The sequence below is a fragment of the Labeo rohita genome, chromosome 1 (assembly GCF_022985175.1).
Source record: "Labeo rohita strain BAU-BD-2019 chromosome 1, IGBB_LRoh.1.0, whole genome shotgun sequence".
NCBI classification, from domain to species: Eukaryota; Metazoa; Chordata; class Actinopteri; order Cypriniformes; family Cyprinidae; genus Labeo; species Labeo rohita.
Genome location: NC_066869.1, coordinates 31,870,395 through 32,299,283, shown reverse-complemented (window position 1 = coordinate 32,299,283; position 428,889 = coordinate 31,870,395). Strand labels below are relative to the sequence as shown.

Here is a 428,889-nt window from a genome sequence, read left to right as displayed (position 1 = left end):
CACTACTTTGGTTTAGGGACTTTTAGTTCAGAGGTCGGGTGAAAAGGTGAGTTATTGTCCTGGAGAGACAGACTCACCCTGGATAGGGAAGCACTTTGACAATCAGACTAATCTCTATCAATAAACAACTCCCATCGCCTTGGGTTACACTACAGCAGGTGCATTCTGGGTTTAGACTTGTATGCATGATCTGTCTATGGGACTTTCTTGGAAGACAGTCTTATATTACAAACACCTCACGTAGGTGTTATTTGCCACTTTTCAAGAGCTTTGTCAGAGGAAGGCTACTCTTATACTCTATTCCCTTTGAAAAATTGCTGTTTTCAGTAATTTTGGCTTAAAATCAGCACATAAAGGCAAGTATCCATTATCATTCCCAAACCATTTCATTCCTATTCCTAAACGCATGTAACTAAACACATATTACTTTGTGGTGTAATCAAAACACGTTGTTATGGTTGACTGTGAAAAAAATAAAACAAAACCCAAGATCATGTTTTTTTTTTAACCTGTAAACACATCAGTGAATCGTCAATCAGTTTTTTTTATTATTTGTTTTTGTCATGCTTATTTGTGGCTTCCCCATGCCATGTCAAAGTATATGTGTATGTGTGTGTGGCTTTATTTGCATATACTAGTATATTTGCACAACAAATGGTGCCCTCACTGAGCTGTTTTGCATGGTGTGTGCCTGCTGCTTTAGCTGACACTGAGGGTGAACGGCTGCTTTGTTTTTTCTGAAGCTGCACCCAAATATGTGTCCACCTGTCACTCATCCACACTGCATTTCTGTCAATCATATTCTGTGTTATTATGCTGCTTACGTATTAAATGTCAAATCAAGTTAAAGTAGTTTAGCACCCAGTGCCTGGAGATTTTTAATTTGAAGCAATAAAGTTGTATACTAGGGAGGATATATTTTCTTTAGTATATATATAGGCTATATTTCCAAAAGTATTGGGACACCCTCTTCTAATGAACAGGTTTGACTACTTTAGTCATTTCCATGAATACAAATCTTAATGATTAAGCATATAATGATATTCTAGGCAATTGTGTACTTCTAATTTTATAGCAACAGTTTGGACAGGATCCTTTTATATTCTAACATGACAATGCATCTGTATTTAAAGGATCAAAAAGAACTTGACTGGTCTGCCGAAAGCAAAGTCCCAATCCCAGCTGAATACCTCTGGTGTGACTTTAAATTCAGACCTTGATCCAAAAACTCATCACCGAGCACCAATGACTTGTACATACACTATATGGACAAATGTATTAGGACACTCCTATCTTTAGGCACTTCCAAAACTGTGGCAACAAAGTGTCCCCTTGGAATTATAATGTTCTGACATTTTTGTCAAAGTTGAGTTATTCACATATTCTTATTCTGTAAACAACTTATTTACATTATGTGATAGTTTTTTTTTAATGCTGTGTACCTTTTGGGACTTTCTATTTAAAAAACAAAAAGGTTCTATCTACACATTCGAATGTAATGCAAGAAGTTTGAAGCTCAATATCTCAAAACTACTCAGAACTAATTAATAGTGGGAATTGTTCCCTATACCAAGTGTTACTTGAGCTCCAATTAGTATATTAGAATGATTTCTGAAGGATCATGTGACACTGAAGACTGGAGTAATGGCTGCTAAAACTTTAGCTTTGCCATAACATTTCAATTTGATACAAATGAAAAACCAGTTCTTTTAAATTTCAATATTTCACAATAGTACTCTTTCACTATTTTTTTTAACATTTATTTTATTAAATAAATGCAGTGAGCATAACAGACTTCTTTAAACATATGTTAGTACATAGTACATGCATGTACACATACACATACCGCTGACCTAATAGTTCAAATGGTTATTAATAATAATTTGTGGCATCACATTTTACAGCATGTTCAGAAAATGTATATTATATAATTTTATAATACATATTAAAATGTTTTTATATATTTGTTAATTTATATATCCAGAAAATGTACACAATTATATTTAATAAAATTATATTACGTTATTGTGTGTGGAATGTTGGGGGAAAATTCTCTTTTTAACTTTTTGCTATCTGGACCCTTATCTAAATTCCTACTCAAATCCTGATTGACTGGAGACATGACACAGATTTCGATGTTAGGTCATAAAATAGGCTCCAGGCCCACTATGAGAGCACTGGTGCAGGCAGGAGCACTTTACCAGACACAGTATTCAGAGAAGTTTCTTCGTCTTACACCCACACACATTCCTACTGCCACTTCTGGCCTTCACCCTTATCATTATTTATTTTTATTTTTTATTTTTTCCAATGTAACTCTTGCCTGACACTACTTGTGATTTACAGCTAAACAACTTTAGATTACTGATGCTATAAGTAATTAGAATACTTATCCTTTCTGTATTTTTTTCCTGTAATGAATAGTTTTACTACAACAGAAATATAGCTTTAATTATCATATCTCCTACATTAATGTTTCAAATATTAGGCAGGTTAAAATAATATCTGGCAAAAAACAGAAATTTAGTAAATAAAAACTTGATCAAATCATAATTTTTAAAAGTTTTATTTAGGAAGATGCAGGTTTCCAACAAACTGTAGTCTAAACGATTGTTGGATTTGTGTGCTGACACTCTAACAGTCATGTTAGCACACCTGAGCTTGTTGCAGTCTGACCTGTCTTACCGCCTCATTTGTCATCTCCAATCACAAGCTCTTTTGAGGAGAGCTGAAAGACAAGGAATTATCAGCCCTTGCTTGGTGATGAGAGCTCAGGCTGCTGCTCAAAAGAGAAAGTATGTGAGAACACCAGCAAGTTAAACATGTAAGAACACAGGCAAACACACTCTTCTCTGCCAGTCCTCTGTTACGTCCAAAGAGTGACTCATGCTGTTTGCATAAAATATTTCTGACATTTAGGCAATGATTATGATTAGCAATGCAATCTGATGACCTATTTTATTGATGTATGTATGTCACACAACTGATTTGATGTCTTTGACTGTGTCTAGGAGAGATTTAAGATCATGCAGAATTCTTATTACCAGAATCAGACAATATATATTTTCTATTTTGTCAGTAACCAGGGGGAGAGGTCAGGGGAGAGGTCAGGGGAGAGGTCAGGGGTGGGGGTGGGAGGGGGGGTTATCTGAGGTGTAAAAATATTGGTAGCACTTGAGGTTCCATTTGTGAACATAAGTTAACTACATTACTAACAATGAAAAATACAGTATATACATTTTATACTTTCATTACGAACAATTAGCTATTAGTTAATTTCAACAGTATTATAATGGTTAGTATTATGTAATGGACCTGAGCATGAACTTTATGATGTTACTAACATAAACATTAATTTAGTCTGTAACAAATGAATTGCTCATTGTTTATTAACATTACTGCATTAACTATTGTGAAGTGTCACCAAAATATTCTTGGTTCATTATGAAACTTCGACGGGACAGATTAGACTGCCACAGGCTAGGTAGTTAATGACCGATTCTGTCATATTTACATGTCGGGATAACAAAGTATTATATAATTATATATTAATAACAAATAGGCATATACATTCCACATTTATGCATTTAGCATTCAGACGTAGTAATAATGACAGTCGTCCTAGGCAACTTCATGTTGAGTTCCTGATCATCCTGTCAGGGTTTGTTGCGTGATAATGATTGATTGTACATTATCTTTTATACACATGTCCATGAAAGACCATGGATTTCTGACATGAAATAAAGGTCGATTTACAAATATGTACTTTCAGTCACAGTATCTGCAACACACACTGTTAGTCTTTGGTGTGTTTGCTGACACGCAGTGAGTCTGGGAACAGGGTAAATGTTTACATTGTGGCCGTGTAAGAGTGAAGCTTGCTGGTTGGCTTGTGTTCATGAAGGGGTGGGGTAGAGCATAGGGTGGATATGATATGCCTCACTGACTGTAAGTACAGTTGTAGGATGAAGTGACACATCCCTGGCGTGCCAGTGTCTGGGCGGGCCATGTTGGGGTGGAGGTAAAAGTGGAGAGTATCGGTGGCTGAGAGGCAGTTGAAAGCTTTTGGTCAATGCTAATAATATCCTAAAATCCCAGTGAATGGGGGCATAAAATGGAGACACACCAAAGATAACATGGAAACCCACCAGTTTGTTATTTATATTCTTTTAATCTAGCATCATTATTTGTATTATTGTAATTGAAAAAGAATAACATTTTCAAAACAATTTACTGTAATGTTGTAGTAAAGTAAAGTAGTAGAAATGGACCAAGTGTTCCTTTTGTAAAGAATAACTAGAAATAACTAGTTTGATAATACCAGCTGTTCCAGCATGTTCCACTTTCCATGTGGTACTTTATCAAAACCAGACATATCTTAAACTTAAATATAAATATAGAATATATTATATATATAATATATATAATTATACATATATAAATTCTAAATCTCAAAAATATTTGAGAATGTTTAAAGCTCCCATTAGTAATTAGACATTAATGAAATTTGATTTCGCTAATTTAGATTTTTTACAAATTCTGAGGTAAACAAGGAAAAATAGTCTGTGTTGTGGCAGCATCACCTACTGGTTGTCAAACAAAACACACACACACACTCCACAATCCACCATTAAACTGTTGTTTTTATTGTAGTTGCACTATTTTTTCGTTCTCATTACAAGCCTATTAATTCAGATGAGTCACTGAAAATTCATGCTGGAGTTGATATGTAGTGCTTTGCGACTAAACACTCCCCCAGCACTTTAATAAATATTCAGTGTCCATTTTATATCTAGTGGTAAATGCTGTAACACTGATCCAAAAATAACACATGGTACTATAGTTACATGACTATACACAAATAGGAAATAAAACACAAAAATGACTGTACAGACCTCACTGAGGATAAACAACAATTGAAAAATATTGGAATGTCCTGCCAATACAATATATGCTCATTTCATTTTTTTTTTTTTAATATAAAGGGGATCTTAGATTTGACAATAATAAACAATACATTAACTAAACACACATAATCTTTTAAGAACACATAATCTTATTCTGTCTGTGGAAATTTTAGACCAAATTATACATTTACAGTCAGAAATTCATTCTTGCCTTAAATCAGACATCAGGTGATGCGCGTAATTTTTGTGATGTTAAAATACTTTCTCTTACTCCAGTTTAGCATGATGAAGTGCAAAAACAATGTGATCATATCCTCAAAGAGTTATAACACTCTTGCTCTGTGGCACTTTCAAATTCAGACCGGAACTGTCTTTTTTTTTTTTTTTTTTTTTTTTTTGGAATGGCGAAATGTTTGAATAACCTGTTTATGAAGTAATTTCTTTACAATTCTGTTTGTTGCGATTACTAGCGTAACAATTACACACTTCACCATTACAAAATGAAAAGAAAAATATATGAAACATTTTTGATATGCACAGTTTCATGGGTTCAGATAACACACTCACGCATATTTATAGAAACACACACGCACACACACTACTTTATGAGAATCCCAAAAGAATTTTGGGTTGCCTTTTAGTGATCAGTTTACCATCTATGAAATGTGATATGGAAGCTTGAAAATGCCCCCAGGATTCATGGACCATATATAATGTTAGAATGTTACCGTATAGAATGACACACTGTAACAACAAATAAATGATTCACTTAACTTTCCTCGTCTCATTTTTTTCTTTGCTGCTAAATATTAATCTATTTAAATAGTCAAATCTAACACCACTTAAAGGCTATTTTTTTAGGACATTAAACATTGGGATATTTCACACTATGAACAGGAAAGATGTGAAAGCATATTTGTTTTGCAATTATTGCATTTTCAAAGAAATAAAACCCTCAAATGTTTAATACTTCACATCACCTTGATGACCATTATCCTTCAAATAATTTTTCATAAATACATTCTGCTAAGAACTTAATACCAGAATAAGTTATCTTACTTTATTGCAGTTTTTTTTTTAAAGAGTTTGGATAAAGAGACCAATTCATGGCTTGTTGTTGGAAATGGAAACAGGCAAAAATGAAAAACATACAGTAGGAATAGCAGCAGGCAATGCAGAGGTCAGATCAACCTCAAGAAAATAAATAAAATAAATTAATACAACAAAGTGGTGGCATTCCAAGTCAGGAATAATATTTACGAAAGGGCACTCAAATGTTTTCATTGCTTGTTTCCTATGCGCAAATACCACAGAGCTGTTTGTGCTGTTTGTTTTGGTTATTTTCTCTTCTTGCAGAAGAAGTCGTTTGACTGGTCAGGTCATGATTAGGGTACATGCATAAGACTTAGTGGGGTAAAGCTACCAGAATATCTACATAGTTGACAGGGAAGAAACCAGATTGCCCATTGATCATTCCTTCATACCAGTTGTCGTCAATCTTGCTGGTTAAGGTGATGATGTCCCCTTCCTTGAAGCCTAGCTCACCCTCATTTTCAGGGTCGAAATCATAAAGTGCCCGACAGCAAGGCTGGTCCATTGGAGCTGAAACAGGACAAAAAGGGATTCTTTAAAAGACAGAAAATGAAATCCTCCATTTTATAGCATTAATTATATTTATTGCCTTACCTGGTGACCTGGAAGGGCCACTGTGCCCAATATTCCCATTGTGGTTCTCGCTGAAATCCATGGAAGTGCGAGGTTTGGGGACATACTCTCTTCTTGGCTTATTAGAAGCCTCTCTTATTCTGTCAGAAAAAAAGAAAAAGGAAACATTACAAAAACAAGGTCTGATATTTTTTTTTATAATCAAAAATATGATCAAATAAATGTTACATTTTGAGATTCATTTTATCACAAAATAACATTTAAAAATTAATCATTCATTCCATCAAAACACATTAAAAAATAAGTCATTTTTACTTGAGAAATGTTCCACCTTCTAAGCAAGCCTAAATGCAAAGCATGTTTTTGCATATTTTTGTAGTCAGACCATCATCACTTGCCACGACAGGCAACTAACGTGTTTTACCAAACCACACTTATTAAGAACAGTTGGGGTCATTCACGCAGGATGTTTTCGTGTTCAAATACAGATGGAGTGCAACAGAATGGAACTGAATGGGGTCTCTAGATGTGCTGAACTATTTTCAACTTCACAGAGTGTCTGAAAATGTGACATTCTTGATGTGAGATGTGATGCAATACAGCGAGATGCACCGCAACACCCAAGTGCAGGTGGGATACAAAAATGCTTCCTGTGTAAAGGCCCCCCAGGCTACCTCAGGCAGACTGACAAACTCCAAATTGGACTGCTATGAAATAATGCTCTTCACTTACAAAGCCACTTTTTTTTTCTAATGACCACATCCAGTACTTTTGTCTGCCATAAAAATGTGACCTTTTTAAATTATCTTCATTTGCAGGCTTTTCTCACCAAAGTGATTGGCCTGTGTGTGCTTAATTACAAATATTTTATCAAATATGTGACCCTGAACCACAAAACCAGTAATAAGGGTCAATTTTTTGAAACTGAGATTTATACATCATCTGAAAGCTGAATAAATAAGCGCTTTGATGTATGGTTTGTTAAGATAGAACAATATATGGCCGAGATACAGCTATTTGAAAATCTGGAATCTGAGAGTGCAAAACAAACAAACACAGAAATCTAAATACTGAGAAAATTGCCTTTAAAGTTTTCCAAATTAAGTTGTCACCAATGCATATTACTAATCAAAAATTACGTTTTGATATATTTACGGTAGGAAATTTACAAAATATCTTAATAGAACATGATTTTAACTAATATCCTAATGATTTCTGGCATATTGATAAAAAAAAAAATTTACCTGTCATACTTATGACCGGTTTTATGGTCCAGGGTCACATATCGTAATTCATTTGATTAAATTTTTCTAATTGATTGCAAAATCCAATGAAACACTTTAAAGTACGGTCAACCAGTCATCATAAGAAAACAGAATTTAACATTATTACTAGAGTGGTGTCTTTTCATCATTTGCACTTTAGTGTGATATGGGACTTAACTGTACCACTGAGTGTGCCACTGTATATAATCATCAGACAAAGTCTGAGAAACACATTAACTGCTTTAGTTAACTGTAAAACAAGCCTTTTGCAAAAACTTTTTTTTGCAAAAAGTTCTCTACATTACACACATTATTGTGCTCTTGTGTTTTGTTTGGAAAACACTGCCATTTAATTTGGCACACCAACTTACCAATTACAACTACTGCTCGTAAGTGCAAACATTTACAGCTAATTTGTGCACTTAGAAATAATTTATTTTCACAGCGTACACATATAATGAATGAGCACACATAATATACAGTATATACTAAACAGAATTTGTACACATACACTACCAGTCAAAATTTTTTTTTTTATGTTTTTTTCTGCTCACCAAGCCTGCATTTATTTAATCCGAAGTACAGCAAAAACAGTAACATTTTGAATAGGGCTATCAAACGATTAATTGCATACAAAATAAAACTCTGAGTTTGCCTAATAAATATGTGTGTATTGTGTGTTATTATTCCGTATATATAAATGCACACAAATTAATGTATATGACTAAGAGAAATATGTTATATACAAAAAAACTTGCTAAATACTAAAAGCCATCTCGGTCAAAAATGAGATAATGATACTAAATGAATGCTCTTGACAAATATTATACGTCCATCAAATACTTTTACTTCAAACTCGCTAAAATACCAGCCTCAGCCCAATCAGAAGTACTGGTACTTAGATAGAAACCTATACATCTGAGCCTGATAAAAATGCATTTTTTAAAGAAAGACGTCAGATGGATTTAGCTGGTTTTGCATCTGAACTCTTCATACACACACACACACACACACACACACACACACACACATATATATATATATATATATATATATATATATATATATATAAATATAAATATAAATTGTATAAAAATGATAAGAAATACATATACTTGTTTATATTTCTTAAATATATACATGAATGGCTGTAATAATTACACACAGTACACACACATATATTAGGCAAACTTTTATTATGTGATTAATCGTGATTAATTATTTGACGACCCTAATTTTGAAATATTTTTACTATAAAAAATAACTGTTTTCTATTTTAATACATTTTAAAATGTAATTTATTTCTGTGCTTTCAAAGCTGAATTTTAACGTTTACTCCAGTCACATGATCCTTCAGAAGTCATTCTATTATTCTGATTTGCTGCTCAAAAAAATTTATTATTCTGTGTAATTTATTTTCAGGTTTCTTCGATGAATAGAAAGTTCCGAAGAAGAGTTTATCTGAAATATGAATCTTTTGTACCATTATAAATGTCTTTATCATCACTTTTGATCTATTTAAAGCATCCTTGCTAAAAACAAACAAACATAAAAAAAAAAATACTCCAAGCTTTTGAATGGTATAGTGTATAATGTTACAAAAGCTTTTTATTTCAGATAAATGCTGATCTTGGATCTATTCATCAAAAAATCCTGAAAAAAAAAAAAAAAAAAAAAAAAAAAGTACTCAACAGTTTTAAATATTGATAATAATCTTAAAAATCTGAATATTAGAATGATTTCGGAAGGATTATGTGACACTAAAGATTGGAGTAATAATGCTGAAAATGTAGCTTTGATCACAGGAATAAATTACATTTTAAAATATATTCAAATAGAAAACAATTAAAATAGTAAAAATGTTTCAATAGTTTTTTGCTGTACTTTGGATCAAAAAAATGCAGGCATGGTGAGCAGAAGTGACTTCTTTAAAAAACATGAATCTTACTGTTCAAAAACTTTTGACTAGTGTGCATGTATATGTGAATGCTTTGTGTGAATGCTTTGACAAAAAGCATCGTGCTGTGCAGTACACTGCATTTTGAACAAGCAAAAGACAAAATTGTAGTGTTTTACATTTGTCACATCCGTGTGTAGTTGGTATACTTTATAACCTTTTAAGATGCCTGTAATTACATAGCTTTTTGTGAGAAGGGAGAAAACATTTATGACTGTTGATTTGTTTGAGAATACAGACCTGTCCTCTAACTTGCTGGACAGCTGCTGAAGGATCTCTGAGGACTGTCTGTGGTAGTTCACCTGAGCTTGGACCAGAGCAGAAAGCTGACTCACTTGTTCAATCTGCAGAAACACAGTTAGAACATCAACTACTACACATGAAAACAAATAATGCCTCGGTGATTGCATATGAAGGTCAAGACTAACAAACAATGGCTACATTTACATGCACCCTTATTAAGCAATAAAGGCAGTACTGTGAAGCACTGCAAGCTCGTGTAAACACTGTGATTATGATTACGATCATATTTAGAGTAATCATGAATCACAGTAAATGTGTTAATATGTTGAGTACTGCAGTTTTAATCTGACTATACGCTCATGCATGGCTTCGAAAACATGCTGGAACAGAAGAAGCCACACTTCTTGGCATCATGCACATCAATGTCCAGAAATGTGCCTGAAGTGTGTCCATTCCGATGTTTCCGACCATCAATAAAACACATGATGTCGATGTTGTGTAAAGCTATAAGCATAAACTCCTGAGCTCCCCAGAAGTGTGGCATCTACAAAATGAGGGAGACTGTGTACCCTAGAACTGGCGAACAGGTCCGTGTACGCAGGAAGGGCTTGAAGGCTGCCTATTTTAAAGCAAAAACATCACACCTCTTAGCAAATAATCTAAATAATGGCAAGCATCATGTAAACGGGACTAAAAATGTTTGCCCATGTCATATAAACATCTTAATTCTTACTTTGATTACTGGCAGTAATCAGACTATTAACCATGTAGACATAGCCATTGTATAAGATAAAATGATCAATAAAAACAAGAGAATCCCGTGACTTATTGTGGGTTAGTGCTTTAGAATAAAAGGAAAGGTGTAGTGGGAAAGACTCATTGGAACTTGGGAGAGATAAAAGTAAACAAACTCTACAGAGGCATGAAATGGACTGTGAACTAGGGCAAGCAAAGGGCAGGTCACAGATCTTACATCACTCTCCAGAAGGTTAAACATGCTTTGTTCGGCAATGTCCTTTGAGTCATCAAACTTCTCCAAGGCCTGTTTGATCTCATCTTCCGTGACTTTTCCTTGCCTTTTCTTCTTATAGTCAAAGTCCAATCGTCGCCCTTCCAACTTCTTCAAGTGATGCTGTCATAATAGAAAAAGATGCAATGTTCAGTTACTGACCTCTAGTGACACATTCAGTTATACTGTCTGCATCTGACAACTATACTGTCTGACAACTGTCACAATAAAGTATGATCAAGTACCCTAAAGCCATGTCAAATATTGCTTAATATTCTCACGATAATGTAATAATCACAAGCATATTTAAATCTCACAAGCTTTCTGAAATCTGTAGCCTCAACTTGAAGTTTAACCAAAATCATTAGCTAAATATCAGTGACTGACATGAGTGAATCATTGGCATTTAAAAGGTCATACATTTATATTCACTTAAAATACAGTTAATATAGTTAATAAAATCCAAACACAGTTATGATTCAATTTTTATGACCAGTTCTGTCTCCTTTCTCTGACCTTAGAATTAAATGAGCCATTTTTGCTGATGTGTGTGAAATGAGATTTAGCACTTTTACTCTTGAGCTGCTTCCAGTATATATTTTTTTAACAGCACCATCCGTCATCCAACAGCCTCTTTGTGTCAAGTTCATGAAACAATCCATACTTAAATGTGCCACTGAAACTGTTGAGGTTAAAGTGAAATGATCAGTGACACTGTAACTGCCTTCCAGGAGTGGTAATTGCGGCGTCTTGACTAAACTGCCACAATTAATGATATGCTATGAGAATGACTTAATTTGAATGCGGTTCAGTGCTACTTCAGAGCTTTTAAGTGTCAGGTTAGACTTGTTTGTGGGAGGTAAGTGAATAAGGGAGATTTTTTTTTTTACACCGAAATACCACATGCACATAACTGTGAATTTTTCATTAAGAGGTCATAAGACAAAAGGGTAAACATTTTGTCTTACAGGATGACTGGTCTTAAGTACACTGGATTTTGTGGGGGGAGATGCAATAATTTCAATGCAATAATTTCTTATATCTCACCTGGATTTCTTTTAAGTCTTTATCATGCATATTCTGCAAGGGATCAATAAAGTTTTGCTTGACCTCCATGTCTAAAGCATCTTTAACTTCACCTAGCTCTCGCATGGCTTCTCCAACATCGATCAGAGCCAAACCTGTAAAACAAAAGAGTACAATATATCTCTCTGTATTATAGCTGTATCATTTAAAGGAGAAGTTTACTTCCAGAATAAAAATGTACAGATAATTTACTCACCCCCTTGTCATCAAAGATGTTCATTTCTTTCTTTCATCAGTCATGAAGAAAGTATGTTTTTTGTGGAAAACATTTCAGGATTTCACTCCATATAGTGGACTTCTAAGGTGCTCGTGAGTTTGAACTGCCGAAATGCAGTTTCAAAGGACTCTAAACGATCCCAGCCGAGGGAAGAAGGGTCTTATCTAGTGAAACGATCAGTCATTTTCTAAAAAAATAATACAATTTATATACTTTTTAACCTCAAATCCCTGTCTTGCCTAGCTCTGTGATGTGCATGCATACTCTGCGTAATCTGGGTCAATACAGATCTCATTTTCTCTTCCAACATCACCGTTTTACCTTTTTTTGTAAAGGGTGTTTGATCTTTGAACGTTCACTTTGTAAGCACTGGGTCGGTACTTCTGCAGTGATGTAGGATGATTTTGAAATTGGAGGAGAAAATGAGATGGCAGTTTTTCGACCTACCCTAACTGTCTTGAACTGGAATACACAGAGTTCATGCAGAGCTAGACAAAACAATCATTTGAGGTTACAAAAGTATTAAAACTGTCAATTTGTTTAGAAAATGACAGATCATTTCGCTAGATAAGACACTTCTTTCTCGGCTGGGATCATTTAGAGCCCTTCGAAGGTGCATTTAAACTGCATTTTCAAAGTTCAAACTTGAGGGCACCATTGAAGTCTACTATATGGAGTGAAATCTGAAATGTTTTCTTCAGAAAACAATGTCTTATCAGCTGAAGAAAGAAAGACATGAACATCTTGGATGACAAGGGAGTGAGTAAATTATCTGTAAATGTTTGTTCTTGATGTGAACTTCTCCTTTAAGGGCAAATCAGTGAAAATTCAGTGTTCTGAATGAAGTAGTTTTTAGTTTATTCATATACTAACACAAAACTAATTAAATAAAAATGATCTGGTTACGATAATGATAGATTACTTGATTTTAAATTTTTCAGCAACCAATAGTCACAGCTATTTTTTAAACTAGCCTCATATTTTTATTCATCTCTTTTTTCAAAACACTTCCTGAACATACAATCAAATGGTATTTAAACGACAAATTTATTTTTATACAACTTACAGTATAAATGCTTACAGTATGTTAATATTTGACTGCTATTATCATAATTCTTTTCTGCTAATTGCCACACCATTTGCCAACAATTTGTCACTATGCATCAATCAGTGATTACATCATTTGCGTATCCTAAAGCTTTGCGTGATGATTATTAAAAAACTCAATATGAGTTTATGAATTGCAAAACCGTTTGTAATTTAATCTGATCACTCTACCAATTAAATGTAATTTAATTGCATGCAAGCAAGCAACATGCACAAAGACTAAACTGCTAGCATAAGTGCTTGGAATGTAGGCAGATTACTTTATTATAATAGGAGATTGGGAGCATGAATCTAGTTTTGTTGCTTTGTTTAAGCTGCTCTCTCCATTCATGCTATAACTGATGCCGTCTTTCTTGCATCATAGACAGCTTCATTTATTATAAATGAGAGCATTCGGATTCATCGTGCTGCATTGTCCATGTGGTGCAGCCACAAAAACAGCAACTACATTGTCAAAACAGTCTGGATTGTGGTTGCGGGTCTTTGATAACCTTGTCATGGGCCAGATTTTTGCCTGCTGGCAGGATGTTAAGCATCCCTGCCATACAGTACAGTCATTTTAGACAACCACATTAAATGCCTTAAAGGGTGCACTTGCAAAATAAAAATGTTTGTGCTGATGCTAGTGAATCTCATCAGATTTTGTGGGCTGCATTTAAACAACATGAACTTGGAATAGCATACGCGTGACAACTACTTCTACCATGTGATTAGGGGCATACTTCAGGGCAAAAAAAGCAGTAACTGCACTAAGACCTGCATCAAAATAATCTGTTGGTCTGACTGAAAACAAAATATGGAGTGGTTTGGCTCTAGTGAGACAGCAATTTGACCAACTTGTGAAGCTCTATCATAATTTATAATAGGAAACGTGTTATGTAAAAAGCAGCAGTGTACGATTCTGTGGGTGAGTGAGCACATTAATTATCACAGTTGAAACCTAAGAGCGCCTCTTTATCTTAATGTTGCCTAATTGCTCTACTTCCCTTGATTCCCACTCTAACTAATCAATTACAGCGGGAATGACAGCTACATTTATAAAAGTGTATGTGTAACGACAGCTACAGAAAAAGCCACAAAAAGTCCACAGAGATAACTTGCCAATCCATCTTGATGGATGATAACAGACCAATTAGAGGTTTTACTCACATGTGACTTGTATAAACGCTTTTTTTTTTTTACACTTTTGGAAATGTTGTGTGAAAACAAACTGAACCAAGAAGAATACTTTTAATAATTTAATATGTTTCAGAACAAAGCAAACAATCTGCAGGTCTGAAAACAGCCTTATTGAATGACCTGGTTGTGGATTTTGTTGAACTGTGTTGGGATTGCTTAAAGGGGTCATGAACTGTCTTTGTTTTTAATGTTATCAAGATTTTTTACATCGGAAAACATCCTAATTTAGAAGTAATAGGCTATTTTCTGTCCTGTTTTGACCCCTCATCGAAACACTCTGTTTGAATAGGCACGGCAGCTTGTAGACTTGAATATGATTGGCTAACAATAATGTTTGACAGCCTACATCCTTCCCAGATGGACACTGCTGTGATTTAGGTTAAAAATGCATAAACAGTCAGTACACATCAAATGATCGGTAGTAACAGATAGCAATAGTGACCATGTAATAAACACAGCTACTCACACTCCAATCCAATATAGTCAGCACAGCATTGTCTTTTAGTTTCAGTCTTTCTAAACATCCTGCGTCGAACTGTGCCTTGTTTGTAAACAAATCCACAGTAAAATTAAGTGAACAAAGGACCAAGTTCTTGTTGACGCGGTCTGGAACTTCACTGAAAATAAAGTTCATCCACTCTTTTCTAATGTTGCGATCAGAAGGAACGCAATGCAAAGACTGTGTTCCACAACTTGCCACCGTACAGGGTCTTCTTGTCTTCTGAGCCGTCTTTATCATTTGGTTTCTGCTTAGACCATCGTACAATGACCTCTAATATGTCAAAAGATCAAGGGAATTTTGATTTCTCAGTTCATGGCCCCTTTTAACATTTAAATATTAACACAATATTTTCCTGATGATCAATGAATTCAGGTAGTTGATGGATTTTTGCATGCCAACATAAAGATGAGGCATAGTTTATCGTTTAATCAAGTATTCAAACTATTATGTCAAAAGAGCTTGTTGATAACTTGCAGATAAAACTCATTCTTTTGGAATAAGCCAGTGTACATGTGTGTATGTTTATACTGCGCTATGTGTGGGAGAGCTGCCCACAAGGCTAACAGCTCTCACATTGTGTATGTTTATAACAAAGCAAGCATTACCAAAGCAGGATTCCTCCCCGAGTTCCCTGCCAAACTTTTGCATGGACTCTCCCAGGATGACTTCAGTCTGTGTGTAGCCAGGACCTTTATCTCCACCACGAATTTTAGACATGGAGCTCATCATACTCATTTTGGCACGAGTTGCTATAAAAACAAAACAAAACCAAGATGTACATTAATGAGATTTTCATTTTTTAAACTAGAGATATACTATTAAAAACTAAACTATTCTTCACATTTACCTGGATTGGGCTGCAGGTATTCCGTTGTCTTGGTCATAATGTCCAACACCGCCCTTGTGGTGACATCAACTTTCTATGTTATAGTAAAGATGAGAAGGTACAAGAATAACAAAGAATGAATGTATTTGATGACATCATGTCAGGAGCAAAGCTATCTTCATGACAAAAACAGAATAAATAAAAGTCATACAATTAACAAGAAGCTATTCAAATATTTAAGATTAATACTAGACAAATTTAACACATTCAGATAATAAGAATGAATTTTAAGAAAGAATTAAACACATACACATCTGGCAAAACCAGTGTCTGACATTACACATCCAACTTCACGAAAGGGGCCTATGTCAAGTTATTTTTCCTCCAATCTCCATACCTTCTAATCATAATTATATGCTCTAGAAAGGAAAATACACAACTGCACTAACTATATTTATATATATCTTTATGCATCTTTTCATGCCTACAGACCCCAGTAGTTGATCAGTCCTCCATTTTGTCATTCATCTATCCATCCTGCTGTTTTAACTATCTTCATAAGAGACACTCTAACATACACACTCATAATCACACTCAATTTATTCTCACTTAATTAGGTTGCGCTAAAGTAGAATTTTATGTCTACAGATGACCTAATTAAACCTTCCAAAATTAGAAACTTCTAATAAACAACCAAATGCTCATTGCTATGCTTCCTGAATGAGAATCACATCTCTCTTGCTGCAGGAAACTTACCTTTTCCATTTCCATGAAGTCTTCATCTAGTTTGGTTCCCTCTGCCCCTCCGACCTTCTCACTAACTTTCTGCAAAATAAGACAAGATAGTTTTAGGTTTTTTAATTAATTCTGAATTTTTTGTCCTGAATATTTTGCCCAATAGATTTTGCCCAAACACATCTTAAACTTGTACACTGATGCAATACAGTGCATTAAAAGGAATAAAAAAAAATAAAAAATAATAAATCTGAAACGGAGTCCTGAAGTCTTTCAGTCATAAAGAATATATTATTATTGTGGATTCAGTAGAACTTAGAAGAAACAGCTTTCATTATTTGGAATCTGGTGTCATATGTCAGTTGTCTAACTAGTAGGGAAACCCTGGCATAAACACACCACAATTCAGACACCTTGGCACACAAATCACAATTCCAAAACATTGTAATTGCTTAACATGTAAGTAAACACACAGTTGAAACCATTAGTTTGGAGTGACTGAATGCTCACTAAACTAAACTAAACTAAACTAAACTAAACTAAACTAAACTAAACTAAACTAAACTAAAGTAAACTAAAGTAAACTAAAGTGTAGCATTCTTGCTCAAACAAAAGAGAATACTAGCAACATCTATGTCATGGGTTCCCCTGGAATTCATAAAAATAATAAAATACCTTGAGTGCAATGCACGTGACTTGGTAATATGTTTTGTAACAAGACTTGGTTAACCAAATAGTAACTGAATTTGAAACTCAAACATTTCAAAAGACAGACATGAGCCAGAGTCTAAGTCTCAAATCCTTTTTGGTAATAGGACAATTCATTTTATGTGTATACATATGCAATCATTTTAAGTAATGCTGAAAACAAGCATATGAAGATTTAATAAAAACAACTGATTCTTTTTTATATTTAATACATGCCTATTTTTCTAAACTTGCAATAAAGGGACTGATCTTTATATTTAAGTTTTTAATTTCTGGGGCACAGGACAACATTTCTACTTGTGAACTAGTCTCTAATTTGGAGTCAGTAGTCAATATTCAAGTCAAGTGGTCAAATCCAAAGTTAAAAAACATTAGACTAAAAAGTTAGTCTCAGATTCTAGTCTTCATCACTGCAAAAAACATTATATTGTAAGGTAAATTGAGTTCCAACGGCACAAAATAATACTTAGAAGGCATGTAGGCCTACTGGTTCTCAGCAATATGACCTACCATAAATACAGTGTGAAACAATATTACATGCATGGGACACTACATGTGATTAACAGAGTAACATACTAAAAACAGCACCTCAGCAGAAAGCTAATTCTACATATTAGTAATCCAATAATCCAATTTAATGCTAAAAATAAACAATATTTAATTATATCGGTATCATTTAATTAGATAAATTATTTATTAGCTCTGACAAGCTCTGCTGTATTTTGCTATTGGAAAGGAAACCAGTATCAATGCAGTACTTTAGTCCAAAGCATTACACATTCAAGCATTTTCTTGTAGCGAAGTCTTGTACTTCTATAAATACGCCAAGTTAAATGAAAGACTTGGCGTGTCTGCCAAAGGTTTGTCTGTGACAGAGACTTTACTTAAAGTTACAAACTTAATCAGAACACCTTGCTCAACATCGAGCTGTCACGAAAAGTGAATGTGAATGTTAAGAAAATTTGAGAGCAAATATACCAATACAACCCATGGAACTGGAAGAACATGGCTGCCATAGATTATAGTAAGAATAACTCAAAAGTAGCCAATTTAATACAGAGGTTACAATAAGGAATATCTTCAATACCAGCGAGATACTTTATGTCTTATTGAAATAAAAATACTTAAATGTATAGTATTTCAAAGAATCATGGGAATGAGAGGATTCGGATCATGTAAACTCTATATAATGAGAGAAATGAGAGTGAAAAAAAATGCTTAAAAAGGAATTAACAGTTACATTAACTGACCTACAGTGGTATGTATAGTAATAGCTGACAAACTTAATTACAAGTGAAATACATTAAATCTTTCCAATTATTGTACTATTAAAAAAAACAAACAAACAAAAAAAAAAACCTTGAAGGCAATTTCCTACAATTCAAAGAAATTAATAGTTTAACTACATTCAGTTAACAGATTATGAATTACAAACAAATTAAATCAGATTGATTCAGCAATGAACTTCACTATAATATGAAAGATGATCTTTCGTTTGGGTGGACTTGTCAATGGATTTCCTGTTGAGATCTGGCAGTTGATAAATGAATGAACGAATACATTTTCAATGGAAAGCATAGCGAGGGTGTTTAATCTCTGTTGACCCAAGGCATTTCATTAAAAAGAAAACAACATAAATCAAGATACAAATGGATGACAGCACCATACCAGTCTCATATTTAAAACGATTAGTGGCCTACATTTCCTAATTCATCATTAATCCCAGTCTGGTACTGTTAAGGGAATGAAAATGAAAACTGATAAAAGGTACTAAAACACAGCCTCTGTTTTTATTCAAATGTTTATTTGATAAAAGCTGATTATAAATAAAAACTGATTATAGATTAAGTGTTTTCTTATTTGTTTTGTTAATCTTCATTTTTGAATGGCCTTCTCTTCCTTTGGGTTCTATGAACCAAATTTTGCTCAGAGAGTAATTAGATTCATGCCACAAAACTGTATCCTACACTAGCATAATGTAAGATTTAAATCATACAAGGACCATAGAGGACTAATCATACAATATATTATCTGATTCAAACTAAAAAAAAAAAAAAAAAAAAAAAAAAAACTTTTTTCTAGAAAGTTCTAAAGTGTGGCCATTATAAAATGTGTAAAGTAGTATATACTTTACTACTTAGAGTGAGGGTATTACATTGTGAAAACATGAATTATGATGTTTAGATCTGTAAAAAGTGACAGGGAAGTGATTTAGAGTCAAAGGCTCAAGGGAAAGAGCAAAAACAAGGCAATAACAAGCACTCCATCTAGCATCAAGCTATCATATGATTAAACAATAAAAGCCTTACAGAAGTAATGCCTAAACGACATTACAGAAGTAGTGGAGTTAGCACATCAATGTTGGGACCTCATTGATAAAGCCCATATAAATGCCCATATGTTTAAATGCCGAAGTCTTGTGCTTCACAATGCCTTTAATGGCCTCATTTTTCTTCTGTCTCAGAGATAGCACTTTTGTGGATTATTTCCCATCAAAATAGCATTTTTTAATACAATAAATGAGAGACGAAGTGACAGTGAGAAAGATAAAACAAACAAACAAAAAAGTCTGCACGTTTTTTGTGGAGTATTATATTTAATGCATCAGGCTTTTAACAAGGTTATAGTATAATATAAGAGAACACAGAGGACATATACACATATACATTGAGCAATAATATGCAATTTAGTGCAGCTGCTGAAGTTTATATGGCCATAAGTCAGATGAAATTCTGACAGCTTGTAATGTAAATCAATTAGATTGTTACAATATTATCACAGAATACTTACAAAAAAAAAAATATATAAATATCAGTTGTCACTCTATATCTCCCTATAATAAATCCCTTATAAGATATGTGCAGTAGGGTATCATCTCTCAACTTTTTTTCACAGAGGAATGTAGATCAGTTTGCAGTGGATCTTCTAGTCAAGAGCCAGAGGGACTGTGCAGCTCTGGCCAATCATTATAGAAGGCAGAAACACCAAAAAGAAGACATACGATCATAAACCCTTGAGATACACTGACAGTCACTTAAATTCATTTCAAAGAAAGAAAGGCTTTTACTCCACGTATTATTTTTATTTTATTTTATTTTTATTTTATTTCTTCCACGTATAACTTTAACAAAGCTGTGGGTAATATTAGCTGAATAGGAAAGAGTGACCTACCAGACTATCAAATGTGTATGGTCATAACTGTCTCAAAATACAATCTTAAAATAATACATTTTGATGGTAGAGCTATGCTACTAATTATCTTAAAGGGTTAGTTCACCCAAAAATGAATATTCTGTCATCAATTACTCACCCTCATGTTGTTCCAAACCTGTAAGACCTTTGTTCGTCTTTGGAACACAAATTATATTTATATTATATTAAATTATAGATATTTTTGATTAAATCCAAGAGCTCTCTGACCCTCCATAGACAGCAAGGGTACTACCATGTTCAAGGCCCAGAAAGGTATTAAGAACATCGACAAAATGCATTCACATGCTTTCCTTGCATGTAAACAACGCATGCTGCTGACGTAGAATATGTGTGCGGCGTGCTTTGTTTACATGCGAGGAAAACATGCGCATGCATGTTACCATGCATAATACTTTCCAAAATGGCACTAGGCTGACGCAGAGGAGAAGAATTGTTCAATAAAGTCGTTATTTTTGTTTTCTTTGCACACAAAAAGTATTCTCGTAGCTTCATAAATTACCATTGAATCACTGATGTCACATGGGCAATTTTAACAATGTCCCTACTACCTTTCAGGGGCCTTAAACATGGTTGCTGTCTATGCGTTGCTGTATATGGAGCGTCAGAGAGCTCTTGGATTTCAAAGATACCTTAATTCGTGTTCCGAAGATGAACAAAGGTCTTACGGGTTTGGAACAACATGAGGGTGAGTAATTAAAGACATCATTTTCATTTTTGGGTGTACTAACCCTTTATAGTGGTGCTTTAACATTGTAGGGGAAGATGGGGGAAGATGCCCCTCTTAAAAACAATGTGCATTTACTTTTAAATTGTAACAAATATATTTCAGCATGTGCACGATGATGTCAATGTGTTATTCCAGGAAATAATAAGAAACATTTGCTAGTTTGGTAAGACTCCCAATGTATTTTTTTTTAAATGCCATGGATGTAAAAAAACTAAATCAACTATGCTATGTTTTAAAAATATAGATGAATAATTTAATAACTGCTGACAGATAAAAAATATTGTTTACATATCTTTAAAATATGGCAAATATATGTCAAATAAGCTTTAGATAGGCTTTAATGAAAAGTGAAGATGTCAGAAATGTGTATGTAATTCATGGAATTATTTGATAATAACCCTATGAATTATACGTAAAAAAAAAAAAAATAATAATAAACAAATAAATAAAACTACTATTTAAATGGAATGCAAGTAAAAATGTACTGGATGTTAGCTTGCTTACTGTGGCTGAAGGCATTACCTATGCAAGTCCACGTCATTCCAACAAGCCACTATGCTTCTTATCATAGGTCAAGAGCCGATTGCAAATACTTATTGGAACTATGGTTCTAGGAAACAGCAAATCGTTGAACTACATTAGTAACTACGGACCCTTTTGTGATTCGTTAGGAAAATTCTTGGAAATGTGGTCCCTTATTATTTAAAATATAGATTTCATAATGATCAAGTTATCAGTGGTACACTCCCAATAACCATTTTATAACCTATTATAATAGAATGGCTTCAATCCAATCATGCAGTAAAGACAGCCTGGAAGGAAGTGACACTGAACAGAGAGAAAGAGAGAGATGTACATATACATGTACACACTCAAAGGATTAAATTAGAACTTGCCAAAGGTATCAGATCAACCTTGTTACCTGAAAGGAAGTGTTGTGCTACTGACTAGGTGGATGACAGTCACATGAAACCCAATGTGACAGCAGCACATGGAAAAGAGAAATCTCCACCCCCACCCTCCAGTCAGGTGGTCTTAAAATATTCCCTCGAGTCCATGCCTCCTGGATTACAACCACCAAAGATTAACAATTTATAAATAGAACAGATAGATGGACAAATGAAGGAGGTTATGGGAGGATGCCCTCCCTTGATTTGTGATTGTCTGCATGGCAGAGAGGGATGCACAACCCTTGGGCTGGACAGACAGTTCCAGGAACCCTGCATCTCTCTCCTATTATTATGTGTGTGTGTAATTAAGGGCAGCTGAGAAAGCTCATGCATAAAGATGGCTAGAGGAGACATGTGACATGAGAACTGAGGGGGAATGGATTTTATATGCTCTAAATGTTCAATAATAATAATAATAATAATAATAATAATAATTTAATTAATACATTTTTTGTATCTCAAAAGAGACAACATAAAAAGAAAAGGAAGACTTTAAAAACTGTGTAACGTCAAATGTCAAATACTTTAGAAAAAATAACAGTACAATGATGTTAAATAGCTGGAGAAAGAAAAAAAAAAAAACACTGCTTGTCTTTAAGAAAACATGGGTTTTAAATGGGAATTTAAATGTACATATGAAGGAAAATTTCAGAACATTGTACTCAAAAGGGCTAATAGCAGTGGACAGCCTGTAAACAAGTGTCTGAATATATGACTGAATGCTGAGGGAGACAGAGCAGCACTGAATCCAGTATGACACAGCAGTGATGCAGCTCATTTCTGATGTGCATCATATTGTGAGATTCATATACATTCTAGGAGTAGCAAGAAAAGCACAGTATGGCATCAACTCTAATAATCGTAGAATACCAAGGACACGTGCCCGTGTCATTCCAGTGTCATTTTGATGCTGTGGGAAACGTTACTGTGATGGTGATGTAATTTTTAAGCCTCACACAGCTCTTATGTAACAGCAGGATGAGCCCCTGCCCTGGCATGCAGTATCATCAGACTACAACTAAGTCAAGATTGGTAGAATAGAATAGGATAGCATAGAGACACATGATAGGGAAAATTCAAGCAAGGTTAGTAGAAAGTCATAGTTATAACTTTGTATAGCATATTCTATATGTCTAGGAGATTATTTACATGTAATCAGTCAAAATTCTCACCAAACTTTGCATGTACAAGATGTACAGGGATTAAATCTGAGCAAAGCAATTCTACTATCTCTAATGCCTTTAAAACATGCATTTCAGTTTTTTAATCTTACATAGGATATGTGTTTGTTTTTTGCACACATAAAGAACATGATTAAATGCTCTTTAATGGCTGTTGATTTATTTAAAGTATTGACCTGTCTGAGTAAATGCTATCTCTGATGATGAGATTCTGCATGTTTAGGAATAAATAGTATGGGTTATTCCTAAAATTAGTCAGTATTTTGCTTGTCATCGATAGAAAAGGGGAGTTTAAATGAAAAGTCTGTCATCATTTACTCACCATTTACTCAGTCAATGTCTTCTATAATATATATATATTTTTTCACATACTATGGAAGTCAGTGGCGACTGGCAACTGTTTGGTTACCAATATTCTTCCAAATATCTTATTTTGTGTTTACGGTAGAGGGTGAGTAAATGATAAAGATTTTAATTTTTGGGTGAGATATCGTGCCTGAAATCTACACATACCTGAAAGAGAAAACCAGAGGCATAAAAGATTAGTGATGTTTTCATTTGGAAAACTAATGTGTATTTCTTATGTTCTAACTGTTTACTGCATTAGCCCACAAGGCCTTAAACAATCTTTTCCCACAAGACAAAAAAAAAAAAAAAAAAAAAAGATTGTGTGTGTGTGATATATATATATATATAGATAGATAGATAGATAGATAGATAGATATTTGCCACACAGATCAGTTATTGCTAAAAACATACTGCAAGTATATTAGGGTGCTTGAAGTGACATGGCTTTAATGTATCCAGAGTGTTACATATAAATAGAAAATGGTCTAAATATGTACACATAGTGCTATTAAAATGCATTAGCACTGACGGTTCACAAACATCTACTAATTCTAAGCTATTGTCTGGACTCTCTGGAACACATTTTTCTCTCTTTACTCAAAAAAAAAAAAGAAGTAATGATTCAGTTTAAAAAAGAAGTTCTTTTGCTTTAGATTTTGCATTGGACATCAACAGCAATGCAACAGTTCTAAATTTTTGATCATACAAAAATAAACATATTTAAACCTATCTAAATGTTTTGTTATGGTTTTGAATTTTGATGGTTCAATGCACTTGCCTGTCAAAAATACACTACATAAAGCACATGGTGGTCAGCACAAACTAGTTTTTGTTTGTCCTCATTTCAATTTAATCAAATGTGGTTTTCATATTTTATCTTCTTTTAGCTTGTGGTTTTGTTCGTGGTTTTTGTGCATGAGGGTATGGCACACAACCTGTGACCCTATTAGAAATGAAAACCTATGAAGAGCCACAAATTATGGCTGCATCTAGCCCAATGTAATATAAGGATAAATTGGTGATGTTTCCAAGCATTCCAAGTCACAGAGATTAGCAGTTGCGCCTGCAGCAGTGATCTTGATTGACCCAAGAAACATTTTTTTTATTACACAGTTATTAAATATGCTTTTCATTGACTGTAACAGTGATGCTAATCTTTTATGAATTAATGTCTGTATTGATTGACATTCATTCGGAACCCTCTCTCGCTGAATCATCTTAAACGCTTTCTCAGTCAGTACAACAAATAGTATCAATACACAGAACAAACAGTGCGGAATAAAGTGGATATTAACCTACAAACAACTGAAACAAAAGGCTACTTTTTCAGTGGCAACTTCAGCCACTGCTGCATCATCTAAATAAGCAGCCATTCACATGGAAAGTGTTTTTTCTTTCTTTCTTTCTTTTTTTTAAAACCAGTCTGTGTTTTTCAGTTTTTCCCTATGTGAACATGCACTAGATAGGTGTCTTTGATCTTTTCATTGATTTTTGTTTTCATGTTTTAAAATGTTTAAAATGTGTCTAGAGACACCTTTGCTCTGCTTCATGGCTCTCGCTGACTGTTTGGTCCGAAAAGTCTTAAATGGTCTCAAACAGAAGTGTGAAACAGTTACATGAATGCTAGACATACTCAAGAAAACTACAATTACTCTCAGTTGGCTTTTAACACGAACATGTATTTAATTTCTATATTTATTTTTTAGTAAAAAACTTTTTATGATAATATAAAATTACCACATAATAAATCCAATGTAGGCTTTTTTAAAAAATTGACTATTTTTGGTGGTGCAGTAAACTTTTTTCGCATAAATAAAATCTGTCTGGATAAAATCCCAAAAAGTGGACTTACACCATTAGAAAACAAGCAATGGGACTGCCACTATAATATTAGTAGTCTAAAAGACTGGATAAGTGTCAAACTAGCAAATGACCAATTCTCTATAAAATCTTTACCAAGAAAGAAAAAAAAAAAAAAAAAAAAAAAAAAAAAAAAAAAAAAAAAAAGAAAACCACATTTTTTACCCACCCACTTTCACCAACTCTCTGCACTAGACAAGTTTTTTTCCAGTGACCACTAATTTAGTCCTAACTACAAGACCTGTTTAACACCAGAAAGACATTCTATCTGAAAGTACTATTTCAGGAGGTTGTATAATCTGCTTCCTACAATTTCAGACAGCCTTTGTGTCAGGAGCTGCCCAGGGATGCCTAGAAATCCTGTGTAGATAGACACAAGACAGATCAGTTGTTTTAAAAATAGTTTTGAAATCAGGGAAACTGGTAAATGTATTTTGTATCCTTGTCTAAAGACAGGATATACAGTAATCCACAACAATACAATACATCAAAAGAATAAACCATATTTAATACTCATAAGACAGAGAAAAAAAGAGAGAACATATTTCTCAACCTTTGGGTTTTAAATGATCCCAGTTTGCACTCTTTAATAAAGATAAAGTCAACACAAAGACATTGTCAAAGATCATTTTAAAACCACCGACTTGCCAAGTATGCAGTATCACTGACAAAAACTTAAATGGGAAAGTGCACTGCAGTAAGCAATGTCTAGAATTTGTAATAGAGAAAGCAGAATCATCAGCCATCTTTCGGACAGACACTGTGGTGCATAAGCAGTGCCTAACATCAAAGATATCAAGGAAGAGAAAAGCTAAAGAAAAGGGTTACACTTCTAAATACAGTATTGTATATGACTAAAATAACACAAAGAATAACGACTTCATGACAATGTCATCTCACAGATTCCATTTTTAATATATCCCAAAAAAAATGGGAGGAAGATAATCTCTAATCTTTTGCTTCACATCCTTTACACTACATGTGACAAAATGAAAAACATAGAAGACAAATAGCAACTGAACTTTATTTGCAGGTTCATAATGACCCTCAGTTTTTCAGGAGAAATTGATGTGCAACATATTTGCAAAACAGTGCATCTGTATACATGGCCATGAGAAGACAGTTTCCATGAAATCTCACTTCTCTTTTATGTAACAACCACCCGTGACAAGAAAAGGGCAGAAGAGATGTGCTGAAACAAGTGTTAAAAAGCTTGAGCAGTTATGAATCACTGTTTTTGTGTGATTTTGAGATTAGTTTTTTACTAATGAAATATACGAGTAGTATATTACATGAACTGCTTATTGTATCTAAAGGCCCATCTAAGCAGCGTACTGATATTTTGAATATAGTTTTGAATATAGCGTACTGATATTTTGAATGTTTTTTTTTTTTCCCCCACATACAGTACTTGTGGAACAAACATAGGCAAATATTTACTATACAATCAAATTTCCAAATAATGCAGGTAAAACAAGATAAACCTGCCTCTACATTACTGAAAGAAGGTAAATAAGGGTGAAAAATATCACAGAGCAGGCACTATATTTTGTCACGACTGCAAGACTGCAGGATGGTTGTGTATAAAGCACACAGCAAGCTGTGAGATGAAGCAGTGCGTTTGAGGAACCATCTGTTCTACAGAACAGCTCTGAGTCATGCCACCCTCTCCACTGCGCAGCGTGCACTGATGATGTCAGAGCCTGACGATTGGTCAGAATGAGACAGATTATGTTGTCTAATGTCAGGCAGTGAGATGCAAGCCCAGCTCCACAACTCACAGAATTTCATGTTCCCTTCAAAACAGATAATTAAGGCAATGGTTTTCAACCACTTTTTAGTTTCAACCTTGTTCCTGGATTCTTTTTTTTTTTTTTTTTAAATCAAACGCAAATGACTTGGTTGTCAGGAACAGGTTTGAGTTAAGGGATGCTGGGGTCATGCCTTTAGCACGTGAGAGCAGTGGTGCCAACAGATGCTGCCGTTTCAAAACTATCCTTAGAATGACTAAATGTTCCTCCAAAATCTTTTCTGTACAAACCATCAGCATTCAATTTTCATTCCTGCATTAATGCAAGGTGAAGCTTCAGGCAAGGACACTAAGATGGACATAACAGATCTGGGAGTGAGGCTAGTCTTACGGCACCGGAAGATATTTAACCAGCTATTAAATCTGATTTTATGCTGTCATGTCTTAAAAAATAAATTAGTATAATTATAATCATTTATATAACATACAATTATTCACAAAACAAATATTTCTTTAAGACGGGATATATATGATTGGAGGCCCAACAGGCAATGCACTGACTTGAAAAAAATATTTAAAAAAAATATTAAAAGCATATGGTACTATAATATGTAAAAAATAAATAATAAAAATAAATCAAATAGAAATAGAAATGAAAATGCACTACAGCACTGGACCCTAAAGTCTATATGCTTAGATGCTTAGAGCATCACGGATTTGAGCATCACGACTGCTTTAGAGGGCATCGAGGTCAATTTAAGGGTATGAGCTATTATGTAACAACTTTCATCAACGCATCTTAAATATCCATGTTCACGCGTTGTAATTCCATCGCTGCTAATAACATTTAATGAAAACCTCACGAGAAAAAAACAGAGCATACATTCATTCTAACATCTGAATGAAATGATTGTGGATGGCATGAAGAGATGACAGTGACTAGCCTGTTGGTAACAACGCTAGTGCATGTATGTTTATACTCCTATTACGTTGCGTTCAGAACAGCACACGCTGTTCAGCGTGAAGATCCGCATTACGATTCAGGACACAAGCTGCTCGGTCTGCTGTAGCACTGCAGCAAACCCGTTTTCACGGATGTAATGGTCAACAGAACGCTGAAATTCAATGCCATTGCACCTTACCTGAGTGGCTTTGTGGAATTGCTTCTTCAGTCCCGCTACAGACATGATTCCGACTGGACTAGCGCTGTTTCTGTCCTAACGCCTGAATTGATATGCTAAGAGGTAAATATGCTCAGATGTACAGTGGATGTGAGACGTCTAGAGATAAACCCGTGTACGCTGGGAATCACCACACGCGTAGGCTGATTATAGCAGCTGATGATGACGCGTCAGTGACATCATGCGTCAGGTACCGCCTCTCCTCAGATTACATCAAAACCCCTCCTTCAGGGGAATCTTCAAGGTTAGTTCAAACCACCGACAGGTAGAAATTAGAGGCAGTTCTGTTTGAATGGAGGTTAGAGAAGGAGATGCTTTCGTAAACTGAATAAACGCTGCGAATAATCTTCAACATTACATCAACACATCTATTTATGTAGTACATGTTATCTATTACATGGCATCTATTTGGTAAACAGAAGGTAGCATAATTCGACAGTGGAGTTTCAAGCATTTACCTTTAAATGAAAATGAGCTGCTACTGGCACCAGTAATATACAATAAATAAATAAATTAACTGCTCTCCTGTCTCCTCTGAGGCCACCTCTCAGCCAATGACAGAACAGTTAGCATGCTTTTCTTGAACTTTTGCCATGGCATTAGAACTTGTATACCGTTGTCACTTGGGAAAACAAAATGACTGTGCCGTGGATGGAAATGTGTAGATTAAGGGGTGGTAATATTATAATAAGATTCCATTACCATGTCCATTACCATGTCCACATGAAGCCAATCCACAGATGCTCGACTGGATTGAGATCTGGGGAATTTGGAGGTGAAGTCAACATCTCAAACTCGTTGTGTTCCTCAAACCATTTCTGAACCATTTTTGCTTTGTGGCAGGGCTCATTATCCTTCTAAAAGAGGCCACAGTCACCAGAGAATACAGTTTCCATGAAAGGGTGTACATGGTCTGTAAAAATGCTTAATTGGTAGTACGTGGCAAAGTAACATTCACATAGATGGCAAGACCCAAGGTTTTCCAGCAGAATATTGCCCAAAGCATCACACTGCCTCCGCCAGCTTGCCTCCTTCCCATAGTGCATCCTGGTGCCATGTGTTCCCCAGGTAAGCAACATAAGAAACATAGAAAATGTGATTCATCAGACCAGGCCACCTTCTTTCATTGCTCTGTGGTCCAGCTCTGATGCTCACTTGCCCACTGTTGGTGCTTTCGGCAATGGACACTGATCAGCATGGGCACCCTGACTGGTCTGTGGCTATGCAGCCTCATACGCAACAAACTGTAATGTACTGTGTATTCTGACACCTTTCCATCAGAACCAGCATTAACTTCTTGAGCAATTTGAGCTACAGTAACTCGTCTGTTGGATTGGGCCACATGGGCTAGCATTTACTCCCCACGTGCATCAGTGAGCCTTGGCCACCCATGACCGTGTCTGCAGTGCCAATGGAACGAATTTTAGTGAGCGACATCTGTGCCACAGACTGGCCTCGAGTCACTCACTGTTTTGCAGCATGTATGCCTCATTTGTCTTCTTAGGAGCATGAAAAACAAAACTGTTTTTAAAATTCTGAATGGACTATACATATCCAAGAAAGTGCAGAAAGAGTAGTCCCTTAATCACTGAAAAGCTATCACTCAGATGTCCTCATTTCAATTTATCATAATCTCATATGAACTTATGTTTTAAACTAATTAATGAATCTCTTTACACAGCACAATTAATCTCTTGTTTACATCGTGTCTACACTTTGTTTGTTATAATGAGAGGGTTTGTGAGATTCCAGGATGTCCAGAACAAAAACTCCGGCATATGGATTCTGACCAACTGAAACACCTCTGATTGGCCATTGCATTGTAGAAATCAACAGATAAATCTGTGATGGGCTGCAATGTTCAACACTGATGTTTTCCTGATGGGCAGGCCTTTCTCAGAAGGGAAGTTAGGGCCGTGCAGTGTAGTTGCACATGCCCAGAAAACTTTGCAGCTCTGAGACATTGGTGGGTGCTTTAATGGTATGTCCTTGATATGGCTCGATTGGGGCTTGGATGCCATGTGGCCCTATAGGTAGGCCCACAAAACCAAATTGGTTTTGCACCATTGTTCTTTGTGAAGGGCAATTTTGGAACATGCTATATGGTTAATTGGTGCAGGACGTGGTCTTTCTTTTTCAGTTGATCAATCACAGTTGTGCTCTTCATAAGGACGTTGTATACACATAGTATTGTGGTTGCCTTTTACTTTGGCGTCCGGGCACATTTTGTTCAAGATGATGTTCAATTCAGCTGTCTCAAAGGTTCAGTTGCCAGTAATCTATTGTTGGTTACCACTTGCCAGTTGGTTTTAGAACAGACCAGATGGGGGCAGAGTAGGTGCTGTTGCAGGGACAGATGGCATCTTTTTGGCAAATTTGTATTTCTTGATGAAAGTGGGAAGAGCACTTGGGTGCAAAGGTTGGTTAGGCTGGAGTCTAGATAGCTTTTTTTAAATGATGCTTTGTATTTGTACAAGACTTGCCAGAGTTTCTGATAGTCAGCATCTGCATCTTTCAGGTATTTTTGGACTTGTGTTTTAAATCCTGGGTATGGCTACTCTATTGCTATGTTGTCTTTCAGGTTCAGTACTATTGTCAGTTTAAAAGGTCGGTTAGTTAGAGACTGTGTACACTGCAAAGTCTAGGTTCTCATCAGTTCTGTTCTGCACGTATGTTCCCTGGCCTTCATGTAAATGTAAAACAGGAATTAAACTTAGTCTTAAACTGGGCACACACTGTGCAATTTCAGTAATGTTTTTGCTAAATACCAACTTTCACTGTATGAGTACAGTACATGGGATGTAAAGCTCACACTATACATGTAAAATTAACACGTGAGACCCCCAAACCCCAAAAAACTTTCACTTCATGCACTCATTCATGCACTCCTGGAGTTCTGACTGTGTGTTGGTCAGCCCAAACGTCATATAGTGCCATAGGATTCACAAAACCGGTCATTCATTTGTCACCTTTTGAATTCAAATGAGCATTGTATGCACTTCAGAGTGCATACCTGGCAAAGATGGTATCCTCTCAGTGTCTTAAAAGCTACAGGTACTTAAGGAAGACAATAACAATACTTGACAGGCATGTTGTTGATGGCATGATAATCAATACACTGTCACAAGCCTCCATTCTTTTTTGCAATAAAGAAGAAACAAGATACTGGGGTGAAGTTGAGGGTCCCTGAAGATGTGTCCCTGCGTGAGAACGTCATCAATGTAATCCTCCATAGCCTCCATAGTAAAAATGTCTAAGTGTAAACAGATGTTTGAATAAAAATATGGCATAGTATTTTGTTTAATTTGATAAACACCATAGTGAATTAAAAAAATCTGAATTGCTGTTTGAAAACATGTAAATATTGTTTGAATTAAGCAGGTGTCAGAAACAGAAAGTTGTGCTTTCGCAGTGCTACTCTGTGTACAGGGACAACCATGGGAAGTATTTCTGCATTTGTTATATGTATCTGTATATGGCTGTATGTCTGCTGTTCCTAAAGTGCCACCTTCTGTCAGAGAGTGAACTTGCATTTTTATTTAGCCTGTCTGCTGACTTTATTCAGATCAATGAGAAAATCTGACTGAACTTTTTTGGAGCAAATGCGCAGTTTTGAAAAACTTAACTGGTTGATGGAAAATAAGCTAACATGTGTTCTAAAAATCTAAACCATTTGGATAATACGATATCAAGAATTATTCATGTATTTTGAAGTAACCACAGTAATATTACCATTCATATATATTACTGTTGTTACAATGGCACAGCACATCTTAAAAAGCCACGAGCAACCAGACAAGAGCAACCACCATTTCAACAATATATTTTCAAAATCCATCACTTACCCTTATCTTACTCGCTTTCTTTTCTCTTTTTCAGCTTCTCTGCACCAAGTCAGGTCAAGTCTAGTCACCTTTATTTATACCGCTTTTAACAATACAGAATTGTGACAAAGCGGCTGTACAGTATTAAATAGGAAATAGTGCATCAATAATGCAAAAGGGCAACAGTAAACAGTCAATTTTCAGTTAAAGGCAGTTCATCACTGAATTCAGTGATGTCATCATTCAGCTCAGTTCAGTTCAAATAGTGTATGATATCATTTGAAAATGTGATACCGTACCAGTTTGATAGTGGCGTCTCTTAAAGGAGAAGTCCACTTCCAAAACAAAGATTCACATATAATGTACTCACCCCCTTGTCATCCAAGATGTTCATGTCTTTCTTTCTTAAGTCGTAAAGAAATTATGTTTTTTGAGGAAAACATTTCAGCAGTTTTCTCCATATAATGGACTGATATGGTGCCCAGATTTTAAACTTCCAGAAGGCAGTTTAAATGCGGCTTCAGACAATACCAAATGCGGTTGTAAATGATCCCAGCCAAAAAACAATGGTCTTATCTAGCGTAACAATCGGTTATTTTAATAAAAATAATACAATTTACGTCAAACGCTCGTCTTGTCTTACTCTGCCTGGACTGTTTTTGTTCCGGTTCATGACAGTTAGGGCATGTTGAAAAACTCCGATCTCCTGTTCTCTATATCACTGTTCTACCTTTTTTGTTAAGGGTGTTTGATCATCTTTGCATGTTCACTTTGCAAAGACTGGCTCGGTACTTCTGCAGCGATGTAGGATGATTTTTAAATGATTTTTAAGTTGAGGGAGAAAATACGATTGGATTTTTTCGACATACCCTAACTGTCTTGAGTCAGAATACACAGAGTTCAGGGAGAGAAAGACAAGACGAGCGTTTGAGATTAAAAAAAAATTTTAATTGTATTTTTAAAATAAAAATAATCGATTGTTTTGCTGGGTTCGTTTACAACCGCATTTGGGATCGATGGATGCCGTATTTAAACTGCCTTTTGGAAGTTCAAAATCGGGGCACCATAGCAAGTGCCATATATCATTGTAAACAGGAGAACTTGAAGTTTCAGTCTATGTCACAATTTTTCTTTTGTCTTTTCTAAGAATGAATGAATTTCCAAAATTTTAAGAAAATCACAAGCAACAATTAGAGTTTTTTTTAAACAGAAACTCACGAAGTTTGGATTTTTTTCTTTAGAAAGTTGTATTTGGGTGTTTTACACTCCCAAATACAATTTTATTTATTTATATTCATATAACATTCCCCAAGCAAGTTATAGCCATTTATTACAATATTGTTATAGGCACTTTTCAGTAAAAAAACAGGTCTATTCAGTTTATTGACAATATAGATGTGTTCAAAAAAAATAAAAGGTGAGTTTTTTTTCAGAGAAATATAATTTTCAATCAGAGTATGAACAACAAACGCAAACAGTGCAGCAAGCAGTGAAAACAACTGCACAAATGGTCTTGTGCAACAAATATATAAACCGTGCAAATGATTCACAAACTACACACAAAATGAGAGAAAAATATACAGAGTGCAGCAGAAAAAAATAGTGCAAATGATTTTTATAAACTATATAGGAAGAATTACCATAATATAACAGCCAAATGAATCAATCCACTGGCTGTATAAACATAAATTCCAGTGTGTTATCCGATATGTACTGCTGTTTCATCCTTGTTTTTGGTTTGTTTTATGTCAAAGTGCTCTGTCATGTGTTTTTCTATGCTTTTTCAGAGAGTGCTGTCATGCAAATGTGTTATTTTGTGTTTTTTCATGCAAGCACGACGCACCTTACTTTCACTTTGAGTTTGTTCAAATTTCCAAAGAAACATGCTAATTGGTGGTTCAAAAGTCCAAAAACTATGTTTTTGGTTGAATAGATGACAGTTTGAACCAATCGGGGAACGGGGGTGGGAATAAGCATCAACAATCGTTCCTGCTTGGCTGAGAGGAACGAAATGCATTGGTTTTCTCTGACAAATCAATGCGATCGATATGTGATGACGTAATCACGTTCACTACGGAGCCCCTGAATATCCAAATAAGACAAACGCATTCAGATTGGACGAGTAGTTCAAAAGTTATTAAATATTTAAGAACTATAGTTATTTTTAGCTGTGGGCGGCTGTCTCAGTCTTTGAGGGTTAACCTACGTGACTAAGACACAGAAACTTTATGAGGTTGAAATAGCTTAAAAACATTACTGTTTCAGGACACAGATCTGGGGAAGAGTTCAGAAAATTCTGCTGTATTGACGGCTTACAGAAGCATGTATCCCCTTATCCATAATGGACAAAGTTTGAAACAACCAGGACTCTCCCTAAGAGCTGGCCTCCTGGCCAAACTGAGCAATCAATAAAGAAGGGCCTTGGCTGGAGTGGTGACCAAGAAGCTGATAGTCACTCTATTTGAGCTCCATGATCATATATGGAGATGGGAGAAACTTACAGATGGATAAACATCACTGTAACATTACACCAATTTGGGCTTTATGGAAACGTGGCCATACTCGGTTCTTTCGTCAGTGAATACACATGGAAACCCACTTGGAATATGCAAAAGCAAACAAACAAACAAACAAACATACATATAAACAAACAACATATAAAGGACTTTCAGGCTATGGCCCCTTTTTTAGTAACATAAACCGGGTGTTAGTTCAAAGCCAGCGCTATTGAGGTTTGGGTTTGGTTCGACTGGCGAGCCTTCTAAGATACAGTTTGCTTTTCCACAATTCAACATGTTCATGCGCCTCACCATAATTTGTATAGACGGAGACGTTGGGTTGACGAAGCGAGGCGAGGCGGGGTCCGGACCCGGGAGATTGGAGGCGGAGACTGGGGACAGTGGAGCGGAGACTGACAGACCTGAAGTGAAACTGCTCCACAGATATAAAGCTGATGATAAGCTGAGGGACTGTCAGGATGCAGCGACAGAAGGACAGAGGACGGCAGAAGGCTCAGGAGAAGAGGTGGGAGAGGGAGGCTGGGTGGGAGTTCACGACAGTTTGGGTTTCAGGATGGTGTCCACACACACCAAATAGCGACTCCCAGCACCGGGAGCGCAGCAGACAGGGGTGCGACCTCCATGGTCGTGACAGGTGTGATAGATAGTTCAGGGCATGCAAACAGTTCAAAACAGACCTCCATGGTCATGACGGGATAGACGGAGTTCATAAACGGCCTCCTTGGCCGTAACAGGACAGGCAGAGAGTTCAGATGATAACGGAACATGGGGTATGTCTATTAAGTCTCCCGAGTCCTGCTTCAGCTCACTGTCAGTGGTGGTACAGTGGATGGAGCTTTCCTCCATGCCCTTGCTCTCCACTGTGTCATCCACCACTGCATGCATTGTTTCCTGGTCAGATGTCAAATAAGGCTTTGGCTCCGGGGCGATCCTCAGATCTGTCGCTTGTTTTGGTAATGGCTCATCATCTACGGTGGCCTCTGGCTGTAGCTCCACACAGCAGGGTGGTGTTTGGCTGGGCTCTGGGTTGGGAGTGGGGCTGGTGTCGACGTCTGGCTGGTCCAACGGTCATGGACGATTCGCATGAAACCAGCACTCACTCCACGTAATCCGCAAAGCTTCCTCGAGGACCCTACCCGGACAACTGTGCATGCATGCTTGTGGTGTTGAGGCTGGACGTCCTCCGGAAAGGTGACCTGATGTTCCAAATGTCCCTCAAGGGAGTGGTTCACCTGCTCCAGGCAGAGCAGCTGCATAGCGGCGAAGTAGTCAGTTAAACCGAAAACAAAAAACTGACAGAATCTAGAAAAATAAATGGGGGGCAAATTCACATTGTACTTGTGTTGGTTGGGTCTTCTGTCACAGACTGTGTCGATTAACATGAAAAATGAGGGTTAACAGTCTCTGATAAATCCACACAGAGGGTAATACAAAGGATAGTGACACTAATACACATGGACGTATAAGACCCAACAAACTCAAACTGAACAGTTGGGAACTTAAATACACAGACCAGACTAGAATAATTAACGAGACACACCAAAACATGATGATATTAAATTAATAACCATGACAACGAACAAAATTTTAAACAGCTATACACCGTTATCAGCATATGAAGTAGATTTGTCTCTTGTTGTCTCTGAGAGAATATTTGCTGTTAATGCAGCATTACAAAACATTTTGTGGTGCTGCATTTTTTTCAGTTTTTTTTTTTTTTTTACTTTCACTTTCTGTACATGTTATTACGCATAACTATTGCACAAAGTTTGCATGTTGTTTGTGTGATATCCATTGGCTCGCCTTCGTGCTTTAAAACAGAAATATTTCCAATATTGCGACGTATCCGCAAACCCCCATGCATATTTATCTTTACCTTCTTTATCTTTGAGAAAAGGGAAAGGAATTAACAAGGTGTGTGTAAGAACAGTGTGTAAATAACGAATTGAATTCTGTTTCGTTTCTTCTTCTACTGGTTTTAAATAGCTTGAATGTGTAAACTGGCAAATTAATCTGCGAATCACATGCTGAACGGTGGGGTCTGGACCTGGGCTGTGTTTCCAAAAAGCATTGTAAGCTTAAGTACATCGTAGACCCATTAAAAACCAATGGAGCCACGATCAGTTTAAGCTGACGATGCCTTTGGGAAACGCAGCCCTGGTCCATATGTATCACGGATTAACTGCAATCCGTTTAAGCTCTTTATAGGCTATATGACAGATCAGAGCAATTTTTTATTTACTAATTTAACTAGAAATCGTCAAATTGCTACTCCATATCAATCGCATACAACGAAAGTACAAAATAATTAGCACAATCATTTACACACAATAAATAACAGAGCATCATATCTATAATAAATTTTCCCCAAAACCTTCTCGGTAGAAATTCTTCCACGGCCCAGCAAGTCTTACCCTGTTTGTCCTGTTCTGAAAATGCAGGACGTGTATCTCCAGATCTGCTACACAATGGTGCGGGAGAGCTGCAGCGCAGCAGTGGCGGTAGATCAATGCTGTCATCACCGTCTTTGATAGCAGACAATTCTATAAACAAAAACAAGATAACAGTACTTCAAGATGACAGATTCTTGTCCACTACACTTATACAATTAAATCACAGATACTTTAATTCTAGCTAGGCTAGCTATCAATCAGCAAAGCCTGATGTGTAAAATTAGTATCTCGCTAAAGAGCTAAGAAATACATAGCTGGCTGGGAACAACCCATAAAATTTAAAAATAGAACTTACCAGGATCAGTGCAACTTTGCTGCAGTTAATCATCCACCACTGACTCACTGTTGCTGAGTTCAGTGCCCCAGTCACCTGTCGAGAATGTCAAAATGTGGATTACGATGTGGCTGGCCATTGCTGCTTTGACCGAGGTCCTTTTTTTGGTCCCTGTACTCTTTCTTCAGTTTTTTGTTGCTTATCTGCTTGACGTTCCTGTAATACCCTGATCCAGCCATCTCGTGCTGAATTTGCTGCAACACCGGTTTTATCCATGAAGCGCCCTCTAATTTACTCTGGAGGGGACTAGAGTGCAAGAAAGCAGCTTGTTTCCTCCTCGGACCACTGTTGTTTTTGCTTAATCGCATCAATCGTGTTTAGCTGCAATTTCAAAAATAGCGGTCAAAGGTTTCTGCCTCTTGTTGGTCACGGTAACCCTGCCCTCAGCCCTTGCCTGACACAACCAGTTCTTAGTTCTAGACCAGCAATATTTTGGTGCTACTTACGAACCACTGTTTCTGGTTCTGAGCTTTAGGTGTCGAAAGCCAATGAACCAATTTGAAACTAGGCTCTGGCTCTGAACCAGCACTCGAACTGCCTTGGTGGAAAAGGGGCACATGAGAAACAAGATTCTCTCTTCTGATGAACCTCAGTTTCAAGCATTATGTATGGAGTAAACCTGCCACTGCTTATCACCTGCATTGTACAACCTCCACAGTAAAGTGTGGTGCAGTGAAATAGCCTTACAAGGGAATCCTGGGTGTTAAGACTTGTACGGCTTAATATAGAGTAAATGATGTCTCTTACTGAAATGTGTAGTAGAAAACCCATTAAAGACTTACGTTATTTAAAATATCCACATTGTTATACATATTTTGTAATGTGGAGATCGCCATTATTTGGATTACGTAGAACTAGGAAAATAAAATACTGATATAATGACCACAGCTACTGAAAGAGCTTACAGGTGACGATGGATGTAAGTGTAGGCTTAAACCTAATGCTGTACCAAAGCATTCAGAACCTCTGACTGGGCAGAAGATTCACATTCCAAGAGCACAATGACCCTAAAAACACAGCCAAGACAGAGTGGCTTACAGACAACTCTGTGAATGTCCTTGAATGACCCAGACAAAGCATGAGCTTAAACCCAATCAAACCTTTCTAGAGAAACCTGAAAATATCTGTTGGCCCCCATCCAAACTGACAGAGATTGAGCGGTGAAGAGGCAAGGGGAAGAATGGCAGATAACTGTCAAACGCAGATGTGTAAAGCTTTTTCATACAACTGGTCTATATAATGACTGGATTGCTCATTGCGTTACAAACTGTCATTAGGCAGTGAAGTCACCGGAAGTGTTTTAGCAGCCATTTTACTATTCCTCACTGCAAAGGGTATCATTGACTGACAGCCAACACCTTGGCCTAAAATCACCTGATCACCCACGTATCGGTCACAAAGCATTAGTTTTTAGGCCATGTGTACATAAATTAATTGTTACTTCTGACGTTATCTGTGATGTTAATGGTCTTTTTGGGCAGGATAAGCGATATATTAAAATCGTTAAGGTGGGTATGTCAGCTGCACACTTGCAACACACTGATATAACACAAAATATATTTTTTTATGTATGTAATATTAAACATGAACATATATCTGGTATTAATATTAGAAACTGATTTGAATATACAGTAGATATTACAGTACAATCTGTAGTATATTGCTCTATATTGTATTACAATTCAAAGCTTACCATGCATCATTTTGGAAATAAATGTCTAAGTCCATAGCGTAAGTAGTCAGTGTTATTTCTCTGAATAAGTTATGATTTGTGTATTTAATTTCCTCATTGAGTAACATCTCGGTTACATTATGTAACCCTAGTTCCCTCAAGAAGGGAACGGAGACTTTGTGTTAACAATGAGATAGGGGTCTCATTTGGGAGCCCCAATCACCACTCGCCAATCAATTCCAATTGGCGAGTGGAATTTGCATGGCAAGCCACTCCTTGTACATACGGGTATATAACATGGAGGCATGCATCCACTCATCCAGGTTTGTGCTGAGGAGCAGAGAAAGCATCCCGGCATTCAGCGCAGTTCAGGGTTGTGGCAAGTGGGATGTAACGTCTCCATATCCCTCTTTCAGGGAACGAGATTACATAACAGAACCTAGACATTCCCTTTCAGTCAGTCATATTCAACGTCTACACTGACATTTAGGGGCCCTATTGAAAGCGCCACAAACAGAACTGTGTTACGAGAATTGCTGGCAAGCAAGCGTGCCAGGACAGATCTGTAACCTGCCAATCTATAAAGGCACCCCCGTAAGCCAGCTAATCAATCAACTATAAAGGGCTTACTAAGGAAACCTGAAAAAAGGTGTTCCAACATTCTTACAATATTTGCTTCAGCAATCATTAAGGTGCAGAGAAACATTCTTGCAGGAGAGACAGCGGAGCTGTCCAGGCCAAAGGGTTTACCAAGGGAAACCGTACCATGGATAGAAAATACAGGATTACCTAAGGAGGAATCTCATGTATGGACACCTAGTCCAGTCCAAGGGGTGACTGATGCATACAACACGAGTACTGGACCCTGTAACAGATTTTTGCTGAGTTTAAATGCCACTTGGTGTTGGGGAAACTCGACCAGGGCTCAGGAGACGTGGAACTTTCTGGAAGAAGGTAAGGAAGATAAGGAATGTCGCTGCAAGCAAAACACCGAATCAGCCTTCCCGCAAATAACTATACCCAACACAAGGGAGGAAACTGGCTCCACCTGGATATTATAGAATCTTGTGAACGTATTAGGTGTTCCCCAGCCCGCAGCTGTGCAGATGTCTGTTAAAGTGCCCAGAAGGTGGCAACACTCCAAGTGGTCTGGTACACCAGGGTGATGGCCTCCACTAGCCAGTGGGCCAACCTCTGTTTGGAGACAGCCTTTCCCTTCTGCTGACCTCCAAAGCAGACAAAGATCTGGTCATAGTGTAAAGCTAAGGGTCTGTTCCACGTACTGTAAATGTGCAAAGCGTGAACAGGACACAGCAACACAAGAGCTGGATTTGCCTCCTCCAGGGCAGCGCTTGGAGGTACACTACCTGCAGGAACTTCAAGTGGTTCAAAACAGACTTTCCGACCAGGCATCTTTTGAGGTCTTCTCGACCAGAGTGTGTGAGCGGAGCGCGGAGTGGAGCGGTGTGATTTTTAATGGAGTGAGGAGCGGAAATTTTAAAAGTCGGAGCGTTGTGGTTTTTACTCGCTCCAAGAACGCTCCACTACCACTCCATCACGAGTACAATTCATGACAATGACCCATAATATAACTGCATATATAGCAAGAATTCACGTGTTAAACATAGCCTGTTTAGCTTGATAGAGATGGATCACTTAAATTCAGAAAGAATGTGAAAACTAGGATGACGGCAATGGACGTGAGCAGAAAGTTATAGTTTTCAATGAATTAGTTTGTTCTTTCAAGATACTGAATATTTTCAAGTGAAAGTGTGATTTAAACAAGTACAACACCTATTCACACGCAATCGCTCTCTCAATAATGCATTCAAACAAATGTAAACTTACTGTGGTACTTCATCTGTATATCCGATTTCAAATGAAAAGAAATCTATAAGAAGTGCAGTGATCTGTACGTAATATAACTGACGAAATGTATTGTTATTATTATTATTATTATTTTTTTTATCACAAACATTTGCACTGCAAAAAGCAGCAATTATACCTTTTAATGCTGACTGGCAACCATGTTAGCTTGGCATGAGGAAAAAAGTTTGCGCACTAGTGTTCCACTTTAAAACTTTCGTTTTATTTCTGTTATTTTCTTCTTTTAATATACGTTATGAACAGAACTGTGGTATTTCAAATACTGATATAGTTTAGACGCGGAGCGAAGGCGGAGTGGTGTTTCTGGTATCAGTGAGCGAGGAGTGGAGCGGGAGCGGGAAACGGTGAACCCGGAGTGGAGCTGGAGCAGAGCGGTTGTAAAATGCATGGAGCGCGGAGGGGAAATTGTTGTCGCTCCACTCCGCTCACATACTCTGTTCTCGACGAGCGGAACACCAGTCAAAGAACAGACTCCACTTAAGAGCATAGGCTTGCCTAGTAGAGAGGGCTCTAGCCTTAGTGATAGTGTCTGTCACAGCCTGGGAAAGGCCAGTGAGGTCTGCCACGTCCCGTCCAGAAGACATGCAAGTTCCACAGATTGGGATGTGGATGCCAGGGAGTTCTCCAGGGATGGGCTGTCGCAAGGAGATTGGTAAACCAGGTCCGAGTGGGCCAGTAAGTTACAACCAGCAGGACCTGCTCCTCGTCCTCCCTGATCTTAAACAAAGTCTGTGCAAGGAGACTCAGTCCACTGGGAGTGGGAGGATTCCTGGGAAGCAAGCAGGTCCACTTGGGCATCCCTGAATTAACTCTAAATCAGCTGAACTGCCTGGAAATGGAGTAAGGAGTCGTGTGAACATAGACATCTTATTCTTCTCAGGAGCCCTGAATGAGACACTGTGTCCGCTGCAGGACGGACCGGCACCTCCGGGTGACACTGGCATGCAAGGCTCAAGCATGCAAGGCGTACCGTAAATTGCTTTTTTAGGCTGGAGCGCCCAGGGGTAGAACACAGCACTTATCTGTGCTATCACAGGGGCAAACACACCTGTAGTGAATTTTGCTTTCGCCAACCTAGGGAGGCGAAATAGTGTAATCATGTCACAGATGACGTTATGATTCTTGGATCACGTGTCAATTAATGTGTGGTTATGAGTACATCACATAGGAAAGATTGGTGGGATTTATTTGCATAGTCCAAACACAAAGTTAGAAAAGTGTCACTAAAGTTTTACTGGAGCATTTCTCACTTTCCAAACCTTAACCAGAATGCATTTGGCAATGTTACGATCACATTAAGCCCAAACATGATGGGAAAAGATTAAGCTGTCATGCATGCATTAACTTGTCCATTAACAGCTGAGTTTGTGTAAGATGTTGCACTACACACTGCTGTCACTAGGATTACTTATTTCTCTGAATAAGTATAAGATGTGTGTGTTGTAGTGTGCATCAATTTTGAAAACATAGTTATGAATGGATTTGGATGGATCTTTGTGATCTCTCTGCTGCTGCATCTATAGATCCTAAGGAATTTTTATGCTGGGTCACTGCATTTTGACCAACAGGAAGTTCTGTCCTTCCCGAGGAGAGAGGAGCCCAAGCCATAAACCGAGCCCTGGAATGTACCGTCCACTACACACCGCTGAATATGCCTTCTGGAATACAGCCGTCTTTGTAGTTTTCTTGTCGATCTTTTCTTCTTTTTAGCAGAAAAGGCGTCCATGAAGCGTTTGGCTTTGAAGCAAAAATCTGAATGAGTGGATGCAGTAGCCCCTTCTTCTTAAATTTTGAATAGGGTTCTTTTCAAAATCCAGTCCCTTGTAAGTAGTCATATCTATTTTAAAACAACAACAACAACAAAAATCGATCCCCTTTCCTCTTAGCTCTGCTTGACTGTAATAGAGAGGTGATGCTGACCCATCCCCAAATATCATCCAGATATCTCCAGACATCTGAACTGTTAGTCTGTTGCACTTCAGAGAATCTGTTTCTTTCCACTTCACAATATATCGTTTATATATTTGCACATGCTGGTGCGAATTTCTTACCCATGGCAGTACCCTTAATTTGTAGATGGTATTGTCCATTGAACTCAAAGTCATTTTTTGTGTGCCTCAGTTCTAATAGTCATCCAAAACATTTCTTTACCACCACCAAGCCTATCTCAGTTTTTATATTACCTTCTGTAAAAAGTGGTATGTTTCTTTTAAATATCTCTTATGTTTTATGGAAAGCAGGTTCAAATAAAATTCAGTCCTTCAAGCCACTCCATAACTCTCACTTCCACAGTCCGAGACAATGGACCTAACTGGGGGAGTATCTGGGAAAGACCATGATGCCTTGTTTTTATGTATTTTTAGTATGTAAAAATCTTTAGCTCTTAGCTCTCTGGCTTGCGGTGTATCCCACTCTCTTATATTCTGTGCTTGCTTCTCAGTTAAAAAGTACTTCTCTAATAATTTCTATAGAGTCTGCGAATATTGGTATATCCAGCAGTCTACAGAATTTCTCATCCTGTAAGTGTTGATCAACTGCTCCCTGTCCATTACTACCACTGCACTCCCTTTATATGCTGGTTTAATCACAATGGTATTATCCTTCCCCAGTCTTATTCTCTTTTTGATAAACTCCACCCCTCTTCCATCTCTACTATCCCTCTAACCAACATTTAATCTTCCTTAATTATATTCCACACCAGCTCTGAACCTTGGCTACTCTTGGGCTCCCAATTTCTTGTAAAAAGTGTTCTCTCACTCTGGTCTATCCTATTTTCTTCTTTCTCAAAAAATGAAACCAATTTAAGCCTTATATGCAGGGCTTGAGATTAACACCCACCAACCTGCCAAAATGCAGACTAGCCACTTGGTAGGTTTAATTTTACATACAGCAACAGAGCTCGATATTAATGCTTGTCCGGGACAATGGGACAAGTGAAAGAGAATTTTATTTGCACCTGCATTTCAGTGAGAATGATTCTGATTTTATTACATTTGGTATAAACAGCAATTAATAATGGAAAATGTATTGATAGTCACGCAGGTTGAGGCTCACACAGCCTGTCTGTGTGTGAGAGAATCTGGTCTAAAAATCAAAACAAATGAACATTACTGCACACAGAACTGCGGTAAAAATGTAGTTTTTATATTTATAACATATTATATAGCCTTTTTAAGCAACATGACATAACCAAGAGAGTGCTGTTTTCGCTGAAAACCAGTCTGATTGCAAATTTGACACTGATTTTACACAAGAGTTTAAACAAGTAAATAATATTAATTGACTGTTTATACCTGGCCATTTCATTTGTTTTCTCTGATCAGATAGTTGATTATGAAAAGACCAGGTGTAAATGCCCTCCGAAGCGCTTTCGAGACGGATTTAAATCCAATCGCTCAGAGCACTTCAGGAGATGGTCTGGGACACATTCATCTTCATTAGAAGTAGTGAGACTAAATTATCTTACGAGTACTGATGCCGCGCTCTCTCCTATTGTGGCCTTTGATCTTGAAATTAGCTGATGATGAGTAAAATGCAGTGCATATCTGATGCTTTCGTTGACGTAAACTGTTAAATTGTATAAAGCGTGGGAATTGAATTATCGGATTTATAACCATTTTAAGAAGACACATATATGTGGCCAAGTATAAATAGAATGGTTTAAACAAATCAGATCACTATCCAATTTGAGAAAACACATGAAGTGACCAGGTGTAAACAGGCCCTTAGACTCAACATTGTCATTGTTGACTGTTTTTGGTTGATTTGAAAATAATGAAAATCATTCCAAGCAAAGATCACAGCAGTCACTCTTCTCTGAGCAAGCAGTGTTTTGTTATGGAATGATTCAGTGTTTTGAATGACTTGGATGAGTCAATGATTCAGTAACTCATAACGTCTCGGGTTATGCATGTAAACATTGTTCCCCTAGAGGGAATGAGACACTGCATCCTCTAGTGGAATGTATAGGGAATGCCATCAGCATGACCAGTGTCTGAAGCATGTGTGAAGACACATAATCAACTTCTGTTTTTGAAAGAGATGTAAAACAGGCAGATGCAATGCATTGCAAGGGGACACAGTGTCTTGTTCCCTCTGGGGGGCCTATGGTTACATGCATAACCAGAGACGTTCCCATTTCAAGGGGACTCTCACTGCGTCCTCTAGTGGACACTATGGGGAATGAAATACCCACTATGCCATGCCCCATCAGGGACTTCCCATTCAGCCAAGTTGGGAACACAACTGTCCTCAAACAGCTATGTTCCTAAAGACAATAGGCAAATTTACTTGAAACCAGGAGACAACCCAAAGCATGTGGGTTTTAGGGGGACTGCCTGCTTGAAAATACCCTGAAATCAGCGGAGGCAGCCTAACGTATCAAAAAGGAACCTTAGGAAGACTGCCTACTTGGAAAGCAGGGAGGCAGCCCTACCCTGCTACCAGAAATATTTGGTAGGGAAAGCTCACAACTCAGGTGAACATCTTGTTTAATCCTCTGAAAGAGACAAGATCTTATTAAACAAAACCAGCCTCAACCTGCGTATGTTTGACAAAATAAATAAATAAAAAACTGATTAAAAAAAGGCTTGACCTATAACCATCGGTGGATCACCTACTTAAAAACCTCAAATTACTAGGGAAACAGCCCAAGCCAAAGAGCAGCTTGTCAAAGGGAAACTATTCTCAGACAGCTACCATCTCTGAAGAGGACGCTATAGGTGGATAGCCTAACTTACTTCCCCCCCAATACAGGGGAGGCAGCCCGACCTAGATCATATTATGACAAGGGAGCAAGGAACCCTACTTAGATACCCGAAGCCATTGGGCAGGGTCATCTCCATTCCAAACAGGTACATCTTTAGGAGCTCAACATAAGGTACCAAAAAGGGGGACCACCTACTTAAAGCTCCTAGTAAGGGGCTGGGGCAGCCCAACCCATACATGCAGACCGAACAGAGGGAGACCTGCACACAGGGGGAGACACGCAGACCGAATACTTCACTATCCACATACATTGATGAGGGACATCTCGCTTCACCAGAAGCAAAGTGCTGAGTTCTGGCACCAGATACTGGTTTGACTCAGTCTTACAAATCCTTCCTAAATTAATTTTGTTAGGGAACTTAGTGAGTCAGCTTCTGAATTAATAAGTTTTCTAACAAAATTAATTTAGGAAGGATATGTAAGAATGAGTCAAACCAACATCTTGAAAGATTTGTTCACAATGGGGTTTGATTTTGTTCAAATGCCAGGGCCAGAGCCAAAATGCCAGGGAAAAGCATTCACAGCAGTCTGGTAAACAGTAGGGCTGTAACGATAATCGCACAATGTCGTGAGGCGCGTTTAGTCAATGAAGCCGGTACTTTGATTAGTAGTAAAGCTCCATCACGTGCGTTCAGCTGGAGCGGCAAGTAATACACAGAGCCGTACATCACTGACAAGCTACGCCAAAATCGCGCGCAAAATCGAATCGCGATTTTGGCGTACCTTGTCAGTGCTTTACGGCTGTGTATTACTTGCCGCTCCAGCTGAACGCACGTGATGGAGCTTTACTACTAATCAAAGTACCGGCTTCATTGACTAAACGCGCCTCACGACATCGTGCGATTATCGTTACAGCCCTAGTAAACAGGAAGGGAAACAATATGTTGGGTGGGAGTATATGAGAAACAGGTGTAAACAATGAACAAAAGGAGGACTAGACAAGGGCTGATTGGATAGGTTGGATAGGTTGGATAGGGAGCGCACATGGCAGACATACTGTAAACAAAGCCATGCTCTCAGATAGGATAACATGGTAGCACTTGTCAATTTCATACATTAGACTCAATATATTAAATTACTGTTTATTAAATTCTTAGATTCCTTTTTCCAGTAAATACATTATGTCTGTTGTTCACAAAAGCAATGGCTTTCTGTTTTTTTTTTTTTTTTTACTGTTAGAGACCATTTACACATCAGCATTCTCTATACTGGTAAACTCTCTGATGTCAGTCATCAGAAATGACCTTTAAATGTTACGCTGTTTTCTTCATCCACCTGGATGAGGAGAAGCAGTTCAGTTTCAATTTCTGTTTAATTTGACAACATTTTTTTGACTTCTGAGTGACGGACGTAAGGGGTCGTTTACACAGAACGTGTCTTTGCTGTTAAAAAATGTGAGATGCCACAGAATATTATCCAATTGTAGAGCTGCAGTGCTGATGAATTTAAAAGAATATATGCATTTAGATTTTGACCTTTAAGGTAAAGTTTGTAAGATTTTTTTCTAATGTCAAAATACATTATCTTAAGCCAATTTATTGTTCATTGACTAGCATTCATGGGTTTATCTCCCACAAAATTGTAAACATTATGCCTCCCAGGCACTATCAAAAAATTCTGGATCCAGATCACTTTCCAGCTCAACATACAGGGAGAGTTTGGGGTGTGGCCATTGTAGCAGGCTGAGCCAGATGGCGTTGTGGCACCATGGCTAAGGCATTACATGAGAGAAAGAGAGAGAGAGAGAGAGAGAGAGAGAGAGAGAGAGAGAAAAAGATTTGGTCTCAGAAGTACAAGCCAAAATTTGAAAACTACCAACTACAGAGTTTCAATCGAGCTGCCAAACTTGCAGTTGCTTCTTGACAGGTAAGCTAAACACAAGTTTTTGCCACATGTTAGATGTCAAGCTCTAGATAAAATAGTAAGAATTTGTAAGGATAGAAATGATAGGACTTGATGCCTGTCTCGCATGTTAACATAAAAACAAAACAAAACAGAACAGAACAATTAAAAGCAGCACAGTGGAACACAGAAACATGCTCTGTCTGAACCTATTGTAAACCACTTATAGTAATTAAATACAAATTTTTAGGTGTGTTCCATTCAGCTATAGGAGCCTGCAAAGTGGACTTCATAGGGTACAATGCCATCTTAAGTGAGATTCCAGCTGATGTTCCGGTTAAAAGGCAGTGTGAACATCATAGGGAATATCACTGATATGTCACAACACAGAAAGTGGACAGGGACATTTACCCACCAGTCATTGTGCATCACCACAGTCCTGCAAGAAATTTAATTAAAATAAACAGTGAAAATGAGTCTCAGGATTGGTTTGTACATGGTTGTTTGGGTACAAAGTATGTGAAATACAACAGTTACAAGGAAAATCATAATTATTGGGTAGATAAGATTTTTTTTTTTTTAAGTCATATCTAATAGAACCAAATTACTTTTAGTTTCATATTAACCAACACAACATACATGTATCATTCAGTTTTGTGTTTTTGAATATATGACATAATTAAAATGTATAATAAATTAAATTTATATACTCTATATACAGCTTGCAGAACCTGCAAAATGTTAATTATTTTACCAAAATAATAGGGATCATACGAAATGCATATTATTTTTAATGTAGTACTGACCTGAGAAATATATTTTACATAAAAGACGTTTATATATAGTCCAAAAGACAAAAAATAATAGTAATAGTTGAATTTATAAAAATCACCCTGTTCAAAAGTTTACGTACGCTTGATGCTTAATGATGTGATGTAACCTGAATAGTTTTGTTTAGTGATAGTTGTGAATGATTCCATTGTTTGTCCTGCACAGTTAAACTGCCCACTGCTCTTCAGAAAAAATCCTTCAGGTCACATAAATTCTTTAGTTTTTCAGCATTTTTTTTTTTTTTTTTTTAATTTTATTTGTATTTGAACCCTTTGCAACAATGACTATATGATATTGAGATCCATATTTTCACACGGAAGACAACTGAGGGACTCATTTGCAACTATTACAGAAGGTTCAAACATTCACTGATGCTCCAGAAGGAAAAACAATGCATTAAGAGCCAGGGGTGTAATCTTTTGAACAGAATGAAGATGTGTACATTTTTGAGCGTTTGAACCTTCTGTAATAGTTGCATATGATTTAAATACTCATGTACATGGAAATATGGTAATTTATATTTATTTACAGAAGTAGATATCATTATACCTCAAACTTCTTCAATATGCACAACTCAAGTTTTGTCTGTTAATTAACTTTAACTAATACACCATACTTAATGAATATGAAGCCGTAAACACGGTGAGACCGAGTCAATCAGAACACAGCTTTTAATTTGCCCAAAGCAGACTGCTTACATCTTGACCTCATTCAGTACACGCATGATATTATAACAATTGTGTGAACACCTTAAAGTTCTGCTAAATGCTGCCTAATATCACAAACTTGAAGATGAGTTTGTTTTAAAAACGGCTTCCCCAGAAAACAAGCGTTGCCTCTTAAGTATTTTTCTTATTTTCTTTTTTCTAGAATTTTCTTTTCTTTTCTTTTTTTCTGTATCTATGAAAAATAAATGTTAATACCAGAAAATGTTTAATGGAGGTTATATCTGGTAATAAGGAGGTCATGACAAGTGTTTGACTTTCTGGTATTCATAAACCACTTTTGCATTTCTTTGTTACAAGTTGTCTTTAATCTTTTATTTTATAATGAATATAATGTATAATGCTTCTGAACATCCATTTATGAGGTTATGTAAGAAAATTATGTGAGGTTATGTGAGACAGGAGGAAAGTCCAGGCTTTGATAAGAGCCCCCTCTTGTGTATAGATAATGTAAGTGCATTTCCAGACTAACATTTGAAAGAAGTATGGATGCCACTTAATAGTCAGATCCAGGACTATGATTTTAGATTACATTTGTGAAGGGGGAAAAAAAACAAAAAAAAACACACACACACACACACACAAAAGGAACAAAACAACAAAAATAAATCCATAGACTGGGGTTTTAACTAGAAGTTATAAAGACACCCCATGAATAGACCAATTTTACATTATTTTGGTTGGGTAGAATTTATCATACAAAATGTCTTAGGTACATCAACAGATTTGATTAAGACCACTCACCGATTTAAAGTAAATAAATAAATTTCATTGATAGTGCAAGATTACTTACAAATTGTTGTCCCTCTGATTGCAAATTACATGTCAAAAATTGTAGTTAGTCACGTAATCCATTACATTACAAATTTTAGGTAATATAATTCGATTACTTTTTAATTACTTTAGACAAATACTTTAGATACTTAGATAATTACTTTTAAATACAAAGATAAAGAAAATATACACCATTCATTGTTATTACCAAGATAAAGTTACATTAAACATTACATCACATCAAGGTTTCCCAAACTGGACTTCATGAGTTTAATGAAAAGCTAATTTTTTAATTAATTAAATCATAAAAATGTAAAATTAAATAAATCATTTAAAAATAACAAATCAAAAGAAAACCTTTACTAAACAAAATGAAATATTTTGTTTACCTGCATGTCATGTATAATTAACCAGCGTCAGAGTGAACGTGTTACTTAATTATTAACTTATTACCTTAAAATCTCAGGGGGTGCTTGAAGTAAATGTATAAAATGAAAGAGACTTGGCTGAGGATGGATGGATGAATAAATAAATAAATAGGGAATCCTTGCATTACATGTAAATAAGAAATAACGTGCATTTGTGCATTTTAATGTGTTTGAAAGACAAAAGTAGTTTAGTAGTGCATCAACAGTAGTTGATGCAGTGTTGAAATGAGAAAACAATAATCTGAATATTGACTGGTCTTTGTGTGACTATCTACAAAACTGGATGGCTTTCTGAACATATTTAGGTTGTAGACTATTTAAAAAGTAACATTTAAAAGATAATTAGGGAGACTCAATTAATTACGGATAATTTATTGCTATTGTGTGAATAAAATGTAATCTAATCTGATCAATAAAGAAGTAACTGTAGTCTGATTATGTGTATTTTAAAATGTAATATAATCTAACTGGTTAAGAAATTATTTAATTATTTTCTTAATTTTTTTGGAATCTGATTACATAATCCAGATTACATGTAATTAGTTACTACTCAACATTGTTAACTGTGCACAAATGAAAATGTAGATTAATAAAATGATAGACTTACAATCTGCTCATTGGGTTATACTTTTGTGAACCTTGGTACTGATCCTGCAGCCAAAGAAACATTTAAATATAAGTAAATAAATAAATAAATACTAGACATGAAAACTGGATGTGAAAAAAATGGTTGTGATAATTACATACAATTAGACTCAACTCTACATGCCATATTGATCAGACTGTCTAATCTGTGGGATATTGTTGAACAGTAGCCCACAGTTAATGAACAACATATAATTCATTGTTTTCAATGTGACAGTGTGCCAGGATGATTGCGAATGCAATGGTCAAATGTGATTCAGTCTTATGTGTCATAACCAGTCTCTCTACTATTAAAATTTCCTAATCACTGAAGTGGGAGGAGAGTAGTTGTTGAGACACGACACAGGAGAATAACTAGGAAAATAAAAACAAGCTCTATACAATTAATTGCACACATAAATCAAAGCAAGACAGGAATTTGAGAAGCAGCAATGATGTGCCATTTCAAGCGACTTCCATATCTGGCATGAGTAGAAAGACATTATTGATCTAGGTTGAGCTGCACCTCCTATTTTGTTCACGAAGCTTACCAAGATGTGTTGTCTTACATATTAATTGATGGAATAAATATATTCCTGTCACCCAGATGCACTTCAAACAGACGAATGTGAACATGTTTAGCCTCAGTTGTCAAATTTGACCTCTCAGTCATTTCATCTGAGCACTGATTCGGGTATGACCTGTGATGGACCTGTTCCAGTAATGCTGCAGGAGACCTCAGTAGTCTCCGTTATTGATTTTGGAAAAGGGGAGGGGGAGGTTCATGGGTTGAGGCTCCAGCAGCCCCTCATCATCACTCCCAACAGCCCCTGTGGCACCCAGCTACCCACAGCGGGAGGTGAACCCCCGCTCTCAGAGGAGCCTGCCAAGACTATCAAAAAGAAGAAAAGGAGAGATTAAGGGTGAAAGGAAAAAAAACAAAAAAAAAAAAAACACTGAGCGAATGAATGTGTAAGAGAGAGATAAAATGATAAGAGGAACAAAGGGATGGAGGAAAGGGAAAATCCTAGCATTTAGAAGTCCTGATCAGTCGGTCCCCTAAGGTGCATTTCTTAATGAAACGTTCACAAGAAGACACAGCAATGAGACAGAGAGGGAAAGCTTTCATTCTCTCTTTTAAAGCATGAAATATTACATGACACAAAAGTTTGGATTCCAGACGTGGGGTTGAATGTTTCTTTATGTTTTCATTTTCAGTGGGTGGCTGAGGAAGGCCATGTTAATTAAACCTCAGGGAGCTCTGTGCATTTGAATGTCACAGAAATAGAGGCTGCGGCAGGCGGATGGAGCGGGTACGCAAACATGTTGACTATGCAGTATGCATTAAGGCAAGAGACATCAAGTTCGTGCTAATTTGCGTGCAGCTATTCCTGCGCACGCCAGTCCTCTCTGTAGTTTTCCCAGCTGCAAGTTATTAATGTTTGTCATTAGACACATTATGCTTGAGGACAGTGACTAGAAACCAGCACATTTATATGGGACAAATATTTACAATAGCATGCTCTCGAGTATTCAAAGAAGAAAGGATCCAAACTACATTAACGAATGGTAATTAACCACAAGGGCCCCCTGATCCAGGGTGGCAGATAAATTGGTCCCTGAGATGCTTAGGACAGTCTTGAGCTAATCCTTCATTACAAAAAGATAAATGCAAACGACATCATTAGCATAAAACTGATTAGATAAAAAGTAGAATTCTTATGGTTCATTTTTGAACGGATGACTTTACAAGGTTTCTAATTGTATGCAAAGGGGAAAAGAGTGAATAACAATGGAGAAAGTCAAATTATATATAATTTAAAATATAAGGATGGTTTCTTACTACACAAATTCTGCCAGATTTTTTTGCCTACAAGTCAACCAGATTTTTAGAAGGAATGTGTTTTAAGATTTAAGATATATATAGGCCATTCCAACAAATGGGTACCATTTCTGTTCCTGGACATTATATGTACAAATATGCATAAAAAATAACTATAAAATACATTTTGACAAGTGTCCTGTACAATAATCTAAATGCATTTGTACATGTCCCCAGTGTCTAACGCTACACTTTAACATGAAATATAATGTTTAAAATCCTTCAGAAATCATTTTGCATTTTTTTGTACCTCCATATCCCTTCTGTGCTTTAAATATATTTACGTCAAAATAAATCTATAATATTCTAGATAAAATACACATTTTAGTCATGTCCCCAGGTACCTTCCTGCATTGTTGTTTTATATTACATTCCTGCAAGTATGACAGAAAATGTACTTGCAATTTCTGTCCTGTGGCAATTATGTATTAGACCCATACATTGAATGGTGTTTGAGTGTGACCTGCACTCTAAGAAAACAATATCCACAGAAAAACAAATAATGCCTTTTCAGTTAAGTTTATTATTGTTAATATCAATTTTAATTTAATATTTATTATTTTTCAGTATTTACACTTCATCTCACAACCCTTCCTCTACCTCAAAACATAACCCTAACAAAAACCTCCGCAGACTACTAGATTTAAAAAGAAACATGATTTGGCATTTTTAGGCAGCGTTCAACACTCTTCACTATATCAGCATTAACATCTCACGTGTGTAGTCAAACCTATACACGAATATAATGGATACTCTTTCTTGTTACCCAGTTTCATTCCTGTTACTAAATAGTTTTTCCTTAAAAACAAATGTAAACCACTATTTTTTTAATTAAGTTTGGTCCATCATTTATACCATTGTTTAATAAATTGTATCACAGAAAATTGATAAGCTTGAGGTTTGAGTCACCTTGTGTGATTTGTGTGATTTTTATGACAAACTGTTATTTTTATATGATAAATATTATTTTTTTGACCATGAAACCAACCATTTAAAATAAACACCTGCCTGAGGGAAAAATGAAGAAATTTGTTGACATATTTTTATACATGCTTTTCAAAAGCTATAAGAGTTTTGGTAACAGGACAGAGAAAAACACACCCATCTTCCACTTTAAAATTGTGTAAAAAATTAAATAAAATTACCTCAGATGGACCAATACAGAATTTGAATAGTTAAATATGTGTATTACTAGATTCAGTCTTAAAAAAAAGACTGAAATATATATATATATATATATTCAATTTAATAAAACATGGATTGCACATCATCTCTGCTACTGAAATGTATGTATAAGTGTATTGGCACTACCACTAAGCCACCATGTACACCACTTGTATATACAGTGTATATATTTTACACCTTATCTGCATCGACTTATATGGAACCAGACAATGCAGAAATGTGAACTGGATAATAATTATTAAAATATAGAAGCATAGTCTGGTCTCAACCATGGTGATGAACATATTTGCATACAAGCAAATGGATGCAACCATTCACAATTTTAGTTAATTTAGTTTATAGAAAGCTCTTCATTAAGTGCATTCTCATAAAATGTCCTTAGTTACTACTGAGAAATTAAAATAGTTCAGTCACAAGACACACCTTGCATATATTATACACTATCTACATCGAGTTTATATTATTAAAATTGTGCAAGATTATTCATAATTGAAGACAATGGTGCATACAAAAACAAATGAGCTAAAAACAAATAATACTACCATAAAATATCCAACTGAGCAATCATTATGCAACTTCAGCCTTGATTTTAACTGAAGTTTGCTGTGGCCACATATACATAGTGGTGTGAATTTACACAGACATGTTAATGTGTCTAAAATATTCTTAATATCAGGTCAAAAAAATCGATTTCACAGTAATTTACATTCAAGTAAAACACTAGGTGAAATAAAGAAATAGTAATCTCTCAGTTACAGAAAAGTGGTTTCTACGATCTATAAAATTCAACAAACCAAAATATGGTGCTTTTCAAGTACTGTATCTTTTTATCTCCCAACAAATCAATGTTTGTTTTAAAAGGCATATCATAAAAAGCACTTTACGTTGCATCATTTATCCAAGAGTTTGTTGTGTGAGGCACAGGGCTACAAGAGGGTAAGAGCAGAAAACGGGTGGAGTACCGTGTAGACAAGGGGCCTCCACTGCCATGCAGGACACACTCCATCTTACAGAAGTATTACAGTCTCTTGCTCCCTTTCTGTCTTTTTTTTTTTCCTCCGGTCAGGCGTTTTTGCTGACTGCAGCTGTAAGTGCAGCCAGTTCCTCTGTCAGCACTTTGCCCTCCTTCATCTTCACCAGCATGGCGTCCATCAGCAGGCCTGCAGAGGGGATCTAGGGAGAGAGAGAGAGGGGGAAAGAAAAGAAAACCTGTCAAAAAGAAGAGAGCGGCTTTTTTCCTTTGCCTTTTTTGACACCAGACAGCTTCTCCGGGGTGTCTTTGGCTTTGATAACGACTCTAACCTGTGATGAAACTCAAGACTTCACTCTGATTAATTATGACAAGGAACAAATTCAAGGAACAGGTCACGAAGGCTTTTCTTCAATCTCCAGAAGAGGTTATTTTGTGAGAAACCAGCCGAACACAACAGTAAATGGGATTGTTTTGAGGTTTGATTTGCTGCCACGCCACTCACGGCCTGCCACCGCTCCTAGCAATGCAAGGAACGAGGAAGGGATGCTAAACTCGCAGCGCGCGTGTCTGCTCTGCGCTAAAGCCGAGCGCGGAGGCTGCAGTAACCTATACTCTGACTTCGCTTTCTTCTTCCCCCCCAAAACCTTCTCAAGGACTCTGCGGTAATTAGCATTGGGGATCAAAGGCCTGCATCATCCATAAATATTGAATTAAACTTTTCTAAAAGACACACAGTAACATGCATTTTTTATATTCTTCATTGAGCGACTTCGCACAGAAAAATAAATGGTCTTAACCCCAGCCGAATCCAGCAGAAGCCTGTGTGTCAGGCTGAAAAGAGAGACGTGTAAACGCAAGAGCAAGAGAGATGCATCGCAAATGAAGAGGAAAGAAAGTCGGAGGGAGAGAAGTGTGCGTCTCATTAGGGAGAGAGGGAGCAGTGTTTTCCCCTGGGGCAGGTAGACTGGAGTAGAAGCCGGTCTCCGTGCTGACTTCATCAAAAGCCCGCTTGAGCGGTGCTAAACTTCAACTACAGAAGAAATGGCTGCAGGGGTTATGGCAAAGGAATGTAATATTATTTAATTACTCTTAAAAATCTGCCATTTTATTGCACAACACAGAAATGCTACGGCATCTGATGCCACGCTAGCCTGGGAGGCCTAAGTCACATCTTGGCTGTGCTCGCTCAAACAGGCCCACGGGGACGGCAGACTCCGTCATTATCATGTAACAGCTGCTTTAGCAGGTAATCTCCTCCCTTTGGACAGCCCCGGTGAGCTGTTCACTATTCAGCAAAGCTCTCTTTTGGGCTGCGTTTTCATTAACACGCCCAGGAGTTGATTCGGAATCGACTGGCCTGGCCTGAGGAGAAGTGGGGGCAAGAAAAAAAAAAACCCTGCAACAATATGAAGGTGTTTTATAGTCCAATTAAGTGACGCTGGCTTCATAGAGTGTGAAGGCGCCTGGGGCGAAGCTACAGGCCCAGTCACAATACACTCTGAGCTTCATCCCACTAAGACACACACCCACGGATACTCTCTCTAAATGGATTGATCAGGCTCCCTTTTGTTATCGGCCTTAAGAGTAGCTTTTGTGAGGCCGGTTTATGCGGAAACCAGGAGTAGATTTGCGTAAAATCAGCTAGATGTTTTGGGAGATCTACGCAAAGCGGCGTTGCGGTTTGAGTCGAATATCTATAAAGCGCCATTGCTTCCCGTGTTTCCCTCTCAGGTGCCAAAGAAATACTAAAATCTGTCAGCACACAGCTCTTCGGATGCCACTTCCGCACACCTTGACGAATTCACCCACATCTAGGCCACCGTGAAGTGTGGCTGATTAAGAAAAACTAAACAAAACATGGCGTTCTATGATCACAGAAGAATATAAAGCTTTCTGATCTTTGATCTTCACAAAATTAATTTGAAATCAAAATTATTGAACGTGGGAATAACAAAAAAATAAAAACAACAACCAAAACACCCAAGACCTACTAAAGTCTGCATTTGATTAGAAGATAATGAATGTGTCACATGTGGGAAAACAAGAGATCAGGTAAGAAAATCAAGCGTAGCACCAATCTATTCTTCTGTGCCAGTAATTACCCACCCTGCAATGCCTCTCTTCCCATTCTCCCTTTCAAACCACTGGAGACCAATATGAAAGGGAATTGGACACTTGGGGCTACAGATACTTGTAATTAAAACTCCTTTTTTAAATGTTGTTTCTTACATCGGCAGGTCTATACAACCTGAGCCGGTAGATCTGACCTAAATACACTGTAGAATAAATATGGAGCACTCCCCAAGTCTTTGTTCCCTTTCTCTCTCATTAGGAACTGATGGAGGGGAGGGAGCAGAATGAGGATCAAACAATAGCATCACGCTCAGAGCAGAGTGGTCTGTTGACGATGCTGTCATGTTAGGTTCACTGGTGCTTGACATCGCTAGTGCTGATGAATGCATATGGAGTGACGGTCATTACATGGAAGGAGAATGATGCCGTAGCGGTCAATGATGAACAAGAGGTTCCACAATCTCCAGTTTAAAAGCTATTAGACATGTACTCTTTGTATTCATGTTGGTTTCAGATAGGTTTAAAAATTCCATTTTAAAGAAAATGAATGAAAAAGTAACAGCATTTTCAGATATCAATGTATACATCTAAACAGTATTTTTCTTGATTTATTTATTTACAAATATCATGAATTATTAATTTATGCATATCAGTTTTTTGGGAAACTGACCCACAATATTTTGCAACCTGTTTTCTCTTTTCTACTCAGTAAGGTAGTTTGTAATATTGTAACATTTCATTCTGTCAATTAGGCTTTTTACTTCATTATGATATAAGGACAGCTGAATCACCCCAGCATATATAAAAAACGTATGGCCCTTTGTGTTATAATTGTTTATTAATTCTAGCAAACTATTAAAATCATTTTCAGTAATTGCCGAAAGAAAGGACGAAAGAAAAAAAAATAGATGAAAAACTTATGAAAATAAATTTAAAGCTATACAGAAATATAGAATAAACCTAATACATTCACACAAATCACTTGACAAAATTAATTAAAAAAAACACTAATGTTTAAAACTAAGGTGTAGTCAAGTCATCACATGTTTCTTGTGTTTTCTAAATTATACTGCTGAAAAAATTTAAGGATTAGGTTTCAATGATGGGGGCTTACAGATCTATGTAGGGGAAATAAGCTGTTGAGTTAAGTATTGGCTCCAATATTAAAAGAAAAAAAAGGAAGCTGACACATTGATTACTGTGGGCTGCAGCTCTGCCAATTGCAGTCACTGCTTTAATTGCTGCAGCAATTAAATTAAGTTTACATAGTGCCACTTTCCTTTAGCGTGTAGGTGGTTTATATTTTGCTCTCTAAAAACAAATCACCACATATACATATATATGTCCAAAAATGTGGAAATGCTCTCCTCAGCTTAAGCCTAACAGAACAGAAAAATTACAGCTAAAATTAAAGCATTACAATCCATATTCTGCTGGTCATGAAATAATATGAGGATGGAGGGGGGGCACGACTTCTGAAATGACTCTGTGCTGTCAGGTCGAGATGAATGTGGTTGATAAATGACTAGAGGCAGGGTGGCTCAGTTCATTAGCTCTAACAGTCATTTCCATCTCTTCATAAAGGCCGTGGTGTTATAATTTACCTCTAGTCAATAATTAGGAATCCACAAATAAACGCAAGCAATTAAATGTCTACTGCTACTGGGCGAAAGGGGGTCCCTGGGCTAGATGAGGGTTTGCGGGTGGACACTCAGCATAGGATGGGTTATTCACGGCCTGACACGTTAAGCCGCAGGGAGCACTGTGGACTAAATGCTTATAGGTTGGTGATGTTATTCCCAGGTTGTGACCCTCAAGTGAGGAAGTGTTGTTGTCTCATTAAGAGAGAAGGGAATGAGTTTAGAGGTGCTTGGAGCACGTCGTGGCAAGAAAAGGGGAAATAAAAAGCGAGATATCCAAAGAGAGAGAGAGAGAAATATGTTCATTAATGTTATCTGAGGCTAGCAAAGCGGAAACGCGCTGTGGCAAAGGCAACAGATCAGAAGCAACAGCCCGTAAGCTTTTGTGTGATTTCCTTTCCTGCACGACTCAGACAGGCAGATAAAATGACATGAGAGTGAAAGGCACCTCTTCAAAACGCACTCACCGAGTCCCAACATTATTCTGACATGCATGAGCTTGTTACGTTGACATGTGGCACTGGAGTGATGGCTGCGGTATTGACAGGGCCACAGCAGTAATAGGAAGTCGTCACAGTAGTTCCGCCATTAGTGGCTGACAGTGACAGCTCACGCTATACACAGAGACTGACAGGCGAGAGAAAAGACCTCGCTTAGGTAGCACACACACATATTACCAATCCTGATTTTCCACAAAAAGACCGTAGTACTGACATGTAATGGCCATGGAACTTCGCATACACCAGTGGCTTTGGAGAATCGTATGAAGATCAAACAACCCAAGCTCATTGGAAAAACATGCCTCTACCTACATTTTTACTCCAATTTACCAAAATTTACCTATACACTACAAAACGAACACTAGAGGGCATTAAAAGATCAGCAATTTTTATTCCTTTTCGCACAAGTTATGATAACGGGGTTTAGATGATCGATTAATAAAGACCCCACCCCCCATGTATTGAGCCAATTTTTCCACCAGTGCACAAATTAAATAGCCAAAATGTGCTTTTTGCAGTTTTGTCTTTCCAAAGGAAAAAAATCAACTACAAAACAATTTATTTACTTAACACTGAAGAATTTTTAAACATTCTAGTAGACATTACATCCTACCAACAAAGCACAATTTAACTTAAAATTACTAAGTTAGTAAAATAATATTCTTTGGTTATTTTTAAGACCCCCTTCTTGAATCAGGCATGTGTTTTAATGTACAAATAATTAAGCTTTGCTGAGCAGAAGACTTCTTTTTAAAACATTAGAAAATATTACAGATCCCAATTTGAACAAATTGTGTGAATGTTATAATAAATGTTTCAATAGAGCTGTTGTAATTATTGTTATCATTATTTTGTCTTGGTGCGTGTATTAGAAAACATAACGTCTGTTGTTTATTTACTAATAGATTAAGGCCATTTTGTGATTTCAGTCATCATACAGTAACCAGCAACAACCACCTCTTCTTCTTATCGAAGACATGCAATGCAGTACAAAACAGTCTCTCGCTGTCGGAGCTTGTAATGATTTTCTTTCTCGGACAGTTTTAAATGCTTCCACATTGCCGACATGTTTGCTGCGTAAGTGCGTGCCTTTATTTTAATTGTGTCACGTCATTGTTCGATATAATTTCTTCGGTCTTTTCGCTTAAGAGTTTTTTTTTTTGGGGGGGTTATTTTAGGCCGAATAATTTCGGTTGCTGAACATTTGGTGCATTCCTACAATAAATAAACAAAAAAATTGACATTCGCATCACACAGCCAACTCCATATATATAGCTCTTCTGACTACGTAAACTTGCTCGATAGCTCACCTGGTACAGTATTACACTTGCGATGTGGAGCGCTCGGGTAGGAGTATGAAACGTGTCCAAATAAAATGGCTCAAAGACCTGTAGAAGCAAGCTAAAATGGTTGTTTCAGCAAATGTGTTAACATTGTCGGTTGGGTTTAGAACAGGGGTATTGTATGTTATTTTCAAACGTGATAAAGACAATTCATAAAGAAACATTTTATTTCTGAATTGATGCGTACAAGAATCAACGTAACAAAATGCTGCCAGATTTATACTGTTCTTTAAAAAAAAAAAAAAAACTGAGAATTTTAGCGCCCCTTACTACACATTTCACTTTGAAAGTGTCGCAAAATGTGCAACACACAACGTAATATCAATTTGCAGCCATGTCGCCAGAGGCGTGTTTTTCCAATGAGCCTGGGTTGAGATCAAAACATGCAAGTACAACATAAACAAATCGCAACATTGACCTAGTGGTCTGTTTCTTCCTTCCCCCCAAAAAAGAGAACATAAAAAAGCTCACCTGCCAATAAACTCGCTTGATCACTAGTCAGAGGAAGAGCCACCCTCCCTGTGGAGCGCGTTAGGAGACGGAGGGTGGAAAAAAACAGGATGAGCGTGTTGAAAGAAAAGAAACTAACGCGCAGGTCACCGTGTCGGTGTCAGCGCACCTCTCTGGGGACTCAGGCTGGTCTCAGCCTTGTCATACAGCGAGCAGTTGTGTCGGCCGAGTCGAGAAAACGTCGATAGCAACTTGCCTGTGAAGAGTCTCCTGCGGGCCGCTGCTCTGTTTGTGTGTATGTGTATGTATGCGAGTGTGTCAATAGCAGCCTGCTGGTGGAGAGTCTCTAGTGGAGCTTGGCTCAATCTCCCTGCATCGACAGACCTGCCAGATCAATACTTGGCCCACCACTAACAAGCTGCTTCGGGGTCTCACAGCCCAGCAGAGGAAGCAGGAGAAAGAGAGAGAGAAAAAGGAGGAGAGAGAGACTGAGCTGCCTGATGGCAGTCTTCAGAGTCCTCTAAAGTGTCCAGCGGCGAGAGGCAGAGATGTGCAGACCGGGTATAGACAGGTCACAGAGGTCAAAGGTCAAAGCCACTAGCGATGTAGTGACACGTCAGAGCCTGTGAATCATACTAGATGCACGTTTCAGGCTGACAGCCAAGCATACACACACACACACACGGAGGAGAAATCATAAATACTTTAATGATCTTCTAGATATTATTGCAAAGAGATTTAATTTTATTCATAACAAATAAACACTGCATGTAAAAATAGGCTAAAGTTTGGAATTTGGAGTAACTTGTGAGCTAATTCAGTCAATCTTAATATGAATAACATGAATATTCGGCGTGAACAAGATTTTCAATTTTGAAACAATGGTTTCTTACTGAGCCTTTCACACCGGGAGCTAAGTTTTTTTTTCTCTTTGTAGAGTGTGTTGATTTTTTCCCTTTTTTTTCCACTAGCGATGAAGCATACCGACCAGATTTGAGCTCTGGGTCATGTCTTTGGAGTTGCTGCAGATACACATATCAGAACATTTGGTGGTGCTCATGCACTAAAAACTGGACAATGGAGCAGCAGCCTTCACACTCCACACATGTTGAGCCTAAGCCTGAAAATTATTCTAAATTAAATGTTTACAGTTCGCTTTACACTACACGCATAACCTACAATTAGCCAATGGTTTGAATAAAATATCACTCAAACGTTCAGACTCCCCATCAGTATTCTTTTGTCTGTATTCTGCACATATTTACACTTACCCACAATAAGTTACTCCAACATTCTTTCACCACAATTTTATATGTGCATTTTGTTCACTTTGCATCAATGACCTTTTCAATAATTAAAAACTAAGACTGTCAAAAGATTAAAATAATTTTAAATGATTAATGATTTGTATTGCATGCACTTCCTTTATAAGAAAACAAATGTGTGAACTGGGTTTAACAATTTATTTGCTCTATACATTCTTGTATATTACAACATATATACAACATTTTTTTCACTCACCAATTGGTTTTTAGAATTGAATATTCTATATTTTGAGGATTTATAAAAATATGACAAATTATGCAAATCTTTAATAATTATATGATACCTTTAATAATACAAATTTAGACATCATTTTTGGACCAGTGTTTTTGCTGCTGACCTTTCATGATTAAATTCCACATGAGAAATGACTTTACTTGCTATCTGTTACGTTTGTTTTTGAATTATTGTTGAAATTATAGTCCTGAGCTTCTCATGCTTCTGTTCTTCTGATAGTCAAATGGCAGAGCAGTTGAAAGATGCATACACATCGCACCGTCTATTGTACCGTGATTTTGCTTTCTGTTCAGCCTGACAAAAAGAGACCAGTGAATAGACCATTCATCTCCGATTTGTTTCGCTTTTTCACGGTGTGAAAGGGCCTTAAAAGATTAATATGTTCATTTTAAAATCTGCAGGATATATTTAAAAAAAAAAGGTAAATTGCACTAAAAGCACCACATTAACAAAATTATGAATACTGAAAAAAATGTGATTACGGAATAAAAAAAAATAAAAAAAAGTATGAATTGCTGATTAAATCAAACCTGCTGCTGAAGGATGTGTTGTACATGTTCAGCCCAATCTGTGTCTGGCCCACGACCCAAAAACGCCTCCTCACACTGCAAATCACAAAACATGGCCGGAAATGCCGTTAAAAGCCACAAAGAAAATACTTAAACTTCTTTTGTGTGGGTGTGTAAGAGTGCCATGGTGTCACTGGATGACCCTAAAAGCGGTTCAGCTTAAACATGCGGAAATTACATAAAAAAATAAAATAAAAATAAAGTACCCACCCATGTGTACAATTTTGGCAGGTCTAATCAGAATATTCACATGTACAAATTATGCCAAACAAATGCTTGAGTCTTATTTATTTTTCCATTTCTAATTCCCATGTTATTCTGAAACTATTCCTAGTTTTGTTTCCCACAATACTGACCTCATCTGTGTCCAGCATGTCCACCAGGTCTGTTTCTGTCATATTGAGGATAGACGCTGCTTTTACTAGTGAGCATTTAGACATTCTGTTTCCTTCTTTTTCACTTTTTTTCTTCCTCCTCAAACGGGCTTTAGCGTCCTGCACATCCTGTGCCAAGTGATTAGCCAGTGCCTTATTAATAAATAGAAGAAAAAAAAAAAGCATAAACACATTTTCTGCTATAGTACAATCTCGAACGTGGAATAATCAAGAGCTCAATGTTAGGAATGATTTCATAGAATCATGCCAGAATGAGGAGCTGAATGCTCCTTGACTTTTGATGCAAGATGCGCTAAAATTTCGAAGGCTCTCGTGTTGATTTGGAGAGGAATTTCACAGACATGCCAAGCTGTTAAAAAACACACACGCTTTGATTTATTTGATTTTTGTATGCCACATATTATATGAGACACTCTCAGAAGAGTGTATATAACGGGGAGACGAGAGGCTCTTAAAATGGCGGTGGGGAACGCTGGATCTTATTCTTTGTTGCGCCCGTTGAGGGGCGAGCTAAATGGGAGTTGTTGCTAAATACTGAGAGACAATTAAATGTTAAAGCTGCCACTGTACATGAGAAAGTCAATAAAGTGAGCTCCCCTTTGTTTCATTTTCAGCTTATTGATCGTAGCAATAATCTCTTGTATCATTCCCCATAAGCCTTGTGAAAACCTGACCTTGGAATGGACAGTCTGCGTGTGTGTGATTCCTGCATGGTCCCGGTTAACCCACAGAAGTATAAGTGCGAGCAATCACACGCGGTTGATCAGAGCGCAGTTCTTTGGGGCATGCTCCATTTCCCACATCTCCCCATCACCGTTATTTGTTTCATAAAGCCTTCATCATAAATACTTCAAATGGATCTTCATTATATTTCAGGGGATGCTGCTGGATTACATAAAGGCTAGTCTTGCGTCCTCATATTCACACACTGCAAATATGCAGCAATGCTATTAAAAACTAAAGCAATTTAACTAGCAAATGTCTGGTGTGAACTCCAAAAACAATCATTTATGTTCATTCGGGTTGGGGGGATTAGGTGTACTTCAAAGCAGAGGTGACTTAAACTGCAATGGAGCGTAAATATGCAGTTTGCTGCCAAGAAAAAAAAAAAAGAGATATTTTAGGAGATTCAATGACCTTATACAGTCAGAGCATGAGAGTGTTCATTTTCATTCTTTACCCAGATATTTTAAGAAAGCTTCTTCACAGCATATTTTTTTTTTTAGAAAAAAATTGTTAAAATATATACATTTTTTATTCAATATCTTTTATTGCAACTAAAAATGTACAATGCACAAAATGTGTAATACAAAAGAAAAATAAGATCTTTTTTTATAATAATAATAATAATAATAATAATAATAATAATAATAATAAAATCTACAAAAAAAAAAAAATCTGAAAAATGACAATAGTATAGACAACAGAAACATGGGAACATATACATGGGTCTTCTTTTCCACTTACAATTTTAGTTTGGGGAGGGGAGTGAGATGTGCCCTTTTTTAAACAGAAATTCACTGTGTTCGATACTAACGTATGTTTTTAGGTAATATGTTATTTTCTCAAAATTCTAAAACAGCATTACATGCCACAGGGGAACTGGTGGGGGTTTGCTTAATTTCCAGTCAAGCAGTATTCTTCTCTGCTAAAATAAGAGTCCTGACATTTTTTGGACATGACAACACCTTCTTCCGGCATTCCAAAAGCAGGTAGGAATTTCCTACTATATGACTTAAAACTATTAAAAATAGCTGTCCGTAAATCAGATAGTCTGGTAAAATATGTTTTTTTTTTCTATATTCCCTTACAAGAATTTCATCTTTTTTTTTGGCTTTTTTTAATGCTTTCAGGATATTAAAATATTAAATATTAAAATGAATTTTAATTCAGAAATTTTTGTTTATTGTGGAAAAGGTCTATTCAACAGATTAGGAAAAAAAGAACATCATGTCATTAAGTTATACAGTTAATAATTAAATATAAATTGTGTATAACTAGTTTTTTCCTGAAATCCTGTGAGCGGGGGTAAACACAAAATACGGTCGGTCTGAAAACTGTTATACAAATGCCATGTCAATGCATCCTATGTAGCAATAAGTGCGAATGAAAATTGAAAGTGTTATGCAAATAATCGTTGTTAGAGGTCCACAACGTGAGAAAATTCCTGTGAAATTTAGATAAATTGGTCAATGTGAACTTTCCCTTTTGCTTTACATTTACATACACTACATAAACATTATTAAACCTGCAACATTCAAAATTCTCCAGAGGGATGCCCAGCTCATCAACAAACTGTCAAAAGAGCCTATGACTTTATTTAAAGCTTAATAGATATTCACTGTCACTAGTCAAAGGGTAGATTCAATTGACCTAAGCCCAGCGCACAGAAAAATCCGGAAAGAGATTAAGTGAATTTATCACATACTCTGCACAGCTCCCCTGGCTGCTTCTCGAGAGCCAGCCGAGCTGCAGGATAGTGTGATGGGGGCCAAGAGGAGAAGGGCTCTTACCCACAATCACCCTAGCCACAGGGCCAATTTACCACTTCTCTTGCAGAGGAGAAGGATTAGAGGAGCGGAGGAGAAAAATTCCTCTTTAAATGACTTACCTGCATTAAACCACGCTGGATTGTATTAGAAGATAAACTACTGAGGAAATTACTGAGAAAATAAATTAGACTTTATCTTAAATCTTTTGTGACATTTGGCATTTTTCACCCTCAACACTACTTGAACGGGGAAGTAAATGTTTATCAGCAACACAAGTAGACGCTGGATATGGCTGTGTTAATGAGGTGTCTTAATGACTGCATGTTATACTAATCTAGCACGCTGTCTTAAAGATGTCTTTATTATTGCAACAAGCATTTAATGCAATTTGAACTATTCCTCGAGTTTAAATGCATCAAAACCTTCCTGTTGCACCTGCGCTATAACACACTACATGTTATCAATTACTCATGGCCACATACATTTGCATAATTCAAACAAAGCTCTTCGGTGGATCCCCAAATGGCATTATAATCATCCCAAAAGATCCCTCTTGAAGCTTCCTGACAGGATGGCATGTTCAAAGCTCATCAATCCATGACAGGGGGATGTAGGCCAGAGAGCTGGGCCGTCTACTGGGACCATCATTAACACACTAGCAGGAATCAGCTACAGGTTAACTATGTTGACTATACAAAACCACAGGCTACAAAAACACGCTGACTTTTGACGACAGATTTTTGCAATGGAATTTTTGAATCAAATCCATATTTTTTTTTTCTCTAGGGTCCACGTATTGATCATGCCTCGTATCTTAACACCCCGTTTACACATTCTGTTTCAGGTGATCTGATCACAAGCGGAGAGTGGTAAATAAAGGTGCAAAATTTGCTGTGATCTGATCGCTTGAAATCACATTCAGAAGATTAAAAAAAAATGCAAATAACCTTGTTGCATTTGTAATGTAAAGGCTATTCTGTCCTGATATTCATTAGCACAACAACGGCCACCTACTCACCTGTCAATCAACCATCATTTTAAAACAATTTTACTGCTTACACGCAACTGTTATTGTAAAAAATACGGAAAGTATGTAATTCTTCAAAATGCAGTAATGTGAAAAATCACACCTTTTTTGCTTCAATTCATTTTCTTTACTTCTCTTTTTTCCCCCTCTAACCTATGTGATTGATTTTGCCGATTTTGATCGAACCTTCGAAATCCAATCACAAGTGATCACAGGTGACACATCTGAGAAGCATGTTACTGCCAGGTGTAAACAGTAATATGTATTGGTTGATTGGATTAATCAAGACCAAAATTAACACCAAGTGTAAATGGTGTAAAACTAAAATAATGAAAAACTGAATGTTTGACAGTTCAGATACCTCAGTGAATGTGTGGAACTGGTGCAGCTGGGACTCAACGAGGGCGAGTTTTCTCTGCAGTGTTTCCAAAGCCTGAGAGCTCTGCTCGGCCAAACCATGCATCTGTTTAGACGCAGTCTGCTCTAGCTCAGCCATGGCCTGATCGTGCTCGCTTATGCGCGCCTGGAGGATGGCCACTCTCTGCTCCTGGGGACACGCAAGCAGAAATACCACCAAAATAAACACACTTAAAATAACTTCCAACAATTATTTAATAAATTAGGACATTACACTACAGATACATAACAGATGTCTAAAATAGATATCTAATATAATAACAGAATCAACCCACAGATCAATAGCAGAAGATGAAATAGGGGCAAAATATGGCATTGGGGCTAAACATCAAACGAGACCGATGGTAATTGGGTGAATAATGAAAAAAGAAAGAAAGAAAGAAAAAAAAAAAAAAAACTAAAATACAATGCAGGATAAGTACCAGAAAAAATGATTGAAGTAACATTAAAATTACTGAGTGATGTATAGATGCTCTTGAACCTTTTTCTGAAGCTCCTCTTTGAGTTTTTGGTTGGTTGTCTCGTGCTGTTTTTTTCTGCAGTGGCAACTGTCAATCTTCTCTTTAGAGAGTCGACCAGGGCTTTCCGGTTAGTTGACTCATCAGTGAGAGATTTTATCTAAAAAAGAAAAGCAATTGTTATTAAATAAGGCTGGGGTCGCTGAGACCGAAAATTCAATTACTTCAATATTTTTAAACAGACAGTGAAATGTGGAAGCCTAGGAAGTTCAGACTCTGGATGAGTGACACAATCAATAACGGCAGAGAGAATAATTAATTCCAGGTTGCTCCAAGGCTGTTGCCATGGCTAGTACAGTATCTGTTGTTCGAGCAGGACCTACTTTCTTCTCCAAGTCTTCAGTCACTGCTCTAAGGCTCTTCTCAGACTCTTGGCAAATCTTTAGTCTGCACCTGAGATCCTCCACCAGCTGCCTTTTCATCGTCACATCCCTTTCTAAAACCCCAACCCTGTACACAAACATATGCACACAAACATCAGTCGTTTTTTTTTTTTTTTTCTCTCTCCAAGAACAGACCATTTTTTTGTGGACTCGCTCACTTTAAAAATTAACAAATGGAAATGAATAATTAAACAGAGAGAAAACAAATAAAATGCCAGCAGTATTGTAACCAGATTCCTTCTAAATAGTTTAAACATCTACACATCTCTGACATATAAAAGTGTTGGAATATGTTAACATTTGAGGGCTGCTTTATGGACTGCCTCCTTGACCAGAGCTGCTGTAATGATGAGTAAAGGTCCTTTTTAAATAAATATCCTCAAATTCCAGAGAGAGAGTGCCTGAAGCAAATGCACTGAATAAATGTGAGAGCTTCTTATTGGAGTGACATTAAATTAAATAAGACCGGGTGGCCTGGGGAAATGGAGTCGGGTTACCCAACAGCCATTAATGAGAAAACCCATATTGACCCCGCTGTAGAGTGGACGAAGCGTTTCTCCTGTTGACTTACAGCCACGCTTCACTCATCCTCCCCCACTTCACTCCATCTTTCCCAAAGCTCAAGAGAGCAAATGGCAATTAGATCTATAACATTTATTTTAGGGGTAAGCTCGCCCAAAAAGAATAGCGGGATGGTGATACTGATGACTGGCGTGAGCCTCAAAACAGCTCCTCTACAGGATGCCTGGCTCGCTAAATCGTTTGAACGCTTTCCTTCGCGCTCTCCGCTTTGTCTCTTTGGTGTTGAGGTGCTAGATTGCTAATTCAGAATGCATTTTGGATGCTAATACAGTTGTAAGTGCTTTCATAGATCATGGATGCACAGTTTGCAGTAGAAAACAAAGGAGATGAATACATTTATGATATGGAAAGACAACAGGCGGCACATGAAAGGCAGGCCTTTATGAATAAGGCAGAGACCTCTGCGCCGGATATTGACTCAGGACATGGCAGCATGCTTTGAAATTCACTTTTTTTGAAGGCAGTGCAGCAGATGTATTTTTTACAGCGTCTAGACATGTATTTCATTTAAACAAGCTGCGTGGCGTAAGGCGGCTTCTGCTCACAGGGACTCCTCATCTGTGATTTCACATGTTGTCACAGACTGGCGTGAAACCCCTGAGTTTTACGTGTCTGCGGACACACGCTGCGACTTTCACACACTTCTAAGCATCAACATCTTGGAAAAAAGCTATTCTCAATCCATACCTTTGTTTTCCAGTAGAGATGTGAACATACTTCAAACAAGATCAATTTTTCTTGAGAGGAAAAATTGCGAAAAACACAGTATTGTCCTTAACTGCAGAGATTTCTGCACTTGTTTCAAGCAAAACCTCACTAAATGTTTTATTTATTGTAACAGCCATTTTTCTCCCGCTACTGAGATGGCTCGAAATGAGTGACGCCGAAAGAAAGAAAGGAAGGAAGTCAAGAGGACAGGGAGAAGGCAACCAGTTAACACAACAGACTGTCAGACTCGGTGCCCAGGGCAAGACATCTTACGACAATAGTGCATAACTACATGGGAAGGAAATTACACCTCCTCTCACTGTCTCTTTCTGTCTGCTAGTATGTATCTCTATACACAGCCAGCTTTGTGGTTTTGAAAATCTACGAATGGTGTTGAAGTCTGCCACATGGTGGAATCAGACACTGCAAATGTGACCCAGAGCATGAGAAAGAGAAAGAGAGGGTGAAGAAGTAAGTATACCTCAAGACCAAGAAGGAAAGAGAGGCAGTCAAGAGAGGGGATAGAGAGCATTTACCTCTCGTGCAGTTCCTTCAGTGTCTGATCTCTTTCATCTAACTGAGCCCTCAGGCTCTTGTTAGCAGCAGTGTGTTTGCTCATCTCACTGCTGGCATTCTGTGGAGAGAAAGAGTCGCACATTTATCCTATCATCTGATATCCCATCGTGCAAGACTCATTTATGAATATTGAGCCATCGGGATGCTTAATGAGGATGCTGTTTCACATCTGTTTCACAGAAATATACACATCTACATATGTCCTGTGTATGGGCATATGGTTGATCATGTGACATTAATTTTTTATTCAGATCTATGAAGTAATTAAAATAGAATGCACATTTATATGTATATTTTTGTGACACTTTAAAGCAAATGTTTAGGTGGTGTAACGTTCAGGGAATAGTAATAAAGAAGAATGTTTCATTAAAATAATAATTAAAAAATAGTTAAACTATGTACAATGGTGCAGTATTTTATTTTTATTTCTTAAAAAAGAATAATAATAATAATAATTTAATTACATGGAAATCTTTAAAGAAAAAAAGTTAGCCAAATCAAAGTCAGCAAAATACAGGAAACCTGTTTGTTATCATGACAAGAGAACCATAAAGGAAATAATAAACAGGAAATAATAATTTCTGTTTCAATAATAAATCACAGAGAGGACCCCTGTAGAACCACATGACTGAAAACCACGTCAGTATTTTTTATTTGATATTAAATTATATTAGATATGCTGACCTTTTTATGAAAAGGCAGAGTTAAGTAACATGAAAATTCATAATTAGCAAACAAACACACACACACAAAAAAACTAAATAAACAAACAAAAAAAAAATCTAAAATTTTTGTCGTATATCAAAGCAAAAATAACATTAATTTACTTCATGGTTATACGCTGTGTCATTTGTTTAGAGCCATTAATCCAAATTTTGTAGAAAATGGTGTAAACGTTTTTCAAAAATAGAAAAGAACAGAAAAAACGATGTCTGCATTTTTACGAAAATGCAGAATTTGTCAAATGGAGTAACATTAAAATTCCAAACAAACACACCATACAAACACACGCACAAACACACACAAAAAACAAAACAAAATAAGCTAAAAAAATTTTTCATTAAATGATTATGGCGTGCACACAGTAATTTATCAAAGCATGAATGAAATGAATTTACTTAATGGTTATATGCTGTGTCATTTGTTTAGAGCCAAAATTTGTAGAAAATGTTTTGTAAAAATAGAAAATAACAGAAATACAATGTCTGCATTTTTAAGAAAATGCTGATTTTTTTTTTTTTCCATTTCTCCTTTTCATCATCTCATAAGACATCCTTATTTGTCACTAAATCTTATATTATGTATTGTAGCACTGTATATTTATATATTTATCATTTATAGCATTACTTATTATGCTGGGTTTTGATCTATTTAGTGGCACATTTGTTCAACCTCTGTGAATGTGTGTCAAGGTAAGAGGCACACGCAACTCTGAAAACTCTGACGACAGGTTGAGTTGGTGGGATGCCTGTGATCATGTGAATGATGGATATTTGTATGTGCACCTTGTCTTTAGTTGAAAGGAATAGAGGACTCGTTTATGTAGCACACATCCTGACTGCATATAACACACACCCACACACACTCTCCTGTCTCTTGAACATGACACTACCATTGAGACCAACACAGAAATATAAAGAGCAGTGCCAGACCCCATATTTCAATTTGCTGATATTACAGACCAAAAACTTGTTTATAGGGAAAAAAAGAAAAGAAAAAATAAGAAAAAAACAGTGAAAACATACTTCAAATGGAAAAACTCAAACTTTATATTTCAATGCATGTTTGAACTCTTGTTTCAAGTTTCAGCCTTTTTGTTTGTTAGTTCTGGCCAACAAATCCATAGCAAATCACGCGTGTCTTAATTTAGCAATACACAGACTGTATGATTAATGTAAACTATTATGTTATAATAATATAATAATACGTTTAATTAATAATATTTGTATTTTTTATGTAAAATATCAACAGTGAGTTCATTTTCTCATCTTACTAGTCTAAAAATGGTTGAGAAACTACTGCACAGGAAACATAAACAAATAATAAAATTATTTAACATTCTTAAATATTTTAAGATGGCTGAATAATTGAAAAATAATACCCACCTGAGGTGTAAGAGCCACTCTGCTGAATGTCGTGGCCGCATTATTACCTCAGGTGTGCATTATTTGTCAATAATTCAACGGCCTATCGTTAGTTATTCCTTATTTATATTATATTGTATTCTATTATTTTATATTATATTGTAAATACCTTGTTTCCTAATTTTGCTTTCTAACAAACCTGACATTGTGTGTAAATATTATTGGCCTGTGAATAATTGCTTGTTATGCTCCTCAGAAATCGCTTTGGATAAAAGTGACTGCTAAATAAATAAATAAATGTAAACGTAAATAACAAATACAAAAAGATCCATTTTGTTTAGGCCTTTATAAAGAAAATACTTCCAAAAAAGTGATTTCACAATTCACTGTCATGAACAATGTCTATGTATGTTATGTACTGATGCTAGTCATCCCACACAAGTTACTGTTTTAATCTATCAATCAAATGTATAAGCTGAACCTATTGAAATGAAAATAATTGTAAGAGACCTTCAGTCGGTGAGTGAGCTGTTTAACTTGGGCCTGCAGGCACTCGGTGTCTATAGCAGGGGGGTTCATTGACGTTTGCTGCCGTATACGTCTCCACTGCTCTAACTCCATCTGCAGAGACGTCTTCTGCTGCTCCAGACCAGCCAGCTCACACGCCTGCTTCTGCTCACCAACACACAAACAACGAATAAACAAATCCACATGTAGGAGCTCTTACAACAGCTGCGTAACAAAGGAGCAGATAAATATCAATTAAGTGAGCAGTATGACAAAAAGGCAAAAGTCTGATTAAACATTTTCTGCTAAATTTTATGATTAAGGAGCATTTTTTAGGCTCAGGACTACATAGCAATTTGTGATTAAAGCCCTAAATCCGATTAAAGCTGTATGCTAATAAGGAGGCAGATCATTCCTCAGTTTTTCTGTTGATTGTCAGCCTTAATAGAGCCATTGTCGGCGCATCCCAGTGCACTCTGGGAGTTTATCAGCACTGCGTAGAGCTGAAAGCTGAGCACTAGGGCTAATTGCTCTCTCACTCACTAACATACACAGTTACTGCATAGAACTAAGTGAATAACACAAAGCCCTGTTTGGGGAATAAAACCACAGAGTTTATAACAACACTCAGTTGTGATACTTCACCCTCTGTCCAAACATAATGATTTCTTACTGCACCCAGCATACAATATGGGGCAAATCGGAGGAAAACTTCAACACACAAACATACGCACACAGTTTCTTGTGGAACATCTCAAACACAATTCATACAACTGCTGATATCTGGTTTCTGACCTTTTAATAGAACATTTTCTCTCTCTGTCTTTTTTAGGTTTGTGCTAATGAAAGACATGCCGGCAACACACTGAGAGGCACTGATGGTGTTTCCAGTAAACTGAGGGCTTATAAATGACCCTGCACTGGAGGATCATGTGGCGTTCTGTCTACATAGAGACACATCCTTTGGTCTCCTATAAGCTGTCCTATTAAGCACAGGTTTTCAAATTTTTATATGCCAAGGACCCCAAGATATGATGATACCCCTGCGAGGGACTCACTTCCAAAAATATAAAGTTATTAAGGCTGTCAAACGATTAATCGCATACAAAAAAAAAAAAAAAAAAAAAAAAAAATTGAGTTTGCCTAATTTGTGTGTGTGTGCTTTGTGTAATTATTATGTATATATAAATACACACAAATGAATGTATATATTTAAGAGAAATATGTTATGTACAAAATATTTGTATTTATATATAATATAAATTATATAAAAATGATAATAAATACATAAACTTGTAAAAAATTCTTAAATATATACATAAATGTGTTTGCATTTATATAATTACACACAGTACACACAAATATATTAGGCAAACTCAAACTTGTATTTTGTATGCGATTAATCGCGATTAATCGTTTGACAGCCCTGAAAGAACATTTTTAAGAGGTGTAAACATAAAAATATACCTTTTTATGTAAACTGTGGAAAAAAAGAGAAAAGATTGAGTGTGACATTATAGAGACAAAAATATTTTCATCTTACAAGATTAAATCTTCATAAACTATTATAAATTTATGAATTCATTTTAAATTCATTGCCATTGTACTGAAGTCAAAAGAAATTCTAAAAATATTAACTCAAAATTATTAAGTAAGCTGTATAAACATTTGGGATAAATACAAATTACGAAATAAGAATACAAAATAAGTATTATTCTGTATAATTTGTATAGTATAAACATAATTGTTACACATAATTAACATAATATCTATAACAGTAATATAACATTTGCTAAAATGCTAAAAATAATTGTGCTACACATATTTAATTAACATCTATAATAATTTAACAGTCTTAAAAAATGCATTTAGTCTCTTTCTCTCAAATTGCACGTGGACCCCAAGAACCCTTTGTTAGAATTTTTTGTGTGAGAATGCTTGAGCAGACGGCTTCTACAGATCAGTGATTTACGAACTGCCATGACCAGTCAGTCACCTGGAGCAGTAAATTAAACTGTCAAGCTTGTTAGAATCCAGTCACACTCGTCTCTCTCACCGAACTCGGACGAGATGTGGGGAGGTTAGTTTGGCTTAGCGCTAACAGCCTCTGAAAGCCTCGCTGTCAGAAGAGAAGTCTAATCCTGAGGTAATCCCGACCCTTCCTAAAAGAGGAACATGGACTACACCTGCAAATTACGCATATTACAGGCCCGGCCTGTCAAACAGGCTGTCAAGTCCCTCCGCCGTGGTGATAGGAGAGGTTCTGCCACACTATGATTAATCCCACCGCCATGATTAATCTGAACGGCTCAAAGGTGTGACAGCAGTCTTCACGCGAAAGCTGACCTGAGTGGGGGTAGATAGGTGAATGTGTCTAACCTGTCAAAGTACATCAAGTGTACTTCCTCTGTCAAGCGTCACAACATGAGCTCAGATTCACAACACATTCAGCACTTTTGTCACCTGCATTTATTGTGTCACAGCACCAGCTTGTGGTTGGAGCACTTACTAAAATAAAAAATGTTAATTCTTTATTTTTTAAGAAAGGAAGGAGTGAGAGAGGAAAAAAAGGAGAGACATTGGCTGTAAGCTCCTCAGGGATATGCACTGTGATTGACTGATGAAAGTGTCACTTCACTGTTGAGCATGTGTTCCACTTAGAGAGAACAAGAAACACACACACACGCTACAGCAGATGCATTATATCAGGCGCTGCTAAAACAACCATCAACCGCTAACACATGTAGGGAAGCGAGAAGCCATTCAACTCATCTAATATACATCACAGAGTCTGTAATAAGAGATCCATTCTCTGCTAATACTGCATATGACATCCGTGTGATCACTGCAGGAGCTCTGTGACACTTCAACTCTGGTACAGCAGGACTACTCTGCTTGTAGGTTTAATTGAACTTGCCCATTTATCACAGGAGCTTTGTCTTTTCTGCCTAGACAATATAATGAGAGAGAGAGAGAGAGAGACATTAAAATGAGCAAAATAAAGGATCGATACCAGACCACAAAGGGCACAGGGATCAATGTGAGCTGAGAGTAGTGACACCCGACACGAACACTAATACAGAAGAAACACAGACTCTCACTCACACAGGGGAGGAAAAAAAAAAAAAAAAAAAAAAAAAAAAAAAAAAAAAACACGACCCAGAATTTGCAAATGAATAAAAGCAATGTGCAACTTCGCTGTTCAACACAATTACAGATACAATAATACAACAGAAAAAAGGCTAAATTTAGTCAGAAATGTTATATAAACAGTTATATAAAATAAATATCATACCTGAAATCACAAGAAATGCACAATTGTGTGTGATTTTTATGCAACAGCTTAATTAACAAGAAATTTAAATTGAATTTAAATTAAATTAAAATTTTCCTGATAATAATGTACAGTAAAATTTGTTCCAAGAAGAAGAATCAACTTTTGCATAAAACTGACTTCGAATTTAGGAGCAGTTTACTATGCTGTGGGATCAGACACCATTCTAGGTGAACTCATGAATATACACAAGTATATTTGCATTCAAAGATGCAGAGCTGGATTTGACACCCAAGCGTTAAAATCCACACTATTCTAGCTGATGGCGTGATGGTGGGCTGCTGTCTTTTACCCTGGCTGCCATACTTAGCACTGGTGGAGCCTTATATCAACTCACATCATATCAATATTTGCCTCACTGCCTAATACGTATTAATGTGTTTCCCTCTCCATTTGTCTGCATTACTTTATCGGCACTTACAGCCGGATTCACCAAACCACTGGGCACCCCATCGGCCCATTACCAAAGAGACTACCCAAAATATTATGGATCAACTACACAACTAATCTTTCTGTCAGTAATATGTTTGGGAAAAATAACATGTTAATTTTGGTGATATTTCTTGTTTAATTAGATTTTTAAAAATAATGAAATTAACATATATAAATATATTTTTCTTTTAATCTGGATGTAACTATTCTAATGTTCCCCATATCCTTTAGCTGATGTTATAGGGTCAGTTTTACTAACAGCAAACTATCTTTTGGTGTTAAAACTGTACTGTCAGATTTTACTAAAGACGCAGTGAAGAATTAGCGCCGAATAGGCTTGGACACCGTTATTTTTGCACCTAACCATATTGAATATGCATTTTTAGAAGTTTCCTTTTCAGACACCAAATTTATGGGAGGAGAGTTTTCAAATTAATCACGCAAGGCATTTTAATGGTTGCGCTCGTCAAATTACTCGCATTTGCGCCATTATTTAACGCCCAAAAAATCCATGTCTTAAACTATTTTGCACTTGAAATGGCTGCCATTATTGAGGCACCACAGAGAACAGAGAGCCTGTGTTAGAAGGGAGAGGATTTTTTTTCACATGTATTAATTTATTTGCAATGCCAGAACACATTATTCAATCCTATCGTTTGCCAAGCTATGTTATATTTAGTTTGCTTCAGGAAATAAAAGACGGAAACCTTCTACTAGGAGTCATGCAATACCAGGTCTATCAAAACTTCTAGCAAACCTTCATTTTTTGGCCTTCGGTTCTTTTCAGTGTACTGTGGCCTTTTTATGTCTTTATTTCCAACTACGCTAATTTGCGCTGGGCTTGCTATAGTGTGTTGCATCGATATGTAAATGAGATGTTGCGTTTGTGTTCTTTAAATTGCGCATTGTTAGTAAATTGCAGAAATTTCCCCTTCCATCAGCGCTGTTTTGGAACTAATTTGCCCGGTTGAGTAAAACTGGCCCATAGTATCTTAAAATATTTAAATCAAGTCACTCAAAGCTGTTAAAATATTTTCAACGTTCTGTAGTTGTTAATAAATTCTAAACAAAGACAATCTGACCATTTGCAATTTAGGCCTGGGTTTCAGTTCTGCTTTGCTTATTTAATGGTTTATAATTATCCCCAGAAATTAAAATATCAATAATAATAATTTTGGGTAATGCTTTAGATTAGGGAGCACTTTTTATTTATTTATTTATTGGACTTTATTGAAAGAAAAATCTTAGTTAATAGTAAAAATTTATGTGATAGTGGCTTTCATCCACTTAGCACTTAGTAAAAAGCAGTCAATAAATAAATATGTAAAATATTATATATGTAAAATATTTGCTGTTGTTTTTGTTCATGTCTTTGTTGGTGTTGTTTCCACATCAGTTTGGAGAATGTGAAAACATATGAATTATTACAAATTATATGTTACAAATAATGTTGCAATTAATTATGTTTAGTTAAAGAAAATTGTGTGATTAATTATTTTTAAATCAATCTACAGCAGTCAATACTGAAATAAATTCTGGTTAAATTAAAATAACAGACTGTTTAATGACTGTTTTGACCAATTAAGGTGAGCTGAGTAGGATGTGTCTGGTTCCTCCCAAGGTGTTTTCTTCACTCTACAGAATTCTGTCTGTCCGTTGATTCACAAGCCAATAAGAGAAAAAAGCAACAAAACTCTCAAATGAACACAAACTACACACGCAGTCATGTTCCACACACTACTGTGATTTTCATCACCTAATCAGACAAGAGGATCAAATCTGGACACTCCACCTTCAGCCAATTAAAGAGGGTGATCACACTACAGGGCAGCAGGGGGCAGCGTGCGGGGGCACTCAACCTGCTGGCCTTTCACCACTCCATTAATAATGCAAACTTTTGAGTCAAACAAACAAACAGTCATATATGCGCATGTGCAAACACACACACACACACACACACACACACTCACACTCACACTCAAAGTGTCATTGCAGCAGGGTGTGTTTTGGAAAGAGAGATGGAATGGACACTAGGGCGTTCATCTTGACCTTCTGTTCCATTCAAGAGTCTTAATCAAATCTCAGATGGGCTTGGCATTTCCAACTGCACAGTCTAACTGGAGCCAACACATGACACTGTGCATGTACATGTGAAAACAAACAGACATAGATATGAGCATTATAAAGTCTGTCTCCACACATCACTAAACCAATATGTCCAGACAATTTTTAAGGGACCAAACATAAATATTCGACAAAAATATTTTTATGAGAAACTAAAGAAAATTGTAGAAAATTAAATAAATAGTTAAAAAAATGAATATTATTTAAATAAATAGTTTTTAAAAATGCAAATATTATAATATATAAACTATGTCCCTAAGTACAATTCAAATATTGTACTTTGTTTAATGCAACAAATTCAACACTGTTAAATATTAACGATAAATGTTTTCATTTATTAACCCTTTTCCTTCTTTTCTAAGAGGCCCTTTTGGCTGTCTTTCCTACAGTCCATAGTATTTCCATCTTGACCCCAAACATCCAATAATCCTACAAGTATGCTAGATTGTGTGTATTATATGTATATAGTATGATAAAGCTGTAATGGCTAAAATTTGAAATAAACCATTACATTAATATATCATTACTGTGTACCTTAAAGCAACTTTTTTTTTCTCTCCAAAAAAATTAATTCCCATTTTTTTTAGATCAATGTTGATAAAAAGTTTCTTAATATAAATAAATAAATAAATAAATAAATAAACAAACAATCAATCAATCCCGTATTTCCTTAAATAGCCCCGGGAGTGAATAAAGTGTTAGTGGAGTGGCTCTGGTCCCACAGTACCTTTGAAAGCTGCTTGCTGGCGTTGAGTTGCTGGAGAAGGGAGTCTAACTGCACTTGAGTTTGCACATGTTTGTGGTTCTGCTCTGCTGCAAGCTGCTGTGCCGCTTGTTTGCCTGCCTGTAGAGCTGTGACTTGCTGCTGGAGGGACAGAAGACGCTGTTGCAAAACAGCATGGGACTTTGAAATTCTTTTCTTCCTGATCTTCTGCAGAGAGGCACCTGAGGGTGGCGAAGAGGACACAATGCTACCGTCAGTCTCTTCCAATCTGACAGTTGATACTTGGGTTGTAACGACACTTTAATTCTGCCTTACAGTACAAAATCAACAGAACAACGTCATATCCACAATATCTACAACCACTGCTTTATTTTGAAAACAAACAAACAAACAAAAAACTGTTATTGTGACTGTTGTGGCTTTAATATTTATTTAATTTTAATATGTTATTACACAAAATAACATATTTATGTCTATAATTTATTAAAGGCTACTTTAATATCTTAAATTCTTTTCATGCAGAATTGTGTTTTGGTTAAACCCTTGAGTCTTCATTTTCACAAAACAACTGAAGGAAGATTTTGCTTCAGCAAAACGTTAATCTGAAGTTATGTCTTCAATAACAAAATAAACAATACAATATAGAGGACTATGCATTTTGTAATTGTGTGGTTTTCCCATGCCCAACATACTACAAAACGGACATCATGGCATGCTAATGTGCTCTTGTTCCTTAAAAAAATCTTTTGAATTAAATTTTCCTTGCTTTCAGTTAGTTTTATTCTACCATTCAAATGTTTAAATTGTCTCTTTCAATGCTCACCAAGGCTGCATTTTTTTTAATCAAAAAACTAAAACAGTAATTTGTATTATAACAAATTTTTGTTTTCTTTTAAATATATGTACATATTTATATCTATCTATAGTAAGTGTAAAAGTCTTCACGGTCACTTATAATCAATTTAATGCATCCTTGCTGAATAAACATATTATAAAAAATATTATTAATAATAGGCATTCAAGAAGAGGATTAGGATTTTGATTTTAAAACTAAAATGTCCCACCAAAGTGACTGACCCTCTTATTCAGTATGTAAGTAACTGTCTGTAATTTTTTGACAATAACATTTTCTTTTCTACTTTCTTATAGATAACTATAAACAATGTGATGTTTTCATTTGTTTCAACCATCCAGTGTCAATTTCTAACACAAATGCAGTAGGGAAGAAGAAATAGCAGGAATATTTGGGCAACTTTTTTTTTTGTAAACAATGATTATCTTAACAACTACAAATAGCATATTTTGCTTGAAGAATGAAACTAAAGAGAAACTGTTTCTAGATTTATATTATGTTCAGTTTTCTATTCTGCTTTTTAAGAATTTATGGGATAAGGCTTGTACAAGCAATCAAGAGCGAACAATCGCTCATTATGTAAGCGCTTGAGCACAGTTGCGTCAACCAGGTTACCTTGGAATTGGATGTTTCGGGTTTGAGATTCCTCGCCAGGCCTGTCTGTAGGGCAGATCAGCATGTACCTGCAGCCCTGCAAGCACGGAAGAGGTGGAAACACAACACATGACACAAAAAGCTGGGGCAACAGTTTAACATAACGTAACATGGCGGCTCACGGCAGAGTGACACAGAGGAAGCGTTTGTAGTCACATCAAAGAGGCTTTGGCTTTTCCCCTCGTTTGTATCGAACACTATTTAAAAAGGTTTTGATCAGTCTCTCTCTCCCTCTCTGTGGGTTTGATCACGGATTTATTCAGAAGCTCTTTAGTGTGACACGGGCGGCGCAGTGCTCTGCTCCACTGTCACGCCGATGTGAGCCAGCACGGTTGACGAGTACACAGAGGCATTCAGGCAGGATCTAAGAGAGGGCTGACAGCTGTAGAGCTGAGAGGAAGCGAAAAGAGGAGAAGATATGGAGCTTCCATGTTCCCTGAGGGGATGGGGGAGAGCCAGTGGAGCCCTGAGAGTCTGTCGAGAAGAGATCGCACTTTACAGGAACAGACACCTCTGATACGCATCTCCCAATCGACACAGCTGCTTAAAGTCAAGAGGAAAATGTGTTTTTTGAACTCTTCACTTCGTAAATGAAAAGAGGCAATTTCAAGGTGAAGAGCATAATTTTTTTAACTATAAATAAGCTATTTGTAGATTGATTCTGTTCAAAAGTTTTAAAACGTAGGCACTGAGGATACAGCAACATTGCCTCAACCAATTACATGAGCTTAGGCCCGATCTTTGAGTAGACATCATACCAAAGCTTTCTGCCTTGAATCACTTAGAGAATTATTCTTTCCAGCAGAAGAACAATAAAAACATTGACCAAAATTCATCCTGACTTTAAAAAGCTTGAGCATTTAAAGCAGTTGACACATTGACCACAGTTTATATTGTTCGTCCTTACTGGTTAAGGGTGGGGTGATTTCATTACACCACATTTAATATGGCATCTACTACCTACCGAAAAAAAATTAATTAATTAATTAATTAAAAAAAAAAAAAAAAAAAAAAAATCACAAATATTGTTATGCCTAAGTGAATGACATATGCTCAAAATAATATACATACATGTCTATATGTGCATTTGCTTAAATAGGTGGCAGTCTAAGGTCTTTTTGGCATAGTTTTAGAAATTAAGTAACTGTTATTCTGTAGTAACTGTATGCTCATTTGTAAAATAATTCTTTCCACCTGTAAAATAATTATTACCATTTCTTTTCCTTGTATCTCTTTACAGTCACTGTATTAACACAGTAACTTGAAAATATGACTTTGTTTCTAGATGGAATGACCAAATAAATAAATAAATTAAACTTCAAGAAACTGTGTAAAGGAAGCCAATCTGAAACTGAAACTGACTAGACTGAAATTTGGGCTATATCTAAAATCTGAGTAGATTTTTTAAAGTAATAACTTAGCCACTTTTAAAAAAAATGGTTAGATATGCTTAGGAAATGTGTTTTATGAATGTAATCCAGACGTACTACATTAGGCATGTTGTCATTGTCATGTAGCTTACCAGCGTCAGCTGCATCGATTTACTGCCATTTACAAATCTTCTCCCATAGCCTCATGGGATAGTAAAGTGTCCACGGAATGCACACTTAAGAATCTTGCCGGAAACACTAGGTCATCCCGTGAATACTGTTTATTGCCTACAATATAGTAGGGAAGCATGCAATTTCAGATACAGCCTAGTTTGCAGGATGCAGTCTGTTTGGACGACCAATGGCAGACGGAGGAAAATTTCAGTAAATTTCCGTACTTTATTTCAAGCTGTCCTTGTTATAGTGTAATTACACAAACATAAACCGAGTAATATTAATTAACAACACATGCCTACTCTAGCATTAGGGTTGGAGTTTGGTTTAAGGTGAGTTGCTTATAATTATGCATTTCTTACTGTTATTACTATTGTAGGTACATGTAACATATAGCAAGGACCATAAAATAAAGAACCTTTAGCCATTATTCTCGCAGTTGTTTCATGGAATTACATAATGTACTTCACCTTTAAAACATCGGTAACACTTTAGTATAGGGAACAGTTCTCACTATTAATTTGTTGCATATTAGCATACCTATTATTAACATATTGGCTGTTTATTAGTGCTTATAAGGCACATATTCTGCATGGCCATATTCTACATCCCTAATCCTGCCCAATACATAAACTTAACAACTACCTTACTATAAATAAGCATCAAATTAGGAGTTTATTGAGGCAGAAGCCGTAATTAATGGCTTGTTAATAACGAGAACTGGAGCTTAAAATAAACGTCTTTAGTTATTGTTAGGTCTTTGTTATGAATCTTATTGAAAACAAACATACTGATTTGTAGGCAAATGACACAGTCATTTAATCTGAACACATAATATAAAACAGAAAAGAAGAGAATACAGCAAGTCATAAAAATAATTGAAACATTTTGTGTAACAAACCTTAGTTTTCCTAGAAGCTCGACGAGTCTGAGCAGAATATCGACTTTCCAGGCTGTCAGAGAACTCTTCACTGTCACTGCGGAGATAAAGTTGACTTATTTACCAAGATAACGAGATATTTGGGACTACTATGAGACATACCATATGAGAGTGGTTAATTAGCAGAAAAGCAGACAACCCAGAAACTTAAACACCCATGTGTGGTGTGTAGCTCAAACTGCTGAAGCCCAGTTGGGACACTCTAAATGCTGCGGCATCTCATACAAGAGCCTCTTGGAGACAGATTTGGAAAGCTTCCAGCATGCTGTTCTGTTAGTAGTGGTGCATTTGGGTGAAATAAATCTGAACTGGTATCATTGGAAATCATCATACCATCCATCATGCCATAAACTCTGATGCAGGAGATGACATAAAACTTTCATGAAATAATTATGGAAGATTTTGGAGGATGTTAAACAGCTTGTAGACATCTGGTAGAAAGCCGAAAAGAGTCATTCAAAATTTATCCTGTTAAATTAGAGAAAATATAGAAAGAGGAGGAGAGAAGGGAGATGCTGGGACCATAGCTGAATAAGAGTGTCATAGGAAAACTCAATTGATTGGCCAGAATTTGCCTGGGACTCCTCCTCTGTCAGGGATGAATATGCAAAGGAATCACAAATTAAATTAACCTGCCAAACTGTCAATTTCGGGGCTCATGACGTCGGGAAAATGGCATTGGGCAGAAAGTGAGGTGCTGCAGGCGGGTTCAGGTGCTTCCTGGCGCCGGTTCAACTCGGCTGCTCAGAGGTGGCTAATTCTACATGCAAATTTCAGTCAATAAGCTCCTAGCAAGACATCCCAGGATAATTCAAAGGATCTGATTTTTTTTTCCCTCTTTCTGCCCCCCTCTTGCTCTTTTTTTCTCTTTTGAATACCAACTAGACAGAAGCTGGGATTCAATCACCCGTTTGCTTGTGTTTTTGCATATGCGTGCTGTCCCTACAGTCAGAAAAATAATGAGAGTGTGAGAGATGGAAAGCGAGAAAGAGACAGGGATGGTGAAAGGTGGGGGAAGTACCTGTCTGCGCTCATGTCCTCCCAGTCGTCCTTGGCGGGACTGTCCATCCTGTTCAGTGTCGAGCGCATGCGCGTTCTGCTGGAGGCGTCGACCCAGGGTGTTTTGGACCTGCTCTTGTTGTTTGCCAGTGTGGCGGCTTTTGACCTGCGTTTAGCTGCGGACCGATGAAAATCTCTCTCTGCTCGAAGGACTCCCAGTTCCTGGCGGAGCTTAAGCAGTCTGTGTCTGGCCTGAGCAGCCGCTCTCATTGCCTCCTTTGCCTGTCTCTCAAAGCTCTGCATCTGGGCAAGCAGTCGGTCCCGTTCTTCTCCGGCCTGGGCCTCTGCCGCCTCCTTACGTTCCTGCAGAAGCTGAACTCTGGCCTGCAGATCACCCCGCACTCCAGCCAACACTCCGTTCGCTTGCTGTAGCGCCCGGTTGTCTTCTCGCAACCGCATGATCTCGCTCTCCAGAGAGACCATTTGACTTTGTAACTGCTCTATCTGTGGAAGTACGCAGAGGCACATGCACAGCAAATTATCACCTCATCTTTTTGAGACGTTTGTGCTTTAAACTCTCATTTGGCCTTTATGGAGAGGGTCCGTTCTGGGGCAGGCGAGCAGGCACTCTGTGATTCCCCCCAAATTTGTTACTCATGGCTAAACATAAAAGAGGGCCATTTAGGCAGCTTGTCAAATCCTGGTGGAGGGTGTGAAAGAGAGGAGGGGATGCCTGCTGGGTGTATACCCCCAGGCAAATCGCTGCCTTTTATTTAGCACTCTCGCAGCCGTACTGCCGCAGCACACCACCTTTCAAACAACATTAGGCCCCTTTACGGCTGGCTGACAACGACTCGCCCCCCTCCCACAACTCCATCAAAAATTATTTCATTTATAATGCGTTTGCAGGAGCACATAAACAGCAGTCTGCCCCTGTGGGTTATTAAGTTTAACATGGTGCTTGTCATTCGGTAATAAAGGCGATGACAGCCCCCATTACACGACCATATGGCAGCTGCTGGCACCGCTCACAATGCCATCATCTGCTCCGAATTATTCCACAAACCATTTCATTCCTCTGCTCAGAATGTTCCCCAAGTCCTCACCAGCCCCTCCAGCAAGAACCAAGCTAAATGTTGCTTTAGGGGAAGTCAAGTGCTTTTGAATAGAGTGTGAGCTTGATTTGCTCAGGCTAAATACTAATGACAAATGATTTGCCTGTGTTAAATGAGTGAAGGGCCTGCTGTCAAACACCAGCAGAGTCAGCGAATACAAACGGAGTAGTGTAGTTTCATTCATATGAGTCTTAAGGGTGTTTGCTGTGCTGTTGAGGGCCTAAACGAGCGATCCGTACTACAGGAAGACAGGTGGCTTTTACCGCTGCTTTACTTTAGTACATTAGTGTTTTTTTTTTTGTTTTTGTTTTTTTCCTCTGAGCACACCCATTGTTATAAACTGTTATTTTGCATGACCTCCATCCAGTTTTAGATCACTGGGCAGAGTGAGCTCTGCATGTGGCCTACTTGCATTAATTCAAAATAGTTACGTACTGAAATAATTCTTTAATAATATAATTCTTGCCTAAAATCAAAACCAATAATACAGGATACACTGAAAAACAATATTTTAAAGTTAGACTTTAAAGTCTCTAAACAATTCTAAAGATTACTTTTTTTGTTGTTCCTACTTCAGGTGGCATTACTACCAACAACATTCAATTACATTTAAAAAAAATTAAACTCTGTATAGTTACACACACAATTTTACAGATGTATAAATTAACTTTTTATTATATAGTTTGATTTGTCGTGATGTAAGAAACACCATTTCTGATTCCAAGCTTCTAGTTTTTTCAGTGAATACTATCTATACTTAACTATTACAATGTTATACTACAGCAGTTTCTGAGCACAGTTATTTATATCACACATTTAAAGGGTTAATTCACCAAAAAATTAAAATTAGCCCATGATTTACTCACCCTAAAAGCATCCTAGGCGTATATGACTTTCCTCTTTCTAACTGTCATGTGCGCAAGCTGATCCAGACGGATGATGTAGGACATATGTGAAGCGCATCGGCTGGTGAGAAGTGCCGAACGTGGAAGCGCAGAGGACAAAGCAAAACAAAACACTGGCCATGAATTAGAAGTACAAAACAAGGATTTGTAAAGATGTCGGAGGATTTCGGCATTAGCCAAGAGGAGATTTTGCTTCCTCTGCTCCTGTAAACAAACTTTGGTTCTTGCAAGACTAGCATATTCTCTGCGCATACGTCCTGTGTCATCCACCCAGAACAGCTTGCATGCACGACAGCGTAAGTTAGGAAAAAGTGTTTATAACATTTTAATATAGTTATTTTTCTTACAAAGATGCATCAGTTCACTGCAGGAGGCCTTTATTCACCCCCCGGAGCCATGTGAGGCACTTTTTAATATGGATGGATGAGCTTTATTGGACTTCTTTTGGACTGTTGAACAAAAACACCCACCCATTGCCATTATAAGGCCTGGAAGAGCTAGGACATTTTTTAATACAACTCCAGTTGTATTCGTCTGAAAGAAGAAAGTCATATACACCTATGATGTCTTGAGGGTGAGTAAATCATGGGCTAATTTTAATTTTTGTGTGAACTAACCACAAAAAAAACACAGTGTACACTTCTACTCTCCAGGCTCACGGCATCCCGACACCAATATTGTAACGATTCATAAAAGATGCATCACTTTCTAGCAATCTGAGATTTCGGCATAGAGACAAAGGTCAAAATTTTTTGGTAGCATTGCAGCGCACATTGTGGATATATTAGCAATGTCAGACTGAACAGTTCACCAAAAAAATAACAATTCTGATATAATTTACTTACCCTCAACTTGTTGCAAGTGAGTTTTTGAAACAAAAAAAATATATACTATGGAAGTCAACTGTTACAACTGTCAACTGTTTGGTTACCGACATTTTTCAAAATATCTTCTATTGTGTTCAACTGCTGAAAGAAATGTATACAGGCTTGGAACAACTTAAGAATGAGTAAATGATGACAGAATTTTCATTTTTAGGTGAACAACTCTTTAACAAGCAGATTGTTTATGACGTAATCCCTATGAACTAACAATATGTTTAAAGCATTTATTTATGTATGGTAATTTATACATATGCTAATTGATTTTTAGCATTTTAAATTGTATACATTTATATTAGTTAATGTATTATAAACAAACATGAATTAACAATGAACACAGATAACCTAGATTAAAGGCATAGTTCAACCAGAAATGAAAATTCTGTCATTAACTACTCACCCTCAGGTCGTTCCAAAACCCGTAAGACCTGTAAGACCTGTAAGACCCAGAAGTTCATCTTCAGAACTCCATAGACAGCAAGGATCTTACCATGGTCAAGGCACAGAAACGTGGTAAGGACATTGTCAATATGGTCCAGAAGAGTTGAACTGTTGAATAAAGTAGTTTTTTTTGTTTTCTTTGCATACAAAAAGTATTCTTGTAGCTTCAAAAAATAAAGGTTCAACCACTTACACAAGGGCAATTTTAAAGATGTCCTTACTATGTTTCTGTGCCTTGACCGTGCTAGGACCCTTGCTGTCTATGGGTGGGTCAGAGAGCTCTTGGATTTCATCAAAAATATCTTAATTTGTGTTCTGAAGACGAACAAAGGTCTTACGGGTTTGGAACAACATGAGGGTGAATAATTAATGACAGAATTTTCATTTGTGGATAAACTACCTCTTTAATAAAGGTTAAAAAATTGTTACTTGAGTTGCTTATGCACAGCTATAATCGAGTGGGGTTTTACAGTTGAGGTCAAAAGTTTACATACACCTTGCAAAAATCTGCAAATGTTAATTATTTTACCAAAATAAGAGGGACCATACAAAATGCATGTTATTTTTTATTTAGTATTGACTTGAATAAGATATTTCATATAAAATATTTTTACATATAATCCACTAGAGAAAATAATAGCTGAATTTATAAAAATGACCCTATTCAAAAGTTAACTTATGATTGATTCTTAATTCACAGCTGAGTGTTTTTTAGTGATAGTTGTTCATGAGTCCCTTGTTTGTCCTGAACAGTAAAACTGCCTGCTGTTCTTCAGAAAAATCCTTCAGGACCCACAAATTCTTTGTTTTTTGTTTTTTTTAGCATTTTTTGTGTATTTGAACCCTTTCCAAAAAAATGACTATGATTTTGAGATCCATCTTTTCACACTGTGGACAACTGAGGGACTCATATGCAACTAAACTATTAGAGCCAGGGGTATACATTTTGAACAGAACTTCTCTTTCATTTGGATAACTTATTTATCTTATTTTCAAATGATGGCAAATGATACCAAACGCGCCCCATGTCTCTTTGCTACAGTAACAAACAAAACTTTCAAGTGTCTGATTTACAGATAAAACTTGTGCTCTTATTTCAAGGTTGATGTTAATGCTGTGGTTATTGTAACAGCCTCTTCGTACATTTCGTTTACATTATTTTTGCTCCGTCCATGCAATGAATGCGCAGCCTTCAACAGCTCAGGTAATGTTGACGATGTGAGCCATTGAAAAACTACAAAAAAGAAAAACTACTTTACTACTTTACTCTACTTTTTATTATTGGCCACGAGTACTAAGGAGAGATCACATTGGCTGTTCAATAATATGTGAGAGCTATACAGCGCACAAGCACAATCCCATGACAGGTGGTAAATAGTGGAGCCCGTGAAGGACAGAAGTGAGAACACGAAAAACGCTATTCAAGGTCTCTATTAATTCATGCCCTTTAATGTCTATATATTTTGAAAGCACTGAATCGCTATAGAAATCACAATTCATTTGATTATTAGTGTTTTAAATCGATTACTGTTGATGATTCACAATTCAAAAATCCATGTTTTAACATTGATGCATATGCATCCTCAGGGTTTATAATCGATGCATTGAGATAACAGGTGAATCGTTACACCCCTACTCACCACGTCATTCGAAGTATTCATGTCTTTCTTTCTTTGCAGCTTCAAAGAGTTCTAAACAATCCCAGGCGAGGAATAAGGGTTTTATCTAGTGAAATGATGTGTCATTTTCTTAAAAAAAAAAAAAAAAAAAAAAAAAAATATATATATATATATATATACACACACACACACACACACACACACACACACACACACACACATATATATATATATATATATATATATACTCTGTACACTCCGGTTCAAGACAGTTAGGCTATGTTGAAAAGCTCCCATATCATTTTCTCATCCAACTTCAAAATCATTCTACATCGCTGTTTTACATTTTTTTTTGTAAAGGGTGTTTTTACACGTTCACTTTGTAAACACTGGGTCGGTACTTCTGCATGACTGCATGACACACTGCATGAAAGGTAATTTTCAAAAATCCATAATAGGAACACTTTAAATTTACCCTGATCTTCAAATTCAACTCTTAATGCACTGGGTTTCCTTCTGGAGCATGAGCGTTTGAACAAAAATCAAAAAAAGAAAAAGAAAACACAGCTGTGGATAATTCAGGTAACAAAACAGTATTAGGCATCATATGTAAACTTTTCAACAGGGTAATTTTTTTAATTCAAATATTATTTTCTCTTGTGGACTATATGTAAATGTCTTTTATGTAAAATATATCATTCAGGTCAGTTCTAAATAAAAAATAACATGCATTTTTCTATGATCCCTCTTATTTTGGTAAAACAATTAACATTTTGCAGATTCTGCAAGGTGTATGTAAACTTTTGACCACAACTGTATGTTGTCGAGCTACTGTACTGTCCAAGTATATGAAAGAACGTATTTTGAATACACAATTTTGAACATTTGAAAGATAAATTAGACATCACACATCACATCTGCATTTTGGAGAACGAATGATTACTTTAGAGTTGATTAAAGCAGTTGATTAAACTACTTGTGTTTAAAAAATAACTGTCAATTAGTGTTAATGATACTTATGTATTAACCAGTTTTAGCAAACAGATTTTTTGTAATCTTTTTATACATTTTATGTCTGGCAATAGTCTGTGGCTCTGCACATGATGCAAGAAACTGTGACCTTAGATCATTATTCTTCACAAAATTGGCTTAACAGCCAATGACTGGTACCTTCTTAAAAGTCTGTTCCACTCTTCTGGCAGTTGTCTTGATGGGGGTGCTGCTCCTTCTGACCTCGTCCTCCCGCACTTCTCGAAACAGTAGCTCTGCTGAAGGAATAAAAACCCATACTGTCACCTGACAGCCACTTTCCCTATTCAAATCAATTATCATTAATGACACATAATTTCTTGTCTTTTCAAAGGTCTATTCAACTGATTGAGCTCATAAAGAGGCCTTTAATGGACAGACTTAGAAAAGGGACTCGTAACCACAAATCAAAACCTTCTGACCTGAAGCAATCATGCAGGTTATTGTAGAGAAATACAAATTAATTTTAAGGGTAATTGTCAATGTATGATGGAGTTTGTGTTTTTGACTTCATGGCAGGAACTTTGTTGCTATGCTTGTTTAAAGAGGAGAAAATAAACACATTTGGAGAGCAGAACTTTCTCCCGCCTCGGGTTAATAAAAGTTTCATGGTGAATGTGGATGCTCATTTGTCGAATGAAAATGTTGTGAAATATTTACAGTCAGTTTTTTTTTTTTTTTCCTGAGCTGACCTTTGGACAGAAGCAAGGCTGAAATTCTAGTGAGTCGCAGACCTGTCTTTCTCTGTAGCCTCATGCACACACTTGCAAAAAAACAGAAAACAAACGAAAAAAAAACAAAAAAAAAAAACAACTGCTATTCACCTATTCACATGTGCATGCATGCACACACACACAGACACACAGACACACACACACACACACGAAGATGCTCTTATTTGACATGGCTAAAAAAGTTAAGCCCTGAATGTTCTCTTTTCAGATTTAGAAATGACACTTTCAAAATAAAGGCCCCGATATACTTCAAGCAAAATAGAAAAACAAACTGGTGTGTTGTTATTTTGAACAAAATCAGGCCAAAACAAAGTTTGGAGTTTGTTCTAGGAGTTCAAAATAGCTTCTTTGAAAAGTTTACTTTGGTTGGTAAGCGTCTTTGAACTACCATAGGTATGTGGTGATTATATAATAGGTATCTGTGCTCTGTGGCTCCACCTTCTCTTATGTGGAAATCTTTTCCAGTTCATTTCTTCTCTTCAGTCTGTCAAGTCAGATATTTTTTCGCGTTTATTACTGCAAAGCCACTTGTTTTAAAGCAATCTGTTCTATAAAGGACCGTATAAATAAATGTGATGCGACTTGACTAGAGTGCTAAACTGCAGATCTGGTTTAAACATCCACATCTTTCCGACTAGATGCTTTCTTAACTGCTGTTTTCTCACCGCTGTGATCTTTGTTGTGCATTTATTTTGTTACTAAGATGAAAGCATGCAGCACATATTACATATTCACCCAATCAGCTTTCTCAGCAGCGTGGGCGGTGTCGGGATGTTTGCAAACAGTATACCACTGCAAAGACTTCCAACTTCTTTTACCCCTAAATGCAGATTGAACAAAGAATTTTGAGTATATCGGACAGGCCTTTAGGCTACCTCATATATCCAGGCTTGTCAAGAAAAAAGGGGTTGTAACGCCTGGACAAAAATGACACAAAATTATAATCCCTAACACCTCACACCTAACCAACAAGCCAACCATGAGAGTCTATAGACCCTTCCCCCGAAATGCAAGTAACACCAAAAGGATAGAACAGACATCTGGTTATCACAACAACCAGATAAACTTTACGACTTGTAGACAGAGTCTTCCTCTTACATAATTCTCTCTGAAACAGACTCATACTGCCTATAGAAAAGGACTCCCTTCATGAATTCATAGGCAAACCTTTCTATGAATGAACTACAGATGTCACAATTCTCAATATAATATTGAAACATTCGGTACAACATCCACGGTTCAATACGTGCTTGTGAACTGCGGTTTTTCGGTTTTGCATTTAAATAACTTCCTTGTTTTATTTCTCTCGGAATTTGCTGTATGTGTGCCTGCGACTTCACGTGCTGAAATAAGGATTCGCTTTCCCGCTTATATTTGAAAAACAACACACGCAGAGCATCTTCCATTCTAATGACATGCAATGATAAGCCTTTCTAAACCTGTTGTCCAACAAAAGAGTTTATGTGGATATATGTGGATTTTCTGCATGAGGGCGCCCTCTGGCATCCAGTATGAATGAACCCCATTTTATTTTGCGTAGAAATCGAAAAGTAATACCTCTCTCAAAAGAATAATTAAGCAGACATATACTAAACCACGCTTTTTCCGGTGTACAGAGGTTTACATGAGTATTTTGTTAAATTGTTGCCAAAAAAAAACAACAAAAAAAAAACACACACACTGAAGTGGCAAGATAGCAGAATTGAACCGAACCGAAAGCCGTGGTTAAAAACCGAGGTACGTATTGAACCATGGACTAACTGATTAACTTATTGTTCTAAGAATATTAACGTAAGAATAATAGTATTAGTATAATAGAATAATGGTTTTTGCACCCTACTGATTTCATGACGAAAATGTACCTGTGGGAACTTTTTCGCAAGATGTGAAATATGTACCAAAAAATACATATCACTGCAGTTTTACTTTCAAATTAGCAGCAATTCAGCGTCAGCTGTTGTTTGTATTTGAGTTTGAGTTTTCCCTCATTACTTCACTTTCCTTCAGTTTTAAGTAGCTTGTAAAAGCGTTGTGTGCATTTTACTTCCGCTTTTAAATTAGCGGCAGTAACGTAACAAACTTTTATTAACAAAACAAATAATAATACACCATGTTATATTCCTAATACAAAATAATTTAACTTACACAAAGTTTAACAATGTTTATTAGCCCAATGAATAAGAAAGCTTGGAAGCATGGCATACACCTTGATATAATATAAAATAATAAAAAAAAAAATGTACACAGTTTAAAGAAATAAAAATCAGCAAACACTGTGGAACCAAATAAATATAAAACTTCCACTATCACCTTAGATTAACGGCAGAAGTCAGCAGGCTTTTCAAAATCCAAAATACTTTTAAAACAGGTGCTTCTGCATTTAGTTTTGAAACACTTCTGCCATAGTCTTGTCTTTCTCACCTCTCTCTTCTTGTCAGTCAGCTTGACTCACTCTATTCACATGATAAATGCAATCTGATCTGTGATGCGACTGTCGTTTGGCACACTGAATTGAGCAGTTCAGTTTTATTTGTATTGTCTGTCCTCTAATTTAACTAAATGATTTTTATTACTATAAAAAAATTAAAACGACAAGTTCCTCTTTGGGTGACTGACAGATGAAACAGCATATACTGCCATCTACTGCGTATTGTTCAATGAATATTGAGTGACCCAAGCCATGTAGCACAAAAATTACGCTTCCGCTTCACTTTAAAATGAAACACATGAGGGAAACAGAAGAACTTGAAGTTTCAGTCTAGCTAATTTAAAGGCACAATTTTCCTATTGTCTTCTCTAAGAATGACTGAATTTCCAAAATTTTAAGAAAATTGCAAGCAACAGTTGGAGGTTTTTTACTGTGCACTCAAAAAGAAACTCATGAAGTTTGGATTTTTTTCTTTAGAAAGTTGTATTTGGGTGTTTTACACTAAAATTTCAAATAAAATTTCATCTACATATAACATTCCCCAAGCAAGTTATAGCCATTTATTACAATATTGGTATAGGCGCTTTTCAGTGAAAAGGTGGTCTATTTAGTTTATTGACAATATAGATGTGTTCAAAAATGTTTAGGAAGTAAAGTAATTGGAAACAGTATTATGTAATAAGAAAACAGAGTAAAAATAAATAAATATGAGTTTTTTTTTCTTCATCAGAGAAATATATTTTCAGAGTATGAACAACAAATGCAAACAGTGCAGCAAGTAGTGAAAACAACTGCCGGTCTTGTGCAACAAATATACAAAAAGTGCAAATGATTCACAAACTACACACAAAATGAGAGAAAATATACAGAGTGCAACAGAAAAAAAAATTATGCAAATGATAAACTATATGAGAAGAATTACCATAATATAACAGTCAAATGGATCGATCCACTGGCTGTATTTGCATTTTACTGGGACAACACATAGCGGCATGAAAACAAATTCCAGCGCATTATCGGATATGTACTGCTGTTTCATCCTTGCTTTTGTTTTGTTATGTGTCAAAGTGCTCTGTCGTGTGTTTTTCTATGCTTTTTCAGAGAGTGCTGTCATGCAAATGTGCTATTTTGTGTTTGTTTTCATGCACGCACGACGTACTTTACATTCACTTTGAGTTTGTTCAAATTTCCAAAGAAACATGCTAATTGGTGGTTCAAAAGTCCAAAAACTATGTTTATTGGTTGAATAGATGACAGTTTGAACCAATCTGGGCACGGGGGGTGGGACTAAGCATCAACAATCGTTCCTGCTTGGCTGAGAGGAACGAAAATGCATTGGTTTCCTCTGACGAATCAATGCGATCAAAATGTGATGACGTAATCACGTTTACTACAGAGCCTCTGAATATCCAAATGAGACAAACGTGATACAGGAAAAAAGAATCTCAAATTTGCAGTACTTTTTAAATCATTCAGATTGGACAAGCAGTTATTAGTTATTAGTATTAAAAGTTATTAGATATTTAATAACAATAGTTATTTTTTTGTCGCAGGCAGCTGTCTCAGTCTTTGAGGGTTAATGCCATGATTATATGAATTTACTTAATTTACAGAAAATTGATTTAAGACTTTTTAAGACTTTAAGACCTGCGGAAACCCTGGTTTCCAACAGAAATTAACACTAGAGCCGGTAAAACAGCAAGCACTTGTAATTATTTTTATACACAGTTATGATTACGGCTCCATATGTTTTTCGCTTTGCAGACATAACAACCTAGCTCAGTAGGCACGGATTTGGAATTAGGATGCGGAATCCTTGGGTACGAATCCTGTGAAAAACATGACTCACAAAGAAACGGCTGAGAGATGAGTGATCGAAAAACTAGCAAAAACATGCACTGTTAAAAATAAAGGTGCTTCACGATGCCATAGAAGACCCTTTTTTGTTTAAATGGTTCCATAAAGAAATTTTAAGATCTGAAGAAGCTTTCTGTTTCACAAAAGGTTCTTTCTGGCGAAAGAAGGTTCTTCAATTATAAAAAGGTAAGAAAGAGACAGTTCTTTGAAGAGCCTTTGACTGGATGGTTCTTTGTGGAAATAAAAATGGTTCCTCTATGGCATCACTTGAAGAACCTTTTGAAGCACCTTTATTTTTAAGAGATTGCGTTTTTACATCACATTCGCTTTTGTTCATCCTATGGGGTAGGTTTAGGTTTAGTGCAGGTGGTACGTTATTTTAAAACATCATGAAGCATTAGAGTTACAGCGCCACTCAACTGATATTTCAAGTCAGAACTGCGGTGAAATGTACAAAACCAGCGTCACATAAAAAGTATCATATGTACATTCATCTGTTCCGGGGGAAAAAAAGTAGTCCTTGTAGGCCTCGACTACAGCATTGTCTTCACTTTCCACCTAAGAGAAAACGTTCCTGACTGCCACTGAGTCAGAATAATATCTTTGAAGTTTGTCACTCTTCAGCCTGGAAGAATTGGTAACACTTTAGTATAGGGAACAATTCTCACTATTAACAAGTTACTTATTAGCATGCCTATTATTAACATATTGGCTGTTTATTAGGAATTACAAAGCATCGATTCTGCATGACCATATTCTACATCTCTAATCCTACCAAATACCTGAACTTAACTACCTCAGAAACTATTAATAAGCAGCAAATTAGGAGTTTATTGAGGCAAAAGCCATAGTTAATGGTTTGTTAATAGCGAGAACTGGACCTTAAAATAAAGTGTGACTGAAGAACTCGATCGCAACTTTAATACCATCAAGACTTTTGCTCACTCAACGGCCAAGGCAATGCAAGTATTGTACATTTTACTACACAAAACAGGTTTAGTATAAGCAGCTGTCACTGCTCGCAGATCAATGTCACTTACACGACTCCTGACTTGTTACATGCTCTAATGTATGAGTACCGTAAGAAAGTTATTTTCTGTTGCCACGAAAAATAACATTTCTTAGAGCTGAAATAAAATTACACTGGATTCCTCGCTGGACGAACAGAATAGTTGATTGTAACAATATTGCTATAGTTACTTCTGGCAGCTGATATAAATAATTGCAATTAATTATAATTACATTTTATTATACATTTCCCTTTTGAGCTAATTTTCTACAGGGGTGAATTAAAATGATAAAGATCTTGATTTGAAAATAATAACAACAACAGACTACAAGGCAGTTGTCTACATGTGTATAAAATTGACTGTACTTGACCATCATTAGGACATGGAGTCCACACTTGCAGATTTTGATGCATTGTTCACAAAGTTGCACATCCCCTACCCCTTGAATGTTCATTTATTAAATATTTTGGCTAATCTGACAATGCATTTAGCATCCGACAGGAGTGTCATACTCTCAGTTCTCCAGGCTGAAAAAATTGGCTTATAAAAAGAAACATTTAATATTCAAATTACTTATTATAAATTACACTTGTCATATTACGGAACTGTATGATATAGTCATCCATGATCACATTCTATTCCAATCTAATGTATGAAGACCCAAAGGGAGATGCATTGAACATTACATTTTTGCCTCGTCATTGCTAGAAGATGTGAAAATTTGTGAAAGATGTGGAAGTGTTGCAGAAAGGCTGTGTGGTACATAGAGTCGTACTAGTCCATATATAGGAATGTGTGCTTCAGTTCATAAAATCACTTCAAAGCATTCCTATATTTTAGCTAAAGTTGTACACACACATACACACATACACACACATATATATACATATACATATATATATATATACAAGAAAGAAAGTCATACAAGCTGAGTAAATAATGACAGAATTTTCATTTTTGAGTGAACTATCCCTTTAAACTTATTTTAAGTTTAAAGGGATAGTTCACTCAAAAATGAAAATTCTGTCATTATTTACTCAGCTTGTATGACTTTTTCTCTTGTATATATATGTATATATACAAAGTCATACAAGCTGAGTAAATTTTATATATATATATATATATATAAAAATGAAAATTCTGTCATTATTTACTCAGCTTGTATGACTTTCTTTCTTCTGCTGAAAACAAAGCAATCTATTTTGTAGAATGGTGCTAACCAAGCCGTTTTATTTACCATTGACTTTCTTAAACATTTCTCAAAATGTTCCACAGAATAAATAAAGTCACAGAGGTTTGGAACAAAATGAGGGTAAGTAAATGATGACAGAATTTTCATTCCAAATTGAAGTACTATTGAAGTTGAAGTACTAAAATTATTAAAACTAAACCTGACATAAAAAACTAAATGAAGATATAAAGAAATATGTGCTGTGTTCATGGTTGTATCTAGCAGACACAATGCAAAATAAAAATACAGAATAGCCATGTTAGAAAACACTGTTGTGGTAATAAAATTGGTCATTAAAATAACTAACACTTCCTCACAACATTGATTTAGGTAGGAATGCCAACTTTCTGCCAACTTTTAGAAATGTCCCTACCAAGATTTGGCCAATTTTCCCCAAAGAAGGGTGTCTATACACTAGAGATCGCTCTGATGGAGCGTTTGACGGATAGGAATGTACAAGCTCCTTTCTGAGGGCGTGCAAAGAGCCATGTGAGTTTGAAATCAATTGGGAATACAGCAAATTGGATTTCCGAAAGCACATCTGGACCCACCTCTCTCAAATTCTCAAGGGTTAATGGTCATGTCATAATTTTATTTCGTGATTTCACTGGAATAGAAAGCGGATGAAAGATGAAAGTGTCTGTCTGTGGCAGCTGCGTGTGGGGAAGCGCTGCATACCGAATACCGCTGCCCTGTGTCACCTATGACCCGATTTTGCCACTGACCAGAGGGAAGGATAATACTTAATGTAACAAATCTTAACGTTTTTAAATGGTAAAAGGTGGATTAAGAGTGAAATAATCTGCAGTGTAGTCAAAAGTGTTGTTACTGTTGTTAATGAAAAACAAACTCCTAAATCAAAATATTTTAAATGAAAATTAAAAATGGTATATTAAAAACTTACTTAAAAAAAAAAAAAAAAAAAGCTTTCCATTGATGTATGGTTTGTTATGATAGGATAAGATTTGGCCGAGATACAACTATTTGAAAATCTGGAATCTGAGGGTAAGAAATCGTCTTTAAAGGTGTTCAAATAAAGTTCTTAGCAATGCATATTACTAATCAAAAATGAACTTTTGATATATTTACGGTAGGAAATTTACAAAATATCTTCATGGAACATGATCTTTACTTATCCTAATGATTTTTGGCATAAAAAGAGAGAGAGGGGAAAAAAAAAAAAATCAATAATCTTGACCCATACAATGTATTTTTGACTATTGCTCAAATATACCCATGCTACTTAACAGTGGTTTTGTGGTCCAGGGTCACAAATAAGTTTGAAGGGACAGTTTACCCAAATATGAAAATTGAGTAATTTTTCATCTTCATGTTGTTCCAAACCTGTAAGACTTTTATTTCTCCTGCAAAACAGAAAATTAACTATTTTATAAAATGTTGGTAACCAACATTTGGTTAAAAGAGTTGTAATAACATGAGGGTGAGAAAATGATGAGAGAATTTTAATTTTTTGGGTGAACTATGTATTTAAGTTTAAGTACTAAAATTACTAAACTACTAAACTATTATTAAACCTGAAAAAAACAAAAAGTCTAAATCCAAAAATAATAAAAATGACAAAGGCATAAAGTAAAGGCTAATAAAGGCTAATTCAATATATTAATAAATACTATAATACTAAAAATATAACAGTGGTCAACAGTCATATTTAATATGATGGGTCAGAAAAAGCTGCATACAGGAAATAAGACTTGTAATATTAAGGAATAATGCTATTTTACCTATATCATCAGACTTTTTTTTTTTTTTTTTTTACACAGTAGCACTTTCTTTAAAAAAAAAAAAAAAAAAATCATGTAATTATTGCTTTAATCACAGGCTGGATTTTAAAAATTATTATTTTAAAACTGTCTCTTGACCAAAGATGCCACCAGAACACACAGGTGTTATTGGTTCGCTACTATTTTAGTCCCAAAGTGGAGACTGGAGTCCCTTATTGAAATTCATTCCATTCCATTTGTGCAGAATGTGGGCGTAGGACTTAGTAATAATAAACCAATTCATTTACTTGGTATTGGTATTAGATGAGCTGGAAAGGATCAGTTGTACTCTCCCAAAGGAAAAGATTTAGTATGTTTGTAACAGTTTACACAATGAAACAGCTTAACACTCATCAGTTACAGTACAGTACATTAAGTAGTGTAAGTGATGCCTTTTATATATGTGATGGATAGGACAGTGTGTGATACCTTGCGTTTCCTCCTGCCGACGCTCTTGTAGGTGCTGCGCTGCAACTCTGTCGAGGGCTGCATTTAGTTCCTCTTCCAGACTGGCTCTAAACATATCCAACAGCATCCAAATTAGACGGCAGAATTACCACAGTGCCAAGTAATGCTATTTAAATGGATTATGTTATCAATACAACAAGAAAAATGCTTATTTCAATATCAATACCACTTCTGAAATCTACATAATATTAAATTAAATTCATAACAGTACATGCATGTATTGATTTAAAGAATAAGCCGTTGAAGTATACAGTCTATTTACTGACCACAAACTAAAGCATAAAGGAGGTCAGTCAGAAAAATCACTAGCCTCCTTACAACTGGAATAAACATGCATGATCGGACCACGATTGGATTGCTCTTGATCAAAAGACAAATTGTGATCAGATGACTGAAACTATTTTAAAAGGTGATCTGGAGTGAACTTAGACTACATTTAAAGGAGAGGCCCACTTCCAGAACGAAAATTTACACATAATGTACTCACCCTCTTGTCATCCAAGATGTTTATATCTTCATGTCTCCATATAGTGGACTTCTATGGTGCCCTGAGTTTGAACTAGCAAAATGCAGTTTAAATGCAGCTTCAAACGATCCTAAATGCGGTTGTAAACGATCCCAGCCGAGGAAGATGGGTCTTATCTAGCGAAACGACATACCCTAACTCTCTTGAACCAGAATACACAGAGTTCAGGCAGAGCAAGAAATGAAATGAAAATAACCGATCGTTTCGCTAGATAAGACCATTCCTCCTCAGCTGGGATCACTTACAACCACATTTTGGGTTGTTTGAAGCCACATTTAAACTGCATTTTGGAAGTTCAAACTCAGGGCACCATAGCAGTCCACTATATGGAGAAAAATTCTGAAATGTTTTCCTCAAAAAACATAACTTATTTACAACTGAAGAAAGAAAGACATGAACATCTTGTATGACAAGGGGGTGAGTACAGTATCTGTAAATTTTTGTTCTGGAAGTGGACTTCTCCTTTAATAAAGATGTAAATGCAAACGCATTTTCGTTATACACATTTAGGTGTCAACATAATGTGAAGAAGTAACACTGCAAATCGTGTTTCACTTTGATGGCCTAAGTTTCAAAAGCTAGGTTGGGAGTTTTCATCCAATTGTATTAACAACAATTATATATTTATTCAATTATTTAACTGGATTACACTTGGAAATCTATTTTTCCCCATTTCTCTTCCCATAGAGAGTGCTATAAAAACTTTTTGTGAACTTTACTACTGATCCCTACCAACAGGGTTAAGACAGAAAACAAAAGAAGAGACAAAAACATTTTACAAGAATCCATAAATGTTTTTAAAATTTGGAAAACAGCAGCAATGTTTTAGTTAATGCAAACTCATGTAATATAAGCAGCAATTTGCTTGGGCTCTGTCTGATCATGCATGGAGGTGTAAATGCAATCGTCCCGAAAAAATTCCTGATATTAACCAAATACAAAACCAGTGTGTATGCCAGGTGTAAAGGAGACCATAATGTCACTGTCACTTGACAACTTTTTGCTGCGTTGCGTTGCTTTGTGTTGTTTCTGTGCACAAATGTACTCCTTCTAATAATTTTTATTCTAGGCTGAGAATGCAATAAGTTTGTCAAAGTGTGTTAAGATACTGCTTTTGAAACTTCCTCTTTTACCTTTAAACCGCTTCAACTCTGACACCATCCAAATCTCTCCCCTACTGAGATGGAGATATAAAAAGAAACCCTGCTAATTAAATAGCTCTTAATTCGCCAAGAAATCAAAGTGCTAAGTGACAAGAAACATAAAACCCCTGGCTGGGGTGTGAGGATTTCTTTTCACCTAGACTGGGAAGGGATTGGGGTGGGGTGCAGGGGGATCTGAACAGACAAGTAGCGAATCTAAACCCAATTAAGAACCACCAATTAGCTGTATGCGTTCTGGAGACTAATTAAAAGGGGCAAAAAGAGGCACTTTCAAGTTATTATTAGGACCCAAAAGAAGCCTGCTGAGGATTGGGGTAGGCCCCAGTGAGACATCTGCACCTGAAACACACACCTAGTTCCCCTCCCATTTGTTCTAGAGCAGCGGTAGAAGAACCTCTGCTGAATTGCAGTGGCTTAGCTCATCATAGTGTAACTACTAGCAAAGAACTAGGGGTAATACTCCAGTTGTAGTGAACAACAAGGGACCTAGTTTTCTTTCCCCCCCAAAGAAATGATCCACTAACAAACTGAGACAGAAACAAACACCAACTCCCTTTTCTAATCACCACGTTTCACCTATTTTTGACATATAACCTGTGCTTCTAAAATCAACTCCTTGTCGTATTGTTGTGCTAGAGTGCAGCATATATAAGCAGCAGTGCAAGGTGGTTTATTAGCATTCCAGCTGTGGAGATCAGCTGTGGGTCTCTCATGACCCCACCAGTCACTCTATCAAAACACAGCTACTACAGATTTTCTGTTCATGTCAACAGCATAGATTTGTTTTTAGTGTTTTTTGTGAGATGGTGTGAACCTCTGCTCCATCAATCCCCTCTGCTTTTCAGTCCCAGTGTGTCTTTGAGCGAGTACATCATTTGAATAACAGATGTTTATTAGTATAGGACGGTTAGCAGGCCCCTCTCTAGAGCTTCCATGCTTGTTAGATACATTTTGGTATAAATAAAAAACCAAAAGTTGAGACGGAAGAATAAGTAAAAAAAAACACTGTGATTGAATGTTCTCTGAATAGAGTCCAAGGAAGTGATGATGATACATGGTGAAGGTTCATTGATTTTTTTTATAATATAGTCACAGGCCTCTGAGCTATAACTATTTGCACACAATCACTTTACAACTATGACAAATATATATCCAATATTCCTGCAAAATTCAAACAAGGTTTAGAGAGCCCTCATATTCCATGCAACTGAATAGCTAGCATTACATGTAGTGACTGGTTGGTAGCCATTATTTGCACTACAGAAAGTACATCATGGTACTTTTTGACCAATCAGTGTCAAGGATCTGAAACATATTTTAATTTTAGAAGTTTGAAGCACAATAAAGAATATTGCACCACTATTTAAAGTTGGCAGGAGACGAAAATTGTGAAGGATTTTTTAGCCTCTTTTAAAACAAAGATTAATTCAAGAAATAAACTAATGATCAAAGTTTGGTAGTTACTGATTACATGTAATCTGGATTACGTAATCAGATTCCAAAAAATAAGTACTTGTAATTAGATTAAACTACATTTTAAAATACTCGTAATCAGACTACAGTTAATTTATGGATTACATGATTATATAATGTTCACACAAATGGTCTAAAAATAGCCTACTGCTTATATACAGAAATTTCAGTTTTGTGGACATTCACACAAATACCAGTCATTTGTCAGGTTTTACACTGGATTTACAAAAATCATTTCAGGTTTATGAAGTGTTTCAACACTGCATCAACTACTGATGAACACATTAATTTTAATTTTAATTATTCTTTCAGTGGGTTATTTAACCATGCATTACTATGTATGAAAGCCTGGTAACACTTTAGCATAGGGACCAATTCTTTTTACTAGATGCTTATTAGCATGCCTATTAATAACATATCACTGTTTATTAGTACTTTTAAAGCATTTATTCTACATGACAATATTCTACATCCCTAATTCTACCCAATACCTAAACTTAAAGACCTTACTAACTATTAATAAGCAGCAAATTAGGAGTTTATTGAGGCAAAAGTCATAGTTAGCGAGAATTGAACCTTAAAATAAAGTGTGACCGAAAGCCTTTTGTCTTTCAAACACATTAAAATGCACAAATTCACATTATTTCTTATTTACAGTAATGCAGGGATTCACAAACTTTTTTGTCATCTGAACCTCTTTCATCTAATATATTTAGTTGAAGTATCCCTAAGATTTAAAAATAAATATTTTATTAATTATTACATTTGCATGTTCAAGATTCACACATGATATGCAGGTAAACACATAATATGTCATTTTTTAGCAAGTGTTTCATTTATTTATTTATTGAATTTTACATAATTTATTTTAATTTTACATTTTTATGCTTTAAGTAATTGTTAGCTTTTCATTACAATCCCTCTGTAGTTCCTTTACAAACCCCAGTTTGAGAAACCTTGATATAATATAATGTTTAATGCATTTCATGTTAATAATTGCAACAAATGGAATATATTTTGTACTATTTTTATATCAATATACAGTAGTAGAAGATTATCCTACTCAAAAGAATGTGATAAACGAATTAGGTCAAAATAATCTAAAAGTAATCCAAAAGTAGTCTTGATAACTGATTATATTACAAAAATGTTTAATGTAATGGATTACATGACTAACTACAATTTTTGTCATGTAATGTGGAATCAGTAACAGGTTACAGTTTGTAAGTAATTCATGTAAAGTTTGTGTAAGTAATTCATTCAATCATTCACTCAGTTGATTGATTTGATAAATCAGGAACTAAATAAGTGATTTGTGCTGTGTTCAAATTTTTCTATTTACAATACAGTCTAAAAGTATTTTGCATTCTGAATGCATGGATCTCTTTGTTGTATAGAAGCATACATCTTGTCACAGTAAACCTACCTGGCAAACATAATGTCCCCGCACTTAATAGTTTATGGCCAAATGTATCGGTTTTGCCATTGTGCTATTCACAATGACTGCGTTTTAAGGAATACTTACAATTTTACATACACATTTTCCAAAAATGAAAATTTGCTGCAAAACTTACACACCCTCAGCCATCCAAGATTTAGATGAGATTTTGAGAAATTTAGCATTACACCACTTGCTCAACAATGGATCATCTAAAGTTAATGGGTGCAGTCAGAATAAAAGTACAACAGCTTATAAAAGCACAATAATCCACAAGATATCCACATAAGTTCAGTCAATCATTTAATGTCTTGTATGCTGTGTTTATCAGAAACAATTTCATGAAGGTATGTTACTTTTAAACTGTCGCTTCTGGGTCCATAACCCATAATAATGCAACCTCTAGTGAAAATGTCCATCCCCTGTTGTTCTCTCACATCAAAATCCACAAACATATTTCTTTAGAACTGTTTACGCTTATAAACCGTGCTTGATTTGTGCATATTTATTTCCTTCATGATTCAGATGAGATGACTTTTACTCTAAAGAAAGCAATATCATGGATTTGCATATGCAAATACCTGTTTAAAAAATACTGTTGATTTGCTCAATTTTTCAGTTTTTCTAGTTTTCAAGTTTCTATTATAAACCATTCAATTTACAGTGCGAAACATGCAACAACTGTTATGTTAAAGAATTACAAATAATGTTCTGTGAAAAATTTTACTAAATTTTACTAAAAATCATTTGTATGCAAAACAGATATCAGAGCCCAATTTATTTTTATTTTTTAATCAAAACCATCATATTCACAGTCTGAAGTCCTGTTTATATTGATATAAGGAGGAAAAAACAATATGTGACTGACTCTGGACCACAAAACCAGTCGTAAGGGTCAATTTATTTTAATGAAAGCTTTATTTTAAATAAGCTTTCCATGTATGGTTTGTTAGGATATGACAATATTTGGCCGAGATGCAACTATCTGAAAATCTGGAATCTGTGGGTGCAAAAAAAAAAAAATAAACATCTAAATACTGAGAAAATACCCTTTAAATGTGTCCAAATGAAGTTCTTAGCAATGCATATTACTAATCAAAAAATAAGTTTTGATATATTTACATTAGGAAATTTACAAAATATCTTCATGGAGCATGATCTTTACTTAAAATCCTAATGATTTTTTGACCCATACAATGTATTTTGGCTATTGCTACAAATATACCCGTGCTACTTGAGACCGGTTTTGTGGTCCAGGGTCACACATGTTGTTAACATAATACAAATCAATATATTAATATTATATTGTAATATTTGCTTTGGTTTCAGTACAGTGACAATACATAAGCCAATCATTTTGTTTCAGAAGCAGGATATTATATCACAGTTTTTGTATTCAAAAATATTTCATAATATTTCATAATGTATATAGTTTTTTAATATAATATCTCTTTTTTCCTTACACAGTATAAATAGGTTTTTATTCATGAATATGCAGTAGCTTTTATATTTTAGGAAAGGGGTCCCTGACAAGGGTGGTTTCCCCCACAATCATGCTGCATAGGTGAAACGGAGACCATAAATTGCCCGTAGGTGTGAGAGAGTGTGTCAATGTGTGAGTGTGTGTGTGTTAACCTTGCAATGGACTGGCCATCCATCCCAGGTGTTACCAAGAAGCTGGGATAGGCTCCAGCATCCCCACGACCCTACATAGGACAAGCGGTTCGGAAAATAGATGGATGGATGGTCCCTCGCAAGGAGATCATTAAATTTGGGGGCCCTTAGCATGAAAAAGTTTGAAAAGCACTGTACTAGAGGTCATTGACATCACCTGCATTACTGTATATATATATAAAGGATTTTTATTATAAAAAAACACTGCTGCAAACAATTTGCACCCTATGTGGATAGCCTCACATCCACAGTAAAGACCCATTTATACCTAAATTATAAATGATAATTATAAAGATAACTATAATGATAATTATATTAGTGTTCACATCGACGCATGACAACGCATGTCAGTTTATTCTAAGCATAAATTAAAGTTTTGTCATCTGCCACTTTAAATGCTTAAAATCTTTAAAGAACAATTGATTTTAATTGACTGAATGTTCAACATTGTTCAGTCAATGTTCAGTTTTCAGCTGAAAAGGAAAAAAAAAAATACTTTCATCACACTGAAAGTAATTCTAATTATATTGTTCCTCAGTGTTGTTATTGTTATATTTGTGGTGTGGACTTAATTATTCTAATATTTATTATTATTAACAATTATCAAAATGATATAGTTATCACTGTCACTCTCATTGTGAATGGGACAAACATAAGCATGCATACAGCATAATCTAGGGAACTGGAAAGCTTGTTGCCATCAAGGATTAATATCTTAAAATTTGCACTCATAAAACTGTAACACACTCCCATTTGAATTCAAATCCAGAATAATTGAGCTACGATGTAAGAAAAAAGATATTTCAATAAAATCTATTGCTTTTAAGTTCCCTTTCCTAAGAGTGAGCTAAAAGAAACAGCAAAACATTCAATCATTGAAGAGTGAGCTGCATATTTAAGGGCATCATTAATCAAACAAATAATTAATGGAGGGGGCAAAAGTTGTGCTAGTCTTCAAAACAGACATCAAGCATTCTGACTTTATATGTTCTTCCATTTCTGTCTCTCTGTCTGGGACCCAGGGCAAAAAGACACTCATTACTCCTAATACCTTATAGCAATCAAGATGAAAAGCAAAAAACAGCGGCACAAGAAGGGTAAACTTTATTAAACTTCATTAAAGTCAAAGTCGGGGATCATGTCTGTAATGGTCACACTCAGTGGAGGGCGAGCAGCGTAAATCATCTCAAAGGCTTTTTTCCAGCTTAATGGCTGGGTAATTTATACTTTGATGTCGTTTGAGTGTAGCTATCACTGTCTAAGGGCTGTTTATTCTGTTTATGAGGCCTAAATAATTCCTGGCTCTTTTTACCCATAAACCCTAAGCAACAATTAACAACTGCGGACATCCCGAGCAGAGGCAGATGCATAATGAGGAAGAAAGAGCAGATGAAAAAAACCTCTACGAGCGGGGGGAGAGATTACAAATGGGCACTGTGCAAATGATACCAAAGCAAATCCAGTCTCGTCTTGCTACAAAACAAGATATTTTAATCTCAAAGCATCCAACACGCTGCTTTAGTTGCCTGAGCAATTGACTGAATTGCTCAATTGAAATTGAATGTTCTCTCCAGAGAGCTATCCAGACCTGTTCCTGACAATGGGTGTGGGTCGTCTATGCAGGCGTTCCTCCGTTATTAAACACAGCCGTTCATTGGTCATTCCGTTTCCCTGCTGATTTTAATTTGCTATTAGCTGTCGGCACATACGTCCCAGAGGCAAAAATTCTAAATGATTCCCTACAGTAAATGCACGCTAAAATATACAGATGTATAGAGGTAGACTTGAACAAATACAGGTCTCAATGTAATGCTTTTTAAAAAAAAAAATTATGAGTAATTAATTTCCAAAATATGCTAAAATGCAATTAACATATACACTGACTTTTTTTTTTTGAAATTTCTCAATTAAGTTTATTTGTCAAAAAAGAATAAAAAAGAACTAAAGGAAACTTCAAAATTATATTTGTAGATTTTGCTCCTCAAAATGTTGGCAAGTGCATTATACAAGTGTATATACACACAGTCACAGTGAATTTAGCAAAAATTTAAAAACAAAAAACCACAAAGAACATTATTATACAGTCACTCAGGTTGGAATTTAGATGAACAAACGGAAACGGTTTGCTAGCGGGTTAATAAACTCTCCCAAACACATCCTATACATATGTGATTAATCAGATATATACACAACATAAATGCAATATTACAAGTTGTTTATACATATATCTGTAGCAGTTCACTGAGACAAGTATAAAGCAACGCACAATGAATAACTTAATGTTCCACTTTTTCATAATTTCCATTATTTTCGAAGACTAAAATTAAATGCCATTTTAGGCTAAAGTTTACTAAAAATAACGAATACTGTTTATTATTATTTAATGGATATTAACATTAATTGATTTAATTTATAATTAACTGATACAGAATAATAATTAGGATCTGTACACACGTGTATTCAATGGGTAAAAAAAAAAAAATGTAGTCATTTTTACTTGGTTGCGCATCGACATTTTAAGTCTAAATAATATGTAACTAATTTTTCAAAAAAGAACTCGCTATGTGTTTTAAACCACATTTTTCAAAGATTTGTCCTTTTCTTTATCATGTCACTGACCCATTTAACAGAGAGGCCTAAAAAAAGACATCTCCATTCGGACTCTGTATCTGCTAGAAAGGCTGCAGAATAGGAGACCTTCAGACTGTGAAAAGCACTTGAAGGAAACGAGTGCAGCGAGATAAGGCTGAGGCAGCCCACCGCTGCTCTGTAAGTATCCAGCAGCCGTCTCCACCGGCAATTAAGACAGCCTAAAACTACAGGCCGCAATAAGGTAATTAACCATTAGCAGATCATCGCGACGCTTATGAGCGCAACCTTCACAAGCACAATCATCCTAATACGGTCAGTAAAACGGCAACCTGCCATCTTCTGCCAGCGCAGACCCGTTGCCACGGCCCATCCTTAATTGTGGGCCATCAACAGTAATTTAGCTCGCTGTCCCACATAACAGCTTGATAAACAAGACCAGCCTAATTACACCTTGCACGTTTCGACCCATTCCTCTCAGCGCAAACAATAAATAAAGCAAGGTTAAGTGCAAACGAATAGAAGTCAGGAAGAGGAAGAAACCGAGAGCGTGCAGGGGACCTGCGCTTCCACAATCACATAGTCGGTAATGTTCGTCTCGGGCAAGTGGAGATCAAAGACAGTGCTCCCCTTCCACCTCAACATTGTAGGGTTTTTTTTTTCCCTTCCCGCTCCTGAAAGCACGGGTTAGGCCGGCCTAAGTTTACTCAGTGCTCGCTGGAACGGGCATGACAGGGATCACGGCTAACCCCGAAGGACAGGTGCTGCGTGGCTGGAAAGAGAGCAGCTCCCTCGTGCTCCTCGCAGGTCACTTCCAAGCAGCACGTTAGTGCGAGCGCGGCGGCAGAAGGCCCTTAACGGGGAGTGTTGGCTGCTAGCCTGTAATTAGCTTGGACAGCTCAGGCTCAAAGAGAGAGAGGGAGGCAGCCAGGCTACATCATAATGAGCTCAGCTGGGATTAGGAGGACAGGCAGCAGGCAAGGTGGGGGCGTGAAAAGAGTGAGCCCTCCTGTACGAGCGAGCCGGGGGTAGAGATCAAGCAGGGGAGGGCCAGGCCGCACTGGCTGGCAGGGTTAGACCCCTCAGCAAAGGATGGGCCAAATGAGGCCTGGCAAGGAAAGGGCCAAGGCGGCCTAATGAAGCGCGACACCTCCAGCAGACGAGATCAGCAGTAATTAACACACGCGCGCACACGGACTGTCACTGAATGTACCCCTGAAAAATCTCGAGGGAGCGAACCTCAAGACAGGAATGTCAGTGTGTTTAGCTGCTATAAATGTCTGGAGTTGCAGCGAGCATCTGTATTCGGTGTTGTTTTCAGGAAGTTGTTCAACAAAAAAACCTGAAATCATTTTGTTTGCATTTGATTTTTTTTTTTAGTCAGCGCAGTATAGTGTGACATGCAGGAAAGACTTAATTTCCTGGACAATGGATCACAAGATTTAACATACTAGCTTTCGAAGTACTTACAGTGAGCCAGAATTTCAGTCCTAGAGGCAATCACTGTAACTTTGGGTTGTGAATGTGCTAAAAAGGCTTGAAATGGACAGCCCCCCCCTTCAAGTTATGTCTGAAATTATAGTATTTTTTTTTTTTTTTTTTAAAGTCTTGTGTCTGCAGTCATCTATGTGAATTGCAGTAGAATCCTGCTGGGTGCTAATAATGACTGTGATGGCTCTACATGACCTGACAAAATGACAGACACTTACTTGTCAGAGAGTAGCTTCTTATTCTCCTCCTTATAAAACACCAATTCGTTCCATAAATCCTCGCTGTCCTGCTGCACTTGCGTTTTGCATTTTAATCTGAAACATTGGAGAGACAAAAACAGTTATACAAATAGCAGCATCTTTCTGAGTAGACACATATGAAAACTTTAGGCTTGTCACTCTCTCACTTTCTTGCTTCTTCAGAGCCTCTAATACAAAAAAGCAATTATCCCTGAAACCCAAAATATCACACACATTAATAAGATCTTATCCAAAAATACTTGGTAAAATAAATGTAAGATTATGTCCATAAAAATGTTACTATATGAACACGCACATATATTACCAAAAACATATACTGATTGCCCACAGAATTCTGACCTCCCAAAAAAGACCCAGTGTGAAGTCCATCAATGGAACAGGATTATTATTGTTTATTAATTTTATTTTATTTTATTTTTATGCTATATGCCTTAAATTGTTACTGCAGATGTTAACTGTAATGTCTTTAGTCTGTTTGCACAGGAACCGTAGGTCTGTCTACTGCACTATTCCTGAACTGTAATTTACCCAACACAAAATGTATGTAATTATGCAGGAAATATTAAGTATGAACATATATAGAATAAAATGTACAACAAATATTACCATACAAAGCTCTAATACTCAACTACATTAAGATTCACAGTAGTATATCATGCATCATCTTGAATGTTTGTAAATTATGCATTATGTCTTCAGGTCTTTTCACAACAGTACAGTTTATGGCATGTGTGTGTGTATTTTTTTATGTCTTTTCACTGACCAACATACACTACAGAAAATGTAAAGACAATTTGACAATTCAACATTTCAAGGACTAGGTTGGGTAGTGCAAATTCTCTTTACTAAAATGCCGGTTTGCATAGTTTTACTTGTATATACTGTTGACTCAAACATAAATTTAACTAATTTAAATAACCTTAAGCCTTAAAACGCTGTTGACTCATTTGCATTCAGTTACTTTAATAACAAAAACTAACGTAACACAACTTAATTACATAACACACAGCAGAAAATTAGCTACCCGAAGGTGTGGACAGTCATCTGTGGCAATGTGGCTGACCATACTGCATATGCATTTCTAGGAGTTTCACTTTCAGCCACAAAATTTATTAGAAGAGTATTTAAATGAATCATGCAAAGTGATTTCCTAAGGTTTGTGGTAGTCAATTTACTGGTATTTGCGACATTATTTAATGCCCCCCCAAAAAACATGTCTTAACTTATTTTGTGCCTGTGTTAGTAGATTACATGCACCTGATTATAATCAGCTCTGTTTTTTTTTTTTGTGACCCTATGTTAATTTGCACTGCTCTTGGTAGATTGTGTTGGTCATTATGAAAATGACCTGGCTGCGTCTGTGTTCTTTAATTTGTGCATTGTCAGTAGATCACCCACAGAACTTTCCACTCCCATTTGCACTTTTATTGGACTCAGTGTTGGGTAAGTTACGCTAAAAAAGTAATTAATTACCAGTTACTAATTACATCTTCAACAGTGTAATTAGATTACTGTCCAAATTACTCTCTCCAAATTACTCTCTCCAAAAAGTACTTCATTACTTATTACTAATTGCTTTCTAAATTTTATATCAACCTTGACAAGTTAAAAACATATAGGATACACATGAAACGGTTCTTTTAATTCTTTCAAATAAATAATAGATAACTACATAAATTATTCTGGTCACACTTTAGATTAGGGTCCAATATTCACTATTTACCAGCTATTAACTATGACCTTTGCCTCAATATACTCTGAATTACTGCTTATTAATACTTAGTCAAGTAGTTGTTAAATTTAGGAATTGGGTAGGATTAAGGATTTAGAATAAGATCTTAGAGTAAGACATTAAAGGAAAAGTCCACTTCCAGAACAACAATTTACAGATGATGTACTCACCCCCTTGTCATCCAAGATGTTCATGTCGTAAAATAAATTATGTTTTTTTGAGGAAAACATTTCAGGATTTTTCTCCATATAATGTACTGATATATTCCCCTGAGTTTGAACTTTCAAAATGCAGTTTAAAGGCGGCTTCAAACAATCCCAAATGCGGATGTAAACGATTTTGTCCCTCAACTTCAAAAATCATTTCAAAATTATCCTACATCGTTGCAGAAGTTCCGACAAAGTGAACATGCAAAGAAGATCAAACACCCTTAACAAAAAATGTAAAACAGCGATATAGGAAGATTCTGAAGTTGAAGGCGATAATAGTTTTTCAACATACCCTAACTGTCTTGAGACAGAATACACAGAATTCAGGGAGAGCGAGACAAGACGAGCGTTTGACATTAAAAAAATATATAAATTGTATTATTTTTATGAAAATAACAGATCGTTTTGCTAGATAAGACCCTTCTTCCTCGGCTGGGATTGTTTAGAACTGCACTTGGCATCGTTTGAAGCCGCATTTAAACTGCATTTTGGAAGTTCAAACTCTGGGCACCATATCAGTCCATTATATGGAGAAAAAGCCTGAAATGTTTTCCTCAAAAAACATACTTTCTTTACGACTAAAGAAGGAAAGATATAAACATCTTGGATGACAAGGGGGTGAGTACATTATCTGTAAATTGTTGTTCTGGAAGTGGACTTCTCCTTTAATATGTGATTTTTAAGTAATAATAAACAGCAAATATCCGAGTAATATTCATGCTAATAACCAACTAGCTAATAGTAAGAATTAGACACTGAAGTGTTACCAATATTCTTATTAACTCTTACTAACTATTAGACTTTAAATTTTGATTTTAAATCCACTATATAAATGTTCTACAGCCCTGTACACAGTATTATGTTCAATTACATAAGAAGTAACTGTAATTAAATTACAGAAAAATTAAGAGTAACCCCTTACTTTACTTTTTCAAGGGAAAAGTAATTCAATTACACTTACTAACTAATTACTTAGTAACTAATTACACCAAACACTGATTGGACTATATGCTTAGAAGGTTTGCATTGAATGAATGTAATGGATTTTAGATATAAAAACAACAACACAAAAACTACCAAATGAAATCAGATGATCAAATAGAATGTGTCAGAAATCCAACATCCATTCTTCCAGAGCAGAACTGAAAATTTGAAATGATTTTTGCTGTTCACATGGTAAATAAATAAATAAATAAATAACTTGTATAAAGAGGAGAAAACGATTTAATCAGATTTTCGCTACATTCAGCTGTGGTTTGAATGTAACTGTGTCCAGACTGTGTCAGAATTAAAACTATGAAATTCTTTCAGACTGACACTGTAATAAAAAAAGGGAACAACAAAAGGTCTCTCTCAGTTTGCACACCACTTTTAAGTCAATATTACACAAGCAGAACAGCTCCGCAACACAAATACTATTTAAACCCTATTCCACAGATACTTTCCTCTCATAACGTCCTTGAACCTACTGTATGGCAGAGTGCCTTTGGGTTCTGTGGGAGCAGCCCTACATCATGTGAAAACATTCACCCTGAGAAGCCACTCCTCAGCTAACAGCTTAACAAGCAGCAGCCCGGAGATCTTCCGTCTTAATCCATTGTGAAATTCAGTATTAAAGCTATGAATGGCCTCCTGAAGGACGTACTCATGAAACAGACCTTAGAGAAAGACATCTCCATTCCCCTCAAGCCTCCTTCACCTCCATCTCACTTCATTATACAGTGAGCTAGTAAACTGCGAGAACTTTTCTGAAAAGGCAGCGGCTAATTTCTTTGATTCAGCGAATCTGTTTATGAGCGCAACTTTGATCAGTGTGTGGATGTTTTAATAAGTTTTAATTTTATTTACGCATCCCAACGCACCCAGTCTGATTTACAAACTTGAAAATCCCTTCTGGAGAAAGAGAGGGTATGTTTTTATGTTTTGCTAATAGTGGTAGCGCTAATCGTGAGTGACGTCGTGGGTTACACAGGGCTGCAGCATTCTAATGAGATGTTAGTCTACAGCCGAGCTCCGAGACTCCTGCTGGGGCCCGCTCTCGCTTGTGCTAATACATGTGTAATAACACTAACTCCTCTAATACATCCAGAGTGATGCATGCCTGACCATCAGAAATGGTTCTTTGGCCAGAAGATGTGGCTTAGGCTAGCAGCTCGCTAACCGATTTTCCACTGGATTTGCATAACTGTTCAAAACGAGTTTGTTCAGCAGGTAAACGTAACAGCCCTGCTAACTCGACTCCCTGAGGAGTTATTGACACTACTAGCTCTGTATGGAATATGAACGTTCCTGTAACGAGACTGGAAAGCTTAATAAAACAAGAGCCCTATGGAAAAGTAAGTGTTTTTTTTCCCTTATCAAAACTAAGAGGAAGGAGATTATCAGAGACTTTCTCTTTTGTGCCTCTGTTACAATCTAACATACACACAGAGTAGAGGTGGGTAAATTCACACTCCTTTCACACGGGATCACGTTGCACTGCTGTTTTCTTTAATTAACCCAAAGAGAGCACAGCTGACAAGGTCAACACTTGCATCCCATGTGGATACTCAACATACGCTTCCATTATATACGTTTAACAGGCTTGTGAAAAAGAAAGGGGAAAATGTTAAGGGGGTTGGGGAAATTGTCATGACATTTTGCTGCTTCTAGGGGTTTAGGTTAAAACCAAAGACTCAAAGGAGGGAATCAAAACCTTTTCTTTCAATCTTTCCCGCCTACTTTTTTTCTTTCTCTCTATTCTGCCGATGTAAACAGTCACCTTGGCCTTTTCAGGATGAAGTACTTCTGCACCCCTCTTCCTAAGAGCCAAAGCTGTGCTGCATTTCACAGAGATTAGAGCAAGAGTAGGGAACAATCTTAAAAGTCTGTTAAAACAAGTACCTTCTTTTATATGTGTGTGCAAACTGAGTGGTCCAAAGCTTAGAGTCGCTATCCTCCTATTCTATTCTTTTTTTCACAGTTACTAGGATACATTTCTCAATATTTAAGTCACCTTTTCAAAAAACTTTACACATTTCTTCTTACCAACATTCAGATTGGCATAGCGGTAAATCTCACATCCAAAATACTGTAGTACTAAAACTACAGTACCAAAACACTTCATAAACGTTTTTAAATCAAGTCATTATTTCATAATGCTAATAAAGGCCGTCACCCAACATACTTTGTCACTCATAAAACAATGACTTAAAAACACTAACAAAAGGTAACATTATAGAATGTTTTCATTTGTAAAATTACTTTACAAAACAAGAAAGACCTGCAGTATATCATAAACGGTCATTGTTTACATTATGGTGCGAAATTATTAAATGAAATGAAAATGAATACCTGTGTAGGTGTTCGGCTAATTTTTCTTACTAATTCTAATGCTTTTTTTAAGATTTGGAATATATTTCAACGATATTATCAATATCATGATATCGCAATAGCAAAACTGTCTCGATATTATGGTCACATGATGTTTTAAAACGATAGGTCTTCCAGGCAAATATATTTATAAAATAAGAAAATATATTTAAACTTCTTATTTTAACATAAAAGGTCTTTAGAGTTGTTTATGCCATTATGCTTTGACATTGTATCTGTCAAACAAACTAAAACCGAAAGCACAATATGGCTTAATCCCTTAATCAAGTCTGTTTTAGTTCTGCATTTCAAAGCGAAGTGCGTACTTCGTTCAGGCAATCAGCTCGTGATCCAGTGTTTTCTGCACCTTAGAACATTTCCGTTCACAGTGAATGAATGCAGTGAACTCATTTATTGCATGTACTGTGATTTTAGCATGCGTTGGGGAAGGCACGGCCACCTGTTATGCTTTATTTTCATGGCAGATGATTGCAGCATTTCACTAGATTTGTAGTAAGACTCGTTTTTGTAAGACTATTTTCTCTAAAGCTGGAATCTTCCTTCAAAATAAAAACTCCACTGCCTTTTCTGGTAAAATAAAAGCTTAAAGTGCAGTATGAATTGCTAACAGCTAGTAGTTAAAATGGGTGACGTTACTGCAGTCCAAATTCAAAATATCTCTTTCAAGAGTAGAAATTAGGAAAGTAGTACTGTAATTACCCTACTGTAGTGTAAAGCAATAACAATATATCTATGAAATATTCATTTTCATTTATTTTGCAGTGCAATTGTTTCACAATATATGGCTATTAATATCACTGTTATTATTATTATTATTATTATTATTATTATTATATTCAAATTTGTTTGGCTTCCTAAAACACCAGTGTAAATGTAATTTAGACTGTAATTCTAAATGTAATTTAGACTGTAATTTAAGCAGTATATCACATATAAAAAGAGGGTTAAGTCCCCTTTAAAGTTCAGGTATAAGCCAATTTACTGACTTTTTCTGTTCACTTCCAGAACAAAATTTTACAGATAATTTACTTACCCCCTTGTCATTCAAGATGTTCATGCCTTTCTTTCTTCAGAAAAAAAAAAAAAAAAAAAAAAAAAAAAAAGTTTTTTGAGGAAAACATTTCAGGAATGTTCTCCATATAATGGACTTCTATGGTGCCTGCGAGTTTGAACTTCCAAAATGCAGCTTCAAAGGGCTCTAAACGATCCCAGCCGAGGAAGAAGGGTCTTATCAAGTGAAATGATCGGTTATTTTCTAAGAAAAGAATTACAGTTTATATACTTTTTAACCTTAAATGCTCATCTTGTCTAGCTCTGTGTGTACTCTTTGCATTCTGGTTCAAGACAGTTAGGGTAGGTCGAAAAACTCCCATCTCATTTTCTCTTCCAAACACAAAATCGTCCAACATCGCTGTTTTACCTTTTTTTTGTAAAGTGTGTTTGACCTTCTTTGCACGTTCACTTTGTAAACACTGGGTCGGTACCTCTGCAGTGATGTTGAGCGATTTTGTGGAATCTAGAGGAGAAAATGGGAGTTTTTCAACCTACCCTAACTGTCTTGAACCCGGAATACACAGAGTACACGCAGAGCTAGACAAGACTAGCATTTGAAGTTAAAAAGTATATAAACTGTATATACTTTTTTTTTTTCGCAGATCTTCTTCGGCTGTGATCGTTTAGAGCCCTTTGAAGCTGCATTTAAACTGCATTTTAGAAGCTCAAACTCACGGGCACCATAGAGGTCCACTATTTGAAGAACATTCCTGAAAAGTTTTCCTAAAAAAAACAACTTCTTTATGACTGAAGAAAGAAAGACATGAACATGACGACAAGGGGGTAAATAAACTATCTGTAAATTTTTTTGTTCTGAAAGTGAACTTCTCCTTTAAGTTTTATTAGTTAAAAACATGGGTTGGAGCTCTTAATTTTGAACTCTCAAAGTGAATTAGAATAATTTAACTTTAAATTAAAGTTTAAAAATTTTCATTTTTTGCAATAAATATTGCGATATTATCGTATTGTGAGATTTTGATATTGTTACATCCCTAGTAGGAATGTAGAAAACTGCTGTCTTATTCAGTCAAACAGTTTTGAAACAAATTAGTCTGTAGGTACATAAAATTTTGGTGGAGGTTGTAGGGATGTTCATTTTGGTCATTTTCCCTAACTAGGGTTGGGTATCATTAAAATTTTATCGATTCCGATTCCGATTCCGATTCCTCTTATCGATTCAGATTCTTTTCGATTCCCAGTTTCGATTCCAAAGTGAATAAAAGATGATATCAAGCATATTTATTCTGTTTCTTTTTTTACTAAACATTTAGCTGCAGCTGAATACCATGAACAAAAATCAACAGGCTACGTAAAAACAAGATTAACTTAAGAGCTGTTTGCAAAATAGAGCATGATTCTGGATAAATTGGGTTGCTGTTGTTGTTTTTTTAAATGGAAGTTGTGGTTCTCTCACGATTCTGAAATAAAAAAACAGACAACTAAACAAAATCACATGTAAGCCTAATTTATAGGTAAATGATTCAGTGATTCACTCAAGATTTACTTGGTTCATTACTGGATGAATCAAGTGTTTTTGAATGAATGATCAAAGACAAATACATTATTAACAGCCCACTTTCGCCACCTATTGGCATAAGGAATCGATAAATCTTTAACATTATTTGGAATGCCAAATTAACTTTTAAAAGGATGATTTACTCTATTTTGATCTCTATCGTACATATCAGAGTTTATATCCAGACTATGAACTTTTATTCTTTTTATACTTTTATACTTCTGTGATTATTTAAAAGTTTGTAACACAGAAATAATGAACTGTGTGGCTGAAAAGACTGTGAAACTGTTTAATTCATATACATGACAGTGGCTCTCTTTAGACAGGTGGCAGCACGAACGCAGATTTGAATGTTCAAATCACACTAGTATGACGGAAGGTTGAGGAATCAAACAGATGAATCATTGTAATTTAGGAATAGAATCACCTTGGTATTTGAATCGTGTTGTGATCTTTAACGATCTGTTAAATTAAAATGCTTTGTCATATTGGTGGTGACACCTCTATTGCAACATGTTTAGCTTATCACAAAGAATATACATTGCTTTTTTGACCTGGCAGATCGCTAGGTCGGGTCCACACAGATGGAGAAAAAAAAAAAAAAAAAAAAAAAAAAAAAAAAAGACCCGCACATAGGAATCGATAGGCGGAACTGAAATTTGAATTTCACAAGAAGTATCCGATTCTTGACCTTAAGTATCTGATTCTGGAATCGGAATCAATAAGTGTCTGTGACCCGTTAAAAATACCTAAATTAATTTTACATGCGCAAAAAGCAGCAAAAAACAGAACATGAGGATTCACATGGTCACATCATGCACCTACAGCGCTTCTGAAAGCGGAGAAAATATTATATATATATATATATATATATATAGTATAGGCCTAATCATTCTTATATATATATATATATATATATATATAATGTTTTCTCCACTGTAGGTGAATAGGCCTATACAATAAATATTTTTGTACAATAAAACTGCAACAAGTAAATAATATACAGTTTGGTTAATTTTTGTGTTGTGCAAAAGGAAACCAAGACAGCTAAAAGCGGCATCCTATTTTTCTTGATTTTACAAAAGCACAAAGATTTGTTTTTATTGTAAATGTACATGAATGAAAATCTGTATGACTAGAAGAGTAGTTGTTTCCACTGTTAGAAAAAAAAAAAAAAAAATCAGATGATTGTGCCGACGCCACACGCGCGCACACATTTCATTAGCATAAAGTCATTAGCATTAGTCAGCTAAAAACACACTGCTCATTTTAAATAATCTGTGTTGTTAATCGTTATCACCATACTGCCGTGATGTTATGCCAAACAATTTGATTTATCTGGATATTGGAATGCGAGTGAAGTACAAAAGTACACTGTATGAATCAGTCAAAATTCTTACTGTCGGTTAACAGTTAACCAGTTAAAATTAGCATCCCTAGGTGGTTGTGTTGGAGTGAGCAAAGAACTCATGTAATTAGAAGGATGTAATCTTTAATGTATTTAATGTGTTGGGAAATGGGTCCTAGGATTGGTACAAAACTGTAATAAGCAAGTGGATGACAGCTACATTTATATTATTACGTACAAATATCAAGTTTTAAATAGTAAGTGCTTACAAGTCATGGGCGTCTTCAGCTTCCTTCAGCCGCTCTGTCACTGTTCTGTAGTTGGTCTGAATGATGCGTAAACGGTTATGATGTTTGGCATGGGCTCTTCGCAGATCCTCATTCTCCTTAGTCTGTAGTTTAGAGATAAACAGACATACACACAAAAACAATTAAAATCTCTATTGAATGGATTAGATGAATTCAAAAGCTCAAACGTGTACGCAATAAGCAAAAAAAAAAAAAAAAATCACAGAGTTTAAAAATCATGGTAACACTTTAGTTTAGTGACTAATTTTCACTATTAACTAGTTGCTTATTAGCATGCATATTACTAGCATATTGGTTGTTTATTAGTACTTATAAAGTAATATTAATGCCACACTACAAAACATAAAGTACAAAATACAGCAGTTCTGTATTGGTTTTAGTGCAGTGTTGCCAAGTCCGCAGTTTTCCCACAGAATTGGGCTACTTTAACATTGTTGCTTACTTATACTTGTTGTTTTTGATGACCCCAATAACGTCAAATTTAGCCCCTAAAACGCGAATTTACCAGAGAAACCCCGACAATGTATTTTACATGTATTTTATCCCCCAGAATGCAATTTTTAACGGGGGACCCCCCTTCAAAACACGATTGGGCTAGTTTTGAGTAGCAATTGGCTGGGTTTTGTTGTGAAAACCTGACAACCCTGTTTTAGTGCCACTAATGCAGTGGATTGTGTAAAAGTAACCTCTCACTGGCCCCACCAAATCTCACTAGTGGGTCAGTTTTCTTTACAGTCCAAGGAGAAAAAAAAAAAATCTGACTGCTCACTCTTACAGAAAAAAAAAAAAAAAATCTGGACTGTTGCCATGTGAATGTTCATACCTGATGCCCCATGTGAATTTTTCTATTTTTAAATGTCCTTGCCCTGAAAATTTGCATTTTGGGTGAACAGACCTTACCTGGCCCAGTGGCTTAAACAAAGGCCACTGTAAAAAAAAAAAAATCTTTTTCTAATGTAAAATGTAGATAAAACTGTAGCACAACCTCTACAAGTTCATTCAGATAATAATGTATGCTTACTGACTGCTGCTTGTCTCACAACAATTCACAGAAGATTCCCCTATCAAAATATACACAAATGCTTGGGTGACCATTCAACCATCATCTCTTGTTTGTTATAGACTGTTTTGAATGTGTTTTGGAAAGAAAACATAGGTAAAAGGCACTGTTCTATGGATGTACTTTGGACTATGCAAATAAGTTCCATATGGAGGGAAAAAAAAAAAAAAAGTAAGTAAGTCATCCCAGTGTGACCCTTTCTGATGTCAACAGCCAATCACAACAGTGGAATGGAAAAGTGCCATATTACAATCTCTTCCACATCAGAAAGGGTATGCTTTTAATAAAAGTATGCTCTCAACAGACACACCTTGTTCTGAGTCTCCAGCTTGTGTGGTAAAAACAATAACAGACAAAACCATATTTCCGCTTTCAACCTCACAACGAGGTCACGCTCCCGACAGCAAACTCAAGGAACATTCCTCACCAGTGGAAGATGTAGCCACCGGAGCAATCATCCAAACACGTGGAACATAAACAGCAATAACAAAATCGCTTTCCAGAGACCTAGGCATTAGCATATACTGTCAGTATATGATTATCTAATGTGCAATACCTAATGATATTGCATAACTAAAGTCAATTTGATTACAAAGTAAACCTAAGCACACATACCACATAAGTGTAGTGTTTGTTTAGATATTTTTAAATATAAAAATGACCAAAAGCATGATTTTTGTTTTTCAAATATGTTTATTACTGTCATGTGAAGCCAAATGAATAATTAGTTCTTAAATTATTATTTGGGATAAAGCATTGCCACTGCCTGGCAGTCACTGTAGAATTCAAAACTTTTGGAATTGAAATAAAAACAGTTTGAGAAGTTTTTTTTCCCCTCCTAGAAACAGATGATTAAAAAAAAGCCTTACACTATTTATTTTCTTGCCATTTAAAAACTATGAAAACAATATTACGGATTTAAAAAGAGAGACTGCATGAACATCTATAGCAAATGCGTATATATGCACACACACGCACATTTTTTTGTGAATTGTGGGGACTTTCCATAGACTTCTATAGTTTTATAGTTTTTACACTGACCAAACAATATTGCCTATCCCCTCACCCAACCCTAACCCTTACAGAAAACCTGTTTGCATTGTTACATTTTCAGATGAACATCATTTACTATTTTTAATCTTTTTTTACATTGTGGGGAACATTTGGTTACATTTACATTTGGTTTTGTGCTTAAACAGCACATAGTGTGACCCATTAAATATAACTATAAAAAAATTAATAATATTAATAGTATTATTGCACTTTACACATTTTTATAAAATAATAAACAAAATAACCAATAAAGCTTGATAATACCATTAAATAAAAAAATGAGCATAAATAATTATAGTATGTGTTCAGTTCAAATGGAAATCTTATACAGTATTACAGTTCTAAAATGGTGATTGTGCATTAACATGCTGGTATGTAAATAAGCAGTCTGAACTTGTTTACCCAAGTGCATTTTTATTTTGGTTTATTATGTGCACCCCTGAATATAAGGATCTTAAATGACTATGGGGTCTAAAGAGCCTAAAATTAAGAATTACACAATCCACAATCTACTACTATCAGACAGAATGCAGACTTGAGGTTAAGCCATAAGAATAGGTCAAAGGCACTATGGCAAGAGTAAAGCAACATCCATATTAAAAAAAAAAAAAGTTTTAGATTAACCAGTTATGTTTGGGTATGGTTAATTTATTTATTTATTTTTTCCAAGTTTCAAATTTATTTCAGGAATATATGGCCTCTCGGCCCAAAGTTCCACAAAATCATCATGACATGGCAGATAGTCTTTTGTTCATTCCATGTTATATATACACACAATGCCAATCTCCATGCATACCCTGAATCACAAACACTTGACACATCACTACAAACATCACCAACAAGAACCAGATCAGCTAAATATTTCTTACGCAGATACACATACAAAGAGCAATCAAAAAAAAAAAATGCTTCTCATCTTCTATCACAGAATATTTGATGTCAACTTACAATAACTACAGATTCTCTCTGCCACTGGTGTATTACTCCATCTGCCTGTTTCTATAGGCAGATGATGACTTGAGCATCTAAAAAGGAACAATGATCATACCAGTTACATGTTATACACAGATGCAATGTAGCTCTCTTGTACTAACAAAGATTTGCAATGTGAGTATATATGTAACTTCTTATTTTCCAAAACTGATGCGTACCATGCCTCATGTGCTTTTTCTTTTAATCGTTGGTTAAGAATGTTAATGTTCTTATCTCACCACTTTGAGCCTCGCAAATACTAGAAAAAACATAAAAATACAGCAAAACTCTAATACAAGTAACCCATGTTTTTTCTACCTACTTCATAATTGAAAAAGCATATTCTAACATTTTCTTGGATAACGATGGTTAGACATAGACACTAATTTTATCCAACACATGATATATCTTTTCATATAAGTAGACAATACAAATCTACCCAAATCACCCAAGACAGCTACACTGCTCACACTTGTTTTTTTTGTTTTTTTTTACATGAAGATACCTGAACATTTTTGATACATTCCACTGGCTTAAAACCCCATATCTCAGATCCATAATACAATATAGGACCATCCATACGATCAAACAAATGCAAAGACTGATTGCAGCTAATTTTATGTTTACAAAGATTAGTAAAAAAAAAAAAGCACTGCTTTCTTGCCTTGGCTTGCTAAAGTTGTCAGGTTTTCCACCATGACAATTTTGGTGTAAACCACATACCCAGATATTTGTAACCGTTAACCACTTCAATCTGTTCACCAGCAAAATACCATTTTTCTTCCCTCGTCTAAAAACCATAATTTTCGTTTTATTCAAATTTACTCTCATACCATAAAGATTACAGAATTTTTCCAGCTGTTCAATCTGTTTCTGTAATCCTCCAATTGTATATGCTATATTAGCCATATCATCAGCATATAGAAGAGTAAAATACAAAAGATAATGCTGGACACTGTCAAAGGCTTTAAAATACATCCTTCCTTTTCTCTTTGTAATATATTTTTGAACCACTGACTGTAAAATAAAAATATGATCTATTGTAGAATAACCTGACCTACACCCTGCTTGTTCTTCATAAAACATATTTACTTCTACATAAGATACTAATCTCCTATTCAAGATATTTGTAAAAAATTTTACCAAGCACATTAAGAGCATTATAGGACATAACATATGCACATAACAACACATAACAAGAGCATTATAGGACATAACATATGCTTTCAGCATCTCAGTAATAATGCCATCTGGTCCAGGGGCCTTTCCATTACTCATTGACAAAATAGTTTTAAAAATCTTATATTATAAGCAATACTACTATCTAAAATTTCACCTTCTTTAGAAATGCAGCTTGATGATTATTCACATAGTCAGTGACAAAGTTTTCAAAATCAGCATCTATATTCAATTTTGATTCAGAAAAAAAAAGGTTTAGATTAACCAGTTATGTTTGGTTATCGTCAAATTCATTGCATGAAACAACAAAAAAAAATCTATTTTCTAAATGCATGTTAGTAATATTATTGTAAATCATTAATACGCATGTTTTTTTTTTTCCTTTTTTTGGAATTTTTAATCAAAATGCCATTATTTGATCTTCTAGTAAGTTGACTTCTCTCTGCTGACTGGACCTCTCTAATCATGTCCACTTTAACCTCATCCCTGCAAGCCAACATTTGTTTTTTCAAACTTTTTAGAGCCAGGGCCCCCTTACAGGGGAAAAGATTTTCCAAGGACCCCTCATAATTTTAACAGTGTTTAAGTAATGAACATAATACAATTGTTTTATTGGTACAAATGGCCCCTGTTGTATACGTACTTTTTAATACTTAAGCATAATATAATTAATTTTACAATTTTTTCCGGAAGGTTGCACCAGGTCAGGAAAAAAACAACAACAAAAAAAAAAAACACAAATAAAGTTGCATCAGTGTATAAGTCGCATTTTACTATTACTTTTAGAAATAATGTAAATACTGACAGGCCTAAATAAAACAAACGTTAAGATTCTTAACAAACATTATAACCACTATAAACATATTTTACTTCCCCTCACTACAGATCGTTAAATTTAGTGGCATTCAGAACAAATAAAACAAAATAAAAATAAATTACTCACGTACCTCTTATTCTGCATGAATCATTCCATGAGTGAATCAAAATCGTTAGATGCAGTGTCACAATTGGTTGTTAAACTATTATTTATTGCGTAAATAGGCTTTGTACTTCTCTCGTACCAAATACCTTTTGTATGTTAAGTCTCATAGTTTGATGATGAAGAGGCTGCAATAAAGTTTGCAGTGCTCAAACTGATATGTGTGTGCAGGAGGCACTGGTGTGAACACATGGATTCCTTATATCAGCAGAAAGATCTGATATCCATAAAACACCATTCAAAACAGTCTTTTTTATTTGTGTAACTTTAAAATAACTGTGAAATAACGTAGTTTTGTAAAATAAAGAAAACAAACAAAATGCGCTTGTCGTCTCAGTTTCTGTGAACATCTTCCTGAATTGAAGAAAAATTCAGCGTTACTGCCTAGTTCACACAGATATGAGAAATATATTTATAGAAACCTCGCTAGTGGCTGCTTTTAAGTGTTTACATTTTGCTTATTACAGGCATTATATAAGTCACTTTGGAATATAAATCATAGCATGATTTAAAAAAAAAAAAAAAAAATGCGGCTTGTAGTCCGGAAAATAAGGTATAGCAAATTATTTTGCGGACCCCCTGGCTTTGGGTAATGGACCCCCAAGGGTCCGCGAACCCTGCTCTAGATATGTGTCAAAATATGGAAGAAAGATCTGTCGCTAATACAGTTTCATGGTGATTTCAAATTTAAAATAGTAATTTTTGGTAAAACAGTAACAGTTTAACTTATTGTAAGATCAGGGTTTCTACAGACATGAACAAGTGAAATTTAAGAATTTTTAAGACCTTTTTAATACCACCTTCTATGAAATTTAAGACCTAAACCTGTAATGGAAATTAGAGGTGCTCCGATCAGGATTTTTGAGGCCGATCACTGATCGCCCATCACAGGAAGCAGTATCTGCTGATACGATCACCGATACCAATCTTTTTAAAGCCTCTTATTAATCATGTAGAATTATTTATAGAGATACTCCAATCAGGATTTTTAGACACTTATTCAGGGCCTGATATTTGTTTTAGTTTTTTTGAGAGAGGGGAGTTTTTTTATTTGAGGGGTGGAGGGCAGCATTTTTAAGACTTTTTTTAAAATATATATATATATATATATATATATATATTTATTTATCTTTGATCATGCAGTGCATTTTTGTTTTTAGAATTGTGCAATTATTCCACAATAGCTTACACACAGCACAAGTCTGATTTCCACAAACCCATTTATCCATCATTTTGATTTTGAATCCAAACATCGTTATTGGAAATACTTTTTCAGTATATTTACCGCAAACAATGCGGTAATTCTGTGCGTGTAGCACAGACTCCATGCAGACGCACCGCTCCTGGAACGCACTACTAGACCGGAACCGTGTGCAGCTTGAAAGCTTTAATCTGTTAGCATGAGCATGGAAAAAATACGCACTGCAAACGAAGGTGTGTGAACGTGGCGTTATGTGTTTACGCTTCGAGTGTGCATGAGTGCCCAGTCTCCAGGAGAGTGCGCGAGCGCTGAATGGTTAAACACTGCAAAGAATTAAAAAGAAATGTAGTTTACAAAGCGACGATGCCACACTGATTCTATTGTGCAAGTAACAATTCCTGTGTCAACTATGCAGCTCGCTTATAGTCAGACGCGATGTGGTGGTGATTGGAAACCATTTGCGCACTTTTGAGAGAGAGAGAGAGCGCACGGTCACTCACTCGTGCTGTTTGTGAAATTACGTATACAATAAATTATGTTATGAGATGAATATGAATATATGAATATACAAATAAGAAATGTTGGGGGGAAAATGCATACTTTTAAACATACTAAACTACCAGTAGGTGGCGGTAAGTCATTACTGAGCGAGTCAATGAGTTATTTCAAATGATTCGTTCAAAACACTGAATCATTTAGTATCAAAACATAGCTTGGAATGTGCTATACTTCTGCTGTGATCCTTGTTTGGAACTATTTTCATTGGTGAAATAAAACAAAACAGTAAATATTGTGTCTAAAATGTAAATAACTTAATTACTTGTTTATTAAACTAAAATCAATGTAACATTTGCAATCATGACAATATTCAGCAAAATAGCTCCCTTGGTATGTTACTGAACTAGCTAGATCTATATTATAATTATTATTGTAAACATTATATACAGAAAAAAGGTAGTTAGACCTGTATTCTGCTACTGCGATTCTGTCTGATGCCGCAGTAACTACCGTGGAAGAAAATAAATCTTTGGTCTGTCCAATGATTGTAAACAGTTACTAGGTCTGTCAGACTAAAGATATTTTAGCGATAATGTGACCAAAAATATTTAAGACCCACTGAATCGGGGTCTATTAGGAAAACGCTATTTAAGACATTAAAGGGGTCATCGGATTCTTAATGAAAAGTCTATAATAAACTATAATATAACTCTATAAATTCTCAATGGTAGTGTAAAACAACACCCTTTTTACCTTGCCAAAATCAGCTCTGCAAAAATCATCCCATTCTGGTCGAGGCTGCGTTAAATGCAAATAAGCTCTGCTCGCCCCGCCCCTCTCTTCTCTCCGTGGAGTGATGAGCCTGTTTACGTCAGCTGTATTTAGCTGCGTTTAGCTGCTAAACTTGCTAACTAGCACACTATTAGGAAAGGTGATCGCAAAGATTCATTAAAAAAAAACCTTATACTCACTTCTGCTGTAAGTGAAGCTGGATCACGAATGATTCGTGCGAACATAGACGGATATATGTCTATCGGGAGGCGCATTCCCTTCACAAACAAACGTAATCCACTGAATCTTCAGCGGCTCAGATGTTGGGAGTAAATGACGACCACTATGTTCATTATTACATCCAGCAACACAACACCTCAATCGCTCAATTCTTGTCTAACTTACATTCCTGCTCCGGCATCAAAACATGGAGGTTGGACTGTTACAACTGATCGGAGGTAAGACGCTCATGTCAATCAACTATCGTGGGAGCGGCCTCTGTCGGTGTGACGCCACAATGAGAGGCATCTGAGAATGGCTCAATTTAAATTGAGATTAATTAAAAATCACTGCATGGATTTTTATCATTATAGGGTAAATTTGTACATACACTGCCAAGACACATTAATGTTCAAACAGCATGTAAAAGTGAACTTAGCATCCGATGACCCCTTTAAGACTTTTTAAGGAGCCGTGGATACCCTAAAGATAAACGATTATACAACACTCAACCACTTGCATTTATCGATTTATTTGTAATATTTTCTAGTTTAGTTTAGTTAATTACTCATGTCTTTGTTAAAAAGATGAATTTCATTACATGTGAATAATACATTATGAACTTATGCAGACCTTCACAAAAATTCACATTTGTAACGTATTACACAACCATCTTTGTTAATTTTCATACCATTAAGGTGAAATGTCTTTGCTAGTGACAGTCATGAGCACTTTCAGTCAAATAACCAAAGTCACTACATCATTGGTACTTTGTGTGAAGATCACTAGCAAAGTTTTATCAAAGAGACTGTTTTTCCTTTCGGGATATGTTCTTTCAGTGCTTCTGTGGGAACAAGGCACTGATAAGCGTTTCCACGCCAACCTGGCACCTGTAGCATTATTGTGGCCTGACATTTCGCCTGTCAGCCAATAGGAAAAGGCTGACTTCTCCCACCACTTAAACCCCGCAGCAGGAGGAACGCCTCAGTGAGCCGGGTCGCTCCCCAAATGCCCGTAAATATTGGTCTTTGCTTCACAGCTATTTGAAGAAAAAAAAAAAAAAGGGGGGGGATCTCCGCCAAAGATTACATGGGACTTTTCAGGGGTGAACATATAGATTTTCCTGACAAGAAGGCCCTCTATTATTCTGACCTTAGCCAAGGCGAACTCTGGCAGAGACAGCAAGCGCACCTTTCAGCTTGAGTGGCCAGGGCCAGGAGACTTGTCGAAAGGCTTTCTGAAAGGGAGGAAAGCTTGTTTACCGCTGCTATGACACGGCAGCCCTGCTGGGCGGGAAATGCAGGGCCCTGAACCCTGTTATTATTAACAAGGACAAAGAGAACAAGCCAGCCCCAGACCGGTTGCCAATGTGACAAGTATGGATTTACTGCTCAGAAATTCACAAGAGGACACTCAGCCTTCAAACCAGAAAGACAGAGAATATGAGACAGAGAAGTGAAACAAAGCAGAGCGCTAATGAAGGCCTGCTCAGATTGAGTGACCAATGTTTCGTGTCTGAGTGACATCACAGCATAAGGGGGGCGTTTAAAGTACCCGGCACGCATCCACCTGGGCATCAAAATCAATACCAACTGGAGGATGAGTACTCCGCACCGCTGGAACCGTTGACTGTCACTGAGCCTTACAAACTGAAGTATCTGACAGACAAAAACACCGACTAGATTAGTTTCCTCCAGATTTAAAAGGAAGGAAACGCAGGAATGACGAAGAGGGGAGCGGAGAAGAGAGCAGGGTAAGAGAGAGAGAGGCACGAAAAGTCAGAAGAGAGACATGGATGATTGGTTTAGTGAAGAGCGTGAGTTCTTCAGCAGTCTTCTCTCCCGCTGCCTCATTGCCTCTGCAGACAGTCAATGTGTGTGTGCGTGTGGATGATGAAGGATGGAGGTCAGTTAGAGGGCAGCGGTCAGAGGACAACATCTGACTCTACCTGCTATGAGCTCCTTCATGCTGAAACTTTACCAGTCAGACACACGCATATGCAAATACACACGCTATTATTCGCTCATAAGCCAGGGGGCAGCCAGTGTATCAGACTACTGTAGTTTTAAACTTAGAGTTCATTTTTTAAAATTCTATTTCATATTTAATTCATTTGTTTTAATTAGCATAACTGGCATAATAAACTTTTCACGGCATTACGTTTCTCACAACAGTCTGGCATTTTATATTTTAATTCCAAATATCATTAAGCAAAACCAAAACTATATGTGTGGTCATTTTAATGTTTTTGGTCACACTTTAGTTTGGGGACCAATTGTCACTATTAATTGGCTATTAACTATGATTTTTGCCTCAATAAACTAATTTGCTGCTTAATTTACCAGTAGGATTAAAGGGATAGTTCAGCCAAAAATGAAAATACTGTCATTAATTACTTACTCTCATGTCGTTCCAAACCCGTAAAACCTTTGTTCATCTTCGGAACACAAATTAAGATATTTTTGATGAAATCCGAGAGCTTTCTGACCCTGCATAGAGGCCAAGGCCAAGAAAGGTATTAAGGACATCATTAAAATAGTCCATGTGACATCAGTGGTTCAACCTTTATTTTATGCAGCTACAAGAATACTTTTTTGCGCAAAGAAAACAAAACTAACGAATTTATTCAACAATTTCTTCTCTTCCGTGTCAGTCTTTGACACGCATTCACAACAGCACCACAATGCATTTATGCGTGGTCAGACAGCTTTCAGATTTTAGATTTAATTACAGGTTTGGAATGACATGAGGGCGAGTAATTTAAAGACAGCATTTTCATTTTTGGGTGAACTATCCCTTTACAGTATCAAAAATATGGTCATGCAAAATAAGACATTAATACAGTATGTGCTTTATAAGAACTAAATAACAGCCAATGCGCTAGTAATATGCATGCTAATAAGCAACTTGTTAATTGAGAATTGGTCCCTAAACTTTACTCACCCCCTTGTCATCCAAGATGTTCATGTCTTTCTTTCTTCAGTCGATAAGAAATTATGTTTCCTGAGGAAAACATTTCAGGAATGTTCTCCATATAGTGGACTTCAATGGTGCCCTCAAGTTTGAACTTCCTAAATGCAGTTTAAATCCAGCTTCAAATGGCTCTAAACGATCCCAGCCAAGGAAGAAGGGTCTTATATAGCGAAACGATCTGTCATTTTCGAAACAAATTGGCAATTTCTATACTTTTTAACCTCAAATGCTCATCTTGTCATGCCTCTGCGATGCGCATGCGTAGTCTGTGTAATCTGGGTCAGTACAGTTAGGGTATGTCAAAAAAACTCCCATCTCGTTTTCTTCTTCAACGTCAAAATGACACTACATCGTTGTTTTACCTCTTTTGTAAACGTCAAAATCACACTACATCGCTGTTTTACCTTTTTTGTAAACGTCAAAATCACACTACATCGCTGTTTTACCTTTTTTTTGTAAAGGGGTTTGATCTTCTTTGTATGTTCACTTTGTGAACACTGGGTCGGTACTTCTGCAGCGATATAGGACGATTCTGAAGTTGGGGAAAAAAATGAGATGGGAGTTTTTCGACATGCCCTAACTGTTTTGACCATATTGAACCAGAAAAAAAAAAACAGAGTTCACACAGACTTAGACAAGACAAGCATTTGAGGTTAAGAAGTATATAAATTGTCAATTTGTTTAAAAAATGACCAATCTTTTTGCTACATAAGACCCTTCTTCCTTGGCTGGGATAGTTTAGAGCCATTTGAAGCTGCATTTAAACTGCATTTTGGAAGTTCAAACTTGGGGGCATCATTGAAGTCCTGTTTTTTTTTTTTTTTCCCTCAAGAAGTATAATTTCTTATCGACTGAAGAAACAAAGACACAAACATCTTGGATGACAAGGAAGTGAGTAAATTATCTGTACATTTTTGTTCTGGAAGTGAACTTTTTTTTGGAGTCATGAAATTTGAATATATTTTTTCCCAGTTACATACGTTTTTATTTCAGTGCCAAAGGAGTTTTTTTTTTTTTGAATACAAAACTTTTTAAATATTTTGAACGTCAATTCAATTTTATTTATCTTTTAAATATAACTTTTCACATTTTTGTTAACGACTGTTCAATTTTATTGTATGACACACTGCACACCTTCTGTGTTCTGTTTCTTAGGAGGCAGGAGAATGTCGCCCAAATGTTCAAATAAGGACATAAATCTCCTAAGAGGTCTCCAACAAGAAGATAAGAGAATCACAGTGACAGAATAAGGCAGGTATTTAGTGTTCACCTTAAGTGCTAGTAATTCCTGCAGCTGCTGAATCCTTTGCTCCTGACTGTCGGCCCCATCACTGCTGCCGCCACCTGGAGACACAGACCCAGAGCCCTGACGAAGACAAAAAGAAATCGATAAAACAATAGAAAAGCCCTTTTCATCAACACAATAGGCAAGTTGTTAATTATGAAAAGCCAAAGATGAGCAATAGCCCTTCACGTACGAACACACAAACATCAACCCGCACACTCTCCGAAATCTAACAAGGGACACGGGCTGAATCACGAGGAGGAGCGCGCACGGCATGCTGCTGAAGGGTTCTCTGTGCAGGGACCTAATGAGCATGTTCATTTCCATTTACATTGTTTCTTTGACAATAATGATGTCCCATTAGGGGAGACTAAAGGGTTATAGAGTGAGAAACGCGCCAGGCCTCATTACCAAAGGTGGGGAGGGAGGCGCCTTTAATTGCTCTATCAGGGCCCAGAGTTACACTTGATAGGACAACAGAAGCAGACTTTGGGGAGAAAGAAAAAAGAGAGAATGAAAGAGAGAGGAAGAGAGAGAGAGAGAGAGAGAGAGAGAGAGAGAGAGAGAGAGAGAGAGAGAGAGAGAGAGAAGAGGGCTCTCTCTGAAGTACCTAAAACCAGTGGAGAGCGGTGCAACTGGAATGGGAAATCTGGTCAGGGCAGTGAAGGAAGGCCAGATGGCAGATCAACTGTGAAAGAGTGAAACTACAAAATGGCAGACGCACCACTACAGTTTCGAGAGAAGGAGATCTTCAGGGACCAGATCAAAAACTCTTAATCTAGGAAAAAAACACTAATACTTCAGAGAACTGAAGAGATCCTTTAAAAGCTGATTAGCTCTTGACTAGGCTGCCGCTGAGTACAACTAACTAGAGTCACTTGCTTGGAGCTCTTAGTCCAAAAGGATCTACCTATTGATGTCTTGAAGTCAAGTCATTAACAGCATAGCTGAACTTTCCTCTGACACATGTCCCAAAACCAGATTTAACATTCTCAGCATACACAGGAACAGTGGTGTCCTCATCATCAAAGATCTCAACTCTGCAAGGATTAGCAAAAGAGCGAAATTAAAGCTTACAAAGGAGAAGCAATCAATACTTGAATATAAAGAACAAAGAAACGGTTCCAGCAGTCGTGAAACTTGTGGCGAAGAAAGCCTTACCCTTCTTGTACTGCACAGACTCATGCGCATATGAAGGGATGCAAACTCATCAGAGGAGAAAAAGCTGACAAAGACGTGGCCACAGGAAGAACATTTTTAAAATATCAGCTTTAAAATGTGGATTTAAGTTGACTTTAGCATGAGGTTGTAGGTGAAAATGATCACATTTGACACACTTTTTTTTCTTATTTTCTCCCACTCACCACTGTAGTTATCTCAGACCACATTCACATAGTTTTTTATTATTGATGTTATGATTTAATAAATTGAAAAAATAAATGATAGTACTACTGTAGAAATACTGTTGTACTGTAAACAGGGTTCCCACACCTTGGTTAACTTCAAATTCAAGGACTTTCCAGGCCCACTGGCCTAAAATTTAAGGACTTAATGTGGGGACACATTTCAAGTGAAAGTAAGGTTACGTCATGTTACCCTGTAAGATACATTGTCAGAGTTTTTATGTGTCAAAAATAACTATGCAAAAAAAAAATATTTTTGGCCAGTCAAATGTAATTTATGCAATATTTCAAACATTTAACCCACGGTAGAAAAATCAACCCTTCTCAACAGTTTAAAATCAGCCCAATTCCATGCAAAAAATGCAGATTTGGCAACCCTGCATCCAACACAAGCTGCAGGGATCAGTTTTAACTGATCATGGGTCAAGACAAGAGTAAAGAGAGATGTCTGACAAATCATGCTGAAGGATTTGCTGCTCAGCAGAAAATGTGCTCATATCTGACCTTTGTACAGAGTGCGTATGATCCTGGAATTGAAAGTGAAAGTGAACAGCCGCTCATTAAAAAGAGATCTAAATACTTTGAATACGATAGCGGCTCCCTGATGCGCAAAAATTCTATTCAATATTAGAATGATTGCGTGAGCAGGCGGTAATGGCCCGAAATTTAGCGGGAACGGCATCAATAAAACAGTTCCGCATAGAGCTTTAATACAAAAATGCAAATTGAATGGCGACTGTAGAAAGCATAAGCCAAATCCCTGGCATTTTGGGCGATTTAGAAATCCCGGCCAGACGCATTTTTTTTTAGGTCCAAAAAGAGGACATGTCTGGGGAAAAAAGGACGTATGGTTACCCTAACTAACTTAAATCAAGCAAGCTAGTATGCATAGGGCACGTTAGTATGCATAGGGCACATTAGTGAACCGGAGAGAATATGGAATTTTTCCAGAAAACTTTTTGCACAGAATAAATTCAAGTACTTTCAAAGACCTGTATCTATGTATTCATTTTCAAAAACTTTCCAGGGCCTTGAAAAAAATGTTCAGATTCACAAACTTTTAAGGATTTCAAGGACCCGTGGGAACCCTGTGTAAAATTTAAAAAAAAGGTTATCCAATATTTTATTTTATCCACCTTATTCTTCAATGCAGAAGTAAGTTATAGTTATAGGGAAATAACGAGAAGAATAACAACATGCAGTAAAAAAAAAATTGTGTGCACTACAAACCAGTGTGTTTATAATTAAGATAATACATTAAAATAATATGGCAAGACACACCAATCTGCAATATCAAGCAGCAAAACAAACTGTTTTGTACAGCTAAAAATAGCTGTACGTGGATAAGACCGGAAGCCAGACCCATAAAATTTATAAATAGCCACGCCAGCTTTTATGACAAAAATAAGGTGGATATAGAACATCAGTAAAACCTTTACGCTTCTCTTTCATTGACAGCAGATGTATAAACTATTCTCATTACAAAATTCAAGTCATGTTGGGTTTTCATATGTATGTTAGAAGCGACATTTAATTAGAACATAGCTGCTCTGAAACACTCAAAACCCCTCTTCCAAATTCAAAAAAATCAGATCTACATTAATCACACAAATGACCTATTCTGGATCTGAAACGGAGATTTCACCAAAAGATGATGGGTTGATGCATACGGACGATACCGTTAAACACACATCATCATCATCATTTACTCAAAATTGTGTCGTTCCAAACAGTGCTACTTTTTTTTCTGTGAAAAAAAAAAAAACGAGATGTTTTTGAAGAATGTACTGATCGCTCTTTTCCATTGCATTACAGCGAATCAGGACTGGAGCTTTCACGCTTCATAGAAGACGCAAAGGTTTGGTTATTTTGAGTAAAGTATTTCTTCAAGCACTTTCCAAAGGACATGCCCTGACATAATCATGTTAAATGGAGAGTAAAAAAATCTATCAGCATTATTATGATGATAAGTATGAGGATAGGATAAGTATGAGGATAAGTATTTCAGTGTTAACTGTACAAAGCGAAAGACTTTCTGTTGTTAGTGGCAGCTGCACAACAAAACTCATTTCATAAAAATATCTGCCTCTAGCAAAAATATGTCTGTACACGTACGCTTGTGTTTGTGTCCTCATAACCAATGCATGGTGCTACTTTATCTTCCAAAAAATATTCAGTGTAATGATATAACTTATTATGCTCACATTGATAAGAATTTCTGTGTGTCTAGGTTCCTGTCATGCATGAATCCTCGGGATGGAGACACACACTATCACATGATAAACGCTACTTAAAAAAAAAAAAAAAAAGAGCTGTCTGGAAGGCCGTGTTCAGTACACTTACACTTTCATTAAGATGGCAAGAAGCCTGGAAAATACTGTTAAGGGGTGAAAGATGATTACAGGGTCAGCTTTTTAATATAAAACTATATCACTATATAGCACACTGTAAAATAAGTTTTAGCACAAACTGTCTACCTAGTAGCATTTTTAGGTGTTACAGGCGCACCCCAGGACACAAACACTACTTCAAATGCTCTTTTTTTCTAATTGTATTGAATAAAAATGGCGAAGGTTGCGCTTTAAATAAATAATACTGTCCTGTGTCTTTCAGAGTTAAGCACAGCACTGTGTACTTTTGCAAATGAACAGCTCATGATCCGGGTCTTCGGTGTCTTGGAGCCATAAATTCTGCTCCACACGAATCAATCTCTGCATCTGCTTTGAGTTTCGGATACTTTTAATGTTAATTTAGGAACGCAGTATGCGCTAACCATCTTCACAAATTTGTAATGAGAAACTGCCTGTTGTCAACAAAACAACAAAAGCTTTGGTTTTCCACCAAAATAAAAGCTTGATAGCTTAACATTTATTTTGTACAGTAATAAATTACGTGATTACATTTTTCTTAAATACTTTTTTATTTTACAGTAGTAAATATTTATTTAAAAATAGCATTTCTTATTTTGTGTAATATTTTTACTTGTTAATAATAATAATAAAAATAATAAACAACAACAACTATTATTATTAGGGGCCAAGCACTGAAGGTGCGATGGTACCTACTGTATCCATTAGTGTTCTTTTTCTTCTTATTCTGCTCTGGAAATCTATGGTAGCCCAAAGAACCACTTGTGAACCACAGCAAATTTGGAGTCTCTAACTAAAACTCTCTAGCGCCACCACTTGTCCAAAGTCACTTATGTCACTCATGTTTATGCCAATTACTTTTGAACCATAAGGCGAAAATCTCACGCCGAATCGAATGAACACCAAAATCGAATGAACACTCAATAATTTCGCCAAAAATCACAAAACTGGTCTCTTTAGATTCGGTGCATCATGCCAAGTCGAACCAAACCCAATTTTCCCATGTCAGCCATTTTAGGCGTAGGCCATTTTTAATGCTATATTTTACGAACGCCACCTTGTGGTCAGTGGAAAGTTATAATGAAATTTAGAAAAATGCTAAGAACTTGTTTAAATTAGCCTACTCTAATAAAACTGGTCTTGATATTTTCCTTGGATCATGCCGAGAACATCGATACCAATTATGCAATAATTGGATGAACTTCCGGTCTGCCATTTTGATTTATGATAAAGACCTACTTTTTCTAACTCCTCCTAAACCATCACTCCGATTTTTACCAAATTTGACTCGGATTATCTTCAGATCATACTGAAAAAAAGTTATGGATTTTGTGTCGATATACAGTAGGAAATGGTTTTCATTTAGCGCATCACCGAATTTGCTGGAAAGATGCCAAACTGCATCTGAGGCTGTATCCCTGCAAAGCTTTGCCATGTTGATGCCAAATTGTGATTTTATGTACCATTGCCACCTCTCACTGACCACGCCACATCAATTTGGTAACAGCGCCACCTATTGGTCAAGAGTACTAAACCATTCATTAACCATTAATTATGAAATTTCAAAAAATGCTAATCACTTTTGATTGCATTAGCCTATTGTAATGAAACTGGTCAAAATATTGCTTACTGACAACAAAAGCCGATTTTCCACTATCCGGCCGAACCATTCTCTTTGCTTAACCGTTCCATTCCGTGCCTATCCGGGCCAGTCAGCACGGATATGGTTTCATTTTCCACTGTGGTTCTGATAAAATGGAACTCTTTGGAATGTAATGTAAACACAAATGCGTCAGTCGTTGCCTTGGTAACACAATTGTAATATAAACAGCGATATGGACGATGATCAGATATTTCTGTTTTTGGGACTACTTCGTTAAATAACGGAAAAAAAGGACACAACTCTTGGCGCAAAAAAATAAAATAAAATAAACAGAAGACGACGACAGGTATAACGTTACCAACAAATGCTGAGGGGATATGCATGCCAACGGAGACGCACACAGAAGGTAAAACCTTTCTAAAAAATACCACATTTATTGACACTATTAATGTATGAGCTATGAACGCAGCGCAACAGCTGTTTAATCAAATAGTGCGTTTTCGCTTAGCACACACATTCTATCAGCACAGTTTGGCATGGTTGTCTAACTGTGCCGAGAATTCCGGGCCGAGAACGGTTTGTAATCGTGCCGTGCCGTGCCGTACCAGGCTCAGGTGGATTTTTGTTGAAAACCTACTTTTTCAAACTCCTCCTCAACTGTTGGTCCAATTTTCACCAAAAACGAATCGGATCATCTTCAGACTGTGCTGACAAAATGTTATAGACTTCATGTCTATAGACATTACCATTTTTGTATAGTGATGCAAGAAATTTGAGGCATGATGCCAAAATGACTCCGAGGCTGTATCTCTGCAAAGCTTTGACATACTGACACCAAACTTTGTATAAGCAATTGTCCCCTTACCACATTGATTTGATAACAGCGCAACCTATTTGTCAAAAGGGACACAGCACCACCTGTTGGTCAAAAGGGATAACCCTTTAAATCATATTACTAGTGTTTGTTTTTATGATTTTTCACCAATTTTGACTAAAATCATTCTAAAATGGCTTTAATTCCTCAATGTTTCAGTTGGTCTGTCACTCCATGCCATGCTTAGCTCCTCATTTTGCCTCTGTAGTGCTTGGCCTCCGTAACTGCTGCTTGCAGCTATTATTATTATTATTATTATTATTATTATTATTATTATTATTATTGTTGTTGTTGTTATTATTATTATTGCTACTACTACTAATACTACTACTACTACTTAGGGATGGCTCGATACCATAATTTTGGCTTTGGTATGATACCAGAATTTAATACCTCGGTATTGATACTAAAATGATACCATGGTGACAGCCTGAAAAGATAAGTGAATTGAAAACAACTTTATAAAAAAAAAAAATTAAATAAATAAAAAAATAAAGTGATTTATAGCAATGCTTGCAGACAGGTGCAATAAGGTCATTAGTTCACCTTTATCATCTGTTTTGTATGCAAATTAATGGCATATTTCATTCACTTCTACTGTTCTCTTTATTTATTAATTTCGGGCACATTGTTACAGTTTCATCTATTTGATCCATCGCATTCTGTTGTCACATTTACCGGTTGCGCAGCAATTTGGGAAGCACTACAGGTGCACTTCGCAACAGCAGCGTATGAAATACCGAATTGAGCAAAATTATATTGTACCGTCTGAAATATAATATATACCGGTATTTTTCCAGTACCGGTATACAGTGCATCCCTACTACTACTACTAATTCTTAATACAATTATTCTTATTCTTATATAACCACAACATTTTTGGCCAAATTGTGCAGTCCTATTTTGACTACTTATGTCTGGCCAAGAGGAGCAGGAATTGGACTCATAAGATTACTGTATTGAACAATATGTTCAGCAGAACACAGGGAATCAGGGTGGTGGCAGCATTCTACTTTGGGTATGCTTTACTGTGGCAAGGACTGCAAACAAAAAAAAAAAAAAAATAGACAGCACTAACTACAGAAAAACTCAGGCGTTAATTAAGCTGCAATCAGCAAGAGCACTGGGACAATTAATCTTCCATCAAGGCAAAGACCCAAAACACACTGCAAAGGCAAAACTAGAGTGGCATATACCAAAAGGTAAACGTCCTAAATTGCCATGTAGAGTACAAACCAATATATAAAGTACAAATAGACTCTACATAATGGAGTCAAGAGACTGAGTAAAACTCTCAAAAGAGCTGATAAACTCACCCAAACTGCTGCCTAAATGGTCTCAATAGTTATGCAGTGTATATATGTACACACACACACACACACACACACACACACACACACACAGGTTTGTTTTTGTGAATTGTGGGGATATTCCATAGGCCAAACCATATTTTCACCCTATACCAACTCTACACCTAAACCTAGCCCTCACAAGAAACTGTGCACATTTTTAATTTCTCAAAACTCATTCTTTATGATGTATGAGCCTTTTGAAAAATATTATACCCATGTCATTATACAAATTTGTGTCCTGATCTGTAACAAACATACACACACACACACACACACACACACACGGGCCGATCTACAGAATTGGTCCAAAGTCAAAGTTGGAAACGTCTTTTTCCAAAAAATTTGTTTGTATGCAATTTGTATAATATCCAAGGCACACTTTTTTTTGTAATTGTGCAGTTAATTCTCATATTGTATTTTTAGAAAGTTCTGGAATATTTGTCACTACCGAAACACAGTAATAACAATTTAATTTGAAGCTTTAGAATTAGAATTTTGCTATTTTATTAAATCCATAACAATTAAATTTTAAACAATATTTCAAGTGTAATTTATGAGATTTGTTGTATTTTGAATCCAATTTTTCTTTGTAAAAAGCAAAAAAGTTGATCACACTGATTTCAAAGTTAAGGATTCATTAGTTTGAATATACATTGAACCAAAAACTATCATAACATTTTAGTTGATAATTCAGTATACTTTATTTTTATCAAAACATCCCATGTTTCGGTAGTGACAGTACATTTTCGGTAGTGACAGTAATGCTTTGGTAGCAACCACATCACATTACAGAATTTTAACTCGCATACTAAAACACTACTAAAACATACTAAAATACAAAAAAATGTGCATAACTGTGCTAAAATTTTGTTAATTTCCCCCAAATATGAGGATTACATGTTCCCTTTTATCACTACTGAAACAATGATGACATGTTTCAGGAGTGACTGTTTCGGTAGTGACAATTCTATGTGATAACACCCAAAAAACAAAGATGTCACTACCGAAACACCACCAAATGTTTCGGTAGTGACAATTTCAGATAGTTTTGAACATAGCTCAAAGATGCTAACTAGCACAGCTCTGAACAGTGGTATACATATAAAAACTAAATATTATGGAATACCTCCCAAAAAAGTGTGCTTAATTGCAGAAAAAAAAGGTGTTCAGTGGCGACATTACTTAAAGTTACAGACAGATTTTTTCAGACTTTTGAACACATTTACCTCAAAATGATGAGACCTATCTACTCACACCTTGCAGCTATGAGAGAGGGGGACAGAGGAATAATTCCTGATCATAAATTTATGGGTTTAGCTCAAAATCAGTCTAGGCCAATACACTAAAACATACACCGTTTCTGGCAGTAAAAAAAAATGCGGGGCATATATATATATTTTTTATTACATAAAGTTTCACAATTTACAAAGAAAACATAATATATATATATATATATATATATATATATATACATATTTTTTTTTTTTTTCTTAACTTCACTTTTTAAAGGAATCAAAAAGAAACTTTAAAACGACAAAAAAATTATGATGATAAAATGATGATTTTATATATATTAAGCTTCCTAATATTTTAAATATTATTGTGGGTTTCAATAGATCTTAATGACTCTAAGATTTGAATACTTAAATACTTTTTAAATGTGTATATATATGAAAATGCACACACACACACACACAAACACACACACAAAAAGAATATTAAGCAGTACAATTGTTCTAAACATCGACAATAATAACATGTTTCTTGACCACCAAATAAGCATATTGGAATGATTTCTGAATGATCTTGAGACACTGAAAAAGCTGAAAACATATTTCACTTTTTTTTTTTTTTTTTTAAATCTTACCAATCCCAAAAGTTTGATTGGTGGTGTACCTGTCAAAGCACCTGACAGGGCAAGCTGCATTAAAGAGAATGCCTTTTCATTGTTTTAAACTGAATGATATAAAGCATTTCAAAGTATAGGGGAGCGAGGATCATGCACCTTTCCCACAGCAGCTCACTCAATCAGCCTCCTCTCTCAAAATGACAACATATCAGCATAAAGACATATCAGTCATTACGCTTTTTATTTATCAAGCATTTTAATGACAGAACTTAAGAAATTAGAACTTAAATGTGGCAGCCATGTACAAAGTAAAATCTATGAATGCATATTTGTTATATTAAACAGAATCTGTAGGCTGTTCAATTCAATATTTGTGTAAAAAAATAATAATAATACTAACAAAATAATACTAACTCTACTAATAACATAAAACCCACTAAATTCTGACAGACTTTGAAGCTTATGAATATATAAGTCAGATTGCTTGCGTGCACTCAAACACATTTGCTGAAAAGGTGGACGGTGAAAGGTGCACACTAGTGAAAGGGACTGGTGCTTGCACATTACTGCTGATAAAATTAAGAATAATTCCAAATGAATTCCGTCATTTGGACAGGAATAACAAGAACGTAAGGCTCATCATGTGCATGTGAGAGTAACAAACAGAGCGCTCATAGTTAAGTGACCATGAGTAAAGGCGTCTACACTCTAGAGCTTACAGTGCATCAGGAAACGCTGTGAATTCATGGATATCATTTTAAACAATGTGCTGTTAAACAATCACGCTCTCAAAAAGCAGTCAAACTTTCAACTAAGATTTTTTTTTTTTCTCTGAAAGAGTTGTTGGAGCTTGATGGTGGTGACATTTAAGTCATGCAAACATTATGTAGTTTGTTTATAACATACATTTAGTTTTTCACTTCTTATTGTATTTACGCTTCAAAATTCATAAAACTTGTGCTCTTTTGTGAAGATTATCACAATGAACCAAACATGTAAGAATCATAAACTTATTTTCTGCAATAATCCAAAAGTCAATGGAAAAATCCTATTGAGTTTCTGTCGAGGGAAATACAGTTATGCTTACTTCAGGGCTGGCCTACAAAATATGTTATCACTGCAGCACTCCATGAGCTTACACATTCTTTTCTGTTTCCTGTATTCTAGAATCTAGTGTGTATGCAAACTGAAGTGATCACATAACACAACATGCAGTTAAAATGTATGAGTTCTAAACTTATTCCTAGCCCCTAACCTAATCACTGCTGGGTCAAATCTAAATTTATTAGCCAGTCGTTAACAGACATTATTCAGTCGCCTACCACAAAAGTGATTGAATGGCAATGTAGAGGGTTGTTACTCGATTGATGGCCGCAGTTCATGTGCTGCACTGCCTGCACACTGGTAGATTTGTTTCACAGCCGTGAAAGAGACATTACAAGATTATCAATTCAACTCCTGGCAAAATAATATGACAAGTGAAAGTGAGTCTATTGCAAGCCTGTATCCAGTAAGTGCAAGACCCAAAGCTTTCTTTTTGGACCGGATGAAAACAGATGTTACATAATCTTTCCTTTTCTTCGCAGAGAGACAACTCTAAGAAAGTGTGTAAAGTTCAGCTGTGTTTCTGACATGTTTGCAGCACCAAGTTTGAAGGCTGTGATGACTGGTAATTACCGCCAGCAGACAAGTAGGCCTTGGCACCTGTGTTTTCTCTGAGAGCAAGATAATGAAAAAACAACAGCGCTGTCATCACCTTCGGGTTCCTGATTGCATTATCAAAACTACAGCCGGGCTTGGCATCTGGGCGTGACCTTGTTAACTGCCAGGGTAATTAAGTTTAACCAATTGGGAGAGGGGATGATAAATTATTAGCAGGTAGATTTTGTTCACATTTTATTAAATTGGCCTGCCAAAAGGGTCGGCCAAATTATCTGGGGCCTCATTTGTTGGAGGCCGGCCACATTGGCGCATCTGTTACAATTATTTATAATTTCAAGCAGTCGAAAACCAACAGAGTTCGGCATCAGCCGCGTAAAGCAATTTACAAATGATCTGATGAGGGAGTGTTTGAGTCTTTTCCCCTCATTTCTAGCCAGCAGGGAAGATGAGGGGTGAAGAAGGAGAATAAAAGGGTGAGAAAAAGAGAGAGTGTGAAAGAGTGTGAGAGTGTGTGTGAGAGAAAGAGAGAGAGAGAGAGAGAGAGAGAGAGAGAGAGAGAGAGAGAGGAGAAAAAAACAGCGTGCTGTAATTACAGAACACGATTAGGTTGTTCTGGGAGTTTTGCTGGCACTGGTGGTCTCAGTGTAGAAGCAGAGGGAACATATGGAGGGGCTCGTGATTGCTCTCCCCGAGGCCCGTGACCCGTCTGCTGGCAAAGCTGCGAGCTGCATCTGAATTAGACTGTTCTACACATGTACCATTTCTGCCACAAAACAAATCTGATCACTGTTAATTACGAAACAGCTATAATCAGGCCCCTGACTGTATGAAGCCAGTAGACGAGGGCTTCGCTCTGGGCTGCTGGAATGTGTGTGTGTGTGTGTACGATAGCGAAGTGTTCCCTACACTAGCATGGAGGTGTAAACACAGAGGCATCTCTGCGTGGCTGCGTGTTTGTATGAACACAGACGCGAGTGGCTCTCGGGTCAGGGTCGTATGCGAGCAGGCCTGTGTTTTTAACTGCTGATCAGAGCCCCTGCAGATGGACGGGGACTGTATGTGAGCGAATAAGTGACCGGTTGGGCCTTTAACACATGGCTGGGGTTTATTAATGAGTCTCAGTACACACGCTGCTCATCTGATGAAAGCACTTGAGCACAAGAGGTCATATCATTACAGTAGAAAACATTCAAAACAAACCAGCATCCAACAAAATGTTTCAGGACAGCCAGTGGCTGGATTCATTTGATGGCGTTCTTGCTAATACAGCTGTTTTAAATACATTTTAACACAATACAAGGATTTTATAATGCTTTGAATAAATTATAATACACACATATATATATATATATATATATATATATATATATATATATATATATATATATATATAACTGTGATTTTGTATCTTGCAATCGCAGCTGTCGCAGTGTCACTAGCTGTGTTTCCATTACCCTTCAAATTGTGCAAATTGAAACTGCGGATTAAAAATAAGCCTAATGGAAATGCACCAGTTTCGCAAAAACTCCCATATTGCATATAATAATAATAATAATAATAATAATAATAATAATAATAATAATAATAAACAATTTAGATAGAACAGCTATTGATACAAAGTAAACACAAAATGTTTAGTGCAAATTTAAGCAGTCCAAAAAAAAAAAAAAAAAAAAAAAAAATTATTTTTATTAACTGAACACATGTATACATAACTGAAGTAGTGCAAAACAAGTACAGAAAGTGCATTGTGTCAACTTTTTTTTTAATGCATGCAATTCACAATTTACACTGTGAATTCACAACTGGGGGAAATAATTACACTGGGATAAGTTTTTAGCTAAGAACACAAGTCTGTCAACTGTCTCTGGTTTAAGAGAAGCTCTGTGGCATGAAACTATGTTCATACTGGCACTAAAAACCCTCTCAGATGGGGAGCTAGTTGCTGGAACACATAGGTATTTCTTCATTAATTTTGCAAATTTGGGGAAATGCGCCTCATGGATGCTCCACCACCATGAGCACAAATCAATAGAATGTGGACTCAAACATGGTTTATTTTACCTCATCTAGTCTCTGTGATCTTGTCTCATCTGATACCAAAGATTTATGCACTCTCTCTGTTTATATTATGAAAACTGGTAAAACAAATGAAAAATATTATAACAGTGAAATTCCTAATAGTAATTCCAGATTGCAATAGCCTATGTTTCTCTATTCAAACAACAGCAGTTGAGTAACGTTAGTCTAAGTGCATTTATTCAGCAAACAATACTGTCGAGATCTGATGACAGAACACAGACTGGTTGAGGGACATTTAATTTTGATCACTAAACTCCAGCTTAATTGTTTGTCTGTGTTTTCATATCATTGTCGGCACTTCCGCAATGAACAGCGAGCTTGTGAGCGTGGTTGCCAGATTCCCTAAAATAAGTGAAACACTGGGCAGAAAATGTATCCTTGTAACAGCGAAGCTCTGACTCAGGGATTTTAACTCTTGATATCTGGCAACCGCACTCATGAAAGCTCGCATAGTAGAGGCATGTAAAGCACCCCACCTCACATCTCTAGCACGGTAATACATAAGGGGATGTAATATTGGACGTTGGGTGTGTTGTTTGGGGAAATTATGCTTGAATTTAAAATATTCGATATTCAATGATATTTTCAAATTTTACATCGTCATCAAAATTATCACTAATATTAGATATATCGCCTGGCCCAGCCCTAATGGATTTTTTTCTTTTGCATTTACAGGTCACATGGCTTATGTTATATAATCATTCTTCAATAATTATAACCTCCAAGAAACGCTTTATACCTGGCAACTCTCAAATATAAGGGGCTTTCCCTGCCATTAATGCTTAGACTATTTACACTGCACACATTTGCGGCACATTACGGCTCCATGCTGCTTCTGTAAAGATACACGCATACACCTTTTTCGATTAAATATAGGCCAAACCGGTCAAAATCCCACCAAAATCTGTTGCCATGACTTATCGCAAGAGGAAAAAATTATGTTATTAAGTTGCATAACATCGGTTAATGGAAACGCCATCATTTTGCAATACTTTTACTGCAAATCTGTAATGTAAATGCATCCACTTTACATTTCGCAGAGTTTTTTTTAAACTTTATCTTGCTTGATCTTATATATATATTATATATATATACACACACACACACACACAACACACACACACACATAACAATGCATCCTAAACCGTCACACTGTGATAAGATTTTCATATTCAGTGACACAGTCTTTGTCATGGAATATACTTTGTCATGGAGTTCACAGTTATTTTCAAGTTCTGAGGTAAATTATCCACTGTTAAAAAAAGACACATCTGCCGATTTTTTAATTGCTTTGTATTGTTTCAATGACTGTAGAATAACTGTATGTAAATGAACTATGTGTTTCAGTTATTCCTACACGGCTCTAAAGTGTGACCATTCCAGTCGCATTTGTGACTGAAAACTAGTTCATGCGACTATGAAAAAATATTTAGGAGCACCATGTGCGACTGACCCGATCAGCATATTTGTGTTTGCGCTGAGGGGATATTCAAAGGTTTCTACATGTTTTTGTAAGGTTGAGAAAAGTAGCACAGACATATCGCACAAATTCTTTCATAAAGAAAGTGCAGAGAGAGTGCAATTAAGAGATTCATTGTGCAGTGTAGAGAGCTTCGTTGGTCATAATGGAACTTCGTGAGATCGCAATGAACTAAGATAAGTGACAGCTTTTAATGATTTTTAAGGGAGTTTGTAAATGAGATATTGATTTAATACAATGGTTAAATAAACAAGAAGTTAATATTAAGTGACTTACATTGTCTAACTATAATACTATTGCCTGATTTTGCTCTATTTTGTCACCAAAAATAGTCTGAAACAACTCACAACTGAGCCGCTGCGCATCCATTCAAACACAGTGTTGTTCAGTTTATGAATGAACGCGCGTTTTTTAATCTAATTAGTCAATGATTCAATTTCCCATTTATAAAGACAGTCACTTACTTTATTCCTGAATGAATCAGCCCTTCGAACAATTAAAATGAATGATATAATTCATTAATTAAATCAGTGGCTTGCCGCCACCTACTGGCAGATTTAGTTTCATTTTTAAAGTATCGTTTCAGTTATTTAAATCATTTAATATTTCTGTATTAAAAATTCTATATTTAAAACATTAATCTCAACATGAATTTATGAATTGATGAACATACACCTACAAGGCACTTTTGTGTTCTTCCGTGCCATCTTTGTAGTACAAATTAATTTCGTTAATACTGATTTCATTTGATTGGTAACTTATTCTTATCCTACTTGTTCTTATTCTGTTGTTTTTTAGTTTTTTTTTAATCAAATATCACCTCGCAATTGGAAGGCTAATTTTTGATTAAATGATTAGATTTTTTGATTTTTTGATTATTGATTAGAAGGTGCTCATGACATTTTGATTGTGCTCTTAATTTTTTTTAATTTAGGAGCACAAGTGTTTTTAAACAGAAAAGTAAGTGTAGAACCCTCTGTTCACAGATCTTCCAGTTTATTTGTCAGCAAAAGTCACATCATATGAGTGACTTTTGATATCACTAGACTTTTATTAAAACTACAGATTATAGTTCCAAGATCTGTTTTTGTATCCCCGCCCAGACATTTAGCAATAAGCCTAGTTCATTATGGTTGTTAAAGTTTCCCTACCCTTTTAGAAAAAGGGAACACCACAGCCCTTTTACTTTTCAAATTAAACCATTGTGATATCATGCAAAACACAATTAGTACCTTAGCTTTTGACTGGTCAGCTGCCAGCTGGTCACGACAAAGAGTCTGATTAACGCGGAAAAAAAAACAAAAAAACATTTATCACATCACAGAGTCACGTCACTTAGGTTAGGACACGGTAAAAGATGGAAAGGGGCTCCACATACAATAGCCTCCCTTACTCACAAAAACAGATCATTTTTTAAGATGACTTCAAAGTAATACAGTATATTACTTTTGATTCTGTTCAAAAGCAGGCTCAGTCTTTAAAATAAGCACCACTAACAACTGTTTATGATGCAAATCAAATGCAAATATGGTATAAAAAGTGAACAATTTGTGATTTGCTAACAGCCAGCGTCAGGTGGAGGTGCTGAACAATTGCTAAAGACACAAAGGGTGGCCTCCGAAAAGTTTAGGAAGCACTTGCTGTGAAAGTACAATAGGCCTGATGAGACATCATCGGGCTAATGTTATCTAAACAAGTTGAGTGAAACAAACTGGTGAGGCAGCCCACAGTGATGGAGGCACTGCCTCCTAAAGATTTAAAGCCAAACACATCGGCAGCCTCTCAGTATGCTAGAAGCTCAGGGTTTGAGCGTCAGATAGTGATCAAAAGAAACACATCTACTCATCTAAACATGACCCCACATAACAAGCCGTGTGTGCAGGGAGCGGACACTTCAATTATACATCTGACAGCTCGGCTTTCACTAACACTAATAACACGCAGAGGCAGATGTTGAGAGGATCGTCTGGGCTCTGGAATAGGGAGAAATGGGGAGAAAGACATTGAAATTTCATCACTTGGGAGGTTTCTTGCAATCTCAAAGTTTAATTAAATTCATAACATTCCACCTATTAAATAAATACTTCTATAGGTGATAAAGCTGATTAAGTGGCCCCTAAATGTCTTTGGCTGTCTATAAAAATCTGGCTAAACACAGCAAAAAAAATAGCAGCATTAATTAATTCTGGGATTAATCAATAAATTCACTTGAAACAGGTTAATAAAAATCTGCATGTCCAATCAATCCTCACCACAAAATCAATTTGCCAGATGTAGATCCTAGAGGAGCAACAAACACTCACCCTGAGATGTGAGCAGCAACGGGTTCTAACAGATCTTTGACAGTGTTCATAATAAAACTTTGTCACTCAGTATAATAGCTAAAGTGCATAGACAATTGAACAAAAGCTGCAATAAACCTTCTCGCTGCCACCGATCTGCCACATAGAGTGTTAAATGCGCTGCTAATAGACTGCAAGATGCAACACTTCCTGCGTAATCCTCGGGAGGCCAATTCTAGATTTGGTTTTCAATGGCTTTTGACTAGAAAAGAGGAACCTACAAGGCTTAAGGCTTGATTTAGATCAGAGAACGACACAGACAGCATAGTGACAACTTGGGTCACGTCACCGCACAGCCAGACAGCCGGAAGAACGGAAAGATAAAAGGAAATATAGATGTAGCAAAGCAAAGAAAAATCCTGAGGGAAAAAGTGCAATCGGTAAGATCACTGGGATTTATTTCCAAAGAACAATGACTTGAAATATACAGAAAAGCCACACAGTGGCCCAGTCAAAGCTCAGATCAAAAACCAATAGATCATAAAATGAGAAGTTTAAATAAGGCTCTTGTTCTATCTAGTTTTTTTAAACAATTTTCTTACCAGTTGTGTACATTAGGGTTGGAAGTTACATATAATGTTGTTTGTGTGAATGGAACTGTGCACCTTCTATATATGCTAGTATTTAAAAGCTGCTGTGATGAGCTTTGGTTCATCGTGACTTTCTCATCACCACCTACTTTTTAATTACAAGGTACAAAACAGATTTCAGTACTCTAATTGTTTGGCATACTAACATTACAACAATTAATGGAATTACCCTTTTTAATTGTAACTTTAATTTAAATTTGTAAAACGTAAAATGCTGCAACCACACACACACACACACACACACACACACACACACACACATATACATGTATGTATTTTTATATTTTATGGTAAAATTATGGAAACCACAGCTGCCAGATTTTTACCTTAAATTATACAGATATTTTTTTTTTTACAGTGTACTTTTCTACTTACTGAAAACTTGAATATGTTTGGTTCGTTGCATCATTCTGGTCATATATTTTTGTGCTAAAATTGTAATGGACTGTTGTCCCTGTAAAATTTCCTACATATGTCTGCTAGTTTCATGTCTCTTAGTTTCTTTCTATGCTTTCATTTTCCCTTAATTCCTATAAATGTAATGAGAGTTAGTTAACATATACTTGCAAAATTACCTGTAGTTCATAGAATGTGTGGACTATCAAAAATAAAGTGTAACCAAAATATTTCTTAATTAAGAACTAAGAACACGTATTATTTTATATTATATTATATTATATTATATTGCAAAAAAACTGTTACTAGAAAGAGAGCTGTGGACTGTCTTTGAAATAAATGAATTTATTTTGCTAAATCCCACTGAAGCAAAATTTTGATTATTTATATGGGACAGGCCACATCCATCTTTCTAACCACAGAAGAACATGATTCCAGCTTGCACTGGCCTTTGTGCTCTTCTTTAGACCCAACTAGCCACACAATGGGCTTCTTTTTTGTTCCTCTTGGACTTTCCTTGCTCCATCACTCCTCCCTTATTCAAATGAGAGTCTGGTCTCGCTCAGCTCCCTCTGCTGATCAGCACTTTGATCATTCCTAACATTTAAAATTAAAATAAAGCTCTAACAACCAGTGCATTAGAATTTAACAGGTGTTCAGGAAGAAGCTGATACAGAATTTCAGATTACACTAGAATACACATCCCAGTCAGTGCAATTATAGCGGGGAACAGAAAGCCCTCTTGACTGTGTTACACCTTGGGATAACTGATCAGATCACTTTGATGTCTGTAGGTAAAACTGTTAAGAAACAAAACAGCAAGGCAGCCGCTACATGTGCTCGGTAAACACAATTTCATATTCAAAGCATGGATTATTGTGCATACCCAAACTCATGTGATGTGCCACCTTACTGTGATGCACATGCGTACAAACACACACACACACACACACACACATATCTGGCTACACATACAACACCACAGACCTGCCTACTGTGGAAATCCTGCATAGTTATACATACTAACTGAACTATTTGCTACTCCTCAAGCAAAATTTTCAGCAACGATCTACATGACTGCTACTAAACTACATAATTTCATCTACATTAAGCCATTTTCCACTAAGAAGTTAAAGTGTGGATTAGGGCTGACGGTATATATGGTTACCACAGAATAAAGTGTCATTAGAGAATTTGCTATGTCGTGTATTCTGCGATATGCAAATATATCTGCGTAACATAGTGTTATTTAAAAGTTATATAAACCTTTGAGGGATAAGGAAACATGCATGAATGAGAAAATACAGAGTGGGATGCACATTCATAATAAAAGACAGCAGCAGGTAAATTAGATTGCTGTCCCTTTAGGACCAACTGCACGGATACTGATACACATCCGACTTTCACCCAACTGTTTGTTTTTTAAAATATAAACAACTGTGTTTACATGAATACTTCACATGATGGGTATTTGGACATAATTGTGTGCGTATTTGACCATTCAAGCACAATAAAACATGGAAGAGATTCAAGATCACATGCTGTCTGAGAGAGGGCCTTTCAGGGCTGTATCAGTCAGAGTGAGCAGCGGACTGAATTCTTTTTCACTGCTTATTGTGCTTAATAACTTTATTAAACATCATGCATGTCCAAAAATTACGATCACATGCTGTCTGACGCCGGGTTTCACAGTGGATGCGCAAGCAGAGCAGAGGCAGCGTCGAAGCTATGCGTATGCAGAGCGGCGCTAAAAAAAAAAAAAGTGTGAAACTGGCATGGGAAAGGAACTTTCTGAGTGTGTGCTTCGTGTGTGTCAGTCAGCGTTAGCACCGCATTGAGTTTTTACTTAATTAACTTAATTATTTTAAACCAAACTGGGAATCATCAAGACGACCTATGTCTGAAAATGTATTCTACAATTTAGAGTTTCTGATTTTCTACTTAAATTTACAACAAAAAAAAATTACATATATATACAAGTTTGCAGAGAATCAACTACATGAAAACACATCACTGCCAGGAGTTAACTTAATAGGCCTGTTTACATTATTAAAGCTAGAGGCATTTATTAACTTTAAGAATATTTTTTTTTCTTGTAATCTACACATGTACAGCATATGTACGTGTGAGGGACAGAGGGGAACACTGCCACATTACAACATGTTGCCTATATCATAAATCAAAGCACATGACGATACTCATCTGTATTTGCAATACACAAGCCGTGGATCAGCTGCGTGCAACAAATGCTGCCAGTGTGAAAGCACAATGGGTGCGTGCTGCTCCCGCTCTGCATACGCACAGCTTCTGTGCTGCCTCTGCTCTGCTTGAGCATCCAGTGTAAAACCAGCATCAGACAGCATGTGATCGGAATTTTTGGACATGCCACTCACACTGACTGTCTCTCAGACAGCATGTGATAGCAAATCTCTTCCGTGTTTTATTGTGCTTGAATGGTCAAACAATTATATCCAAATACTCATCGTGTGGAGTATTCATGTAAACACAGTTGTTTATACGTTAAAAAACAAACAGATGGGTGAAAACCGGATGTGTATCAGTATCCGTCTTAAAGGGACTAATTTACCTGCTGCTGTCTTTCATTATGGATGTTAACCACTGAACTTGGCTGAATCACTTTTGGATCTTTAGTAGGAATTAGTTCATGTTAGATTGATTCAGTGAAGACTACAGTTTTATATACACTTTATTCAATTTCTGTAATACTTCTTACTACATGTTTAATAAACTTAGCCTACTGTAGCTGAACAAATTAAAAGTTTATTTCATATATTTTTGTTCTATTGTGTTTGTAATTTGCTTCGTTTTTTATTTTCAACTTCAATAAACAGATCTGTGGGAGTCATTCAATCAGATGTTTATGAATCTCTAAGGGTTGCTTTGTGGCAAAATAAGAGGTAAAGTATTGAAAGTCCACAAGTACGAAAGAAGTACAAAACCTGGAGCTGAATCTTAAATTGAGCAAAGGGGACAGTAAAGTGATTTATAATGTTACAAGATCTCTATTTCAAATAAACACTGTTCTTTTGACCTTTACATTTAATAAAGAATCCTGAAAAATGTTTGTTTTTTCACAAAAATACTAAGCACCATGACTATTTTCAAAACTGATAATAATAAAAAATGTTTCTTGTGCACTAAATCTGAAAGATCACTGAAGAGTGAGAGTACAGTAATGAATGCTAAAAATGTAGTTTTACCATGGCAGGAATAAATTACATTTAGAAGAAAACATTTATTTCAAACTATGGAAAAAAAAAAAAAAAAAAAAAAAAAAAATCACATTATTACTTCTTTTCTTAAATGCAGCAATTAATGCAGCCTTGGTAACATAAGAGATTTCTTTTTAAAAACCTACAAAAATCTCACCCACGCCATATATACATGTGCATTAACTAATTACATCCCTATTAGATCTGCTGAGAGGAGCTCTGGCAATGTTCGGGCAGGGTTAATGCCAAATGCTTTGGAGTTGTCAGACAGCATAAAGTCTTGCAAAAATGAACAAAAACTCCTGGTCATCTCTTCCCATTCATCTCTTACTGAAAGGCATTTCATTTATTATGGATGCGGTTATACTAAGAGGAGAAAAAGGAAATGAACGGTGTGTGGTTTTGCTGAAGTGCTCGTTCAGCTTGCTTTGCATACAAAGGGCATTGAGCATGATGTAAATCTGTCATGGTGCTCCCCACACGGACTCACCTCACAGTGCCCCGCGGCTGCTGTGAAACTCTGCAGCTGTGCCTGGAGTTCTTGGATCTGCTGATCTCTCTGGCTGAGCTGCATGCTGAGGGCTGCTTCCCGCTGGCGGAGCTGTTCCTGGCTGTGCCAGAGGGCTTGGTATGACACGCTCAGCTCGCTGTGGAGCTGTCACAGCAGAAACAGACAGTGAAGGACAAGCTCGGTTAATGCAGTTAAGTCCTTGCTAGAACACAAGTTCACCCCCCCAGGGGCGCCGTGTTCACTTGTGAGGACAGGCGCTAAGTTCACACAACAGATGCGCTCCTGTACCTTCTGGTAGGAGACGGTGTCTGCCGTGTGGGCCTCCTCTTGGCTGCGCAGGACTCTTTGCGTGTCCAGGTTAAGCCCCTCCAGCTGCTGAATGAGTTGGGCCTGTTCTCCTGCATGTTCCACACTCTGTTTGTACAGACACTGCAAGTCCTGGAGCTCGTGTCTGGACACCAACACGTACACACATCACGGTCAACTCATATGGTCAGGGTTAATCAAACCTCACCCAGATCTGTGTAACTGCTACTTACTTGATTTGACAGAGCTGTTGTTCTTTGTCAGCTCCTTCCCGTTCTACAGTGGAAAGCTGAAGGGACAAAGCAGTTGAGCGACTCTGAGCCTCTAGCACGTCCTGTCTGCTTCTGAATAGTTCCTCTTCCAAATTCTGTAAGAGTAATAGAAAAGTAAAAATGCAATTCACACACACACTGTACAAGGAAGTCCTGTATCTCCTCTGTGATAAACATGTTTTTAATTTCTAAAATAAAATAAATTTTAAAGAATAACATTCATGAGAAGAAAATATTAAGCTGCTTGACACAATCTTTCATTATGTCTTAATAAAAAAAATCAAAGCTTACTCACTGCTTATTCCAAAGACTTTTGTCCACATAATCATGTGGTGTGACCGACATGTGTTTTTAGAAATATGTAGGAAATATGCAGGAATTATGGGTGTGTAAAATGTATTGCCTATGATAATACAGTAAAAAGCAAACAAACAACAGTTACAAAAAGCTAATGTTGTGGGTTACATCTTAGACAGAGTATTGTCAATATTGTCTGTTTCTACTCTTATTTCGGGCAAAGAAAATAGTTCCAAACAAAGTCACAATGGAACTATTGTGCATCTCTGATCAACATATAATGCTGTTTCACTCCTGAATGAATAAGAATTTTTTAACAAACCTATGATTCCATGATCCATTCATAAAAACAGTCACTTGCTTCATTTCCTGAATTAATCAACCATTGGAACAAATCTGTTGAATAAATGACTCAAACATTAAAGGGATAGTTTACCCAAAAAAGAAAATTCTGATTAAGATATTTTTGATAAAATCTGAGAGCTTTCTGACCCTGCATAGACAGCAATACAACTGACAGGTTCAAGGCCCAGAAAGGTAGTAAGGTCATTATTAAAATAGTCTGTGACATCAGTGGTTCAACCAGAGAGAAAAAAAAAAAAAAAGATTTTATTCAACATTTTCTTCTCGCAGGAGCTGGCGTTCTGATGTAGAACATCTATCTCTCTTAGTTCATCATCTGTACATTTTGGTCAAATAAGCAAGGCTGGACAAAAGTTTGCAACTCATCCTCTCTGTCAAAATCTTCAGACATGTTTATAAAGTCTGTTTTATTTACAGCGTGCATCTTCTTCTGCTTGCAAACAAGGCGCATCGGCAGCACCACATGCATGCGTCATTGTACTCTCTTGAACGTGTGGCCAAAACTGACACAGAAGAAAAGAAATTGTTGAATAAAGTTTTGTTTTCCTTGGCGCACAAAAATTCTCGTAACATCATAACATTACGGTTGAATTACTAATGTTACATGGACTATTTTAATGATGTCCTTACTACCTTTCCTGGCCTTGAACGTGTCAGTTGTGTTCCTATCGATAGAGAGTCGGGAAAGCTCTTGGATTTCATAAAAAATATCTTACTTTGTGTTCTGAAGATCAACTAAGGTCTAATGGGTTTGGAACGGCATGAGGGTGACTAAGTAATGACAGAATTTTCATTTTTGTGTGAACTCTCTTTTCAATATTTTTTTTCAATAGTTTTAAAATAATATATGTCAATACTCAAAATATTATTTTTAAAATATTAATCTCATAGCTTTATTTACGCAATTGTAAATGCAGCATAAATACATTGAAATGTTGCCTTAGATCCAGCCTCTGTGCCACTTCTACATTGCAAAAATTGATTTTGTTGATACTGATTTAATTTGATTGGTAACACCCTATAGTGTCTTATTATTCTAATTGCTTTTATTGATTAAATGTAAGAATTCGACAATGATGGAGCATACATCTAATAAGGTTTGAAATTGCTATTATATAGGTAAAATGCCCCTGGAAATCAATTTAAGGAGTAAATACTGCCTCATAATGAAAGAGTTCATGTCTGTCACAGCTGACAGCTATCCACCACACAAAATAACTATGATATTTATCTATTTATTTATTTATTTGTTAAACCTCTCTAGCAAGAATGAAAATAAATATTTAAAAAATTATGTGTGTGTGTATATTATGTATGTATATATATTATGTGTGTGTATATATATATATATATATGTATATATATTAGCGTTGTCAGTCAAATAAAATATTGTATCTAATTAATTACATGATATGTTAATTAATTAATATAATTAATTGCAAAAAAAAAAAAAACAACAACAACAAAAAAAAAACAAAACCAAAAGTATCAAGCAGACCAGGGGTACCCAACCCTGTTTCCTGGAGAACTACCTTCCTGCTAGTGTTGTCAAAAGACCCGGTACTTCGGTACCAAGTCGGTACTAAAAAAAAATAAATGTTACGGTACCAGGTTTTCTTAAGTACCGGTGGTACCGAGCACCCGGTCAACCCGGTTCTTGCTGCGCTATGCGAAAAGTGCGCAGTTGCGTCTTCTTCATAAAAGCACAAAGACACGGCGACCGGTGGTGCTGCTGATGCGGCTGCTCTGAATCCGCTTGTTGAAAAGAAAGGAGAAAGGAGCCACGTGTGGAAATATTTTGTATTTGCGACTGATGACAAGGGCAACATCATAGATCATCAGAAACCCACTTGCAAACGGTGTCATCGAAGTTCTCTCTCAAAAGGAGGAAATACATCGACTTAATAAAACACCTCAAAGACCCAGATTTAATGAAAGTTCAAGCAGGTAAGTTTTAATTAAATTTTATATTTAGAGCTTCTGTTATAAAAATTATACGTTAAATAAACATCGCCATTTGCTTAGTTAATCGTTAGCATAAGCGCGGCTAATGCTAACGCGAGAATTAGAATAAACTTATTTATTAAGTGTTTAATGCTCCTATAGCGTTTATTAAAAAAAAAACAGGACATGATAGTGTACTATTTTTACACACCTGAGGCTTTTAAATGACCCGTGTAGCTAAAATATGTGTGTTAGAGAACAAATGTACAAATGTATGGTTAATGCCTTAAAATCGGTCCATCAGAAAAGCAGTTCTAGGCTATGAAATATAGTTTGCGCAGTTTGATTAAATAAAAGTACAGTCAAATACAGTCCTGTATAGTTTGGTAAAAGATACTATTCATTAACATGACTTAATATATTATCTAACATAAATTTACAGTGAGTGAACATTAATTAATGTGTGTGAATGTTGTTTTATACAAACATTTGATCGTTCATGTTTGTTCATTGTGCGTGAAATAATGTCAACAGATACAACTTTTAATTTAAAATAAATTATGAATACATTTTGAAATTAAGAAGAATAAATGCTATGTAACACTTGTTTATTAAGTCATGTTAAATGTTATCTTTTTGTAAAGTGTTTTCAGTACTACAGTTTCCGTCTCTGTAACATTGATATCTTACACTCAGTATAAGTAATCTTATCTAACTTTGTTATAAAAAGCTGAGGTTTGTTATTTACTGAAAAGTTATATATAAAGTTCTGTTTAGCTGGTGTCAATCTAATATTGCATTTAGTCAGACTCAGCCCGTTGTTTTACTGAAGTATATTATATTTTCCTTTTACAGCTGCAGGCTGAAGAAGACCACGAATCAAACTCCTAAGCAGACAATGGTTCCAGATGCTTTTGAGCAGCAGAAGTACGACAAAAAGGCAAGAAAACTGAACCGAGCTGTTGCTGAATTCACATGTATGGATTAAGTGCCAGTTTATACAGTGAAAAATGGGGATTCCAGCAAATGCTTCATCACCTCAGCTCAAAATACCAGCTTCCAAGTCAAAACTTTGTTTTATTTTTGTTTGTTATAAATAAAAATAGTGTGTTGTTCAATTCATGTTTTTGTGTTTTGATTTGGTACCGAAATTGGTACCGAGAACCGTGGATTTTCACTGGTATTGGTACCGAATACTGAAATTTTGGTACCGTGACAACACTACTTCCTGCAGAGTTTAGTTCCAACCCTAATCAAACACACCTGTCTGTTATTATCAAGTGCTCCTTCAGATCCTAATTAGTTGGTTCAGGTGTGTTTGATCAGGGTTGGAGCTGAATTCTGCAGAAAGGTAGATCTCCAGGTACAGGGCTGAGCACCCCTGAAGCAGACATTACAAACTTTAACTTTAAAAATATATATTTTATTTGATTTAACATAAAATTTATTATACATAAATATTCAGGCTACAACAGCCTAAAGTATGGAACATAAAAGAAGATAATTTGAGAAACATCGGAGTATTGCTTGTTCATACAATTAATCACTGGTAATCAAAACTTTTCAAAGAAATTTTTTTTTTTATGAAATTATACTCTAAATAATAAACTAAATCTGCCAGCAGATGGTGGTAAATCTCATGAATTCATTCGATTCGTTGAGTGATTCAGGAATTAAGTAAACGGCTCTTTTTATGAATGGGCTTTTGAATCACTAGTTCACACGATTCGTTCAAAACGTGGATTCATTCAGAAACTAAACACCACTGTGTTGCTCAGAGATGCACAACAATTCTGCTATGGCTTTAAAGATAATATGTTCTCTGCAAAATTGAGCAAAAACACATAATATTGTGTTTAAAATATAACACAATATTAACTTCTTACTTACTGAACTGTTGTATGAAATCACATGTAATCTTGTGGGTTTGTGAACTATTCGGGACAAAATCAGCTTTCGTGTAATACCAGAGATTGTCTTAGGCCTACTGTAGTGGCTTTGGTAATAATGCTCTCCCTGCTCATGTGATATCGCTTATCTTATAATATAAATATGAGACAAAAACTCAAAGGGCATTTTTTGCACCAATATTTTGAATTTTAGGGCATAACTGCATTAATGGAGTTGTTGCCCTGCATCATATTTGTCAACAGTCAACTACATACAAGTCTGGGGTCGGGGCCAGTGCATTAAGGTTGCGTGTCCACCAAAGTGTTTTTCCCTGCGGCTAGCATATTTTTCAATTGTTCTCAACAATTGAAACCACGTTTTTTAAAACGCCAGAAGCGTGCTGTGCGTTAAGTGCGTTTTTTTAGTGTTTTGGACTACTTTTATAATGTACCATGGCCACCCAAAGTGTATCTATACACAAATTAAAATGAACATAGATCCTTTTTCTAATGTGTATTATACTTGGAATACCTGGCATCTAAAGAACGAAGAGGCAGATGTCATTTCACAAACTATTACGTGAATTTCAGCCACAGCATACACGTTAAGGCTTTTACACACCAGAAATTAACACGACAACAGCCAAAGCATGTCGGATATAAGTCTGCATGTTCTGCGTGCCTGTGTTTAAATAGCATAGTTTTGTCGACTACACAAACTCAAACACGTAAAGTTCACAGTGATTTCTACGTTAATCCCATGAACTGTGTGATATAGTAAAATGTATACTATTATTTGTATGGAATATCATTCAGTGTGTGTGTGTGTGTGTGTGTGTGTGTGTGTACATGTATTCTCAAAGCATTTTCTTTCATATTAATGGTAAATGAATAATAATTATTTCTGGACAGATCACCTAGTCATAATTTAAAATTTTATTATGAATAAGTGCTGAAAAAAAATGTATTATGAAAAGTGCTGAAAATTAAAGAGATAAAAGAAAACTTAAATAAATAAATTAAATAAACATAGAATAAATAAACATAGAACAAACACAGAATAAATAAAATCAAAATGTTTATTTTAAAGAGCATTCATGAAATAAAGCTGCTGTCAGCTGTGATTGGACAGGACAAAAATTGGGCTAGTTTTCATTCCTTTTGGGCAGGTTTTGAGTAAGCTTTGAATTGAACTGTTGACTACTATAATATTGTTATGAAAAATAATTCTTGGAGAAACATTTCATTCGCAATGTGTCTGCCATATACTTCAGCGGATTCTGTATCATAGCAACCACAGCGTCTCAACGAAAAAACAAAAAAAAAACAAAACGCTGCGCTCACAGCTGAGCGTTTTCAGCAGAGCGCCTAGCATTTTCAGCTGATAAAAAAAGTCTTTGGTGGACACGCAGCCTAACTGCGTTAAAATATTTGAATCCTGTTATTTTTTCATAACTAAACGATTAAGTTAACGCAAATCACATGATGTTTCGATTAATCTAATTCATCGCAAAATAAATTTGACTGAAAATACCCACAAAAGATTATTTAAAGCTATTTCTGTGTTAAATGCCAAAGTATCAAGTAGAAATTGTAGCTTTAGAAAGAAATATTTTATTTGATTCAACATAGAATTTATTAAACATTAAGACTGCAACGGAAACTATGGAACATAAAAGAAGAAAACTTGAGCAACATCTCAGTGTTTTTTGTTTATACAGTGAAAGTCATTGGTAACCAAAACAGTTTTGTTACCAAGTCTTCATAATACCTACTTCATGTATATATGTAATATACTTCATGTTCCACAAAAGAAAGGTTTGAAACAACATGAGGGTGAGTAAATGATGACAGAACTTTTTTTTTTTATTTAATGAAATGATACTCTAAATAAGAAACTAAAGCTGTGGTGGCGTTAAATGTCTTTATGAGTCAATCATTTATTCATTCGATTTGTTCAAATGGCTGACTCATTCAGGAATGAAGTAAATGGCTCTCTTTATGAATGGGCTTCTGAATCATTGGTTTAGGTGATTCAGGCCACATACAAGGGCATTTATTGCACCAATATCTTGAATTTTAGGGCATAACTGCTTTTGTGGAGTTGTTGCCCTGCATCATATTTGTTAACAGTCATGTGTATGAAATATAAGATGAAGATAAATCCAACATAAATACAAGGAGCTAATTTCTATAAAAAAAAAAACAAAAAAAACAACAACATACAAACAAACATGTTTTCAACTACGTTTTTTAAATATTTGTTCTTTTCTTTATCATGGACACTCTTGTCTGCCATCAAACCACCTCACAGAGAACTTGACCACAGTAAAAAGGAACAAAGAAAGACAACAGAAGGAAAGTCAAACATGAGCAACTAAAGCGGGAAGCCTATCAGCAGCATATCACAAGAGCTGATGGAGATAATGAGAAGCAAACAGATGCCGAGCATCAAACGCTCAGGCCAGGGAGAGCACGGGCCAGCCCTCATTAAAAACTAGCCAGTGCTGACAGGGGCACTGAGAGAGACAGAGAACGCAGGAGGAAAGGGGACACAGTCCGAGCACCACTACAGTCTAATTTAATTGGACTAGTTAGAGTTTAAGGTCCACACAGACCTGCCTCTGCCCTTCCCCATGGAGAGTAATGAACACAAATCTGTATGTAAAGCAGGTAATCACACAGGTGCTTGAGTGACACTCAGCCCAAGAGGACGCAAGCCCTATTAAACATACACAAATGCTGAATGAGGCCCTATGGAACATGCTAACAACAGCTCCTGCTCTGTCTGTAGTAGGTCATTATAGCCCAAGTCGCTAAGCACCGCGACAGCAGGCAGGACTGATTCGGGGCCACATGTAAAACAGCTCTGGTCACGTTGCACGGGGTACACTCCCGCTGTTGAGCGGGGAAAAGAAAAATTGGGCCCACCATGTTAACCCACCAAGTCATTATTTCGCCCCCCCCTGAACATATCTATCAATATTTAACATTTGCGCATTGTGAGACAAGTTCATTTACATGAACCCGCTTAGAAAGCGGCAGAAAAGAAGAGAAAAAAAAAAGAGAACAGGGTGCGAAGCGGGGGACCTTACCTTGACTCTGGAACTGCTGACGGCCTCTTGGTCCCGCAATCTCTCCAGCTCTGCCTGAGAGGCTGAGTGCTGAGCATCTAATTGTTGCCTGGCTTCCTGTAGGGCACGCCTGCCCTCCTCCTCACACTCCTGCGCCTGCCTCCTCGCTTCCTGCCGGGGAAAAGAGAGCAAGAGATGGTCGCAGCATTGGGATGAAAGGCCAGCAGAGCGGGCAGGGCCGGAGAGAGAAGTTTGGAGCTTACCTGCGTTGGCAGGGCAAGCTGAAGCCCACGCAGGTAGCCTGGCGCAGGGGCCATCTTTAGCTCTAATGACAGCTCTAATGAGAATAGCTCCACTACAGGCCCATTAGTTCTGCCAGCCTGCCTTTGATGCTGATCTCTCGCTCCTTTCTTTTTTTTGCCCACACTATCCTTCCCTCCCTTTGCTAAGAGAGACCCTGCAAAGACACATCCTCCCCAGATCTTCACTTTATCAATTAATCATGCCAGTCCCATCAGAAGGTAATTAAGGAGAAGCCACATCACATACACACTCTTTCCTCTGCTCGGCCATCATTAAGTATTTATCGAGAAAGTTAGCTGCTTTTCCGAGCTACGCTGTCGCTACCACCCCCTGCCCCCGACCCGGGATTTTGAGGCCTTAGGCGATTGCCTCCAGGGGCTTGTCAGTTTTTTTCTCCTCCCTCTCTTCCTGGTGTCACAGGCACAGAGGCAGCACTTTAAAAGTGGTGCCAGTGGAAATTTGTCCAAACCTTAAGTTGTCGACTCTTATTCCCCAGTCTGTGCTGCAGAGCTGCCAGTTCTTTCTTCATTAGACCGCACTCCTCCTCACTGCCACGCAACTGCTGGACTCGGTTGTTTATCTCCTGCTCTTGTGCCGTCACTTTCTGTTTAAAGAGCCACACGAGTGATCGTGAGAGACAGCCGTTAGTCACAAGCAATCTGGGTATGAGTGTTTACAGGAATGAGAGTTAGGTTTTATTAATAGTTTCTGTAATGGGGTCAGCTGTTGCATGATATGGAGATGGGAAAGCATGTCACAGGCATTTCATCCTGTATTGCTAAATGTCTGCACATGGGACATGGGAATTAGCGGTACTGTACTATGACGTTTCAATAGGACAAGAAAAAGATAAAAGAACGATTCAGTTGTTTGCCTACCATTACGTGTCACGTACAGTGTGTGTAAACTGTCATTGACAAAGTACGAGTGGATTGTTTAGGCATAAATTCTGATAAACGGTTTTGTCACTGCCGTGTAATTAGTGCTTTTCCAGTGAGAAGTGTCTCCAGTGTCTATTCCGTATGAGTGCGTTGTGTGATAACGTGTAACTGTGGATAAGCTTCTACAGGTAAACATGTCAGTAGTGGGGATGCAATTCACTTGTCCAATGATTTACTTTACAAATCTGATGAAATGGGGCCTGTTGCGTTCTCAGATGAACGCTATAATAAACCTAAACTCACAGCAATATGTAGAGATGGTAGGGACGGGACGATAAATCTTTGCAATGCGAATCGAGAAATGATTCAGCATTGATTCGAGATTTTCCAAACACATCGCGATTCTTTCTCAAATCGATTCTGAGCTTAAAGGGGTCATCGGATGCCCATTTTCCACAAGTTGATATGATTCTTTAGGGTCTTAATGAAAAGTCTATAATATACTTTTTGTTAAAAATTCTCAATGGTAGTGTACAAAAACACCTTTTTTACCTTGCCAAAATCAGCTCTGCTAAAATCATCCTGTTCTGGTTGAGGTTGCTGTAAATGTTAATGAGCTCTGCTCGCCCCGCCCCTCTACTCTCTCTGTGGAGTGATGAGCCTTTTTACTTTAGCCGCTAAACTTGCTAACTAGCACTTTATTAGGAAAGGCGATCGCAAAGATTCATAAAAAAACCCTTATAATCACTTCTGCTGTAAGTGAAGCTGGATCACGAATGACTTGCGCAAACATAGACAGATATATGTAGATCGGGAGGTGCTATTCCTTCACAAACAACGTAATCCACTGCATCTTCAGCGGCTCAGATGTCGGGAGTAAATGACAACCACTATGTTCATTATTACATCCAACAACACCTCAATCGCTCAATCAGAGATATTCTTTTCTAACTTACATCCCTGCTCCAGCATCAAAGCAATGGCGGTCGGACTGTTACAGCTGATTTAAGGCAGGTCTGAGGTAAGACGCTCATGTCAACTATTATGGGAGCGGCCTCTGTCGGTGTGACACCACATAAAATAATCATTTATACAATTTGAAGAGGTTGAAGCGAATTACAAGGGTGTTCACAGTGGGCTGTATTTACAATAATCTTGCATCATAAAAGCATTCTGAGCCAAGGTGAAATTACATGACGCACAAGTTCTCTTCAGCACTCTTCTTCATAAGCATTTGAGTGTTGCGATAAAAACTAGATTAGAGCGGCATCTGCTGTTAAAATCTAAGCTCAGAATCGATTCCAAAGACAGTGGCGATGCATTCGGAAGATCTCAGAATTGATCCACGAATTGATGTATTGTCCCATCCTTAAGAGATGGAGTTTGAAAACGCTCCACACATGTATATGATAACAGTTTGTGTGGAGCAGCATTTACGGTGAACGGCACGTACAAGCACGTGACAAGCACGTACGTAACCTACAGGCATGTAAATAATTAAAACGCATATATTAAACCTGCAACGCATATATATTTATTTAAATTAAATCGTGGTTTGTGAATTCACAATAGCATTATGCTTAATGATGATTGTTAAATGGATTTAATATATCATGCAGCCTTGGAAAAAAATCTAAAAATTGTTTCATGGATTCTCGTCCATGGAATGCGCCACTTCCAGTATTTTTTGTCATTTTAAACCCTTAAAGCCTACATTTATCTTTGAAACACAAAGAAAGATATTTTGAGAGATTTTTGATTGAAATTGCATTACATGAAAATTTTGAAGTTTCAAAAAGTTCATAAAGAGATTGCAAATTGCATGTCAACCAAGAATGGTTGAGCTTCCCTTTGCCATATTAGATGAGCTCTACGTATGTGCACTGACCAATGTTTATATCTAAATAAAAGTCTAAATTAAATCTGTTCATCATATGAAGTGAATGTGTCTCTTCAAAAGACTTAACATTTAACTGCTTGATTCATACGGAGTAGGTTTACAATGTCTTTCTTTGCAATTAACTTATCAAAGCATCAATGTTTTGTTAGAATGACTTTCGATGGAGGGACAGAAATGTTTTAGGTTTCATTAAAACCATCGTTTCTGTTCTGAAGATGAACAAAAAATTAATGGGATGACAGAATTTTCATTTTTGGGTGAGCTATCCTTTTAAGAAATGTTCCGTGTTCAGTGCAAATATTCAATATCATTCAGTTATCCCACAACCATCACTGATATTCTGATAATGCGATCCTATTGCTAACACGCACTTTAACCGTTTGTGTCAACTCGACACTGATATCTCAAAAAATAACACTGAGCTGTGGGAGTCAATTAATTGCCATGTTGGGGGAAATCACTTGAATCTTTCCAGATAGCGAACTTATGTTCAGTCTCTGCACCATGCAAATGCAGGTTTTAATAGAGATTTATAGCACAAGTGAAGCTCAATTCAAAATGTTGATAATGAGGTAGGCAAGCACTGTTTTAACCCCAGTACTTCTCAATTGGTAGGAAAAGAGGTTTAAAGAAGTTAAGAGGTCTAGGACAGAGAGATTAGCATTAGAAATCCCCAGTGCAGTTCAAAAATGAAAGCTAATTATGTTACAAAAATGGAAGAAGAGGGGTAATGGAAGGGGGTGGGGTGAGAGGAAAGCTGGTCAAAGTTAGTGTGGAAATGCAGAGATGAGATGAGGATTCAGTAGACCATCACACGGCCAAGGAAGGAAAAAGCAATTAATCACATTTGGGTTCGTTTGGCGCAAAATTTGGATGAGACGAATGCCAGTGGTTTTGAGTGGTACCCAGAATTCTGACTATTAATGAGTTTCTCAAACAGGGCACAATGGCCATATTCCACTAACAGGCTAGTGAAACTTAAACCTGACAGAAAAGACGACTCATTCATAACTACAACTTAATTTTTAATCTCTTAAAAATATTACTCACTTAAATATTAACTACAAAATGTGCACAGTTGGCTCTGAATCTGAAACAAAGGCCATTTGTGTGTAAAAATCATTTGCTCACCAGAGATATCAATACACAGGATCTGAATTTGATTGCTCTGGATGTCAACAGATCTGCCATCTTGGAACAGTCAACATCTCATATTTATGGCTTATTTAATGCTAATATACTACAAGTCATTTAACCCAGTGTAAATACAATCTATGACCTAGATCTATCATAAACAGTACATTATATTTTTATACACATATATTATATATATTATACACATAAATACTATCAGTGTACTGTATGCATAGTGCATCAATCAGTATGTGCCCGACCAAGAATGCTATGGTCCTGTTTCACATCCTTAACATGATTACATGTGAATAACAGTTCTGCGTAATTTTATTGGTGGTGTGCCATATTTAGTGCTTTAGCGCATATGTAGAGTACAACAGCACTGGAATGGTTCAATGTTTGCGTCACTCTGCTTATATTTTTTGTAGCATTTCTGACTGTGAGCAGCATAAGTAAAGTTATTTTTAAACGCTGTATTAACTTTAGCTCACGTTTTTTTCTTTTCTTTTTTTTTCTCAGGCTTGTGAAGTCACAGTGTCAGTGTTTTCTAATGCTTTAGGATAAATCAGATTGGGGTTACTCTCCCAAGTGAGTGGAGAGCAGGAATTTTCTTTGTTACTCAAGTCCACTCACATACTCTGTTCCAGTCTGTTTGTTGCTTGGCAACATTTAAAGATTGATGCTATGGCAGAAACATAAGATAATATTAACATTTTTTATAGACGTTTGTATAAAAGCAACATCACACTTGCAATTTAGCTGCTGTAGTAAACCATGCTGATCAATACTCTTGCTATTATACTGCCATAAGTAGTTTATGGTTTTGAGAGTAAATCACTGTTATCTAAGATTTGTCATGTTACAATCACATTTTTTCAAGGAACATGTTACCTAAATTTGTGCAGCTAGGCCGAAATAAACATATTTTTTACATTTCTCATAATCAAATTAAAGGTTGTGTTTTGTGACATTATTATTATTTTCAAAGTGCTTGGATTACAAAATACTGTGGTAAACAATGATGTTTACGTACATTTTCTATATAAAATATATTACATTGAATTGTTTTTCAGTTGCTAGGTTCATTTATGGTTTACAAATTTATTTCATTAATAGGTTCAAGCAATCAGACTGTTGTTCCAGACCACTGATGAAGAACACTTTACCAATACCATTTCATTTTCAATGTAACATCGTCAACAATATGCAGAACCATCTGACATTTATGACAAACCAAATCCTGGGAAAAATCGGTTAGAAGGGACTGTTACAGCCTGTTGCAAAGCACACCTGTCATCTGTCTGACATTCAGTTCCTTGCAATTACAAGCAGATCTTGACCTTTCCAATATGGCAGTCATGCAGACGTATCACTGTAATTAGCAATAGTTGCTATGTGCCATCTAGGTACTCATATCTGTGGTGCTGACACAAAACATAATTCCTGCTATGAAAATAAACACACTGGCCTTGCATTAATAATGCTGTCATGACGTCGGAGCCATGATGGCGTGGTGTTTAGCAAGTTCCAGTTTGGTCCGCTATGGGTTATCAAGCCATGGCTAATCTTATTTACACAAATGAAGAGTATGCGTGATGCGTGGACATGTTTGACGGGCTCGCTGCTGGTGAAGAGACAGAGTTCCTAATGAAGCCGACTGACAGATGTTTCATTAAGGGGCATGATTAAAGGTGAATTAACAACACGGCTTCATCATTAGCTGTCATCCAAGCAGATCTATCAAGCAGTCAGAGATGCTCATTAAAAAAAGGAGAGACGAAGGTTTTTCAGACCACATGCATGTCTGCACACCTGTGGCTGGGGTGTAGTTTAAGTTGCGTAAAGCTCTCACAGTACCTGCTCCAGCTCTTGGATTCTGTAGTCTTTTGCTTGAAGGATCTCCAGAACTTTCCTGTCCTTGTTCTCAGCTTTCTGCTTTTCTCTAGTACAGCACAGATTGAACAAAAGAGCAAAATTAAAGGTGCAGGCTGTCACAGTAACAGAATACAGAAGAGGGCTGAAGCCATTCGCATTTGAAAATCTATTTGGGATGATGCAACGGTGATGCTCGGTTAGGAGATAAAACACTGCAGGATAGACTGGATGCTGTGGGAGAAGAAACAGGCAAAATTGCCTTTCAACCACTCAGCGCGTTCTCTAAGCTTATACCGCAGAGGGTCAACAGGGAATGATGGGATATAACTCCAGTCTCCAGGTATCAGTAATTATCAGGATATCAAAACAGGAACACTACTCACTGGGGAACACAAACACTCCTTTCCTTTCAGCATCTAACCCTCTTTAGTGGGTGTTTGGGGGGAAAAGCAAAAGAATCACAATTGGGGCAAGTTTGTTTGAACAGCCGCCACTCACCTGGGATCCTCCTTTCCCTGGTTCACTTTTTCAATCTCTTCCACCCTTCCTTATTCCATCTCTCCCTGAGGACATCTGACATGATACGGCTCTCCTCCGAGAACACCACTGCCTTGAAGCTTGGTGATGTTAACCATATCCCAAGCCAAGCATTTGCTCGCTACCAGACCAGCCAGAATTCCCATAAGCCTGTGTGCTTCACAGAGCCAGCACAATTATCATGTCAATCTCCCGTGTGGCGCAATGCTGATATATGCACACGCCCTCAGGTGCATGTTGCCAGTTCTTTGAGGAGTAGCTCGGTTTGTTGGCTCTGCCTGAGGAAGAAGCTATAGAAGGATATGGGAAGAGCATAGCCTGGCTGGTGCTCTTTTATTTATCATCGCTGGAGTCGAGGAACACATTTGCTTAAGCTCAAGCTTTTGTCACAAAAAAAAAAAAACCTCTATATCTCGGACCTTTCATCAGGTGGTGGGGAGAATTATTTAATATTCACCCAAATAAACACACAGCTGTTGCCAAGCCATGCCAGGGGCCTCAACTTCCTCCCTATTGCAAAATATTGCTTTATCTGCACCTCTTATCATCTTCATAATAACTTTTAAAAGGCATGACAATGGCAATCGTTCAGCATTGTGAATTTGATCTCTTTTTTTCCCCACAACACATTCCCATGCCACTTTTGTAGCTCCCCACACCCTCTTTGAGGGTCATAAGTCATGTTAAATCTAGTATATATCCCTCAAAGAAGAGTTTTTTCAGTGTTTAGATGGGAAGAGAGGGAGGGAGTCTGTGCAGAGGATAAGAGGGTTTAGATCATCATCTGCTCTCGGGTTCTCTCATAACTGCGCTCAACAGCACAGCCACCCAACACACACCCCTGCAGAACTGCTGTGATGCGTACTCGCAAATCAGGGATTTCATGTGGCAGAAACAGCATTTATTTAAGTCTGAGACGTAAAAGCATAACGGTTCAATAGAAGAAAGGGACTGAGCAAATAGGTGCAGAGGATTTGCTGTCGTAAAAAATAAATAAAATAAAAAAATAACACACACACATAGGTGACTTTACAATGTGACTCACCTTTCCACTACAAGACTCACTGCCTGGGTAAGGTCTGGACTGGCCACTTGAAGTCGCTTCCAAAGTGACCACACAAACTCCTTGTCTGCCTGTTGGAAGCAAATACAACATCAACAAAATTATTTTGTCGGTGATGCTAACAATTTTAAAAAGTATCTTACAAATGAGCAGTTTCTAGCCAACTGTTTATATGAGCAGCACATATGGGTCAATTCAAATTCAAATTTATTTGTATAGCGCTTTTCATGATACATATCGTTGCAAAGCAACTTTACAGCAAATTAAAGTTTTTACAATATATTTAGTAGTAGCTTACTAATGGTGACTATGTCAAGTTGATGTACATATCAGTGACATGTTTTTTTTTTTTTAATATCAAAATTAATTTTTATACTTTTTAGATAGATAGATAGATAGATAGATAGATGCCAAAAATGTGGTCTAATTAACAAAAACAGTTAATGATATCACAGGGTGGACTGAAACTGAAGATCAATTGAATGCATGAATCATTACTGTTATAACAAATGAAAAAAAGGAAATTAAATCAGAGTATTTCTATTCATAGAGGAAGGATTGAAGAGTCGCACAGAAACAGAGGAAAGCAAAGAAACAAGAGAGTAAATCTGAACTCACTAGCTGCCTAAAGAAGAAAGTGGCGTCAGAGAGCCATGCAAGACACACTTACAATTCAAAGTGTCTTCGGGAAAAAAAATGGCTTTCAAAGATTTTTAAGCTACATTACATTTAATGAGAGACATCTAAAAACTACATTTTCTAACATTAATAAAAAAAAAACAGAATTATACCAGATCAACTTAATATAAAATTATCTGTTAAATTATGTCCACATCATTATAAGATTAAAGTCATAAATCCCTGCAGAATCTGCTGGTGTCCAATTAGTACATGAATTTTAAACCCTATTCAAAAGTGTCTAATTAATTATTTACTAAATGGTGCAGGCAGACCTTGATAGACCATAGGCTAAACATACAAAGTAGCGTGTGTGAGAGAGAGACTGTGCAAATGAATAGAAATAGAGATCTCACAATTCCTAGCCTTCATTGTGTTTAATGACAAATTAAGAAAAGTCCTCCATCAAATAGGTGGTCTCTTCACAAGTGCTCAAGCTCACTACATCAGAAGATTGAGCAACTCCTGCAAATTATAGGGATTTTCTCATGGAATGGAAGGTGTTTGATATGTTGAAAGGCAGTCGTATTGATGAATTATTTATCTTATACAGCAGACCATGAATGCCCACTGGATGAGTGCGCTCATTGAATGTTGCTATTTATACAAATATTAATAAAGTAAAACTGCCTCCCTGATAATTCTCAGGTCCACTAGAAACATTTTGCTGTTAATGGCAGTCGATGGACGGGCACCGCGCCTTTTACATAAATGATATGTGATTCTTTATACATACATTCTTGTCATTAGAAGTGAAATGGAGAAAAATCAATTGTGAACCGCAGGCAAGTGAAAAAAAAAAAAAGCTAACAGAGTCAGTCGACATCCAGTGATGATGTAGTCCTATTGTAGGTCAGACTAAGCCTTTTATTGTTGTATAGTAAGTAAAAGCTAACCACTGAGTAATTGATGGTTCTTCTCAATTAGTAGTAACCAAGATCAGTGTTAAGGACATCTGTAAATAAACCATATGCTCAAAAATGATAATATATTAGTAAATTCTGTCAATCTATTTATAATAATTACAAGTTTGAGACACTTTTGACAACGCAGGTATTTGTTTTTAGGCACCACCTGGTGGGGCTTTAACAACATGCAGGATGCTTAAGTCACATAGGTTTAGGGTTCAGTACAGTGAGAACATATAAATTGCAAGTTGGATTGTCTTAGCATCGCACATAAACAATAATAATAATAATAATAATAATAATAATAATAATAAAGTAATAATAATTGCAAGGAAGACATTAACATTGGCTTCTGATACGACCTAGAATATGACCACGAATATATTGCTGTGTTAGTAGAAAAACATAGTTTAAAACCATTGTCAGTATAGCCTGAGACAGAAAAAGGATTAGACAAAAGGAAGATTACTTTGTCCAAAAAGAAAAAGGCTTAATATACCTGGCACTGAGCGAGTTCCTCAGACAAACTCCTCACCTCTTCCTCAAGGAGTAAAACACGTTCATTGTCTTTCGAGTCCATTGAGATTCTAACAGAAAATATTTTACTTATATCATTGTCTTGTCCAAAATCAATTAGACGAACAGACAATCAGTCAGACAGTCAGACAGTCAGACAGACAGACAGACAGACAACACGATGAACAAGTAGAGTTGAATCAGATTAAGTGAATCTGAGCCTGTGAACTAATCAAACACTCTCTATCGATACTGTATTAAACCTAAATAAACACTCTTAACAACACATTACAAACATATGACATATGACAACTGCAACAATAAAGCATTAATAGGTGTCTAATAAGATAATAACAAAACAGCTCACTGATTAAAGTGTTTAATAAACTGTAAACAGCTGCTAGTTTTAGTAAAGTGTGCTGTGTGACTGTGTCTGACCTGCAGCGCGTCCTTGGATACCGCTGAACTTACAGTTTATGCAAAGTAAAGATCTGCAATAATATTAAAACACCATTCTGATCGCACCTGGCAGCATATTTTCATCAGAGGGTTAAAACAGGAAAAAAGAAAACAGAGCTCATTAAAGTGAAAATACAAACAAACGCCTGGACTGTTTCAAATGATCGCGCCAGTTCCGTGTTTTGACACAGAGCCGTTTACCACACTTCACGACAGCCAGAAACACTTTACGGCTCGCTGGTCTCTGTGGGCATTCTTCATATGAATAATACAATATTAATATTTTCCATGCTATCAGCATAATGCATTGAACAAATGACTTAACATTAACAAATTATTTTACCCTTGTATGATTTGAAGCTGTTCAAATTCACAGACAAGACTAATAAATAGGCTATTTTAATTAAATACGATTTACAAAATGTAGCAAAGCCTAAAACCTTCCTTAAAAAGTACAAATACCTTAGAAAATAGTTACCATGGTAACTACCTACAACTATCTGCAATGGTTATCACAGCACTTTCTTTCTTTTTTTCTTTTCTTATAGGCTATTTATATAAGAATAAATATAATACCACATTATTTTGCAAAACCTGACTGATAATTAGTATTGTCTTTATTTGAGGCAAGACCTAATTGATAATTAATATTGTCACTTTCTTGAGGCAAGAGACCCCAGGTGAATAGGAAGGTCTAAGCAAATAGCACCATAGTTAATTGATAATACTAATAATTTCAATCATTTTTTGTATTAAAAGTTTTCTGTATTGTTTAAATATGCAAATAGAGCATTTTCTAAGTAAATATACTACTCTGCATACCCATTCAGAACAGAATTCTCTACATTGGATAAATCCAGGTTCAAAATTTTGGTTTAATTTGTTTACATGTTAGGGTCACATTTTGGATACATCTTTTTATCACGCCACGCTCCATAAATCAAATAAAGCCAGATTTTCAGATTTCCATTTTCATCATGTTTTTAGAAATAATATTTTGTATATGTAATATGCATAGCATCAGGCAAATGATAAATGAACAAAACTCTGTAAAAACCTTCAGAATATAGATAGGGATAATACTGGAAAGTTTGGCATATGTCATTGCTACTGAAAATGTGTTGTAATTTACCTCTGCAGATACAGATAGATGAACTGCAATAAAATAAAAACTTAAAAAAATATTTCTGAAACAACAAACAATGTTACGAAAAGCCAAAAAGGCTTACATTTCAAAATTTGACAGTGCATGTCTTAAGGGTAACATTAATGAATCCACACAAATGTTAAACAAAGTTTTTATTTATGTATGTATTTATTTATTTATTTTTTAATTCTTCAACCTAACTTATACTTCTTCTGGATATTACCATATCACTCATAGTACTCAGTTACTCCTGGTGTGCAGCGCTTTTAGTTCTTGCTTTCAACTCAAATGATTATTCCTAATGTACCTATTTAAATAAAGAGTCTACAGGGTTGTTCATCTTGTATATGATCATCTTAAATGATCATATAGACTGTATTCTTATATCTTTCCGATTTCATTAAGGCATATTGCATTTTTTTTCTCATTGGATAATGATTGTATAATGGAGTATAAACAACTGTGCCTGTCCTTGTTGGCTAGAGTCATATCTTAGTCAAAAGGCTAGATGATTAAAACCACAGAAACAAGATTAGACAGATATAAAGGAGGTTGCAGGAGTGCAACAGACAGCAGGTCATCTGCTTTGGAGCTTGCATGCTCTCTTGCTCCAGCAGAAGTCAATTGACTTAGCGTGATTAGGCTTTTCTTTGACCCGCAAACAGTGCCTCTCATTAGGATGCTCATTTGAGCTGCGATTTCAGAGGCAGTAGACTGGCTGGTAATTTGCAACATCTGCCCCTTTTAGGAGCGCAGACACATGGCACTTTTGAATCAACTTTTTCTTTCTTGCTCAACAAAGCCCTTTGTTTACTCATGATAGTTACCAGTCATCCATTCCGAATGTGATTTTACATGCACTCTCTGGCACTAATATCAGTTTCCGTTCAACAGCCTCCAACAGCGGCCAAACGTCACAAATGTAACACGCTCCATTTACAACCCCCAAGGCCTGTAAAAAGTTCAGATCAACAGACAACCACGCAAATGTTGCTCATGTGGGAAATAAGAGTAGTATTTTTTCCAGTTATCTATTTCATTTAAATCTGGACTAAAAGCAGCAGGGAAAATAGAGCATAAAAATAATAATTACAAATTATAAAAATGGAATATCCTTGAGTGATGCTAATTTAGACTGTACAACACATTTAAATAATTTTGTATCTTAAAGTAATCAACTTTGTCAGACAACTTGCATATGCTCAGCAATTTTTGACCTTTATTTAGGACAGTCTAATTTTCACGACTCTACTACAGCATTTTGTTAGCTGTGGTGACAAGATTTAAAACCCTGTTAAATCTTGTTAATACAATTAATTGTTTTTATTTATTTATTTATTTATTTTATTGCTTATCATCACATGAATTCAAGATAACTGGGACATTTTTTTTTTCCAGTCATCGCTGTAGCAAAAGGTGTCCCTGTCCCTATATGATTTGTGTATTTAGGTTTCAAACCTTTTTTCTTCTGTTGTTCACTGGTTTTTCATCAGTAAAGGAAAGTCAGAAGATTTATTAGATTGTGAAATCTCTGGGTTTTTTTTGGGGTTTTTTTTGTACTTGCTTTATTGTTATGCTTTAATAGCGGAAATTTTATTGCATGCTAGAACATTATTTCATAGTATGACAAATACTGATACTGTCTATTGTCTTTGCTGTTGCCCCAGTATTTTTGATGTGATGTAAAATAAAATGATTCCATTTAACTCATCTGTTCCTCCTTCTCCATGTCACTGAGAAACAGAGACGTATTCACACCAAATCACCATGCAGCCCGTAAAATCAGGAAGCATCGACAATCCCTTGGTGGGCTGAGTAGGCAGAGCACGGGAAGTATCTCACCACAGAGGATTGGGAAAGCCCCGGTTCTCCGCCTGCAATCCGAGGTAGGAGGACTGTCATCTGCTGAGCGTTTACCTTTGATAGAGAGGGGAAGAAAAAGGCGACGCGTTTTATAATGTTCTAAAAACGTACAAGATGCTCGCTTTGTAGACATGCCGGCTGCAAATCTGGCAGTGTCACTTTGGAATGGAAATGAGAGACATTTTAAAGAGCAGCACAACACATCATTTCCCAGTGGATGAACATGTGGGTGTGCAAATCCAGTTGAGATAATGTAGATGCTTTAAACTTGATTCTGACAGTTTATGTGCCCCAGGATATTGGTTTTAAAAAGGGAAACAGAATTTTATCCTATCCTCCTTCCCACGTCCATTGTTTTATCCTGAAATGTAACCAAGTTACAGTATGTATCTATGTTCTTTAAAAGTTTGGAGTAATTAAATACAAAAATAATGTGGATGTGCATAAACCAAGTGTTTGCAGCAAAATAGGCAGTTTATGCTATGAACAAAACAATTCATTGTTAGGCACAATGTACTTATTGTACTCATGTTAAATTGCAAAACAATTGCATGTAGGAGGGATGCAGTTAAGGTTAGGGACAAGTTTTGTAGTATGGTTAAATTTAGGGGTGAGTGGTAGGGTCGAAAATGCAATTATAGATATACATATGAAAATTAATTAAAAGCGGTAACCTGCAATTGTTACCTTAAAGAGCCATTTCTATCTGATTTAATCTAGAACAATTAGTTTTGTTGGTATAAATTAATGTATATAGATTGATTCAGTGATGTTAAAGGATTTAGGGTTCATCCAAAAATTAAAATTCTGTAACTAATTACTCACCCTCATTCATTCTAAACCATCTCCTCCGTCAGCAGCACCACATGCATGCGTTGCAGTAACTGCGAATGTGCGTCGAAGACCGACAAGGAAGAGAAGAAATTGTTGACGAAAGTCGTTATTTTTGTTTTCTTGGCACACAAAAATATTCTCGTAGTTTCATAAAATTACGGTTGAACCACTGATGCCACATGGCATATTTTAATGTCCTTACTACCTTTCTGGGCCTTGAACATGGTAGTTGCGTTTCTGTCTATGCAGGATGAATGGAGGTCTTACGGGTTTGGAACGGCATGAGGGTGAGTAATTTATGACAGATTTTTCATTTTTGGTTTAACTATCCTTTTAAATAATATTTTTGACTTGAATAACACCATTTCATTTAGATGTCACCATTTTCAGTTTCCCATCTTTTTCAGTGTAATTACATGCAGGTATTTCTTAAATATGAGTACATTGTAAAAACATATATATAAACTATTTCCTACCTGATTTAACATATATTTGTATAATATAAAGTGAGTCCTAAACTCATTATAAATAAAATTCTCTGCAAGGCACAATCCAGCTCCTTCATAGCAGTGACAGTCAGTCATTTATTCTGTGCAATGGCTCGCAACCTACAAAGCTGCATCTCTCCATTTGCCCATTGGCAAACCTGTCATCACGCGCCCATCCGTTTGCGTGCAACACACCCGGAGCTCCCACAGAATGCTCCACATCCCAGGACAAGCTCCACTGTTGAGCACTTGTCCCCCGTGCATGAGTCTCTGGCTCCATCTGATGACCTTCTAACTGTCTTCAGCAGGCAGTGGGTTTGGATAATGAGGGGATTGATAAGAGGGCTCTCTTCCTGTGGGCGATGGGGGGAGAAAGGGGAGCCAGCGGGGTGGAGGGAGCAGTGCTTGCCCCATGTGTCTCTGTTGAATTGTGGGAAAAAGGAGTGAAGGAGGCTGTATCAGATTTCCCCTGAGAGGATCATGCTGCTCAAATAATGTAAGCCCCTGGCAAACACAGAGAACCTTTTCACTCCTTTGTTTTTGTTTATGCTTATGAATGTGTGCAAAGAGGTGTCCATGGCCATTATCATCTGAAAGTATGGCATCAAGCGTTTAGCCAACAAAAATACGTACTTTGTTTCCTTCCACTGTGAATCGATGTTCCTGCTAGGGTGTGGAAAGTTTACACAAGAGAGGAGGTCAATGGTAAAAAATGACTTCCATATTGAGGGTGGATGGTAAAGGTAGAGCAAAACACGTGTGGCCTCCTCCCCTAAGTCAAGTGACACCATTAGCTTGACATTTTCCTCAGTGCCCACAAACAGGAAATATGTGGCATTTATTGAACAGACACACAGTCTATGACAGCTGATGGCCATCCCAAAGGGCCAAAACTGGTAGAAGGTTCAATAGCTCATCATCAACTGCCCTTTGAGTAATTAGACAACTGGAAGGGGTCTGACATAAACCAATACTTATACTCGGGTCCCACAGGTGGCTTTTTGCAGCTGATTTCAGAAAGGAAGCTGCTTTAATGTCATGTTTTTCTTGAGCAAATAAAAGCGTCAAGCTGCTAAGTTCATAAATCTTGGACACCACTTGTTCATTGAACTTAGAGGATAGCTTGGCACTTATTTCATACAGTGTAATTAAAAGATTTTTTTTTTTAATTCTATGCAAGAAAATCGATTTCAAAACAAATTTAATACTACATCTACAAGCTAGAAGTGGCATCACACATCAAACGCTGAATTACTCATTTGTAGGAAACTGAACCCACGTGAACATGCTAATGTATCCATTACTCATAATTCTTTAAAGGTCTATTTTCTCTGCTCTGTTGTTTAATATCAGGGAGCAATGTACAGTAATATCTCATTTAATTAGGGATTTAAGCTCTCTAACTACCGGGCATATGGTATTTACTCTGCCATGGCCTTGCACATCAGATGAATATGCATATCCTGGGAGTGTGTAGCTTGTTACCCTAGAACGAATTCTACACAAGTTTAATCCCTGATCTATTATTTACCTCTTGACCAAACATGTGAGTGGGGCTTGTAGGCACTCAGCTTGATCAAAATGACTGCCTTGGGATTTAGGGGCTTCTATTGGTCCAAAGGAGAAGTCTGTCATTTGACTTTCCTCAGCCTTCACTCTTGAGAATCAAGCTCTGTGCGCACTGTAAGGAAAAAAGAAACAAGTCCATAATTAAACATTTATAAGCGCTCTGTTCAGACAGTCCGGGGACACAAGTTTGGGAGATATATAGGAAATCAGTGTCCTCAAACATTGTGTATTGTGTGATGTGTATGTGGGTGTGGGTGTGTGTGCGTATGTTTTTTTATGGGGACTCTCCGTTAAATGAACTCTGATGAACAAGAAAATATTAAAAACAAGGACAAAAATCTAATACATTCAAAATCATTGATTCACACAACATTAAAAATAATAGCTCTATCGTAAAATAGTAGTAAGAACATTGAACAAGCAAGTTTAAGACTTAAGATAAAGATGTTGGTTCACCTTTAAAATTAAATTAAATTTAAACTATGTATGTATATATGTATGTATGTATGTAAGCATATCATTATTATTAATAGTATTATTATTATTATTATTATCATCTAGTTTTTAGTAAATCATTTTATAGTTTTTCTTTAAAATTTCAGACTCTGTGTATAAATGAAAAAAAGATAGAAAGAAAACATTCATTGAAATGTTTTGTGTCTGCAGGACTTTTAAAGGTTTGTTAACACATAATTCTTATCATAACATATATAACTATTAAAGCTACAGTCTCTCAGAGTTTACACCAACAATACTAAAAAATAACCCCTCTAAAACAAACAAACAAACTCCATACTTACGTACTATAGCCTACTAGCAACTATATTAGCATAGAATACTCTACTCTTAAAGATATATCACTGAACATACTAGAAGATAATAAACTACCAAATATTCTAGAAGCTAATTATCCAAAATTACAAGATGATAATATACTATCAACTATACTAGAAGATAATGCACTACCAACTACACTAGACTAAAATATATTACCATGTTCCTTTGGATGTAATGCAGCAGTCAGAGAGAGCTGACTATGCAGAAGAAATAGCCGGGAGTGAGTAAGACAGTCAGTTTTCTCTTCCCGGACAGCCAGAGATTTACCCCGCTGCTTCAAACTACCCACCCACTTTAGTCCCGCTTCTGTCCCGCTTCAGTCCCGGTGGAGTGTCTCATACGAGCGGATCTGGAACAGCGGAACCAGCGCTGGGCTTCTGGATCCACCGAAACAGCTTATATTTCAGCCAACGGGCTTCTTTCGCTTTACAGAGACCCGGTACATGCGAATGACGAGAGCGTAGAACTGAGTCCTTTTTTTTTTAGTCAGTGTTGTTTCTTTCCTTAACGATAAAGGACTGTTGTTGATGTTCCTCCTAATATTATTATCGGTTTAAAACTGAGGGGACAAACATAAAGTTTTGAGTGAGTTTAGAGTGATTTGCGTAAAGAAGAGGAGAGGGAAGAGGAGAGCGTCCCCCCCACATGAGGGCGAGATCTGACTGAACTTCATTCTGCCATTCACACAATATGAAGAAATGGTGAGTATGACCGATCAACACATGAACACTTTACAATAACCTTCATTAATGACATTAACAAACATTACTGTAGTGTGTAGCGCTCATTACAATCTGTACGCCACGTACACTTAAACAGTCATAAATGTCATGAAACGTGTAAATGAACAATAGATGAACTTAAATCTGTTAAGCGGTGTACTATGTCTTAATGACTTAGTTTACTGAAGTTTGTCGAAAGTGTTAGTCAGGTATTTTAATTAGAAAATCTAGCGCCTTGAGCATGTTTACAAAATAAAGTTTAAGATAAACTGCTTTACCTGGGGATTGCTTTCATCTCACTCTTTCTTCTACTCTTAAATAAACACACTACATGAGTGCACAAGTCACTTTTGTGTAAAAGCAAATAAAAACATAAATATAAAAATAAATCAAAACGTTATTGGGTCATGTCAAAATTGTTAACACTGTACACAAGGTTAAAATTCATCCATATGATCTATACACAACTGTAATAGACACTTATACAATATATAATATTGCAAAAATACAATTTATAAACATTCCTAATGTAATATAGAATTATATGTTAAAGTAATTTCCTAAATATCATTTAAGAAATATATGGTAAAAACAAAATATGTAATACGTTATCCGTGAAAAAATCAAATAACTTCACCCAAATGTTTATGAATGTTTACAAGACAAATTATTAAGCTGTCAGTTAAAAAAATATATACTTTTAATGATTTGTAAACAATCTGGTTTTAAATGGCAGCAATTTTCATGGTTTATTTTGAATGTCTTTTTGTACATTAATCAGCTTAGCAGAACAATAAATGCAACCAAATAAATTCATTTAAAAATATAATTTTCAGATTCTTGTGCAGCCTGTTGGTGACAATTGCAATATTTTCTATCATGCTCCTTTTTTGTCTTGATGTTTATTGCTTTCGTTTTGCTGAAAAGAGAGAAAGTGATTTACAAGGGCAGGTGAACACTGAGGCATTTCATTCTCAGAGAACGCAGAGACAAGGAGGAGATATCGCTGAATATATACAATTGGAAAAAAAAAATCTCCCTGTTCCTCTACTTAAGGTTTTATGAGTTTGGCGCTTTAAATCATTTTTTTTTTTTGTCCTAATCTCAGCGGCTGTCTGTGATGGGGCACAGTTGTTCAAGTGCTGCAGTCAAGAATGCCAATTTGCATTCCAAGAGTGTCATTTGATGACTTTTATCTGCACGGCTCCCCTGACTTGTCTGGACACTTAACATTTCATCTGCTCCATGTCAAGAGTCAAACGCAGTTATGTCCCCTTTCTCTATCTCTATCCTCCCCTCTCTCTCTTTCTCTTTGTCTTTCTCAGTCTCATCACCTCTTTAAAAAATAAAAAAAAATAATAAAAATAAAAAAGGCATAGATTAAGGACAGGAGTATAGGAGAAATGAGAGGGTGTGCGAGAGAGTAGGAAGGAGGAGGTAAAATGAAGAGCTGCTTTCATGTTGCAGGCGCAGTCTAAGGCTGAACTTGTCAGCTGTGCTGGTGTGATTCTCTAGGGGCCCTGGCAGAGTAAGAGGGTAGATGATGGTTAGACGGTTCAATAAGCGCACGGACAGGTAGCCCTAGTGACGTCCCCCGGAGACATTGTCTTAATGAAGAGCAGGTCCACTTAGCCCTGTGTTCTCTGACCCTCTGCCTACTCACCACACACACATACACACACTGCTCATTTGATCTTACAGCTCTCTTGAACCTCTCAGTGAGTTGTGTTGGTGACGCATGTAAAATTGTCAGTTTCTAAGGAGAAATCTAGGGCTTAATAATAATAATAATAATAATAATTACTATTGTCTGAAGTTATAAAGAAAAACACATTTGCAAAACGTTTAAATATGATAACAATATAGAGGAGGGTTTTACTCTGCTGAAACTCATACTTGTCCACACTGATAGACAAACAGCTTTGTTATAGGTGGTTGGGTGGGTAGATACAACAGGTGGGTCATAACACCTGCAAAACAGTGAGAGTACCCAGCACAGAACGGTATTTTTTAGTCTGTGGAGAAACAGTTAAAATTGCTTGTGATGTTTGGTACATTTGTACTGTTAGAAAAGGACAGATATTGAGGCATTTTCTTTTCCTTTGTCCAGCTGTGGATTCTTATAATGGATACTGTACCCTGCAAAAAGTGTTAATCTGCAACTGTTACTATAAAGAGCTACCTGATTAAACTCATTAGATTTGCTGGTATAAAATGATATATACAGGTTGATTTGGTGATGTTAAATGATAATTCTGACTTAATTGAAACCAGTTCATTTGGATGTCACCATTTTTTTTTTTTTTTACTTTTTTCCCCCGGCAAAACGTGTATTTGTGAATGAATGAACTGAAAAAAAAAAAATTATGAAAATCAACTAAAACACAGGCAATTATTATTGAGATTTCAGAAAGGTAATTAAAGCCTTATGCATTTCACACATTTGGTAGAAAAACTATGAAAAAACAACTATAATTACACATGCAGATGCAGAGATCATTTTAAAGTTGCTTTATATGGCATTTTAGTAATGAAAACATGTTACATAATTAGGCTTTATGGTTTATTTTTATTGTACTCTATATTTTCTAATGCAACGTCACAATACAGTCATCAAGAACATCATCCTTTTTAAATAAGAAACAAACAGACATAAATTTAAATGTAACAAAATATTGTTTTGAAATTATCGAGAACCAGAGAAATCAGAGAAATTATGTTATCTTTGTTGTTGCAATTATTTTTTAGGTTTTGTGGTTTTGTGCTGGAATGCACACAGTAAGCATACCAGCATCGGTAAAGTGTCCAACATACACACTTTTTAAATTAAAATAGCATATTTGAATTTTTCCACAACAAGAGCACACGCTCTTTGTCGTATTGCTGTGATTCATTGCCAAGGGTATTTTGTTGCGGAATAGCTGTAAATGTTGAGGTAAAACAGAAATGCTCAAGTGTGTCAGCTGCTAGAACTGGATTGATGACCTGAGGAAATGATAGTTTAAGGGTAACCTCTGCTCTCTTAAAGAACTAAGACAATAATTCACTTCTATTCGTGGAGGGAACCGAGCTGGGCTGGGGATGTTGTGGATCTACAAGCTAGCACAAAACAGAAGCCTTGCAGTAACTAAAGTACTCAGTGGGGAGGTGTATGATTATTGTGGGTGATTTATTTTTTATATGGAGGTACTACAGAATAAGATGTTTCACATTGTGTCGTACAGAATGTGCTGGAAAAAGAGGAAACAATGGGATTTCCAGAAGTGCATTTGTCTCTTAATAAAAAAGAACAGGGATAAACCTGTTTAGCGACCCCTTGAGATCCGAAGGAAAGGTTTGATTAAAAAGTGTCACTTCTGACTGAGCTTGGACTAGAGAGCGCTGAAAGAAATAAGATATGACAAGATAAGTGGTAGGTCTTAAATAAATCCCCCAGAACTGCAAAGCACATGGGCAAGTGAATGTATATAGCTGAGCTACTGTATACAGTAAATGTTAAAAATGCAGTTTTTCAGACTGGATATGGAACTTCTCTTTAACTAAGCTAAATTAACAATAATTATATTCTTATATATTTATTCAATTTTTTTCTTCATTTTGTGTTTGTTTTTTAACCTCACTGAGTTAGTAATGTTAAAGTTCCTTGAATATTATTTTTATAAATTCAGGTTTTAGAAATTATTAATCTGGATGCATGCTGCGTTCCTGACCTAGTCACTTTTATTTTGATTAGTTTTGCTGCCTAGATTATTTGGAAGATTATTTAGGAAACATTTATTATTTGTTACAAACTTCATAGTCTAAAAGTGCGGTAATTTTCTATGGTTTAAGTTCACATATACGTTTAAGGTGTGTTGATAAATAATGGTATTCAGGTATGCGTGTATGTGTCTTTAGGTGTGTTTATCTGCATGTGTGTGCAGAGAGGGGGACAGTGCAGCTTTTGAGCAGACAGAAATGCCGTGTCTCTGAGAGCTCTTTCATGTGACTGTAGCATTCCACTAATGCAGTCACAGCAGCGATGCACAAGACGAGACATGCGTCCCGTTCTCCCTCTGCCGTGAGTCTCATCAGTCGCTCTCTGTCTCTCTCGTTTTCTTTCTGTGACCTTAACATTTATCGGAGAACCCTGTGCAAAATTCCTCTCAGCATCTGTGGAATAGGGGGAGCCAAGCATGTTCACACACACACACACACACACACACACACACACAGCCATGAACTTTAAATAATAAAGCACGCTGAGTCTCACATCAAGTCCCTTATCACATATTATGTGTGTATTTCTTGAATAAGTAGTTGTTTTGTAAACTGAATGCAATCGATATTATTATATTATAATGTTTTTGTTCCATGGTGTTTCTTCTTTCCTCCGTCAGTTTCATTAATGTCCGTGTAGCCTCTCTGTCTGAGATTGAGGGAACAATAACAAAACAGCCCCACTGTCACCGTTATTAGATTCCAGCTTCTTTACCAGGCAACCTCATATTAAAAGAGAGAGAGGGTGAGGTGAGGGAAATGAGCCATGGATAGAGTTTGCTGAGTGTGTCAAGGACATGTGACACATGTTGATAGCACTGAGGACCAGGGGTGAGGACGACACAGGGAGGGAGAAGAGGGGTCTGGCTAGACGACAACTCTGCTGGAGAAGTTTACTGCTAACACAAACAGTTAGTGCTGGAATTCCGTTTTTAATAGGTGTCTAGATGAAAGGGTGATACTTGCTCTCACAGGAGGCAGAAGGGACAAGTACACACGTGTTTTTTTCTTTTTCTGTATGAAATAAAAAAAGCAACAAATTGCAATGTACCTTGCCATGGCCAAAGGGTTACAGTTGACTAATACTGGCTTAATATCACTGAAATCTGTGCTCACTGACTAATTGGGACACTTATTAGTCTTCTCGCCTTAAAGCTTTAATAAGACTGCATTTTTATTGCAAATAGTTCAGACTTTTGTCTCTGAGCTTTTTAGAGACTTCTCATTTCGTGTTTCTCACTAGCAAAAGGGCTTTGGTGGCATTCTTTATTGTGGCCTGTTCTCATCGATAGCTGTTTTATACCCTTAAAACTTCAGAATTAAATAACCCTCATCAGATCATTACAGCAACTTTCTTTTTGAGGCAGTATATGGAGAACTGATTATTTTCAACAGGACAGTGTAGGTTATGGTTCCTACTACAGAGGAAACTATAGAGTCAATACAAATTTGTTTGTTTGTTTATTTATTTATTTGGCAAACAGCGTTATGCCGCAAATGATTTGGGCTGAGCTTCATTTGCATTGGAATATTCCTTGAACAAAGTGAAATAAAAATCAAACTTTTAACATGAGATTATTCTGGGCCAATATAAAGTTCGTAAATCGGTCAGTCAGTCAACCAGTGTGAGGTTGTCTTTGGCGTTAATTTTAAAAGACTACTGAAGCTACTCGAATAGAATAATATGCTTTTCCTTAGCATAAGAGACCCTTGTTACAGATGTTTTGAAGTATGATCAGTGTTCATGAACAATGATTCTGAGCTCTCCCATGTGATTGCTATAATTTCTCTGAGCTGTTTTAGAGGATGTGCAGTTTTATAACAACGGTGGCATAACTTATAACTTATGCTGCTAATACAAGCTTGAGCGTGCTATGTTCATCCAATAATAAAAAAACAAACAAACATGTATATCCATAAAAGTGAATGTTTTGTTAAGCAGTCTTTTTTCCAAATAATTTCTTGCATTTCCAAACTACAGTAAAGATTAATATTTTACCTGGAAAGCCTTGGGGATAAATGCAATAAAGCCATTTTTCTTTATTAGGTCTTTTCTCCTGGCCCTTTCTTTCTTTCTCCTTTGCTACATGCCAGTAACCCAACACCACCAGAAACAAACGAACAGCTCTGGCACTAGTGAAGATCCTCAAAATGTTTCTCGCTATGAGACACTTTTTTAATTTCTTTATAGATATATAACTGTGTGCTATAGTGAAGCGAAGGCTGCTAATCGATATTCTCTTATTGGGTTTGTGGTTTTGGTCAAATATCTCTCTTGGTTGTGCCTCAGGTGAGGGGCAGCAGACTAATAAAGCATGTTGTGTCTCAGGGGCAGAAGCAGGGATGAGTATGGATTAGTCAGTGTACCCTTCCTGTGAACATACAGTACAGCTCAAATCTGGAGCTCTCTCTCTGTCTCTGTATGGAAGGCTTTATTCATGTCCTAATGGAGCAGAGAGTCAGCACATGTCAAATAGAGATGAAGGAGGTCTGCAGAAATGCTCTCCTGCCTGTATGTTTGTCCTTGGTTAAGTCGGATTGCCTGTGGCCGATCCTGTGTGGCTGATGTCTGAGGAAAGTTATGAAAGGAGCCATTCTATTTAGTAGTTCTTAGCTTAGAGATTAGGACGCTGAACTATGCTTTAGTAACATTTATGGGGTATTTAAAGACCGCTTATTGTAAAGGGCTTACTGATGTGTGTTATTAAACGTTTATGTACTAAAACACCAAAATGATCTAAAGGGTGTTGGAAGATTTTTACAATAATAATAATAATATATATATAGATTTGGACTGTAATACCTGGATTTTCCTGTTATCTTTTGAACGGATAGATATACTCAAATACACTTCAATAACAGCTCAGAGAGACAAAGAAAGAAGGGGAAGTGAGACGTAAAGAGCCACTCGCAAGCCAAGCTGTTATTACAGACTAGAGCACCCTGTCATAAATACTCATAATTAGATGCTTACAGAGACCTAATAATTTTACCATGTAACACAAAGTATCTTGAGTGGCAGAGTCACTTTCCTCTCTCCTCAGGTTTATTTACTGCTGAAGTGAGCCTGTAGTCTCCGTTTCTGCTTATAACTTGCTAATGGAAGGGTTGGTTAGTACAGTAGCTTGGCTGGTGACACCCTGTATGATTTCCCCTTTCAGTGGTGTCGTCTGAGCAAGTCCTGTGTTCATGTTTTCACATGTAAACGCCACTCTGTTCCACTCCAGCGCTTCAGGCCTCTTTTATGAGCCCATGAAAATTTCAGCTGCTTTTTCGACATGAAGAAAAACAAGCACTGCAAGAACTCTTTTTTTTTTTTTTTTAGTCCAAAGGACCTTCATCAAATATCATTTAACCTAAAATTTGCTCTTTCACACACAGTTTATACCTATTTGCAAGATGTAAGTTTATTTCTCAGATCTTACTGGGCAGGAAGACTACATTAAATGTTAAAGAGCATGTTGGTATGTTAGCATAGTGCCTTTGTACCTTTCATCCAGCATGTCTTTGTGAAGCTTTAGCTGAAGCAGTCCAGGAGTTCCCCTGTTTCCCACATCAAAGCTTCTCGCATCTTCTGTCCAGCCACAGTCCAGCTTGCCTATAATGCCAGTTTTAGAGTGCAGGTTTCAGTGGCTCTTCCTAGCTCTGAGTAAATGGAGCATGTTTAGAGTGCTACCCAATAGTGCTAGCAGTTGGTGCATATCATGCTTTTGTGAGATCAAGCACTGTATTGTCTACTATGGCAGAGAGCATTAAGCCATGGCTGTGGCTTAAGGTATTTTGAGCCAAAAGTATGTTTCATTTGATAGCTTGCTGCAGCATCTTAAGCATAGTATATGTGATGTAAATGTTGTCATCTGCAAAATCCACTGTGTAGGTCCAGCCCAGATTTTATAGCCTCTTGTGCATTTGTGTGTTTAAACTTGACGTATACACATGCACCTGGAACTGTGTCCACTAATTGGTGGGTCTAATAGGTGACAATGTTCACAGTTGGGCCATTGCTTTTAAGACTTTTTTTTTTACTACACAAAAACATGCATAATTCCAATAAAAACAACAGAAGATGAAGGCGAAAAAATGTCAGGTCAGAACTTTGTACACATGTTTGTACAACTAAAGTCTGAGTATAAAGATATGGGTACGACCCAAATTTTCTAGCCTTGCGTATTTGTGCGCCTGAGCTAAACATTTACATATGCACATGTGCCAGGAATTTATCCACTAATTGGTGAGTCCACTGGATGTCAATACTTAGAGCTGGGCCTTTGCTTTTAAGGTTTTTTTTTTTTTACTAAACAAAGAAGATACAAAATGCAAATAAAACAACAGAAGGTGAAGGTGGGAAACAACTGAAATTGATAAATGAATTCAGAAGTTTAAGTTTAAGTCTGAGTATACTCTGAGCAGTGCTTAACACATTGCAGGACACAACGATAGGAGAAAAACAAAGTATACTCCCGGAGTTTAGACAGCAAGCACAGTATGAAGAGGTAGTTTCCTTTGTCACAGAATATCTAAATTCATATGTTATAGTTTAGCCTTTGAGTTGTTTGTCCATTTCTATCCTCCTGTGGTAACTTGGCTATGCCAGAGTTCTTCAAAAGGCAAAAAAAAACTTTCCATGTCCTTTTTTTTATATCATTGTGGATGCAACACTGTAGCTCAAAGGCCATCAGGCTTGGAGACAACATTGAAACAGGGCTGGTCATCTTGCTCTTCAGCATGCAGGTCTTTGTGGCCTCAAGCAAGGATGCAACTGAAACTACAAAAATACAAATTCTACAGTGCACATAATGGGATGCTACAAATAAACATCACTTGATCTCTACCTGAAGCCTCGGAAACTGAAATGGCACGATAATCCAGTATTCACTGAGGCACAGAACCTTCATAGCAGGCAGGGTCATTTCGGTACAAGTTGTTTTCTGACATTGCATATCCATTCATTTATTCACACTGCCAGAGCATTCTTGTATTCTGTGTTTTTATTCCATACATTCTGGACAGTCCCTTAATCATGATGTGACATACTCTTTCATTTTTGCATTACTCTGGTTTCTTCGGCAAATACTTTTTTATCTGGTGTTTGCTTATATTGCTTTAATTAACAATTTTGATTAGGATTAGGGTAGATTTTAATCTAGGTGGTACTGTATGTTATTTTATAACAAAATAAAGCATTAACCTTTTAAAAGGGTCCTATTAGGGGTCCTGTTTATCTTTTATAAAGTCTTGATTTTGTTTTGGGGGTGTATAACATGCTGTCATGCTTGGTGGTTCGAAAAACACATTATTTTTCACATAATTTACATTATTACAATACCTTTCTCCCCAGCCTTGCACAAATGACTCAATTAGTTCCGGGTCTGATAAAGGCCAGGCTTGCAAAAAAACGAAATGTGTTGTGATTGGTGAACCGCTTAGACGTTTTTTTTGTACTGCCACGCCCCTTGCCAAAGCAGCAAGTTCCGTCTGCTCTATTATAGTTAAGGATATATTAAAGGAGAAGTCCACTTCCATAACAAAGATTCACATATAATGTACTTACCCCCTTGTCATGCAAGATGTTTATGTCTTTCTTTCTTCAGTCGTAAAGAAATTATGTTTTTTGGGGAAACCATATGAGCATTTTTCTCCATATAATGGACTGCTATGGTGCCCCGATTTTGAACTTTCAAAATGCAGTTTAAATGCGGCTTCAAATGATCCCAAATGCGATTGTAAACGATCCCAGTCGAGGGAGAAGGGTCTTATCTAGTGAAACGATTGGTTAATTTCATTAAAAAAAATACAATTTAAATACTCTCCCTGAAATCTGTGTATTCTGCCTCAATACACTGTCTATTCTGACAGTTAGGGTATGTCGAAAAACTCCAATCATTTTTTCTCCCTCAACTTCAAGAATCATTTCATAAACATCCTACATCGCTGCAGAAGTACCAACAAAGTGAACATGCAAAGAAGATGAAACACCCTTAACAAAAAAGGTAAAACAGCTATATAAGATGATTTTGAAATTGAGGGAGAACAGTCATGAGCCGAAAAAAAAAAAAAAAAACTGTCCAGGCAGAGCAAGACAAGATGAGTGGTTGACATTAAAAAGTATATAAATTGTATTATTTTTATGAAAATAACTGATGGTTATGCTAGATAAGACCCTTCTTTCTCTGCTGGGATCGTTTACAACCGCATTTGGGATCGTTTGAAGCCGCATTTAAATAGCATTTTGGAAGTTTACATGTTACAAATTAAGCCATATTAAGTTTAATATGGCTTAATTTGTATTTAACATGACAACAATTGAATAAAAACATTGTAAGTTACTAATTATAATGCTTACATTTCCTTAGTTATTCAAAAAGCAGCTACAGAAAACGAGCAAAGAGCATTAACATTATCAAAGAACATCATCACTGATTAGCCTAGCCTAGTCTAGTGCGAGTTTGTGCATTTTAAAAAGACACTAGCGTTATAAGTGAAGCTATCTACACTGTATGATGAATAAATCTCATACCACACTGCACACGTCTGTGGCGTGTTACGGCTCTGACTGAAGCAGTTTGTGGCCACTCTGATCAATACTTGCGTTTATACCAGCCGCGCCTCGGCACGTGTTTTGACCGCGTTATGGCTCCAACACAGCCATCGGAGCACTCTGACCACTCTAGTAGTCAATGGTTGTGTTTATATCAGCCGCGCCTCAACATGTGTTTTGACCCCCTATACTGCACACATCTGTGGCACATTACGGCTCCGACACGGCCACCGGAGGAGATCACGACCACTCTAGTCAATGCTTGACTATCGTCAATACATGATACTATCATCTATCGGCACAACCCTACACTACCAAGCATTCTAATCCCCCGCCTCATCCCTCCCTACCCCCCAACCATTCGAATTTCTGTAGGTGGGATTTATTTGATTGATATTCTAATTGGCTTTGTGACATCACAAAACCCGGAAAACAACGCTGTAGTCCAAACAAGCTGTTTGTTGTAGTTCTTGTAAAGGGATTTAAAAAAAAAAATGAAATAGCTCCCTTTGGAGTGGATTTTTAGATTTTTAACTTTGTAAATCTTTTTTTATGCCCAAACATACACTGACTAATATTCAAAAAGTGCAAAAGCATAATAGGACCCCTTTAATGCTAATCACCATACATTTCATTTCTCAAATGCTGCGATACTTAAAACAACCAACATAATAAAACACTGCCAGATTCACTTTCATCTGTTTTGTATAAAATGGAATGTGCTTTTAACAATTCGTACTGGACATTTCACTTTGCGAAACATGTGAAAAGCAATGATTAAATTTTCCGACATTCCAACTCCAGCTTGCGCTCACACTGCAAACTCACCGGCAATTTGACGACAAATTACATGGATGTAGTTCACTGTATGCAAAGGGCAGAAGTCTTGTTTGCAATTATTTAACAACATTTTATTATCTGGAACACCACATTAGAAAATGTTTGTGGAACATTGGAAAAGCTTATTGATACATTGAACAACATTTGGCTACTTCCATAGAAGGTTGACTGGATTCACTCTTTATGTGGAAAACAGAAGACAGCATTCAACAACAATTCAGATTCAGTGGTCCACAGAATTCAAGCCAGCATTTGTCTCTGTGTCCCAGCTAATGATCTCCTTTGTGAATTCATACATGACAAGAAGAGTGCAGGCCCAACCAATAAAACATGATACAGTACACAAACAACTTCCTTACAGTCCAGAGGGATGTGATTGCAAACGAAGTGGACATCTGAGAGAAGACATTTCATTGGAAACATGCAGTTAATGGTTCAGAAATGTTCAGGTTTAAATTAGTGCTATTTAGCTGTACAAAGAGTGCAATGCAAATGTGTTTACGATTCCCTGTGGTAGTGCAGACTCTGCATCTGTCAATAGGTTGCATAGGATGAGTCTATTTAATCTTCCCGTCACCTACAGGTTTCCTTTCCAGCCTCTGGCAGCTTTACAGTCATGTGACTTAATGTGGACTCTGTCTCATGGGTAGGCCAGGGAATTGTACAGTTATGATTTCTGAACACACTCACATTATAATCAGTGTAAGGCTTACTTTAGCCCCTAATCCTTAAGTGGATAAGCTAAGCTTTAATTAGGCTAATCAGCAGTATAATTAGCTCCAATTACATTTTATTGGCCCGATAACAACATATCTTTAAGTGGGCTTAAACAGCATTGCAAAAAAGTGTGTTACATGAGAATGCGGTGGCATCTTCACAATCTTTTCACAACCTCTCTCTCTATATATGCGCTAAGTGCATTTTTTGTTGTTTAAAAGCTATGCCTTTTTTGTCAGTTTACTGTGATGCTGTCAAGCTTGTGGACCAGGTTTGTGCTTGAGTTTACTGTGGATCACCTTGACAATCAGGAGGTTCACTCATGTGCCATGGCTTGACAGCGTGTCAGCAGTTTGGTCACTTAGTTCATTAAACCTAGCGAGATGTGCATTGGTGCATTGAGGGTGAACCCAATCCTGGCCTGACAGCAAGATGGTAGCCCTCCAACTTCTAAGTGTTTCTAGAGGATTCCGGAGACACAAACTGCTTTTGCCTTTGTTGCTTGCACATTGTGACTTTTGGGAATTATAGCATCTCTGTCTCAAAACCCACTGAATGAATTTGTGTTCAACCTTTCGGGGCTTACTGTAGCAAGTATGCGTCTATGCACAGCTTCATTTAAAAAAAAATAACTAAATTCATTAAACACAGACTATTCTGTCTCCGCTTTTGGTGAAAAAAAACATCATATATATAAAAAATAGTGTTTGCAGTATTTGTCCTTGTAGAAAAAATTGGATGAGCAGCAGGCCAGGATCTTTTCAGTTTTTTATTGGTCACTGCCAAGACAATGAGAGCTGACACCACTGACTTCCTCTGATAATTTCAAACATGTCGTAAGTTGACTTTGGGTCAATAGAGCCATTAACTCAGCAAGGAGTTGAGTCACTGCGGGTGCTAACACCCACCTGCTGAAAGACTTGGGCTCCGCTCCAATTAAATTTTTTATGCCCTTCCCCGGCTAACTTTCCTCCATCTTGCGGACTCAGATGAATGCAATCGCTTTACTTTGCTTAAGTGCTCACTATTGACAGAATACTTACAATGGGTTCCTATCAAAAGCTACACTCGATGCTGCGTTTCAATATTGCAGCTTCTCGTTCCCGCTTTTTTAGGGAATAGGGTAACAGTCAAATAACCAGAGACATTTCAGTGGAATGCCCCAAGGCCTTGATCACTTGGAATATATTTTGGAGCAGGTTTATTATTTTCATTTTTGTTGTCTTTATAATTTTGTTTTATGGCCTACTGTATATGCATGATTGGACTGTTGAAAATGAAAATGATAACAATTAACTTTGACCTTGTGAAAAACAGTCAGCTTAAAGTACCTACAAGTAATATATTTAGTAGTGCACATAAGTTTTTCGCCTGGTTCTCATAAGAGCACCTGGAGATTTGGTTTGATCCTAACACTGCACAAGGTGTGACCCATTAAATACAACTATAAAAAAATACATTAATAATAGTGATTAATAATATAGTAATTCATTTTTTAAATAAATAAACAAACAAAATAATAAAGTGTAATAATACTATTATATTTTCTAATAAAAAGGGAGTATTAAATAAAAAATACAATTATTTTATAGTAAACGTAATAAAATGCTAATATTTACTTGTTTTGGCGGGTTGCTGGCAGGTAAGTATATGTGCTGCCAATTAAATAGCATTATTGAATGAAATATCACAGTTTTGCATTGTACTTTGAAAATGGCAGCAGATTTATGATTTCAGTTCCAATAGAAATCTTATACAGTATTACAGTTTGTCAGTCTAAAATGATAATGTGGATTAACAGCTGTCAACCACGTCAGAATGCAAATGAACTTATCTACACAACGCATTTAATTGAATAGAATTTTGGTTGCGCACCTGTGTACCCTTGATTATATTATATTATATTACATAGCAATATATGGTATTTGCACTGTGTAAATAGCAATTAGATGCTATTTACACCAAGATGCTACCATCAGCGATAGACTCTATTCACACTATGTAAAAATAGCAGTATTTTCTTTGCAATAATAGTAGTTACATGGTGTTTATACTACTCATTGCAAATAGTGGTAGATATCTGGACCTCAGTACTGTAGTACATTACACAAACAGTATGCAGTAATAACATATTGAGTGTTGAAGGAGAAGTCCACTTCCAGAACAACAATTCACAAATAATTTACTCACCCCCTTGTCATCCAAGATGTCCATGTCTTTCTGTCTTCAGTCGTGAAGAAATTATGGTTTTTGAGGAAAGCATTTCAGGATTTTTCTCCATATAATGGACTTCATTGGTGCCTCGATTTTGAGCGTCCAAAATGTAGTTTAAATGCAGCTTCAAAGGGCTCTAAACGATCCCAGCCAAGGAAGAAGGGTCTTATCTAGATAGATAGAAAATAATTTTTAGAAAATAATTTTTTTTATACTTTTTAAGCACAAAAGCTCATGTAGCACAGGCTCTGGGATGCATGTTCACGAAGCTACATACTATGGAATCCCTGTACTATTGAAAGTCGAAAGGTCATGTGGAACGTAGGCGGAACTACAGAACCAGTGTTTACAAAGTGAATGCGCAAAGACTTTGAGTCTTGTTCAGCAAAATTAACAAATCTTTTTTCGAGTCATTCCGTTTATTTTAGCAAAATATAATTAAAATGTCATGTGTTACTTAACTAACACATCTACTGCTTACACAAACGTTGATCACACTACAAACAAGACAAAACTATAATGCTATAAGAAACAGAAAAGATTAATTCATTCTTTGCCTGGGTCTTTAGTCTATGATTAGCTCACCTCACCTCTTATCTGACAAGTTTTCGGGTCGAAAACTCGAAAAACCCGAAGACTCGAAACAGGTGAACTAATTCCAGTACAGGACATAATAGGATGTTGTGCATGCGCGACTAAATGAATCACTCCCTGAGATGACTCGTTCTTCCCGAGTCACATTAAAGATTGGTTCAAAATGAAAGAATCGTTCAAGAATGACCCATTACTAATTTGTAGCATTGTGGACATGCATCCCAGAGCCTGTGCTACACAAGCTTTTGTGCTTAAAAAGTATACAAATTTTTATTAAAAAAAAAAAAAGACCAATCGTTTCGCTAGATAAGACCCTTCTTCCTCGGCTGGGATCATTTAGAGCCCTTTGAAGCTTTGAAGCACCAGTGATGTCCATTATATGGAGAAAAATCCTGAAATGCTTTCCTCAAAAACCATAATATTTTTACGACTGAAGAGAAAGACATGAACATCTTGCATTACAAGGGGGTGAGTAAATTATTTGTAAATTGTTGTTCTGGAAGTGGAGTTCTCCTTTAATTATAACTAATGCAATTAATGCACTGTTCGTACATACAAACATACAAATTTTTTTATATTTAAATAAGTCCCTGTTGGTACAGTCTGGAGAAACTGATAAGGTTTTCCAGAACGTTTGTATGACCAAGAAAAGTTTGTTTTTGTTTATTTATTTATTTATTTATTTATTTTCATGTATTTATTTATTTTTTCATTGTTTTAAATTTTCACAGAACATTTAGAAATAACATTTTCATTAATGTTTACATTTTCATAATGTTTCATAGGTGTTCTTAGAACATGAGTCTTAGCTGGGATGCTGGAAGAAATTTGTCTTCACAGTGCATTGTGGATTGCTTTATCCCCAAAGGATACATGCAATATTGCCTGAAATTTTGCACAATTCTCTGACTTTAAGGGCCAAAAAGAGGTAGTTTACTTAGGTTTCGAAACATTCCACTGTTTAGCCGGTCATTTGTGTCTTTGTTAGTCCACAGAGAAGATCACCTTGATTAGTTTCATGCCATTATCAGGGCTTTCCATTCCAGGTTTGCTTCATTCAAAGAGCATTATTGTTGGATAGATGCATCTAGAATGTGTTGTCAAACTTAAACAACCAGTTTGGCGTCTCAGGGTATAACAGTAACATCTGGAATCTCGTCCTTTTCACCAGGGGCACAACAACCCGATTTACAGGGGGTGTGCAGCACAAAATTTGTAAAACCAGCCATATAAATCTGTATTTACATACTGGACAGGGATTAGGCAGTTCACATTTTAAGTAGCTGTCGTATGCTTTAACATAAGGCAGATCTACCGCAGTGCCTGAACTGAAGTAGTCTGCTTGAGTTTAAAGCTCCCCTCCCTTAATCTGTGTGTGTGGTTCTGTTTGGAACAACTTCAGCATGCTCCAACACTGGTTATAATAACGTTACAAGGAAGTATCACATAGCAAGTAGCACGGACCAATCATTTGCCCTAGGCTTTAGCAGAAGTTCCAACACTGCTGCCACTAAACCAACAGACAAGGAGTTAGAACTCATCCCCAGGAGCCCCAGTTGTTTAAAGGTTGAGCAGATTACCGCTAGTGTGTATGAAGTGTACAAAAATGTGCTATTTCTACTTGGCTGATGCTTTTTTCCTTTCAGTGTGCACACTTTAAATCCGTGTTCACTATTAGTTGCCACCACCATCTGGACGCCCCCGAACACATCCCAGACCCCTCTTTTCTCTCTTTCCCTCATCCTGCCTTCCTGCAGTTCATATTTCAGTTTGCTCCCAGGAGCTCGCAGGTCTGTGCCAGACGGAAATTCGCTGAGGCTGCAGGAGCCCCTCGGAGGCCACACAGAGGAGGGACAGGCCGGGAACAATCAAGCCCAGTGCTCCTGCCTCTCCGGCAGCCTGTAAGGCTGCTCGGGTCCTCAGGGTGCCTGGTGCCTTTCTCTCACCCTCGCTCCCCTCATGCCCCATCTGACTCCCTCTCTTCCTTTTTCATGCTCACACTGTTTCTCCACCATAACGGCCCTCCTCTGTCTACTCCCCAGGGTGGACAGAGAGGCCATCCAGTCATTCGTTGTCCATCAGATGTGTTTACGCTTTCCGTGACAGCCAACACATCTGGAGCGCATATTCAGGTTATTCCAGTGCCACTAGACACATTCCATGAGATCATTTCAGAGGTTGTTATGGCGATCTTCACCCCCAAGTTGTATGACAGAAATTGTTGGAAGAGGGTAGGGAGGTGAGGGTACGGGGTACAAATGTGAACACTGGAGCTACTATTGGTGGGGGGTTGGGGTAAGTAATTATAGATCCTGTCGCCCTCCCAGAACACCAGCCTTGAGCTGTAGCGAAGTGCTGCGGTGACATTCTTCCTCCTTCCTTCAGTCTCTCTTTATCTCTTTTCTCCTTTTCTCTTTCTGTCTTTTTTTCTTATCCATCGGCACATTTCAGGTCCTGGCCTCTCCCCCCTGAACATTCCTGTGCCTGTGTGTGACTGTGACGGCTGTCATCAGGCAGGAATGTCCAGCTCTCCCACCTCGTCCACCATGCTCTTGGGTGAAGCCCCCCTCCCGACCCTCCTCCTTCGAAACGCTCGCCTTCAGAAAATGTGTTCCTGCAGATGTTGTCCATTCAGTGCATACCTTTGATTGGCTGGCTTCCACAACAAGCAGAGTAATTTGCAGATATTCAGTGGCTTGTTTTTGAGCTTGAGAGTGTGCGAGCTATTTTATCTTCTATTGCTTTTACCAGTAAAAGGGAACATTTACTTTGCCATTTGTTGGACACATAACTCCACACAAATGTGTTGACGAAAATGTTTTCTTCTGTTGTTCAGAGAAGAAAAAGACCTTTTTGTCAAAAAATATCCTGCCCATTAATAACATATTTGTTCTGCCCTGATAAAAATGGTATGTGCACAATATAAAGTCTTAATATACTCATTAGTCTAAGGACAAAATATGATTTTTTCAAGTGAGTCACGACATCTGCAACTTCTAATGGCCTTAATTACCATTGCCCAATCAAACCATGTTTGTCCAACATGAAATGGCCCATGTTTTTTTTTTTTTTTTTTTTGACTACATTCTACCGACTTACTGGATTTTATGTGTTCATATTTTGCAAACATCAGGGGTACCTATGCAATTTAACTACTCTTTAACTATTTAACTACACTTTTTCTAACGCTTTCTGAGTCAGGTCTCTCCCAGGTCTCCTCTAAGTCTTGTTTGGTACCACTGTCCCATGGTACTCTTCTGCATAGCTGAGCTGCAAGCTACACAAAGCCTGTGACCCCCCCCACCTCCGCACTTTTCCAACAATCCATCACTCCCCCTGTTTTCCTTCTGTACCAGTACAGTTTTCGTGGTTGGGGAGAGCTGTGTGTGATATATTCAGGGCAATGGTGTTCATTTCAACAACACCCATAAAGCCAAGACATAATATTGTACATGGCTTTGTTCCCCAGTCTCTCTTTTTGACCTTAATAAATTATGTAGATTAGAAAAGTAGAAACACATTGTGCTGATAAGAGGTCTGATGCATCTGGATGGGGGGAGTGGTGGTAGTGAGAGCCTGGTTGGGGGGGGGGGTCAAAGAGAGACATGAGCCTGTTTAGTCACACTTTTTCTTTAGTCCTGGCCCCATATGTTAAGAAGTGAGGAATAACAGTGGTGTCCCAGTTGGAAGAGACTTTGTAGGCCACTGCCAAAAGAAAGATGATTGTCTGTGGTGGGAGAGTAAAACAGGGGCCTCAAATGGTTAGGAAAAAGCCAAAAAATGTTACGCTGTGGACCGTTAGTGCGGGTGTGCTAAACTATTAGGGGGCGGAAAGCCTTTGTCTGCAGAAGCTGTTGTGTTGCAACACATATGAGAGTCTGTAGCGGAATGTGTGTGTTGGAGCATGTGTGATATACAGTGTGTGATATTTATTTAAGAGGGACTCTTGGAGTTTCAAATGCTGGACACAAGATACTGTTCCCTCTTGCCGCGAGCACTCTTTTTTTCTTTGGAAGCGTTTCAAGACCACCTGAATCACAAATATACACACAAAGGGCCCAACCACTGATACCATTATGTTCTTTTCTCATAACAAATGACATCGAAAACCCTCAGCTGTCTTTTGGGGAATTTTCATTTCTGCATTGTCAGTGCTGACTGTGAGAGCGCTCTTTAAACTGACACTCATAGTGAGAGAAAAAACACAGGGCTCTTACGATCAGGGTGTGACAAGGTTTAACTCAGAGTCTCACATGTGTTGTTCTCTCTCCTGACCTCCTCTGAGACACCACTCGGCAGGACGACGGGATAGTTTTCTGTCTTAAGAGAATTTCAAAGGCCAATAGTGAGAGATGATGAGAGGGAAACATTTAGAAGAAAAGAGAAAGCACTTTTCTTTCTCAAGTAGGATCTTGTGTGATCAAAGGCAGGTCCCCATGAAATCTGTGAACCCCCTGCAGTAAAACTCAACATACTGTCAATTAAAAGACGCTAATGGTACAGTACTATTCCCAGCAGTTCCGGCACTGAGAGCTCTTTGGCTCCTCTTGGGAATTAGTTAGGTGACAGAACGGCAACATGTTTACCAATCAGCAGCAGTGCTCAAGGTTCCTAATGAGAGAGAGAGAGAATGAAAAAAAGGGAAGAGAAAGAGAACAAGTCACTGTGAGTCATCTTATTCGTGCATCATCTCATCCACATGTGTGTGGGGGCGACATACCTGTCTACACAGATGGATATCTCTGACTCGCTATGGAGGCGCGACTTTGGAAACTCTTGGCAGGTCTAGCAGGGGAAGTCCCCTGGGACGACGGATGAGGCAGCGTCTTTGGGTCCTTTTCAAAGGCCGGAGTTTAGAAAGGGAGAGGACATGATGAAGAGATCAGGAAATGCTCCATTTGCATTCCTTAGAACTCTGATGTGATTTCTCATGTGGAAGTTTAACAAATTAACAGAGAGAATGAGAGATAGGCCTACTATGGGAGATTTATATTTTTTCTTAAAAACTGGTGTTCGTAGGCAATTTTTATAGTGCTGGAAAAAAAAATTCTGATGCCCAGAGCCAAGGTGATAATGTGCTTGAGCCAAAACTCAGAGAATTTCCCTGCACAGCAAACAGTATTCTTTGGAGCTGATATGTGCCAAAGACAAAAGATGGAGGAGTATTTTTGGGATTGTGTAGTGTTCCCTCAGTTGAAGGGCTCTCTGTGTGAGGTTTGTTTTGGTTAGTGTCCTCACTGCCCTTCCACATACCAGCTGCTGCGATACACCTCTGAGCCCGGTGCAGGGAACACAGAGGGCTCCTACCACGGGTCACTTTATTAATGTGCTCTCTCTCTTGTCTGACATTATTAACCACATCTTGTCTGTACAGGAGACATTCCTGAGAAAAGCCCCCTAACCTGACATTGTCACCATTTGAATTATTGCCTCATCTCCCCAATCTGATGTCTTGAGCAAGAATGCGTAGTGGGGGGGTTGGGGGTTAGTATGCCAGCCAAGCAGTCCACTTTTGTCCGTCTTCTTCTCTCTCTCTCTCTCTCTCTCTCTCTCTTTTTTACTTTACAGACAAGACTTATAGTTTTTTTGTTTTTCATAAAATGATTACTAATCTACAACACTGGGTGTTCTTGTACTTTAAATCAAAGTGTTTATTTAATTTCTTATTTATACAAATTATGTTTTAATGGTAAAAATAATTCCAATAAAAAGCACAACGGAAATCGTCCAAAGTAATACACTTGGGGATAGACAATAGAACTTAAAATTGAATAAATCATAATCAATGATCTTTCAATGGTTTGTTTCTAAAAAAAAACAACTGAACTGAACTTCACACTGATGTCATTTGGAACAGCTAACTGGGCACTTATTACCATTCCTATAAAAATTCCTGTTTCTGGAATAGAAAAAGAAACACAGTTTATATATGTGTTATTTTTTGCGTAAACGCAGTTATATCACGTTAAGTACATACAAATAAATATAATAATAAACGTCTCCATCTCATGCAAAAATACAAAAATGAAAAGTTATTTTTAAAAATTAATTAAAAAATTAATGAGAAGTGCAACAACACTTTAGTGCTTCATCCATACACTAACATTAATATTTTTTTAATTTACTGTAAAACTATGTTAAACAAATGTTTGTCAGTTATAAACATCTAAATAATGCAATAACTCAGATAAAATAATTAAACACTAGACCAGTCAAGGCCAGCAAACCAACTTAGGTGTTTTTTTCCAGTAGGAAAGAGTGCTGCATAGTCTGGGTAACAGGACAGATTAAACTCTTACAACTCTCAGAGTCTTCATGGATTGAGAAGGAGGGGGCATTTAGAGGAAGCAGGGGCTGGTTTACATGTATCACTAGTTTGTAGGCAGTGAGAAATCTATTCCACAGGGCTGTGCTGCTCAGAGACACACAGCTGCAGGGGATTAGTGACCCTGAGCGAGTCCAGAAACCAGGAATGCACCAGCCCCCTCTTAAAGACACCACCGGAGAAGGAGGTTTGCACTCATTCTAGACACTGAACACTCATTCTCAAAGACACACACACTTATACTGCACACCCAAATACCATCTCTGTCACTTTATTTGTTTTGCAATTCTTCAGAATTACCCAACAGCCTGGGAGGAATATCCATCCATTGTTCAGCAGTTGTAGAATTATTGATCCTTTCTGGGTTACAACAACGTAATTTTACTCGCCTCAGCTTATTTTTAAATATATACTACATTTAAGCTCGTAAACTACATATGGGTCAAAGGCATGACATTCATTTTTTTAGCATTGATTTTTAAAAAAAAATAATGATTAAGATGAATAACTGATTAAAATTAGTACTATTCTTAGTACTATGTTTTATCTTTCTTTATTTTTTATATATCAATATTTATTTGTAAATGTACTGCTTGGAAATCTAATTTTCTGATATAACAAATTCTTGAAAATGCTAATTAGTTTGTCATTATCCTTTATTACTATATCATAGACATAGGAAAATGTCCCCCTTAAGAACTGTGTAAGTTTTTAAAAGTTAAATATGTTCACAAAAGTTATCATAGTTTTAGAGACAATGACATAAATTCTAAACAAAGTATAAAAGCTATTTGCTTTAAACATTTACAGCAAAATCAGAAATTAAAAATAATATATCATCATATATAATAAATATAATGAATCAACAATTATGAATTACACAATTCTAATAGCCTATTTGAAACATTTTGTTAGCTGATGCAAACTGGCTAGCTAACTAGCTACCTGATGCTAACATGAGATAATTTTAAAATATAAAATCCAAGTATTTTTATTCAACCAACTTGTTAGAATTCATTTGATGGAAAAACGAAAGATTTGATGTTCGGAACAGAGTAACTACAGTAATTGCCCATTCCCACCTGGCTGGGGGTGTTTTACCCCACTGACTATGTTTGAGAAATAAAATAATGTAATTCTGAAAATATAATTATACTTTTATTAAATAACACATACTCCATAACTACGCCCTACTGTTGTCATATCATATATAACTGTGATTTTCTACAAAACAACAAGCTTTAAAACACTTTTTTTCTTACTGCTGAAAATGAGATAATTTACTGTGAAATCTGTTTTCTCTCTGGTACATCACCAGTGTAAGCTTCATGGTTACGTAGTCCATAGTTACAATAAAAATATTTCTTGATTTCATTTTGTGGAAAAACAGTAGGGGGGCGTTTTCCCCCACTCTACCCTATACAGTAGTCAACATTTGAAGTGGATAAAAAAAGTTCATCAAAGTTGTCCTAAAACAAGAATGGGTATTGTTTTGGTTGTTTTGGACTTTGATGAAAGGTTTCGATCCACTTCAAATGTTGACTACTATATATATATATATATTAAAGAAAGTTTAAAAAAGTGTATATTTTTATTAAAATAATGATTATTGCTGTTTTAAATTATGGTTTTTCCATTTACTTGATAGTTACACCATAATCATTTAATTAATAATAGTCATTTTGTGAAAATTAGGTAAATAGTGTTTGTAGTGTCTGCTTTTCAAAACCACATGAAGCCAACAAAGAACACCTTTTTAAGTTTTAAATGTTCATTTAAATTGTTTTTAATTAGTTTTTTTTTTCATTGCGTCACTGACTTACATTTTTTTGTAAATGTGTAGCTTGAAAATCATCTAGGCGCTATCTTTGATAGCTTTAAATAGGTGGTCACCAGTAGCATCTCAGCTGTGTGTTGTGGGGAGCACTGTTTATCTGAAAAAAAAAGAAGCAAAAGTTGTGTCTCTTGGGTCAGATTCAAGCTGACTTATTCATACCAGTTTGTCAAAACATTGTTTGTTTCTCAGACACAATGCATTTTGGCTTAAATGTCTAGAACCAGAGCTAGGAACTATCTATCTATCTCCCTGTATCTGCTGTATCTGTCCATCTTCTCATGCGTCAAGTGCCCTGATTGCTTGAAGTACAGAGCGTTCTATACTGAAGGTGACATGAGTGTCACAAATCGGCCCTTATCCATATCTTTTTCCAATCGTGTCTTCTACAACGTCCTCTTGTGTTGTCCCGGCCCTGCTGAGTTGACAGATGTGAGAAGAGAGGCACTCATTTCCTCCTAACGTGTTCAGTGGGGCCTTATTGATGCTCTGAAAGGCCAGAGTTTGGCGTCGCTGTAGCGTTAGCATGGCACTACCTGTCACTCAAATGCGTATGTCAGGATTACAACTCAATTACCTTTACACTCCTGCTCCTGCTCTTAACTCACTTCCACCCACTTGAGTCGCAATGCGCTAAAAGGATGCGTTAACCATGCAAGCCCGTCATTAGAGCCTCATATGCCCACAGCCCAGAGAGAGAGAGCTGGTTACCCTCACTACTTCCACCGGACAGCTCTGATGCCCATCATCTGGAAGCATTGAATGTCAGAGTAAAATATGCATAATTTGCAGACATTTTTCCGCATGCCATTTTGCTCACTTTCCATACTTTCGAGAAACACCTCCTTGTCTCTCTGTGCTCTTTTGATGCTGTTTGCTGGGTAGGACATGATGTCTTTGATTGGTTCATCCTGCACTCAACAGAGCCACGACTGCGGAGTGACTCACCGTCCTCAGTTCCCTCCTAACTTTAGTCACACCACCTTACAAGCTCAGACACCTTGTGAAGGAGGATATAGAGAGGGTGGAGGCTAGGACAGGGGAATGTTTCAAAAGTTGCAGGTTTTGACATACACGTCTCATAATCTGTCTTTTATGTCTCCCCTTGTCCTCCGTTCTGGGCCCCTCGTCCCTCCCAGATACCTCTTGTCATATCTTCCAGCACAGGTGATATCAAAGGCTCGTTTGGCATGGAGCTGATTGGCTGTCTCTGCAGATTTTATGAAAAGAGCTTTAATTGCAGACAGACATCTGCTTTTATTCAATCAGCTTTATTGGCTTGAGTCACATTTAGTCCACTGCCAGCACTTTGTTGCTCATTAAAAAAGCGAAATAAAACAAGCGCTCGAACGAGCCATACACATGTAAATAAATATGAGGGCTGTAACCGTGCATTCATGCGCACTTACACAATAAGATAATTCAAAAGTCCTGAACAATGAATAATGCAGACGATAACAAGAGCCATAAAAGTGTGCGCAGTGATATTTATAGTGGTAATAACAATGGAGAAATGTAATTTGAGGGTCAGTGGGGGCTCCATTTGACTGTGGACAGGGTCTTCTCGGCCTCCTCTGCAGGGGCACACCATGAGCATATTGTTCCAGTCGAACATCTGCATTGTTTAATTCAGTGTTTGAGCTCCAAATGATTTGGTGCGAAACCGGGGGAGATGCGGACGCAAGCACACCTCTAAAGGTAGTTTTACAGGAGATTAAATGTTGCAAATCATTTTTTGAAACTGTAATTGAAGTGCTAGTTCTAACAATGGTGAGTTCACAGAGCGCTCCTGACCAGACACACTTCATTATCTCACAGTGTGGCTTCATAATAGAGTCAATGTCCCATCGTCCTCTAGCAAGGCACATTGAGTATTGAATAAATGTTTATGTGACAAAGATCATTCCAATCTAAATGTCCATTCTAAAACAACTGGAGGGATAGATGCAGTGGTCAGTGAAGTGTTCGTGCTGTCTGGCTAGTATAGGCTGTAGTTGGCAGTAGGCATCGCTCACTAACACCGCTGAGGTGGGAGTTTGGATATGAAGCTGAAATCAGAGATAGTAAAGGATCTAGTGAACCTCGGGATAGGTGTCCTAAGAAAGAAACAGGGAAAACAAATGTGATAGAGATATTTATTTTTATTATTCAGAAATAAAAAAAATCCTCAGAGCTGGTTGTGATTCTAACAGTTTAAAGGATTAGTTCACACAAAAGTGCATCATTTATTCACCCTCATGTTTTCTCAAGCCCATTAGACTTTCATTAATCTTCGGAACACAAATGAATTTTTAATGTTCTCTCATTCTTTTTGGCCATACATTGAAAGGCCACACCAAAACAAGAACAAAAAGACATTGTAAAAATCCATATAAATTAGGCAATATAACCCAGGTCTTATTAGGAGACACGATTGCTTTGATGATATGATGAACATGTTTGATTTAGGCTTTTATTCATATATAAACATTGATCAACACACATAGAGCTCATAAAATGTAGTAAACAAGGAAGCTCAACCATTTTTGCTTGATGTACCAGAACAAACCTTATTGGTTCTTGCTCAACACGTAAGCAGAGTTCAGCATCCGTTTATCATATTTGATGCGCTCTGTCTGCTGTATGTATGTTCATAAATGTGCAAAAAGTATAAAAGCCTAAATTAAACCTGTTCATCCCGCTTGGATGAAGCAGCTTGAATCATTGTGTTTACGATCAACATTTTGGGCTTTCAATGGAAGGACAGAGATTTCTCAGGTTTCATTAAAAATATCTCAATTTATGTTTTGAAGAAGAACAAAAGTCTTATGGGATGAGTAATTGATGACAGGATTTTCATATTTGGGTGAACTAACCCTTTACGAGAAAAGAGAAAAGGTGAGAGTTAAGTGGTATGTCTAACCAGGGGTGTGACTGGACTCTAAGATCAGGAGTTACGCCCACGGTCCAAATCATATACACAAGATGAGTGAACACAGATTGTTCTAGTATTTTCGGTAGTCGTTTTTTATTTTTATTTTTATTTTTTAATTATTTTGGAATTTACAAGGACCAATGCACGGGTTCTTGATAAGTGGTTTAATAACTGCAAGTTTAAAAGATTTATAATTTTTTAAAGGTACATTTTGAAAATGAATTTTAAACTACAGAAAGCACCCATTTTAATGGCGTATAATGTGTAACATTAATCCTCAACAGTTGAGCTATGACCCAAAATTGTATACACATGCCTTCACAAAGGTCAGGGTGTCACTATGAGCCAGCTAAGTGTAGAAATACAGAATATGGAATACAGGTGTAATGACAACAATAATTAAAATATTAGATAGGAAAAAGAAAGAATTAAGGAAATTAAAGAAACACCTTAAGTGACAAAAGAGAGAAGGTTTTTGAGAAAGTGGAAAAGGTAAAAAGACAAACTGGAAAAAAAAAAAAAAAAAAATATATATATATATATATATATATATATATAATAAATATGAAGAAGGTGTATAGAGAGAATAAGAGAAAAAGAGAGATGTTAATGGTTTGGGCGGCACCCCTGGCGTGCACAGTACTGGTGTTTCTGCCCAACACCTCCACACGTCTGATCGGTGCATTCCATCCTCCCAGCACTCAGCAGCACAGCCACTCCTGCAAACCACGGGAAATCTGCTGGAGAAAGAGAAATCTGGGAGGAGTAACTGTGAATGTGTGTGTGCTTTTGTGAGTTTAAGGGCATGTTTACTTGCCTCTCCCAGACAACTTGGGGCAAGAAGGAGGGGAGGACAAAAGGGGCAAAACTTGGCCTTTCTTTCTCTCTCTCTATGTCTCTCTCCCTCTCTCTCTCCTTTACCGATTGTCACCAGGAGTACAGAAAACATTCTCAGGGATTTCCTGCCATTCAAAACAAAAAGCAGGACCCCCCCTTTCCCCTATCACTCCCCCCATTGGCATGTTAAGGTCGGAACAGTGCAGCAGCTGAGTGCGAGTGCTGATGTGCACTTTCCAGGTCAGGGGCGGAAAAAGGCTCCTGAACCCTCCTGATTGCTTGTGCTGCTGTGTGTTGTTCCATAGCATGCCGCTTACTCACCTCCAGTTGCACACAGAGAAAGAGAAATGAATAACAAAACACCCTGAGAATAACCTGTGTGAGGCTTTAAAGGGTCACACTTCCCTTTGTGCTCAGTGACAAGTCCTGTATCTTCAGTAATTCAACTGCCTAGATCAGTATATGTTAACAGCTTTTAGAACGTGTACAGAAATGCAAAGACATTCTGTGCAATTGACTGTGCGAGTGCATGCCTTAACTCATTATACTGTATAGAGTGTGCCAGTACTAATTTGACACATGCCTCTACAACACGAGCGAAGTACACTTACACTATTGGTAGATCATTTAATTAAATGCTGAAAGCTTGCTAGAGTTTGGTTTTACATTTTGGTCAATGACGTGACACTCTTTGTTTGTGCTATTACTAGGAAAAAAAGTGTTTAAAAAGTGTTTTGGTGTTTAAAAAAGCATATATACATTGAATTGAATTGAATTGAATACATCTCTTAGGGGACCAAAAAAAAAGTTAGAGTGACAAATGTTTTCATACCATAATGGAGAGGAAAAAAAAAGTCCTTTAACCTAATGTTTTATTATTATTATAAACTTATTAATGTATATAAAAAATAAACAAATAAATAAAAAGCAGAAAAAAAAATTTTTTAGATATCAGATCATTTGACCTTTTATGGTAAGGCAAGGTTAGTTCCTTAAATTTAAGTTTTTTAAAAGCATATGAAACCAACATGAATACACTGTGTGGATTTCTAAGAACTTGGCACGTTTTTTCTTTTGTTTAGAGTGGAAACTATTAAACTATCATTAACCAGTTTGTCAAATCATTACCAGTTAGATGTTGTAGCAGTTGTTATTGTAAGTAAGCAATACAATAATAATATAATAAAGGCTAAAGGTTTTTTTTTTTTTTGCCCAGGAGATGCCCAGTTTTTTACGATACCAGGTGGCATTGTGAGAGGTCCAGTCGGGCCTGGTCTTATGACAGCAAACATAGATTGTGTAGCTGAACGGTAACTTCAAGTGAAGGCCAGCCCAATTATCCCCAATCAGACTCTTAACTGCTGCGGTCTGGGGGTGGGGTGCAAAGCTCCCTGAAGGGCTTAGCCTTCATTACAGGGCAGCACATCCTGCACATTAACTTTCTATTCCCCTCCTTCTGCTCACTCTCCTCTGTTTCTACGCTCAAGCCCCCTTGGCTTCCTTGCGTGGTGTGCAATGATACAGCGAACAATCAGACAGACAAACCTAAAGCACATGGCAAAGGCCACTGAGCTAGGCAAATTCGAGTCGTTCTAATAACGCGAAGAAAACCTGGCGGAATTCTTAACTGCAGAATGATGTCACATGGGCCAGAGGTAGGAGGACAAGAAGCGTGTGCGCCTACGCTTACAGATGATGGGATGTGTCCCTCTACCTCCCCTCTCAAGAGACAGGAGAGACAGATTGGAGCAGAAATCAGCTCAGGTAATTTTCCAGTAGAGAGACAGTGATTACTGCGTGCCTCTCTTGCGGCCCACAGGAAGTTTCCTCTTCACTGGCTTAATGTGTTTGTGTGTGTGTGTATGTTTAGAGGAGGGCATCAAATGCTTGCCGCTGTCTTCAGTCACCAGCTGATTGGTTGTGGGCCTCTGTGGGCTAGTAGCAGATCTGAGCAGAAACATTCCTTGCACACAATGCACAAAACGCACTTATCAGCAGTGGCATGGCGAGAACAGAGAGAATTTCAGTATGACTAAGGCTAGATTAGAAGAGTTCAGTGTGTCTCTGGAGTGGGGGATGATGGGAAGGTGTGGTGCCTGTAGGTGTGCTTGTGCTTGTGCTTGTTCTTGTCAGGACAGGAGCGGCATCAGGGGGCCGTGCGGTGGCAAAGAACTCAGTGTCAGTGCTGTGACAGGTTGCGCCTAATCTGCCCTGAGAACATTCTGTCAGAAAGGGAGTACGGGCAACAGGGGTGTTTCATTTTTTACGCCACGTTCCAGACTGCATATACAATTTTTATTATATCAGCAACAATTGTAAGCCAGTTTTTGGGATTGTTTTTTTCAAGTAGAACATTTAATGCATTTAAAACCAGAGAAAGCCTGTGAATGTTTAAAGGAACATTTTTGAAAAACTCCCTGTCCTGCATTCGTCCCAATTATGAAGGTCTATAAAAGGGATTTATGGTATAAGTTGAATATCAGCAGACTTTAATGTTGAAAGGCTCATCTTGACTGAAGCGCACCGCTGATCTTCCCTCTACTCAACTCACTGCCGAAGGCACCAAAATGTCTCCACACGTTGGAAACTGAGTCAAACCACATCAATCAGGACACTCATTCCTGCTCCACCTCTTTTTCTTACACCTTGTCTGCTCTTTTTTGTGTGTGCAGTTTTTTTCTTCATCTTAGTCGTCTTTTTTCTTTTTGTCACACTAGGAAAGAACTCCTGTAGATGGCAAAGGCAACAAATCCACAACTGATTTATACGTTATATATATTTTTTTGGACAAAGGTGCTTATTTGAGACACACTTAAATGGTTCAAAAGGTGGTCTTGTAGCACGAAACATGTCTTAGTGTCTCGTCTCTTTCATTAGCTACAAACCTTGCCTTCAATCTCAGGTGCTTATCAGTCATATATAGATCACAGAAGACCACACCGACACACACACACACGCCATCCTATCGTAATGCATTATTATTATTATCTGCTGAGTCTCGGCTCTGTAAAATGAGTTTTCCTGAACTCCATTAAAAGCAGCGCTTGTCGTTCCCCTGGGTCAGATTTGCATGCGCCGCTGCAATGCACCTCAAATGGAAGATGTCCTTCCTCTACTCTCCTCCCCCAGCCTCATCTGGGACAATAAGTGGACATATGACATTTTACAGAGACCCTCGTCTTCTCTGCTCCACTGCTGTCCCACCTCCCTCCTGTTCCTCCTCCCCAGCCACTCCTGGCCCAGTCATCAGAGAAGGGGAAGAATATTGCGAATGACACCACCAAATCAGTAGTAAATAGCACGTAATTTGATTGACATCTGGAAGGCTGTCACGGGCCCGAGTGGACTGGCAAGCAGTTAGTTGAGTACAGAAAAAGGTGGCTTTCCAAGTAAATCACTTTTGGTCCAGTGGGGCCTGTAGCAGATTATAATTGCTTGTCCTTCCCATCAGTACAATTTCTCCATTACTGTGTGCAGCGGTGTCTTATTGAAAACTAGGTTGTCCCTTAAAAATTCACATGCTGTCACAGGTCAGATGAAAAATGGCTAAACATGAGACACATTTCAGAATTCATTATACCGTATGAGCTGTTTTCTATTAATGTCCTTTCAAAATTTTAAATGAAAAGAAAAAGGTTAAAGAGTAAATCCTCTGATTAAATACTGAGTGGAGAAGGATTTGAACTGTTGACCGTGAGAACTGTAGAGACACTCATAGACAGTTTTGCCTATTAACAAAAAAGGGGGAAGAAGCATGCACTTACTGCACATTTTTTCACTTGGCATTTTCTCAAATAATGTTTAACACTTTGCTAAAATTTTAAGGTGTTAATATTATGTCAAGGATCATACAAGGACCATGCAACACTTTTGCCAAGAAGACACCATGACATTAATGTTGTACAAACAAAGTTATCATAAATGAGAATTCAGATCCTTTAAAGAACACATGGTGTTCTTCAGGGTGGATTCAGAAAAGACGTGTTTAAACGTGTCATTTTTGGCTTAAAGTGGAAGTGTAATTTTTTTCTGTTAAAATACTTTCTCCTGTCCAAGTTTAATGTCCAGAGTTAATTTCCTTGCAAAGTGTAAACACTCTGGCTCTTCCTCTTTCAAAACACTGGACTGTTTGTTTAAGCATCATGACCAGAGACCTGTACTACAGAGTTTAGTTAGACAGGATTTTACAAGAGTATCGCCAGTGTAACTAACATTGAATGGCTAATATCCTCTCAGGCAGGTTATGTTCTCAATGGATCAATTAGCACAGTGACATATCTCTGGTGCAATAAAACTATAGTAAAGCTCACATCATAGGAAAAGAATTTAGTGCCTTGAAAAAAAAACAGTTATATGTTTGTGTTTATTATTTGCATTATTTTGCAATTAATACAATCCAATCTAATATAAATCTATAAAATGCTAGTAAGATTAGGTAATACAATTATATTAATAAATACAAATACGAAAATATTACATGCTTAATTAGTCCACACTATACCTTAGCTACTGTCAAAAAGGGGTGAGTGAATGCCATCAGAATACCAAAGGCCCCTCCATCCCCCTCCTTTCATCGACAGTCCAGCTGGCGGAACTGGCAGAGATATCAACAACATAAAGCATTTCGCTTTCAATAAAAGGAATTCTTGAGGTTATTGCAAATATTGACCATTCTAAATGACATTGTTATACATCCTTATCAGCTGCCATTTAATGACATATAATAATAATATGTCTCAGTCTAGAAACTGTTTATAGTAATTTGTTATTTATACATTTTAGAAAATGTAAAAATATACATTTTTAGCTATTTTCCTCCAGTGGTCCTCTCAAGCTTTCACAACATCAGTGGCAATTTTCATGCTATATGAATGTGATTTACTTCACATTTTTGATCATTCATTTTAATATCGATCTTCTGATCTTTGACAGATCCTAGAGGCCTAGAAATTGCACACAGCTTATATTAATATATATATATATATATCTATATATATATGCCATGTATTGGTATGTGTGTGTTTTATTACTTTAATGGAAAATCGCACACCTATACACTGTATGTTCCTGCATGGCTCTAAAATAATGCAAATATAATTTTTCTAATATTTACATATTCATTCACCTGTGGTGTGTATCAAACATCCCTCTTGTAGCACAATTCATGTGAAAGTCACAGAGAGCTTTTAGTGTTTAATATTCACTGTTGTTTCTTTTCTTTTCTCCTGCCATGTGCTCCTGATCCCCTGCTCTTCCCTGGGCTGTCACACTCTTTAAGGTAAGTGTCTATTCTTTCTCCCTACAGGCAGGTAAGTGACAGAGTCTTACAGAGCAGGTTAACACAGAAGTGTTCAGGAAGTGTTCAGTCTTCACTTGTGTGATGTGGGATTGTGCCAGCAGCAGTGCCCTAGGCGAGCAGGTGCAACACTCTGGGCAATTAAACGCTTGTGTAACATAAGTCAATTCAGCTGCACATGCGAGTGTCAAACCTAAGCAGTGTATGTGCTGTGTGTGACTGTGGAAGAAAGAAACTGTATGAGCATGACGGTGTGTGCTTGTGTGTGAAGGAATATGATCGTTGTTTATTGTAATTGACAGTAACTGAGCTGAGTGGCTGAGTTTAATAAGGGTCAAGTGTGAAGGGCCCTCTAGTTATGTAATGTTTAAATGAGTCCCAGAGGAGAAGTGTGCACTTTTGTCTCCCTTTTCCTGCCTTGTCTCACTTGCAGCTTCATTGAAACTTTTGGAATGACAAATAAAGGCTAGATTTATGTTATCATTAAATGCTGACCTTAAAAACCTGTTAAGACACACAGAAAAAAGTAAATTAAAGTGAACACATTGTACATGCACAACATTTTGCAAAAAAGGCCAACATTCTAGTTAATCCTTTATTCTAATGACATTCTACGTATAATGCATATAACATTCTCCAAGTAATCAGCATATTCCAAATATCAAAGACATGTACTTTTCCCTAATATTTTCTTCCGGAAATATTGGAGTAGTCAACTTGCAACTTGGATTGGCATGTGATTTATCATGCTGCGTTTTAGTAATTTTGGACAGTAACTTAATCTGCTTATTAATTCCCATTCAGATCCTTAACAATAGCTAAGAAAAGAGCAATGATTTAAATCAAATTGCATTCTGTCAGGAAATGCCGCCCTGTTTTGATTGGCTGTGTTTTGAGATAATATTGCATATGACAGAAGTTCACTTCCAGAACAAAAATTTACAGATAATTTACTCACCCCTTTGTCATCCAAAATGTTAATGTCTTTTTTATTTTTTTTTTCAGTCATAAAGAAATTATGTTTCTTGAGGAAACATTTTAGGAATGATCTCCATGTAGTGGACTTCAGTGGTGCCCCCAAGTTTGAACTTCCAAAATGCAGTTTAAATGGAGCTTGAAATGGCTCTAAACAATCCTGGAAGGGTCTTAGCAGGGTCTTATCTAGCGAAACAATCAGTTATTTTCAAAACAAATCGACAATTTATATACTTTTTAACCTCAAATGCTCATCTTCTCTATTCTCTGCTAAGCACATGCGTAGTTTGTGTGATCCGGGTCGATACATAGGGTATGTCGAAAAACTCCCATCTCGTTTTCTTCTCCAACTTCAGAATCGTCCTATATCACTATTTTATTAAAAATTATTATTTTATTAAATTAGTACAAATTTCAATTGAATACTAATAATTAGCATTTTTATTTTATTAATTTATTTATTTATTTATTTTGTGGGATGTGCATGTTCTTGTGATTTGGATCATTTTGGGATTGTTGCAATTCATATTTAGCCAACAGCTTTAATTTCTTTGATTGGAAACTTCCATTATGCAGTGAACTACTGCATGCATACTGTTCATTCACAGATCATCTCTATGAGGTCCAAACACTGTGTACATAGTGATAGTGTGAAGTGTTCAAGTGATAAAGTTACGCACTGTAGTCGGTGACATAAATGTCAGCCACTGTTTTATTCTCTGATATAGTATACAATGACTATTACTTTAATATAATTTATTAAATGTCGTTTTGGATAAATTGTGAAAGCAAAGGGGAAGTATCAGTTTAAGCTGTGCTTAATGAATTTACAAGCGTTTTTGCATGCTGCTTAGATAAGGTTGCTAATGGCTTTTGTTCTGCTTGAGGAAACCGATCTTTTGTCTTATATTTGTTTTACTCCTTTATATTAGCTTGTATTTTATTCAGTCATGTTTTCTGTGGATTTTTTCTGGCACGCGACATTGGCATATGACAGTGCAGTGATGGCCTGTCTTTGAAGGATTTTAGTTTGTGGTTTCTTCTTGTCCTGAACATGAGTATATATGTCTTCCGTTATTTACATGTGGCATTCTTCCTTATCCCTGGAAGGTTGTAAGTCTGCACAACCTGAACGCAGAACATGCATTTCTGTCACCATAAATAACGACAGAAGGTACAGACATACGACATCTGTAAACACTGAGGTGAGAAGAGAAGGAAATAAGACAAAGTTCTGAGGACAGCAGATTGAAGAATGAGAGGAGACCAGAAAGGAAAAAGAAAAGAGAAGGGCAGCTATAGACAATGGTCATTTACCGCTGACTGACCCCCCTCACACATACAACTAATGAGGGGAAGGACTATTATTCATGTAGTCCAGCTAATCGTCCAGCACTGTGATTTTGTCAACAACTCTGAAAGGCTAGACAGAGCTACACATCCGTACACACACACACACATACCCCAGGGACTGAGTGGGAAAGCATGAGACGGCACAGCAGTGGCTGCTCTTGTTAGTCCATTAGTTAGCTATGGCAGCACAGCCAGCTAAAGAAGTGGCCCTAATGGCTCCTCAGCAATAATTACTATCTTTTTGTCCTCATTCGATTCAGAGGGAACATATATTTGCACTCCAACAACCTATAAACATCAGACATCCTTGGTTGGTCTGAGTTCACACACAGCTAGATGCTGGTCTGTTTGTTGTACTTTTTTCAACTTCTTTTTCTGACCGTCTGTTTCTCTTATTCTGTTTTTCTTTCAATCTCTTGCTCTTCTTCCATTTACTCTGATCCATCTACCTTGGGATAAAGACTGAAATTAAAGGTTACACATTTGTGGCTCTGGCCCATTCGCCCTATAATGAGAGTTGTACAGGAGTACATGTTTGTGTGTCGTCTATGTATTAGTGGCCTCCATCAGGGCCATTGAAGCAGCAGGAAACGGCAAACATGATTGTGTTTAGGTGTACTTACAGAGCTCCTAGTGTGTATTGTGTGTGTGTGTGTGTCTGTGTGTATTCTGATATAGATAAATACATAGACAGACAGCTAGAGATACAGACAAACAAACAGCTTTGTACAGTATGTGAAAATAATTTAAAAAAAGAAAATTATGGAATGGATGAGTGAATTAATAACTGGAATGAATGAATGAACAACTAGGAAACACAAAAAAAGCAAAAATAAATAAATGTAGGCCTTCTTTTTTGCGCCGAAATATACACACACACAAAATCTTCCCTGGCTATGGGTCTGTGACACCCCTCTTGCTCCCCTCACAGGGACAGTAACGTCTCCAGGCGGCTCTGTGAGTGCTCTGCTCAGGTAATTGTTTTAGTGGAGCTGTCAGCCTAATTCAGCAGTATTATAGAGCACAAAGGGTCATTTCGGAAGCATGAATCATTAGAGCTAGTCTGGCTCCATCTTTTACCAGTGCTATTACATCTGCTTCTTGGAAGACTGGCTTAAAAAAGTCAGATAAATTGCCTCTGTACAGGAGCTCTAGTGGTTAACTACAACGACAGCTTTTCTAATGGGGGTTTCCAACATCAAACATTTATACAACATAGCTCAGGTTCAGTGCAATGCTTTGTTACAGATGCTTGCACTAAAAAGGGTGTCTTAGTGTTTTTAGTTGTTTTCTTTGTAATATTGTGCTTAGGCGCAAACACTCACATACTTTCACTAAGATAAACCAAGATTAGCACACTAGTATGCAATAAGATGAACATTCAGTCATGAAAACTGCTTGGGTTAATTATGTTGGATTCAAAAATGGAAATATTTATTTTCTGTTTCGGGCCCATCATCTTCTTGTGCCGTTATGAAAGGAGGCTGAGCCACTGTTAAGTAATGGGTTGATGATATGATGCTATTTTTTTGTCCTATTATTTTTAAGATATGCATACAGTTTACACATAAAATGATTTGAATACACCATTCTATATCTTATGTCTTAAAATATCAGATAATTTGAGGTATGATAAAGCAAAGTACAGTTGTAAAGCGGATGTGCAGAAAATGGATGTTTCTACATTACTGTTAATATCGATTGGTTATATAATGTGGCTGTGTCAAAGTAATGTCTGTATGGCACGTATTCAGCACCTTGAATGGTGTAAATGTATTTTCATGATAACACATGCAAAGTGACAATAAAACTATATAATAATAATATTATATAATAACTTTTTATCTTGAAAATATCTATAAAAATTCTTTTTTTTTTGTAATAGTAAAAATGTGTACACTTACATGTATTCAAGGTGTAAGAGAAATGCTATTACTTTTTTGGTTTAGTTTTTTTTATTTTTTATTTTTTAACTATATACGAAATTAGTACATTTCTTGCTAGTTTTAACCTATGAAACTTTATTTTTAAATCTTTTTTTTTCATGATTACTTTAAATGTCATGGAGTATATTTGCAAGAATTCATTTTGAAGCGTTACAGAGTATGACATTAGTATTTACACTAGGCTTCCTGAGAGGAATCTCCCGTGCTGCGTGTGATTATGTTTACTTGTATGTGTGCATGCGAAAGTGTGTGTGTGTCTCTGTTTATATATGTGCATTGTAGACTCCCTCACACTTTCACACAAGCCAGAGAGAGACCCCTGGAAATCTGAAACTCCCATCTCTCCAAACCGCAGTTTGTTTGGTTTAGTCATCTCCTCTTTCTTTCTGTCTCGCTCCTTTTCTGTGATTGGTTTATACACACAGTCTTCTCCTTCATTTGATCACAGTATGGCAGTTCAGCTGAAGACCTTTCCCTTGCCTTTGTTTACTACAGCACATTGAGTGGTGTATATGTATTTTCACGAAAACACAGGCAGAGTGAAAATAAGTATCATGAATAGAAAGTCAGCTGTAATGGCTTTCTCATGTCTTAAAAGTTTTATCTCTTTCCATTCTCCCTTTCCCCGTATCCACAGTCAAAGCACTGCACTATGAAATAAACTTTTAATAACTAGATCCTGTGTGAGATTTTAACACTTTAAAATGCTGTTAGAAGTGTGACTTTGTCTAAGGCCCTCAGTCAAACTGAATAATTAGTGGGATTCCCCTCTGATTTCAGCATTTGATGAAGAACATATTTTTAAGGATTAAACCAGGAAGTATGGTTTGACAGTATAAGACATACTTAATTACTGGCTTTGATTTCTGGTTAGGAAAACATATGAAGTATCACAAATGGCCCACACCAAACTGGAGCGGTGGTAGCCAGTGGCTCATGCAGATGTGAGAGTCACTGAAAGAATCCTATAACTATATTGCCCTTGATCAAGACCCAAGCTCTCAGTAGGGAGACTGCATTTAGTGGACTGTCAGTCGCTTTGGGTGAATTAAATGCACTGGAACTCATTTACCTTTTCCGTGTCTGCCAAATAAAATAGTATAAAAAGGCAAAAGCCAAATCTTTTTTAAACACATCAAAGGAAAGCTATTGTTCATAAAATCTGTGTGGTCTTGATGTTTCATCACAGTCGGGGGTTTCACCAGCTTGTTCTCTTCCATTATTAAAGAAATAACAGCACAATGGTCAGAAGCAGGGAGACTCAATGCCCTCTTTAGTGGCCAGAGATGAAGCTCATTATACTACTGGACACAACTGTTTACTGTTGATTATACAATCCTTTTGACAATTTTAGGAGTAAAATATAAAAAAATGTTTTTGGGCAGATTGTCATTTTGCCAACATAATCTCATGGCAATCTGCAAGTATTTTACGTTTTGATGTATCGGTTGCTAATTTATATGAGCTCATTTGTGCATTTTCGTACAATCAGTTTGTCCCCCTTAGGGTTGGACCTTCATGCAGACTTTTTTTTTTCCTAAAAAATTTACATTTCTGTTCAAAATACATTGTACAAATTCACCACCTCAGAACAGTTACATTTGCTCAGGAGGTTGAGTTGTTTTTGCTATCAAATTACTAATCCGATATTTTTTATTCTCTCCTTTAATCAGAGTAAACAGTCTGTCTGAGTCAGGTTACTGAGAAAAATTTGATATAAGAACACAGGGTCGTGATTTTGTGATTTAGAAGGGCATTTTTTTAACCTTTGTAATGCCATTTCTTTACTAAAAGTATGTCATCTTTTATGTCAAATTTAAAAAATGTATATGTATAAGCTTTTTTTTTTTCATTTCTAATTCAGTTAGATAACAAGAAGTAGAATTAGAAGTTACCAATCAAAAGAAATCAATATTAAAAAAAAATCATCTGCACTACCGAGGTGGTACAGAAAACATCTCAGGTTACGTATGTAACCCCGGTTCCCCGAGGGAACGAGACGCCGCGTCGAAGCGCTATAGGAACGCCTTCAGCGTGACCGCGCTCTGAATCACGTGTGTAATCAGACCAATGGAAGAGCGAGACGTCATAGGCGGGTGACGTCACTGACCAGGAAGCATAAAAGCACGTGCGCCAGAACGAGCGTCAGCTTCCAGGAGAGAAGCAGTGCTCGCAGGGACGCAGGAGGATGGCCACGAGACGCGCCGTCTTGTTCCCTCGGGGAACCGGGGTTACATACGTAACCTGAGACGTTCCCCTTCAGGAACTCGAGCCGCGTCGAAACGCTATGGGAACGAGATGCCCACGCCGCCAGACCCCAGTCCCTGCCTAGAATGTGCTAGGGCGAAGGACAGAGGAACCAGGCGAGACTCGCATGTCGAGGTCATAAAACCTTACAAAAGTAAGGGGCATGGACCACCCCGCAGCATTACAAATATCTTGCATGGGGACTCCAGCAAGAAGAGCTTTTGAGGCAGCCATGCTCCGGGTAGAATGAGCTTTGACCCCAAAAGGAGGAGGGAGGTCAGAGAACTCATAGGAAGAACAAACAGCGTCCACTTTCCAGCGGCTTAAGGTCTGCTTGGAAGCAGGAAGGCCTTTCTTAGGAGGACCATAGCAGACAAAAAGTTGATCTGACTTTCTCCACCTGGCAGCTCTGTGGACGTATGTGTCCAGTGCTCGCACCGGACACATACGGTTAAGCTTCTGCTGGTCAGGATCCCGAAAGGGAGGAGGACAGAAGGCCTGCAGTACGACAGGCCGTGGTGTTGAGTGGTGTCCAGAACGAGGGTACAGGAAGGCTTTAGATAGGCCTGGAGCAAATTCCAGAAAAGAAGGGGCCACAGAGAGGGCCTGTAGGTCCCCAACTCTCTTAAGGGAGGAAAGGGCAAGGAGAAGGACGGTTTTTAAAGTAAGAAATCTGTATGAAATTTCCTCAATAGGCTCGAAAGGAGGCCTAGAGAGAGCCTCTAACACCACAGACAGGTCCCAAGTAGGGATACGAGGTCGTACCGGAGGCCTCAGCGTCAATGCACCGCAGAGGAAACGTGTAACCAGTGGGTTCTTACCCATGGAAAGACCACCAAGAGGGGCGTGGTAGGCCGCAATGGCCGCCACGTAAACCTTCAAGGTGGAGTGGGTTAACCCTGCGGGTAGCCGGTCCTGCAGGAACTCCAGCACTGAGCCAACTGGGCAGTTAACTGGGTCTTGCTGGTGGCGTCTGCACCAAGAAGTGAAAAGCTTCCACTTTAAGGCGTACAGTTTCCTCGTAGAGGGAGCTCTAGATTGGAGGATGGTCTCAACAACCTTGGTTGAGAGACCGGAAGCTAAGAGGTGCGCCCCCTCAGAGGCCACACCCAAAGCTTCCACAGCTCCGGCCGGGGGTGAAGAATGGAGCCCCCTGCCTGTGAGAGGAGATCTCTCCTGACGGGAATCTCCCAGGGAGAGCCGTCGAGGAAAGAAATCAGGTCCGAGAACCATACTCGGCCCGGCCAGAACGGGGCTACTAGAAGGAGGGACACCCCGTCCTGGTGCACTCTCTCTAGAACTCGGCCACGTCTGTACCATAGCATCCAGCCCCAGAGGAGCTGGATGAACTAGAGAGTACCAGAGGGGACATTGCGTGTTCTCCCTCGTGGCAAAGAGATCCACTTGGGCTGGACCAAACACTCTCCATATCTGCTTCACCACCTCGGGGTGAAGCATCCATTCCCCGGGCCTCGGCCCCTGCCTCGACAGGATGTCTGCTCCCAAGTTGAGATGCCCAGGTACATAAACTGCTCTCAGCGAGAGGAGTTTGTCCTGGGACCACACAAGGATCTGGTGCGCCAGCTTGTACAAGGGGCGCGAACGCAGACCTCCCTGGTGGTTGATGTAAGAGACTACCGCTGTGTTGTCGGTGCGGACCAACACATGGCGGTCTCTCAGGTCTGGGAGGAAGTGTTTCAGAGCTAGAAACACGGCCAGCATCTCCAGGCAATTTATGTGCCACGTGAGTTGGTGAGGGATGCGTCTGTCGCTAGCGTTACGCTGCGACAAGGAGCTCCCAGCACCGGGCCCTGAGACAAGAACCAGGGTTTCCTCCACATGTCTAAGGCACGTAGGCATCACAGCGTCACCTTGATCGTGCGGAGTGGGTTTCCCCTCAGGGAGAACCCCCTGGTCTTGAGCCACCACTGTAGGGGTCTCATGTACAGCAGGCCAAAAGGTATCACGTTGGACGCAGCTGCCATGAGACCCAGCAGTCGTTGAAACTGCTTGACAGTGAGTGACCGGCCCTCTTTCACTCTCGTGACTGCAGTGAGGATCGACTCGATCCGAGCAGGAGACAAACATGCCTGCATCGTGGTCGAATCCCACACCACGCCTAGATAAGTGGTCCTCTGTAATGGAGAAAGCACACTTTTCTTGGCGTTCAGTCTCAACCCCAGCTCTTTCATGTGATCGAGCACAACATCTCGATGCTGAGTCGCCACTTGCTCTGACTGGGCCAGGATCAGCCAGTCGTCGATGTAATTGAGTATGCGGATGCCCTGGAGTCGCAAAGGAGCCAGAGCTGCATCCACACACTTCGTGAAAGTGTGGGGGGAGAGTGCTAGGCCGAACGGAAGAACACGATATTGGTAAGCTTCGCCCCTGAAAGCAAACCTCAGGAACTTCCTGTGTTGGGGAAGGATGGAGACGTGAAAGTATGCGTCTTTTAGATCTATCGTGACAAACCAGTCCTCGGACCTGATCTGAGACACGACCTGATTGATGTTGAGCATCTTGAACTTCAGTCGCATGACTGAGCGGTTCAGAAGACGCAGATCTAAAATAGGAAGCAGGCCCCCATCCTTCTTTGGAACAATGAAGTACCGGCTGTAGAACCCGGACTCTCTGTCATGAGGAGGGACCACCTCGATGGCCTCCTTCCTCCCCACCAGCGTGGGAGAGACCCCGTTGAACGGCGGAGGCGGAGCGCCGAACTGAATGCGATAGCCTCGCTCTACAGTGTGCAGGACCCAAGCAGACACATTGGGCAGTACTTTCCACGTTGCCAAATGATCTACTAAGGGAACCAGTCTCTCGAGACTGGCCTCTGGTGTTGTGTGGGCCGCTTGAACGGTGTCCTGTAACGGTTCCCCGGCAGGAAGCACCTGAACTAGCGGCCCCAGAGACCCCCGCAGGGGTGGCGAGCTCCCCAGCTCCGCTACGTCGCCGGGCGGAAAAGACTGGGGTGTATGCTCGCTGGAGACCGCTGCACCCTGAAGCACCGGCAGGGTTGGCAGAACGGTCTCCTGAGGGCACAGGGAAGAGACGGACACCGAATAATGCGGTGCGCCCCGCCTCTCCCCGGATGGGGCTGCCCTCGGCTTCTCCGGACTTCTTCGACTGAAGCACGACCCTCAGGTCGGGCTTAGCCTGGGAAGCCCTTGACCTAGAGCGTTTGACCACTCGCTCTCGTTGGGGAGGAGTGCGAGTGGCCACGCTCTGTTTTTGTGTTTCCCTGTGAGAGGAGCTGGTAGACGGCCAGGGCTGCTCCCGCCCAGCAGCCCCGTGAGCTGGAAGGCGGCGAGGGAGGAACCGCTGGAACTTAGGAGCCTCCTGGTATCTGTCGACGACGTCCAGCTCTTTTAGCAGGTCAGCCTGGTACGCCTGTAACACCGACATGGTGTGCAGACATGCACCAGCCTGACCACAAGGGCTGCCAGCCGCCCGATAGCACCCTCCTTAGTGGCATGGAATGCTGAGGTGACTCCTGAGCTCAGCGATATCGCTATCCTGGATCTCTTCGCAAGACCAGCTCTTTTAGCAGGTCAGCCTGGTATGATGCCGACATGGGTGCAGACAGACCAGCCTGACCCGCAGCCTCTGTTCCACCCGGGCCCACCAATGCTGAGGTGACCCACGCTCATCCAGCCCCGCCACGTAACTGTAGTTATAAGAGGCGGGGATGAACAAGCGAGATGAGAAGGGTGAATTCCACGATCTCGACACCTCGATGTGGAGATCGGGAAAAAAGGGAAGGCTCCGGTGTGCTGGAGGTGCTGGAGGTGGCAGAGAAGAAATCTCTCGTCCAACTTGCTTTTCTGTGGTTCAACCTGTGGCTCGGCAGGCCAATCGATGTTAAGCTTGGCCACCGCATGAGTCACCACCTCCAACAGCTCCTCATACTGGGGAAACTGAGGTGCTAACACCTCGTCGACGCTCACAACATCAACCTCCTCGGAGGAAGATATGTGAAGCGTCAAGCCCGTCCCCCGGGGGGAAGAAACCGCAGAGCGGGCTACCGATCCCAGCGAACGGGCAGCGGATCTGGTGGGTGAGGCAGGAGATAGGGGGTCACCCGTCTCCATACCCTCCACCAGATCCAGTTGCGAACCCCACGAGTGCAGTCGCCGCTCCGCCTCGGCGGAAGCGGGACCAGACCCGCGAGGAACGCTGGTGAAGGCTCCCTCCTCAAAGAGAGCCTTCCGGGAGTGGAGCGTACGCAGAGGGAGATGCTCGCAATGCGGGCAGTCGGCCCCCTCGAGAGCCGACGCTGCGTGCTTCGCTCCCAAGCAAGCCACGCATAGAGCGTGTGTCCCCGCTCGTGATGTAACGAGAGCAAGGAGGAACACACACTCTAAAACCTGGCTTGCTTGAATGTTTGGTTTTCTCTTTCGCTTTGCCACTCTTATCAGACATTGTGCTCAAAATAAAAGTGGTGCAAACTAGCAACCAAAAAGGAGCACAACAAGACAAACACACAGAGCGCTGCTGAAAGACAGAAGCTGATGCTCATTCTGGCGCACGTGCTTTTATGCTTCCTGGTCAGTGACGTCACCCGCCTATGACGTCTCGCTCTTCCATTGGTCTGATTACACACGTGATTCAGAGCACGGTCACGCTGAAGGTGTTCCCATAGCGTTTCGACGCGGCTCGAGTTCCTGAAGGGGAAACACAAATTCACAACAATTCATAACAATGTGAATGCAACAACATTTTGAAAAACAGAAATATTGACTGGTGGATTGAAATGATTTAAATAGCTAACTGAAATGATACTTTAAAAATGAAACTAAAAAACTAAAACTGCCAGTAGGTGGCGGCAAGTCAGTGAAGTGAAGTTTTTCACTGAATCATTCATTCAATTGATTCGTTTGAATGGCTGATTCATTCAGGAACTAAGTAAGTGACTGTCTTTATGAATGGGTAAGTGAATCATTGACTAGTTTGTTTAAAACTAAAATTTCGTTTAAAATTTGTTTAAAAGCGCACATTCATTTATAAACAAAACTGTGTTTACTTGCAGATGCGCAGCGGCTCAGCTTGGGACTTTGAGACTATTTTCGCTGGCAAAATCAGACAATATCGTTATAGTCAATATCGATATAGACAATGTAAGTCACTTAATATTAACTTCTTGTTTATTGAACTGTTGTATTAAATCAATATCACATTTGCAGACTTTCTTAAAATCTTTCACTCAACTTTCATCGTGATCTCACAAGGTTCCATTATTATCAACAAAGCTCTCTACACTGCACAATTAATCTCTTATTTACATCGTGTTTTTGTCATAATGAGGGGATTCATGAATTTTAGTAAGTGGATTCTGATTAATATTGCATTCAAAAAAATTAATAGATATGTCTGTGATACATTACTCAACGCTGCAAAAACATGGTGTAGAAATCTTTGAAGCTCTCTTGAGCGCAAACACAATTATGATGATTGGGTCAGTCGCACTGGTTCTCCTAAATATGTGTTCATATTTGCACGTAGAGTTAAAATATAATACATTAAAATAATATAGTAAGACACCAGTTTGCAATATCAAGCAGCAAAATTATCTGTTTTGTACAGCTAAAAATAGCTGGAAACGAATAACACCGGAAGCTAGACCCATTAAATTTAAAAATAAGGTGGATAAAAAAGAACAAAGGTGCAAATAACAAGCAGTCCGATAAATAAAATTGTAACATTTTTCTCTTTTTATTTTGTTGTTTGATTGACATTTATAACTTAGGCAGCACAAGGTATATTAGGCTTAAGACCTAATGCACAGCTCTAATATTTTGACATGTCTGTTAACGTGTCTGTTTCTGTTAAATTAATGGTTAATATTCTCTTGAGGAAGAGTCGTCCATGTTTATCTGAATATGGGCATTTTCACATCATTTTGTGTGTATTTGACTTTTGAGGCAGTTTTCTGTCAGTCGGACTGTAAGTGATTTTTGCATTGAGTTATTGAAGCATCACTCGTGCTTTTCTCATTTATGCATGTTTCTTTATCACTCTAATGTATCAAAATGCGGCTATATTTACATATAGCGAAATATAGATACTTTATATCATTGCCACAATATATTGTCATACCGCCCAATCCTAGACATCATGTTTAAACACATAAAATGAGTCATCTTAATGTTAATGATATATTTTTTAAATCAAATAATAACAATTAAATACATAAAATAAATGAAAAGACTTTTGATTTGTGACAAGAGTAGTTTCTCTGAGTGTAACATAGACAGTTGAGTGGAACTGATGAATGGTTTTTGAAAACCTTTTGCACCTGTTCAGCTCACTCTGTTTGTCCTGCTGGTGGACAGAGTTGCATTATTAAACAGGTAGCCAGCCCAAGTGTGCGTTATAAAAACAGACATGCCTAAGCCTGCTGGCAATATGAATGCCGTTGGTTGTACTGCGTATTCTGAACATTTATACATGCACGATGTTTTGAGCATCACAGTAAAAATGATTTATATATACAGTATTTGTTGCCCTTGTTACAGTGTCATTTCACAAGTATGAATTTTCACAAGTAAAATAATTAACAACATGCTTATATTTATGCATAATTAAGTCATTACTACAGTAAATACATGCAACAATGACACACGAAAATAAAGCTTTACCAAACAAAGTTCTTCAATTTGACTTAAGCTGTAAAGTACTCTTCCGAAGATAATAGTATCATTATTCAATTTTCATTTCAGTTCATTAACTGTCAATGTCGCAAATTCCATCAATTATCAAACAAATTCAATTAAGCTATAAACAGCTCTACAGAAGGCGATAGTGTCGTTATTCTGCTCAAGTCAGTTCAATTAAGTTCAATAACTGTTAAAAGCTGCAAAGTTAGTGTCATTATGTAGCTCAATCCAGATCAAATTCGGTTATCATATTACCGAACATTAATTTCCTTCTAAACCTGTAGTAGAGAAATAATGCAAGCCAGACTCAAACTTGCATCTTTCAAAAGAGAAGTAGAACTTCATGTCTCAAGCACATGAGCCTAACCACCAGCCACAGTTCTAGTGTGCTTCACCATGTTAATCTGTTATAAAAGGTGTGATGATAGCTCTCTTTTTCAAATCATTTTTGCCCTCCTGTCACTGTCCCAGAGACTCACAGCAGTGGTGTTGAAGAGGAGGGGTGCATTCACTGAGTGCTGTTGACAGCGTGTGATGAGGCGCACATGAAGCTAATAGCACCTTGTCACCTCACAATAAAAGTAGCAGCATGCCTGTCTTCTAAACAGAGACCGATGTGCAAGGTGTCCTCAAACGGTCACAGACTGCCTGGCTCCACACCTCCAACCCCTCTACATGACCTGACCCATGCATACCCCATCAGGAGGAGGTCATTGGTGTTTCACATTCTCCCTAGGATATTTTAATCCCCTTTTGAATTCAATAAAAGCCTGTTTGAAGCATCACCACTGATCCACGGTATACAAAGGTCTCTATATTTACGCCATTATTAAGCAGCTGAAATCAGTGTTGTGCAATATTTTAGTTATTGAATATATATGACATATCTCAAGAGAAATTAATTTGCATTTAGATTCAGTTGGTAATGCTTTACTATAGGGTTTCATATGTTAACATTAGTTAACAACAAACTGCTTTTAAAGCATTTATTAATTGAGGTTAATGTTAATTTCTACATATATAAATATATTTTTTAAACATTTGATATATGTATAAATGACATTAATGTGTTGTGAAAGAACATGGTAAAAATTAACAATATGAATATTTATTAATTGACAATAACCTGTTTATAATAAATACTGTTAAAGTTGTTGTCATTATGAGTTTATGGAACTTAATGCATTAACTACTGTTAATGAACCTTATTGTAGTGTTATCAACCAATAACATTAGGGCTGTCACTAACGATTATTTTGGTAAACGAGTAATCTTTTATTTATTGAACAAAACATTTAATACATTTGTACTATAAACAATAGAGCTAAAGTACATTACGTATTATAACAGATGCCTGCAGAGGGCGCCAACAATGGCCTGACGATTGCTTTTACACTTTACTGTGCGATCTAATCCATGTTTAATATTGACTCCAGTGGTAAAGCTACATGGGCAATGGCCCACCCATATTCAGCTGTGGCTCACACAATGACAATGTGGTAATTTTCCAAATGAATGCTATTTATTAAATGATAATAATGATAAACGTATAGTTTCACAATAACTTTATATATTTATTTTAAAATATATTTAATGTGAGTTATAATATAAGTCATAAATTTTCCTCTTGCTATAGGTGCATATTATGCACTTGTCAAAATAATTATTCATCAGTTTCAGTTAGTCTCACCCACATTTATGTCATAATAGTAAAATGCATGCATTTGAAAATAGTTTCGAATTTGAGAGTTGATTTTGAAAATAGTGAAACAAGCCTCAATCATTGGATATACCAAATTAACCTTAAGTCTTGCCACCGAATCCGGAGCGCTTACAAATGAAACCAGACAACCGAGTGATGGATTTATAGATTGGAAACTTCTGAGTGTGATAAAACTTCTGAGCAAATAAAATAGACCTTTTATAGATTTGATTGATGCATTGCTCTTATCTGTACGATCAAAAATGAGTAACTGAAGTTCCTTTAGGAGTTATCAGAAAAACTGCCACAAACCGCGCCGGCGTGCTTGTCCAAAGCATCATATTAGCAAAGGATCCGCTAAACAGATGCGTCCTTTGTGGAAAGCAATACATAAACATTGTATTAGATACTGTTCTCCACAAAACTGCATTTGCAGCTGCGCACATTTCATTTTAGGTCTTCGTTTACTCTTGTTTGAGAAATACATGTTACAGTAATAATTAATGTTTGTTAATGTTAGTTAATAAAATACAACTTTTTGTTAGCTCAGGTACAAATGCGCTACACCTTGCCATCTGGTTTTATGTAGGCCCACCTACTTAAACATTTCTGGCCTTGCCCCTGATTGACATTCAATTCAAATGTAAACTCAATGTTTAATATTTGCCGATTTCTTTATGATATTATGACATTATGATATATGAAAAAAAAAAAAAAAAAAAAAAAAATATATATATATATATATATATATATATATAATTTATTTATTTATTTTAAATATGTGGACATCAAAACCTGAAAACTCAGAGTGAGGGTTTGAACTTTTATTTTGAAATTGTGATGAACAGTTAGCATATTGAGAACAATATTGGCGTATTCTCCTGTGTTTGCGTAGGTTTATAATTATTTGCCTTACAAATGAACAATTAAATTAAACTCACAACAATATGCAAGAGACGGAGTTTGAGAAGCTCCACACATGTAAATGATAATAGTTTGTATAGCAGCATTTACTGTGAACGAAGTACTTAACCTACACGCATGTAAATAAAGCGCATATATTAAACCTGCATCGCATATATTTATTTAATTTAATTGTAGCGTTTGTGAATTCTTAATAACATTATGGTTTTTAAATGGGTTTAATATGTGGAATGGACCACTTCTGGTATTTTGCCAATTACTCGACATGGCCAAAATGCATTCGAGGATTTTTAAAAATCGAATACTTGAATAGAATTAAGGAGTCATTGCAGCCCTAAATAACATTTTCATTTAAACTGTTTATATTGCAATTAAGTTGTTTTCACAGTGTATTATTTGGGGCAGGACTATCTATTTGACAATGGAGGTTTGGACAATGTTTGGAAAAACGCTCATTTGATTATAGATTTAAAGTGAAAGGTCAAGTGAGTGGTGCTAAGAGCATGTTTGGATTTTCCCGAAACAGATGAACATGAAATTGGCAACGTTTTATTATGTTTGTTGTTGTCCATATCGCAGCAGCTTGAAAATAAAATGACCAGTGAGTGCCACTAAAAAGTTATGTTATCGCATTTACATAATAACGTACAGTACCACTTACACTAAACAAAACTGTTAGTGTTAACATAAAAACGCAACTGCTCGTGCAACTGTGCCATTTTAGCTTGCTTCTACAAGTCTTTGAACTATTTTATAATGACACATGATTCATGAGACTGCTTTCCTGTAGCTCTAACAGTAAAGCATGGCGCTAGCAATGCCAAGATCATGGGTTTGACTCCCAGGGAAAGTGAGAACTGATAAAATATAAATGTTTATCTTAAATGCAATGTAAGCTGGTTTAGATAAAAGCGTCTGCCGAATGCATGAATTTAAATGTGATGGGACTCATACCAAAGCGCTCTGCATCAAAGGTGTATTGAGGTACCAGGTGAGCTACTGTAACAAACAGGTTTACTATGCCAAAAATCCATACCTTTGGAGGTAGTTATGTAATGCAAATGTAAAAAAAAATATACAAATTTACAAATGCAATATGGTAAATGTGTTTTGAGGTCATAAAATACAGAAGTATTGTGCAATATAAATCTTTTTTAATTCATAATCTTTGACTGTTGTCATAATTTGTGTGATAAAGAGTAAAAGCTATTGGTGTTTTACTGTTCCACTGGAAACTGCAGTGAATTGTGTGTGTAGGTACATTTTTGGAGATTTGTAAAAATGCAGGTACAGGCATTGGAGTCTTGGTTATATTGCAATTCCACATTGACATATAAAGCCCATTTCTGAAAACACACATAAACACCGGCCTCCTGTTTTTGTCCTGTGATCAGTGCTGACTCACAGTGTCTTCACTAAAGGGACTGCGTGCTGTCCTGGCATCTGCTGTTCCCATTCAGACTGAGGGAGAACTGTTATAATACTAGCAGTCAATGGTAGAGTGTCCTTTGTACTTGCTCTCTCTCTTTCCTGTAATCATTTCTTGTCTGCATAGCATCCCCCCATTGTTCTAGCTCTGGCAGACCACACCTCTGCCACAAACACACGCAGACAAACACCAGTGTGTCTCTTTATTTCAACTGACTGTGTGCGTAGTTCATTGCATGTGTGCTTGTGGTTTGTTATGACATGCCACCTATGTCAATCAGTTAGCGCTGTGAGAAAGCATGCCAAAGCGCTGCAATAGTTCGCATGAAGTTTCTCAAAGATTCATATTCTTACATCAGCACCACTGAGCGGTGGTGATTTAACACACTTTACAAGAGCTGTTTTACTACAACCGAGGCTCATAAAAAGGCATATTGTAAACATCATTTTAATAAAAACTGTCTTTGAGGTAGCAGTTAGCTCTGACATTATAGCCCCAGACCACCATCCAATCGGCGGTCGTTTCAGCTGCACATTCTCACAGCTCTGGGCTTTGTGTTTTGCAATATGTCAGATCGAGAAGAACTTCCTGCTTATATGACTTCAGGGCATGTTGAATAGTGTCTAGTGTCTTGCGGAGAGTGGCGATTGGGAAGCTTGTGCTGGAAGGATCAAAAGGGGTGTAAGTGTAGTGAAATTGAGTCAGAGAGCTGTAGTGGAAGGTGGAGTAGTGCTGTGTGTGTGCGTGTGTGTATTGGTGGGAGTCTGAGTAGGGATGTGATGAAAGCATCCCACGTGTTGGAGCACAGGGTAGGGCCACAGCGCACAGCTCTCTCCGGAGGTATGGAAGCAATTACTGGCACTGAGGGCCCACAGACACCCACTGAGAGAAGTGGTCCCAGAAAAGAATGCACACAGTTCTCTGGAAGGCTAAATTACTTTCGTATGAGGACTAAGAGGGTAAGGTTAGTGTTTCTGTTCCTCGGTGTGTTTTTTCTTTTTTTCTTTTTTATTAGGAACAAATACTGAGGCATATTTAATTCAGATCACACATTTCAAATTTAAGAAAACAAGCCACAAAAATACCACTGCTAATTAGACTAATGCTACTCCCCGTGTGCGTGCTGAGGAGGCCGGGGAGAGAGCGATGGCCAGCCACCCTCCAGGCAAAGCAGACTCCGAACTCTTCTCGCATGAGAAGCAAGGCAATTAAAATACTGATGCCTCGATCCCAAACCCCACACCGCTGGGCGAAAGTGTGTAAGCGTGAGAGAAGCCCTAAACCCCCTTGGATCAACGGTGCACACTGACGCACGTGAACGCTGCTTTGATTATTAAACAGAAAACAGCAATGGTACGACCAACTTGGAAATCATTCGCTGCTTAGCATTTCTGCTTTACACAACAAAGCCTCTACCACCACAGCTAATTTAGGCATCAATATATGCTCGCAACTTAAAATTGAATTTCAACCTAGAATTATTGAACAAATGCGTAAAAAACAGAGGCTGAAAAACTGACGTGTGAAAAAAATAGTCTGTTTTTCTTTTTTTCTGTTCAGTACAATAAAATGGGAAAAGTAGTGTTATAACCATCCCTATTAAAAAAAATTAGGTAAATGTATGTAGATTAAATGAAAAAAATGGAAATACAGGTTATCAGCCTAATTGGCTAGCTCATCTCATCTCTAAGTGGTTTGCCTATATCTCCTCTCTGATTTTTTTTTTTAATTGTATTATTTTTTTTTATGTTTAGTTATTAGTAGTATTTTTTTTTTTTTGTAATGAAGACAAAAATTAAAAATAAAATGAAAAATGAAAAATAACCATTACAAGATTATTGTCAGGTGTAGACATCTGTCTGATAGAGCCAAGATCATTTAAACAGCTTTGAAACTGTTAACAGCATTAGTCTGTTTATGTTTCTCATTTATGTTTAAATTCACATGTAGAGAAAATGGGGCAGAAATATGTGAGCAGAATTGGCTTGAATTCTCTTGAGAAGAAATAAAATGCAAAATGGCAATTTCATTCGTTTCATATCTGAATCTCAGTTTAGCAGGTTGTTTTGTTCTCCCACCATTCACGGCTAGCGTAATTTGTTATGCTACACAGAAATGCTTTTCTTTTTCTGGAGAAAAGTTGAATATTTAAGTATAGCAACAACAAGCTGACTAAGTACCTTGTTCAAGGAAGCAGCTCCACCGCAGTGGATTTAGAGGAATACGAGCTGAAATCATTTATGCATCTTTAATGGAGTCTTTTTAAGTCATTGTAGTAGAAAAGGGTCAGTCAGTAAAATATTTGTAATACATTTGTAATAACAGCCTCTTCTATCTCGTATGGGTACCCACATTTACTGTACATTTGAACCAAAGTAATTATAATTATATTTAAAACCATTATGCACGTAATACATTATTATATACTGCTGAAAATATTTTCTGATTCATTAAGACAGGTGACGCTGTTGATCATACCTAGCTGGAGTGGAATGTGAACAAATCTAAGGCAGCTGTAGACTTTTACAGCAAGGCTCATAGTGACGCAGCAAGCTTCAGGGTGAAACACGTCTAGACAAGAATGGAGTAAAACACATCCTATAGGCTGTGTGCATGTATATGAGCTGTCTATGTCTACAGTGTGACTTTAGGTCACAGTGTCTGTATGTTGCATGCTGCATGACTCCAATAATAATTATCTGCCCTTAGTCTGAAAAACTGTGATGACTCCATACTAATATAAATTTCATTAAGCAACAGTCATTAAGTCTAGAGTTAGAATTTTTCCAACCTGCAGCCTGTTAATATTCTGTGTTACAGGTTGTGTTCATGAATATTTCATTTAATTTATATTTGAATATGTAAAAGGACTATACCATCTGATTGCTTCTTTGAGATACAACAATTCAGCCTGCTTTTTCTATGTCTACTTCACATAGAAGAACTCAGAAGTGCTTGTTTTGCACATTTTGCCTTATTCTCATTTTTGTAGAACCTTTGGTATAATCCTGTAACTGACATATTCCAATGTTTCAAAGCAGTGAGGTTCAAATATAATAATTGATTTATTGATTGATTTTAATAAATGAATTAGTTTATTTTATTTAAGCTTTTGAATTTAATCCAAAGCCTTGATTGTAATAAGCTGCATTTAGTTTTATGCATTTAAATCGATAGCTTTTTGACAAGATTTGTATTTTAAGGTTGTGGAACAAGAAGAACTTTTGTTAATTCTGCAAGAAAATTACTTTAGTGTGAGGCTCGACTCGAGGGCTGAACGAATATAGAGCAGATTGAGGGAAATTGTCACACTATGCAGATCTCTTCTATTCCAAATTAGCTAGAGTGATGATAACACTAACTCACATATAAATTCTCTCTACCTGACAAAACAGTACCTATTATCATTTCAATTAAAATTTACAGTGAATAACCGTAAATTGACATTCCCAGAATTATGTTTCTTCTTAATTCTGTTTCCTCTTAGTTTTTTTTCTTATCAGTTTTGTACAATAGGGTTGTATGTTACTAATGTTGTTAAATTAATGTTTATCACATTATTTCAGTTTCAGTGTGTTACCATGATGGTGTTTAGTGTTTGTGTGAATGACACTGTGCACCTTCTATATATGGTAATATTTAAAAGCTGCTTGTGATGGGCTTTGGTTCATCATATGATTTTCTCATCATCACCTGCTTTTGGTGGTTATGAGTGTATTACAAGGCTACAAAACTGATTTCAGTACTTATATCAACACGTTCTTACTCCCAACTCGTCACATCTTGATGCTTGGTCAGGACCCTTTGGCGTCGCTTTTTGACGCTCAAGGTACCCCTTTAGCGTCACTTTTGGACGTACAAGGAACCTCCATTGCGAGTACTGCTCACTGCAGAGCCGAATGGCCTTAAGCTCCCCCTCTCTGGATGTCCAGCTCCACCTCTGTGTGAACTAATCGGTGGAGTTATGTTTAGGAAAGGGTAAGGGGTAGGGTTAGGGTGTGGTTAGGTGTCTATCTCCACCCATTACCTCCAGCAAGGGGGAGCTAGAGCTCCAGTACAGTCACAGGTATTTATTGAAGAAACTGACCATAAACAAGCAGTATAGAAACATTACAAACAAAGTCGTGTTGCATTCAGAGTCTTCGAAAGGCATATAATATCTTTATGCGAAGAAGAAATTAAAACATAAGGTTTTAATCGCTGAATATGATCCTGCTTCGTTAACGCGCTCACATCTCATTCAGAAAGATACTCCCGAACATTAGCATGAGGCAATCAGTCACAAGACACACAAGAGCCAATGGCATTTGACAACCAAGGCTGATGTAACGCTTCCACTCGTGGGCGGCCTTTTTTGAATTTATTTACGCACAAACAGACTGAGCTTTACGGCGGAGACGGATCGCGTCTATTCCTCTGACAAATCAATTGTTTTGCCTCGGAAGACTTGGAATATTAATACGTTTTGAATAAATTATGACTGTAGCTGTATCTGCCGGTTATATCTTGTATTTTATTGACAAATGGTAAGTTTAGGGGCAGGGGTTGGGTTACGTGCTCGTAAATGTGCAAATAATGAAATGTAAATAAAACTTGTGACTGTTTACATTGAAAAATCACACCCCAACGTATATGCAATAATGGCAATATTATTACCCAATGTATAATTCAATCATGACGATAAAATTCCCAGTGCCTTTTGCGTCAGCATTATGATGCCAAGGGTTTCTTATTTATAGCAATGAAGGACCCTACATGTCGAATAATGACGGTGGGGTAATGTCGAAGGGGTAGGCTGTGCGTCACAAAATGACGCTGAAGGGTCCTGACCAAATGTCAATATGAGAACGTGTTGCTTAAATAGGTTTGTACATTAACATTATATCAGGTAATGAAACTACGGTATTTAAATGTAAATTTAAATGTAAATGTAAAAGCTACTGTATTTTTACAGTGAAATTCTGGTAACCACAGCTGCCGTTTATTTATTTTTTTACCATAAATTTTACAGAATTTTTTTTTATTACAGTGCATGCATTCTTCTGTTGAAGAAGGAATACCATACTGAAAAAAAATTTAATAGTTTCCTGCAATACTTTTTCAATGGTACTGCATTAAAACTACAGGGCAAAAACAGACAGCATGACCTGTAGACTGATTTTACTGTAGAATGAATACTGATGGTTCTTTTTAGGAAATCAATTTTGTTTATGGCTTGTGTAGATGCTTTTAATCAAAGTGACAAACAACACATTTGAAGATACTTTTTTTTTTTATCATCATCATCATCATAATAATAATTATTATTATTGTCTTGCATTCGAACCCATAACCTTGTCATTGTAAGTACCGTCAAACACATTACTGACACATTAAAAGTCTGCACATTTTTGCAAGAATTGTTGTTCACGTCATTTATCACTTAAATTTCATTGTTTTTTTGTTTTTTTTTAGTTAGTAATCATTAATGGAATGAAATACAGTAAATAATTGAATACTGAATACTAGTAAGGATGTAAAGTAGAGTAAAGGCCATTTATTTGACCTCATAATTGCAGTTGGGTTCTACAAACATGCTCCTCCCAAAACGTTATAGATTCCATGAGTTCACAGACCTAGACTAAGGATACAGATGTATGAAAGGTGGCATATTTTGAGAAGATTCTCAGTAGAGATTTGTTTGCTCATAGACCTGCAGGCATTCTTCCTTACCATCTGAAATGATTTAATGCGGTGCGCCCATCTCCACTATCTTTAGTAGAATGCTGTAGCGTGAGGAGTCTCTCTGCTCCCACTACTCTGACTTTAGGTGCACATCACTCAGCTGCCAGCAGATAAGACAGCCATCCGCTCCTGGAGCCTCCTACTGGAGCTGCCTCATTTCCACAGCAACCCACTCCAATGTGCTGCTCGCTCATCTAAAGATTTCTCTGCCTCCTTCTTTCTTCTGTGTACTCGACTCTTTTCTTCCCTTCATTCCCGTCTCTTTTACCATGCTGTCCAGACACAATGCTGCACATTTCCTTTGGAGTGTTTGACAGTGCAGTCTGGAGGCAAAAAGGCTTTGGCTGCGTAGCCACACATTCTGGTAGGCAGAAAATGTGTTGGCTGAAGCACAAATAACAGCACTTGGGGTTAATGATGACTTGTGCAGTCTTCCTGTCCGAATGAGGTGGAAACCTGCAGAGAGAGAAGTTAATAGCTGGAAGAAGGCACTGTCCTCTTTCCTCCTCTTTTACATGTCCAAACTGAGAGACAGAGAGACAGGAAACAAATATATGAGTAAGAGAGGGAAAGCATGTGAAAAGGGCTTTTGAAACTTCTGAAAAATATATCTTGATACTATCCTCAAAGTTAATGGCGGCCTGGACTAAAAACAGTGGTGGCAACATTTTGGCTCTGGCAACGCACAACAGTAATTATTCATAGTGAGAGTGATGGCTTCCAGGGGTTGAAGATTGATTATGTTTGATATGCTATTTTGTGTAATCTGTCTCTGGCTGGGACCCATCCAAATTGGCCAGAACTGGAAAAAGGAGAAGTGTCTTCCCAAAGGAGAAAGAGAGAGAGAGAGAGAGAGAGAGAGAAAGAGGAAAAAGAAGAAGAGAGCGGAAATGTAACTGGTACTTTTTTGCATTAGGCCTATCTTTAATCAGTTGCAGTCAATGAGTTTTAGCCCACAAAGAATGGATGACCTTAGACACAATCATTACATTTAAATTTAATTTTGCAGCAAAGATATGAATAAGACGTCTTAGATTGAGACAAATAGACATTTACAATCACACATGTAGTCAAGTGGGGAAGAAGCCCTGAACTAGGTAATATGTGGTGATGTCAAAGTATACCATTGTAATACCACAGGTTTATGATACCTTGCCTGGGGATCTGAGGTGAAGGCAGTTCAAGAAGAAACTTTCAAATTTAAATTTGGAAAGTAGTAGGAATTTGTAAAAAAAAAAAAAAAAAAAAAAAAAAATCAATTGATATAAATGTCATTTTAAACGAAGACTGTCAAGATTTTGAATGTTGTTTTTATATGTGCTTCAATAAATGTTTCTTATATAATATTTTATAACAGTTTCTTATGTAATATTTTCCTTGACTTAAAAGTATTTAGTTCCTCTAGACAAGCAGATATGTATACTAGTGGTCATCTGCACATGCATACCTTTTTTCAACATTTTTCAAAGTGGTAGCATATCTGTTGGAAACAGTAGTTACCCTAAGACAGAACCTTGATGGACACCATGAAGTCTAAAATATATAATAATAATAATTTGTAACAAGAAAAAAACAACATAGTTTGTCAAGATGAATGTTGACTTAACAACCTTGTTTTGAGTTAAGTAAATAAATAAATACATCGAAAAAGCCTTCAAATGTGAAGGTTTATAGGACTTACAAACAGAAAGAACAACAAATATACCTATTACGGAAGCTGGTGTTATGTTAAATCAGTTTCATCATATTTTAATATAGCAAGAACACAGCCAAAAGCTTGTAACGGGTACATCCATGACATTCTTACAATAGCTGCTTGCTTTTATGCTAGTGTAAATCGCATGCTCTACACTTCACCACAACGGACCCTAAAAACAGTTGGATTACCTTGTATTACCTAATTTGCTAAGAACAGTTTTACTAAGAATATGTTCTTAGGTTGGTTCTTTAAAGAACCATCTCTTTCTTACCTTTTTATAATCTGAAGAACCTTCTTTCACTACAAAGAACCTTTTGTGAAACAGAAAGGTTTCTCAGATGTTAAAGTTCTTTATGGAACTATTTAGACAAAAAAAGGTTCTTCTATGGCATTGTAAAGCACCTTTATTTTTAAGAGTGTATTAATTAAAAGGGACTAAAAGGGATTAATTAATTAAAAGGGAACCAATTCAATTCTGAGTTTTGCTCAATGCACAAGGTTACAAATAAAAGATTCTCACAAATTTCACTCAAATTTCTAGTATATTTAGTAAATGTAAAAGAAATATGATCTCGATCTGTGGAGGAAAAACAGAAAACAAGAAAATAAAGAGCAAGAGTGCACAAGGTTTTCTCAAGAGGCAGAAACACTGGCAGAAAGTGGTGGTAAAATAGCTCATCACCCTTTCAGGGGCGCCCTCTGAATTAACACCAAAAAGCCGTGGTGTGACCAGCCCTGGACTGAGCCTAATCAAAATCTAGAGGTTCTGTAAGTGAGAGGGAGTCTGGTCACGGCACGCCTGAGAAAGAGAGCGAGAAAGAGAGGAGTGAAAGACATGGAGTGGACAGTACCCTAGAGATACACTTCTCTCTCGTCTTGTCATGATGCAGCATGGTGGCTCTCTCTCAGTTGTCAGCTCTGTGGCCAGCCCTATTTACACATTTATACACACCTGCTTATTTATTTATTTACTGCCATGACAGAGAGCCACTCAACCGGCTACTCTACACACATACACACTCATCACAGCGTTTTAAAAGGCCAGAGCAAAGCGAGAAGGTCTTACGGCACTGCGGGATGAAAAAACAGGGTGGCGGGTGCATTCAAGAGGCTAACAGTTTTAATGGGTGGCAGGCAGGAGAAGAGTAAAGAGTGGCTGAATTATTCAGTCATATCTCTGGGTGAAAGGGACTGTGGTCTCTGCTGCAGCTCTACAGTCCTGTCTCTAGAATAAGAGGGAATAAGGACACAAAGGGAGAGAAGGTACAAATGGGCCAAAAGTGTGTGTGTGTGTGTGTGTGTGTGAGAGAGAGAGAGAGAGAGAGAGAGAGATTTTATGGAGGGAAAAAAACATTTGAAACAATGTATTACAAGGTAGTAAACTACAAATGTTAAGACATAAAGACATAAAGAGTTACTTTGACACATCAGTTATTTTGTATTTTAACGATTAAAGTTATTGTCATTCAACACTTATACGGCCACACAAGACAGCAAAATCTAGTTTTACAAAAGGGGGGAAATTATGTAGTATTATGGAAATATAGAATAATCAAATGTCTCACTTCTTTCTTTCTTTCTTTCTTTCTTTCTTTCTTTCTTTCTTTCTTTTTTTTTTTGTCAGGAAAACATAGCACCTCTGCCTCATTTTCAGATGTGATTCATTACAGACTTATGCTCATCAGTACTGTACTGCATGCAGGCCCTTGTTTCCTGATTGTTAACATTCATGTTCTACGACAGCTTGCGCCATCAATAAATGTCCCCTGGCTAATAGGACACACATGTTTTTGCTTCCTCTCGAGCTCGGGCAGTGGAATCAGATGGCAGACAGCTTTCTGGATCTTCCCTCATGAGGTCATTACATTGCAACATTATCAAAAGCATGTAGGGAGAATGATGCTGGATGTGCTATAGACAGTATAGCATGATAGTCACAGCATGTCATTTAATTTAAGTTGGTTTTCGATTCCCCCCCCAGCCCAACCGTTTCCATTTGTCTGTGAGGGCTACACCATTCTCAGTGTGGGAAACCCCCTGTGTGCACCGTGAAGTGGACTGGTCCATGTGTCAAAGAGGAGTAATTGATGACAGGCGTGTGAGTGAGTAAACCTAATCAGGAGCTCCAGGGACATGCACCAGTGATTCTTATATGCAGAATAGGAAAGCTTCACAATTTGTGTCACTATCTCTCTCTGTCTCTGGTTGCTTCCTTTTCAAAGTTTTCAACACTGTACTGTGAATTTACAGGTAATGAATGGAAATTCTGGACTGTTTGTGAGTCAGTGTGGACGTTTATTTACCAAAGTATATTAATTAAATAACCATAGTAAAAATCTAAAAAAAAAAAAAATCATTCCTCAACAAATTTAACACAAATCATTTATCCATACAGGTAGACATAGAATAAGAATGCAGACCCATTATGACACATAAATTCAAACTTGGCAATTCTGTTCATTCCAGCTTTTCAGGAAGGTAGGATTGTGAGTGTGTGGCCCACTGGGGTATGTTTCTCAAGAGGAAAGAAGGAGAAGTCATAAGGGAGAACAATTAGCAGTTAATAAAAAGGCAAAATAGATAATGGGTAATAAGTGATCCAGTAGTGCAAGAGTAAAGGTTCCTAGCTTGTTAAGGTATTTTAAGCAAGAAAGAAAAAAAAAGTATGTATAATGTATATATATGTATGTAAAGGCCTGACCAATTCAAATTCATGTCATTTAAGCACTCTTTCATACACATGGTGTTCTGCACATGAATTTGTGTATAATGCTGTGTTTAAGTTTTTTCATGCACCTGTCAAGTTTGAGATTTTGGACTTTTAGGTTTTTCAGACTAGTGGAAACAAAACATCCAAAAGTCACTGTAAAGTGTTTCTTTTATAGCACTTTATCTGTTTTGGTCAATAGATTTCAATTACAATATATATTTTTAAGGGCCGTTTTGTCAAAATGAGTTTTTTCTCCTACACTGAGCCATACTGTAAATCTCCACTTCAGTAGCACTTACACACACCAAACTTTACATATTTATTCCTGTCTATATCCTTACAGAGTGATTTGTTTATAATTAGCTTGTTTTTATACAACATTTTATTGCCCTCAAAATTGGAAAAAATATATTGTTTTCTGTAAGTATTTTCTGAATTATGGAGTGGCAAAAATGAGATACTCAAACTTCCCTCTGTAAAAACATTTGACTCTAATATGTCAAAACAATAAACAAGAATTTTGAAACTGACTTCATCCAGTGTTTAGATTTTTGTACTACACTTTTAAAAATAAAGGTGTTTCATGATGCCATAGAAGAACCTTTTTTTTGTCTGAATGGTTCCATAAAGAACCTTTAACATTTGAAGAACCTTTCTGTTTGACAAAAGGTTCTTTGTGACGAAAGAAGGTTCTTCAGATTATAAAAAGGTAAGAAAGAGATGTTTTTTTTAAAGAACCTTTGACTGAATGTTTCTTTGTGGAACCAGAAATGCATTTCTATTGCATCGCTGTGAAGAACCTTTTAAAGCACTTTTTTTTAAGAGTGTAGAAATTTATGCAAATTAGTGCATATTTCATTAAATAATATCCCATTTGCATATTTAAACCTAACATGTTAGAAAACTTGAAATACAATTTTTTTTACCCTATTCACATACAGTGTCTCGTCTTAATGCTTTGCTCAGATTTTTCGATTTTACACATATCAGAGCTTTGAAATTAAAGTAAAAGATCTCACCTCGAGCCACTAGTTCCCCTATACTAAAATATTTTACCCACAAATTGTTTTGTAGCCTTTTTTTTGTTTGTTTTAAAATTTGTGTTTATTTATATTTATTTTTTTATTTTTCTTGAAGTTTTTTTTGTGTGTTTAATCAAAGGTGTTTTTTGTTTTTGAGAATCGATTACATTTGTCTTTGTATGGAACAAATTGTGTACAGCACAAGTACTTCTGCAGTGCCAAGCAAATCCTGTGCCAAATTATTCTGTGCCTCTACAGTGGCAATTTAGATGTTTTACAACATATTTATCTATTAAAGATAAATAAAAGTTTGGTCAAATTCTGGTGCTGGTAAAAAAAAAAAGTTTGGTAAAATTCTGGTGCTGCACAGGATACTTATGATAAGTGTACTTGAACCAAAGAATGCCCTGATGTGTAGATGGGCAGATTTGACCTCTGATGTTTAAATTGAATACCTGTAGATTTGAGTGTTATCTCTTTTCTATTAGTGTCAAGGACATTCATAAATTTCTCAACATCATAGACAAGTGCAACAAAAGAAACCAATAAGATATACGCTCAAAATAGGATACAGTTAATACATTTTATGTCATATGTTTATATGACAAAAATAGTAAAAATAAATAAGCTAGTGTACTATTTCCATATTCAACCTATGTTTTATTTAAAAAACAAAAAAACAAAAGTTGGATCACCCAGTTACCCAATAATGAGATATTTGAATTAAGAAGCTGCAATTTACTGGCAGTGCAATGAACTAAATAGTTAGTTGATGCAGTTTATCAATGCAATTAGCTATTTTAGAGCATGTGTGAATGTCAAGAAGACACATGTGTTATGAGGATAAGTTATGTGGTGGGTTATTAGAATTACCAACAGAGAAATGTAAAAGTCACACACCTCCTTGTTTTGCAATTCATTGAAAAATGAGGAAAATATATTATAAATTACAATATGCTTTTTAGTCTCTTTATACATACAAAATCCAAAGGAATAATAAATTAGATACAACTAAACATGCTACATTAAATTACCAACAGAATGAAACTCAAAAGGCCTTTTGAGAATTAAGGCAATCCTTTTTTTAAGGTTGGCATTTTGCATAAAAACAATTTTATTCTGAATACTAGTCTAAGCTCAGTTCTCTAAGCTGTGACATTGGGGATCAGCAGTCATTTCTTGAACATATTCATAAATTCTGTTATGTAGAAAGCTATAGACAGGTTTACAAACTGGATGATGGTCTGCAAGTTGTTGAGCCTGGAGAGGCTGTGCCGTGAGGAGGTCACGGGGCAAGAAAGAGAAAAAAAAGTGACAGAGAGAGTGGACACACACACACACATACACACAAATCCTACCTTTTCAGCAGTGATGGAGTTCAAGTGTTGCTTTTCACCTCAGTCCCAGAGGTGATGTGAGACAAAGAGGGCAACATTAATTCTGCTAATTGTGTGATGGGACTGAATAGGTAACACTTACTGGAACACTGACACTCTCAATTGGCAGTCCCCTGAACAACGAGTAGAAGTGAGGCGGGTTGAAGGATTTTTTATTGCTTTTTATCCGTTTATAAATGTTACATCCACATGCCCTCTGAGTGAACCAAGAAAAGTTGTAGTGCTAAATCTCGCTTTTAAGTAGGCCAACATGAAAATCTCTTTGTTTTCATTCTTTTTTAATCCTTGCTCTGGCTGGTCACAATGGTATACTGAAAGATTGCACTATCAGTGGCATTTAGATCATGTGTGGCTCTTGAGTTCAGGGGACCTTCACTTTCTCTCTCGTTCTCTAGACAAGTGAAAGGTTGTTTATGCATGGTGTCATATGATGTCTTGTGGCCCTTTGCATCTTCCAGCAAAACAGAACAGTGACAGTTCTATCTGGCTGCCATCTGATCGACACGCTGTCTTCAAGTCACATGAAGAGCACACTAACATCCCACTCGTTCATTCACTTGTGTGTACAGTATGTCTTTTCTCTATAAAAGACAACAGGTTTACCACACCTTCTTAAATGAGTTGTGAGTTTTCTACTGTGGATGAAAAATTAGAAAAATGGCATTATAACAATTGTTTAAAAAAAAAAAAAACTAGTTTTAACAGGGGCTCAGAGATGCAAGGATTGTTCAAAGCATGGTGAAAACCTTATCTCAGCGTTAAGTGAGCATCATTGTGTTTTTTATTCTTATAAACCATATAAACCATATAAATTTGAATGAAATTATATATATATATATATATATATATATATATATATATATATTTATTGACATTGCACAACCAAAAAAAAAACAAACAAACTGAATTTTAGAAAGAAAAAACTGCATCTATTTAATTAAAATTAAATCTTACATCTTCAATAATAATAATAAAAAAAACTGTAAATAAAATATAGTACAGTAAAAATCATTACATTTACATTTATGCATTTGACAATACTTTTTTTCTACAGTGACTTGCATTCCCAGGGTAGCAAACCCATGACCTTGATGTTACTAGTACCATCCTCTACAGGAACAAAAATCATCATGTCACCTCATGAATAATTAATTAGGATTCACTTTGCCATTCACTTGTCAGATAACGATTTTTCCCCCTCTCTGGGTTGTTTACCAGCTTTCGCTCAGCGCAGGCAAAGTTTATTATCAATGTCAAGTCATTTGCAAACAGACATTACATCTACTTTCCAGCAGTTCTTAGTTTTTTAAAAACCGTACAGAGGTAACTTGAGAAAGCAGAAGAAGAAGAAGAAAAAGACAGCTTTTAAGACATCTGCAAAAATGTCACAGACCCCAACACTAAAACAGACATGGGTCACTAAGAAAAAGTCAATGCCCTCTGTGCTGCCGCAGTGCCACAGCCCCAGGACTCCCAGCATGCTCTCTTCTCTTTTACTCTAATGAGTTGCAACACAGATAATGTGGCTGATGATCTTTCATTGATTTGGCTATCACTTGCTTGTCTGGTAATTGATCCGTAGCTGAGCCTCTAGTTAATTATATCAGCTTCGACATGGCCCTAGTCTGGGGGGAATTTGAAGTCTTGCAGAATAATAGTTTTAATAAAGGAGTCCATTACTGTGGCTCTCTGCTTTCCTTTGCTGCTGCTGGTGCTGCTGCTGCTGCTGCCTCTGCCACTGACAGGATCTGAGCTCACCTCACCCCCAAGAGAGAGAATGAGGACTGGACGAACTGAAAGAATAGGATGGAGATGGCAAGTAAAAATGGAAAGGGATAGTGGCAGAGTCCTCTCAAACCTCTCACAAATAACAACTATTAATGGGGAGGTCAGAAGCTGAGCTGCCAGCTTGACTTGAAACACTCGGTAGCACTTGAAAAATCAAGAGACCAGCACGCTTGAGAGAGAGAGAGAACATAAGTGGGGGAGAGAAATTGAGATGAGAGATGTGACCGTACAGACTAAATAAAGAAACAATTTCATTGGAATGAAGAGTTATTAATGATTTAACTGGTAAAATCTACAATATATTTTTTTAAATGTTATTTTTTAAAGCCACGGTTACTACACATTATTGTGTGTGTTGTTTCCAGAAACAACAATTCTTGGCAATTTAAAACTGAACAAGAAATAGTCTGTCCACAGATGAAATGGACGGGACAAATGTGTGACAATGGGCTCTAAGCATCTCTCTCATTAGTGTCCATTTGCTTGTAAAGACGTGCGGTCTTCACGTCTTTGGTTACCGTGGAGGGCACTTTACACTTGAAAGAGAGAGAGAGAAAGAGAGAGAGAAAGGAGGTGAGGAAAAGAAACAAAACGGCATATTAAGTTCTCATTGCGGCTGCCACCATTTCTTGTGCCTTTTTTCATTCAATCTAAAAAAAAGAAGATGAAGAAGAAGAAGAAGAAGAAGACACTAGATTTGATCAGACAAAATGCTGTGCAGATTACTTAGGTAAAGGTTAGCCAGAGCTGTCATTAGTGCTGTACAGAGGCTTTTAACAGACAGTAACAGCTGTCTCCTTCAAATTGCCACAAAATTTCAAGTGGCTTTCTACATACGAGAAGCCATTTAATGTAGCGAAAGGGAGAAAAGTTAATTCCCTTTCTTTCTGTCTCATAGAAGGGAGATCACGGTGACATCTTCCTCAGACACACTCGCATTGTCAAAGACTATAATTTTAACAGCTGACGTGAGGGGAAGTGCTGGAGGAAAAAAATATGAGAGGAAAAACACGCAATAATAACAAAAAAATAGCTTCATTACACAACACATTTCTCATGTAAAATGTTTTGGCATGTACAATGAGGGAGAGATGCTGCCACTTATTGTAAGTGCATATGTTAGGGCTTTCTTTCTCTTCCCCACCTTTGTGAGACTGTCTGCTGCGGGGACCAATTTGGCAAAAATGGAGCCTCTTCCTCATTTTTTTCTTAATTAAAATCTGAAAGCATCCACTCGAGGTTTCCCTGTGTGTGTGTGTTTGTGAGTGGGAGAGAGTATGTATGATTATGTGCTCTGCCGCACTACTCCACAAGACGGTGTGTGTGTGTGCGCATTCGCAGGGGGAGTTGGAGGGGGGGCGTGGACTGATTACATAGAACCATTAGCTAGAGCTGTTTAATACAGCGGGAGAAAAAAAAAACAGACAAAGGAATCAGAGTTTGTAATAAAATCAAATGGTTGTGTGTCCACCTTAAAATACCTGCCTTAATGACACATTTATCTTTAATTCCAGATGGTGTAAAAGTTGAGATGAAGATAATTGCGTAAGCAATGAAATATATATATATTTCTTTCATTATTTTTTATTTAACAATTGACTTTTTAGCGGGGAATTTTTAAACGCTGTTTGTGTGTTCACTGCCTGTCAAAAGTAAAAACGAAATAAAGAAAAATATAACAGTGCAATTGGAATGCTCAGAAACATCTTTTCGTTTAGCATTGAGGTTATTATAGAAGTTGGAGCTTGTCCAATTGTATTGACAAATGCATTATTTGCTTGGAATAGTTGTGTGGATGGGCCAGTTCAGTGTGTGTGTGTGAGTGCATGTATTAGAGAGTGGCTCAATCCCACTGAGGTCTGGAGTGGAGAAGCATCAGGCATAGAGAGCTGGTAATAAGACAGGGACAACCCTTTCCCCTCCTGCTCTCTCTCTCCCTCTCTCTCCCTCTCAGTGGGAAAGCAGATCAGTGGAGGAGAGAGAGAGCCGTGTCATTGAGTGCCAGCAAGAAGAGAGGAGCAGTTAACTCAGACGCGCTGCGGCCCGACACACACATGCTCTACCTCACAACAACACACATGTACTCACGGCTGCACGCACATGCACACTGACACAGCGCTAGCTGGAGTTAGTCTGAAGACAGAGGACAGGCATCTCTGAGGGTGAGAAGGGGCCCGAAGAAAGAAAGCAATACTGAGAAAGAGAGGGAAAGAGAAAGAGAAAGAGAGAGAGAGAGAGAGGAGGGGCTGCTTTGGAACTGACACACTCCAACACCTGATCTCCACACAGCTGGGAGGAAAACCACGCTGGACACACTGGTGAGAGAGGGCACCTTTTGGGGAGAAGGGAGGGACGATTGTCTTCTGCTTTTAGAAAAATTGTTTACAAGTAATTTTGGTAGTTTTCGCTTTTTAATTAAACTTTTTAAAGAACTGTTACAATGATAGGATAGTTGGTTTTGATTAGAAGATATGTAGCGTAGTCATGCGAGGAGCAAAAGTGTATTTTACGTGCAAAATATTAAGTGTTTTTTTTTTTTTTTTTTGCATGTCGAGGTGTGCAAAGGGTTCAAAGGGCAGGTTGTGGGTGACTGAGTTTGTCTGACGATTGATTTCTGTTTGGAATGTATGTTTGTGTATATGTCCGTGTATGTTTGGAGGACAGCCCATACACTGCCTGACTGACATTTGGGAAAAAAGTGTGTGTGTGTTTGGGGGTGGGGGGTGTGCGGACAAAAAAAGCTACTCCTCTCCTTCACCATCTCCTCCTCCATTTTCTGCCATCCCCCTTTTTTCTCTCCCTCTTTCACTTCAATTCACACCCCCATCCCTCTCTTCCTCCTTCCTTACCTCCGACACTTCGCTCATCCTGCCCTCTACCACCACATGCCCCAGAGGAAATATGCATTGTGCAGTCCTGCTCCTGAATTAACTCAACACACTCCTCCTGCTACTGGCAGGCAAGACCCTCCACTTTCCCCCCTCTCTCAAGAGAAGATAGCAAAGAGAGAGAGAGAGAGAGAGAGAGAGAGAGAAAACGAAAAGAAAGAAATAAAGAAAAAAGAGAGCAAGAATAGGACAGAAAAGAAAAAAGAACAGAGCAGTCACCCTTTGCCTCTTTGAACCTCCACCTTCACGTACTTTTCTCTCCGGCTCCCCCGTCCACCCCCCTTCCCCCTCTTCTCTGCCGGCAGTCTGAGGAGACAGAGTTGGATGTGAGAGGCGGTGTGGTGCGGAGAGAACGAGATCGAGAGAGGGCACGCGAGTCCACGGCCAGAGCCAGCAGCAGGAGCAGCAGCAGCGGTGCAGGGGGAGGAGGAGGAGAAGGAGAAAGCTCCATGCAGTTCAGCACCAGACCGGCCAGCGCCGAGCCGGGCTTCATGGGGACATGGACACAGCAGAGCACTGACAGCAACCTCCTCTTCAGAATGTCCCAGCAGGTCAGTGGGATGCTGTCCCTTTCACTCACTGTGTGTGTGTCTCTGTGTAGCTGTTATTGGTGTGTTAGAAAAGTGTATGATGTTTGTGCGTAAGCATGGTTTTCATATATATATATATATATATATATATATATATTTGTATATTTTGGCATATGTGTGAATGTGTGAAAAAAAAAAAACTGTTTGTTGTAACATTTGCTACTCTGTGTAAGCTATGTTTTGCTTCACTTCTTTGAGTCGTTGATGCCCGTTGTGACAAATTTCAGCCTTCTTTGTAAAGTTTCTGAGTGTTGAAGAAAAATTTGCTTTTATAAATTGCATTAGTGAATATGCACCGGGTCAGTGTGGGAGGATTTCATTTTGTTTTAGTGACCCTTGGTAGATCAGGCTGTGGCACACTTCTAATTGACTTCATCTGCTTGTTGCTGGAGTCCTCAACATCATCAACTTCTAAAAGCACAACACATTCCGTAGCGGTGTTAAAAATACAGCTCTACAACATTGTGTAGTTATTGTAAAGTTCCTGTGCTGAATGCTTTTTTTCAGGACAGAATGTTTATGGGAGGGGGATCAGGGTCTGTGGAGGGAGAGATGGTGAGCAGAACATTAATCATCAGGGCTGGTTTCTCTGTGCCATGCACACACTGATACGAGCGCAGGCCCCTGGACTCCCTTTGGCCAACAATGGGGGTCCATCCACATATCTTTCCAGATTCCTCTCGAACTTTTTTTGTTTTTTTTTCACTCGATCAGCTCTCTTTATTTGCAGCACCAATATGCGTATCGATTAAACTAAATACTTATGAAGCCGATTTGAATACCGATATGAATAAGCATTTAGCATTTATTTGACATAAAAACTTTTTTTCTTAATAACAAAACTTTTTTTCGTTAAGTTTTTATTTCACTAAATAACTATGTGTTATTTATTATTGACAAGTTTTACTCTGCGCGGCCCTAGTTGACTTAGAAATGCAGAATCTGAGTGAGATTAAAGATTTGAATGGTACTAATCAGCCGCGCGCTGCGCTTTACGGCGCATCGGAGCTCCGGCGCAGGTGGATGCAGTCCTGCGCTTCAATCCTTCACGAAAATACTTTGAGCTTTAAAGGGTTCTTACACATATGACAAGTTAATGGACATTCTGTATAGACCCTACGCGTTTAGTAACCAAGTAAAATTCTCTAAATAATTTCTTGTGCTTTCTTGTATTATGAAGAGGCTTTGAACATTTGTTAAAAACGGGTGATTAAGTGTTTATACCGTTTATCCTTGACATAAAATAGTAGTGTCAAAAGTGAAAAGCAGTTTATTTGAAATCGACTGTAAATCACTCATCAATTATTGGATATAATAATTTTATTAAGAGAGTCTCGTATGTATTTAACACTGATGACAGTGTAATCTGGCTGCTATCAATTATTTTTGTCAGGACAACATTGTCTCAGCTGTTCAGTTGCAGTCGTGCTGCTTAAATGTAAATGATGTGCGTGCAAACCTTTTTGCTATGTATATTAAAGAAGATTTACAGAGAAATGTCAAAAATAATACTTTTGTTCATAATCAATAAAAATATGATGCGACTTACACAGATAGCGAGAAAATGGTTAGCCACTAATTACTGCTTTGATTTTTTAATGTTCCTTCCTTCTTTTAGAATGCAGTGCAGCGCTTGCAGTTGTTTCCCCTAAATATGTTTTTGCAAATGTGTATTTTAATGTATTTTAAAAAAAGTGCGGCTGCAATGCTTTTTGAGTGTGTAATTTAACCTAAATGTATGCGTCTTAGGTAAATTTAAGCTTTATCTGTGGGCTACTGTTATCAGGAAGATCAAGACACCTTCATCATCTATTAATTTCCGATTCCGATTTTTTTTTTCTTTTTTTTTCTTTCTTTCTTTTCTTTTCTTTTTTTTTTTTTTTTTTAATTAAAAGTACCTGCGCATTTCCACAAATGATACTGACACTACTGACCACGTGCAATGGTCGATATTAATATCAAAACCACATGAGCAAATATTCTGAATGCCTGTGCTGGGGTTTATTTTATGCAGTAGCCTAGTTTTGTTAATGTGGGTTTGGTTATTAATGGGTTCTAATTGCTCAATCTCGACTAATCGTCTTCAGTATGAACAAGCACTTAAAGGTTCTTCATTTGATGTGATTCATTTGACACGCGGTGCTGAAACAAGGCTGTGATCAGTTCACATTGTAAACGCTTTTCTGGTGCTGAATCTGATCAGATCTCCCGTGAAACCTCTGAGATGCTGGTGCAGTCGCACACCACCACTCTTTCTAAGATTCTCTCAGCATCCTTTTATGTTTGCACAACTTGTTATTTTCCCCTGTTGCCCATTCCTTTAATGCCAATTATTAATAAATATGAATATAACATTTTATTGTAGATGTGTAGATTTTGCAAGAACTTTCGATAAATTTTCGATAAAAGAATGTATAGCCTAATACAACGGCAACTGCAAATACATTGTTATTATTAATGTTCTATTATTTATAATATTATTATTATTAATAATAATAATAATGAAACGAATGAACCTGAAAATGAAATATTTTCTGCAAAACAATTAGCTGAAAACGCCAGTCTTATTTGGGAGCGAATTCATTTAATCGCCACATCAAAACGTAAAATACTGTAATTGTATCATTTCTTTCCTTTTACATTATGAATTTTGAAATTTTAATATCTTGACTGATAAAATGAAAGACGCAAAAAATAAAAATCTTCCGGTTGCGGGTTCGACATGGGTGATAGACAGAGACTTATAGTGAAAATAATTGTTGGCATAAAAGGAAAAACAGCCATAAAAGACCTGCCCGATTGTGTTCGATTTGTCCGATTATACAGCTGCTTTAATTTAATTTATTAGCTATTTTATTTGTTAAAGAACGCACACACACAAATATATATATATAGACTATATATGTTCTCATGTTTTTTGAGATCTGACAACTGAACAGAGTTAGGAAAAAATTACATCTGCAATCATCAGTTATACGCGGTTTATGGGTGCTGCTATTTTTAAAATATCTTCCCTAATACAACAAATATATAAAGTAATAAGGTCCTTTTCAGATTTTGGCAAAGGAACGCATTTATTACATTTCTCTACTTTCTTCTTCTTTTTAAAGACTTTTTTTAGACTTCAGTTCTGCGGTCTTCTGTACTGATCATATGCGTTTGTGGCGTGTATGTGTGTGCATATATTTTTATTTTATTTCTTCTTCTTCTTCTTCTTCTTCTTCTTCTTCTTCCTCTCTCTCTCTCCTCCTTTTTTTGTTGATCAGGTGTATGTTTGAGTATGTGTACAAGAGTGTGTGTACATGTGATTATAGTGAAGTGTGTTTTTCTTTCCCCCTCTGTGTGCTGCATGTGTGTGTGGGTGCGAGATGAAACGACTCTTGGCTGGCCTTGGTTGAGAGAAAGAGAAGGGTGGAGTGGAGGAGAGGAGAGGAGAGTGAAAGAGGATATGTGGTTAGGGAGACACCCACCACCTTTTCTCGGCAGATAGAGCAGAGCCCAGGGCAGTGCCAACACCGCTGGTGCAGCTAGTGCTGACTAAGATGGAGCAGCCACAGGAAGCATGACTGTTTCAACCTTTGGTGACAGGAAGGTGCCTGTCGCAGGGACATTGTCAAAACTCAGGCAAATTGAATATGCAGCTAAAACCTGTTTAGTCACTTGTTTGAGAATGTGTTGGAAAATAAATCAGTGCAGTGTTTTATTGTGTAAAACAGCAACTAAAGGGGAAGTTAAATTTCAGTTTTCATTTGTGGAGTCAGCTCTCCACTGTACAGAAGAGAGGCTGCTGGTTCAGGGGTCTTTGTGCTGAACGGATCTGGCTCCTGCCGTTAACTACTGACCCTGTTAAGTAATGGACTCAGTTGAGGGGAGTAATCTCACCTGGCTCAGGGATGCTTTCTTTCCTAATTCCTCTCGCTTTCCCCGACAGACAGCCTCTTAATGTTTTCAAGGAGAAACTGGAATGTGGAGGAAGCAGAGAGGGCGGGGAGAGGATCAGAGAGAGTGGTAAACTTTTTTCACTGTTTTTGTTGTAAAGCGAGAGTGCTTGCTGGCGTGTTTTATTGTGGAAGTCAAGAGTTACAAAAAGGTGCATGTAGAGGTGATGAGAAGATGAGAGAGAAAAGGGCGAGAGATGTTTGGCGACTGGATACGAGAGTTCTGTACTTTTTGAGTGTGTGAGAACGTGTGTTTGTTATGCCCGTACATAAGCGATACATGCCAGCTATTGTGCTGCCTACACCTCTGCCTACATTTCTACTGTCGAGGCGATTTGTTGAAGCTATTATTGTTTCTGCCTTAACCAAAAAAAGAAGAAGAAGGAAAAAAACTATTCAGTATTCCTCATTTCATTTAAGTGATTACATAATTAGTGTATTAATCAATATGCTACAGTTATGGCTTTTAATAAACATGTTGTTTATAGCGGTTTCTGTGTTAAATTAGTTTTAATATTCATGATTTAATTCCCTCAATTTCACTGTTTACAAAGCAATGTTAGAATATTAAGCTAAAATGCTCTTGAGAAATATCACTACACTCTGTTATTGTGTTTTGAACATTCTTCACAAAAAAGATTTTTTTCTTTTTTTTAAATTAGATGTCTGATATTTTATAATCTTAAACACCAATTTTTAGTGCTTATTTAATTTGTCCTCACGTTGCTTTTTCTTTTCGTTTCTTTTCTTTTTCTTTTCTTTTCTTTTCTTTTCTTTTCTTTCTTTTTTTACATTTTGTTAATCTTAAATATTTCAAAACAAAGAGAGGGAGTGAGTGAAAGTGTGGGACATAAGCGGGTTGTTTTTTGGGAAGGGGAAGTGGTCCCTGGTGGGTAGAGAAATTCACTCTTCTGTGATACTGGCTTGCAGCCAGTTTGGAGGCAGATTCATCAGCACTTCACAACGGGGACAACCTCCCCCTCCCTCAACCCCCCAGTCCCACACTGAAAAGCACACAAATCGATCCAGTTAAGATTTTCATTCAGCTTCACTAAAGATTCGGTTGCTATCTTTCCTTTATTCTCTGGAGCGGTGAGTGGATATGAGTAGGTGTTTGAGATCTGTGTGTTCCTTGGGCTATGATCAATAGCTGACACTGGGCACATCACTCACATGCTCGTGCAGTGCCTCTTCTCTGCTCTCTGTCTGTCCTCAGGGGCGACACGGCCACTCACATGTTCGTTCTGGAATATATTTCTGAAGTGTCAGGAAACGGAGCAATACTGTCTCCAGCATTACATAGAGGAGAAGAGGTGATGTTGCGCTTTCCGTGGCGACACACAGATGGGGTTAATGCCATGGACATAGATATGCTAAAAATGTGAGACCATCTGTTCTGCTCTTATCAGGACGATGAGTGTTGAAAAGTAGCCGTGTTTTCCCATGAGTAAATGCAGATTACATTGTTAAACACTTGACACAAATAGAAGCCAATTGAAACTACTGAATAATTATTTTAAATAGTGACAACATTTTGCACCGATTTTCTCCTTTAAAGCCAAAATCACATTTGTGAAGTAATGGATGTAAAACAATTCTTTAACTGCTCAAATGAGGGATTACAATGAAACAGATGTCTGTACTTGATTAATTTATAAAGAATTAGTTTCATCTGGTTTTTGATGCACTAGTACAATGTGTTAACCTGCAATTGTTATCTTAAAGAGCTGTTACTAGCTAGCTGATTAAAACATTAGAACTTGTTTTGTTGGCATACATTAATGTAGGTAGATTCAGTGATATTAAACTATATTTTTGACTTTAATAAAACCAGTTAATTTAGGTGTTACTGTTTAAAGTTACCATTTATTTATTTATTTATTTTCACAGTGCATTTTTGGTCCTTGTCAAGCTGGTTAAAGCTTTGAAAAGTATTAATTTTTTTGTAAGACCTGGAATTCTTTCCCCTATGTTTTTTTTTTTTTTAACAGAAGGGAAGTCCTGGTTAAAAGGGAAACTGCTGTTTCAATAGTCTTAGAGTCAGGATGTCACCACCCCCGGCGTGGCGGTAATGAGGGGACATTACCATCATTCTGCGTCTTGTTAGTTCCCCGAGCGCCTGACACAATCAGAATGCAGCAGCTGCCCTTCAGACCTCAGAGATCTGAGAGAGAGAGAGAGAGAGAAAGATAGAGAGAGAGAGGGGCCTCTTAGATCTAAGCTAGAGACAGTGAGATCTGATAGGCGAGACCTGAGGGACCGTGTTCCCGCAGATGAGACACCTTGTGTACTACCTCCATGTAAATATAAACTGAGCCACACAAAAATTTGCATAAACATTTTACTTATTCATGTTTTTAAACACTCTACAAAAAAGGAAAAAAAATTGCATATCTTACATATTACTTGCAGTTATGTGAATATATTTAAATGTATTTTACATTTCTATTTAATGTATTTAATGTATATTCAACAGAACTTAAAAAGACCTGTAGTGGTATTTCCAGCGCTGCTTAAAGTAAAAATTTAGACCTTAGTGTGGCAAAATTTTAAGAATGATGCAATTTGGATTTTCTTGCTACCCTAAAATATGCTTAAATATTCGTAAGTGTTAAGCTCTTAGTTCCTAAATTATTTAAGAGAGAGGAGAGGTATCATAACCTAGTTAGGAGTTTAAAGATACCTGTGTCGTGAAGAGAGACTCGTTTTAAAACAAAGAAAGAATGTGTTGGAATTATATGATGAGAGTGAATCTTTCTATCCTTTTTTTTAGTTTATAGACGGTACAGCTGTGTTTTTTTTACTGATTACATTGAAACTTACCAAAAAAAAAAAAAAAAAAAAAAAAAGATTTTTAATCCTGTCACGTTAATTGTTACAAATCAGATATAAACCAGACACAGAGATTTAACTTGATCTTGATTTTACTGTACATCCTGTATTTCTCAGTATTGAATACAAAAGCTTTAGATAAACAGAGACGATTTTTAGGTTTCTTGCTAACTGTATTTTTGCCGCCGCTGCTGTCTGTGCCTGAGAGCTTTAGTCCCGGAATGCCGGTAAGAGGTTCCATTATGATTTACAGTTGCTCTAACAAGAGTCAGTTAGAGTCACCGGAGTCAGTTATCAAGTCCTCTGAGACCTTCACTGGGATGGAGTTATGCCACATCCAATCCAGAAAACACCTGCCCTTCCGTAAAGGTCATTCAAATCAGACAGCCAGACCCCAAAGCCTGCTGAGTGTTTTCACTTTACCGCTGGGTTTTATCTTTAACTCTGAGACGCTGCAGTCAGTCTCACATTTCAACTTTGCACCACCTGAGATCCTGAAAAAAATATGCTCTTCAAGCTCTCACATGATTTTATTATCACTTTTAACATAATTAACAGGTGTGAGAGCCTTGTGTTGATGTAAAGCCAATCAAATGTCAGCACCCCCGGTGATTGATGATGTCGCAAATGTTCATTTCCTGTCTGTAGAGAATTGTTAACACAGAGTGTTCAAAGACGTGAAAATCATTTTGGAATATTTATGCAGATATCCATGTAACACCAAAGGGTTCATTTTTTTTCCTTTTCTGCAACTAAAATAACCTCAAATATCATTCAGGTGAAATTTTAGGAAACAACCCACCAGGGACCACTTCCCCTTCCCAAAAAACAACCCGCTTATGTCCCACACTTTCACTCACTCCCTCTCTTTGTTTTGAAATATTTAAGATTAACAAAATGTAAAAAAAGAAAGAAAAGAAAAGAAAAGAAAAGAAAAGAAAAAGAAAAGAAAAGAAAAGAAAAGAAAAGAAAAGAAAAGAAAAGAAAAGAAAAGAAAAGAAAAGAAAAGAAAAGAAAAGAAAAGAAAAGAAAAGAAAAGAAAAAGAAAAGAAATGAAAAGAAAAAGCAACGTGAGGACAAATTAAATAAGCACTAAAAATGTATGTGGTATGTGTAAGAAGGATTATATATGTATGATTAGAAGGATTATAGGAAATCAGAAATTGAGGGTTTAGTAATTACATTTTAATTATGAACAGCAATGCAAATTTCACCTTCTTTTCAGCAGCTATAACTAAAAATAAAAAAAAAAACAAAAAAAAACAAACAAAACAAAATAAACAAAACAAACATATGCACTGCAGTTATTCAGTAATTCTGCAACTTCCAAAGACACGCACCACACATAAACAAGCAATGTTATACAACTAAATGAAACTACCTGTTCGTTTTAGGACAATGAACAATAAGTAAGACTACAATATTTAGGAAGGCTGTGCATCTTGACAATGTAATGGGAACATGGGCCATGAAATGAGGGCATGACATTTCTTTCTTTGCTTCCTGTTTTTTTTTTTTTTTGGATTGTTGCCAATGCCACTGGCACATTCAGAGGCCGCTATTTTTAAGCTGTTAGTCTACCTCATCTTAAACAGCTAAGAGGGCAATTTCTCCCATCAACAAAACACAGACAAGAAAATCACACTCCCCTCTTGCAGGAAAGAGTCTCTCATTTTCCATTTTGCTGTGTGGTTTGACTGTGTCACCATAATTTCATCTAATGTTGTGGCTGATTTACCATTATTATTATTATTATTACTACCTTCCACCATTATTACTGTTGTAGTTACATATGTCCGCAGATAATGACAGTAATTTCTGTTGCTCGCAGTGGTTTTCCTCATTAGTGACACTACACTGGTGTTGTTGAGCATGGGAAGTAAAGCACTCAGTCCAAGTCATATAAAAACGGCAATATTGATGCAAAGAAAAAATGCTTTATTGGCTGTTAGACTGACATACTTGAGTGTATTCTCTGATGTGAGTTCCTAGAGACTTATGTTAGGTGTTAAATCAGTTATTAATAATAAACATGAATAGAATTTGGAGTGAAATACTGTAAGTTCTACATGAGTAACCACGATCACATGTTTTTGAAAGAAACAAAATTTAGAAATATTTTGCAGTTAGTCCATTTATGCAAGGAATTCTTTTCATTCAATAATTATTTTCAATTTCACTTTAAAGAAAGGTTTGATTAGTCTTATGCAGCTCGGAAATGTTTGACTTTGACTTTCAAGATGTATAATATTTTTATTTACAATGCAAAACTGTCTGAGGGTTATGATTTATAGAAAAGAGACAAAAAAGCTATCCCCTCTCTCCCCCTTCATCACCATCACAAAGTTGCATATCAAAAGAGATTTACTGAGCATGCAAACATTTGTTTGATCTTTTCCTGCATGCATAAAAAATTCTAAAAGTTAGATTAACTCCAAAATACCTCTGTTTCATGTGTGTTTTTCGGTTCTTAACCTGATGAATTGTGATCAGCATTTGTAGAAAATGTTGATATGCGAGTGTGTGTGTGATTGTGCATGCGGGCTTGTGCTGTCATCAACCACGACGGTAATCAACCAAAGACGTATTTTATGTCAAAATCTTTTGTGCTAGTGTGTGTTGTAGCTCTCTGCTTGAGGGAAAAGGCTTGCTTACAATCTTGCTTTGCTTGGAACTGATGCAGCCCAGATTGTGGAAACACACAGGATGGACATTCATGAGGCATATCTCAGGATCGCTCTACTCTGCACACATACCGTACGTTACACTGTAAAAACTGGTAACCTGCAATTGTTACATTAAAGGGATATTTCTACCTATTTCTAAAATATAAAAAAAATGTTTTTGTTAGTATAAGCAAATGCATATTTGTACATTTGTTTGTGTAAATGATGTATATAGGTTGGTTCAGTGATGTTAAAAAATATTTTTGACTTGAATGAAACTAATTAATTTAGATGTTACCATTTTGTGTGTGTGTGTGTGTGTGTGTGTAGAAGTGTAGAAGTATAGAAACTCTTCAAATGGATGAATTTGTCCATGCACTTAAATCATGTCTGCCAAATTAGTTTATTTTGTCGGAGAACGCATGTGAGCATTTTAAAAAACAACCCAACCAGGGATGAAAAATATTTATCATTGACAATAGTAAGGGTTCCATTTGACAATGAATTCACTGGCAGAAAAGGAAGATCTTCTAGAGCATATAAAAGTGTGCATGTTAAATAATCAAATACCATAAAATGCACGAAATGTCACACCGCCATGGTTCCCAGATGCACGGCAGATGTGATTTAGGGTGGGTTCATTGTCATATATTGAGCGGTACTGCTCTTCCTTCTCTCCAATCCATGGTGTCAATTAAAGCTCAAACAAACTCATTTGCTCTTGTGATAGACTCCAAATGAAGTGGCCAGTGTATCTAGGCAACCAAAGGGGTCAGAGTTCCCTGTCCTTATCAGGAGCTGCTGACTGTAGCAGAGTGGAGACACTCTCTAATAATGCCCCCGTTTCAAGCGTAAAAGAGGATTCGGGCTGTTTATGCGTTTTTAGCGTTCACCTTATTGGCAACTACTCTTTTTTTTTTCCATTTGGAACAACATAACACGATTGAGTACATTTACATAGTTTTTTTTCTTTTAACAGTGACCAGTGATATCCAAAAGAATATTTAAATATTTGAGATATATTAAGACAGTCTAACATGTGAATCCAAATTTGCTTTGGGGAGTGGGTTGCGCTTCGCATCGCATCGACCCGCGCGGATAAATCCGTCTCACGTTGCGTGAGATGTACATGGGCAGTTAACAGTAGGCAAGCCTTCTGTTATTTCAGCACTATTGATTTGCACCCATTCAACAACTATTACACGATTCAAGGAGTGGGGATTATAATCATGTGAAGTGAAACTCTATTTCCAGGAGCATATGTGTGGGCGAAGTACATTATCTGGTCTTAAAGTCAATTGATAATACCCGTGGCATAGAGCGGATTACAGATAGAGGATGCGTTTAAAAGTTTAAAATGCTGTCTGATCAGCTAAAGGAAGTGTAATTCCTTTCAGGTTGAAAGCATTAATAGCATCACCGGTAACGGTATCCTCTGTGAAGTGAGGGCTGAAAAGACACTATGCACGTCTATCTGTGTCCGTGCGGGTGTGTGCATGTGTGTGTTGTTTAGAGAAGAGTGAGCACATAAAATAAAGTGCCCAGAGGTTGCTTCTGGCATTTTGTGGTCACCAGACACTTGTCATAACTCTCAAAGAATAAAAAAGCAAGGAGGGGGAACCGCGTGCCATGTGTGTGTGTGTGTGTGTGTTTTGTCAGAGGGGGTGGGAGCTCCCTTCCCAGTTCAACTCATATTGCGTACCAATATTTGATCTTCTCTCATTAGAGTGAGGAAGGGACCATCAGGCCACTGAACACGCTGCGTCCGTAGTGCCATGAATGCATGCGCACACAGACGCATATACGCTCCCCCTCAACCTCATTTCATGCACGACACTCCTGAGGTAGTTTGGGGAATAGAAAATTGCTTTCTAAGGAAGGCTCTGGCCAATTAAGGCCCTGACCGTATTGAATGTCAAGTGTTAATTTAGGTTGTCTCTCCTGTGACCCCCCCCTCCCCCTTTTACTAGCAGTTGAGCTGGCAGGGGTCTTCAGATGAGCAAATACATGTGAGGTAAAAGTTGATTGCCTGAAGGACCTCGGGTATTATGTGTCATAGACAAGTGGCAAATGTGTTCTCCTTCCAGCGTTTCCCCTCCCCACCTCTCTGACACCCCTGAGGGACAGAGAGGCAGGATTAACTGTACTGCAGCGATAAGAATGGGCGGTTTACTTTGGGGAAAAGACGAGTGTAATCACCTCACGGGCAGTAGGGAGGGTTGAGGATGGACTCTCTCTCTCTCTTTCTCTCTGTCTGGCATACAACTTTGCTGACTTGTCCCTTAGTCTAGACAAATGACTTGAGGAGTAAAGGAATTCTGTGACACAAAGAGTGTGTGTTCTGTTTTATGTTTTATTTCATTTTATTTATCAAAAAATGTGTACATATGTGCATATGTACTTACGTTTATAGTTTATTATTCATAGCTAATGATACTTAATTGAAATTAGTTTAAATGGTAGAATAAAACAGATGCAAACTATGCAACTATTGGAATAAGAGTATAGAGCTATGAAATTAATATTAAAATGTAAATCCTTTGAAAAATAAAACTCTAGAGGAGACACATGTGATGTATTTCTTATTAAAACTATTGTTCCATTAACCCGACTTACATCTGTTGGCCAGTGTACTTGTAGAGATGGTGAATGGATGCATTTTTAAAGCCCCTTGTATATTCTTACATGACAGACACTTGGTCTTAATGGCTTTATTATCATCATTGTGAAGCAGGCGCCTGCTTTCTTTAAAGGTGCAGTCTATGGTCTTTCTCTGGCTGTGTAGAATAAATGTTAATGCATTTTTGAGATTCAGCGCACAGCTAATTCACATAGCCCAATGTGCCTTAGACCTGAAAAAGGCCTCTGGCTACATTTGTTACTAGAAGGAACCAGCATGAGCTACGTTCTCTGATCCACATCACACAGACAAGAGGGAACATGTTCTTGTTTTGAAATTGAATACATAAGAGTATTGATAAAGGTCTCGTGTGTGTTATTACTGCCTACAGCTGCTGACAGGAGTGGAGGTACATACACACTCTCAAGGGGCTGAGATCCCATTCACATTAACAGAAAAAAAAAAAAAAAAAATCTAGATTATACTTTTAAATTGTTTACCTACATGGAACACACATTCGAGAGTGTAAAACCAGATGGGCCACACAAATGAAGCAAACAATCAAACAACTAAATAAATAACAATGACACCAGCGAAAAGGGAATACAAAGAACCACTATGTAGGCCTAGTCCATAGAAATATAGATGCCTCAATAGGAGTCTTTTTTTTTTCTCAGTTGAAGTCTGAATGAGGGAATGAGGGACAAAACCGCATGATGGACAGACGATCACGACCTTGTGTCCCCATCACTGTGACCCCACCATGCTTCTTTTGTCCCCGATTTCAGTCAAAAGAGCTGTAGTCTAGAGAGAAGGACGAAAGAAAAAGGATAACTTCTCCTTTCTCTTGTCTCTCTGTCAGGATTTCCTAAAGTGGTCTGACATAAATGGACATTCTGGGGCCAAGGGCAAAACCATTATGTCATTATTTACTCACTCTCATGTCGTGGAAAACAAAAGGAGAAATGTTGAAAAATTTTATGGAGGTCTTTTCCATACACAGTCTGTAGTGACCATGGCTGTCAAGTTCCAGTAAGCAACACAAGAAAAGCGTTAGAACTTGTAGTCTACACAAAAGGTTTGTATGAAGAACAGGCCAAAATGTTTTGGTCAATATTTGCTAAAAATCTCATTTGCATCCATGTTCAAAAAAATAAAAGTAAAAAATAAATAAAAAATAAAAAAAGGTTTTCATTTTCACTGATGCCAAATGCTCTTGCAACTTAGTTAACAGTAGTCTGAATATGCAAAATTGAAATTTTCCATTTCATATTTCATATTTCATATTCACTGTAGTAATACAGGTGTTATGACAACTATGGATCAGTTGTAGCCAAAAACATTTTTTTCAGCTGCAGTGAACACCCTCAGAAACCAACTACTTCTTTGATCAATATAACCAAAGACTGTCCATGTACATATATTACCATATTTTTTCTTCATAGTGTCTTGTTACATGTTTATTGTTTGTTTGTTTTTAAATATCATTTTCCTTTTTTTTGTATCTTTTTTGTTATTTTACTTCATGCACTTCATTATAATACTATTTTATTGTTATGTCTTATTTTAATATTGTAATTTCTAATTTATATATTGTATTTTTTTTTATTGTTTTTACCCTTTTAATAATACTTTAGTAATATTGTATTCAAACTAAATTAAGAATAATTCAGTCTGTTCCTGGATTAGCACTATATAACAATACTTTCTAATGATTTTTCTTTCTTTATGCCACGGCAGAGAAAAGAGGAGCATTCTTTAAAATGTTTCCTTGTATATTTCACAAAAAAAATACAGTATACAGGTTTGGAATGACATGAGGGGGAGTAAATAATGACAGAATTATCACCCACTAAAACACTATAATTCTTATATGGTAGAAAGATTTGTGTGTGTACATCCAAACATGCACACAGAGAGGCTTTTTGAATGTGATGTGTTGGGAAAGTACTTGTCAAGTGGCATTGATTTGTTAAAGTGCTGAATTAGCACAGTACGCCAGCTGCCACCGCCCGCTCACTGTTGTGCTGCCGTGGGCTCATTTTCTCCTTAACAACTCTTTCCCATTTCCCCTTAGCCCCTCTTTTGCTCTCTCTTTCTTTCTCTTGCTCTCTCTCTCTCTCTCTCTCTCTCTCTCTTTCGGGCCACACACGCTCTCTCTTTAACTCTCGTTAATTCTGTCTTACACACACACATATTGCAGACACACCTCAGCTGTGACCCATAGCAAACCCAGCTTCTCCCTGTCTTGAGGACACACAACCACACCCACATAAACACTTACGCAATCTCTTGGGGAGGAAAAAAAATCACTTCTATGTTGTAGTACATCACCATGTTGAGTCCATCAAATTTAGATCAAGTTCTCTCCTTTAAACCCCCCTACAGTACTGGGATGAAACTGGGGGAATAATTAAGGCTAACTCAGAGTAACCCCGGCCAGTATCTGTTATGCCAGGATCTAGTGGAATCTGTGTCTCCCAGCTGTGTCTGACATTGACTGGGAGCTGTAGTCGGTCAGAATAGGATTTTGGCTGCACTGAGAGTCCACATTTTTATTAGGTAGCCAAAGTGTTCCATAAGCAGTTCCCAAGGTTCCCTTGGAGAGAGTGGCTGAGTCATATCCAGACTGTGTCAGGCCACACACAGTGGCAATAGATTTACCATGAGCTCAGTTCAGCTCAGTTCACAACTGCATTCAGATATTATTAGTGTATACATAGGCCACAGCATAGATATTTGCTGATGAGTTACTGGCACAGCATAGAAACAATCTGAAAATTTGGAGTGGGGTTTACTTTCTGTTAGCGCCCCAGCTCAGAAACAGTGCCAAGTGTGGCTTGAATTTTGAATATGGCTTCAGCGTAACAATTTTCTTAAAAGGTGGTATATTAAGAGTTTAGAGTCATTTGATAGGCATTTGTGTGGAGCGGGCTGCACTTAAAAACTAACATCTTATTTAACCATTTTTTATTCAAGTCAACAATGTTATTTAATATAGCCAAATTAATCTAAATATGGGTTAAATCAAGCAGATATTGTTTTTTTAAGGTCATATTTGCAAGTTACCATTTTTTACAGTGTACGGCAGATGTCTGTGCGCTAATGGTGTGTGATTTGACATGTCAAATGCATTTCTGTTTCTGTGAGTGGCTTCACTGTCTTGACTGCTCTGAACCATATTTACACCTTTTCCAAGAGGTGCAGATGTTCTGGTGACCCACTACTTACTGTAGATGTAGTGGCTGTGTGTGTTGGAGTGAGTGGAAGACTGTTTGTTTTTGGATGTGAACTTAGCCTAAATACCCTCCATCTGCTGACCAGTTTGTGACCTCTGCACACATATATACAGTACATGCGTACACAGTTCTAGCTGACATTAGTTGTCCTGTCTGCATTCTCTTTATTTTTTTCTCTCTTGCTTTTTCTTTTTGTTTCCTGTTCTTTCTCTTTCTTCACTGGGGAAAGTGACCCCCCACCCCCCAACCAGCATTTCCCCGGTGTGTTGTGTGATTAGATGCTGAAAGGTTGATGCCCGCTTGCTCTGTCCACAGCTCCCATAAAACACTCAATAAAGCACCAATATAGAGCTTGATAGCACTAATAGAGAAACTCCATTCAGGGAAGAAGTACTCTACAGAAACAGCCAGAAAAATGTGTAACTTCCCAAAATAAAATCCCTTTCCTTCTTATGTATTTGTAGATTTTTAGTAGTGTTTATTATTATTGTTATTATTATCATTATTATTATTTTTAATGTAACCTTTAGTATAGATAGACCACAGCTAATGTTTGTGTTTGAGTGTGTTTGCAGTGTCTATGCGTGTATGTGCTAACTAGATGGGGTGGTGACTGCTGAAAAGATCCATGCTTCACACGATTGTTAGGTGTTAAGGTCAGCCAAAGATTCCCTGTGAAGATCAGTGTATGTGAGCGTATACTTGAGCATCTCTCTGTAAATGTTGTGTGTGTGTGTGTGTGTGTGTGAATGTGTGTGACAGTAGGTGGAGACAGTCACCGGAGGAAGTCAGAAATGGCCCCTGTGCAAACTCAGCATGTATGGGGCTTTGTGTGTCTCTTTCTCTGTTTCACCGTTTTCTTTTTTTTTTTTTTTCTTCTGTGCTTTTCCCGTCAAAGGCAGCCAAGCAGAGCCAGAAAAGCAGTTCCTTGGCAGGGCCTAATGGCAGTATGATGTAGTCTGTTGTGACTAGTGCATTCCTTTCAGGTTAAACCAGGGAAATTGCATTGTGTTCAGATTCCAAGTCGCATGAATGTTTTATTGCCACAAGAGTGTCAAAGGTCCTTGTCTGGGCCTCAGGAGAGTGGCCGAGGAAGCCTTTGACTGAGCACTTCAAATGGGAGAGAGAGAGACATGAAAACACTTGGTTGAACAAATGGTGGTTGAACAAAAAGTAGAAGGTGAGGCTAATAGACTGTGGCAGTCACTAAGAGGGATTTCACTCTCTTTAAACTGTGTCTTTTAAGAAAAAAACATACCTTGCGACAGTACTAGCTGAAGAAAATTTGACAAGACACATGTAGAGAGGAGGAGAGAAGCAGTGGAACAGAGGATTTTGGTCTGCCTTCTCTGTCCCTCCCTCTCTGAGACTCTGACTCTGTGTGTGTGTGTGTGTGTGTGTGTGTGTGTGTTTACTATGCGTGAGAGTTCTCAAGTGTGTTTGAGGCAGTGAGTAGGTGTTTGCTTTTGGCAAGTTCCTGAGAAGGGCTGGAGCATTTTGAAAGCTGGATGTGTGGTGGGGGTACGGACCTCTTATCTGCACACCACTGACAGGAGGGCCATCGCTCCCAATGGTACCTCGTGTTACCGCTTGTACTCCCTCATTCCTGCTGTTGTAACCTAACCTGAGAGGACCAAGGAAGGCAGAGGGTGAGGACGAAGAGAAAACGAAGCCCAGATTAGAGAGTTCAGACGAGGAGGTATTAGTGCTTTTAGAGATTTCCCTATCCAATGTGTCGCTAGTTTGAAGAACTTCCAGTCTTACTTTTTCTCACGGTGCAGAGTGACTATGAAACCAATACAGTGTTTTCGTAAAAAAAAAAAAAAAAAAAAAAAAAAAAAAAAAAGTATGATTTGATTATTTCATGGCAAGCAGTTCTTAGACATTGTGGTCAGAATGATTTTTTGAACTCTGCTATTATTCCAAGACAAACAGACATTAATGGGTGTGTTGACAAAAGACAATGCCAGCTATTAGTGTGTTGGCCTGTTTGTTGGACTATGTGTGGTGGGGAGAAAGTTGCATGTAAAATGACAGTGAAACTAGATTATAGCAGAAATTCACTAGATTAGGCAAAGGTAAAGTATTAGCAGGCAAACAGGTTGCTACTATCAACTCTTGCTGACCACAACACTCCTTTCACACTCCTTTCCTGATAAAAACCACTCTGTCAGCGCTTTGACATTCTACATTAAACTGTATTAAACTTGTCACTTGTTTTAGTTAGTCAATGCTAGAAGTTAGTCAATGGCATAAGACTGTCCATGATAAAGAAGAAAAAAAAAACACAGGCACCAAGTTATTGCATATGTCCTCTTTTGAAGAAATAAAAAACTTTATTTAATCATTTTCAATATGTAATAAATAGCAATGAAAACTTTTATTATTTGCAAGAATTTCTTTCTTTAAATGATAACAGGAAAGTCACCCTGCCATATTTTTTTTACTTTAATAGAATTAAATAATCAAAATGAATTTTAATTCAGAGGTGAATTTAAATTTTGCACATGTGAACTGTATTTTTTATGTATTTTTAGATTAAGTTAATATAGAGGATGAAACAAATTAACATTACAACTTTGACCCACATGCTAACTTTCATCAGTTAATGAAAATAATTTTGTTTAGACATGTCATGTTTGCTTAAAAGATTGATTGAGGTTTTATTTAAGTCTGTACGAAGAAGAGGAAGACTTTTCCGCTCATGTTTGTTGTCTGGTGCCTGTGGTGCAAAGACTATGGGTGGACAGCACCATACACTTTTTTACTGAAGCCATAAATATGGCAGAGGTCAAAAAGGGTCATGAGCTGAGCACTTGATTTCCCATAAACTCAGCAGAAGACTTGAGTCTGTTCACAAGCCCATAGTCATGAAAAAGGACTGGGGAGGGGCAGTCAGTGTAAGTACATTATGTGATGACATTTAAAAGTATAGCGTTGTTTGAAATGCTTTTATTCGGTTTAGTTTGTGTGACCAAGCTGGTGCGTGTTGATGTAATCTGTGTGTATGTGAATTATTTATGCTGTTGCATCTCTTCTGCTCTGACCATGGAGTTGGTTTGCTTTGATGAAATAAAATTTGTTTGTGTGTGTTAATAAGTTGAATTGGATTATCCCACCTAAACCATCACTCGGTGTACACACAGCAAAGCTTTCCCGTGCCCAAATGCCCATATGGTTAATCCGGCCCTGTCTACACACTGACCCGGATCAACATTATTCTCTGTGTTTGCAGTATGCATTTCCTCATGCTGCTGCACGTAGCAGTGCATGGCTAATTAAATTAATTCACATGCCTTTAATGACTTATTGGCATCTATTTTTAATGGGTGGTACATATCAAAGAGCATTAAGTATATCGCATCTCAGCAGAGTGGCGTAGAGAGCATTTGGGCACATGCAATCTCATTGCGGGTTTCACGGCCGAGCTGAGTGTTAACACATGTCCACAGCAATATCGTTATTAGAATTATGTTACACTATTGTACTCTCTGACTGACTCTGCGTTGGTAATTGTGCTTATTGAGCTATTTATATTAAATGGGATTTTGTGTCTAGCCTAGAAAATGATGGAAAACGAGATAAAGAAAGTGGCAAAAATTGATCGCCTGTATTTGTTTTTTTTTTTTGTTTTTTTTTTTCTGTGATGATTACAGTGAAGTGTTTGGCTAATGGGGTAGTAGGAAGAGGCCCACTAGTTTATGATGAAACACGTTGTCTCCTTGGGCCTGCTTGGTTTAACATTACCCTCCCTCCTTCTTGGGCCCACCAAAACCAGGCATTTGAAACATTTTTATGCATCTGAAACATCCCTCATATTTAATATATATTTTAGGGTCTGTTTATCCAATGTGATAAAATGAAATGTAAATACTTAAGATGGTGGATCTCCAGTGATGCTTAACCATTTTCTTCTGAACACGGACAGCACAATTGCTAATTAGAAAGAGAAACCTTGCCCCTTTCTGGTAATTGTCTTTTATGCCCCTGCATGAATTGAAGGCTTTACATGTGTTAATGACAAGATTTCCCAACTTTTGTTTACAGACACACATCTACAATGGGTGTCACTGCAACAAAGCAAAACATAATCACACAAATTCGATAAATTATAGTAAAAACTTTCTTTGCATTTGCATTTGACTTACGGGATCTCCTCTTCTCAATGTCAGACTCGTTGGGGTTCCGTGCTTAAGTCCATTTCTATAAAATATTAAAGACTGGGTTTCCTGTAATTAAAGGAGTGGGTGCATCTGTTCAGACTCCGCAGTGCTGTAATTAGCCCTGATCAGAGTTGTTTTGTGATGACAGCACAGTGCAAACACACTGGCACCACGCAGCAAGGGGCAACAGGCATGGAACTACACACATGTATGCACCAATACACACAGCCACACGCCCTTAAGAGAAGAACAGGGGGCTTCTCTTTGTCTTTCCCGGTTGTAGAATTATCTTCATTGCTATCCATTTATTGATCTGTCTCTTACTCATATGTAATTCTCTCCATCTGTCTTCTCCTCTCATCTAATCTGCGCCAGCTCTTAATGGCTGCTATTCCCGCCATGAACAAGATAGTAATGTGCCCCGGTAGCTGTTATGATGTGAAATGACCCTATTGATTGCTTACCCTGCTGACAAAGAAGGTGGCAGATACCACTTATTACTGTTAATGAGGTGCAGAATGCCTTAAGTGAGTCCTCAGTCTGAACACTGACAATAGCACTGCAGCAGCTCGTTAGTGATGGGGACAGTAATCAGCTCTGCATGGAAAAGACAAGGTGTTGCAGATGGTACACAATGACTCAGAGGTGCATTGGTTTGTTTTTTGCTCTGGAGGTTAATGTGCCCGCTCAAAAAGTCACACTACTCCCTACTGATAAACTCTCAGAAAAATGTGCCTTTTATAAAAATTGTGCCATCGCTCTCATTTTAAAATATGCACACATGCCCTTTTAATATTATGCCTTATATGCAGAAAATGACTCTGTTAATGTTTTCTTATCTTGTCATCTAAATATGATTTACACGAATCATGTAATCAATAGCCTATATTTTCTTTTTAAAACTGCAAAATTTGACAAAAATTTGAGTAGTCCACCTGATAGTTTATGACCTTCACAGTAAGAAATGTTTTTGTATAGTATGTACCCCCAGCGGGTAAATATTAGTACAATAATGTAAAATAATCTTATGGAAGGCCTCAGTGACAAGCTGTTGTACAATTTTTTTTTTTTTACACACACAATTTTCTGACAGTGCACTTACTTTATTTAGTAGGTTTCTAGACAAAAACATAACTAATCTGAGAGTTTTGTAGAGATGATCATGTTCTCTCACTCTCCCTTATCTTTTGTCTGTGCCTTTTTATTTATTTAATTTTATTTTATTTTTTTCTGTAAGATCTGGAAAAATGTGATTCTCAGTTTCGGAGCTGTTGATGAACCCATATGGAGAATCCTGTTACACGGAACAGTCCCTTACCACACCGCAATGACAGCACTTCCCTGCCAAATGACTTACTCAACCATTAATGGAATGCAGAATGTCATTGTTCATATTTCATAATTAATCATATCCAGCCTTTCAACTTTTTTTTTTTCTTCTGTGAAAGCAGCCTTTTTTGTTGTGGAAGCTTTGTATCTAGAGAAACAGTTCACTGTGTCCTTTACCATTAAAGGAACAGTGCACATATGTCATTTATCTCAGACTTTTAATACAAGGCAGCACAAACCACTTGTAAATACTAGATCATGTGCCTGCCACTCTCACCACAAACATGTTGATCAATATCATCCGCTTGCAATAACATAACGGTTTAATATATTGCTTGTTTATCTGTTTTGCAGATGAATAAATCCATGGCTTATTGAATGCTGCAAGGCTCCTGATATATTTTAGCCCGGTCAGGGTTAGAGAGGGAAGAGAGAGGCTGTGGGAACAGTCGATACTTTCATATGTTAGGTGGTGAAATGAATGACCCAATCATCTCCATAAGAAAGCTTGTTTTAAAGAGTTCCCTATCCACTGGTCAATGCGTTTCTCATAATCTTTATCCCTGACTTTTAAAATGAACAACCTATTCTTGTTAACATTAAAATGTACCCCTGTAGTTCACAAATGCATATTTATACTGTATTGTATAAAAAGCTTATTCTTATTCTGTTAAATGTAATCCAGACCAGCCAAGTGTACACAATGCAATGGAAAGAAAGAAAGTTGGATTCAGCTGAAGTGATTCCTTCTGCATCCATGCAAATTAAAACTTCATTATTAACCTAGTGCTGGACTTCTTTGAAGTGTTTCATTAGGGATAATGGAAGTAGAAGTAGGAAGTAGAAAAAAAAAAATCAGTAGCATTTGAAAATTAAATTAGCCATTTTGGGTGCATCAGATAAACACAGGTTTGCACATCCAGTGGTTTTATATTATGCTTGGAGAGATGTTTTAGAGTTTACAAGTCCTGGCATCATACTAGCGATTATTGCATTTTTGCCTTAACAAGCTCAGGTCAAATATATGTTACAGGTAGAGGAAAATTAACCATAAACCTCACTTAATTTATAGCATGTGTGTTACTCTTAAAGTGATATTTGATATTTGATATTTGTCAATGGTTAGCACTTTATGAAGAGACTTTCAGCGGGTCATAGCATACTGTACATGTACATATCAGTTATATTTATTTAAAATACTTAATACATTTGCTTGTGCTTTAACGTCAGCAAGATTCTTTGTGCAAAAATTTAGCTAGCGAGAAAGTGACTGAAACTCATATGTTCAATATTATGATGATGATGATGATTATTATTATTATTATTGTTATATAATATTATTATAATGTTATCAAATATTATATTGCTCATTATATTTATGTGACATTTGCACACTATGAGCAGATGTCACAATAATAGACCAATTTTCATGTCAAATTTTATATTCAAGTGTTATTAATTTAAAGCCTGACAACACAAATTACCCATTTGTCACAAGAGTAAGTGACTCTTCAGCTGAAGTGAGAGATTAGTGTATGCATGTGTGTGTGTGTGTGTGTGTGTGTGTGTGTGTGAGAGAGAGAGAGATTCACTGCAGTCCCTGAACATCTGGCAGCATGTCATAGAGATGTTCGGTGGCTGTCATTGATTGTGATGAAATAATTTTAAAGCATCATGATTAAATAAGCCTGTTAAGAGACAATCACCCATTACATTTGTTGGGTGACAAAGAAGTTTGGTTTCAAGACTGTGTATTTTCTGACAGCTGTAACACAATGAAAATAAAACAGTATAAGTGTGAGCATGACGTTTTGCATTCTGACATCTTAAACAGGCTGTTATTCAAATGTGAGAAACTAGATGTTCTGCATTGTGGATAATGCATTGGTGTGTTTCTTAGAAGAATGCAGCCCAATATATCTGGTGTTTAGTTTTTATTGTAAATTATCTAGTTTTTCAGCTTTATCAGCTTTTTCAGCTCTAGTTTTCTAGTTTTTTCAACGATCAGAAAATAGGGTCAAGAAAGCAGCAAATCAAATTGGCAAACTGTGAGAGTTTAGCTCGGCAATATTTTTCTCTTTCCCCTCAATCTTGTCAGATGATTACTTTTTTTATGCAGTGCAGGACATGTGAGGCATTAGGAAATGTCACGTTAAACATTAATTCTGTCTATTTCCCCCATCGCTGTCTTTTTAAGCACATGACTGCTTGTATGATCCATGAGAAATGGCATTGCAAGTAAAGAGAATTGCAGGTAACAACAATAGTCAATTTAAAAATCAAGTGTTAAAACAGTGTCAGATAAATACAATACATGGAATCCTTACTAATATCTGAATAAAAGGCTCTAGTTCTCATTTTCTGTTTACTTCTTAGGGAGACTTATTTCTTTCTTGGTAAAAGAGACATTAAATTGGCATCTGACAGAAACTCTGTCTTTTGCACTTGTGAGATGAAATGTAAAAGTTAAGCAGTTTTCAGTTTGTTCTGTCACTAACTAAACTCATCTTTCACACTTTATATTAAGAACACTTCTAGTGGCCCATACTGTGTGGCCTGTAGCGTGCAGGAAATAAAGAGGTGTTTCTCTGAAAAGGGCAAAAATGCAAGCAAGGCCACCTCAGAGTGCTGAGTGTATGTTTAGGTATGTGTGTGTGTGTGTGTTTGTGTGTGTGTGTTTTAGTGAGAGAATGTGTGTGTTGGAGAGGGGAGGGGGGTAAAAGTCCCTTTGAGCTGAAGATTATTGGTACGCCACAATTTACAAGAGATATGCCGTCATTAGAGCTATAGTTGGTGAAGGACCAAACCACTGGGTAAATCTGCCATGAAATACTAAACTGAGGCAATAAAACCTGAGCATTTGCAAGAAAATGGAAACAGATGAGGGGCCGTAAAGGATACTTGATGAATGTATATGTGTGTGTATGAGAAAAAGAGAATGGAATGTGAACTGCTAGAAAGAGAATATGAATTTGAATATATCTGTGTGAGTGTGTAAATTAGTGTGTGTGTGTGTGTGTAAACACTACGGTCTGTGCGAGTGCCACAAAGCCACATAGGAATGCTTGCCAAAAACAGCTAAATCTTTGGCAGAGAGACACTAGGAAAAGGTGGGCATGGCATTGTGGAGGACACCCACAAGACAGCCCTACCACCAGCACATCTTACACAACATATAGATGTAATACAAAAGACTAATTATTACTTTTACTCTAATGTTACTTTTACACTAATAGAAAAAAAAGATTGAGGAAAAACAGTCTCAACTGAGAACATTATGTTGTCAGTTCTCAGACATACACAAGTGTGCTATAGCGTATTTATTGCAGCGTTTTCTTGAGGTTTTGGTGTCTTGTTTCCGCTCCTCTGAAATGGACAAGTGTTTTTTTTTTTTTTTTTCTCAGTGAGACCACTTATTTCCAGTTGGTGGTTCTTGTGTAACATGTCATTTAATCATTTCTGAGTGGGTTTAGTTCCTGTATAGTGTCCTCAGTTTGAGCACACGTTTGAGTGCACTCACACTGCTACAAGCTTCTGTAATGTAAATGTAAATCAAACAAGTCAAGTCAAGTCAAGTCACCTTTATTTATATAGCACTTTTAAAAATACAGAATTGTGACAAAGTGGCTGTACAGTATTAAATAGGAAATATTTATATTAAATATTTATTTAAAATAGTGCATCAATTATGCAAAAGGGAAACTGTAAACACTCAATTTCCAGTTAAAGGCAGTTCATCATTGAATTTAATGATGTCATCATTCAGCTCAGCTCGGTTCAGTTCAAATAGTATGCAATATCGTTTCAAAATTAAGTGTCCCCACCTAAGCAAGCCAGAGGCGACAGCGACAAGGAACCAAAACTCCATCGGTGACAGAATGGAGAAAAAACCTTGGGAGAAACCAGGCTCAGTCGGGGGGCCAGTTCTCCTTAAACATATCCAATATAATGTTTACACTTGTAATAAATCTGCAAAAACGGCACATACTCAACACCTTTTGTTTTCAGGTTCCATTATTAACTGGCTAAAGAAAATAACTGACACTCACAATAAAATTCTGAAAACTGATTTATCTGGTGAATGAATTGAATGAATAGTGTCCTCTCATAATTCATAATACAAAATTCATAATTCACAATACTCATAATTCAAGTACATGAATAGCAGAACTTGAATAAATGAATGAATAAATGAATGAATGAAATACATACATACAAACATACATACAGGACCACATTTTAAAAATGGAATGACAATTGGTACCGATAGCCTTGTGGGCTGTGTGCATTTCCCAATACCAGCCACCCCCCTCCATTCGCTTCCTGTCATACCTCCACTGTCAATGAAAAATGTAAAAATGCCCACCCCCCAAAAAATAAATAAATAAATAATTGAATGACATATTTTAGAAATCACATGTCACATCTCATTTGTCATTAAGCATTGTTTATTTGTTTACACCCTTACTGTTTGATTAAGCAACATATGTGTGGCTTCATTAAAATTTTGTGTGAGAAGCTGATGGGAAAGTAGGTTACAAAAGTCCAATTAGGGCTGGGCTCCACCAGTTTTAGAGTCCCTGGTAAACTTCTGTTTCCAAAAGGCTTCTGTCTTCATTATTGAAATCTTACTTGAGGAAATGTTTTGCTGCTTAGTATAGCAAAGACTAACTATGATTAATAGACAGGCAGTTTAAGGGTTAACCTCACAGAGTGATTTTTAATGTCCCTGTTGGATTTAAGAGCCTAGGCTTGAAAAGCCCAGGTTACGGTCTCATTGTGTCGTATGCTGACTTAAGTGAATTTGAATTTTTTAATGAATGGTTCAATATCCAATTCATTAAAGTGGCTGTTTTATTTGATGCATTTTCTGTAGGCAACTGGAGAGAAATGAATTGCAAGCTTAATGTTTATTGGAAGGGATGAGAGTCTGACCCTTTCTTGATAGGATCATAGTCACAGAAGCGCTACTCAGCGTGTCCCTAAGCAATAGACATTTTGGTCGATTCTTGGCTTACCCCTTTGCAGGGAAAGAAAACTACAGAAAAAGAGAGCGCCATTGCAGTATTTCATCTTTAGAGGAAGGTGACAAGTTGGATTGACTCTAGCTTTGGGATAGGATTCCTTGTCTTTTTCTTCTGATGTTTTCTTAGGTCTTCTATCTTGTTTTCTGCTAGCAGCGCAGAAAGAAACATGATTGTATTGTAGCTTTGTCTACTTCTGCTTCTTTTTTTTTTTTCTGAATGACATATAAGATTAATATACCAATTGAATGGATAGCTGCTATCTCACGCACACTCATTCACATATACAGACAATATGTATATTTACATCCTCTAATTTATATCAGTTCAAAAGAATCCAGTCCAATTTCTAATTCTAAAAGTTCTGTTTATATAAACTGAAAATTCAGCAACTTGATATCTGATTCACATATTTGTTTACAAGTGCATTAGATGTATTCTGAACAAAAATAATGCCACAGACGCTGCTATGGATATAATGTTTTTTTTATTTATTTATTTTTGCATTTATGTCAGAAAAGCTTTTTAACCAGACAGTAAATACTCAGTCTCATCCACTGACCAGTTTGTAAATAGAGGGCTTAGACGTAAATGCACATTAGTAAGATGCCATTGCCTATGTGCACAAAGTATTTTTGAATCTGAAAATAGTCGGATTCAAATGTTTATAGGCCTAATTTTTTTCTTATTGATCAGATTATTTCATGTCTACACTACCACTTATCCACAAAATCCAATTGGACTTTCTTTCTAGATCAAGCTCAATTGGATCGATTGAGGTGTGAAGGCTTTTCAATCCGATTGAACCATCAATCTGATTACTAATGGATTATTTGGTTGCATGTAAACATATCAAGTCTAACACTTTTAGGTGTTCCTCATATGTGAAACATAAATTTAACAAAAATTGAGGGATATAAGACTTGAGTCAGAGATAATAGGCAAAAGAGGAAGGGAGAGAGAGAGTTGCTCCTGAATGTGTGTCAGATAGAGTTTTGAGGGCCTGACATTGGCTGGAGACATGCCAGATGTCAAGGAATGGTGTTGTTGTACACTGAGGGCACAGCCACAGTCCGAAAGTATTGATTTCCCTGCTTGTAGGAAGCCAGTAACTGTCATGTGGAGAGGCCTGACCTTGGAACAGCCAAGACAACTATTCCCCAATTCCCAGCAGCCTGACTGAAGCTCAGAGCAATGTAGTCAAGACAACAACACAGCTCTGCTTTATGGCAAAGAGCGTGGGCTCATCTCACAGCAGAGAGAGAATGAAGAAAAGGAGAAGGAGAGAGAAAAAACAGTCCACACTATCCAGTTCCCTTGAGCTCTTCATGGGCAGCCTTGAGTCTAGTTATCACAGTGTTTGAAATGACAATAGCTTGACTTAGATTTCCCTCTAGAGACTCAAATCTGGTCTGTAACTCTGAGACGGACAGGACATGAGAATGAGATGGAGGAAGGAGAGGTGTGTGAGAGAGAGCTTGGTTAGGAGGTAGAAGATGTACTACAGAAATGATTCATTTGGGAATGTGATGCTGAATAAGACACAGCCCTGTCATATGCAGCTCTTCCTACAGACTCATCAAGAAGACACAAACTTTTCCTTCAGAGCATTAGAATGTTGTTATTTTCACTGTGATGATACTGAGTATACTCCAGTTACTACAGTTATTTCAGGACAGCATCACTAACCCATTAAGTAATTTGCAATAAGCCTGTTCGCCATTTCAGATGGCACTCCCTGTGTACTTTGATTCACCAATATAGCGCTTTAAATTATACAATGGTCTTAAATTGTACAAAAGTCTCTGCACCTACAGTGTTTTCTTCTCTTATCTCCTCCACTACTCTCATTTTCTATTGATTACAACCTTATAAACTCAGTTTTACATCTACTTCCAGTCTTTTGGCAATGGACAACAGCTGGTAAGTATAATTCTTTCTATTTATTGTGGGTCATTGCTTTTTCTCACTGCTTCACAGGAAGTTCTTGTTTTACAGTAATGATTTTTCTTTTTTTTAGCATTACATAGCCTGATTCTTCATCTTCTGCTCCTCTTCCTTTTTATTCCTTTATTCCTTGGCCACCAAATGGAACTGTTTTCTATTCACTTTGGAGGAGTTTCTGATGGCTATTCATGCTATGCCGTCTATCCCGTATTGCTAAGAAATGTTAAATAAACCTCATTGTTTATTGTTCCACATATGTTTTAAAGTCATTCAAGTTTCTTGACATCATGGGAATCGGTTCCTTCAACCAGTTGAACCTGGTCTCATCTCCAGGTTACCTTTTGTCTTCAGTCTTTTAGACAAACAAACAAACAACAAGATGATTTTAGCCAAACTGACTGACATTTTTTTTTACAACCACCAGTAATATAATTTAATGTTTTATCACTATTGGTGATGAAATAGGTGGTGATGTTATCAAATCAATGTGTTGTGTTCTGTATGAGGTGACATCAGCACACACAAAGTGTGGTGTCAATGTGTTGAAGCTTTGCAGAGCCAGAGTCGTTTTTGCATCATGCCTCAACTTTGTTGTGGTGCTATACAAAAATGATGTTGTCTATTTATATGTTGATATTGTCTATAAACTTTTGTCAGCACAATCTAAAGATGGTCTGACTCAAATTTGGTGAAAATCAGACAAACGGTCTAGGAGGAGTTATGGCTAAATTGATATCTATGTTCTCGGCATGACCCAAGGAATATTTTGAGTTTCTATATTTTGAATTAGAGTACTTTGAGTTTCATTACAATAGGCTAATGTAATCAAAAGTTATTACCAATTTGGAAATTGTATCATTAATGGTTAGTGGCTTCATATGAATGGTTTATCACTTTTGACCAATAGGTAGTGGTATATATAATGTGTTCTGTATGAAGTGACAATGGCACACAAAAAGTTAGGTGTCAAAATGTCAAAGCTTTGCAGAGATACAGCCTCAGACACAGTTTTGTATTATTCCAGCAAATTCATTGATGCGTTAAATGATAACCGTTTTGTATATCGACACAAAGTCTCCAACTTTGCCAGCGTAGTCTGAAGATGAGTTTGCTGTAAAAGTGGACCAAGTTCAAAAAAGTAGGTTTTTGACATAAATCAAAGTGGTGGACAGGAATTTCAGCCAATTATGGCATAATTGGTATCAATGTTATCTGCATAATCCAAAAAAATCTTTCAAGAAAAGTCTCATTACAATAACTATACCATACAATAGCAATAAATCCAAAAACTTTTGACCACAAGGTGGTGCTACCTTAAAACATTTTGAGGGCATCAGGGCATGGTGCCATTGATCCATAACAACTTTCATAACGATATGCCAATGCATTCATACAATATAGCATTTTACAACAAAATTAAAAATGGCTGACACAAGTAAATTGGGTATCATTCGACTAAAAAGACCAGTTTTGCGATTTTTGGCCAAACTATTCAGAAGTTATAAGCAAAAATAGGCACTTCATATTTCCTGACCACTAGGTAGTGCTTTGCCAAAACTGTGCAGGTAACCTTAGGTCATGGTAATGATAACACATACCAAGTTTGGTCTCAATACACTAAAGCATTTGGGAAATACAGCCTCACATCCATTTTGGCATGCTTTTCGTCAAATTTGTGTGTGTGTTTTTCAAGAACTTTTTCGAGTTTGACTAATCAACTTGAATTCCATAACTGTTTTCCAACATGGTCTGAAGATGATCTCAAACAATTTTCGTGTAAATCAAACAAACCGTTTAGGATGAGAAAGTAGATTTTTTGAATAAGTAAATTTGTGAAAAATTTTGACCTGTAGAAAATGTAGTGTCCGTTTAACGCTGCATGAGCCAAGGAATAAGAGGAAAAAAGAAAACATTTGCTTCTAAAATGTACAGTTCAGAAGTTATTAGCATAAACATGAATGCAGTTTTGAACTGTTGGTGGCGCTAGAAGGTTTGAGTTAGAGACTCCAAATTTGCTATGGTTAATGTTGAGACAATCCTCTATTTGTTTCTATCTTTATTTCTAGCTTTCCCGCAAGCAGTTCATAAACTGTTAGTCAGTGGCAAAGACACACAATATACATAATACAGACATATAAAGGACTCAACAGCATAGTCAAAATGTTCAACAGTCTTTCTTTGAGTGATGAAACAAAATTTGACGACCCATAGCTCCCACACCACAGAACAAGGATAAATCAAACGGTGGGACATCAGTGCTGAACGCGAACGTTTGACACACAGACACTCCAGGGGAGAGAGCTTACGGCAGACCGGTGCAATGGAGCAGCCAGCTGCCTACCAGCATGAACCACCAGCGATGAATGAAAATATAGTAATAATGAATTTAGTCGAAACAAAGACAAAAAGAGACAAAACAAAAGATAAACAAACAGTTAATGTGTGAAACAGCAGCAGTTAGTAAACAAACTTCATGCATCGACAGCTCTCTGTGTAAAATCAAAGACTAGTACTACTGGTACTATTGAAATTAATTAAAGCCAGCTAAATTTAACAATAAAACTGCTGAATGCGAGTTTAAATTCACAGAACGTCATCGTGAAGCACCTTTATATTTAAGAGTGCAGAGTCACTCTCACATGTTGATTACAAAAGCCAATGAGTGTTTTTAAATTACATTTGTAAAAGTGTAAAAGTACTTTATTTTAGATTAGAAGACGGCATAAATATTTTTCCTTCAAAAATGATACATAACCCATTCAGTTTGGAATTGAGTGTAGCATCAAAATATTTCAGTAGCCCTATAGAATAAAGGTAAAACATTAAAAATTAATCTCAAAAACAGTGAATGTGTGAAAGCATTGCTGTCATCCCAGCCTTGTCATTGACCTTGTTTACCAACACTGACATAGATCTGCTATCTTAATTTGCACTCAGCACTAGAGCGTGGTCCTGTTGGTCTGAATTATGCATGATGTGCTACAGCAAACGCGTGTCACCAGCTGCCTAAACTATTTCACACATTGATAAATTTGTTAAGCAGCAGAAGTACTGGTGTCTGTGACACTGCCGCTTCCCCCTGGGGATTGGAAGGAAGGCAAGTCGTCGCATGTTGGCAAAGTACACTCCAGCGGGCTGGCAGACATAGGTTGGCTGGCAAACAGAAATGGGTCATTTGCATGGTTCCTGCCCCACCATTTGTCTTTAAATGAGTGCACTTCACACACTAATGATTCCACAACAGAGCTACCCGTGTCTCTGTAGACCAGAACTGTAAGTTCCACTTAGAACAGATTATTAGGCTGTGGCACAGGCTTAAAAGCCTTGAATAATAAAAAAAACCTCAAGAAATACTGAAGTCAATGGAGCACTGCTCTACACATAAACACTTTTCCCATCTCAGCTGAATCTTCATTTTCCCTGACTCCAGCAGTGTCTTGAGTTTTTTTTTTAGGCAGATAAAAGTGTGATTCTGGACTGTATTATATAGATTTGGTTTCTCTGGTGCTACACACAATTATTTTTGTATTCTGTCAAATAAAGAAAAGAAAAGAAAAGAAAAGAAAAGAAAAAAGAAAAAAGAAAAGAAAGTGTTTAGTAATAAACAGGGGTTGCATAATTATATAGAATAGCCAGTAACATGCCCTGCTCTGCACCTCACTCATCTACATGCTATTGTATCTTCCATCGGATTACATGCTTCTGCATCAGTTGGTGATTTCACTACCAGCAAATTGTATTGTTAGTCTCGTCAGGGGGCTGGAGATGTATTGTCTGCACATATACATTTATCTCAAGATGTTTGCAGCTTAAAACTATATCTAGATGGTTTGGTTTTGTGCCTTGCTTTCATCTCCTGAGTCCAAACAGCCAATTCAGCTAAATCTTTTTTTTTTTTTTTTTTTTTTACAATCAGAATAAAAATTTTCACTCTCAATATCATTTTTGCCACTTGACCAGAATTTTACATGTTATGGCTGTCATTTTGACATGGTCAAGAGTAATAAAGTCTTTATGAATAAGAAAACACATTTCTTAAAATCTGAGTTTATGTTCTAAATGTTTATACCACAACAACAACAAAAACTATACATAGCAACTGTGTTCCTTTTGGAAGTCTTGTTGGTGAGGACTACTTGTTGTTGATACTTATATGCTTGATGGAGAGCAGAATGCAGCCAATGATTTTCTCTGATGAGCAGATAATGCGTCTAAAGTCTTGCTTGTTTATACTGTATGTGGCCGCTGAGCAGGATTAGATCCAATGATGGAGGTAAATGCTAAAAGTGATTTCTCAAGATTTGCTATTTCTCAAGATTTGCTAGTCAACTATTTCGGATTTCATTATATGTTTATTTTATTTTTGCATGTTTGTAATCATCTTTACTATTTAGAATAACTAGAAACACCACCAGATCTTATAGTTTCAAATTAACTGCTGTTCATAAAGATCATTATAAAATAAATATGCGTTTGTCAAGTACTTTACAGGCAAACTCATAGGGTGTAGAAATGCTGAAATAACCATATCCAAATTTAAAGTCTCCTAGCTGATTGGGAAAACTTCTCTACAAAGTTAAAGCATATGTACTTGCTTACATAATTACATGACAGTGGTGACATTTTGCAACCATGAAAATCCATCTTTTCAATTATACAGTGTTTTCCAAGTCACCACAAAACAAAATATGCATAAACATTATGATTTGTATAACCAGTGGCTTTCTACAAACACTTATATGGGGAACAAAAGAAAACACATCATCAATATTAATGCCAAGGGCTCTGGAAGTTAAATTTAACAATTATCAGGAAAACTATTCAAACTATCTTACAACCCATCTTATATATTACTATGTTATATATGTATTATTATGCTTTAATATTTATTGAATAACAAAAATAAGCTTTTTATTCCCCCCTTTAAATGTGGGAATATTTAGGAGTTTTTGAACCAAAAAACACTCTGAATCCAAAACTCCTCAAAGCCAAGCACAATTCTGATGTTGGGGAGAGATTATAATAATAACATAATGTTTGATTAAAAACAGGAATGTTTCAAGCATTGGGTGGACAAAACATCCTAAATATGTAGAAGCATAACACCTTTTCTTATTTCAGCGGACAAACATTCCTTTGCCATCTGTCTTATCTGAAAATGTAGAAAATAGTGTCAGACAAGCACACACAAAATGTTTGTCAGTTTATACTCCTTCATTTCCCCCCCCCAGCAGTTTGCACTTAAATCAGTAATAATGTAAATACAAGTTCTGACGTACAATAAACTACTTCCCCCCATATAATAGTCTTATTAAATGTTATTATGCTGACTTAAAATAATAATTTTTAGTTCCTCTTTTGGGTTTAGAATAAAAATGCCTCATAGTCTAAAGGGAGAGGTTTTGCAGTTGGGACATAATTTAATATATGAAATGCAGGCTTTTTTTGGAAATCAAAATGCACAGGACTACTGTCAGGTGTATTACAAGCAATGATTATCATTTTTCTCTCTTTTTAAATACAGTGTCTTGATTAAAAATTTCAGCTTCACTGCCTGTCTAATTAATTACTAGGGCCATTCTGAGCAAAGCTGCTGGACTAATTAGTCTGAAATGGGCGCTGATGCTGATCATTCTGCACGTTACAGCTGTCACTGTGGCCTCTCCCTCAGGTGCCCCATCAGCATATGCACATACTGGCCCTGTATGGCACGGGACTACTGTGAGGCAGAGATGCCCCAATTGTCCAGTGACGTCTTGCTGAAATGCTTATCAAGCACGTAGCTGCAATGTGCGACATGAAACAATTTTGTTACCAAACTGAAGCAATAAAAGAAGCCCATAAACATAAGCAGTCGTTGTATCCTCTCATTCAGACACATTGATAGACAGGCATCTTAGAGATAACACTGTCTGCTAGTAAAATAAAGTATAACTTAATGTCATTTTTTTCTGTTGATACTTGTGTGACATGTAATTAAATATATTTCTATGTAATTTAATATATTTCTAATTACATGTTTATAGTTATAAACTTTAAATTAAATATGAAATCTGGAAAAAACCCTGTACAGTTAAAATTCTAAAAACTTTGTGTGCACTTTAGTATGTTAATCAAAACAAAATAAGTGTACTTCTTTGAAGCTGGACAAAAAAATTATAAAACAAAATTATTCAAAACGTGTAAAGTAAAACATTTAATTTGACATTATTACTAATTGAATTTTTCAGAGTTTACTAAAGTATGTTAAGAAAAATTTATGAATGTGTACCCTCATCAAGTACTCGAAAATGGCCTTTTATTCCTTTAATATTATATTACTTTTTTTAGTACTTTTATCCAAAGCAAGAAGTAATCTGTAAAGGATATTTGTATTACATAATGCCAGGTTTTTTGACAACTAGATTGGAAATCAAGTTAAAGAAGTGATGAAATTTATTTGTTTATTTATTTTTAATATACTTTTAAAATTTGATGTATACTACAAGTGGACATTCAGTATATATTTTAACACTTACTTTTTTTCACAAGGAGCGTTTTATATTAAAACAAAATACCTCACTGACATTGTAATTTTCAGATATTTTACTTATTAATAGAAAGCCGTTAGGCTTGAAGTTTTCTGTTGTTGTTGCTGTTTTTTGACATATTAAAAACAGAAACCATCTACACACAAGCTGTTTTCAATAGCTTTCTCACCAGCACTTTCTGATTGTCTATGTAAGCCTAATAATGATCTCTTATAAAGGACAAAAACTCATCAGACTTGGACTGAAATCATCCAGCATGATTAGCTTTGTTTCATCTATTCCTGTCTTAAGACTTTTAGTTTTTGTACATATAAGGGACATGTCTATATACCTACAGTGACAGTGATTGTGTTAGTTTCTATCTGTGTGTGGGCATTAGGGTTTGCTGACTACATAAGAAAAGACTCGTTACGAGACAAGACCTCATTTCCACTTCAAGGGAATGTGTGAAACCTGATATCAGCAGTCCCTTTCTGTCTCTCTCTGTCATGTCAGTGCTAAAAAGAAAAGGTCCATGTCTACATATAGCTGGGGGAAACAGCATAATGCATAGCAGTTTTCTCAATGATGCTGAAAAATGACCAAACACCTTTATGCAACCAATATGCACTCCTCACACCAGTTCCAGTGGGCAATGGGTTAAAGGTAATAACAAAAGAGAAACCCCATGAGTTCCAGTTATATTTACTTGAAATATCTGAGACAAAGCTGGTAAAAAGTATATATTTGCTTCTTTTCAACATCTAGAATGCTCTACTACAATGACAGCACTGTAACTGAGAAGGAAGCTCAAAAGTGACAGACGTGACACATTCCGCAGTGTTAACAGCCATTCAGCCTGAATATGAGGCCCACAGCTAATTGTGACAAGTCAAAATAATGAATATATGAATACTTGTTATTATTTTTAATATGTTGAGGAAACCTTTTGAGGCTGAACCTTTTGCAGTGGAAGCATGCTACAGAAATGCTCTATTTATTGTGTGTGTGTGTGTGTGCGTGATGTGCACTACACGCTAATGGGTGTAAACATTATATAAGAAATATTATTTGTTCAATCAACATTATTAAAGTCCACTCACATATAAGACTTCCAAAATTAGATATGTTAAAAACGCAAATGAGACCTTGGGTTATTATTTTCCACTCCGTGTTTCTGACATTTTGTCGACATGAGTAATTAATTTAGTCCCTTTTTTGGGTAAGTCCAAAGAGCCCAATTAACATGCCTAATGTTGCTGCATCGTGTAAAAAACATTGGTTTTTAATACCAGGAGAATAGTTAAATGACTTCCCTTCATTATTCAAATGTCTATGCAAAGTCTCCACATGGGGATGGCACAAACACGGTAATCATGCAAAAAACATGAATGGAGAAAACTGAGGCGGGGGAGGGGGGGTTAGACTTTTAGACACCACAGATATTTACACTTTCAAGTCATGCCTTCACTTTCGTCCCCTATAAAATAAAAACCCTATGATCCTAAAATCATTAGCCAATAGGCGACACGATTCGTGTCTCTCTCTCTCTCTGCCTCTCTCTTCCTTTCTGCCTTTTTGCAATTTTATCTTGGTGCAAGACTGGGTATTTTTAAATTGGGTTATGGTGGATATTGTACACCGAGACCTGACACAGTTATGTTGCAGATAAATGTATTTACTAGTTTGAATATTTGCTTGCAGCTTCTAAACGACACATGTGCTTAGGGTAAGATTATGATAAAATAGATAATTAGATGAAGCAAGTTGCAATTAGCAGAAAATCTTACGGATGTGTTAGAAACAAATGTTACAAGTAAACAATCTCGAAGTGCAGGAACTTAATGCCGGAAGCCAGTAGATGGTGTTGAGGGACAATTTATTGTTTACTTTAATATGATTTGACGAAACGGTTTTGTGTGCTGTTTTTAAGTTTCACAGTTAATATTTGTTTTTAATGAGGGCGAGAGGCCCCCATTAAAAGCAGTGAAAGCAGCATTTGGCTGTGCTATGCACTTCATATTGCCCTACAAAGTAAATATTACAAAGAGGTAACACATGTTGAGGTATGCTCAAAATTCAGCACATGCTGAGGTCTTGGATTTGAGGCAGACCCACAGCGTCAAAAGAATGTGTCCTTCCCCAGATCATTGTGGCTAAGTGAAACCTTTTCACCAAGGGAAATTTCCACTTCCAAGATTTTTAAGAGCTATAAGTAAACACATAAATAAGGAGAGAGTGGAGCCTAATGACTGCTTGTGTTAATTCACGTGTATGCGCAAAAACGAGGGATTGTGAATGTGCTAAGCCATATATGTGCGTGCACAAGAAAAAAAAAAACAAGTTTGTTTTGTTTTTCCCTTACCTCAGCACATCTGAGAGAGGTTTTTGGAACTGCAGAGCCCTGTCAAAACAAAGATGGCCAAGAGAGGCTGGAGAGGGACAGGGGCCCGAGAAAGAAGGAGCCACTGAGAAGGCAGCTGGAAACATAGAGCGTGTGGTTTCCCCCTGAGTACAGCTGCATTCACATGTGTCTGACTTTCTTACTTTCTCTCACTGTCTCAGTCTTTCTTGCTCTCTTTTTCTCCTGTTCTCTTGTTCGCTCTCAGAGGAGACTGTCACAGCTGGTTGTACTTACAGCCTTCTGTGGTAACGCGTGTGTTTCATTATCCTTGGACGTGTGTTTTGCACCAGTTCTAGTCGTGTTATTGTTAGGATGTGGTAAAATTATAAATATGGGATGCAGACTGGGGGAGGGTGGAGGTTGGAGTTGATTCTTGGTTGGGGGGGGATATGTGACTCGTTAACTCTGGGCCACTGCTTGTTCTCATGACTGTGTGGCAATAAAAGGTCTGCCACAATTTGTAGTGCTAATGACTTAATACTGCACAGCCTAGAAGACGTACAAACATCCGTCAATAGCTGTATAATTGCATTGGGCCATCTTAGTCAAATGAAGTGGACCATTGTAGGATCCAGGGAGTAGGGTGGTAATTTTGTTGGGTCGATTGCAGGATGGCAATCAAATCCTTGGCAAACATTCCCTGTTGCATATGTGCAAAAAAAACTCCCTATAGCTTTAACTCTTAAAGAACAGTTCCACTGCATGGACATAGCTTGTGGGGGCCAGGTTTAGAAAAATAAAATAAAATAAAATAATGAATCTGAATCTGCATTTCATTGGATAATAACCTAGTATATACTGCTCACCCATTGCATGGCATGAATGGATATTCACTGTTTTTACAGCATACAACAAATGCAGAGAAATCTGGACCTAACCAAAATAAAGTCTGATGAAGATGCCAATACCGATGCCGTGCTTGATGACACCCGACCCGGACAGTCTCATAAAGGTGATCCACAGGACATCCCATCGTAGTGGCTCGGTGTTCTACAATTATGTTAGGAAGAGTATTATTTACAACTAAATGTTATTCGATTTTCACAAAACAAAACCTAGACATAGATTTTACAATATAAACTGCTTAATTGGCCATTTTCAGTAAGATTTACTAAATAGGCTATGAAGGGTTTTGTGAGACCTGCTATTATGAGTTTAACTTGAATCATGTCCAATAGATATCTGTTTTAAAACAGTGCGTGAGAGATTCCCTCCATGATTTGTTGTTAATAAAAGCCTACTTTGATATTTAGTTGACAGACATGTTTATAGTGAATTTTTTTAATGTGTTCTTTCCAAGCACACCAAAAATAGAAATATATACAGTGCAAGAAATTCACGTGCGATGCATCTGCTTGCCATGCAACCTTGCACGCTTGCTGCTGCTCTATGTAATGTAAAACACGGAGTGCAGATTTGTAAGGTTACTATAAAAAAAGTAATCCCCCACCCCGAAGATCAAACATCAAGCTACGCCTATGTTTTATTGGGCTGGACAATGGCAAAATTAGACAAAAATCACTGATCACTGATATGAATAAATAGTGTATATTTATATATGTAAAGATTAATGAATAGTGGAGGGGGGAAAATTAAATATAAGACCTAAATAAATAAATGTAATTAAATTTCAATTTCAAATGTTTTTTTTTTTTTTTTTTTTCCAACAAGTCCAGTGTCCTGGTTGAAAATGCACAGTCCCCTTGCAGGGAATGACCTGTGACATGCAGATGGTCTCATCTCATCTTCATCCCCTCTATATCTCTGAACTTTGTTTGGCCTGATAAAGAGAGTGTGATGGACTTTCATTGAGTCTCCCTCCCTCTGTATTCATGTGCACGCATACACACATTCCAGCATATATCCAGACAGCCAGAGCATGGTGGAGTGGGAGGGACAGTCTCACAGTTGTCTCTGTGGTCATGTAGGAGTGCAAGTGAGACCAGGATGAGTCTCTATCTGTCTTTTCCTTTTCTCTCCACTCTACTCTTCTCATTCCTTTTCTGTAATAATCTGATGCACTATATGCTAATGAAGAAACACAGTCTTAAAGGAACAATACCTTATTCAAAGGGGCAGCTGTCTGAAGTTGGCATTACATCATGCAGACCCAGGTAATGCACATATGCACACAGAATATGGGGCTTTTATAACTGCAAAAACATTTGTAGATTGCAAATGTTTAAATTAAGAAAACTTCTACTAAATGTAATAAATCCAATACCAGTTATAGTAGCATTTCAAAATATCCAAGAGAAAAACAAATTTTTAAACTGTGAATTTTAAGAGTTTAAAGAGTTTTTTTTTTTTTTTTTTTTACTTTTTAGAGAGTGTATATTACAAAGATCAGAATATATTCTGGAAGACCCAGAGGTCTTGTCTGTATCCTTGCTGGTCCTGTGTAGTCAATATGTAGCTGTCCCCTCCTTCTGGGGTCAACCTGGGAGCAAAATGCTTGTGCTCTGACTAATGCTACTACTGTGGCGGTATGAGGAGATCCACATTTACACAGAAAAACATTACACTGTTGCTTTGGTCTTTGTCAGTTGTGTGGGGAGTTTGTTTTATACAATTATAGAGTGTCAGTGTTTGCAGTGCTGAGAGTGTGTGTGTGTGTGTGTGTGTGTGTGTGTGTGTGTGTTTATTAGTCTTCTGTTCTTTGTCCAGTTTACTCTAGTCTTGGTTGCCATCCCACGCAATCTTTTGTGGGGTAATCAGAGCAGGTGGCAAAGCTTGCTGGGAATGAGCCTTTATCAGCGGAAGACTGATAAGAGTCAAGGAAAAGACTTGAAACATGCAGAGTGTGCTACATACAGTACCTCTGTGTTTGATTCGTGTTTGATTCATGCTATGTCATGAGACAAGAGGGAAAAGTCAAGAGAGAAAAACCTGGAACCTGCTCTGCTCTTAGTTTTAGTCTTTTGATCAACAGTTGAAATCTTGAACAAAAGCTTGAACAAGAATCAACTTTCTGGTATTTGAAGAAAAGTTGTTATACAGACTTACAGACACTGAATTACTAAAGGTTTCTGTCTATAAAAAGTTGTGCAAGCATGTGCAACTTAGTCAACTAATGTTGTCTGCTGGGGACTGTCTTTGAAAGACAACTTAGCGACGTACAGCGTCTTTTCAGTTTTTATAGATTTTGCAATTTCAGATGTGCTATATACATGCAAAGTATGTGCAAATAGATATTTATGTTTTATGGGCAGGTCACTTTCAGTACACTCAGATTCATTATTTAGCTTTCTAATGTGTCGTTTATATCATTTTTTTATTTTTTTTGTATTGGAAAATAATTTACACCAATGTTTTCCAGCCAGGTAAATTATGAGTAGCCAATTTTTTTTTTTTTTTTTTTTTAAGTGAGGAAAAAACCACATTAATAAAAAACAAACAAACAAACAAAAAAAAAACAAAAAAAAAACACATTGACATAATAGCAGGTGATTTTATTTAGAAAGAAAAAAACACAAGTTAATACATTCTTGACATATTCAGACTTAAAATACAGAGCGAAATATAATAATATTGAAATTAGTTTGTGTCTATGTTCTTTGATTTGCACATTGTCAGTAAATCACCTGAAGAACTTTCCACTCCTATTGGCATTTTTATGGGATTGTGCTCTTACGCTAATTGTTTTGCAAATCTGTCCCTCTGACTTCACCTATAGGCTATGATCGATAATGAAGATGCACATATAATGTATGTCTAATTAATGAAATTTTTTAACATTAGTGATTTCTTTCGCCCGTTTTAAGTATAAACAAAATAAAAACAAGTAAAACAAATGCAGAATACACAAGATATATAATCTGCAAACACATTTTAATATTTTATTAAATTAAATATTTAACTGCAATATTTAAATTAATATTTTAAATGGATTTTACGCTTTAAGTCCACAGTAATTCCTTCTCTGAGCATTCAAACACTTTACAGCTGCAGTTTTAAGATGCCAAAACATAATACATGAAACACGCACGCACATGCGCACACTCACACACACATACACACACACACACACACACGTGTTGAGTCTTATTGGTATGTAACACAAGTTTCTATTGACCCCTGGATGAACTCTGACCCATGGATGAATTAGTAAAAAAAATATATATACATTTAAAAAATAGTGAACAAAATAGTGGCTGTGTAAAACAAATGGATTGGCCTATATGATACCACAAAACATGTAGTTAATCATACATTATTAATTTATCAGAATTTAATTATACATATAATTAGGTTGAATTTTTAATAAAATAACATGCAGTTCACCTGGTCGGGAAATATTTCAAGTATTTATAAAATTATGCAAATAAACTATAATCATGTTACATTAATAAATGAACTGAAGTGACATTTCAGCACATCATGAACAGACAACCACTCTTAAATATCTTGTAAAGCCGAGCAAGATATGATTGATTGACCAACTATATAGGCAAAATGTCTCATTTAAAATATTAAACAGGACATAATATAAGTAATTACTGTGTGTATGCGTATGTGTGTGAGAAAAATATTTTTTAGTATTTAAATTTGATATTACTGATATTAGTATTATGTAATTTTATGATTATTATAATTGTAAAATTGAAATGCATTGCATTTGCCTCATTTTAACAATTCAGAAAGTGGATTTGTTAATATTACCGTTCTCAAACTGCTTTCACATGTTTACGAAAGTTTTCTAAACAGTTTACTTTTTTTTATGTGAAAAATTATTTCAAAGTTTTAAAGAAGCATAAAAGGGTGTCTTTTTATCTGTAGCATTTTGAATACATGTTAACATTGACCTACGCTGAAAGGAAGTGCACACACGCACAGCAGCTCTCCTGAGTGCTGGGGAGAGGTATGTGGATTGGCGTTGTCCAAAGAAGGCCTGTCCACCATCTGGCTCAGGAATGTGCAGCCCCAATCAAAAGGATTGACAGAGGCCTCTCTTTGTCTGAATGCTCTGTGCCTCCAGATAGCTATAAAACACCTGGATCAATCAGCGGGTGACAGCACAGAGACAACGAGAGAGAGAAAGAAGATCAGTCGCTGGCAGAAGCGGCTCACCTCCCTCCCTTGTCCTCCTGAGGCGGCCGCATGCCCCCCTCCCTGTGCCCCTTTCTCCAGCACTTTGAACACAGTTATGTCTCTGGATACTGCAGTAGGCTGTCACTGGTTTGATCTCTGTCAGCTGAGTCTTTGAGAGGAGTTCACAGGGTCCTCAGTGGTCCAAGCAACAATCGCCCTGGACTTCTCTTTGTCTCTCTCTTCCGTTCAGTGTCCACTCTGCACTGCCTACACTCTGACTGATGCTCCATGTGCTTCATGTTTAGCTGGACATGTCTGCACTGATCTGAATAGCAAAGCAGAATTATTAGAGATGATAGACCAAACTCGCTGACTAGAACAAGCTGGGTTATACCTATAGCTGAAAAAGATGGAGCTCTATAGGCCATAAATGTTCAGGGATTTTTTTCTCCCCATCATCTTACAGACATGTTTCTAAGACTTACAAAATAATCTTTGGAACAGTAAATTTTGTGTTTACATTTGTTAACATAAAATACATTTGGTTATGAAAATGTTGTGGTCTAAAGTTCTTGTAATATATATAATTATTATAGAAAACAATGAAGAAGCCCCAGTTAATAAACAAAATTAATTGCCAGTCAAGATACTGGAGTTTTAGACTATTTCAGATCATTTTTATATTTCAATAATGGACAATATTATTACCTAACATTAACCAAAAATTAACAAATTCAGTCACAAATGTATTGCTCATAGTTTGTTAATACATTTACTAATGTTAATTAATTGTAAAGTGTTACCAATAATTAAATAAATGTCAGAGAAGACCACAAGGTTATTAATAATACATCTCCCAGCGATTCAGCTGAAATGTTACAGTATCTATTACAACTTAAGGCTTGTATATAGCCTGTGTGATAATAATAGTATTCAGGCCTCAGGTCAGCAGCACACTGTTTCACTACAATAATAACACTGTTGGCTATGCAATCCTATTGAGTAAAACACAAAAGCGCCAAAGCCTGGAGAAAATTCAGATTTTTTTTTTTATTTATTCAACCCTCCTTATGCCTCATATGTGTAAAATGACACAACAGTGATGATCATCAAGTTCATTTTTTTTTTTAGAAAATCATAGTGAGGCATTGTTAAAAATGTAAAATACTCAATGGGAACGAGTGTAAGTAAAAGAGTTGCACAAAAACAAATCAATGAGGGAAATAAGAGGGAAAAGAGTATTAGTCCTGCCTAATGTGATTTCTTTAGTATTTTGAATTGACATTGATTCATACTATATTGTTTATAATAAATTACATTAACTAAATCTTTTCTTAATGTCAGCACACTAATTAAACACATTTCATATTAAACATCGTCATTCTGTTCTGCTCTGATTGTCATCTCCAAAGGTGCACATATTTGAAAGGGTTCATATTTTAGATGTTAGTATTTTGATATTGTATTTTTCAATGTCAATCCAAATGCACAAAATTCATGTGTACACTTTACAAATGAATATGCACTTTATGAATGGATATACATACAAATGAGATGCTGGTCTTGAATGCGTACAGCGTAATATCAATAGATGCATCTCCAAAATATATATATATATATATATATATATATTTTTTTTTTTACATTTAGAAAGTTAGAAAGTCTAATAATGCCTATCATGGTGCATTGCCTGTCTCTATTTGTCACATTTTTTTCCTGCGTACCTTGTCTCTGCATTCACGGCAGGATATTGACAGCATTTTGGAAGCTAAGCCTTGAATAAGATCAAATCTTGTGGGTGGTAGAGAGGATGAGATGCTTTTAGTGTTTGTCGGCGACCTGATGTCAGCAAAGTTGGTCTGTGAGGCATATGTGTGTGTGCTATTGTGTAAATGTAACAAACACAGGAATCAATAAAGATGGCTGGAATAATGCTTTAGGATCTCAGCTACAGGTTTAACCTATAATCATACAGTAGTTTGGGATCCATACTGCTCCTTACTGTTGTGCATTAGTACCCTGAAAGGACATGCCATGTGATATGTAGCTCTTATTGTTTTCAGCATATGTCCTTAATGTAAATATAAAATATGAAAAGTGCAATATTGACACTGCTGATCTGTTAATTGAGCTCCTAATTGAGCTCTTAATTATTTAATTAAAAAACATTAACTATCACATTAGTTGCCAGACCCCACATTTGATGTTTCAATTTCCCTTAGTGTTTTTGCCTTGTTGCTCTCTCTCTCTCTCTCTCTCTCTCTCTCTCTCTCTCTCTCATAAGCATTTGTCATGGCTTATGTGATAAATGACTGTGATACAATAGGCCTCATTCTTCAATGAATCATACATGTTTAGCCCAAATGCCCATAAGTCAGCCTGGCTTGTAAACTGATGTCATAGCAGCAGCGATTTTGTTTAAATGATTAATTCAGGGTCATTTTTCAGCTTTATCAGGTTTTTATTTCAATAAAAAAGTAATTGTAAATAAACAATTTTAAAAACCCCAACCAAATAATACTTGACAGTAAATAAACAAATCAGGCAGCTACTAAAATTAATTCAGTCTCTGTGCTACCTAACTACATATGAGATACATACACAATACACACACTTTTGTGAATTGTGGGGACAATCCATAGGCGTAATGGTTTTTATACTGTACAAACCGCATTTTCTATCACCCTACACCAGCCCTACACCTAAACCTAGCCCTCACAGGAAACTGTGGAAACTGAAACACATTTTTACTTTTTCAAAAAAAAAAAAAAATAAATAAATAAATAAATAAATAAAATAAAATCATTCTGTATGATTTAAAAGCCTTTTGAAAAATGGGGACATTGGGCAGTGTCCTCATAAGTCACCCTCTCCTTTTAATACCTATGTCATACCCATGTCATTATACAAATTTGTGTCGTGATATGTCACAAAAACATGCACACACACACACACACACACATAGACACACACATATATATATATAGAGAGAGAGAGAGAGAGAGAGAGAGTTTTAAATGGGTATTAAAGGGTTAGTTCACATAAAATGTTTAAATTCTGTCCTCATTTGCTTCCCCTTATGTCTTTTTTAATGTGTATGACTTTAAATATATATATATCTATATATATATCTATATATATCTATATATATATATATATAAATAATAATAATAATAATATGGAGCTATGATACTCTGAATAAGAAAATCTAGTAGGTGGTGATAAATGGTGGTAAATTCATTCGATCTGATTCAGGAATTATTCATTGATTTGATGTATTTTGTGAAGTTCTGAGTTGATAGAAAAAAAAAATCTGAAGCATCAGAAAAAAAATCAATCAATCAATCACTCACTCACTCTATCAATCAGTCAATTATTGGTTCACACCTATGAAACACTGGGTGAAAATGTCTGCTGTGGCTTTATATGTAAAATTTACATTGGCAAAATTGAACAAAAACAGACAGTACTGTGAGTACAATACAACAAAATATTAACTTCTTATGTATTGAACTGTTGTTTAAAGCAATATCACATTTACACTGCTATTCGTGACAAAAACACCACAAGGCTGTTGTACTTGTTGTTTGTGTGAGTGAGAGGTTTTTTTTCCATGCTTGACAAATCTTGCTCTTTGTGTTGTATGTATGTGCATGTGTGTGTGTATGCAGGAAGGCACTTCCAACCTATGGTGTGTCTTACTTGTTGTGTATGATAAATTGAATAGCATACCCTGTTAAAAAAGGTCAGTGCTCACCACTGATAATACATAATGTTATTACTCATTCTTTTCAGTAGTACGCATAATTTTTGTATTTCATGGTCATTTGAATATTTCCATGTGCTTTTTCACAGATAACACAGCATTTTATCTGATGAACCAGTTAGTGATTATTTACTGGTGAAAAATAAGGGAAAAGTGATTTTTAAATGGTATAATAGTGATTATCTAATGTCTAAATATAAATCCAAAAGCAAAATGTTCGAAAATACATAAATTAGGAAGTGGAAATGGTAAATGGGCTAGAGATCCTCTGTAGCCTTCTGCTGGTTATAGTGGGAAATTAAATGTCATTTTCATTTTAAAATTTTTTGTTTTCCATCAGTTGGCAGAAATATTCTATGCATGCAAGGGACATTTTCCATGACTTATATGCATGGATAAAAATAAAAAAAAAAATCTTTGAAATGAATTTTTCATTTTATGTAAAAATGCTCAAAGAAGCCAAATCAATCAATCAATCAATCAATCAATCAATCAATCCAAAACAGCTTAACTAAAAAGTGAGCAATATTACATGTGTTGATTAAAAAAAAAAAGAAAGAAAGATAAAAGAAAAGAAAAAAAGTGTTTACTGTCTGCCCGAACAGCCATCGGGGGCTAAAGCTTGCAGCATGCATTCAAACTTGATATCAAAAACTACTAAATGTGGGGGTAAATTAACTGATCCAGATATAATTTAATAATTACAAAGGCTTAGTCATTGATTTGCAGAAAGTTTTCTGTGAGGGTTTGTATTAGGGGATAGAATTTACAGGGGCATAATTTGGTATACCCCTTAACAAATGTGCAGTTGCGCCCCTGATCTGTGAAATAAACTATACTCACTCTCAGGGCATGAAAAAAGAAAATCACATAAAAATGCAGTTATGCAATGTTGAAAAAGATAACAATCATGATGGCAAAAAGTTTTTTTTTTCTTTCTTTCACTTTTAAATTCATCTTATGAGAGACCTTGTTGGCAGAGGTGTGAGAGACCACGAACAGTGTGGCCTCCCCACCTTTCCTCTTTTCCTGCCAGAGTCTTTTCAGTGGCAGAGTGATTAAGGAGATGTCTTATCACACAATGCCATTGTGTTGTCCTGCCAGGCTGGCTGTCTCGTTGGGACACTTAACCCCTCATCGCTAAAAGCTTTTGGGGTCAGCTCCGGTTCAGTCTCCACATCGAGTAATGGCGGCTTTTGTCAAAACAAAGGAAATTCAAATGGGCAAAAGCAGGCCAGGTTTCAGGTGAGAGGAAGGAAGAGCTCATCTAAACGCCCCTACATGAATATGGCACAAGACAGAGAGTGGATGCCTTGTTAGCACAATGTCAGTCAGCTTGACAGTGAGACATAAGCATGACTGCATTAGTTTGAGATGACATCTTTTGAGTGGAAACCTTTTTGAGGTGGGATATTTATGAAAAGAAATGTTGTCTTCAACAAAAAAATATAGCATAATTTTAAAAAATAAATGGTTAAGTTGTTTATACACATTTAAATAATAAATCAGAAAGGGCTATGACTACATATTCATATAAAGACTAGTAATCCTAGCTATTGTTATAATTTACTGTAGAACATTTTAAGAAACTTTCAGTGATTATTATTTGCCTGTGCATTTTCAGGCCATCCGCTGTACTCTGGTAAACTGCACATGTGAGTGTTTCCAGCCTGGAAAAATCCACCTCCGGACATGTGACCAGTGCAAACATGGATGGGTCGCTCATGGTGAGTATCAGTTTTTGTATGTGTGTAAAACCAGCCTGGTTTTATTGCTACACTGCTCAATACATAGGCATTTGTATCTAACATTGGCAGGTGTGAAAACATAAGTTTTAATGACATTCAAATTAGCAAAGGTTTCTATTTGCTTAATATGTGGATATATTGAAATGAAAAACAGTGTCACAGAGTAGCAGTTACGTCACATATGTGCCACAGAACTTAATATATATGAAAGACGATAAAAGCAAGGCATCATTGGCTGGAAGGATTGGTTAAATGAAATGAAAGCTATGTGAGCAAGTAAACTCTTGATTCTGCATTTGGTGGTCTTGCTGACTAGTATGTTTGTGTGTGTGTGTGTGTGCTGGAGGGGGGAGCATGGGTTTAACATGATCAGTCTTTATCTGTCCTTTTATCTGGTCCCCTTCTTTCTCCTCTGAGCCCAGTGAAGTTATGGCTTCTCATAAAACTGCCTCTTTAGCCAGTCGATATGCTGTGACTCGCATATCCATCCTTATTCCCTTACTCTTCTCTGCACACTTCTGTGCCTTCATTTATATAGCTTTCAATTCACTAATAACTGTCTTTTCGCTTATTTCATTATACTGAAAATAAAAAGCATAGAAAGGTCAAAAAGTAGCTAAAGTGCTGGTGAAAACATCAAATGAAAGGAGATGACAGTCAAAAAGCATAGAGTTAAGTAAGGAAAGACAGAGGGAGAAACAGACAGTTGGTTTCATAGAGAGACAAAAGAAAACACCTGTTGGGTTGGGATGAAAGGAAAAGAGACAGGCCTAAAGGGACCATCACAGGGGCCCTTCGCCTAGTTTTAATTTCACTGTGAACTGTCAGCCGCTATCCTTCCTCTTTTCCTCTTCTTCTCACTCCTCTCTGCCATAGAGTTCTCATTTTGTCTGTAGTGTTGGCAGCCATTCTGACAAGTAGTTCTTCATTTTTTATTATGTTCGTGTCTAGGAGGGTCTGTTGTCAGGCAAAGACCTAGTCAGCACAAAAATCAGTCCTGGACTGAGGGGAAAAAACAGGTGTCGCACAGACAGAGTCAGAGAGAGAGAGAGAGAGAGAGAGAGAGAAGAAAGAGAAACAGATTATAATGATGCCACTGTCATTTCTTCATAGAAGTGCCATAATCCAATTCTGCATTTCGTTCACACAGAAAATTAGTAAAATGAAAGATGTGTGTGTAGACACAGTTCATATTTCAATAATATGCTTCAAATAAAAGACAATACACCACATTTATCTTATATCGTGGGTGTCTTGTTACAACCAGCTTTGTGTTGGAGATTTAAAGCCTGTTAAAAAAAAAAAAAAAAAAGTTGTTTCACTGCCCTTTGATCATGATCTCATGCACTTAAGATTTATCTCTGTCACCCCCCCCCCACCCCACACACACACACATTTTATGCTAGCATTACATGCTAATGCAATTCATTGTAATAGTTCATAATACAAAGTAATAATTTAAAAGGAGTATTGTTAAAGTGCACATTATGTAAATACACTTCCAGTGTTCCACATATTTAAATATAAGCCTTTTGATGAAAGGTTACTGAATAGTTTGTTTAGGCTCATTGGAAATATGTGCCTAGATACATTTCTACAAAACTGAATTAAAAAAAATAAAATAAAAATAACATACTTATATGTACGAAACACAACAGTTTTCAGATGAAATGAACACTAGAGACAGTAAAACTCTGACAACTTTACAGGTACAGAGTTTTGATTAATAAAGCCTAATTTTTACACCATTACTTGCCGAATATACAGCCTTGCACTTGAGCGATGAAGAGCTCTGGTACGAACCCTGTGAAACTACGGTTCGAAAAAGCTCAAATCCGCATAGCACGGCTGCATTAACAAATGCATTTTTAACACGATAGAGAATTAACTTTTTTAGTGTCATTCCTGTATATATGAATTCTGAACAGCCACAATATATACCTCAAGCAGCGTAATAAAAACACAGCAATACGTGTTTTAACATAATAAAAATGTGCAGCGGTCACGTTTTAAATGTGTGTTTTAGCACCACTCTCTGGACATTTCACTTTGAAACGTGCAGTAAGGTACATAACTACGGTGTCGCAGAATGTATACAGAAGCACGTATTTTTATGAGCCTGGGTTGAAAATCTTAGAGAGTAGACCTCTGCTTAGCACTTAAGCAATAACAAGAATTGTGTGTTGTTTTTGTTTTTGTGATTATAGCTCTTGACAAGCTGAGCACACAGCATCTCTACCACCCGACGCAGGTGGAGATTGTACAGTCCAATGTGGTGTTTGACATTAGCAGTCTGATGCTATATGGGACTCAGGCAGTACCTGTGAGGTTGAAGATCCTGCTGGACCGTCTGTTCAGCGTTCTCAAACAGGAAGAGGTTCTGCACATCCTCCATGGCCTGGGCTGGACCCTGAGAGACTATGTTAGAGGCTACATACTACAGGTAACGTAAAGACAATTAAACATTAAAAAAAAAAAAAATAAATCAAATAATAATAATAAAAAAAAAAATTAAGTATTAGGTAGATAACATACCTGACTTATTTAAAAAATAAAAATAAATAAAAAAATAAAGTTAATATAAAATAAAAATAAAATAAGTTAAGATAAAATAAAATCAATAATAAATAAATATACAATTACGTATGCATTTTGCATATCTAAATAAGAATGTTAAAAGCTGTGCATAAAATAACCCCTGAACAATGGATTTTTAGTTCTGTGAATTTGTCTCTGTTTGTCCATTTTCAGTAATGTTCCCATTTTTTCTGCCAGAGAAAAGATGGAATAAATAAATAAATAAATAAATACAGAGAAGAAAATGAGAGAGATAAGAATACTGTCATGACTTCATGACTGCAGCCAATAGCAGACTATAGAACCACCATGATGCTTTCCCTCCCTCTCACTGCTTTAATTGGAATCAGACACATTTCTTAATCAAAGGTACAGGGCTTTTGGGTTCGCAACAAAACCAAAGTGTTCCTGTATGAATTAGTTAAGAGCAACTGAACATGTGCTTGTGGTTAGCCTTGTGTGTCCAACGCCAATAGCAGAGCGAGGTGGATGGCTTTGGTTTGGAGACCATGCCTAAGTGGAACAGCATGCTGAGCTTGAAGGCGGTTTTGAGGCCTTGTACGAGGAAATGGCTTCTGTGAGTAAATCTCTCCCTCTCGCACACTTTTTCTCTCATCATTTGACTGGAAGGAATTGTGGAAGGCTGCAGTTTTTTACAGTTCTACAGTCATTTGTTGTGTGCGCAATGCCTGTTTGTGTTTCTCATTGCTCTACCCCTGATGGCTTATCGGAAAATCCCCCAGACATTAAATATGACATGGCAAAATACTGACCACTGTATCTGATGTAGTCTGAAATTTGAGAATTAAATAATTTCTCTCTGCACAGTCCAGAATTTTTGTGGGTTTGCAGTCAAGTAAGGACACTCTTTTGTCGTGTTCAGTTTCTAATATTGTTCCAGATGTTAGGGAGTAGGTGTAAAACTTTAAGCATGCAGACTCTTAGCACTGGTATTAGTATCACTGCAGTTTGTATGTGATACTACTCTAACATAATTATAGTACAGTAAGTACTGCCCTTAGTCAATGAAAGATAGCTGAATTGATAGCATTCGAACCTTGGCATCCATGCCATCTACAGTACCTTAATTGATTACTAAAAACTGCTTACTAAAGTAAATGGTGTAAAATATTCAGCTTTTTAAAAAACAAAACTTCTGCCACTGTCCAGATCAATGTTCCATTTCTCCTTGTTCGGTCCAGCATCTGTTCTTTACAAAATGCTGCTAAAAGGTCTGATTCAGGACTGACAAAGAAAAAAAAGAACACAACACTTCAACACTTAATAAATCTTCTTCTCTTCTCTTCTCTTCTCTTCTCTTCTCTTCTCTTCTCTTCTCTTCTCTTCTCTTCTCTTCTCTTCTCTTCTCTTCTCTTCTCTTCTCTTCTCTTCTCTTTCTCTCTCTCTCTCTCTCTCTCATCCTCTCCCTCCCTCATTCTTTCTCTCTTCCCATCCCTCCCTCTCCCTTGTTCTTTCTCTCTCTCTGCCTGTCTCATTCCCAGACTGTCTGTTCTATACCTGTTCTTCTTTTTGGAGTTGTTTTCTTGTTATTTACCTGCTCGCTCTCCTCTCGACCTCATCTGTCTGTCAGTCTAGAGGCAGAGTGTTGAGCACTGTTAATCAGAGCCTTGACACATGATGTCACAACCCAGGGAAGGTGCCAGCAGGAGCATGTGTGCAAGAATCTTAATTCTAAACTCATAAATATTTCATGCAAAAAAGACAAGAAATAGGTGTGGAAGAGAGAAAGAATGAAAATGCGAAAAGACAAAGTGATTGTTTATGTATGCATGCATACACTAGTGCATTTGAGTGTACTTTGAGGACATGTTAATAATAGATCAGATGCAACAATTTTATTTTAATTTTATCTTTTTGGTATATATACATAAACAGTTCATTCGGTCTTTTGCCATGTGAGATGTGAGGTGACAGATTAGCGGCAGTCAGTTTCGAGTATTTTGTGTCTGGCAGTCACATATATACAGTGCCACAGTGGCAGCGTGATGTGTTCTGTTCTTTATTGAGTCAGAATTTTCATGGGTCATTGTTAAACTCTGTGGTTTATGAATAATCCCCTTCTGCTCTTCGCTCTCTCCATTTCCTTCTGTCTGCTGTCGAGCTGTCTCCTAGATAGCATACCTGTCACCACTAATAAGTCAACAACGCTTTCTCTCAGAAGTCAAACCCGTTGCTTGTCATACTTTACCCTGGTGTAGTTATCATCTGCTAGATCACACACACACACACACACACACACACACACACACAATGGTGATTTCCTTCTGGTGAGATTTTGCTGTGGAATCTTGACATACTACACATCAGATACACTAAGATTGTACCTTTCCTCTCCCCCTTTCTTTCTTTATCTCTTTTTCTCTCAGACCAAAATTTTTTCGCTCTTGAGATATCTGTTTGGGGGGTGGGGGAGAAGCATTCGAAAATGCGCGAATACAGGATCAGTCCTATGAATATACAGCATTCGCCTGTTCCCATTCCCTTCAATGCAGTGTCAATTAATTATTTATTGCTATATCAATCAAATCATGCTATATTAGTAATACATTTTCCAGTTGTAAAATCTAAAATTAATACTATTTAATGTAAGGCACAGACTTATATTATAGTTATTATTAATATTTGTTTTTTAATTATGAAATATGCATAGACACATGCTTTGCTTACCCTGCAATTTTAACCATACAACATACTGAAAAAGAGGCATAAAACAAAAGAAATTAAACCAGAATGGCCACAATTTTATTATTTCAGAAAACACAAAAACTGTCTGTAAACATTAATCTGCTTTTATATTCCTGGCAATAAAAGATAATATTAACTAGATAACTATTTAGTTGTGATACTGAGGATTCAACCAGTATCAAACTGAACCAATCAAACAAACGCAAATGCTTTTTAAAATGAGAAAATAAATGAATTTTAGAGGAAAACATTACATTAAAATAAATTTTTTTATTAGGGAATACTGTGGAGTACTGGAAAGTATTATAGCAATTATTTGTAAGTACGTTAAGTATTTATTGTGTAATATTATGTTGATAAGTGTTAATATTACAGTTTTTCTGAAATGCTACAACACATTTTTGAAACCATCACTCACCTTAAACACAAATCCAAATGTTCAAACTAAATTCACAGAAACCCTGACTCTTCTGGCAAAATCAAACAATTGCTTCAAAACCATTTCACCTGTACTCAAAATCAAACAAAGATTTCAAATCATACACACATTAGTCAATACTATACGCACTACAGATCATTCATTAGACACTATATCAAAAAATGGAGAACACAGTGTTCATTGCATGTAGTTACAAAAAAAAGAAGGTAACACTTTATTTTGATAGTCCACTTTAGACATTCTACTAACAGTAAGTAACTTTGCAACTGCATGTCAACTAGTCATTAGAGTATTAGTAGACTGTCTGCTTAATATCTTCTAACGCTCTTCTAAACTTTGCAAGTATATGTCAACTTATTCTATTAACCCTAAACCTAACCTAGTCTGCTCTGAGAGTTAGTAGACATGTAGTTGCAAATTAATGGGAATTAGTTGACATGTATTTGCAAAGTTACTTATAGTTAGAATGTCTAAAGTGAACTGTCAAAATAAAGTGTAACCAAAAATAATGTTTACCGTATATAGTAATTATTTAGAAGTAAAAAAGATACATAAACATGTACACACTCAAAAAAACATACACACACTCAAAAGAAATCACACCTAAGTTTGGTGAATATACCAGAAAAAAAGGAAAAATACACACACACGTATGTATATATGTATCTATTAGGGGTGTAGCGGTACACAGATGCCACGGTTCGGTACGTACCTCAGTTCAAGGGTCACGGTTCGATACGATTTCAGCACAACAGGAAAAAAACAACAAATCTACTATGCTTGCTGTGCTAAGTTTCTTTTCATTTATTTTGAACAGACAGCAGAACAAACTAAAAAAAATGTCACCTAGATGTGAAAATACTAATTAGTCAAATCAAATTATTAAATTATAATGCTTTATATATATAATCTGCAGTACATATATACATACAAGGAATAAATACTTGAAATATATTTGATTTAGCCGGCGCACACACACACACACAAAACATATCAGTTCCAGGCTTCCAGCACTGCTAACTTGACAGCGCAATTGGTACTTTATCAAAATAAAATACAGTGAACTAAACGCGCCCGCATCATTGTTTAAACGTTGGAACGCGACTGAACTACAAAGCCTATAATTTATATACTAAATAATAGTTTAACATTTGGATACAAATACTTGTACTTTTTTAACTTTAATTTGTAACATGAAAGTATTATATAAAAGTTTGAGACATAGACACTGAAAAGAACAGGTGTTTGAACAATACAAATACACTTATAACACCTTAAGAAAAAATGCATTCACTGCGCCTAAAATATATACTTACAGAAAAAAAAAATGTTTGTATTGAACATTTATGGAGCAACAGATTTTGTGTGACAATAAATCATACAAGTTGTTTATTTTGGTTTAAAATCTTATAAATGTATGAGGTGGCAGGGGGGCCCTTTACCCCACACATGGGGTAAAAGGCTCACCAGCATGGGGCAAAAGGCACACAGTATTGATACTTTAGCTAAAAAAATGTTTTTGTTTTTGCTTGTCTAAGTTAATACTTGTTCATCACTTTAGGAAAGTTTGTACTATTTTCTGCCTATTTTGAAAAATAAAATAATTTTTGTTCAATAAATGTACTGTCCTTAAAATATTTTAATATGTAAAAAATATACACTACCGTTCAAAAGTTTGGGGTCAGTACATTTTTATTGTTTCTTTTTTTTTTTTTAAGAAATTATACTTTTATTCACCAAGGATGTATTAAGTTAATAATTAAAAGTTTATTAAAAGTTAATAATAAATAATTTACATTGTTATAAAATATTTATATTTTGAATAAACACTGTACTTTTTAAACTTGTTATTCATGAAAGAATCCTGAAAAAAAAAAATTACAGGTTCCAAAAAATATTTGGCAGCACAACTGTTGATATTATCCAACATTGATCATTCTAATAATAAATCCACATATTAGAATGATTTCTGAAGGATCATGTGACACTTAAGACTGGAGTAACAGCTGATAAAAATTCAGCTTTTCATCACAGGAATAAATTCTATTTTAAAGCATGTTAAAATAAAAAACATTATTTTATATTGTAAAAACATTTTGCAATATTACTGTTTTTTTTATTTATTTTTAATCAAATAAATGCAGCCTTGATGAGCATAAGAGACTACTTTAAAGACTATTACAAGTCTTACTGACCCCAAACTTTTGAACGGTAGTGTATATATTTTTTAAAATACAGAAACAAAATCATTTTAAAAAGTAAAGATTCTGAAAGCATTAAAGGAGATCCCATAATAATTTAATATAGCTGTACAGTAGTAACACAAAATAATATTTTATTATATGATATGATTAATATCATGTTTTTAAATATTATGGTTTCATTCTCAACATGTTGATTATCTATAAGATGGACACCCAACATAATATATGACATTTATCATCTGAATCTAACCATGTCATGACAACAAATAGAAAAGTCAGCCTTCTATTATTTATCATGTTAACCATTGTGCTATTTAGCCCCAACAGCAGGGGTGCTTTTTACCCCAAATACCATACTTTTACATATTCTTTATAATGATATAATAATGTTATTTATAATGTTAATTTATAATGATATAATAATGTTATTTAAAAACTGTTGCTTTGATTATCTCAAACAAAACTGATAATTATTAAGAAGACATTTGTCTCAAAATATATGCATCCATTTTAGCGCTTTTCATTTGCTACTTAAATCTACAACATTTTAAAAAACATCAAATATTAGATCAAGTAAGCACAGAATCAACTTTACGCTGTAGCCTATCTGTAGCCTAACTTTACGATCGCGTCAAGGATCAGACAATTTTGCATGTGCACCTCGTCTCAGAGTGGCTCAGTTCACAGCAAACACTGCTACACAAGGCCCTGTCTCAAATCGCACCCTAAAACTTTGCGGTCTTCCTCTGAGTCCGCACTTGATGTAATGCCTCTTTGACTGTTGGGCAGAAGTCTGCCACGGAGCTTGCCTCAGAAGAAGGCTCGGCAGAAGTTAGTATCGAGGCCGCTTAGCGTCCGCAAAGGGAATGCCCGCGAGCAGCCTTCTAAATGTTACAATGATAAGTGGAACAATGGGCTCAAACCCTCAATCTGAGTTTACACAATTTGATGTCTATATTTTCAAGAAATTACAGTGGCTGTAGCATTTCTGGCATAAAGAAATGGCCAGATATTAAAGATTAAGTGGACATTTGTTAAGTGCACAACTGTTTATTAGTCAATATTAAACAAGGATTGGATTGCGCTGTAAAGTGTAAAAACAATCATCAGGCCATTGGCACCCTCTGCAGGCCTTTGATATAATGCATATGATACATGTTAGTTCTATTGTTTATAACACATCTTTTTTCACAGTTTTGTTCAATAAAACCATACTTGCTTTTGATACTTTATTTGAACCAATTATTATTATATATGTATTTTAAGTCATTTGTTTGTTTAGGTCTATTTTTATTATGTCAAAAAATATTATAATTATCCAATTACTGATCACTCGATTACCAAAGTATATTTCTAAGATGTTTTATGAAGTATACAAATCATTTACTATAACCTAATGGAAGATTAATGGAAGAATTCAAGTCTGTTATTATCCATAGAGTGGATATGATCAGTAGAGAATACTTTGGAGTATACTCTCAAATGGGAGTAGAAGAGCATGCACATGTGCATGTTTGAGCGTGTGCTGGCTGCCAAAGTCTTGCCTGCTGGCTTCACGTGCTCCTTTGTTCTTTTGCTTTTGTTCTGATCTGTTGTCCGAGTCTTGACTGCTGATAACTGTGTGCTCTTCTTGGGCCCTTCAGAAGAGAGCTTGTGTGTGTGTGTATGTGAGGGGGGGAGAGGGGTGTGCATCTTTCTAGACATCTCCTGTTAGGATGTGGGGTGATGTGTGAAAAATGGACGAGAAGCCTGAGAGTGCCAGCACACTCCCTCTTTCTAGTCCCTTGCCAGCACCCTCTCCTTTCCCTCATCCTCTCCCAGCTGTAAGATGTAAGCTGGAACACCAGCCTGACAGAAATGGAGACCAGATGCCTGTATTTCTCCGCTGTCACTTGGCTGCTCCCCAACAGATGGAATTCCGATCAGTCTGGGCTGTCTCTTGTTCTTTTGGAAAGAGGGAGTGAGGAGGAGGAGTACGGAAAGTGGAGGAAGGGGCCATGGCAGCCAACTTGTGGATTCGCCCCAGGCTAAGCGACATTCCCAGTAATGTTCTTGTCCTTGTAGAACATTCGGCTTCCGCTGGCTTCCTTTAGCTCTTTTATGAGAAGCAGTTTCTCTGACTCTGACATAGATTCTAGGAGAGCCAGATGGAACTGCTAAGCTAAGCGAACTCCTTCCTTGCCCCATCCTCTCCACTCCACTTTCCTTTAGCGCTGAAACCCCCCACAGCATTCATTTACCCAGCCTCCCCCTTTTCTCCCTCAGGGACAGACCAGGGTGTCCACACAATGAGCCTATTTTATTCAAATAAACCTGACATCTGGGTGCAGTATGCTTGGCCCATCTTGCATAGCGCAAAGGAATTTGTAGGGGGCACAACCCATCGTGCTTCAGTGAGGCACAATATGCTCCCTTCCTGATACATTTAATGAAGGATGTCCTCTAGCCAAAAGACATGATTTGATTAAGAGAGGAGGTAACAGACCCCAGAAAACAGCAACCACAAGCTGCCTGACAGTCATTACACAGACAAAAACACATCACACAGTAGCCCTTTAGTGCCATGAGTGCATTTCATTCAAGCACATGCGCTGAAAAGGACACACTGAAAATTCCTACACTTTCATTTTATTTATTTATTTATTTTTATACTTACAATTCTTATACATATTACTGAATAAACAGTACTGAATATAATATAAATATATTCATATTAAAAGTTTAGGCAAATGCATATATAGGTTTTATACAGGGTTTTCAAATGTTTTACTGACAATGAAAGTCAAATTACAAGCGATCAGAAATGTATTTGATAAGTCTTTGTATATTTCTTTGATACAGATTTATGAACCACAATAATATCTCAAGTTAACTGTGTTAGTGGTGCCAAATTTGCATGGAATTTGCAATGGATAAGATGAACATGAGACGAACCCCAACAGTGTGTGCTCTGAAACGTAGAGTCAGTACAAGTATTTTCAGTCAGTTTAATTCAAACCTCTCAGTCTCACTCATTTTTTCTTGCTCTACATTTCGCCTCGCTCTACTTCTAATCACTCCTGAGAAACTTCCATTTTAGGTAGTCTAGCACTGTTCAGAAATTTTGGAATTGATCCTTAACCAAACCTTTTATGCACCACATGCCTCCTGACACCCCCTCCCCGTTTCGTGCTATGTCCCATCCCTTTACCTCCATCTCCTCCTCAGACTCCCACCGTCATCTAACCTGCTCTTTGTTATCGCTGGCTAATGCTTCGTCCATGGGCTCTGTGGAGCCACAGTGTTTCTGAAGGTGGAATTCTTGCATATGGTTATGATTTCAGTACGTCAAGCTGGATTTGAGTTTTTAAGGCATATGCTTTGCTCAGGGCTAGCCAAGTCAGCTTCAGGCACATCAAAGGTTCACTGCACTGAATCAAGGTGATTTCACCAACCCAATCTCCCCTTCAACCCCCTGCCTGGAGCATCTTCCCACCCACCCAAACATGTGGCCAGCTGCAGCAGAACTCACACTTCAGTTATCACAATTGTCTTTTTTTCTTTCTTTCTTTTTTCTTTTTTTTTTTTTTTTGCAGCTTTGCATTTCTATAATATTGTAGGAAACAATAATATTATGCATCAGTATGTCTTTTGAGAACTAACTTTATATGCTAGTGTTTAGAAAGCTACTCATAATTTAAAGTAGTTAAATTATAGTGAAGTTTAATTATAGTAGTTAAATTGTAGTGACACTTTCTAAAAAGAAATAATAAGCTACACCAAAATATTCTAAGAAAAATATGAATAACTACATTGAGGCTAATAAAGGTGCAGTATATTTTCTAAAATATGTATTAATCAGTTATTTATTTATTTGTGCACAGTATTTATCAGGCAAAAACAAAAACAAACAAACAAACAAACAAATAACAACAACAACAAAACAATAATGACAGCATTAAACATGAACAGATAAATTTACACTAAATAGTCTATTTGATGACTATAGAGAAAAAAAAAAATTGCTATTCTGTTTTAAGTCCAGCTAATCTAGTGTGAGCTACTAAGAAAAGTTAGTAGCATTGCTGATTTTAGTTAGCTATTCCACAGCATTGTGGAGTAAAAGATTATGTTCTCATCACAATTAAGATGATTTCAGCTTTTTGCCATTTTAGCCGCCTTTAATCGCTATCCATTATGTGTTCCAGGTTGTTTATGTAATTGAACACATTTCTCTTAGTGCCAAAAACAGATGAGTGGATGTTTTTGAAGTTAGAGGGTTACATGCAGGTTACAGTGTAGAAGGGAATTTGGAAGTAATGCTTCTTATATTGGATATGCACACAGCTCCATTCTGCCTTATCCATGATAGTTTGCATAAGTCCATGGTGATTCAGGGAGACTATTGGAAACAGGAAGCAGAAAGAAGCATTAGAAGATCAGAGAAGAAATGGGCCTTCCATTTGCTCCACTGTGGGAAAGAGAAAACTTTAGGAATCTGAGTTCTAAATGTGTTAACAATGTGATAATTCAATTTAATTACATTGGAGCATCAGATACGCTTATATTTCTCTTGACCATAGATGACACAAAATCTCATCTCAACACATTTGATGAATAGCTATGGGCTTCTTAATTTTGTAATTTAATCTGAAAGATCAATTTCACGATTTCATAACTGATCTTATAAAACTGGTAACACTTTACAGTAAGGTTCATTAACTTTATTTAACTACATTAGTTAACATGAACTAAGAATGAACAATACTTCTACAGCATTTATTATTTTTAGTTAATGCTAATTTCAGCATTTACTAATGCATCGTTGAAATCACAAGTTGTTTTTGTTCACATTAGTTAATGCACAGTGAACTAACAAGAACAAACAACGAATGACTGTATTTTTATTAACTAACATTAACCAAGATTAATAAATAGATGCATTGTTTATTGTTCATTCAGGTTATTACATTAACTTATGTTAACAAATTATTACATTATTGTAAAGTGTTACCATAAATTTTTATACATTCTTCCCCATGTAGGGGGACATCTTACCCCTGTAGTCATTATTTCTATACTTGTGTTTAAATACATCTCTAAATAGGTTGTGTTTGTAGTTTGTACCTTTAAGGAGGGTAATGTGCAAGTCTGTGTGTGGCCAAGTCCAGGCATATCGCTGGAGAGCGTGTGTCTTGCAGTTTGAGAGAGCACTGGTCCCTAGCAGCGTCACACAGTCAAGCTTTGGATCTGGCCTTTATTAGCAAGCCCTGAGTCTCAGCAGTGCCTGCTGGATCCCTGTCATTGATGGTAGCAGTGAGCTCATTCAGGTCACGTCACAGTCCCCTCTGCTTTAAGGAGCGGCGTCTCATATCATGTCAATGACAGCTGCATCTCTCTTTCCCTTCACCTGATACACCATCTCTTTTTACTTCAGAGCATGTTCTTCTACATTTATTAGTTATTAGTTACCCCTTACTTTGCTGTATCACGCATTAAAACACACATGCCATTATGTGAGGGCAGTGCCTGGCTGGCTCTGTGCCCCTGTGTTTGGTCTAATGAAGTTAAGCTCTGCGTCTTAGGAGTTTTGTTGTGTTCTGGGTTTACACGATGCAGAGAGAGACGTTTTATGTCATGATAACACAGTATTTACAAGTCAAAGTGCATAGGGCCTTTCTTTATACATTTTGGCTGATTTTCAGAGTCTGCTGACAGTAAATCCACTCAGTGAAAGTAATGGCACAACTTCATGGTTTCTGCATTTCCAACCTTGGGGGACCCTCTCTGCAACCATCAACCATGTATCATCAATACAGAGCTCAAGCTATCACAATAAAGTGTTTTTATCTATAGCTCGACCACTCTCACTGAAAGGCTTTGTATTTGAAATGAGACACTCTAAGCTAGGCTGAACAAGTGCATTAATGTGTTTGTGGCCTACTTCTGGTTACAGTAAAGTACGGTTGACTTCCCTGCAGGGAAGCGTTTTATGATGTCACTTGCTGTTAGTTGCTACAATATGAAGTCAATATGAATGCCAGAGTGCGGTAAATGAATACATACATGTAGATTTGGTGGCAGCGTTCTAAAATGGCTGTGGATACAATATATTTGGGGTCCAAGGAAACTGGCATTTCAGTTGTTGCTAATAGAACAGCTGTTATAAAACAAACAAACAAAGCTTTGATATTAATTTCAAGGGTTTGTCACAGTGACTGGCTTGTTACACAAGCTGCACAGCCCCTTTCTTCATATTTTTTTTTTTCTGTGACTTTACCTCTTCAAAATGAAATGGAAATTGTGCCACCTACCTGTAAAATACATATTAACATATTCATATTCAATCATTTACCTGTATGAACATTTGCTCTGTTTAGTAATTCTGACAACGTTTACTCACCCTGTTCCAAACCTATGTGGTATTCATTCTTCTGTGGAACACAAAAGAAGATATTTAGAAGAATGTTGATAACTGAACAGTTTTGGTTAACACATATTTTGATTTAATGAAACAACAACAAGAGTTAATTTATGCTCCACAGAAGAAAAATAGAACTCATACAGGTTTGGAACAACATGAGAGTGAGTAAATGAATTGACAGAATTTTCCTTTTTGGGTGAACTTTGTCTAAACTGATGAAGACTGGTCAGAACTTGCCAAAACCATGAAAGCAGCTGCTGTTGTCCTTCCTTTTATCTGGAAATGAAAAAAAAAAAAAACCCTACTTAGGATAAATTATTTAGTAAATGAAACCAAGTTTGGACTTTTAACAAAAGTAAAGTAATTGCAAAGTCTCACTGATGCAGCTTCATCATTATCTCCTAGGCCTGAGTCTGAGCCAGGGATTTTGGCTTTCAGGGCTCCAGTCTCTAGTTTTGCTGAATAGCAAATAGTGGTCAGGGTAGTGAGGACTGGAGGTGATATTAACTACTGTTTAAAGGGGAGTGAGACATGTTTTAATTAGCATTTTATATTGTGTTTATTCCTCATATTTCTTATTTTATTTATTTATTTTTTCCATTTGTGAATGCAATTTGTGCTTACATTCAGCAAGGAAGGAAATGGCTGGTGGGGCAGAAATGACTGTCATTGTTGATAGGAAGGAAAATTGAATTTTCTTCAGGGTCAGCAACATTAAGGATAGTGGGAATTCAGAGATCTTTCCTTAAAGTTGCTGGGTAGGACTAGTTATTGATTGGTCAGCAGCATGGTGGGGGTCTGTCACAGGCTCATCATCCCGAGGGAGACAAAGGACCTCTTAACTGTTCAGTGCATAGGGTAAATATATTGTATGTAGTGAAATTCTGTGTAGTAAACGTAAACGTAAATTATTATATAATAATTGTAGTTATATATATAGTCATATTATCATTATATAACTATAGCTATATCTTATCCATTATGATGTTAAAATTGTTCTACTTTACCCATACTGCTAAATAAGTAAAATAAATAAAAATTAACAGATATCATAATTAACCACCTGATATATCATAATTTTAAAAACATAGGAAACTGTCATTGAAAAAGGCAAAAAAAAAAAAAGTAGTATGTTCCTGTTTGCGGTACATAGAGCTGTACTAGCCAACACTGGTAAAATGACGCTACCCTCTCATCCACTGACCCCGCTGTGATCTGTTCACATGGTCTGATAATAATAGCTTTGAAGGACTATACATTATTTGGATAATTAGTTAAAAATATACCTTAGTTTATACCTTATTCTGTTGCATAGAACTAATTAAAATAATATTAATATTTAATATTATATTTTCTGTCCAATTTTATTGTGTTATTTTCAGTAAAAGTGTGGTTATTTTATTGGCTTGTGTTTTTTTTAAACTTAGTATCATTAAACTTATTGAGTTAAATTAAAAAGTCTTACAAAATTACTTTATATTATTGAATAAAATAGTATTTACAAAGTAAATAAAATATTATTTTATTTTAAATATTTAAATAATTATTACAAAGCATTTTCGGTTTTGGTTTTCAGCCAAGTGCATCCAGAATCGTCAGTTTCGGTTTCAGCTCAGAATTTCCATTGTGGTGCATCCCTATAGTACAGTATAGTATAGTGTAGTCAGAGTTGGGAAGGTTACTTTGGAAATGTAATATGTTACAGATTACAAGTTACTTGATTTAAAATGTAATAAGTAGTGTAACTTTTCAATGACTTTATTAATGTAACATTACTTTTAATTTACTTTTTACTTTTCTAAATTTCTAATATTTTCAACTGTTAATGATTCTGAAACATTTAAACCAGGCAGAGTTAACCTTACAGTAGCACTCAACACTGATTACTGTCAGACTTTCAAAATCCTTTATCACTTGAATTAAGATTATAATAAGGGATAATGCACATTACCTCACTTATTATACAGCTGCTTGATAGATTATTTAGATGTTTCGTGTCAAAATTATTAGACACGAAACACTGATCTGAGCTGAAATATTTCAACGCAAAGCTTCCATGAAGAAATCAGTCGCTAGCAAACGGCAAGTTCAAACTAGACATTTTAGGGAAACAGTGCAGTCATACCACTTTTCTTACACAACATTTCACCACATAAATAATTAAGTAGTAGTACTAGTTTGTTAGTTATCTTATAATCCATTACAGTGTACAAAAAAAAAAAAAAAAAAAAAAATGGCAGCAGCTGCGTTTGTATGAAACAATAGAGCAAGTCCACAATGCCAGGATGACAGAATTAAGAAATTGTCCACATAATATTGAATTAAGCTTTAATATTTTACCAAACGCAAAGCTTCCACCAAGAAAAATTATCAAGCATATAGCACTGACTTAAGTTGCCCCGAATGAGCCTGAGCTGTGTAATCATTTAATTTAAAACACAGCCACCACAAATTCATTTATTTATCTTTTTTTTTTTTGCCTTTTATGCCTTTTATTGTGATAGGACATTAGAGAAATGACAGGAAAGAGCTGTGAGGAGAGAGGGAAGCGGGATCGGCAAAGGACCTCGAGACGGGAATCGAACACGGGTCACCGTGAGCGCACTTGCGCTATATATCATAACAAAATCATAACATAACATCATAACAAGAAATAGTTTAATAGCTATGATACTGGGTTTGAAATCAAATGTTTGCATAGTTATGACAGAAAACACGAGCATCTAACAATGCCTTGGAAAAAACAATCTTAAAAATTTATTTTGTAATTAGATTACATTATTCCGTTACATGTAACTAGTTACTCCCCAACACTGAGTGTAGTATGAAAATAATATGATAATTGTAATTTTACTGACCTCTGTAAAGACCAGAAAAATGGTCCGTAGCCAGACTTTTAGTGGCATGACTTTAACTGCAATACTGCTGCAGTCTCAGTACTTGCTTTGTATGTTAATTAACTATGTATTTCTGCTTATTTTACTGGCCATTTAAATAATAAATAAAAAGAATAAAATCTCAATAAAGAAACCTCTGGGGTTTAAAAGCAGACCGTTAAGGTTCATTTATATAATATTACAGATGTAGAAAATCTATTGTGCTTAATCCCCTGGTGATAAAAGTGTAAGAGTTAACTTAAGCAGCTTAGTTACGCCAACAGTTAATCAGTTACTATTACAGTTTTTCTCAATTGCTTAAACACATTTCTTGAAATTATGCCTCGCTTTTGCAAAACTCTAAACACAAATCCGTAACTTCTAACTCAATTCCCCGAACTTACTATATTCAGGTCAAAATGAAGCTCTCCACTCAAAACAATTCAATCTTGCTGAAAAAAACAAACTTTGCTCTCAGACATGACACACAAACCCTCAAAAACAACACACACACTACAACACAGTTTTACACACTGATGAGATCAATTCAAAACAATACTACGAAAACTGGTAACAAGTGTTGCTTGAAACAAAAAAAAAAATTCACATGATGAACACAACAAATGTATGCATTTGCAAGTGTTTTAATCCTTAATTTATTGTACTGTAGACAACAAAAATAATTGTTCTGCCCCAGCATCCTGTCTTTGGTCTGGAACAGGCCAAAGAACCTCCTCAACATCACAGACTAAATTGGCCCTGGACAGGCAGCAGTGGTAAAATCCTCTTGCAAGCCTGATCCAACCCTGGCATGCATCAACTAAAATATATGAGACTGCTTGTTTTCTTGCCCTTGCCCTTCCTATTTCTCTTCCATGTTGTTGTCATCATCCTCCTCCTTCGTCTCATCCTCTTTCTCTTTTACCTCCTACTCTTCCTCTTCGAAATTTCACATTACTGTATGCGGGGTTTATGACTGAAAAGACCGGATAGGATTCACACTTACAATTTTAGTAGTCGTCGGACAAAAAAAAAAATATATATATAGATAAAAAAAGAAATAAATAAAATACAAATACATTACAAAGTCACTGTGAAATAGAAAAGAAAAAGAAATAAGAGTAAAGGCGGAAATATAAATTAGAAAGTCCACTGTCAGAATTTGTAACTCTTGTGTTTTCCTCTGTCTATATATGCTTTCCAGTTGAAGGTTCATGAGATGTTGAGATGTACCTTTGAGCTGTTTCAGAGAACTGCTTTATCATTGGTTGATCTGTAGTTTCTACATTAGTGAAAGTCAATATTCACTTGAACAATTCATGGCAAATTTACAAAAAGTCTAATAGAAATGTGTAGAATATGCTTGACAGTTTATGACAACTAGATCAAAAATTTAGCATTTACTGTAAAGACATATTCCATGAGCTAATGACTTGATATTTTGAGGGGTAAGACTATAGCACAGAGAACTATATACATGTAATACATTTTGAGCAACATATCAATAGGAACTGATAATGTAGGAAACCGCAGACAAATCAGTTGCATAATCAGTTGCATGAACATACCAAAGCAAACGCAATTTGTTTTTAAAAAATTAGAAACATTTTATGATGTGCACAAGTGACTAGATGATGTGGAGGTTGAACAAGTAGTTTTGAGAATTTCATTTCTGATTTGAGAAATGCACCAAACTGTAAGCTGACTTTAGCACTTTTATCTCCATCGAAGGTTCTGATTGGTGTGTTATAGATTTTGACTCCTAGTGTTTCCACTTGGGTAATTGTGTGCTAATTGAGCTCAAACTTTGCAGACTTGAGTGAACAATACTGAATGCTAGTGCTTTCTAAATGATCACATGGTGTAAGCACTGAGAAATGTAGGGATTTGTGTGTAGAGTTTTGCAGTAACAGTTCACCAAATCTGACTCATGTGTTAAAGCAGGGGAATAGTGTTTATAGTTCAGGGAAATGGGTGTGCTTTTTGAAAAATGGCATTATGGTTTTGAAATTTTAGTTCAAAAGACTGGTTATAGTGTTTTAGCAATCGAGAAAAACTGTAAGTGAGGAGGCAAATTGGAATCAATTCATTCAGATTTGCAGGATGAATGTGCAAAATGAGCCATGAAGCACAATACTCAATGATTCTCTCTCTCTCTCTCTCTCTCTCTCTCTTGCTCTCTCTTTTCTGTTTCTCTGCCTCACTGTTTGGAGTAGATAATTGAGCCTCCATTATGGGCCGCCTCAGCATGGTGCTTGCTTGATTGTTAGAGTATCGTTTAGAAGGCTACAGGCAGTGTAATGCTCTGCTGCTCATGAGGGCCAGGCCTATGCAAATAATGGACCAATGTGAAAAGCACAGCAAGTGCCTCACCAAGTGTGAAAAGCAAGTGCCTTACTGGACATGAATGAAAGGTTACTGTGGTATTAAGCCTGGTAAACATTGACCACGAAAGGAGATACTTATATTTGTAATTTTACACAAATGTTTTGGAATGAGAATGCTTACCTTACTCCTGTAAAAATGGTTCTGGCATCTCACAATCGTACCAAAAAGTCATAATGTGTTAAATAGTCTATACCTTTATTTACTTATTAAGCTAATCATTCTACATCATATTGAGGGTACATTTTACATTAACAAAAACTCACAAAGTGTATGTGCATGTTGATTTTGCACCCCTGACAAAACTTAAGAAATTACTGTAACTGTGAATGCTTTTTTATTTTTTATTTTTTTTTGATAATTTCTTTTGATTCATTAAATTAAGAAATTTGATAATTATGAACAGGCTTCAGAGGTTCTTAGAGATGCCTGTCTTCCAAGATTTATGATGATGTACAGACAGATCATTTGGTGCATCTACACCCTGTAACATACAATTAAGTGATCATAAGTACCTTCTTTGCTGGATGGCGAAACATCCCGTTCCACATTCAAGCCTCCATGTTTGGTCTCTGTACATAACATATAGAAATGTTTCTACAGATGAAACAGAGCAAATAAATGACACTATATGCTTCAAATGTGTTTGTCAAATGATTTGGGGTATTTTCATGAAAGTACATAAGAAATGATTACTCGCTTTGGATAAAAGCGTCTGCCAAAATAATAAATGTAAATTTAAATAACAGGTGTAGTGTTTAGCTCTTGATAAAAAACTACTAATAATACATTCATGCTTTATTACATGGAAAAAAAAAAAAAAAGATTGCAAGTGTAATCCAGTAAAATAATTAGCTAAATAATCAGATATCATTGATCAAATTGTATGTGCAAACTGCTGTGTGAGGGCAGAGTGAAAAGAAAAAAAGTCACTAAAAATATTAACACATTTAATTGTTTCTTTTAGAATCATGTGCTGCTCTTATCAAAAAGATCTTCAAGACATTATGCCAGGCTGCGCTCCATCTCCTCTGAGGAACGCACTTCCCCTCACATGATTTAGAGATTAAAGCAAAAATGTCCACTGCCTGGCCCCTAGTGGCACTCTGCTCATTAGTGGTAAACCATAGTCGCGTGTCAGGACAGGGCCATGGGTCAGGCTGCACACGCAGAGAACATGATGTGTGCCTGTCACTAAGAAAGTGTTAATGTGTGAAAGTGCTAATGTTATCTGTTAACAGAGCATCAACAAAAGGACCGAAAAAGTGAAAGTGGTATTTATGATTTTAACTAACTGCCAACATTCCAAGTAAAACATGCAAATTCATTCTAAAAAAGTCAAGAGGCTAAGCTATCATGCTTTTAGTTTACTCTGCTTTAGATATAGATTATTATCACAGCAGCTAGTTGAGTAACAATGCAAAAAAGTGCCACTAGAGACAGAAGGGGAGTGGACAGTGAAAAGAAGAGTGTGTGAGTGCTGTGTTCAGCCCGTAGAGGGCCTCTTATGTACTCTTATGTACTTGTGTGCCTGAACGAACTTGATGTTTAGAAGCGTGTTTCTGAGATTGTGTGTGAGAACATTCTGTTCAGCTATAATAGTGACATAACGGAGGAATTCTTCACTTGCATACATACTGTCGCTTGCTGTTTCCATATCTCACAATGTGTGTGAACCTAGAGACATTACCATCTCTCTTCATCATCTGTTTTCTAAATCTCCTTCATACAATGTCACAGAGAGAAGCCCTCTTTAGATATACAGTATGCTCATCTTATCTTCACTAATGCAGACTTAGTCTATACAGACAGAGACTAAACAAATGCACAGCCAGAATAAGAAGGAGAAAGAATTTACTAGCCATTAGAGTGTAAAGGCTTGATCAAGAATAACTATAAATATAACTATATTAGTGTCTACAGCAATGCACAGTAACATCTGTTTATTCTAAATGTACACTGCAATTATGTAGTCTGCTGCTTTAAATGCTTAAGCTCTTTAAAGCAGGATGGATTCTGATTGTCAGTGTTTTATCAGCTGGGAAAAGAATTGTTCTGAAATTGATTCCAATGATATTGCTCCTTTGTTCCATTATCATTATAGTTGTGGTGCGGACTTTACTATTCTTTTCAAGTTAGAGTGATTTGTAAAACTAGATTTTTATTGTTATAGTTATCCGTCTTGGTGTGACCAGGCCTTTATTTCACAATGTGCCATTTTGTGCAATCTTTGTGAAACAGCAGAATTTCATTGGAAAGCAGTGTTACAAACCCTCCTTGTCAGGTTATCCCTGATATTTTAGGTGAAAGTTTTAAGTTATTACAAAGCAAATTAATGCTTTCCCTGCCATTGACTGAATTTTCCATAATTTATAAGTCATAATTCTGCCATTGACAGAATTGTCTGGCTTTCCGTGTTTTCACAGATGTATGGTAGGAGGCGTTATTACACATCTTCTGAAAGAGTATTGAACGTCTGGATCTAAACATTGAGGGCTAGGCCTATGGGCTAGGCCTACAAGCAGAAACAAGTGATTGCGTATGTAAGCAGATGCATGTGTAAAATAAGGAGATCATCAAGCATTAAATAGTGTATGAATCAAAACTGTCTAATGTTACCGAATGAAATGTTGATCCAGGAAATGGTATAGGACTGTGCTTTGGATGTGCTGATAGAAGTGATCCATTCCATCTATGTTTTGATCATCATTCTAAATCTGATCCAGAGGTAGTCTTTTGCAAAATGCTATTTTCTCGGCTTATTGTGCAAAATGTTGCTTTTTTTTCATGAAACTTACCCACATTCAAGTGTTGATAAAACGATTGCATGAAGCTAGAAGCTCTGCATGAAGACTGCATGAAATTCTGTTCATCTGTTCATCAAAAAATATTCTGGGGGCCATTAAATTTTTGTAAAATGATCAAAAATGCTGGTGGTGGCTGGTGGGTAAAGAGCTAAACAAGGTAAGCTGCTGATTTAGATGATACACAAACTGTATTTCCTTTGTAAATCCCTACTGTTTGATTCTGTTGAGTTTAGGAATGCAGTGGCCAATCAGAGGCATTTAGATCAGTCATCGCTAAAACCCCAGAGTTTTGTTCAGTTTAATAATTCCTAATTATTAGCCTTCTAAACGTTTGAACGAATCAAATTGAGTGAATGACTCATAAAAACATGTACCGTCACCTACTGGCAGATTTTTCTTATTTAGAGTATAATTTCATAAACATTAAAGGGATAGTTCCCCCCCCAAATAAATTTTGTCATCATTCTGTCACTCATGTCATTTCAAACCTTTCTTTTGTGGAACATGAAAGAAATTATTTTAAAGACTGTTGGTAATAAAGCTGCTTTGGTTACCATACCTTTCATTATATGAACAAAAAATACTGAGATGTTTCTCTAATTATTTATTTTATGTGCCATAGTTTACATTAGGCCATTGCAGCCTAAATGTTTATGTGTAATAAATTTTATGTGAATCAAATAAAATATTTCTTTCTAAACTACTTGTCTACTTGATACTTTATCATGTAACACGAAAATAATTTCAATAATCTTTTGTGTGTATTTTCACAGTCAAATTTCTTCAGCAATTAATTACATTAATTAATTGACACATCATGCAATTAATTAGATAAAACATTTTAATCAACTCACAGCCCTAATATATATATATATATATATATATACATACATACATTTATACAGTGGCATGCGAAAGTTTGAGAACCCCTTGCAGAATCTGTGAAAACGTTATTAATTTTAACAAAATAAGAGAGATCATACAAAATGCATATTATTTTTTATTTACTACTGTCCTGAGTAAGATATTTTACATAAAAGATGTTTTTAGTGAAAGAGGGCAAATGACAATGGCATCTAAGCCCAGACATACATATATAAATACATACATACGTAAATGCATACATGGATGAATGAATGAATGAATGAATGAAACCTTTACCACTTTACAGGGGGGGAGAACTATCACATTCACATATTGCACTCCTGACAGGATGAGAAACTGGAAATGAAAGCAGGAGAGATGATGAGGGTGATAAAGAGAGAGAGATGTGCTGTTGTACGTTGCAGTGACTGTTTCTCTCTGATCTTTTATTATGAGAGATAAGGGAAGGGCTTTGGTGTGTGTGCGGTGCTCAGGGGAGCTCCCTTTGGGTGACAATCTATGATGAGAGACAGCTCTACTCTGCTTTTCACCAGGGTGTTTCCGGCTGGCTCCAATTAACCTTGCGCTGATTGCCCCAAGGAGCTTTGCACACTAATTAGAGGCGAGAAATATGTCTCTGATTCAAAATGCCACAGAGACATAGAGGCACTGTTATCCTGACAGACAGGCCAAGGTGTGAGAGAGACCTCCTCTATTGTGACTGGGAACATTCAGTCTTCAACCCAGCTGGTGACAGTTAGCAGCTCTGACATCCTGATGATCACTCTGTCTTTCTTACTTCCAGCCATATGGATGACATCCTTATCAAATGAGTGCAAGGCTAACTGTACTTTACAGTATGTCTTTAATAGCCATTCATTTTGACTTTTATAATTTTGTCATGGCCAGACAGAGATGGTGCAATGTCCCCCACCCCCCGCCATTCCTGTATTTTTTTTTTAAATTTAATCAACAACAACAACAACAACAACAACAACAACAAAAAAAAGCTTCCAGCATGCCTATTCTACCCTTACTGATTCTCTTTTATTCTTTAAATGAAATAAATAAATAAAATGTTGTTGAGCCTGCATGTGTGTGGCATTTCATAACACATTATGTGTGTGTATGGCATTTCGTAACACATTATGAAAGTGTGTTTAGGTGGTTTCAGGGAGTACACAATTACAACAACATACTGTTTTCCTGCATTAAGTTATTACGGTTTTACAATTATTTATATACTTTTCTCAACAAGGAGTATACTTTTTCCAACAAGCTTTTTTTAAAACATGCAGCTTGACACAGCAGATAATCTCTTTCAAAATGCACTAATATCCCCAAACCAATTTGTCCCTTTTTACTCATTTACTCTTTATTTATGGAGTATCAGACTCTTAAAGAAACCAAAAATCTTTTACAAAACAAGAATAACACCTAAATACAATAGCACTTTTGATTAGTGCAGTTTTTATACATTTGTAAATATATTATTTTGTATTATGCTACAAAATACTTACACCTTCGTAAGGGAAATCGTTTTTCTTTAGCTTTATTTATGGTAACACTTTAAAATAGGTAAGACTTATTCACTATTAACTACAACATTTCCCTCAATAAATTCCTAATTTACTGCTTATTAATAGTTAGTAAGGTAGTTAGGTTTAGCTAGGTTTAGGTATTGGGTAGGATTAGGAATGTAGAATAAGTTCATGTAGAATAAGGAATTACTATGTGCTAAATTAGTACTAATAAATGGCTAATATTCTAGTAATATGCATGCTAAAAAGCAACTAGTTAAGAAACCGTAAAATAAAGTGTTACCTTATTTATTTTTCAGGAATATCTATACAAATTAAGCACATTACATCTAATTTAGTTTACTGTTATGCGTTTGGACATACAATTTAATTCTTGAATATAGAAGGAAAAAGTTGCAGAATAGGCTGCAAATACACAAAGTTTTGCTAATGGTTAAATATGAGATTGAATTTTGCAGAACATGGTCATTTAATGCATTATGCAATGAAAATGTAGTGAAAATAATTTTGTATAGTCTGTTATACTTGTTGTGTCTGTGAAGTTTTGTATAGGCTTACTATGTATTGAGAAAAGCATATGACTACTTGTGAAAAAGTGTAAGAGTTACATATGGAGTGGGCAGGATGTTCTAATGGCACTCCCATGTCTTTACTTTGCAAAGTTCCATTTTAGTCGGAACCATTTGTGATCTCTTTTTGTTTTACATGCTGTTAGTGAGGGCAGCAGCTGATACAAACATGTTGTGGGAGTTGTACAGCAAACAGCCATTTGTACCTGCCTTTGACCAGGGGGACTCTTGAAAGGGAAACAAGGGAGAGGCGGAGAGAGAATGACTCGTACTTAATAGCTCTTGAGTACAGTGGCTGCAGCTCAGTGATGTAGTGTGTCGACTCCCTCCGGATATGGGCACTCCCCTTTCTGCACCTTGGCATGACTTTTCACTTTGATTGTCAGGCAAGCCTGCGTGCTTCAGTGACTCCATATCCCAAAAACCCCTGGGACAACAGAAACTGGATATGTGGTAGCTGAGTGCTGTGCAAATGATTATAGAGGCTGCTTCAGTAACTTAGGCCAATAAATAACACTGTGACTATGTCACACATGGTAAAATTGGTCACGTGCTATATTTATATAATCAGTCTTTAATTATGTTATTGTATTGTTATTATTTTAATAGTTTAGGAGCTACTAAACTTTTAGGAACTAAACTTTTTTTTTTTTTTTTTTTTTAAATAGGCCATCTACCCTTTGTCCCGGAAAGCATAAAAACTGTACACTAGTAATCAGGAAATAGACATAAGAAGAACTCTATCTAGTTACATAGCTTTTCCATCAGATGTGTTAAACATCAGTGTTTGTATAAGATATTTTTTTTTTATTGTATTACATCTATTATTATTGTAGTACATGTAGTAATCATTTGAATATTTGTAACATAAAATGAACTGCTGTTTTTGTGAAATAATCATTTAAATAATCGCGCAAGTACCAAAAATAAAAGTCTATAGCTCGTATCAGAACACTGATGTCTGTGGTATTGATCTTTTAAAAGTAACCTACACTTTGTCATACACAGTGTCTGTTGCAAAGTGTGACTTGACATCCTTTCATACATTTAAATGTATTTAAAAATTTAGGCTTGGGGAATTTATGGGTTAAAAGTTTGATGCTAATGATTAGCCAGGAAGTTTCAATCCATTTATCACAAATGTAATATATATTAAATATTTTTAAATTTGACAGATACAGATTAAAACACACCTCACTGTGTTGGTCAGGTGTGTTTTAGTATGAGACTCCCTGTCAGATTGCCAGATCATGATTCAGAGTTATCTGAAAATGTTTTATAAATCTTTGAAGCGGTGAAGACGAATTTGTCCATAGTGGAAAGCTCCATGGACTTATTTAGATAAAGCATCGTAGTTCGTTCCTACTAACAGTGACAACCCCACAAGTCTAGTCTTTTTCTTGTTTGGTGGTTCACATAGTGGATAGGGTTGAACAACTGGGTTTCTGTGCTGACAGTCATGAGATGTAGACAGACAGACAGATGCATCAATACATGATGTTAAGTATGTTAATTTTCACAGGAAGTAATTATAATATAATAATGTCCGGAGGCAAACATAGATAGGCCTGTTTCTAGACCCATGTCTTCCCAAAACCCTAATAAAACTTCTTGTTATTATTTTGATCCCTACCCACACAGCACTGGTGGTAATATCCATCTTTCCAGAGATCTGCTTAGCTAAATAACTGACATATACCAAGATCCATTCTTAATGGGTCTGTTTAGCTGAACCCCTGGCCCTTCCACATTATTTCCATTCATTCTCAAATGCATTTGTATGTGTGCGTCAGCAGTAAATAATGCTGCTGGTGACAGTCGCTATAGCTGTGTTTGCTCTGGGTCTGTGAGCTCTATCTCTAGAGGCCTGCAGACAGGAATAGCTCAAGAGATGCTGCTGAAGCAGACAAGGGAAGGGAAAAGCCACCTCTGAGCTAATGGTCTTGCATCTTCCTGGCAGCATGTCAATAATGGCTCTTATCACATTAGGCAAAGAGTCCATTAGCTTATTCTCTTCGCCTGCATGCGCCGTGGCAGCGCCAGTTTGTACATAACCTCTCTAATGGTTTGTGTGTGTGTGTTTAAAAGAGGGAGAGTGCTATAGATTCTTAAGCCACCAAATGTAAAACACTTGGCTTACCACACAGTCAAATTAGGATCAGAGAGGGGATATAAAATTGTTTTGTTTGACTTACAACCAAAGAGGCATAGATTTTGTCTAAAGCAAGAAGCAAGGAGAACACATACATATCTTCTCTTTGTGTTTTCGTCTGTTCTCCTTCCAGCTGAGCTAATCTTTTGAAGGTTGCTCTTTGACTTATTTTTAATAACAACAATATAATAGCTCTCGAGTAAGAGGTGTAAGCATTACTCTAAATGATAACAGTAATGTAATACACCTCCCAGTATCACACTGATACAATACACGACAGCCAAGAAGCAAATTGTGAGCATATGTTACACCTTTTTCAGGCATTAGCAAGCAATCACTGGAGTGAAAGAAAGAAGATGTGATATAAAAAGAATATAAAAAGGCACTGTTGCACAAAAGACCCTCAGACGGGACACATTTCTCATGCACTCCCACTGTTCCCCCTAAAGAACTCCATGTCCACCTAACATCTGCTTCCCAGATCAGCAAATCCATTCCATTCCCTCACAGTGGGAGATCACAGAAATCCTCTTTTATTAATTGGAAATGATTCTTTTCCCTCAGTCCCTCTGCACCTAAGCGTTGCCCCACATCAGTACTGACTTGTGTTACAGTCAAAATGACAATGATGCAGATCACTCAAATTTCAACACAGGTTTGTTCTAATGACAAAACCACTATTACCAGTTTGTACTCTCCTTTTCTCTAACAGTAAGATTATTGACAAGGGTTTAAGCCCACATTCCAGAGTTAGATTATTATTATTATTACAGTTTTTCTCAATTGCTTAAACACATTTCTTGAAATTATGCCTCGCTTTTGCGATAACCTAAACACAAATCCGTAACTTCTAACTCAATTCCCTGAACTTACTATATTCAGGTCAAAATGAAGCTCTCCACTCAAAACAACTCAATCTTGCTGAAAAAAACAAACTTTGCTCTCAGACATGACACACAAACCCTCAAAAACACACACACTACAACACTGTTTTACACACTGATGAGATCAATTCAAAACAATACTACGAAAGCTGGTAATAAGTGTTGCTTGGAAGAAAAAAAAATCACATGATGAACACAAAAATGTATGCATTTGTGTTTTAATCCTTAATTTATTGTACTGTAAAGTACATCACAAAACAGCAAACAACAACAAAAATAATTATTCTGCCCAGCATCCTGTCTTTGGTCTGGGACAGACCAAACAACCTCCTCAGGATCACAGACTAAATTGGCTCTGGACAGGCAGCGGGGTAAAATCCTCTTGCATGCCTGACCCAACCCTGGCATGCATCAACTAAAATATATAAGACTGCTTGTTTCCTTGCCCTTGCCCTTCCTATTTCTCTTCCATGTTGTTGTCGTTGTCCTCCTTCTTCCCCTCCTCTTCCTCTTTCACTTCCTACTCTTCGTCTTCGAAACTGCATATTACTGTATGCGGGATATTGATTGAAAAAGACCGGATAGGATTCACAGTTACACTTTTACTAGTGGTCTAACAAAAAAAAAACAAAAAAAAAAAAAAAAAAAAAAAAAAAAAAAATATATATATATATATACATATATACATATATATAAATACGTTACAAAGTCATTGTGAAATAGAAAAGAAAAAGCATGAGATGTTGAGATGTACCTTTGAGCTATTTCAAAGAACTGCTTTATCATTGGTTGATCTGTAGTCTCGACATTAGCAAAAGTCAATATTCACTTGAACAGTTCATGGCAAATCTACAAAAAGTCTTATAGAAATGTGTAGAGTATGCTTGACAGTTTATGACAACTGGATCAAAAATTTAGCATTTACTGCAAATACATATACGATGAGCTAATGCCTTGATGTTTTAAGGGGTAAGACTATAGCAACAACAATAGGAACTGATAATGTAGGAAATAGCAGACAAATCAGTTGCATAATCAGTTGCATGAATGTACCAAAGCAAACGCAACTTGTTACAGTTTTTCTCAATTGCTTAAACACATTTCTTGAAATTATGCCTCGCTTTTGCGAAACTCTAAACACAAATCCGTAACTTCTAACTCAATTCTCCGAACTTACTATATTCAGGTCAAAATGAAGCTCTCCACTCAAAACAACTCAATCTTGCTGAAAAAAACAAACTTTTCTCTTAGACATGACACACAAACCCTCAAAAACACACACATTACAACACAGTTTTACACACTGATGAGATCAATTGAAAACAATACTACGAAAACTGGTAATAACTGTTGCTTGGAAAAAAAAAATGATGAATACAACAAATGTATGCATTTGCAAGTGTTTTAATCCTTAATTTATTGTACTGTAGAGTACAGCACAAAACAGCAAACAACAACAAAAATAATTATTCTACCCCAGCATCCATGTCTTTGGTCTGGGACAGGCCAAACAACCTCCTCAACATCACACTCTAATTGGTTACAACCCTGGCATGCATCAGCTAAAATATAGAAGACTGCTTGTTTTCTTGCCCTTGCCCTTCCTATTTCTCTTCCATGTTGTTGTCGTCGTCCTCCTCCTTCTTCTCCTCCTCTTCCTCTTTCACCTCCTATTCTTTGTCTTCGAAATTGCATATTACTGTATGCGGGATATTGATTGAAAAAGACCAGATAGGATACACAGTTACACTTTTACTAGTGGTCTGACAAAAAAAAAAATCAACATAAAAAAAAAGAAATAAAATATAAATACATTACAAAGTCATTGTGAAATAGAAAAGAGAAATATGGGCAAAGGCCGAAATATAAATTAGAAAGTCCAGAATTTGTAACTCTTGTGTTGTCCTCTGTCTATATATGCTTCCCAACTGAAGGTTCATGAGATGTTGAGATGTACCTTTGAGCTATTACAGAGAACTGCTTTATCATCGGTTGATCTGTAGTCTCTACATTAGTGAAAGTCAGTATTCACTTGAACAATTCATGGCAAATTTACAAAAAGTCTAATAGAAATGTGTAGAATATGCTTGACAGCTAGATCAAAAATGTAGCATTTACTGCAAAGACATATACAATGAGCTAATGACTTGATGTTTTGAGGGGAAAGACTATAGCAACATGAAAACCGCAGACAAATCAGTTGCATAATCAGCTGCATGAATATACCAAAGCAAACGCAACTTGTTAAAAAAAATTGCACAATGTGCACAAGTGACTAGATGATGTGGAGGTTGAACAAGTAGTTTTGAGAATTTCATTTCTGATCTGAGAAATGCACCAAACTAAGCTGACTTTGGCACTTTTATCTCCATCGAAGGTTCTGATTGGTGTGTGATAGATTTTGACTCCTAGTGTTTCCACTTGGGTAATTGTGTGCTAATTGAGCTCAAACTTTGCAGACTCGAGTGAACAATATTGAATGCTAGTGCTTTCTAAATGATCACATGGTGTAAGCACTGAGAAATGTAGGGATTTGTGTGTAGAGTTTTGCAGTAACAGTTCACCAAATCTGACTCATGTGTTAAAGCAGGGGAATAGTGTTTATAGTTCAGGGAAATGGGTGTGCTTTTTGAAAAATGGCATTATGGTTTTGAAATTTTAGTTCAAAAGACTAGTTATAGTGTTTTAGCAATTGAGAAAAACTGTAAAAAAAAAAAAATAGAAACATTTTATGATATGTACAAGTGACTAGACGATGTGGAGGTTGAACAAGTAGTATTGAGAATGTCATTTCTGATCTGAGAAATGCACCAAACTGTAAGCTGACTTTGGCCCTTTTATCTCCATCGAAGGTTCTGATTGGTGTGTGACAAATTTTGAGTCCTAGTGTTTCCATTTGGGTAATTGTTTTCTAATTGAGCTCAAACTTTGCAGACTTCAGTTAACAATATTGAATGCTAGTGCTTTCTAAATGATCACATGGTGTAAGCACTGAGAAATGTAGGGATTTGTGTGTAGAGTTTTGCAGTAACAGTTCACCAAATCTGACTCATGTGTTAAAGCAGGGAAATAGTGTTTATAGTTCAGGGAAATGGGTGTGCTTTTTGAAAAATGCCATTATGGTTTTGAAATTTTAGTTCAAAAGACTGGTTATAGTGTTTTAGCAATCGAGAAAAACTGTATTATTATTAATTTATTTTTTCAGATGCTTCACAGGGAATATTGTAGTTTATTTTGTACTTGGATGCCTTTGTACATAAGGTAGATCTCAGATTTTTTGTTGTTGTTGTTGTTGTTGTTTTGTCAATGTACTTGGTTGTGTCATATTTGTTTGAATAGCGGCAATGGTCCAAACAGTCAAAGGTCATTCTTGATGGACTTGCAAACACAAATGGCAGTGTTTGAAAATAACTGTGTCCTGGCTGCTCTTAGGCTGCTCTGATTTGTTTTGACACACATTTATTGTGAGATATAAAGTTAGTAAACAACACCTACTTTTGGAGTTTTGCTCCTTGTACCAACTCCACCTAATTGAACCAAATCAACTATGATCTGGGATAGTATTTCAGAAAATAATAATACACACATGGATGCCTTTGTACATAAGGTAGACTTCTGAGTATTTTCATTATTATTTTCTTTTTATTATTATTTTTTTTCAATTAAATTTAGCAAACATGTCTGAAAATTCAAAATCCTCACGACTGTGGTGTACACATGGGATATATTTTTAGCCTGTGTTCTGCATAGAGACAATGCAAGGCAATGCAATTAGAGTCGACCTGTTCCAAATTATAGAAAATATGAATGTTCACAGTGGGCCATGTGTGCGCATGTATAATAGGCAACACTTTATTTGGATGCTGAGATTTTCTTCAGCTTGGTCAGTGTATACCAATTTTCACCAGAGTTCATGAGCAGTCATTTATGATTATCATTTAGGCAGGAGGTCTGGATGTGTTCTTTTTCCACATTTGCTTCATATGTGTCATCCAGCACAATGTCAGATAAATGAGTCACTGGGTGGCTGAGCCACACACCTCACTAATACCATGAGCCTTTACACATTTACGTACAATTGAACACAATGGTTTGCTATAAAAACCATATAACATTGCATGTCCACATTTACCCTTCTAAGAATAGAGGGCTCTATGATAATCATTAGGCACCATTTGACCAATGAGAGTTACACAAGACTCTTGTGAGCTCTCCCTCTGATGTCATGGCTCCAGGCACTGGGCTTTGACTGAGCCTTTCCCCCCTTTTTTTGCCACTTCCCTACTCAATTATTCATTGCTTAAAATAAAAAAAGGTCAGAAAGTAGAATACTGAGCAATTCATGGGTTCAAGACCTTCTAAGATCACAGGGAAACCTCTGCTTAACCTCCCTTGAAGTAGTGAACACAGGGGATGGAAGGGATTTTTGGTTCTGGGATATGATAGCTACCCCTTGATCAATAGTGAATTTCTGTTGTGTCCACTGGGAGTCACTGGATCAATGTGGTTCCCAGACCAATTGTCCATGTTGAATTAGATGCTTTAGAAATGTTGGTTCTACATTAGGCAGGAAGAAAGAACATTTTATAAATATGATACTGAAATATTTTGACCAAAATAATATTAATAAAAAGAAGGAAACAAATTTATTACAGAATATTAATAATACTATCATAGAAAAGGTAGAGTACCATGCATGGGCCATGATCTGTGTATTTACCTGCTCTTACTCTGTACTCACTATAGTATATTTCTCAGAGCTTAATGATCCTATGACTATGATAAGTGATGATTGTTATAAGGACTTTATTCAGTGGCGTAATCTTCAGCCTTTAACACAAGATTGGGGGATGTTAATATAATAACTGAGTAATTGACTGCTTTTTTATGCTGACAATTCTGGCATGGTAAATATGTGACCATCTTTTGCTTGTCCTCAGAGACCATTTACAAAGCTCATGCCTCCAGCATCATTATTGGGTTGCAGTAAGTGACACCAGCAGCAGTGAGATAAATAAAGGCATCACAGTTGACACATTTGCAGCATTTGCTGACTGCCCCATGGATAGATGAGACCTGTGACTTAATGCTATAATTATTAACTAATTGTCTTTAACCTCACAAACAGTGTTCAGCCACATTATGTAAAGGAGTCAGGGATGTGTAATGACAGTGTAATCCATCACAGCGTTGGGGGGCGTGGGGGACGGTTCTAATGAGATTTCATTTGAGTATGGCAAATCTGCAGAATGCATAGATAGAAGCAACATTAAGCTAATTGGGAGATGAGTGCCTTGGTGTAAAAGTGCTTCTAATGGCAGGTTTGTTGCCTGACTAATGCAAGGGAGTTGGCTAAAGACCTGAGGCTGATTTGTGGGCAGACATACTAATATTTTATCGTACCAGTCAATCTAAATGTTGCCTCCTCTTCATCTCCTTTAGTTTTAGTTTCGATCCAGCATAATATTTCTTGAATCAAGAACTGAATACTCAATAGGATATAGGTATGGGAAAGAGCTATCACAGCAAATAAATGTTCTTAAATGTAATCAAAAGCACATGATGTTTGTCTCCAAGCAGAACTCTAGACAACACCCCCCTTTTCACACAATCTGGAGTTTTTCTGTGTGTTTGAGTGTCGCCTTAGCTTTGGCTTGCTTGGGTCCAGATGTCTCTGGAACTATAGATAGGTGTGTTTGCATAGCCCCTCTTACACTGGCCCTCCAAAAGTACCGTCTGTGACCTGTATGATGATAGCTGGCTGGCTCCAGTGCTTCTAACCAACTCCATTTGGTAAACTTTACAGTCCAGTGTCTTCTCTTGCTTTATACTCTGATTGAAAAATGTGGAAAAAAAAAATAGATAAACTCATAAGTGATACTTGGCCAGTGTCACATTTGTTTGAAAAGCACAGTGCTGAATAGTGGCAGCCGTCCAAACAGTCAAAGGTTATTCTTGCTGAACTTGCAAATGCAAATGACACTGTTTGAAAATAATTGTTTCCTGGCTGCTCTGATCATTTATTATGAGATAACAAGCAAGTTAGAAAAAAAACACCTACTTTTGGATTGTTGCAGTTAAACTTGTTCCTTGTAACAACTCTACCCAATTGAACCAATCACTAACTATCGTTATGAGCTGAGGTAGTATTTCAGAGATGTGTAACATTGTGGGGCATTTAATCTTCTCCCTCCAAGCCAAAAGCGTACACTGCATTGAAAATGGGGTCCCTGTTTGAGAAGAGATAGAGAACTGTGTTATAAACTAGCCTGTGATCAGTGATTAAGATCAGACAGTTTTTAGTTTTCAGCTACACTCCTGCATACATATTTTGTATGCAGAACTACTTCCTTCCACAACGGACTTAAATCTCAAGTTGAAAGTTTAACAGACGAGCCCAAGCCTCCGTTACTAATTTGGAAACAACACTGGCATAGTGAATATGTGACCATCTTTATGTGTATTAGAGACTTACTGTATTATGTAGAGTAGAGTATTATGGGAGAGAGATGGGGTGAGTGAGTGTGTTTACCTGCATCTGATATAGCATTCTTCAGCTTAATCACATATTCACAATAAAACTAGTTTGAATGTCTACTGAAGAGATTTATCTTTGTTGTAGTATTCTTTCATCTGTTAAGGGTGATTTCCGATGACAACGTTGTTCACTGCATTTGTTGATTGTGTCTTACAAGGTGTTGTTGAAAGTAAAAAATATCATCCTTGCTTACAACCACTGATCTTTAAAATGACTGGATTCACTGCATTCTAAATTATTCAGCGGTGAAGCCAACAAAAGTAAAATAGAAAAAAAAAAAAAAAAACGACCTAAAATTACCTGATTTCATGCATATCAGTCACACAGGATTCATTTTTCTGATATGTGTATATAAATTAATTGTTACTTCAGATGTTATCTTCAATGTTTATGGTCTTTTTGGGCAGAATAAGCAATATACTGAAATTATTCAGGTAACTGATTCAGCACAAAATATATTTCTTTATGTAGAAAATATTAAACATGAACATATGTCTGGTGTTAGTATCAGAAATAGATTTGGATAAATAATACAATACAAGTAATTCACAGTTACCCTACTGTATGAATAAAAACAATAAAACAACATAATTACATAAACAATAAATGTACAAGGCAAATTAACATATACAAAACATACAACTTTGTTCAGATTTCAGAATGAGCACATTGTAATTAGTAATACATATGCTGAGGATCCTGTCCATCCCATGTTAATCATGTTCATCTGATGTTTGCTACTATAATGAATATTATACGTAACTTTTTAGTACACAGGGGAAATTCCAGACATTAAACAAATAACCATTTACATGCCTAGGACATTTGCATAAAAATTGCATTTTCTCATAAAATCGTACGATTTCCTATTTATTCAATAGGGATTAATGTCAATCTGGATACTAGGGAATACCAATATGGCGGCACAGTGGCTTCGTATTATGAGCAATCCACTTCTCTCACACTTCTTTTAATATAAAAGTCTTTACTACTGAAAAAAAAGGCCTAACAATGTAACTAAACACAGATGGCTTCTCAATACCAAATGCTATTACTAGATGCTACTATTATTTATATAAAATTGTATTTATTGAATAATAATGTTTGATAAACAACAACAGTCATCATGAAAGTTGATAAGCAATTCAGTCAAAAGTACAAAGGCAGTGTTACAGCATTAAAGTTATATAAAAATATAAAGTTATAAGACTTTATAAAGTAATGAAAGTTATGTTGCCCTTAGCCAAAACAATTTGCTCTGGAACAAATAATAGATTAATGAGAACAGCCCTTTAAATTTACCCTAATTAATTATATGTTTAACCATTATAGAGACATCAAAGCCAGCAGCAAATTCCAGAAGATCTGAATGAGGTAAGGCTGTTCTCAGCTTGTTCATGAGCGCTGAATGTCCGGTTATGCTACGATGTTTACAACTCATGATCAGACTGCTTCTGGCGTGATATCCGCGATAGCCAATGTGAGCGAGCAAGCGTCATCTACCGGATGTTGTGTGCTTCTGTATCTGAAACTTGGCAGCCACAAACACGAAATGACACGAAAGCAGGGTACTGAGACATCACCCATATTCTTTTTATACCATATTCTGTTTTTTCTCTGTGAAACAGAACAAACTCCAGGAGAGCCAGCTGACAACATCGATTGTTCTCCGTTTGTTTTTGTTCTATAGTCACTTTTGATCACGCAAGTCTCTGTGAGATCACGTCACTGTGAAACCGTTCCTACAATCAACAAGTGTGTGGTTGTGTCGTGTTCTGGTCGAATCGTCTAGTGTGCGCATTTAGAGGATTACAAGGCTAAAAATCCCTCTCCCATCATTTTAAAATCAGTTAAGATTTGAAAATCGTCTAGTGTGTGGCCAGCCTAAATCATTCAGGATTGAAAAAAAATTAGGGTAAGTAAGTGATGACAGAACAATTTTTATAAATAGTTTAAAATTATTTTCTTTCATGTTCATTCATGTTTGTACAAAGATGGAACATTTCACTCAAGGGAAATATTTCATACTTGTTTTCAGTAATACAGACAGCAATGAAATAGATAGTACAGTAGCACCGATAGCAGACATACATCATACAGACATCTTTTTGATGTGTCCGTTTCCTAGAGCATTTGCAACACATCTCTAAAATTTCCTGTCAAATTTTAAATAGACATTTAGGCAATTTTAGAAAGACTTTTGTGATTTAGAGTGTATGTAAATCTATTTTTTAAAACATGTTTATCAGATGTACACAGATGCTTTCCTGATGAAATGTTCTTTAGCAGACTTTCACAGAAAATTTGTGTGAATATGCATGACATGTATTATACAAAAATATAAATACTGAAGGAAGGTAATGAACATCTAGAAGCAGGAAAATACACAGAAAGAACAGGAGGAGAGAACTGCTTAAAAATTCCACTGTATTTATTTTTTGAAGCATTTTGTAGCAGTATTTAAAAATTCACTTTGTAATTAGCTTTTTTTCCCTTTTACTTACATCAAATTGAAATACAGGAGTTCAAACCACTGTGCCATATAAAATAATATTGTTGAGGCTGAAATTTAAAGTCTTACCTCCAGGCTAAACTCATACTCAAACACGGAATGAAAGTGTAAAATGTTTTTAATGTATATTTAACAACAAATACCCCAGTGACTATTGATGTGCTGTCTCTGAAGAATTTATCTTGCTTAAATTTCTGAGGCCATGCTGTTGTGAAACCATTCTGTATTCCCACCTCTCGTTCTCTTTTACTATCTTCTCTTTTCTTCACTTTCTCTCATTCTCTAACTCTCCCACTCTCTTTAAACATTTATTCTCTGTCTGCGCCTTAAAGGCCCTTTGTGCTTTGTGCTGTTGATTTTTACAGCTCTTAAAATCCAGAGTAACCATTTATCATTCATAGAACCTAGCAGGCTAGGGCAGACAAAGCCTTGCCTTGTGTCATCTCTAATTGTCATCAGAACAACCACTGCTCCCTTGATGTTGCCTTGTTCTGCGTCAAGGGTAAACAGGATCATGTATGAGAAGAGCAAACTAATCTTCTATCCCCTTAAACTAGAAAGTGCCATTCATAAACTCTCGTGGTAGGAAGAGCAGAATGGCACAATTTCGGCATCAAAGCCTGTGGCAAATGCCAATGAACATTTATAGACACTTTTATAAATAGCATATGAAAGGTTACTCTATATGACTTTAAAAGCCTATTTGGTCACATGAAGATGATTCCAGTGGTAAGGCAATATATAACAGATGATTAATTTTCAAACTCATTATTCTCATTTTCGTAATACAGTGGGGTTTAGGAAGCACAGTAATGTCAAGAAACATACTTCAGAGTCAAATAATGCAGGTACCAGAGAGAGGGGACAAAACACTAAGTCACAAATTTTATGTATCAAAGTTACAAGCCTGACCACAACACTAAAAGATGCTGCCAAGATTCCATTCCCAAAATCTCTTGCCATGTCTCAGCGTCTGGCAGTGGGCAAGTGTGTAAAGCTCAAACTGTTTTTCAGTGGTTAATAATACCATTACTTAGAATGCTGGCTGAATTCAAACTCCTTGGAAGTGGTGCTTATTTTTCCTCCTGGAGCAATACTGCTCTCTCAAGATGGAAATTTCCCACATTCCATGGTTCCGACTCTACAGAACGAACGAACGAATGAATGAATGAATAACAACAATAACAATATAATATTAAGCAAACAAACTAATACACAAACCAAGGCTAGTTTATGATATGTTGAGATTTACATTATTCCGTACTTGTGTGCCTGAAGGCAAATGTTATATAAGTTAACAAACACGTTTTTAGTTGACACCATCTTCTTGATAAAGTATGCCTTCATTAATATTTAATCTAGTTTGAGACATGCGTCCTCTAAACTCCAATTAACATAAATCTCAGGTAATACTGATCTGCATCCTGCCTAATAAATGTAATACAAGATTTCTGTCACCTTCAAGGCTTCTTCAAAGACATAGTTAAATAAACATGAGCTGCTTATTTTTTATGTCAAACATTGCTGCCACGAAAATTAAAATTATTTTATATTAAATCTATTATTACTCCCTTTATTAAATCTCTTATGTTTTTGTTTTTTTTTTACTGTCAATCAACAGCAGTAATCAGTGGATAATTGTGGAAGAGACAGAAAGGGTCACATCTACTGAGAAGTATTGTACATTGTCTTACACCAAATAGACTGATGTATTCTCTATAGTTTCATGGGGACCCCCTTATAAATGAACACTGGTAGCTTCTATTAAATGGCTAAAGACTTTTACCTTTAAGAAAGGAAAAAAAGACACCTAGATATTGTCAGTTGGAAACTCTATTATAAGTTTTTATATATTGCTTCATTTGGGTGATTTTCCTTCATCCTTACTCTACCCATCACCTATATCATTTCAGATGCTATGCAAACAATAAATAAATAAATATTTTTTCTTTTCTCTGATATGGCCTCTAGGATGCTGCAGGCAAGGTTCTGGACAGATGGACTATAATGTCTCGGGAAGAGGAGATCATCACTCTTCAACAGTTTCTGCGCTTTGGTGAAACCAAGTCTATTGTGGAATTGATGGCCATCCAGGAAAAGGAGGGTCAGGCAGTCACAGTACCCTCATCAAAGACTGACTCTGGAATCAGGACTTTTATTGAAAGCAACAATCGCACACGTAGTCCTGGCCTTCTGTCACACCTAGAAAACAACAGCCCCTCTAGCATTCACCATTTTGAGAACATCCCAAACAGTTTGGCCTTCTTGCTGCCCTTCCAGTATATCAACCCAGTGTCAGCCCCCATGTTAGGGCTGCCACCAAATGGACTGACCATTGAGCAATCAGGTCTCAGAATGCGAGAGCCAAATCTGCCCAATCAGAGCGAGCAAGTGGAGACCAGTGAATCTGAAGTGTCCCTCTCACCATTTCGTAGTGGTCAGAGCCCTAGTCGAGGAACAATGGGGACCTTACCTAATGCCATTGAACCTAAAACAGAACCCAACAGAGCTTCACCCATCTCTCCAACACCATCTACACAGCAGTCCCAGCAACCGCAGACACCAACACAGCAACCACAGGGGCAGCAACAGCAGCAGTCAAGTAGTCTGAACAACCACCAGATCCATCACCATTTTGAAAAGAATGAACAGTCGAAAACCATTACACACTCTTCTTTCTCTTCCAAAATGCATCGCATGCGTCGTATGGGTGCAACCTCACGTAAGGGTCGAGTCTGCTGCAACTCCTGTGGCAAGACTTTCTATGATAAGGGTACTCTAAAGATCCACTACAATGCTGTGCATCTGAAGATTAAGCACCGTTGTACTATTGAAGGCTGCAATATGGTCTTCAGCTCACTGCGAAGTCGTAACCGGCATAGCGCTAATCCCAATCCTCGTCTACATATGCCCATGCTAAGGAACAACCGGGACAAGGACCTCATTCGCTCCAGTTCTGGGACAGCAACACCTGTCATATCAAGTGCCAAAAGTGGCTTCAATCTAACTAGCCCTGGGCGACCACCACTAAGCTTTGCCACCCCACCTCTTGACCCTATGATACAGTCACCTCTGCAGAGCCCCCTTGTTTTCCCTTCACTGAAGTCTGTGCAGCCAGTGCAACCTGTGCCACCTTTTTATCGCACACTGCTCTCTCCCGCTGACCTAGTTAGTCCCCCAGTCTCTCTGCCTACCAGTCCAATTTTGCCTGCCACAACCAACAGCACATCTCTAACAGACCAGCAACAGATGTTAACTGCTAGCTCCCACAACATGCATGTATCTGAAACATCGTTTTCTCATCGCCTACCCACAACTCCCAGTACCCAAGATTCTGTGACTGTTGACCCTATGCCTAAAAAGAAGCCTCGCAAATCCAGCATGCCAGTAAAGATAGAGAAAGAAGTCATAGATGTGGCAGATGATTATGATGACAAAGATGATGATGATGAAGATAGTTGTCACCATCACCACCATCAGCCATCCAACATCCATAACAATGTCAATGGCAACTGCAACAACAACAATAACAGCAGCAGCAGCAGCAGTCATCACTGTGGAGGCAGTGGACATCAGTCTCCATCACATGATGAAATGAGTCCCAGTCTAGCTCTTAGAGGCATGCTTCATCCTGACCAAGAAGACTGCAGTGGGAGTCATGGTAGTAGAGGCCATGGTGACCTGCGTTGTATTGACAGTTTTACCTCTGAGGACCAAGATCATGAGCGTGATTTTGAAAATGAGTCAGAGACATCTGAATCCAAGATGCTCTACCGTGATGACCTAATGGACACTGACGTACATCAGCCAGCCCTAGACAGAAACCTGGGCAAGGAACACCAGGGGACAGAAGATGAGGGACACCTACGGAAAGATTTTGAGGAACAAAGCCATTCCCCACCCTCTCAACACCAGCCTGTTATCAAAATCAAGGAGGAGATCAATGATCCTACTTATGACATGTTCTGCATGGGTCAATATAGCCTTTACAATGGGGGTATGGCAGCTGCTGCTGCCGCTGCTGCCAGCATGGCTGCCTTACATGAAAGTTTCATCTCCTCTATGAGCTATGGATCAAGCCCACCAAAATTCCCTTCTCAGTCCCCTGACAGTGATCTCTGCTCTAGTCCTGATCCCAAGATTTGCTACGTCTGCAAAAAGAGCTTTAAAAGTTCGTACAGTGTCAAACTGCACTACAAGAATGTGCACCTAAAAGAGATGCATGTGTGTACTGTGGCTGGATGCAACGCTGCTTTCCCCTCCCGACGGAGCAGAGATAGGTGAGACTCATAACCCTCATTTTCAATTACTTTATACTATATAAATAAATATATATATATATATATATATATATATATATATATATATATATATTTCAGAGTTATTATTATTATTATTATCACCATCATTATTATTTTAGGTTTCATGAAGTTAGGATGTAACTGGGTAACCTGTTTAGTCTTTATTGCATGTTTGAGGCGAAACAAAAAAATATATATTTTTTTTAACGGGAAGAACATGTGTTGATTGTACATTTCTGCAGATGCTTATTTAATGACTTAATGTGCTGTTTACCTGTACTTGCTCACCTGTCACGCACAGGTAGACATGCATACATTAGCAGAGGTTGAAGCTTGTCAAACCACTGCATTCATTAGCGCATCAGGAGGTGCAGATTTCACTCACTGCTAGTTAACACATTTACCATAAACAGTCCCAGAATACATTTATGCTAGAGGGCAAGCAACAAGCCTATCTTTACTTAAATGTAGACTTTCCAAAGATAATTGTTTTGGCTTTACAAGTAAAATGGATGACATTTTATTTTGATAGTCCACTTTCTACTGACTCTGACTATAAGTAACTTTGAAACTACATGTCAACTACCAGTCATTAGAGTATTAGTAGACTGTCTGCTAACACTTTATTTTGATGATCCCCCAGCAAACATTCTACTGATTATTTGCAAGCAAATGTCAACCTATTCTACTAACCCTAATCTAATAGTCTACTAATACTCTAATGAGAGTTAGCAGACATGTACTTGCAAATTAATGACAGTTAGTTGACTTGTAGTTGCAAAGTTACTAACAAAGTTAATAGAATGTCTAATGTGGACTACTGAACTAAAGTGCAACTATAAAATGCTATAAAAGTCAGCAATAATACCACAAGTGGCAAAAGTTAGTACTAACATAATTTAGCTGAAGGTTAAACACTAATTAGTATAATTTAGTGGACCTTTTACACACTTACATTCTGTAGGTCAATGCATGCAGTCTTTAAAAATTGACGTAAATAGTAAGAATCAAGAACAAATGTACAGAAATATTAAAAGGCTTATTAGACATGCACATTTAAACATTAATCCATCTCAAGTCAAAATTTACTGATCTGGATTGAGACAAATGTAGTGTCAGTGCAGTGCATGTCAGAGAAAGCCTTCTAGATACACAGAGAGAGAGAGAGAGAGAGAGAGAGAGAGAATGAAGAAGAAACCTCATCTATCTCATTCACTCCAGAGGAAAGAGAGATAAGTGACAGTTTTGTTTAGATAACAAATGGTAGAAGGCATGTTTATTTACATTTGTGTATGTGTGTGTGTGTGTGTGAACTTGTTTTACTACTTTGTGAGGACCAAATGCCTGCATAAAGATAGTAAAATAAGGAATGTTTGGCCTCAAATTGGACCCCAATCTTGTATATAGCACTAAAAATACTATGCCCTTAATCTGCACCAAACACAGTGTGTGCATAATTATTATGCAAGTTGATATTCTTGTTGTAATTTTTTCAAACATTTTACCGATTCCAAACCACATCAATCATAACTACTATTAATTTTTTGTATTTAATCATTTGCACATGATATATAATTGTTAACAAGGGCTGGAAGTGAAAAATGTTGTATACTCTTTTCTTTTACTGGTAAAATGAACCAAAAAAGAGATTTAACTCACACTGAAAAGAAAATAAATAAATGTTCATTAGAAATATTCAGAACTAATGCAATACAGAAACTGCTAAATTAAATTATGACCACTGGACAGCAAAATGCTCATTGAGTCAGCAAGGTCAGACAAAAACAGATGGATAAGAAAGAATGCATGTTAACAGCAAAATACTTTAAGAATTAAGATAAAGAATTAGGTGTGAAATCACCAGGATCCCTTTAGTCTTCAGTGCCACCAGTTTCCAGAACTGCAACCTACCAGGAGTCTGTCCGTGTCAGGTTCTCAGGGACCTGAGGAAAAAAAATCCTAAAATATGACCTGCACTTAAAATGAATCGCATGCTGTGTGATTGTGATTTGTGACTGTGATATTGTGCATTTCCTTCGAAAAAAAAAAAATTATATATATATATATATTTCCTTCAAAAAAAAATTATAATAATAATCCACTGTGTCTTCAGTGACTCAGATGTCAGGAGTAAATGACTTTATTATTAAATGACTTTATAATAAAATTATTTATTATATTCAACAACAAAACACCTCAGTCGCGTAGGAGACATTCTTGTCTACACTGGCGTTGAATGCGCTGTATATATAGAATGTTTCCATTAGGACCCCAGAAACTAGTATAAACAAGGATGTTTACTGTGTGCTGCGTGCATTTATTCCACTTCACTGGAAATTGCAAATGAAAACCGAAGGTGTACCCACCCCTGATATCTTCCCTTCTTCTGTTGAGTTCCAATGAGGGGTGGCACTTGTTTCTAGCCCTGTTTGTTTATTAGCAGTTACAGTGTAAACATGGTGACTATAGGACCGAGAAGAGTAGAGAGTTGAGTAGTGAGATGTTAGTGAGCCACTGTTGTGCAATTGTACTCAGGTGCTGCAATAACTTCCTTCTGCCTGTGGAGGGAGGATTTTTTTTTTTTTTTTGTGAGCCACCCCTGTCAGCAGTAGTGGAGGGCACAGGTTTTGGGGATGATCTTCTAAAAGGCAAGAGTGCCCCAAGCAGCACAGTCTGCAAATGAGTGTATAGGATATCAGATCAGATCAGTACAGAAGTTCATAAAGGGTTTAGGTAAAACTTCATGTTGTCTTTGTTGTAGTGTAATTATACATTTGGGTACTGAATTAACTACATGTACTTAATATAGGGTTAGGGTTAAGGAGAGGGTTTGGATTAGAGTTAGTTTCTTGTAATTATGCATAATTTATTGTTTTTACTATAGTAAGCATATGTAAAGTGTAACAAGGACATGTAGGAAAAACACTTAAAACAACTGTGAGTTTAAATGTATGTTATATGATATTAACATATTTCGATATTCAGGTCAATGCTGCTTTTGATATGTCAGTGCAAATGTTTTAAGATAAAACATTCTGCAGCAGGGTTAAGAAGAACATCAATTTTTCATTATGATAATGGATTTCATAATACACAGTTATTATCATATCATACATATTTTCAAATAAAATGCAATCACTGTAAACTCTGTAAACACTGTAAACTGTATGTTCCTATGTAAATATAATACTCATCAGTACCATCATTGTTTTACACTACCAATATTTGCTCATTGAAATTCATTCAAGAATTTAATGTATTTGCAATAATGTAATAGTTCATACAACCATTTAATTGGTTGAATAGAAAGAAAGAAAGAAAGAAAGAAAGAAAGAAAGAATATCAGTTGGAACATAGATGGCTTTAACATCCAAATAACAAATGTTAATGTGGCATCTAAATTCAGTGTTAACAGACTTCTCCACACCGACTTTTAAATGAGCTCTTGACATCCCTGGGTAGGAAGTCAATTTGATAAATTGCATCCTGTTCAGGTGTCTCAAACAAGCATCCATTTCCAATTTAAAATGAATAAACATTGGCTAGAGGATGTAATAATAATAATAATAATAATAATAATAATAATAATAAAAGTGTAAGGAATTATCAGGAATGTGGCAGAACATTATTATTAATTACAGCAGGTACATTTATTTACTTGTTTTTTGTAGAGAAGAGGGAGAAAGTGGGTCTGTAATTTAATGTTACATAGTGACTGCAGGAAACAAACACACACACACACACACACACACACCTGTAACCTCACCCTTTATTTTCTTTGTTAATTAAAAACATTATTTCCTAAAGCAAATATGAAATCTTTTTTTTTTCTCCTATGTTATTCATTTGTTTGTTCATTCTTTCATTCTTTTTCATTGTTGTTGTTTTTTGTTTTGTTTTAAATGTTGCCCTCGCTATTGCAAATGACCCTGAGTGTCTGCCTGACTCCAGATTCCCATGGTGTGCTAATATTCAGTCTACGGTCCCACACAAGCCAACTGTGGTTAGCTAGAGTGAAGGTTAATTATATCTTCCCGTTCCTCTCCTCTCTTCCTGTGGTGTTGAGACATATGATGTCAGGCTTAGAGAATTCAGCACTTCAGACTGTGACTAAACCTTGTCATTTATGTTGTTGAATATTCTCAGCTATTATGATAATGGTGGCCTTGACATAGAGAAAGTGATCTGATCTTCAGCTACCCACTACACATTAGAGGAAAAGATAAAGGCAAAACAAAGCACCTCATCATTTAATGTGGCTCTCTTTCCCTTTGCAATTGAGTATTACAACTCATTTCGCAAATGTGCACACTTGGCAGGAACCAAAAGGGCCATCAAATCCTAAAGATGATTAACATTCTCGGGACAAGACACATTAAGAGCCATACCTCTTGCCTCCTCTGCAGAGTAAAAAAAAATGGATTCTCAGGAGAAGCTGCCTCAAGCTTCGGGCAAATTGGTTTGGCTGCCACATTAGAGGTCGAAAGGGAGGGAGAGAGAGCTGAGGGGGTGTTGGGGGATGGAGCAGGGGACCGAGGGCAGAACTTAGTTGTGGCCTGAAATGGGGTTGCAGGGGAGAAGGAAATGAGGCAGAAAGGCTTAACCTGATTAATGAAAGGGTCTCCACTCTCACTCTCCACCGTGCAGTATCATGGCTTGGGCTTTGTATTTTACCATTTTTAGTCAACATAAACTAACTGAAATGCACTATTTGCTTTGTTGCATTAAATCTTTTGTGTGTCTCTCTCTGTGTTTAATATTAATGTGACTTTTTGAGAACCTTTAAAGATCTAATAAAGACCTTTTATAATCCGTGTATATTAGCTTTGAATTTGATTATTTCTAAATATTAAAAAAAGCTAAGAAAAATGCTTAGAATGCTTAGGAAAAAAATAATAAACAAAACAGGAATTTTCCATAGATTAGCCAAAAATTGCCAGTTGTGTAGTTTACATCACAATCTGGCAAAGATGCACAGTAGACACTTAATTTAACACTTGGTGACTTTTTGCCACCACTTTTATCTACACCACAATTCAAGTCAAGATCTAAAATAAATCTTCTGAGAACAGGTACCCCAAAAATGTGTGCAACAATATGCTTTCTCGAACAAGAAGTCAATTATAAATATTATTATTTTATTTTTTTTTTCCCTGACTAATAGCAATTAGCATGTAGAAATTTACTAGTTTTTGGCTGCTCAAACGTGCATACCTTATTTAGTTTTCCAACTGTAAGTTGATTGCAAAGGATGTTGCTGGAGTTTATTCATTTCAAAAGGTAAGCAAAGGCAATGCAACAGTGATGTGTGCTCACTATACTGTTATGTTGATGTAAACAGATCAAACACATCCAGTCAATAGGCTGCCTATAGATACAGCATACAATAGTTTGTAGATACAAATAATTAAAAGCATACCACTGAAACATATCAACACTTCTTCATTAGATCTGTCACCTTTAGACATTGGCTTGAATTAAAGTGTAGGTAAAGGTGGTGGCAAAAAAAAAAATCCTCCAATGTAAAATTAAGCGTCTTCTGTCAAATGCATCTTTGTGATATAAACTACACAATTGGCTATTTATTGGCTAATCTATATACATTCCAGTTTTAATAGGAAACATGTCAACACATCACAGAAAAATGTGCTCATCAAGCCACATCACAAGGACTCATAACATACATTTATAGTTAAGACAACAATAATATCATATTGTAATAACATCATATAGCATGCAGGTGAGTTTAGATGCCATACATCATATAGCATGCAGGTGAGTTTAGATGCCAATTAGTTATGCCAGCCTAGAGCTTATGAGCAGTGTGAGGGTGCAATTTCCAGGGATGGTCATATGCTGCAAAAGGAGCTGCCAACTTAAGCATCATCAACTGCATTAAAAATTACAGATAAACGAACAAGTTCTAAATAATTGCTATGAGTTACTCAAAATACAGTTAGCTATCCCCTTAAATATTTTTAGGATATCAATGAAGATGGTTAATTGTTTCCTGTCAGATCCTTCTTAAAACGCTGAACTGGATTGATATTGTATAAATAAACAATATGTAATAATGGTCAACTATGTGTACACACGCATATTGTTACATGTTTACCAGTTGATCACCACAGCTAGTCAGTATACTGCTCTTTTGAATGTTGATGATGCTTTGGTGGTCCACTCCTCTATACCTTATATCACCAGAAAGGGTCCCTCAATTGAATTTATTTTTACTTCTTGCAGGAGAATGTCGGATAGGGAACTAAATAATTAAAGAAAAGGGACCCTTTTTGACTGCATCAACCATGGCACTGCTGGTAAGCTCTACAATACATTGTACAATCTATTTATCAGTTACATTTAGGTTATTATTTAAGTTACTTTTAGCCCATATGCATGGCCTGGGATCCCTGAGGTCTTTTTATTTTGCTTTCTTGTATCTACATTACTATTACTTTTAGATTGGAAATGTGGTAGGCAATGGTTGTATGACACTTACAGAGGTTCAGTGAACACAGATATTTTGGTTGTTTTATTTTGGTTTTGTTGCTCCATGTTTTAACAAATTCTACATCAGTATTACTAGTTTCCTTTTGTTTTCTGTGAAAGCACAATATTTATTCAACTGTTAGTTGCACATCATGAGGACTGACATATTTATTGCATGGTCTGGTAATATTTGAGGAAGGTATTAATCAGTTGTCTAGAGGCAGACTAAGTTGTAAGAAAGTAAGTCAAGGTTTAGATAATTTGATGTAAAGTCATTTTTCTTGCTATGTATTATGTGATCTTGGATTAGGGTGAGAGAAAGCTCATCTTTATTAAAGTGAAACCTAAATGAACAATAAGCTTATGGGTCTCTATTAAGCTACCTTCAGGAGTGAGTCAGTGTGCTAATGCTGTCCAAGTCTGAGTTAATATGCTATTGAGTTTCCCTCGATTATTGCATTACCATGGCTCAAATCAATTGATAAACTCCCATTCAATGTGGTGGAGTATTTAATTGAGTCAGAGTCAATTGCATTTGTGCATGCCTGCAGACATGCTGACAGGAGTAAACACTTTAACAGGGTACTGTCTAAGCTGTGTTAGAGTTATTGAACTCTCTGCTGTGTCAGAAAGTAGTGTGCTGTAACACACATTCATGCACTCACTCGAATGAAAGCATGAAAATACTGGAAATGTGTGTTTGTTTGTCGTTTTTTTATGTATGTATCTATGTATGTTTGCAGATCTTTATATGTTTGCAGTTCAAATAAATTGCTACAAGAACCCTATCCTCTCTTCCTTGCAGACATAGCTCCAACATCAACCTGCACCGCAAACTACTGACCAAAGAGCTGGATGACATTGTCCTGGACCCCCAGCTTACAACCTTGCCTAAAGAGCTGCGTGCCGAGTTTCTGTCAACAATCTATGCTGACCACCATCTAGGACTGGAGGGGGTAGGGAATGCTGGACCACCACGAGATAGAGGACATGAGGGAATGAGATCTCCAGTCGCTAAAGAATATTCACACAGCAACGGCTATTGCCATGGCCCCAGTGATGACTACATGGTGCTTGACCTGAGTACCACCTCCAGTGTACAATCAAGTGGCAGTGTGCAGTCCTCACAGGAGTCTGATGAGGGCAGTGATGAGGGCATCCTGCTGGATGACCTGGAGGGTGCGAGTGACAATGAGGACTGCACCCCCAGTACTGTGGCTAAGAGACTGGCAAGGGAGGGAAAGGATACGGAGGACGCCAGGAAGGAAGGAAGAGAAGGAGCCACAGAGGAGGGGCTTCTGCACTGTGATCCTTCGTTCTCACCATCCGTCTTGGCATCCAGTGGAGGTAATGGCACAGGAGGCATCCTGTGCACCATCTGCCACAAACTGTACAGTAACAAAGGGACCCTTCGGGTGCACTACAAGACTGTCCACCTGCGTGAAATGCACAAATGCAAAATACCAGGCTGTAACATGATGTTTTCTTCTGTGAGAAGCAGAAACAGACATAGCCAGAACCCCAACCTACACAAAAATGCCCCCTATACCACAATGATTGACTAGACATCCCTCCTCACCACACTGCCTCAAGTTCCAAATACTCCACACAACTCCCTCTCCATTCCCCAGCAACATAATGCTATAAAAACAGCATTATTTCTCTCTTCAAACATCTTTTCAAGTATGAAAAGTTTAGAGCATAATTGTGCCCTTTTGACATTTCCGTTTTTTGGAAGCAAAAGACTAACCATCATAGATCTCTCCATCCCTCACACAAACGTCTCCTCAATCTTTAATTTGTGACTCTTGCCTGCAGAAATGATCATGAGGAAAGAAAGAAAACAAACAAACAAACAAACAAAAAAAAACAAAAAACAAAAAAAAACTTGTATTTGTGTAATAATAGCTTTTAAAGAATCACATACAAGAGCATGACTGGCTTAAACATGTAAATAATAATGTTGTGAGGGGCTTTGGTGTGAAACAGTTGTATTGATGGTTGATATTTTCTCTTTTTTGTTCGTTTTAATTTTCTTTTAGTCTAATACTTTCATTTTAAAAAGTTAAGCAAGACAAAGTAGCATCTGCCTAGCTTGATTCATTTATATTGGCTTTAAGAATGTTTTACCTTAGAAAAGAAAAAGTAAAAACATGTGATATGTGACTTGTTTTATCTACGTGTTAGATATACAGATGGCATGCTTTTAGCTCTGACAAAGTACCTTTTTTCTTTTATTTTCTCATGTTTATAGCTTTGGTACAAAAAAAAAAAAAAGAAAGAAAAAATCAATTTTGCACTTTGCAACTATACTAGTGGGACTTGTAACATTATTACAAGGATAACACTTTACAATGATGGTTGTCCAACATGAAAGTGACATTTTTAAGGATACAGTGCCAAGCGGTAATTGCTGTTCCTTTGACAGAAATGTGCCAGATCTTGATATGAGAGTAATCTCATTTGACATGATTAAACCCAGTATTCATCCTTAGTAAGTGTTTCAGGTATATTCATTTGAATGCAGTAAAAAGTATTACTGACTCTGATCATATAATTTGAAGTGTGTAAGTGTATGGTTAAAGACTGAATTAGCCCAGAGGTTAGGTAGAAAATCTTTCTGCTGCATGTAGTATTACTTTAAAAGAGTTAGTAAGTGTCCTGTAATTTATTTTGTCTCTATAAATTTGATCCGTTTTATCCTATAAGAATGTCATTGCCATTTCAGAGTGACACACAAGAGAGGCTCTAAACTGTGACCAAAATTAAAGACAATGTTCCAAAACCTCATGAACAGAAATGACACATTGATAGCAAGTTTGGGTAGTTTCCTGAGACGCTTTAGTTCCAGACGTTCATTTACAGCAGAACCTCTGAAAACTGCTGCAATAGTCATCTTTATCTTGTTCCTGGCAAATATTGTCTGTTGGCCACAAAATATCAAGACAAAGAAGAAAGCACTATTAAATTTGATCCAGTTAGTGGGTATGTAGATATGACTATTTATTTCTAATAATCTGTTTATAATAATTAACTGAATGCAAAATAGCCCTTTGATGTCTATTGCTGTCAATTGGAATAAATGCAATGAAAGATAATTATGAATGAATGAAATGTAATTTACATTCCTGAAACTCCATGCAGTTCAAAAGGTTTTTAATACTGAACAAAGACTAGATGTATTTTTTCCTTCCTTTATGTACTATAACAGCAGCAGTCCTTGTGGTACGATGGAAGGCATGAAGATTAAGAGATATTTCCACGAGGGAATAGTAGTGTGTTTCATTCAAAATGTGTTGCTACACAGAACCTTGAGATATTTTCACCACTGATCTGTGTAATAATTCAGCTGTCAATTCATTAAATTCAGTGATTCAGTAAATGCTGCTGACAATACTGCATCAGGAAGAGACCCAAGCTGTCCTTTTGGTTTTCTCTTTCATTCCTTCCTCTGTTTTTTCATACTCTGCCACCACCCTACCCACTACCTCTTACCCCCATCACAACTGCTGCCACAGTGGGGGTCCTACAGGGACACTGGCTAATAGCATATGCTTAACTTCACCGGATGGCACACAACACAGACAAGGAGTTGTAATTGCCTGTTTATTCCATATAAGGGGAAAATTGAGCACATACAGCCAAGTTTCCCCCTAGAGTCACAGCGGTGTTTTACTTTCCTGCTCTCTGAAAGGGCTATGAAAGAGTGCCACTTCAGAGGCACATTACTGCTTCAAAAACAATGCCCAAACTCTGTAGTTCTTGCACCAACAACTAATCAGTAAGATGACAGAAATGTGAGGACCTGTTAACCTCAAAACAGAATGCATATTTAGGATTAACAAAGGATGGTGCTTTATTGAAACCCAAATAGTAATAATAATAATAATAGTAATAATAAGAGTTATTATTTTTATTAACAACAACAACAATAATCATAATGCTAATAAGAAGATTTATGTAGATGAGTAACGTAATATCACAAAGTGAAAGTTATCAACCTCATGGCCTCCATATTTTCCAGACTGTCAAACTAAAGACTTCTAGAGAGATACACAGCATGGGCACAAAGAAAAAGTCTCATATTTCAGTCTGTTTAGAGATAGAAAAGTACTTCTAAATCTGAATCCCTGATTCCGTACACATTATGCTTTTATTAGCATTACATTTGTCTGATGGTTGTAAAAAAAAAAAAAAAAAAAAAAAGTTTGAAAATAATGCAGTCCTTTGAGTAGCCATAATATATAACAGGGAAATGGTCTTAAAAATGGGTTTTAGTGTCAGTCATTTAACAAAAGATATTTGTGAGAGAAGGCAGGAAGGAAGGAAGGAATGAAGAAGCAAATGAAAATAAACCATTTCTCAGGACATTCTGCTATAATGCATTGATCTTCTTTTGGAGAATAAATTCCTACTCTTGTACTATCCCCTCCAGCACCTATTTTCCTTTTCCCCTGCATATAAATGACCAGCATATTCTTCTCTGAGAGCCCATCAAGATCTCTGGTGTCCAGAGTTGGGCAGTCATTATTGTCCTGCATTGTCCCCACAGAGTTAGGCTTTTACCATGAAGCCACTAGCTAAAAGAGTCTGTGAGCCTTAAATATTTCATTGTAGCTCTGAGGACAGGACCATCACAGACTGTAGTACTACAGAATGTAGTCTCTTGCAAAGGTGATCTGTAAGTTTGCTGTGTTAACACTGTTCCTTCGAGGGCATGGAGTGAAAAAGCACAAAAAAGATCAAATGGAATTGAAACTTCAGAATAGAAGACCTACGTCAAACAAAATATATAGATTTAACAAATAAACACAGAGGAACATTCTGTGATCAGTTATATGATGATCAGTGATACAAAAGAAGAAATGGAAAGAAAAACCATAGTCCATAACTCAGTGCAAGTATAATATATGTGTTGTGCAACCACAAACAATGATAAATAAGCCTGAAATATTTGTTAACCTTTACTTTTGTTTTAATGTGATGTTTGATGTAGTTGTCTTGTTTGATTGTCTTTATTGCCCACTGAAGAAAAAGTGCATCCATTTTGATGGGTGATATTAATAGCTCATCAATGCTACTTTAAGTCTAAATTGTTTACTTTTCATCCCATAATTAAGACAGTACGATGTCCTCCGTTAATGATTTTACATTTCTTGGAATCTTTTGTATCATAACTTTTTTTTTTTCTTTTCTTTTTTTGCATAAAATGCATATGGTGTGTAAATGGAATTTTTGTACAAATCAGAATTCTTGTACAATTTTATATTAAAGATTTATCAGTCACTGGCACGTTGAAGTATTTTATTCTGTTGGGTCAGACAGTGTCTTTGCACAGTTGGAAGTTAGCACTTACTGCAACTCACAGGAGTAATTTCCTATTTATGCCACAGAGGATGACCTGATTAGTAAAGTCAGTGATTAGAATGGTTGGGTATGGTTGGGTATCCGATTCCGATTCTGCTTATCGATTCCGATTCTTATTGATTCCTAGTTTGATTCCAATAAGATGGAAATTGTTTTTTTTTTTTTTTTTTAAGTGAAACATTTAGATGTCAAACAAACTTATTCTGTCCTTTTACAAAGTATTCTGTTGCATCTTAATAACATGAGCAAGCATCTTACAGAATATTCAGGCCTTTTACACCTAGGAACATTTGCCTATGGTTTAAAAAAAAATACCACAGCAAAAACAACTAGACTAATACATTTTAAACATTAAATTGTTAAAGACAAGTAAGCAGTCAGTAATAAGATAGGAGCAAACAAAGCAATTAGCAATAGTATAAATAAATACAGCTGAACAAATTTTAGGTACAGAAATTGAAATCAAAAGTTTAAAAACACTATAGCTTTCTATACATTAATTGTCGTTAAAATTAGAAATGATATTCAGTCAAGATCAGTGAATGATTTTCTTTTGTTATTTGAGTTGCATTAATGATAGGCAGCACGTTTATAGGTTGCTGTTGTGTGCGCTGCACACAAACAGTGCTCAAGTTCTTTCCCTTTTGCGCGTAAATTGTTTAAAATCACATTAAAATGCAAACGCAGGAATCGTTAAGCAGAATTGAAATGCATGTGTCTAATACCCAGTTCTAGAAAATTTTGAACCGGTTCTCGATATCCAACCCTAGAGCTTCTTTTCTTTATTGAAATACAATAGATCATATTATACAGATTGTAATAAATTTCGCTTTCGCCAACCTAGGGACGCCAATTAATGTAGTGAATTTAACTTTCGCCAACCTAGGGAGGTGAAATACGGTAGTGATGGGTACTCATGTCACAGCTGACGTTATGATTCTTGGATCACGTGTCAATTAATGTGTGGTTATGAGTACATCACATAAGAAAGATTGGTGGGATCTCTAACTTGTAGAACCTCTTCTGTATTATCAATACAAGGAAGACACAAGTTGTAATAAAATAAATTTTATTAACAAAAGATAGACAAGAGTAATCAACAACTACTAAATGAATACCATGAATGAAGAAGGAATGAAGTGCATAAGATGCAATAAAATGATTATGTTGGGACTTCCTATGTCAGAGCTATGTTATCTGGAAAGATAAACTGTTGCTACTCTGAAACAAGCTGAATAACCTTACTATGCATCAAACAAATATGTGTAAGATTTGTTATCAACTGCAATCAGCTATATAATATCTAAGGTAAATTAGAAAATCATATACTGATAATATACAACAATGCCAAGGTCTCTGGAAGAGGTTTGGAAGTGATATTTGCGTTCACTGTGGTTGATGAGCAGTCTGGTGGCGACGACTTCTTCCACTGGTTGCGCTGGTGGCAGTACAGTGGGGAAAGGAGCAGGAATCCATTTCGACAGCCTTGAAGATGAAGCGCTGTAGGATGCTGATCTCCTGGAGCACCAAGGGTCCTAAGATCTGGAACACGCAGATGTGGCCCTGGAGTAGGTGCTGAAGGTCCTTAGCTTGGAACACGCAAGCAAAAGTACCTGAAGTGAAGGTTTGCTCGCCGGAGCTTAACCTTGTTGCAAATGTCTGTGTGTTCTGCCTCTCTGGGCTAGAGACTCAGAACTTGGTCAATCCGCTTTGTCTCTCTAGAATGGAGACTCAGGATGCTGCATCAGTTGTTGTCTCGCTGGACGAAAACTCTGAATGTAGATTATCTCTTTCCTCGCAGGTTAGAGGCTCAGAACGTGGTCGTATCTGTTGCTGCCTCAAAAGCTGGAGACTTGGACTTGGTATCTGTTTTTGTCTCACCTTTGCAGGCCGGAGACTCAGAATGAAGGTTGATCTGTTGCTGCCTTCCCTGTAGCAGGCCGCAGACTCAGAACGTTGGTGTTTCTGTTAACGTCCCCTGGACGTGCCGGAGACTCAGAACGGGGTGTTTCTGTTGTGTCTTTCCCCTATGGGACTTAAACTCAGAATAAGGAGTGTCTTTTGGAAGGGTATCTTTATCCCTTTCCGATGAGGAGGAGATTGCAATTTGGCGCTTCTCCATTTCCATGCTGTGATTGGCTGGTTCCATCAGAGTGGGGGCACACGTGGTGGCCCACCCTTCTGTCCTCCTGTGGAATTTATTTGCATAGTCCAAACACAAAGCTAGAAAAGTGTCACTAAAGCTTCACCAGTGCATTTATCACTTTCCAAACCATAACCAGAATGCATTTGGCAGTGTTACGAACACATTAAGTCCAAACATGATGGGAAAAGATTGAAGTGTCATGCATGCATTAATTCGTCCATTAACAGCTAAGTTTGTGTAAGGTGTTGCACTACACGTTGCTGTTACAAGGAAATACTTATTTCTCTGAATAAGTATAAGATGTGTGTGTTTTAGTGTGCATCAGTTTTAAGGTTTGAAAACCTAGTTATGAATGGATTTGGATGGATCTCCATGATCTCTCTTAGTTTCACCCACTGCTGCTGCATCTGGAGGTCCTGAGGAATTTTTATGGTTGGTCACAGGCCAAACCATTAGGAATCAGTCTCAAGGTGGGTGAAGGGCACAAACTGCATTTTGACCAATAGGAAGTTCTGTCCTTCCCGGGCTTTGTACCAAAGGTGGTCTTCTTGCGCTCTAAGAGATGTCTGGCTGCTGTCCTGGCATCTTTATCTGATGGCGTTGGACAGTTTGCTTATGTTAGTTCCCCAAGATCCAATCAAAATGTAGCAAACCTCTGTCCACTATGGTGGTCAGGGAAGGCCCCTGCCATAAACTGGGCCATGGAATGTGCTGTCCACTACAAGATTTACCTAAATCATTTTTTTTTTTTAAATAAAAATTGGAATTGGAATATAACAATAATTTCTGGCATGTTTGACATGTTGTGGTACTGCGCTTGATGTGCTTTGATGTGCATGCCGAGGCCCTATTGATTGGTGCAAATTGCATCTCATTGGCTTCAAGTGTGTGCGCAAATAAGGTGGGTCTAACCACCCACTACTGAAAGACATTGCTTCAGAATCTTTGTTTTCCAAGACACCTGTCTACGCAAGCTGTGTTGGGGTGTGCACTACATTACCCATTACCCAGATAGCAAAATTTGTCTTGCCCACCTCTGGTCCAGGCACTATAAGACAGATCTGGCTGAGACTCGGCTTGGTCCCCGGGCCAGATCTGGCCCAGAAATGACAGTGAAACACAAATACAACTATTTCAAAAGATTAAGGGCTATTATTATAAAATTACCAAATATACTTTAACATAAATGTGTATTAACAGTAAACAAATACACTACAATACAAACATTAACAACACTTATAAACCATAAAATTAATAACATTTAAATTAATTAATAATTAATACGAAGTAAATATAATTTACTTAGTATGAATTATATTTACTCTATTAAAAAAAAAATAAAAATCATGAAACATGATATAAAAATAAAAAACATCATGCAGAAAACACTGATATAGGTCAGTCTGGTTCATATCTAATGGTGTCAGAGCAGTCAAGTCAATAATATTGGTGAATATTAAGTTTCCCCAAACAAACAAGACAAAGGCAACAACACCTAACAAGGAACCCAAAATGCATCAAAATCAGGATCTGTTACAGTGGGAGTGAGACGAGAGGCGAGCGGATCCATTTGCAGACTTTTATTTAAGGGACGAGACAAAGACATGGTCAAGGCAGGCAGGGTAAGGCAACGGCATATAGGTGTGTAGGAGGAAAACAAAGCGTAGTCCATAAAGCAGGCGAGGGTCGATCAGCGGCGAACGTTATCCGAACGAGGGCTGGGCACCGGCCAGATTCGTAACATAGCCCCACTCGTGGTCAGATGAGACCTCTGGAGCAGACTTGTGATCAGAAGAGACCTCTGGAGCAGACTGGAGAACAGACGAGATCTCTGGAACAGACGAGACCTCTGTAGCAGACTTGTGAGCGGACGAGACCTCTGTAGCAGACTTGTGAGCGGACGAGACCTCTGTAGCAGACTTGTGAGCAGATGAAACCTCTGGAGCAGACTTGAGATCAGACGGGACCTCTGGAGCAGACTTGAGATCAGACGGGACCTCTGGAGCAGACTTGAGATCAGACAGGACCTCCGGAGTGGACTCGCGAACGGACGTGACCTCAGGAGCGGACTTGTGAACAGACGTGACCTCAGGGGTGGACTTGTGAACAGACGTGACCTTAGGAGCACAGTGTGCAGCCCACACACACCAAATGGCAACCGCCATTAAGGGAAGAGCCGCAGCGGGTGGCAGGACCTCTTTAATGATGGGATTTGTAGGCGCGGGTGCCACTGAGATGTTAGCAGCCCGCACTGACACTAGTGGTGGGTCCAGCACGCTGGCCATCATGACGGGCCGTGACCTTGGGGTGTCAGACGAGACATGGCAAGGCTGTAGGCGGTCAGACAAGACATGGCCTGATTCTGGACAGACAGACGAGGCGTGACTTGATTCTGGGCGGTCAGATGGGACGTGACTTGACTCTGGGCGGTCAGACGGGACGTGACTTGACCCTGGGCGGACAGACGGGCCATGACTTGTCTCCGAACGACCAGCTGTGACTTGACTTAGCTCGTAGAGATCTGCTGGGGCCTGACTTGGCTCGCGATGGTCAGCTATGGCTTGACTTGACTTGTGAAGATCTGTTATGGTTTGACCTGGTTCATGGAGATCAGCTGTGACTTGACTGGAGACTTGGACTTGGTATCTGTTTTTGTCTCACCTTTGCAGGCCGGAGACTCAGAATGAAGGTTGATCTGTTGCTGCCTTCCCTGTAGCAGGCCGCAGACTCAGAACGTTGGTGTTTCTGTTAACGTCCCCTGGACGTGCCGGAGACTCAGAACGGGGTGTTTCTGTTGTGTCTTTCCCCTATGGGACTTAAACTCAGAATAAGGAGTGTCTTTTGGAAGGGTATCTTTATCCCTTTCCGATGAGGAGGAGATTGCAATTTGGCGCTTCTCCATTTCCATGCTGTGATTGGCTGGTTCCATCAGAGTGGGGGCACACGTGGTGGCCCACCCTTCTGTCCTCCTGTGGAATTTATTTGCATAGTCCAAACACAAAGCTAGAAAAGTGTCACTAAAGTTTCACCAGTGCATTTATCACTTTCCAAACCATAACCAGAATGCATTTGGCAGTGTTACGAACACATTAAGTGTTCCTCATCCGCGACACCCACAGTAAAAGATGAGCCCACACACAACAGAGCATAGTCCATGAAAGCGGCTAGTGATGAGCGCGGACCCTCGCGAAGGAGCCGTGATTTAAGCGGCTGATTAATGCCCTCGCAAAAAAAGTCTTTTAGCATGCAATCGGGCAAATCTGAATAGTAAGCGAGTGCCAGATACTCTTGTATGTAGCCCTCGAGTGATCGTGTGCCTTGCTCGAGGGCTAATAACTGTCTTGTAGTGTCCATACCTGGTCTGTGTCCGGACGAAAAGTTGCTGGATCCTTGAGTGGCCGAGTAGACCAGAGGCGAGCGGATCCATTTGCAGACTTTTATTTAATGGACGAGACAAAGACATGGTCAAGGCAGGCAGGGTAAGGCAACGGCATACAGGTGTGTAGGAGGAAAACAAAGCATAGTCCATAAAGCAGGCGAGGGTCGATCAGCGGCGAACGTTATCCGAACGAGGGCTAGGCAAAAGAGTAATCCGAAAAGACAGGCGAGGGGTTTCAAAAGGCAGGCAACGAGACTGACAAAACGAAATAACAAGGCAGGGAAAAACAAGGCAAAACAAAAGGAAACTAGACACTGGATAACAGGGAAAATGCTTTGTATGAATGCACAAGACAATTCAATACTTGGCGACAAGAGAACGGAAGTCCGGGGCTTAAATAGTGTCTCTGATTGGACGCAGGTGATAAGAGCAATGGCTGATGGGGAATGTAGCCCAGGGTGTGGTGAAACAGTCAATGTAATGTGAATGTAAGAGAGCGACATCCGGTGGTGAGCAGACTGACGGTCACCAGCCAGATTCGTAACAGGATCAGTCAGGAAACCAGTTATCCTCTGGCCAAATAAGCAAACATGCTGTGATTATTATATCAAGCTGAATCACAAATCAGATTGTGTATTGACATTATTCAATATACTTTCATCCAAATCCTTCTGCATGAAGATTGGGAAAGATCATGCCAGCAGGTGATGCTGGCTATAAGGGTCTGTGCAGAGGACATGTCTTGTTCTTGTGGTCTCTGCAGAGGATCTGTGCCGTTGGCTGTCATAGGAATGAAGTCTTTACAGGGGATCCATCTCTAGGGCTCATCTAAGTGTCATGGTCTCCGCTGACATTCAGGGATGCATTGTCATTCTTGGGCGCAGATCCAGCATCTGATCTGGATATGGACTTGATCCAGCAGACTATAGCAACCTCAGGATAAGAGTGAGACAGTACATGAGTAACTAATGTAAAATAGATGTGATTCTACTTAAAAAAGTACATTGGGTGTTATGGGAAGCGTTGCCAGTTCCGCTGACCCTAACTGGTGCAGCATAACAATTCTTTAAGGGATCTGAATTATAGAAATGTGATAGTGCACTGTAAAAAAAAAAAAAAAAAAAAAATAAAAAAAAAAAACGGTAAAAAGACTGGCAGCAGGGCTTCCAGACATATTCCATTAAATTACAGAAAATAACCATTTCACAAAATTACAAGTAAAAACTCTAAAAATACAGAATAGACTTTATGGTCAAAACTCATTAAATTACAATGAATTATCATTGATAATTTGTTTTTAAACTATGGAAAAACTGATAAATTATGTCAAAGTACATAGAAAAACAACCATAAATTTAAGGTTTTAATTAGTTATTTTATAGAACTGTTCTGTCCAGCTACAGTAATTTACTTTTAAACTACAGTTTTTCCATGTACAATAACTAAGAAATAATTTATAAAAATGGAGTAAGCACATATTTTTTAAAGGATTAATCCTTTTTACAGAAAAATTAAAAGGTATTTAGAAGTTATTTTAGGTCTACCTGGAATATTTTTTTTTTTGTTAAAATACAGATATTAACTACAATAACTAAGAAATGTTGCATAAAAATGTAATAAATTTGTAATACAAAGACAGTGTCTGTAGATTTACATTTTAATCATTCATTTTCAAGAAATATTACAGTTTAAAATGTTTGGACAGTAGAGAAATAAGCATAGTACTTAGAAATAATAACAATAATAATAATACAAAACTATAGGAATAAAAACAATAGCAACATTTTCAGCCAATTTCAAATTAACAACATATTCTGCAGTATTAGTCACTGTGCAGAAGCACTGTATGTCAAGTTAAATGAATAATAAAATTATAGGAAACACATTTTTAGTACATAATTTAGAACATGGAAAAATACCCATGTTAAAAGGCAATTGCTGTGTACAATGACATTTTACCCAAAGTAACATACAATACTCTTCATACATACAAAGTCCCAGTTAGTCTAACACAGTAGACATAGCAGTTTAATAAACAGAAAGAGTTAGTATTAAAGGAATAATTCACCCAAATGACCCCACGATTTACTCACCCTCAAGCCATCCTCTGTGTATATGACTTTCTTCTTTCAGAAGAACACAATCAGAGTTATATCAATAAACACCCTGGCTCTTCCAGGCTTTATAATGACATTTATAATTTTTCTGAAGCAAAGCATGTTTTACACTTTATAAAGTTTGATGTAACTCCAATTGTGTTGAAAGAAGAAAGTCATATAAACAATGAACTGGGGGTGAGTAATTCATAGGCTCATTTTGATTTTCTCTCTCAGTGGCAAATGCTGGATTAGTTGCAGAGGCGTGGTAGTACATGCTGGAAGGTCTCCTAAGAGAGCAGTACAGTAGTCCCGTCTAGAGAGAACAAGAGCTTGGACAAGGAGTTCTGTTGCATGTCCCATAAGGGCAAATCTGCAGGATCGGGCCACTGCAGTGTGGTCAGTGAAGTTCATATGTGTCCACTGTAACGCCAAGGTTGGGCTGGCTGAAAACATGAGCGGTTCTGTCTTGGCAAGGTTAAATTGATGGCGATTCAAAATCCAGCAAGGCATTTCTGTCAAAGAGGCAGAGTTGTGAGCAGCAGCCGTCAGAAAATCCAGCTGGAATGAAGAGGAGATGTGTGTCATTACAATAGCAGTAATATGAAAAGCCATGTTGCTGAATGACAGACCAAATTATTTTTTAACTCTAGGCCCACGATGTTTTCATGGTCCCAGTTAACCCAAAAATTAATGTAAACATTCAAAAATGTCCAATATAAATAACGATACCTTGACTTCAATACTGGTTCTGTCACATCGTCGTTTGCGGGAAATGAGGAGTAGGGACGAGGAGATCTGGAACATGCACTTTTATTAAATAAGCCACACAAGGAGCAGGAACAGCAGGGAATCCAACGCAAAACAACACAAAAAGACTTTACAGACATAGAGTGACTTACAAGAACCAACAAACCAAAGGGGAACAGAACCAAACTTATATACTTAGACTAATCAAGGGAAGACAGGTGTGAACGATTAAACAATGACGTAATAATTGAAGACGGAACAGGAAAGACCAAATAAGGGCATACATGGGGAAAACCAAAGGAAACAGTCCACAGGGGTGTGAGAGGTTCCTGATATTTTTGAGTGCGTTTGACTTTTTTGATCTCTTATCTGATGCCTCGCCACAGCCAATAACCAGCACTTGATTTGGGCACATAAAGCATTCTGCATGTTTACTGTTTCACTGACGTTAAAGTATTAAAATCAAGACATTTTTCGATACTCAATGGTTTTGAGGCAATTTGGTGAGTGCCTAAAAAATATCAAAATAATCGATACCCAGCCCTACCCAAAGTTATCTTGTTTTACTCACCTCCATTCATTCCAAGATGATTTTCTTTCTTCTGCAGATCACTTTTAAAGGGTTTTTTTTTCCAAGTTGTCCAAGATCTGTTGAGGCATAAAATGCATGGTTGGGTATACCAACATTTTGATTGTCCAAAAATGTAATGTAGAAAGCATAAAGGTAATCCATACAGATCCAGTTAATGAAACGAAGCACTAAGGTTTAACTATAAACTTTTGCTTCTGCTTAAAATGACAGTGATTGTCGTTACATTACATAATGCACATTTCTTTAAAAGTGCTTCCTCTCATACAATAAATTTCACAGACATCTTTTCATGCAGCAGTTTTACACTGATTTTGGTTTTAAATGGTCATTGGTTAATTTATTTACCCCTTACCACATAGAAACTGAAAATTATTCACAAAGAACTATTTAAAAAAGAAAGAAAGAAAGAAAGAAAGAAACACACGAAAAGAAAATACAGAATTTGTTGTATCATATGGCATGAAAAGACTTGTCTATGCTGATTACAGATTTAATAACAATAATAATTATAATAATATTAATAACAAAAGTTCCACACCTGAATTGCCTTGCTTATCTGCTGTAGATCTCCACAGTCTTTCCATTTGACCTGATATCAAAAATAAATAAATAAATAAATAAATAAATAAATAAATAATAAATAAATAATAATAATAATAATAATAATAATACTTGGTATTTCATTCAGACATTACAGTCTTTGTTCCACTGAGACAATGATCTGGAAGCTGAGCAAAAAGGGTTAACAGTGATGTTTTGGTCCGCCATGTGACTTGTGTGTTTCATTCCTCATCAGAAGACAAAGATTATAACAATTATTATTACTTTTTTTTTTAAGATTAACATATAGACTTATACTTGCATAATATACTTATACATGCTTTTTTAATTGCAAGTTAGGTTGAGCGTTTTCCCATAGAAAACCATTACAAAACGCTTAAAGCATTAAGACAGTGGCAGTGGAGGACCAAATTCTGTGTACTTTAAAAATATATATATAAACGTACAGGAGAATATGAAAGGGGGGAAAGCGCCATTTACCTGTAAAATTACATTTATTTTTAACAGTGTGTTAAATTTTTTTTTTTTTCCACAATCGCTAGGACCAGATCCTGAATCAGCACGTAATGTTATATGTTTGATAAATGTTGTTGCCAAGGTTCATGCAGTAGTTAAAAATATTTATTCAAAAAAAAAAAAAAACTCTTGGTGTCACATTCCAAATGGCGAAGAAGGCGCCACACGACAATGAAATGCAATGAAAAGTCTTTAATGTAATCCACACAGGTAAATCCACAAAAGGGAGACAGAAACACACATACTCATTGACGAGACCAGACACAAAGCATTGAACTTAAACAACTTATAAAGGGTGGCTAATGATAGCCAGACAAGTTCAGGTGATTAACTAATAATGACAATAACAAGGACAGGAACAGGAATACCATATATGGGCACATTAGGGAAAAAAAAACAATACAAAATAGTCCAGGGGTGTGACAGTATTCCCCTTTCCGGCAGGCAGACAGGTCAGGGCAGACAGAGGGTTCAGGGTAAACTGATAGTTCTGATGATGGTGGGATAAAAGGGGACATGTCTGCATATATATCCTCAAAGTTTATCAGGTCCATTTGTCCCAGTTCCAGTTTTTGCAGTTTACATCCGCTTCGTCCTCCTTGGGGCAACATTAATGGAGGCAATGTCCATGAATAAACAAAACTAAAAGAAAACTGACAAAAAATGAAAAACAAAACGTGGGAAAACTCACCGCTTAACTTTATAAGGTCCGGTCTTCTGTCATAACATGTGAGGAGGAAGGCTTATGTTTTAAATATCGACATTTTTCTTACAAAAACGCATTGATTCGCTACAGGAGGCCTTTACTGTTACTGGTTAGGCCTACATTACATTCAAGAACAATTTAAAAAGCTGTACTTACATTTTACAGCTTTCTCTTCCATACAGTGCTTTTCTGTTAAAACATAATAAATGATATTTTTAAAATTCAGATTGCACATATTACTTTGTCTTTGTGAGTGTAATACAACATCAGCGTGCTCAGTGTAGATTGATTCACAAACTCTTTTGAGAGTTTAAGTGAATCAAGTCAGACAAAGCCACCCGTATAGATATCTATGGCAACACCAGCACTCTCCGACTACTATGATTCAATAGCAATCACTCGTTTAAAAAAGACTAAAAAAAAAATCTAAAAAAAAAAAGATAAATGCCAAAAAAAGTTCTCATCGGTTGATGTTAACAGTGCTACTGATACTTTATGCTTCACTCTTATATCTTGTTCAGACACTGTCTGCCCCCTATCTTGTCTTCCAGGCCAGCCCATACCACCCCTTCTGCCCCTTGGCTATCTGATATTCTCCGTGAACATTGTTCTAAGCTCAGGGCTGCTGAAAGGGTATGGCGCAAATCAAATAATCCTACTGGCCTCAACATGTATCAGTCACTCCTCTCTTCCTTCTCTGCTAATATCGCCATTGCTAAAAGGACATGCTATCATAACAAACTTAGCAATTTGTCTAACTCTCGCATGCTCTTTAAAACATTTTCCTCCCTCCTTTGTCCTCCTTCTCCCCTTCCTTCATCAACTCTAACAGCTGACGACTTTGCCACGTTCTTCATTAATAAAATCAAAACCATCAGTGCCTAATTTTCCATACCACAATCTGCCAAGCACATCTTACCAGCAAACATACACTCGTCCACATCCTTCGTTTCACTCAAAAGTGAGGCAAAAGTCTCCAAACACATCCTTTCTAATCATCCTACTACTTTTCTGCTTGATCCTATTCCATCTCATCTTCTTCAAGCTATTTCTCCTGCAGTTGTACCTGCACTCACTCATATCATTAACACATCCCTTCACACAGGTGTTTTCCCCTCTGCATTTAAACAAGCTCGTATAACCCCTCTTCTTAAGAAACCCACCCTTAACCCATCTCTATTAGAGAACTACAGACCGGTTTCCCTTCTTCCTTTCATTGCAAAAACACTTGAACGAGCTGTGTTCAACAAAGTCTCTGCCTTTCTCAAACAGAACAACCTCCTGGACAGCAACCAGTCTGGTTTCAGAAGTGGACATTCAACTGAGACTGCCTTGCTCTCAGTTGTTGAAGCCCTAAGACTGGCAGGAGTGGATTCCAAATATTCAGTACTTCTCTTGCTGGATCTGTCTACTGCTTTTGACACGGTTAACCACCAGATTCTTCTGTCAACCCTATTGGCAAAGGGCATCTCAGGAACCACACTCCAGTGGTTTGAATCTTACCTCTCAGACAGATCCTTCAAGGTATCTTGGAGAGGTGAGGTATCCAAGTCGCAACATCTAGCTTCTGGGGTACCTCAGGGCTCAGTTCTTGGACCACTTCTCTTCTCTGCCTACATAGCATCACTAGGTTCTGTCATTCAGAAACAAGGCTTTTCATAACACTGCTATGCTGATGACACTCAACTTTACCTCTCATTCCATCCTGATGATCCGACAATAGCTGCAAAAACAGCCAGACACCTTAGTTGATGATCAGCTGACTTTCTCACACCACATTGCTAAAACTGCCCGATCCTGCAGATTAGCTTTATTCAACATCAGAAAGATCAAACCCCATCTAGTGCATGTCTGCTGCAGCGCGTTAGCCGGTTAGCTTGCATTTCTTGTTTCCTTTCTCATTTCTATCTGTGTCTACTACTGTTGTCGTTTTCTTCCCCTGCCTATCTCCTCACAAGTTCATCAAACAACAGTGGTAAGTTGAAATCGTTCTAAAACCATGGTGAGTAATGGCTCCTTCTCCTTTTTTGGTTGTGTGCACCGCCTGCCACATGTATGGCTTATCGATCTCTGTTGGCAGTGAGGGATTTACATGTGATAAATGCAGGGAAATAGTTATGGCTGACAGAGATTTCAGAATTAGAGACATGCATCCAAACTTTAATACAGGTTAGTAAGAATGTGAGGGCCTTAGATACGGCTTTGGATGCGACTAGCTCAGGGCGTCCTGTACATTGTTCAGTTCCGGTAACTTTGCCTTTGCAGCAGGGCAGCTGGGTGACTGTGAGACGGCATAGTCGCGGGTCAAAACACTGCCTTTCCGTTCCGATCAGAACATCAAACAGGTTCTCCCCACTCGGTGACGCACCCACTGAGAAACCTGATGAAAGTGCTCTAGTTATTGGCGATTCTATTGTACAGAACGTGAAAATAGAGACGCCAGCCACCATAGTCCAATGTTTACTGTGAGGTAAACATCAGTTTTTATAGACAATTGGACGAGTTTTTGGGTCAGACTTGACCTGTTGAAAAGAGATGGTCTTCATCCCTCCAAGGGTGGTGCCACTCTTCTCTTTAGAAATATGACATATAGTCTTAGAGTTTGCACTTGACTAACTGGTCACGAAGCAGACAGACTGGCTAAACCGACCGTCTGCTAGCCACCTGACGTCAACAAAATCAGTTAATTCTCAGCACATAGAGATACTTACACTTAGATATCATGCTATAAAGACTGTGTCCCAAGCTAGAAAATACAAAAAACGTCCAAACCAATTTAAGAGTAACAATCTAATTGATGTTCAATAAATAAAAAATGTACAGTTGCATCTCAATAAATTAGAATGTAATGGAAAAGTATTTCAGTAATTCAACTCAAATTGTGAAACTTGTGTATTAAATAAATTCAATGCACACAGACTGAAGTAGTTTAAGTCTATGGTTCTTTTAATTATGATGATTTTGGCTCACATTTAACAAAAACCCACTAATTCACCATCTCAGCAAATTAGAATATGGTGACATACCAATCAGCTAATCAACTAATCAACTCAAAACACCTGCAAAGGTTTTCTGAGCCTTCAAAATGGTCTCTCAATTTGGTTCACTAGACTACACAATCATGGGGAAGACTGCTGATCTGACAGCTGTCCAGAAGACAATCATTGACACCCTTTACAAGGAGGGTAAGACACAAACATTCATTGCCAAAGAAGCTGGCTGTTCACAGAGTGCTGTATCCAAGCATGTTAACAGAATGTTGAGTGGAAAGAAAAAGTGTGGAAGAAAAAGATGCACAACCAACCAAGAGAACCGCAGCCTTGAGAGGCTTGTCAAGCAAAATTGATTCAAGAATTTGGGTGAACTTCACAAGGAATGGACTAAGGCTGGGGTCAAGGCATGAAGAGCCACCACACACAGACGTGTCAAGGAATTTAGCTACAGTTGTCGTATTCTGTTGCCCAGTGTTCCAATATCCTCTTTTCAGATGAGAGCAAGTTTTGTCTTTCATTTGGAAACCAAGGTCCTAGAGTTTGGAGGAAGGGTGGAGAAGCTCATAGCCCAAATTGCTTGAAGTCCAGTGTTAAGTTTCCACAGTCTGTGATGATTTGGGTGCAATGTCATCTGCTGGTGTTGGTCCACTGTCACTGTTTACTAAGAAATTTTAGAGCACTTCATGCTTCCTTCTGTCAGCTTTTTAAAGATGCTGATTTCATTTTCCAGCAGGATTTGGCACCTGCCCACAATGCCAAAAGCACCAAAAGTTGGTTAAATGACCATGGTGTTGGTGTGCTTGACTGGCCAGCAAACTCACCAGACCTGAACCCCACAGAGAATCTATGGGGTATTGTCAAGAGGAAAATGAGAAACTAGAGCCCAAAAAATGCAGATGAGCTGAAGGCCACTGTCAAAGAAACCTGGGCTTCCATACCACATCAGTAGTGCCACAGACTGATCACCTCCATGCCACGCCCAATTGAGGCAGTAATCAAAGCAAAAGGAGCCCCTACCAAGTATTGAGTACATATACAGTAAATGAACATACTTTCCAGAAGGCCAACAATTCACTAAAAATGTTTTTTTTTTTTGGTCTTATGAAGTATTCTAATTTGTTAAGATTATTGACTCTTTTCCAGCACTCCAGATACGGTCAGGAAGATTAAGGAAAACAGTCCGACCCCGTGGTTTAACGAGCACACTCGCGCCCTAAAGAGAGCAGCCCCGGAAAATGGAGTGCAGCTGGAGGAAAACAAAACTAGAGGTTTTTTGTACAGCCTAGCGTGAATATATACTATATTATAGAAAAGCATTAAAAACTGCAAGATCTGATTACTTTGACTCTTTTAGAAGAAAACAAACATAACCCTAGGTATTTATTCAATACAGTGGCTAAGTTAACGAAAAATAAATAACCAACAGGTGTTAGCAGCATAGCAGTAATGACTTTATGAACTACTTTACTCCCAACATCAATACTATTAGAGATAAAATTGTCACCATGCAGCCGTCAATTACAGTATCGCATCATATAGATCTCCTGGGGAACAATTCCACTCATCCTCTACTATAGGAGAGGAAGAATTGTATAAACTTGTTAAATTATCTCAACCAACAACATGTATGCTAGACCCATTTCCATCTAGGCTACTAAAAGACTTACTTCCAGATGTCATAGGTCCTCTTCTGAATATTATTAATTCGTCATTGTCTTTGGTATATGTCCCCAAAACCTTCAAACTGGCTGCTATTAAGCCTCTCATTAAAAAACAAAACAAAACAAAAAAAAAAAAAAAAAAAACACAACTTGACCCCAACAAATTAACTAATTACAGACCAATCTCGAACCTCCCTTTTCTGTCAAAGATATTAGAAAAGGTAGTATCCTCACAATTATGTTGCTTCCTACAGAAAAATGGTATCTGTGAGGATTTCCAGTCAGGTTTTAGACTGTATCATAGTACTGAGACTGCTCTTATTACAGAGTTACAGAGTTACAACTGATCTGCTCTTGTCATCAGATTGTGGTTGTATCTCTCTGTTAGTGCTACTGGATCTTAGTGCTGCGTTCGACACTGCTGACCACAACATTCTCTTGAACAGACTTGAAAATTATGTTGGCATTAGTGGTAGTGCATTGGCATGGTTCAAACACTGTCTAATACTTGATGGCTGTTCTGTCAATTCTTCGTAATCAGTTAGGAATCTAGGTGTGCTATTTGACAGCAATCTTTCCTTCAAAAGCCTTCCTTCAAAAAAAGCCTTTTCCTTCGAAAAATATGACCTGATGAATATGAATGATGATGTTCAATGTCAAATACTAAAATGTTAATTCATGCATTTATGACCTCAAGGTTAGATTATTGTAATGCTTTATTGGTTGTTCTGCACGCTTAATAAACTACAGCTGGTCCAAAATGCAGCAGCTAGAGTTTTTAACTAGAACCAGAAAGTATGACCATATTAGCCTGGTTCTGTCAACACGGCACTGGCTCCCTATTAAACACTGTATAGATTTTAAAATCTTGCTAATTACTTATAAAGCCCTAAATGGCTTAGCTCCTCAGTACCTGAGCAAGCTCTTATCACATTATAGTCCCTCATGTCCACTGCATTCTCATATCAAAATAAACCAGGGGCGGCAGATCATTTTCTTATTTAGCGCCCAAACTCTGGAACAATCTACCTAACACTGTTTGGGATGCAGAAACACTCTGTCAGTTTAAATCTAGATTAAAGACCCATCTCTTCTAGTGTGTTATGGCTTACACATAACACACTAACACATTTCCATAATTCAAATCCGTTAAAGGATTGTTAGGCTGCATTAATTAGGTCAACCGGAACCGGGAACACTTCCCATAACATCTGATGTAGTCAGTGCATTGTAAGAAGAATGGCATCTATGCTAATATTAGTCTGTTTCTTTCTTATTCCGAGGTCACCTTAACCACCAGATCCAGTCCGTATCCAGATCAGATGGTCACTGCAGTCCCCCGGATCCAGTCCGTACCCAGCCAAGACGGTGGATTGGCACCTACAGCCATAAATGTCAGCGGAGACCACGTCAACTAGATGAGCCCCAGAGACGGATCCCCAGTGAAGACCTCGTCACCTAGACAGCCATCGACACAAGACCACGGGAACCAGATGAGTCCTCTGCATCTGGCCAGAGGAGAACTGGCCCCCTGACTGAGCCTGGTTTCTCCCAAGGTTTTTTTCTCCATTCTGTCAGAATGGAGTTTTGGTTCCTTGCCACTGTCGCCTCTAGCTTGCTTAGTTGGGGACATTTAATTTTCAAACAATATTGTATGCTATTTGAATTGAACTGAGCTGAATGATGACATCATTGAATTCAATGATGAACTGCCTTTAACTGAAAATTGCGTGTTTACTGTTGCCCTCTTGCATTATTGATGCACTATTTCCTATTTCATACTGTACAGCCGCTTTGTCACAATTCTGTATTGTTAAAAGTGGCATGTAAATAAAGGTGACTTGACTTGAAATAGAGAGAAAAGAGTGTGTTCCTACAGGTGGTTTGTCTAGCCCACTCATGTGTATGTAGCATACTCAGAGGTGCACAATGTTTTCTGTGTAACATGTAGTGTTTTATAGGAAAGTGTCTGGTGCATATAGAGAGGAAAGAGTGTGTTACGACAGGTGGTTTGTCCAGCCCACTCACCTGTGTGTAGCATACTCAGAATTGCACAGTGTTTTGAGTTTTTCAACAGTTTGTGTTGTGGATAAGGTTTCAGAGGGGGGGTAAGGTGGTTGGAATTGGGGGCTCTCACAGCCTGGGGGAAAAAGCTGTTAAGCGGTCTTGCAGAGCGGGCACTGATGCTCATGTAGCGTCTTCCTGATGGCAAGAGCTGAAAGAGATAATGGGAGGGATGGGTGGGGTCACTTCATGATACTAGTGGCTTTACCGGAGCATTGTGCAAGGAAAATGTCCAGAATGGAGGGGAGAGGGGTACTGATCTTTGCGGCTGTGTTCACTGTTCGTTGTAGGGTCTTGCAGTCAGCAGCACTGCAGTTCCTGTACCAGACAGCGATGCAGCTGCTCAGCACATTCTCAATAGTGCCTCTGTAAAAAGTGTTGAGGATGGGTGGAGGGAGACTTGCTCTTTTAAGTCGGCGCAGGAAGTGGAGCTGCTGAGTGATGTAGTGCTGGTGGTCCAGGTGAGATCCTCTGTAATATGCACCCCCAAGAATTTAGTGCTGTTGACTCTCTCCACAGTCGAGCTGTCAATGGTCAGTGGGGGTGGTCAACAGAGTTCCTCCTGAAGTCCATCACAACCTCCTTTGTCTTATTCACATTGAGGGACAGGTTGTTTGCACCACACCATTCAACTAGTTGTGCCACTTCCTCTCTGTAAGGTGTTTCATCGTTGTTGCTGATGAGACCTTTCACAGTTGTGTCATCAGCAAACTTGATGATGTGGTTGGAGCTGAACTTGGCAGTGCAGTTGTGGGTCAGCAGTGTGAAGAGCAGCAGGCTGAGTATACAGCCCTGTGGGGCACCTGTGCTCAGTGTGGTACTGCTGGAGGTGTTGCGTCCGACACGGACTGACTGAGGTCTTCAAGTTAAAAAAAAGTCCAAGATCCAATTGCAATAGGAGGTGTTAAGGCCCAGAAGGTTTTGTTTGTTGAGGCTCTATCAAACCTTTACAATTATTCCAGAATGCGGCTGCAAGATTAATTTTTAATGAGCCAAAAAGAACGCACGTCACACCTCTCTTCATAAGTTTGCACTGGCTACCAATAGCTGCTCGCATAAAGTTCAAGGCATTAGTGTTTGCCTACAAAACCACCACTGGCTCTGCACCCCTTTACCTAAATTCATTACTTCAGACTTATGTGCCCTCTAGAAGCTTGCGTTCTGCAAGTGAACAGCGCATTATTGTGCCATCCCAAAGAAGCACAAAATCACTTTTACAGACTTTCACATTAAATGTACCCTCCTGGTGGAATGACCTGCCCAACTCAATCCGAACAGCTGAGTCCTTAGCCATTTTGAAGAATCGGCTAAAAATCTCTTCCATCTTTATTTGACCCCCTAAATCTAGCACTCTCTATTCTTCTTATATATTTCTATTCTTAAAAAAAAAAAAAAAAACTTTCCCTTTTAGACTTATATTCTATTCAATTACTTACTGCTTGTTTTCTTAAAAAAAAGAACATTAGCTCTGTTATTTTTGTAAGGCCTCTAACCCTAGCTTGCTTTTTTGTTTTTCTATTCTATCTGTTTTCATTTTATTTATTATATATTATTATATTAATTTTCTACCTGACTTGCCACAGTGTTACACCCACTCAATTAACTCCTCAAGAAAAATTGCTGCATGGTTGTGGAACACAATAGCAGCAGGCCTTTAACAACATAAAGATGATGCTGTCCTGAGTTCCAGTTTTAGCCTTCTATGATGTCAGAAAACTTACCACTGTGTCCGCCGATGCCAGCAGCTTAAGACTGGGGGCCACTCTGCTGCAAACTCACAGTGACAAGACCCTTCCTATAGCTTTCTGCTCCAGAACCCTCTCAGCTGTTGAGTTAAAATACTCTCAAATTGAGAAAGAATGCCTGGCTGCTGTTTGGGCTTGTGATCAGCTTGCCTGTTATTTGTTAGGTCTTGTTGAGTTCACACTGTAAACAGGACATAAGCCCCTGGTTCCCCTGACTGGCACATACAATCTGGAGAAAACACCATTGCACTGTCAACGTCTGCTGATGCACCTGATGCAGTTCAGTGTTAAAGCAGTACATCTCCCAGGCAAGGCACTAGTTGTAGTCTATACGTTAAACCCCACCACAGGGCCAGAGACTTCAGATACTGAAGAGGATATGCGTGCTTATGTTGATTCAGACTGTGATTTAGACTAGGCCAATGTCAGAAAGTTAAATGTCATCCACAAGTTCACCTACAATGACCCTATTATGAGGAAAGTAATGCGATTAATAAAAAACAGCTGGCCACACCACGTGCTGTTGGAACTTAAGTCTTATCATGCTGAATGAGCATCATTGTCCAGGGTGGAGGGACTGCTTTTACATGGTGATCAGATTGTAATTCCCATCGCACAATGACGTGAGATCCTTGAACGTTTGTATGATGGTCACCAAGGTCTAAACAAATGCAGAGAACAGGCTAAAATGTCAGTCTGGTAGCCTGGCATCAGAGCTGATATTCATGTTAAAGTATATTCAGGCTAAAGCTTTGCCAAGAGCACAGATCTACCCAGAGAAAAGAGCCTCTAGTCACCTCTTCATTTCCTCCCAGTCCCTGGCATACAACTGGTGCGGATTTGTTGAGGAAAAAATATTTGGTGGTCGTGAGTTTCTATTCTAGAGACACTGAAATTGCTAATTTGCATCTCACTAGCAGCCTGCAGTGTGATTGCTACTCTAAAAGGGGTATTTGTTTGTGTTTGTGAAATAGGGGCGATTCCAATAGAACTCCACTCAGACATCAGTACTCATTTCAGTAGCTTGGACTTTGCAGACTTTTGCAAGAGCTGGAGTGTCCAACACATTACTAATAGCCCTCACTACCCACAGTCAAACAGGGCTGTTGAGCGGGCTGTTGGGACTGCAAAGCATATTCTGCACCAGCCTAACCCTCAGCTGGCTCTGTTGTGTTATAGAGCCACTCCAATTGCACCTATGGGGGCAAGCCCTGCTCAGCCAATGCTGAGACGCCAAATCTGCACTACCCTGCCCATCCTGGAGAGGAATTTGCAACCACATCAGTTCAGTCCGCAACAAGTTGCTTCCAAGGACGAAAAAGCTAAAGCAGCTTACAAGCACTTCTTTGACAAAATAAATTCTGTCTGTACACTTCCTGACTTAAACCCAGGAGATCAGGTTCTCCTATGCTGGGTACACACCACAAGGTAATTGGGCTGATTTTGGGCTGATTTCTTCCCTTCCGAAAATCCTAGGTAATGTCCCAATTATCTTGGTGGTTCTAAAGATTATCTTATCAGATTTTCCTGTGGTGTGAGGTGTGTTAAGAGTGACTGAATCTGCTCGGAAGAATGTCAGAGGCGCCCTGATCGTGAATTGTAAATATTTAACATGTTGAATATTTGTGGTCTCTCATATTTTGAAGATCTTATAAGATTTTAAAAATCTTTTAGTGTGTACCCAGCTGTTACGTGATGAATGAAGCGTGAAATGGGCGGATCCATCTGCAGAGCTTTATTAAGGGACATCAACAACGACATGGTCAAACAGGCAGGGTCATTTCAGCAGTTAGTTATAAAATATAATCTTCCACAAAAATATTTTTTTAAATACCTTTAAATTAGAAGTTACATATATTCAAGAATTAAAACCTATTCTGAACCCCAACTCTCTATATTAGAACAAATTATTTTAAATCACATGAACGATAGAGGAATGGTGTCCTTGTTTGATAAGACATTACTGGCTGGACTAAAAGAAGGCTCCCAATCATATCTTTCAGCATGGAAAAGAGATTTACAGGTGGATATCACTGTTGAGGAATGGGAGCGTGCCTGTCTTTCGGCTCAAACCCAATCTATTAATACTAGGTGTAGAATACTACAATACAAATGGATGATGAGGACATATATTACCCCTGTTAAACTACATAGGATTAATTCTAACATCCTGGATACGTGTACAAAATGCAAGGATGAAATTGGTACATTGTTTCATTGTATGTGGGAGTGTAGGGAGCTGCAAATGTTCTGGAAGGAGGTTCTTGGTGTGGTTTGTGAAATGACCAGTGAAAATATTCCTATGGAACCAAAGCTGTGTTTATTGCATATATATCCTGAAAATGTGTCAGTAAATGCAAGCAAAAAGAAGCTCATAGATTTTAGTCTGATACAAGCTAAACGCATGATTGCTTTAGTATGGAAAAACATCCAAAGGCCTGTTCTTTCACAGTGGACTAAAGAAATGTCTGACAACCTTGCTCTTGAAAAATTAACATATGCAATCAGAGGTAAAGCGGAGGTGTAGGTGTGGTCCCCTTTTAAGCAATTTGTAAACAGATAAAGTGGAATGGTATGTAATGATGACTGTAATTTAAATTCCTTTTTTTTTTTTTTTTTTTTTTTTTTTTTTTTTTAAATATACGTTGGTGAATGTTATTTTTTTCTATTCAATTTCTTGTGTTTGTATATATTATTTTAGAATTCATTACTGTTTAAATGTTATTTTCTTTTTGATAAATGTAAATTGTGGGAAAATCTGCTCTGTAATGATATATAACTTGATATTCTGTAATGAATGTGGGCTTTGTAACAAAAGAGCAGCTTCCAGACACTCTTAACAAACAGACCAGGTGAGCGGTGGAGCAGAGGCGGAGCAAGGCGAGGGAAGGAGGACCAGGTCCATGTGGAAGACCTGGGGACTGAAGCAGGACCGGCAGAGTAGGGTGAGCGAGGGACCACCATAACAGAGCTGATGAGACCGAAGATCCCCACGGCAGAGCAGACGGAGCAAGAGCCCTCCAAGGAGGTGGAACAGATGCCCTCCAAGGTGGAGCAGGCAGTGCAGGCGAAGCAGACGCCCTCCAGGGCGGAGGAGGAGGTGCTGGAGCCCTCCAGGGCGGAGCAAGCACCCGTGTCATGGACTGGGACCTGGGGAGAACAGGGACAGAAGAGGCAGACAGAACAACAAGGAGAGAGGCAGAGAGTCTGTTGGCGGCCTTACTGGCCATGACAGAACGGGCAGAGAGTTCGTTGACGGCCTTTGTGGCCATGACAGAACGGGCAGAGAGTTTGTTGATGACCACCTCGGCCGTGACTGGACAGGCCAAGGGTTCGTTGGTGGCCTTCGTGACCGTGACGGCGGGAGCAGAGAGTCCAAACATGGCCGGAACAGGACAGGGTGAGAGTTCATAAATGGCCTCCATGGCCGGCTCAGGACCGGGCATGAGTATACTGGCTAGGTGAGGGTCATTGGGCGCTACCACCGTGCAGGGAGCTAGGACAGACGTCCCAGTTTTACGAGGCTCCGCAGCCTCAGCCGCCACCTCCGGGGAAACTGCGGCGGGCATCTCAGCCACTGAGGATGCCGCAGTTGACGTTGCCATCTCCAGAGGTTCTGCAGCGTAAGCCGCCACCTCTGGAGACTCGATGGTGGTATCCGCGGCCCCATTAGGAGGATCTGCAGCCAGCACTGCCACCTCTGGGGGCACTGGCACAGACTCACGGTCAGACAAGGACAGACGAGACTTCTGGAGCAGACTTGTGGACAGATGAGATCTCTGGAGCAGACTTGTGGACAGACAAGACCTCTGGAGCAGACTTGTGGACAGACGAGACCTCTTTGGCACAGTGTGCAGCCCACACACACCAAATGGCTATCGCCATTAGGGGAGTGCAGCAGCGGTCAGCAGGACCTCTTTAATGGTCGGGTTTAAAGACGATGATGCCACTGGGATGCTTGCAGCATGCACAGAAACTAGTGGAGGATCCAGCACGCTCACCATCATGATAGGTCCTGAGCTTGGGGTGTCAGACAAGACGTGGCAAGGCTGTGGGCGGTCAGACGAGACGTGACTTGACCCTGGGCGGTCAGACGGGACGTGACTTGACCCTGGACGACCAGCCAGGACGTGACTTGACCCAGGAACAACAGCAATAACTTGACTTGGCTCATGAAGTTCAGCTGTGACTTGACTTGGCTCATGAAGGTCAGCTGACCTGGTTTGTGAAGATCAGCCGTGGCTTGACTTGGCTTGTAAAGATCAGCTGTGACTTGACTTGGTTTGTGAAGATCAGCTATGACTAGACTTGGCTCGCGATGGCACAGTAAAAGATGAGCCCACACACAGTAATGCATAGTCCAAAAACTGGGCAAATGATGAACGCGGACCCTCGCGAATGAGCCGTGTTTTTAGCGGCTGATTGACACCCTCGCAAAAAAAATCTATCAGCACGCAGTCTGGCAAGTCAGAATAATTTGCTATGGCTACAAATTCGTTAACATAGTTTTCCGGCATTCGTGGGCCCTGTTTAATAGCTAACAAAGTCCTGGCAGTGTCCATACCTGGCTTGTGTCTGGACGAAAAGTTGCTGGATCCTTGAGTGGCCGAGTATTTTGTTACGTGATGAATGAAGCGTGAAACGGGCGGATCCATCTGCAGAGCTTTATTAAGGGACATCGACAATGACATGGTCAAACAGGCAGGGTCAGGCAATGGCATACAGGTATGTTAGAGCAAGACAAAAGAGTAGTCCGTAAAGCAGGCTAGGGTCAGAGAATGGCGAACGTAATTCGAAGGGCGAGGCTAAAGGGAAAATTCGAAAAGACAGGCAGCCAGACAGACTGAACGAAATAACTAGGCTAGATAACAAGACAGGGAAAGCAAGGCAAAAACAAGAAGAAACTAGACACATGAAAACTAGGACAACACTTTGTATGAATGCTAACAACAATTCAATACTCGGCGACTAGTGAAAGGAAGTCCGGGGCCTAAATAGGGTCTCTGATTGGACACAGGTGATAAGTGCAATGGCTGATGGGGAACGTAGTCCGGGGTGTGGTGTAACAGTCAATGTAATATGAATGTGAGAGGACGACATCTGGTGGTGAGCAGACCGAAGTTCACCGACCAGATTCGTAACACCAGCATTAGTCAGAAGTGTGAAAGAGCTTTATTGCCAAACATGTTTGCACTTACAAGGAATTTGTTTGAGTGTCACAAGCTTCCAGTATAGAGACAACAACACAGATAATAAAAAAAAAATGCTGTGAATAAAATATACATGTATAAGATAAGATAAGATAAGTACAAAGTAAAACAACAAAAACAATAATAGTTATTATCAAACAAACAAATTGCACTAGGATATTGCACAGTTTAAATTATAGCTATTACACAGTCTGACAATTGCTATTGCACAAAATTTTAATTATTATTGCAAAGTTTAAGAATCAATATTAGCAGTGCGTATTTTAGTAACTGACAATATATATTAAAAGTTCAGTTCAGTTCAGTTCTTCTTTATTTATTTCCCAAAGGCAATTTGTTTGCAGCAGACAAGCATTTCACATAAAACAACGAAATACACAACACAGAAATCTTCCTTCCTTGAGTCCTTATCTCAGATTTAAAAACTTTACAGCTGTAGGGATGAAAGAGTGTCTAAACCTATTTGTTTTACTAATAGGGGTTCTATACCGAATGCCAGAAGGGAGAAGATGAAACTTGTGATACATTGGGTGTAAATCATCTAACAAAATACTCTTGGTTTTTACCTAAAATCTGTCTATAATATAAGTGGGCCAAAGTCAACTGCTTCCTCCCTGTAATTTCACTTCCCTGGTTTACAGTCCTCTCAAGACAGTTCTTGTTTTTCACATTTAGAGAATTAAACCAGCACAACAGAGAAAAGGATGACAGTGACTCAATACAGGATCTGTAAAACATGCACATCAATGTTTTGTCCACATTAAATGACCTTAGTTTTTCCGCAAGCAATACAGTCTTTGCTGACCCCTCTTACACAAAACCTCAGTATTTGTAGAAAAGGACAATTTGTTATCCAAGACAGTACCCAAATACTTGTACTGTTCAACACTCTCAATACCCACTCCATTTGTACATGTTTGCTTATACTGAATAGATTTCCTCTTAGAGTTAAAATCAATAGTCATCTCCTTAGTTTTAGTAACGTTTAGTTTTAAAAAAGCACCAAATAATATAATCATCAACCACGGACCATGCATAGAGTCCTCCTCACTCAATAAGCTAACAATTACAGAATCGTCAGCAAATTTTATAATATGCCTACTAATAAAACTACTCTTACAGTCATTTGTGTACGAGATAAATAATAAACGAGAGAGGACACATCCTTGAGGTGATCCAGTAGTAGACATCAACCATTGAGAAAAACAATCATTTACTTTAATTCTCTGTGTTCTCTGCACAAGGAAATCTAAAATACATCCTACAAGACTAAAATCCAAACCAAATTAATTAATAAGCTTCTCAACTAAAATATTTGGCTGAATGGTATTGAAAGCGGATGAAAAATCAATAAAAAGTAATTTAACAAATGTTTTCGGCTTATCCAGATGCAGTCAGATGCTGAAATACTAAGTGTAAGACAGTCACTACTGCATCCTCTACGCCCCGCTTAGACCTGTATGCAAATTGAAGGGGATCTAGAGAACTCTCTATCTTTTGCACAGTTACTTTCTTTACTAACTTTTCAAAACATTTCATAACTAAAGATGTGAGCGCCACAGGTCTAAAATCATCCACTATCTGTACATTGTTTTCTCGGCACTGGAATCACTGTAGACTGCTTCCACAGAACAGGTACTTTTTGTTGATAAAGGGACAAAGCAAAAATTTCATAAAATATTGGACCTAACTGCTCAGCACATTCTTTAAGTAATTTCCCCCCTATAATATCAGGTCCAGGTGCCTTCCTATTTTTACACATTTTGAAAACTGTTATCACATCTCTCACATCAAAAAAGACACAATCATGTTGTGACGTTTATTCTACATACATTTTTCAACCCCTCAATTTCATGATTAAAATCATTAGTGTCAAATCTTAGATAAAAATTATTAAAATCATGTGACAAAACTGCATCTGAACTGAATCCATCCAAATTAATTCTATTATTCCTTTTCCTACTATCCTGACCTGTTATTAAATGCATCCCATCCCAAGCAGAACCTAAGTTTCCTGTTCTCAATTTTGACTACAGATCTTCCTTATAGTCAACTTTAGCCCTCCTGATTTCACACTTAATTTCTCTTTTTAGCCTATAGGACTCAGCTATATTTCCCTTGTAGTGGACAGCACATTCCAGGGCCCAGTTTATGGCAAGGAGGCCCCTCCCTGACCACCATAGTGGACAGAGGTTTGCTACATTTTGATTGGATCTTGGTGAGCTAACATAAGCAAACTGTCCAATGCCATCAGATAAAGATGCCAGGACAACAGCCAGACATCTCTTAGAGCACAAGAAGAAGACCTTTGGTACAAAGCCCAGGAGGGACAGAACTTCCTATTGGTCAAAATGCAGTTTGTGCCCTTCACCCGTGGCCGACCATAAAAATTCCTTAGGACCTCCAGATGCAGCAGCAGTGGGTGAATTAAAGAGAGATCGTGGAGATCCATCCAAATGCATTCATGACTATGTTTTCAAACCTTAAAACTGATGCACACTACAACACACACATTTTATACTTATTCAGAGAAATAAGTATTCCTTATGACAGCAACATGTTGTGCAACATTTTACACAAACTTAGCTGTTAATGGACAAATGAATGCATGCATGACAGTTCAATCTTTTCCCATCATGTTTGGACTTAATGTGCTCGTAACATTGCCAAATGCATTCTGGTTATGGTTTGGAAAGTGATAAATGCACCGGTGAAACTTTAGCAATACTTTTCTAGCTCTGTGTTTGGACTGTGCAAATAAATTCCACAGGAGGAAAGAAGGGTGGGCCACCACGTGTCCCTCGACTCTGATGGAACCAGCCAATCACAGCACGGAAATGGAGAAGCGCCAAATTGCAATCTCCTCCTCATCGGAAAGGGATAAAGGTACCCTTCCAAAAGACAAACCTCCGTTCTGAGTCTGCTACCCGTGAGGGAAGGGACTATAGCAGGATACACAGTTCTGAGTCTCAGTCCTGTAAGGGAAGAGACAGAAACAGATCAACCTTCGTTCTGAGTCTCCGGCCTGCAAAGGTGAGACAACAACAGATACCAAGTCCGAGTCTCCAGCTTTTGAGGCAGCAACAGATACGACCACGTTCTGAGCCTCCAGCCTGCGAGGAAAGAGATAGTCTATGTTCAGAGTCTTCGTCCAGCTAGACAACAACAGATGCAGCGTCCTGAGTCTCCATCCTAGAAAGACAAAGCGGATTGAACAAGTTCTGAGTCTCTAGCCCAGAGAGGCAGAAGACACACAGACATTTGCAACAAGGTTAAGCTCTGGCGAGCAACCTTCACTTCAGGTACTTTTGCTTGCGTGTTCCAAGCTACGGACCTTCAGCACCTACTCCAGGGCCACATCTGCGTGTTCCAGATCTTAGGACCCTTAGTGCTCCAGGAGATCAGCATCCTACAGCGCTTCATCTTCAAGTCTGTCGAAACGGATTCCTGCTCCTTTCCCCACTGTGCTGCCACCAGCGCAACCAGTGGAAGAAGTCGCCGCCACCGGACTGCTCATCAACCACAGAGAACCTAAATATCACTTCCAAACCTCTTCCAGAGACCTTGGCATTGTTGTATATATCAGTATATGATTTTCTAATTTACATTAGATATTATATAGCTGATTGCAGTTGATAACAAATCTTACACTTATTTGTTTGATGCCTAGTAAGGTTATTCACCTTATTTGTTTCAGAGTAGCAACAAGTTTATCTTTCCAGATAACGTAGCTCTGACATAGCAACTCCCAACATTATCACTTGCTTTTTATGCATCTTATGCACTTTATTCCTTTTTCATTCATGATGTTCATTTAGTAGTTGTTGATTACTCTTGTCTATCTTTTGTTAATAAAATTTATTTTATTACAACTTGTGTCTTCCTTGTGTTGATAATACAAAAGAGGTTCTACAAGTTAGAGATTCCACCAATCTTTCTTATGTGATGTACTCATAACCACACATTAATTGACGCGATCCAAGAATCATAACGTCAGCTGTGACATGAGTACCCATCACTACCCTATTTCACCTCCCTAGGTTGGTGAAAGTTAAATTCACTACCTTAATTGGCATCCCTATGTTGGCGAAAGCGAAATTTATTACACCCTCTTTAAATGCCTCATTTCTTTTTGACAGAAGAATCTTGAGTGATCTTGTAACCCACGGTTTACTATTAGAAAATTTCCTAAATGATTTCACCGGTGTTAATATATCCTCACAAAACGTCACATAATTACAAATTACATCTGTTAGTTTGTCAATGTCCAAACCAGAGTTCATACAACAGTCCAATCTGTACATTCCATACACCCTTTTAAACGTAGTGTTTCATCTTCAGACCCGTCTGTCACCTTAATTAACTGTGCCTTTTCATGTTTCAGAACAGTTTTATGTGTGGGAACAAGTAATACCATATTGTGATCTTAAGTTCCCAGACATGGTTTAGCAAGTGACTTGTAGGTTTCTTTAATTGACCCGTAACACAAGTCCAAAATTTTATCCTTACGTGTTGGGCAAGTTACATACAGACTGAAGTGGCCCAGTGATTTCTTCAAAGTGCAATTATTAACATCTCCAAGAATAAAACAGGGTGCATCAGGAGATACAGATTGCAGTTCATGCACCACACAATCTCCTTTGCCATATTGTCCTCGTTTGCTCGGGGATGAATGTAAACAACCATAACAAACAGCTGAGGAAATTCACGAGGGAAATACTGAGGTCTTAATGCCACAGTCAGCAACTCAATATCTTTGGTGATACTGATTTTGACTAATATACAGACATACCTCTCCCCCTTGTGCTTTACCGGTTTCCCTTGCATCCCGGTCCATGCGAACAGGTACTCCAAAATCATCCAGTCGTAGGCCTGAATCTGGTTCCCCTTTGGAGAGCCAAGTCTCTGTGAGCGCCATCAGGCATATGTTCCTGAAGTCATGTTGGAACTTCACCATAGCTTGAAGCTCAACTCCCGTAAGGACTGCACATTCGCCAAAATAATTGTAGGAAGAGAAATCTTATAGAGTCTTTGATTTTTCAGTCTCCAACGAACACCTCCTTTACGTCCTCTCTTCCGAACTTTAAATGTTGAATCATATTGTCCAGTGCAATTGTGTTTTTGCTTAAAAGGTGAAACACTTCCCAGGTCGGGATACACACATTCCACAGTTTGTTTCCCGTAGTTAGGCTTATACCATTGTAAGAGAAACTCCCGGGAATACTGAATTCTTGCCGAGTCTTGAGGTGGTTCGGACAAACACACACTCAGGTGAATCAAAGTCAATAAAACAATTACTCCCATTTTCTCCATTTACTCCTCCATGGATTTATACAAAGATATAGGAAAGATCTCTGCATCCAACAATATTAAGAGTCTTTAAAGTCTTTAAAAGAAGGAAACAAACAAAGCAAACATACATATATACACACACACACACACACACACACACATATATATATATATATATAAACAGGAAACACAATATATACAATATATACAATAAATAAATGTATGTGCATTTTGTACAAATACAATGTTGTGTGCGTGTATGTGTGTGTGTGTGTGTGTGTGTTGAATCAGCCTCACCAGTGAAGAGTTTGAGTCCGTGAGCACGATGAGGAACAGCGCTGTCCAGTGACGGAATCCCCAAGAAGAAACAGTCCAAGTTCAATAATCCACAAACAAAATATTTTGACAAAGGCAGTATTTCCAGCAGGGTGGTTAAAGAGTCACAGACATAGACAGCAAAGGAATTAAGAGTGATCGATTGTTGTATAAGAGCTGGACGAACGTTTGCTCCAGAACACAGATAAGCCGGCTTCTTTTATCGGAAGTGAAAAATCAGCTGATTGAGATGACGTCAGGGGATTCCCAGACGCATTGCGGTGGAACTCTCGCAAAAGCAAACAAGATCACAGACACCTGACGGGGGAATAAAAACAAAGGGACAACAATAACAGCTGAGATATATCAACAATCAAATTAGCATTTTAAGAACAGCTGTATAAATATCTCCCTTTATGTGGCTGTGCTACATAGATCCCCCTGCAGGTGAGTGATGGTATTGTCCGCACATTGAGCTTTAGCAATTTCCTCCAGGGAGTGTGGTAAGGTCGTCAAGTGATGAGAAGAAATTGAGAGGCAAGGGGCAGCATTGTTAGAAGGTGGCTCATATACTCAGGATAAGGCATCTGGACCCATGTTGAGGCAGCCTTTCCTGTGATGGACCTGAAAGTTGAATTGTTGCAGTCGGAGAGTCCAGCGTGTGAGGCGTGAGGAGGTTTTGGGGCAGTTGAAGGCCCAGGCGAGTGCAGCATGGTCAAACGTCAAACTGCCTCCCTCCAGGTAATGCCTCCACTTTTCAGCAGCCCAAACCACAGTTAAACATTCTTTTCAAGATGTACTATAATTTCTTTCAGCCCTGCCCCTGTTAAGGTTTGCGAAGCATATGCCACCACTGTTTCTTCTTCAGCAATGTGTTGAGTGAGGATAGCACTCAGTCCTACATCACTTGCGTCTGTGTGGACTTGGAAGGTTTTGCTGAGATAGGGTTGAATGAGTACAGGTGAGTTTTGTAATGCTTGTTTAAAGGAGACAGACACACAAAAATGTCAGTTTGATGAGTATTCACGTTAACACACCCGGTTACATCTTAAGCGAATGGAAACTTTTGGGAAAATATTGCTAATATGTTGAATCCATGCAGTCACTTTTAAAGGGGCAGAAGCCTTATTTAGTTATTGTTGTCTGTGTCCTTATTAATAATTAATCAACAAAAGAAAAAAGTAAATCACTCACTCCTCTTTACTCCACTTTAGTAGCTCTAATAAGCGAACACTTTGCGGGAATGCTGCCAGCATGACTTCATGTCTGAAGCATGTGTGAAACAATGCCAATCCTATTGGTCCACATGGTCCGTGAGATGATAGGTGAGTGCCCAGAAGTATAGAAGTAGAAGGGCACCTGCTGAATACACAAACTTTTATTATCTTCGGAGCCGTCTGTTTAAAGTGCATGTGAGAGACCAAGGCAGGTGAGCGTTGTGGAATGTATGTGCCTCCTTGCCTAGGGACACTTGAAGACACACACGATTTATGCATCATGTGTCTTGGTCAGGAGTCAGGTCTCTGAATGCGCTCGTTGTGAGTGTTTTGCATCTGTCCCTTTTTTTGGAGAGATGAGAGATAAGTGTCTGCCTCTCGCAGTTCGGGTCCCACTATTGCCAAGGCATGGCGAAGACTGTGTTTGCTTTGATCTGTGGGATCCGTACACCCTCTTCAAACGGGTTGTCAGATGCCACAGACAATATTTGGGCTTTAGCTTTGATCTTGCGAGATTGGAGGTGGCTCTATATTCAGCTTGGTCATGCCTCTCTAATATGCATGTTATTGTGTGTGGAGAGCCTCACTGGGCGTGGATATATTTAAATGCTCTGTGAAGAGATCCTTGCAAGCTTTCTCTCCCAGGTTGATTCAGTGACTTCGGTTACGGGGAATGTCCCTTCCTGTGTTAAGCCAGATGGATGTCATTTACTGATGGTCCGGATCTTTCTGTTGTAAGCTTCTGGTCAATAACACAGTGCTCGCTAGCCTACTGTGGGACTGACGCTGATTGGGGACCTCCTTAGTATAGCCATCTGAAGGTGGTTATGTTCCAGCTGGACAGACTTACTTGAATACAGCTACTTGAGGCTAGCTGTGTTTTAACTTGCAGTTTCAATAGCTCTTTCCTGGAAATGTAGCTATTTGAGGATAGCTATGTGCTAGCTCGGTGACTGCTCCACTGGTTAGGGATTTTAACGTCCTGCGTTCGGCCAGTGCCAGTGGGAGCACTAGCATATTTTCCAGATGACAGCGAAAAGAACTGAAATTGCTGAAAATGTCACAAATGTTTTCCTATGCGTTTGATTACGCACAGACAAGTACATAAGCTACAACAATCTATCAAAACGGTATTTATTGCTTGAATTTCCTAATGAAATGGACAGAATGTAAAATCTGAGACTTTTTTTATATTAAAAGTAACACAATGCCTAGCCTATTGCTATTTATTGGAAGGAAGACACACTATGTAATCATCAACTGAAAACAGCATAGACCAAAAGATAGACTGTGATTTAAGAATCAATATTGGTTCATTAAAATGAGAATATATTAAAATCAAGATAATTTTTTTTGTTGTTGTTTAATTCAATTCAATTCAATTTATTTATAAAGCACATTTCAAATCAACCTTAGTTGCCAAAGTGCTGTACAAAATTTACAGAAGAATAAAAACTATATAAAAAAACAAGTAAAGTACGTGCCCATTACAAACAATCAAAAGCACAAGAGAAGAGATGCGTTTTTACCAAAGATTTAAATGCCGGTAATGAGGAAGCAGTTTTAATGGGGAATGGCAGATTGTTTCACAGTTTAGGACCAACTACAGCAAAGGCTCTGTCACCCCTGCGCTGCAAGCGAGACCGTGGCATTCGCAAAAGAAGACCGTCTTGGGATCTAAGCGACCTAACCGGATTGTAGGTGGTGAGTAAGTCAGCGAGATAACTCAGAGCTAGGTTGTTTAAAGCTTTATATACGAATAATAGGATTTTATAGTCAATTCGATACCGTACTGGCAACCAATGTAGAGAGCGTAAGATAGGTGTGATATGATCTTGTTTGCGGCTGCCAGTGAGTAGACGGGCAGCCGCATTTTGTACCATTTGAAGATGAGAAATAGTAGAGAGAGGTAACCCAGCATACAAAGAGTTACAGTAATCGAGTCGAGTGGAAATGAAAGCATGGATAATGGTTTCAAAACTTTTCCTGCTCAAGAAAGGTTTAACTTTAGCTAATCGACGAATATGAAAGAAACCACTAGTGACTATTGTATTAACTTGCTTTTCTAATGTAAGACTATTGTCCAAGTGAAATCCAAGATCTTTGACATCTGATGTAAGAAACGGAGTAAGTGCACCAAGATCAACAGAATCGCCATTTAAATCTTTATTTGACCCAAATTGAATGATTTGGGTTTTCTCTTCATTAAGCAGCATGAAGTTATTTGTGAGCCATGTTTTGATTTCTTGCAAACAAGCTTCTAATCTTTTGTATGCTGAGTTGTCATTACGTTTTATTGGTATGTAGAGTTGTGTATTGTCTGCGTAACAATGGTAAGATATCCCAAACATACTCATGATGGATCCCAGGGGCAGCATATACAAAGAAAATAGCAATGGTGCTAAGATCGAACCCTGGGGCACACCACAAGTGAGCTGAGCTGACGAGGATGAAAAAATACCTAATCTAACAGAGAAAGTTCTATTAGACAGGAAAGATTGAAACCATTTCAAGACTGTGCCTGCAATGCAGATGGAGTGTTCGAGCCGGGATAGAAGAATCCTATGATCAACAAAGTCAAAAGACAGGTAGATAAACGCTCCGAAGAGCAGAGAGATTACTCACGTGAGTAGATGAAGAGTCGGGACCTGATGTTGAATCTCGCATCGAAACTCAATGTCTGGTGCTAGACAACACCTGCTTCCTGTTTAAATACCTGCGTGAGGTTACTTCCGGGACCTCGTGACCTCACGTGATCTGGTACGTGTGACAGCACTGATTTTGTCAGAGAAAAAATTGAGGAACTTTTCACACTCAAAAGAGGAAATAACAGAAAGAGAGCTAACAGGGGGATTTAGGACAGAATCGATTGTTGAGAATAACGTTCTGGAGCAATTTGAATTTTTTGCAATAATATCAGATAAAAATTTATGCTTAGCTGTCCTGACAGCCTTTTGAAAATTACATAAAGAAGCATTAAGCATTTCAAATGAAATTTGAAGCTTGTCTTTCTACCATTTACGTTCAAGCCTTCGGCTCTGTTGGCGTAGAGATTGAATATCGTCATTGATCCAGGGCTGAGACTTGTTTCGAGGACAAACGAGCTTTTGAGGTGCAATAACATCCAAAATGTCGGAGCATTTGTTATTGAAAAAGTGAATCTGGTCATCAACGTCTGAGAAAGATGCAACAGAGTCAGAAAAATGTGCATTGTCAGTCCCCAAGTATAGTTCTGAGAAGACATGATTTGAGTGTGAAGTCAAACGGCGAGACCAACGTACTTGGCGTGGTAAAGGTTTTGGAGGAACTGGTAGATATGTAGAAAACAGCACTGGTCTGTGATCAGACAATGGAGTGTCACAGATGTCAATGTCTACTACAGATAACCCAAATGTCAAAATTAAATCAAGTGTGTGCCCATGACAATGTGTAGGTCCATTTACCCATTGAACAATGTTCAGGGAAGATAAAAGGCTTATAAATTCCTTAGTTAAGGCATTGGCAGAGCAGCAGACATAGATATTAAAATCACCAGCTATTAAAATATGATCGTATCTGCTAAGAACATCCCCTAAAAAGTCAGCAAACTCATTTATAAAGTTGCTAGATGAAGGGGGACGATAAATTACTAAAAATAAAACAGAATGAGGACAATCTAAATGAATTTGTTGCACCTCAAAACTACTGCAGATTATCGTAGGTAAATGGCGGCACTGTATTTTATTTTTGAAAACAGTCACAAGTCCACCTCCCCGGCCAGACAACCGGGAAGTATTAAAATAATCATATATTTAGGAGGAACCAGTTCAGATAGAGGACTCAGATCACCTGATTTTATCCAAGACTCAGTCACGAAGAAGAAATCCAAATTGTTGGAAAAGATGATGCATCAGAAGCTCTGCGAAGTGAGCGCAAGTTGCAGTGATTCACTTTCCTTCGACGAAGCCGTGGGGAACTCCAACAGGTAATCCTGGTAGGTAAATCCGGAACGGCCGAGCACATCCGCGAACCACCGCGCTCCGCCGAGCCCCAAGAGATGTGAAGGTGGCAGGCCGCTTCCGACCGCGCGTCCAACAACAGGGCAATAGTGGAGCCAGATGCCCAAGTCGACTTCAGTCGCACAGCCACACCGCTCCGCTTTCCGTGTCATCTCCGGCGTCTCTTGCATGGAACCCCGAGGGCGCGCCCACGTAGATAGTCAAGGGAACGAGACTGCGTTGGTGGTGAGTAGAACTCAAAGTTTCTTAGGTTAGCGGAAACTCCAAGAGGCTTTGGCATAATGTGGTAAATATCCATGAGTTGTTGGTGATCATATACAAGCAGCGTATACATTTCAAGCAGCCCTAGCATAATTTGTAGTTTTTAAACATTGCGCTGTCGTCCTGTAGGTTCATGATTAAAAATTAAAATGTGAACAAAAATAAAAGCAATTAAATGCGTTATTCTAATTAAAATCTGAAAATTAAAATGACGGGTAATAATAGATTATGACAGAATTTTTACGACCCTGTCCCTCAAAATGACGGACAATGATAATGTCTAGCGCAACTTCTGCCTACCACATCCAGTTCTCAAAAGTCTTGTGAACAAATGTTCTGTATGTGTTTCTTGGCCTTATTTCAGTGACTTAAAAAATTCTGATTTTTATTAACCACGCATAAACGTTGTTTTCTCAAAAACACAAACATATACATTCATGTTGCTTACATATTACTATAGCCCAGTTTGTGTTGATTACAGTGCAATAAGACTTTCGACATTAACATGTTTTTAAGATACTGAAAAGAGCACAAATGTCGGGGCATGTCAAAACTTCTCCAGGGCCCCAAAACACCCTCAGACCCCAGAAGCCCACTGGCATTTGTAGTGGTCCCCTTTCCTGGAGCCAAGCTATCTGAGGATCCTTGATTGTTCCCTTGCTTAGGGTTTTTAAGTAGCGGTCTCCTTGAGCACTTGCCAAGACAGTGCTATCTCACCTGCTAGGGTTGTAAGTAGATAGCCCACTCTCTTTAGTCTGGGCAGCTTGCAGGAAGGTCTTACGTGGCTATCCATGCTAGCTGTGTGTTGTTTATTCTGGTCTATGATCCTTCGTAAGACCCTTAAGATATAGCTATCTGAGGATAGCTCTGTTTTAGCTCAGAAGCTTCTCTCCTTACTTGGGATTTAAGTAGCAATCTCTCTGAGCTTCTCTAGAGGTTTTCTAGTTTAGCATCTTCAGTGGTCTTGTGTATTCAGTCTAGTATTGCTCATATAGCATAGCTATCCGAGGATATCTGTCTTCCTAATTTGGTCTGGATGTCCCTCTTTCATCTGAAACTGGGTTCCCCGTTTCTAGCAGGTTATGCAAGCAGCCCAGGGTGTCAGTGGCTTCCTCAGGCTTCCTTCCTGAGGAAATGTTAGGCGTATGTCTGTCACTTGCTTGGTGCTCTCCCATGAAGTAAACAGGCATGTGCCTATACTTCCGGGCACCTGTCTATGACGTCACGGGCCACGTGGACCAAAATAGTAGCTCACGCAGAAAAAACAGTTTTAATTAGATCAGCGGCCCTTAATCCTGTTGTTTTGTTCTTGTAGAAAAATAATTACATATTTAATTCAAACAAACTATAAAGATTTGATATGGGTGCATGTTTGTAAAATTTATCAGCAGAGCAGAGACACTGCTGATACCCAGACAAAGACCATAATTGGGTAAAAATAAAATACAAACAGAGAGCCAAATCTGAGAAACACTGATGTGGTCCGTGGAACAAAAAGACTTTGCAAAGTACAGGTTTTACAGTTTTATTTTGCAAAATGGCATATGGTAGTCAGAAATCAATAGACAGCACCCTTGTGTGGTAAGAGGATGTAGTAGCAGCAGGAATAGATATCAAAATCAAATCAAAATGTATTTATTTATAAAGCACAATAAAAACAACAGTAGATGACCACTGTGCTGTGCAAAACTGTCCTAAGATAACCATAAGAAGTAAATATAAAAAAATATAGATTCCAATGCAATGAGATGGAGGAGTACATCAAAACACCAATTAGTGATGGAGCCTCAAACTGTAGGAACAGCTATATGCCTGGAAAAACAAAAATAAAAAACAACAACAACAACAACAAAAAAACTTACATTTAAATTCAGATTCTGATAAAACTAATCTGAGGAAAACCAGTGGACTATTCCACAGTTTTATCCCAACAACAGAAAAAGCATGGCCACCTCTCAACTTTAAACTAGATCTCAGGACCATCAACACTTTTTGTTCAGAAGACCTCAGAGATCTAGTGGAGTAGAATCATCAGAAAGAGATAAAGGTACCCTTTCAACAGACACATTTTGTTCTGAGCAGGGAAGGCAGCAACAGACACAACTAAGTTCTGAGTCTCCGGCCTGCATGGTAGGAGATATTAACAGATAGACAAGTTCTGAGTCTCCCATCTGGTGAACCCATATCAGATACACCATTCTGAGTCTCAGTCCTGTAAAGAGAGAGACAGTAACAGATCAAAAGACCTTCACTTCAAGATACCTTCATCTGCACGTTCCAGATTGAGGATCTTCTGCATCCCACAGCTCTTTGTGTTCAAGGTTGTTGAAACAGATTCCAGCTCCTTCACAGCACTATTACCATCTCAAGCAGTGGATGAAGTCATCGCCACTGGACTGCTAATTCAACATGAGCCAACGTAAATATCACTTATCCACACTTCTTTCCAAAGACCTTGGCATTGCTGTATATTATCAGTATATGATTTTCTAATTTACGTTAGATGTATATAGCTTATGTCAGTTTATTACAAATAATCTTTATTTGTTTGATGCATAATAAGGTTCTTCACCTAATTAGACTCAGAGAAGCAACTGCTTATCTTTCCAAAAGATACGGTTACGGGGTGCCCAAACTAGGTCCTGGAGGGCTGGTGTCCTGCAGGGTTTAGCTTCAACTTGCCTCAACACGCCTGCCGAGAAGTTTCTAGTATGCCTAGAAATAACTAGTACAGGCGTGTTTAATTGGGGTTGTAGCTAAACTCTGCAGGACACCAGCCCTAAAGGACCGAGTTTGGGCACCCAAGAGACTCTACAACTAAGGGTTATCTCTTCAAAACATTCGCATATATCAGTTGACCAGCTCTCTCCAGTTTACATTCATTCTAAATGATTGAACAGCCACTGTTGGGAGTGTTCTTACACTGCAAAGGCAAAAGTCTTTAACTGGTGCTCTGGGGGTAAAGTGGTCATCTGATGTACTTATAACTGCAGCTTAAGTGACACTTCATCCAAAAATCACAATGTCATGTCTCACACTACACTGACTGTTACATGTCACCCTAGACTACATTTCCCATGCTCCACTTCACTGATTATGCACACAGCTGCAGCCAATCACACACAGTATAAATAGGAGGCCCCAATCATCATTCAGGGCCGAGTATTGTTTGTGCATATCACTGTACGACAGCAACATTACAGAGCCACTCCAAGTATTTCCTAGTTCCCTAGTCTAGTTAAGTCTAGCTCATGATCTCGCATTTGATGTCCTGCCTTTCATCAGTCTATTGGTTTTTAATTGTCATATTAAGAAAACGTACATACGTTCTTTTGCCTTTTTAAGAACGCTTTTTATTTATTCTTTTTGCAGCATAGTTTTCACACAAGGATGCGCAGACCTCATAATGTGATCTAGCACCACCGATGGAAATGGTCAAGTGCACACGTAAAAACATAATATTCTGCATTTATTTTAACCAATAAAAAAAAAATTATGCAGCTTTCAGACATGACTTATTTTAATAGTTAGTTTGAGGTGGTTTCTATGCTGTTATTTTAATGACAGGTGTTCAGTGTGCATTGTAATGCAAGGGCACATCAAAATGAGCAAACACAAATCTCTTTTCTCGCAGGTGGATTCTCTTCACTTTCATACAAAATGGAATAAAATAACAGTAGTAAATGTATGTCTCGCACGTGTCCCGCATTGTCCCGCATCTGCTGTCCCACAACAGATCTGTCCTCCACTCCAACAGCTTCACCATGGTGGTTTCCATCTACACCGTGGTGATCTTCTACTCCATCTGCTCTGCTGTGGTGGCCATCAGCTCAACCGTGGGGATCTTGAGTTGATCTTGAGTTGATCTTGAGTTCCATCTGCTCTGCTGTGGTGGTCTTCAGCTCTGCTCTGGAGATCCTTGCTTCCACCTTGGTGGTCTCCAACTCCCTCAACTTTACCCTGGTGGTCTTCTGCATCTTTTGCTAAGCATTGGTGGTCTTCTGCAACTTCCGTTTCAACTTGGTGGCCTTCTGCTCCACCCTGGCTTCCAGCTTTCTGTGTAGTTGTTGTGATTTTTGTTTTTGTTCCTTGTGTGTTTTTGCCTTTTTGAATTTCTTTGTTTAGTGTTTAATAAATACTGCTGCATTTATATCCTAGCCACCATCATAACAAAATGTTACATTTATTTCAAGGATCCTGTAGAATAAAGTGTTACCAAACGATGACATTTGATTACAATTTTAGCAATTAATAAACTGTACTGAATCACTTTTCTGAGTAACTTTTAAGTAGCACTGCAAAAAGGAAAATATTGCATAAAGTCGTGATGGACATGAAGAGAGTGCACTGACCTCGAGTCTACTCCAATTTGCTCTTGTCACTCGTTGCATTCTCATTCAGACTCTGTCAATACATGGTTGAATAATAGACCCTAGGCTATTGATTATCCAAGGGTTGTTAAAGATTTTTCTCCACTGTTCCACCCACTGCCACAAGGATGACAGGTCCACACAAGGGACACAGAGCTGCTGGCATCCAGCAAACCTGCAACATAACTTACTCTGTTCCCAGTGAGACAGCATCGATTGAGCACAACCAATACATCAAGCCCAAGCTTGACTCTTTCACTATAGAACAGAGTGTGTTGTGAACAGTCAGCAAGGAGGTCAAGGTTTGTCTAACAAGTGATTCAATAGAGCCTCAGTATTTATGCCTATATGTCAGGCTGCTGTGCAACAGTACAATTTAGTAGTGAAAATCAGCTGTGTATGAATAATAGGTCTGATTAATAGATGGCTTTTGTTTTTATTAGATATATTAAAATGTTTACTTTAAATTATTGGAGAGAGAGAGGTGGCATCAAAATGCTGTAGACCAGACTTGAACCTCCACCATTTGTAAGATCACTTCTCTTAGAAGACAAGCTGTCATGTTTGGGGAAAAAATACAATATTGTTTATTGCTAATTTCTTGTTTGTTTTTTTTGTTTGTTTGTTTTTTTAAAGGGACTGATTAAATGCGTGTCATTATCTTTCACAGTAAATAGGCTAAGATGTGGGAGCGGAGGCCTGAGCAATACATGCAATAAAGTGAGAGGGAGATATGTCCTGAAAGCTTAATAGAAGCTGTCTGTTCAGCAAGACATAATTAGCAACCTTCTCCACAGAATTACTCTGTGAAACATTTCATCAAGACTGACAGCCACAGGAGGACCCATCTGCCATATTATGCCACCACTATTGTCAGGCAGACACACCCATACTGAACTATTATCTGTAAAATGTTTCTGATACAGAAATTACATAATTGACATAACATTAAACAGTTTATTAGCTAGAATACAGTTCATCTTTGTTGTAGAGCAAAGTATTTATTTCCTCCTTGAGATCTTTGTGTGGTTTTCATGTTGAATTTCAACAAATTGTATTGGATGTCAAACGAATGTCTATTGGAAGTGTGGGTATATGCTCTAAATTGTGTAACTGTTGCTGCATAGTGGCTTTACAAAATCCTGAGGCCTTAAAAGGGAGACATTTTGAACAAACTGGCAGAATCATATCCTTGATATAAGGGAGGCCAGTGAAGACTACAGTATGCCCATATTGCACACCACTGAATGTTTAGACCTGAAATTAGGTGATTGGTGTCATAAAGATTTCGCAGTTCTTTGCTCACATTAGCATGTTTACATGATTTTAAACTTTTATACTGTAGGTTAATATATTCATAAACAGACATACTTTATTGTTTAACAGAATGTTACAATGAATGTTTACTGTAAGTTATGAGTGTATAAAATGCTTTAAAAAATGGCTAAATATTTTGTAACAAGCACTGCCAAACAAGCATTCAGTTTTTAATGAATATATATATATATATATATATATATATATATATATATAATATTTTATATTTTGATATATTTATCATGAAATGTAATTGTTTGTGACCTAATAAGATGGAAAATAGTTTATTGCATTATTGTAATGTGTGTTACCATGATAACAACTGTGTCCGAAACTACATACTTTCCTATTACATAGTGGGCAAAAATCCGTAGGCAAACGAATACATATGTCCGCATCCTCAGTATTCATTAAAAGGGTAGGTGCAAATGGCCTAGGTGGGCAACTAATTTTCATGACATTCGGATGTGTGTATACTAAAGTTGTGTCTGAATATGCCTACTTGCCTACTACATAGCAGGAGAAATCAGTACATGGAAAGAGTAATATGTCTAAAACCTCAGTATTCATGAAAGAGTAGGTGAGAAATCCCCGAATGGCCTACTGTTTCAGCCCAGAGTCTGAAGTGTTCATTCAGTGGATACTTTTCTAGCACAGGAGGCCACTAGAGAGGAAACGTCATAATGGAACATGACGGAGAACAGTCATGTGGGTGGTTTTAAATGTGAGTATTAGAAACCAAAAACACGGTTACTTGTGTTAAAATCACGTTTGTTGAACTACTGTACTGTTGAATTGCTGAAGGTGTAAAGACCATAAATAGTATAGTATATTTGTGATTCTGCTGTAAAAACACATTTTATGATGTGTAGCTAACAGGTGAGCTCCAGTAAGCACACATACATCTCCATAGTGGATTTACATAACCACAGATGCTTACTAAATGTCTATTTAACTTCTATCAGGAAAATCTTTAATATGTATTGCAGATGAACATGTCACAACATGAAATAGACACCCGAGTGAGTGGTGTATATGTGCTGTTGTGTAGTACAATTCACTGTTGTCAGCACTGCTTACATTAGATAAATGTAAGTAGCGTAAATAAACAGATCTACATAAAACGACTAAACATATATTATCTTATTTTATTTGTCCAGTAGTATTGTTGATAAATTGAGAAACATGTGTTGGATGAAAAGTGAGTTAGCATACATACATCACACAGGTAAATTCAGTCTTGTTGGATGTTATAGGGACAGATGAGCACATGTATGCTTATCCAGTGGAGAGTAACTAATGAAGAAATGCTGAGATCAAAGTCTGAGTAAGAAAGTAAGACTCAGCTGCCGCAGTTTCTTCAGAGCGGCTGCAAGAGCTTTGATGACGAAACAGCTGTTTCACGATTGGCCAGATTCAGCGCATGACAATGATCACGTGTGTTTCAGGTTTATTCTAACATCCTCAAGCCCAATAATGCTCACAAATCTGTGTTTTTAGAATGGTAAAGACTTTTTTACTGTAGTTGCAATGTTTTGTCGAGTCACATTTATCATAAAACACTGATAAAAGCATATATACCCCCACATTGTTAGTATTTAAATAGTATATGTTTATGTTGAACATTATTCTTGTTCAGATGGCGCTGTATTAAAGGGGTCATTGGATGCACATTTTCCACAAGTTGATATGATTCTTTAGGGTCTTAATGAAAAGTCTAGAATATACTTTGGTTAAAAATTCTCAATGGTAGTGTAAAACAACACCCTTTTTACCTTGTTAAAATGAGCTCTGCAAAAATCATCCCATTCTGGTCGAGGCTGCTTTAAATGCAAATGAGCTCTGCTCATCCCGCCCCTCTCTTCTCTCTGTGGATTGACGAGCCTGTTTACTTTAGCCGCATTTAGCCACGTTTAGCAACTAAACTTGTTAACTAGCACATTATTAGGAAAGGCAATTCATAAAAAACCCTTATACTCACTTCTGCTGTAAATGAAGCTGGATCACGAATGATTTGCGCGAACATAGACGGATATATGTAGATCGGGAGGCACATTCCCTTCACAAACAAACGTAATCCATTGCATCTTCAGCAGCTCAGATGTTGGGAGTAAATGATGACTACTACGTTCATTATTACATCCAGCAACACAACACCTCAATCGCTCAGTTCTTGTCTAACTTACATCCCTGCTCCGGCATCAAAACATGGAGGTTGGACTGTTACAACTGATCTTAGGTAAGATACTCATATCAATGGCTCGATTTGAAAAAGGGGATATTATTTTTACAGATTAATTAAAAACCACTGCATGGATTTTTATCATTATAGGGTAGATTTGTACATACCCTGCTAACACACATTAATGTTCAAACAGCATGTAAAAGTGAACTTAGCACCCGATGACCCCTTTAAGCAGTGTATGAAACGCGTTTATATTGCTCATGAAAATGCTTTTGAAACGTCTGTGTATTTGACAAAAAATTGAATTCACTTCATCTTTGATAGGGTATGCAAACACCGCAAGAGCATCACTAACGAGAGCAGAAAGTGTCCAACTTGGCAGGTCCGCTTTCAACTCCACCCCCGACTGCTCTCGGCTAATCTCGTTGACTGCCGTCTGTAGCCGTAGCTCATGTCGAGCACACCTTATGTGTCATGTTCTCATTAGTTGTTCAAGTCATGTGCCTTGTTTCTCATTGGTTGGTTTGTGTCATGTGACCCTGATTGATTGCCATAAGTAGTCCTCATGTTGCCACTGTTCCTTGTCATGTATTGATGTTGTAACCTGCTGTCAGTGAGATGTTTGTCAAGTTCGCTCAGGCTAAGTCAAGTCTTTATGTATTTTGGGTTTCACGTATGCATAAATAAAACTGCACTTGGGTTCTTCAACTCACCTTTCAATGGACTAGATTGTTACAACCACAGAAATGAAACATTTTTAAATCTTAAGTTGTAGTTTATTTTAATCCTTGTAATTAGAACTATTTCTTATTCTTGATTTCTCTACCTTTGCTGCAGAATTTTTATGGTGGAACAAGGCAAGGTGATGGTGGCATTTGTGTAAATAAATAAATAAATCAGAAAACCTGAAACAAAAATATAAAGTAAGATAATTTTGTTACTATTAATACAGAAATCAAATGGTATTGTGCTGTTAAAATAACTGCTTTTGTATTATGTTTGTGCATTTTTGTAGAGTCTGAGATGTTCTCAGACTGGTGAGCACTGACGATGGGGAGCCCACAGCAGCATCCTTGAAATGGTATAGTGCTATGGATGAGGCCCTCCATCATTCCACCTGCCCTTGTTGCCTCATCTGGGCCAGATGTTGCTGCGACCTCTTCATCCTCAGTAAGCCATGAGCCACCAAGAGCATCTAGAAAAAGACCAAAAGACACTGAGGATGGGATTTTGGTCAAATTTTTTCTGCTGATATCTGTTCATACAATGGAGCCCAACTTTCAGAAGCATCATCAAATAGTGTCACGAAGCTTCTTAAAGTCATCCTCCATTGACTGATTTTGTATGGACAGAAACCAACATGACAAACTTGAGTAAAACCACCTTTTGTGTTTAGAAAAACAAAACAAAACAAAACAAAACAAAAAAAAAAACAAACAAACAAACAAAAAAAACAGGGTTGAACAGCATGAAGAAGAGTAAATAATGACTGGATTTCTATGTTTGGGTAAACTAACCCTTTAAGCCCCCCAAAAAGAAATTGTATGAAATGTATGTATGCATTTATATTATAGAAGTACCTTGAAGAAATAAACTTTAAGAAATATGTTTGAATTGCCTATGTTTGAATTGATGCTGTTTAAGACAGTATATTTGTATGCATTTTATTGGTGAGGTCACCATATCATGGTCCTGTTTAAATATGGATATTTTGACATGGGACCATAGTCTGGACTATTTTTGACTCTTTCTGGTTAGGAAGAGTCTGGTGTTTGAGAGCTGTGGTGTGTTTTCATTACAAGAGGTTGGATTATTCATTTGCTATCAGCCAACTTCAGCTATGGACAGTGTTTGGAAATTGATGTACTACAGATAAGACTTTCGCACACATCAACTTTAATATGACAGAATTCTACAATCTTACCTACATTGCTTTGTTTGCTTTCTTTTGTTTTTTTGTACTTTTGTGTGTATACATTTTTGGCAATATGTAGCTGTATTAACCCTCTGGGGTCGAAAAAAGCGCTGGCGCGCAGTTTGTGGCAGTTATTCTGATAACGGCAAAAAGAACTTCAATTACTCTGTCATTTTTTATCGTACAGATAAGAGCAATACATAAATCGAATCTGTAAGGAATCTACTTTTATTTGTGTACACTCATAATAACAACAACACTCTGTGGCTTTGTGAAATAAAGAAAACAAACGGGGTATGCAGTCTGCTGCGTTGTTCTCTGTGATCGTCATTAAGAAATGCGTCACTAAAATGAAGTGAAACTCAGCGAATACTCAACTCAGAGACATGAGAGGTATATCTATAGAAAGCTTAACATGTCTATTTTTAAATGAAGTCTTGTCGAAAACAAATATCATGTGTTAAAGTAATCTGTATGAAACCAACGCCATGTCCAGTCTTTCTCGTCAGACCTAATTATTTTTAATTTGATCACGCCCACAAGCTACTTTCGCTTTGATATTATAATCATCCACATGGAGGCGCACGAGGCGTACCGCCCACATCAACGTAAACAAAGCAGCAAGACTGTCTTCATTGTTCATCTTGGTTATTTGCATCCTGTTAGTGGATGAAGAAGCCCTGTGAGGAGTAAGATTTATACTTCCCTCAGAGGAAGAGCGCGATGCCACGCACGGCGAGATCAACCGTGAGTAAGTCTTTCTTTTATTAGCCTACTTACGTTAGTTGTTGTGTTACTGTGACATAACTTGTAGACATTATAGTAGTTAGATTTTTTTCCAAACTAAAATTCCTGACTACATGTGCAGTCAAGTGAAACGTTATCAAGTATGTTTCATTTCATTGCATCGAAATGTTTCATGATGCCAGGATGTTTTTAATGTTCTATAAAATAAAAAGACGCAATATAAAAGTAATAGTGTTTACACTGTAACACTAAATGATAGAGTCTAAGATTGTTTAGACCAAACTACTGTCATATACATATACAAGTTTATGATGTGCTTAACAATAATAAATTAGTTTCCCAGACGTAAAATGGTTTTGTATTGTATAATACATACAAAGCATGCTTGTGTTTGTGACTATAAAATCATATTTATTTATTGTATAACAATAGGATATAAAAGTAATATTAGTTTATTATTGATACTCTGTTTGTGAGTAGATGTTTAACGTGCTAAACAATAATAATTAGTTTCTCGGATATAATATGTCAATTTTCATGATAGTATAAAGCATGTGTGAGTCTATGACTACAAAATCATACTATATGTATATATTACAAATGCTCCTGATATTAACATGCTTACAGATGTTTTTTTGTTGTTGTTGTTTTTTCTAGTGATCTGATACCTGCTCCACAGATGAATGCTACATGAATGCCACATGAAGACTGCCACCTGGACTACTGATGATGAGTATTTTTTCTTGAATCCATGGAAAGAAGCAGCAATCACTTAAATATCAGGTATAATTTACTTGTTTCACTTGTTGAACAGAATCCAGAAAACAGTTTTCAGGATTGACACAAAGTCTGTTAATGTCTCTGTACATGTAACATCAATGTAGTCAATAATGTGCTTTTGACCTTCATTATGTATATTTTGATTATACTGTGTTGTAAATAAAATACAAATAATCTAAAACTCCATTCTTTGAATCTTCTCACACTGTTTCTACCTTACAGTCCTAGTCTCGCTGATGGGCCATTAGAGGAGGGCCTTTTGTCTCTCAGGTGTGAATCACTAAATATTCATGGCCATTGTCACTCCCTCGCATATTCCCTTTCGATCACAAAACATGCCTTAGAAAATTTAAATCAATATATTGTTCCCCTTCAGGAACTCGAGCTGCGTCATCAAAAATGCTAGGAGGAACGCCTTCAGCGTAAGCACGCTCTGAATCACATGTGTAATCAGTCCAATCGAAAAGCGAGACGTCATATGCGGGTGACGTCACGGACCAGGAAGCTATAAAGCACGTGCGCCAGAACCGGCATTCAGCGTCATTTATTTAGCGAAGCGCTCTGTGTGTGTGTGTTTTCAATCATGTCTGCTTTTTCAGTACCAGTTTTGTACCACTTTTATTTGAGGCACGATGTCCAAAGTACTTAGAAAATTAAAACATAAAAGCAATCCACGTTACAAGCCATGTGTTCCTCCCTGCTCACGCTTTATTCCGAGCGGGGATACACACAGCTTGTGCGTGGTTTGCTTGGGAGCGGATCACGCAGAGTCGGCTCTCGAGGGGGGGCGACTGCCCGCATTGCGAGCTGCTTCCCTTGCGTGCTCTCCGCTCCCGGAAGGCTCTCTTTATGGAGGGAGCCTTCACCAGCGTTCCTCGCGGGTCTGGCCCTGCTTCCGCCGAGGCGGAGCGGCAGCTGCACTCGTGGGGTTCGCAGCTGGATCTACTGGAGGGAATGGAGATGGGTGAACCCCTATCTCCTTCCTCACCTGGTAGATCCGAGGCCCGTTCTCAGGGATCGGAAGCCCGTTCTGCGGTTCCTTCCACCCAGGGAACAGCCTCAACACTCCCCATTTCTTCCTCTGAGGAGGTTGAATCTGAAAGCGTTGGGGTGGCCCCACACTCGCCCCAATATGAGGAGCTTTTGGAGGTGGTTACTCGAGCGGTAGCTAAGTTAAACATCGACTGGCCCGCCGAGAAACAAGCCGAACCGCAGCGAAGCAAACTAGATGAATGCTTCCTGCGTAATAGGCCGCCTCCTTTACACCGGAGCCTGCCGTTTTTCCCCGATCTCCACACCGAGGTGTAGAGATCGTGGGGTAAACCATTCTCGGCCCATCTCTTTGTCCCCGCCTCTGATTATTATGGAAATGTGGTGGGGACAACAGAGCGCGGTTATAGAGTGATCCCTCGGGTAGAACAGACGCTTGCTAGCTATCTGTCTCCCGAGGCGTCATCGTCTCTAAAGGCTCCGGTCTTACCCACTAAACCGCTGCGCACAACATCAGTGCTAGTGGGTAAGGGTTACTCGGCAGCAGTTCAGGCTGGTTCTTGTCTGCACACCATGGCGGTGTTGCAGGCATATCAGGCTGATCTGCTAAAAGAGTTAGATGAGTGCGACGAGATTAGCAAGGATAATATTTCCGAGCTTAGGAGAGCCGCTGATTTGTCTCTCCGCGCCACCAAAGAGACCGCCCGTGCCATCGGTAGGTCTATGGCAGCTATGATGGCGGCGGAGAGACATCTGTGGTTGACCCTGTCTGATATGAAGGAGAAAGACAGCGTCTTCCTAGTCTCGCGTAGCCAGACCTTCAGACTGACGGCAGACTGAAATCCGATAAAATTCAACCAATCAGATGACGACTTCGACATTCCTGAAGTGTTTCCAGTTAAGTGTACCATATGCATCAGACGTTTAGCCAACGTTCCGTGGGCGTGATGTCTGAGGCTGAGACTAGGGTCTTCCTACTCGACGCCCCGCTTGCGCCTTCTGGCCTGTTCAGCGACGCCGTCAATTCCTGACGGTTGTGCAGGACCGCTGAGGGCAGTCCCTGCTGGGGAGGGGCGGGTAGCACCGCATTCCACGGTGTCCGTCTCTCCTCAGTGCCCTCAGGAGACCATTATGCGCACCCTGCCGGTGTTCCAGGACGCAGTGGTCTCCAACGAGCTCATTCCCCAGTCCCTTCCGCCCGGCAACGTAGCGGAGCTGGGGACGAGGCTATTGCGGCCTACCACGCCCCTCTCGGTGGCATGTCAGTGGGCAAGGACCCCCTTGTAGTACGTTTCCTCCGCGGTGCGCTGAGGCTGAGGCCTCCAGTACGACCTCGGGTCCCTACTTGGGACCTCGCCGTGGTGCTAGAGGCTCTTTGTGGGCCCTCCTTTGAGCCTATCGAAGAGTCCTCTGATCATGTTCTGTCAATTAAGACAGTTCTTCTTTTAGCTTTAACTTCGCTAAAAAGAGTAGGAGATCTTCAGGCCCTTTCCGTGGCCCCTTCACATTTAGACTTTGCCCCTGGTATGGCCAAAGCTTTTCTTTACCCTAGACCTGGGTATATTCCGAAGGTCCCCTCTGCAGCACCACGGCCTGTTGTACTCCAGGCCTTTTGTCCTCCTCCCTTTCGGGATTCGGACCAGCAGAAGCTTAACTGTATGTGTCCAGTTCGAGCACTGGACGCGTACGTCCACAGAGCTGCCCTGTGGAGAAACTCAGAACAGTTGTTCGTTTGTTTTGGCCCCCCTAAGAGGGGCCTCCCTGCTTTTAAGCATACTATCAGCAGCTGGATTGTGGATGCCATCTCTCTCGCTTACGAGTCCTCGGGCCTTCCCTCTCCTTTGGGGGTCAAGGCCCATTCCACTCGAGGCATTTCTGCCTCTAAAGCCTTTTTGTCTGATGTCCCTTTACAGGACATCTGCAACGCTGCGAGATGTTCCTCGCCCTTAACCTTTGTCAGTTTCTATGATTTAGACCTGCGAGTTGCTCCTGGCTCTTCGGTTCTCTCTGCCTAGCACACACACTAGGCAGGGATTTGGAACTAGGGCGGCGTGGGTATATCGTTCCCCTAGCGTTTTTGATGACGCAGCTCGAGTTCCTGAAGGGGAACGTCCCAGGTTACGACTGTAACCCTGGTTCCCCGAAGGGAACGAGATGCTGCGTCTCGGGCCCTACTTCCTGCATCCCTGCCGGCGTTTCGCTTCTTATGTAAGCTGAATGCCGGTTCCGGCGCACGTGCTTTATAGCTTCCTGGTCCGTGACGTCACCCGCCTATGACATCTTGCTTTTCGATTGGACTGATTAAACATGTGATTCAGAGCGTGCTTACGCTGAAGGTGTTCCCCCTAGCGTTTTTGATGACGCAGCGTCTCGTTCCCTTCGGGGAACCAGGGTTACAGTCGTAACCTGGGACGTTTTCTGTAAACACGTGAATGACATGATTTTCACATCATCTTGTAGAAAAAACTCTAGCCTACCACATCCAGTTCTCAAAAGTCTTGTGAACGAATGTTCTGTATGTGTTTCATGGCCTAATTTCAGTTACTTAAAAATTTTAGTTTTTCACTAACCACGCATAAAAGTTGTTTTCTCAAAAACACAAACGTGCATTAATGTTGCTTGCATATTATTGTAGCCCAGTTTGTGCTGATTACAATGTAATCAGACTTTAGCCATTAATATGTTTTTAAGATACTGAAAAATGCACAAATGTCAGGGCATGTCAAAACTTCTCCAGAGTGCCAAAACACCCTCAGACCCCAGAGGGTTAACCTGAATTTAATGTTTCTATTTTGTATTTAATAAATCCATTGATTTGAAATCACTTTGAGTACTGTACATTTTTGACTTTACAGACATTAGTTATGTGGTGACTGCATCCATTTCAGGTGTATAATTAACTGTTTTTCCCAAAGACTTAAATTATGTACATTTACATTTAGACATTTAGCAGATGCTTTTATCCAAAGTGATATACAAAAGAGGACAATGGAAACAATCAAAATCGACAAAAGAGCAATAACGTGCAAGTGGTATAACAAGTCTCAGTTAGCCTAATGCAGTACACATAGCAAGGGTTTTTCAAAATTATTTAATAAATAAAAAGCAAACACATAGAAAAGGGAAAAATAAAGCTAGTGTTAGAGGCCTTACAAAAAGAACAGAGAAGCTAGTGTTATTATTATTATTATTTTTAAGTCTAAAAGAGAATTTTTTTTTTTTTTTTTAAACAGAATTAGAATAAAGAGATGTGTTTTTAGCTGATTCTTGAAGATGGCTAAGGACACAGCTGTTCGGATTGAGTTGGGCAGGTCATTCCACCAGGAGAGTACATTTAAGTCCATAAAAGTGATTTTTCGCCTCTTTGGGATGGCACAATAATCCAGAGTTCACATGCAGAATGCAAGCTTCTAGAGGGCACATAAGTCTGAAGTAATGAAGTTAGGTAAAAGGGTGCAGAGCCAGTGGTGGTTTTGTAGGCAAACATGAATCTCTTGTACTTTATGCGAGCAGCTATTGGTAGCCAGCACAAACTGATGAAGAGAGATCTTGCAGCCGCATTCTGGAATAATTGTAAAGGTGTGATAGAACTGGCTAGAAGACCTGCCAAAAGAGCACTGCAATAGTCCAGCCTGAACAGAACTAGAGCTTGAACAAGAAGTTGTTAAGCATTTTCCGAAAGAAAGGGTCTGATCTTCCTGATTTTGAATAAAGCTAATCTGCAGGACCGGGCAGTTTTAGCAATGTGGTCTGAGAAAGTCAGCTGATCATCAGTCACAACTCCAAGGTCCCCTATCTGTCGTACACTCCGAGTTGTGTCAAGTGTACGACACTAGGGGTCGCCCTTGGGAGCCCAAACACCTCTGATAGTTTGAGAAATAGTTTGTCCTCGCGTCCCTCGATCGAGCTTCTGGATGAGTTTGTTAGTCTGTCTCAGTACAGCTGACTTTCTTATTTGGAGCTTCTAAACGGGCGAAAATGGTTAGCGGCAGCATCGCTAGGAAGGCGTAAACTGTTTGAAGCTGAAGCTGAAGCTGAGCAAACCTCTGCGGGGGGGCTGATTCTCAGTTTTAGGCGGACGCTAAAATGGCGTCCGTGCCTGAAATGGGCAGCCAAGGAGGGGCTGATTAATAGACATCTGGGTAACGACCTGTACGCTCGTTTCCAGTGCCTGTTTCCCGGAAGTGCACGAGAGGTTGATGAAATCGCGGAAAGCCCGTTTTTAAAAAAATCGGTCAGAACACGATATACCAACTTCTCCTTTACCACCCTCGATGGGGGTCCAGCGAGGGGGTTTCAGAGGTTCCCCAGGTGGAGAGGGCGATTGCGGTGTTCTCCCCGCAAAACGCCGCCGCTTGATGGGTTCCTCCCATGACTCCCGTCCAGGGCCTGTAAGTTTCTTCCGGGCAAAGCTTACACGGTTTCTGGACAAGCTGCGTCTGCCCTACATGCCACGGCCATCCTCTGGGCGTTCAGGCCATGGCATTGTGAGTTCTGTACGAGGGTGGTTCCAACCTAGAGCTACAGGAACTGCGTACAATGACCGATTACGCTCTTTGGGCTATGGAGTTGTGGTACACGCTCTGGGAAGGGCGATGTCCACTTTATTGGTCCAAGAGTGCCACCTGTGGCTTAACCTGTCAGAAATGCGGGAAATTTGAAGTCCGCTTCTTACCCCCATTTCCCAGGTTGGACACCGTGATAGAATTTGCACGCCAGTTCTTCACGGTAGTAAAAAAGCAGACAGAGGTCATCATGTATTCAGCCTCAGCCGTGGGTCGGGCTCCAGTCCTGTACCCCCGACCACTCCTGTCTGTTTGTCGCCACGGACGGCTCCTATAGAACTCCTGAGGCCCCGCAACCGCAGGGCCTCCGGCCAGACCTGCCCAATGGTCAAAGTTCTTGCGGGAAGGTGACATCAGCTTGTCAGTAGGCTTTCTAGAACCCTCGTTAGGCTTCTAGTTTTTCCTCAGACGAGCAACCTAGAGGAGGCGGGCTACCTGACCCACCCAGATCCACTCTCGACCCGGGGATGAGAGATGGATTCGGCACAACCCATTCCGACTGTCTGTCTTCCTGCAGACAGTCACTGCCTGGTCAGTATGAAGGCCCCCCCCCTCTCGGTTATCTTGCAGCAGTAGCCCTCCATGTGATGGCTAGATGCTGAATCTGCAGACCAGGGTGTGTTGGGCACTTACCTGGTTCTCTGCATGTTGGCAAAGACACCCCGTGTTCTTGGGGCTTCATCTCCAAGCACAGTGCTCTTTGCTCTATTCAGCCACGACATCCCCATTCCAGGTACATCGGGTATAGTTCCTCTGAGACTGCTAGCAGAGTCCTGAGACGTTGGGCCCCATCCCTCCCCTTAGCTTCTCAGAACTACCTGACTTGGCTATGCGACTCAGGTTGCGAGGCGTCTGCCAAGATCTATGGCATTCTCTTACAAATCGGGTCAGGGTGAGAATGCTGTGGTTCTTCAAGTGGAAATCGCAACCCTCCTGGAAAAGGGTGCGATGGAGCCTATCCTCTCAGCCAAAATGAAGAAAGGGATTTGTCAGCCCCTACTTCATTGTACCCAGGAAGGGTGGTCGACTCATACCAATCTTAAAACTGAGGTTTTCTGAATCGGGCCCTTTTTCAAGCTCCCATTCAAATGCTAACCCTTGAACACACATCCTTTGAGTGTCAGGGTTTAGGATTGGTTTGTGGTATTGGACCTGAAGGACGCATACTGTCATGTCTTGATTCTTCTAAGACTCTGTCTTTGAGGTCGGGCTCATCAGTACAAGGTTCCCCCTGCGGCCTATCCCTATCACCCTGCACCTTCATGAAGGTCACGGAGGCTGCCCTTGCCCCCTCGGTGTAGAGGGCATACGCATTCTCGGTTATCTCTGTGACTGGCTGTCTTAGCACACTCACAAGGTTCGGTTTGCACTCTCAGGGATGTGATTCTCAACCACCTGGCTCGATTGGGACTTCAGGTCATTTGGGAAAAGAGTAAACTCTCCTCAGTACGGGGTTTCTCTTTTCTCTATGGACTCGGTCACTGTTCTTCACGTCTTGCCTAAGACTGTGCATAGTCAGTGCTGTAGTGCGTGAGTGCATTCTGGTTCAGTATAGCGGCCCCCTTCATGTACCAGGGCTTCTGGGACATATGGCATCTTCAGCCGTGGTCATGCTGATGGACCCGACGCATATGGAACACTGACTTCATACCAAGTCCCGAGATGGGCAGCCGAGGACAGGCTCACATCGTATGTACATCACACTTTGTGTTGCAAACCTTCAGCCCTTGGGGACACATTGGTTCTGCGGGCAAGCATGCCCCTGGGACAAGTGTCTAGATGCACTGTGTCTCAACAGTTGCTTCTAAGTCAAGCAGGGGCGCCATATGCAACGGGTATGCAGCCTCGGGTTTCGGTTGGGCCCTCGGCTGCTTGGGCATTCAATTGCCTGGAGTTGTTGACAATGCTTTGGGACCTGAAGGGGTTTCGGCCTTGTTAGGGCAAGCATGTGTTGGTCTGCACTGACAACACAGCAACTGTGGCGTACACTGACCACCAGGATGGTGTACGGTACTTTCGCATGTCACAACTCACACACCATCTCCTGCCCTAGAGCCAGCACAGACTCAGGCTTCTGTGCGCCACTCACTTTCCGGGTGACAGGTTCGCCCCGAGGTGAGTGGAGGCTCCACCCTCAGACGATCCGGCTGTTGTGGAGTTGATTTGGCCAGGCACAGGTAGATCTGTTGCCTCCCCAGAATCCACTCATTGCCAGTGGTGATACGGCCTGACCGAGGACTCCCTCGGTTCAGATCCATTGACACTCAGCTGACCGTGCGGCTTATTCCACAGTGAGCCTTATTGCACAGACACGGTGCAATGTCAGGAAGGTCTCGGAACAGATTCTCTTGGTAGCCCTGTTCAGCCCAATGGAACTTGGTTCTCGGAGCTCGTGCTCCTACCATCGTTTCCTTCCTGACACATCCGCCTGAGAAGGAACTTCCTTCCTCAGGAGAAGGGCACAATCTGGCACCTGCGCCCAGATTTCTGGAACTTCCTTCTATGGTCCCTGGATGTGACCAGGAAGCCTCTAGAAACCTTCCACCCGCAGTGGTAAGCACCTTATACAGGACTGAGCCCCCTCCACCAGGCGGTGGCATGTCCTGGAAATGGCGCAGGTGACTTGGTAGAAGGCACATCGGTGGGGCACGATTTGTTATTAGAGGTGCCCGGAAGTTGAAGCCTCCCTGGTTGCACCACATCCCCTTTTGATCTGTCTGTGGTCCTTCTGGCCTACAGTAAGATCCGTTGAGCCCTTCAGTCGGTTGGTTCTGTGCCCTCTCCATGGAGACGGCCTCCCTGATTGCGCTCACCTCTGTTAAGTTACCCCTGAATACGTGCCCATGGTAACCACCACTCCCTTCAGAGATCAGGTGGTGACCATGCAAGCAATTCCTTCCCAGGAAGATGACCCCAACCTGACCTTATTATGCCCGGTCCGTGTCCTACGCATTTACCTGGAACGTTCTCAGCACTTCAGACTTTCCGTTAAGCTCTTTTGTCTGTTATGGAGGACAGCAGAAGGGGAAGGCTGTCCCCAAACAAAGGATCTCCCACCGGCTTGTGGATGCGATCCGTACGGCTTACCAGGCCAGAGGCTTACCCTGCCCACTGGGAGTGAGAACCCACTTGACTAGGGGCATCACTGCCTTGGCAGCTCTTGCGAAGGGGGCCTCATTAACAGACATCTACAGAGCTGCAGGTTGGGCTACACCTAATACACTCGCAAGATTTACAACTTGCGCATGGAACCAGTATCTGCTAGAGTCTTGAACGCAAGCTCTTTGACTCAGCACTCTGGTTTGGTGTAGTGCCTGCTTAAGCACTTCCCCTCACGGTGATTACGCTTCTCCAGTTTGAGTAGGTTTCCTGGCGTGAACCCTGAACATCCTCTCCATCACTTGGCACTTCTGGTTGTAGCTGGGTTTAGCGGAGGAACTCGCTACAAATATCCAACACAAGGTAAGATTACTTGCTAACTCTTGGTTGGATTGTGTGTGTAATTTCCACCTATAACTCTCTGTGGTGCGTTGTTTCCCCTGAGACCTGCCTGTCTCTAGGTTCTGAGTTTGGTAGTCCCCCTCTAGGGTGGGGCCCACCTCAGGTCCCTTCACTAATGATATTCACTTTATACCCCCCCCCCTCTGGGCAGGTTGTGATCTCCGTAGTGCCTTTTTTCCTACGGGAAACAGCCACTTTCCCAACGTTCTCAAGACACTCCACTGAGGAAAGGCCCAGCTGCAGGTAACCCTGCCTGTGACAGGTCAGTTCTTGGACATTGGAAAGTCACGAAAAGGTGAGCTGCACTTATGTTAACACTTTGGCTTGTTACTATCTGCGCCCGATCACTTGTGACGCGGCCAGACTTGTGGTGTGCTTATATAGGGACCCCTAGTGTTGTACACTTGACACAACTCGGAGTGTACAACAGATAGGGAATGTCTCGGTTACGTATGGTAACCCTCATTCCCTGATGGAGGGAACTGAGACGTTGTGTCCTCCATGCCACAACTCTGGACCGCCTCTGAGTGAGCTGAGATGCTTCGACTCCTCAGAACAGAATGAGTGAGCAGAGAATGCGCTGCCCTATTTATACCCGGATGTCCGGGGGGCGTGGCCAGCTATGCAAATCTGCACACCCAATTTCATTGGCCTTTTCTAAAACTATCAGAGGTGTTTGCCCGGAAACGCTTGGGGAACGCCTTTGGCGAGACCATGCTCTGAACACGTGTAATCTGACCAATCAAAGGGCAAAACGTCATGGGCGGATGACGTAAGCGACCAGGAAGCATAAAAGCATGTGAGGCGGAGCCGGCGTCAGCTTCTGTCTTTCAGCGGAGCTGAGTGCTGTTTTTTGTGCAAGTTTTAGCACAACGTTTATTTGAGAGTGATGTCTAAAAGCTAGGGCAAGAGTGGCGAGAGCGGATCACGCTACAGGCTGTAGCTGTGTTCCTCCCTGCAAACGCTACATCAGTAGCAGGGATACACACAGCGTGTGCGTGGTCTGCTCTCTTCGGGGGAGGGAGCCTTCACCAGCGTTCCCCAGGGTGCTGGCCCCGCTGCTGCCGAGGCGGAACGGTTGCTGCACTCTTGGGGTTCACAGCTGGATCTACTGGAGGGAATGGAGACAGGTGATCCCCTATCTCCTTCCTCACCCGATAGATCCGTGGCCCGTTCTGCGGGATCGGAAGCCCGCTCTGCGGCAACGTGGCGGGGCTGGATGAGCGAGCCTATAAGACGATGCCCCGGGTAGAACAGACGTTGGTCAGCTATCTGTCCCCCAGTGCAGCATCGTCTTTGAAGGCTCCAAGCCGCTTTGCACTACATTAGCGCTGGTGGTTAAGGGGTACACGGCAGCAGGTCAGGCTGGAGCATGTCTACATACTATGTCTGTGGTCCAGGCTTATCAAGCCAACCTGTTTAAGGAGTTAGATGAGGGCAAGAAAGTTGAGTTGTCAGAACTCTGCAGGACCGCTGACTTAGCTCTCCGTGCCACCAAGGAGAACGCCCGTGTTGTTGGGCGGTCTATGGCACCTGTGGTTGACCCTGTCCGATATGAAAGAGAAGGACAGGGTCTTCCTTTTGGACACCCCGCTTGAGCATTCTGGCCTGTTTGGCGACACAGTCAATTCTGTCGTCAGCAGGTACCAGGCGGCGTTCCAGTGGTTCCTGCCTCGCCGGTCTCTAGCTCCTGCGGCTGCTGGGTGTGAGCAGCCACAGCCGTGTACCAGCTCCTCGTACCACGAGGTACAAAAACTGAGTGACGCTACTCGAGCTCCCCCGTCCTGGGACCGAGATCAGCGACACTCTAGGCCGGGGTCTTCCAAGGTGAGGCCCGACCTGCGGGTCGTGCTTCAGTCTCGGAAGCCCCCGGCAAAGCGGTCCTGACGCCATTCCAGGACCGCTGAGGCCAGCTCCTACCGGGGAAGAGCAGGTCACACCGTATTACACGATGTCCGTCTCTCCTCGGTGCCCTCGGGAGGTCAGCCTGCTTCCCCTGCCAAGGCTACAGGGCACAGTGGCCTCCGGCGAGCACACATCTCGGATCTCTCCGCCTGAGGACGTAGCGGAACCGGGATGCTCGTCACCCTGTCGGCGGTCTCTAGAACAGTTAGTTCGGCAGTCTCCTGCCGGTCCGCCGTTACAGGTCTCCTGAGCTAGCAGTTCAGTCAACACCAGAGGCCAGCCTCGAGCGGTAGACTATTAGAAGACTATTAGACTATTAGTAGACTATTTAGTAGCGTGGAAGCGTGTCTGCATGGGTCTTGCGTACTGTAGAAAAAGGTTACTCTATTCAGTTCGGCACCCCGCCGCCGCCTTTTGACGGGGTCTTTCCCACTCTGGTGGGCCCCGATCAGGCTCTGGTTATGGAACAGGAAGTAGAGACCCTTCTGAGGAAGGAGGCCATCGAGGTGGTCCCTCCTCACGACAGGGAGTCCGGGTTCTACAGCCAGTACTTCATAGTTCCAAAGAAGGATAGAGGGCCAAAGAAGGCCAGTCACTTCAACAATTGCTGGGTCTGATGGCAGCTGTGTCCAACGTGATACCTTTTGGCCTGCTGTACATAAGATCCCTACAGTGGTGGCTCAAAACCAAGGGGTTCCCCCCCCCGAGGGGAAACCCGCTTCGCATGATCAAGGTCATGCGGCGGTGCCTACGTGCCTTAGACATGTGGAGGAAACCTTGGTTTCTAAGTCAGGGCCCGGTGTTGGGAGTTCTGTGTAGCTGTGTCACGCTAGCGACAGATGCATCCCTCACCGGTTGGGGGGCGGTCATGAGTGGTCAATCTCAGCTGGCACATCAACTGTCTCGAGATGCTGGCCGTATTTCAAGCCCTGAAGTACTTTCTCCCAGACCTGAGAGATCGCCATGTGTTGGTGCTCACCGACAGCACAGCGGTGGTCTATTACATCAACCACAAGGGAGGTCTGCGTTCGTGCCCCTTATACAAGCTGGCACACCAGATCCTTGTGTGGTCCGAGGACAAACTCCTCTCATTACGAGCAGTTCATGTTCCTGGGCATCTGAATGTGGGAGCAGACGTCCTGTCGAAGCAGGGGCCGAGGCCTGGGAATGGATGCTTCACCCCGAGGTGGTGAAGCAGATTTGGAAAGTGTTCAGTTCAGCTCAAGTGGATCTTTTTGCATCGAAGGAGAATGCACAATGTCCCCTCTGGTGCTCTCTAGTTCATCCAGCTCCCCTGGGACTGGATGCCATGGTGCAGACATGGCCGAGGCTACGTCTGTATGCATTCCCCCCCGATCGCTCTGCTCCCAGGAGTTCTGGAGAGAGTTCGCCGGGACGGGGTCAGTCTCTTGTTGGTAGCCCTGTACTGGCCGGGCCGAGTATGGTTCTCGGACCTAATTTCTCTCCTCGACGGCTCTCCATGGGAGATGCCCGTCAGGAGGGATCTCCTCTCACAGGTACTATCCTGCACCCCCCGCCCGGAGCTATGGAAGCTGTGGGTGTGGCCCCTGAGGGGGCACAGCTCTTAGCTTCCGGTCTCTCAACTGAGGTTGTTGAGACCATCCTCCAATCCAGAGCTCCCTCTACGAGGAAACTGTACGCCCTGAAGTGGAAGCTTTTCACTTCATGGTGTGGAGACCACCAGCAAGATCCAGTTAACTGCCCAGTTGGTACAGTACTGGAGTTCTTGCAGGCCCGCTTTTCCACAGGGTTATCCCACTCAATTCTAAACAGACCCTTAGTAGGTGGATAGTGGATGCCATTTCTACTGCTTATGAGTTCTCTGACCTCCCTTTGCCTCTGGGGGTCAAGGCCCACTCAACTCGTGCTATGGCTGCCTCCAAGGCACTTCCGACAGGTGTCCCTATTCAGGACATCTGTAATGCTGCAGGATGGTCCACCCCCCTCACCTTGGTTTTATAACCTAGATGTCCGAGCCACTCTTGGCTCTTCTGTCCTCCTGCCCTAGCTTTTCCCTAGGCAGGGATTTGGAAGTCTGGTGGCGTGGGCATCTCGTTCCCCAAGCGTTTTCGGACGCAGCTCGAGTTCCTGAAGAGGAACGTCCCAGGTTACGTATGCAACCCTCTCGCTTCATTCTCCGAAGCTGACGCCGGCTCCGCCGCACGTGCTTTTATGCTTCCTGGTTGCTTACGTAATCCGCCCATGATGTTTCGCCCTTCGATTGGTGAGATTACACGTGTTTAGAGAGTGGTCTCGCCAAAGGCGTTCCCCAAGCGTTTTTGGACACAACGTCTCGTTCCCTTGGGGAACCAGGGTTACGTAACCTGGGACGATATATATATATATATAATTATTATTTTTTATGCATATCTTTTAAGTTGTCATGCTTGTTATAATGTTGTAAGTCACATGGAGGATGATGTCTGGATCACATTCCCACTTCACACATTCAACTCTTTTAGCACTTGTTAAGTAAGTAGGCCTACTTAAAGGCACCCCGGGGTAAAAGGCTTTTCAACATACTCATGTAAAATTGTCTGATCCTTGACGCAATTGCAGCGCAAAGTCGATTCTGTGCTTGCTTGATCTAACATTTGTCACACATACCAGATCACGTGAGGTCACGAGGACCCGGAAGTAACTTCACGCAGGTATTTAAGCAGGAAGCAGGTGTTGTTTTGCACCAGACATTGAGTTCATGCTCGACTCCACGTCAGGTCCCATCGTCATCTCAACTCACGTGAGTAAACTATCTGCTCTTCGGAGCGCTTATGTACCTGTCTGTGTGCGTGTGAGAACGCGGATTTCTTGGTGGAAATCTCTACTCCTTATCGGAGCGTTCTCAGACCAACTGCGTGATTTACCTGCTCACTCGTGCACTTCCGCGTTTGAGTATTTGTCACGCTACATCTCGAACCTTTCATTTCTTGTCCAGCCTCCGTGACAGAATGTCTGGTCCCGAAATGGTCCCGGCGGATCTGGAGCAATTGTGGGGTGTGATCCAGCAGCAGTCGGGGGAAATCATTAGTCTGAGGCAGGAGTTGGTGGGGCTTCGGGCGGAGGTCAACGCGCTTCGTGCCAAAACCGCGGGTCTTCGGGCGGAGTGCGGGGTCCTCCAGTCCGACCTCACCGTCCTGCAATTGGACTATGATGACCTGGCTGCTGCGCAGATTGCCCCCGCAGAACCAGTCCGTCCCGACCTTCAACCTAAGATCGCACTTCCGGACAAATGGGATGGGTCCGGAACCCGGTGTGATGTATTTCTCACTAACCTTTCACTGTTGTTTGAGTTCCAGCCAGCACGTTATCCCTCCGATCGCAGCAGGATCGCTCTCCTCATCTCCCTTCTCACCGGGCAGGCAGCTGAGTGGGCTGCGGCGGTCCTGAAAGCTGACGGGATCGCTGCGCACTCATATCCCGAGTTCACCACCCAGATCAGGGCCGCCTTCCAAAACCCTGAGAGCGAGGTGGAGGTGGATTCACGTTTATACCACCTGAGGCAGGGCGAGCGCAGCGTCAGCAAATATACAATGGATTTCCGCACACTCGCCGTTCAAACACAGTGGAGTGACGCGGCGCTCCGCACAGCCTTCTACGAAGGACTGTCCACCCGTCTGAAAGACGAACTGGCTGTGCGTGAGCTGCCGGCCACCCTGGAGGGCATGATCCAGCTCGCCCTCCGGGTGGATCAACGCATGGGTCACACATCTAAACGTTTCTCTCATCTCTCCACAGGCTCCACCCTCCGTCACCGCTATCCGGATCAACCCTTCACCCACGCTGTCGCTGCGCCATCTCCTCCTCCACCGGCCGCTCCAAAGGCCCACTCATCAGGAGCCGGGGAACCCATGCAGATAGGGCGCACCTCCCTGACGGCAGCGGAAAGGGCTAGACGCTACCGCGAAGGTCTATGTGCCTATTGCGCCTCACCCGGAACACCACCGTGCAATCTGCCCTTTGCGTCCGGGAAATGGCCAGACCAGGTGAAGAGGGGGAGGTCTTCATCTGGTTCCGCTACCATCAAATCCTATCCCGCTGTTTCCCGGCTGCTCCTTCAGGTATCAATCCTTATGGGCCACCGACGGATCGTGACCACCGCATTTGTTGACTCAGGTGCGGCTGGGAATTTTATCGATCAGGCTTATGCTGCCCAATTGGGGATTGAGACTGAGGTGTTATCCCAGCCTTTAAACATCACAGCCATCGACGGTCGCCCCCTCAACTTCAGTCCCGTCACTCAACGCACCAAAGAGCTTCATCTTCTAATCGACAATCACTCTGAAAAGATCCGTTTCTTCATCACTAAGATCACCTCACCTCCTATCATCCTGGGACACCCGTGGCTCATCACACACGACCCATTCATCTCCTGGACCACCAACAGAATTGTCCACTGGGGGGGCGACCTGTCAGGAGCTCTGTCTCCAGGCGAAGGTTGGGACGTGTTCAGGGGAGTCCGAGGTTCCCGATGTCAAACTGGAGAACATCCCCGTCCCGTACCACGATCTGGCCGAGGTCTTTAGTAAGAGACGTGCCGCTCTTCTACCACCTCATCGCCCCTACGATCTCGCTATTGATCTCGTGCCGGGCACGGTACCTCCCCGCGGCCATCTGTACTCCCTGTCGGCCACCAAACATCAGGTGATGGAGGAGTACGTGGCTGAAGGACTTCGGGCCGGCACCATCCGTCCTTCCAGCTCCCCGGCGGCCGCGGGCTTCTTCTTCGTGAAGAAGAAGGACGGGGGTCTCCGCCCATGTGTTGACTATCGGGGACTCAACCAGATTACCATCAAGAACCGTCATCCACTCCCTCTCACCAACACCGCCCTGGACGCCCTCTCTGGTGCCCGTTTCTTCACGAAGCTGGACCTACGGAGCGCATACAACTTGGTCCACATCAGGGAGGGTGATGAGTGGAAGACGGCCTTCATAACCCCCACTGGTCACTACGAGACCCTGGTTATGCCGTTTGGTCTGTGCAACAGTCCATCTGTATTTCAACAGTTCATAAATGACGTTCTCCGGGACATGCTGGGTAGGTGGTGCTATGCTTATCTGGATGATATCCTCGTATATTCGAAGATGCTCGAGGAACACACCCAGCATGTCCGAGCAGTACTCCGGAGGTTGCTGACCCACCAGTTGTACTGTAAGTTGGAGAAATGTGCCTTTCACCAGCACACCACCACATTCCTTGGCTTCGTAATATCTTCTCAGGGTGTGGCCATGGATCCCCAGAAGATGGAGGCTGTGCGCTCGTGGCCGGCGAGCTGCAGCCCCTCCCCATCCCCAAACGCCCCTGGAGTCACATCTCGGTCGATTTCGTCACTGGACTCCCTGACTCGCAAGGCAAGAACACCATCCTGACCATTGTGGATCGCTTCTCGAAGGCTGTGCACCTGGTGGCTCTCACCGGACTCCCCTCTGCCAAGACCACCGCGGAGCTTATACTCGAGCACGTAGTCCGCTTGGATGGGTTTCCCAAGGACATCGTCTCGGACAGAGGGCCCCAGTTCACGGCCAAGTTCTGGCAGGCCTTCTGCCGTCTGGTTGACACCACCGCCAGCCTATCGTCCGGTCACCATCCTCAGACGAACGGCCAGACAGAGCGGGCCAACCAACAACTGGAGCGCTTTCTTCGATGCTTTGCGGGTGAACATCAGCGCTCCTGGGCGCACTACCTCGTCTGGGCTGAACTATCCAATAATCTGCATACATCTTCGGCCACCAATCTAAGCCCTTTCGAGGTATGCTACGGGTACCAACCTCCGGTGTTCGAACATCAAGAACCGGAGGTTGATGTCCCGTCCGCCCAACACCCGGCACCCTCCGGGACGATTGTTCCATGTCGGTGACAGGGTCTACCTTTCCACCCGCAACATCAATCTGAAGACGGATTCTAAGAAACTCACTCCACGCTTCATCGGACCCTACAAGATCACCCACCGATTAAACCCTGTCACCTTCCGGCTCCAGCTGCCTGCTTCCCTCCGGATCCATCCTGTATTCCATCAATCTCAACTCAAACATGTCTTCTGTCTCCCCAGGTCACTGCTCCTCCTCCGGTCCGGATCATCGACGGTGGTCCTGCGTACACCGTTCGGCGGATCCTTGACTCGCGAACCCGTGGCCGTGGCACCCAATACCTCGTCGATTGGGAAGGCTACGGTCCGGAGGAGCGTTCTTGGGTCCCCGGACGGTTCATCCTGGATCCCACTCTCATCCAGGACTACCGTCGCCGGGTATCCTCCGTTCCGGGACCGTCGGGTGCCGGTCCTGGAGGGGGGGGTACTGTCACACGTACCAGATCACGTGAGGTCACGAGGACCCGGAAGTAACTTCACGCAGGTATTTAAGCAGGAAGCAGGTGTTGTTTTGCACCAGACATTGAGTTCATGCTCGACTCCACGTCAGGTCCCATCGTCATCTCAACTCATGTGAGTAAACTCTCTGCTCTTCGGAGCGCTTATTTACCTGTCTGTGTGCGTGTGAGAACGCGTATTTCTTGGTGGAAATCTCTACTCCTTATCGGAGCGTTCTCAGACCAACTGCGTGATTTACCTGCTCACTCGTGCACTTCCGCGTTTGAGTATTCCGTCACGCTACAAGGGGACTCATCTCGAACCTTTCATTTCTCGTCCAGCCTCCGTGACAACATTTGATGTTTTAAAAAATGTATATTTAAGCAGCAAATGAGAATTGCTAAAATTATTCAATATATCTTGAGACAAAGGTGGTCTTAATGATTTTCATGTTTAAGATAATTAAAATAGCAGTTTTTTAATAACGAAAGAATATGTAAAAGTACGGTATTTGGGGTAAAAAGTGCCCCTGCTATTGGGGCTAAAGGCACAATAATTAACATGATAATTAATAGAAGGCACACTTTTCCAGTTGTTGACATGACATTATTAGATTCAGATGGTGAATATCATATATTACATTGGGTGTCTATCTTAGAGGTAATCACCATGTTTAGAATGAAATCATTATATTTAAAAACATGCTATTAATAAAATAAAATATCATTTGTTGTTACTACTTTAAATCTATATTAAATTATTATAGGATCTCCTTCAATGGTTTCAGAATCTTTACATTTTAAAATAATTTTGTTTCTGTATTTTAAAATGTTTTATATTAACATATTTTAATGACAGTATATTTATTGAACAAAATAATTTTATTTATGAAAATAAGGCAGAAAATAGTACAAACTTTGCTAAAGTGATTGTTTTGAACAAGTATTAACCTATATATTATATATATATATATATATATATATATATATATAAAAATAATAAAAAAAAAAACCCTTGGGTGGGGTAAAAGGCCCCCCTTGCCACCTCATGCATTCATTGACTTTATTTTCACATGAAATCTGTTGCTCCATAAATGTTCAATACAAATATATGTATTTTTCTGCAACCATACACTTTGGGCACAGTAAAAAGCGTTTTATTTTTCTTAGGGGGTGTCTTTAGCCCCACTGTACCCTACCTACTAGTTTAAGAAAGAGGCATAACACATCTAAGCCAAGTCATACTAAGGGAGCCTATTACCCCTCATTCTTTGTACAAACTCATTTTTGGTAACACAAGCTTAGCCAATGATGGGCATGTCAACATATTAGACTTTTAAGTGAATGGTATTGATTCTGTTCTACACCAGTGAGGCCTGCAACGCTGGATAATGCTATTGACGAGCCATCAGTCTTGTATAAAACTGTGGAGGCATGCGGCATCTCCTAGCAAACAGAGAAGAGACAGGATGGAAGAGAGAGAAGAAAAAAAAACATCAATGGACAGTGATGGAGAGCAGAGATCAGGGCCAAGATGCAAGCACAGCAGACACACTAAGGGCTGTCTATGGTTTGGAAACCCTAAATTAGTGGGAAGACAAAAGCAAGGAGAGAGAGAGAGAGAGAGAGAGAGAGAGAGAGACTGTAAACAGCTGTATTGATCCTACTTCAGCCAATCAAACCATCATGCATGACCGCAGGGTAGCAGGTTTGAGGTGCTTGCTTGACATGTGCAGGTGCACATATTTACAAAATCTAAGCCTTACTAGGAATTCAGATATATGGCTATTCTTTTCTTATAACACAATAACAGGTACTTCAGCAGAGAGAATTCTAGGTGGTGTAAAGGATAGTGTAGCAGAGGTGAGAATGAAAGCAGAGAGACGGAGGTGGGAGGTTGCCGCCTAGAGACAGAAAAAAAGCAGAAATCATAACAAACCCTTCTCCTGGATCCACTGCCTGCACTATAACGACCTCAACCAGACGGGAATTCCTTTTAATTAAAGTGGAGGGAGATCAGTTAAGCAGATGGTTGTCGACAAATATTAGGGGAAATAGACTGTTTAATGGTTTAATGGTCTATGAACTTATCACTCCTATTTTCTGTACCCAGCACTAACTGATAAACAGGAAAGGGTGTTGTTAATCAACCTTGGAACCTTTAATGCTGAAGATAAAGAGAAATTCTGTATCTTTGTAAATTAACTTGAGATTTGGCCAAGACTCTGGTCTGCTTACATTCATATATACATGTGTCAGACTTAAGGCCACATTTACCTTTTATTGTGACATAGGCAAAATAATTCCCCCACATCAACACCCCCCCCCTTGCTCCACCATTAATATATTGTATTACCACCCCAAAACAGCAAACAAAATTAATCTTAATCCATATGAAAACTGTAACAGTGTCCTCTATCGCAAAATCCTGTTGCTGATTTAAAAAACATAATTTTATTTTAAAGCTAGTAATGGAGGCTTGAGCTTGAGCTTGACCTTTTTTATCCTATTGCTTGGTTGATGTCTTTTGGAGGTTTGGTTCTTATGGTGTTGTAGGTATCCTGTAGAATTAAAACTAGTAACTATTTATCCTAATTGTAATTGAATTGTAATTGTTTTTTTTCTAGGTGCTGCAATTTCCAGCCATCCAAAACAGACATGCAGTATAGATGCCCTGTGATAGGCTAGCCCTCTAGATTGGCTGTCTGTGCAGAGTGTTTCCCCTGCCTGTGGCCAGTGATGGACAGTAATGAAGTATTTTTACTTCGTTCCTGTACTTAAGTATATTTTTCAAGTATGTGTACTTTACTGTAGTAGTTTTATTTTGAGCAACATTTACTTTCACTTCATGTAATGACGGTGAGGCTGAAGCTGTGTCAGAATCCATTTGCAGAAGTTTGGGAAAACAGTTCAACAATCCAAATCGTGAGACAAAAATCTGAGTCAAGGTCACAGGAAAAGTAGTCAAAATCATAGTAAACAGTCCAACCGGCAAACAAATCGGGTAATCCAAAATGCAAAAATCCAGAGTAACAGGAGATAAATCACACGTAGCAATCAAACAAGACAATGGAATTGCTCGGTAAGACAGTAGAACTGGCAGTACTTTGCAAGGCCAGTTTGGGAAATTATTGGAGAAGAAGCAGAGGGAGTGGTACCAGTCAGTACTTGGACGAGGGCTTCCTCTGCTGGTGTGGTGTTACACTTTACTACATTCAAAAGTGTAAGATTGTACTCCACTACATTTCATAAAACATATTGTTAATTTTTATATTTAAATGAATATATCATTGCATGCTCCAAGACGCAAACAAGTGTCCTATTTATTCTTATTTATATAAAACTTATTCTTTTCAATGAACTGTTACTACCCGAGGTAGCACCTGTTCCCTAATCAGGATCTATTTACCTCTAGGTGGCGTAGGTTCTGTTTTTGTGTTATGTATTTGTTCAATTCTGCGCCTTCTTATTGTTTTCATTTGTGCTTTTGTTGCATCGTCTTGCCGCTAGATGGTGCTTGTGTTGTGTTTTCTTTTCCTTTGTCTGTTTGCAGGGAGGAGACAAACAGCAGGTGAGATGGGTTACCTATGATGAGTCGACTAACTAAAGGATATTTGTCCTCCAGCGTGGTGTGCCCCATCTGAGCTTGACTTCTCTCCAGCACCAGATTTTGTTTTCTTTGATACTTTATCTTTTGTTTTCTATGTTTACCTTTTTTTTCTTCTTTTTTTGTGTTCAAATTGACTATTAATTATTATAATAAATGTTTATTTTGAATTAACTTAATTTGTGCATGGCCTCCCCATTTATGTTACACTGCCTTGAGCCAGATAGTTTGTAACAGAACCCATTAAATCAGTTTGCAAATCACATCAAACCTTTTATTCGCAAATTGGACTAATCCGATTACAGCTTTTCTCGAGTCAACAACTCACAACTTCAGAGCGAAGCTCCAGTGAACAAGTCTGACAAGAAGCCAGAGTGCATGTGCAACTAATGCCGCAAAAACTTTAATCAAATTTTAGTTAATTTGATTGTAATTTTGATTGTTAACTATTGTAACTAAAAATCATATTTAGGTCACAACTGTCAGTTATTTGTGATCTAAATCTGATGTAAAGGGTGATTTGAAACCCACTGAAATGCTTGATTGCAGACCTATCCATATCAGTGAACACACATTATATATTATGTATCTGGATCCACTAATCTTCCTTACTGACTAGCTGGCTACTGTACAATTCATAACAATTCATGCGTAGAGTGGGGGAAAACACCCCCCTTATTTTGGACTGTAAAAAAAAAAGTTTCACAGTCCAACATATTTATTCAACCACCTAGATAGATTATATTTGATGGAAAAACAAAGGATGTAATTGTCAGGCATTCAACACAGCCACCTACTCCAGCCGTGTCACCTGAAGCAAGCCACACCCGCTCTCACTCACGAGTTCTAATCGTTATCACCTGGTTCCAATTAGCTCCATCCTTTATAAGCCTCACGCCACCATTGCTTTATTGTCTGGTCTACCGTTCACACCCATACGATAGCTCCAGACCACTCCTCACTCCTTTGGAGCCATGGACCGGCTGCTCACCTGGATAACCCGAACTATTCACCCAACGAACTCTCTTCATCCACTTCCATTGACAACTACATTCAGATAATATATAAATAATAATAAAACCCTGTTTGGTTGCACTCTATTACAGTCTCTGGTCTGCTCACTACGTTACTGTGACAGCAATGTTCAGAACATAGTACCTACAGTAATTATCATAGTGGGAAGTGTAATATATATATATATATATATATATATATATATATAAATTACAAAAACTAAGCAGTAATATTTACTTAAGTACATTAAAAATCAGGTACTTTTGTACTTTCATTCATGTAAGATTGAAAAGGAGTACTTTTTCTGGAATAATATTTTATTATATGTATCTGTACTTTTACTCGAGTACTTGACTTGTTTGCTTCGTCCACCCTTGCCTGTGGCCTGAGATGCTGGGAGAAGTACCAGCCCTCCTGCAACCCTACAGAGGATAAGGGCTTTGGTAGATGGATGGATGGATGGATATTCATTTCCAACTGATCTGGGCTCTCTCACGGTACACCATTTAAATTGTTATCAGCAATACCAAAATATGATACTCAAAATATGCATAGCATTTGAAAGACATGCAGATGAGCAATGCCACAGACCAGTGGTGGACTTTGTAAAGAAATCTCTTGACAAAATGTACATATTATTATCAATATTTACTAGTTCAATTAAAAAATAATAATAATAATAAATAAATAAAATGGTGACAAAAATGCTGATGATTTTTTCAGACATAAATAATTATGACAAAATAATTATTTGTTTTGGCAATAGCAGTCTTTAACCCGCCAGAACAGGAGGAGCCAATCGCTATATAAGTTGGCTCAGGTGTTACGCGATGAGTGAAGGACCCAGAGGCGAAGGCCGGGAAAAGCAAACAGAAGTCTTTATTCGTTCTTGGCAACGACAGTAATAATATAAACTCAAGCTGTCTGCCGTCCACTTCCACTTCAGTAGCGCAGAACAGGAAAATACAGGAACGAAAAGTCTCAGAATCAGCAGGAGCGCGCAGACTCCAGCAGCGCAGCAAGGGGGAATTCCTCAACAGGTACGAGTGAGCCAGCGGTGGGCGTCCCGGGGAGGGGTGAGTCGCCGAAGGCGCAAAACAGGATGACTGGGCAGACAAAGAAGACTCTAGACAGTTACTTGCAACACGACAGGACAATAAACACGACAGGACTAGACTTGACACGACTAAACTTATCTTGCAATAGGTTTAGAGGATCTCAGAGAGATGGCGTTCAGACATAGAGAGTAATAATCTGGCAGTAAAGCCCAGAAACAAACAGGTAGAAATAGAGAGGGTAATCAGGGCATAGTGGGGATCAGGTGCCGTAGCAATCAGCGCGAACCCAGATTGCGATAGCAGACAGCTGGGGAAGAGAGAGGGAGAGAGATGATGACATAGAAAGAAGAGGCTAGATGATGAGAGTCAAACCCGACTCGTAACAGTACCCCTCCCCCGAGGAGCGCCTCCGGGCACTCCCAAGGCCGAGGACTGACGCGAGCGAAGGAAATCATCGATGAGCGAGCGGTCCAGGACCGTATCCCTCCCAATCGACCAAATACTGAAAGCCCCTTCCCCGAGGGCGGACAGCCAATAACTTCTTGACCTTAAAGACAGAGGAGTTCTCGACACGACAGGGGGGGAGGGAGGGGAAGGACGGGAGGGAGGGCGGATGACAGGTTTGATACAAGAGACGTGGAAAACCGGGTGAACTCGACGTAAATAATTGGGAAGTCTTAGACGTACCGCTACCGGATTGAGGACCTTGACAATAGAAAATGGACCGATAAACTTGGGTGCAAGTTTGCGCGACGGCGGCTGAAGAGGCAAATTACGAGTGGACAACCAGACTCTCTGTCCACAGACATAACGAGGGGCTCGGGAACGGTGGCAGTTGGCATATTCGGCCCATCGAAGATTCTCGCACCAAGAGGCGGGGTTATGGGCTGCAAGAGTACGGAGCAGGCGCCCGAGAATTTGATTGACGCGTTCGGCTTGACCATTAGTTTGTGGGTGAAAGCCTGACGACAGACTGACCGTAGCCCCAATCTGTCGGCAGAATTCCCTCCAAAACTGGGAGATAAATTGTGGACCTCTGTCAGAGACGATATCGGAGGGTAGACCGTGAATCTTAAAGACGTTTTCAAAAACCGTAAGAGCGGTCTCCTTAGCAGACGGGAGTTTAGGTAGAGGAATAAAATGGGCTGCTTTCGAAAAACGGTCAATAACGGTAAGAATTACCGTATTGCCTGCAGAGGACGGCAGCCCTGAGACGAAATCAAGTGCGATGTGCGACCACGGACGGGACGGAATGGGTAGGGGGGGAGCAGGGGGCAGGTGGAGAATTACTAGACTTAGACTGAGCACAGACTGGACACGAGGCAACGTAACGGCGTACATCACGGACGATGGCAGGCCACCAAAACCGTTGGCGGACTGAGGTCAGGGTACCCCTAACTCCGGGGTGAACGGCTAACCGAGAAGCGTGACTCCAACGAAGTACCGCAGAACGCACAGACTCGGGAACGAATAACTTGCCCTCCGGGCAACCGCGAGGGATAGTGACGTGAGAGAGAGCTCTTTTGACCTGTTGCTCGATTCCCCAGACCACTGCCCCAACCACACGGCCCTTAGGCAGGATAGACTCTAAGGGTGGGGGGTCATCTGGCGATTCGAACTGACGGGAGAGCGCGTCGGGTTTAGTGTTCTTGGAACCGGGTCTATAAGAAATGGTAAAATTGAACCGGTCAAAAAATAAGGCCCAGCGTGCCTGTCTGGCGTTTAATCTCTTCGCCAAGCAGATATAGGCGAGGTTGCGATGATCTGTCCAGACTAAGAATGGGAGAGCCGCACCTTCAAGCCAGTGTCGCCATTCACCGAGTGCTAAACGGATGGCCAGGAGTTCGCGGTTGCCAACATCATAATTGCGCTCGGCTGGCGAGAGATGATGGGAGAAAAATGCGCACGGATGAACCCGGTTGTCCAGCGGAGAACGTTGGGACAACACAGCGCCCACACCGACATTCGACGCGTCGACTTCGACAATAAACTGACGTGTGGTGTCGGGGGTAATCAAGATAGGTGCGGAGGAGAATAATTTCTTAAGCTTATCGAAAGCCTCCTGGGCCGATTTGGACCAGACAAAACGAGTCTGAGTAGAGGTGAGGGCGGTCAGGGGTGCGGCTACTTGACTGAAGTTTCGTATAAAGCGCCGGTAAAAATGTGCAAATCCCAGAAATCTCTGGAGGGCAGTACGGGAATCAGGAATGGGCCAATCGATCACGGCACGCACCTTCGCTAAATCCATACTAATGCCATCGGCAGACACGACATGACCCAAAAAGGTTACCGACTTGACATGAAAGACACATTTCTCAGCCTTTACAAAGAGGCGATTCTCCAGCAGACGTTGTAATACACGACGCACATGCTGGACATGATCAGAGACGGAAGGCGAGAAAATCAGTAGGTTGTCCAAAAAGACGAAAACATTAAGCATATCCCGAAGGACATCATTTACGAGCGCTTGAAAGACAGAGGGCGCGTTAGCCAAACCGAAGGGAAGAATCCGGTAGTCAAAGTGACCGAGCGGGGTATTGAAAGCCGTTTTCCATTCGTCTCCCTCCTTTATGCGTACTAGATGGTAAGCGTTACGGAGGTCTAGCTTAGTAAAGATCTTTGCTTCCTGCAAAATCTCAAAGGCTGACGACATAAGTGGCAAAGGGTAACGGTTCTTGATAGTTATGTCGTTCAAGCCCCGATAATCAATGCAGGGACGCAAAGAGCCATCTTTCTTGGCCACAAAAAAGAACCCCGCGCCGGCGGGAGACGAAGAGGGAACGATAGTACCAGCGGCTAGCGATTCGGAGAGATATTTCTTTAGCGCTTCACGTTCGGGGTTGGACAGGGAATACAGTTTACCTCGAAATTGCCCTCGGCCCCCGAGTCAATGAGGGCAGAGCAGGAACGGGTAGATCCTTCGAATAACAACAAAGCTGGAAAGGTGGTGCGAGAAGAATTAGCTGGGGATAAGGCAGTCACACTCGCCCGTACTCCCCGATCTACGGACGAGCTCTGTCTTTTACTGGACATTGGATAGCGAAGTGTCCCTCAGTGCCACAGTAGAGACACAGCCCGTGATGGATTCTGCGTTGGCGCTCGGCCCCAGAGATGCAAAGGCTGCCCAGTTGCATTGCCTCAGGATCGGTCCTCGGCGCGGCTGAGGAAGAAGAGTTTGAGATGGGCTGGAGAGTCGGGACAGGTACACGAGCGCGGCGGTGCCCCTCAAAACGCTTGTCAAGGCGGATAGCCAACTCCACCATTTGATCCAGACTAGATGGCACATCGCGAGAGAGAATCTCCTCCCTGACCTCCCTGACTCGCAAGTGGCGGCAAGGGTGCGAAATTCAATCGCGTAGTCAGCCGCGGACCGCTTTCCCTGGCGAAGAGATGAGAGCAGACGAGAAGCCTCTTGGCCATAGACAGAGCGGTCGAACACCTTTATCATCTCCTCCTTAAAAAGAGAAAAATGTTCACAAAAAACAGCCTCCATCTCCCACACTGCCGCTCCCCAGTCACGAGCACGTCCAGAAAGGAGAGAAATGACGAAAGCGACCTTAGCGCGATCCGCCGCATAGGTGGCAGGCTGTAGAGAAAAAAACACTTCACATTGGGTAAGAAAAGCACGGCATTGTGTGGGCTGACCTGAATAGCAGGGAGGATTGTTAATCCGAGGCTCTGAATGAAATCGGGGTGGTCTGACGGTTGGTTCTGCGCGCAGGGACTGCAGCTGGTTGGTCAGTTCAGTTACTTGGGCTGACAACCCCTCCACGGCATACCTGGCGGCGGAGAGCTCCTCCTGGTGTCGCCCCAGCATGGCACCCTGAAGTTCGACAGGGGAGCGAATGGGGGTCTCCTTCGCTGGATCCATGGTATGGCCAGATTATTCTGTTACGAGATGAGTGAAGGACCCAGAGGCGAAGGCCGGGAAAAGCAAACAGAAGTCTTTATTCGTTCTTGGCAACAACAGTAATAATATAAACTCAAGCTGTCTGCCGTCCACTTCCACTTCAGTAGCGCAGAACAGGAAAATACAGGAACGAAAAGTCTCAGAATCAGCAGGAGCGCGCAGACTCCAGCAGCGCAGCAAGGGGGGATTCCTCAACAGGTACGAGTGAGCCAGCGGTGGGCGTCCCGGGGAGGGTGAGTCGCCGAAGGCGCAAAACAGGACGACTGGGCAGACAAAGAAGACTCTAGACAGTTACTTGCAACACGACAGGACAATAAACACGACAGGACTAGACTTGACACGACTAAACTTATCTTGCAATAGGTTTAGAGGATCTCAGAGAGATGGCGTTCAGACATAGAGAGTAATAATCTGGCAGTAAAGCCCAGAAACAAACAGGTAGAAATAGAGAGGGTAATCAGGGCATAGTGGGGATCAGGTGCCGTAGCAATCAGCGCGAACCCAGATTGCGATAGCAGACAGCTGGGGGAGAGAGAGGGAGAGAGAGAGAGAGATGACATAGAAAGAAGAGGCTAGATGACGAGAGTCAAACCCGACTCGTAACATCAGGTCACCATTTTCTTTCAGCAACAAGATCATCTTTTTTGCTGATTCTGTGATCAAGAAGCAGAAAAGAAAAAAAGGAAGAAGCTCACCTGCTCCCTGCTGTAGAAGGAGCCCCAACAGAGGAAGAAGCGGAAGCCTTCCCCTGCAGCAATCCGGCACTGAAAAGAGCAAATTTCTGAAAGATTTCCTGTGATGTTGTTTCAAATGTGATGACATGAGTGTGACTCATGCAGGGAGCCCCTGCATGATGCAAACCATGCAGAGACTTCTCTCACTAAGACTTCATGCTCTTACTGCGAGAGTTTGAATCTTGTCTGTATTCACTCATGGATCACGTTCTTTAATGAAGGTGGTCCTCCCCATTCTGCTCTACCATAGCGTGGCTCTGACATCAGGCTGTCACACCAGCTCATTCCCCAGTGCTCCACTCTTCCCACATCACCTTGTCCTCGTCGGCTGTGAGCAGCTTCGTTTCCTTCGGCATTTCCGAAGATGAGACAGCCTTTGATGACTCCATTTCCTTAATGGCGTTGGATGCTGAAGAGTGGGTGTTTCGGTAAAAAGCCTGAAGACCCGCCTCCCTCAACATGGCCAAGCGTGGACAGCAAGCTGATCCGTGCTCTGTCTTAGGCAGTGGAAGATCTTGGTCTGGATTGGTCGGCCCCGGAAGAGCCCGCCAATGGCTTCCTTGACGAGTGATACCTGAAGGGACGCTGTCAGCAATCCTCCCACCAGCGCCCACTCCATTCTTGCCGGCAGTTCATGAAGAACTCACCAAGATGTCGTGCGCCCCCTAGTCAGCCTGTGTTAATTTATCAATTTTTGCTGCTCTCACTAACATTGATGGTGTCCCCTCAGGGCTTTTGAGAGGATGCTTGGCTTCAAGTTGGCCGCCTCCTCTGTGATTCCTCTAGGCCTACTCTATATGCGGCCTCTCCAGTATTGGCTCAAACCCGTGTCCTCTCCCATACCTGGTGCCTGGGCTGGTTTTATATCAGGGTAACCCATCGCTGCATCAGAGCTGTGACCCCCTGGACAACTGTTTTGATCAGGTGTCCAGTTGGAACTGACCTCCAGAGTAAGGTAGTTATGATAGATGCCTCCAACTTGGGCTGGGGAGCTCTGTTGGAGGGCAACCCAGTGTTCGACTCCTGGTCAAGCCTGGAGCAAAGCCTTCATATCAACTGCCTCGAGATTAGGGCAGCCTTCCTGGCACTCAAAACCTTCCTGCCAGCCTTCAAAGGGTACCACATTCTGCTCGGACAACATGATGGTGGTAGCATACTTTAATCCCCAAGGCGGTCTCAAGACACTCAACGCCTCCTGTTATAGGCACAGGACAAAGTCCTCTCACTAAGAGCAGTTCATGTGCTGGACAGATTGAACCAAGGAGTGGATGTGCTGTCTAGAGGCAATGCAGCTCCGACTACATCCTCAGACGGTTCAAATGATTTGGTCTGTCTTCGGGAGGGCAGAAGTGAACATCTTGACCTCAGAAGACAACACTCACTGCTCACTTTATTTCTCGAAACAGTGAGATGACCTGGCCCATGATTGGCCCAATGCTTGCCTGTACGCCTTCCCCCCAATTGCCCTGCTTCCTCAGATCATCAGATGTGTCAGGGAAGTCAAATGCTCGGCCTTCTTGGTGACCCCACTCTAGATGAACCAAGCATGGTTCCCCGAGTTGATTCAGCTGCTATCTGCAGCCTTTTGGCTAATACCATTTATGAAGGACATTCTCTTGCAAGCAAAGGGCATGATTTGACACCCCCGGCCAGAGCTGTGGAGCCCTAATGTTTGGCCCCTCTAAGGGAGCTTGTCCAGCTCCCTGCAAGAGTCAATAACACCATTTTATAGGCTACAGCCCCGTCTATGAGACACCTTTACACCCTTAAATGGTTGGTCTTCTGTGACTGGTGTTCAGCACGAAGCCTAGACTCGGGTAACTGTGACGTGTCCCACATGCTAACCTTTTTGCAAGAGCTATGGGACGAGAGGGCAGACCCATTCCACACTTAAAGATAATGTAGCAATTATCACAGCGACTCATTCCCTCGAAGCTGGCCAGTCAATTGGCAGAAACAACCTGGCCATTAAGTTTCTGAAGGGAACTCAGAGATTGAACATGCCTCGTCCTCATAGAGTGCCGACTTGGGACTTATCCATAGTCCTAAGGGGGCCTCCCTTTAAGCTGCTCTAATCAGCTGAATTGTGGTCCATGTCACTTAAGACCATCTAGCGCTCCCCACTGCAGACGGTGAGCAGGGTCCCAAGCCACTCTGCCCAGTACGGGCCCTCAGAGTGTATGTTGAGAGGTCTGGTCTGTTCAACCACTCAGAGCAGCTTTTTGTATGCTTTGGAAGCCACCCTAAAGGGCTGCCAGTTATAAAGCAGAGACTCGCTGGATAGTGGATGCTATAACCTTTAGGCCTTTATGCCTCAGTTGGCTTGCAGTGCCCTATCAGGGTGAGGAATGGCCTCCACCAGAGGAATGGCCTCCTTTTGGGCATGGTCCAGTGAAATTTCTATCGGTGAGATTTGTCCAGCCGCTGACTGGTTGTCGCCGTCTACCTTTGTTAGAAACTATAACTTGGATGTCCTTGCCCTGCAGGCATGGATTTTGTCCGCTTAATTCTATCTATTTCCCCTTGGTGAGTGGAAAAGGTTAAAAGGTGAAAAGGTGTCTTGTGGTCCTTAGCCTAGCAGCTTGGGTCTCACCTTTGGCTCATGCTTACAGGAGTCCTCGACATGAGCGCTCTGGGCATGGGCTCACAAAGCAGACTTCATTCTGCATCTGCTTATAGCGAGGCGCTATTGGATGCCTTCCCCACATGTTTCAATGATGCAAGTGGAGAGACTGTTTGATAGGGAATGCTCCAGCTACTAATGTAAAAGTTAAAAGTTGGCTGCCTAGGATTCTTTCATAGATAAAAAGTAAAATAATAATAATAATAATAATAATAATAATAATAATTTTACTTTATATCATTTTTTTTTTTTTTTTTTTTTTTTTTTTTTATCCATGAAAGAATCCTAGGCAGCACAACCATTTCCAATATTGTTAATAAATTAGTATATTGTAATAATTTCTGAAGGATAATGTGACACTGAAGACTGGAGTAATGTTGCTGGAGTAATGAAAAGATTTACATTTTAAAGTAAAGTATAAGCATTTAAAATAATATATATATATATATATATATATATATATTAGGGGTGTAACTGTATGTGTGTTCATACCGAACCGTCACGGGGCAAATTCCAAATAGAAGTGATCATCCTTATGCCCTACTCCCTTCGAAGGGCAGAGCCCTTGGAGTTTAGGCTTCGGAGTGAGCAGGCCACATGCGTTATTTGGAATGCATTCGGCAAACTGGGCGACGTGATTTCCTCATTATCTTCAGCTGGGATGTCCCTGTGACAAAAGGATGATCACTTGCATTTTGGAATCGTGACGGTTCAGTACGAATACACAAACCGCTACCCCCCAGTATATATATATATATATATATACACACACACACACACATACATATATATGTATATATAGTCAGTTGTAATAATATTTAGCAAAATTTTTGATCAAATAAATGCAGCCTGGATGAGCAGAAGGGACTTCTTTCAAAAACTTGAATGGCAGTGTACAATATAATAAAAGGGAAAAAGAGATTTTGGAGTGTGTTTGTGTACGTACTTACATTTCAGAAATTCCCCTGAAAAGAAGAGTGGCAACATGTGGGTTCAATTCAATCGGTTTCTTCCGTACCATTTGCCCTGACATTTTAGATGGCACTTTTCCTTTCTGCTTCTTTGTGTCTCTCTACTTTAAATACCTACGAAGCAGTCAGGAAACAGACAATATGTAATTCACATTAGTTTTAGCTTTTAAGACATCTAAATTATCATTACATCACAAAATTATCTCTATTCTCAAGACTATGTTAAAAGCCTCAACATATATAAAACATATCTACTGATATATAAAACATAACTTTCTATATTTTTCCAACATATCTACATGTAAAATGCAGGTAGGCCTACTGAAATGGTTAGAATGCAACCATTAAGTTCCAGCTGTCTCCTCCTGGTCCTCCAGATTGAATAACATTATATGCTGCAAACAGGCCAGACAGGAAATTGGGTTGGATTAACTCATTCTTTTAAAGCTAAGCTAACAAAAAGCAAGTCAAACAACAAACAAATTAGCAAATTAGTGTAACCAGTGTTTTCTGCGTTGTGTTTTAATAGAATGACCAGACAGACAGTTGACGTTTCGACTCTTCTTTTACTCTGATAAAACAGATACAGCATTTATAGATGGTGTCAATTCGCCCCTTTTTTTTCTCTCCCTTAAGGAGACAGAGTGCGGAAAGGGGAACACATAGAAAGAAGACATGGAAGAAACAAAATTTAACAATTGTTACAAACAGCATACCTGATAAAACAGAAACAGCATTTATAGATGGTGTCAATTCGCCCTTTTTTTCCCTTTTCTGAAAGATGAAGTGCAGTGCAATTAGCACGTGCTTTGAATGCATTGAAGAGACACCAAAATTAAATCAGAAACTCAATTAAAATGAAAACATGAAAATAATGAAACATACATGAAAATTAAATATGGTTTAAACAGAAAAACTAACTTTAAAACAGATTTTTAAGGTAAAAAATTGCTATCAGAAATTTAAAGGGGAAGATGTATATGCACAAATAAGCTTATCAGGTACACATATTAACATTTTTGTGTAATTCTATACATATATGAAACTAACAATTTCCATACAGGTTACATTAGCAAAGGTCCTCAAATATGCATCTCGCTGGTTAGGTAAACTGCTTTAACAGCACCATTCAGAGTTTACGTGACACACAAATCCTCCGTCAGCGACTGACTGTGAGACTTTCGTGTCGGCGCCCATGTTAACAGATGACTGCCTGTGCAAATTTGATTTACATCATAAAATAATCACGGCAATGTGTGCTGATCAACTATTGTCAATGAAGCATGTAATCTTAACGTAGGAACCCAAAGATTTTCCATAATAGGACACACCTGATAATGCCTGTTCACTGTCTTATTTTTCTGTCTATTATTCTACCTTCTTTTTCATTTCTACCCTTCATTCCCACGAAGAAAACATCTGGAATCAATTGCCTCAGAAAGTCACCCAAAGTCATAAAGCTTTCAAAGCAGCACAGAACACAGGGGTGTAGCATCAAAGAGTGAGAGAGAGAGAGAGAGAGAGAGAGAGAGAGAGAGAGAGAGAAAAGAAAGAAAAGAAAAGAAAAGAAAAGAAAAAAGAAAAGAGAAAATGAAGAGTTCAGATGCAAAACCAGCTAAAAGCCATCTCGGTCAAAAATGAGATAATGATACTGAGTGAATGCTCCTGACACATAGTATACGTCCATCAAATACTTTTACTGTATTTCAAACTCGCTAAATTCCAGCCTCAGCCCAATCAGAAGTACCAGAAACCTATACAAAGTAGCCAGAAAGATATGCTAATTTTAAAGAAATACCTCAGATGTATTTAGAGGCTTTTGCATCTGAACTCGAAGAGATTGGGCTGAGGCTGGAATTTAGAGAGTTTGAAGTACAGTAGAAGTATGGACATATACTATGTGTCAGGAGCATTCACTCAGTATCATTATCTCATTTTTTTTTATATATATTTTATTTTATTTTTTTTTTTTTTTTTATGTGGTGCCACCTGGATACAGAGCCAGATCACAAATTTTCTTGAAAATTCCTTGTTGTAGTGGTGTTTCATATAAAACCAAATTTAAAAAATACATTCATATACAGTATATATGGGTTGTTGATGTTACATGGCATGCAAGATAAAAATGAATATAATTAGTATTGTCGTTATTTCGAATGCGGTTAACAGTTAAACATTTCTTTGTCCTACATGGACCTGTTTTTATAAAAGCTGTAGTGTTAGTATAGTTAAAAAAAAAAATTTTTAACCCAAATCTCAAAATTGTCCTATGGTGTGACTGTCTCAGGTATGGTTCAGTAAATTACAATTTTTATAAATTAAAAAGAAAAGCATAAAAACATTGATAAATACAGCACAATTCTACAAGTGTCTATTTTAGTAAATGGCAATCATTTTTTTTTCATCCATGTAAGTGTAGGAACTTGATACATTTTGTCAATGAAAACCATGTCCTCTGGTGTGACACCATGGCTGCGTCCGAAAGCCTAGTCAGCTGACTTGCTGCCTCGCTGCCTTATCAGGCAGTGACTTTGAAGGCTGCGAAGGCAACTCTAGAAACAATTTTGGACAGACTTCAGAGGCAGCGTAACATGCAGTCGTTGCTAAGGGGTTGTACATTTCGTAGAAAAACGATCTTAAACAGTTATGTATAAATGATTCAATAATACATAAAGACCTCAATGTCATTGTCACTGAAGGTCTGTGCATCAGAAAAGATAGCAGAGAATGGCATTTTTTGCTTAAAAAACTAAAAGCACTGTTGTGAGTATTATTGCAGAAAAGGTCATTGTTATTAGTGGCTGTTTCGTTATTATTGGTAGTATATTGTAAATATTATTCTTATTTACTACTACTCATTTGAACCCTTTTAACATTTTTGCAGAATACTGTTATTATAAACAATATTATTTATT

General features: G+C 38.1%; 3 protein-coding genes and 1 long non-coding RNA gene across 8 annotated transcripts; 1 reads left to right on the top strand and 3 right to left on the bottom strand.

The window, feature by feature from the left end:
* Nucleotides 1–4,625: 4,625 nt before the first annotated feature.
* sh3gl2a (SH3 domain containing GRB2 like 2a, endophilin A1) lies at nt 4,626–28,781 on the bottom strand. Its single transcript, XM_051113178.1, has 9 exons — nt 28,578–28,781; nt 16,720–16,788; nt 15,985–16,057; nt 15,743–15,886; nt 12,094–12,227; nt 11,011–11,169; nt 10,035–10,138; nt 6,594–6,712; nt 4,626–6,509 (listed from the first exon to the last, which is right to left on the bottom strand). The coding sequence occupies exons 1-9, from the start codon at nt 28,620–28,622 to the stop codon at nt 6,313–6,315; spliced, it is 1,044 nt and encodes a 347-aa protein (XP_050969135.1). The 5' UTR covers nt 28,623–28,781; the 3' UTR covers nt 4,626–6,312.
* A 24,965-nt stretch (nt 28,782–53,746) lies between these two features.
* cntln (centlein, centrosomal protein) lies at nt 53,747–172,946 on the bottom strand. Its single transcript, XM_051115796.1, is given in 27 exon segments — nt 53,747–55,536; nt 63,433–63,507; nt 63,828–63,998; nt 67,747–67,932; nt 68,284–68,333; nt 68,336–68,420; nt 68,644–68,770; nt 70,530–70,627; nt 73,164–73,325; nt 79,778–79,995; nt 81,243–81,318; nt 83,727–83,802; nt 84,787–85,268; nt 90,896–90,993; nt 100,225–100,310; nt 110,836–110,931; nt 120,377–120,498; nt 132,591–132,686; nt 154,331–154,495; nt 154,640–154,802; nt 154,891–155,024; nt 162,518–162,667; nt 163,269–163,403; nt 168,572–168,656; nt 170,172–170,260; nt 172,275–172,362; nt 172,730–172,946. Coding segments are annotated over 26 exon segments (3,417 nt in total). The 5' UTR covers nt 172,356–172,362; nt 172,730–172,946; the 3' UTR covers nt 53,747–55,425.
* Nucleotides 172,947–175,249: 2,303 nt separating this feature from the next.
* LOC127168888 (uncharacterized) lies at nt 175,250–179,763 on the bottom strand. The gene is made up of 3 exons (XR_007828155.1): nt 179,645–179,763; nt 178,614–178,763; nt 175,250–175,814 (listed from the first exon to the last, which is right to left on the bottom strand). It is a non-coding gene; the product is annotated as an uncharacterized LOC127168888 (long non-coding RNA).
* Nucleotides 179,742–347,873, top strand: bnc2 (basonuclin 2). 5 transcript variants are annotated; one of them, XM_051115784.1, is made up of 7 exons: nt 179,742–180,189; nt 246,844–247,089; nt 294,221–294,323; nt 296,552–296,787; nt 333,773–336,081; nt 342,346–342,419; nt 343,397–343,537. In XM_051115784.1, the coding sequence occupies exons 1-6, from the start codon at nt 180,187–180,189 to the stop codon at nt 342,374–342,376; spliced, it is 2,928 nt and encodes a 975-aa protein (XP_050971741.1). In that variant the 5' UTR covers nt 179,742–180,186; the 3' UTR covers nt 342,377–342,419; nt 343,397–343,537. The 5 variants fall into 5 exon arrangements, with proteins under 5 accessions (XP_050971741.1, XP_050971711.1, XP_050971732.1 ...); XM_051115754.1 differs by lacking the exon at nt 342,346–342,419 and having other exon boundaries at nt 179,745–180,189; nt 343,397–347,873; XM_051115762.1 differs by lacking the exons at nt 179,742–180,189; nt 342,346–342,419 and adding an exon at nt 245,537–245,968 and having other exon boundaries at nt 343,397–347,873.
* The last annotated feature ends 81,016 nt before the right edge of the window (nt 347,874–428,889 follow it).

Coding starts and splice junctions, on each gene's coding strand:
- sh3gl2a (XM_051113178.1), bottom strand. CDS start 28,622: ATGTCTGTAGCGGGACTGAAGAAGCAATTCCACAAAGCCACTCAG. Junction 16,058..16,719: donor ACTTCATGGAAATGGAAAAG/GTAAGTTTCCTG, acceptor ACTATAACATAG/AAAGTTGATGTCACCACAAG. Junction 10,139..11,010: donor TTAACCTTCTGGAGAGTGAT/GTAAGATCTGTG, acceptor GTGTTTCTGCAG/ATTGAACAAGTGAGTCAGCT.
- bnc2 (XM_051115754.1), top strand. Junction 247,090..294,220: donor TCTTCAGAATGTCCCAGCAG/GTCAGTGGGATG, acceptor GTGCATTTTCAG/GCCATCCGCTGTACTCTGGT. Junction 336,082..343,396: donor TCCCGACGGAGCAGAGATAG/GTGAGACTCATA, acceptor TCTTCCTTGCAG/ACATAGCTCCAACATCAACC.